Genomic DNA, 520142 nt, shown 5'->3' with positions numbered 1-520142 from the left:
TCATCGTTCGTTCATCCATTCATTGGTTCAACAACTATTTTTCAAGTGCTGAGTGCTGGCTATGAGCATCACCCAGTCCCTGGCCTGACTTCCTTGCCCTAAATGTCCTCCAGATACTTCCAAATCAAGGAGCCAAAACAGGATGTAAAGAAATATTAAAACCAAAAAAAGAAAGGTTGATCTGTCACAGGTATTGATTGTCCCAGTGTGACCAGCTTGGAAAGAAACAGGAGGAAGGCTATGTGCAAGCATGGAGTGCTTTTGAGGGCAGGGGAGGCAGTGAGCAAAAAGCCCTGCCAAAGGAAGTTGAGATTTCTGTATGAGAAATGATGTAGCAAAAACAGAATGTTTTAATACCCAAGAAGTTATCTGTAAGTGCCTAAATGGGGAATTTGTATACACCTAAGATCCAAATACGTGATCTGAAGAAAAACAAGAAAGTTTAAATTTAACCCAATTTCCTCCCTGAAGAAAGAAGTGGGGTATTTCAGTACCATGCAGAAAAGAGGATACTAGATCCCTTGACAGATGTCTATTGGGGAGATAAATATATAATCAATAAGTATTGTAACCATGTAACTAGCGTTTGATTTTCCTATTCATTCAACACTTTTTTTTTTAATATTGAACAAAATATGAATTTCTTTTTTTTTTTTTTTTTTTTTTTTGCTGTGTGGCACAGCTTGTGGGATCTTAGTTCCCCAACCAGGGATCAAACCTGGGCTCCGGCAGTGAAAGCGCGGTGTCCTAACCACTGGACCACCAGGGAATTCCAAACATATGAATTTCTAGTAAGTGCCAGGCACTGCACTAAGTTCTAGGATACGATAGTGAGAAAGACATATAGAGTCTTGTTCTCATAGGGCTTCAGAAGAAACACTAACCTAAATGTCCATCAACCGATGAATGGATAAACCGAATGTGGTATATCCATACGATGGACTGTTATTCAGCCATAAAAAGAATAAAGTGCTGATACATGCTACAACATGAATGAACCTTGAAAACACTAAGTAAAAGGAGCCAATCACAAAAGATCTTATATTGTCTGATTCCACTTATATGAAATGTCTAGAATAGGCAAATCCATTGAGACAGAAAGAAAGCCTGGAGGGAGGTGAGAATGGAAAATGACTGCTACTGGGTTTCTTTTTGGAGTGGTGAAAATGTTCCGGCATTAGATAATGGTGATGGTTGTACAACCTTGTAAATATACCAAAAAAGAAAAAACAACCCACTGAATTACACACTTGAAAGTGTGAATTTGATGGTGTATGAATTACAGTGCAGTAACATATATATATATATATATATATATATATATATATGAAGTATCAAAGGAGGCAGTGACAGTACAGTGTGGTAAATAAGCCTAGAACAGGGACTTCCCTGGTGGTGCAGTGGTTAAGAATCCGCCTGCCAATGCAGGGGACATGGGTTCAATCCCTGGTCCGGGAAAAATCCCACATGCCATGGAGCAACTAAGCCCGTGTGCCACAACTACTGAGCCTGCGCTGTAGAGCCCACAAGCCACAACTACTGAAGCCCCCGTGCCTAGAGCCTGTGCTCCACGACAAGAGAAACCACTGCAATGAGAAGCCCGCGCACCGCAACGAAGAGTAGCCCCCACTTGCCACAACTAGAGAAAGCCCGCGTGCAGCAACAAAGACCCAACGCAGCCAAAAATGAATAAATAAAATTAATTAATAAAAAAAAAGCCTAGAACAGTGCCTGGCAAGTACGTGACACTCAATAAATGTTTGTGAAATGAATGAATGAATGACTAAGTGCTATGAGAGTTCAAGACCATGGTGCTGATGGAAGGAGACAGGCACAGACACAGTGATTCTAAGCCAAGACCTAAAAGATGAGTTGGAGATTAGCCAGGGAAAGCAGGGTGGAGGTGGGGCATTAGCTGTGTTTCAGGAAGAGAAGAATGTTCCAAGCAAAGGGAACAGCACGTTCAAAGGAACTGAAAGACGTAGTAGAGCTGCAAAGAGAGGAAGTGGTCCTCAGAAGCTGACAAGAGGGTCCACGGAGCCATGGGAAGGAGCATGGACCGTATCCTGAGGGGATGGGGAGCTGTGGAAAGATTTATCAACATCATTATCATTAAAAATAATGATTAATAAGGCCAATGATTAATGAAGATTCCAACTTGGAAAATTAAGAAACTTATCCTCTCCCCAAATAAAGATCTATATTTTTCTTTGCTTACATATTCATAAAGATACTGGATGGAAACATGAAACAACATAGTGTAGTCCCTTGGGGGGGTGGGCAGTAGGAACTGGAGAACTGAATGAGAGGATAGATGGGAAATGTTTCATTTAATTATATACCTTTTCGTATTTTAGTGTTTCAGCCATGTAAATTTAAATAGAGAGAGAGAGAGAGAGAGAGAGAGGTATATAGAAAGTGTATACCACATGCTTTAAGACTTCGTCTTCCAATGCAGGGGTGCGGGTTTGATCCCTGGTCGAGAAGCTAAGATCCCACATGACTTGCGGTCAAAAAACAAAACATAAAACAGAAGCAATATTGTAACAAATTCAATAAAGACTTAAAAAATGGTCCACATCAAAAAAAAATCTTAAAAAAAAAGGGTATACCACATGGACACTGAAAAGTCATACAGCTGGAAGGAGCAAAGCTGGACTTCTAAGCTTTACAGTGAACATGCCCATCAAGGAATCTTTGCATGACAATTTCATTTTCTCTCTATGCTTTCCAACGGGGTGAAAAAGATTAGATCTGCTTAACAGCTCTATTTCTTTTTGTATATTAATAATTTGCCTTTAAGTTGTATATTCCAATCTACTATCATAAGCTAGTCTCTCTCACATCTGGCACCATGTAAGTCCCCCAGACTTACATTTTTCAAGGTGATGTTCAAAACCGGGGTTTTGCACCATTGTTATGCACTGACATTGCAAAGGCAAATGGCTTTGGCAATGCTGATTTGTTTTTAAATTGAGGTATAGGGACTTCCCTGGTGGTCCAGTGGTTAGGACTCTGTGCTTCCACCACAGGGGGCCCGGTGTTCTATCCCTGGTCAGGAAACTAGGATCCCGCATGCCATGCAGCATGGCCAAAATAAATAAATAAAGATATTTTTAAATTGAGGTATAGTTGATTTACAATATTATATGTCAGGTGTATACCATAGTAATTTGCAATTTTTAAAGGTTATACTCCATTTATAGTTATTATAAAATATTGGCTACAGTCAATGCTGATTTTATCAGTTCTTTCTCCTGACTATTCTGGTAGGTGGGTTAGTGATTTATTAACCCTGTTTCACAGCTGAAGGAGAGCCACGAAGCAGTTCGCCCAGGGTAAGTGAGAGCATGAAGATAAAAAATAAAACAGAGGTCCCAAGTCTAGCTGGGGCTGTTCTTGCATCTGATATCCTTGCATCAAGAGAGTCCAGAATGCGGACTTCCCTGGTGGTCCGGCAGTTAAAACTCTGACTTCCACTGCAGGGGGCACAGGTTCGATCCCTGGTTGGGGAACCAAGATCCCACATGCTGCGTGGTGAGGCCAAAAAGTAGAAAAAATAAATACATTAAAAAAAAAAAAAAAAAGAGTATCCAGAATGACTTGCCACTCTCTCCAGACCTGTTGACTTTAAACCAAGAACCCACAGGAGAAACTTGGAACAAAATACGTACAGGGCTCTTGATGAAACAAACGATGAAATGAAACAAATCTGAGGCTTCAAGTCTCAGTGGATGCCTGTTGTTATGCCATGAGTCCCTCTTTCTAAGATGTAAAGGACAGAATCAAGCTACTGAATGACTGAACTTTCCCTGCTCTGTATCTTAATATTTTCATTTCAGGGGGAAATTTGTCATATGAATAACTGCACAAGGAGATAACAAGGGCATTGCCTGAGAAAGGCTGCCACTCGAGGTCCCACAGGCCACCTAAATTTAGTGTCATCACATTGCAGAGAGCAGGGGCTTCACCTTTGTAGATCAGGCTCTCAGCTGATCAGGCTCTCACAGCAACGAAGAGTAGCCCCCGCTCGCCGCAACTAGAGAAAGTCCGCGCGCAGCAACAAAGACCCAACACGGCCAAAAATAAATACATTTTTTTTGTGTGTGTGTGGTACGCGGGCCTCTCACTGCTATGGCCTCTCCTGTTGCGGAGCACAGGCTCCGGACGCGCAGGCTCAGCGGCCATGGCTCACGGACCCAGCCGCTCCGCGGCGTGTGGGATCTTCTCGGACCGGGGCACGAACCCGTGTCCCCTGCATCGGCAGACGGACTGTCAACCACTGCGCCACCAGGGAAGCCCCAATTAAAAAAAAAAAAAAAAAAAAAAAGTAAGTCTGGGACTTGAAGTGTTCAGAAAATGGGGGAAATGGCTTGTTAGGGCCTACTCCTGGGAAATAGCCAGGGTGGGGATGGCATGGACGAGTATCTCCAAGTAAGAAACTTTCTCCCAGGCCTCTCATGGCTCTTTAGGTTTTTAATCGTTTTGCTTGAAAAGAGAAAACGTAAATAGAGAAAATCAGGGTAATGGTCAACCAAATGCATATAGCAAGGAGCCAGAGCATGTGGGCACATCCACAAATATTTGTTGATTGATGAAAAGAGGGAAATTACTGGTAGAGCTCAGGGCACGGTTCCAAGATTCCCAGATGTAGAGAGACTGAGGGGTCAGCTAACTCCACATTCTACAGAAGAGGAAACAGGGGACCAGAAAGATAAAGGATCCTGCTCAGACTTGCAAGGCTAGCTGCTGATAAGAGCCAGCCAGAGCCCTGGATTTCTGGGTTGGCCACAGACCCTTCCTTCCTGTGGCGTGGCTAGCAAGTGACCTTCTGAAAAGACATTGTTTGGTGATAAGGGCTCTGTGGCCTGGTCAGCAAGTTGAGGTCTGCTTGACAAGGGACACCTCAATGGTCTCCAGTCTCTTACTCAGGATATTCATATGCGGATCTCAGGGGAGCACACTAGTGAAGAAGCAAGCAGAGAGCTCTAGACTTAGCTCTGGAATCCTTACTCTTTCGTGGTGACAGCGTGGGTGGGAGACGGAAAGAAGGGCTGAGGAGGAAGTTAGAAAGGGGCTCATGGTCCCTCCCTCAAAAATTCTACCTTGCCTTTTTCACATTCAAGAAACAAGACATTGGGAGAACAGAGAGAACCAAGGATTTGAAACCCAAAGTACTTTCTGTACCTAATAACCATGACAAGCAGATTTTGAGAACTAGACAAAAATGAACTAAAGAGGTGGGAGTGGGGGAGGGTTGCAGAAATGCTCGGGCAGGGGCAGTCCTACTGGTTTCAGTGGGAAAGGAATTACTAAGCTGTATATAGACAGAGAACTTTGAAATCTCTCTCTCTACCTCTATCTCTATCCAAAATAAAACTTCAAAGCCTAAGCAGGACCCTTCCTTAATAGCCCTTTTCAACTTTTCTAGCTGTACTTTTTGTTACATCCTGTCACCTACCCTAAGTTACAGTTGTACCTGACTATTTGCTAACCACTCATTCAGTGGATATTTATTGAGCACCTACTACATCCTAAGCAACAGGCAAATAAATAAGAATATGATGTGTTAAATGAATTGATTCATTTATTCCTATGTGATGGCATAAGCATACCTAGAAACTATTCTTTATCTTTCCCTCTCTGTGCCCTTGAACGTGGCTTGCAGTTTTTCCCCTTCCTGGCCCTCTGAGCTGAGGCCCTTCTCTCTAGAGCAGTCTTTGGCATTTTTGGTGGAGAATTGGGAAGAAACTGGAAGGCAGGAAGAAAAGCCAGTGCAGGAGTGTGGAGGCCAGGGCTGGAGGAAATTTTTAAGGGCTGTGTTGTGTGAGTATAATAACTGATAGATGAATGAGAAAGAAAGCAAGGGATTTTACGGAGAACTATTGGTGATTCTGTATTTCTTTCTGGGTGTAAAGAACTACAAGTAAAGACCATGAATAGTTTTAGAAATTGCTTTTGGTTTCACAGAGAGCATCCTTTGGATGTAGACAGCACTGTGCGGGCATGATATATGCTTTTCGCATTTATTCATTGGACCAATATTCATGGAGTGCCATGTATGTGCGGTCGCCATGCAGGGCTGAACAAAACAGACCTGGTCCCTCTCCTCCTAAAACTTGAAAATATTCAATAAACAAATATTGAGTTACATATTGTGATGTGTATTTTGAAGGAAAGAAAGAAGCACAGTGTCGTGAGTGTTAACTGGGGAACTGCTTTATGTCTTTGGAACACATCATCCTGCTCTTCACACTTTTTGATGCTGAAGTACTTTTTCTGATAGTGGACTCTATCAAAAATCCTAATAATATACTGAAAAGCTCAAATGTCACGGTCTTCAGGATGCTATGTCATGTCTCCCATTTAAGCTGTTCTCTCCTGGCACGTTGCTTTTATAAAACACAATTCTGCCGAGTGTATACCTGTTGTACAGTGACCAACTGTCTCTGTTTGCCCACATTGAGCAGCTTCCTGGCATGAGTTGGTCACCCTAACCTGTTGACAAGTCTGTCTTCCCCATTATATCCAACACTCTAGGAGGGAAAGGAAGCCTTCTTATCTCTATTCATGCAACAACTTGCATGTAGAAATAGAGTTAATATTAACAACAATAATAATAGCTTACACTTGAGTGTTGACTATATTCCAGGCCCTATGCTTGCTTAACTCCTTGCAACAAGCAAACAAACTTCTTCCTTCTATAGAGAAACTGAGGCTAAGCCAGTTAAGCCCAGGATTTGAGAGGCTGGGGCTGAAAAAGAGAACCTCTTAATCACCACTCCCTGTACTAGCACAGCAGTCCTCCAACTTTTTGATCTCAGGTTCTCTTTACACTCCTAAAAATCATTAATAACCCTCCAAAACTTTTGTGTGGGAGATGTCTAGTACATCAGAAATTAAAACTGAGAACTTAAAAAATATATATTTTATTTAAACATCAATGTGCATTCACATCAATAACACATTTTGTAAGTAAAAAATAACTATTTTCCAAAATAATGGTTTTGTGAGAAGAGTGGCAAATCCCTTTAATGTCTGGCTTAACAGAAACCCACTGGATTTTCACATCTGCTTCTACGTTCAATCTGTTACTAATATGTATCATGTAGCCTCTGGAAAACTCCATTGTACACTGGTGAAAGAAAATGAAAAAGGCAAATAACTTCTTTGTATGACTATGAAAATTGTTTTGCCTTCGGAGACCCCCTGGGTCCTTGGATACTTTGGCAGGCGCCGCTGTACTGTATAAAACAATTCACTCTTTCCAACGCCTTTGTGGCAGGCCTCAGGGGAAGAGGTAACCACTGGTTTGCACTAATGTCGGGCTTTGGTTATATACGGCCTGGGCCTTGCGAAGGACACCAGCGAGGAGACAGAGAGGTGCCTCCCCTCGTCCAAACCTTAACCTGCAAGCTCTTCGCGAATTGCCCACAAGTGGCCAAACCTTGGCCTACAACTCCCGGCAGAGCTCGCGGCAGGGGGCGTGTATTCACAGGCGCGAGGAGCGTGGGTGACTCTAGCAGAGTGACGAAGTAAGGGGGCGTGTCTGTTTTGGGGCAGGCGCGGTGCCTCAATTGGATAATCTGGGAAGAGGGGGCGGAGCCAGTGTTTGGGTCAGCCAATGGTTTGCAGTCAGACGGAAGGGGGGACGGGGCGTGGCTGGACTGGCTCGGGGCTGCGTGGGGCTCACCGAACCCGGGAACGCGGGTGTCGTGGGTGGGAACGCGTAGTCCTGGGACCGCCGAGTCTGGGCGCGGGAGATGGCGGCGCGATGGAGCAGCGAGAACGTGGTGGTGGAGTTCCGCGACTCCCAGGTGAGCTCGGGGCCTAATGGAGCCTTTTAAGCATGCGCCCTTTCTGGTTCCCCTCCCCCACGCTGCCGGGTCATTCTTGGGGGCGGCGGGGCGACCCCCAGTCCGGGCTGGAGAGATGGGCAAGGGAGTGACCCGGACCTGTCAGACCCAAGCGGGTGAGAGGATCCTTGATGACCGTTGCGGGTGTTTGGGGCTGGCATGGGCGGGGTTTCGGGGTTCCCCTCGTGGATACCGGGAGTGGGGTCTCCCTGGGGACATCGAACTGCAGAGATTGCGCGCTAGTGAGCGCTGAGGGGAGGCTTCCCATGACCACGGTGGTGAGCGAGGGGGTTTAGGTACCCCTGCGCCTAGTGACTTTGGGCAAGTCGCAGAACTTATTTGAGCCTCAGATGCATGGACTTAACCCTGCCTCACAGGTCTTTGGAGTGGATTCGATAAAAAAAAAAAAAAAACTGCATGCAAAGTGCCTGTTTCGCGCCTAAGCTTTTAAGTGGCTACTGATGCTAGGATAGTGGAAAATACCGTAGGTGAATAGGAGTATGCACTGCATGTATTGCCCGCGTTCGAATCCCGCCTCAGCTCTTAGCCTGTCATCACTCTCTGCGCATGTTTTCTCACCTGTAAGAGGTGCGAATCGTACCTACCTCATAGGGTTGCTGTGAGAATTTTGAGGTCATACCTTTAGAATGTGTGGCACAGTGCTGGACACATAGTAAGCCCAAAGGAACGCTAGTATTTACTAGGAATTTTTACCATTTTTCTATTTCGTTCCTTCCATATGCCGGGCCTTGTGCTAAGTGATCTACATTTCCTTTTTCTAATTCATGAAAGAACCAGGCAAGATAAGTAGATTTTTTTTTTTTTTCCCCAACAGGGAAGCTGATCCCCATTTGGCTGATCCCAAGTGACTTGGCCAAGGCCTCTCATTATGTGGTCGCATTGGGATTTGAACACAGGCGTCTGGCCCCAGGGCCTTGTTGTGCTCATTACACTACTCTGCTTCATACTGTATGAGCCTGTCATACAGTCGTTTTACAATCAATGTCATGCCCCCCTTTCCCCAGCACCTAGGACAGTGTGTTGGTGATTCTCTTCATGTATCGAACACATAATTTATTGAATACCTTCAGTGTGCCAGACTTTCATTCAGTCATTTTTTCAGTAAGGGTTTATTGAGCTTTTGACAGGTGCACACTGTACCAGGCACTGTGTTGGTGCGCAGGTGACTTATACTGAAGGGGAATCTGGATTTACGATAAGGGGTGATGTGGTTTCTTCTTTCTAAAACCTATCCCTTCTTTTGCCGTAAAGATGCATGAGGGGAGAACTTCCCACCAATTTGCTCTATGGCTGCCCTTGATACATAGTGCCCATGGAGAGTTTGAGCAACCGCATTTGGGTGAAAGGATCCTAAAGCACTTTGCACTGTCAGCATGGTGTCTCTGGGAGGAAGAAAGATGCCAGACTCCCAGGGGAAAAGAACCATATTCCTGTTACCCTTTTTGTTAATTGCTTTCACTGGGGACTAAGAAGAGAATCATGTGTCCTACCTCTGAGCTTGCTAATTTGGAAGCTACTAATCTGCAAACCCTTTAATTTTCACAGAAACCCAGGTAGTCTCACCCCTACCTCTCTACACAGATGTAATTGAAAAGACCTGCAGAGAGGGTGTTGACACATATATTAGGATGCTATGAAGTCGTATCAAATAATTAAACCTAAACAGCAGTTGTCATAGTAAGAGAACAAACTAAATTGGGTAATTTAACTGCCTTGTGGGAGTTTCTGTTTTTCTTTCTTATTTTTCTATTCATTTGGAAGGGTGAGTCTTAGTGTGAATTAGCATGGTTTTGTAGTTGATTTTGGTGATCACTGGGAGGGGTAGGGACTCATTTTATTAACTATTTCATTAATGTAGAAAGAAAAAGTTAAAACTCTTCACACCGCCTTTCTGAAAAGGCAGAACAATAAACTTTTCCTAACAGCCCACCACCTTTTTTTTTTTTTTGGCTGCATTGGGTCTTCGTTGGTGTGACCCCACCACTTTTAAAAATCATTTAAAAAATTTAAAGCTTTTAGGTTTTTCAAAGAAAAACCCCAGTCTGAAAGGTGAAACTTTTTTACATTTTATATGTGTCATTTACTTTATAAAACAGATGTTACTTTCACCGATTAATAGTGAGGAAGCTGTGCTGCTTGGCATCTACTCTGAAGTGGTCCCTGGAATCGATGAGTGTGAACGCTAAGAAAGCTTAGCGATAGTTTTCTAGAGCAACACCATCCACTAGAACTTTCTGAGATGATGGAAATGTGGCTCTTCAACACTTGAAATGGGGCTAGTGTGACTGAAACAGTGTTTTTTGTTTTTTTTTTTTCCGGTATGTGGGCCTCTCACTGTTGTGGCCTCTCCCGTTGCAGAGCACAGGCTCCAGACGTGCAGGCTTAGCGGCCATGGCTCACGGGCCCAGCCGCTCCGTGGCATGTGGGATCTTCCTGGACCGGGGCACGAACCCGTGTCCTCTGTATTGGCAGGCGGACTCTCAACCACTGCGCCACCAGGGAAGCCCGAGACAGTGTATTTTAATTAATTAATTAATTAATTAAAAAATAAATTTATTGTATTTATTTATTTTTGGCTGTGTTGGGTCTTCGTTGCTGCACACGGGCTTTCTCTAGTGGCGAGCGGGGGCTACTCTTCGTTGCGGTGTTCAGGCTTCTCATTGTGGTGGCTTCTCTTTGTTGCAGAGCATGGGCTCTAGGTGTGCAGGCTTCAGTAGTTGTGGCATGCGGGTTCAGTACTTGTGGCTTGCTGGCTCTAGAGCGCAGGCTCAGTAGTTGTGGTGCACGGGCTTAGTTGATCAGGGGCATGTGGGATCTTCCCGGACCAGGGCTGGAACCCGTGTCCCCTGCATTGGCAGGTGGATTCTTAACCACTGCGCCACCAGGGAAGTCCTTTTTTTTTTAATTTTTTTTTTTTTTTGGCTGTGTTGGGTCTTAGTTGCAGCACGTGGGATCTTCGTTGAGGCAGGCAGGATCTTTTGTTGCCGTGGGTGGGCTCTTCATTGCGGTGTGCGGGCTCCTCTCTAGTTGTGGCGTGCAGGCTCCTCTCTAGTTGTGGCGCGCAGGCTCCTCTCTAGTTGTGGCGTGTGTGTTTTCTCTTTAGTTGTGGTGCGCAGGCTCCAGAGCGCATGGGCTCTGTAGTTTGCAGCACGTGGTCTCTTTAGTTGAGGCTCCCAGGCTCAGTAGTTGTGGCACGCAGGCTTAGTTGCCCCGCGGCATGTGGGATCTTCGCTCCCTGACCAGGGATCGAACGCGTGTCCCCTGCGTTGGAGGGCAGATTCTCTACCACTGGACCACCTGGGAAGTCCCAGCACAAGATATCTTAACATTTGTATGTGTCCTTTTCAATTTCTTTCATTAATGTTTTATAGTTTTCAGTATACATGTCTTTCACCTCCTTGGTTAAATTTATTTCTAGGTTGTAAATGGGATTGTTTGATGCAATTGTAAATGGCATTGTTTTCTTTATATCTTGTCCTGATGATGTATTAGTGTATATTAGTGTATAGAAATGCTACAGATTTTTGTGTATTAATTTTGTATCCCACAACTTTAATTAGTTTATTAGTCCTAACAGGTTTTTGATGGAGTCTTTAGAGTTTTCTGTATTTAATGTCGTGTCTTCTGCAAATGGTGACAGTTTTACTTCTTCCATTCAAATTTTGATACCTTTTATTTCTTTTTCTTGCCTAATTTGCTCTGGCTAGGACTTCCAATACTGTGTTGAATAGATGTGACAAGAGTGGGCATCCTTGTCTTGTTCCTGATCTTAGAAGAAAGGCTTTCAGTTTTTCACTGTTGAGTATGATGTTAGCTGTGGGCTTGTCATATATGAACTTTATTATGTTGAGGTACGTTCCCTCTATATTTACTTTGTTGAGAGTGTTTATCATAAATGGACGTTGAATTTTGTCAAATGCTTTTTCTGCATCTATTGAGATGTTCATATGATTTTTATTCTTCATTTTGTTAACGTGGTGTATCACATTGACTGATTTGTGGTTATTGAATCATCCTTGCATCCAAGGAATAAGTCACACTATGATCCTTTTAATGTCTTGTTGAATTCAGTTTGCTAATATTTTGTTGAGGATTTTTGCATCTGTGTTCATCAGGGATATTGGTTCTTTTCTTGTGATGTCCTTATCTCGTTTTGGTATCAGGGTAATACTGGCTTCATAAAATGCGTTTGGAAGAGTTCCCTGCTCTTACGGTTTTTGGAAAAGTTTGAGAAGGTTTGGTATTAAATCTTCTTTGGATGTTTTGTAGAATTCACCAGTGAAGCTCTCTGGTCCTGGACTTTAGTTTGTTAGCAGGTTTTTGATTACTGATTCAGTATTTTTTTTTTTTTATTTTTTATTTTTGCAGTACGTGGGCCTCTCACTGATGTGGCCTCTCCCGTTGCGGAGCACAGGCTCCGGACGCGCAGGCTCAGCGACCATGACTCACGGGCCCAGCCACTTCGCGGCATGTGGGATCTTCCTGGACCGGGGCACAAACTCGTGTCCCCTGCATCAGCAGGTGGACTCCCAGCCACTGCGCCACCAGGGAAGCCCTGATTCAGTCTTTTTAATAGTAATCAGTCTGTTCAGATTTTCTGTTTCATCATGATTCAATCTTAGTAGATTGTAAGTTTCTAGGAATTTACCCGTTGCTTTTGGGTTGTCCAGTTTGTTGGTATATAATTGTTCATAGTAGTCTCTTATGATGCTTTGTATTTCTATGGTATCAGTTGTAATATGTCCTCTTTCATTGCTGATTTTATTTCAGCCCTCTCCCGATTTTTCTTGGTGAGGCTAGCCATAAGCTTGTCAATTTTGTTTATCTTTTCAAGGAACCAGCTCTTAGTTTCATTGATCTTCTCTATTGTCTTTTTTTTTTTTTTTTTTTTTTGGCTGCTCCCTGTGGCATGCGGAACTTCCCCAACCAGAGATCGAACCCATGCCCCCTGCATTGAGAGTGTGGAGTCTTAACCACTGGACCGCCAGGGAAGTCCCTGTTATTTTCTTTCATTCTACTAACTTTGGGCTTCTTTTGTTCTTTTTCTAGTTCCTTGAGGTGTAAAGTTAGATTGTTTATTTGAGACTTCTCTTGTTTTTTGAGATAGACATTTATTGCTATGAACTTCCCTCTTAGAACTGCTTTTGCTGCATCCCACAATTTTTTGTATGTTATATTTCCATTTTTCTTTGTCTCAAGGTATTTTTTAAATTTCTTTTTATTTCTTCTTTGACCCATTTGTTGTTCAGTAGCATGTTGTTTAATTTCTACATATTTGTGAATTTTCTGCCAGTTTTGTTTGAGTGAGTAATTTCTCATTTTATACCATTGTGGTTAGAAAAGACGCTTGATATGATTTCAGTCCTCTTAAATTTATTAAGACTTGTTTTGTGGCCTAACATATGATCTATCCTGGAAAATTTTTCATGCACACTTCAGAAGAATGTGTATTCTGTTGCTTTTTTTTTTTTTAATTTTATGTTTGGCTGTGTCTGGTCTTAGGTGTGGCATGCAGGATCTTTTGTTGTGGTGCACGGTCTTCTTCTCTAATTGCAGCACATGGGCTTCTCTCTACTTGTGGTGCACAGGCTTAGTTGCCCTGTGGCCTGTGGGATCTTAGTTCCCTGACTAGGGATCAAACCTGCATCTCCTGCATTGGAAGGCGGATTCTTAACCACTGGACCACCAGGGAAGTCCCTGTTCTGTTGCTTTTGGATGGAATATTTTAGATATAACTGTTATGTCTATCTGACCAAATGTGTTGTTTAAGGCTGATGTTTCCTTATTGACCTTCTATCTGGATGATCCATCCATTGAGGCAAGTTGGTCATTAAAATTCTCTAATATTATTATACTGTTGTCTGTTTCTTCCCTTAGGCCTGCTAATATGTGCTTTATATATTTAGGGGCTCCTATATTTAATGCATAAATGTTTATAAATATTATATCCTCTTGTTGGATTAACCCCTTTATCATTATGTAGCACCTATCTTTTTTTGGTATTTATTTATTTGTTTATTTATTTTAACATCTTTATTGGAGTATAATTGCTTTACAGTGTTGTGTTAGTTTCTGCTGTATAACCAAGTGAATCAGCTATATGTATACATATATCCCCATATCCCCTCCCTCTTGCATCTTCCTCCCACCCTCCCTAACCCACCCCTCTAGGTGGTCACAGAGCCCCAAGCTGATCTCCCTGTGCTTCCCACTAGCCATCTATTTTACATTTGGTAGTGTAACACCTATCTTTGTCTCTGCTAACAGTCTTTGTTTTAACGTCTATTCTGTCTGATAGAAGTATAGCTACTCCAGCTTTCTTCTGGTTTCCATTTGCATAGAATATCTTTTTCCATTCCTTCACTTTCAGTCTGTATGTCCTTACATCTAGAGCGAGTATCCTGTAGGCAGCATATAGATGGGTCCTGCTTTTTTTATCCATTCAGTCACTCTTTGTCTTTTGATTGGAGAATTTAGTCCTTTTACATTTGAAGTAATTATTGATAGGTTTCCCCTGTTAATAACATTTTACACTAGTATGGTACATTTTCCACAGTTAATGAATCAATATTGATATATTAACCAAAATGCATATTTAACTCAGATTTCCTTACTTTTTACCTAATGTCTTTTTTCTGTTCTGGGATTCCATCCAGGATACCACATTATATTTAGTTGTCACATCTCCTCAGACAGATGTCTCCTCTGCCCCTTGCATTGAGAGCATGGAGTCTAACCACTGGACCACCAGGGAAGTCCCAGATTTTCTTTTTTTTTTTTGCGGTATGCGGGCCTCTCACTGCTGTGGCCTCTCCCATTGCGGAGCACAGGCTCCGGACGCGCAGGATCAGCCGCCATGGCTCACGGGCCTAGCCGCTCCACGGCATGTGGGATCCTCCTGGACCAGGGCACAAACCCATGTCCCCTGCATCGGCAGGCGGACTCTCAACCACTGCGCCACCAGGGAAGCCCTTTTTTTTTTTTTTTTTTAAGCCACTACACTTTCCTTCTTTTATTTTTTTTTTATTTTTATTTTTTTTGCGGTACGCAGGCCTCTCACTGTTGTGGCCTCTCCCGTTGCAGAGCACAGGCTCCGGACGCTAAGGCTCAGCGGCCATGGCTCACGGGCCCAGCCGCTCCGCGGCATGTGGAATCCTCCCGGACCAGGGCATGAACCTGCGTCCCCTGCATCGGCAGGCGGACTCTCAACCACTGCGCCACCAGGGAAGCCCTTTTTTTTTTTTTTTTTTTAAGCCACTACACTTTCCTTCTTTTAAAAAAAAAAAAATTTGTTTATTTATTTTTGGCTGTGTTGGGTCTTCATTGCTGCACACAGGCTTTCTCTAGTTGTGGCGAGTGGGGGCTACTCTTCATTGCAGTGCGTGGGCTTCTCATTTCTGTGGCTTCTCTTGTTGTGGAGCACGGGCTCTAGGTGCGCGGGTTTCAGTAGTTGTGGCACGTGGGCTTAGTAGTTGTGGCTTGTGGGCTCTAGAGCTCAGGCTCAGTAGTTGTGGTGCACGGGCTTAATTGCTCTGCGGCATGTGGGATCTTCTTGGATGAGGGCTCAAACCCGTGTCCCGTACACTGGCAGGCAGATTCTTAACCACTGCGCCACCAAGGAAGCCCAGGAAGAGAGGTCTGAAGTGATCTTTAATGTCATGCTCAGGCTGTGGGGAACCACTAAGGGAGTGTGAGCAAGCAAGCAACATAGCCAGAGGTAGGTCCTGCAACAGTCCTGAGGGTGGAGGGAGCAAGGCTGGTGACAGGCGGGTGTCCCTGTCCAGGGGAGGACCGACAAAGGCCTGAGCTGAGGCAGAGACAGGAAGAAATGGATGGATTAGGAACAGACTTTCCTAGCTGTTCCTTCAAGTGTCCAAAGCTAGGAAGAGTCCAGGAGGCAGTCATGTCACGAAGCCAGTGGTTTTAAGGAGGGAGTGATCATGAGTTCTGATGCTGCCACAGGATCAAGTAAAACAGCCAGTAAACAGCCAACAGTGCAGGAGGCCAGTGACAACCTGTGCTGGACCATTTTTTATTGTTGTCCACCGGAGAGGTGGTAGAAGAGGCTTCTGAATCCAGTCTGACATAAAGCCCATGCACATCCTTTCTGCTGCACCAGATGAACTGTGTTTTATGTCTGCAGAAATGCCATGTAGAAACTTTCTTCCTTTTGATGCAACACAGTCAATTTCTTTGGATTGGTGAGACCAAATGCTTAAGAACACAGCAGCCTTCATGAAAAAGTGATTTTTTTGAAAAAGGGCAGCAGCAATTTGTGTACAGAGGCTCACAGAGTCTCATGAAATGGTATCTTTTATCAGCCATCAGTTAGCTTTTCTTTTCCACGTTATGAATTACATTTTCTCTAGGCCAGTAAGAATCAACCGTCACTGTCAGTGCTATGGCAGTCTTATTTTGTAGAGGTCATATGACTCCTAAAGTGCTGCAAAGGCCACCATCCTGCAGAAAGGGCAGGGCTGTAAAGAACTTTATTCTCTTTTGTCTAAAGATGTCACCTTGACAGGGAGCATTTCTGAACATAAGTTTGTTTCCTGCAGGTGGGAGAGGAATTTTCAATTTCTAAAAACAAAGGTTCAGAAAAGGTATGGTTGGAATTCTACATCATAAAATGTGGGGATAAGGTACACAAACTTTGCTCGTCAGTTCTCTCTATTCCAATAGAAGGTTTCCCACAGCAGGCAATGAACTATCAAAGTTCATTATCCTAGGAGGTATTAAAAAAGTGAGGGAACTGGAGAAGTATAGATAAATTCATGGGTGATAAATTAGCAAGGGAAACTACTGAAAAAAATTCTTTGAGATGTCAGCACATTCCGAGCTGGGAGGACCCTGATTTTCACCTGGTTCTGACCCATCTTCAAAACTATCAGATGTGTGCAGAGTGACTGCATTCACAAAGCACCTCATTGGGAGCTCTGGGAGAAATGAAATAGGCCCTCACCTGCAGGGGCTCACAGCTCGTGGGAGAGGATCAATGTGCACAGCAGTAACTACAGTAAGTCCCCTACAAACGAACCTTCAAGTTGCGAACTTTCAAAGATGTGAACGTGCGTTCCATCTACATCAGGCGTGAGTGAAACTGCAGCTTGCCCTCCGTCTCCTATTGCTGGCGATCCTTCAGCTCTACCATCTCCCACCTCCTCTCCCTCCTCCAGTCAGTAACTCTTCTTGCCTGTTCCCTCGATGCCAGCCCCTGTATGCCAGCTGTTGTACTGTACTACTGTACTTTTCAAGGTACTGTACTGTAAGATTAAAAATGTTGTCTTTATTTTTTGTTTGTTTTTTATGTATTATTTGTGTGAAAAGTATTATAAACCTTTTACAGTACAGTACTATATAGCCGATTGTGTTAGTTGGGTACCTAGGCTAACTTGGTTGGACTTATGAACAGATTGGACTTACATACTTGCTCTCAGAATGGAACTCGTTCATGTGTAGGGGACTCACTGTACCACAAAGCAAGTTAAGGCAAGTCCTGTGATGGAGGGGCAGGGAAGGTACTTTAGGAGAAGGTGGAGTCGCCTTGGTGGACGCTGGGTGAGCTTCTTAGAGGAGGTATGTCTTGAGCCTTAAAAGTTGAGTAGAATTTCAACAGCAGAGTAGGAGAGAAGGACTTTCTAGGCGGAAGGAAGAGCTTAAGCATCTCTTCAGAATTGGGAGAGTTGCAAAATCGGGTGAGTGCTGTGAATGGGTGCGGCTTGAGCAGGTAGAGTGTGGGTCAGCCTGAGAAATTCTGTAAGTGTCTGATTTGGAAGGACCTGAAGGCTGAGGAGTCTATGCTTGATTTTATTCAGAGTGAGAAAAACCAACAAAGGTTTGAGAGCAGTGGATTGATGTAATTAGAACTCTGTCTTCAGAGGTTCAGTGTTAGGTTGAATGGAGACGGGAGACGGGAAGGTAGACTGTTGGGAGGGTGTTGCTGTAGACCAAGTCTCAGGCCTAGATGAGAGGAATGGAAAGAGAAGAGAGTTGGAAGGAGCCTCGGAAAGACAGTGCTTTTTATTATAAAATAATGCAAATATAGAAATAATACAAAAATGTAGACTCATTGAGAGGAATCAAATTAAAATCCCGTAGGAACAACTACAATCTAAACATTTTGGGATACTTTTTTCAGGCTAAGTAGCTGATTTAAATTTTAATTCATAGTAAGGAATGAAATACCACTTTCCTGTACTCCTCTAAGTTGTCTTTAATCTGCAGCAGGGCTCTGCCTGCAGGCTGGTGGGAAGTTCTCTCTCAGTCACTATGGGGCTCCCTTCCTCTCTTTACAGAGGGATCATACGAGAACCCTATGGTTCTTCACCCCTGATGCCCAGACTTAGCATCTCTCAGCCATTCCCCATCGGGTGCACTGAGGGTGCTGAGGCCTTTCCAGGGGGATTCTTGTCCCTGACAAAGCACCACCTTTTACTCTGGTCAGTTTATTTTTAGGTCCTTTGCTTAAAGCACTTCCCTTTCTCCATTTCCCCCTTTGGGACAGCCTAGCAAACCCTCCTTCATGTGCTCCTGCAAGCATAACATTGGCCTCTTTCTTTCTGGGATAGGAGTGGGGAAATATCAGTTAGGTGTGGGTTTTTTTGTTTTACTTCTTAAAAAATAACTTGCTCTGATAAGGTGATATGGTGAGTTATGATACTCTCATTGCAGGCTCCTGCATTTTTCTATGTCATTCTTTAATGCTTCTAGAACATTTCATTGTCTAGAGATCTATAATTTACTTATAGATAACATGAATTCAACAACTCTGTGTATGAAAGTTTTGGCTGTATTTTGGATAGATTCTGGAGGTGGAATTACTGAGTCAAAGGACATGACTTTAGGGGAGTTCCTAGTGGTCCAGTGGTTGGAACTCCACGCTTCCACTGCAGGGGACATGGGTCTGATCCCTGGTCAGGGAACTAAGATCCTGCATGCTGTGCAGCGTGGCCAAAAAAAAAAAGACAAAATGACAACGTGACTTTTTTGGGAGGTATTATTACCAGATCATCCTTTATTGTCACCGTACCACAAACTTAGCAGCTTGAAGCACCACCCACTTATTAGCTCACGGTACTGTAGGTCAGAGATCCAGGCTCTGCCTGACTGCTTTCTCTCTTCAGTCTCATAGGCTGAAACCCAGGCATCCGTTGGCTGTGTTCTCGTCAGGAGGCTCAGCTGACTAGGGAAGAATCTGCTAACAAACTCATTCAGGTTGTTGGAAGCATTCGGTTCCTGAGGGTTATAGGACAGAGGTCCCTGGTTTTTTGCTGATTGTTATTTAGAGGTCACTCTCAGCTTCTGCCATGTGGTCTGTCCATCTTCACAGCCAGCAGCAAAGAGTCTTCTCCATGTTAAATCAATCCCTCACCCTTCAAATCTCTGACTTCCTCTGTCTCTGACCTCTAGACTTAGCTTTAAAGAGTTGATGTGATTAGGTCTCTCTATCTCCCCCTCCTCCCTCCCCCAAGAAATTTTTCGTCATCTCAAACGGGAAACTCCGTACTCATTAAACAATAACACCCCACACCCCCAGCCCCTGGCAACCTCTACTGTACTTGCTGTTTCTATGAATTTACCTAGTCTAGACACCTCATATAAGTGGAATCATGCAGTATTTATCCTTTTTTGTCTGACATTTCACTTAGCATAATGTTTTCAAGGTTCATTCATGCTGTAGCATGTATGCCATTGTGTGTATATGCCACGTTTTGTTTGTTCATTCATCAGCTGATGGGCATTTGGGTTGTTTCGGGTCTCTCTTTCTTAGGGTTAACTGATTTGGGACTTTAATTACATCTCAAAATCCGTTTGTAGCAGTACCTAGATTAGTGTTTGAATAATGGGGAGAATGTGTATGTACACCAAGGGCCCAGAATCTTGGGGCCACCTTAGCATTCTTGCTACCACACACACTCTAGAAAGATGGTACCGTCCCTGGTTGGAGGTACCATCTTGCCCTCTTTCATACCCTTAATGTATACATTGCACAGAAGAGTTCTGGAAATGGCATCTCATTTCACTACCTGCTTTTCCAGCTGGGCTATTCTCTGCTCATGACTCTAGTGGAATGAAGGATGCATAATAATCCCTTTTCAGCCTCCAGTGAAAGCACTCTGGCTTCTTGTCCCTAATGTTACCTGTGACGTGTTTCTTGAGGGTGTACAGGTGAGAAACCCATTAATAAGACCAGCGAGAGTGAGGAAGAGAATTTCTGTTTACCATTTGTGATGTGTGAGTGTAGCAGAATGTACAAAATGCATTCTCTCTTGATAGACTCTTGGAAAGAACTTAGAGCATTTAATAACCAAACAACGGCACAAACTGTTTCAGATAATGCCCTGAGAATACAGCAGGACTTGAACTTGTCCAAATAAGAGAATTTAGGGCTATAACGCCCATGATTAAAATTAGCCTCACGCTCCAGCCTGAATGTAGATTTGTTTGGTTTGGTGTGGTCTTTGGGAAATTGGACCTCAGATCCTGAAAAGATGGTGATCCCTAGGAACTGGGAGACCTGGGAAATGGAAGGCAGTAAAAGGTGCTGGAAATCTCAGATTAAATGGGAACTGGGCATCTCAATGACAAGAATGTGACCGTGGATTCAGCAGAGGTGGTGTTTGAATGTTACCAATTGTCATTCGGCTTGGAGGAGTCCATGCCCTTTGGGAAGGCATGGATGGTGTGTGTATGTGTGTGTATGTGTGTGTGTGTGTGTGTGTGTGTGAGAGAGAGAGACAGAGAGAGAAAGATGTCCCAGGTTAGATTGTGTGTAGTCCTGGTCTCAGGGGGAACAGACAACTGCTGCCCTATTGTGGAAGGTGAATGTGAGATTTGAATGAGAATTAGAAGGGGGTTAAGGTATCCACTGTAGAGAACTGCCAGCTGGGGACTGCCTGGGCCATGGGAAGAGGAAGACCCACAGGTGTCTACCTGCCTGTCTTCTCTAACCTGAGCTGGCTTTGCTGGCAGAACTGAATCTGTGTTCTCTCTCACAGGCAACTGCAATGTCTGTGGACTGTCTGGGGCAGCATGCAGTGCTTTCCGGGTAAGTGAGCGTACAGCGTTCGTCTGCCACGATTTCTGGGAACAAATTGCAAATCAAGAGGTTTCTGGGAAATTGGAAAATACTTTCTTATTTAAGGATTACAGTCATAGGGTTTAGTTCTGCTGTCCTAGTGACCTCAGTGGTAGTTGTGGGGATTATTTGCAGTTTATTTTTTTCTCTGCCCTAACAGGTGAGCAATAAAATTCCTTTGAAATGTTAGTGACTGGTAGCTTGGTCTTGAAATTGCCATTTTCTGTTTAGTGCATGGACTCTTCAGAAGGATGCTGTGTGGTATGGTCTAACAGGTAGCTAGTTCCTAGGATTGAGAGGATCTGGGTTACAGTTTGGCCATTGATTATGAGCCCTTGGACATTTATTCAGTTGGCCTCCCTGGACTTCGGTTTTCTCATGAAGCAGTTCGATTTCATCATGAAGAAGTTGAACTACATAATTTCTGTAGTGTCTTCTGGTTCAAAATTAAGATTCTGGCAATTAAGGTCCCTGCATTTGCTAATCATCCTAACATTGTACCAGTATGATAACATTTAATGGTCAGAGTCCCTTTCCTTTCATGTTGCTCTAGATTACTACCTCTCAGAGTTAGCTATATGTTCATTAACTTAGTTGTTTATGAACCCATTTATAAAATGAAGTGTTTTCTATTCATTATTTTATTTTGAAATCATGTTTTAAATTACTTTTAAATAAAACCATAGCAAACATTAATTCAGAAGGATATACCATGGAAAGTAAGTTTCCGTCCTACCTCTGACTCCACTCCCCAGAGACAGTTATTGATACCATTTTCTTGTGTCACCCTGAATGCATAGATAGGAAAAATTGGTATGTCTCTTTTCTGCCCCAGCCAAACTCACTTTTTTAAAAAATAGCTTTATCGAGATATAATTCACATACCATGCAATTCACCCTTTTAAAAAAATTATTTATTTTATTTATTTTTGGCTGCATTGGGTCTTCGTTGCTGTGCGTGGGCTTTCCCTAGTTGAGGCAAGCAGGGGCTACTCTTCCTTGGGGTGCGCAGGCTTCTCACTGTCATGGCTTCACTTGTTGCACAGCATGGGTTCCAGAGCACAGGCTCAGTAGTTGTGGCGCACGGGCTTAGTTGCTTCACAGCATGTGGGTCTTAACGGGCCAGCGATCGAACCCGTGTCCCCTGCATTGGCAGGTGGATTCTTAACCACTGCACCACCAGGGAAGCCCCCCACCTCACCTTTTTCCCCACCCTGATCTCACTCACCAGAGGCAACCAGTTAAGACTCTTTAGCTGTTTATTTTGGGTTGCTTCTATTTTTCCAAGTGGTATACTACATACACTGCTGTATCTTGATTTATCCATCACAGATATTCAAATTGACTTCTTACAGTAGATGATGAATATTTAGCACTTTTACTTCAGTTGTGAGTCCCTTATGTATATATACCTGGCCTTCCCCCTCCTTCCAATGTAGTCATGTAACAATTGTTGGGTTAAATCAGTATGTGGAGTTCTTTTTCTCAGAGTTATTGTCAAGAGATCCTATGCCATTCTGATTGTGGACTCTGTATGTGACCTATTTTTTCTCTTTCGAGAAATCCTATCTTTATCCCTAGTGTTATCTTTACCTCTCGTGTGTGAAATTTTCACTGTGACCGCTTTGGTATGTGTCTTTTTTCATTCATTGTGCTGGGCACTTAGAGGGACCCTCCTCCCGTTTTTGACATTATTACCTGTTTTATCTAAACAAATAGAAAAATAACATATACTTGGCATTATGTAGCCATATTAACAACCCATAAAATACTTGCAGGTGCCCTGGAAGAACTGTATCTCAGACGTTAGATTTCTCAGTATTGACTGATGTGGATATTGTCATTTGTAGCATTCTAGGAGAGAACGGGATTATATAACTGGAAATCATGCAAGTGTTCTTATTCTGATGTGTTCTTAGACAGGCATACGTCCATGTTATTTTTCAACATGATCTTGAAGTTCACCATTTCATTTTCTTATATTGAACTTTAAAATATGTGTAGTAAAGTGTATGCTTAAGTGAACAGCTCAAATAAATTTACATATATATACACCCATATGGTCACCATTCAGATTAAAATAACAAATAATTTTAGCACCTGGGACGGCCCTTTCAGTCTGGAAATCTGTGTCTTTTAGTTTGGAGAAATTTTCCAGCATTATGTCTTTGATAATTTTCCTCATTCTTTGTGGAGCTTCTCTTAGTGCATGTTGGATATCCTGTATGGATTCTCTTCTGAACTTTCGGTCTTTTTATCTTTCTGTTTTGCATTCCGGGAGTTTTCTTCAACTTTAACTTCCAACCCTTCTGTCAGGTTTTAAAATTTCAACTATAACTTTAGTTTCCAAGAGCTCTTGTTCTCTGTTCTTTAAATTGTCTTCTTTCATGTCTCTGAGAATATTAATTCTAGGTTTTCTTCTTTCCTCTGTGCCGCCCATTTCCTTCTTTTCCTTTCGGCTGTGTTGGTCTCTGTCTTTCAAGTTTCCTGCTGTGACTGATGCTCATGGGCTCTCTGTTAATATTAAAGAGTGAGTGGAATCTCTGTTTACGTGTGCAATGGTGGGATCCACTGTAGGGAGATCAGGTGGGAACTAGGCCCTTTTGTTGGAGGGTGCCCAGATGCCATCATCTCCAGGGCTTTATTGTTGTTGTTGTTTTGTTCACTTTCGTTCTTTCTTGGGCTGCACACTTCCTCCTGAGAAGAATCCGCTTGTCATTAGTCACCATCTGAAGACTAAAAGCCATGTGTTGTGAGTTCTGAGCAGGGAAAGAGGCCTGAGCGTCTCACCCTCCACTTCCTGCCCTGTTTTGAGCACAGCAGCTCTCACTCACCCCCTGCCGTGCCTCTTGTCCCAGGCCCAGGGCTCCTCTGAGGTAGTTTCTCTTCCTCTCCAGCTCCTGCGGGCCTGGATTTCCACAGTGTGAACCAGCTCGCTCTGCAGGCCCTTGGGTGCTGGTTGTTTTTCCCCTGGATCACTTAACCATTTTTCTGTCGGCTTTCCGTTTCCTCCCTCATTTTCTTTGTGGGTTTCCGTCTTTTATGTTTTCACTCTTATTCTAGTGGGTCTTCAGTGGGGGATGAAGACAAACATGTTATGTCCAATCAGGCATGTTTATCCTGAAGTGCCCACCTTCTGCTGTTCTGCATTTGCCCTGTACTGTCTCTGATTTCCCCTGCTGAAAAACACGCCATATATATAGTGCTTGGCCTTTGCCCTGTTTCATTCTAATGGGAAATGCCGGCCTGCCTGCCATGGGATCAGATGATTCCTTAGGAAGAGGTCAGAGTTTCTAGGTCTTTGTACTATATCAACTTTCTCAGAAGCCCCAGAAATTCTCTTAGTTTGTGTCTTACCTGTGCTTCCTTTCTCTCTTAATCCATCCCTCCTCGGGTTTCTGCTAGAGTTCTACATGCCATTTTAACTTTCTACTTCCTGTCTGTTCTGAGCGGGGACAGTTAATCTTTTTCTTCATTATCGAGCCCACCTGTCCTCGCCGACTCCCGGGGGCTTGGAGCGCTCCCCAACAAAGAACCGCTGATGGCTGCTGAAGAGGTTGATACACACACCAAGGATTTTTTTCTTAAAACAGAAGGAAAATAGGTGAACAAAGGACATCACCGTTTTCAGATCCTTTATATTGATTGGCACCTTGAACATTATTGGCACTTATTATTATTTTCATTATTATTATTTTTTGGTTATTGTTTCCCCTTCTGATAGTGTTAATTTAGTTCCCATCACCAAGTAGTCAACTTGCACGGGAATTTGAGATCTTCTCAAATTATTTAGCTAAGTGATAAGCGAGGTGTTTAATTTTACACACGTTTATTGCATGCAAAGCACTGTGCCTAGTGAGGAGGGACATATAGAGATATTCAAGACATGCTCCATACCCCAAACACTCAGTTGGTTTGGGACAGGAACATTTACGTTAGCAGTTCTGCTACAGAGATAAGTGCTGTGCTGTAGTCCAAATGCAGACTGTGTCATGGGAGTCGTGTGGAAGCAGCTATGATCCTAACTGGGGGATTGGAAAAGCCTGGGAGAGGGCTGGGCTGGAGCTGAATCTGGTGGAGGAGGTCAGACTTCCATGGATATGGGAGGGAGGACCATCTCTAGAGACAGATCTCACAGGGAGTATGGCTCCGACTTGCCCAGCAGCCACGAGTTACTCTTGTCACTTGTATGCCTTTCGGAGTCGATAAACGTCACGTACATCTGGGGATTTTTTGAGCACTGCTTGCGAACCGTATGTCATTCCAAATGTACTTTTCTATCTTAGTGCTAATGCTGTTCTGTTTTCATAATGTTGATGTTGTTTTCCTAGCCGCCGATTCCTATACATCGTCAGTCTAGATGCCCCCTTCGAAGGTCACCGAAAGATCTCACGCCAGAGCAAGTGGGACATTGGAGCCGTGCAGTGGAATCCTCATGACAGCTTCGCGCACTATTTTGCAGCCTCGGTGAGCTCATTCAAGGAATACAGGAAAAGACTTTTATTTTTTTATTTTTATAAATTTATTTATTTATTTATGGCTGTGTTGGGTCTTCATTGCTGCACGCGGGCTTTCTCTAGTTGTGGCGAGTGGGAGCCACTCTTTGTTACGGTGCGCGGGCTTCTCATTGTGGTAACTTCTCTTGTTGTGGAGCATGGGCTTTAGGTGCACGGGCTTCAGTAGTTGTGGCGCATGGGCTCAGCAGTTGTGGCTTACAAGCTCTAGAGCGCAGGCTCAGTAGTTGTGGTGCACGGGCTTAGTTGCTCCGCGGCATATGGGATCTTGTTGGACCAGGGCTCGAACCCATGTCCCCTGCATTGGCAGGCGGATTCTTAACCACTGCACCACCAGGGAAGCCCGGAAAAGTCTTTTAAATGTGAGATCTAGGCTGGTAGGTCTGTGTTCTACGTAGAGAAGAGGACATAATCGTCATTTCTCAGGCGGCAAAGAGGGGTTGCATGGTTCTAAAAGGAAGATGGAGGCAATTACAGATTTAAATGTATATGAAAAGAATTGGGGGTACCATCGGTAATTCAAAGAATTGAATCCAGATTTGGAAAGGGAAACAGGTAGATACCTCTATGTCTGTGTGTGATAAGAACCCATTTTCTGCATGAATGTAACTAGCGAGTGACTGAAAGAGGTTCTAAGGAAGGACCTGGTGAGCTGGTCTGGGGGCAACTGTCATTGCTTTCAGAGGGATCAGAAGATTCCATACACCCTTCCACTCAAAGGGAGGGATTCTTTTTTGATTGAATCCTGTTCATATGTGAATTCTTCCAGGGAAAAGATGCATATGTTTCATTAGGTTTTCCAAGGGGTTCACAACTGAAAAAATACCTGGGCTTAGATCATCTCTGGTATCCCTTGCCTGATTCTTTATCAGTGTTCTGTTCTCCTAGGACAATTAGAGACCTAAACCTCTGGCTCCTTTTGCACTGGGCCGGGAGGGCAGTATTTGAAGGAGCCCTTCTCATCCTCCAGGGAATATGACCATTCGCAGTGCTGTCTGGGTCTGTTCTTGTCGGGAATGACAGTCTGTGAGAGGAAAGCGTCTCACAAAAGAAAGAAGAGCAATGCTGTCAGCTTTAGAAGGAACAAAAAGCTGCCGTTCCCCGTCATTTCCAAAATAGAATCTGACTGTCTGCCTTGAACCAGGGACAACGACTAAAGTGGACCTGATCCCTGGGACTGTTGACAGGTCAGGCCACATCATTCTTCGTGGTGGGGGCTGTCCTGTGCTTTGTAGGAAATTGGCAGCATCCCTGGCCCCTCGCCCACTAGATGCCAGTAGCATCCTCCCCCACCCCCATCGTGACAGCCAAAAATGTCTCTAGGCATTGTCAGGTGTCCCCTGGGAAGCAAAATCTCCCCTGATTGGGAAGCACAGATTTAGGCTGACCCTTCAGTACTAGGCCCAAGTGGATTAATACTGCATGTGTTTGGGAGTGTCAAGAAAGAGCCTTATTTATTTATTTTTTTCAGACAATCATTTAAAGTGAACAATTCAGTATCATTTACTACATTCACAGTGTTATGTAACTGCCACCTTTATCTAGTTCCCAAACATTTCCATCACTCCAAAGGAAACCCCCTTACCATTAAGCAGTAATTCCCCCACCCGCAGCCCCTGGCCACCTCCAGTCTGTGTTCCATCTCTGGATTTAGCCATTCTGGATATTTCATATAAATGGGGTCATACCATACATGACCTTTTGTGTCTGGCTTCTTTATCCACGTCAGAGCATGTATCAGTACTTTACTCCTTTTTATGGCTGAATAATATTCCATCATAGGGATACACCACATTTTGTCTGTTCATCCACTGATGGACATTTGGGCTGGCTGTTATAAATAGTGCCGATAAGAACATGTACGTGCATGTACTTTTTTAAAAAAATATATATTTATTTATTTTGGCTGCGTTGGGTCTTCGTTGCTGCGCGCGGGCTTTCTCTAGTTGCAGCGAGCGGGGGCTACTCTTTGTTGCAGTGTGCAGGCTTCTCATTGCAGTGACTTCTCTCGTTGCGGAGCACCGGCTCTAGGTGCGCAGGCTTCAGTAGTTGTGGCTCGTGAGCTCTAGAGCACAGGCTCAGTAGTTGTGGCGCATGGGCTTAGTTGCTCCGCGGCATGTGGGATCTTCCCGGGCCAGGGCTCGCACCTGTGTCGCCTGAATTGGCAGGCGAATTCTTAACCACTGCGCCACCAGGGAAGCCCCGTACACGTACTTTTTTGGGTACTCATTTTCACTTCTTTTGGGTATATATTCCTAGGAGTGATTGAAAGGCCATGTGAAGCCTGTGTTTTACTTTTTGAGGAACCATCAAACTGTTTTCTACAATGCACAAGACCGTTTTGCAGTCCCATCAGCAGTGCATCAGCATTGCATAGCAATGCACAATCCAGCCTCACCAAAATTTATTTCCTGTTTTTGTTTTTGTAATTTAAAAATTCTAGCCATCTTAGTGGGTATAAAGTGGTATCTCACTGTGGTTCTGATTTGCATTTCCCTAGTGACTAATGATGTTGAACATCCCTTCACGTGCTGGCTGGCCATTTGTATATCATTTTTTGGAGATATGTTTATTCAAGTCCTTTGCGGATTTTTGAATTGGGTTGTTTGTCTTTTTGCTGTTGAGTTATAAGAGTTCTTTCTGTATTCCTGATACTAGACTCTTACCAGGGACATGATTTGCAAATATTTTCTCCAATTCTGTAGATTGTCTTTTTACTTTCTTGATAACGTCTTTTGATACATAAAAGTTTTAATTTTGATGAAGTTCAATTTACTGATTTCTTTTTCCCTTCATTGCTCTTGGTTGGAAGGCAAGCGTTTTCAGGAGAAAGAGCTTTGGAGTTAGGCAAATCTGAGGTCAAGTCCCAGTTTCAACACTCACTGTTTTATCTTGAGCGCCCATCCAACTTTTGGAGCCTCAGTTGCCTCACCTGTGATGTGGGTGATGACACCCAGTGTGCAGTGTGATGGGAAAGAGCAGAGGGCAGGTTTCTTAAGGTTCCTAGTGCATAAACTGGCACTAGCAGACCCTGGAAATGGCTAGGAATGTTATTATAAGATGGGGGGGGGGCTTCCCTGGTGGCACAGTGGTTGAGAGTCCGCCTGCCGATGCAGGGGACACGGGTTCGTGCCCTGGTCCGGGAAGATCCCACATGCCACGGAGCGGCTAGGCCCGTGAGCCATGGCCACTGAGCCTGCGCGTCCGGAGCCTGTGCTCCGCAACGGGAGAGGCCACAACAGTGAGAGGCCCGTGTACCGCAAAAAAATAAATAAATAAAAAAGATGAGGGGGTGCTTTTCTTTACACTCCTATTCCCATTGGAAGCTATTTTGAATCCTTACCTTTTGACAGGAACCTTACCTATTTAGAATTGGAAACTGGCATTTCTGGATAAAAATCTCAGAGCTGTATACAACTATCTGTCTCTGAGCTAAAATGAAAATCCATCATATACATATATATATATATATATCAGTTCAGAAATTATTAAATAGCCTACTAATAGTATTTAGTCTATTAGTAATCTTTATCCATTTTCAGTGTGTTTCGTGAACTCATGATATTTAGGGAGCATTTGCTGGCTTGTTTCTTTAAGAGAAATGTAGTTTGATTGAAGCTTTGTTTTTCTTCCTTCTCCTTATTGTAATTGTGGTTTCTTGTGGCCCATTTTCCCTGTGTCTTTCTGCTTAACCCTTAAAGAAGTTCATATTTCAAGGAGTCTTCTATAATTTTGCCTTCTAGGACACCCTTTTAGTGGTGATTCTGTTTTCTTTCTCATGCATGTGTTTTTTCAAAGTGTGGTAGGTGGACTCCGGGCATTTGATGGTGGGAAGGGTGAGCTGAGAACATGGAGTGTGACAGCAGCTGGGGAGATGGGTGTGTGACCGTTAGGGCAGGGAGGATTTTCTTCTGATGGTTGGGGGCGGCTCCATAACCCATAGCTCACGTGCTCACGAGTGTGTCTGTATCCTTAGTTCAGCCATAACTGTTCAAGATGGGTTTCCCCTTGTCTCTTTTCAGAGCAACCAACGTGTCGACCTTTATAAGTGGAAAGACGGCAGTGGGGAAGTCAGCACGACCTTACAAGGCCACACTCGTGTCATCAGGTAGGCACAGCCCTCCACTGCTCCCTGGCCTGTCTTACTTTGTCGCAGTGTCTCGGGAAGTGAAACAAAGACACCGTCCCCCTCCAGGCTGGACCCTCTGTGTTGCATTGGCTCCAGGTGGCTGCTGCGTCCTTAGCAGTCCTGAAGTGATGGTCTTTGCAGCGAGGAACAGCCAGTGTTCAGGAGCCAGCATCCCTGTAGCTGTTAACCCCGATCCCAGGAGACACTTAGGTACAGCCTGGTCCAGAATAAAGGGTTAGAGCTGTTTGCTGTAGGAGGGAGATGAACTTACACCCGCAGAATCCCCCAGCTCATGGTCGGCGGTGCCCTGGAGCACAGAGACCTTGGGGGCCAGCCCTTTGCTCTCTGTCCAGCCACAGTGGGGCACCACGTGGAGCTCCTGCATCATAGTCCGTTACCCAGATGCCCAGTTGCTTCCCACTCGTGGCCTTCCAGCTGGCTTCTGGAATGTTCCTGGATCCATCCTTTTCTGGGTGGGGAAAACTTCTTGTGAGAAGTAGCAGCAGGAAGTGTGGGAGTGGTGAAGCTGACGTGGGAGGTGATGGGAAAGGCCAGAACCCCCGGCCTGTGTTAACTGTTTGTGTAGCAAGTGCCTTTCAAGGAGTGAGGACGTGGGTGGGGAGGACCAGGGCCCTGCTTGCCCTCCTTGAAAACTGTGAGGCAACACGGCAGTTTGCCAGTGCTTTAAAGATGTTGGGTTTACTCAAGGTACCTGTGGTTGAGTCTGACTTAAAAAACGATGTCAACAATTACGTGGAGTTTTTTTCTTTGTTTTGTCTTAGTTTGCGCACATGCACGTATGTGCGCTTTTGTGTGTGTATGTGTTTTAAGTTGAAATGCTCTGTTTCTTTTGGTTTGGGGGAGCAGGTGGTAACCAGGGAAGGACCTGAAAGTTTCCTTCAGAGCTTGGTTAAGTCTTCTTTCCCAAAGAACTTTGGAGATTCCCAGCCTAAACCATGTTCAGGGGCCCATTAACAGTGACCTTCTGAAGCCACTAGAAATGAAATCTGCGAATGCTTTGGAAATGGACTCTGAATTTTTTTCTCTTCGTTGTTGTCCTGTTTATTCCTTGTGTTTCCAGTGACTTGGACTGGGCAGTGTTTGAGCCAGATCTCCTGGTCACCAGCTCTGTGGACACCTACATCTACATTTGGGATATCAAGTAAGAACCGTTAAGAGGCATAACCACTTGGCTGTGGAATGATCTGGGACCTTTGTTTTAGAGATCGGGTATCTTAATTTGGTTTTCCCTAGATGCAGACCCTGAGATGAGGAGACACTGCAGATACGTTGTTTAGGAGGGGACAGAACTGCTATTGGGGGTAGGAAGAGAGACAGGATCGGGAAGGCCACACAGAGAGGGCACATCATCTAATTGGGTACCACCATGAACAGGTGGAGCTTGGTCTTACTGGGAACACTAGGGGCTGGTGTACCACTCCCTCCTCAGAGGTGTTCCCGTCCGAGGGCTGAGGAAGCGGGGGCGCCATCACTGTCAGTCATTGGTTGAAGGCTGTCCCCGGGGGCCTCAGCTCCCTGGCACTTCAGGCCTGTCACAGAGGTTTGCAAAACGGGCTTCAGCAGCCAGGGAAATCCCGTTGTCAGAGAACCACAGGTTCTGGCATTTGGAAGTCAGGCTGGAGCTTCCTGAAGTGGCAGGTGACGGTGGGGGCATTCTGAGGGGTACAGACACACACATGCTGCAGCGAGCAGTGCTCCAGGACAGCTGCTTTGCTCTTGGTGACGCTTCGCTTCCCCTCTGGAAAGGGGGCTGAGAGCCACCTCGTAGAGCAACTCTCCACGGAGCAAAGAGTGGAGGAGCGCCCAGCCCAGGGCCTGGCGCATCCTGAGTTCTTAATAAACATCCATTCCCGTTTCTCTTTGTACAGCAGATTCCTTTCCCCGTAACCGTTAACTAGAGGGCCTGTGGCCTGTGGAGTCCCCAGAAAGGACACCCTCTCCCCAGCCAGGCCACTCTGCTCCCAAATGGCGGTGACTTTGTGATGCTTTACACTGAAAGGTAAACTGTAGGCAGAGGACAAGCCAGGTATTGAGGTTTGACTGACCAGACAGACCAGGGAAAGGGATCCTCAGGGAGTAAGGATGCACACAGCTGACTTCACCTGCATCCCATGCAGGTTAGCGCTTCCAAGGTGACAGGTCTAAGGGCAGCGCCAGAGGAGGGAGAAGGAGCAGAAGATCCAGGGGAAGTGGAAGAGAGGGGCTCTTAACGAGCAAACCGCCCCCTGGGAGCTCTGGGGCAAGCGTCCCTCATTTACATGAAACAGTTGTTTTCATAATTTAAAGACTGAAAGACACTTGAACTGACTTGCCTTCTCAGGTCTTCTGAACAGTAAGCCAGGGCTGCAGATTTGCCTTGTCTGGCCCTCCTAGCCCTAGGGGGCTGCCCAGTTCTGTCATTTTGACCATTCGTGGTGAACGGTTCAGTCTCCCGTTGTATCCAGGAGTAGTTTAAAAAAATAAATAAAATCGTGGTAAAAGCCACAAAGCAAAATTTACCATCTTAATCATTTTTAAGAGAGCGGTTCAGTAGTGTTAAGTATGTTCACATTGTTGTGCAACAAAGCTCCAGAACTTTTTCATCGTGCAGAACTGAAAATCTGTACCCATTAACCAACTCCCCGTTTCCCCCTCCTCTCAGTCCCTGGCAGCCACCACTCTACTTTCTGTCTCTATGAATTTGACGACTCTAGGTACCACATGTAAGTGGAATCATACAGTGTTTGTCCTTTTGTGACTGACTTACGTCACTTAGTATAATATCCTCAGGGTGCGTCCATGTTGTCGCTCATGACAGTATTGCTTTCCTTTTTAAGGTCTAATAACAATCCATTGTATGTAGAGACAGTAGTGTATTTATCCGTTCATCAGTCGTGGACACTTAGGTTGCTTCTACCTCTTGGCTGTTGGGAACACCCAGAGTAGTTTTCCAGTCCACCTTGGCAGTGCTGTTGGTTCTTGCAGAATTACGCCTGCACAACTGTCCCGTTGTTCCACAGGAGAAATGACACCAGGAAGGGGTTCCCTTGGCTCCCTCCACCCCCGCATCAGAGTTACCCAGGCCACGCCAGGTCGTGTAATTTGTTCTCTGTGGATACAACTGTATAATTGGAAATTCTTAGACTCAGCTGAAGAGGCTGAGAAAGTTCATCTCGCTGGAGGGAGACAGGCTTCTCTTTACACTACTTTTTAAGGTCCTCACATTCCCACTGAAAGGAAAGTGAAGAAATGCGAGCAGCGGGAGAAAGGCACCAGGTGGATGGGGGCAGGTGAACGGGCTTTTGACTTCTGACTCTTATGTTTCAGAGATACACGGAAGCCGACCGTTGCGCTGTCTGCTGTAGGTGAGTGGACGCCCCCCCGGCGGCCTGCATTCCCTTCCTTCCACTGCTTCGTTCCCACTGACCCCCCCCGTCCCCCATGCCCCAGGCTCTGTCCACGGTCGCGTGGACCTGTAAGGTCCACGTCACAGGGCCCTTCTCCCGCTCCTCGCAGAAGTTAGAGTCAGGACTGTAGAATGTGGTCAGGAACTTATTTCAAAATTCAAGGGCAGGAGCCACATTGGTTTGTTTTTAAACTTTTTCTTGTGGAAACTTTCAAAAGTGTATAAAACTAGAAGAGGATGAATTGCCTTGTGTTCGTCATCCAGCTTGAACGTTGTCGACAGACAATCTTATTTCCTCTTTCACCCGCTAGTCCACCCACCCCTACCCCTATCCCCTTTGGGATTATTTTGAAGCAAATCTCAGGTGTCATATCATTTCATCAACAAATATTTCAGTTAAGTATTTTTAATAAGAGAAGAATCCTTTTAAAAAAAACATAACCACAATACCATTAGCATACCTAAAAATATTAACAGTAGCTCTTTAATGTCGTCAAATATTTAAGCAGTATTCAGATTTCCCCAGTAGTCTCAGTAGTTTTGTTTTTTGTTCTCTTTTTACAAATTATTTGAATCAATCCAAATAAAGTCCGTATTTATAAGTGGTTGATATATTTCTCATCTCTTTCAGTTGGTAGGTTTCTCCTCCCTTCCCTTTTTTGGTTTGTTTGTTTGTTTTTCCTTCCCTGCAGTTTCTTTACTGAAGAAACTGCGGTTTCCGCACAGTCTAGATTATACTGATTGTGTCCCCGTGGTATCATTTATGGGCATACTGGGCATACTGAAACTTTGAAATCACTTTCTGAGCTACCTGTTTTCATCACTCTGTTGGAATTTGACTCTTTTTGCAGTGCTGCATTGGGCCTGTTACAGAGTATTCTCACCACTTCCTGAGAGTTGAACTTGGGCATAGAACCGGTATACCTTGCCCACCATGATGAAGCCCAGCCATCAGTATTCTGTTTTGGCCTCCTTGGTCAAAACAGATCATATTATCTGTCTCTTAAATCCTGCTTTTTTGTATCTTCTTGCGTCATTTGAATTCACATTTGGTGTTTGCTCCAAAATGATCACATGATTCTTCTTTTTATCCCCCTGCACCCCAACACCTCATCATTTGAAGGCATTAAACATCATGACTGTATTAAGCAGTTGGTTGGTTTGTTCTGTGAGGTTAGGGACCACGTCTGCCTTGTTCAGGGCTGCAGACCAGGGTCAGCCTAAGCGCCTGTCCTGTGGAGATGCTCTGGGAGTGTTTGTTCCATGGATGTGGAACTCAGGCACCTGTGTCGCTTGTGCTGCGTGCTTAACAGCTGTGCTGGTGCCTCCCTCACAACCTGTGCACACACACTTGTAGGCACTTATGACCTGAGGCATAGAATGGCCCACAGACGTGGTTGCAGAGGACACTGAGCTGAAAGAAACTACTAATGGTCTGTGAATGTCGCAGTCATCCATCCCTGACTTTGTTGTTTCTACTTGCAGGCTTTTAAGTTAGATGGCTTATAGAGGACCTCTAAAAAGAAAGATTATTCTAATTGCTTTCTTTTGGGAGTCTTTCTGAAAAAACAGAGGTAGGAGACTTCTTTCTTTTTTGCACCTCAGTGAGGTCTCAGTGGTGGCAGAGCTCTCATTCCCTGAGAGGTGCAGCCCGGGTGCTGCGGCTCCCCAGAGCCTGTGGTCCTCATCTCTCTGTGAGCACATTGTTTATACCTTGGGGTAGGGGGTCAGTAAGAGCATGTCCGTGTGTGCTCCAGAGCGTTATCTGTTTCTGAGAGCTCTTATGGTCTGGGAGGTCTCCGTTTGACCCTGGTGTCACAATCCTAATAAAACACATTGAATTAGGGGGTTCCCAGAATCCTCTGGGAGGCTTCATGTTCTGATGGACCACCTACTGGGAAAGGCATATTTTCTTGGAACTTATTTTTCTTTTCTTTTTCCTTTTCTTCTGGTTTTATTGAGATATAATTGACACACAGCACTGTATAAGTTTGTGTACAGCATAATGATTTGACTTACGTACATGATGAAATGACCACAGTAAATTGAGTGAACATCCATCATCTCATTTAGACACAACATTAAAGACATAGAGAAAATTTTTTTTCCTGTGTTGTTGAATTCTTTGGTAACTGTCACGTGGAGACGGAGCAGTTTTTTTTTTTTTTTTAATAAATTTATTTATTTATTTTTGGCTGCGTTGGGTCTTTGTTGCTGTGTGCAGGCTTTCTCTAGTTGCAGTGAGCGGGGGCTACTCTTCATTGCTGTATGCAGGCTTCTCATTGCGGTGGCTTTTCTTTGTTGCAGAGCACGGGCTCCAGGCGTGCGGGCTTCAGTAGTTGTGGCTCGCGGGCTCTAGAGTGCAGGCACAGTAGTTGTGGCACACGGACCCAGTTGCTCCATGACACGTGGGATCTTCCTGGACTGGGCCTTGAACCTGTGTCCCCTGCATTGGCAGGCGGATTCTTAACCATTGCGCCACCAGGGACCCTGGAGCAGTCTTTTTTTTTTTACACACTTTCTCCTCTAGCTGATATCATTTCTTGCAAAGAAACTGGGTCTCCTAAGTAATAGGAGACCATCCTCCAACTTCAGGGTCTCCATCATTCGTTCTTAGGTGACTTAAGGTGCCTTGTGTCTCAAGGAAAAAAAAACACAACAAAAAACCAAATAAGCAAACAAATACCCTCACCAAAACCAAGCAAGGGTAAAGTCTGGGCCTTACTCTATTTCCTGTTAGGTTCTGAGTCCTTGCTTCCTGTCTCATACTCTGTGGTTTCTTGGTCAGGTTGCTCTCCAAAGTCCTGGATCCACTGCGGTGTCCCCAAGTAATAAACACCCACCCAAAGGGAGAGGGTGTCAAAGCAGAAATGTCATGTGTTGTCTGAGCAAAGAACAAGAAGAGGTGGAGGGAGAGTCATCATGTGGTTCTGGTTTAACATCATCATCGTGATTATTTTGAGTCAGCTGGAAGTGCTGCTATGCCCCAATTTTCCACCCGTCTCAGCCCCTTCTGGCATCTTCCAGTATGCCTCCTCTCTTATGTAGCTCTTTTGTCCCCGTTGTTGTTACTTCTGTGTTCTGGCAGAGGACTGAGTTCACATGGTGCCAGGAGTGTTCCCTTTCCCTGTCTCCACGCAGGGCCACGTGTAACCGCTTGCTCATGGGGAGATGAGAGTGGGGGTGGGGTGCACATAATTTTCTGAGGGCAGAATTGGGCCACACTGGGGCTTATTCTTCAGCTGAGCCTCATCTGGAGGCTGTGTTTTTCCAAGACACTCCCTCCCCCAGAAACGAAACCAAAAAAACCAGTGTGGGAAGGAGCAGGCTTTGAGCTGAGGCTCTTCTGATTGGGAGCGCAAGCTTGGTGTCCAAGAGGATGAAGGGCCAGGTTGTGTGATGTGTCAGTTACCAGCCAGCAGAGCCGGGCTGAACCGCCGCTCTGTAAGAAACTGTATTTCCCTGCTGATTCTGCTCGGAGGTAACCTGAAGTTTTTTTTTTTTTCTCCTTAGTGAGATTATTTCCTCAATTAGGTGACTCTGATCCTGTTCCCATGTGTTAATTCATTTATTCTTTGGCTTCATTTTCTCCTTAACGATGGAGCTGATGCAGTCCTAGAAGCTTGAAGAGTTCTGTTCTTACTCATCCGGAGCTCATTATCCAGCTCCCCTGGATAAGCTCCACTCTGGTGCTGAAGGCGTTGAGGGTAACAGCTTTCCTCCCCTGATTTTTCTTTGCAGCGGGTGCCTCACAGGTCAAATGGAATAAAAAAAACGCTAATTGCCTTGCCACCAGTCATGACGGGGATGTACGGATATGGGACAAGCGGGTAAGTAATCTTTTTCCCCTCTGAGAGGATCTGAAGAGGATGCTGTGAATAGCAGGACTTGTTTTGAGAGACCAGGGTACCCTGTGCAGCCTGGTTAATTGCCACGTTAAGATCCTAGTACCAGATGACATTTGCTTCCCGATCAAACTGGTGTTGATGGAAGATAAGGGAGTGAGACATTATGATCAGTGGTTAAGAAAATGAGCTTGGGGAATTCCCTGGCAGTCCAGCAGTTAGGACTCTGAGCTTGCACTGCAGGGGACACAGGTTCAATCCTCGGTCAGGGAACTAAGATCCCGCAAGCTGCGTGCTGTGGCCAAAAAAAAAAGAAAAAAAAAAAAAGAAGATGAACTTGGCCTGACCTAGGCTAGCGTCCCATTTTTCTGCCTCCTGATTATGATATCAGGTGAGCCACAAACTTTTCCAAGCCTCAGTTTCCTTTTCTTCAGAATAAAGATGATAATAGTGTGTGTGTCCCTGGGGGGGTCAAGCCTGGGGGACCAAATACTATTCTAGAATGGTCAGCAGGCTTCACATTCCTGCCCCAGATTGCAAAGTGAAAACTCATTGTTCTAGGACATATACCATCTAGAATTAAATCACTGAGGCAGGATACTTGGTATGCTCAAATCTTCCCTTGGAAGTCTAGCTGTGCCGTCAGCCTCAAATGAGCCTGCAGAGGGTACGTTCTCCCTGCATTAGCCCATGGACCTGAGAGGCATGAAAGAGTTGCAGGGTTCTGGGCTGCTACTGTAATGGCAAGTCTGGAAGTTTGATATGTTAGCATCAGTGAGAACAGTGATGCAGGGAAAGGGCCTCTTCCATGACTAGCTGCCAGACGACTGGGTAAGAATGCAGAGAGTGGTCGACTTCTGTAAGATCTGGGGTGTAAATTCTGCTTCCTGCTCTGTGAAACCTGCCTTCGTGGGGAGGACCTACTGTTAGTTTTCCTGGAACTTGTTCAGGAACTGTCCCAACTGGGATGCTGACTGTAAAGTCTCAGCCTTGCTTCCGGCTGCCCTGCTCCCTTCCCCTTCCAGCAGGGAATAAAGTCATACAGTTGGAGAGGAGAGGGAAGTGAAGCAGAGATTGGGAGGCTGCTGGTTTGGGTGCCAAGACCTGCTGGGAAAGGGGTGTGCCGGCTGAAGCCCTCGCTTTAGGTGGCTTTTAGGTGACAAGGTGATTTTATAAAGAAAGGATGGATGGTGCATCCTCTATACGCTAGTTTTATCTCTGTCCCTTTAGTCCAGTCTGGTAATAGTCATTCTTCATCCATCTTTATTTCTTCAATTGGCAATTGGTTTTATTCATATTTGGCACTGGTATAGCATTTAAATATAGTAAATGGTTTAACTAAAATGTTTGGTTAATTTGTAGTACTTATGTATTTGCTTTAGACTGTTTTCAGAGCCATAGGCAAAATAAACAATTGGGTATTTAGCCATGAGCTCGGTGAGGACCCGTTTTCCAAAACAGTAGCTGTGTTCCTTATCTTGTAGAAATGTACTGCTGAACTGTTTCTTTCTAGCCTTCGGATTGGTCTACTCATAACCCTGACTTCCCTTAACGAGCCTTTTATCTATTTTGTTTAAAGAGCTTTAACTTTTTCTTGGCTATTAATACCTAGGACTTCTGTTCATATGGATTGTAAAGCTTGTTGGTTGTCATTTCACTTCTCTGGCACTTTCTAGTATCAAAGCAGGACTATTGGCAGCAAGCATCACAGGCTTAAGAAAGTGTGGTATCAGTGGTAATGTTGGATTTTTCACTCAAATTCGTGAATGACTAGTAATACTAATATTTCTTTTTTTTTTTTTTTTTGCGGTACGCGGGCCTCTCACTGTTGTGGCCTCTCCCGTTGCGGAGCACAGGCTCCGGACGCGCAGGCTCAGTGGCCATGGCTCACGGACCCAGCTGCTCCGCGGCATATGGGATCTTCCCAGACCGGGGCACGAACCTGTGTCCCCTGCATCGGCAGGCGGACTCTCAACCACTGCGCCACCAGGGAAGCCCAATACTAATATTTCTAAGTGTTCATTATGCACAGGCATTGTTCTAAGAACTTTATGTGTATTGATTCATTTCTCTTTATAACTAACCTTTAAAGTAGGTAATATTATTACCCCATTCTACAGCTGAGTAAACTGAGGCACAGTTTGTTGCCAGGATTTAAATTCAGGGAGGCTGGTTCTGGAGATTACACTGTTAACCTAATAGACCAGTGCTGATTACAGAAAGTAATACATGCTCTTTGTTGAAAATATAAAAGAGAAAATAAAAATCATTCATAGTCCTGCCCCAGAGACAAATGCTAATATTTTGGTGTTTTCTTTTCTTATGCTTTTTTTTAAAACATGGTTTATCATATCATATGCATAGTTATGCATACTTTTTTCATTTAACATTACAACAAATGCATTTCCCCTGTGTTATAAGCTCTTTCTAAGTATAACTTTTAATGGCTACATCATATTGTATCAGATAGCTGTACAATAATTGGTTCTAACATTTAATTATTCCCCACTTATTATTCATGTTGTTTCTGGTTTCTAGGTGTTCCAAATAACACCAAGATGAACATCTTTGGTACCTAAAGCTTTTTGTGAATTTAGGATATTCCCTTAAGAAAGGAAGAATTTTAAGTCTGTTGATAAAAATTGTCCAGTTTTTTTCCCGAACAGGTTATACTATTTTATATGTATACCACCAGTGACAAATGCAGCCTCACTGCATTGAATATTATTTATAAATATCTTCTAACTTGATTGCCAAAAACAATCTTTTAATGTTTTAATGTATGAATATATTTCTGAGGTTTCCTTCTGAATTTATTTTATATATGCTTATTAATAATGTATTGTTTTCTTTTGTGATGTGTGTTCATTCTCTTTTTGAGGTCTTAGGGCTTGATCATTTTAAGCTTGGTGGTTTTCCGATATAGAGAACAAACTAGTGGTTACCAGTGGGAGTGGGAAGTGGGGAGGGGCACTATAGGGGTAGGGGATTATGTGGGACAAACTATTATGTACAAAACAAGCAACAATGTTGTGTTACATTGTACAACACGGGAAATAAAGCCAGTATTTTATAATAACTATAAATGGAGTATAACCTTTAAAAATTGTGAATCACTGTATTGTACACCTGTAACATATAATATTGTACATCAACTATACTTCAATTAGAAAAAAAAAAGATTAGTGGTTTTACCCCCAGGATTGGGGTTGGGTCTGTTTAGATGTCACAGCCCCTCTTTGTGGGTGATTGTGAGGAAGGGGAGCAGGAATTGCAGACCACGGTACCAAAGGAGAAAAGCATCCACTACCTTGTGTCCTTCATTAAGGCCGTACCTGGAGCCAGAGCGGAAGTAGATTAGGCTCACAGGCCCATATTCAGAGAATGCGTGAAGGAGAGCTGGAGAAGTCTTCTGTCGTTTGTTTTCAACAAAACAAATGGAGGGCTTCCCTGGCGGCGCAGTGGTTGAGAGTCCGCCTGCCGATTCAGGGGACACAGGTTCGTGCCCCGGTCTGGGAAGATCCCACATGCCGCAGAGCGGCTGGGCCCGTGAGCCATGGCCGCTGAGCCTGCGCGTCCGGAGCCTGTGCTCCGCAACGGAAGAGGCCACAACAGTGAGAGGCCCGCGTACCGCAAAAAAAAAAAACCAACAAAGCGGAGTTTCTTAAGAGTAGAGATGGTCTCTGGGAGTTCTTTGTTGTTGTTTTGGCTGCGCTGTGCAGCATGCAGGATCTTAGTGTCCCGACCAGGGATCAAACCTGCGCCCCCCTCCAGTGGGAGCACGGAGCCCTAACCACTGGACCGCCAGGGAATTCCTCTGGGAGTATTTTTGTATTCCCACTTGGCACCTAGCAGACTGTTATATGGTGGACACTATGAGTTCCTTCTGAAGTGACAACTCTCGTTGCTGATCCTGTTGCAGAAGCCCAGCACAGCAGTGGAGTATCTCGCAGCCCACCTCTCCAAAATCCACGGCCTGGACTGGCACCCAGACAGCGAGCACATTCTTGCTACCTCCAGTCAAGACAACTCTGTCAAGGTGAGCGGCATCCCCAGGGCAGTTGGGGGAGCGTGTTTGGGAGGCATCAGGGATGTGTCAGCACTTTCTTCAGAAGGAAATTTGCAGTAGGTTAGCATGGCACGTGTTTCAGGGGTGCATGTGCTTTTTGGGGAGCTGGGCAAGTACACCTGGTTATGTGGTCCAGCGTGAGTGATGTAGTAGCACGTATCTGATATGGCTCCTGGCATTTGTTCAGAGGCTTTTCTTCTTTCCCTTTGTGAAAGGAAGTCAGAGACAAAAACATCTAGAAAGGAAAAGAAGTTTACTTGCCAAGAAGTTGTCAGGAAGTCCCATTTCAGGACTGGCTCATCAAAATAAAAACACAACAGATAAACAAATAAAGGAGAAAAGCCCACATGGTCATTAAAGTTATCAAGTTTACCATTAGTCTGGGGTGGAAAAAGCAATTTTCTCACGTGATTATCACATCTGCACAAGTTAGGACGTCGTCGATCATCAGCATTTCCCAAGTAGAGATGGAGTTGTTTTATTAGAGATTCTCTAAGTTACAGGAGATGCTCAAGGATTTATGTATGTCGGTGACCCTATTATTTTTGGTTCTCTCAGTGTTTCTTGTTTGTTTATCCTCTCTGACTGTGGGATGTGATATGCACCCTTGTTCAAAAGGATGCAGGGCACAGAGTTAGCCGTGCCCCACAGTTCCTGCATATGATCAGGTCTCTGCCTGGAAGGACAGAGGTTTGATCGCAGCAATTTGCTTAGCAGCTTTAGGATTCAGCTTCAGCAATTTAATGCTTTGTTTTATTTACACAGGCATGTACGTCTTTTTGGTATGGTTAGCAAAGCTAGAATCGTACACTCAGGCTTAAAATCTAACTTCTCTCTGGAGGTTTGTAAATCCCCTGGGGCTGTAATTTATTCTTATGTGCCAACAGTGGTTTTTCTGTTTGTTTGTTTGTTTGTTTTGGATTTAAGTGTTTGTCCCCATACCCCATCAGCTTGTTTCCCAACTTCAGGAACCAGTAATAATCCGATTCACCTCCTTCTCTTTCTTTGAGGTCCCCAAGTTTGTCAATATTCACTGACAACTTTACTACCCTTGAGGCCTGGATTCCATAGGTAATAAAATAGAAACAGACCAGTTTCCACATGTGAAACACAGTCCTTATTCCTTACTAGTGGGCTTAGCTTATGAATTAAATGAGATTTTTGGCATGGTATTTGATTTATTCCACTATACCCTGGTAGGAAGACAGTTTTTATTGAACATATACAAATAACATAATTGGAAAAAGTGAAGCAATTTAGAGGCACTTATAATAGTCAGCCATTGTTTTTAGTAATTGGTTGATAAGGCTCAATGCATGCCATTTTTTCCTACATAATCATTTTCTTTAGTTTATCTGACAATTTATTAGCTTATAATTTATAACAATAATTTTCATTCTATTTGTCTTTTGTGAATTCTAAGGGGTCTGCTGGAACAAGATACCGTTGAATGAGTTTCACTTCACTTTGTAGATTGTAAACTGTAAAACTGTTGTATTGAGGGTGAGAGCTAGATCAAGAAGAAAGAAAAGGATTTTTCTTCTATGACCATTAAAAATAGAACATGAACTGTAATGAAATTCTTTCATGTCAGTTTGGATAACCAATTGTTTTTTTCCTTATCTTGGGGTAAGCAGGCTATTTTACAAAATTGCCATCTTCCAGGCTGAGTCCTGGAAATCCAGACCCAGTCCCCTTGTGCATTCTGACATGTTCGTGGTATAAGGGGAGCCATATTGAGAAACCCGTACCCAGCGGCTGTGCCCTGTGATGTCAGCAGTCAGGAACCTGGTTCTTGACCGAGGGTCTTCCGACATTTCTTCAGAAAAATTTCTTTTGATCCCTAGCTTGGAGCAGAGGCCTTTGGCAATGGTAAGAGGAAAGCAGAAGTTACCTATGGATAGGGGGCAGCATGGCTCTGGTTAACATTATAATAACCAACTTGATCACATTGAAATAGACTGAAGTCCTCCGTTCAACTATAAAGTAATCATTTCATAAGACCCCATCAATGATGGCCTTGAGAATAAGAGCTTTTTTTTTTTTTTTTTTTTCCGGTACACGGGCCTCTCACTGTTGTGGCCTCTCCCGTTGCGGAGCACAGGCTCCGGACGCGCAGGCTCAGCGGCCATGGCTCACGGGCCCAGCTGCTCCGCGGCATGTGGGATCTTCCCGGACCGGGGCACGAACCCGCGTCCCCTGCATCGGCAGGCGGACTCTCAACCACTGCGCCACCAGGGAAGCCCCTGTCACCTGTTTTTGACAATAGTTCCTTAATACCTGATAGTTCAGAGTTTCAGTCTTGGCCCTCCTGCCTTTGGTGCTCTGCCATTTCCTGCTTTCATGGCAAATGCTTGAGCTCTAAGTGTGTTTGTTTTTCTGTTAAAAGCATAAATGTCTCTAAGGCTCAGTTTTTGTCTGGCTCACCTGTGTGTTCCCTGCACCTTCTGTGTTGGAGTGGGTGGAAGAGTGGACGTGAGTGGTTGGGCCCCAAACAGTCGCACAGTCACCTTTTTGCTGTGTGGCCTTGACAAGTTACATCGTTTAGTAATTTAGCTTCCACCCTTGAAAAAGAGATTCATAACACCCACTGTATGATTGTTGTAAGGATTAGATGGGATGAAACTCTTAAAGCTCTAAGCATCTGTCTGAAATGCAGTCAGCAGTCAGTACATTTTTAACTACTAGCAATAGCGGTAGTTAATTTAGTAGTTAAATTACTCTATGTGGTGTGAAGTGATACAGGATGAAAAGTTGTCACTCCTACCTTTCAACTATGAAGGTAGTTTAATAGGCAGGCTGGCAGTGATCTGCCTCAAGGAGTGATCCTCATGTGTTCACAGAAGTCTTTGTTTCTCCTATAATGTTTCTGAGTGTGAAAGGGGCGTTTCCTGTGTGTCTCTGTCACAGGAGCATGGCCATGGGGGCTGACTCAAATGCAGTTAGAGGACAGAAAGCGTGGAATTTGAAGGCTAGGCTTATTTCTTTTCTGTTTTTTTTTTTAATATTTATTTGGCTGCATTGGGTCTTAGTTGTGGCACGCGGGATCTTTGTTGAGTCATGGGGGATCTTTCATTGAGGTGCACGGGCTTCTGTCTAGTTGTGGCACTTGGACTCAGTAGTTGTGGTGTGCGGGCTCTCTAGTTGTGGCACACAGGCTTAGTTGCCCCGTGGCATGTGGGATCTTAGTTCTCCGACCAGGGATTGAACCCGCATCCCTTGCATTGGAAGGAGGATTCTTAACCACTGGACCACCAGGGAAGTCCCGGCTATGCTTACTTTGATAGTTGAGGTTTTTTTGGGTTTTTTTTTAATGGCATTTATTTCACAAATTGTACTGCTTTCTTTCTTCCAGTTCTGGGATTACCGCCAGCCTCGGAAATACCTCAATATTCTCCCTTGCCAGGTGCCTGTCTGGAAGGCCCGATACACTGTGAGTGAGATGCCCTACCTCTTGCTCGGAAACATTATCTAGGTGTTTTGGACAGAAGGGGCCAGGGACATTTCCTCTTATTTTTTTGTGAGACAGTTTTCTCCTTCTGTCTTGGTTTAGAAGTGGGACAAAGGTGGTAATGACGGCATAAAAGCTGTTATCTATTTAAAAATTTGCCCTTGGGTCGTTGGGTGAGACTCTGTACTAGAAGTGCGAGACTAGCTGGGCTGGGGAGCTGGGCAGTGTGAAGGTGGTCAGTAAGGGAGGGGAAGAGGGTAAGCTGGAGGGTTGAGAGGCTGGAGGTCAGTGGATTGTGGTAGAAAGAACTCTGGCTTTAGATTCAGAAGACCTTGGTTTAAGGCTTGGCAATGACATTTAATTTTTTTCTCCAGCTTTACTGAGATATAATTGACATATAACATGGCATAAGTTCAAGGTATACAACATGTTGATATGTTAGACTTACATATTGCCAAACAGTTACCACTGTAGCATTTGTTAACACTTCCATCGTCACATAATTACCATCTCTTTTCTGCAATGAGAACATTTAAGATCTATTCTCTTAACTCTCGAGTATATCATAGGTGCTATTAACCATAATCACACGCTGTACATTAGATCTCCAGAGCTTATTCATCTTATAACCAGAAGTTTGTACCCTTTGACCAGCATCTCCCTGTTTCTCCCACCCCCAACCCCTGGTAACCACCGTTATACTCTGTTTGTATGAGTTCAGCTTTTTAGATTCCACGTATAATGATATCATACAGTATTTATCTTTGTCTGACTTATTTCACTTACCATAATGCCCTCAAGGTCCATCCATATTGTGACAAATGGCAGGGTTTCCTTGTTTCTTGTCGCTGAATAATATTCCATTGTATATGTACCACATCGTCTTTATTCATTCATCCATTAACGGACATGTAGGTTGTTTCTATATCTTGGCTATTGTGAATAATGCTGTAATGAGCCATTTAATACTTGTGCGGCCTTGGGCAAGCCACCTGTGTTTTTTGAGTAATAGTTTCCTCCTGTGTCAAACATGAATAATAGTGTTTAATATCCCTTGCTCTTTTTAAAAATTGTGATAAAATTCCTTATTTTTAAGTGTCCAATTCGGTGGCATTTAGTACCTGTACAATATGTTTTCCCTTTGGAAAAAAGACATGTATGAAAATGCTGTACAAACCACAAAATGCTACAAGTATAGTGGATAGGCTGTTACCGACCTTCCAACTTTGTTGCCAGATGGATAATTGATCAGAGATAATATATTTCCTTCAGTGTCAACTTGAAAGGGAGCACAGGGATGAATGGAGGGATCTTTATGCATTAGGCTGCCACCTGCTGCGTCATGGCGTGAAGAAGAGAATTGGGGTATTACTTGGCCTTCTCATCTGGGAGCACTTGGGAGGAAGTCAGACTTTGCTCTTGTGAATTGAAATACTTCTCTGGATTCATATGTTTGCTTTAAAAAACAAACAGGAAAGCTCAGGAGTGCTGCCAAGAGGGCAGGAGACAATCAATGTGCTCTTAGGTGGCCTTGGCTTAATTCCTTAAAGAACAGAGTCTGCCTGTCAACCAAATGAGCCCCTTAGCTACCTCGCAGATTGGGTGTTTATGAGTGGAAAGTGTCGGTCCTGAAATTGGAAGATTTTCCTCTGCAAAGCTGTGGTCTTGCAGGCTGTGGGAGGGCGTTGCTCCACGTCGATGGTGTGCTTCTGGTGCATTTCTGCATGGCGGGGTTTGTTTGCTGTCTGGGGTTACCCTCAGTGTGCTTTGCACGCTCATTCTGGGAATGTACTCGATAACTCTCAGAGGGAACTCGTGGAGAGGAGCCGGGGTGTTCCCGTGTGCAACCCCTAGAGCCATTTGCTTATTTTACATTAAAAAACGTTCTTCTCCAAGTATTTGGCTTAGCTTTATTTTTTACTTGCTGTGGTCCCTTCCATCAGCAAAGAAAAAAAAAAAAAAGGAAAGCAAATGAAAAGTAGATGTTGATGGTCAACTGATGGTATTTGGAAAAATGTTCCCCAGATGGGTTGGGGCCTCCCATCATCCAGTTTATTTTAATTAGGCGAGAATTCCAACGTGGGTAACTCAAGACAGCGGATTCTCCCTGGAACAATGCCTGCTTTTCCCTCTTCTGCCACAGCCTTTCAGCAATGGATTGGTGACCGTGATGGTTCCCCAGCTGCGGAGGGAGAACAGCCTGCTCTTGTGGAATGTCTTTGACTTGAACACGCCGGTCCATACCTTCGTAGGCCATGATGATGTGGTGCTGGAATTCCAGTGGAGGAAACAGAAGGAAGGTGGGTGGGAGGGAGACCGCCAACTGATTTCCTCCTGAGCCCTGCTCACCAACAGCTCCCGTCGGGGTGGGCCCCGTGATCGGAGGGGAGGATGCAGGAACAGGGCTGGCTTAGGAGCGGGAGTCAGGGAACCTCCCCCTTTAATCGTAGGTGGGTGATAGGGTGTGTGGCTGTGCTTCTTCCCCCCAAGTCCATCCTCTTGTGTTCTGTGTAGTGTCTCTCCTATGTGGAAGGGATCTGGAGAGGTTGGTAGCCTTGCTGTTGGATCATTTCTAGAGCTGAAAAACTCAGGGGTCATCGCACACTCAGAAATCCCTGGCACTTGCTCCTTCCCCCCCGTTTTTGTTTATTTGTTTGTTTGTTTTGTTTTGTTTTGGCTGCAACGTGCGGCTTGTGGTATTTTAGTTCCCCCATCAGGGATCAAACCCGGGCCCTTGGCAGTGAGAGCGTGGAGTCCTAACCACTGGATTGCCAAGGAATTCTCCCTTCCCCCTCTATTGATGAGGGAGATGCAGGGTCATCGTCAGTACCACCTACCACGTATTCCCAGTTCTCTTCACAAGCACACAGTGGTATTTCACCTCCCAACCCCTTGAAGATAGGTTTGGCCACATGACCTGCTTGGATCTTGAAACATGAACGAAAGTGATGCAGTCCCTTTTGGGTTGAAGTGGTAACAGCCAGTGTGCAATTATTTACCCTCTCTGCTTCTTCCGAGGTACCTGGAGAAACTCCATGTGGCGCTGCTCCCACCAGGGTGGGGGTGAGGTGAAGATGTAGAGAGAGCAGGAGAGCCTTGCATTAAGCCACTGAGATTTGGGGCTGTTTGTTATTGCAGCTTAATCTAGCTAGCCCTCATTCATGCATCATAAGTATAAGGGGGTTTAGGAAGCCCTCAGCCTCACTTTCTCCACCAACACACCATGCAAACTTAATTTCAACCTCCCTTGTCTTGAGATCTTATTGCCACACTCTCTAAATGTTTTCCAGACCAGAAGTATATTTCATGGTCTTTTCATATCACAAAAGGAAAACCGGGCAGTGGAGTGGTGTGACTTGTCCAGAGTCCAGGAGAGGTCTCTGGTGGACCTGGAATTAGAGCAGTCATCTTATCCCAGCTTGTTTGTGACCTTCACAAGCCGCTTCTAGGATATTTTTTTTTGTTTTTTTAAATTTTTATTTATTTATTTATTTAAAAATATTTATTCATTTATTTGGCTGCATTGGGTCTTCGTTGCGGCACGCAGGATGTTTGTTGTGGCATGCAGGATCCTTCACTGTGGCACGTGGGGTCTTCGTTGCAGCACACGAGCTTCTCTCTAGTTGTGGCTCAGGGACTCTAGAGTGCACGGGTTTAGTTGCCCCGCGGCATGTGGGATCTTAGTTCCCCGACCAGGGATTGAACCCATGTCCCCTGCATTGAAAGGTGAATTCTTAACCACTGGACCACCAGGGAAGTCCCTAGGATTGTTTTTGAAAGGAATCTTTTGATCAGGCTCTTAATTTTCCCATCTTCATTTCCATAATCTGACTTGCTTCTAGAAACACGAGGCTGCTTGGTCTCTATGCCATCAATTTCCATGCTTGACTTCATCTTTCATCTCTTTGTCCTGCATTTTGCCATTGAAAAGAGATGATAGAGTTTCCCCATGGTCTGGCAGCGAGAGGTTGGCCTGTAGTTTTGGACTGAAATAAAAAGTTTTTAGCAACCCATTTTCAGTTGTCTGTGTCATCTGTAAGCTGGCAGGGTGAATTGTATAAATTGGGGCTGTCTAGCCAGTAGTGAAATTTTGAGTACAAGTTATAGGTGTTTTCTAAAATTCCTTTTTACTGTGAGATATATCATCTACAAAATTGCATAAAACATGTAGCGTTTATAATGTGAAAATCTGTGTGACTACCACCAAGGTCAAGAAAGAAAGCATTGCTAGAACCCGGAAGCTTCCCGATCACAATCCTTTCCCTTTCCTAGGGGTAAACACTATCCTAACATTTACGATAGTGATTTCTGTTTTTATTTTTACAGTTTACCACCCATTTCTGCATCCCTAAAAATACTTTAGGTTTGTTTGTTTTTGAACCTTTTATAAATGTAGTCATCCTGCATGTATTCCTTTTTTAAAAAAAAATTATTTAGTTGCAGCATGCGGACTCTTAGTTGCAGCATGCACGCGGGATCTAGTTCCCCGACTAGGGATCGAACCTGGGCCCCCTCCATTGGGAGCCCAGAGTCTCACCCACTGGACCACCAGGGAAGTCCCCATCCTGCATGTATTCTTATATTTTACTTCTGTCTCAACCTAATGGTGTTCCATTTTCTTTTTACTGCCATGTCTTCTTAGTCAGTTTTTACTGGACCACCTCAGGCTTTGATGTTGGTTTTTCACTGTGGTGAAGGAGCTCTCAGAGGTAGGAAAAGAATCAGGATGTTGTGGTCCAAGGAAAAGGATGCTTCATGAAGGAATCAGAGGTCATTGGTTTTGGGTTTTGCTGAAGGATCTCCATGCAAAGTAAGAGAGAAGCACTTAATTGTATAAATAGGTATAAATAGGAAGCCATACGATCATTAAGAGACCAGTTCCAAAAGCTGATTGAGGAGGGAAGCCTGATTGTAAGACAGTGGAAACAGAGGCAGCACGAACTGGTTTTGTGAATGAGTTTGCCTTCAGAGGCAAGGAGTAGACTAAATTCCTAGGAGGAGGCTGCTGCCCTCTCTGTTTGAAGGCAAGGAGAAGAGGCAAGAAAGGGAGTAGGTGTGAAAGCAAAGGCCCTTTGAAAATAGGGAATAGGGCCGAAGACCCAAGTAGAGGATTTGGGTTTAGAAAGGAATTAGGCATAACTTTTCTTCAAAGTCAGGGACATGAAAAGAGGCTGGATGTGGAGTCAGAAAATTGTTGCTGGGGCTTCCTTGGTGGTCCAGTGGTTAGGACTCTGTGCTTTCACTGCCGAGGGCCCGGGTTCAATCCCTGGTTGGGAAACTAAGATCCTGCAAGCCATGCAGCGATGCCAAAAAAGAAAATAAGAAAAGAAAATCGTTGTTATGAACATGGGCTAGATGGTGGTTCTCATGACAGGTGGTAGCTCAGAATAGTTGCTGTCTTGATAGTTGTACACAGGGATGTTTTAAAACATGGAGGAATGAAGACCTGGTTGAAGGCAGTGACACAGAGAAGGAACTTTGGCCCTCACTCACTCTGTTCTTTGTTGCCTCAGTTTCCCCATCCATAATACGAGGGAATGGATGAAACTATTTCTAGATTCTTTGCTCTCTAAAGATGGCCATAAAAAAGATTCTAGATACCGCAGAATTACCCTGAAATGTTCTGATCTTCCATAAAGCTCTTTCAGAAAGCACCTTGGACCTTTTTATTGATAGGATAATTTCCCTTTGACCAGTCCTATCGTGTGAAAATACAATTCAGTCAGTTAAGAACATTAAAGATTGATTATTCCTTTTATAAAGAGATGCATTTCCTTACCAAAAAATTATTTTAAACAGTAAGATGTCACGATGCATTTAAAACAATTCATTTTACAAGCAACCTATTCATCCCCAGCTCCTCTGGAGCACGTAAAAGGAAGAACATTTGTGGAGGTGAAAGTTCAGTGAGACGTTAAATCCCAGCATCTCTCTTCACTTGCTAATTTGTGAGCTATTATTTCACTTCATTTAAGTTTCTGCTCAGGACTTCCCTGGTGGCGCAGTGGTTAAGAATCTGCTTGCCAGTGCATGGGACATGGGTTCAAGTCCTGGTCCGGGAAGATCCCACATGCTGTGGAGCAGCTAAGCCCGTGCACCACAACTACTGAGCCTGCGCTCTACAGCCCGCGAGCCACAACTACTGAGCCCGTGTGCCACAACTACTGAAGCCCGCATGCCTAGAGCTCGTGCTCCAAAACGAGAAGCCACCACAATTAGAAGACCGTGCGTAGCCACGAAGACCCAGCGCAGCCAAAGATAAATAAATTTATTAAAAAAGAAATAAGGGCTTCCCTGGTGGTGCAGTGGTTGAGAGTCCTCCTGCCGATGCAGGGGACACAGGTTTGTGCCCCGGCCCGGGAAGATCCCACATGCCGCGGAGGGGCTGGGCCCGTGAGCCATGGCCGCTGAGCCTGCGCATCCAGAGCCTGTGCTCCGCAACGGGAGGGGCCACAACAGTGAGAGGCCCGCGTACCGGAAAAAATAAATAAATAAATAAAAATAAGGTTCTGCTCAAAGGTGACTTCCTCAGGAAAGTCCTGTCTAAAAATAGTTCCCCTGTCGGTCTCTATCCTCTTATCCCATGTTATTTTTTTCATAACATTGTCACTACCGGACATGTTATTGTATGTTTCTACCATTGGAATGTGAGATCTGTAAAGACAGAGATTCTTTTTTTTTTTTTTGCGGTACGTGGGCCTCTCACTGTTGTAGCCTCTCCCGTTGCAGAGCACAGGCTCCGGACGCACAGGCTCAGCGGCCATGGCTCACGGGCCCAGCCCCTCAGCGGCATGTGGGATCTTCCCGGACCGGGGCATGAACCCATGTCCCCTGTATTGGCAGGCGGACTCTCAACCACTGTGCCACCAGGGAAGCCCAAGACAGAGATTCTTGTATTCAGTTTATAGCCCTAGTGCCTAGAACAGTACCTGGCATATAGGAGATGTTCCATAAATATTTGTTAAATGGATGAATGGATGAATGAATCTCACCCCATCGCAACCTGTAAGAAACTTGATGTTGAATCCAGAAAAACCTCCATGATTCTTATCTGGTGATTTCTAGGGTCCAAGGACTACCAACTGGTTACGTGGTCACGGGATCAGACCCTGAGAATGTGGCGGGTGGATTCCCAGATGCAGAGGGTATGTATTCAATGATGCTGTGGAGGAATGTTAACTGGATACACCAGAAACTTAAGATAGAAGATTTGGTAGTTGAAGAAGTTAGAGGATACGTAATGGACATTTAATACGTACTTGCCTGTTGGCCGAGTGGCTTGTGTATGCTACACTGAGGCTTTGAGGTATTCAAGAGCCCACTTCAGTATTCAGCACTTGAAGGCTTCAAAGCCTCTGAGTGTCTTTTTTTCCTCTTGTCCTGATCTAAGGTAGTGTGGGTTAGCATACTGAGCGAGGGGCTTGGGGGCTTCATTTCTTTCTCTTATAAATGGGCTAGAAAATCTGCCCTGGCACTAGGCCGCGTTCAGAGTTCTCCACGTTCATCAACACCACCTGTCAAGTGAAGCCCTTTCCAGTTTTTGCCCCATAAATTGTATCTGTTCTTATATGAAGCACAGTGGTCCCTGTGTGAACTGCTTTCGTGGCCCTTGCTTTGCTCTGCCCCATCACGGGTTTCTGTCTTCTCATCTGGTGGCTAAATTCCTTGAAGGGGGGATCCTTGTCTCACTTGTATTGCATCCCATACAGCACTCTGTACAGAGTGGATAGAAAATGCTGGGTCAGATTTGCTACACTGCTTAGTACCAAGTCATTCATGAGCAATTTTGGTCAAATACCATCACCTTATTGCCTTTTAAATCAGTTTTCTCCAAAAAGTACCATTTGCTCCAAATGCTTTGAGGTTATGATATTTTTGCTCTTGTGTTGGCTGAATAACTCCATCAAGGCTGGAGTTTAAAAGGTTTTCTGAGATTTGCGTAACCTATGAACAGGATAAAACATTTTCCAGGGTAGACTAATAGAGTCTGTTACCCTGTGTATTTAACCAGGGAGAATTGGTGATGGGCAAAACTCATTTTGATTGTATGTGTTTGGGGCTGACATCTCTCTCCTTTGTGATTCCCATTTTTAAGTCAGAACTCAATCAAACACGACAGTCCTTTCCACTGACTTCTCTAGACCTAGATCTATGTCCTCCCCTCTGTTGCAGCTTTGTGCAAATGACATCTTAGATGGTGTTGATGAGTTCATTGAGAGCATTGCTCTTCTGCCGGAACCAGAGAAGACCCTTCACACTCAGGATACAGATCACCAGCACAACTCCAGCCACGGGGAGGAAGAAGGTAATTGCTCACACTGTTTTAGGTGCGGTGCCCCTCTGTGCATCTCCGAGTTGTGGCAAATACCCCAGAACTGCTCTCTGAATCCATTTCAGAAATCTTTTCCAACAAGTTACCCTCTCTCTCCTGCTAGTCTTAAAGGAAGACCCCCCAAGCAGTCTCCTGGAAGAGAAGAAATCAGAGCAGCTGGGCCTGCCTCAGACTCTGCAGCAGGAGTTCTCCCTGATCAACGTGCAGATCCGCAATGTGAACGTGGAGGTGCTCGGGCTTAGCAAACTGTCTCTCGCTTGCGGTTGGCGGTTGGTGGGTGAGGGGACTATTTCAGCCATGATTTAGGCTAGCAATATAGCTTTGCTGCTTTAACAGGGAAGTGTTCTGTGCTTGCTTTTTTGTTTTCTATGTTATCTAAGGACATAGATATTTTACAAACGCAGATTATTTTCCCTTACCCTGTTATTTTCTCATAAGATGAACCAAGGGATAAACTGATGCTCAAATGTCTTAAAATCTCCTTAGATGCTCTAACACCTCATTTTACTCTATGTGAAGATGCTCAGCTCCTGGAAAGTTTAGTGTTTTGGTGGGGGTTACTGGCAAAGTTAATGGCAGGGCTGAGTTTGGAAGCCAGCCTCCTGACTCTCCAAGGCTCTTAGTACTTTGCTGTACGATCTTGCCTTGTAAGCTGGTCATTTCCTCAAAGATTTAGATGCATGTTAAGAAGGTTACCAAGCCTCTTTGTTCATTTAACACACAGAGAGATTTACTCTTTTCCTTTTGGGCAGGTATTGAAATTCTGTGCTTCAGGGAATTGAGTCTTTCTGTGAAGGAGTTTTAAAACTTGATTAATTTTTCTCTTGCCCAGATTCAGTTAACAGTAGGCCTGGATCTGTGCACTTACATAATTGTATCATTTGGCCTTTAAAACAGCTCTGCAATAAGTAGTTTTATCCCCACTCTACAGATCAGGAAACAGAGACACTACGAAATGAAATAACTTGTCCGAGGTCAACAGCTATTTGAATCCGAGTCTCCAGATTTCCCATATGTGTGGCTCTTTTTGCCATCCTCCAGCTGCCATCTCTAGTTGGCAGCACAAGAAATCAAAAGAGATAAAGGATTCCTTGATTAATTGGTTATCTATATCAACTCAGTTTATATTCCCTTTGTCCCAGTTGAGAACAGTTTGGATATCCAGTGATCTAGTCTAAGAAGGAGATCTTGATTCCTTTCCCAGGACTGCTTTTTAAAAATTACTGAGAGGGACTTCCCTGGCGATCCAGTGGTTAAGACTCTGCACTTCCACTGCAGGGGGCGTGGGTTCAATCCCTGGTTGAAGAAGTAAGATCCCATATGCTGCGTGGCATGGCCAAATAAAAAATAATAATAAAATAAAATAAAAATTACTGAGCTGTAATTCACATACCACAAAATTCACCCTTTTAAAGTTTACAGGGACTTCCCTGGTGGTCCAGTGGTTGAGACTTTGCCTTCCAATGCAGGGGGTATGGGTTCGATTCTTGGTTGGGGAGCTAAGATCCCACGTGCCTTGAGGCCAAAACACCAAAACATAAAGCAGAAGCAATATTGTAACAAATTCAATAAAGACTTTAAAAATGGTCCACATCAAAAAAAAATCTTAAAAAAAAAATAAAGTGCACAATTTAGTGGTTCTTAGTACATTCACAAAGCCATGCAGCCATCACCAGTGCTACTTCCAGAGCATTTTCATCATCCCCAAAGAAGCCTTACATCCCCTAGCAGCCTCTTCCCATTTCCTCTCTCGCCAGCCCCTAGCAACCCCCGTCTCCTTTAGAGAGAAGGATTTTCCCAGGAGTACTTTTTTTTTGTTTTGACATCTTTATTGGAGTATAACTGCTTTACATTGTTGTGTTAGTTGCTGCTGTATAACAAAGTGAATCAGCTATACGTATACATATATCCCCATATCCCCTCCCTCTTGCGTCTCCCTCCCACCCCCCCATCCCACCCCTCTAGGTGGTCACAAAGCACTGAGCTGATCTCCCTGTGCCATGTGGCTGCTTCCCACTAGCTAGCTATTTTACATTTGGTAGTGTATATATTTCATTGCCACTCTCTCACTTAGTCCCAGCTTACCCTTCCCCCTCCCCGTGTCCTCAAGTCCATTCTCTACGTCTGTGTCTTTATTCCTGTCCTGCCCCTAGGTTATTCATAACCATTTTTTAAAAAATTCTATATATATGTTAGCATACAGTAGCTAACACATGTTAGCATACATTTCTCTTTCTGACTTACTTCACTCTGTATGACAGACTCTAGGTCCATCCACCTCACTACAAATAACTCAGTTTCGTTTCTTCTTATGGCTCAGTAATATTCCATTGTATATATGTTCCACATCTTCTTTATCCATTCATCTGTTGATGGACACTTAAGTTGCTTCCATGTCCTGGCTATTGTAAATAGTGCTGCAGTGAACATTGTGGTACATGTCACTTTTTGAATTATGGTTTTCTTAAGGTACATGCCCAGTAGTGAGATTGCTGGGTCATATGGTAGTTCTATTTTTAGTTTTTTAAGGAACCTCCATACTGTTCTCCATAGTGGCTGTATCAATTTAACATTCCCACCAACAGTGCAAGAGGGTTCCCTTTTCTCCACACCCTCGCCAGCATTTATTGTTTGTAGATTTTTTGATGATGGCCATTCTGACCGGTGTGAGGTGATACCTCATTATAGTTTTGATTTGCATTTCTCTAATGATTAGTGATGTTGAGCATCCTTTCACATGTTTCTTGACAGTCTGTATATCTTCTTTGGAGAAATGTCTATTTAGGTCTTCTGCTCATTTTTGGATTGGGTTGTTTGTTTTTTTGATATTGAGCTGCATGAGTTGTGTGTATATTTCAGAGATTAATCCTTTGTCAGTTGCTTCATTTGCAAATATTTTCTCCCATTCTGAGGTTTGTCTTTTAGTCCTGTCATTAGTTTCCTTTGCTGTGCAAAAGCTTTTAAGTTTCATTAGGTCCCATTTGTTTATTTTTGTTTTTATTTCCATTTCTCTAGGAGGTGGGTCAAAAAGGATCTTGCTGTGATTTATGTCATAGAGTGTTCTGCCTATGTTTTCCTCTAAGTGTCTGGCCTTATATTTAGATCTTTAATCCATTTTGAGTTTATTTTTGAGTATGGTGTTAGGGAGTGTTCTAATTTCATTGGGCTCTTTTACATGTAGCTGTCCAGTTTTCCCAGCACCATTTATTGAAGAGGCTGTCTTTTCTCCACTGTATATTCTTGCCTCCTTTATCAAAGATAAGGTAACCATATGTGTGTGGGTTTATCTCTGGGCTTTCTATCCTGTTCCATTGATCTATATTTCTGTTTTTGTGCCAGTACCATACTGTCTTGATTACTGTAGCTTTGTAGTATAGTCTGAAATCAGGGAGCCTGATTCCTCCAGCTCCGTTTTTCTTTCTCAAGATTGCTTTGGCTATTCGGGGTCTTTTGGGTTTCCATACAAATTGTGCAATTTTTTGTTCTAGTTCTGTGAAAAATGCCATTGGTAGTTTGGATAGGGATTGCTTTGAATCTGTAGATGGCTCTGGGCAGTATAGTCATTTTCACAATGTTGATTCTTCCAATCCAAGAACATGGTATATCTCTCCATCTGTTTGTATCATCTTTAATTTCTTTCATCAGTGTCTTAGTTTTCTGCATACAGGTCTTTTTTCTCCTTAGGTAGGTTTATTCCTAGGTCCCCGGAGTACTTTTAACTTGAGTCAGGTTTTTAACATCTTCCTGCTTTATTTTCCCATCTCAAAATAAATATAACAAGTTTCAGCCTATCTCACAGCTTTGGGATGAAGCTTTTTTAAGCAAAAACACTTTGAATTTATTAAATCGTGCTAAAATTAAAAATCCGTTTTGAAAATGAGTTGTCCACATCTTCCAAATTCATCTTTGGAGACTCTCTCTCACTCCGTTACCAGGAACCTAGAGCATTCAGTTACCTTATTTAAACCTGTTTGCATCTGAAGACCCTTTGCAGTTCCTCTCCAAAGCAGCTATTGATTTGTCCCCTGCAGATGGACGCAGCAGACAGGAGCTGCACAGTGTCTGTGCACTGCAGCAACCACCGCGTCAAGATGCTGGTGAAGTTCCCTGCGCAGTACCCGAACCACGCGGCCCCTTCCTTCCAGTTCATTAACCCCACCACCATCACATCCACTATGAAAGCGAAGCTGCTCAAGGTGGGCATCTGTGTTCATAAATTCTCCTTGATGTCTGAAGTGGAGAGCACTGCTCATTTGCATCAGTGTCTGAGTCGAGCAGTGAAGTTGAGTGAAAAAAACGAGTCGATAAGATTTGGACATCATGTGTCCTTCCACCTAGCAGGGTTAACAGCTGTATTCTTTTTGTGTAGAAAACATTGAGCGCTGATTCTTAATCTCTTTGGTCATGGACCGCCCCCTTCTAAAGTCTAATGAAAGCCACACACCCTTCCACAGAAAAATTTGCACAGATATTGCATATAACTTCAGAAATATTGCATATAAATCATAGGCAATTATGTAATTGCATATAATCTGCTCACAGATCTCATTAAAGCTATGTGTTAATCCCAGGTTAATACAATACAATTTCATTTATTTGGAAACTGTAGGCAAAATGTATTCTGAAGCTAAAAGATACTTTCTAATCAGAAAAAAAGTATGTAAGGTCATTAAAAAAATCTGTTCCATAAAAGGAGATGTTGTTACTTAGAGTGAGGCTGGCTGGCTGGACAGGTGAGGTGTGATAGGACAGCGGTGCCTGAATGGAGGGGTACAGCCTGGCCTCTCGTCTTTACCCTTACAGGTTCAGAAACTTGATTTGTCAGTTCACGCAGAGCTAATCAGGTGGAATCCTCATAAAAAAGCCCCATGAGCTGAGATACGTCTTTTTCGGTCTGAGCAGCATCGCATGTGAAATAGCAGAAATATCCTGACAGCAACAAGTTGACCTGAATGCTATTCATTTTTTGCCTAGTTTGTGTTATGTACACTTGATTGTTCTATCTTCTTGGGGTATGGTAGGTAACCAAGAAATTGTTCAAGCTTTGTGAGGGTCTGTGAAATGCTAATAACTCAGATTTTGTGGTACTTGACGTTTTGTCCTTGGAGTCTGAACATTTCGTTGCCTTGTTTGGACATACAAAAAAGGTAGATTTTTCTATTGGTATAAAAATGATAGGATAAGCAAGTGTTTTAAAGGTCTAATTCAGTGCTGTCCAATAGAAATGTGATGCAGACTACATGTAATTTTCAATTTTCTAGTAGCCATACTAATAAAAAAAGGTAAATTAATTTCAATAATATTTTAATTTAATCCAGTATATCCAGAGTATTATCATATCAACATGTAAGCAGTATAAAAATTATTGCGAGCGCTTACATTCTTCTTTTTTTTTTTTTGGTACTAAGTCTTCAACTTTTGGTGTGAATTTTATGCTTACAGCACATCGCAATCCAGACTAGCCACACTTCATGTGCTTTATAGTCCGGTAATGACTTCCATGTTAGACAGCCCAGGTCCAATTTACATGCCTACCTTCAGTATGTGTATGTCAGGTTATACCAATAGCATGTGCTTTAAAATGTTAAGCTGCATATATATATGTATATAAAATATATATATGTTATTCAAGTATAGTTGACTTACAACGTTGTGCCCCAATCTCTGCTGTACAGCAAAGTGACTCAGTTATACACATATATACATTCTTTTTTTAATATTCTTTTCCATTGTGGTTTATCCCAGGAGATTGGATATAGTTCCCTGTGCTATACAGTAGGACCTTGTTGTTTATCCATTCTAAATGAAATAGTTTACATTTACCAACCCTAAGTTCCCAGGCCATCTGTCTCCCTTCCCCCTCACCCTTGGCAACCCCAAGTCTGTTCTCTATGTCTGTGAGTCTGTTTCTGTTTTGTAGATAGGTTCATTTGTGCCATATTTTAGATTCCACATATAAGTGATATCATATGGTATTTGTCTTTCTCTCTCTGACTTACTTCAATTAGTATGATAATTTCTAGTTGCATCCATGTTGCTGCAAATGACATTATTTTGTTCTTTTTTTATGGCTGAGTAGTGTTCCATTGTATGTATGTACCACATCTTCTTTATCAATTTATTTGTCAGTGGACATTTAGGTTGTTTCCATGTTTTGGCTATTGTGAATAGTGCGCTATGAACATAGGGGTGCATGTATCTTTTTGAATTATAGTTTTGTCCAGGTATATTAGGCTTTATATTTTTAAAGGACCCCCCCCAAAAAGGTACATTTTAATTTTCACTAAAGTGAAATCTGTTCCCCCTGGCATGTATGTATCACATGGAACAGTTTTCAGTCCAGACTGGAGGATATTACTCTAAGTGATGCTGAGATTTCTCATGGAGGAGGGTGGGGTCGGGGGAGAGCAAAGGAGTAGAATTCACTATAAAGGAAGAATGGTGGTTCTAATCGTGCTCTCTGAGAGCCAGTGCATGTGCCTGCCATGGCAAAGGAAAGGGCATCTGGAAGAGGATTCACAAATGAATCTTTTCCCTGAGCCTCTCGGGGAGGGGGAAGGTGGTGTGTTGTGTTGGCAGCCTCAGACACAGCCATGCTCCGGTGCCCCAGCATCATTGCTGCTTCCGATGCTTCACACAATAAAAAAGAATCAGGAGAAAGAATGTTGCTCTTCTTGACTGCGTTTTGTGCCTTTTCTAGATCCTGAAAGACACTTCCCTGCAAAAAGTGAAACGCAACCAGAGCTGTTTGGAGCCCTGCCTGCGCCAGCTCGTTTCCTGCCTTGAGTCTTTTGTGGTGGGACCCTTGTTACCAAGCTATGCTTTGGGGTTTCGTTTCCTTTCCTCCTCCCTAAAATCCTGGGCTCCCTGATCTTGGAATAATGTGTCCTGTTTTGTAATTTGGCTTGAAGACAGATTGTGGGTTTTAGTCTCTTGCTTTTAAAATTTCAGAACCAAGAAGACAGCGCTTCCAGCAATCCCTTCGCGCTCCCGAACTCTGTCACGCCACCCCTACCGACATTTGCCCGGGTGACCACCGCCTACGGGTCCTACCAGGATGCCAATATTCCCTTTCCCAGAACCTCGGGGGCCAGATTCTGCGGGGCAGGTTGGTCTCTTTAGGTTCTCTGATTCTAGATTTCGAGAGAGAGAAGCTAAGAATGTCTGTATAAAAATTTCCATCAGAAAATGTTTCTTTGTTTTTATTTCCTGAGAACTCAAAAGATTTCTGTCATAGTGTTATCTGAAGCCGAATTGGCATCTGGGGACATACCCTAAGAATGTTCACCAGATTTACAGACTTAACTTGTTTCATTCTGATGAGTGTGAATTTGAGTCTTGACTCAACCTATTGAAAATACACATAGGAAATATAAAGTACCTGTGAAGACTTTTTCCAAACCACATGTATCCCATCTCTCCTGAATCCTGGAGATTCTTATCTTTGTTTTTATTAAGTACGGCTGCCGTTGGTGAGCCTGTGTAGCTTAGGATACTATGTCTTATCCTTCAGGTATATTGAGGTAGACAAAAGATGGACCAGTGCTTTCTTAGGATTTCCCGTGACCAGCTCATTGACCTTGATGTGCACGTGTGATGTCTCCTTTGACAGGGTACCTGGTGTATTTCACAAGGCCCATGACGATGCACCGAGCGGTGTCTCCGACTGAGCCTACTCCGAGGTGAGTCTGGGAGATGCAGGTGTATGCTACATTCATGGGCCAGAAATAGGCAGACATCTGGGAATTTGTCTTTGGACAATTTGTGTTAGTTATCACTCATTGTAAGATTAACTCCCAAAAGATCATGGTTCATTGAATTTCACCCAAGCTGAGATTTCTACTGTAAAGTTACTACTAGGAGTTGCTTGATAAAAACTGTTGTCAAAACAAGGCAAATTCTTTTTTAATGTGCTCTTCCCCTATCGCTCAAGTATTATCTGAATATTAAATAAAACTAGAATAATAGCAAGAGATAATCTATAGTCCCGTAACACTAATAGGCCACTTCTAACATTACCACACACATGTAGTGTATGTGCAGCCATCACTAGAGTCAATTCTAGAACCTTTGCATTATCCCAAAAAGAAACTTTGAATCCCTTAAAGGTCACCCCAGTCCCTAAGTCCCCCATTCCTCCAGCCCTGGGCAAACACTGATCTACCTTCTGTCTATAAATGTGCCTGTTCTGGACAGTTCATATAAATGGAATTGTATGTGTGTTCTTTTGTAACTGACGTCTTTCACTTAGTATATTTTCAAGGATCATACATGTTGTAGCATGTATCAGTACTTCATTTCTTCTTACTGCCAAATAATATTCCATTACATGTATATACCATGTTTTATTTATTCATACATCAGTCATTGGACATTGGGACTGTTTCCACTTTTTGGCCATTATGAATAATGCTGCTATGAACATTCAGTGCAAATTTTGTGTGGATATATATTTTTTCATTTTTCTTGGATATATACCTAGGAACTGAATGACTGGATCATATTGTAAATTTTTTTCTTAATTAATACACTTTATCTTTTAGAGCAATTTTGGGTTCATAGCAAAATTGAGTGCAGAGTACATATACCCCTGTCCCCACACCTTTACAACCTTCCTCATATTAGTGGTTTTTTTAAACTTAAATATTATGCTGTAGACTTCTGGTTCTGCAGTGTGATGACCAGGATAACTTGGAAACCCTCCTGCTACAAACACCTGGTTATACTGTATATGATATAATTAGCATACTTAATAATGAATAGCTAAGCTAACAAGAAAGAAAAGACATTGCACCAACTTCATGAGCAGGTGCTACGGCTGTCCTGGGAGTTTGCCAGTTTCTGCAGTAACCCAAGCAGATGAGAACTTGACCCTACAAGAAGTGGGAGTTAAATGCCAGAGAACACCCTACATTACACTAGATTCCTTATTTGAAAGGTTGGATTAGGAAACAATCACCTACTCTTTTTCTTTTTTTTTTTTAATTTTATGTTTTTGGCTGAGTTGGGTCTTTGTTACTGCATGCAGGCTTTCTCTAGTTGCGGCGAGTGGGGGCTACTCTTCATTGCGCTGCGTGGGCTTCTCACTGTGGTGGCTTCTCTTGTTGTAGAGCACGGGCTCTAGGTGCGCAGGCTTCAGTAATTGTGGCACACGGGCTCAGTAGTTGTGGCACATGGGCTCAGTAGTTGTGGCTTGTGGGCTCTAGAGTGCAGGCTCAGTAGTTGTGGCGCACGGCCTTAGTTGCTCCGCGGCATGTGGGATCTTCCCGGAGCAGGGCTCGAACCTGTGTCCCCTGCATTGGCAGGCAGATTCTTAACCACTGCACCACCAGGGAAGCCCCCAATCACCTACTCTTAAAAGGAAACAACAGATATCTGTGTCTGGACTTTGGGTCAGTGGGAAAGTGTTCCTATTAGAACATTTTTCTTACTAACAGTATTGTATTGAGGTATAATTTAGGGTACACAAATGTGAAGTCTGTACCTTGATGACCAGCACCCAGATCAGGATACAGAGCCTTGTCCTCACTCACAAAAGTTCCCTGGTCCCTTTACCCAGAGGAAATGATTCTTCTGCTTCCATCATTGAAGTTTAGTTTGCCTGTGCTTGAACTTCATCTAAGTAGAATCATCCAGCATGTCCTATTTTATGTCTGGCATGTTTTGCTCAACTTAACGTTTTTGAAATTGATCCACGTGGTTGCATGGATCAGTAGTTCCATGGTATGAAAATAATATAATTTGCTTATTCATACTCCGGTTGATGGACATTTGGATGATTTCCAGTTTTTATTTTATTATATGTAGACCTACACATACAAGTCTTTTTTTTTTAAATTTCATACAAGTCTTTTTATGGACATGTGTATTAATTTCTCTACCCAAGGAGTAGAATCCCTGGGTCATAGGATACGTGCATGTTTAATTTTATTAGCATTGCCAAAAAGTCTGTCCCCGTGGTTATGCCGTGTTACACTCTTCCAGCAACGTTCCAGAGTTCTGGCTGCTCCACATCCTCTCCAAAACTTGGTGTTTTTAGTCTTTTCAGCTTTAGCCATTGTGGTGGGTGTGTAGTATTATCTCATTGTGCTTTAATTTGTGCTTCCATGGTGGTGACTAATGATGGTGAACAGCTTTTGTGTGCTAATTGACCACTTGAATATCTTCTTTGGTGATTTGCCTGTTCTAGTATTTTGTCCAGTTTTTTTTAGACTGTGTTTCTTATTATCTATTTGTGGTAGTTCTTTATCAATTCTTATTGCAAATTCTTTGCTGGGTGTATGTATTGATTTTCTCCTAATCTATGGCTTATCTTTGTCCCTCTTTAATGATTTTCAGTTTTCAGCAGTTTTTAATTTTGATGCAGTTCAGTTTATCCTTTTTAAGTGTTAGGGTTAGTGCTTCTGTGTCCTGTCTAAAAATAATCTCTGCCTATCCCAAGGTCATGAAAATATTCTGTGTTTTCTCTTAAAAATTTACAGATGTAAATTCCTTATGTAGAGATATATAGTTGTTATATATATAGCACTATTTATGGAAAAGATTTTGCTTTTGTTGAATTTGCATTGATACCTTTGTTGAAAATCAATTGACCGTATGTTTTGGATCTGTTTCTGGACTCTATTTTTTTCTTTGGTTTATTGGTCTCTCCTTATGCCAACAGTACACTGTTAATGTAGGTTTATATAGTAAGTCTTCAAATCTGGTAATGTTAAGTCCTCTAACTTTATTATTCTCATTCAGGATTGTGTTGGCTACTCTAGATCTTTTGCATTTCTGTAAAAATAGAAATCAGCTTACTGGTTCCTACAGAAAAAAGCCTGCTCATATTTTGATTGGAGTTGTGTTGATTCTATAGATCAACTTGGAGAAAATTGACACCTTAACAATCTGGAATCTTCTAGTCTATTAACATGGTGTATTTCTCTATTGTTTTGAGTCTTTAATTTCTCTCAGCAATATTTTGTATTTTCCATGCACTTTTTTTTTTAATGTGTTCCTAGGTATTGCATGTGTTTTTTTTTTGTGTGTGTGTGTGTGTGGTACGCGGGCCTCTCAGTGTTGTGGCCTCTCCCGTTGCGGAGCACAGGCTCCGGACGCGCAGGCTCAGCGGCCATGGCTCATGGGCCCAGCCGCTCTGCGGCATGTGGGATCTTCCCAGATCGGGGCACGAACCCGTGTCCCCTGCATCGGCAGGCGGACTCTCAACCACTGCGCCACCAGGGAAGCCCGGTATTACATGTGTTTTGATGCTATCGTAAATGCAATTTTATTATTTTCCAAATGTTTGTTTTTAATATATAGAAATACAGTAGATTATTGTAGATTGACCTTGTATCTAAATTCACTTATTAGTTTCAGTAATTTATAGACTCCTTTGAATTTTCTATGTATATAGTCATAGAGACATTCTCCGCTTCTGCAGATAAAGCATTTTTCAGTTCTAAAAGTGCTCTTTGATTCCTTTTTGGAGTTTCCATTTTTTCCCCGTTTTATCCATCTTTTTCTCCTGATTTCATCAAGCGCTGAGAATGGCATCACTTAGAACTATGGAAAGATCCAAGCCAGTACGGTTCATCGTGCCTTTTCAACCACAGGTCTCTGTCAGCTTTGTCTGCCTATCATACTGGCTTGATTGCGCCCATGAAGATCCGCACAGAGGCCCCTGGGAACCTCCGTTTGTACAGCGGGAGCCCCACGCGCAGTGAGAAGGAGCAGGTCTCCATCAGCTCCTTCTACTACAAGGAGCGGGTAAGCGGCTGATCCACGGCCTTTGATTCTTATCCCTTCCCCAGATTCTTGTCCTTGGCCTCCCTGCCTGCCACGCACAGCAGCTAAATTAGTGATCCCCCTGGGGTCTTTCCCTTTCATACTTAGTGTGTTAGAGAAAGACCGTTGCTTTGTTCCTTTCGGTTGGTTTTTAACTACTGTAAATTATATAGGAGGGGGAGGGGTGGTTGGTTGTTATAATCCGTACTCTTCCCTCCCCTTTAACCCTGTCCTGTGATCCCCATACATGAAGTCGATTCCCATCCTCTGAGATAGAATCATGTAGCTTCAGGTCTTCCTGGGTATTCTGATATTTGTCACCAAATTAAGGGATGCTTCAGAAGGCTTGGGATCCTGATATATTTGGAACTTCATAGTTGTGGGAAGTTTTCAAGTTGACCTCTAAGAGGTTTTATACTTTCACAAAGTCTGCACCGAAGTACCCATTTGAATGGACCGGTTTATACAAAAATCACCTGAAACTGTCCTTCTGTTCCTGGGTTCTTAAGGAACTCATCGTCCCTACAGTAGCTATTAAGCTGTCAGAAGCCTTTGGTGACGACAGTGTAGAGAATATCGGCAGAGCGTGGGAATGATTCTGAGAACTTTCTGTGTTATCAGGTTGAGTCTGGCTTAAACTGTCTTTTAACTGACATGATGTATTAACTGGTTACCACTGAGCTACTCACAAACTCAGTCCTTAGGAATTCTTTGTTGCTCTCCCACTAATTGAGAAATGATGGATTGACTATAATTAAAATTTGTTTTTTTGTTAAAAATTGAGTTATTTAAAATAAAACCCCAATTTCCAGCAGGTGTTGGAGGTGTCTTCACTTTGATTACAGTGTAGTGTCTAACCTTCCTGGTTTGCATGATGTTGGCTGTCGCTGACTTTGTCAGGTCTTAGGGTTGTATGTGACAAATGAGTGGCAGGAACTGATGCTTGAGGCATGACCAGTCTTGGGCAAAACCTTCAGTCAAACAGGGAAAATGATTTTTTGGTTGCCTTTCTGGCCAGCTCCATAGTCCCTTTCTTTGCATCTCTGACGGAGTTCTCTACCCCACCGCTGCCTCCCCCCACCCCGCCCTGTCCTGCACCTGTCACAGAACTTCTTAGAACACTTTTATCTTCCCAAGTCCTTTACATTCAAAAAAAAATTTTTTTTTTCTTTTTCTGCAAGCTAGCAAGTAACTGGTGAGAAGCTTTGATAAACTGGTTGGAACTAAGGCATTTTATTATTGATGTAGTAGCTAAACAAACTCAAGGTTGAATAAATGTGGGAATTTTCTTTAGCACCAGGCCCAGGTTGAGGAGACCTGTTAGTCAAAGAGGCAGTTCTGAATTCCCCTTTGCATCATGCCCCGTGCTTCTCGTGCTTGGGTTCAGATTGGGCAGCATAGCTGGGACTTGCACTTTTGACCCTGTGATAGTGTGTAAAGGTCGTGTTTCATCAAAATAACTCCAGTTCCAAGAAGGAGCCTCTCCTAATGCAGAAGCCTTTGTAAGGCCTACATTTATATTTTTGATGGTCTGGACTCTCTTTTACGACAAACACACTGTAATCATGAAGAGGGAACAAAGGCACATAGATAATTAGCTCTTATCAGACAGGATATGCTGGGGCGTGGAGGAAGGATTGTGATATTTCACTTTGGGGTGATTCCCAGTGTGCTGCTTCTCCCCAGAAAACAGGCCATTGTAGTCCCCTAGAATGACATAGTAAGTGGTCTCTGAATTGTATTTCAGACAGTGAGCGAATAAGGTGGGGGGGAGGTAGTTTTATTATAATTTCATATGAAACTTTTGTATTGATGTATAGCCTATGTGCAGAAAAGTTCACAAATCATAGGTCTATAATTCAGTCAATTAGCAATCACAGGAAATAGACTGTTCCAAGACATAGACTATTCCAAGAACCCTAGAAGCCCTGGGAGAGGGAGGCACATTTTAATGTATGACACATAGTAATTATTAGGTTAAATCATATGAAACTGCTGATATTTGAGCATTTTTGACCTTAAGAAAAAGTTTCACATGGTTCAGCCTAGTAAGAAGTTAAAATCAGTTATCAATAACTGGTCAGTCAGTTATTTTGTGATGAATCTAAAATAAACTTGTAAACTCTCCTTGAAGCTTGTTCACGTCCATCCCATTTACATACGGCATGGGGAAGGAATTACAGGAATGAAATATGGCCATCTTATTTTCCTCACAGAGGACACGATAACAGTTTTATCCCTCGAGAAGTATTTTCTGATTCCTGGGTGTCTAGTTTCAAATGTCAAATAATATCACTTTTATTACTTTTGTCCTGGAAACGATTCCAGTGTACTAAATTTCTCTGTGCTTAAGTCTTCATTTTCAGCCCAAATTTTATCTCCTGCATACTTTTTTTTTTTTTCTCCTGCATACTTTTATTCTTGTTCAGATCTCTACCCCTGAGAGCTTTAAATGAGTAGGAAGAAAGGAAAAGAATATAACTGCATTAAAGTATAACAATGAAAGAATTATAGAGTATTTTGGAGATTGCAGAAATATCTTCCTAGAGCCACTGGGGACTAATACTCATTTTTCTTGTTTTTGTGTTTTTACCCTGCCCTACTTAGGTCATCTTGTTATATCACCCAGAGGTTCTCCAGATGGAATTCCAGTGTTTGCTCTTAAAATTTTTTTAAATGTGAGAGATGTAAAAATAAATTAATAAAACCATTAAATTTCATATAAGAAGTTAGAAAGCACAGAGAGATGCTAACATTCATTTGGTAACTGGACCATCTGTTAATAGCTGATGAAATATTGTTTATTCTTAGGGTAAATCAGAAGGCCCAGGACTTAAGATAAACATCAGGCATTGCCCTGTAAACATTTAAAAATTTTTGCAGCTTCCCACATTCACTTCAGTTGACATCACTAAAATAGCTTTAATGTAAATAACTGAGGAGGCCTTGAAGTTAATAGAGTAATTTCTGATTTTGCGAAACAGTGTTGTATGCTCCCAGTTTCACACTGATGCTCCCGTGGTTAGCAAGAGCCCTGGGGAGCATCACCCTTCAGTTCTCTCAGGCTCTCACTTCCTCGTGGCACCACTCTGAGGATGGTCCTGCAGTCCCAAGGTCAAGACTTCAGTTTCCCTGGCGTGCCCCACCCCCCCCAGCCACACACCAAAAACAATTCGGTGTTGAATCTCTTGAGGAACTTCTTCCTTTTTAGGAATGAGAAGCTTCTCGCACATACGTATGCTTTTGAAGGGGAAGCAGAGTTCTCCACCTGTTTCCTTTTTTTTTGGCTGCGCTGGCCTGTGTGGGTCTTAGCGCAGCATGAGGGATCCTAGTTCCCGACCAGGGATGGAACCCGCATCCCCTGCATTGGAAGCGTGGAGTCTTAACCTCTGGACCGCCAGGGAAGTCCCTCCACCTGTTTCTTACGATCTTAATTCTTGTAAGAGAACCACAAATCTCCGTCGTAGTTCCTCTGTCAGAGCTGTGTGGATGTCAGCCTCCTGATACCTTGAAATGTGTTTCCGACTAAAGGACAACGGCATTGAAGCTGTGTATGGAGTGTGATGGGTTGGGAGGGGGGTGACGGAATCTAAATACTGCTGTGCTGAGTTTCAGATTTTTCAGTCATTCCCATCCCAATTTTGCAGTATATTATGGTACCTTTGAATCCATCAGATGTATGGGAAGCTTTCATTTTATTCTATATTTTTTCCCTTTTAATTTTCTTGGTGTTTTTCTTCCCTCCTCGTGGGTGTAACGTTTTCACGCACAGATGTCTCCTCGCTCTGCCCGGCGACGTTGGTCCATACAAGCAATTAACGACTTCCCGGTACTGTGCGCTGTGCAAATGCTCTCCTTAACTAATCCTGTCTCTGCCCAAAGGCCCAAGAATAAAATGCCACCTGCCTGGCTTTGAGGAACCTGAAATGACAGGCTGGCTGGTTTTCAGGACCAGCATAATCAATTTCTCACTCTTGGGAGTCAGGCACCAAGGACTGCCTCCTGGTTCTATCAGTTTCAAATGGGTGAATACTGATATCGTTAAGGATTGTGAATGGACTTCTTTGAAAATGAAGCTGAATGCTGGATTTCTTGGAAAGAACCCCAGTGATAAGCCTTTAGCTCACCTGATTTCACTTGGAGTATTTGTATAATTTCACAGAGCTTTCAAAAGCCTACCTTTGGCATGGCGGGGCAGCAGAGGAAGATATAAGAGGCTTCTACCATTTTGTCTCCGTTTTTATCGTCTTGCTCGAGTTCAAAGAGGGAGGTGCCCACCTGCTTCATTGGCATGACACCGAAGCTAGATTTTAATCCTTTGGGAATTTCCTGGAACAAATTTTTTCCTTGCCATCAGTATTTTGCATTGACAATAAAACCTCTGCAATGGACATCTTCTCTTCCTTTTCTCTTGCTTACTCTCTCCTCTTCTGTCTTCCTCTCCCACCCCCTTTGTGTTTCAGTCGTGCCATGGTGACCTCAGGCTGTGCAAGGCAGCTTTGAGGCTTTTGTGTACGTTTCATTTGGTGTAAAAAACAAAAAAAAAAATTAGGGGCATAGTCCTATAACCTTTTCATATAAAAACCGGTTGAAATCAGGAACCTTGATTAGCAAGTTCCACTGCTGCCCAACAACCTGGGGGTGGAGCTGCCTCCATGGCCATCTTTCCTCAGAAAGCCTGTCCTACCAACCCAACTGCTGCGTTTCCACGGATTTTTCCAGAAGTCCCTGCTCCTGCTGCTATTTAAAGAGGAACTCATTTTGACTCACTGCCCACTCTGCTGATGATTATGCATTGTCGACGGGGTTGCTGCGAAGCAGTTGGTGGCTTATTCTTGGGCTGTTTTTACATTTAACCCATTTATTGCCATCGATGTTGCCTCCGATTGTAGCAGTAACACTGGTGGTTCAGTCGCAAGCTGGCTATTGGTTGTCATTCAGTGCTCTCTGCACCAGTGCCTCCCCGCTCCCACCGCCCCTCCCTCCCCACCCCGATCCTCCCTGTCCTGTTTCCCGTAATTCCATGAACACCTTCTTGGTCTGTTCAGAGGAGCATCCCAGTCTCATTGTGTGATAACTTGTCTGTCTTGCTTTGTCTCTCCTCCCTCGATCCCTGCTCATGGAATCTGTGGGGAAGGGGTGTTTTCTATCGATGGGGCATTGAGATGACCTAAGAGAAGTGCAGAGTCCTTCACCTCCCAGAGGTACCGATTTTACTGCACAGAAACGTATCCACATTTAAGCCCGTCAGAGTGGGACTGGAGCAATGCAGGAGGTTTTAGGGGGCTTTAGGGCCCCTGTGCCCTTTTCTCACCTGGAAAGGTCAGCCACACCTCATCCCAGTGTGTCATTGTCGTCACCTGACAGGTGCTCAGACTAGAGAGGTTATTCTAAAATCTCCAGCAAGATACTAAGGCAAAGAAATCTTGGGAAGGTGTGGATGAGGTATGAACCATTTTTGTTGCCAGAACACTAGAGGAAACACTCCGTGCTTCTTAGGGAGCACCTGGGTCCTAGGCCCTGACACCTGATTTGAGATCTACCACATCTTTGTTTAGGCAGCCTTGTTGGATTTGAATCCCCAGAATAATTTGCCGTGAGACAGGTTTACTGAGTGACCTCCATAGCCTGAAGGGGAGATAGTTCATGTTTAAAAGCCATCAACCTCCAAGTTTGAAGAAAAAATATTTTGTGACCCCCCCCTTAAAGATTTTTTATAATGTTTTATAGTTATTCCTTGCTGGATTAAATGAACAAAAACAGCTGTCCCTTAATTGCTTTCACACTTCGATTCTTGGTGGCAGCTATCATGAGGGTGATCCTGTGTTAGGGAATCTCCTCCTATTGTAGGCTCTAAGGCAGCTTATCGAGGTCCGTAAAGCACCACCTGTGCATCAGCACAGAGCAAACAGAGAAGCACCTGGAAGCCTGGTGTCTCCAGAAGCTGACAAGGAAGTCCCAGGAAATACAGACAGTGACTTCTGTAATTCTGTGAAGGGTAGTTGCAGAAAGCTGCCCAGACCACTATCTTCACATTTTCATCCAGGACTTATTGATGACTCACACAGGCCCGTTTCTGCCAATCTCTGTCACCCAAGACTGCAAATGGGAGAAGAGCCCTGAGACGTCTCTTGGGACCCTGAGTTTTCTTTTCTCTGAATGTGTCGAATCCTAACAAATCCAAAAAGGAAGTTAAACGGCGCGAGGTTCAGGCTCATGAGCCTGGCCTGGAACACAGCACCTTGGCCTGAGCCTGGCGTGTTAAGCCCTGTAGCCACAGGAGCTGCTTGCGTCTGCACGTTGCTCTGGCTCAGCAGCGCTTGGCAGAGAAGTGACTTCAGAAGTGAGTAATTGTAGACAGTGGTGTGTTGGACAGCCCTCACTGGAATCAGGTGATCTCTGTATATGCAGAAATGGATCTGTTTTTATATGGATCAAACTATTTACATATTAACAGGTAACTTAGTCAGGACTTAATTTTCCCCCCTTTTTAATTTAAAATCATACTCTTAAAAGCAGGTTAACAAGTATGGGCTTAGCAGCCTGAGAACCTGTGTTCAAAGCTGAGCTCTTAGGACTGTGGCCTTGAGTAAGCTCACATCCTCATTGGTGAAGTCCAGGGCGTCTCTCATTTCCCAAATGCAGGCTCCTCTCTGGCCACTGTAGAGAAGGCTCTGGGGAAATAGGGTAATTGCTCGTGATCTTCTTCTACATCCATTACCCAGGTCCCTCTGCTCAAGTATTTTTGACATTCTGAAAATGATCCTTTTTAGAAATATTTCAAGTCTGCTAGGAAAAACATTCTGACGTGAACTAGTCTATTTGCAAATGAACCACTTTGGGCACATGGGCCTTAATATTATGCTTTCATGGGGTTTGCTTAAAAAGTCAGGCAACTGTGGATGTTTCCAGTGTGGTCTGAAAGCTGTAGACCCCATCCCTCACGAGGTGTCCATTGGTTTCCACTGTTCAGTTAAACGGATCTGTCGTGAATTGCTCAATTGTTGAAGGGCTTCTTATTTTCTCTTTGTAATAAGGAGCCAGAGTCAGTGCCTGGAACTGTTTTAGAAGCCTTTCAACAAACCTGGAAGACCCAATTAGATGGATCCTATTTGATTCCAGATGGAGTCTTTTGAATGTAGATCTTTTCTTTCTGCCTTTAAAAAAAAATCCAGTACCCTAAATGTCATTGGAGATGACGAATCATGTGGGGCCTTGTGGGTATGTCATTTCCCGGGATTCTTAAACTTCCAGAGGTCTGGATAAAAGTCACAGTGAAGTGAGTTTATGGACTGATGCCCTCCGTGTTCTAGTTAACCATGTTGTGCCGTCCCATCACTGCAGGGTCGGTGTATGCTGAGTTACTCTCTGTAAAACTGGTCCTAGTGCTCAGGGCACGTGTGACAGCACAGTCTAATGTCAGTAAACGCTGGCCTGGCTCCAGCCCATCCTGACAGGCCGTTTTTCTCGTTAGCACACTCACCCCTTACTTGCACCCACATCACAGTTCTTCTTTAGAAAATAACCAAGGCCAGCAGAGAATTGAAGGGCTACTAGCCCCCAAGAATAGATGCAGTTTCCTCTTGTGTTGCAGAATAATGACTTGTGTATGGATACATAGTAACTGAACTGCTTCTAAGACCAAATAGGTTAAGATTCCAAATTGATAGCATATGTATTTACAAACGATGTTGAACAATTCAAATACTTTAGCTAAACATCTACATTTACCTGCCATGCACTGAGTCCGGGTGTCCTGGGTTTAGCAGATTCCATGCCGCTTACTAATCCTATGGGAAGTTACGTGCGTTGAACAACTTTGGGCGTTAGATGGGACGTGAACGGTCAGAAATGCCTGGATATAGACCATGACTGATTTATGGAAGAGTGATTGTATCAAAATCACTGGTGGAAAACGAATTTATCTATGAACCATCTAAATAATAATATACTCTACATGCCCGAGAGTTTATGGACATTTATAATAATTACAGATTTTTAAATTGCACTTTTTCAGTTGACACTTTGCAATCTCACCTTTTCATTGTCCCCTGATTAACCTTGTGAGATTGGAACCACAGAGCTTATCAGGAGCCCAGAGTTACCAGTGAGCAAAGAGAGAGTGACACAAGCCTGAATTCACCACGAAAAAGGAACGTGCCTGGGATCGCAATGAGACAGGGCATGTGTTAATAAGACCAGTAAGACTTGGTTTTCTGACTCCACATTACTGGGCCCTTTCACTGGTTCCTTTTGCCTCCTTTGTTAATAAATATGTCACTTCCCTCCTGAGATGAATCACTTTGGCGACCCCCTTTCTAACTTCTGGCAATAAAATAAAATAGAATATTGCTCCCTTGGCTGGTCGTCATTTTGAAGATACCAGATGGGGCTACACTCTCATAATTCTCATTTTCCAGGACATCTCTCATTTCCCACATACAGGCTCCTCTGTAGCCATTTGTAGGGAAGGCTCTGGGGAAATAGGATAATTGCTTATGATCTTCCACATCCATTACCCAGGTCCCTCTGCTCAGGTATTTTTGACATTCTAAATGATCACTTTTAGAAATAATTCAAATGGTCTAGGGAAGACAGGGTAACTTTTCTTGAGCTGCTCAGGTTCTGTGTCTGCCTCCCATAGATGAAAGTTTGCAGATCCCACACTGCTGTGTCTGAATTAAATTTCAACAAATCCAATTTAAATTGTCTGAAAAGGAAAGAAAAAAAAACTTTAATTAGTTTCAAGCAAGAATTTGAACCTAGGGCTGAACCCAACCTTAAAAGTTGCTCTTCTCCCACATTTTTGTGGTCTTTACTAACTTATTTACTTGCTGTTCTTTCTTTTTTAAATTCTGGCTTCAAGGTGTTTTTGAGCACCTGCAGAATGTATATAGCACTGCAGTAGGTGCTTATTTTCCTCTTAGGATTCTGGGCCATGAGCTCAATGCCCTTTGTCATCCTTTTATTTTCTACAGATGCTGATTCATATAATTGTGGGCATGATGTAATGCAAGGTCTCTGCAAATTACCAATGACCCAACTATGGTGTGCTCTGCAAATGTAGGTTTCCATTCATCGAAGTCCCCATTAGTTATATCTTGTCATTTCCCCCAGAAATCAAGGAGATGGAAAAGTAAGCGTGAGGGATCGGACTCTGGGAATCGACCAATCAAGGCTGCTGGGAAAGTGATCATTCAGGATATTGCCTGCCTTCTTCCTGTTCACAAGTCATTGGGAGAACTATACATGTAAGTTCAGAATTTCAACTATGCCGTGCTTCCCACTTAGATATGAATATCAAAGTCGTTTATTTTATTTTTTGGCCGTGCCTTGCAGGATCTCAGTTCTCTGACGAGGGATTGAACCCAGGCAGTTGAAAGCCTGGAATCCTAATCACTAGGCCACTGGGGAACTCCCTGTTTATTTTAGTTTTTGAGATACTGGAATCCTTTTTAGAAGAGGCCCAGTGCATTAGCTTTCTTCTGCTGCATAGCAAATTACCACAGACCTAGTGTTTAAACAACACACATTTATTATCTCAAAGCTTCTCTGGGTCAGGAGTCTGGGCATGGCTTACCTGGTTCCTTGCTCTGGTCTCCCCAGGCTGAAATTATGAAGTCAGCCGCGTGGTGGTCTTAACCAATGCTCAGGGTCCTCTTCCAAACTCATTCAGGTTGTTAGCAGAATTCAGTTCCTTGCAGCCGGAGAACTCAGGGAATTTCATCTTCTCCAAGACCAGCAGAAGTGTCTCACTGATGCTTCACTGTCTTTCTAAGGTCTCATCTGATTAGGTCAGGCCCACCCAGGAGAATCTCCCTGTTGACAATTACAGGAGTGATATGTCATCAGTATTGACTGGTCTTGACCCCGTTTAAAGGGAGGGTTTATACAAGGCCTGTAAAGCAGGGGCCAGCAATCTTGGGCACAGTCTCAGGATTCTGCCTCCTGTACTTAATATGTAAAACAGTTTAAAAGCAGAGCTACTTTGGTTGAAGGGAGCTGGAAGGTGGGTGACAGGCACACAGAAGCTGCTGACCTGTGGTTCCCCTTCTTCCTGAACTTGAACACATAATAAAAAATACTTATTTTGTTGTTTATGTACAACACATTACTCCTTGTTAGAAACTGCAGTCAGCATTATACATATCTAAATCAATTTTTATTCAACTCTTAAGCCTGGGGAACTCCCCAGAAAAGCTAGCTGGCAAATTGTTCTTTGAATCTGGCCTCCTTTCCTGACTTCGAAGAGGTAAGCAATTTCACCTTCCCCAGGCCTGAACTCACAGTGTAACATCAGCTGTAGGTAAGCTTTTTCTCCATGTTACGTAGAAAGGGAGCTTAAGGCCAATACGAATAAAACATTTTGAGTGACAACCAAAGAGGCAGTTTTTACTTTATTTGTTAAACCAGGAGTAATTGATTTAGAAGTCAACTGGAAAGAAACTTTTTAATTCTTCTTAAATTTCAGATTGAATGTGAATGATATTCAAGAAACATGTCAGAAGAATGCCACTTCTGCCTTGCTTGTTGGAAGGAAGGATCTCGTCCAGGTATTTTCCATTCCTTTTGTTGGAGATCTGGATTTTTCTCTTGGAGCAGGTTCCTTTCACTTTATTGTTGTGGTTTAGTGACATTTCAAGGTGTACCTCCTATTTTGTAATTTCTTTCCCATTTTCTTTGCCAAACTGTAGGGCTAGAGCAGCTTTTTAAATCCCTTAGATGTTTTTCTTATTAGTGCTTAGTTGAGGAGGTCCTAAAGCATTTACTAAGTGTTTTTATAACATCCCTTTTCTATTCTAGGGCAGGGTGATTGTTAGTACGTAAATTTGGACGTCTTTATCTTTGCCATTTACACCCTCAGTTCTGTTTTGTTTGTTTTTTACTTTTAAAAATGCTTCATTTCATAAAAGGTTTACCAAGGCATTCCTTAAGATAGAGACACATTCAGTTTTAAAACAAGGTGTAATATTACAAGAATTAAAATTTCCTTCATCTTTGCAGAAACACATCAGTGCTTAAGCAAGTTGCTCCTATATTGGTGAGGTTTTTTGTTTTTTAGTTATTTATTTATTTTTGTTTGTTTGGCTGTGCCACGCGACTTGCGGGATCTTAGTTCCCTGACTAGGGATCGAACCTGGGCCCTCCACAGTGAAAGCGTGGATTCCCAACCACTGGACCACCAGGGAATTCCTGGTTTTTTTTTTAAACTGTTTTATTGAGATTATAGTCCATAGACCATGCAATTTACACATTTAAGATGTACCATTCAGTGGCTTTTAGTATATTCACAGCATTTTGCAATCATCACCATAAACAATTTTGGAACATTTCCTTTACCCTGTAAAGGCACCCCACACCCCTTGTCACTGCTCAAGCCCCCCTTCCCCCATCCAGCCCTCGCCAACCACTAATCTATGTTCTGCCTCTATTGCATCTTTTATTCTTTAGTATGAGGATTAGATTGAGCAATGGAAACTATGAGCTGCTGTCCTATCTGCTCAGTTTTTTCCTTGTAACCCTCCAAATGACCCAGAGCTAAGGCCTCCCCTTGATTTTTATCTGATTGAAAAATCCCTAAGATTTCCTTTTGTCTCCTAGTAAACACCGTCAAGTCTCTGCTGCAAACCCTTTTAAGTGAAACTTAGAGTCATGGATTTAATCTGTTTCTCTAAGGACCCAGCCACCTAAAATTCTGCAAACACTAAGAAGGCAAAACAGAGTAGTGGAAATAGTGGGGAATTTCTAACAGGAGGCGTCAGCCCGACTCTGCTACGTAATGGTGTAACACTGGGCCAAGTATTTCCGACTCTCTCAGCCTCTGTATATTGGTCAGATGAGACCCAAGAGAATAATTGCCTCATAGGGTTGATGAGAAGATTGGTTCACGTGCTGAAAAAACATTATCTGAGGAAAAATTACTTCCTAAAGTGTTTTTTTTTTTTCTTTTAAGTTTTTAGGACTTTTATGGCAGGGTTGATTTGGAAGTTCAGGCTAGTCCGAGTGAAGTGGAAAGACCCTTCCCTGGGGTTCAGACATACCTGGGTTTACATCTGGGCTCTGTCCCTTTCATGTTGTGTGATCCTAGGCAGCTACCTAATCATTCTGAACTTCAGTTTCCTCAACTATAAAATAGGAACAATACTTCTAAGGTCCTTATGAGAACTAAATAAGGTAATATGCATACAGTTTACATACCTGTATCTGGTAGATGTAAATACCCAGTATGTGGCAAATTATTGCTGCTGTTCTTGCAATTGCAGTCATCATTGTGGTGTGGTCTTCCTTAACGGACTGGAAATGACATCAGTGCAAATGCTTGGAGAATTTTTTGTTGTTGTTCTTTTTGCACATATTGAAGATGATGTGTGTACTGTTTTGCCTAAGAGTTACAGGAATAAACCTGTCAACTATTTCTGTTGAAGGCGCTTAGGAAACGTGTATTACAAGTGAGGAAATAATGGGCCCAAGTTGTCAGCCAGGGTAGTAAACATCCTTTCCTATCCCAGAAACCTATGAACTTCTTCCAGCAACCATCCAGGTGGTCCATTGATCATAGAAATGAATATTTTTCTTTTGAACCAATACTTGTGGGGGTTATTTAAGTACACTGGAGCCACACAATTTAATTGATTTTTTTAACATATCTGATGTGTTTCTATACCTGTTTTTCAGTATTTTTATTTGCTTATTCTTTTTTTTCTTCTATTTTAAACTCTTTGATTCAAAATCTGTATCTTCTTCCTTTCGGGTTTTTCTCAGAGTCTAGTAGTGTTTTCCAGTTGGTGGGCATACAGTGATATATTGCTAGTAAGAAAGATTTCCCCAAAATAATATTCCATTAAAAATATATATATTTATTTATTTATTTGGCTGTGCCGGGTCTTAGTTGCAGCGTGTGGGATCTTTTAGTAGCAGCATGCGGGCTGCTTAGTTGCAGCGTGTGGGCTCTTAGTTGTGGCACACATGTGGGATCTAGTTCCCTGACCAGGGATCGAACCTGGGCCCCCTGCATTAGGAACACAGAGTCTTAACCGCTGGACCACCAGGGAAGTCCCCAGTATTCCATTTTTAAAGGTATAGAGGGGAGGGGACTCTGTTGATGGTGTGATGTATTTACATTTAGTGTGTGCTAAATCTTGGATCTAATAGACACGTCATGGACATTAGTTTCTGCTTGAGGACTCCAAGCCCCGTGAGGTTTCAAGTTTGGGGATATTCCTCAGATTTGATGTCAACCAAAAGAAAGCCGAGTCTATTTTTTCTTGGCCTATTTTTCTGTAACTTCAGAGAATATAATGAAACTTTTGTAATGGAAGGTTTTTCATTATTTGGGCAAAGGACAATCTTAAGTGTGATACCAAATGCATTTTTTTCTCCCTGCCAGTTCACTAATGAAGCAGCAGAAAAAGTCACATGGGTCAGTGGTTAAATAGACCATGCAGGGAAGTTGTTGCATGGTGTCATTCCTCTGTCATCTGCTTCATAAAAGCCTTCAAGGCTGGTGTTTCTCACATGTGCACACAAGTCCCCCGAGAATCTTGCTAAAATGCAAATTCTGCTTCAGTAGGTCTGGAGTGGGGTGTCAGACTCTGCATTTCAGTAAGCTCCCAGCTTTGGCCGCCCCCAGAGTAGCAAGGCTTTAGGCTGTGTGTGGAGGAGGAGGTGGGGTTCTTTCGTGGTTCGCGGTCCTGTGCTCACCAGTCTGAGTGTGGGTATTTCTCTTTGATCTGTGCAGGTTTGGTCGCTGGCTACAGTAGCTACGGATCTTTGCCTCGGTCCGAAGTCTGACCCAGATTTGGAAACACCCTGGGCTCGACATCCATTTGGGCGACAGCTACTGGAGTCCCTGTAGGTTTTGAGCGCTAAAAGTGAGGAAAATGAGTGATGTCAATTTTAGGTCTGTAAACACTTTCAGTGTTTTTGTCTAAGAGAAAAGTACAAAGGCCTGAGGCATGAGAAGAGGAAGTGAGACCCTTCCTTTTAGGGCTGCTATAATTTCTGTACAGAACTCACTTCTTAGAGCAGAAGGAATTATACCGTATTTGTCATTTATAACAAGGCTTTGGGACTCATGTGTCCTTGAGAGAGTTATGCTTTGGCCCAGAAGTACATCAGTCTGAACACGGGAGTTTGAGTTCTTGAGGTAGAAAGTTTCTTGGGTGCTATAGAATCTCGCCCCTGAGAGCAGGTTAGAGAATTGCACGTTGGCCTTCGTGTTTTCCAAAGGCCACGATGCATTCACCCTGTTAGACAGTTTATGAAAACCTTGAGTTTGTGTTTGATTTATTGCACTGAAATATGGCAAACTGGAAATACAGTGTGCAGAATGATTCACAACCAGGAAAAACCACTTGAGGTTCCAAGACAGGGAGGCCCAGGTCCTGACAGAGAGATGGAAAAGCGCTCCTTCCTTCAGGTGGAGGTTTGCTTTACCTACTCGTTGAGGCCAGACCTGGGACACGTGCTTATGCTTCAGGTTGCTCATGGTGCTTGTTCTACCCACTTCATATGAGGCTCATGAGATAGTGTGAAAACACCGTAAAACTATTAGACATTGCTTGGTAGGAAAGTGTCAAGTCCCTGGGATCTCTACCTCACATTCTGTCTAGCACAGTTGTACTGAAAGGAGCAAAGGGGATGTGAGGACCTAAAAGGTAAAACTATCCCCTGTTGTTCTTACTTAATAGCTCAGACTCATAATGCCACCTCCCGAGTCTGTGACCTGCTCCCCATACTGTGGTGGCACCGTGCTCTCTGAGCACCTCCATGTAGCCTTAGGTCATATGAATGGAGGACATAGAACCCCTCCAGGAAGCAGTGTGATGCCTCCTTGGAGTTGGGGAGGCCGAGAGAGCATGTATGGCCTCACTCAGATGTGAGCTGAGTCTCCTTAATTCTTGAAGAAGCTCCATTCAAGTCTGAGCCCAGGCCTGGTTGCCAGCTAGGAGCTTTCAGATTGGTTATATCTAGGTCATGTGTCATACTCAGATACATGTTATTCCAAAACAAATTTAGCCAAACTCAAAGTCGATCACGCCCCCGGATCTGCAGAAAGCCCTCGTTCCTGATGGGGGCTTTGGAGGCAGAATCAAGAATTCTCCCTTCCTTTATGGTTTATCACAGGATATAGTTCCCTGTGCTATACAGTAGGACCTTGTGGTTTATCCATTCTATATAAATGATAATGGAAAAGAGTATGAAAAAGAATGTATATATATGTATAACTGAAGAACTTGGCTGTACAGTAGAAATTGACACAACACTGTAAATCAACTATCCTTCAATAATATAAATTTTAAAAAAAAATTCTGACATCCGACCCTGATGGCAACAACCCGCCGCTGTCGTGACAGTCATCCTTCCCCCTGGCCTTCTCGTGACTTCTCCTCTCCTGCCCCCTTTCTCTCCAGTCTGGCTCATTACTGCCGGCTCCGGGACGTGCAGACGTTGGCTATGCTCTGCAGTGTGTTTGAAGCCCAGTCTCGGCCGCAGGGGATACCAAACCCCTTCGGGCCTTTTCCCAGCCGCTCATCTAACCTTGTGGTGTCCCACAGTCGATACGTAAGTTGGGGGTTTCCTGGTGTGAGTTTGACTTTTCCCAGAGGTCGCCGTCATGGGGAATGGCACTCTCACACTGCTCCTGTTTGCTCTGCAGCCCAGCTTTACATCCTCTGGTTCCTGCTCGAGTATGTCCGACCCAGGATTCAACACTGGTGGCTGGAACATAGGTTGGTATGGCCTTAGCCCACGCTGGGTTTTTTTGTTTTTTTTTAAACATCTTTATTGGAGTATAATTGCTTTACAGTGGTGTGTTAGTTTCCACGCTGGGTTTTTATACTCTAAATGTGGTGTGCGATTTAATATGTAATCTTTACTTGATGAATACTCTCCATATTTTTCCTTGTTTCTCATTCACACACACACACACACACACACACACACACAGTGCGCCGCGAAGCTTGTGGGATCTTAGTTCATCTTAGTTCCCCGACCAGGGATCGAACCTGGGCCCGCTGCAGTGGAAGCTTGGAGTCTTAACCACTGGACCGCCAGGGAATTCCCCCTCTTTGCCCTTTTTTTTAAAAAATTAATTAATTAATGTATTTATTTATGGCTGCGTTGGGTTTTCGTTGCTGCACGCAGGCTTTCTCTACTTGCGGCAAGCGGGAGCTACTCTGTTGCGGTGCGCAGGCTTCTCATTGCGGTGGCTTCTCTTGTTGCAGAGCATGGGCTCTAGGTGCATGGGCTTCAGTAGTTGTGGCACACAGGCTCAGTAGTTGTGGCTCATGGGCTCTAGAGCGCAGGCTCAGTAGTTGTGGCGCACAGGCTTAGTTGCTCTGTGGCATGTGGAATCTTCCCAGACCAGAACTCGGACCCGTGTCCCCTGCATTGGCAGGCGGATTCTTAACCACTGCACCACCAGGGAAGCCCCCCCCACCTCATTGCCCTTTAAATTGAATATGATGGGGATACTGTAGTCAGCAAGGTCTGGGCTTTTCGTGTTTGAACAGGCTGGTTTCTGGTCTCTCTGCCTTGCTGGGTTGCTTTCCATCTTGTAACCTTAAGAAACTGACAGTGGGACTTCCCAGTGTCCCCCCACAAACGCTAACCCTTATCCTTTCTCCTGCACAAGCCCCTTTCCCAATCATCTGCCACTTCCTGTTACCTCCCTCTCCCCACGTACCTCCTTCAAGGTAGAGAAATAAAGCTGAGCCTGGTTCCAGGTGGCCGTAAAGGTCTGTTTAACGAGGAAGTGTATTTGTGTTTTCTGGATATTTTAAATTTCTTTTTAAAAATGATCTTAGTTTTGTTGATTACAAAAGTACTATTTGCCCAGTGAAGAAAAACAAAACAAAAAGCATTAGTGGAGAAAATAGTAATCATTGATTCCCCCACCTAGAAATAACATCTGTTAACATTCCAGAACATTTTCTTCCAATCTTTGTGTGTGTGGGGGGGGTCATTCTATATTTGTGGTTTTTGTGTTCCATTTTTGATTTTGTCATGAGCATTTTCTCATGTCATTTAAAGAGTTTTTATAAGTAATGCCTGCCTAACAGTCTACATCATCTCTACCATAATTTGCTTAATCATTATGTGTGTACTTAATTATCAAGTTACCTTAATAGTAAACACCTAGACAAAAAGGTAAGGCTAAGAAAGTGTTCTGTTTAGTTCCATTTCTCAGGATCTTCAACTTAGCTTATCTTTCTTCCAGGGAGTAAATTGGACACAAGTACATTATGAGAGTTTTCAGGTATTTCCATGCCTTCTCTGATTTTCATCTTCTCTTTCCATTTGATTTTTTTCAGTGGGAAGAGAGACAGAGCACATATCTTCACCCTGGGGAGAGTCCTCACCAGAAGAAATCCGATTTGGGAGTCTGACCTACAGTGATCCTCGTGAGCGAGAGCGTGACCAGCACGATAAAAATAAAAGGTAACGACCTTCGCGGGTGGGAGCTGCAATTTCATGACGCTTAGATTCTCCAAAATCAGGACTCTTAGCACATTATGTGTCATTTGTTATACTAAGTGCTGTTTGGCCTTGAGCTTGTTTCTCTTAAAGGAACTGACCGGAATTTTGAATTTGATCCAGGCTTCTGGACCCCGCCAATACCCAGCAATTTGATGACTTTAAGAAATGCTATGGAGAAATCCTCTACCGCTGGGGTCTGAGGGAGAAACGAGCTGAAGTGCTGAAGTTTGTTTCCTGCCCTCCTGATCCTCACAAAGGAATCGGTGAGTAAGAATTTCTTTCTGTTCCCGTCACTCTCTGAAAAGTCCTATAATTTAATGTGCCCATAACATAATACTTGGAATGAAGTTCCAGTTTCTCATTTATAAGCAGAAATTTCTGAAGCATTTTGAGCCTGTTTCAAGCTTCTGAAAACCCTGGCATTTCATGAGGTGATTACATTTTTATTGTAACGGAAGAAGTTTTCCATACAATCCTCAGATATTGATTGGAAGTAGGGATATTTATTCAGTGATTCAACTAATGTTTATCAAATTCCTCTCAGTCACAGTGCTAGCACACTCACTCCTTCCCGTGGTGGAACTCACAGACCAGTGGGAGAGAAAAATATAATTACAAATTGTGATCAGTATTTATGAGCAAACAAAAGGGGTGTTGGGGCAGGGAAGCAGCGGGGGAGAATCTTAGAAGATGTGTCGAGCTGTATCGGGAAGGCTCTCTGAGGAGCTGAGGTTTGCAGGATGGGGTGGAGCCACACATGCAGCGAGAGAGCAGCACGAAGGGCATCCCATGCAGAGGGAGCAGGTCCGTGGGGGAAATAACTTGTTCTTCTAAACAAGTGGAGGAAGACCAGTGTGGCTAGAACATAAGGAGTGAGAAGAGTGATGTAAAATTAGACTGTAGGATAGTCAGACTTGAGAGTCATGGTAAAGAATTTGGATTATATTCTAAGTCCAATGGTGAACTTCAAAGGGCATCGATAGGTAAGTTATATGACTTCGCTGGTGGTCCAGTGCTTAGGACTCTGTGCTTTCACTGCCATGGGCCCGGGTTCGATCCCTGGTCAGGGAACTAAGATCCCGCAAGCCGTGTGGTGAGGCCAAAAAAAAAAAAAAAGAAAAGTAAGTGATGTGCTCTTGTTTCCATTATAAGAGGATCCCTTTGGCTGTTATAGGAAGAAAGGGTTGGAGGAGGATAGAAGCAGAGGTAGGAAGGCCATTTGAAGATTCTTAGAGTAGTCAGAGAGAGATGGACAGCCTAGTCTCTGGGTGACATCAGTGAAGGTGGAGAGAGATGAGTGGAGTAAAAATGTATTTTAGAGGTAGACTCAATATGACTTACTAACAAGTTGGGTATGGGCTTGAGGAGAAGAGGCAAAGCTTAGATGATTCCCAAGTTTCCAGCTCAAGCAACTGGGTAGATGATGGTGCCATATTCTACAATAGAAAAGATTGGAAGAAAATTGAAAACTCAGTTTGGGACAATTGGAAATGTTGGTGAGGTTCAGACTGTAGAAGTCATGCAGGCAGTTGGATATGAGTCTGGAGCTGAAACGACAGTTCAGGGCTAAAACTAGGAATGTGGGAATCTTCCCCATGTCGGTGGTGTTCAAGCTGTGAGAGTTGAGTGCGTTTACCTGGGAGCTGGGGGGTGGGGAGGAAGAGGATGGGAGGAGCAAATAAGAGAGCCCACTTACTCTGGGCCTTGAGAGAAACCAGGACTTGGGGATTGAGTCTTGGAGGAAGAACCTGAAACAGAGACTTAGAATGAGATATCAGTGAGTTTTGAGGAAAAGCAAGACTGTACTATGAAAGAAGCTAAGAGAAGAGATGTTTTCTAAAGAGTGACATGGGGCTTCCTTGGTGGTGCAGTGGTTGAGAGTCCGCCTGCCGATGCAGGGGACACGGGTTTGTGCCCCGGTCCGGGAGGATCCCACATGCCGCGGAGCGGCTGGGCCTGTGAGCCATGGCTGCTGAGCCTGCACGTCTGGAGCCTGTGCTTCGCAACGGGAGAGGCCACAACAGTAAGAGGCCCGCGTACCAGTTAAAAAAAAAAAAAAAAAAAAAGAGTGACATGAAAGACAGATACAAGAGTGGACTGAACACACACTGATTTCCTTTCTCTCCCAGATCCTGCCGAAGTGCCTACATAGAGCTTTTCTGTAAAGACACAACCATGCGAGGAGAAGTAATGTTGGCAGTAAAACTTGGGACCTGGTGGGGCAGATAGGTTAGTGATACCTAATCTCACGGGGAGAAAGCTGAGCCCTGAACGGGCAGGCAGAAAAACAGCAACGCACATGGCAGAACCCCCAGGTGGCTCAGGAATTAGTGGTACCGTGTACCTCTGCAAGTGGCATGAAGGTGAGGTCAAAAACAGGAGTATTGTGCCATGGCCTTTCTAGGGTCCCCAGATCCCCACTCCTAGTTTGCAGAGCAGTTACCACCCTTCCTCTCCCCCAGCAGAAAACGGAAGTTCATTCTCCAAAGAAGGTGGACACATTTCCCAATAAAGGGGCCGCCATGTAGCTAGCATACGAATGAGGAAAGACCCAGGAATGTAGAGAAGATCCTAGAAGCTTCCAGAGAGAGAAAACAGGTCACATACAAAGGGTAGGAATACGAATAGCATCACACTCCTCGGGAGCGGTGAACTAGATACTGGAACTAGATGACAGCAGTGCAGCAGTGCCTTCCCTGTTCTCAAGAAAATGACCCTCTTAGAATCTCTTAGAATTCTAACCTAGAATTCTGTACCCAAGTTATCCATCAAGTGTAAAAGTAGGCCTTCAGCCTATCCAAGGAGGAGAAAGAGATTCAAGCCAGGAAACCAGGGTGTTGGGATGATGGTGAAGGGAGATGTACGTGACAGACCTGAAGACAGACCAGTCCAGGTTGGAGCTTCAGAGCATTGTCTCCAAGAAGAGAAAAAAAAATCTGTGTATTTCAGTATATATAGTGTATTTCAGTATTCAGTGTATTTACAGAAGATTCAGATGTTTGGAGATGAATTATCAATAAGTATGTAACTAAGCAAACAGGAAAAACAAGACTAACTCTAGGAGGAACAAAATGTGCAAGAAAGAAAGGAAGTCATCATGGTACGTGGCTTGGCTTGAATAATATTTACCTAGAGAAATAATGTGAAAACAGTACTGATCCAACCAACTGATAATAGAACCACATGGGGAAGATGAGGAACAGGTGGTACATGAGTCTGGGGGAGATTGGGGAATGAAAGAGCTTCCACCGGGGAAGGTCAAGAGACAGTGCTTAAATATGACAATTAAGAAATAGCTTTATGAACATGTTGTGTAGAGATAGGGAGGTAGGAACAAAAGAAATAGTTAAGAATTTCCTCTAGAGGGTGATGGATGTGGGAGTGGAAGGGAATGCTGCTTTTCATAACACGATACATAGAATAATTTGACCCTTTAAGTTGTGCGAGTATAGTTTCAATTAAAAAAAACAAACCAAACTAATATATAAATACATACATACTAATACATACATTGAATAACAAGGATTATTTTAATATGGATTATCTTTTTTAAAATTTATTTATTTTTTTAAATTTTTGGTTGTGTGGGGTCTTTGTTGCTGTGCACGGGCTTTCTCTAGTTTTGGCGAGCGGGGGCTACTCTTCGTTGCGGTGCGCAGGCTTCTCATTGTCGTGTCTTCTCTTGTTGCAGAGCACGGGCTTTAGGTGCGCAGGCTTCAGTAGTTATGGCACGTGGGCTCAGTAGTTGTGGCTCGCGGGCTCTAGAGTGCAAGCTCAGTAGTTGTGGCGCACGGGCTTAGTTGCTCCGTGGCATGTGGGATCTTCCCGGGCCGTGGCTCAAACCCGTGTCCCCTGCATTGGCAGGCGGATTCTTAACCACTGCGCCACCAGGGAAGCCCCAAATATGGATTATCTTGGTGCGCGTACGTAAAGAAATGCAGACAGAAAATGCTGTTTGGGTACATATTTTTCAGAGCATCTACATGCAAGAAAGTATATCAGGGAGAGATTAATGATGGCCTGGAGCAATTTGTCTTTTAAAATTAGTTTCCAGGAAAATAAATGAATCACAGAGATACATAACTGATGTGTCAATCCATCAATCAGTTAGACGTATTGACATCTCCTATTATAAAGGTCGTGCTGGGTTCTGTGGGCTGGACAAAGAACTGTAAGGTGTGGTTTGGGGAGGGGGTCATTCAAGAAGTCTATAATCCAATCAGAGAGATGAAACAGAAGCTCATGAAGACTTAAATGATGTTTGAGAATGAATAGTCTGTCCTAATACCATTACAAACAATGCTACAAAATTTCAGAAAGAAGGGGGGAGTGTGGATTGTGGAAGAGTCACAGACAAAACATTAAGTATTTCATCCTTAAAGTTTTTCCTTTGGAAGAGTCAGACTACCCAAATACAGGAAATAGCAGGTATTGAATATGACAAGGTTGCCAAGTTGGTCTCCTCCTGGTGGAAAACCAGCAGTTTCCTCTCACACTTACCACATCTGCAAGGGTCACTCCGCATCAGCAGCAAGATTTGAGGGATGAAGTTGTTTTCATTTAGGGGATTAGATATTTATAGAAAGGACTCCAGGCTTCATTTATTTTGAGGGGATAATGCTAGACAGAATATTCTTTAAAAAAAGAAAAAAGGAAAAAAAACTCCATATGCAAGGTGGTTTTTGTCTTTGTTTTTTCTATTGAGGTATGAGGCGCTAGGTCAGAATGGTGGTAGAGAAGGTGCAGCCCACCCCCAGTTCCTATCTGCCCACCTGAATTTTATTCAGCAATTTTCTGTTTTGGTTTATTAATTTAATGTCTTATTTACTTGGCTGGGTTTACTTACATTTGTGTAATGTGGTGTTAATTAACACACATAACTCTTCTGTGTGATTAACAAACTAGAATTGTATGACACTAAACCTTTGGAGTTAGCTTCCACCTGGAGGTTCCATAAAGCCTTGGGAATCATAATTTGATCGTTCCATGTACCAGCAGTATTTTTATTGTCCTTATTAGTTTGTCTGTTAGGAACCAAGAATGATCCATTTCGCCTCTACCAGGTTTCACCTGCAAAGCCTGTACCTGTGATTCTGTGCCTCCTTCCCTGAGATCCCCCAAGTTAATCAGTGTTCAGGGAAAGACACTTGACAGCTTTGTGGTTTTCATCAGTGTCTTATAGTTTTCCGAGTAAAGGTCTTCTACCTCCTTAGGTAGGTTTATTCCTAGGTATTTTATTCTTTTTGATGTGATGGTAAATGGGATTGTTTCCTTAATTTATCTTCCTGATAGTTCATTGTTAGTGTACAGAAATGCAACAGATTTCTGTATATTAATTTTGTATCCTGCAACTTTACTGAATTCGTTGATGAGCTCTAGTAGTTTTCTGGTGGTGTCTTTAGGATTTTCTGTGTATGGTATCATGTCATCTGCAAACAGTGACATTTTTACTTCTTCCTTTCCAATTTGGATTTCTTTTATTTATTTATTTTTCTTGTCTGTTTGCTGTGGCTAGGGCTTCCAGTATTATGTTGAATAAAAGTGGCAAGAGTGGTCATCCTTGTCTTGTTCCTGATCTTAGAGGAAATGCTTTCAGCTTTTCACTGTTGAGTATGATGCTAGCTGTGGGTTTGTCATATAAGACCTTTATTATGTTGAGGTATGTTCTCTCTATGCCCACTTTATGGAGAGTTTTTATCATAAATGGATGCTTAATTTTGTCAAAAGCTTTTTCTGCATCTATTGAGATGATCATATGGTTTTTATTCTTCAATTTGTTAATGTGATGTATCACACTGATTGATTTGCTGAAAAATCCTTGCATCTGTGGGATGAATCCACTTGATCAAGGTGTATGATCCTTTTAGTGTATTGTTGGATTCAGTTTGTTAAAATTTTGTTGAGAATTTTTGCATCTGTGTTCATCAGTGATATTGGCCTGTAATTTTCTTTTTTTGTGTGGTATCTTTGTCTGGTTCTGGTATCAGGGTGATGCTGACCTTGTAAATTATGAGTGTTCCTTCCTCTGTGATTTTTTGGAATAGTTTGAGAAGGATAGGTGTTAACCCTTCTCTAAACGTTTGGTAGAATTCACCCGTAAAGACTTCTGGTCCTGGACTCTTGTTTGTTGGGAGTTTTTAAATTACTGATTAAATTTCATTACTGGTAATTGGTCTGTTCATATTTTCTTTTTCTTCCTGGTTCAGTCTTGGGAGATTGTACATTTCTAAGCGATTTTGAACACATTCCACATCCCTTTGTACCTCCTAAAGTGACAAAAGTTAGCATGTTTACCAGCATCACCCAAAGTGGATGCATACTCTTACCAACTGTTAACTGGTGGTCATGCCATTATGTGCAACAATGAGTGGCAAGAGAGAATATTAAGATTATGCTCAGTGACTTAGTGTTTTTGTATTTTTTCTCTTTGGGAATTTAAATCCATTTAGAAATTGTCTACACCCCTAAAGATTATTTGTTAGTTAAATGAAATATAAGTTCAAGGTCTTAAAGTTAATAAGGATGTTAGAAATTATGTTTAAGTGACACACTAAAAAGAAACATGATTACTAATGATGTATTGAATTTTTCAGCAAGATGACATTTTAATCATTTTACCCAGATAGAAGTGGAGAATAGTTTACATATACAGTTATCTCAAGTGCCAAAGAACAACCCTTTTAAAAAGACGTGTTATTATCATTCAGTTTACGTGAACACATGGTTTTTACATTTTCATAATTTTAAATGTTGAATCTTTTCAAACCAATAAAACCAGTAAAGGAAACTTAAGAAATACTAACTAATCAGTTTTTAATGAGAACGCAAAGTCTTACATAATATATACAGTTATGCTTTACAGAACTAGAACAAAAAATTCTTTAATTTGTATGGAAACACAAAAGACCCCACATAGCCAAAGCAATCCTGAGAAAGAAAAATGGAGCTGGAGGAATCAGGCTCCCTAACTTCAGACTGTACTACAAAGCTACAGTAATCAAAACAGTGTGGTACTGGTGCAAAAACAGAACTATAGATCAATGGAACAGGATAGAAAGCCCAGAGATAAACCCATACACCTATGGTCAATTAATCTATGACAGAGGAGGCAAGAATATACAATGGAGAAAAGACAGTCTCTTCAATAACTGGTGCTGGGAAAACTGGACAACTACATGTAAAAGAATGAAATTAGAACACTCTCTAACATCATACTCAAAAAGAAACTCATAATGGACCAAAGACCTAAATGTAAGGCCAGACACTATAAAACTCTTAGAGGAAAACATAGGCAGAACACTCTTTGACATAAATCGCAGCAATATCTTTTTTGATCTGTCTCCTAGAGTAATAAAAATAAAAACAAAAATAAATAAATGGGACCTAATTAAGCTTAAAAGCTTCTGCAGAGCAAAGGAAACCATAAACAAAACAAAAAGACAACCCACAGAACAGGAGAAGATGTTTGCAAATGAAGCGACCAATAAGGAATTAATCTCCAAAATATGCAAACAGCTTATGCAGCTCTGTATCCAAAAAAAAACCCCAAACAACCCAATCAAAGAATGGGCAGAAGACCTAAATAGACATTTCTCCAAAGAAAACATACAGATGGCCAAAAAGCACATGAAAAGGTGCTAAACATCACTAATTATCAAAGAAATGCAAATTAAAACTACAATGAGGTATCACCTCACACCAGTCAGAATGGCCATCATCAAAAAGTCTACAAACAATAAATGCTGGAGGGGGTGTGGAGAAAAGGGAACCCTCCTACACTGTTGGTGGGAATGTAAATTGGTGTAACCACTATAGAGGTTCCTTAGCAAACTAAAAATCGAACTACTGTATGATCCAGCAATCCTACCAGGACATATATCCAGAGAAAAACATACTTTGAAAAGACACATTCATCTCTATGTTCATAGCAGCACTATTCATAATAGCCAAGACATGGAAGCAACTTAAGTGTCCACTGACAGATGAATGGATAAAGAAGATGTGATACGTATATACAATGGAATATTATTCAGCCATAAAATAACAAAATAATGCTATTTGCAGCATCATGGATGAACCTAGAGATTATCATACTAAGTGAAGTAAGCCAGAAAGAGAAAGAGAAATATCATATGATATCACTCATATGTGGAATCTAATTTTTTTTAAATGATACAAACGAACTTATTTACAAAACAGAAACAGACGTACAGATACTGAAAACAAACTTATGGTTACCAAAGGGGAAACGTGGCGGGGGAAGGATAAATCAAGAACTTGGGATTAACATACACACATTACTATATATGATAGATAACCAACTAGGACCTACTGTAGAGCACAGGGAACTCTACTCAATATTCTGTGATAACCTATATGAGAAAAGAATCTGAAAATGAATGAATATATGTATAACTGAATCACTTTGCTGTATACTTGAAACTAACACAACATTGTAAATCAACTATACTCTAAGAAATTTTTTTTAAAAAGTTATGCTTAGAGAAAGAAGACACCTTTTTTCTGGGGGGGGTGGGGGGGCTGCGTTGGGTCTTCCTTGCTGTGTGGGGGCTTTCTCTAGTTGCAGTGAGCGGGGGCTACTCTTCATTGCGGTGCGTGGGCTTCTCATTGTGGTGGCTTCTCTTGTTGCAGAGCACAGGCTGTGGGCTCAGTAGTTGCAGCACGCGGGCTTCAGTAGTCGTGGTGCACGGGCTTAGTTGCTCCATGGCATGTGGGATCTTCCCGGACCAGGGCTCGAATCTGTGACCTCTGCATGGGCAGGTGGAGTCTTAACCACTGCACCACCAGGGAAGTCCCAAGACATAGCTATTTTTAACCCAAATTTTCAAACCAGTTTATCTCAGGATTTACTTTAACTAGGAACTACCATAAAATTTTTTCCTTAGTTACCATGTATTTGGAGTCTCTATTTGTCCGTTTTTATGACTACGTGTTGTGGTGAAGCAGAGGAGCTGGCTTTGATAGAAGAAAGAAACCAGGACCCTTCCTCTACAGTAGGAGGTGAAAGAAGAGGGAGATGTGACGAATTGAGGGTGTTGAGATGAAGTGTCCCCCATTGGAAGGCTTCTGTTTTCTTAGGGAAGGGAGGGAAGAGGCCATCGGGTGAGAGAGAGAGAGGCATGTGGGAAGGGTTTAAGAATATGGCAGAGGTGTGACGTGGGCACCTGGGAGTCGGGGAGGAAGAGCCTGACCACTGCACACAAGCCAGGAGTCTACCTGGAGGTGCGGTCAGTGAGACGAGCATCCTGACGGTGCGCCTTCCCATGGGAACGCTCCTGGGCTGACGCGGAGGAGGCCAGGGATGGGGCTCATCCAGGTGAAGGTTTTGCCAGGTGGTACCATGAGGGAGAGAGGGGCCAAGGAGTTCAGGATATTTGCAAAAAAGTGACTGTGGGGCTTCCCTGGTGGCGCAGTGGTTGAGAGTCCGCCTGCCGATGCAGGGGACACGGGTTCGTGCCCCGGTCCGGGAAAATCCCACATGCCGCGGAGCGGCTAGGCCCGTGAGCCATGGCCGCTGAGCCTGCGCATCCGGAGCCTGTGCTCCGCAACGGAAGAGGCCACAACAGTGAGAGGCCCGCGTACCGCAAAAAAAAAAAAAAAAAAAGTGACTATGAAGTGGAGCCGTGTGATTCAGGCTGGTCAGAGGGGAAACTACAGCCAGAGAGGGGCTGATCGCATGGAAGTGCAAGTGGACTTTGGATAGAATGAGAGACGGTGGTGGATTAGAGGTGAGAGGACGGTGACCTGGGAGGCCAGGTGTGCAGAGGGTTAGTGGCGTGGATTTTGAAGATGCCAAGGATTGAGGTGGAGGGAAGATTGAGTACCAAGAGCAGAAATCTTCAGGGCATGGGGTGGTGGGTGTCCAGAATGTCGGTAGATGACAGTAGAGGGAAAGGGGAAAGGCTGGTGAAGCCAGGGAGCAGTAGCCTCAAGAGGAGAGTATGGTCTGGAGGCAGCCATGCGCCACCCTCCCCTCCCACCCCTCCATCTTTAGGATGTAAGACAGAGCCGGCCTTCCCTTCGGAGGAGGCTGAGACACAGCGGGGTTTGGTTAGGGCCAGGTGGTGAGGGGACCGTTCCCAAAAGAGCCTGTAGAGCACGTGGGAAGGTCTGCAGTCGATGCAGCACAGTGGAAGGCGGTCTGGGAGGAGGAAGGATCTCCAGGTAGCAGGGCGTGAGCAAGGGAGCTGGGCGGTTAACGTGGGCCGCCTGGCCCCAGGGCCGTGGCTGAAGCGGACAGGGACTTCGGGGCAGGCGGGGACCAGCGGAGCAGGGCGGTCCTAACCGCTCTCCCCCACGCTGGGGCAGCCCTGTGGTGGCCTGACTCCGTCCATCTTAGGCTGCTGGGTCATTGGCAGGCAGGTAGGGAAGAGATTGTAAGACCAATCAGCTCTTGCCTGAGTGTCGACTGATCCTTCAGTGCTTTCAGACAAATATTTGTTAACTGCCTTCTCTGCATCTGTAGCTGTTGGGGTGGAAGAGGAATGAGATGGAGCCTTGACCACTGCAGACACTGGGGTTTCCACCCAGGGCCTCGGGGAGCAAGGCGCCTGCTGTACCCTCTGCCCGCACCCTTCCACTGTGGTGATGACAGCAGCTCCTTAGTGAGGTTGTAGAAGAAGGGGTTCTGCCATTAAAAAAAAGAAAATTGAACAGCAGGGGTCTAATAGGATCCTACAGAATCCCCCAGATGAGTACCTCGTTATTACTCACAATGCCTGGTTCCCCTTTGCAGAACTGAACTCACCATGTCTCTTTTTCGGCCATCTCCACCCTTCTCCAGAGTTCGGTGTGTACTGCAGCCACTGCCGGAGTGAGGTCAGGGGCACGCAGTGCGCCATCTGCAAAGGCTTCACGTTCCAGTGCGCCATCTGCCACGTGGCCGTGCGAGGGTCGTCCAACTTCTGCCTGACCTGTGGGCATGGGGGACACACCAGCCACATGATGGAGTGGTTTCGGACCCAGGAGGTGTGTCCCACCGGGTGTGGGTGCCACTGCCTGCTGGAAAGCACTTTCTGAACTGACAGCCCGTGGGAGTTGTGGGAAATCCCAGAGAACCCATCAATGCCAGTTGACAAGCTCTCTGCCAGGAGAGAGGCTCCAGAACCCACCCCTAACTAGACAGGGATGTGTTCTCCTCAGAGGCTGACACGGTGCCAGCTGTTCATGAGCCTTTGCTTCTCTTTTGTTGGCTGTTGGTGGCATGGATGTCGGTGGAGGAGGACACAGGCAGGTGGAAGTTTTCTTGGAGAAAAGCACCTGCCTCCAGAGCCGTGTTTACCTTTAAGACGACAGCATCCTTTCTGATGCCATCAGAGAGATCAAGTTTGGTTGCAAAGGACAGTCTCCTGAGCCAAAGGACCGTGGACAAATGGGCCTGTGACATAAGTTTATGCATTTATGACCTGATGGACTGTGGCCTTTTAAAATATACTTAAGTTATAAATATGTAATGTACTTAAGGATCCTTAAGATGTATTTTTCTGTTTGTTATTTCTCTTCCAGCTATTCTCCCTTGGCTAATAAAATTCTAGTCATCGCTTGAAAAACAAAGAGATGAGGTTGAACGATATTTTAGTGAATGGTTTTTTATTCTGCTTCTAATTGAAATTAACTGTTTGGCGTAGGACCAAAGTCAGCGCTCACATTTTCAAAGGAAATGCTGATTTGCTTTTGTCATCCGGCAGGAGAAAATAGAATTTAACATTTAAGGTTCTTCCCAACCCCAAGAGTTTTTTTTTTAATCATTTCTTTTAACAAAGGAAAATGAAATTACATGGCAGCGTTGCTGTGAGAGTCTCCCGTTGCCACTGTGTTGGTTGGCTGGGTTCCCGTAAGCGCCTCCACTCTTCCCTTGGGCTCCTTCATAGGCTTTGACCCATGTTTCTCTGCATCCACCAGTTCTCCAGAATGATTCTCAATGCTTCCCATTTTGTATGTGCCAGGAAAGAGACATCTTCTTTTCAATATTGCTACTGAAATTTATATCTATTTATTTTTAATTTTTATTTTTTTGGCTGCATTGGGTCTTAGTTGTGGCACAAAGGGATCTTTTGTTGCAGCGTGGGCTTCTCTCTAGTTGTGGCATGCGGGCTTTCTGTCTCTAGGTGTGGCGCGCGGGCTCCAGAGCATGTGGGCTCTGTAGTTGTGGCGTGTGGGCTCTCTAGTTGAGGCGCACGGCCTCAGTAGTTGTGGTGCGCAGGCTTAGTTGCCCCGCAGCATGTGGGATCTCAGCTACCTGACCAGGGATTGAACCCATGTCCCCTGCATTAGAAGGCAGATTCTTTACCATTGGACCACCAGGGAAGTCCCTATATTTATTTCTTAGAATTTTACAATTCCAAATTGATTAGCTTAAGAAATATAACTCCATGTCTCAGAATGTGAAAGTGTTGTACATCACTGTGGGGTTTTTTGTTTGTCTTGTTTTGTTCTTGAATTTTCATTCATTTATTTATTTTTTGGCTGCACTGGGTCTTTGTTGCTGCGCAAGGGCTTTCTCTAGTTGTGGTGAGCAAGGGCTACTCTTCGTTGTGGTGCGCGGGCTTCTCATTGTGGTGGCTTCTCCTGTGGAGCACGGGCTCTAGGTGTGCGGGCTTCAGTAGTTGTGGCATGTGGGCTCAGTAGTTGTGATTCATGGGCTCTAGAGCACAGGCTCAGTAGTTGTGGTGCACGGGATTAGTTGCTCTGAAGCATGTGGGATCTTCCCGGACCAGGGCTCGAACCTGCGTCCCCTGCATTGGTAGGAAGATTCTTAACCGCTGCGCCACTGGGGAAGTCTGCATCACTGTGTTTTAAACTACAGGTCAGGACCCATTAATAGATTGTGAAATCAATGTAGTGGATAAAAACCAGAATTTTAAAAAATGAAACAGAGTGGAAGAGACGTATCAGAACTTACCAGACATAGTGTAAACATTATTTTCTGTAACTTGTTTACCAGTGTATATGCACACACCTGCACATGTGTATAACAGATCACAGTGTAAATTCCTTCCTTCCTGAGGGTTGTGGTCAAAACGTTTTCAAAGCACTGTTTTGGATGATGCTTATATGAACATCATCCCTGTGTTACTGGGCACAAAACACCATGTCATAAGAAAGACCTGGATCCTGTGCAGTGAGAGCAGAGCTTTAACCTTGGGCTGTGATCCGAGGTAAGATGCCAGCGTCTTTGCAGAGTGGGCTGAATAACTAGGTGTAGTAGGTACATGGGAGGTGGATAAAGGAGGCGGCCAAAGACATCGGAATTTGTTCACCCTTGTTCACTTGTTTATATCGACACTGCTGTAATGGCACCACGGGATAAGTCGACAGGTTTTTACAGTAAGTCCCCTATGTACGAACAAGTTCCATTCCGAGAGCGTGTTCGTAAGTCCAATTTGTAAGTCCAACAAAGTTAGCCTAGGTACCCAACTAACACAATTGGCTGTATAGTACCGTACTGTAATAGGTTTATAATACTTTTCACACAAATAATACATAAAAAACAAATAAAGACAACATTTTTAATCTTACCGTACAGTACCTTGAAAAGTACAGTAGTACAGCACAACAGCTGGCATACAGGGACTGGCATCGAGTGAACAGGCAAGAAGAGTTACTGACTGGAGGAGGGAGAGGAGGTGGGAGATGGTAGAGCTGAAGGATCGCCAGCAACAGGAGACAGAGGGCAAGCTGCAATTTCACTCATGCCTGACGTTGATGGCAAAGGTTCCGGTTCCTTGCTGGACTGAATTCTATCTACCCTCTTGAAAAAACGGGTAGTAGCTCTTTTTTCTCGTCATAGATGACACGGTAGCACTGGATTGCATTCTGAATGGCTGCTGCAACCTTCTTGTACCGTTCTGTGTTCGGGTCCTGTGCCTCAAAAACTAACAGTACCTCCTCAAATAAAGAAAATCCCCTTGCCATTTCCTCCGTTGTGAATCTCTTCGGTTCTTCAGTTACTTCTTCCTCTTGTCTCTCTTCGTCCTTTCTCTGGGCCTCCAATTCCATCAGGTCTTCATTAGTAAGCTCCTCGTGTTACCCAGCAACAGCACTGTACAATAAAGTACACAAAAGCACAATCACTTGTAGAGGATGCACGTATGTGACAATGTATGCCAGACACGTGAACTAACTTACTTGATGGGACAGGCACGTTCTCATCTTTGAAAGTTTGCAACTTGAAGGTTTGTATGTAGGGGACTTACTGTACTGAGGATCTGTCACGTTCCTCAATGAAGTCACACCATTTGCAGAGAACAATCTTTTCCTGTTCCCCCAGTGCTTGAGCTCATGTCCTTTGACTCTGTTCCCCTATGGCAGTTATCATTATTTTCCAGTAAGACTTGTGATTGAAAAGCAGTCAAAACTTTCAGGAATAGATAAATGGATGTGAACTCGGCCTTCACTTTGAAAATGTACAACTAATCCTGGAAGACTGGTTATTACCTCCCGAACCAAGTAGCAGAAATCCCTAGCTTTGCCACCAAGGGGGATGCCTGTTAGTGTTTGGGAAGTCCTGTATGGGAAGGCCCATGGATAAATTCGTTTAATTTGGACTAACAGAAAAAAAGGTAGGAAAAGCACAGACAGGAGTATCCGGCTTTCCCTTCTATCTTAAAGATATTCCTCTTACAGTAACACAACTCTCATAACAATCTCTTAGTACTGTCTTTATTTGGCTACGTTCAGCCAAGATACAGTATAAAGGATGCGAAGCGATTGGATAGAGATGATGTCCCTTTTCTCACTGAGCTCAGCTTTGCTGTCACGGCTCTGGATTGCCACGCAGGAAAGCACTGTCTCTCACTCTCTGTGCTTTCAGAAGATTGGAAGTATGGCCTCCATAAGCTGGCCCTCCCTGCTAGATGCCTCTGTGTCCAAACTGGGAGTAACTCTGGTTTAAAGGCCTGGGGCCAGGCCAGACATTACTGTCTTCTGCCACTATCTTGATTTAGAGAGAATCGTTGATGAAGAACACCTCCAAAACCGTCTCTGTGGTTTTTCTTCTTTTTCTAGTGGAGATCAGAAATGGAAGAAAGGGAGAAAAGATCAACACTGGTATCCAAAATAGGTGGATTTTCTTTCCTGTCAGGAAAATGTCCCACTTTTCCCAAACCTTGCTGGCTTTTAAGAGGCTTGGGCCAACCTGTTTCTTAATCAAACATTTTTCCTTCCGTAAACATTTTGGACACAGACGCAACAGAGGTAAAATAGGTGTGCAGTACAAATAGAAAATATACTCTTTCTTGTTTTAGCCACAAAAAGCTTTGATAGAGTTGGAAATCCTGAAATAGAAATGGTCGAAGGAATTCCAGGTGAAATTTTTTCAGAGCCTAGAGCTTCCTGACTTTCTACCTTTTTAAACCTGAGAAACTGTTAACACTAGGTGGCAGCAGAGATCTAGACTTGGTGAATCTGATAGCTTCCTAAGACTGAAATGAGGTTGCCGATAAAGATTAAACCAGACTAGTCTATACCTGGTTCTCCAGTTGTGAAAGGAAAGATCTGCTCAATTCATCTAGGTTCATCGATCCGGTGATTGAACAGATATATGCCATCGGAAAAGGAAAGCTAGTTGAAGTCCTGCCCATCACCTCCTCTAGTATGAAAATTTCTCACACATCATGGCATTCCCTCTACCTACCTCATTATGTCCTTTCATTCAAAGATCAACTTTGGGTTGGCAAACATTTAATACGTCTCAATACATTAATACTTAAGTAACGAGTTTTTTTTTAAAGGACAGATTCTACTTTTCCACCCATCCACTTAACAAGTATCCGTTCGGTTTCAGGCACTGTGCTACCCTTTGTAGAAACATGCTTGTTCATTAGACATGAGTCCTTCTGTTTCATGATCTTGCATTTTAGTGTACGCTATGCTTATAACGAAGGTCTTCTGGGTTAGAAATTTGGAGTGGTGGAAATAGGGGCTGTGAATCTCAAGACCTGTGTTCCCACCCCAGCTTTGCTGTGTGACTGTAGTGCAGGCACAGAGCTTCTGTAAATCTCTAATTACTCACCTATTAGGAAAAGGGGCAGAACTATTTCAGGTGTTGCAAATTCCAAAGCTTATGGGGATCAGGCACGTACCAGAAATACAGGAAGCAAGTGGATGTTATGATTTGTTTTATAAAGACACTTTAAGTGGAATTCTTTAGAAAGACATTTTGCATATGAAGCACATTGGACTGTTTTCTCTTACACAAAGAATTTGTCTTCTCTCCCATTTTTTTTCTTGAAACCCTCAGCCTTCTAGATCTTCCATTTGTCTTCCCATGTTGGTAGAGTCACAGTGTAAAGCGTTTTAGTTCAGCCACAGCCGACTTTACCACAGCTGGGAATAATCAGTGAAAGAGAAGTAGCTCACAGAATCTAGGAGGGCTGGAAATCAGGCTTGGGGTCATGCAGCCAAGGGGAGTGTTAAAATACAGGATGCCCCGGTCGATTTGAATTTCACTTGGAACATACAAGTTGTTCATCTGAGGTTCAAATTGAGTGGAGATCTTGTATTTTTTGTTGTTGTTTGGCTACGTTGGGTCTTCGTTGCTGCGCGCGGGCTTTCCCTAGTTGCGGCGAGCGGGGGCTACTCTTCTTTGAGGTGCGCGGTCTTCTCGTTGCAGTGGCTTCTCTTGTTGCGGAGCACGGGCTCTTGGGTGCGCAGGTTTCAGTAGATGTGGCACACGGGCTCAGTAGTTGTGGCTTGTGGGCTCTAGAGCGCAGGCTCAGTATTGTGGCGCATGGGCTTCGTTGCTCCACGACATGTGGGATCCTCCCGGACCAGGGCTTGAACCCATGTTCCCTGCATTGGCAGGTGGATCCTTAACCACTGAGCCACCAGGGAAGTCCCAGATCTTGTATTTTTATTTGCTAAATCTGGCGATCCTCACCAAGGGTCGTGCTTAAATTATACCCTGAGATGATTCCAGCTGCTGGCTCCAGCAGGGCCCCCACTTTGGGCATGGGATGCCACCCCTCCAGGTCTCTGCCAGCTCTGACTCTGGGGTCTCACCCTGAATCTGTTCCTCATGGCTCCTTCTTTGTATCACCTGTCCAAAATGAGGTCTTGAAAAGAAGTCCAATAGCCAATACAACAAAGGAAAGATGCCCCATCTCGCGGGTAATCTGGGAAATGCAAGTTAAGACAAAAGATAGCATTGGTGAGGCAGTACGCACAGTGCTAAGAGCCTGGACCCTGTGGCCTGAATGTGTGGATTGCATCTCAGCTTGCCTGTATCCTTGGCACTGTGCCTCACTTTCCTCTTCTGTCAAGTATGAGTAACAGTGCTTACCCCAGTGGGGTCATTTTGAACAGTATATTTTTCTGAATTTCCAAGATTGCTTCAAAGTTCATTGTGCTCTGGCATAGAGTTCTTTCTGCTCCCTCGGCAGGGTCTCCTAGAGAATGAGGGGTCTCCTAACTGCCTAATAATCAGCCTCGCCGCCACAATTTACTTTGGAAACCCTCAGGACTCAATTCGTCATGTCCTGTAACCTTGCTTATGTCAACAGAGAAAGTTAATAAATGTATGTCACTCGGCCAGATGATCAAGGTCAGCAGTGACAGTGATTAGTCATGTTGACAGTGTGATACGATAATGTGACGAATAGGGCATTTTACCTCTATGGTCATCCTCTCCCAAATCCATAAGCCCAGTCTAATCATGAGAAAAACATCAGACTAATCCCAGCTGAGGGACATTCTACAAAATACCTGGCCAGGACTCCTCAAAACTGTCAAGGTCATCAAACAAGGAAACTGAAAAACTGTCACGGCCCAGAGGAGCCAAAGGAGACGTGACAACTAAATGTAACGTGGCATTCTGGATGGGACCCTGGAACAGAAAAAGCACATTAGGGAAAAACTAAGGAGATCTGAGTAAAGGATGAACTTTAGTTAATAATAATGTACCAATCAATATTGGTTTATTCATTGTGACAAATGTACCATATTAACGTACGGAGTTAATAAATAGGGAAACTGGGTGTGGAGTGTCTGAGAACTGTCTGTAGTATCTTTGCAATTTTTCTGTAAGTCTGAATCTCTTCTAAAATAAAAAGGTCGTTTAAATGAATTTCAGTAAGGAATTTTAGATTTCTCTTAGTGACAGTAATAACTTTCTTCCAAAGCTATTCAGAAGAGGTAAGGCAAAGTTTGAAGATGTACTGTACTCCCTTTTCTATTAGCCTATTCTTAGGACTGCCTGTTTCACATGCACATACAATATTCATTGTCATCATTAGCATGATTTCAAATGACATGTGCTGATATTTCTAAATAACTGAATCAAAATTGTAATCATTCCTGATGTCACCTTGTTAGTTCCCTCAATTCTTAGCTTGACATTTTAAGATCAAAGAGTAATCAGAAGGGAATTCCCTGGCTGTCCAGTGGTTAGGACTCTGCGCTTTCACTGCTGAGGGCGTGAGTTCAGTCCCTGGTCGGGGAACTAAGGTCCTGCAAGCCATGTGGTGTGGCCAAAAAATAAAATAAAAAATAGACAAATTTTGAAAAAAAGAGTAATCAGGAAGTGACTCCCAAGCACTGCTCAGTATATAATTAATCTTTCCAATTTAGGCTGCAAAGCCAATTAATCACTCTTAGACATAAGGATAAACTTTTGAAATATCAACCATCCCTGTTACTACCTTGATTTATTTAATTGAGTCACCATGTTCAGAAATGGCAGTAACCTTGCACTCATGGTGGACTGGCACACACACAAAAACACACACAGGAAATGTCATTTTTCCACCTATCAGACTGGCGAAGATAAAAAAGTTGAAGCACAAATGTTGGCTAGTGTGTGGGGAAGCATGCAGCATTATATACTGCAGGTGAGAGTGGTAATGGCTGCAGCCTTCTTAGAAAACAGTTTGTCAATAGCTCTCAAACTGTTCACTACCCAACCCTTAGACTCAATTTCCTTTTTAGGAATTTATTCCACAGAGGCAGTTACACAAATGCACGAAAACGCTTGTATGAGCATGTTTATTTTCACATTGTTTATTATAGTGGAAAAAAATGAGACAACCTAAATGCTCATCAATCGGGGACTGATTAAATAAATTGTGATGTGTTCATACAATGGACTATTATGTCACCATTGGAAAAACATGGATGCAGGGTGTTTGTGCTGCTGTATATATTGTTAAGTGAAAGAGCATACTGACAAACTGTATCGAGTATGGTCCTGTTTCTGTTTTTTTAAGTGATATATACATATACATTTATAAAGGCATAGAAAATTTCTCAAAGGATACACTATTCAAAGGAATGTTCTCCGGAGAATAGGGCTGGAGGGGTTTGGGATGGAAAATAATTTTACTTTTTATTTTTAATTTTTTTGTACTATTTGTTTTTTTTAATATGTTACTTTGACTTTTTAATGTAACAGAAACAAATAAATATTGTAAGGTTTCCTTGTCAAAAACAAACGAGCAACTTTTTTAAATACAAAAAGAAGTTTTTATTGGCAGCTCAGTGCTTGACTGAGAAGAATTTTGTGTATTCAAGACAGCTGGGAGCAAACCACTCCAGTTCCTCCATTTTGTTTTAAACAGGATAGCTGTATCTGGGGCAACATGTTTACATGGGTCAGAAAGGCACACACCCAAAGAATAGGTGCTTATATTGGGAGACTTCTGCTGAGCAGATTTATCACTAGGTAAATTTTATGGGTGTGTTTCACATTTCAGATGTGATGCCAGTTTGGTCTGAGGTATTGGCCTGAAGTAATTAACTTGAAGGTTAATATTGATAGCTTAGTTAATAGGTAATGGCAACTAAAATCAGCTTTTAAAAGTTCTTCCCTAAAGAGTTTTGGCATGATGTTTATTACAATCCTTGGAATGATTATGCTGCCCAAGAAAACTTGACTCTTCTTCCAAAATAGTCTCAAAAGACAATTATAAAGAGTAAAAGGAAAGAGGGATTCTATCTCAAATAGGCTAGCTGAAGTCTGTTCCAAGAAATTTGAATTCAGAAAGTTTGGAGTGGGGCTTCCCTGGTGGCGCAGTGGTTAAGAATCTGCCTGCCAACGCAGGGGACATGGGTTTGATCCCTGGTCCGGGAAGATCCCACATGCCGCGGAGCAGCTAAGCCCATGGGCCACAACTATTGAGCCGGCGAGGCACAACTACCAAAACCCACGCTCCTAGAGCCCGTGCTCCGCAACAAGAGAAGCCACTGCAATGAGAAGCCCGCGCACCTAAACAAAGAGTAGCCCCCGCTTGCCACAACTAGAGAAAGCCCTCGTGCAGCAACAAAGACCCAACACAGCCAAAAAATAAATAAAATAAAAATTTTTAAAAAATTAAAAAAGTTTGGAGCAATGTGGAGCCAATAATGGTAATATATTAAGTGAAAAAGACATGATAAAGAACTTATATTTATGTTAGTGTTCTAATTGTGTAAAACCAAAAAATGCACGTATGCACATTTAAAATCGTGGAATAATAATCCCATTTCCAACTCCAGTCCTTCTGCCTCTGGGCTTCCCGGTGTAGTGAGGACTTGAGCGCCCCCCGCTGTGGGGTAAGTGCTTGGCAGCAAACTCGGAGCACCCTGCGGATGGCCCTGGAGGCTCCCTGGGCCCCGTGAGAGGAGGGAGGTCTACACTAGCCTCATAGAGAGGACCTGAGTCCCTGGGGCCCCCGGAAGCCAAGGAGTTGAACAGGTAAGCTGAGTCGGGGCAGTTACCTGAAAAAATGAGATTAGCGGTGGTTACCGAGAGCAACGGGAAATAGAGTTTGGAAAGGCGACGACTAAATCTACTCACTGTGGGAAGCAATCATGAAGGAGGGTTGACCTATGAGTACGTATTTGGGGGCAGGATCCATTGTTTTTAAAGGTCTTTTTTCTAGTTTTATGGAGATATAATAGACATATAGCACTGTATATGTTTAAGGTGTACAGCATAAGGATTTGACTTACATGAATCACGAAGTTATTATCACAGTAAGTTTAGTGAACATCCTTCATCTCATTTAGATATAAAATCAAAGAATTGGAAAAAATATTTTTTCTTGTGTTGAGAACTCTTAGGATTTACTCTCTTAACTTTCATAGATAACATACAGCAGTGTTAATTATATTTATCATTGTATGTTACATCCCTGGTACTTATTTATCTTATAACTGGTTTTATTTTATTTTATTTTTTAATAATATTTTTTAAACTATTTATTTAGGCTGTGCCAGGTCTTAGTTGTAGCACATGGGATCTTTAGTTACGGCATGTGGACTTCTTAGTTGTGGCATGCCCGTGGATCTGGTTCCCTGACCAGGGATCGAGCCTGGGCCCCCCGCATTGGGAGCACGTAGTCTTACCCACTGGATCACCAGGAAAGTCCTTATAACTGGTTTTAAAGTTTTAAAGCAAACCTCTGTCAATACCACCCAGCTGAAGATCATCAGAATCACACTTTTGGGTGAACAAGGTGAGATTTTGCCTGTTGCAGAGAGGGAGACCACTCGCCCTGGACCCTGGGGCATGTTGGTGAGAGGCTGCTCTAAGGACCTTCTTACAGGGTTTGCACTTGTGTTAGGTGATTTTGATGTGAGTTCATGGAAGTGGAGGTTTGCTCCGGGTTGGATGTTTTGTTCCTGTCGGAAGCAAGGATAATTCTATGATTAGATACATTAATAAAACATAATGAGAGAGGGGGAGACCAGAGTGAGGCTACAGCTGTAGTTGGTAGAGAAGCAGCCATCACTCATATTGGCTGGGAGAGGGGGATGGCTGGTATTTTAGGGCTTGGATAGCGTTCAGCTTTTATTTGTGTTCAGACACGGTTCCCAGGTGGTCTTGTTCTCGTCTTGCTCCACATGGTCTCAGAGTGGCCCTGTCCAGTGTTGATATGACATTGTCTGTTCACCAGGAGAACAGCAAGACCTCTCTCGGGGATTCAGACCAACCTTTGGCCGTAAGGAAAAGCTTTCCTCTGGTGCACCCACAATTACAATGAATTTTGTCAGACGAATACCACTTTCAAAGTAACAAACCAAGTTTTATCTACTCAACCAAATCCTTAGCAACTTGGTAGCTTTTCTTATACTCGAGTCATTTTTTTTTTTTAACAAATGGTGTATAAAAGGGCCACAGGTCAAAGTGTTATCCGTCAGTATCTTAATGATCCCTTAACCTTTAATCAAGGGTCTTTTATCAGTCAGATGACAGCAAGAAAAGAACTCAAGACAAACAAACAAAAACACACTATGAAGCTATGCATTTTCTGTGGTACCTGTATATGCCTATAAATGCATGGAGAACATTCTGGAAGAACACACGTTAAACCGAACACACGTTACCTTGGAGCAGCAGGGAGACCAAGATTGGCAGTGATGATCAAAGGGAACCTAACGTTTTTAAAAAAGAGACTTATTTTAGTTTTAGGTTCACAGCAAAGTTGAGTGGGAAGTACAGAAAGTTCCCATCTACCCGCTTCCCCACACATACATAGTCTCCTATATTACCAACATCACCCCCCCCGCCGCCCGCAGAGTGTTACATTTATTACAAATGATGAACCTACACTGACACATCATCACCCAACGTCCATGGTTTACCTTAGGGTTCACTCTTGGTGCTGTACGTTCTGTGGGTTTGGACAAATGTGTAATAACTTGTATCTGTCATTATGGTATCATACATAAGTTACGGTGTCATAACTTAAATATTGTGGGAAGTGGTTTGTAAATATTTGCTAAATTGGTCTTTTTTCTAATGGTCTTTAACCAGGTACGATGTTGCACCAATAGTGCTCTTATTATTTTCAAGGTTTCTCACTAAGTTCTAATTTTATGTGGAGGCTTCTGACTTCAGTCGTATTTTCTAGCCATTGTGAAATGAAAGAATGTGGGACATACGTTTTTCTGTTTCCATGATGCTTCTTCCACTTAGTTCCCCATCTTTACTTTTTTTTCCAGTTCCTATATTTTTTTGAATTTTATTTTATTTTTTTATATAGCAGGTTCTTATTAGTTATCTATTTTATACATATGAGTGTATATATGTCAACCCCAATCTCCCAATTCATCCTACCACCCCCAACCCCATTTTTCCCTTGGTGTCCATACGTTTGTTCTCTACATCTGTGTCTCTATTTCTGCCTTGCAAGCCAGTTCATCTGTACCATTTTTCTAGATTCCGCATACATGCGTTAATATACGATATTTGTTTTTCTCTTTCTGACTTACTTCACTCTGTATGACAGTCTCTAGGTCCATCCACATCTCTACAAATGACCCAATTTCGTTCCTTTTTATGTAGTTCCCCATCTTTAAACTGGTCCTTTCTGTGTACATTTCAGTTCCATTCCTGGGAGCCCCCAAGGGGAAAAAAATAGCATATTTATTTTCACTAAAACATAACTTAAATTTATCATTCCTTTCAATTAGTATGAAGGCATGCAAATTTTTGGGGGGTCATAATGAATATTCTATTTAAGTTACATGTTTACCCCTCAGTTTTTCTTAAACGCCTCCCTTTAAAAAAAGTTTTTAGGGACTTCCCTGATGGCGCAGTGGTTGGGAGTCCACCTGCCAATGCAGGGGACACGGGTTCAAGCCCTGGTCCAGGAAGATCCCCCATGACGCAGAGCAACTAAGCCCGTGTACCACAACTACTGAGCCTGCACTCTAGAGCCCACGAGCCACAACTGCTGAAGCCCGGGTGCCTGGAGCCTGTGCTCCGCAACAAAGAGAAGCCACCTCAATGAGAAGCCTGTGCACCGCAACTAGAGAAAACCCATGCACAGCAATGAAGACACAATGCAACCAAAAATAAATAAATAATTTTTTTAAAAAAAACTTTAAAATTTTTTCAAATATTTACAAAGGTAAAATAGTATAATGAACTCTCACGTATGTCTCACCAGCTTTCACAATTGTCAATATCTGCCTATCCCATTTTTATCTCTATTCCTGACACCCTACCCCTCCCAGCTTGCCACGGGATTGTTTTGTAGCCAGTCTCAGACATCATATCATTTCATCAATAACACTTCAATATGTATCTTTAAAAGATAAAAATTCTCTTGTGAAATCCAACCATGCTACTTAAAACTTTTAACACTGAGTCCTAAATATTCAGTTAATTTTCATATTTCCTAAATTGCGTCACAAATGTTTATTCCAATCAGGATCCAAAGTCCACACTTTAAATTTATTGCCATGTCTATCAAGTCTCTTTTAATCCAAAGGGTCTCTAGGTTTCCTCCCTTTTTCATCCTTGCAATTTTTCTGTCAAAGAATAAAATGTTTTTTTTCTTCCAGTTAGCAAATAAACTATTGTTTCTTTGCAAATGATTTGTAGAAGGACATGTGTCCTGGAGAGTTTTCTGCATTCTAGATTTTGTTGATTGTATTCATTCTATTTCCTGTGAACTGGTAGTTAGATTTAGAGTAGGGTTTCCAGATAAAATACAGGACACCCAATTAAATTTGAATTTTGACTAAACAATGAATATTTTTTAGTGTAAGAGTGCTCAGTAGTGCAATATTTGGTCATCTTGTATTTTTATTTACTAAATTTGACAACCGTAATCTAGAGAGTTATCACATTCCGGCTTGGGTTTTGGGCAAGAATACATTCAATTTAGTGTTGTGTACTTCTATCAGGAGACACATAAGGTCTGGTTGTTTCTCTTCTTGTGATGTGAAAAATAATGCGAGCGTTCACGTTTTGTCAGCTGGATGCATCCGTTGTTAATACAACCCTTCAGCTTCTTACCTGATGATTTTGGCAGGTGATGACCATTGCCCAGAATCACTGCTTTATTAGGGCTTGCAGAATGATGCTATTCCAGGTGTATCATTCCTTCTGCGTTCATTAGCTAGTATTCTCTATAAAGAACTTACTCTTCTGTACAGTTTATGTATTGATAGGAAAGTTAAGCTGTTTCCTTAAGTCAGAATTTTGCAAGCACCTAAGAGAGAACCTTACAAATCTAACAGTGAAATCTTGCTATGGATTTAGATAACTTACAAATCCAGTAAATCAAAATATACATTCAGTAAGGTTAAATTTTTTTTTTTTTTTTTTTTTTTTTTTTGCGGTACGCGGGCCTCTCACCGTTGTGGCCTCTCCCGTTGTGGAGCACAGGCTCCAGATGCGCAGGCTCAGCGGCCATGGCTCACGGGCCCAGCCGCTCCGCGGCATGTGGGATCTTCCCGGACCGGGACACGAACCCGTGTCCCCTGCATCGGCAGGCGGACCCTCAACCACTGTGCCACCAGGGAAGCCCAGTAAGGTTAAATTTTTAAAACGTTTCTATATGTTAAAAATCAAACATACATTTAGAAAACCAGAATTCTTCAGCATTGAAATGTTGACAGCACACTGAATTAGTTAAATCTTCCTAAGGATTACAATTAAAATTAGATGTTAAATTCTCTAGTATATCAGATTATCTGAAATGAAAACTGAAAATTTTTCTTTTCTATTTTTTCTTCACTGAAAACTGAATAAAGCCTATAAAAAGAGGCACAGTGATTATACAACTTTTCACACCTGGTTTTACACAGTATATATCAAAACTTTATTTCCTCACCATCTATATGTTTATTATTTATGCCTTTTTAGGATTGCACTCATCCACTTAGGGGAGCTGAGTAAGCATCGTTAGTTTCCTACCACACCTGAGAGTGTTTCAAGGCAACATGCCAGAAAGGGCAGACAGAACGTGGGAACTTGGATCCACCAAACCCCATATGGACAAGCCCAGGCCTTCCCGTGTCTGGCTCTCGAGTCCACATCTTTGAACTGGAGTTAATTATAAATTTTTCAATTCAGAGCATCATACATTCTGGTTGTCTTTCCAACTTCATCCTTACGAATCTTTACTTTCTGATGTAGGTAGATGGAATTCGGCACCTCTTCTCGTCCTCCCAACATGAGTTGTAGCCAGTCTTCCCGCTGCCTGTTAAGAGCTCACTGGATTCTGCACTCTCTCTGTTTTGCTTCTGTATCTACCCATCAGCCCCCATTGCACAGTTGTTTGCTGACAAATCAACCTTAGAACTCCAGATGAAATATGGAACTGTCCCTGTCAAGTTTCTTATTCTTATTGATATTTTTCAGGTAAAGAAATAGCCACTGAGAAATTAAGCAGGTGTTTCTCATGACAAGTTTTCAGCTAAGGAGCCAGGGCTATAATTCAGGAGTACTTTCCCATCATTACTAGGTCAGAAGTAGGCACTATGTGACCTGGATGCTGTCATTGGGTGTTCGTCTTAATTGTCTCAGGCAGATGTCCTATCTACCTCCCATCTGACCTTTAATTCTTCCATTTCTTCATATCTAAGGGTAAGAGATCAGTGAAAACAAATGAGCTCGTTTACAAAGATACCATGGTGCAACAAATTGATCGTGACATCTGCATATCTTGAACACAAAAATCTCTTTTTAGTCATTATTCACTCAGTTATATAAAATGCTGACTTCCACTGACTTGTTGGAGTGGGCTTTGAGGCTTTCAGGTAAAGATATTGTTTAAAGTAAACTGTATTATTCCTTTTACTATTAAGCAACAAATTTCCAATCTAAAGGTGGAGATTACTACTGTCTCTCAGCTCACCTAGCCCATTTCTGTTGTTGATTTGTCCTTGTTTTACAGAGTCATTTGCAGTTTCATAATCTACTCTGGAAACTCCTAAGTGTAAAAAAAATTTTTATGTACTTGCCTAATTCTATATTAGCTTTAAAAATTCGATATATTTCTTTAAAAGCAGAATGGAAGATAGAATCTACGTTATGCATTCTAGCTTGGGGCATTTATCATTTTAATAGGGGTGACTGTAAAAAAGGGCTTTAAAATTTTTATTTATTTTTGGCTACGTTGGGTCTTCGTTGCTGCGCACGGGCTTTCTCTAGTTGCGGCAAGCAGGGGCTACTTTTCCTTGCGGTGTATGGGCTTCTCATGCTGGTGGCTTGTCTTGTTGTAGAGCACGGGCTCTAGGTGAACGGGCTTCAGTAGTTGTGGCACGCAGGCTCAGTAGTTGTGGTGCACAGGCTTAGTTCCTCCACGGCATGTGGGATCTTCCCGGACCAGGGCTTGTACCCACGTCCCCTGCATTGGCAGGTGGATTCTTAACCACTGAGCCACCAAGGAAGTCCAGTGCTTTTGTTTATCTTGCTGATTGTAATAGCTTCCTTTTCCTCATGGACTCTGTTCTCATTTTAAGACTTTGTCATTAGGAGCATTGTGTGATGTTGAGAGTATAGATGGAAATATCCCAAAGGATTAAAGCAGCCATGTCCTGGCTAGCTCATAGAGCAGAGAGGTCCTAAACACCTGATGTCTCTTAGCCTTATCGAGTGATAGTTATGCATCTCAAGCCTGGAGGGATTTTGAAAACTCTCAGAGGTTCCCATGGCTGGTTAGCTCTGGCTACTTGAATGCCAAGTTGGGCAACAAGAGCAAACTAATAAAATCTAGACCAGAACTAAAATTCTGTTTTCTATTCATTTGTAAAAGCATTATTGTAGGCAGCTTACGGTATAAAATCTCACTGTGTTAGGCTGAATTATGACCCCCTCCCCAAAGATATACACATTCTAATCCCAGGAGCTTGTGAATTTGTTATCTTACATGGTATCTTAGTCTGTTTGGGCCACTATAACAAAATTCCATAGACTTGAGTAGCCAATAAACAACAGACATTTATTTCTCACTGGCAGATTCAGTGTCTGGTGAGAACTCACTTCCTGATTCACAGGTGACAGTCTTCTTGCTGTGTCCTTACAGGGCAGAAGGGGTTAGGGGGCTCTCTGGAATCTCTTTTATAAGGGCACTAATCCCGTTCATGAGGGCTCCACCTTTATCACCTAATCACCTTGCAAACTCCCATCTCCTAGTACCATCCCACTGGGGATTAGGTTTCAGCCTATGAATTTTGGGGAGACATGGACATTCAGTCTACAGTACATGGTAAAAGAGACTTTGCAGATGTTATTAAATCAAAGATCTTGAGATAGAGAGATTATCCTGGATTAACCAGTTGGGCCCAGTGTAATCATAAGAGTCCTTAGGGAGGCAGGAGGGTCAGAACAGAGAAGAGACCTGAAAAGGGAATCAGATGTTGAAGTGATGTGATTTGCAGATGGAGGAAGGGGCCACAAGCCAACGTGGGCAGCGTCTAGAAGATGGAGAAGGCAAGGAAACAGATTCTCCCCTAGAGTCTGCAGAATAAATATGGCTCTCCCTAAACATTGATTTTTAGCCCCCAAGACCCATTCTTGGACTTCTGACCTCCAGAACGGTAAGATAATTAATTTGTATTACATTAAGGCAAATATATTTTCAAAAAAATAAGTAAAATTACAAGCATTTTGCAAGTTTTTCCCCTGACCCAGAAAATACAGGGTGAGGTCACTGAAGCAGGGACAAGAGAGCAAAACAGCCCTGAACTCCACAGAAGGTAAATGACCTGTTTGACTGTAGCCTGACCAGCTCTTAGAAGGAGAAATTAATGACCAAGGACGTGTGAAACAAGGAAAAGCTTTCAAAAGCTAGAACTGTAGCCAGGATCGCTGGTTGTGCAGATAAGCAGTTGGCATTGATACGGTGAAAGTGACTCTTGCCACCTTTGGAAAATGATGACGGTTATTCAAGGTTTACTTTCTTGGATAGAATAAGCTGTCATAATTCTTTCTCTAAGTCTTTATAACTCTTTTTAACTTTCCGGTACTTTTTTTTTTTTTTTGCGGTACGCGGGCCTCTCACTGTTGTGGCCTCTCGCATTGCGGAGCACAGGCTCCGGACGCGCAGACTCAGCGGCCATGGCTCACGGGCCCAGCCGCTCTGCGGCACGTGGGATCTTCCCGGACGGGGGCACAAGCCCATGTCCCTTGCATCAGCAGGCGGACTCTCAACCACTGCACCACCAGGGAAGCCCTAACTTTCCAGTACTTTTAAAGTCAATACTTTACCTAAATGCAAGAAGGTTTTAATAAATCTATCATGAGAAGCCATAAAATAAATGAAATGATAATTATTGAATGCAATTAAGGACAAATCCTGAACTATTAGTTCTCCACATGGAAGCAAAACACTCCTGTAAGGAGTAATATGGGTCAATCCTGTTAGATTCTGCTAGTTCTAGCTAGAAATCCTTCCAAAAAGAATAAATTTTTTTTTTAAAAAAAGTCTTGGCTCTGTAGGAAAATACTTTCTTCTTTTAAACTACACAGATTGTCAAGATCTCAGGAAACAAGGCAAGGTTGATCAGTGCTTGGGTAGCTAATAAATATCCAGGTTCTAAGTGGGTACATTTATTGAGCATTTATTGTTGATGATTAACAAGATTGTTAATATTATTTTTTTAGTAGATAAATAAATTTATTTATTTACTTATTTATGGCTATGTCGGGTCTTCATTGCTGCGTGTGGGCTTTCTCTAGTTGTGGCAAGCGGGGGCTACTCTTCTTTGCAGTTAGCAGGCTTCTCATTGCGGTGGCTTCTCTTGTTGCAGAGCACAGGCTCTAGGTGCACGGGCTCCAGTAGTTGTGGCATGTGGGCTCAGTAGTTGTGGCTCAAGGGCTCTAGAGCATAGGCTCAGTAGTTATGGCACACAGCTTAGCTGCTCGACGGCATGTGGAATCTTCCCGAACCAGGGCTTGAACCCGTGTCCCCTGCATTGGCAGGCGGATTCTTAACCACTTCTCCACCAGGGAAGTCCTTTTAATATTATTAATAATGTAATTACTAACAATAGGTAATTAACAAGGTAATTATTAATATAATATTATTAATAATGTAAATATTTTTATTAGTAGGAAATTTGTCCTTAACTATATGTCTCCTTTTCTCTGATTTATTCTGAGGGGTAAATAGTTGGTTGCTTTATACTCACGGCATGACTTTATCACCAAATTTTGTAAGTGATGTTCAATCTTGTTTAATGGAAGAGGAAATATTAGTGATCTATTTTTCTTTTTCTTCAAATTCTAAAATTGAGATATAATTGACATATAATGTTATATTGGTTTTGGGTGTACAACATAGTAATTTGATATATGTCTAAATTGTGAAATGATTGCTACAATAAGTTTAGTTAACATGCCTCACCTCACATAGTTACAATTTTTTTTCTTGTGATGAGAACTTCTAGACCTACTCTCTTAGCAACTTTCAAATGCACAATACAGTGTTGTTAACTATATTCACCATACTATCCATTACATTCCCAGGACTTACTTATCTTGTAACTGGAAGTTTGTACCTTTTGACCATCTTCAAAAGGTAAAAACTTTTGGGAGTTTGTACTTTTTAACCACCTTCAAAAAGTTAAACTTTGGGGGGCATGGGCGAAATGGGAAGAGGTGTCCAAATGTATTTTTCAAGAGTAATCTAATGATAATGTATAGTCTTTCCATTTTCATTTTAATAGAATATGTAAGGTTATGTGTGGTGACCATAAGAATGGAACTGGGCCCTGGAGGGGGTTTTCTGAGCTCTTTTTTTAAAAAAAATAAATTTATTTATTTATTTTTGGCTGCATTGGGTCTTCGTTGCTGCGCACAGGCTTTCTCTAGTTGTGGCGAACGGGGGCTACTCTTCGTTGCGTTGCGCGGGCTCCTCATTAAAGTGGCTTCTCTTGTTGTGGAGCACAGGCTCTAGGCGCGCGGGCTTTGGTAGTTGTGGTTCGCAGACTCAGTAGTTGTGGTTCGCGGGCTCTAGAGCGCAGGCTCAGTAGTTGTGGCGCACGGGCTTAGTTGCTCCACGGCATGTGGGATCTTCCCGGACCGGAGCTTGAACCCGTGTCCCCTGCATTGGCAGACGGATTCTTAACCATTGCGCCACCAGGGAAGCCCCATCTGAGCTCTTAAATGAAGAGTTTCCAGGGGAACAACTGGCTTTTTTAAAAAATTGGAGTACAGTTGATTTACAGTGTTGTATTAGGTTCAGGTGTACAGCAAAGTGAATCAGTTATACGTATACATATATCTACTCTTCTTTTTTTTTAGATTCTTTTCCTATATAGGTCATTACAGAGTATTGAGTAGAGTTCCCTGTGCTCTCCAGTAGGTCCTTATTAGTTATCTATTTCATATATAATCGTGTGTGCATGTTAATCCCAACCTCCCAGTTTATCCTCCCCCACCTTACCCCCTGGTAACTATAAGTTTGTTTTCTACATCTGTGCCTCTATTTCTGTTTTGTAGGTAAGTTCATTTGTACCCTTTTTTTTAAAGATTCCACATATAAGCAGTATCATATGATATTTGTCTTTGTCTGACTTACTTCACTCAAAACTGACTTTTTAAAAAAAATTTATTATATATGTTACAAATATTGCTTCTGAATTTGTTCCTTATATATATATATATATATATATTTGTTGTTGTTGTTGTTTATCTTTTGGCCATACTCTGCGGCATGTGGCATCTTAGTTCCCCGACCAGGGATCAAACCTGCGCCCCCTGCATTGGCAGCTCAGAGTCTTAACCACTGGACCACCAGGGAAAACTGGCTTTCTGAAGTCAAAAGAGAGAGACCCTGGTGGATGTGTGCATCCCCCCACCCCAGGATCGGTGCCTCCCACCCACTTCTCCCTGTGCTTTCTGCCCCTCCCGTTGTAGCCCCACCCATATTGCAGCTGGCTCTGTCCCTAGAACATAAGCTCCCCCAGGACAAGGGCCATTTTTGCCTGCCTCCACATCTCAGGCCAGGCACAATCCCAGCCATGTGGTAAGTGCTTTAACAAGTACATAGCCTCTTGGAGAACCTTGCCCCAGTCCTACAAGGTTCTCCAGCTACCTAGCTACCTAGCTCGCGCTGTCACTGAGTCTTCAAAAGGCCATGCCACCATTCTGTCAAACCAGTTGCTTCAGGATGGCGGGGACATGATAAGACCAGTAAATTCCATGCGCATGGGCCCATTGCTGTACTTCTTTTACCGTGAAGTGAGGTTCTTAATCAGAAGCAGTGCTGTGTAGAGTACCACGATGATGGAGAAAACATTCTGTAAGTCCATGGATGGTAGTTTGGGCAGAAGCATTGTGTACAGGGAAGGGAAATCTGTATCCAGAGGAAGTGTCTACAGGCACACCTCGTTTTACTGCACTTCACTTTGTTGTGGTTTGCAAATACAGTGTTTTGACAAATCGAAGCTTGTGGCAGCCCCGTGTCGTCAGATTACGGTTAGCGGGTTTTTTTAGCAATAAAGTATTTTTAAATTAAGATATGTACTTTTTTAAAAAATGTAATGCTATTGCACACTTAAAAGACTACAGTATAGTATGAACGTAACTTTTATTTGTACTGGGAAACCAGAAAGTTCATGTGACTCACTTTATTGTGATATTCACTTTATCTCAGTGGTCTGGAACCAAACCTGCAGTATCTCCGAGGTCTGCCAGTATTGCAATAAAGACAAAATGCTGCCCCTTCCATGATGGAAACAGTCCAATGCAGTCAAGCTGCCACCAGGTGGATGGCTGAGCACCCCAGAGAATGGTTCCGTATCAAGGGCTCAGTGTTGTTCTCTGCTTCTGACCAGTTGGACAGTTGGTGGTCATAGCCAGGTCATCCTGGCTATCAAGTCCATATTTCTGAGTCCATGTGTAAAATTCCATCCCCGCCACTACGGCCACTTTGTTCATGAGCCCATTGGGTGATGACAGGAGTGGCTGGGGAAAGAGGCTGATTGGTAACCACGAAAAGGTCATCCCATCCGCTTGATTATTAAAATCCTCTTTTGCTGAGTTCACTCTTTGGTGAGAATTCACAGGAGGCAAAAATATCTTCTTCACATTTTTTGCCCATTCGGAGAGGCCTCTCCATGTACCTCTTTCCCAAAATTTCTTTGTCCCCAATTTTCCAATCATGTCCCTTCCAAGTCCCTGACCATCCAGCCAAACCATTGGCTACAGCCCATGAATTGGTATAGAATCCCACATATGGCCATTTCTCCTTCCAAGCTAAGCGTACAACCAGGTACACTGCTAGAAGTTCTGACCCCTGGGAGGTTTCTCCTTCACCATCATCTTTTAGGGATGTCCCAGAGAGGGGTTCTAGTGCTGCAGCTGTCCATTTGTGGGTGGTACCTACGTATCTACAGAACTGTCTGTAAGCCAGATCTGAGTCATTACTTTGTCAGTTGATGATAGGGAACTGCCCATGAAGCCATAAGCACAGCCTGGGAGAGACAAGACAGAGTAGCAGGGGTGGGACCACAGGCATTTGGGCCACTTCATCGTGTAACTTACTTGTGCTTTCAGGGCCTGCTTGGGCCAGATCGTGTATATACCAGTTCCATTTGATGATGCACACCCAACATTATGGCTTGGTGGGTCAGATAACACCCAGTTCATGATGGGCAGCTCAGGTCACGTGGTAACTTTGGCCCACGGTCAAGTGTTCAGTCTCCACTAAGGCCCAGCAGCAGCCAGGAGCTGTTTTTCTAAAGGAGAGTAGTTGTGTGTGGATGATGGCAGAGTCTTGCCCTAAAGCCCTAAAGGCAGTGCTGTGATTCACCCTTTCTCTGCCTTTTTGTTCTATTTGCTAATCATACTGGTAAGGGTGATCTTTTTTTTTTTTTTTAAAGAAGATGTTGGGGGTAGGAGTTTATTAATTAATTAATTTATTTTTGCTGTGTTGGGTCTTCTCTTCTGTGCAAGGGTTTTCTCTGGTTGTGGCAAGCGGGGACCGCTCTTCATCGCGGTGCGCGGGCCTCTCACTATCGCGGCCTCTCGTTGCGGAGCGCAGGCTCAGTAGTTGTGGCTCACAGGCCTAGTTGCTCTGCGGCATGTGGGATCCTCCCAGACCAGGACTCGAACCCGTGTCCCCTGCATTAGCAGGCAGATTCTCAACCACTGCGCCACCAGGGAAGCCCAGGGTGACCTTTTGATTACCCTGATTAATCTTTTGATTGAGTAATGTGTTGTTTCAAATGCTAATCTCTTATAGAAGCACTCTTACCAGACACACCCAGAAATAATATTTTACCAGCTCTCTGGGCATCCCTTAGCCAAGTCAAGTTGACACGTGGAATTAACCATCCCGCATGGTAACTATTAGCCACATGTGACTATTTCCATTTAAATTAATTAAAATTTAAAATTCAGTGTCTCATTCACACTAACCATAGTTCAACTGATCACTAACTAGTGGCCACATATTGGACAGATACAGAACATTTCCATCCTTACAGAAAGCTCTAGTGGACAGCACTGCTTTGGAGGATGAAACCAAGATGTGAAAAAATTCTCTGACTTGACAGAGATCAAAGATAAGTCTGTGGAACCATCAAGAGAAACACTCTTCTCTTAAACAATCCCAGAGTAGTAGATAATGGCAGGATGATGGATGGAGGGTCAGGGAAGAGTGGTAATGTTTTTGAAACTTCAGCCAGCCTCCTCGGACATCCATATTCGGGTATGTATACGCAATTCCAATTCCTCTGCCAACACAATGATTATTAAAAATCTCCTTCTGCACAGCTTTCTTCTAGTGTGGAGGCCCCAACTTGTTTCTGAAGTTGCTAAACCTTCTGAGAATCTGATGCAACTATTATTCCCTGTCTCCACCCAACCCAGCCCGTTTTTCTGTATATGAAATGAGGGACTGGGGAAAAGATTGGAAGATATGTTTGTAATTTATGTTCCTGTTTTAGGCAGAGTCACTTATCTGCTTCCAAAGACAAAATGAAAATGAATCTATTTTCTGGGAAGATGTGAGTAGATAGAGCCCATAAGTTGGAGTTTTGTGTGAGTGAACGATGGGCTTTTTGCCAATTCTGGTAGAGCTCCTATGGCCCTTTCTAGTAATAATCATTGCTAACATTTATTGAAGTGTTACTGTGTACCAGGCACTATGCTAATTGCTTTGCATACTTTATTTAATAGCAGTCCTCTGAAGAGATTACTAATGTTAACTTTTCTTTGCAAGTGAGGAGGCAGCCAGAGGTTAAACGCCTTTTCAAGGTCATGCAGCTTCCACCTAGCAGAACCAAGATTTATCCATCTGCCTGCAGAGTTTGTGCTCAGAGCCTGGCACTGTACTTTTCTTGATCATGTCCCTGGTATTGTCTTTATTATTCTGTGTTGGGTTTCATCTATCTGTTATGTGTCTCTCCTTCAAGACTGAGAGCTTCTTTTTTTTTTTTTAATTTATTAATTTATTTATTTTTGGCTGCGTTGGGTCTTCGCTGCTGCGCTCGGGCTTTCTCTAGTTGCGGCGAGAGGGGGCTGCTCTTCATTGTGGTGCGCGGGCTTCTCATTGCTGTGGCTTCTCCTGTTGTGAAGCACGGGATCTAGGCATGCGGGCTTCAGTAGTTGAGGCACACGGGTTCAGTAGTTGTGGCTCGCGGGCTCTAGAGCACAGGCTCAGTAGTTGTGGCACACAGGCTTAGTTGCTCCACGGCATGTGGGATCTTCCCAGACCAGGGCTCGAACCCGTGTACCTGCATTGGCAGGTGGATTCATTTTTTTTTTTTTTTTTTTTTAGCAGGCGGATTCTTAACCACCACGCCACCAGGGAAGCCCAAGACTGAGAGCTTCTTAAGCAGAAAGTCAGTGCCTTACTTACTCAAGTGTGTAGTTGATTTTGGCGACCACAGCCATTCCTATTTTTGAGCTCTCCCCGCCACCACCACTGGCTTTGTAGAGTTTACCTCCCCTGTGACAGCATCAAAGGATAAGAAGCACTCTTTCCCTGTCGCAGGCCCTTAGGGTATGGACATAGGACCTAGCTTGGCCGATCACTTCTCCCACCTGGGACACAGAATCTTGAACTAGCGACACAAAGAGGATGATACGGTTAGGCCTTGTTCACGGTGATGGTGGTAGCATCCCGACCAAATGGTTTCTGCTAAAAAATGGTGTCTGTCTTTCTGCTTGCTGACCCTCCACCGCTGCCTTATTTCCTGTCCATTTCCCAAACCCAGTTCTCCTCCCTCCCATTTATTTCTTCCAAATATTCTTTTTGTGTGTGTAGCGTTGGTTTCTGCTGCTTGCAACCAAGAATCATTACTAACACGGTCAGCTTTGTATAACCAAAGGATGAGGGTAATGCTTTAGTAACTGTTTGTTGAGTGAATGAATGAAATCTCATAAGCTGTCAACATGTCTTATAGAAGGGTGGACTAAAAGGGGGAAGTAGGCTATAAGAATATAATATGAATATGCTATAAGAATATAAGTATGTTATAAGAAAGTGAGGTGGGGAGGAATAGTTTTCTTTTTAAATTCTTCTCCTTTTAACTTGCCAGATGTGCTTGCTGTAATGTGGAAGCTCTGACAAAGACAGGACGTGGGACAACTGTCATTCTTAAAAATTAAATTTTTAGAAAATTTTTTTTAAAAATTGTCATTCCAAAAATTTTTTAAGAAAATTAAAACTTTTTAATTTAAAAATTCTTTTAAAAATTCTTTAAAATACAGTTAGAAAAGAAAATCCCTCTGCTTAAATCTGAGGTGCAGGTCTTCAGCCTCCTCTGAAGCTTCCTATAACTTCCACTGTGAGTCTCTTCAACAGCTGCTTTTCAAACACATTTCTCCCTGGTGGGAGAATTAAGATCTCGCATGCCTCGCAGCATGGACAAAACAAAAAAAACAAAAAAAAAACCTCATTAAAGTTTTCTATAGTGATGGCATATTGTCTTGATAATATTTTGGGTATATTGAGTTACATAAAATATATTATTGAAATTAATTTCACCTGGTTCTTCTTATCTTTTTAATGTGGCTACTAGGCAATTTCAGTTTCCATTGGTGGCTTCCACATAATTTCCCGTAAAACTTTATTGGGTTTACACTTAACCAATTTATTGAATATCTACCCTGAACTGGGCCATGCAGAGAGGAATGTGTCAAGTACCACTGGAGTACACAGGGAGGAGAGCCGTGCCCACGGCATTAGGGAGGCCTTCAAGGAGGAGGTGGCATCTGCCCTGGTACTCACTCTCTTCAGAAATCAGCAAGACGTTCAAGGGTGTGGTCTCGCTGTGGGCTTTGCTCCCTTCGGCATTTTAAAAGCATGGAAGACAGCACCATACACCTCTACCCTATGAAAACCTGACAGCCACACGAGTCCTGGCTTTCCAGCAAAGGGTCAAATCAAGGTAAGGGATATTCTGATATCTGAACCTTAATCTCAGTATCTAGCCTCATGTGCTTAGTATTAATATCATGAAGTGAGCAGTAGACAAACATTGCTGGAAAAGTTGTTTGCCTTTCAAGGACATCTAAATAATGATTTCTAAAATATAGTGCCAAGTAAAGCATACTGTTTTTTTCTGTTTGTTTACAAATTTACTACTGATTTAATATTCAGTTGGGCTTGGGAAGTCATCCTCAGCTGCGACTGTGATAATCTTTGAGCTCTAGGGGACGTTGAAATGACATTGCTAACCAGCCAGTTTGCTCTATGGATTAAGAGTAGCTTCAGCCTGATCCCAGGGGAGCTCTCGGATGTGGCATGTATCACTGAGGTTGTCCTTCCACACACAGCCAGAGGCAAGGGAGCAGGACTGTTGTACTCCCACATAGACTAGTCACTGGCCACAGGCTTCCCTCCAAGGATGGTGCAGAACCTTCCAGGCATCTCCAGACAAAGCCGTGGTGGCCAGCCAAGGACAGGAGGAGGGTGTAGGGGTGAGCAGTTAGCAGCCAACACCCTGGAGCTGGAGGACAGGTGCATGCCCCAATGAGGGCATCTGGACAGGACACCAACAGTTGTGTCACAGTCACACTTTGGGAAAGACCATGGCGAGCCTCAGTCCTGCCTATGGTGTCTCCTGCGGCTGCACAAGAATCAGGCTAGTCTTTGGAGCACCTGCTATTATTCGCCTGGCCATTCCTGTTCTGGACTGTCATCATCTCTAAGATAGAGATACCTTACCAGACGAAGGGGAAATTTCATCTTGCAGTTGCAAGACTACGCAGTCGGACGAATGGCTCTCATCTGTGTGAGAATTTTTTTAAAAAGACAAAAGAAGGGGCTTCCCTGGTGGCGCAGTGGTTGAGAGTCTGCCTGCCGATGTAGGGGACACGGGTTCGTGGCCCGGTCCGGGAGGATCCCACATGCCGCGGAGCGGCTGGGCCTGTGAGCCATGGCCGCTGAGCCTGCGCGTCCGGAGCCTGTGCTCCGCAACGGGAGAGGCCACAACAGTGAGAGACCCATGTACCGCAAAAAAAAAAAAAAAAGACAAAAGAAACCAGTGTTCACTAGCATAAGAAGCTGGCTAAAGTCACCAGGGTCAATGTTAGGACCTCCAGTAGATTCAGGGCTTCAGACTCAAAAACCAGTGCTTCACCACTGGTAACCACAAATATGATCTACTATCTATTTTCTGTGATTTTTGTTTTGTTTTGTTTTAGATTCCACATAGAAGTGAGATCATCAGACACCTCTTAAACTCGCATAGAGCTGTATGTCAGTTATATCTCAATAAAATGGAAAAAACAAACCCCCCAAACCCAATGCTTCAACAGACACTATGCTGTCTTCTAGCAAACCAACCAACCAGCTAGCCAACCAGCCAATAAACAAAAAGCCCACCAAAAATAAATAAACAAAAACCCCAGGGTTTGTCCCGCAATGAATGAGGTACGTAGTCAATAACACGTGGAAGAAAAAGATATTACCTTCAGATTTTCCTAGTATAAGCAAAATGCTTAGTGTTCAGAAGAGTGCTTGAGGGACTTCCCTGGTGGCGCAGTGATTTAAGAATCTGCCTGCCAATGCAGGGGACACAGGTTCGATCCCTGGTCCGGGAAGATCCCGCATGCCGCGGAGCAACTAAGCCCGTCTGCCATGACTACTAAGCCTGCGCTCTAGAGCCCACGAGCCACAACTACTGAAGCCCGCATGCCTAGAGCCCGTGCTCCGCAACAAGAGAAGCCCGCGCATGGCAACAAAGAGTAGCCCCCACTCGACACAACTAGAGAAAGCCCGCATGCAGCAAGGAAGACCCAGTGCAGCCAAAAATAAAGAAATAAAAATAAAATAAAATAATTTTTAAAGTACACAGTTTAATGCCTTACAGTATATTCATAAAGTCATGCAACCATCACCACAATCAATTTTAGAACGTTTGTATCATCCCCAAAATGGAACCCTGTACCCCATTGCCAGCACCCCCGAGTGGGTTGAATTGTGGCCCCCAAAGGTATGAGATTCCATTTGGAATCTCAAAATGTGACGTTTTTTGGAACAAGTGTCTTTGCAGAGGTAATTAAAGTAAGGATCATGAGATGAGATCATTCTGGATTAGAGTTTTTTAAACCAATGATGAGTGTCTTTATAAGAGACAGAAAAAGGAGAACATACAGAGAGAAGGCAGTGTGAAGATGCAGGCAGAGGCTGGAGTTACAAAGCCCAAGCCAGGAGCATCAGTGGATCGCCAGCCAGCACCAGAAGCCAGGAGAGAGACACGGAAGGGATCCTCCCTCAGACCCTCCAGAGGGAACCAACCCTGCCGACACCTTGGTTTTGGACTTCTGGCCTCCTGAACTGAGAGAGAATACATTTCTGTTGTTTTAAGCTGCCAGTTTTGTGGCAATAATTATGGCAGCCCCGGGAAACGAATAGACTTCAACCTCCCCCTCTTCCCCTGGCTTCTGGTAACCACCAGTTTATTTTCTGTCTTTAGAGATGAGCCAATTATTGACATTTCATATACATGTCATGTCATCTTTTGTGATTGGCTTCTTCCATTTAGCATGACGTTTTCAAGGTTTATCCATGCTGTAAGATGTATCTGAATCTCATTTCTTTTTATGGCTGAATAATATTCCATTTCATGGATACACCACATTTTGTTCATCCATTCATCAGTTGATGGACATTTGGGTTGTTTCTGCCTTTTGTTTATTATGAATGATGGGCACACATGGCCTTCCATGTCCATGTAAGTCCCCTGGGCTAACACAGTTTACTGTGTCCACAGCATGGAGACCACAGTCTCAGGTATCCAGAGCCTTCTACGTTGACCTCACGGGTCACCTCAGGTACTAGACTCTCTACCTCCCTGCTACCATTTGCCTTCCAAACACAGAGCCTTCATGTCCAACACAGAAGTTGCTTCAGGTACACACAGCTAGCTGTGTTCACACAATTCTACTCAGGTACACAAGTCCTCTGTGTCTCCATCACACATTCCCTGGGTCACACACAGCCTTCTTTGCCCAAACCAAAAGTCTCCTGGTTACGGACAGTTTTCTGTGACCACACCACAGGTCTCCTCAGGTACTCAGAGCCTCCTGTATCTACACCACAATTTCAACTGGGTACAGCCACCTTCTGTGTCCCCCGGCGTACAAAGAGCCACCTATGCCCGCATCACAAGTCCCCTCAGGTACGCACAGTCTTTTTTCGTCTGTACCACGATTTTCCTCAGGGACACACACCACAAGTCCCCTAGGTGCTCACAGCCTTCTATCCACACAGAAAGTCTCCTCAGGAGCACACCGCCTTTTGTGCCCACATCACACGGGGGCACATGTCGACACGTCTACCTCCACACCACCACATGTCATCTTGGAAACAAACAGCTTTCTTTGTATTTCTTTTGCCGTACCACACAGCATGTGGGATCTTAGTTCCCCAACCAGGGGTCAAACCCGTGCCCCCTGCAGTGGAAGCACGGAGTCTTAACCACTGGACCACCAGGGAGGTCCCCGGAACAAACCCTTTCTGCTTCCACTCCACATGTTGTCTTGAGCGCACACACCCTCGTATGCACAGCATGCATCCTCTTGGGGACACACAGCTTTCTTTGTCCACATCACGAGTTTCCTCTGACACCTACACAGACTCAGGGGTCCGCAGCAGACATCCCTTCGAGTTCACACAGCCTTTTTTTTTTAACTACTGAGTCTCTGTGCCCTTGGGTTTACGCAGCCTTCTGTGTCCTCTATCCACACCACAAGTCCCCTCAGGGACACACCGTTTTCTGTGTCTACCCCACAAGTTGCATCACATCTACACAGCCTTCCACTCCCCCCCTCCACAGAATTCCCTCAGAGACACACAGACCTCCCTGTCCACACGCTAAGTCCTCTCAGAACACACACTGTTTTCTGTGTCCAGACCCAAGCCACATCTGGCACACACAACCATCTCTGTCCACAACACAAGAGCCCTCAGGTCCTTTCACCACCAATGTCTACACCACTGTTCCCCTGGGTACACAAGCCTTCTGTGTCCACACTACCAGCTCTCTGGGTACACATCCACATCCACACCACACATCTCGTGTCTATACAGCCTTCTGGAAACACACCACAGGTTTCCTCAGGAACACACAGCATTCTGTGTCCCTACTACTGATCCCCTTGGGCAGGTACACGCGTCCATACCACAAGTCCCCTCAAGAACGCAAAACCTTTCATGTCCACACAGTAAGCTCTCTCAAGTGTGTACATCCACATCACAGCTCCCCTCCCCACACACAGCCCTTTTCCTCCACACAGGCCTTCTCAGACACAGCCGTTTGCCTCTGTACCACAGGGCTCCTCACGGGCACCCAGCTTCTGCTCACACGCACACATCTTGGATACACCTGTGTCCACACCATGAGTCCCCTTGGAAGCACACAGCCTTCCACGAACACACCACAAATTTCCTCCCATGCTCCCAGCTTCTTGGTCTCAGGCTTTTGCAAGGGCTGCCCTAAGCAATTAATCACATAATATCTATAAAACTCAGGATGACTCAAGTTCATTGTGCTAGTACACCAGTCGCCACAGGCTGGTATTCTGATCAAGTTTGTTTTTATTTTATTTCTTTCTAGACCTACATCTAAACTGCTGGCTTCTGTGGCTTTTTCATGTCTGGAGACAATTCAACTATTGGTTAAGTTTAAACTGGCTTGTTCAAGCAGGTTTCCTATGTGATATTATCATCTTAAGTGGAATTGTATAATCAAATAATCGGGCATTTCAAGCTCCTCTTTTCAGTGCACCTTGGCTTTTTTTTTTTAATTAATTAATTTTTTTTTTTGGCCTCGCTGCATGTGGGATCTTAGTTCCCTGATCGGGGATTGAACCCATGCTCCCTGCATTGGGAACACAGAGTTCTAACCACTGGATCGCCAGGGAAGTACCAAGTGTGCCTTGGCTTCTTATTTGCAGTTTGGAGGTTCAATGTTTAGAAGTTTCAAGGTAGCTTTAGAGGTTGGGTGGGAAAGCCAGCTGCCTCCCTCAGATGCTCTGGAAAGCCTTGAGCTCCCCAAATGTAGAGCCTTGGGGTCACCACTCATCCAGTTGGACCCAACGCTCTCCAGGCAGCACACTTCCTCCAATCAGATGGAAGTGGCAGGAAAGGAGCGGACACCAAGCCCCTAGAATGAGGATTATGAAGACCCTCACGGATCGGGCACTGGCTCCAGGACATTTCAGCGTCACCCTGAGGCAGGGATAGGGAAAGTCAAAGAGGAGACTGGTTCCGTCTTGCCCCTGCCCTGCTCCTTTTCTCACACTCTGATCTTGCAGCTCTGCCACGTTCATGTTGATATCATGTTTTCCCCATCACTGTGGACCTGCCAACCCACGTTGTTAATAGAGAATAATTTTCCTCACACCCTCTTAGAGAAAGAAAAGAGAAGATGGACTATGGCAAACTGATCTCCTAGACGGAGTTTGACTTTGGAACATCTTCAGTTAGGAAATAAAGCCAAACGTTTTCTGTAGTCAAACAATACTCTTGCCAGTTGGCAGTGAAAGCAGGAGAGAGGTGGTCATCCCGCGTGGTCCTTGTTTAGAGCGAGCAACAGAGGAGCTGTGACTAGGGGTCAGCAGTCTAGCCAGAAGGGCAAGAGGGATGATGCTTCCACACCCAGACCCTGGGGTTTGAGCTGGTTCTAGCGTTGTCATTTGTGTCCAAGCTTGGACTTGGGTGACTACTGGTCTGGGAACTTCCCCACAGTTACACAGAACAAATCCTCTCTCTAATCTCCAACCAAACTGAATCCATACCCCAAAGCCAGCCTCAGAATAGACTTAGTCTTAGAAAATTCTCCATCAGTGATTCGTCCCGATATCCCTTTCCCACCCCCAACCTACTTATTCTGAACTTGACTGGCTTAGGTGTGCTAAAGCAAGTGCTAACAGGATTAAGCAAGTTTCTTTATGGCAAGGTGTCTCAGAACCTTTATTTATTTTTTTTTAAATTTTTTTATTTTTTAATTTTTTTTTTTTTGCGGTACGCGGGCCTCTTACTGTTGCGGCCTCTCCCATTGCGGAGCACAGACTCCGGACGCGCAGGCTCAGCGGCCATGGCTCACGGGCCCAGCCGCTCTGCGGCATGTGGGATCTTCCCGGACCGGGGCACGAACCCGCGTCCCCTGCATCGGCAGGCGGACTCTCAACCACTGCGCCACCAGGGAAGCCCCTCAGAACCTTTAATATGCATTTTGGTCCTTTAGGAGGGGAACAGAATTGGCAGAGCTGCTCCCACTTATTTGACCATGAAACTTATTTCTTACAGATCTTTTTATAAGACTGGTGTGGGCAGGACATTATTATTAGATGGGTTTTCCAGAAGCAGGATCTGAAAGGGTGGTTGTTGTGCAAGAGATTTACTGAGAGAAGGGGCTCCAAAGAAACATGTAAGGCGGAGAGGGAAGCAGGATAGGGCAGGGGGTGAGCCAAGGAAAGACGTGAGTGTGGGTTCAGTGTAGCTTCAGCCTGATCCCAGGGGAGCTCTCGGATGTGACATGTATCACTGAGGTTGTCCTTCCACACACAGCCAGAGGCAAGGGAGCAGGACTGTTGTACTCCCACATAGACTAGTCACTGGCCACAGGCTTCCCTCCAAGGATGGTGCAGAACCTTCCAGGCATCTCCAGACAAAGCCGTGGTGGCCAGCCAAGGACAGGAGGAGGGTGTAGGGGTGAGCAGTTAGCAGCCAACACCCTGGAGCTGGAGGACAGGTGCATGCCCCAATGAGGGCATCTGGACGGGACACCAACAGTTGTGTCACAGTCACACTTTGGGAAAGACCATGGCGAGCCTCAGTCCTGCCTATGGTGTCTCCTGCGGCTGCACAAGAATCAGGCTAGTCTTTGGAGCACCTGCTATTATTCTCCTGGCCATTCCTGTTCTGGACTGTCATCATCTCTAAGATAGAGATACCTTACCAGACGAAGGGGAAATTTCATCTTGCAGTTGCAAGACTACGCAGTCAGGATGAATGGCTGTCATCTGTGTGAGAATTTTTTTAAAAAGGAAAAAGAAACCGGTGTTCACTAGCATAAGAAGCTGGCTAAAGTCACCAGGGTCAATGTTAGGACCTCCAGTAGATTCAGGGCTTCTGACTCAAAAACCAGTGCTTCACCACTGGTAACCACAAATATGATCTACTATCTATTTTCTGTGATTTTTATTTTGTTTTAGATTCCACATAGAAGTGAGATCATCAGACACCTCTTAAACTCGCATAGAGCTGTATGTCAATCATATCTCAATAAAATGGAAAAAACAAACCCCCCAAACCCAATGCTTCAACAGACACTATGCTGTCTTCTAGCAAACCAACCAACCAGCTAGCCAACCAGCCGATAAACAAAAAGCCCATCAAAAATAAATAAACAAAAACCCCAGGGTTTGTCCCGCAATGAATGAGGTACGTAGTCAATGACGTGGAAGAAAAAGATACTACCTTCAGATTTTCCTAGTATAAGCAAAATGCTTAGTGTTCAGAAGAGTGCTTGAGGGACTTCCCTGGTGGCGCAGTGATTAAGAATCCACCTGCCATTGCAGGGGATACGGGTTCGATACCTGGTCTGGGAAGATCCTGCATGCCGTGGAGCAACTAAGCCCGTGTGCCACAACTACTGTGCCTGCGCTCTAGAGCCCACGAGCCACAACTACTGAAGCCCGCGTGCCTAGAGCCCGTGCTCCGCAACAAGAGAAGCCACCGCAATGAGAAGCCCACACGCCACAACAAAGACCCAACGCAGCCAAAAATAAAATAATTAATTAATTTAAAAAAAAGAGCACTTGAAATGTGTGCATGTTTGCTTGTGACTAATTTGTGTTTATACTTACTGGCATAATTATAAGTAAATATTTATTGGTTTTCTACTGTGTGCTAAGTGCTGGAGATTCAAACTAACATGGGAATCATTCCCTGCCCTCGAGCACTTCCAGTCTAGTTAGGGAGTGAGGGTAATAGTACAGGACACTGTATGGCAAGGGCAATATGAGTGGGACAGACAGTAAAGGAATCAGAGGAGATTCTTTGGAGAGGTGGTCCTTGAATCTAGGGGTCAGGCCTGCCAGGCAGAGAGATAGAGGATCTTTCCATTTGAAGGAGGGTGAGGTGAGCCTGAGGAAGTGATTAGGGCTCGCATCCCAGCTTGAATTTGGATCGCATCATTTTTGCAAGAGGGAACATCCGACAGTTTCTGAGCAGGGTAATGACATGTACTTAGTTAATTTGCACTTCTTCTGTGGTGTTGAAGATGAATCAGAAGAAGCGGAACTTGAAGGAAAAGAAACTGTTAGGCTATTGCACTAGTCTAAGCATCAGGGGAGCATCTGAATTAGAGAGTGGAGTTCAATTTCAACACATATTTATTAAGCACCTACTATGTGTCTGAACCTCTGTGAGGAGCAAAACAGCAATGATGGAGGCAAAGTGGCCCCTGCCCTTGAGTTGCTCACGTCTAGTGGCAATAGAAAAATTAGCATTAAATTTGAAGTTAAACTAGGCTCCCAGCTGTATTCCTCACTAGTTCTGTGGTCTCACGTCTAATCTTCCTCATCTATCAAATGATGAAATTGAACCATATTCCTTCTCTTGGGTCACTTTTAATTCTATCCTTTCTACGATGAAAAGAAAATACAAGGTACAGAAGATGCATTTTAAAGGAGAAGCTTGCGGTATAGGTCTTGGGTGATTCTAAGATTTTGCATGTCAGGGCTAGGTGAGCTGTAGTATCGTGGACAGAAATAAGGCAATCTAGAAGGGTCTACTGACTTAAGAAAAAGCTTTTAAGACCTGAAACCATAGAATTCCTAGAAGAAAGCATAGGCAGTACACTCTTTGACATGGGTCTTAGCAATATTTTTTGGGGGATCTGTCTCCTCAGGCAAGGGAAACAAAAGCAAAATTCAGCAAACGGGACCACATCAAACTAAAAAGCCTTTGCAGAGCAAAGAAAACTATCAACAAAATGAAAAGGCTGCCTACTGAATGGGAAAAGGCATCTGCAAACAATATATCTGGTAAGGATTTAAATAGCCAAAATATACAAAGAACTCATACAACTCAACATCAACTAAATAATCTGATTTTAAAATAAGCATTTTTCCAAAGAAGATAATACAGATGGCCAACAGGCACAGGAAAAGATGCTTAACATCACAAACCATCAGGGAGATGCAAATCAAAACCACAACGAGATACCCCCCCACACACACCTCTTTGAATGGCTATTATTAAAAAAGACAACAAATAACAAGTGTTGGTAAGAATGTGGAGAAAAGGGAACCTTTGTGCACTGTTGGTGGGAATGTAAATTGGTGCAGCCACTATGGAAAATAGTATGGGGTTCCTCAAAAAATTAAAAATAGAACAACCATGTGGTCCACCAATTCCACTTCTGGGGATTTTTCCAAAGAAAACAAAAACACTAATTCAAAAAGATATATGCGTCCTTATGTTCATTGCAGCATTGTTTACGTTATTTACAATAGCCAAGGTTTAGAAACAAACTAAGTGCCCATCAATAGGTGAACAGATAAAGAAGATGTGGTATATATATATACAGTGGAATATTACTCAATCATAAAAAGAATGAAATCTTGCCATTTGTGACAACACGGATGGACCTAGAAGGTATTATGCCAAATGAAATGTCAGACAGAGAAAGACAAACATCATATGAATTCACTTATATGTGGACTCTAAAAAACAAAACAAATGAACAAACACACACACAAAAAACAGAAACAGGCTTATAGATACAGAGAACAAACAGGTGGTTGCCAGAGGGAGGGAAGGGGGATGAGTGGAATAGGTGAGGGAGATTAAGAGGTACATATTTTCAGCTACAAAATAAATGAGTCACAGGGATGAAGTGTACAGCATGAGGAATATAGTCAAGAATATTGGAATAACTTTGGTGACAGATGGTAAGTAGACTTGTGATCATCCTGTAATATATAGAAATATTGAATCACTATGTTGTACGCTTGGAACTAACATATTGTTGTAGGTCAATTACACTAAAAAAAAAAAAAAAAAGACGTGTACAAGAGTGTTCATAGCAACTTTATTCTTAATTGCCCCAAGCTGGAAGCAACTCAAATAGGTATCAATGATAGAATGAATAAATTAGTGTGGCTTTTTCATATAGTGAAATACTATACAGCCACAAGAATGTACAAATGGTTACCACACCTCAAAACATGGGTGAATTTCAGGAACATAATTTGAGTGAAAGAAGGTAGCTACAAAAGAGCACACCCTATATGATTCCATTAATATAAGGATCAAAAGCAGACAAAAATGTTCTATTTCAAATAATTGTCCAAAAGGTATAAAAGCTCCCTGCCCTGGTCACTTCTTTGGGTCTCATACCTTTGGGGTCCCCTTACATATGAAATTAAGTTTGTTGTTCTCCTATTAATCTTTTATTTCAGGGAGTGTCTCAGCCAAGAACCTAGAAGGGTAGAAGGAAAATTATTTTTCCTCCCTACACATCTTTATACAGTAATCTGAAAGGTCAAATTTCTAGAAATGGAATTACTATGGTAAGAAATGTTACAATTCTGAATAGATGACTAAATTGCTTGTTTAGGGGCTTCCCTGGTGGCGCAGTGGTTGAGAGTCCGCCTGCCGATGCAGGGAACACGGGTTCGTGCCCCGGTCCGGGAAGATCCCACATGCCGCGGAGTGGCTGGGCCCGTGAGCCATGGCCGCTGAGCCTGCGCGTCCAGAGCCTGTGCTCCACAACGGGAGAGGCCACAACAGTGAGAGGCCCGAGTACAGGAAAAAAAAAAAATAAAAAAAAAAAATAAATTGCTTGTTTAACTTCAGACAATACGAGTTTAAGGCAACGGTGAAAAATCCAAATGCGGGTGGCCTACAGATACTGTCATCAGGAAGTACCTGAGGACACCCAGGAGTGTTTGAATGCTTTTGCACATGCAAGGTATTTAGAACAGAGTAGGTGTGGAAGTGGAGTGAGAGTGACTATGTATTCACTGCTTGAGAAAAGCAAAGTTAGTGACCTAAGGCCTCCCTCCAGGCCTGTTGGACAGCATTTCCACAGCCAACCCGTATACTCAGCCAAACTCTTGCCTACTCCCTGAGGGTGAGCCAGGAAAGTCTTGGGAAGGAGAGAAGGAAGGAACAACTCTCCTGGCCTTGGACGTGTCTGTAGTTGGGGTGGCCCCTAGGGCATCTCAGCTAGGCTTTCCCCCACAGCGCTGGCCCAGCATAGAGGCCCAACCCCAGAAGAGCATAAACAGGGGTGACCCTGAAAATACCTTTTGCTGAGAGAGACCAAGGCCAGTTGAATGGGGCAACCTCAGTACCAGGATCCTTTTATTACAAATCATGAGTTCAGGTGAGATCCCCAATTGCTGGGCAGTTAAAGTTGTGTGCAGTTCTCCCCTGTTATAAACAAAACTGGATTGAGCGCACTTGCTCTTCCCTTCCATCCAGCATGACTACCAGGCTTCACTTCTTTAGGTCCCTATTTCCCCTCCTATAATGGCAGCAGGATTCTCTGTTCGTCCCTCAGGATCCTCCCCAGAAGTTGAGACTAGAGTGAGGCAACTGAGGCAGCCATTCTGCAGGCAAAAGTTAAGGGTGTGCCAAAAAAACTCAGTAATCAAGATAAAGAATACTTTAGGGAATTCCCTGGCAGTCCAGTGGTTAGGACTGCGAGCTTCCACTGCAGGGGGCAGGGGTTTGATTCCTCCTCCCGGAACTAAGATTCTTTTTGCCGCATGGCGCAGCCGAAAACAAAAACAAAAACAATAAGTATTTTAATGCAGCATTTTAAAAATTCAAAACTAATGCAAACAAAAAAATCCATGATGAACAAAATACCAGAACTTACAGTGTTAAAGACGAGATCCAACCCTTCACTTTCACCAACCTGCCTCACTCCTCTCACTAGTCCTGGTTCCACTAAAACTTTATATACAAAATCAGGTGGCCAGCGCCACTGGCTGTGGTTTGCCAATATTCCTATTTTTAAAAATTCTTTTATTGTGGTAAAATATACATAATATAAAATGTACCATTTTAACCATTTTAAACTTTACAGTTCAGTGGCATTAAGCACATTCACATTGTTCTGTACACGACATGATTTTTTAAAAAATATTACATTAAAATATTGTGTATCGTGATTACTGAGTTTGGGGGCGCCAGAGGCCAGTGTCTCCCTTGCCTTACTCTAGTTCTCACGCTGCCTCCCCGACTCTTCACCCACTCCTGCAGCCTGAGGAAGGAAAACTGCAAGTTTCTCCTATAAGGCAGCAGCAGAAGAGTTATTCCGGTGGCGAACAGGCTATTGAGGACGTCCGTCCACACAGCCGCCGGCAACATGAAGACTTGCTCCACCCGCATCCTCCCGCCGCCTTTGCTCTCTTGCAATGAGACACACTTGGCTGGCGCTTCCTCTACCTGCCCAGAACCACCTGACGGAGGGCGGGCATCCCTTGGTCCGGCCCGCTCGGGTCGGCTGGGCGTCCTGCCGGCCAATGGGGAAGGAGCCCCTCCGGACACAGGCAGCGTCCTTAGGAGCGGCCAATGGGAGCGCGGCATGCAAATGAGCAGGTGCGGCGACGGCTGACCAGTCAAGGCGGCAGCGGCTCAGGGGATGTTAAGAGGCGAGCAGGGCAGTCGCGGAGTAGACACGCAGGCTTCGAGCTGCGAGCTCCCGTCTCCCGCCATGGCCCCCGCTCCGCCCCCCGCCGCCTCCTTCTCCCCCGCCGAGGTCCAGCGGCGCCTGGCGGCCGGCGCCTGCTGGGTCCGCTGCGGGGTCCGCCTCTACGACCTCACCGGCTTCGTGCGGCATCACCCAGGGGGCGAGCAGCTGCTGCGGGCACGGGCTGGTCAGGATGTTAGCGCCGACCTGGATGGGCCACCACACCGGCACTCGGACAACGCGCGCCGCTGGCTCGAGCAGTACTACGTGGGAGACCTGCAAGGAGACCCTCAGGTACAGCCGGGCCCGGGTGTCACACACCCTCTATTCCCCCCACCCTCCCCGCCCCAACTCGCCACTCCCCGGCAGGCCGCGTTCACCTGCCCTCTAGGAGGACCCAAGGTGACAGCCTCCGCCCTCACCTCTCTTCTCTCCAGGTAACAGGTCCCTGCCTACCACCACCCCCGCCCCAACCAGGAGTTTGCCCTTCCTCTCCAGCATTTCCCCTGTCCCTCCTCTATCTGCTACTTCTCCCACCTCATAAGGTGCCAGTCACCCTTCTCAGCTAGTTTGGATTTCCTGGTGCCACCCTAGTCTTGCACAGCGGCTTCTCTGGTTGCGTGGAGAGGCTGGCGCAGTGTCTTGGGTGGCCTATGTCCTCCCACCCCTCAGACCTCCCTTTATTCCTTGTCTTGCATGCTGGCTTGGGTGTCCAGCAGAGTGACGTGACAGGGGTAAGCCAGTTTTGCTGGGGAGAAGGGAGTAGCACTCTGGGCTGCCTGCTGCTGTGCACCACAGGCTCGTGATTGTATTTAAACCTCTGACTGATCCTGGGGTGGTTTTTGTTATCCCTATTTTAGGATGTGGAAACTGAGGATCAAGGAGGCACTGTAATTTGAGGTCAATTTGGAATTTGAGGTAATTTGAGCTAGTTAGTGGAAAAGTCAGGTGTGTCTGATTCCAAAATCAATGCTCTCTCCATCCCAAGGATCCTTGGGCCTGGGAGATGATCCTATCCGTTGGGTTCCAGGTAGGCTTGTGCCAGAGGAAAACCGACTCTTCAGGACTTCCCCAGGCCCAGCTGTAGGACTGGTGACAGCGAGGCCATCATGCTTGGACATAAACCAACAGTTGTTCCCTGCTTATAGCTCTTGCATTCAAGATGGCCCCAGCAAGTGCTTTTAGATCTTTGGATGAAAGGACTTGTCTCTCACTGTTCCAGGTGGCTTTTCACTAGGCCATCTTGCCTAATTCTTTAATCATTTATTCACTCACTCACTTGGTCCCTTAGTGATTGGCAGTACTGAGCTAGGCACTGAGGAGGTATCAATGGACAAAAGCAATACTGTCTTCATGGACCTAACAGGCTAATGAGGTAACATACTAATCCTACAGTAATTCTTCAATTACCTGGTGCTATCAGAGTATGAATCAGGGAGAGCTTTCTGAAGAAAGTGATATTTACCCTGGGAGCTAATCAATGGATAGGGCTTAAGCCAGGTGAAGTGTGGTGAGAAGAACCTTCCAGACAGAGGGAAAAGAATGTGTGAAGGCTCTGAAGGGTAAGGGCTTGGCAGAGTCAAGGGACAGAAATAAAACCAATGTGACCAGAGGCTGTTGGGCAAGGAGAGGGAGTGGAAGGAGGCCGGAGATCAGCCAGGGCCGCTGTGGTCAGGTTTTGGGACTTGATTCTAAGAACAATGGGAAGCCAGGTAATGGATTCAAACAGGGGTGTGGCATGGTCAGATCTGCATCTTTGGAAGAGCATCCTGGCTGCGATGCCAAGAAGGGGTGGAAGGAGCCCATGTGGGTGTGAGGAGACCAGGCGGGAGGCTACCCTATAGCCCAAGTGAGAGGTAACGGTGACGATGACCAAGGGAAAGGGAAGGTTGAATTTGGGATACTTCATATGTAAAATGGTAGGACTCAGCATTCTGCAGCGGGGGCCCAGTTTAATCTTGGAAGCTGATGTTAGGTGTCAGGTCATGCTGAAGGGGCAGAAGGTTTAGCCATAGATATAACTGAAGCTGAGTGCAGGAAATGAGAGGTGGGAGCCGGAATACTAGAGACTTCCAGGCTCGTGATGGCTCATGGAAGCCATCCTACATTGTGACTGTGTCCTATAAACAGGAGCCTTAGGGTGTGGCCTCTCCTCTCAGCACCATCTAGAGCACCTCTCCTGGCTAGATGCCCTAGATGGCTTTACCTCCTAGCTCTGCTAGCTACCCAGCACTATGGTTTGATTTGGCTTTGTTTTGCTTTGCTTTACCTGACCTTCAGAGAATACTGAGTCTAAACTTGTTTCTCACCCCTGCGCTCACCTGTTACCCCAAAAGTCCCAGTGTAGCCATGTTTCAGGCATCCTTATATCTGGGCCCCCACCTGAGGATGTGGGAAGAAAACTAAAAATTAACACCACATTTACAAACCCATGGCCCAAACTTGACCAACGGCCGTAGTCACCCAATACTCCAGTTGCTCATCAGCTTCCGTCTACTATTCTGGAAACTAGTGTAGGGTTGTCTTTCTATTGGGGAAGAGAGGTATTCAGAGGAGAAATCTGGAGAAGATATCTTTTCAGAGAGAAACCATCTTCATAAGGGCTGAATGGAGAGAAGACATATCTGTTCTTCTCTCTGGTTAAGCCCTTCTGGCAACCCCCATGCTGCCTTCTCCACCTCTCCCATCTCCTCCTGCTGGACCAGGGATGCTGACACCTGTTGAGGCTAGAACCCAGCTCCTGTAGTGTGAAGACCAGAAGGGGCGTTGATGGGGAAGGGGAGTGTCATGAACCAGCTCTGTTGTTTGGAGCTCATTTCTGAATGGTGCCCCTCCTTGAAGTCCTTCTTCCCAAGTGTAGTCCTCAGCAGGGAGCCTGCTGGAGCTCTGCCATGAAATTCCAGGGACAAGGCTCAGCCCCACTGGTTTCCCCTTTCCCCCACTTTGCCACACCCCCTCTGTATACACACTTACCCACACATTCACACTCACAGGGAAGCACACACACATGAAACAAGTCAAACTTGTTTGAGCCAACATACCGTGGGGATGAGACAAGATCTTTTGTAGCCCTGGACTTGAGGAAGTGAATCGGAGATGGCTGAGCAGGGAAGCCAGGCCCTCTCCTCGATTGGGCGCTCAGGGCTCCTCACTCCAAGCTTAGATAAGAGTGGCTCATGTTGTTAGTGGGGCATGAAATCCATTGAGTGAGCTGCAACCAGCAATTTTTGTGTGTGTGTGTGGTACGCGGGCCTCTCACTGCTGTGGCCTCTCCCGTTGCGGAGCACAGCCTCCGGACGCGCAGGCTCAGCGGCCGTGGCTCACGGGCCCAGCCGCTCCGCGGCATGTGGGATCTTCCCGGACCAGGGCACGAACTCGTGTCCCCTGCATTGGCAGGCGGACTCTCAACCACTGCGCCACCAGGGAAGCCCAACCAGCAATTTTTTTAAAGAAATAGGAAAGAAAATAACTTTGGGTCCAAACCTCCCAAGACCATAGATACTGTTTCCCAGACTTGTTATCCACGAATCACTGTTCCAGTTTTTTTCCAAATTGGCATATGACTTGAACTATTTAATATTTATTTTTAAGTAGACTCACTTTTTATTTTACCGTTTACTCCCCCTAGGCAATATTACCAGTGAAATCAGGGTTTAGATGCACTTTAGAAATAGAGCTATTAAAATAGTGCTCATCCTCCTATCCCCTAAAATCCTGATCACCATCAGTGGAGTAAGTGTCACACTTTGGAAGACACAAGGAGCAGAGCTTCTTAACCCTGGAGCTCTATGGACCATTTTCTGGGGTTGATGGAAGAGATGAAATTGTGTGTAAACCATGAGTGGTTGTGCATTTTTCTGGTGACAGAGCTGCAGCTTTCATCACAGTCCAACCAGAATCCTTCCCTCACTCCAGACCTGCCACCAAGAGGAATAGAACTGAAAAGGCAGATCATACTCCCCCCGTCTTACACACCCAGACCTTGAGGGGGCCTCCTGTGGGCAGACATCTGACCATGCCCCTGGAGAAAAGCCCTCTGTTTGGGGAGACCCTAGAGGAAGGCAAGCCCTGACTCCCCAGCCCCTGCTGTTGGGTTAACCCTAATGTCTGAATGTGTGTTGCTTCCTAATCCCACAAGGTGTATTTGTCTCTGAGTGGCTGAGAAGTCCCCAGATTCTGCCACATGTGGTTCTACCAGGCTTTGGGGGTCCAGCCGTTCAGAACTTTGGAGCTTGAGTAACTAAATGGGGATGGGCCATAGGGAGGAGATCTAAGTGCAGGAAGACTCAGGATCCCCACCCCACCCGGGGCTCCGGAACAGCTCGAGCACAGCCCAGCTTGGAATGCCGGTCTCAGCTGAGAATTCAGATAAAAGCTGATGATTGGGAAACTTTTAAACTCCCCCTGCCTGCAGAGCGGAGTGGATGTGAGAAATCTGCTAACTGAAGGGGGTCGAGGTCTGCTTAGCCCACAACAAGGCTTCCTAAGTGGGCCTGCCTGGCCAGTCAGCAGCCACCGTCCTTTGCTACCTGCCAGGGACTTGTGAGCCCTGGCCTGCTGTGGTGCCAGGTGAGCCTTACCTGGAGGATGAAGCTAGCGCAAGCTGGGAGAGAGCCAGGGACACAAGTCACTGTGGTTCCATGTGACACAGGGTAAACACAGGCTCCAAGAGTGCCCCCTGTCGTCACCTCAGAATTCAGTGATAGAAGGGGCTTCGAGACCCAAATTAGGGCGAAGGTTGGAAATTAGGACTCTATGGGGGAAATAAAAAGAAATAGACAGGAATCTCAGCAACACCCGAGGGTAATCATTTCTGGAAACATTCCCAGCGAAGAACCCAAATTGATGCCTGAGCAGCATCCATCATCTTCCCTTTCCTTATTTATTTATTTATTTAGCTTAAGACCCACAACTCACTGTTGGTCCATATGTCGTCCTCATTCATTTAGACAGACAGGAAATAAGCGCCCTGTTCTCTCGGAAACCCACCACGGCACTGAAAGTACCCTTGCCAGGGCCATCGGGACCTTCACCTGGCTAACCCTGGTGGTCACTTCTCACCTGGCCTGGCAGCAACTCTCGACATGGCGATCGCTCCCCGCTGCTTGACACACTGTCCTCAGCTGGTTTCTGGATACCTCACCCCTTTGGTTTTCTATTGCTGCTGTAACAAATTACCACAAACTCAGTGACTTAAAGCAAGACACATCTATTCTCTTGTGTTTCTGGAGCGTCAGAAGTCAGAAATGAATTGGCAGGGCACCCTCCTTCTGGAGGCTCTAGCAGAGAACGTTTCCTCCCTTTTTCCAGCTTTTAGAGGCTGCCTGTGTTCCCTGGCTCCTGGCCCCCAGCCAGCAGTCACATTGCTCTGACCTCTGTTCTCCTGTCCCTTCTCGTTCTCAGACTCTGATTCTCCTGCCTCCATCTTTTACTTATAAGGAACCCTGTGATTACACTGTGCTCCCATCCCCCCCGCCCCCACCCCCACACCAGATATCCAGGATCATCTCCTCATCACAAAATCTTTAATCACACCTGCAAAGTCCTCTGTGCCATGTAAAGTAACATAGTCACGGGTTCCAGGTATTGGGACATAGATTTTTGAAGGGGGGGTTCATTATCCTGCCTACTTCACCCCTTATACCCCTGGTCGTTACGGCTCAGTCTCCACTGCTAGTTTCTCTTGCTCTACATTTTCCAGAAAAGTCACACAGTGTGTGCTCTGCTGTACAGCTTCTTTCACCCACTACTACGTCTGGGAGATGATCTGTGTTTTTCAACTGTCTCCATTCCTTGCTGTGTCCTAGAGAATCCAGAGGCTGTAGAGGGGAAAATGGGGGATAATTGGAAAAAAACAGAGCCAGAGGCTGGGACAGACCCCATGCCGATCCTCATGAGTCTCCTTAGTCCTCCTTCCAGGACGCCTACCCACTACTACCCTACCTTGGCCAGAGCTGCGTTATACTCATTATTGCAGCAGTCTCCTGGGCAGGTCTCTCCTTGCCAACACTTCCTTCAGCCCATTGCCTTGTGAAGCTTTCCAAAGAGCATGTGGTTTTGTTACAGCGGGATTCCTAAATCTTCAGTGGCTCCCGATTGCCACATCCTTTAAGTCCATCTCAAACTCTATTTCTTCCACAGAGATTCTCCTTATCTCCCCATCTAGAACTGGGTTTTTCCTTCTCCCAAACTCTCATAGCACTTGGCCTCTCCCTACATTACAGCATTCAAAATGTTCTTCCTTATTCACTGTGTTTTCACTATGTGTCTTATCTTCTCTACTAAACTGTAAACTCTCCGAAGACTGGAATTGCCTGATTCATCTGGGTTTCCCTAGGAGACAGTAGCACACTGGTGCCTGCCAACAGGAAGTAACAAATGTCTGAATAAATGAATGAATGAACTGCTTGGAAAACTGATATGTGTACCAGATTGAAAAGGAAAGTGGTGATATTAGCGCACACAAGATACTTCAAGTAGTAAGATGTTAAAAAAAAAAACAAAACAGAAACAAACCTCTTTCCGGTTTCTTTTTTGTTAGCTAAAAGGGTTGGGAGTTGATGGAAAGGATGGAGGACTATCAAGTGAGTCACTCATTTCTACCCTTGCCCTCAGTGTTTTGCCGCCAGAAAGAGTTGGCAAAACGTCTTCCATACCAGGCTACTGAAGTTCATCCCTGCAAGGTTAGAAGTGAAATTAGCCATAGAAAATGCCAATTGAGAGCCCTCATTGCTCTCAGGGCTGTGACCCGTCCCCATGTGTCTATAAGTGTCTGGATGATGTGCATAGGCAGGACCCAGGTTCCTGGGTTTCCAGTTCTGTTTACTCTTTCCTGTGTCTTTTCATGCAAAATTCTCTAAAGCGTGTCATCTCCGAATGGTGATTCTCAGTCTTCTCTAATTGCTGCTCATCTAAGATGGGCAGAAGATTCTAACGACCGTTTCCCCACCTGCTCTTGCCCTCTGATGGAAAACAAACTCAGTCATAGTAACAAGACTGGGGAACAAAAAAATTGATGCTACCAACAGCTGTAAAGTTATCACTGAGAAATAGAAACCTCATACTCAGGATTTGTTGTTGTGAAGCATTGCCCTAAAACATAATTATTCAAATGCTTTGTCTTCTGACTTCGATAGTATTTATATTGCAAGGTGTTAAAATAGCAGTACCAGATAAGCAAATTTGAGGGGATGTGTTGAACTACGATGCATACAGAATGTCTTAAGGTCCTGTGAGAGGAAAGCTAGTAGCCAAAAATTCCTTTGATGGAAGTACATGTGACTACACACTTAAAGTGAACCATGTAATCTGCAACAAACGTGGTTGATAATTACCTAAGTGAATTAGTCATAGTTTCTCCTTTAAAACAAATAGAATTTAAAGGGAGTAGAGTTCTAGCTCTGTACATTCTTCTATGCCCAGCAGAACCTTTTTAACATTGCTTAGCATTGCGTGATGCTTACCTTTCCCACTGGAAAATGGAATTGGAGATTTTAGGGATCTCTAGTAATGGCTAGCTTTGTTTTATAAATCCCAAATGTTAATAGTCCATAATAACCCACTTAGTTGCTAATAAATAGCTCCTAGTCTTATGTAATAATGAATGTCTATGAAACAAGCATCACTTACCCACAAAGATCAAAGAAAGACCTCACATTTTTATTTTTTTATTTTTATTTTTTTCCATTTGTTATCACAGGATCTCACATTTTTAAATCAAGTTAAGGCCCACACTTTGAGACTGGCTGCCGTGGAGGAATAAGGAGAAGTTACATTTAGCTGAATAAATACAGCTTCCATGATCCCAAGTTAGGCACCAGGACAGACCAACCCGATTTAGTTGTTGCTTCCCCATGTCCTGGGCAAGACCCTTTGGAGTGCCAGGTGTAAAAGATTATGCAGGTTGGAGACAGGGTGCCATAAAAAAACTCAGTTGTTCTTGAACCTGAGTAGGAAAGTCCTTGACTCCTAGGATTAAAGGTCACTTAAAGTGAATCTACTTTAAATGAAGACCGAAACTTCATAGAAAATGGGCCAAGTGGTTGAGAGAAGGAAACTGATACTCTTTAAAAATGAAACTGAAAAGTTTTTTTTGTTGTTTGCTTTAGTTTATTTTAATCTGACAGCAAGGGAATTCCCTGGCAGTCCAGTGGTTAGGATTCTGTGCTTGCACTGCAAGGGACACGGGTTTGATCCCTGGTTGGGCAACTAAGATCCTGCAAGCCCTGTGGCACAGCCAAAAAAAAAAAAAATCTGACAGCAAAATTCAGATTGCACTTGGGTGCTGATTCTTAAATTGAGCATATAATGAATCAAGTAGTGTTGTTTTGCGCATGTGTGGTTTTTCTGACAAAAACGTATGAAAGTACATTGTGACATTCTAAACTTTGCATTGGCTGTTCACTGTGTGATCATAAAGGTCATTTTAGAGACTTCCCTGGTGCTGCAGTGGTTAAGAATCCACCTGCCAATGCAGAGGACACGGGATTGATCCCTGCTCTGGGAAGATCCCACATGCAGTGGAGCAACTAAGCTCGTGTGCCACAACTACTGAGCCCGTGAGCCACAACTACTGCAGCCCACGTGCCTAGAGCCCATGCTCTGCAACAAGAGAAGCCACCGCAATGTGAAGCCCGCACACCGCAACAAGAGAAAGTCCGCGTGCAGCAACGAAGACCCAATGCAGCCAAAATTTTAAAATTTTTTTAAAAAGGTCATTTTAGCAAGAGTATTTAAGGGCTAAGGATCTCTTTTGATCCTTTAATATACAAGTCCTCCTCTTTTGAAGGGCCTCACCCTTTGTTGATTGCCTGTGTTTCAGTGTTAAACAGCCTGACTTTGCCAGAGCCTTATTTGGCAGTGGAACTGTAACTAAAACAGTTTTCTCTCACTTTCATTGACTTCATGAAATTTTTCTAAGTTTTTGCATTGATTTTGAATTTCCACTTTGCAGTCAGTTTGCATTTTGTTATATTGTATACTGTCAGATGGTAGTAACCCCAGCCATCACTTTGTCCCTCCTTTTCTCTATTGTGATAATTACCCATGAACATAGTTCATACAAAAATTTAAATCATTAAAAGTAATGTGCAGGGCTTCCCTGGTGGCGCAGTGGTTGAGAGTCCGCCTGCCGATGCAGGGGACACGGGTTCGTGCCCTGGTCCGGGAAGATCCCACATGCCGCGGAGCGGCTGGGCCCGTGAGCCATGGCTGCTGAGCCTGCGCGTCCGAAGCCTGTGCTCCGCAACGGGAGAGGCCACAACAGTGAGAGGCCCGCATACCGCAAAAAAAAAAAAAGTAATGTGCAAAACAAAATATTGAGTGCCCCTCCCAACCTAGTCCCTGTGTAAACACTACCAACAATTTCTTATGTGGCCTCAGAGAAACACATATATTATTCTATCTGTTTCCCACATAAAGGAGTTGTATGGTACAGGCTGCTTGGCAACTTGCAGCTTTTTTCACCTAATGACATGTTTTGTACTTCCTTACACATCAGCAATAAAAGTTTTCTTCATTCTTTCTTCCAGTCCAAGAGCATGGGATATCTTTCCATTTCTTTGAGTCCTCTTTGATTTCCTTTATTTAATTTATTTATTTATGTTTCAATTGGGTCTTCACTGCTGCGCTCAGGCTTTCTCTAGTTGCGTCGAGTGGGGGCTACTCTTAGTTGAGGTGCACGGGCTTCTCATTGCAGTGGCTTCTCTCGTGGCGGAGCACGGGCTCTAGGTGCACAGGCTCAGTAGTTGTGGCTCACTGGCTGTAGAGCGCAGGCTCAGTAATTGTGGAGCACGGGCTTAGTTGCTCCATGGCATGTGGGATCTTCCTGGACCAGGATTGAACCCATATCCCCAGCACTGGCAGGCAGATTCTTAACCACTGCACCACCAGGGAAGTCCCTTGATTTCCTTTATTAATGTTTTAGTTCTCAGCACATAAGTCTTTCACCTCCTTGGTCAGGTTTATTCCTAGGTATATTTTGGGGGTGGGGTGATTTTAAAAGTTATTGTTTTTTTTACATTCCCTTTCTGATATTTCATTGTTAATGTAGAAAAATGCAACTGATTTCTGAATATTAATCTTGTTTCCTGCTACTTTGCTGAATTCATTTGTTAGATCTAGTAGTTTTCGTGTGGCGTGCTTAGGGTTTTCTATATATAGTATCATGTCATCTGCATATAATGACAGTTTTACCTCTTCTCTTCCAATTTGGATACCTTTTATTTCTTTTTCTTCTCTGATTGCTGTGGTTGGGACTTTCAATACTATGTTAAATGGAAGTGGTGAGAGTGGGCATCCTTGTCTTGTTCCAGATTTTAGTGGGAAGGTTTTCAGCTTTTCACTGTTGAGTATTATATTGGCTGTGGGTTTGTCATAAATGGCTTTTATTATGTTGAGCTATGTTCCCTCTATACTCACTTTGGTGAGAGTTTTTTTCATGAATGGATGTTGAATTTTGTCAAATGCTTTCTCTGCATCTATTGAGATGGTCATGTGGTTTTTGACTTTTCTTTTGTTTATGTGGTGTATTACATTGATTGATTTGCATATGTTGAACCATCCTTGTGAACTTGGGATGAATCCCACTTGGTTGTGGTGTACGATCTTTTTTATGTGTTGTTGGATTCGGTTTGCTAATATTTTGTTGAGAATTTTTGCATCTATATTCATCAAAGATATTGGTCTGTAATTTTCTTTTTTGGTGATATCTTTTCTGGTTTTGGTATCAGTGTGATGGTGGCTTAAGAGACTGTCTTTGGGAGTGTTCCCTCCTCTTCAATCTTTTGGAAGAGTTTGAGAAGAATCAGTATAAGTTCTTCTTTGTTTGTTTGGTAGAATTCTCCTGTGAAGCTATCTGGTCCTGGACTTTTTTTGTAGGGAGTTTTTTTAATTACAGATTCTATTTCACGTCTAGTGATCGGTCTCTTCAAATTATCTATTTCCTCTTGATTCAGTTTTGGTGGGCTGTATGTTTCTAGAAGGTTGTCCATTTCTTCTAAGTTGTCAACATTCTTTCTGATAGCTGTCCCTATTGATGTTTTTCCCTATTGTATCAATGCTACAAGAAGCATCCTTACATAATCATTTTGCACACATATGCAAATAAATTTGTAATATAGAGTCCTAGACGTGAAATTTCTAGATCAAAATGATATCCATTTTGTATTTTGATGGATATTGCCAAACTGCCCTCTAAAAAGGTTGTACCAATTAAAACTCCCTCCAAAAGCATACAAGAATGCCTGTTCCTTCACACCCTCACCAATGCTGTGTACTACCAGTATTTTTTTTTTAATTTATTTATTTATTTAGGCTGTGTTGGGTCTTCATTTCTGTGTGAGGGCTTTCTCTAGTTGCGGCGAGCGGGGGCCACTCTTCATCGCGGTGCGTGGGCCTCTCATTGTCGCGGCCTCTCGTGTTGCAGAGCACAGGCGCCAGACGCGCAGGCTCAGTAGCTGTGGCTCACAGGCCCAGTTGCTCCGCGGCATGTGGGATCTTCCCAGACCAGGGCTTGAACCCGTGTCCCCTACATTGGTAGGCAGATTCTCAACCACTGCGCCTCCAGGGAAGCCCTACTACCAGTATTTTTAATCTTTGCCAATGGGAGAAAAAATTTGCTCCCTGTTCAAATTATACATTTCTAAATTATTTGCACCTTTTTGGTAAACTGCATGTTCAGGTCCTTTGTCCATCTGTACTGGATAGTTGATCTTTTTCTTATTGATTTATATCACTCTTTATATATAAAGAATATTAGCCTATTTTCCATCATACATAATACTACTTGTCTTCCAGCTCTCATTTGTCTTTTGGCTTGTTTAATTTTTTTCTTTTCTCCATTTAAACCTTTCAGTTTTCCATGTAGTAAAAGCTCTCATCTTATCATTCTTAGAAAGACCACCTCTACTTTATGATTTTATATATAAAAGCAAGCAAAAAATATTTTGTATCCTTCCCACAGTTTTTTTTTTTTTTTTTTTTTTTTTTTTTTGCGGAGCACAGGCTCCGGACGCGCAGGCTCAGCAGCCATGGTTCACGGGCCCAGCTGCTCCGCGGCATGTGGGATCTTCCCGGACCGGGGCACGAACCCGTGTCCCCTGCATCGGCGGGCGGACTCTCAACCACTGCGCCACCAGGGAAGCCCTTCCCACAGTTTTTATCTTTAATGATTCTGTTGTTGTTTGTTTGTTTTTGCTTAAATGTTTTATCTACCTGCATTTTTTTTTTTTTTGGTGTAAAGAACAAAATAGAGGTTATTTTAGGTTTATATTTTTCCAAGTGACCAACTGGTTATCCCAGTAGATTTATGGAATAAGCTATCTTTTCTCACTGATTTAAAACAAAAACAAAAACCTTTATCACACATCAAACATTCACAGTTATACTTTGGTCTATTCTTGGACTCTATGCTATACTAATGAAATCACTCATTTTCTTATTAGGTTTTAGCCATTCAGGGTTTTTTTCCCCTCTCCTCCTTCTGTTCCATTCCATCCTGCTCCCACCTGCTCCACTAGAGAAAGCAAAGGGCGGGACAAGAGCTGAGCATCAATTCTGGACCATGTTGCCAGCCTTGGGGAAATACAGTCAAGTCTGACTTTCAGGGGCTGTGGCTGCCCAGCACGCCCTGACCCTGATGTCGTGTGGCTGGAGCAGGGAGGAAGTGGCTCAGGGAAGCTCAGACAGGCTGCTGCCGCAGTCCGAAAGCCCATGGGAAGGGGGGGTGCACGGTGGGTGTGCAGTGATTGTGGAATGGTAGTGATTTCAGCAGGGAATGCAAGGATGAGGAGTGGTGTGGAGAGAATGTCTGGAGGCAGCCTTGCTGCTGGAACTCAGCATGGGGGCGGGTCCTGTGTACCTTTCCTGCTTTGTGTCCACAGCTTGTAGTTGGAGGAGGGACCTACAGGTCAAGTTCTATGTGTGTATGAACAGGGGAGGCTAGGAGAGCCGGGAAGGAACCCTATCAGGGAAACTGGCACCTCTCTTCTAAAGCCCTGTAAATCTAAAACTTCTTGTCCCTCTGGTCAAGGGAACTGAATACTTATCCCTCTCTACCTTCCTTTCATCAAAATCAAATGAGGCCTTACTAAAAATAGATTCCTGGGACTTTCTGGGACGGTGGAAATGTCCTACATCTTGATGTGGGCATTGGCTGCAAGAAGGCATATAGTTGTCAAAACATATCAAACAATACACTTAAGATTGGTAATTTTTTACTATATGAAGTTTATACCCAATTTTTTTAAAGGAGGCAAATAAATTTAACACATATTTAGTAATTGCTTCTAAAGATATGACCTCATGATTGCAAGCGTTAGATGTTGGTATACACCAGCCTTTAAAAATTGCTTTTTTTTTTTTTTCAATCATTTTACCGTTGAGTAGTATTGTCTGAAGGTCTATCAACTAGAGATTAGAAATCTTAGCTCAATTAAAAGCATGAAAACTCTGACAGGTTAAAAGGGTTGTCTCTGGTCATTCAGATCTTAATGTCAATCACGTAAATTAGGTTTTTTTCCTGCTAGAACTGGGCAGAATTGGAGCACACTGAGGGAATGCTGGTTTGGGGTTTTTGGTGAGGAGATGGCTTTGGAGAAAGGCTCTGGGAAGCAGGGAGGTCCCAGCGTGGTGTTGTTTGGGTAATAGGAGCATGCTGTAATGTAGGAACTGGGTTTCCAAGAGCCTTGGGGGGAGGGCAGTGAGACTAGCTGGTAGGGAGGTGCAAGGATCAACATTTTACTTAGGACTGTCCACAGGTGACACAACACAGTGAGGTACTTCTTTGTCCTCTGATCCTCCTCCTCTTTCAGACACATGCAGAATACTACAGAAGCGGAATCACACAGTGTAAACAGGCAGACCTTGTTTTATTGCACTTCACTTTGTTGCACTTCACAGATACTGCATTTTTTTTTTTTTTTAATTGAAGGTTTGTGGCAACCCTGTGTCAAGCAAGTCTGTTGGTGCCGTTTTTCCTACAGAATTTGCTCACTTTGTGTCTCCGTGTCACATTCTGGTAATTCTTACAATATTTCAAACCCTCTTACAGCAAAAAGGTAATAACTCACTGAAGACTCAGGTGATGGTTAGCATTTTTTAGCAATAACGTATTTTTTAATTAAGGTATGTACCCAAAGTGCTTTTAAAAAGAAAGAGTAGAATGTGAATGGTAGGATCTAGGTAGTAGGGATACAGGTATTCACAGTGAGATTCTTTCACCTTGGCTGCATGTTTAAATTGTTTCATAATAAAAAGCTGGAAAAATACTGGGTAGTTACATCATGGACATCACTCCCAAATATGTTCTTAAAGGATGAGTGGGAAAATAAAACAAGGTAACAGCACATGAATGGTTACCTGTAACAAGGCATCACATTTCTAATGAAATTGTATTAGTTTCCTAGAGCAGCTGTAACAAAATACCACAAAGTGGGCACTTAAAATAACAGGAATTTATTCTCACCATTCTAGATGCTAGAAGTCTGAAATCAAGGAGTTGGCAAAGTTGGTTCCTTCTGGAGGCTCCAAGGGAAAATCTGTTCCTTGCCTCTTTCCTAGCTTCTGGTGGAGCTGGCAATGCTTGCTGTTCCTTGGCTTGTGGATACATCACTCCAGTCTCTGCAACCATCTGCACAAAAGCATTCTTCCCTGTGTCTCTGCATCTGTGTCTCCAAATTTCCCCTCTTCTTACTAGGACACCAGTCATATTGGATTCAGAGCCCACCCTAACTCAGTATGACCTCATGATAACATGATCAGTGCAAAGACACTATGTCCAAATAAAATCACATTCACAAGGTTCTGGGTAGACATGAATTTGGCAGGCGTGGGGTGCAGAGAGATACTATTCCTCCCAATACAGATATCGTTAAACAACTTCTGCCGCTCAAATAACCTAGAAGAAAGTGAATGTGATAGGCACTGGAGAACTGCGTTATATTTCAGAAAAATGGCTCTAGTAGCAACAGAGATTCTAATATTTTAAGACTTGTGTGAAAAGTTTGATGTTTCACTGGGGGTGAAAAAATAGACATAAAACTAAATTAGAGAATTAATTGCCATAAGGATATATGTGTGTGTGTGTGTATATATATATATATATATATATATATATATACACACACACACACACACACACACATATAGATATATGTGTGTGTGTGTGTGTGTATATATATATTTCATATTCTTGGGCCATTCCCCAAATCTACAAAATCAGGATCTTTGAAGGCAAGACCCCAGAAATCTGTACTTTTAACAAGCTCTCTGTGTGCCTTAGAGACAACATAAAGTTTGCAACCCACTGTCCCAGAAGGCTAAGGGCAGAGGGAAAATGGAGATGGAAAAGCTGAAGTCACTGAAAGTGGCTCAGTAGGTAGATCTCTTGGAATTACTGAAGAATCAGCGTCCCCAAGCTCCCAGAGTGGAGCTTAGTGCAGAGCAGTTGTGTGGTGGGCGCTGAATTAGCAGCCCATCCTACTCCCCTCCAGGAGAGAGGAGGCGCCGGGGATCTGCAGCTCTGGGTCTAGCTCTGGGTCTTACTGGCTACGTGACATCGCATGAGTCACTAAACCTCTCTTGGCCTTGATTTCCTTATTCCTTGCATCACTACAGGATTTTCTGCGGCTTCAATGACATCGTGTGAGCTCTGTAAGACAGAACATGTAGATTAAACTGAGATAGATGATTACGAGCCCCTTTAGCCCCGGCTTCTGCTAAGAAAAGGCAGGTTCCTGTTAGGTGGTGAGGGATGGATGCTTTTAAGATCTGAGTTGCTATGTGCTCAGACTCTCTTGGGTGAGGCCACTTACCCGCTGGAGGAGCTGGAGAGTGGTGACATTCAGTCTCTCAGAGTTACCCCTCCCCCCAGGTAGGGCGTGTGGGGTCTGCACCAACCTGCTGTCCTTCTGTCTTCACCTGGACAAGTACAATGTTGGACTGGGGACACGCGCCCTGGTCAGGGACAGTTGGTCTCTGAAACAGAGGCTGGCGACTGCCCCAGTGGTCCCAGGGGCTTGCAGGGCTGCCTCTTTCTCCCCACCATTCCTTCCTCTATTCACCTGCAAACATAGTGGATATAGTCTCATCATGCCCAGACCAAGCTCGATGCTGGGGACAAAAAGACAACTGTTCACTGCCCTCATGGGGGGTACCTACCAGTAGACAGAGGGAGATAGATAGGACAATTACAGGTGGTGGCAAGAGCTGTAACAGAATATATTTTAGATAGATAGACAGACAGACAGACAGAAAATATATTTTAGATCAGGGGGCTGTGACAGAGTGACAGCTGCAGCTTCTGATGGGGATGGTCAGGGAAGGCTTCTCTGGGGAACTGATATATGATGGATGAAAAGGAGTTGTCATAAGAACTGGATGAAAAAGCATTCTAGGCAGAGGAACAGCAAGCACTAAGGTCCTGGGGTCTGGCAGGATTGGTGACATCAGGCATGCAAAAGATGGCTCTGCTGTTGCTGGAGTGCTGTGGGCGACGGGGAGTGGGTGTGGGCTGGAGCGGGGAGTCAGCAGGAGCCCTACCTCAGCGGGGCTCACAGGTCATTGTAGGGGGCTTAGATTTTACTCTGAGAACAAGGGGCTGGAGGACTTGAAGCGGAACACTGACAAAGTTGGTCTATAGTTTATTAGATCATTCTGGCTGCCATGTGGATGGTAGCTTGAAGGGAGGCAAGAGCGGAAACAGGGAGCTTCCCTGGTGGCACAGTGGTTAAGAATCCGCCTGCCAAGGCAGGGGACACGGGTTCAAGCCCTGGTCCAGGAAGATCTCACATGCCACGGAGCAACTAAGCCCATGCGCCACAACTACTAAGCCTGCGTGCCACAACTACTGAGGCCACATGCCACAACTGCTGAGGCCCACGCACCTAGAGCCCGTGCTCCACAACAACAGAGGCCACTGCGATGAGAGGCCCACACACCACAGTGGAGAGTAGCCCCCGCTCGCCACAGCTAGGGAGAGCCCGCGTGCAGCAACAAAGATCCAACAAAGCCAAAACTTAATTAATTAACTAATTAATTAATTTAAAAAGAGTGGAAACAGGAAGAGAGCTAAGAGGCCATCCCTGTTGTCCAGATGACAAAAAGAGGTGGCCTGGACTGGGAGGCCATTGGGACAGAAAGAAGTAGATAGAAATTGGAAATGTCTTGCTGAGGGATTAAACATTGGGAGTGAGGGAAGAGAGGAGTTGAAGGGACATCAAGGTTTTGACCTGAGCAATTAGGTGGTTTGATTTGTGGAATGATGAATATTGGGATGGGGGTCCATGGTTTGGGATGGGGCAATTAAAGTTCACTAGGACCCTATCAGGTTTGAGATGCCCAGGAAACACCCAGGTAGAGATTTCAAATAGTAGCTGAATATATGAGTCCAGAAATCTGGTGTCCAATATGGTAGCCACGAGGCACATGTGGCAATTTAATTTTAAATTAAATAAATAAAAATTCAGTTCCTCAGTCACACTGGCTAGATTTCAAGTGCTCAGTAGACATATGTGGCTAGTGACTACTATATTGGACAGGACAGATCTAGAACATTTCCATCGTTGCAGAAAGTTCTCTTGGGCAAAAAAGCATTGGTCTGAGCTGTGGCCCAGAGTCCCAAGGCATTTCTCTCTAGGATAGTGGCATCCTAATCTGGACACCAGAAAGCTGGTGTCCCTGCATCCTTCTCAAATGGCTCCTTCTTGCTCTCTCTCTACATGATCACACCATATCATGTATTCAGTGATGTCCCTGACATGTGGCCATGTCAGAGAGGCAGTGGCCACCCAGAAGGACAAGTTGCCTTGAGGCTGATCAAGGACGTCATCCCCTGGGGCTGAGCATCATTAGAGTGATGAGTATAAACACCTGAGCATAAAACGTGGCATGTAGGCTATTACTCATGAGAAGGTACCAGTTCTAGGGCTCACTGTGTAGACTTGGCTAGTTTGAGAAATGTGCAGTGGATTTGGAAGTTGTCAGGATAAATGAGGGTGGAAAAGAAGACAGGTTTAGAGTTCAACAGTCTTATGTTCTTGAACTCACTGTGTCACTGGAGGGAAGCCAGTCAGCCTCTTGAACATCAACATCCTCAGCTACAAATGGGAGAAGATTCCATGCCTGAGCAAGGGAGAGGGGGAAATTGCTTGAATAAGTAAAAAGAAGTAGTGGGTATAAGACAGGTTGTTTTTTGTTGTTGTTTTTATTGTTTTGTTTACAAAACAGTTCAGTGGCTTTTATTGTTTCTGGCAATATAATCATTTGCCATTTTGTAAACAAAGAGAACAACAGTATTTTTCTTTCTTAAGTTATTAGATTACAAAAGGCACATTTAGGAATCTTGTCTCTGGAATAGAGATATATGAGGTTATTTGTAAATCAATGGTCTTGTTTCTCCTTTAATAAAACAGCAAAATAGTATTTTGAGATTCATCCTTACAGACGGAGTGTTACATCTGACATTGGTTGTTTTATAGAAATTGGGTCAGTCAGGAGATAATATATTTTAGATGGCTTAAGTGTGTCTTCCCTGTGGATAGCACATTCTGTAAGCCCACCCGAGGTGCCTTGAGGTCTAAGACTTGAGAGAGCACAGTCTAGAAATGTCCCGTGGAATCTGCAAAAGGCTAAACCTTGAGGAGCTCATTTGCTGCAGTTGCTAATGCTGCTTATCAGAGGTGAAGCTCTGGTCCCACCCATCCTACCACTGCAGGCGAGGCGGGATTTTGTAAGGCAGGACCAAGGAAGTGAGCCTCAGAGAGCTCCCCTGGTCCCCCCCGACCATGCCCAGGTCAACCTCCCCAGCACAGGCTCCCAGATGGAGTTTTCCCCTCGGGCTGTTCCAAATCCCCGAGTTCGGCTTTCATTGGGAAAAAACTGTGTCCACTTGACTCTTGGTGACTTTCTGGAAATGGTGCCCTCGTCTAAGGTTAGAGGCTAGAGCAGAAGAGATCTGCCTGGATACGGATGTTCCATGGCAGGACTTGGTAGAGAATCCAGTTAGTAGCCTGAAAACTTGTGGGGTGCTCGGGCGAGCTGTGAGTGGTAATTTACTATTTTCAATCCACTGGCCCCCTTTTCTGATGTCTTGGAATGCCCACCTATGCTGGCTCCTGCTTCTGGTGACAAGGTTGCTGGTGATGTCATCCAAGGGGGCTCATTTCACAAGTAAGAGCAATGCTGGGTCCACAGCAAACTGACATCAGGGACCCAGGAGGCTGGGAATGTCTTGTCCACATCTCCACGTCTTCTGAGAGAGAGGTGTGGGGCACACCTCAGGTACAGGTTTCCTATTGCTGCTCATTTTCTCTTTTCCTTTCATCTTCCTACCATGAACACAGGGAGAGTGGCTGGCAGAGCTAGCTGCCTTGCAGTGACTGGGCGAGTGGGACGTGGGTGTGCTTTGGGAGTTCTGTGGCTTGTCACTTGCTAGGCATGGATTGTGTTTTGGTTTGGGTTTTGTGCACGTCAGGGGTTTATTTTAAGTTGTTTTCAGGCGTGGATAGGCCACAGGACCTGGCTGGTCCTGGCTTCTGATTTGGACCTCATCACACAGCAGCTTCCTGGAGACAGAAGCAGGCAGGTCCTGCCGCCTTCATTTTCGCCCCATGTTTCTGGCTGCAGAAAACAACCAGCTCCAGGGAGGCTGCTCCCTGGGGGGCCCGGGGGTGGGCTTGTTAACACTGGCTTCTCCCCAAGGAAGCCTCTTGGTGCGGTTACGGTCCTCCTCCTTCCGGGACCTGCCTGGGCCATGTGCAACCCAGGTATCCTGAGACACGTGGGCCTCTGGGCCTCCGTGGGAGGGGAGCAGCTGGACACAGGGCCTGGGGCACCCTCTCATTTCAGAAGAAGGGTTTCAGGCCGAACCCAGGCCATGGGATAAAAGGCCATCTGTCTGTCCCTTGGTGCCCAGCCCTGGCTTTCCCAAACAACATTCCTTTATGCCGGCTCCCCCGCCTCCTGCAGCCCCCGCCCCGCTGCACACAGCCTCCTTTCACTGCCTCTGCGGTCGGCTTGTTTGTTTGCCATGCAGAGGGCAGGCTTTTTGTTGTTCTCTTTTCTCTCCCCCTCATGCACCATCCAAGCACACCCTCTCTGGGGACGGTCTGGGGCACTAGAGAAGGGCTTGGGGGCTCAGGGCAGGGGCTTGGAGCATCCCAGTGAGTCCTCCCAGAGGGGATAGAAGAGGACGCGGGAAGGACCTCGGCGGGGACAGCCCTGGAAGTGGATTCCTGGCTGGCTCTCCCAGCAACTGTTTGCAAGTCCTTGAATCAGTGACTTGGTCCCTCTCTGCCTCCGTTTCCCTCATCCAGGGAACATGTCCTCAGGGAGAATTGTGTTGATCCCGATGAGATGTTGGCCACACGTGCAGGTGGTAATGGCACTCACCGTGGAGGTGGTGCAGCTGTCCCAGAAGCCTCGTGGCTGGGTGGGGGGTGGGGACCACCAAGTAGGCCAAGGTTTGCACTAAAGGGGGTCACGGTGCACCGGACCTCCCCCCACCCCAGTTCAGCCTGCCTCCCCAGCACAGTGCTTCCAGGTGCTGGGGAGTGACTTCCCAGGCCCCGAAGAAGGGGAGCAAGGCCACTCCTGGCTGCTAGACAAGGAACGGTGGGCTGGGGAGGGAGGTATAGTAAATCCCCTACATACGAACGAGTTCCGTTCCAAGTGCACGTTCGTAAGTCCAATTTGTTCATGAGTCCAACAAAGGTAGGTACCCAACTAACACAATTGGCTATATAGTATTTACTGTAATAGGTTTATAATACTTTTCAAACAGATAATACATAAAAAACAAACACAAAAAATAAAGACAACATTTTTAATCTTACAGTACAGTCCCTTGAAAAGTACAGTAGTACAGCACAACAGCTGGCATACAGGGGCTGGCATCGAGGGAACAGGCAAGAAGAGTTACTGACTAGAGGAGGGAGAGGAGGTGGGAGATGGTAGAGCTGAAGGATCGCCAGCAACAGGAGATGGAGGGCAAGCTGCAATTTCACTCACGCCTAATGTTGACGGAACACACGTTTGCATCTTTGAAAGTTCGCAACTTGAAGGTTTGTATGTAGGGGACTTGCTGTACTCGAATGCCTACCCCTCCCAGCGCCGTCTGTGTGGGCTGCCACCAAGGGCCTGGCAGGAAGGCTGTGCTGATTGCAAGACCCTGGTTTCTGCCACCTCCTCAGATCTTGTCTCCACATCTCCTTGGATGCCTCCATCATTTGTTCTCATTCCTGGTTGGATTCCTTCTCCTTCTGTGGCCCTGAGGCAAACCCAGGAGAAACTAGTTCAGCTTGGATTCATTTGCTGTTGCTGACATAACCAAGTCCCACGCCCTGGGTGGCTTGGGCAACAGAAATTTACGTGTCCCAGTTCTGAAGGCTAGGTGTTCTGAAGTTCTGAAGGAGACCAAGGTGTGGCAGGCTTGGTTCCTAGCGAGGGCTGTGGGAGAGACTCTGTCCCAGGCCTCTCCCTAGCTCCTGGTACTTTGTTGGTAATCTCTGGCGGTTTGGCCCTTGCAGATGCTTCACCCTGATCTCTGCCTCTTCACATGGTGTTCTCAGTGTGTGTGTCTGTTTCCAAATTTCACCTCTTTATAGGGGCACCAGCCACATTGGATTAGGGCCCACCCTAATCACTTCACTTTAACTAATCACACCTGCAGTGACCCTAGTTCCAAATAAGGTCATGTTCTGATGGACTTGGGGTTAGGACATCAACATAGGAATTTAGAGGTGGGGTGGGCATGCGGAGGATCGAATCAGCCCTCCCTGGAGGGAACATCCTTGGTGCACAGCTGCGTCTCTGCTGCGATTCCCTCACCCTCACGGATTTGTCTCCCTTCCAGACACCATGAGGGGGAAGAGCGCCAGTAAAAGTCCGCATCCACCACCCACTTCTGCTTCCAGACACCCTGCCTCCTCTCGGCTAGCCTAGAGGGAGAAAGAGGCCCGGGTTGCCCTTCGTTGAGCCTTGCTGGGGCTCTGGTCCTCTCAGTGCTGCCCACCTGTCACCAACCCACTCAGGGCATTGGTACAGCTGGGTGGGTGCACGTGGGCTCCCCGTGGATTCCCTGTTGTGGGAACAGGAGGACAAAACCCTTGCTCTTGCCCATCCACGCCCATCCTTCTCTGAGGCTGTCCCGGGGGCAGGAGGGCTGCAGCTCACCCAGGCTTTTCAAAGTGGCGGGCTAAGGGCTGTGTTTGTATTCAGGCTGTGTTTGGCCCACATCGTGTGTTTGTTTTAAACATGCGTCAGATTTTGAAATCTGGAGATTTCACAGAGAAATCTAGTTTTCCAGTTTTTCTTAGAAGTCGGAAGGTCTGACAACACTGGGCCCCATCCTCACCTGACCTGAACCTCAGTCGGGGCTGCCCCCTTTCAACGGGGTGTGACCCCCTCCAGTTTGCTGCAGTCCCCTCCATTCCCCACAGCCTCCCCCATGCCAAGACCCCACGACAATGACCACAGGTTACTGCACGTGTTGCATTTCTTTTTTTCTCTGTACTGCTGTCTGTAGCAAAAGGGCTCCTCATGTTTTTGCTTGTCTTTTGTTTCTTGGTGCCTCGTGTTTTAAGAAAAAGGAGAGTGAGCATCTTTCCTCATGGAAGTAAAGAATATTCTTATGTATTTAGCCAAAAATAAATAAATAAAAATAAAATTAAAAAAAAAAAGTTCGCAGAGACTTCCCTGGTGGCTCAGTGGTTAAGAATCCACCTGCCAATGCAGGGGACACGGGTTCAATCCTTGGTCCGGGAAGATCCCACATGCCGCAGAGCAACTAAGCCCGTGAGCCACAACTACTGAGCCTGTGAACCACAACTCCTGAAGCTTGTGCACCTAGAGCCTGTGCTCCGCAACAAGAGGAGCCACCACAATGAGAAGCCCGCGCACCGCAACAGAGAGTAGCTCCCTCTCACCACAACTAGAGAAAGCCCATGCGCAGCAACGAAGACCCAACACAGCCAAAAATAAATAAATAATTTTTTTTTAAAGTTAATTAAAAAAAAAAAAAAAGAATATTCCTATGTGTTTAGTCCGCAAACGAAATGAGCCTGTATTATGAACCACACTCTGCCTGCTTCATTCATTGAAGGCACTTGCCCACCTTCTGAGGACAGAGCAAGAACTCGGGGTACCTTTGCCAGAGAGAAGCACTTCTTGTTCCAAGAGGAAGATCCTCAGGTCACAAAGCAAGTTGATGAGGGAGGCTGGTCTAGAACTTTGTCTCTTCATTAAAGCTGAATCTGCAGGGTCTGGAATAGATGGTCGGACCCGGATTCTTCCCCCGAGGGCTGCCTCCCTGAGAGACAGGCATGTTGGGGGAACTGGCTGGAAGCTCAGCAAGCTGGCAGGGGACAACTCCTGGGTCCTCTGTGAGTTCGGGTCCGAGGGCATTGAACTCAGTGTGAGAGAGGAGGCGGCAGCCGAGGGAGCCCAGGAGAGGGGGCGGTGGTGTCAGCAGGACCATCTCCATGAGACAAGAGCAGTGGCTTGGGCTGACCTGAGAGGACATCATGATTCATTAGCAGCCGGGAACTGGCACTGTAGTGGGAGAAAATAGGGCTGGTGCTGCTGTTTCATGGGCTTCTTTCCCTGCAGCCTTGAACTGTGGCTGGGAGGATCTAAGGAGATCAAAATGCCCTCCTCACCTCCTGCCCCATATTGCCCAGCATGTCCAGTGGTTCCCAGCTCAGGGTGGGCAGTGCCCGCCTACCTAGTCTCCTTAGCAGGGCACATTGACCTTCTCCCCTCAAGTAGGCATCCTGCCTGCCTGGGCCCCCAGACCCTAAACAGGCCACCATCTACTCAAATATACCATTCAGCACGTATTCAGGTGCTGACCCCGTGCCAGCTGCCAGGAGCAGAGCAGTGAGCAAAGCATCAGGGTCTCTACCCTCATGGAGCTTGCATTCTGACTTGGGAGGCAATCACAGGGAAATGCATAGGAAAGCAAGATGCTTTCAGCCCCTGAACTATCGATACTTTGCTAGGCTCACCAGCTTCTCCCAAACAGCCTTGGGGCCTGACCATAAATGTGCTTCTAGCCAGGTCTCCTGCCTGCCTTCCCAGGATGGAAAGGTCGGCAGGGCTCAAGAGGAGGGGTGGGTCTTCAGCTCCATCCTTGCTCCCCTGGGACAATCTTGTGTCCCTCGGGTAGACCCTCTAGGAAAGCTGTCATCTGACACAGGTGGGTTGGACACCGCATGTCAAGCCACATCCATCAACACTTGGGCTGATTATTCTTGTGAAAGCCATTGTGAGTCTGACTACAGAATTACTCACTTCCCTTCCCCAAAGTCTGTAGCTAATGCAATCTGAAGGCAGGACCCAGAACAATTTCCAAAACCTGGAAAAGAGTACATGTTTTCTTCACTTGCCGCTGCCTTTTGGTTTTCAAAGGTTTTTGGTTTTCAGGCTTGCTTCCAGGATCAGGAGAGTCTTTTAAATAATGCATTGTGGAAGTTTCCAAGAAACTTTTTTTAAAAAGTCTTTTAGAGTCTGAGTTGTACCCTAGTCCCTAGGAATGACCTTTACATACTTCTGATTCATAGATGGTGTTTGCCCATGGAATTCAAGCGTGAGCCTGGCTCAACCATAAAATAAACACGAGGCAGGGAAGTCTGGAAACCATGGCTCAGATCAGTGTGTGTGGTGTGGCGGCTCCCAGCAGGACTCGCTTCCTGGAACACCCGCCCTCTGCCCTGGTTCGGATGGGAGCAGCCCCCGGGTGGGAATGGGAGACCTTTTGAAAACTCACAACTAGACCCTAGAAAAAGAGTCAATAAAAGACGCACTAGAGGACACTTCCTTGTAGCTGAGGGCATTTCTGCTCCTGGCAGCGCCCATGTGCTGCTTGCTCCGGTTCTCCTTGAAATCTCCTCCCGTATTGGAGCTGTGTACAATCTTGTGGTTAATAAACCTGGGCTCCTGCCATGGAGGGCTGTGGTCCCGATGAGGCCACCCAGAAAGCACCTTGGTTCTATTGTCAGTCTGCGATCTATTGGCCAAAAGCCTGTCACCCATGACATGACTGCCTGGTGGTTCCAGGACCCTCAAGTTGTGATTAGCTGGGGTTGCAGGAGGACAGGAGGAAACAGCCCCATCTGTCTTCCTCCCCTTTCCCCACCCTCCATGGCAGCGCACGGCCCGTGCCAGCCTTCAGACAGGAGCTGGTGCAGGATTCAAGGGCAGCATCTTGGGAGAGTCCCTGACTGCTCAGGGCTGGGGAAGCAAGCTGGTGAGCCCGGTGCTGGGCAGGAGCCGCTCCCCTTCCTCCTGGCTCTCAGGAAAGAGGCAGAGAGCCACGGGGATCCTCCCTCCATTTCCCTCATTCCACCCGGAATATTTCCAGCTGAACGACAACAACAACAACAAAAAACCCTTGAAAGTTCTGTTTTCATTTTCAGCCAACATCTCTCTGTGAAACTGGATTTTTAGTAATTTGTTAAGAAACCTTGGAACTGGAACAAAGAGAGCATTTGACCTACTTCCTGTTACACAGAGACTAGAGACCCACACCGACCACCATGAACCAAGAAAACAATGATGTACAATTAATTCTCACAAAACAAAATTTTAGGTTGTAATTTCTTCTGCATTAATAAATATTTTTAAATGGAACCTTTTTTTTTTTTTAATCCCCCTGTAAATTTGCCAAATGCCCTTCCTTGGGAAGAACTGCCTTTTATTCTGCAAGCATGTGTTTCCTACCTATTTCTTTCATTTATGAAATGCTGCTGCTAATTTTAAAAATATTTTTTAATATATGTTTTTCATGTATTTATTTTATTTACTCTTTTTTTTTTTGGCTGCATTGGGTCTTTGTTGCTGCGTGCGGGCTTTCTCTAGTTGAGGCGAGTGGGGGCTACCCTTCATTGCGGTGCGTGGGCTTCTCATTGCGGTGGCTTCTCTTATTGCAGTTGCAGAGCACGGGCTACAGGCGCGTGGGCTTCAGCAGTTGTGGCGCATGGGCTCAGTAGTTGTGGCTCACGGGCTCTAGAGCACAGGCTCGGTAGTTGTGGCGCACGGGTTTAGTTGCTCCGCGGCACGTGGGATCTCCCCAGACCAGTGCTCAAACCTGTGTCCACTGCATTGGCAGGCAGATTCCCAACCACTGCGCCACCAAGGAAGCCCCTTTTTTAATATCTTTATTTGGCAAAATAAGATGCTGGTAATTTCATGTCAGACTAATGTACTTTCAGTTCTGCTCATGCCTATCCTGTGGACTACCCTTGGCCAAAGGGCACTGAGAATATATGGCCCAGATTATTGGACTTTGACCCTTGTGTCTGGGCACCACCCCACCCAGCCCAGGTGGCATTCTAAGATGGTGTGTTCAGTGTCCTGGGCGACCTCTCTCTTCCAAGCAGATGTGCTCACCCCCCATTCTTTATATATTTCCAAGGAGCATGAGCCTGGCAGAGTTTCAGGGCTCCACCCTGAATAACACAGTCAGGATCCCCTGAGGTTCCTGCCACATCTCAGGGGTCTGGAGTGTCAGGGGATCGTGGCTATGTTGCAAAGAGCCAACACTGAAACATGATCCACTTGAGAAGTATGAGTGGAGATGTAATATTTTCAAGAGCCCACCCTAGGTAACTTGAAGAGAGGAAACAGTAGTTTCCTGGCCTGTTAGAATCTATTGTTCGTCCACCATTGGACAAACAAGATCATGGCCGGAACATGCAAAAACAATAAGAGGAAGGAAATCGTAAATACCAACTGAGGCAGTGGGACACATGGAAAGTGTGACTTATTTTTAAGTTGGAAAATGAAGAGCTCATTTCTGGCTAGAATGGTTAGGGAAGAAGTACATGGTTGTCAAGAGAATATTCTGGAGCCCAACTGCGGCTCTACCCCTCATTAGCTGTGGGGCTCCTTCATGCCTTGGCCCTCCCATCCGTCAAGTGGGAATAATAATCATGCTGCTTCATATGGTTGTTATGCAGATGAAAGGGCTGGGCACATGGTAGGCCTTCATGAATATTAACCGTTGTCATCATGCTAGATAGGATGACATATGAGGAGAAAAACGCGAGGCATGTTGAGAAAATGGCAAGTCGTCCCTACCGGTGAGAGGGAAAAATGAGGCTTAATTCAAAGGCGTGACAGGAGAAGAGCTTGGAAATACAGGGGAAAGACGTTAAATACAAGGAAGTCAAGGATAAGCCGACCTACAGAGGAGGACAGCGTGTTCCCTCTTAGGAAATTGGTCAGAGGGTCAGACTATAATGTCAGCTGTTGGAAACGTACTCCCGGAGCAAGGAGCAGGACCAGTGTTAGAGAGACGTTGCGGAGTCTTCTGAGCTGATGTGTGATTGGCACGTTGCAGATGTTCAAACACCTATGTCTGTGGATGAGTGGGTGACAGCAGTGGGTGTGGATCAGATCCTTGTAGGAGGGAGGAATTAAGGGAAGAGGCAGGGGACCATGGTGATACTTCACTGAGACCACCAGCCCCTGAAGAGGAGGCGGATGTGGAACCAGGGCTTCTGTCCCCGCAAACTCCCCTCGATGATCCCATTTCTTAGGGTTTCTTTGGTTTCCACCGCCTTCTGCCCTCCTGTCCATCACTACTCCGGGCATCCCAGCCTTCATCACAGTGGGTCTGCAGGTCCAGCTCGCCTCCTGGGCCACACAAGCTCTCCACACCACGCCAGCAGCAGCAGTCCATGGAAAAAGCTTCAGGTGGCTATAAGCTAAGTGAATGAGCCGCATAAGATGGAGGTCAAAGTGCCAATGGGAGCTCAGTTCCCATGGCCTGAAATAGGATGTTCCATGTGGGGGAGGCATGAGCCCTGCTGGGTTCTGGCCTGGTCCCATCACACCCACCTTGGAAGAGGAGCCGGAACCAATCATGCTTAGAGACCCTGTTATGTCCTAAGAGGTTCTTGTGGAAAAGCAGATGGCAGTGGTCCTCATGTATGTAGAAGTTGCCAGGCGAAAAAAGAGCCTGTACAGTCCTAGAGGGGAAGAGCCAGGAGCGGTCCCTGGAAACTGAGGCAGCCAGCTGAGCAGAAGGGAGACTTTCCTAAGGACTCGAGCTCTCAGAAAACAGCCCAGCCTTAAGTGACCAGAAGCACAGGCTGGATAGATGAGGGCTCTGTGCCCAGTGCTGAAAAGTGATGACCATTTCTTCTGCTTCCAGTTGTTGTTTAGATGCACGTGCCCCAAACAGATCTGTGTCTGCCACTCAGGGATGTCTGAAAAGTGTAGTGCAGACAAAAACATCAAATGCTAATTCGAGTGATAACCCCTTCCCTGCTTGGGATGGGTGGACCCCAAGACAAGCCTTGTGTGGAGAGAGATGCATGGAGTTGTAGTGAATGAGAGGGGTTGGAGGTGCAGAGAAGGATTAGATCACCCTGCTTAAGAAAGGACTTGGGGTGAACAGGAGAAAAGAACTACCCAGGAGGGAGGGAGAACCAATAGGTCCATGATTGGAGGCGCTCGGAGGTATTTTAAGGGTAGAACAGAATTAGAAGGGACAAGATTCTTATATGACATTTATTTTTGATACTTAGGGAGTTTCCTTGTATGAAATACTATAAAATCCACTCCATCCTCAAGAGGTCATCAGAGATGCTTTTGAGAAGAATTCAGGTATTAGCGTGGTGACAAAGACTAAAAATACTGAGATACCCAGACCAAGACAGGACCATGAAAGCCCGCTTTTACTTGGGTTACATATGGGTTTTCCCAGAAACTGACAGCGTCACTGTCACCATCAAGTTCTCTTCATTCATTTGGAAGCAAAACATGTAAGAATCGTAGCAACAGAAACCCCAACTGGCTGCTCAAACACTCTTCTTGGGTTCTTGCCAATATCCAGGTTCCAAGGGCCCCTTCTCCATGGCCACCACAGCTTCCTTTAGTCACAGGGACTCAGAGGACACCCCCCACCATTGGTAAGCGCTCTCCCCACCTTCCTGGAGGGAAGCCTGCATTTTACCTACGTGCCGGCCTGCCCTCTCCGGCCTCACCCCACATGACGTCAGGGCCAGCTGGAGCCATGTGATTTTCCCAGTACATTCCATTTCCCTCTGCCTTTGCCTCTTTGCTCCTTCCATTTGACCTTGAGCCCATCTGGGTTCTCCTCTGCCAGTCCCGCCCCACGTGTGGCCGCTGACCCACACCTGGGAGTTCCTGGAGGGACGGCTCCCTCACGCTCTGCTGCCTTTCTTTCTTGTGGGCGTGTGGACCTAGCTGCTCAGCCTGTGGCCCACGAGCTCTGTAGAATTACCAGGAAGAGAGGCAGGTGATGTAGTCATTGGGCGTGACCCAGTGAGCCTGCCAGGTCCCCTGGGTGCCACCCTGTGACTCTTTACCTGACACCTGTCAGGGGCCTGGGGAAAGGCTGGCAGGGATCTCCTGGGCCAGGGCATTCCCACTCACTGCTCTCATTTCCCTCCAGTCTCTCTGCCAGCTTCTATGCTCCCCCAGATCTTTTGCCTCTTGTTTTTATGGGTATTATTTTCTTTTTCAGAGAGAAGAAAAGTGCAGAGAATAAGACCACCCACATCAGTGTCTACCCTTTTTCAAGTGCACTCAGTGCCCTTGATTTCCGCCCACCCTGCCCTGCCATGGTGCTCCCACCACTCCTGACTGCCTCATCGTGGGGCAGTTGGGGGTTCTCTTCCTTCGCCCACTGTGGGTAATCCCCTTGTGTCTCCTCTCCCCAGGGTTCCGTGGAGAATGGGGCTGTGACCTCTGCAAGCACTCAGAAGACAGACCCTGCGATGGAGCTGAAGCTCAATGCAGTGGACTGGGACAAGGTAGTGGGCACAAGACTGGGTGGGGTGATGGTCGGGGCTCCCAGGGCCGAGGACAGGGTGCGTGGAGCCGCAGGCTATGGTTATTCATGACGTTTGCCCAGGGAAGATGAGGACCGAGGAGCAGGTGCCCACAGCTCACAAGCACGACCTGGGGCAGCAAACCTGGGCTGAGGTTATGGTGGGTCTGGGGAAACGACACACGAGATCTGTGCAGAACCAGGCTCCAAAGACCCCAGAGGGAGGTCTCCCACAGGGACCCCTGCAGCTGAGAAGGGCACGATGACAGGGTCAGGAGGCCTAGACGCGCCCAGCTTGGCCAGTGCACAAGGCAGAGCTGCCCCAGGTGCCGGCGACCACTCGCAGGAGTGGCCGGCACGGGAGCCTGCGGAGGCCGGCAGGGAAAGGGCTGCCGCCTTCTGCAGCAGGTGGCTGCGGAGCCCGATGACAAACCTCTCTTGGTGCTGGGAGACCAGCATCTTGCTGTGATTAGGCACACCCATTTTCTGGCTAGGGAAGTCCTAGAGGAGCTGGGTAGTCACAGGTGGCAGTGGAGTCAAGAGGAGGGAGGGGTAGCATTGCCTGGGGGTTCTGGAGAGAACCAGACCTGGGTGTCATTTCCCTCCAACCTGGGTCAGAGGACTTTCTCAATGTCATGTCGCCATTTCCTCCTGTAATAGACATAAGTGTGTATGTCTATAAATGTCCCCAACCTGTGCTGGACACTGGGGACAAGAGACCAACAGGACAGGCCATTGCTTTCAGGGAGCTCACAATCTGGTGCGGAGGGCAGATCTCCCCCCAGACATGTTATTACAACATGGGGAGATGCAAGAACCACACCCAAGGGACACAGGTGACCAGAGGAGGCCCCCACTGATTGTTTGCTGGGCCCCTTTTGCCAGGACTCCTGAGGCCCTGACCCCAGGAACTCAGAGATGGCATCTGTCACGTGGGAATCGCCTCTGCCTCTGGGGAAGCCCATCAGCCCAGGGCTAAGACGCCTTCGGGTGCTTCACTAAAGAGGCCGGGACAAGTGGTCCTGTGCTCCATCCCCTTCAAGCAGGCCTGTGACCGAAAGGGAAATTGAAGGCCGTCAAGGGGAAAGGCTTGCATAGGCCACGCAGTATGTTCCCAGAGGGCTCACTGGACCTGGTCTCCTGATCTTGATGCCGGACTCAGCCACGATTGCTCATTGCCCAGGCCGGGGGCACAGGTTGAGGGTCTCAGTACAAACGGCTGACTTCTCTGGAAACTTTGGGGACCTGGGCTTGTTCTGCACGAGCGCAGGATGGAGGGGGAGACAGCCAGCTTGAATGGGACAAGGATCCTGGAAGCTGGTGGAGTCAGGACCTCGACTTGAAAAAGGAGGAGCTGTGGTGGGAGACGAGGAAGGTGTGGGGATGAGGGTAGGACCAGAGAGTGAGCTGCAGCATGTCGAGCTCTGGGCTCAGCGGCCAGTGGACGGTGCTGAAAGGACCACATGAAGAGGGGTCCTTGGGGCCAGCATCTGTGGGCTTGGTTTAGGGGTTGAAGGTTGGAAAGAAAATACTCTACAGAGGGCTGAGCAGGCCTGGGGTGGGGAGGCAAGAAAGAATCATCCTAGAAGGGAGAGGACTGTCACATGAGCCTGGCTGGGGACTGGCAGATCACTGCTCAGGGGAGGGGTCCTCCCAGTTTCCCTGGGCTGCCCTGGGCACGAGGCAGAGGGATCAAGTCCCCCAGGCCTGTTCCACCATCCACCCCGCCCCTACCCAAGGGGAAGAGAGACCTCCCCTCCCCCTCCTCCCCAGGCCCTGCCCAGGCTCCTCTCCAGCACATCCTGGTCATACCTGACTCACCTTCCCCGCCTCTGTCATTCTCTCTCTCTCACACACACTCTCTCTCTTCCTCCTCTCCCTCTTCCTTTGTCCCTGGGCTGAGAGAGAGGGGCAAGGGCTGGCCCAAGAGGCGGTGTGGAGACCCACTGGGAGCAATGGGGGGTCAGCTTCATGCCTCCCCCAGGCCCTGAGAAGACCCAGCTCGAGGAACTCACCCCCCAGGGAGAGCGGACAGTGCTTTCCTTGCTTTTTTCCCCTTTTTCAGTCATCTACCACGTGGTCTCTCCCAGCCCCTTTGTGGGGAGACGAGAGGCTGGGAGACCCCCCATCTGTTTCTGACCCAGGCCAGGGTCTGGACCTTGAGGAGCTCTAGAGAAAGGCCAAGAGGCAGCAGCTTTGTCTCAGCTGGGGTTCCCGGGCCTGGGGTGGACTTGCCAAAGGTAACCCTTCATGTTTTGCATTCACTGGAAGCCCCTCTAGGTGCTGCTAAGGAAGGGAGTCTTGGTTACCATGGCCCAGCCTCCCTGGTCCTAGAAGCTGGGGGACAGAGTCAGCCATGCTGGAAAGAGGGAGGGAAACTGGGATGGGGGTGCTGGGGCAGAGAGTGGAGGACGGAGAGTTCTGAAAAGACAGGAGGAAAGGCCAGGAAGCAAGCCCGGGGGGCCCTGCCCTGCTTAGAGGTGCAGTATCATCTGACTCTCGAGCTCTGCATGGGATTTTATTGGAACAATTTCTGAATCATACCTTGCATCACCTCTTGGGCAGGACCCAAGTTTCCTTGTGGGACAAGAAACCAGGTTGTGTCTCTTTACCCCACACTACGCGCTACATGTCTCTCCCTGTTTCCTGGAACCCAGCCAGCTCGGGAGCTACCCCAGTAGAGGTAGACAGAGCGCCCACTCCTCCTGGCTTCTGGGCACACCGGTTCCATTTGTCCCACGACCTCTTTTGCTCCTTCACTGTGTCCTTGGCATGCTTCCCATTAGGGGGCGAGGGTCCTGGGAACCAGATTGAACTAGTGTGATTTGAGGGGTTTGCAGATCCCCTTGGACAGCTAACGGGACAGTTAACGGGAGTTAACACTGGATTAACTCTTCGTTCGTTGAGCTGTTACCCTGTGCCAAACACAGGATAAGAGCTTTAGGCTAAGCACTTTAATGATACTATCTTTTATCAACAACACAAGGTGATAATGAGCCTGATTTAATTAATGAGGAAGTTCTTCAGCCCAAGGTCAAAGTCACTCTGCTGGTTAGCGTAGGGGATCACAGCTGAGCCCCCTGCCCTGCCCCCTCCATGTGTCCTGGAGCCCTTCCACCCTGGTGGCTGGCCAAGAATAAGACCTTGCGGCCTGTGACTGGGAAGGGGGGGGGGTGGCAGAAGGCAGGGAGGAGGCCGAGCAGGTACTCAGGGAGGTGTCTTCAAAACTTGGCACCTCCTCTCTGCATCCTGCTTCCCTCAGGCTCCTGGAGGCCGCCAACAGGTGTCACAGAGCAAACTGCAGCTCCCCAACCTCCCTGCCCCTACACACACACACACACACACACACACACACACACGCACACACACACACACAGCCCTTGGCATCAGGGGCTGCCTGGCAAAGATGTTGATTTTGCCCAGTGAGTTTTACCCTTTCACGACCCTCACATAAGTCACTGAGAACCTGGGCAAGTAACACCTGGATCAGAACCAGCGCCCCTCGGGCAGCTGCCCCGGGACAGGGCCGACCTCGACACCATGGGTGCTGGCTTCCTTCCCAGGACTCTGCCCCCCAGTCACCTGGGGCCCCCTTGAGCCTCCCTTCTCCCTTTGGCCTGCCCCAGAGTAGGGGTGTGGAGGGTCTGGCTGCAGAGGGATCCACAGGGGGTCCCCAGGATTGTCCTCCTGGCCCAGAGCCTCTCAAGTTTCCTCCCTGCTCGTCCCCTTGCCCGGAGGTCTGGGCCCCTCTTCTAAAGAGCTCAGCTATGCTCAAAAAATACCCCTCGGGGAGACACCAGGCAGGCTGGCTGGGGGGCAGGAGGTGCCACTGGGTGACCACAGGCAGTTGCGGCCTGTTTCTCCCTCAAGAAGAAGGAGGAAATTATTCCTGCCCTGTATTGTGTGGGGTGTCGGAAAGTGAGCTGCCAGTGAAAGACCACCCCGCCTGGCCTTGGGCTGGGCACCCGGGGCAGGACTGTGGTGGTACCGGCTTTCTGCACAGCATGCCTCCTTCCTCTCTCCCTGGGCCTCGGCCCACTCGACACCCCGCTCCCTGTCACTCTCATCCCCTGGACCTTCGCAGCGGGGAGCACGAGGCCACCCCCTCTGGGTACGGGAAGGTTATAGGGCACGGGCAGCGAAGGCAGAACACGCCCCTGTGGACTGGAGCTTGTCCAGCTGGGAGCCCCCAGTTAGACCTCAGGGAATAGGCCTGCACTCACCCCTGCAAGGCCACCAAGAGCCGCGGCACTAGACACCCCTGCTGGACCCCTCACAGACTCTGTGCCAGAGAACCCACTGCCGTGGGGGTCCTGAGCCAGCTGAGAGCGGGCCTCCCCGCCTCGTGGTTAGGACCTCGGGCTCCGGAGCTGGGCGGCTGAGGTGCAGCATGTGTAGCTGAGCATCTAGCCTAAGTCTCCTCATCTGTCAAATGAGCTCATCAGAGGCCCCAACTTCCAAAATTCCAGCTTCCAAGAATATTGGACCTGAAGTCTGAGCCCAGGGGCCTGTTACAAGGATGCAGAAACAGTGGCTGGAATTCTCGTCCTTCCCGGGCACCGTCCCCCGCCCCGCCCCTGCTCCTGCTGGTTGGAAGCCCCTCCCCCACCTCCCTGGCCCAGAAAGCTGCCCTAGAGCTGTGAGCTCTGGGGTTTGGGCACACATTTCTTTCAACAATCGCCTCAGCTCACAGCTGCGGTGGTGGGAGGAGCTGCTGACAGAGAGCAGCTGCCCCCTCTCCCCACGTTTGCCCCTCGCCCCGTCTGGGGATGAGCAGATTCCCACTCCTGAGCTGGGGCTGCCCCTGGAAAGAGTTATGTGCCACCTGGCCCCTGTGCTGCCCAGGAGGAGGGGCCTCTGGAGAACGGGTGGGGCGAGAAAAGAGGCCCTCTCCCCACCCTGGCAGCGCCCTTCCACCCACCCTCTGGGCAGCAGGCTGCCCTTTTCCCCCGCTGGCCCTGCTGCAGCTGCATTCCTGGCATAGCCCGGGGAGACTCCCTCCCCCTCCCTCCCGTTAGGGCAGGGACAGAGCTGCATGGGGGAGGGGAATGGGACACCAGGTGCTTGGGCCAAACTCATCCCGACTTACACAACTTACACGTGTGCTCCCTGGGACTTGGCCTGTTGCTCTGGGTCTTTGAGTTCATTCGAGCCCGCCCCCCCCCACCACCCTCAACAAGTGCACTCAAGAGCAGTTTCTGGACATATCCTCACCCTCATCCATGCAGTCTGGCTTTAGCTGGGTGACCCTGAGTGAATCACTTGCCCTCTCTGAGCATTAGGTTCCACAGCTGTAAAAGGAGGATTTGCTATCGTGAGGGTAGCAACGGAAACCCCCAGATGCCTGGGAACTGGAGGCGTGATCAGTGGGCTGTTCCCCCCTCCTTCCCCCACCCAGCTTCCTTCCGAGGTCCGCAGACCTTTGCTGACGCCTTCCCTGTCTCCCCTGAGCCTTAGGAAGTAGGGGTGGGAGAGGGCCAGGAGCAGGCACCAGCTCTGGAGGAAGAGAGCCGTTTATGTGGGAGGGTTAAGGGGCCAAGGGGTCCCGGCCACGTAGAATAGGAAGTGAAATTTATCCTGAGTCCCTTCCTACCTCACTGGATCCGAGCCATCATCTCTTGCCATCCCCCCTTCTCAGACAGTTGCCATGTTGGAAATGACCAGCAAGCGAGAGGTGTTGAATTAGCACCCACCTGAGACTTTCTCATCAGTGAGCACGACTGGAAGAGAATTGAGAAGAGACACCCTGTGTGTGCATGTACTGTCTGAATCAGGGTGGAGCCCATGGTGAATGTCCCAGCTCCTGGGAGATTGTGTGGAGGATGTTACGAGCTTGGGGGAGGCGGGAAGGGAGGCTCCTACTACAGGACCAACCAGCCTTATCTGAAGAGTCACCTGACCCCTCCTGGCCTCAGTGTCCTCCTTCTCAAAGTGGGGAGGAAGTCAGCCAAGCTGCATTTCTACACTTAATGTGGAAGGGTAGCTTTACTGCCCCTGGCATAGCAGGACTGCCAGCGGGGAGAGTGCAGGTGTCAGCCTTTGAGGACTGAGGGGGATGTTTGCAGACAGGAAAGTGAGCCTTCTTGGGATTCCTCTGCCGTGGTCCTTCATCCCCCAGGGTGAAGTGGCCCTTCCTGGGCACCAGTGAGGGCTACCTTGCAGAAATGCACGGGGGGCTAGACACAGAGCCCAGGTTCCAGGCCCTCCAAGGCCAGCCAGCCAAGTCAGAGGACCCTTGGGACCAACTCAAGACAGCAAGTCCGCCCTTTGTACAGTGGCCAGTGCCCACTGGTCTAGCCAGGGAGGAACCCAAGTCATGTCCAAAGATCCAGTGGGCAACAGGCCATCAAATGAGAGACGCTTGTGTCTGGGAGGAGAGGCTGGCTCTGTTTCCATCATGCCTGTAAACAAGCAGCTCTCCGGCCATCTGACTCCAGCTTCTCCATACATTCTCTGTCCGTCTGTTCTGTTCCCTTCGCAACAGGGTGTTAGATTCAGACTGGAATCCCTGCTTGCTGCTAGACCTAGACGTTTCCTCCTGGGTCTCAACTGAATCAAGCTTATGAATCCCATGCTGTTTTCTGTTCGCTTTACAAAATAAGGGCAAAACGGATCAACAGAAAAAATTTTCCCAAACCACTGCTTGGCTGACAGAGAGGCCTGCCTGTTCACGTACCTGTGCCACAGCTGGAAACATTTCTTGTCTGAGGTAGCTGAGTCTGAATTAAGTGTCGTGTGTAACATGCAAAAGTGGAACATGTAAAAACCAGGGCTTTCGCTTGAGATAGATGGTGATAAGCTATGGATGCATATTATCATCCTTTGAACAGCAACTAAGAAATATACAAAAATGCATAGCTAAAGTGCCAACAGAGCAGATAATATAGAATATTTTAAATTCTTGATCAACACAAACAAGTCAAGAAGGGAAGAACAGAGGAGACAAACAGAAAGCAAATAGCAAGACAACATTAAACGTAAATGGACTGAATACTCCAATTAAAAGGCAGAGAATGTCTGACTAGATCGAAAAGCAAGACCCAACTATACACTGTCTGCAAGAGATGCACTTTAAATTTAAAGGCGTGTGCAAGGTGAAATTAAAAGGGTGGGGAAAGAAAGACCATGCAAACACCAAGTATAAGGAAGCCTTGCTAAAATCAGACAAAGTGGACTTCAGGACAAGGAGTATTACCAGGGACTATTTCCCAATAATAAAGGGGCCAATTCATCAAAAATGTCTTAACTGGGCAGCCTTGGGCATGTTACTCACCTTCAATTTCCTCATCTGCAAACGACAACAATAAAAGTACCCACCTAGTTATGGGTACAGTGAGGATCACAGGATTTAACTCACGTCAGGTGTTTAGAAACATGCTTGGCACATAACCAGTGCTCTGTGACTGTTAGCCCTCAGTTCCTGACACCACGTCCCTGTCACCCCCAGTGGCCGCCGAATGCCCTGCATTGGACGTTCATTGACACCCACTGAGTACCAGACACTGGGCACGTGGCGCCCTCTCTCCTATTGTGGGTGGTGGGTCCAGGCACACCCGGCTTTACAGACGAGAGAGCCGAGAGGCTCTGAGAGGTAAAGGCACTTGCCCAGGATCCCACAGCTGATAAAAGGCAGAGTCAGGCTTGTAAGGTGGTCACCTGACTCCAAGGTCATTTTTCTTTACTGATTTTGGTCTAGATTAATCTTCAATACACGGACTCATCAAAAATCTTCAAGGGCTTCTGAAGCCTCCAAACTTTTTTGACCTTGCATCCCTATTAACTAAACGTTTTGAGCACATTCTCCATTATATGTCCATTTAAATTATCTACAAATTATTTGTGCGAGCTAATGTACTCTTGTATTATGTACATTAGAAAACATTCAAATATGGTTTATATATGAAAGAAATATATCAAAAAGAGTCTCTAATATTTTCTCCTCACCTCTGGGGATCAGCCTGTGAGTATCCCTGGGGTACACATACATCCCTACCTTGGAGACAGCCAGCCTGGAAGATGAAGTGACAACTCCTGGGCCTGATACTGGATGTTCTGTCATCTAAAGCCCTCAGAAGATCTCTTTCTACTGCCCCACAGACCAATGTCAAGGAATCAAATGGGCCACAATCATTCTCAACTCCACATCTATGCCCATACTCCCTCCCCACCTCCTTTCCCTTCTCCCCCTTCCCAAGTATTCCATATTGTATGAGCTCAACCCAAATCCTAGGTTCTGTGGCAAAGCCCTCCTCTCCTACCCTAGACCCGGGCATTTGTACCAATCATTCTGCCTCCCAACCTCAGCCTGCCTGCATCACCATTAAATTTTCTTGCCTGGCATGTCTCACCTTGCTGAGTACTTTATGTGGGTACCATTATTATTACTTCCATTTCATAGCTAGGTAAACTGGGGCTCAGAGAGGTCAAGTAATTTCCCCAAGGTCACACAGTAAGTGATAGAGCCTGTCTCTAGAGTCTGAACTGTGCTTCAGCACTAAGCTATGTGAAGCAAAGATGGTCTCTTACATTGTTGTTTATTCTTCCCAGCAACTAACATAGAAATATAGATATATGTCAAGCAAAGTGCTGAACGAATGATTGTTTGAATGGGTGAATGAATGAATTACACAGGCCACCACTAAGAAGAAAGCCCTTGGACTTCTCTGGTGGGGCAGTGGTTAAGAATCCACCTGCCCGTGCAGGAGACATGGATTCGAGCCCTGGTCCGGGATGATCCCACATGCCACAGAGCAACTGAGCCTGTGCGCCACAACTACTGAGCCTGCGCTCTAGAGCCCGCATGCCACAACTGCTGAGCCCGTGTGCCACAACTACTGAAGCCCACGTGCCTAGAGCCCATACTTTGCAACAAGAGAAGCCACTGCAATGAGAAGCCCATGCACCACAATGAAGAGTAGCCCCTCCTCGCAGCAACTAGAGAAAGCCTGCGCACAGCAACGAAGACCCAATGCAGCCAAAAATAAATAAATAAAAATACATAAATAAATTAAAGAAAAAAAAGAAAAGAATCTGCCTGCCAATGCAGGGAACATGGGTTCGATCCCTGGTCTGAGAAGATCCCACATGCCTCGAGGCAACTAAGCCCATGCGCCACCAACTACTGAGTACACACTCTAGAGCCTGTGAGCTGCAACCACTGAGCCCACACACCACAACTACTGCAGCCCTCGTGCTCTGGGGCCTGCGTGCTGCAACTACTGAAGCCCATGCCCCTAGAGCCTGTGCTCCACAACAAGAGAAGCCACTGCAATGAGAAGCCCACACACTGCAATGAAGAATAGCTCCCACTCACCGCAACTAGAGAAAAGCCTGTGCACATCAACGAAGACCCAGTGCAGCCACACAAAAAAAGAAGAAAGCCCTTGTTGGAGGAGAAAGGGCCTACTTGATTCCTGGTACAGAATGTATTGTTTCCTATACCTAAAGAATCCTGGTTAAGACTTCAAGCTTCATGCATGGCTGAATCTAGGCACTCAAATGTCATCACCAGGATTCAGGGTCTCCAGCTCCGGGCTTGGGCATCCTCTGTGTTGACTTCATCCTCAGGCAGCCTTCACTGGCAACTCCAGGGTCATGCCCTGCCAACCTAGCAATCCCAGCAAGAGGAGAGGGCTGTCCGATGGCTCATTGCACCAACCTAGGCCATGGGCCTATCCTGGATCCCATTTCTGTGGCCCTCGGGTTGGGATGAACAGTTAGTCCCCAAGCACTGGAGCAGGAGGGTTGGTAGCTCCATACAGACCACATATGCTGAGGTGGGGCTGGGGAGTAGGATGCTGTAACCAGGAGATGGGAGAACGAATGTGCACAGGTGTGAATTTCAAGTGTCCACTTGACTTTATCTCTTGCAGGACCTGGTAGACTGGCAGAAGCCCCTACTGTGGCAGGTAGGCCACTTGGGAGAGAAGTATGATGAGTGGGTCCACCAGCCGGTGACCAGGCCCATCCGCCTCTTCCACTCAGATCTCGTCGAGGCCCTCAGCAAGACTGTCTGGTGAGCCCTGCTCTCGGACCATGGTGGGCTATCCCTCTCTCCTGATGGTGCCAGTCAGATGCAAAGGGGAAGAGTCAAATGGATCCCTCCCTGGAGCCCAGAGCTGTACTGTAAGCTCTTGGCAATAGTGGAACATGCCATAGGCATAATCCATTCGTATGCATGATTTTGTCCACTGAGTGACAATCCAACATGTAGCCAGAAACCACTTTGAATGTCACTCCTGTTCTATTCCAGACTCCTGTGAGGGGTTTCTAGCCTTCCCTGCCCATGGCAGACTATTTTGCCTGCAATTAGCCCCTCTGCCACAAGAGGTCAGCACCCATCTAGCTGCACTGTTAGCCAGAAGGACTTTTTTTTTTTTCCTGCCAGTAATTCATCTCAGAGACTGAGACAGACTCACAGCTTCTCTCCTCCTCCCCTCCCCATCCCCCACATCAGTGTCCCCTGGACCGCAAGTCTCCATATGCTTTGTGCACATGCTTTGGTATCATCTCATCCCCCTCTAGTTGAGAGGTGTGTCTCTAGGGAAGTTGGACCCTCTCGAGCTTCTGTGCATGTATATCTCTCACCCTGACGACCTTCCTGCAGGTACAGCGTCCCTATCATCTGGGTTCCCCTGATGCTGTATCTCAGTTGGTCCTACTACCGAACCCTCGCCCAGGGCAATGTCCGACTCTTCACGTCCTTCACCACAGGTAATGTTGGGTCCTTCCTCAATTGCTCCCGTGGATCCTGAAGGCTGGAAACCTTGGTGCTCTCCCTGGTTCTGAGTTTCTGAGAACATAGAACCCTAAACCATATCACAAAGATTTTAAAATGAGGTCTATCTGTAGAAATATTCTTCCAAAAGAAATGTCAGACCTCCCCACCCTCCACAAAATGAGTTTTAAAAAACAACCAGCCACACATTAGCAGGCACTAAATGAAATCATTTCATCAAGTGCTGTAACAGTAAAGATGGGGTTTCTCACTGAGTCTAAGAATAGAAAAAGTGTGACCTGGGATTGTTCGTCAGGAAACTAAATGAAGTCATTTCATCAGGTGGCACAGCAGAGAGCTGAACTTGGAATGGTTCACGAACAGAACACAGATTAGAGCCTGGGAGAGAAGGATCCCAGAGTGTCCTAGAATGTCCCCCAGGGCAAAGGCCCGGCGGCAGAAGCCCTGACTCAGAGTAGCAACCCACTAACCTCTACTGAGCACTTATCACATGCCTGGTGCTTTCCAGGGACCATCTCATTTAACCCTCCCAACAGCCCCACAAGAAAGGTACACCCCTTTAGAGATAAGGAAATGGAACCTCAGGAAGTCAAGTGAGCAATTCAGGGTCACGTGGCTGGGCTGTAGATGCTAGGTGCCACCCAGGTGGGCAGGGGACAGAGAGAAGGGCTGACATGGGGTGACTTCCAAAGAGCCTGTGAGGCTGAGTCTCCCAGGGCAGCCACAGGTTTGGGCCTCTTCTGCCAGCCTGCCTCCCAAGTTCATCACCTACCTTTGGTCTCCAGGTAATCTGTCACCTGCCCAGGTAATCTGTCCGTCCTGGCAGAACCTGCCTTGGGGAAGTGCTTGCCTATGGCAAATGGCTCAGACAGAGGCCGGGTAGGGGGACAGGTGGGAGAGGGGTGCTGGGAATAGCTCAGGTGGGCTTTCCTCTCCTGATCACATGTCATGTTCCCAACTATGAGCCTCTGAACCCCTGTCGCTGCCAGACAGAGGCTCCTTCTCTCCACACTCCGAGGCTCTCTCCTGCCTGCCTCGCCCAGGAGCAGAAGTTGAGGGCTGAATGGTTTAGATGAGAGGGGCCACAGCCACAGCACCTAGAGCCCCAGTTTTCCCACCTGGTCCAGGATGGGGAGGTGCTGAGCCAGCTGCAGGAAGTCCCCCAGAGCCCAGGCTGCTCCCGGTCCCCAAGGGTTAATGTGTGCACCCCTCGAGCCAAGGTTACCCTTTTCTGCCCACGCTGAATAGCTCAGGCACAGCACAGGGCTTGTTGCTGAGACGGCCTGCTCACTGAATCACCCACTGTCTGCCGGGCGCTCCCCTAACAATCACCAACAGTGGCAGGGCCGCCAGGGCTGGGGCCAGAGGGGGAATGGGATGCCAGAGCTTTGGCCCAGGTCCCTTTGCAGGATTCCTCCAGAGATGCCACTCGGTACCAGCTCCGGCCTGATGGGCTGACGGGGGTGATGCTGGGGTGAGGGGGCGGGCGGAGCCTTGACCTATAGGAGGGGACTCTTCTGCGAGGCAGGGAGGGTGATTCGATGGCTTCATCAGAACCACGGGCCTCTGCAGAGAGCTGAAATGTGCTGTCTAATAAAGGTCTAGTGTAGGGGGTTAACGGGGCTGTGACCATGATGCCAGCGATGGTGGCATGAGAGCCGCACACGCCTCCCTCACCTGCAGCTCATCAGGCAAGGCACAGGCCACAGGCAGAAAAGAATAGAGCCACAAAGCAAGGCGAGTGGAAACTCAGCAGGGTCCCAGCACAGCTGCTGGACAAAGGGTGCACTGGAGTAAATGCAGGAGACTCAGGGTGCCAAGGAACAGTGGAAGCTGCGTGGAGACACCAGTGCAAGGCTGAGATTCCTCGGTGCGTGTGTGAAAATGCTTTGGAAAGCAGAGGGCTTCTGCACATCCAGGCTGGCCCCCAGCACAGTTCCCGGAGGCGCATTAGAGTGAGTGCAGAGCAGCGTCCTAGGCAAGGATTCAGGCCTCCATGCAATTGTGGTGGGAGCCCCAGCAAAGGTCAAGACCAAAGTCTGTGGCCAGGGAATGCTTCTGTATGTCCAGTCCTTTCCCTGCTGACAAGAGAGCTACACAGCGAGGAAGGGCTCCTGCACTCTGGGGCGGGGGAGCTGGGAAACTCCTTCTCCCCCAACCAGGGACCCTCCAGAGCCCTGCAAGGAGAACTGAGAAAACACAGCACAAGGAGGACTGTGTGGAACTTAGATGTACTTTGACTCATTATATTTAAAAATTATAGTAGCTTCTTGTTATATATGAGGCATATTATATTATTATGATAAGTATTAATATACAGTATATTATTCTTATATATAAGATATATATTTATCACATAATCAGGTGTTATATTCCCTCTGTCTTAGCAACAGCCCTTCACAAGTGATAGGATATTTTACTGTTGAGAAAACACGTAGATGGTACAGAGCCGGGATCTGAACCCCGGTCTGCAAATCCAAAGCCCAGGCTCCCTGCACTTCACCAGAGTGTCCTGAAAGACCCCAGAGGTGTCCAGCCTTCCCTCAAAGTGGGACCTGGCCAACCAGAGCAGCCCAGCCAGGGCTGGATGGCTACTGACAGGGAGTGCTGTCAGCCATGTGTCTCATGCCAGATGTGGACACAGCAGGCCCCACTGATGAGAAATGTCAGACCAGCTCAACGCCTGATTTCAGAAAGATTGGCTGGGTCCTTTGGGGATTGAACCTTAGCTGCGTTGTGTTACGTTCCAGGCAAGGTGTGAAAAATCCTTTCTTAGCTTAGAGACTCATTTGGAACCGTCTATCAGAACGGCCCTGGGCCTGGAATCTGGTCCACAGAGCAGGAAAGTCACCTCTCCTCCTCACCTTCCTGGGCTCTCTCCTTACTCACTAGTTCCCTGTGGTCATTCAGACTGGGCACAGTCCTTCAGAAGTGCTTTCTTAAACAGAACCAGAGGCTGCCCCTGTTCTGCCCTTAGAGCAGTACGGGTCAAATCTCATCTTTGTCCAGCCCTCCAGAGAGACTTGGGCTGGCCCACGAATCTCACGAGTGTCTGAGCACCTGCTGTGTTAAGCACAGGAGATACAGAACAAAATGCCCACTCTGCCCATAAAATGCTCACAACCTGGTGGGGACAAGTGGGTAAAATGGCAGCCATAGCTCAACATGAGGAAGGATGATGTGGCAGGCCTCAAACCCGGCCCAGGTCGGGGCAAAGGGTGTCTGCAGAGGCTTCTCACAGGAGGAGACACGTGGGGTAAGGAGGGGAGGGAGGGAATTCCAGCGAAGGAAAAGATATGTGTGGGTGGGGAACGCGGGCACCTCAGGAGCCACAGGTGGTTCGGTTTGGCCCCCGTACAGGGTGATGGGGCAATGAGGCAGGGATGTGTCTGGCAGGGCTGGGTCTCAAGCGAGCTCGAGTGCCAGGCTAGGGGTTTGGACTTTACCTAAAGAGAACAAGGCACCACAGGAGGGTTTTAACAGCATGTAGGGGCAGAGAGTTGGAGTAGGAAGCTGATGCAGCCACCGGGTGATGAGGTAGTGGGGGCGTCAGGGCAGTGAACTGACCCAAGAGATTCTTTTTTAAATTGAGGTGAGATACATATAACATAAAATGAACCATTCTGAAGAGAACAATTCAGTGGCATTTAGTACGTTCACAATGTTGTGCCACCACCACTTTTGTCTAGTTCCAAAAGGTTTTCATCACCCCAAAACGAAACGCCACCCCCACTGAGCTTCTGCTCCCCATTCCCCCCTTGTCCAGCCCCTGGCAACCACCAGTCTACTTCTGTCTCTCTACATTTGCCTATTCTGGACATGCCATGTAAATAGACTCCTACAGTATGTGGTCTTTTGTGTCTGGCTTTTTTTTTTATTTTGCCAGAAGATATTAAGGAGAGGCAGCTGACAGAGCTTGGTGACAGGTTGGACGCAGGAGACAGGAATAAGTTGAGCCTTAGGTAATGTGTGGAAGTCATTAACCCCCGCACTGAGGTGCAGCTTGAGGTGACAGGGTGGGCAGGAAGGAAGAAGAAGATGATTGGCTTCATTTGGAAGCTGCTGACCTTGGAGGCGGGGCTGTGGACAGCTGCATGGAGATGCCCAGTAGCAAGCGGCCGTCCAGGGCTGAGCTGGAGGCATAGATCTGGGGCTTGTCAGCAGGCAGGTGCGGCTGACATCCTAGATCAAACAGAGCGCATATAAGAGGGAAGGGTCAAGGTTTTGACCCTGGGGACAGAGGCAGTTTCCACGATGGAGCCTGACAAAGGGCATCTAGAGAAGAGGAGAAAAGCCAAGTATCCCAGTAGGCAGGGAGTGGAGCTGTGTGTTCAAACCTTGTTGGTTCCAGTTCCTTGGAGGATCTGAAAATTTGTGGACTCAACCCCCAGAAAGATGCACGCAGATGCATCGTTTGGGATACCACGTCAGCAGGTTCACTCTGAAATCCGACCGAGGACTCTGGGTATTCATAAACCTCAGGATGGGAACTTACGGGGTTACAGACTCAAAAATAGAGTGGTCGGGCTTCCCTGGTGGCGCAGTGGTTGAGAGTCCGCCTGCCGATGCAGGCGACACGGGTGCGTGCCCCAGTCCGGGAAGATCCCACATGCCGTGGAGCGGCTGGGCCCGTGAGCCATGGCCGCTGAGCCTGCGCGTCCGGAGCCTGTGCTCCACAACGGGAGAGGCACAACAGTGAGAGGCCCGCGTACAGCAAAAAAAAAAAAAAAAAAGAATGGCTAGCTTTAGAAAACAGTTTGGTAGTTTCCCCAAAAGTTAAACATAGTTGCAGTAGGTGCCAGCAATTCCACTCCTAGGCATATACCCAAGACAACTGGAGACATACGTCCACTCAAAAAATCGCACATGAATGTTCACAGCAGCATTATTCATAATAGCCAAAAAGTAGAAACAACCCAGCTGTCCATCAACTGAGGAGTGGATAAACAAATGTGGTGCATCCGTATTAATAAGGAATATTATTCAGCCTTAAAAAGGAAGGAAGTTCTGATACACACTACCACGTGGATGAACCTTGAAAATACTGTAAGTAAAAGAAGCCAGTCACAAAAGACCACATACTGGATGAGTCCATGGATACGAAATATACAGAATAGGCAGATGCAATAGACAGAAAGTAGATTAGGGGATTCCTGGCTCTGGGAAATGGCAGGGGGTGGAGGAAATGAGTAGTGACTGCTAATGGGTAATGGGTTTCTTTCTGGGGTGACAAAAATGTTCTAAAATTGTGGTGATGGTTGTACAACTCTGAGTATACTAAAAACCATTGAATTGTACACTTGAAATGGGTGAATTGTAAGATATGTGAGTTATAGTTCAATAAAGCTGCTCCTTTTTAAAAGAGAGAGCCAGTATAGCCAAAGCAATAGCTTGTGGAGAAAAGAAGTAGAGCTAAGAGGGTGAGCATAGACATGAAGAAAACTGTGACAAGAGCTGAAGTGTCGGTGAAGTCGAAGAATGGATGAAGTAGAGAAAAGAAACGAGAGCCGGAAGGACTGCAGGCTGTCCTCCGAGGGCTGGGCATGGGGAGCCTCACACTTCATGATAATTACATCTCTCCAGTCTTCTGGTCTCCGGGCCAATCATCTTCAGGTTTTTCGCATCTTCCTCATATGCTATGATTTGAAGTATTGTTCATGAACCCATCTCTCCTTGGGTTTTCCTGGCCCTCCTGGCCCCCCACTCCCTGGTGGTTAGCATCTTCCACCAATAGCCCCCCAGCTCTGCTGGCTTCATCAGAATCGCCCCTCCCTCTCCTCCACGCCGCTGGGGCAAGGTCACTTTTTCCTTGTCCGTTCAGTCTTCTGTAACAAAACATCACAGACTGGGTGGCTTGTAAAAACAGAAATGAATTGCTCACGATTCTGGAGGCTGGAAGTCCCAGATCAGGGTGTCAGCATGGTCAGGTGAGGGCCCTCTTCTAGGTCAAAGACTCATTGTATCCTCCCACGGCAGAAAGGGGAAGAGTTCTCTCGAGCCTCTTTTATAAGGGAATTAGTCCTATTCACCCGTGACCTAATCACCTCCCATCACCTTGGGGGTTAGGTTTCAACATATGAATTTGAGGGAACATGTTTCGACCATAGCACCAGGTAAAGGTCCAGTGCTGGCCATAGCTGTTCCTCTTACAGTTGCTTTAAGGAAGATCTCAGATGTCTAACCAAATCTTACTCCAATACCAAAGCCAGACAAAGACACCACAAGAAAGAAAACTACAAACTAATATCACTGACGAATATAGATGCAACAGCCCTCAACGAAACACTAGAAAACTGAATCCTAGAACATATGAAAGGATTATACACCACCACCAAATAGGATTTATTCCAGAATGCAAGGGTGGTTCAACATTGGAAATCCATGTAATACCGCACATCAATAGTCCCTCTGAGAGGACTTCTCCTAAGCCCGACATAGATCGTCACAGCCTCCTTCCCATTTTGATTCAAAGGCCCTAATAGTGGGGCTGGGCCCCATAGCTGCTGGGCAAAGGGCAGCAGCTCCTAAGGTGACAGGACCTTGAGACAGGACCTCTGGAGCTACCAGGCACCGCTGTGCCCTGGGGCTGTCTGCCCTGACCTTGCCTCTCTCCTGACCCTCTGCAGAGTACTCGGTAGCCATGCCTGAGTCCACGTTCCCGGGCCTCTTCATGCTGGGGCTGCTCCTCTGGAGCCTAGTAGAGTACCTCATCCACCGCTTCCTGTTCCACATGAAGCCCCCTAACGACAGCTATTACCTCATCATGCTGCACTTCATCATGCACGGCCAGCACCACAAGGTGAGCAGGGCAGGCTCTCACCCGGGTCCCGCCCATGGGAGCTGCCCATCTTGGTGGGAGTCAGGTTGAGAGCGAGGGGAAATGTGACTGGGTGTGACTGGGTCCTCACCTGCACCGGGCATGGACAGAGTGAGCCTGTGTGTCCAACTTGAATCCTCACAACAACTTCATTCCTTCATTTATTCATTCATTCAGTAAAGGCTCACTTAAGTGCTCACTATGTGCCGGGCACCGTTCTAGACACCATTGAACAAAACAGTCCAGAATCACTGCCCTTGTGGAGCTTCATTCTGAAGCTGGTGCTACAGTTCTCCCCATTCCACAGACTGGCAGACTGAGGCTTGGGGAAATAAAGGAACTAAGGAATTCACCCAAGGTCACACCTGGATGTTGTCCCCTGCGGAATCCAGAGTCTGTGCTGTCAGCCATCCACCCCACTGGGGCTCCTCAAGGGCAACATGATGGTCCCAGCAGCTGGGATTGGAAGCCAGGTCTGCCCAGAGGAAGTTGTGTCTCCCTGCTGCTTCTCTGTCCCTGCACCATGCTGTTCTCAGCCTATCCCAGGGTCTCCATCCTCCCCCCTCCCTTCCTTCCTTCTTTGTCCTGGAGCTGGTGTTCGGGCACATGGCCAGCAAGTCCTGCTGCTCCTGGTCAGAGGGGAGGGAGGCCCACATCGGTATATTGCTCTTTCTCTGTCGCCTGATTTCTCTCTCTCCTCTTTCAGCCCAGAGAGGGTCTCTCCTCAGAATGCTCACACAGTCTCTAAAATCTTACCTGTCTGCCAGGCCCTTGGCTTTGTGAAGCTCCGGAGCCAAAGACTAGGTTCTTTTGTTGTCTGGTTCACTGTGACAACACCCCCTTGGAACACAGAAGGCCACCTGGGGTGGGGGACCTGCCTGTTAACTTCCAGCATCGTCTACCATGTGCGCCTTCATCACCCTCGGGCCGTGTCCAGGTGCCCCGCCTGGTACTTGGGGTGGGGGGCTGGGCCTCCTCCCTAGCACCGAACAAATTCCAGAGCCACAGGGGCCTCTTCAGCATAAAGAGGGACTCTGCTCTGCGAGCACCCTGCCCACATCACACCCCCCCGCCCCGTTTTCTTGGCCGGTTTTCCAGGTCCCATCCTGGCTTGGAAATTGGGGTGGGACAGACTCTCCAGGGCTTTTAGGCTTGGTGGCCCACCCTCCCCAAAGCCACCGAGGGTGCTAAGCCTACACCCTCCCTGGACTGTCTGGGCTGCTCTGCCCCATCCCCCATGGGAGCACCTCTGGGCCGGCATGCTGTGTGTGACCACAGTCAGGCCCTGGGGCCCCGGGCTGCGTCCTGACACATGAGCCCCTCCATCCACAGGCACCCTTCGACGAGTCCCGCCTGGTCTTCCCCCCTGTGCCAGCCTCTCTGGTGATAGCTTTCTTCTACGTGTTCTTACGGCTCATCCTGCCCGAGGCGGTGGGGGGCACTGTGTTTGCAGGTGGCCTCCTGGGCTACGTCATCTACGACATGATCCACTACTATCTGCACTTCGGCTCCCCGCACAAGGGCTCCTACCTGTACAACCTGAAGGCCCACCACGTCAAGCACCACTTTGCACATCAGCAGTCAGGTGAGGACCTGCCGGTGCCTCCCCACTTCCTCGTTTGTTCATTTCTTATTTGACAGCTACCCCTGAGCTTCTAGCCAGGGCCAGGCACGGTTCTGGGGATACACAGTCAGCAAGGCAAGCGTGGAACTCCCATCCTAGTCCCTGGTGCAGGGGGCTGTGCAGAGACAGACAAACAAGGAAACCAGTAAATAGCAAAGACCGTTTCAGACAGTGATAAGTGCCACAAAGAAAATAAAGCAAAGTGATGTTAGAGAAACCATGTCAGCAGGAGAGGGGACCCACCCTGTTTAATAATCTAGAATATGAGTCACAGATGGGATTTTACGTTTTCTAGTAGCCACATTAACAAGTAAAATTAAACCAGTGAAGTTAATTTTAATCATATAGTTTATTAAGCCAAATACAACCAAAATATTATCATTTCAACGTGTGATCAATATAAAAATTGTTGGGCATTCCCTGGAGGCCCAGTGGTTAGGACTCAGAGCTTTCAGCCTGAGGACTCAGCCTGCCGTGGGCCCAGGTTTGATCCCGGGTTGGGGAACTGGGATCCCTCAAGCCGTGCGGCGTGGCCAAAAAAAATAAAATTGTTAATGAGAAATTTTACATTCTTTCCTTCTATTAAGTCTTCGATATCCGGTGTGTATCTTGCACGTACAAGCCTGTCACCATTCAAGGGCTAAATGTTCATTGGAAATACTTGATCCATATTTAGAGTTTATAAAATTTACAGTCAAAAAAGTAGATTCACATACATGAGCTGCTCCAAACGTGCCTAAAAGTTCTCCAGTAACTGAATCGAGTATAGCTTTTTGCATTGAAATGTTAGTTAATTAAAATTAAATGAAACTGGGAATTTAGTCCCTCCATAGCTCAGGCCACATTTCCAGTGCTCAGAAGTCACATGGGCTAGTGGCTACCCTGCTGGACAGCAGAATGCTAGCTAAAGTGGTCCAGGAAGGTGTCACTGCAGAGACGTCATTAGAGCTGAGACCTGAATTAGGAGAAGCCAGCATCCAATGTCTGGAGAAAGAGCCTCCCAGGAGCAACAGGTGCGAAGCCTTGAAGCAGGAATGAACTTGGCATCTTCAAAGAGAAGGAGGCGGCTGGAGTGTGAGGCAGAGAGAGGAAGAGGCAGGCAGCAGCCAGGCTCTCCCAGGAAGCCAGGCCAGATAAGAAATTTGGGGTTATTCCAACGGTATCCTTGGGAGTCTAGAAACACTGGTACCCTGCTCTTGACTCCTGCCAGAATGGCCCTGAGAGTTGGAAAGGCCATCGGGGACTATGTTGAAATCTTCCCCACGTGCTAGCCCCAGCTAGGCTCCCTTCCAAGCAGACTGACTCCTTCAAGAATGCCTCATCTTCTCCCCATTTGTCTCCCTCTCTAGGATTTGGCATCAGCACTAAATTTTGGGATCACTTTTTCCACACCCTTATTCTGGAAGAACCCCACCCGAAGATACAGTGACAACTCCCAGCCCTGTTGTCCTGCCCTCAGCCCCGCTGTGGCCCCTACCCCAGTCCACCCCCGTCCAGACCCTGCAAAGAAGGTTTGCTTGACCAGGCAGTGAGGGCTTTGTGCGGCCCTTGGGCTTGGTGGAGGGTGCTGGGGAAACCCTGAAGCCCGAGGCTAACCCTGAGACTGCCGTCCTGACCCAGCACAGGAGGGTCACGTCCACTTGGTGGCCCACTGGCCCTCAGGGACTAGCTCTTTCCTGGAGCATCCCAGCCTCTTCACTCACACCACCGCCCAGTGCCTTAGCCCACAGGACTGCTTCAGGACCCAGCCAGTGGGGACTTTCCTAAGGGGAGTGAAGGCAACTGACCCCTGGGACCAGCTGGTGTCCCGCCTGTGTCTTAGCACCCTGGAGCTGCCAGTGTTAACAGTGAAGAGCGGGGTCTGCAGGGCCGTGGCCCTCGTCTTCCCCACCTTCTGTCGCCGGGGAGTGTGTGGTGGTTCAGGCTGTTCTCCTGAGGACTGGAGGACACAGAGGTGGATGAAGCACTGTCCGAAGAGGAGAAAGCAGGAAGCCTCCTACAGGCCATCCCCAATCCTGGGGCAGCACCTTTGTCCCCTGCCAATGACAAATGCCAGCTGCATCACCAGATGCCTCGGGCTGTGACACATCCAGCGCCCACACGCCTGGCCCTCACCTGTCTGTGCAGGTGGGCTGAGAGTAGCTGTTGCGGGTCTCAAGGCTGGAGGGAGCCCACGCCCCTTTCTTTAGGAAGTACCAGCTGCTCTAGCCGTCTCTCCGCCTCCAGAATCACAAAGCTTTTCTCCAAGGGAGGCTGAAGAGACCTCTCCATGGATGGGAGCCCCATCCTGTCCCCAGCCATTCTCGACCTCCACCTGGCAGAAGTGGGCCCCTGCCCGCCTCACTCAGGACCCTTCCAGCCAGTGCCTCCTTAAGCCGAGAAGAAGCCTTGATGCGGTGCCTTATCTCCCAGCCCCTTCCACCCCAGCGGACGAGGTTCCCCCCCTTTCTTCCTCATAACCAAAACCCTCGCTGCTCATAAGAGGGTCTTATTTATAAACTCTATAAATACCCTTAGTCGGGCCCCAGACCAAGTAGCTGCTCAGATTGCCCTTTCTAATCCTACATGTCGAGCTTGTGTAAAAACGTTTTTGTCTTATTTTTGTTCCCTTCTTACCCACAAACCGTTACTACTTGAAACTTTTTAAAAACTCGATGTGTGTAAAGGCTAAAGGGAAGCAGTTTGACCGATCCTGTGATTTGTACTGTTTACTGCGGGGTTATTTAAAGATTTTGGAATAAATATACAAACTACCGTTGTGAAATAAAGGTGTAAATAAATTGTATATTTTGAAAAATAAACACATTGGAAAAGAAACCAAAAAAGATGAGATGTTACTTTCTGATGGCGACTCACCAGACTTGGTCGAGGCCAGGGAGGCGCAGAAGGGTTTGGGGGGTGTGGCTGGTTGAGCAGGAAGGAGTATTTATTCGATCGCTGACCAGGTTGTGTAGACTTGCTGGGGTATAGTGATGATAAAAATCAGACCAACCCCTATCTTTTTATTCGATTTTATTACTGTTTGGTTTTTTTTTTTGGCCACTGCCTCGGGGCTTGCGGGATCTTAGTTCCCTGACCAGGGATCAAACCCACGCCATTCACAGTGAAATCGCGAGGCCCTAACCACTGGACCACCAGGGAATTCCCTCGTTACTGTTTTTAAATTCTCTGCAGACAGCATCTCTCCCTCACTGCTTATACCTGGAGGTGGGCATAAGGGGGCATCACTCCCACGAACTGCCTTGGTACACAACAGAGGAGGTGTTTCTTTTGGAATTTATCAGACCACAGCTAAGACTCTAGTTGACTTTTCTAAGGCTCCAGCAACAAATGCCCAATGTAGGAACTAGAACTTCAGGCCAGCTCAGTCTGGGTGAAACAGTTTCCCAGGATATCGTCCCAAGCCACCACATCAGAACCACCTATGGAACCTATCAAACCACAGATCCAAGTCCTCAACACTCAGAGTCTCATTCAGTAGGTGCGGCAGAGGTGGGCTCTGCATTCGCCTGCACAAGGATGCAGAGGCAAAAATGAAAGTGGAGGCAAGCTGATGTTGGCGAGACTGTGGCCACATGGAGGGGCCCCTGCTCCTGCTGCCTCTCCCTGCTCGAGAGAGCAGCTCCCAGCCTAAAGGTTAGGGTGACCTGTCTGAGCCAATCCTCCCTCAAGCTCCTGGAATCAGGCCATCGAAGCAGCAGAAATCCATCCTCCATTCCCTAGATGCTGTTGGGAATCCAACCATGGAGCATCACTCCCCAGGGGAAGGAAGAAAGAAAAAGCAGGAGTAAAGGAAGAGATCAACTAGTTATAAATATGTGAGTCCACCAGAGACAGGCCTAAGATGAGCAAGTTTGAGCAAAACATTAATTGGAAAAAAAATTCTTTGAAAAGATTAAAACAGGGCTTCCCTGGTGGCGCAGTGGTTGAGAGTCCGCCTGACGATGCAGGGGACACGGGTTCGTGCCCCGGTCCGGGAAGATCCCACATGCTGCGGAGCGGCTGGGCCCGTGAGCCATGGCCGCTGAGCCTGCGCGTCTGGAGCCTGTGCTCCACAACGGGAGAGGCCACAACAGTGAGAGACCCGCGTACCGCAAAAAAAAAAAACAGAGCTAGTAAGAAGTGTCAAAATCTATGTGAGTTTGTAGCATGGTAATGAGAAGATTTAGGGGGAAAAAAGAAACAAAAAACAAGCCAATCTATTAATGAAAAGGTCCACTCAGTGAATATTGGACAGACTCCCCCAGAGCTTCCTACTGTGCTGGCTAGAACTTTCCAGGGGGTTAGGAATTTCCACAAGGCCTTGGAAGGGAGAGAATGAGCCCCATCCTACAGAAGAGAACCATATAGAAAGTGCCCTTAACCTCAAGCCAGTTGGCACTCACAGTGCAGTCCCTTCTGGAGTCAGAGAATTTTATCTTCAAGTGCAAGAGACCCAAGGAGGAGTCAAAGATTAGATGCTAAAGCCAGCAAGGGACATTATCAAGATGCCAGCGCATCTAGCATGATGGGAAAGCCTGAAGCTTGGAGCACGTGATTATTTCTGTAGTGGGAGAAGACAGAAAAATCATCAAGCAAGTTTAATGTTTACGTGGGCGAAGGGCCATTTAAATTCTGATCAGTGTAAAGTAAATACGCAGGTTGACTGACTCTCAATGACCCTAGCAACTTACCTGATTCTCTAGCAACAACCCAGCTGCCCTGGCAGTGGACAGGGCCATAGCCGTTATCTTTATTTCTGGCATCGCTCTACCTCCAGACATGCTGTCTTTGGGCGTTTCTCAGCTGACCTGAAGAACCACCCTCTTAACTTGACTCTGTTCCACTCCTGCATTGGCTCTAGCCTCCCATCTCTGTCTTTGAACTTTGTACTGTTTCTAATTGTGCTCAGCGCAAAGCCTAACTTGTAACAGGCCCCAATAAGTGTTAGTCTTATCTCTGTCAGATCTCTGGCAGGTTACATTGTTTGGATTTGGTTTTCCACCGGTTCCCTGGCCTCTGCTGCCCTCTGGTGACAGCATGCGGCTCTGCCCCCTTATGACTGGAAATCAGATGTCTGTGATTGTAAAATTCCATCACTTTTCCACCTTACCTGTTCTCTTAACTTACTGTTTTGTCTCATCTACTGTTTTTGAGAGGAAGATGGAACTATACATATGAACTTTCCAGTTCTAACTTTCTATAAAGATATGATGGTTGCAAAACAAGATGGAGATTTCTTTACAATGAGGTAATAACGGCACAATGAAGAACTGTTACCTATTAAGGTTGCTACAGGATGAATGTGAAATTTGGAAAATGCCAAGAGTCTCATCTGCACTCCATCCCAGACACCTTATTAGCTTATAGTGGGGGAGGTGGAAGAAGGAGTGATAAGAAAAAGAAGAAAAAATATCATTTTGGCAAAAGCATAAAGGTAGGGGGCTGTCTTCATTTAGGTTCCCTAAAAAGCAAACCTTAAAACAAGAACATTCATGCATGTAGTTTATTTGGGAGGCAATTGCAGAAATAAAGAGTGAGAAATTGGGAAAGATTAGACAGTGGGGGAGCCAAATAAGAATGAGTATGTGAAGTTCTCATACGGATTCCACAGGGGCATCTTGAGAAGCAGACAGAATACCTGCCAGAATTGTCCACCTAAAGGACAAGAGGCTGGAACATTTACCCACAGCTTCCTCTCCTATTGGTTGAGCATTGGTGTCAACACCCTTCTCACTGATGTGCTGTCCCAGCATGCAACGCAACCAGATTCCTTGGCTTTGACAAAGGTCCTGGAACAAAAGCAGAAAGACAGATGTGTGCAATTGAAGTGGGATGCAGTCAGTACAAGCTGAGTGTGAGCTTGCTAGGAATTATCCACCAGAACTGTGGCTGAGTTCCCACAGAACCTTCCACCACAACTGAGGTTAAGACCAGAGGTGGACTGAAGGGATATGACAAGGATCCCAGACATGTCTGCTACAGACCCCAAAAGGCTAGATCCGCAGTGGAAGAGCAAACCAGAAGTAAAACCACCTTCCCAGGGCACTGCAAGTAAAATTACCTGCATGGAGTGGAGAAAAAGCTCTTTTGAGAATATAGAACCCCAAGCATAGCTCTCATGGTGGTCTGAAGCGTGGATTCACATAAACTGTGTGGTTTGAAACACCTCAAGTCAAAATTTTAGTGTAAAATATCCCTGACAGGTGGAGCCACAAGGCTCTCAGGAGAAGCACTTATAAATTTTGGTGGAAAAATATGTAGCTTCAATCCGGGCCTCAAAAAATTCCCACAGGGCTTCCCTGGTGGCGCAGTGGTTGAGAGTCTGCCTGCCGATGCAGGGTACATGGGTTCGTGCCCCGGTCCGGGAAGATCCCACATGCCGCGGAGCAGCTGGGCCCGTGAGCCATGGCCGCTGAGCCTGAGCGTTCAGAGCCTGCGCGTCCGGAGCCTGTGCTCCGCAACGGGAGAGGCCACAACAGTGAGAGACCTGCGACCGCAAAAAAAAAAAAAAAAAAAAAAAAAAAAAAAAAAAAAAAATTCCCACAGATAAAATTCCAAGGACTATAAGCTCACAATAAAAACAAAACAAAACACACAGGGAAAGAAGGCACCATGAGTAAACGCTGATAGAAACAACATGCAACAAATATACCAACAAAGACATCAGACATAGGAATTATGAGATAGGCTAGATACTTGCCATTTACTCTCCAGATTCACTCTCCCCTTCTTTCCCATCCCTCTCAGTACCCTGTGAGGCTGATCTGTGTGAACTGCATCAGTGTGTTCTTTTGCATATTGACTGCCAGTTCTGCAAATACAGGCACTGGCAAGAGACCGGCGGTCCAGGTGTTTATACCTGGAACTCTTTAATTTACTTCAGCAGTGGTTTGTAGTTTTCAGTGTACAAGTCTTTTCACCTACTTGGTTATATTTATTCCCAAATATTTTGTTCTTTTGGCTGCTATAGTAATTGGAATTGTTTTCATAATTTCCTTTATTGTATTTTTCATTGTTGGTGTATAGACACACAACTGATTTTTGTGTTAATCTTATATCCTGCAACTCTGCTGAATTCCTTCATTAGCTCTAGTAAAATTTTTATTTTACATACAAGATTATTACATACAAGATTATGTCATCAGTGGACAGAGACATTTTTACTTCTCGTTATCCAGTTTGAATGCCTTAAGTTTTTTTTCTTGACTAATTGTTCTGTCTAGAACTTCCAGTACAATGTTGAACAGCACTGATGAACATGAGCATCCTTCTCTTATTCCTGATCTTAGGGAGAAAGCATTCAGTCTTTCACCATTAGATATGATGTTAGCTGTGGGTTTTTCATAAATGTCCTTTATCAAGGGGAAGTTCCCTTCTGTTCCTGGTTTGCTGAGTGTTTCATCATGAGATGGTGTTGAATTTTGTCAAAATTTTTTCCTGCTTCAATTGAGATGATCATGTGGGGTTTTTTCCTTTGTTTTATTAATATGGTGTATTATATTGATTTCATATGTTGAACCACACTTTCATTCCTAGAATAAATCTCATTTGGTCATATAAAGGCGTACAATCCACTACTGTGTTTTAGGATTCAGTTTTCTAGTATTTAGTTGTGGATTTTTTCATCTATATTCATCAATGGTATTGGTTTGTAGTTTTCTTTCTTGTGGTATCAGGGTAATGCTGGCCTCATAAAATGGGTTAGGAAGTGTTCTCTCCATTTATCTTTTTGAAACAGTTTGAGAAGGATTAGTGTTAATTCATTTTCAAATGTTTTGTAGAATTCACCAGTGAAATCATCTGGCCCGACCTTTTATTTTGGAGGGAGGGCTTTGATTACTGATTCAGTCTCTTTACTTGTTATAAGTCTGTTCAAATTTTTCTATTTCTTCTTGAATCACTTAGATTATTTGTGTGCGTCTCATCTAGGTTATCTAATTGGTTGGTGTACAATTGTTCATATATTCTCTTACAGTCCTTTTATTTCTTTTTTATTATTATGGAAAGAACACTTAACATGAGGTCTACACTCTTGACAATTTTTAAAGTGTACAATATATTATTGTTGACTGTAGGTACAATGTTGTACAGCAGTTCTCTGGAGCTTATTCATCTTTCTTGACTGACACTTGATGCTCAATGACTAGTAACTCCCCATTTCCCCCTCCCACAGCCTCTGGAAACCACCATGCCTCTTTTTGATTCTATGAATTTGATGTTTTAGATACCTCTTATAAGCTGAGTCATGCTGTATTTGTCTTTCTGTGATCAGCTTATTTCATTTAGTATAATGTCCTCGAGGTTCATCCATGTTGTTACATATTGCTGAATTTCCTTCTTTTTTAAGGCTGAATTCTATTCCATTGTAGGTATATACCACATTTACTTTATCCATTCATCTGTTAATGGACATTTAGGTTGTTTTCACTTCTTGGCTATTGTGAATAGTATTGCAATGAACATAGATGTGCTATTTCTTTGAAATCCTGATTTCAACTATTTTGGTTAAATACCCAAAAGTGGGATTGCTGGATCATATGGTAGTTCTACTTTTAACTTTTTGAGAAACCTCCGTACTGATTTCCATAATGACTGCACCATTTTCCCTCCAACAGTGTGCAAGGGTTTCAGTTTCTCTACATCCTCACCAACACTTGTTGTCTTCTTCTTTTTTACAATAGCCATCTTGATAGGTGTGAGATGATATTTCATTGTGGTTTTGATTTGCATTTCCCTAATGATTAGTAACGTTGAGCATTTTTTCACATGCAAGTGGGCCATTTGTAAGTCTTCTTTGGAGAAATGTCTGTTCAAGTCCTTAGCCCATTTTTTTCATCAGGTTATTCATTTTTTTATCATTGAGTTGTAGGAGTTCTTTATATATTTTGGAGATTAACCCCTTATCAAATATATGGTTTGAAAATATTTTCTACCATTCCATAGGTTGCTTTTCCACTCTTGTTTCTTTTGCTGTGTAGAAGCTTTTTAGTTTAATATAATTTTACTTATTTTTTTTACCTGTGCTCTTGGTGTTGTATCCATGAAATCATTGCTGGGGTCAATGTCACAAAGCTTTTCCCCTATGTCTTCTTCTAGAAGTTTTACAGTTTCAGGTGTCATGTGTAAGTCTTTAATCCATTTTGAGTTGGTTTTTGTGAGTGATATAAAATAAGGGTTCAATTTAATTTTTTGGCATGTGGATATGGTTTTCCCAGCACTATTTGTTGAACAGACTATCCTTGTCCCATTGTGTATTCTTGGCACCCTTGTCAAAGATCAGTTGATCATATATATGTGGATTTATTTCTGGGTTCTCTATTCTGTTCCATTGGTCTATATGTCAGCTGTTATGCCAGTACCATAATGTTTTGATTACTGTAGCTTTGTAATATATTTTGAAATAAGAAAGTGTGATTCTTCCAGTTTCGTTCTTCTTTCTCAAGAATGATTTGGGGGCTTCCCTGGTGGCACAGTGGTTAAGAATCTGCCTGCCAATGCAGGGGACACCACAGGTTCATGCCCAGGAAGATCCCATGTGCCGCGGAGCAACTAAGCCCGTGCACCACAACTGCTGAGCCTGCACTCTAGAGCCCACGAGCCACAACTACTGAATCCCATGCGCCTAGAGCCCATGTTCTGCAAAAAGAGAAGCCACTGCAATGAGAAGCCAGTGCACCACAATGAAGAGTAGCCCCCACTCACCACAACTAGAGAAAGCCTGCATGCAGCAATGAAGACCCAATGCAGCCAAAAATAAATAAATTTTAAAAAGAATGATTTGGCTATTTATGATCTTTTTTGTTTCCATATTAATTTAATTTAATTTAATTTAATTTAATGCTGCATGAGGGATCTTAGTTCCCCAACCAGGGATTGAACCTGCACCTCTTGCAGTGGAAGCATGGACCATTGGACCACCAGGGAAGTCCCTCCATATTAATTTTAGAATTGTTTTTCTATTTCTCTATAAAGTGACATTGGGAGTTTGATAGGGATTGCATTGAATCTGTAGACTGCATTGGGTAGATGCTCATTTTAACAATATTAAGTCTTCCAATCCATGAACACTCGTCTTTAGATTTATTTGTGTATTGTTTAATTTCCTTCATCAGTGTTTTGTAGTTTTCAGTGTACAAGTCTTTTACCTCCCTAGTTGATTTATTATTCCTAAGTATTTTATTCTTTTTGGTGCTATTGAAAATGACATTGTTTTCCTAATTTCCTTTTCAGATAATTTGTTGTTAGTGTATAGAAACACAACTGATTTTTTACGTTGATTTTGTATCCTGCAACTTCACTGAATTCATTTATTAGTTCTAACAGTTTTGTGGGCTTTTTAAATGGCGTCTTTAGAGTTTTCTATAGATAAGACCATGTAATCTGCAAACAGGTACAACTTTACTTCTTTCTTTACTATTTTGATGTCTTTACTTTCTTTTTCTTGCCTAATTGCTCTGGCTAGGACTTCTATTATTATATTGAATAGAACTGGTGAGAGTCAACATCCTTGCCTTGTTCCTGATCTTGGAGGAAAAGCATTCAGTTTTTCACCACTGAGAATGATGTTAGCTGTGAGCTTGTAATATATGGCCTTAGTGATGTTGAGATAATTTCCTCCTATTTCTGATTTGTTGAGAGTCTTTAATCATTAAAGAGTTTTGAATTTCGTGAAATACTTTTTCTGCACCTATTGAGATGATCATATGTTTTTATCCTTTATTCTGTTACTGTGGTGTATCACATTAATTGATTTTCATATGTTGAACCATTCTTGCATCCTAGGAATAAATCCCACTTGGTCATGGTGTATGATCCTTTTAATGTGTTGTTGGATTTGGTTTGCTAGTATTTTGTTGAGGATTGTTGTATCTATATTCAGCAGGAGTATTGGCCTGTACTTTTCTTATATCTTTGTCTGGCTTTGGTATCAGTGTAATGCTGAGCTTATAAAATGAGCTTCGAAGTGTTCTCTCCTCTTTAATTTTTTGCAAGAGTTTAACAAAGATTGGTACTAATTCATTTTTAAATGTTTCGTACAATTCACTAGTGAAACCATCTGGCCCTGGGCTTTTCTTTGTTGGGAGGTTTTTGATTACTGATTCAGTCTCCATTACTAATTATAGGTCTGTTCAGACTTTCTATTTCTTCATGATTTAATCCTGGTAGGCTGTATGTTTCTAGGAATTTATCTGTTTCTTCTAGGTTACCCAGTTTGTTGGCATATAATTGTTCATCACAATCTCTCTCTCTCTCTTTTTTTTTTTTTTTTTTTGCTCATGCTGCAGGGCTTTGTGGGATAATAGTTCCCCAACCAGGGATCAAACCCGGGCCCCTGGCACTGAAGACCTGGAATCCCAATCCTTGGACCTCCAGGGAATTACAGTCACTTTTGATCCTTTTTATTTCTGTGACATCAGTTGTAATGTCTTTTATTTGTGACTCTTTTTATTTGAATTTTCTCTCTTTTTTTCTTAGTGAAGCTAAGGGTTTGTAGAGTTTATCTTTAAAAAAATAAACTGTTTCACTGATTTTTTCTATTATTTTTCTGTTTTCTATTTCATTTATTTCTGCTCTAATATTTATTTCCTTCCTTCTGTTAACCTTGGGCTTAGTTTGTTCTTCTTTTTCTAGTTCCTTGAAGTGTAAAGTTTGGTTGTTTATTTGAGATCTTTTTTATGTAGGTATTTATTGCTGTGAACGTCCCTCTCAGTACTGCTTTTGTTGCATCCCCTAAGTTTTGGTATGTTGTGTTTCATTTGTTTCAAGGTACTTTCTAATTTTCTTTTGGTTTCTTTTTTGACAGGATAGTTGCTCAAGAGTTGTTTAATTTCCACATATTTATGAATTTTCCAGTTTTCCTTCTGCTATTGATTTCTAGTTTCATTCCACTGTGGTCAGAAAAAATACTTGGTATGATTTCAATCTTCTTCAATTTGTTAAGACTTCTTGTGACCTAACTTCTGATCTATCCAGAGCAGAAGCTACCTCTTGCTCCAGAGCTTCTTGCTCCAGACCTCCCCATGGAATCTGGCTGAAGCTAGTCTGCACTGAGACTGCATCCTTGCTTAGCTATTTTCTCCCCCTGCCCTATCCTACCCTCTATCCTGAGAGCCTTCCTTCAGTAAATCACAACGTACCTGATTCTCTTTTTTGGACTCTGCTACTAAGGAACCTGAGCTAAGAAGAAAACTGATGATGCAGTAGGTGGAGAAAATAGCAGGAGAATATAAATGAATAAACACCCCAGACGTCCTCTACCCAGGTCTTCCCTATCCAAAAAGTCTTCTCATACAATCCAATTCTGTCCTTTTAGAGGAAACAGCCTGATGAGTTAATGAATGTCATTCCTCAGACTTTCTAGCTGCGAACACAGCTAACTGTAATAAAACATGACTTGCACCAAAAGAGAAAGCTCTGCAGTGACCTTAGAGGAGGAAGTTGATTTCCGCCGAACCCCCCACCCCAGCTTAAGTGTGTCTCTTCCTTCACTCCCTTCCCCCAACCCCAATATTTTCAAGCACCGAGAAGCAGACACAAGCACCTTCTCTCTAGCTCTGTTTTTTGCTCATCTAATCTTTCCCATACTGTGTCCTGGTTATAATAGTTTCCTGGGACCTTATTCTTTTCTGAATCTCCGGCCCCAAGCAGAGGGCCTGGCCCCAGGAGTACTCTGTAAATAATTACTGAGAAATTTGGGGAAGGTGGGGGAGTGTGGAAAGGGCAAGGGGAGAATACCAGGAGGAAGGAAGGATCCTTCGCTCTGAGCCAGATGGAAAGAGGTTCTAGGGAACCAATGCACCCTGAGCCTGGGGTTTGGCTACAAGAGCCCTGTGAAAGCTCCGAGAAGGCGGGCCAGACTTCCCTGTCCGACACCCAGTCCTTTAGCCGGCTCAGGGCAAAAACAGCCGCCGATAAAGCTGATTGGGAGACACGTGGAGGGGCCGGGCTCAGGGGCCGTGAGCCGAACGTCGCTTGACTTCGAAGGGACACATCCGGCCGGTGGCAGCCGGCGTCGGGTGAGTCCCGCTCCGCCAGCGGAGCGCAGGGCGCGCGGCACGGGCACCGAGGGCAGGAGGCGCGGGGACTCGGCACTTCCCCCAGGGTCTCGCGTTCGCAGACTTCTCGCCCGGGAGGAAGGCAGTCGTCCGAGAAGAGAAGCCGAGGTGTCTGCCTGGAACTGTGCACAGACCGACTGGACGCCCTCAGGAGGGACGAGGGTGAGTCTGGCAGTCGTCCCGGGGCGCGCGCGGTCCCCGGAGGCGGCGGGGCTGAAGGGCGCAACCAGATTCCTGGGCAGTGAGGGGAGAGCCGCAGTGGGAGGTGGGGTGACCCACGGTCCCATTTCCTGGAACTCAGGACCGAGTTGGTTTTCTTTCCTCGGCTCTGAGGGTGGAGCCGCCCGCTCGTGTCTCCGACTGCTTCCAGCTAAAGAAGGCGCGGCAAAGGGGTGGGCTCCGGGTGGAGGTCGTTGTGGAAGGGCCTCGGGAACCCAGCTCAGAAGAATTGGCCAAGCAGCCCCAGACAGACAACTCCAGACAGTGGGACATTGCCAAGGGAGATGATTCCAGATCTTGATGATTAATGCCCTCTTCCTTTTCTGGGGGCCCATTTTAGACACAAGGAGAGTAACCTTATGTAAAATGTCTCAACAGGAAAGGTTGCTTGGTGGCATTTTTCGGAGGGGAGGAGGAAATGGCATTAGAGTTCTCAATGGATTTATATTGTTACTACCGTTTTAAGATTTTTCACTTTTAAAATTAGTGACTTTTACCCCTCATTGTTTTTCTGCAAGTAACATATCCTTATCAAGGTTGTTAGCAGTTTTACATATTACAAATAGCACCTCAATGCACATCCTTAGTATCCAACTATCTGTACACATATGAGCTTTTCCACAGCACAAGTTCCTAGAAATTCACATTGTTGAGTCAAAGTATATATGTATTTATATTCCCTTTCATCCTTTTGGTATCTTTATCATATACTTAATAAGCCCTAAACAACTTTAGTAATTATAATTTTAATATCTTATAGGTAAGTCCCTTTTTATTACAAAAATCCTTGTTATCACTACTAATTTCCTCTTTCAAATGAACTTGAGGATCATTTACTTTCAGTACCAAAACGTGCCATTGCGAGTTTTATTGGAGCTGCATTAAATTGGATTTACCTTTGGAAAGGATTGCCAGGTTTGTCATTTTTAATCTTCCCAGCTAGAAAAATAACAGTTCTTTCCATTTCGTTTTTTGGTTTTTATTGTGGCCATGCCTGGAGGCACTCGAGATCTTAGTCCCCCAACCAGGGATGGAACCCGAGCTCCTTGCAGTGGAAGCACGGAGTCTTAACCGCTTCTCTGCCAGGGAAGTCCCTCTCCATTTCTTGAAGCTTTGTTTTCTGTGGTTTTTCTCATACCACATTATCACTTTTCCTGCAAAATGTATTGTTTTAAATTGTTGCTTTGATGAGTGGGATATTTTTTCCGATTATCTTTTGATTAGTTGTTTCTGAGATATGGCTCTTTTGATGAGGCTGACAATAAGATAACTGAAGCTTGGAGCTATGAAGCTGAAATCCTCAAGGTTCCTTGAGCAACATTTTCACATCTGCCTTTGTCTCCGGTGGACCAGAGAAAGGTATATAGTTCATTGCCCTCAGGAGTCCCAAGAAATGTCCTTGAAGCTCTCTGCTTAGCAACTGCGAATAGCTGGGCAGCCTGAGACCCATTGAGTCTTTTTAGGCATGCCCTAATACCTGTTACTTCTCTTGTTAGATCAGTATAACTCTAAGGCAACGACAAAAATGTATCAATTAGTTGCTTATTTGGTTTGGCTTCTGCTAGTTTCTTACTCATGCTTTTAAACCAGATTTGGGCTCCAGACCAATTACCTTCTTGGAATAGAACTGTTGAGATTAACTTTGTTTAAAAGTAGCTTAAACAATAAGGAAGATTATTGGTTCATGAAACCTGTAATCAAGGAATGGGGTAGACTTCAGGGTCAGTTCAAACCACCAGTGGCTCAATGTTGTCACTGAGGACTCATTCTTTTCTTTCCGTTCTGCCATCTGTAGGTTAGCCTCATTCCACAGCTTTAGAATCAGGGCTCCATGCTTTCTCACTCATATTCAGAGAGAGGTTGAGAGTTAGAAGCTGACTTCCTGGGCTGGCTTAGGGGAGCCAGGAAGTTCCCCAGCAAACGTACCCCTCAAAGTAGCCCAGGTGCCCAGTTTTGAACCAATCACTGTGATAAGCTACTAGGAATTGTCTGATGGCTTAGATCAACGTTTCTCAACCCCTGCACTATTGACATTTTGGGCTGGATCATTCTTCGTTGGCGGGGGGGGGGGGTGGGGGGGCGGTGGGAGGCATCCTATGCATCGTAGCACCTTGACCTCTACCTGCTAGATATCAATAACACCCATCCCCTAGCCGTGGCAACCAAAAATGTCTCCAGACATTGCCAAAAGTCCCAGCAGGGAGTGGGGGGCGTGTCACCTTCAAAGTTTAGAACCTTCAGTTTAGAACCACTGGCTTAGATACAAGTCTCACCCTTAGAACCAGGGGTGGGGCCAGCTCCCCACAAACTGATTGCTGAATGGAGGAGGAGCAGATAGTCACAGAAAATTTGGGCAACAATAGGAAGTAGAGAAATGGATGCTGTGTAGGCAACACAGATGTCTACCTCAACTCCTCTCGGCCTGAAAAATCTCTTAGTCTTTAGTGCAAAGGCCTCTGAGGGGTCAGCACTTACAACATGAAGGCTTATTGATGCATCGGCCAATGGGGAGGCTGGAACAAATTTACAGAGTGCTAAAGACACAGTAGAGAGGGATGGAGGTGAGGACCAGGGAGGCAGGGCTGCTCAAGCACTGGGAAAAGAGACAGAAAAGAAAATTTGAGACTGCAGAAGCCAACTTCTATTACAGTCCTGAATATCCTGAGCTGGCTGTGGCCAAGGTAGTAAACTGAGGCTTCATGGGCAATATCCCGTTGACAAACGTATTTTATTTGACCAACACAGTGTTGGACTGCACAGTTTTTAAAACATTTTTTGACTTGGTTGCAATATTTTAAATTGAGAGATTTAATATAAAAATCCAAAATTCTGATTGCTGTTTAAAAACTAGAAGATCTTCCACCACTGGGCCCTTTATCCTTGAAGAGTTGATGACTTACTAGGTAATCCTTGCCTTATTTGGAAAGGGCCTGAGCTTTTCAACCTACTATCCTATAGTCACCCCTATGCTTTGGCAGGATATATTTGTTAGAATAGGCTAAATTTATTTAATAAATAGACCCCAAAATATAATGGTTCAAATGCAATAGAAATTTAGTCCATGGCAGATATTCCAGGTTTATGAGCAGCTCTCCTCCAAGTGATGATTCCGGGATCCAGGATTCTCCCTTCTTGGGCTCTACCACACCTAGGGCTACATCATCCTGTGTAACCAGCTGACAGTGTGTGAAGGAGACAAACCTGACTCAGCCCAAAGGAACACTTATATTACTCACACCCCATTGGTGAGAACTAGTCACATGGCCACATCAAGGTGCAAGGAAGGCTGGGAGATGTAGTCCTAGCTGGGCCAACACTTTCCACCTAAAACTGGAAGATTTTGGTGGACAGCAAGCCACCAAAGCTACCTTACATGAAATTGATGGGGAGACCTCTACAGCCATTTAAATCACAGACACCCGTAGCCCAGTAGTAAATATGCAGGAGATTCCTGGGACTTAAACAAATTCCATCTGTTTCATCCAGATATGGATCAATTGAGGCAGATCATCTCCTTAGTCCAGCTTATCTACAACCAGTGTGAAGAGATGAAATACTGCCAGAAACAGTGCTGGCGTCTAAGAAGCCATGTCCATGGCCTGCTGCAGCCTCTGCAAATGCTCCAGGCCCAAGGAGAGAGGAACCTGCCCACCGAGAGAACCACTGCCCTGAAACGTTTCCAGGCTGCCCTAGAGGAAGCTAAGGAGCGGATAGATAAGTTCAGCAATAGATCCAGAAGTTTCTAACAGCAGGGCATGACAGAATACTCTTCAGTGGAGTGAACAAGAGGCTGAGAGATGTCTGGGAGGAGTTCTCACTGCTGCTTCAGGTGGATCAACGGATGCCTATTTCAAGCATCAGCCCAGGAGCATTCTGGCAACAGGAAGGTCAATAGGATGCAGAGGAAGACAGGAAGGTTATCCAAGGACTGAGAAGTGGTAAGGAGTTTTTTTAGATGGGGGGACTCCAAATGGTGGTATATTAGTCTCATTTTGGTTTACCAAAAAACCAGGAAGGCTGAAGAGGTTTTAGCAGGTATCTATTCATGTAACTCAGAACTCCGGACATCCCTGGGTACAGACATGGTGGGGGCTGGTGAGATTTGAGTGTGCCACCAGTGGCGGGGTGGGGGTGATACTGATGAGTCGGGTTTCCCTTTCCATTCTCTTTGATGTCAATCCTCCCAGCCTTAGTTTTTCCAGGACATTCCATTAATATGTAAATTATCCAGGAAGAAAAATTCACTAATTATCTAAACAAACAGGAATTGAGTACCATGTGCCAGGCACTGTTCTAAGTGCCGGAGATTCAACACAGAGCAAAATACTCAAGATCTTTGCCTTCACGGAACATAAAGTCTGCAGATAGAGGGCTAAGTAAATTATTTTATCTAAAGGCAATAAAAATCATACACATGGTAATGAGATGGAAAGTGACAGTGGGTGCAGCGAGAGTGGTCAGGGTGACATTTGAATGGACACCTTGAATAATCAAAAGGAATGAGTCATGTGAAGTTGAGGGAGAGGTGCATGGCCAGGAAGACAATGAATGCAAAAGCCCTGAGGTGGGAATAAATATGGCCTGTGCAAGGAACAGCCGGAAGCCAGGATGGCTTTAGTGTGGTAGGTGGAGAGATACCAGATGAAAGTGGGGAGGTAGGCCAAAAGATACAGGAGCAAGGTCATGCAGGTCTTGGTAGGCCTGATAAGAATTTTAGATTTGGGCTTCCCTGGTGGCACAGTGGTTGAGAGTCCGCCTGCCGATGCAGGGGACGCGGGTTCGTGCCCCGGTCAGGGAAGATCCCACATGCCGCGGAGCGGCTGGGCCCGTGAGCCATGGCCGCTGAGCCTGCGCGTCCAGAGCCTGTGCTCCGCAACGGGAGAGGCCACAACAGTGAGAGGCCCACATACAGCAAAAAATAAAAAATAAATTAAAAAATAAATAAAATAAAAAAGGACACTTTCTATTACTACCATAACTTGAAGACAAGAATCACTTATCACAAATAGGTGACCACAAATAAAACCAAAACAATGTTATTAAATTCTGGCTGCATGATGCCTCCTGCCCAAAGGCCTGCAGTTCAGACCGGCATTCTCTTTGTGCAGAGGAGATGTCAGCAGATTTAGGGAGGTATTAAAGACATCCAACACCAAACTGAGACTTTCTTCTTGGCGTAATCAGAAAGACTGGAATTAAAAGAAGAATAATTTTCTCACTATGTCATCTTGCATACCACTTATCCATACTTTTGGAAATACTGCCTTAGATCTTTCTTGGAAATCATAAAGTTTATTCCTTCTCAACTCCCTACACTAGTGAGTTTTATGAGAAGTAATTTTGGACTGTAGGAGACACTGTTAGTGCCTATCCAGATGGCCTCTGATGCTTTTTACCTGCTCTGTACACTCATCCCCCACTCAGCATACTTTGGTGCTAACAGCTCATGGCCACCATCTGCAGAGGAATATCCATGGGCGCTGGAGCCCCTTGGCCCTGAGAGGTGAAAGTGCCCGGGAGCTTTATAGCCACCTGTCCCTGTCCCTGTTCCTCTCCCCCCAACCCCACCCAGTCCACAGTCATTGAACAACAGGTGTGAGTACAAAAGTCCAGCTCCTTTGCATCGTGCAGAACAAACCCTGAGGGGTAGTTATCCTCTAGAGGTCCCCTTGGGGTCAGGCTGAGCCTGGAACTTCACCTGAAGTCACACCCTTGCTTGATTTCTTCTCCTTCTCTGTCCTGCTTCCTCTACTCCCTCACCTGGTTTCTCCTGGGAATACCTTCTTAATCAATCACTTGTACCCAAATCCGTGGCTCATGATCTGCTTCTGGGAGAGCCCAACCTAAGGCCAACTCTGTGATAACACCCCAAACTGGGAGGCAGGGGCTCCATTAATCCAAAACACTTAACACTTACTAAGTTGGTGGGAACCCCAGCTTCACATTCTGTTTCAACCAGAAGGGTCCTAGGTATGGTCCAACCATCCCGCCATGCCTCTGAGCCCTTTGCTTTGCTCAGTGCATCCCAGGCAGAGCGCCACAGAGGCGTACAGCTCACAATTGTCACATCTCACCTCTGCATCCCTGTTTTCCCACCTACCCGTGGATAGCAAAGTCTGTGCAAAGGTCACTAATGTTCCCTGCCTTTGGTCGTGTCAGGCTGCACCATTCGGAAACACCTGCAGAACTCCACAGAAACATCAGCAGCACGAGCTTCCTGGTGACTAAAGACTGCGACGTGAAGGTGAGTATGGCCTTCCAGGGGCCCTTTGAGTTCGACCTGTGTGACTGTTTGGTGCTAGGAGAGGGACGCACGTTTCCCAGAGGCCTGTGCTTGCTCATTTCTCTGCCTTCAACTGAGTTCAACTCTTCCCCTGCCTGGACAGCTTCCCGTGTGCCCACCACAGAACAGACTCAGTCCTGCCTGCTCTTCTGATGCCCGTCGTCCACCACTGCCCAGGCACTCAGCAGGGATGGGCTAAGAGCCATTTCCCCTTAGATGCCTGGACACCACTTCTGTGTCCCTGCAACACCCATGAGGGGATCTTCTTAAGCCCAGGTAGGCATTCAGACTCACAGGCCAGCCATAGCCCACACTTGGCACCTGGAGGCAATTAGAAGGGCATCACGCAACACAGCTTGCCAGCAGGGCAGCATCAAATCCTTCTCTCCAGCCGGAGACGCCACACCTGTCCCCACAATCCTCCAGGAGATATTCTCCTCATCCTAGGTGTGACAGAAAGAGGCTCCCCTCGGGTGGGTGCGGGGCCATCCAGGCTTAGAAGCCTCACGACTCACAGGAGTCAATATTCTTTCTTTTTTTTAGATTATTTATTTATTTATTTATTTATTTTCTTTACTTTTTTGGGTGCATCGGGTCTTAGTTGCGGCACATGGGATCTTCGTTGAGGCATGCGGGATCCTTTGCTGTGGCACATGGGCTCTTCCTTGTGGCACATAGGCTTCTCTAGTTGCGGTGTGTGGGCTGTCTAGTTGTGACACATGGGCTTTCTAGTTGAGGTGCAAAGGCTCAGTAGTTGTGGTGTGCCAGCTTAGTTACCCCAGGGCATGTGGGATCTTAGTTCCCTGACAAGGGATTGAACCCGCATCCCCTGCATTGGAAGGCGGATTCTTTACCACTGGACCACCAGGGAAGTCCCCCAGTAGCTCTTTATAGTCCCCATCCCCCCGACCTCTTGTCCATAAACAACTTACTAATCACCCATCATTTTAAAATCAGCAGCAATATTACTTAGGAGCATAGGTAACAGTCAGCGTTTGTCAGTTTCCCAGGGGAATAGAGCTAAAAGGTCCACTGAAATTCAGATTCTCCTATGGAAGAGAAAAGGCTTCTGTTAACTCGATGTCCACAGTTCCCAAGTGCTAAAGGAATATTTTCTCTGTCATCCACAGATAGCTTTCTCTGAATAACAGAAGACGGGGCTTTTCTGCCTTTCAGATGTCTTTCCCCGTAGCTGGTGTCATATAAGTGTTCACAAAGCACGGGCCTTCTCACACCTGACTGTAACATGTGCTATTCAGCCTTTCACCCCGGTGGCTAGCGTGGAGCCAGATGTCAGAGGATGTCAGTGCTCACTGAACATGTGAATGAAAGGAGGAGGAGCCACCTAAGTGTCTAATCCTTTTTCTGACCTTGCCCCTACTTTTGGATCCCTGGCTGCGTTTAGGGCTGGCAGCCCTCTGCACACGGATGGTGCTGATGACAGATGTGCATGGACCAAGGAGAACGCACACTCCCATGACTTGTGCTGTGGCTTCTTTAAGAGCATGGCATTGACCGTGCAGGGTCAGTGGGGTAACAGGCTGCCTATAGGTTCAGATACAACAGAGAGGATACCCCTGTGTTGGTTTTTTGTGTGTTTTTTTTGGTCTGCTTCCGAGAGAAAATGAGCCATCGGTGACTCCAGGCACCCCGTCCACACTCACTCAGTGGAGCTGAGTCGTCAACTGAGAAAGCCCTATATCTAACATAGTAACACTAGAACAACAACATACCAAGTCTTACAGGTGCTTTATAACCATCGCCTCAAGTAATCCTCATGCCTCATTTCATAGAGAAGAAACCTCTTTGTGTTTCTCTTGGTCGTTACACCATAATAAATTGAAACCAGGATGCCAGCCAGGAGAGTAGCCACAGAGCCAGAAGACACCACTGGAAATACATCCCAAAGGAAGAAAACCATCCCCTGAAAATCATGTGTAGCACCAACCCCTTCCCTCTATCCCCCACCCGAGATGGTGCTGTTTCTTTCTGTCTCTGAGTCATTATCTAGCTTGCAGGATTTGAGCTGAGAAAACACAGACTTCCATCAGCTGACCAACTAAAGGAAAAGAAGCAGAGAGAGTCAATTCTGCCGCATACATCTCACCTCAGAGACTGGAAAATGTGTTTAATAAATATGACATAAAAGCTGAAATATACAGGTATGTTTATGTTCTCGTGCAGATTCTAACTCAGATGAACGGGACAAGAAAGTCCAAGTCAAATGCCATTAGGGAGGAGCACCTTAACTCTGTTGAATGGAATTGGGTGGTAATCAGAAAATTCACCGTGAGGACTTCCCTGGTGGTCCAGTGGTTAGGACACTGCGCTTTCACTGCCGTGGCCCAGGTTCAATCCCTGATTGGGGAACTGAGATCCCACAAGCTGCTCAGCACAGCCAAAAAGAAAATCCACTGTGTTTTCTGGAAATGGCTAGAGGGGCATGGGAAAAGGGAAACTTGTTACGGTTGTTCAGTTTCTTGGTTCTCTTTTAGCTTTGGAATCGCCCTCTGGGAAATCGCCACTGGGAAAAGCCCATTTGAAGGTAACCAGTGTGAAAGTTGGCTCAGATGGTGCTGGGATTGGGTCACCTTCCAAGAGACTAGAAATTCCCATCAGTGCTGTCCTGGGCGCTTTGTTCTTCAGTGTGGGCATTGCCTGCGCTTGTCACTGGGGTCATTGGAAGCTCCTGTTTCTTCAGTTCTCAAAGTCCCTGGTTCCATTGCCAGCCATCAGCATCCAGAGAGATGTGTGTGTGCCAGAGCAATTTTTAAGCCTCCCATCCTATCATTTCCATGCCAGGCTGTGATTCCAAGAAGATCTACCAGCTGGTGGCTGTGGACCGGCACCAGGAGCCAGTGGATAAAGATTGCCCTTCACAGTTGCAGGAGATCATTGATGATTGCTGTGCATATGAGCCCTCCAGGAGGCCCTGTGTTAAAGGTAGGGCTTTTTCTGGTCTAAAGAGCATGGGCCACATGTGTTACTTAACATTTGTGAAAGATTTTCCTTATGTATCACAACCAGGGGTTGTTTTGCCCTTCGGGGGACATTTGGCAATGTCTAAAGACATTTTTGGCTGTCACAACTCAGGGGAGGTGGGGTGGGGTGGACATGCCATTGGCATCTAGTGGATAGAAGCTTCTCAACATCCTACAAGGCACAGGACAGCCGCCTACAACCAAGATTATCCGGCCCAGATATCAATAGCACAGGAGTTCAGAAACCCAGCCCTAAGGGCATTGTTTAGTCTAAAGTTGGGTTGCGAAGGCGGATTACTGCAGCCTATATTCTTTCTCTCCCTTCCTTCTCTTTTCTCAACATCCTGGGGGTAATTTCCTCTACTCAGACTTTTTTTTTTTGCGGCACGCAGGCTTCTCACTGTTGTGGCCTCTCCCGTTGTGGAGCACAGGCTCCCGACGCGCAGGCTCAGCGGCCATGGCTCACGGGCCCAGCCGCTCCGTGGCATGTGGGATCTTCCCGGACCGGGGCACGAACCCACGTCCCCTGCATCGGCAGGCAGACTCTCAACCACTGTGCCACCAGGGAAGCGCTCTACTCAGACTTTTATTTCACCAGGTTATCAGCTGCTCCTCCATTTCTTTACACCATCTCCCTCCCTGGGAATGTCTCCCTCTCCCACTCTAGATCCAAATTTCTCAGACTTTCCACGAAGCTCCAGACACAAGAGAACATGATTCACAGGCAGTAGCCCCGGATTGGGGAAATGTTTCCACTGAAGTTGCTACAGAGTTCAAAGATACAAAATAATGTTTTTCTTATCTTTATTGTGATATGTATCACAGGACAGTAGTGTATAAAATATATATGTGCAATTTTTTTTAAGTCAGAGGAAAAGAACATCACATATCCACCCCTGGTTAAAGACTAGAACATTGCTACAAACTCAGAAACCACGTATGAGTCCCTTGTTTTCACATTCCTCTCCTGGAGTAGGACAGTGGCTACTCCAATATTTGTTGACCGAATGAACTAGAAAATGAATGAATGAAGGTACTGCTAATGGTAGAGGGAAATTCATGGCTTTCCCCAGAGCCTGGGGATGAGGCTTACCACAAGTGTAAACTTTCTTTGGCATATTTTAACCTTGACAGTTCTTTCAAATTTTTCATTTAAATTATACGTTCAGGTCCATAAAAGTAGTTACTATCATGTAGTTTAGGGGAACCCATTAGTTATGTCTTTTGGTGGAGAAAAAAAAAGACATCCATCTAAACAACTCTTCTATGAAGTGGCGCTTAGTGCATTTTTTTTTCAGTCTTTTTACAAATGGGCCAACGGGGGGTTGGTGTTTAAGTAATCACCCATAAAGTTGTAAATGGGAATTTCACCCCTAAAATGAAATACAGCCAATACCTTTCTCCTCTAACTATATAAAACTTTTGGAAGTTGGAGACAAGACTATAACCTTCTGGCTTGTGTGTTTATTCTTTCTCTTCTAATTAGTAAACATGGCCATTAGGTGGATCATGAATGAATATACTCTCAGAACCTTTTAGAAACATTCTGTATATTTTTCACTAAGCAGCCCTCTGTGTTGTCCAGATTTTTTTGCCATGTGATATTACCTATTAATTTTTTTTTAATTTTCAAAGAATCACTCAGTGTTTGATGATGTGCCTATGTATTCATTGACAAGGAAAGCAATTCAAGATATATTTTGAGATTAAAACACAATTCCATCTATACCTAAATATACACATTTAGATAGATGACGATTTTAAACAAAGTAACTAATGACTTCTCTGGAGACAATTTTTCTTTTTTGCTTCTATGTATTGTCTAAATTTTCTGCATTGGACATGCAGTTACTTATATAACAGTGAGAATCACTCAAAATGTTTTTCATTCTATGCCATAATATATGTATTTGTTTACAAAATAACATTCCTTTTCCTCATATTAACCTTGCTATAGCTCAGTAGAAGCTCCCTTAGGGGCAGGAAAAGGAAAAAAAAAACTACAAATGCTAATGTTCACTTTAGTGACAGGTTTGGAGGAGGAGAATATTGAAAAGTCAATTATTTGGATAATCCAAGGCTTTCAGTTGTTTACACTCTCCTCTGCTACTAGTTCCACTCAGAATTGGAAGCTGAGCAAACGAAATTCGGCAGTGTGCAGTCTGTGCCTGCGGTTTAGATTTTTAGGTCTTCCTCCTAAAGGTGAGATTTCGTCTTTCAGGGAAATGCTTGAAAAATGTTTGCTGTCAAGTGATGTGACGGTAGTTTAGTAGCAGGCAGTTTGTTGCAATGGTTTGGGATTGAAGAGACCGCGTAGGTAAGTTCTTTCGCATGAGCTCTTCAACCCACTGGAGGATATACAATATATGAACAGGATTGTCCCACTCCTCTTTACCGGCTCCGGGATACTGCGGGCAACATTTTGAAATTATTGGATTAGCTACCAGCCTTTGGATAAAGACATCTCCTTCACCAAAGACTTAGGGAGAAATAGCATAAGGCACAGTTTTAATATTTTCATCTTTCCAAAATGGACCAAGAAATCTTTCTCTTGCCACTTCCTCTCGCCACAAAATTCAAATAAAGAGCGGTAAAACCCTTCTTCCGCTTTTCTCTTTGGGCGAGAGTTGACGGACGTAGGTTTCTACCAATTGTACGAGGCCTTCTTGAGCGTGGTCCCGCCTAGTCCGTTTACGAAGGATCAGCCAATGAGAACACCGCTGTTTCAGCCAGTGGCGACCAAAGAAAGAAGAAGAGAGGGTATTGGCCGCCGACTGGGACTGCTGCCCAATAGGAGCAGGCCGAGGCCGCAACACAGGCTGGCGGATTGAGCTGCACAACCGGAAGTGGTTGTTGGCGCCAGTCCGGCGAGAGTTCTTCGAAGGAGACTGCAGCTGCTCCGGGGGTCTCGCGAGTCTGACCGCGTCCTTTCGGTTTCAGGTGAGGTGGGCGTTTGCCTCTTCCCAGACCTTGGGCGTCTGGCTCCGGGATGACTTCTCGGGCTGGGTCCATGGACGCTGGGTCCATGGACTCCGGGCCCCGGGACGCCCCAAGATGGGCTGCGGGCCGGCCTGGAACCCGGCTGTCTGAGGAAGTTCGGCCGCTCCGGACGGCCCCAACTGTCGGGGCTGAGTCTCCCGAATCCCCGCTCTTTTGGGGTTGCTGGTGAGGATGGGGGCGGGGAAGGCAGGAACATCGGGGATCCCGGAAGGAGCCGACTTGGCCGCGGGGCCAGAGTCACAGGTACCCGGTTTGCTCTCCAGGCAGCCGAGCCTCAGACTCATCGTCTGCAAATAACTGCCGTCCCGTGGAGCGCCCTCTACTTGCATCACTTTCAAGTTGAACGAAAGACCTATTGTTCTGTCCAACTTTATCTCACAGCAACACTGTGACGTAAACACTTTTATTATCCCCATTTTACAGAGGATTAAGTCGAATAGGGAACCTCCTAAGGTCCCAGAGGTAGGATGTGACAGAGCAGGAATTTGAACCCAGGTCGGCCCGACTCTCCGCCGGCGCCTCTTATTCTTTTAACTGGGAGCCATCATCCCGACTGGAGCGGACATTGGTTGAAATCTGAGTGACAAAGCTTGGGAAGATTACGGGAGGTCTAGAACCAGGCTGCTCACGGCCTGGGGCCGGGGGGGCGGCGGGGGGACGGAAGCCGACGCACCGCTGCTCAGCCCCAGGCCTGGAGGGATTTGTGTTTCCCCACGTTGATTGGGAAGCTTTGCTCCAGTATGGCGCTGGTTAGAGAACTTTCTGCCGGGATGAACATGTTCTATATCTCTCGTATCTCTGTGTCAATATCGGGCGCTAATATGTTCTTAGTTGTTGGGGGATTTTTGGTTGGTTTTGTGTTTTTAGGTGGATGGTGGGTAATTCAGTAGATATTTAGCATCTGCTCTGTACTTCTTGCTGTGTAGGATATACCGATGAATCAGGTTTGGATTCGGCTCTGGGCCTTTCACGTCTCATCAGAACTGGTTGTTCTCTAATCAGAGCTGACATATGATGGGAAGAAATTTCACTTTTTAATATTTAACCATACTGAGAAGTGCACAGAATAATTTTTAAAAGACCCGTGCATTCACCACCCAGGTCTAACAAATCTTGGCTTTGACTTTTTGATAGAATTCTTTTTTTTTTTTCCTTAAAAAAAAAAATTCTGTATTCAAAACCTCATGTGTACCTCTGCACCCTTCCTCTCCTGAATTTGGTATTTTTCATGACTGGGCTTGTTTTATACTATCTTATATCTATAAGTCCATATAGTAGTGTGGTTTTGCATATTTTATAAGTGTCCTAAAATTGGAATTAATAATGGAGGTTGTTCTGTAACTGATAAAATTTTTGAGGAAATTTACCATGTTGGGGTTCTTAGAAGAGAGTGTATGGTTACATCTTGACCAGAGGTTTTGCTTCACTTTCTTCTCCATTTTGAGTTCTCTCATTCTTGTACTTCAGTTAATCAAGTATTCTAGCTTGAGCTTTTAATATTATTATTTTTTAACTGTCTTTTGTTTTCTGAAAGAGTTACTCAGGTTTATCTTCCAGTCCTTCTATTAAAGCATTTATTTTGGCTGTAAATTTTCTTTTTTAAGAGCTCTTTCTTGTTTTCTGATTTGATCTTTTTTTCCTTGGCATTCTTTTAAGTTTGGATTTGTTTATTTATTTACTTACTTCTGTTTCTTGCATTGTATTCCTTGCTTTTCTCCGAGTTTCTGCTCTTTGTCTGCTTTGGTCTCTTTCTCTCATGTTGGAGGCTTTTCTTGAATGTCAGTTGTTCTTTGGCTATTTGTTCATTTTGAGGAGAGACCCCCAGAAAACTGATTGGAAGCTCTTTATGAATGACTGAACCTTACCAACCAATGGACTTTTACTGTTAGATGTATGGGCAGAGATCCAGCCATTTTCTTGAGAGTCAGAGCTGTCAGTATTTATAGATCTTTCCTCTTGAGCTGGTTTTCTCTAGGCAACAATCCTGTAATTTCCTGCCTTGAGGCATAGAGAATGTATGTAAACCAGAATATTGCGTTCTGGATTTGTGCAGCTGGGGAGAAGGGTTGGAAGTGTCTCACACTTGTGAAAGTTTGTAGACTTTCACTTAACTCTTTGTTTTCACTGCTGGTCTTAAGTCTGTCTGGTTCAAACCTCCAGTTGTCTGCAGCATAGGGGGAGGGGTTTTTTGATTGTTTGCCTGAGGGACAGAGTAACTACTTTCACAGGCTTTCCATCTCCGTCTTTCAATGCTATCTTCTTTGGTACATGGTTTTTACAGTCCCCTCAGTGGAAATTAGCTTGCTTCTCAACAGCACACAGTCCTACCAGTTATCAGTCCAAAAAACTGATTTGTGTGTCTCATACTCTCTTTGCCTTGTACTTGTGTATCCACTGCTTTCAGTAGTTCAGTCCTTATTTTATCGATCGATTTATTTATTTATTTATTTATGGCTGCGTTGAGTCTTCATTCCTGTGCGTGGGCTTTTCTCTAGCTGCAGCGAGCGGGGTCTACTCTTCGTTGTGGTGTGCGCGCTTCTCATCGTGGTGGCTTCTCTTGTTGCCGAGCACAGGCTCTAGGCACGCAAGCTTCAGTAGTTGCGGCATGTGAGCCCTAGAGTGCATGGGCTTCAGTAGTTGCAGCACACAGGCTTCAGTACTTGTGGCTTGCGGCCTCTAGAGCACAGAATCAGTAGTTGTGGCACATGGGCTTATTTGCTCTGCAGCATGTGGGATCTTCCTGGACCAGGGATCGAACCTGTGTCTCCTGCATTAGCAGGCATATTCTTAACCACTGTGCCACCAGGGAAGTCCCTAGATCTATTTTAAAGGTTAGTGCTGTGATCACATGACTTCATGTTTTCAAAAGGCAAACAGGAAAACTGGTTATAAGTACTTATTATGGGAAAAAAAAGTCGAACAAAATCATCTCTTTAAGTTTCTCAGTTTTGCCAAGAATGATCTTAAACAGAAATATTAAAGAACAGATATGATTAGATAAAACATGTCTTATAGCTGATATATTTTACTAATACTTACAAATATTGTTTCTTCAGTGATGGCTCATGAAGCAATGAAATATGATCTTCAGGTGCAGTTAGATCATGGTGCTGCACAGCAGCCTGCTCCTCCTGAAGTGGTCAGCGGCCAAGGTAGACCACCCCTGCTCCAGCCTTCTCATACTGAGGTGGTCAGCAGCCAGGAAGGACCACCCCTGTTTGAGCCTGCACCTGCTGCAGTGGTCAGCAGCCAAGGGGGACCAGCCCTGCTCCAGCCCCCTCCTGATGAAGTGGTCAGCAGCCAAGAGGGACTGCCCCGGCTTCAGGCTGCTCCACAGGTATCCATTGATATGACAGAGGAGCTCTCAGGAGAAGAGACTGTGGAGAACATCAATCCAGGAGTTTCAGAGGAGAGTAGGCAGGAATCTGGTGCTAACCACACTGCCCAAGTATCTTCATTGGATCCAGTGAACAGCTTCATCAGTGGGCTGCAGAGACTTCATGGCACGCTGGAATTCCTGAGACCAACTTCGGACCACAGGGTGGGGCCAGTGAGAGCTAGGAGGAGGAGTTCTGCTTCACAGAGGGCAAGAGCTGGAGGGTCTCACAGGACAAACAGTGCCAGGTAAATATATGTATAAACAGTAGGATTAGTGCCAGATTGGGAATTACGAACCTTAGGCCCTGATCGTAGCCCCAGTGCTGCCAAGAATTAGCGTTGTGACTTGGCAAGTCAGGTGACCTTTCTGAACCCCCGTTACCTCATAAGTCAGATGAAAATAAAAGTGCTTGCCTTATTTACTTCACAAAGTAATGGAGGGGACAAGTTACACTGATACGTTTTGAAAACTCAGTGGTAGTTTGTTGGCAGCGGTTTCTGTAGAGGCTGGCTTTTCTTCAGATCGTTTGTCTCTTGTACATCAAAAAAATATTTAACTTGCAAGGCCACTCCACTCACCCATGTTTCATTGTTCTCCACTTAGTGGTGCAGTAGATTTTGGAAGATGGGCAGGCTGGATTTAGAGAAGGCTTGTGAAAAGTAGAGTGTGAATTAATTTAGAGCTTATCTGACTAAGTGAGAAACATTCTAGCCCTCTTCACCTGATACTGTGTTGTAGAGTTAAAAATAATTTTCTTCCATAGGTTTTGGTTTGAATTTGCCTCTTGAAGGGCTTAGCCGTCAGATCTTGACAGAGTTATTATGAAGAACAACAATTATCTATGCCTTACCTGTTTTTTCACTTCCTCCAGCTTTTTTTGAAATACTTTGTTTCACATTTGGGCTTCTAAGTATCTTCATAATGTTGAGATTGAATTCAGCCTTTTCATTTTAAATATGAAGGAAACTTGGACCCTGAGAGAGTGGTTTGTTCAGGGTCTCATAGCGACAGCACTGAGGAGGTTAGAGCTGGTGTTGGAACTTGAATCTGACTGTTGTCAACAAAAACAGATAGAGGAAGCTTTAGTCAGACCCATTTGTTTTCTAACACTGTGAAAATAATGAGGTGACAATAAAAAGTGGTAGCTGGGCCATCTAATACCTATGTTTTACAAATGAGGAAGATGATGGGGTGATTTGTGATTTGACTGGGATAACTGGAACTGGACTGTGCCTTCTGATTCTGGATTTCAGCATCCTTTTCCATGGATCCTGCTGATTACTGTATCAGGACCTGCTATTACTGTGGCTTCAGTCTCTGTAATGCCTGGTCACTGCTGGATGTGATCCATCAAGGGTGAGAGGTGCCTAGTTCTGTGTTGACAAGAGTTGCAAATGTATGCTACTCTGTTATTTTAAGATGCCGTTTACTCGGATTTTGAAAGCAAAGTAGGATTTCATACATTTGTGTCATAGGTGAAAGTACCTTGTAGTGCAATTTGGGGTCCCTGTTGAAGTAAGGGGGCTGAGAGTTGAGAGTGGTGTCCCCAAGAACTGTCAAGAGGCCTCTTGCAGTAGTCCTCACGCTTGGTTGTTCATCCACTCATGAGCAGGCGGGGGTGGAGATTGCTCTTGGTCGGGGACTTTTGTGTTAACCAGTTCACAGGAGAGTGACACTTATAAACCAGATGCCAATTTACAGAGAAAATTAGAAACACCACAGAGACCAAATTCTCTTGTTGGCATGGTCAGCATGATTCACCTAGGGGATGCTGCCACACTGAAGCCAGACTCTAATCAGAAAATAGCTTGATGTGCGTAGAATCTCTGCTCAGGGACTGAGCTACAGAATTTAGATGTTAAATGATGTCAGTTAAGCTATTTGACTGACGGTCATATGTTTGTCTCCACAAAGAGAATAAACCTTAAAGGCAAGGAATTATGCAGTTCAGTGGAGAGAACATGGATTCTGGAGCCAGATAAATGTGGCGTTAAAATTTTTTTTCCTTTAAATTGTGTTGTAAACAAATTCCACACTAAATTCACATAAAAGTGTGAGTTTTTCCAGGACTTATTGCTTATACCTTCTGAATTTCTTGAGGTGAATTTCTCATTATGGTGTTTGACATTACTCACCCGACAGACCATTCCTGGGCCAGGTGCTGAGAGCCTGGGCCAAGGTGAGCAGCTTTTGCCTCAGACTCCACCAAAAAGCCAAAATTGGGGAAACCTGCATAGTGGGATATTTTTCCCAACTACTTCTCAGCCAAGGTCACAAACTCCTTTCCTGTTTCTTTGTTTGAGGCTGCTTGATTCTGACAGCCAGCATCATCACTTATTCATCAAATATTTGTAACACTCCACTATGTGAGAGACTGAACTTTTGCCTTGAAGATACGTTGGTGAACAGGACAGATCAGGGTACCGTTTCTCTTGGAGCTTATGGAATCTAGGACTATAGAGGGTAAGCAAGGGGCAAGAACTTACTATACTGTTATTTAATTCAGAGATGATAAGTGCGGGAAAAAAGGAGAATTTCTTGGGTTCTAAGACTGTACTCCTAGCACTGCCTCCCAGTTGCTCTTCATAGTTCGTCTTTTATATGTCCCCGCCTGACCTTGGAAATGCCTCTTTTGCTATGTAAAAGCAATATTAATGAGTGATTTTTTAAAAAATAGTCAATCACTTAATTTTTTACTGGTTTCTATGCAGAATGCTATTGATATGCACGTAATAGCCTAACTTTATTATGTATTTCATTTGGTTAAAATGTTCTTAGGAAATACTGTTCTTATATTCTTATTCTCATGAGTAGCTATAGCTGCTGTTCATGCACGGTTCCTAAAATAAGTTTGTAAACTTGGTTAGCATGTTTTTTTGAAAAGGAAACCTGAGTGACATCAGTGAAAACGGCAGAGTAAGGACCCCAGAAAATTCTCTCCATAAAATCATTGAAACAGGGCTTCCCTGGTGGCGCAGTGGTTGGGAGTCTGCCTGTCAATGCAGGGGACATGGATTCGAGCCCTGGTCTGGGAAGATCCCACATGCCATGGAGCAACTAAGCCCGTGTGCCACAGCTACTGAGCCTGCACGTCTGGAGCCTGTGCTCCACAACGGGAGAGGCCGCGACAGTGAGAGGCCCGTGCACCGCGATGAAGAGTGGCCCCCGCTCGCTGCAACTGGAGAAAGAAAGCCCTCGCACAGAAACGAAGACCCGACACAGCCATAAATAAATAAATAAATTTATTTTTTTAAAAAATAATTGAAACAACTGGCAAAATTTATCAAAATCAACTTTTCAGTACTCTGGAAATTAACCAAATACTTGTAGCAATTCAGTGAGTGATTCTCAAACCAGCTGAATCTCAGTAAGAACTATAAGCTTTGTGGCATTCCCTATTCCCATCCCCTTCTTCAGCTTCATAGTAGTCTTTTTTTAAAAAAAAAAAATTTATTTATTTATTTGGCTGCGTTGGGTCTTAGTTGCAGCATGTGGGATCTTTCATTGTGGCACGCGGACTTCGTTGCCCCACGGCATGTGGGATCTTAGTTCCCCGACCAGGGATCGAACCCATGCTCCCTGCATTAGAAGGCTGATTCTTAACCACTACTATCGAGGGACTTACTGTGAAGTCCCTCCATAGTAGTCTTGAAAACTAAATGCCTGCAATCACAGTGAAAAGGCAGCAGTCTGGAAGCAACTAGAGAGAGTAGAATGGAATTGGAGGTCCTTCAAAGCCTCATCCCCAGAGAATTCTCTTCCTTTGACCTGTTTGTTGGTTTCCTGGAAGATCCCACTTGAAAGGCAATCCCTGGCTTGTCCAGTTCGAAAATTCTAAAGCCTTTTCCCCAGGGTCTGCCTGTGGCAGTGGATGACCATTGGGGCAAACATTAGACTAACCAAAAAGCTTAAAAGGAAAAGGTGGAGAATGAGATCTTCCTATGGGGTTTTGAAAAGTTCTGACATATTCCTGGGAATCTAGAAGGCCACATACATGCCCAGGGCTGTGTGCAGCTGGGCCCACAATCAGGAAAGACCTAGGAAGGCACTAAGCTCTCAACTCTGGCTGACTTTGAGGCTCTGCATAAGCAGGAAATGAAGGCTGAGGCAGAATTGTCACCTGCCTGGCTGATTATTGATGATGTGTCCCAACACACACATCAAGTCTCTCACCAAAGACTGGGAGGTGTACTGATTCCAAGTGTTTAAGGAAATCTCTATCTAGTCATGAACTGAACACTAAGCTAACCAAACAGAAACTTCAGTGGCCACACACAACAAAGAATGCAAACTTTATAGAATTAACTTCAGAAAAGTCACTAAACCAATAGTAACAACTATAAGAAATAGCAACAACAACAAACCCTGGAAATGGGTGAAATCTCATTTCCAGAGTTACCACATTATATTATTTGAAACGTCCAGTTTTCAAGAAAAAATAAGATATGTAAAGAAAGTATAACCAAAACACAGGAAGAAAAAATAGAAACTGTACATGAAGAAGCCAAGATGTTGGACTTACTAGACCAACTTTAAATCTGCTATTTAAATATATTCAAAGAACTAAAGCAAAGTATAAAACAACAAAATAGACAATATCAATAAAGAGACTGAAGTTATAAAAATGTACAAAATAGAAATACTGGAGTTGACACAGTAAATGGAAAAAAATCACTAGAGAGCTCAACAGCAGGTTTGAGCAGGCAAAAGAGAGAACTTTTGTCCTTCTTTGACATCTTTGACTTGAAAAGTGGCTCAAAATAAGAGATGAGACAATGATGACCATAGCCAGGCTTCATACCTTCAAAAGACCTTGGTCTTAGTAGCTGCAGAAGCAGAATCCCATGAGGCCATATTTGATCAATAGGGCCCTTTTAGGGCTTCCCTGGTGGCACAGTGGTTGAGAGTCCGCCTGCTGATGCAGGGGACACGGGTTCGTGCCCCGGTCCGGGAGGATCCCATATGCCACGGATCGGCTGGGCCCGTGAGCCATGGCCGCTGGGCCTGTGCATCCGGAGCCTGTGCTCCGCAATGGGAGAGGCCACGGCAGTGAGAGGCTGGCGTACCGAAAAAAAAAATAGGGCCCTTTTTCATCTTGCCCACTCTCTTTTCAGCCCCCTAATATCAGCAGACAAATTGCTGAGTCAGCCCTCCCTCCCTCCCTCCCTCCCTTTCTTTATATTAATGAGTCATGTCTTTAAAAGGTATTGACAAAAGAAATGCCAGTAAAGTAGGATTAGCTTTTAGCAGAGGGGTCAGGCTTCAGTGTGGGCTAATGGAATACTTGAGTGGAAAGAGCATGTCTAGTCCAGTCAGCACCTGCCTGAATCTCTATTCCTACTTCAGCGTTCAAAGGCAGCATTTAATGGCCTGGTGATGCATTAAAATGACTAGGATTTACCTCCAAATTACTGTGGATTATTCTTGTGATGATGGTACATTGTACAAGAATTCTGTTGTCTTTCTGCATATATAGGTTGAGATCACCGCTGGATGCTTACTTTCAAGTGAGCAGGACGCAGCCTCATTCGCCAGCCACCTCTTATGGTTCAGAGACTAGGAATCCTGTCTCTGAAGACTTGCAGGTATCAGGTAGTTCTGACAGTGACAGCTCCACAGAGTATGAAGAGGGAGTTGTCCAGGCAGAGGAACCTAGAGCTGTTGTTTTAGAAGGTGAGTGTTTTATCCAGATTTGATCCACAAGGTCAACATCTGGAAAGCTTAGACTCCAGAAGGCTAGAAACTCTAGACTAGTGTTTTAATACTTTGCCTTTTCACCCCAAATGTCATAGATTAATGCTTTATAGTACAGAGCTTTCACTGGCCATAACTATATAGAGAGGATTTGATCTGGCTTGCAATTTAATGTGATTTGTGACCCATTGAGTTGGTCACTTTATAATGGCATTTTACATTCCCTTTCGTTTTCTTAGACATTTGAGAAGGAAGTAGATTATTTAAAAGAAAAGCTTTGTAAATTCAGCACCCTATCTAGTCCGGTACTTTTTAAGTCCTAGTGTAATGTTACGTGTTGTGCAAGTGGAAGTTTATTTAACAGTAGATGTGCAGAGACCCTTTAAGCGTATGCTTGTATTAAAAAACTCTCTGGGGACTTCCCTGGTGGCACAGTGAATAAGAATCCGCCTGCCAATGCAGGGGACACGGATTTGATCCCTGGTCTGGGAGGATCCCACGTACTGCGGAGCAACTAAGCCCACGAGCCACAACTACTGAAGCTCACACGCCTAGAGCCCATGCTCCGCAACAAGGAAAGCCACCACAAGGAGAAGCCTGTGCACCACAATGAAGAGTAGCCCCCGGTCGCCACAACTAGAGAAAGCCCGTGCGCAGCAACAAAGACCCAACGCAGCCAAAAATAAATAAAATTAAATCTTTACCCAGAAAAAAAACAAAAACCAAAAAACCTATCTGATACCCTACACTGTGGTCTTCTCACACTAAAGGGGACCAAGGCTTGGAGAAATGGCTTTCCAGGTCTGTGATAGGAAATATACAAGATGGGCCTAGGGCATTTTATTGTGCTGGAAAGCAAGGAAGCCGTCTGAGTCTTACACAGTTACATCAGTAGGCACAGGTGCAACCTTGAAAGAGATCCTACTGGCCTAAGTTGGGACAGTTTGAGCATTAAAAAGAATAATGAATGTATTCTTAGATTACAGATTGAAATACATCAAATCTGTGTGAATCTATAAATTCATAATTGTGCACTTTTTTAAAAAAAAAAAAACCTTACTTATCACCATAATAAGTTATTAGAGCCCTAACTCATTGCTCTGAAAACTGTTGAATAGAGGATTAAGCATTTATCCTGCCTTTCCTATATGAACTGTATCCAGAAAACCAAATAGTTGATGGAGAAGGTCTTTTAAGTGTTTGTTTTTTGTTTTTGTTTTTGTTTTTCGATATGCGGGCCTCTCACTGTTGTGGCCTCTCCCGTTGCGGAGCACAGGCTCCGGACGCGCAGGCTCAGCGGCCATGGCTTATGGGCCCAGCCGCTCCGCGGCATGTGGGATCTTCCTGGACTGGGACACGAACCTGTGTCCCCTGCATCGGCAGGTGGACTCTCAACCACTGCGCCACCAGGGAAGCCCTGTTTGTTTGTTTTTAAGACTTTTTTTTTTTTAGAGTAGTTTATGGTTCACAACAAAGCTGAAAAGAAGCTAGAGAGATCTCCCATATGCACCTGCCCCCCTCCCTCCCCCACAGATACATGCACTGCCTCTCCATTATTGGCATCATTCACCAGAATGGTGCGTTAGTTACACACTGTAATCACTCGAAGTCTTTGGTTTACCTTGGGGTTTACTGTTGGTGTTGCACATTCTATAAGTTTGGACAAATGTATAATGACATACATCCATCATTATAATATCATATACAGTATTTTCAGTGCCCTAAAGATTCTCTATGCTCTGCCTATTCTTCCCTTCCACCCACCCCCTAAGAAGTTTTTTTTAATAGAAAAATTCCAGCTAGTAATTGTACCATGAATGATAGGGGGGAAAATTATCATTTTGTGACTCCTAATGCATTGATGTATCTAGTCAAAGATCATCAGTGACTCTTCAAACCATTAGATTGGAAGGTTGGTGGGAGTCTTTTTAATAGAGGGACCAGGCTGACACCACCTGAACCCACTGATCAATCTTAGCATTTCAGAAAGTGAAACCACCAGATTTTATGTGCCTCTTGATGTGCAGCAGTCAGAAATGTCCAGGGCTTCCCTGGTGGCGCAGTGGTTAACAATCCACCTGCCAGTGCAGGGGACACGGGTTCAATCCCTGGTCCAGGAAGATTCCACATGCCGTGGAGCAACTAGGCCCGTGAGCCACAGCTACTGAGCCTGCGCATGTGGAGCCTGTGCCCCGCAACAAGAGAGGCCATGATAGTGAAAGGCCCGCGCACTGTGATGAAGAGTGACCCTCGCACCACGATGAAGAGTGGCCCCCACTTGCCGCAACTAGAGAAAGCCCTCGCACGAAACAAAGACCCAACACAGCCAAAAAAAAAAAAAGACATCATTAAAAGAGTAAGATGGCAACCCACTGACTAGAGAAAACATTCATAATACATATATCCAGAAAAGGGCTTATATCTAGAATACATAAATAACTTCTACAACCTTATAGAAAAATGGGCCGAAGATTTGCAAAGGTATTTCCAAAACAAGATAGCTAAATGTCCAATAAATATATACAGAGATTTGATTAGTCATCAGGGAAATACAGATTAAAACCACAGTGTGGTAACTGATATGCACCCACCGCAACAGCTAAAATTTAAAAGACTGACAATATCAAGTATTGGGAAGGATATAAAGCAACCAGACCTCTCATAGAGTACTGGTGGGAGTGTAAATTTTTTTTTTTAATTCTGCTTGTAAGAGGTTCACTTTATTTATTTTTTTATTGAAGCATAGTTGATTTACAATGTTGTGTTAGTTTCTGCTGTACAGCAAAGAGATTCAGTTATACATATATATATGTATATTCTTTTTTTATATATTCTTTTCCATTATGGTTTATCATAGGATATTTATTTATCTATTTATTTATTTTTGGCTGTGTTGGGTCTTTGTTGCTGCACGTGGGCTTTCTCTTGTTGCGGTGCCTGGGCTTCTCGTTGCGGTGGCTTCTCGTTGCTGAGAATGGGCTCTAGGCGTGCGGGCTTCAGTAGTTGTGGCACGTGGGCTTAGTTGCTCCGTGGTATGTGGGATCCTTCCAGACCAGGGATTGAACCCATGTCCCCTGCATTGGTAGGCGGATCCTTAACCACTGCACCACCAGGGAGGTCCCTCTTCTGCCCTTTTTTTTTTCTTTGCATTTTTGAGTGTTTTATTTATATCAAATTGGATAAAATGTGTGTATTTCTCAGACAGAAAAGACATGTCGAGGTAGAAATGTACCTTTCAACTATTCATGGGTACACAAGTACACTGGGGAGATTGTAAAAGTGCAGATTGTGATTCAGTAGGTCCGGTAGGCCTGAGTTCTATTTTTTTGGGGGGGAGGGGGTTGAGTAATTTTTATTTAAAATTTTTATTTCCTTGTATCTTTTTTTTATTTTTACTTCTTTATTAGAGTATAATTGCTTTACAATGGTGTGTTAGTTTTTGCTTTATAACGAAGTGAATCAGTTATACATATACATATGTTCCCATATCTCTTCCCTCTTGTGTCTCCCTCCCTCCCACCCTCCCTATCCCACCCCTCCACGCGGTCACAAAGCACCGAGCTGATCTCCCTGTGCTATGTGGCTGCTTCCCACTAGCTATCTACCTTACATTTGGTAGTGTTTATGTGTCCATGCCTCTCTCTCGCTTTGTCACAGCTTACCCTTCCCCCTCCCCATATCCTCAAGTCCATTCTCTAGTAGGTCTGTGTCTTTATTCCTGTCTTACCCCTAGGTTCTTCGTGACATTTTTTTTTCCCCTTAAATTCCATATATATGTGTTAGCATACGGTATTTGTCTTTCTCTTTCTGACTTACTCTGCCCATTTTTTGATTGGGTTGTTTTTTTGTTGTTGAGTTGTATGAGCTGTTTGTGTATTTTGGAAATTAAGCCCATGTCAGTCGCATCTTTTGCAGATATTTTCTCCCATTCTGTAGGTTGTCTTTTCATTTTGCTTATGGTTTCCTTTGCTGTACAAAAGCTTGTAAGTTTGATTGGGTCCCATTTATTTAGTTTTGTTTTTATTTCTATTGCTTTGGGAGACTGACCTAAGAAAACATTGGTATGATTTGTTTTGCCTATGATCTCTTCTTAGGAGTTTTATGGTGTCATGTTTTATCTTTAAGTCTTTGAGCCATTTTGAATTTATTTTAGTGTATGGTGAGAAGGTGTGTTCTAACTTCATTTATTTACATATGGCTGTCCAACTTTCCCAACACCACTTGCTAAAGAGACTGTCTTTTTCCCATTGTATATTCTTGCCTCCTTTGTTGAAGATTAATTGACTGTAGGTGTGTGGGTTTATTTGTGGGCTCTATTTTCTGTTCCATTGATCCATATGTCTGTTTTTGTGCCAATACCATGCTGTTTTGATTACTGTAGCTTTGTGGTATTGTCTGAAGTCTGGGAGGGTTATGCCTCCTGCTTCATTCTTTTTTTTCAGGATTGCTTTGGCAATTCTGGGTCTTTTATGGTTCCATATAAATTTTAGGATTATTTGTTCTAGTGCTGTGAAAAATGTCATGGGTAATTTGATAGGGATTGCATTAAATCTGTAGGCTGCTTTGGGTAGTATGGCCATTTTAGCAGTATTAATTCTTCCAGTCCAAGAGCATGAGATATCTTTCCATTTCTTTGAATCATCTTCAGTTTCCTTTATTAATGTTTTATAGTTCTCAGTGAATAAGTCTTTTTCCTCCTTAGTCAGGTTTATTTCTAAATATTTTATTTTGGGGGGTGTGATTTTTTTCTTTCTTCTTTTTTGGCCACACAGCATGCGGGATCTTAGTTCCCTGACCGGGGATTGAACTCATGCCCCATGCAGTGGAAGTGCGGAGTCTTAACCATTGGACTGCCAGGGAAGTCCCTTGTGGGTGTGATTTTTAAAAGGTATTGTATTTTTACGTCCCCTTTCTGATACTTCATTGTTAGTGTAAAATGCAACTGATTTCTGTATGTTAATCTTGTATCCTGCTACCTTGCTGAATTCCTTTATCAGTTCTAGTAGTTTTTGTGTGGAGTCCTTAAGATTTTATGTATATAGTATCATATTATGTGCATATAATGACAGTTTTACCTCTTCCCTTCCAATTTGGATACCTTTTATTTCTTTTTCTTGTCTGATTGCTGTGGCTAGGACTTCCAGTACTATGTTGAATAGAAGTGGTGAGAGTGGGCATCCTTGTCTTGTTCCAGATTTTAGCAGGAATGCTTTCAGCTTTTCACCATTGAGTATTATATTGTCTGTGAGTTTGTCATAAACAGACATGTTTATGACAAAAAACATGTTCTTGTTTTTTGAGGAAGGCATGTATCGCTTGAACTTCTCTGTAAGAACTGCTTTTGCTGCATCCCATAGATTTTGTATGGTTGTGTTTTCATTGTCATTTGTCTCAAGGTATTTTTTAACTTCCTGTTTGATTTCATCATTGACCCATTGGTTTTTTAGTAGCATGTTGTTTAGTTTCCATGTAATCGTTTTTTTCTCATTTCTTTTTCTGTGGTTGATTTCTAGTTTCATGCTGTCGTGGTCACAAAAGATGCTTGAGATAATTTCTAAAAATATCAATTAAGTCTAACAGTTCTGTTGTATCATTTAGGATCTCTGTTTGCTGTATTGATTTTCAGTCTAGAAGATCCGTCCATTGATGTGAGTGGGGTGTTAAAGTCTCCTACTATTATTGTATTCCTGTCAGTCTCTCCCTTTATGTCTGTTAATTGTGTTTTATGTATTTTGATGCTTCTATATTAGGTGCATATATGTTGATGAGTTAAAATCCTCTTCTTGTGTTGATCCTTTTATCATTATATAGTGTCCTTTATCTTTCCTTATGGCCTTTTTCTTAAAGTCTATTTTGTCTGATATGAGTATTGCAACCCCCACTTTCTTATCATTTCTGTTAGCACCATATATCTTTTTCCATCCCCTCACTTTCAATCTGTATGTGTGCTTTGCCCTAAAGTGGATCTCTTGTAGGCAGCATATTGTAGGCTTTTGTTGTTTCTATCCAGTCTGCCACTCTGTGTCTTTTGATTGGAGCATTTAGTCCATTGACATTTAAAGTAATTTTTTTTAAAGAAATATACGATTTATTTATTTATTTGTTTGTTTGTTTATTTATTTTGCGGTACACGGGCCTCTCACTGCTGTGGCCTCTCCCGTTGCGGAGCACAGGCTCCGATGCGCAGGCCCAGTGGCCATGGCTCACGGGCCCAGCCGCTCCGCGGCACGTGGGATCCTCCCGGACCGGGGCACAAACCCGTGTCCCCTGCATCGGCAGGCGGACCCTCAACCACTGCGCCACCAGGGAAGCCCCCTATTTATTTATTTTTTAATGTTACAGTTTCTTTATTATTTTCTCAATTTTTTTAATTAAAAAATGTATCTTTATTATTATTATTATATTTTTGGCTGTGTTGGGTCTTCATTGCTGTGCACGGGCTTTCTCTAGTTGCAGCAAGCGGGGGCTACTCTTTGTTGCCATGCACAGGCTTCTCCTTGCAGTGGCTTCTCTTGTGGAGCATGGGCTCTAGACGCGCAGGCTTCAGTAGTTGCAGCACATGTGCTCAGTAGTTGTGGCACATGGGTTTAGTTGCTCTGTGGCATGTGGGAGCTTCCTAGACCAGGGATCAAACCCATGTCCCCTGTGTTGGCAGGCGGATTCTTAACTACTGCACCATCAGGGGAGTCCTTAAGGTAATTATTGATAGATATGTATTTAGTGCCATTTTAAACCTTGTTTTCCCATTGATTTTATATTTCTTCTTTTTCCCTTTTTTTCTTTTTGTTTTTCCTTTTGTGGTTTGATTCTTCTTATTATTAGTTTTTATTGGAGTATAGCTGATTTACAATGTTGTGTTAGTTTCTGCTGTACAGCAAAGTCAATCAGTTATACATATACATATATCCACTCTTTTTTAGATTCTGTTCCCATATAGGTCATTACAGAGTACTGAGTAGAGTACCCTGTGCTATGCAGTAGGTTCTTATTAGTTATCTATTTTATATATAGTAGTGTGTATTTGTCAATCCCAGTCTCCCAATTTATCCCTTCCCCCGATTATCTTTTGTATTATACTTATGTTCTCTTCTTTTTGGTTTTTGTGTATGTTTTTAATTTGTGGTTACCCTGTTTTTCAAGTATAGTAACCCTTTCCTATATCTGCTTGCCTTAGACTGGTAGTCATATGGGCTCAAATACATTTAAGGAAATTTTTTTTTTTAATCTACATTTTCTTACTCTCCTCCCCCACATTTTATGATTTTGATGTCCTCTTTTATATCAAAATGTAAACTGGTACAAACATTTTGCTAGTATTGTTATACACTCACTATATGTATATAGAACCAGTGGCTCAACAATTTCACTTTTAGGTATATAGCCAAGGAAGTGAGTACATGTGTTCATGAACGACATGTATAAGAATGTAATAACACTGTTTGTAATAGGAAAAAACTGAAAACTATCCACAAACCCATTAGCAGTAGAATGGATAAATAAATGTTATATTTTTACGCAGTAAAACACAGAAGTGAAAATGAACTACAACTCCACACATTAGTATGGAAAAACCTTGCAAAGAATGTCAAACAGAAGTAGCAGAAAGTGGGTAACTCAGATGCCATTTATATACAAAAACAGGCAAAACCAGTCGATGGTGTTAAAATTTAGTAAAGTAGTTACTTTTGGGGGGCAAGGTCACCTCCCTGCCTGTCACCCAAGATAAAAGGAGGACATAAGGGTATAAGGGCCACTCTTAGGGTTGTTGGTGATGTTCTGGTTTATAGTTCAGTTTGTGAAAATTCACTAAAAATATTTATGGTACACTTTTCTGTATGCATATTACAGTTCAATAAAAAGATTTTTTTTTAAAGAGCCAATTTGAAGGGATTCTTTCTGGCTTACGATGGAACAATTTGAGCCTCAAAAAGAAAAATAACTAAAAATTAAGATTACTATCTTGACCATTAATGGAAGCTGTGAAAGGTTGTTGAGGAACCAGATAGTCTAGGGGTCAGACTGACATCACCTGAACCCAGTATAAGCCTCCTGGTGTACTGCTATCAGAAGCACAAAACCTAAGTTTCTTGCTGCCCTTCCTCTTTCCAAAAAACAGAATTCAATCTACAAAATCATCTAGGTCTAACGGCCAGTTTATAGGAAAGGCAGGCAGTGAAGCAGTAAGTAAGGAATACCACGGGAAGCAATCAGCCAAATCCAGGATGTAGGACATTTCATAAGACAAATGACCAAATCTCCCTCAACAAATCAGTGACAAGGAGGGGATAGAAATAAGTGAAGGAGAATTGTTATAAATGAAAAAGACTTAAGAGACATAACAATCCAAGCTCACTGTTTGAAGATCTTGTTTGGATCCTGATTGGAATAAATCTATTGTAAAGAGCAACTGTAAAGCAATTGGGAGGGACTTCCCTGGTGGTCCAGTGGTTAAGACTCTACGCGGGGCATGGGTTTGTTCCCTGGTTGGGGAAGATCCTGCATGCCTCACTATGTGGCCACAAAACAACAACTGGGAAATTTTGAGTACAAACTGGGTGCCTGGGATGGTATTAAAGGATTATTGTTAACTTTTTTAGATATAGTATTGTTAATTTTGTTAGGTATAGTGTTTATGTAAAAAAAAAAAAGTCCTTATCAGTGAGTGTTACAAAAGTTTTTACAAGTGAAACCACATTTTAGGGTTTGTTATTAGGAAAGAAAATAAAGGGAATGGGGGCTTATTTGGAACAAGATTGGAAAAATATTATTTTTGAAATTGGGTGATGGGTACTTGTGGGTTAGTTTACTATTCTGTCTACATTTAAAAATTAATTCATTGGGACTTCCTTGGCGGTCCAGTGGTGGGGACTCCATGCTTCCACTGCAGGAGGCTTGGGTTCAGTCCGCAGTCAGGAAACTAAGATCCCACGTGCTGCACAGCGAAAAAAAAAAGGATTCATTGATGCTACTTGGGGAAATTGTCATTCCTTTTACATCAACAGTATCAATTAGAAATGGAAAGCTGTGGTGAGTCAGGCTCTCCTGCTAGCCTCATACCTGACTTATGTCTTCTTTTATATATTACCTATCCCATCATTTCTGGAAACGACTTGGCAGAGCAACTAGGAGGTAACGACTTGGCAGAGCAACTCGGAGATATCTCAACAGAGCAAGAAGTTACATGTATTGGTGGACGAGAGACTCTCCCCAAACAGGTAATATGAACATCCTTTTAAATGAGAGGTTTCTATTTACATTTAAAAAGGCAGCTGCAGATTAAAGTAGAAAACCCACAGACTTTGTAGGCAGGGGGTCCAGGTGTAGATCCTATACAAGTTACTCATTATTTGTGTGACTGCCTCCCCTTAGGTTTAAAAACATGGAGTAGGGGAAGATGTGAGGAGAACTTGTCCTGTCCACCTAAGAAGGTTAAGTATCAGTTTAAGTAGTAGATATGAATGCAGTTTATGAACTGTATGGCAGAAAGATTGCTATGAGATAAACAGTTTTTATTTTTAAAAATTACAGATATCACTGTCCTCAATATGAGACTTATTTATACCAACTATGGACCCTGCCAGTTCCAAAACATCATTGATTCACTTTTTGCAAGTTTCTATTTTTATTCATTCTCTCTAGAAAAGTTACTCTCATATAAATTTACTTATGTGTATAAATGTTGTTTCTTTATTGAAATATAGTTGATGTACAGTATTATGTTAGTTTCAAGTGTACTGCAAAGTGACTTGACATTTGCATACATTATGAAGTGATCACCACAATAAGTTTAGTAAGCATCTATCCCCATATAAAGTTATTACAATATTATTGACCACATTTTTCATGCTATGTATTACATCCCCATGGTTTATTATTTTATAACTGGAGGTTAGTACCTCTTAATCCCGTTCACCTATTTTGCCATAGCCCACTCCCCTTCCCTCTGGCACTCACCCATTTATTCTCTGTGTCTCTTAGTCTGGGTTTTTTTGTTTTGTTTTATTTTTCAGATTCCACATGTAAGTGAGATTATATGCTATTTGTCCACACTCCATACTGTTTCCTATAGTGGGTGCACCAATTTACATTCCCACCAACAGTGCATGAGTGTTCCTTTTTCTCCACATCCTCGCCAATGCTTGTTATTTGTTGTCTTTTTGATGATAGCCATTCTGATGGATATAAGGTGGTATCTCTTTGTGGTTTTAATTTGCATTTCCCTTATAATTAGTCATGCTGAGCATCTTTTCTTTTTATGTGTCTGTTGGCTGTTTCTTTGGGAAAATGTCTGTTCGTGTCTTTTGCCCTTTTTTTTTTTTTTTTTTTTTTTTTGCGGTATGCGGGCCTCTCACTGTTGTGGCCTCTCCCGTTGCGGAGCACAGGCTCCGGACGCGCAGGCCCAGGGGCCATGGCTCACGGGCCCAGCTGCTCCGCGGCATATGGGATCTTCCCGGACCGGGGAATGAACCCGTGTCCCCTGCATTGGCAGGCGGACTCTCAAGCGCTGCACCACCAGGGAAGCCCCTTTTGCCCATTTTTAATCAGGTGGTTTTTTTGCTGTTGAGTTGTATGAGCTCTTTGTTTATTTTGGATATTATCAAATATATCTTTTGTTAATACCTTCTCCAATTCGGTAGGCTGCCTGTTCATTTTGTTGATAGTTTCCTTTGCTGTGCAAAAACTTTAGTTTGATGTAGTCCTGTTTGTTTATTTTTGCTTGCTTCCCTTGCCTGAGGAGACATATTCAAAAAAAATACTGCTGGGACTGATGTCAAAGAGCCTATTGCCTGTGTTTTCTTCTAGAAGTTTTATGGTTTCAGGTCTTATATTTAAATCTTCAGTCCATTTTGAGGTTACTTTTGTATATGATGTGAGAAAGTAGTCCAGTTTGATTTTTTTGCATGTAGTTGTCCAGATTTCCCAACACCATTTATTGAAGAGGCTGTCTTTTCCCCATTGTCTATTCTTGCCTCTTTTGTTCGTAAATTAATTGCCCATATAAGTGTGGCTTTATTTCTGGGCTCTCTGTTCTGTTCCATTGATCTATATGTCCACTTATGTGATAGTACCATACTGTTTTGATTACTGTAGTTTTGTAGTATAGTTTGAAATCAGGGAGTGTAATGTTTCCAACTTTGTTCCTCTTTCTTGAGATTGCTTTGGCTATTTGGAGTTTTGTGTTTCCATACAAATTTTAGAATTGTTTATTCTAGTTCTGTGAAAAATGTTATTCATATTTTGACAGGGATTGCATTGAATCTATAGATTACCTGGCGGGGATATGATTATTTTAACAGTGTTAATTTTTCCAATCCATGAGCATAGTATATCTTTACATTTGTTTGTGTTGTCTTCAGTTTCTTTCATCAGTGTCTTATAATTTTCAGAGTACAGGTCTTTTACCTCTTCAGTTAGATTTATTTCTAAGTATTTTGTTCTTTTTGATGTAGTTCACAAATGGGATTATTTTCTTAATTTCTCTTTCTGATAGTTCATTTTTAGTGTGTAGAAATGCAACAGATTTCTGTAGATGAATTTTGTATCCTTCAACTTTACTGAATTCACTTAAATGTTCTATCTTAAAATTCACACAAGAGGGATTATATAATATCCTGTTCTGGGACTGGTTCCTTTTCCCCCAACTTACTGCATTTTGGAGAGCCTTTTAGTGTCAGTACATAAAATTGAATCTCATTCTTATTGGTAGTAATAGCTGCACAGTGTTTTTACATAGGAATACATTTTTAGTTAACTCTTCCCTTGCCATGTACATTATGGTTGTTCCCTTTTTCTTTATTTCTTTGTCGTTGCTGTTGCTTCGTAATAAGATCATGCTGCACTGAGCATCTTTGTACTATTGTCTTGGCAAATATTTGTGATTATATTCATGGGATATATTTCTAGCAGAAAGATTGCTATATCAAAGGAAAGATGTATGTATTTTTAGTTTTGATAGATAATGCCAAGTTGCCCTCAGGAAAATTTGTGCCAGTTTTACTTGCAGCAACAGTATGTAAGTATGCCCATTTCTCCCTCACCCTCAGTGCTTGGTGTCATCAGACATCTATTAGATGAAAAAGTAAAAATGTGGTCTCTTACTTGAATTTTCATTTCTTTATAAGTGAACACTTACCGACCATTTGTATTTTTGTGTGAGTTGTTTATATCCTTTCTTTTTTTCCTGGTATTTTTTTTTTCTTTATTCACATGAGCCAGGTATTTTATAGCTACTTGAATTGATTATGGACCTAATTTCCAATGTATAACAAACTTAATATTCCCTGTTGTTATTTAACTGGGTCACTTCTAGATTTGTTTTGTTTTAATATCTTCGTAAATATAGCTCCTTTTTGTCATTTGAATGAAAGAAAATCAAGAATTTTATAAGCTCAAAGGGTAATAATATTTTCATGGCTTATATTACCTTTGACCAGATTGCATTCTGGAAAGAATGGGAAGTGATTCATGGGTGTTGGGGTTTTTCTTTGGCATTTTCAATTGTGTTTGTATCATTTTTGTGTATCTTTTGTTAATTTGATAGAGTTTCACATCTTCTTCAAGACTGATTTTGCATCTTCTCTAATTTGAATGTATTCTGGTTTCCATCTAGCAGTCTCCCCAGAAGTCTAATCCTCTTCTAGCTTCTGCTTCTGTGGATGAGGAAGAAGCGGACACTTGCACAATATGTTTGGAACAGTGGACCAATGCTGGGGATCACCGGCTCTCGGCATTGCGCTGTGGGCACCTCTTTGGGTATAAGTGTATTTCTAAGTGGCTCAAAGGACAGGCACGAAAATGTCCTCAGGTAAAGACCATAGTTAAGAACTGTGCATGTGCACAGTCAACATGTTAAGTCAGGAGGATTCCTAGAACCACACTTATTGTGTCCCATTGGGCTCCTTAGTGCAACAAGAAAGCCAAGCACAGTGACATCGTTGTCCTTTATGCCCGAACCCTGAGAGCTTTGGACACTAGTGAACAGGAGCTCACAAAAAGGTAGGTGGCAAGAGTCTGCCTAGCTGGAATATTCGCTTTTGGTTCTTTGTATGCACCTCTGAAAAGGTATGAGTCACTCTTAGTGTGGTTCTGAGGCTTTCCTTGGGCTGTGACTGGGGATCTCTGGGGATCATTGGCAATCTGTCTAACACTGTGATTTATGATACATGTCTGATCATCTGAAGCATGGTTTGCTCTCCATATAGCATTAAAAATGATGATCTGGGGCTTCCCTGGTGGCACAGTGGTTAGAAACCCGCCTGCCAGTGCGGGGGACACGGGTTCGAGCCCAGGTCCGGGAAGATCCCACATGCCATGGAGCAACTGGGCCCATGAGCCACAACTACTGAGCCTGCGCTCTAGAGCCCACGAGTCACAACTACTGAAGCCCGCGTGCCTAGAGCCCATGTTCTGCAACAGGAGAAGCCACCACAATGAGAGGCCCACGTGCCACAAGGAAGAGTAGCCCCTGCTCACCACAGCTGGAGAAAGCCCACGCACAGCAACCGACCCAATGCAACCAAAAATAAATGAATGAATTAAAAAAATAAAAGGTCATAGAGAAACCTTTAGCCGTACAGTAATACCTCACACCTAGGCTGGGAAGCAGACCCAATCAGAAAGATAGCCTGGATTTTTTGTGGCCTGTCCAGATTCTTCCCTAGGGATTCATTTACTGCCTGCCTCTGCTGCTAAACACTGTGAACACTGAATCAGGGAATCCTCTGTCTTACTCTTTGTAGCCAATTCATGGCCATCTAGAACACACTCCCAAGTCTCAATCTCCTTGTCACTAGAATAGACTTAATGATACTTTTTAAAAACTGAGAATTTTTGTTTCTTGTGTCCCTAAGCCCTCCTGTAACAGTACTCTGCAAAGAAGTCTCACAAATGAGGCTTTGCACTTGTCATACAATGCAAGAAATTATCAAGATTTTGGAAGCCCATGAACAAATGCTAATAACACTACTTATAAAATATGCTCTAAGAACATTAAAGATTAAAAATACCTGCACTGGACTTCCCTAGCGGTCCTGTGGTTAACACTGCACGCTTCCACTGCAAGGGGCACAGGTTCAATTCCTGGTCAGGGAACTAAGATCCCACATGCCTCGCAGCACAGCCAAAAAAAATAAAAAGAACCTGCACTGAGAGAGTACAGGGATGTGGGTTCGCTCATGTATTACTGGTAAAAATGTACACGGGCACAAACATTTAGAGAGGCCTTTGGCAATATGCTTCAGAAGTCTAAAAGTAATTCTGCTTCAGGCATTTTTTCTAAAGAAATGATTAAGGATATGTGCAGAGATGTACTTAATAAGACTTGATTTTTGGTTAATACTCTGAGGCACATATCCTAGTTGATATATGTAGCTCTAGTTGATTCATTTTAATTTCTATATAATATTTTATTTCTCTAATTAGAGTTTACTTATATGTATTTTGTATTGGTGGACAGTTAGGTGGTTTCCAGTTTTTGTTAATATAAGCCATGCTGCAGAGAGATAGGTGAGTTTCTTTAGGTCTAGAAGTGGATTTGCTTTATCATAGGGTACGTGTAATTTCAACTTTACTAGATATTGTCAAATTGCTCTTCCAAGAGGCTATTCCAGTATATACCAGCAGCGGTGTAAGAGATTTCTCATTTTTTTTCATACCCTCACCTACTTTATATTATCAGACTTAATTTTTGCCAGTTTCATGGAGTGAAGTAGTATTTACTTTAATTTGCTTTTCCTCAATTGCGGTTGAACCTACTTTTCTATACATTGTGCTCAAATATTTTGCTCATTTATATTGAACAAAATATATTGTTTCTTACTGATTTATAGTTCTTTGTTTTCCTTATACCAACTCTTTGTTGGTTGTATACCTTGCAAATGTCATCTTCTAGTTTATGGTTTGTCTCTTTAACTTGTCTATTGTATCTTTTGTTGAACACAAGTTTTTAATTTTAGTGTAGTCATTTATCAGTCTCTCGTTTTGTGTGTTTTTGTCCCTACTACATTACAATCATGGAGACATAATATCTTCTTTTAAATGTTTTTTTTTTTTTTTTTAATAAATTTTTTCTTTTGGCTGCATTGGGTCTTTGTTGCTGCGTGTGGGCTTTCTGTAGTTGTGGCACGCGAGGGCTACTCTTCGTTCCGGTGCACGGGCTTCTCATTGTGGCGCCTTATCTTGTTGAGCACGGGCTCTAGGTGAACGGGCTCAGTAGTTGTGGCGCATGGGCTTAGTTGCTCTGTGGCATGTGGGATCTTCCTGGACCAGGGCTTGAACCCATGTCCCCTGCACTGGCAGGCAGATTCTTAACCACTGTGCCACCAGGGAAGCCCCTTTTAAATGTCTTTAAAAGCTTTAGTTTTTACACTAGTTTTTAGTCTACCTAAAATCTAGTTTTATGGATGACCACAATTGTATTAATTGTTAAAATTAATAATTTAAAAACTAATAAATAATTTTAAATTAATAAATAAAAATTTATATAGAAATGTTCTTTCTATATAAATTTCCATTGCTACCTCTATCCTAAATTAGGTTTCTATATTATGAATGGACTACTCTGTTGTTCCGGGGTCTGTTTGTTAATTCCTGCACCAGTACTTCAATTTAGTCTTTCCAGCTGTGAATATTATATAATATCCTTTCACTTATTCCCTGTTTCATTTGTGTCTTTTATAACTGTGTTTTGCTTCTTAAAGGCCTTAACTTTATTCCTAGGTTGCTGTTGTTAGAATGCTATTTCGAATGAATTTTTTTCTGTTATATTTACTAGTCAGTTATCTGGTATATGGGGAATGCTGTTGATCTAATTTCTTGATCTTGACTACAGCAGCCTTGCTGAACTCTAATAGTTTGTGGGTTCTCTTGAATTATAAGAGCCACTTTATCCCTTCCTTTCTAATTTTCATCTTTTTTTCTCTCCTGTCTCATTGGAGTGGAAATTTCTTTTTTTGCATTTCATATTTTGAAACATTCAGATTTATGATTTTTATTCCTGGTGAATGTGTCCTTTCATTACACATTGTTCCTCTTTACGCCTATTCATCCTTTTTAATTCTAATCAGTCTTTTTTTTAACATTCGCCTAGTGTATACTTTCTATCTTTTTAACTTAAGCCTCTTTTTAAATTTTATTTATTTATTTATTTTTGGCTGCATTGGGTCTTCATTGCTGCACGCGGGCTTTCTCTAGTGGGGGCTACTCTTTGTTGTGGTGTGCGGGCTTCTCACTGCGGTGGCTTCTCTTGTTGTGGAGCGCAGGCTTCAGTAGTTGTGGCATGCGGGCTCTAGAGTGCAGGCTCAGTAGTTGTGGCACATGGGCTTAGTTGCTCCGTGGCGTGTGGGATCTTCCCAGACCAGGGCTCGAACCCATGTCCCCTGCACTGGCAGACAGATTCCTAACCACTGTACCACCAGGGAAGTCCAGCCTCTTTTTATAGTGTTCTTTAATTTGAATATCTGATGAACAACCAGTACCTTATTTTCTTTTTATCCAGTAGATAACCTTGGTCTTTTAACAGGTCATTTTTACTCTTTTATAATTTGGCTCTAACTCAAGCAGTGAGCTTGGCTGTAATCCCTCATTTTGCATTTTAGGTCCCCATTCCCTAGTAAGAGCCAGATTCCTAGTCATCACTGCCTACTTCAACACTGAGACCCACCCCAGTAGGCTCATGAGTTCAGCCCTGCATGCTACTTTCCTGTAGTGTTTCTGGGTAGTGTTTCTGGGCTTGAGAGATTTTTCACTTGTTATATTTTATTCACTATCGTGACATATTTACAGCAAAGTGTATATCATAGCATGAATTTACTATGTCATCTTGATGCGAAGTCTTCTGTAGCCTTTCTAATCTCCACCTGTTGCTGGCTTTCCCCCTCTAGTTCCTTAGAAGAGGAGAAGATGCTAAGGAAGAAGGCTGAGTTAGAATCGGCACAGTGCCGGCTCCAGCTTCAAGTCCTCACTGAGGAATGCACTAAGCTTCACAGTCATGTTCAGGTAAGTTTGCCTTCTCTAATCCAAAGAACTTTTGGAGTAGGAATTAAGAAGGCATCTAAATATTATTTAGTTTCATCTCAGATACGAATAGGATTTACCAGGTTTTTCAGGAAGTAAACATGATCAACTCTTTATTTCTGATTAGGGCTTATATACATGCTTTATGATGAATTCTACTGCAGTGTGAATTATTTAAAAATTGAACAGCCACCTGATAATCAAAACTTGTTTAAGTCATTTCACTTCCTTGAATCTACCAATTAAATGAGAATTTCAGACAAAATGACCATTAAGGACTTTCAGTGCTTTATGATTCCATGCTCTCCCTATTTCAATTGCTTGTTGAAATATTGTGAAAACTGCAGCAGTTCTTCAGGATTCATGTTAACATTTTCTCGTAAAGGATAAGAAGTATCCTTGTATTAGGTCAAGGAATTGTGTATGAGGGGAATACCAAACGAAAAAGCTTCACATTTACAAAATCCTTTTCGTTTTAGGACTTGAAAAAACTTATTGTGCAGCATCAGAGTGAGATTTCACAGCTGACCGGGAGTTCCCAAGCACGTTTCCTAAGCAGCCTGTCCTCCAGCCAGAGCCAACACAAGTACCATTTCCAGAAGGCATTCACAGTGTCTCAAACAGGAAACTGCCGAGTCATGACATACTCTGATGCTCTGAGCTGCCTGGTAGTATCACAGCCTTCTCCTCAGGCCTCCTTCCTTCCAGGTGAATAGTCCAGAACCTCAGGTGGTTTTGTTTTTGTTTTGTTTTAAGGAACATTTATTTATTTATTTTTTGGCTGCGTTGGGTCTTCGTCGCTGCACGTGGGGTTTCTCTAGTTGCGGCGAGAGGGGGTTACTCTTCATCGTGGTGCATGGGCTTAAGAGATGCAGTGGCTTCTCTTGCTGCAGAGCACGGGCTCTAGGCACGCAGGCTTCAGTACTTGTAGCTTGTGGGCTGTAGAGTGCAGGCTCAGTAGTTGTGGCACACAGGCTTAGTTGCTCCGCGGCATGTGGGATCTTCACGGACCAGGGTTCAAACCCGTGTTGCCTGCGTTGGCAGGCGGATTCTTAACCACTGCACCACCAGGGAAGTCCCCAGAACCTGTTTTTATGTTCATTTTTGGACTCTATTTCTCTCCTCCCTTCTTGAAGAATCCAGGACTCACTAGTAGGTGAACACTGTCCACAGCCCACCAAATCACTTTTTCCTAGTCACTTCCCTGTTAATACAGATACTTTAGGGTACTGCAAAGATGTCTGTACTGTCTATTGACGTCATTCTGTAAATTTGTTCACCAAAAGGGTAGAGATACTGAACCATGGTAAAGTGAGAGAAGATGTACTTAGAAGTGTGGGTTGTCCAAGGATAAGAACATCATTCCTGTACGTTCCACTAAAGTACAGGTTCATTTTAGACTAGAAATATTTGAAAAAACACTACCCCAAGCTCTAATTCAAGTTAAAACAAGATTTAATGCTTATTTTCAGTAGTGTTCAAATTGACAAATTCCAAATAAAAGAATTTGGGAACATTATTATTTTATTAATATTATACTGCTTTTCTCTTTTTTGTGTCCTTTCCAAGCTTAATTTTAGGTTGTCTTAATGTTGAAAACCAAATCTCACATGCCCAGTGTTGTAGATGTTTTTCCTGCTGTCTTCAGCGTATGATTTCTGTCAACTGTCAGGTCCCTTTGCTTCAGCCTGATTTCTTGTCCCCCGACTTAGAAGTTACATTCAAATGCTTCAAAACTACGTCCCCCACACTTAGGTATATATAGGATTGGTGGTGGAATCCCTAGATTATCTTATATTTCTCTTTTCACTAATATTACCTATGAGTTGAGAGGCTATCAGGAGGCTCCAATTGAGGGGAAAGTAAAAGGATTGTTTATAATGTTCCTATATCCCATTCTAGATTTTAATAAAAAGATTTATCATCATATAAAACCTTCCCCATTAATTGGAAAAATACTTATTTCTTCCAGTTGTTTCCCCAAATTGGGTGTGATCTGTTCCTTTATTTCTTAATGTGTCTATTCCATACTGCACAGCTAGCTCTTCCTGATAGACTGATGATGCTAATTTCCTCTTGTTTCCTTTAATGATTAACTAGGCAAATACTCATGTTCCCTTGTTGATTTAAAGCCTGTAGTTTCTGTGTTTGTTTCTCTGGCTCTCCTAATTCTGTTTCAGGAGAAAACACAGTAAACTTTCTCTCACTTTTTCCCCTAGTGAAGCAGAAGTGTGATCTTGAATCTAGGATTTGACAAATTTTGTTTGTGTATAACTCAGGTAAAATAGATACTTGGTAAAAATAAATGTATTATCATAACCTTGTAAGAAAACAGAGTAACAAATTTAAAAGGACAAGTTTTTGGCTTTCTTTTCCTCTCTTGGAATGGTATACATTGATTAGCATACTTGATGTCATCTGTTTTCATTCTGTTTCAGGAATATGTAACATATCTTGACCACCTGACACAGAAATTACTTATCTCCATTCTTTATTGTTCACTATCTGTTCTACATCTTGAGTATCTGTGGTTCAGGTGGAATAGTGTCTTTCTGTCTCTCTCTCCCCCAACAGCTTTATTATTAAAGTATAATTGACGTGCAATAAACTGCACATACTTAACGTGGTGTACCATTTGGTGAGTGTTGATATATGTATACACTCCTGAAACCATCGCCACAGTCAAGATAATGAACATATCTATCACCCTGAAAGTTTGCTCAAGCCCTTTTGTAATCCATCATCCACCTGTCCCTCCCTCCTCTCCCCATCCCCAGGCAACCACGTTCTGTCATGATAGATCAGTTTATATTTTCTAGAATTGTACATAAATGGAACCATACAGTGTTACTCTTTTTTTGTCTGGCTTTTTTCAACATAACTTTTTAAAGATTATCCATATTATTGTGTCTATCAGTAGTTCATTTCTTTTTATTTTTGGGTAGTATTCCATTGTATGTATATACAGTGGTTTATTATTCACTTATTGATAGATATTTGGGATGGAATGTATTTTTTAAGATAAATTAGAACCCCGGGGAATTTTTATTTTCTTTGTTTGACTAGCTTTTTCCCAGAGACATGCCAAGAAAGGTGAAGAAAGGACCTACTTGAAATGGTAGTTTGCTTTGCCCTAAATTGACTTTCAGTGATCTGTTTCACTCTCTCGTATCTTTGGCAGGCTTTGGTGTTAAGATGTTGAGTACTGCCAACATGAAAAGCAGTCAGTATATTCCCGTGCATGGCAAACAGATACGTGGACTGGCTTTCAGCAGTCGATCCAAAGGCTTACTTCTCTCTGCTTCCCTAGACAACACTATTAAACTGACCAGGTGAGTGCTTTGTGGGGAAGATGGGCCCTAGGTTGCCTAGGGTTGAATAGTGTGGAAATTAGTTATCTGTGTTATGATGACCTTGGCTTTTGTGGGGGTGGGATGGGAGATGTCTAAGGCATTGTCTTCTCAGATCCAGCTTCATTGAATTTAAAATGTATTGCTTTAAAAAGTGGATACAGCTGGTGACAAAACAGAACATGTGGTGTTCCATCTCCTTAAAATTATATATGTTACAAAATATATCTTAAGTCATGCAGATGAGAGTAACACCCTAGAGTTGGTAGAATGACAATATGGAGGGAACCTTGGTACTGACACCGTGGAGTCACCATACTAGCTTGGGACTGCTTATTCCTTGTCTGTTCCCGGATCGTTGTGCCTAACAGAAATGCCTACCAGGAACTCATTGTCCTGGGTGCCATGATGACTGCTCTCATCAGTAACTACATTTTATCAGTAGTCAGTTACTACATTTTATCTTTCACATGCTCTGCAAGTACCCTGAACCAGATCTGAGTGTGCTCCATGCCTTTATCTTTTAGAAAGTTGTTCTAACCCACACACCTATGGCCACCTAATCTATGACAAAGGAGGCAAGAATATAGAATGGAGAAAAGACAGCCTCTTCAATAAGTGTTGCTGGGAAGACTGGACAGCTACATGGAAAAGAATGAAATTAGAACACTCCCTAACACCATACACAAAAATAAACTCAAAATGGATTAAAGACTTAAATTTAAGGCCAGACACTTTAAAACTCTTAGAGGAAAACATAGGCAGAGGACTACCCTGGGGGTGCATAAGAATCTGCCTGCCAATGCAGGGGATATGGGTTCGAGCCGTGGTCCAGGAAGATCCCACATGCCATGGAGCAGCTAAGCCCGTGCGCCGCAACTAAGCCCGTGCACCACAACTAATGAGGCTGCGCTCTAGAGCCCGCAAGCCACGTCTACTGAGCCCGCATGCCACGACTACTGAGCCAGCACACCTGGAGCCTGTGCTCCACAACAAGAAAAGCCACCGCAATGAGAAGCCTGCACACCGCAACAAAGAGTAGCCCCTGCTCACCGCAACCAAAGAAAGCCCATGTGCAGCAACAAACCCCAATGCAGCCAAAAAGAAATAAGTAAATAAATAAACTTATTGTTTTTAAAAAAACAAAAACATAAGCAGAACACTCTTTGACATAAATCACAGCAAGATCTTTTTTTTTTTTTTCTTGGCGGTACGCGGGCCTCTCACTGTTGTGGCCTCTCCCGTTGTGGAGCGCAGGCTCAGCGGCCATGGCTACGGGCCTAGCCGCTCCGCGGCATGTGGGATCTTCCCGGACCGGGGCACAAACCCGTGTCCCCTGCATCAGCAGGCGGTCTCTCAACCACTGCGCCACCAGGGAAGCCCGCAAGATCTTTTTTGACCCACCGCCTAGAGTAATGAGAATAAAAACAAACAAAAGGGACCTAATTAAACTTAAAAGCTTTTGTACAGCAAAGGAAACTATAAGACAAAAAGACAACCCTCAGAATGGGAGAAAATATTTGCAAATGAAGCAGCTGACAAAGGATTAATCTCCAAAATACACAAACAGCTCATGCAGCTCAATATCAAAAAAACAAATAACCCAGTCAAAAAATGAGCGGAAGACCTAAGTAGACATTTCTCCAAAGAAGACATACAGATAGATGGCCAACCATGAAAAGATGCTCAACATCACTAATTATTAGAGAAATGCAAATCAAAACTATAATGAGGCATCACCTCACACTGGTCAGAATGGCCATCATCAAAAAATCTACAAACAGTAAATGCTGGAGAGGGTGTGGAGAAAAGGGAACCCTCCTGCACTGTTGGTGGGAATGTAAGTTGATACAGCCACTATGGAGAACAGTATGGAGGTTCCTTAAAACACTAAAAATAGAACTACCATACGACCCAGCAATCCCACTACTGGGCATACACCCAGAGGAAACCATAATTCAAAAAGACACATGCTGCAGACTTCCCTGGTGGCACGGTGGTTAAGAATCCGCCTGCCAATGCAGGGGACACGGGTTCAAGCTCTAGTCCAGGAAGATTCCACATGCCACGGAGCAACTAAGCCCATGTTGTACGACTACTGAGCCTGTGCTCTAGAGCCCGTGAGCCACAACTACTGAGCCCATGTGCCACAACTACTGAAGCCCACACGCCTAGAGCCTGTGCTCCACAACAAGAGAAGCCACTGCAATGAGAAGCCAGTGCACCGCAACAAAGAGTAGCCCCCGCTCAGTGCAACTAGAGAAAGCCCGCGCACAGCAGCGAAGACCCAATGCAGCCAATAAATAAATTAATTAATTGAAAAAAAAGAAAGACACATGCACTCCAGTGTTCATTGCAGCTCTATTTACAGTAGCCAGGACACGGAAGCAACCTAAATGTCCATCAACAGAGGAATGGATAAAGAAGATGTGGTACGTATATACAATGGAATATTATTCAGCCATAAAAAGAAACGAAATTGGGTCATTTGTAGAGACATGGATGGACCTAGAGACTGTCATGCAGAGTGAAGTAAGTCAGAAAGAGAACAACAAATATATTAACACATATATGTGGAATCTAGAAAAATGGTATAGATGATCTTATTTGCAAAGCAGGAATAGAGACACAGACATAGAGAACAAATGTATGGATACCAAGGGGGAAAATAAGGGGGTGGGAGGAATTGGGAGATTAGGATTGACATATATATACACTATTGCTATTATGTATAAAATAGGTAACTAGTGAGAACCTACTCTATAGCACAAGGAACTCTACTCAGTGCTCTCTGGTGACCTAAATGGGAAGGAAATCCAAAAAAGAAGGTATCTATGTATACGTATAGCTGATTCCTTTTGCTGTACAGTAGAAACTAACACAAGATTGTAAAGCAACTATACTCCAATGAAAATTAATTTTTTTAAAAAAAGTAGTTCTGATTAGATGTCTCTTAGTTGGCTTCTTATTTAATTTCTGCAGCTAAATCTGAGGGACATCATGATGCCTGCTCCAGGCCTGATATACCTTTTGACTTTTCAAGAATGCTTCAGCTTAATTTTACCCCAAAAATCAATGTACCGTTATGTTATATGTGTATCTATATGCTATGACTTATTTTAGTAGTGTTGAAAAATAGGGGGAGAAAGAAAGGTTAAATAACAAAGTGTTATTAATGACTACCTCTGGATGATTGGATTATAATTTATTTTTATTTTTCTTATATGTATTTTCTAATTTTTCAATATTAAATATTGATTACCTGTGTAATAGGTAGCTATGGAGAAGGTAATAGGGGTAGAGTAGGGAATGTACTGTCTATCTGTCCCTTTAACTTATTCTTTTACTTCCTTACAGCTCAGGAGGGAAACCTGTGTCCCCCAAAACAAATATTTTGGCATTAAAAGGAGTTATCTGGGCAGTCCCTAGGGGAAATTGGGAATCCAGATAGTTTTGGTGTGTGGTTATGTTCTTAAAGGATCATCATTAAAATGATAATCTTTACATCTTTCTTCTGTATTTGATTTTTGTAATGCATAGTTGTAAAAGTCTTTTTTAACTCCACAGCCTGGAGACAAATACTGTGGTCCAGACTTACAATACTGGACGTCCTGTCTGGAGCTGCTGCTGGTGTCTTGATGAAAACAATTACATGTATGCTGGATTGGTCAACGGTTCAATTCTGCTGTATGACCTTCGAAACACAAGCTCTCATATCCAGGAGTTAGCACCTCAGAAAGCTAGGTAGGGAGCCACCTGTAGGTAACAGCTTTCTCTTAGACTGTTATTGTGTTAATCCTGTCTTTTGAGAGTGTTTCACAGTTGATCAGAATTCCTAACAGAGGGCAGTTCTCTGAGTCCACTGATCTATTCTCACTTCAGAATCAGTAACATCCTTAGAGTTTGTGTTCATGATAGTTCATATGGTAGAAAGTTCTGGTACCAAATATAACCAGATTCACCCAACATGCCAAAATGAAATCAGATCTATGTTCAGAGCCCAGCTCCACCATTTATGAGCTGTGTGACCTTGGTCACATTTCTTGGCCTGTTATGAGCTTCATCTGTGAAATATGGTTAGCACAGTCTTGCTTTAATAGACACATGTCTAACACACAGGAAGAGATCAGTAAAGAGCAGCCCAATAAAAAGTGATTTAAAACTTCCCTAATCCACAGCTGAACCATATTACTATGATTTATCCATTTATAATCCAGTTATAGAGTTGGGAGGTTTTTGAAGTTGGCCCAGGTTCTGAGGATGGGTAGCCACCAGCATCACTTTGGCTCTTCAGAGTGTACTAAAAGGGGGGTAGAGCAATCTAAACATAAAGATATCACTATAGTAATAATTGTTTACTGAAACCTAGCCTCAACACTGTGGGGTCTTCTTTTCGTTTGGGTTGAGTGGAATCGTTCTTCAGTGATGTGGTTCATGGGCCTGAAGGTGACTGATGTAAGTTTATACAAATACGAACTCCAGGCAAACAATGTGACTGCCATCGATATAGAGGATCCACGTAGAGTAGACAATAAAATACAGCAAATAGCAAGGGATGAATATGTATTCGTTTTTGTTTTAGTTTGCTTAGGTTAGCTTCATTATGACAAGGAAATGAAACAAAGCAGGCCATGTGATCACTTTGGCAGCTTCAGCAGAAACGAGTTCATAGGAACATAGTCTGTAGGCTAATATTTCTGAGAGAACTCTTGGCATGCAGTCTGGGTCATATGATTGCAGAAAGACATTTAGAAAATCTCTAAAGAAACAATCCTGTTTCTGAATTAAAATGTGGTTGCTTTAGGCTGTTTTGTTTTTTGGCCGTGCCACACAGCTTGTAGGATCTTAGTTCCCTGACCAGTGGTTGAACCTGGGCCCACAGCAGTGAATGCCCAGATTCCTAACCACTGGACTGCCAGGGAATTCCCTAGGCTGGATTTTAATTGAGGGGGTCTGTCAACTACAGCTTGGAAGCTTTAGTTTATTAGATGTATAAGCTGAATTTCCTTCCTGACTTTTCTTGTGTATGTGGCTAACCCCATTTCCAGAAGCTTCACACCAATCAGATCTTGTGTTTGTAACCTTGTACTTTTAAATTTCCTAGTCCATTTTGCTTTTAGAGCATGTGGTGTCTCCTCTGAAACTGAACGTGGAATATTATATGTATGCTCTTTTGTTTCTGCAGAGTGGGTTGGTAGTTTTATCAGCTGTCAGAGGATAGTGACCCTCAGAAGTTTTTTAACCTTTTCTATAGAGTTAGGAAAGTCCTCAAGGGCTCCTGGTAGTGGGGTCTGGAGCAATCCAAGTATTGGAAGGTGAGGCATGATTTCCTTTCTTTCCCTTCAGATGCCCGCTGGTATCCCTGTCATACATACCCAGAGCTGCCTCGGCTGCATTTCCATATGGTGGGCTGTTGGCTGGAAGCTTGGAGAATGCTTCCTTTTGGGAGCTGAAAATGGGCTTTACTCATTGGCCTCATGTGCTGCCCATGGAGCCTGGGGGCTGCATAGACTTTCAGACAGAGAGCAGCAGCCGGCACTGTCTTGTGACCTACAGGCCTGGTGAGTGTTGTTCGCATGTCCTCGTGGGACCTGTGGTTTGTTTGGGAGCAGATCGGTAGAGGGGAGAAAAGGAGAGCTTGTCCTAGCCTTCAGGTGGTACTGGTAAGCCCCTCACAGACTAATAGCTCTTGCTACTACAGTGAGGACAGTGGCCCCGAGTTCTTCCATAGAGCCTGCCTCCCTTTTCCTCACTTGTGTGAACTGGGACATATTTGGCCAGGTACTCCTTGGAAGTGAATTAGCCACTTTAGGAGCCCCTGTGACTTAAGGCAGTAGTGGAATGAGGAGACCTGCTCTTGAAGCCACTGAGCTACCCTTAGATCAGTTTCATGTTTTCTACTTGCCCCTCATTTCACTTAAAAGAAAGGCCCAGATAAGGGGAGTCATGTAGAGAGCCCAGACTCTAGGCTATTAGCTGTTCTTCCTTATTTGGGGCCAACAAACATAAGTGAAGAGTAGACGGACAACTGTAGTGGCCCGAGCCAGCTGAACTTCTCATGCCCTCCAGAACCAGGACTGCAACCCTCGACTAGCAACTATGCTAAAATTCACAGGTTTTTCCTAGCTGAAAGGTATGAATCTAAATTCCTGATGAGCTATATTGATGGTCAGGCAGATGTTTTGTAAGAGATAGTCATTAAAGTGCCCAGTAACCTTGTACTTTTAAATTTCTGCTAGTTGTGGATTGACCTAAGCATTTTAAGTTTTGTTTGAGCTGAGAAGCTGCTTCAGCAGACTCTTCTTTCCCTTTTGGTTTTAGTCATCTAGGCCCTCTATCTCCAAGGATTTGCTATGACTTTAGAAAGCTTGGGGATCCCATTTTGTTCTCTAGCCTTTGTTTGCCTCCCAGCAGAACCACTTGTATATGTTTCCCCTTCTGTAATAATATGCTTTCACTTTATATGTACAGTTCCGGGGATTAATGGGGTCCTGACTTGGGGAAGGAAAAAGCCTTGTAGTCAGAACCCTCAAGGAAGACAAAAACCCAAACAGAGGTCTGGCCAGTTACAGTGATTTTCGTAAAAAGGCTAGCTCATTCTCAGAATTGTATCCCTCATATACAAAAATCTATTGTAGATAACTTGCTTCATCCTAGCCTAGGGTTCTGAATTTCATTTATGATGTATTATTTTGTTCTTGTTATGTTTGCTCTGTAGCTATTCATGATGGTTTGATAAAATTGTGCCCTTTCCACTCAACTAACTGGTAACCAAGTTCATGTATTTGGTTAATTTCTTTGGACCATCCCCATGGATCAATACTGATTTCTCTGTCTCATAGATAAAAACCACAAAACCTTACGAAGTGTACTCATGGAGATGTCCTATAAGCTGGATAATGCTGGAGAGCCAATCTGTTCCTGCAATTCTGTACAAACATTCCGTGGGGGACCCACTTGCAAACTACTGACCAAAAGTGCCATTTTCCAAAATCCAGAGAATGATGGCAGCATCCTGGTGTGTACTGGGGATGAAATGTCAAATTCTGCCCTGGTGAGTAGTCTGTCAGTTTTTTATACTGACGTATATAAAGCAAAGAGCCAAAGTTCTCCATAATTGCATGTATCCTCATACGGGTATGTGTGTGGTTGCTTAGTTTATTTTTTACACAAGTCACACTTTATTGATACATACTACTCTATAGTTTGCTCTTTCCCATTTAACTTCCTGTTTGGGATATCTTTCCATACCAATATCTTTAGATTGACCTCAATCTTTTTATGTGAGCTCTAGTGTCTCATGGGCCGTATTGTGAACCTTTTAAAAAAAGCGCTACTGAAACCTCTATAAAATAATTGATCAGGCATCAGCTTCATCAATTCAGGATGAATTTACAGTGGAGGGGTCAGCCTGTCACCACCTGAATACACTGATCAACCCTTGCATCACTGTAAATGGGTTAACCAGAAATAATTTGCCTCTTGATGTTAGGCAAAATGAAGCACACGACGCCTTCTGTGTGTTGTCCTTGAACCCATAGAGTAGCACTGTCCAATTATGTCACACGGGCCATGTGAGCACTTGAAAGTAGTTAATGTGAATGAAGAACTTAATTGTAAAATTTTTATGTAATTTAATTTAAATGTAAAGAGCCTTATGTGGCATACTGTATAACACAGGAGACTGCTTAATGCACTGTGGTGACCTAGATGGGAAGGAAATCCAAAAAAGAGGGGATATATGTATATGTATAGCTGATTCATTTTGCTGTACAGTAGAAACTAAAGCAGATGTCTTTTTTTTTTTCCTTTGGCTGCGTTGGGTCTTCGTTGCTGCACACGGGCTTTTTTCTCTAGTTGTGGCGAGTGGGTGCTACTCTTCATTGCGGTGCGCAGGCTTCTCATTGCAGTGGCTTCTCTTGTTGTGAAGCATGGGCTCTAGGCGCACGGGCTCAGTAGTTGTGGCTCACGGACTCTAGAGCGCAGACTTAGTAGTTGTGGTACACGGGCTTAGTTGCTCAGCAGCATGTGGGATCTTCCCGGACCAGGGCTCGAACCCGTGTCCCCTTCATTGGCAGGCAGATTCTTAACCACTGCGCCACCAGGGAAGTCCCAAGAAAATGTCTTTTTTTTTAGAGATGTATACTTATGTATATAAGGGTAAAATGACATGATGTCAGCAAAGAAAAAAGTAAAATCAATAAAGCATGTATGGTAAAAGCTTAGTAATCTGGGTGATGGATGGCTCATTGTACTATTGTACTTTTTATTACTTTAATCTTTTTTTTCCACAATAAAAAATTTTTTTAAAGGAGAAGAAAGCACCAGTTAGAATATAGGTTCCATGAGAGCAGAGACAGGGACTTTTTGTCTTGTTGACCCTTCTTTCCCTAAAAGAGTTCTTGGCACATAGATTGAAGGGGTGAATACTAGGCTTGGTTTTCAAATCCACTCACAGGTAGACTAATTGCTGATTTTAGTAGGTGAGGCCATACGTGACCTGTGTCAGGTGTGTTGGCTTTGTGCAACCTTGTGAAGGTTAGGGACAGTCTGTTTTGCTCCTTGCAGTGCTTTCAAAGTTGTGTGATGATAAAGAATGCAAGTCCCTAGCTGAATTGAAGGGACCTAGCTGACCTTTATCTCTGCTTTTCTTTTTTAGCTGTGGGATGCTGGCAGTGGCTCGTTGCTGCAGGAACTGCAGGCTAATCAGCCTGTCTTGGACATCTGCCCATTTCAGGTGAACCATAACAGCTACTTGGCTACCTTAACGGAGAAGATGGTCCACATCCATAGATGGGAGTGACCATGGTCTTGAAACTTGTCGGACATGCTGCTGGTTAATGTTAAATGTTGTTTGTTAGCACCTGGCAGCCCTGAGCAAGATCTGTGCTTAATGTCTGTGGCCTAGAACTTTTGGGATTGTGGCAGTGTCCATCAAAAGAGTCAGTGACTGGTACTCCATCACATTATACATTTCTTGGGGGTAAAAGCCTTCATGAATCTTCGTTGAGAATCAGTATTTTTGATCGAACTTACTGCTGAACCTCGGAGAGTATCCTCCCAGAAGTCATTTAGGATATGTGTGTGCACCAAGCATTTCCAGAGGATGTGACATCCCACCAGAGTGGTCTTGTCACTTGAGCTATATGACTTGGGAATGTGTATGTTCCTGAAGGGACTAACCATCTTTCTGATGCTGCTTGGATGCAGCCTGGATGCAAAAGAATCTTTCGTTGAACACAAGAGGGCACTGTAGAATCTTCCAAAGGATTTGATCTATTTCTGACCTTGCGGGCTGATAACCTTTTAGTAACTTGGTCTCATCCCTACAGAAGTGTGTGGTAGAGCACATCTGGTCTGCTTTGTGGCAGGAACAGTCATGTTCAGGTGTGCAGTGCTGGGATGCTGGTAAACCCAGTGATGGTGGTGGCTGATGAGCTGTAGACCCTTCCCTAATGCCGAGTGTATGGAGTTCATCACATTGTGGGAGTCAAGGAACAAGACCAGTTGTTTGAGCAGTGAGGAAGACTCACTTTTTTTTCTAGCCAGCTTAGGATCTCAGGATTGGTTTTATATAAGCCAATGCTTTGAAGGCCACTCTTTGTCTCTCTCACTAGGAAAAGATGAGCCATATGTCAGAGCTCTTACTTGAGTCTCCTAGTATGAGAGATCAGGAGCAAGGGGCTAATAACCAAGAGAGGCCTACAAAAGAGAAGCTACTCAGACTGCTGTTGAAAGCAAAAAAAGGACTTGTCTTTTCCATTTTGAAAGAGTTTCTCTCTGAATAAAGTCAACCCCTTGGAGTGAGGAGCCATTCTTGAGCGTGTTTAGAATTCCCAGGTTAAATCCTTCTCCCAGGTGAAACTGATGTTTGATTCCAAGTTCCTCTGATTTACCTCCCTTCCTAACTTTAAAAAAAAGTGTTGTTAGTTAAACAGTTATTCTCAGGAAGATAATAGTGGTTGGAGACCTATGTGGTTTGCAGGGAGATGCCCACCAGCTTTCATTTCAGCCCTGGATTGTCCAACTTTGGGAGCTGCACTTTTCTCCAATAGAGGGCTCAGTTTATATCTGTTTACTTTGCTAAAGGCTGCTCTTCTAAACTATTGTCCACAACAGAACATGTCTCAAGGTGTGTGCTCCTTGTTCTTGGGAGCAGGATGGCTAACAATGTGATTTTCTTAAATAATTGTAGAAATTTTATCATTTTTATTTTAAAACAGTTCTGACAGTCAACTCCTGAACTGTTTCCAGCATTTCTTACCAGCAAGGGGTTATTGCAGTAGATTTCCCCAGAGTTCCACATTCTAGTTGTGCTTTTAAAGAGTGGCCTCCTATTTAAGGACATCTTTCAAAAAGCCAGTTTCCAGAGCCTGGGAAAGAGCCCCCTTTTCTAGAGGAGGTGTGCCTTTTGATATGTTGATGACTAAGAATGACTACCCAGGCCTAGAGCTTCAGTGGCAGAAAAGGATTTGAATTAAAAAGCAGAGCTCGGGCTTCCCTGGTGGCGCAGTGGTTGAGAGTCCGCCTGCCGATGCAGGGGACACAGGTTCGTGCCCCGGTCTGGGAGGATCCCACATGCCGCGGAGCGGCTGGGCCCGTGAGCCATGACCGCTGAGCCTGCGCGTCCAGAGCCTGTGCTCCGCGATGGGAGAGGCCACAACAGTGAGAGGCCCACGTACCGATAAAAAAAAAAAAAAAGCAGAGCTCATCTGGTTTCAGCTGATGATAACAGAGAGGATGCAAGTGGTCAGGCCCTGGCTGTCTTTGTCTTTGGCAGAGGCAGAACCCAGGGCAGGGTTAGGATTTGACTAATGTTGAAGTACACTCAGCTGATGCTGATTAATCCCCCCAAGTGTAGGAACCAAGGGACTTGTATTACTAGGGAAGTTGGAAGAATCTCATGTCTTACCAATCCTTGCATTTCTCTAGTAAATTTAGATGTTTTAGAAGCAAATTCTTGGGACTGTGACTGATTTCTCCAAAGGAAAAAAACTTTGCCCCTGCCCCCACTCACCTCTGCCTGGCAGGAGAGATTACCTCTGTAGACCCAGACTCTGCCCCACCATGTTCCCTTACCCTGGCTCTAAGGTTGTTTTCCCATTTGAGGGTTTGGAGTTAAGCAGACTCAAAAATATTTTCTTGTTGTATATATCCTTGTACCTGCTTTGAAAACCGGACAATGGGATCTCTTCACGTTCTGTGTTTTATGTTTTAATGTTAATATGAAAATAAAGCATTTACCATGTGTACCTACTCCTGATGTCTTTTGTCTTTTTTTTTTTTGGCTGTGTTGGGTCTTAGTTGCAGCATGTGGGATCTTCATTGCCATGCACAGGCTTCTCTCTAGTTGTGGAGTGCAGGCTTCTCTTTAGTTGTGGCATGCGGGCTTTCTCATTGTGGCGCTTGGGCTCCAGTGGTAGCCCTAGAGTTGGCCATGACCCCAGTTCCTCTCATGAAGGTGGTATCCTGACGAGGTAGAGAGAGTGACAGTACTTAACATCACTAGGCAAACAATATGCGCCTTCCCTCACCTGAGTCACTTGCTGCCTGAGTCAAGGAAAGGAAACAAATACATTAGCAGATGCTAACATTTGCTTCTCTGATTAAGACCCCTCCCTCTCCCCCCCCCAAAAAAGACGTGAAATTCCTTTAGGAACCATAGTTTGTACAACTTGGCAAATTGTTGTAAGGGAGGTTGAACACCCACACTCCAGAATACTGGGTTCTTCTCTCTGGGTCTTACAACCCTAGACAATCTAGGGTTCTCACCCTAGACAATCACTGAGATTTCTGTGACAAACAAGTTCAGATCCCTTAGCTGGATAATTTGGAGTGCCTGGAAGTATGTTATTCCATTTTTCATCCCTTTACTCTTTTTTTTTTTTTTTTTTTTTTTTTTGCGGTACGCAGGCCTCTCACTGTTGTGGCCTCTCCCGTTGCAGAGCGCAGGCTCAACGGCCATGGCTCACGGGCCTAGCCATTCCGCGGCATGTGGGATCTTCCCAGACCAGGGCACGAACCCGTGTCCCCTCCATCGGCAGGTGGACTCTCAAACCACTGCGCCACCAGGGAAGCCCCATCCCTTTACTCTTGTTGGTATTAAGCAACTGCTGTCATTCCAGCTCAGTAGTCATACTGTTTTGTTTTGTTTCTAAAAATTAAAAAATAATCAGAATAGTTCATTTTAGATTTATAATAACAGCCTACATTTACTGAGTATGTACCTAATGCTGTGGTATACCTTTTATATGAAAGGAACTCTCAGAGAAGTGAAAGAATTTGCCCAGGTGTGGTGGCCATGAACATGAGCCTTTCAGATCTCCGACCAAGGAGGGCATAATTGACTGCTGTTCCAGCTGCTGAGCTCTGAAATCCACTGCTGCATCACAGCAAGGCCGCACTTTCCAAGGGTTGCTCCCAGCCAGTGACTGAGGATGGCAGGGATACTAAGGCAGGCCCATTTCTGGGAGACGCTGAATGCCTGACAGGCAACTTTATGAGGACTCTCCAGTGTTGTTGGCCAAACTTTCTTAGACTTGAACTTCAGTCTAAGTTGTTTCCACCGAACCATCCTTGCTTCCTCCCTCTCTATCTCTGCTTCACATGGGTGAGATCTGTGTATTTGCTCTAATTGCCTCATCTATGTGGAATCATACAGTATTTGTCTTGTTGTGACTGGCTTATTTCACTTAGCATAACGTCTTCGAAGTTCATCCATGTTGTAGCATGTATCAGAATTTCCTTCCTTTTTAAGACAATGATGAAAAAAAAAAAAAAGACAATGATGTTCCATTGCATGCATAGACCACATTTTGCTTATCCATTCATCTGTAGGTGGACACTTGAGTTGTTTCCACATTTTAGCTATTATGAACAATGTTGCTATGAACATGGGTGTACAAATATCTCTTTGAGACCCTGCTTTCAATTCTTTTGGGTATATACCCAGAAGTGGAATTGTTGAATCGTATGGTAATTCTCTTCTTAATTATTTGAGGAACTGCCATACTGTTTTTCCACAGCAGCTGTGCCATTTTACATTCCCACTAACAGTGCATAAGAGTTTCAGTTTCTCCACATCCTCTTCAACTCTTGTTACTTTCTTTTTTTTTTTGGGGGGGGGGTTGTTTGTTTGTTTGACAGTAGCCATCTGAATGGTGTGAGGTGGCATCTTATTGTAGTTTTGGTTTGTATTTACCTAATGATTAGTGATGTTGAGCATCTTTTCATGCGCTTATTGGCTATTTGTATACCTTCTTTAGAGAAATGTTTATTCAAATCCCTTGCCCACTTTATTTATTTTTTTTAAATTTATTTTATTTATTTTTGGCTGTGTTGGGTCTTTGTTGCTGCATGTGGGCTTTCTCTAGTTGCGGTGAGTGAGGGCTACTCTTTGTTGTGATGTGTGGGCTTCTCATTGCAGTGGCTTCTCGTTGCAGAGCACAGGCTCTAGGTACGTGGGCTTCGGTAGTTGTGGCACGTGGGCTCAGTAGTTGTGGCTCGTGGGCTCTAGAGCGCAGGCTCAGTAGTTGTGGCACACGGGCTTAGTTGCTCCACGGCATGTGGGATCTTGGACCAGGGCTCAACCCCATGTCCCCTGCATTGGCAGGCAGATTCTTAACCACTGCACCACCAGGGAAACCCCCCTTGCCCACTCTTAAATTGGGTTGTTTGGTTATTTGTTGATGCCTAATCCCATTTTGTTTTCTGCTTCCTACTAGACCTAGATAACACGGGTATGCCAGGAGTGTTCCGGGAAATTTGGTAAGATGGGGATGATTGAGGCCCAAGAATAATAAAGACCAGGTGGCAATGCTTAACTTCCAGAAGCCAGGAGACCACAATTCCATAATTACCAGCAAGATTGAAGAGCTGACTAAGGGGTCTTGACCCGCAGGGAGTTGGGGAGAGAGTTAATAAAAGACAGCATCCCTAGGGGCAAAATAGACACAGCCAATGAGGGTGCTTTTTTTTTTTTTTGCAGTACGCAGGCCTCTCACTGTTGTGGCCTCTCCCACTGCGGAGCACAGGCTCCGGATGCGCAGGCTCAGCGGCCATGGCTCACGGGCCTAGCCGCTCCGCGGCATGTGGGATCTTCCCGGACCAGGGCACGAACCCGTGTCCCCTGCATCGGCAGGCGGACTCTCAACCACTGCACCACCAGGGAAGCCCAATGAGGGTGCTTTTTAACATCTATAAACAAAAAATTCCATAAGAAAGGAGGGGCAGGAGGCTAAAGGTGGTCATCCCCAAAGGTCATGCTCCTTTGCTCAGTTTCTAGACCTGAGCCAATTTTCAGATCCAGAGCCCATTGATGAATAAGTAGTTGGGAGCCTAGGAACAAGGACCCTACAACACCATGCCAAGCATATGGTTCCTTCAGTCTTTCCCCACAGAGACTCAATGGCCATTTACTTGGGTGACTATACACTGACAAAAGAGAAATAACCAACTATTTGAGGACTATTGGACATTTGGTCCAAGTTGCCATTGATACTCAGACTAAAAGCATCATCATAGGTCCCTGGCCCCTGGGGACCTGGTACTATAAATGGAGTCCTGGCTAGATTATGGCTCACAGTGGCCCCACTGGTTATGTGGACCCATCCAGTGATCATTTCCCCAGTCCCCAAGTATATAACTGGAAATGATCTAGAATAATCTAGACCTAGAAACACTAGATCATTGTGAAAATGATCTGGAAACATGTGGTGTCTCTGGCCTGTGGGGTAAGAATTACCATTACAGGGACTTACCTTGTGGCGCAGTGGTTAAGAATCCGCCTGCCAATGCAGGGGACATGGGTTTGATACCTGGTCTGGGAAGATCCCACGTGCCACGGAGCAGCTAAGCCCGTGCACCACAACTACTGATCCTGTGCTCTGGAGCCCGCGAGGCACAACTACTGAGCCCAGGCGCCACAACTCCTGAGCCCGTGCGCCTAGAGCCTGTGCTCCACAACAAGAGAAGCCACTGCAATGAGAAGCCTGCACACCGCAACAAAGAGTAGCCCCCACTCGTTGCAACTAAAGAAAGCCTGTGCACAGCAATGAAGACCCAACGCAGCCAAAAATAAATTAATTAATTAAAAAAAAATACCATTACAGGAAAGGCCAAATGTAAACCTTGGAAACTGCTCTGCAATCACTGGCCAGGATAATAAATTAAAAGCAATGTTGGGAATTCCCCAGCAGTCCAGTGGTTAGGACTCAGCACTTTCACTGCCATGGTCTGGGTTCAGTCCCTGATCCTTGCAAGATCCTGCAAGACGCCTGGCGTGACCAAAAAAAACAGAAAGTAGTATCTTACTGGGGGATGGAGGATGGTGGAGATTAGTGCCCCATTAAAACCTACAGGATGCAAGTATGACCCTGAAAGACAGTGGAGAGTGAAAAATACTCCAGTGGGTGGAGCTGCAAGCTGTGCCCTAATCTTTCCACTTTGTATGGAAGAAGTGGTTTAAGGTGAGAATATAAACAGATTCCTGGGCAGGGTCCAGCAGCCTGGTCTGGGATAGTGGCATGTGGTTGGACTATATGGAGAAGGCACAATGTGTAAAGAGTTTTTATTACAGGACAATGCACACCAGAACCTCTACCATGGAAGAGGCATTGAACAACCATGTAGGCAAAATGACTCAACCAATTGACAGCCATCCTTCAGCCACTGTAGACCTGATATGTTGGGCCCACGAATGGAGTGGCCGCGGTGGCAGAGATGGAGGCTACATATGGGCCCAAAGTCTGTCTGGGAGAATGGACTGCCATTTACCAAGGCTGCCTCTTAATGTCCAACCTGTCAGCAACAGAGACCAACACTGAGTCTCTGATATGCCCTTTTCCTAGAGAAGATCAAGTAGCTACTTTGTGGCAAGTCAGATACAATGGGCCTCTTCCTCTTGAAAAGGCCAGCAGTTCTCCCTTATAGGGATAGATATCTATTCTGCGTGTGGATTTAACTTTCTTGCTCTCAGGGCCTCTGCCAGCAGAATGCCAGATTGAGGCACAGATTGCTACACAACATAGCATCTGACCCAGGGGACCCACTGTACAGTGAAGGGATTGCAGAAGTGGATCCATGACCATGGGATCTGTTGGTCTTGTCATATACTATGCCATCCAGAAACAGCCAGCTAATAGCCTACTGATAATGACCTTCTAAAGACATAGCTGAAGCACTAGCTAAGAAGCAACACTCTGAGAGAATAGGGTGTCATTCTTCAGGATGCAATGTTAAGAGACCTCTGTTGGTGCTGTTTCCCCAGTAGGCAGCATACATGGGTCCAGGAACCAACATGAGGAAACAGGAGTGGCTTCATTTACTGTCACTCCCAGTGACCTGGGTGATTTTGTACTTCCCATCCCAGCAACCTGGGCTCCACATCATTGAAGGTCCTGGGTTCCTACAGGGGTGCACTTTGCCAGAGGACACAGCAAGGGTCCCACCGAACTATAAATTATGGCTGCTACCAGAGCACTTTGGGACCTTGTGCCCAGGGACCAATAGGTGAGAAGAGGAATCACCATATTGGCAGTGGTAACACCCTGATCAACAGGAGCAAGTAGGGCTGCTTGTACATAATGGGAGCAAAGAGAAATATCCAAGTGGTCCACTTGGATGCCTTCTGGTGCTCCGTTGCCTCTCTCTAACTGTGGACAGACATGCAACAATACCACAGCAGGATGAAAAGGTTATTATGCCCACTACCAACACCACACCTGAAATGAAGCCTTGGGTCACATCACCAGGTAAGCCACCAAGACTTCTGAGGTGCTAGCTGAGGGTAAAGGAAATTCAGAATGGAGGAAAAAGAGGATGAGTTCCACTTGCAGCCCTGAGATCACCAGCAATGATGGACATTAGTTTATCTCACTAACCTCCCTCTTCTGAGTTTTTCCCTCTGAAAAAGAGATCCATGGAAACTATAGAGTAGCTGTTCATCAAATTTGTGTAGAGAAATAAATCTGTGGGGCACAAGGGATGGAATATGATGGTCATGAAAATTTGCCTCTCATATGTCCAATTGTGGGGACTGTATGTAATTGGCCAGCTGCTGTGCTCTGAAATCCATCGCTGGGTTCACTCTGAGGCCACACTCCCCAAGGGTTCTTCCAGCCAGTGACTGAGCATGGCAAGAGATGCTAAAGCAGGCCTATTCCTGTGAGGCTTTAATCCTAATAAGTTTCTTCCACAGCGAATCCTGTCTGGAGATTGCTTCTCACAGAACCCAGAATAACCCACCAGGAGGCAAATGGTGGATTAGATAAACCCAGACAGTCCAGGCTGGTTCTTCTAACTACAGTGCTATCCCCAAGGCAGGAAGTACATAGGAGGTGCTCAGAAAAGAACTGCTGAATTATAAATGAATAAATCTAAAAGTGGCATGTTGAAAAGGGGTTAATTTTCCTAGGAAGGCTTCAGAAATATTGAGACTTCTGAGCTGAGCATGAAAGGAGAAGAAAACAAAAATTTTAGGAAGAAAGTGTTAGAACTTCATGGGTCAATGTCACATCTACATGATCGTGAAATTTTGGATATGGCAAAGGTCAGGAGGCGCTTGAGGAAAGAGACCACTGATGCAGTCCTGCACTAGAGCAATAGTTGCCGAGGACTGGCAGGGACCAGTGCTGCCTTAGTTGTCAGGAAAGCATATTCCTGGATTCCATAATCAGAAACATTTGAAAATTGCTCCAGGTGATTCAGCTGCACAGTCAAGTTTGGGAAAGCATTCCTGTATTTTGGAAGCTGCCATAGTCCTCAAATGGGGAAGATGGTAAGAAGTCAGGGGAGGAAAGTGCTCTGCCCCATCACTTCTTTTCACCTTGCTTGCCCAAACAATGAGAAGAACAATTAGAGGGCTTCAGGGAAGTCACTTCAGCCACTCAGCGGTGGGAGGAGAAGCTTGGCCAGCTCAGTAAGCCTTCATTGATTGCCCTCTATGTGCCCAACATCATGCTGAGCACTGAGGGTACTTGTGAGGTGGTTGAAGACTCTATTAGCTCTTGCTTGGCGATTAAACCACACCCCGGCTGATACCTCTCCAACAGCTTCCCAATGCACTTAGATTTAAGTAGACTTAAACCTAGTGCAGTTGTTTTCTGTTTATCCTACGTGTTCTTTGTTACTTTATTCCCACCTTTTTGCCTTCTTTTGGATTAATCAAATGCTTTACACTTACACATTCTTGTAGTATTCTTTTAGTGTTTATCCTAGACTCCAGGGCCTAGCAGTTACAATCTGCATTCTTCTTTATATGCTATGGGAGTCATATATTTCACTGTTACATATGTTAAAAATCTCTCATTATCGTTGTTTAAAACAATATTAATTGTCCACATATTTACCCTTTCAGTGCTCTTTATTCCTTCCTGCAGTCCTATGCTTCCATCTGGGATCATTTTCCTTCAGCCTAGAGTAGTGCAGACCATCTAGCAATGAATTACCTCACTCTCTCAGCTTTAGTTTGTCTGCAAATGCCTTTTTTAACTATTTAATTTATTTATTTAAATTTATTTATTTGTTTATTTATCTTTGGCTGCATTGGGTCTTCGTTGGTGCACGCGGGCTTTCTCTAGTTGTGGTGAGCGGGGGCTACTCTTCGCCGCAGTGTGCAGGCTTCTCATGGCAGTGTCTTCTCTTGTCGCAGAGCACAGGCTCTAGGCGCGCGGGCTTCAGTAGTTGTGGCATGCGGGCTCAGTAGTTGTGGCTCGCGGGCTCTAGAGCACAGGCTCAGTAGTTGTGGCACACAGGCTTAGTTGCTCCGCAGCATGTGGGATCTTCCCAGACCAGAGCTTGAACCCATGCCCCTGCACTGGCAGGCGGATTCTTAACCACTGCGCCACCAGAGGAGTCCCTGCAAATGTCTTTATTTCACCTTTTTTGAATGGATCTAATTACATTTTTTAAAACTTACTGAAGGGCTTCCCTGGTGGCGCAGTGGTTGAGAGTCCGCCTGCTGATGCAGGGGACACGGGTTCGTGCCCCGGTCCGGGAAGATCCCACATGCCGCGGAGCAGCTGGGCCCGTGAGCCATGACCGCTGAGCCTGTGCGTCCGGAGCCTGTGCTCCGCAACGGGAGAGGCCACAACAGTGAGAGGCCCGCGTACCGCAAAAAAAAAAAACAAAAAAACAAAAACTTACTGAGATCAAATTCATGTAACATAAACTCCACTATTTTAACAATTTTAAGTGCACAGTTCAGTGGTTTTTAGTATAATCACAATGTTTTGATTGTGATTATCTGATTCATCACTATTATCTGATTCCAGAATATTTCCATCATTCCCAAAGAAATCCCATACTTCTCAGTTCTCCCCTCCTCCCATCTCCTGGAAACCATTAATCTACTTCTGTCTCTATGGATTTGCCTTTTCTGGATATTTCATATGAATGTAATCCTACAACTGGTGGCTTTTTGTCTCTGGTTTCTTTCACTTAGTATTATGTTTTCAAGGTTCATCCATGTTGTAGTGTGTTATCAGTACTTCATTACATTTTTTTCTTTTTTGGCTGTGCCTCGCAGCATGTGGGATCTTAGTTCCCCAACCAGGGATGGAACCTGTGCCCCCTGCAGTGGAAGCACAGAGTCTTTAACCACTGGACCACCAGGGAAGTCCCTAGTACTTCATTTTTTTTTTTTTTCCTAGTACTTCATTTTTGAAGTACAATTTCCCTGGGTGTAGAATTCTAGGTTAGCAACATTTTTTTTTCTTTTGGTATTTAAATTATGTCATTCTACTGTTTTCTGGCTTTCATAGTTTCTTAATGAAAAATCAGATATGCCTGTTATTGGTCCTTTGAAGATAATGCATCTTTGTCTGCTTTTAAGATTTTCTCTTTCTCTTTTTGATTGTCACCAGTTTTACAATGACATGCCAAGGCTGTCTATGAACCAGGACGTGGGCTCTCACTGGACACTGAATCTGCCAGCACCTTGATCTTGGCCTTCCCAGCCTCTAGAACTATGAGAAATAAATTTTCATTGTTTATAAGCTATCCCATCTATGGTATTCTGTTTTGGGTTTTTTTTTTAGTTTTTAAAATTTTTTTTTTTGGCCGTACCACCTGGCTTGCAGGATCTTAGTTCCCCAACCAGGGATTGAACCCGTGCCCCCTGCAGTGGAAGCATGGAGTCCTAACCACTGGACCACCAGGGAATTCCCTATAGTATTCTGTTAAAGCAACCCACACAGACTAAGATATCCAGACTGCTGTTTATGTTATCTAATGAATTTTAGTTCAGTTCTTGAATGTCCATTTGATTATTTGTATAGAATCCAATTTTCTGTTGAAATTCTCTATTTTCACCTATTTTATCTATCTTTTATTTTCTATAGCATACTAGTCACAGTTATTTTAAAGTCCCCATCTGATGAGTCCAATATCTGAATCATATGGAGTTTTTGCTGACTTTTTGTTTTCAGTTATTTAGTTTAGCTTAGTTCAGCTTTGTTTTGTTTTTAGCATGCCTCATAATGTTTGATTCAAAGCTGGACCATGCAGATTAAAAATTATAGAAGCTCTGGATGGTATTAATCTTTCTCCAAAAAGGTTAATTTTTCTTCTTATAGACAGAGTACTGGAGGCTCACCTTGTCCCCACTGAGGCATGTTTTAAGCTTTATTAGGGTTGGCCCATTGTAGTTTTGTCTTTTCTTCTAGGGCAAGGTCCTTACCCCTGGGGTGTTGTCCTTCCTCCTGCAATATGGCCTTTGTTCCTAGGGTGTAACACTTCTGAGGCCTCAGTTAAAAGCCAGGGGTGTTTACCAAGGCCTCTACACCTCAGCAGGGTCCAAGCTCCAAGCTGAAATCTCTCTCAATTTATTGCTCTCTCAGCTATTGTTTTCTTCAGGATTTGTTGGAGTCTGACTCTGTGCATGCACAGCTTAGGAGTCAGTCAGCCCCTTGAGAGAAATTTGTTCACAGATTTTTCGCTTTTTCTCGGTGGTTTCCTTCTCTCCAGTATTTTGACCCTTAAGTCCCAGCCACTCAGAGGATTCTGAACTCCTACCTGTACGTTTTCAGCCCAATAAGATTACTGCTTTCTGCAAGGGCTCAATTCTTCTGGGCCACAATTTGGACAGTCCCCTCAGAAAAAAATCTGGGCTGGAGCTTCCCTGTGTACTTCTCTTTTCTCAAAGATTGTAGCCCCCCATTTCCTCACTGTATTAGTTACTTTCTAACCCCTCAAAAGATATTTTATATATTTTATCTAGTTTTTATGGTTTTATTTCAGCGTAAATACAAATTTGTATTTGTACTCGTATTTGGGATCAGAATCCTCCCCAGTTTCATGTATATATAGGGCCTGCAGGGCCTTATATGATCTGGCCCTTGATGGGTTCTCTGACTCCTTCTTCTAGTCCCCTCTTTCCTCATTTCAATGCAGCCACATAGGCCTTCATTCTGAATGCTTATTCCCTTGTCTTGAACTTGCACTTGTCATTAACCTTTGCTTTGGGAACTCTTTCGTTATGGTCTAAATGTTTTTGTCCCCCCTAAATTCATATGTTAAAATCCTAATGCCCACTGTGATGGTATTAGGAGATGGGGCCTTTGGAGGTGCTTAGATCATGAGAGTAGAACCCTCATGAATGAGATTAGTGTTCTTATAAAAGAGATCCCACAAAGCTCCCAGCTCCTTCCGCCCTGTGAGGACACAGTTAGAAGTTGGCTGTCTGCAACCCATAAGAGGGCCTTCGCCAAAACCTGACCATGCTACCACCCTGATCTTGGACTTCTAGCCTCCAGAACCGTGAGAAATAAGTTTCTGTTGTTTATAAGCCACCCAGTGTGTGCTATTTTGTTACAGAAGTCTGAACAGACTAAGTATCTTCAGATCTGCCTCTCCCTTTTTTTTTTTTTTACAAATTTATGCCAATTCACTCTTAACTCAATGATCACTAGCTGCCTTTATATAAAATCTCCTCCCCACCCCAGTCATCCCATTTATCTTTTATTTATTTATTTATTTTAAAAAATATTTATTTATTTATTTGGCTGTGCCGGGTCTTAGTTGTGGCACAGACTTAACCTGAGGCCTCAAAGACATGTTTTGTTATTTTCTTTCCCTCCTTGAAACATGAGTTTAAATTCTGGCTTAAAATCTGGCTCACATGCAAAGGGCTTCCCAGTTTATTCATAATACTGGCTATATAACTTTTTGAATTCCCTATTGTGGGCCAGGCACTTTATTATTTCTGATCTTCACAATTATACATTAGAGCTCCTCCTTTTCTTTCTCAGACGAGAAAAATGAGGGTCAGAGAAGTTAAAGGACTTGCCTAGTCTGCTGAAGAGCAAGAAATAGAACAGGCTCTTTTCTTATTCTGGAACCAGTGCTCCTAACCCTGATTCAATGCTGCCTCCTTTTCTGGGTAAGAGAGGCTTTTGGGGCTGGTGGAAGGAAGCAAGGAGAAATGCAAGAAGAGGTTCTTAGATGCCGGAATACACCTGATCGTGTAAAGTTCACCTCTACACATAAAGTTTTTTTTTCAAGTCATTGAACGGATGACATACTCTACCGGCCATCTTGGTTGTGGCAATCCCAATCCTTTTTTATTTTTCTGTGACGACAACCAAGAGAATTAGGCAAAGCTGCCCTACCCAGATATCTTAAGGAGCACCAGGAACGCCCCCGGCAAAGAGCGCAGCTTTCCCGCCCGCCGAGGTCCGGGGCGTGGGCCATTCGGAGCTCGGCCACTCCCGGGATTTGCTCCCAGCTGGCGGGTCTGCGCCGGCAGGAGAAGGGATCGGATGGACCCCGCCGGGCCCCGCCCGACTCCCCGCCCCCTCATTTAAATACGCTGCGCCGGCGGGTGCGTCGAGCTCGCCGCGGACTCAAGATGGCGGCGTGTGGACGTGTACGGAGGATGTTCAGCTTGTCGGCGGCGCTGCAGCTACTGCTGCTCGCGGCGGCCGGGGCCGACAAACTCCAGGGCCAGGGAGGCCACAGCCCAGGCCAGGGCCCGGGGGCCAACATTCTGCCCCTCGGAGGGCAACCTGGAGGCGGCGCTCTAGGGGGTCAGCTCCAGCTGCCTCAGTCATCTCAGTTGCAGCAGCAGCAGCAGCAGCAGCAGCAGCAGCAACAACCGCCTCAGCAGCCGCAGCCGCCTTTCCCGGCGGGTGGGTCTCCGGCCCGGCGGGGCGGATCAGGGCCTGGCGGGGCTGGCGGGGGCTGGAAGCTGGCGGAGGAAGAGTCCTGCAGGGAGGACGTGACCCGTGTGTGTCCCAAGCATACCTGGAGCAACAACCTGGCGGTGCTGGAGTGCTTGCAGGACGTGAGGGAGGTGAGGAGGCAGGACGGGGCCGGGAGGTCCAGGCCTGCTGCGGGCCCGAGGGTGTCGCCGGCCTTGGAAGCCGCTGACGACGGTCTGCTGCTTCTCTCGCTTCCTCTGAGCTGCGCTCGCTCCTTCCCTCTCTGCCCCTCTCTACCCGGCGCATTCCAAGAAGGGGACCCCACCCCCACCTTTCATTACCTCTGGGTGCGGGGGTCTGGGAGGCAGACCCCAGCTCCCGGCTGCAGTCGGCGAAGGCCCAGAGCGTGTTTATATTTGCTCCGGTCTTTTGTGTGATGCTGTAAGCGCGGTGGCTCCTCGGTGAAAACCTGTTTAGGATTTTGCCATCCGTTTCGACTTGGATAATTTGTAGCAACCCTTTTAAACATGAAAAATGGTTGGCGTACTTCAGCTGTTAAAGAATGCCCTGCTGTTTATTGGCAGTAGATAATGTTTGTTTAGGTAACTGGTTCTATTCTGATGTGTATTGTAGACAGCAACCGAATTTACTGTCTTTACCCTATTCTTTTGTAATTCAAAAATTCCTATTATTTACCAGCTGCTGAAAGTAATATATGCTTTTTTTTTCCCTTCTTTTTCTTCTTCATTTCTTTTGGTCAATTTGTAATGAATCTCAAGTGTAAGCTGTTACTTCAAGTGATTTAGAGTCCCAGAGCTTGAAAAGTTGGGGCAGTATTTGAAGATGGATTGTGGGGTCTTTGCCTTTCTGACGTCTGAATATGATTTTAACAGTACCTTTTAATGCAGTCTAGGTTTGATGTTGTTTGATGTGATTCAGTTAAGTAACAGAGAATTTCTTCTCTGTATTTAATGCTGCAGACTTAAGTGCATTTTTGACAGTTACCAAAGTTTGGGAGCAAATCTGGTAGGGATACTTTTTTTGTAAGGTTTAGGTGTATAGAATTAGGCCCAAAGGTTGACAGGTAGAATAAAGCCACCGCTGGATACAATTTTATTTGGGAAGTTGTTAAGAGAATTTTCTAAGGTGTTCATGGTCATAGGAAAACCACTGGCTTGTTGAAAAATGCTAGTCTTGGCAGGTTTTTTCCCCCTCATCCCCCTGTGATATTTGCTCTGGTATTCCACGCAGAGTAATTCACAGGAGGAAAAGATATACATGCTCAGGAGACAGCGAGAAGGGAAATTTCTAGAGCCACCAGAAATGTGGGGCCTTAGATGACTTATCTACAGTTTGAAAACTAGGAAGATAATCCCTTGTTATTCTTTATTCTGCAACTACTCCTCTAGTCGATAACAGCTATGATTCGTAATTCCGTCAAGCTTCCTGAAATTTTCTATTTGGCCTTCGAGGATATATAATAGATGCTGTTCTCTCAAACTAGGATCCTAATATTGAAGGCCAAACATTTGGTTAAGCAGTTTGTGGTAGAAACAGGATGTTATTAGGGAAAGTGGCAAAAAGTGGCCCATTTAAGGAATACATGTCTCCTTACGTGCATTAGGGACATTTGGAAACAGTCACTCACAGGAGCAGTCTTCCTTTGTCATGCATGTAGAAGTGTGTAGCAGCATATACAATCTGTAAATAACTTAGCTTTGACCACTTTTGGAGTCTTTTTAATTTGGTAGGTACTATCTTTCTTGCATTAGTTAGTGTAAAGATCCTGGTCTGAAAATGTAGTCCCTGCTCCACCTTTGACTGTAAGATTCTCAGCAAGGGTATTCTTTTGGTAACTACATTTTTCTTCCTTTATAGGGATTTAAACTCTTTGAGGGTAGTTACTAGGTCCTGTATTTCCTTTGTAACTTTTCAGAGTACCTAATTCAGTGCTGAGACTCAGTGAATAGTGTTGACTGATTGAAGGTGAGTAAGCTAATGCAGCCCGTTTTATGCTCTAGAGAAAGAAAAGGTGTCATGTAAATTGGAAGAGGCAGTTTGGGGGGGGGGCAGGGGTTTCCAAATTTCCAATTTAATTAGTTTTCCTCCAATTTTATATACATAAAAATTGAAAGAATAGTATCATGAACAGCTGTGTATATTCTTTAGGAGGTGGAGCTATTTTTAAACTACTTCTTTTTTTCCTTTAAAGACAGCAAAAAGAAATTTTATTCCACTCAGAGAATTAGTTAAATCTCAATTATGTGTTTGAAAGAGCATAACGATTAAAAAGTAAACTAGCTAGGCACATTTGAAGTGAAAGTGTGGAATATGTTTTGTATGTGCTTTTTGGTAAGTAGGACAGTTTGATAGGAAAGTAGACATTTGTGCTTCTTTATCCCTTTGGATACATATTTGGGGAAGATTGTTCTCTGTGTTCTTGCTATTAGAATTATGAAAAGACAAAGCATGTGAGTATTTAAATGGTAGTATAGTAAACCACATTTTTATTTTGAAACAACGTGGGTAGGTTAAGTCTTAAGTTCAGATATTTTAAGGTTCTCTTTAGTGTTCAAAGTTATGTACTAATTCACTTAGAGAATCTATATGAAGGTATTTATACTTACCTTTAAATAATTTCAGTGGATACTTTCCGTTTGTCTAATGCATCATATGCCACCAAATTAAAATTTTATGTGTGAACTATATTGAAACTGTACATAGACTAAGATTAGTTCACAGCTTTTTCTCCTTCTGGCCACTATTTTAAGGTTATATGTTGTGGGGGATTCTTTTTTTAACTCTGTCAGCTGAGTCATACTTTTTAAAAGGTGAAGTATACCCAGCGGGTCCCCTGTTACATAGTGAGTATATTAGCAGTAATGATGGATAGTAGTCCTGGTTACGTGTGTGTGTATGTATATGTAGTTAGTAGTAGTTCTAGTCATAAGAATATATAACTAGAAGGTATAAGGGTAAAAAGGAAAAATACATCCTGGGCTGTTCTATGAGGTGGAGAAGTAATACCAAAAGTATTACTTGTCTAGTATTTGATAAAGAGATAAGACATGCTTTATGTTGAGAGTAATTTTAAAATAGTTTACATATTTTTGGCTGAAATGACCAACAGTATCTTTTTCTTTTTTTTTTTAAATAGATTTATTTATTTATTTTTGGCTGTGTTGGGTGTTCGTTGCTTCGTGCGGGCTTTCTCTAGTTGCGGCGAGCGGGAGCTACTCTTCGTTGCGGTGCATGGGCATCTCATTGTGGTGGCTTATGTTGTTGCAGAGCACGGGCTTTAGGCGCGTGGTCTTCAGTAGTTGTGGCGCACATGCTCAGTAGTTGTGGCGCACGGGCTTAGTTGCTCCACGGCATGTGGGATCTTCCTGGACCAGGGCTCAAACCTGTGTCCCCTGCATTGGCAGGCAGATTCTTAACCACTGTGCCACCAGGGAAGTCCCGACCAATAGTATCTTGTGTTTAGAAGTTGCAGATGGAGATGTTGGTTCTTTAGAAGTTTATTAGTGATGTGCATAGTTTTTCTTAGGTTGTTTTTTTTTGTTTGATTTAAAAAAAGAAACAAAAAACTTTCTAATATGGAAAATTTCAAACATAAACACAAATAGAATGGTATGATGACTCCCCACATACGCATCACACAGCTTCAGCTATCCTCACTTTTTTTTTTAAATCACAGGGGTTAGGAGAATGGATATTTTAAAGCAAGTTCCAAACACTGTCATTTCTGTTATAAATACTTCAATGTGAGTCTCTGATAAGGACTTAAAAAAAAAAACCAGAATCTAATTGTTATTTTTTAGTATTTGAAACCATTGTGAGTATTTTTTCTGAATTTCTTGTTACTTTGTCTTGATATATCAGTTTCAGGTTATAAATTTGTGACCACTATCTCTAAACTATGCACAGAGTGAATGCTTTGTAAATATTTATTTTAGATGGCCTATTTTACATATTGAACAGGAATTAATATTTCAACATTACAAACTGTAAACTTACTTTCAAACTCATAGGTGAACATTTTCTTATTCTATTCTTAGCCTTTCTCTTAACTGTACGTATCCTAAGATAGTATGCCATAATGTCTGTATTATCTCATTTATCCTGTGAGGTGAATAGCGTTATTATCTTAGTTGCGAAACAGGCTCAGATAGATGAAGTAATTTGTCCAGTGTTATATCCTAAGTTGTAGGGGTGGTATTCAGCAAGTTCTCTTTGACTTCAAAGATTGTATTCTTTCTAATCTGCCATGGATGGTTGCAGCTAGGGAAACTGCTAGTATGTGGCTGTTGAGAACACCAGGGGTTCATAAGTGCACACAAAAGGAGAAGAGTCACCTGGAATGAGAATCTTCTTTTCTTCACTACCAAGAACAACTGGGTAGGAGCAGCATCTTTGCATTGGAGTATTGTCGATTTCTCAGGTGGACAGACTGGCATTATTAGACAAAGCTAATTTAATTACTAGTCTGAGTCCATTACAAGTAGAGTTTCTGCTTCATGAAAAGATTTTCAGATCCCATTTCACCTTAAGCAGAATTTGTACTGGTATAATGGAAGAATTTAGATATATTCCCCTACTATTTGTATTGAATCAATGGAACACCACAAAGAGTAAACTAGGACTAGAGCTGGCACTGCCATTAACTAATTCTATGACTGTGAGCAAGTCAGTTTACCACTCGAGTCTCAGTTTCCTCATGTGTTAGATGAGAGGCTTGGGAAATAGTACAATTTACAATTTCTAAGATTCCTATTATTTAACCTTTATGAGTTGTTTCCTGTGTATATTCTCTGTATGTATGTATTTTATAGTTTCTAGGATTTATATATGTGACATCTCCTGGTTCCTTATTCATTCACGGGTGAAATAGTGAAATGGATAATGCAAACAGCAGTTAATCCAAACATCGTTTGGCTTTAGGATACATTATGATTGTTTTGTTTGAGCCAATATGGAATTTCCTCCTATGCTGACTCTCAGTGGTTGGAAGCAGTCTAACCACATAATCAAGGCATTATTTTATTTTTTATTTTTTATTTTTTGCGGTACGCGGGCCTCTCACTGCTGTGGCCTCTCCCGTTGCGGAGCACAGGCTCCAGACACGCAGGCTCAGCGGCCATGGCTCACGAGCCCAGCCGCCTCGCGGCATGTGGGATCTTCCCGGACCGGGGCACGAACCCGTGTCCCCTGCATCCGCAGGCGGACTCTCAACCACTGCGCCACCGGGGAAGCCCCTCAAGGCATTATTGATCCCCTGTTATGCACTTATCATTGTGGAAGAACACTAGTACTTTAAGACACTACCATTGCTTACAGTTGGTTTGATAAATGGGATTGTGATCAAGAAACAGTTATATAAGAGAGTGTTCATCACTTGGTGTCACACAGACAAGTAAATTCTTTAGGGCAATGAAAAGAGCACAAAATTAGGATTTAGACTTGGATGGAACTCCGCTCTGCTACTCTTGGCTTAAAAATCTTATCACTTTTTTTTACCCTTAAGTAGGGACAGTTTAGCCCTGTTGTAAGTGAAGATACACATGAGTTCTTGAGTTTGATGTGCTAGTTGTATTTTTCTTTTTTATGTTAAACAAAATATGTTACCATTAAAGTAGGCAGTACTAACACATACCACCAGAAATCATCTTGCTTATCACCTATGGTACATGCTTTGGAAAATTCTAAGACTGGATTATCGCTTAAGATCCTTCCAGCTCTGGTACGTTGTGATTCTGTCATCTGTAGAAATATAAAACATTGCAAGGGAATCATAAGCACAAGTGAAAAGGGAAGATGCTTTGAGAAATTAAGGGGGCTGTACTGACTGTACTGAAGTAGAGAGTTTGAGAATTTTTTCAGAGTCCAGATTATAAAGGGTCTTGCATACACCACTGTCTTGTTCTCCAACTAAAGCCCAGAAATGGGATGTGTTTTTATCCCTGAGATAAAAATATTCCCCCAGATAAGTGAGTTACCTGTAAAATAGCACTGTCACTTATGGAAGGAACTTTTTAAGAAGCCTCTTGATAAGACTGCTTTACAGTATATAGTTGCTGAATAATTTCATTGCTCTTTGGAAGAAAATAAAATACTCGATCAGTCCAAGAGATAAGATGATACGTTTCTTCTAATGTATTCAAAACAAATTTCATCAGCAACAATCCTCCCAAAAAACTTCTCTTGCTTATATGAGAAATGTATGTAGTATTTTAAAAAGAAGCAGTTAAAATGGCTTGTAGGATGTCATGCAAATTAGTTTTTCTTCCTTCAGCAAACATTTATTGAATAAATACTGTGTACAAGACACTGTGCTTAGTGTTAAAGGTTACAAATATTGATTATAGCTAGCATTTATCGAAGGCTTTTTGTGTGCCCTGCCCTAAGGGACCAGATGTTCTCTAGGTGTTATATCTCATTTAATCCTATGAGAGATATATCATTAGTATTATTTTAATTATTACTATTTTTTAAATGAGGGAACTCCCTCAGGGCCAGTAAGTAGTGGAATTGATATTTGAAAGCAAGTCTGTCCAACTGTAAAATGGCTCTTTCCCCCTCCCCCTGTGCCTGTGGTAGTCACCAGCTATATATGTTGCTACTGAGCAGTTGAAATATGAGTAGTCTGAGTTGAGATGTGCTGTAAGTGTGAAATGCACACTTGATTTTAAAGACTTAGAACACACAGGAAGGTAAACTATCTCAATTTTTTGGGGGGGGTAGGGGTGCGCTGCACAGCTTGCAGGATCCTAGTTCCCCCACCAGCAATCGAAACCGGGACCTCAACAGTGAAAGCACGGAGTCCCAACCACTGTACTGCCAGGGAATTCCCGTCTCAGTTTTTATATTGATTACATGTTTGAATGATGATATTTTGGATATATTGGGTTAAAAACATTATTAAAGCCAGTTTTACTTTTTATTTTTTAATGTGACTACTAGAAGACATAAAATAATATATGTGGCTTCCATTATATTTCTGTTGGACAGCACTGATCTGGAAGAAGAAAAAGGTATCTTTATTAAAACTATAATACAAGTTATAAAGTAGTAAGTACCATAAGAGAAGGAGAAATTAAATGCTATGTGCATATGGTAGAGGAAATGGTTGGGAGAATCAGAAAAAAACTCTTCACTGCTTTTCAGTTTTAAATTGATGTTCATATCATGAAATTCTTAGTTTAGCCACCTTAAAATGCCTGGTTAATAGATGGATGTCATTTTCCTCATGCCGACTTTATGAGTTGTAAAGGGGTACAGTAGCTCCTTCAGATTAAGAGGAGCTGAACTCATAAAACTGGAAGCCAGCAAGTGACTCATCTTTATTTGATTGAGTTAGATATATTTAAAACTTAAGAAAGAATGTCAAGTGATGGCCCTCAGAACTGTGCCAGTACTAACCCTTGTATCTGCATTAAAATAGAGTGTGGAGGAACAAGAGTGTGGACTGGAATCTAAAAACAATGAATTAAGAGAACCAGACATGTATTTTCATTCAGTTTTAATAATTTTACTGAAATTAGAATATTATGTTAGATCGACTGCGTGGTGTTTACAGTACCTATAAATTCTCCTATTGAAGCCTTGAATAACATTATAACTCTATACAGGAGGAGTCATAGTGAAAATGGGTACTTGGTTGAATTCCTCGATCTGTATCCTTGTAAAACAGAACAAAGAACAAACTCTTAAAACATTTTTGTGTTCCTTTAAAAAAAAATAACAAATGTGATGTATAGTTAAAATCATAAGGAAGATAAACAGTGAAGTGAAATGATATGTGAGAGAAATTAACCAGGAGAATGTGTGTATGTTATAAATCAATTCAAATGCAGAGTTACCAAAAAAAAAATGAAAGAAAAAAATCATGTTTAAAGAAAATGCTCTGATGTCTAGGAAGGTTTCATTTGTAATTTAAGTTAACATAGAAAGACAGACTGCAAGTCACTTAACAGAATTCCCAAAGTTCCTATGCTGGCCAAATCAGCTCTGTAATGTGATAAACAACATAAAGTGAACAAAAACTTCAAGGAGGGAGAAGGGAATGTAATGGAGAATTTTAATCATGCACAAAGTCTGCCATTTGTTAATTAATGCCATCTACTGCGCATACTTGTTGCACATGAAATAATCAGCAGCGATAAGGTCCTGTAGTCATGTGGAGCTCATCATAGGAGGAGCAGTGTGGTGAGTGGTAAAGAGTGGGCTCTGGAACTGCAGTCCTGGATTCAGATCCTAGCTCACTTACCACTTACTGTGACCTTGGACAGATTTATCTCTTCAGCCTTCACTTTTCTTATGTGTAAAATTGAGGTATGAAACCACTCCCACAGGGTTATGAAGAGGATGAAAAAAATTTAAATATATAGAGCATCCATCATATTGCAGTTGCCCATCAGTGGTCTTTCTGCCCTTTGTTGTTGCAGATGACGTCCTTCAAGATATGGCTTTATGTTCACTGTCTTAAGAGAAATCTGAAGTAAATTGTAATGTGCCACACCTTTTATTATAATCCTTCCAAGGCTTCTTCAAGAAAGCTGTAGTTGAACTTGAAGAGTAGTAAGGTCAAAAACTTTTTATAGGACTTCCCAGGTGGCGCAGTGGTTAAGAATCTGCCTGCCAGTGCAGGGGACACGGGTTCGAGCCCTGGTCCGGAAAGGTCCCACATGTTGCAGAGCAGCTAAGCCCACGCACCACAACTACTGAGCCTGCGCTCTAGAGCCTGCGAGCCACAACTACTGAGCCCGAGTGCCACAACTACTGAAGTCCGTGTGCCTAGAGCCCGTGCAACAAGAGAAGCCACCCAATGAGAAGCCCGGGAACTGCAACGAAGAGTAGCCCCCGCTCACCGCAACTAGAGAAAAGCCCGAGCGCAGCAACAAAGACCCAAGGCAGCCAAAAATAAAAATAAATAAATAAATAAAAATTTATTAAAAAACAAATAATGAAGGTAGTATTTTAAAAAAAACTTTTTATAGAGTCTTTACCAGGTATTTAAAATGTGTACACTTTGAGGTTGTGGAGTGCAAAGGACTGAATTCTCTGGGTAAAGGAATTCAGTTCTACCAAATGTTCTTTCATTCTCTTGGCCTAAATGATGCCTAAATTTGGAATATACTGCCTATCAGACAAAGGAAATCTCTGTTCTTTGATATAAGAGGGAAAAAATTAGTTCTTCTATTTCTGAAGACTGTTGCTTAAAACATCCTCCCTCTGTAGAATGGAATGACTAAGTAACTTTTATCAGCTGAGAAACAGAAGGCATTGATTGTTATCTTTTTGCCCTTTGTAAAACCAGATAAGTATAAAAATCACTTAAACTTTCCTGAAAGTTGGCAACTTTTCAGAGGGAAAGTAATGTGTAAGGACTTTTATGTTGCTAAGGTGGGAACATTTTCTGGCCTATGAAACAGTCTATATTGAGGTATAAATACATAAATTAATCATACATTAAGGACAGCACAAAATATTCTCAGTATGTAAGCCTTCTTTCTGAGGTAATTAGGTAGTAGAGTTAGTTTTGAATAGTTTTGAAATAGGCAAAATTCCACAATCTCGGGACTTCCTGGGGTCCAGTGGTTAAGACTTCGCACTCCCAATGCAGGGGGCATGGATTCAATCCCTGGTCGAACTAAGATCCCACATGCCACATGGTGTAGAAAAAAAAATCCACAATCTCTTATTCAAACTCTGATTTGCTAGGTTAGTACCTGACTGACGTGTGTATAGATAAAAGCTTTTAGTGTGTAGAGTTGTTGGTTTTCTTTTAAATCATTATAAGAAGTTTCAAGAATTTATACGATTGTATATTGATTTTCAACTTGAAAGTATCATCTGAAACAGGAGAAATTAGAGCAGTGAAAGCGGAAGTCAGATGAGATTGGTATGGTTCCCTTCCTCTTGTGGAAACAAATTCACATTCTTTAGCCCATGGTCTCAGGCTGCTTCTCCATTCTCCAGCTCTGCTTCCCACTAGCTCCCTACATGATATCTTACTGGCACTACCTTTCCCCCAAGTCGTTGAATGGTATTGGCTTCCAGAGAGTGCCAGTTATAGCTGTTGAGTTTTTATGTAAATATTTTGTTGGCAAAGATTTTATATTCAGTGATTTGAGAAGTTTCTGCCCCAGACTGTTGCTCATTACCTTTCCCTTTGCACAGTCCACTGCCCCTACCCCCTACCACTTCTCCTTTAAGCATTGTTTTCTGGCTTGTTTTTACTAGCAGACGGAACCATAAGAATTACTAATATTTGATCATATTTGATTTATAAAGAGCAGTTTCACATGGTTCAGTCTGTTGTTCATCTTGCTCAGATTTTGAGTAAGCAGTATATGCTTCTGTAGCAATATCATTGTTTCCTTTTGTATCATCTTGAACTCTAGAGACAGGAGAAATTTAGTCATTGTAGTGTAGGGCTTTCACCTTGGGAGTCTTCCTGAAATTTTTTCCCCAGCTTCTCATTTGGCTTATCTGCCCCTAGGACCAAAAGAAGAGAACCATTGTAGATTGTTTTATATTTTGACTCATTCATTTGTGAAATATTTACTGAGCACTCACTGTAGGGGTTAATTAATAAGCAAGATGATTATTTGGCATTAAAAAAAGGTGACATGAGAGTTTTGTTTCTTAAAAAATAATGTATTCTGAAAAACTTTTCTTACCTCTCTTACAATAGGGGAAATGTGGAACCAGGTATAAATGTCAGGGAAGAACTCACCAAATATACTTGCTTTTTAAAACTTGAGTATTGACCTAACAACCTTCTCCCTAAATATTTAGTTACTCTGAGTTAAGTTGCTAGCTAACATTTAGTTTATGGAACCCCTTAAATCTCATTTGCAGTTCTTGATAATGGTATGTGGTAGATAGGACAGACATCAGCCGTATTTTACAGACAGAAAAACCACAAGAATCAGATGGATTGTGATTTGGCCAAGTCTTGTAAGTATTAAGAAACAGAGCTTAGACGCCAACTCAAGCCTTTTTAAATTTAGAGCCTCTGTTTTTCCGTGTTACCACATTGCTTCTCTGATAATTTTCACATTTACATAAATGATATATTTTCATATTTTTAAATGTATTTTTATAGCCCATTTTTATTTAAATCTGCCAACAAATATTTGAACACATACTGTGTGCCCCTATTTCTTAAAATAATTTTTCTGTTCTCCTCTCCTGGGCGCTAATCTTACACAGGTTAAATTGCTTGCTATCGTCTCACAATCATGAGGCTCTTTTCTTCACCCTCCTCTCCCCACCAACAGTGGGGTTGGGTTTTTTTTTTCCCCTCTGTTTCATTTTGGATTATTACTATTGCTGTATTTTTAGGTTCATAGGTCTTTTCTTCTGTGGTTTCCAGTCTGCTGTTAGTGCCATCTGTCCAGTATATCTTTTGTTTTAGATACTCTATTTTTCATCTGTAGAAGTTTGATTTGGGTCTTACATATATATTCCATTTCTCTCTTCGTTATGTTCATATTTTCCTTTACAACCTTGAATGCATTTGTAATAGCTGTTTTAAAAAGGTCCTCATCTGCTAATTCCATCATCTGTCATTTCTTGGTCTTTTTCCACTGATTAATTTTTCTTCTGGTGGTCACATTCCTACTTCTTTGCACGTGTGGTGATTTTTTTTATTGGGTGTTGGTCATTGTGCATTTTACGTCTTTGCTGAATTTGGTCGAATTCCCTTCAAGAGTGTTAGATTTTGTCTGGCACACAGGTTACATGGAGATCAGTTTGATCCTTTTGAGGCTTGCTTTTAAACTTTGTTAGGGCAAGCCCAGAGCAGCCTTTAGTCTATGTCTACTTTAATTCTGCTGCTGAGATGTGACTCTTCTGGGACTCTACCCAATGTCCCAAGTTATGTGAGGTCTCTCCTTTCTGGTTGGTGGGTATGAACTACTCCCTGCCTTGTGAGCTTCAAGAATTATTTGGCGTATTTGCTTTTCAGTGTTTCGTTTCCCACTGCATACGCATAGGATAGGACTTGACTCAGGGCGATTCCTCTGAAGAGCTCCTGTGTTCTTTGTACAGCTCTCCTTTCCATTACTCTCTCTGTCTTGCAAATTCTGGCCACCTTGGATCCCCTGAACTTTGATTTCTCTCCTCTACTCAGCAAGTACACTAGAGTCTGTTTGGGTTCCTCCTCCCTGTGCTGCAGCCTAGAAACCACCTCCTGGCAGTAAGATGGGGTGATCGTCAGGCTCACATTGTTTCACTTCTCTCAGGGATCATAGGCTTATGCTGCCTGTTGTCCAGTGACTGAAAATTATTTCATATATTTTGTCTAGTTGTTAATTACTACGGGGGCAGTTTCTGTGGTAATTAATCCTTTGTGAGCAGAAGTAGAAATCACTATCCCTTGAAGTTTAACTTCTGACCTATCAAATGGAAATGAATAGAAGAATTTGTTAGAAAAGGAGATTAAGCATTATTTATTAAAATTGCAAATGTATATATCTATCTTTTGAGGTAACAATCCTACTTCTGAAAATTTATACATAACAGTATGATCAGTGTGTAGGAGGTATTTAATTGAAGTTTTTTTTTTTTTTTGGTAATAGCAAACAATTGGAAGCAACCTAACACCCTTCAATAAGGAAGTGATTAAATAAATTTATTGTGCATCAATGCAATGAACTGTTGTATTACTGTGGAAAAGAAACTCTTTATGTCAGGAAAGAGCTCCAAGATCTATGACTAAATTAAGAAAGTAAAGTTACCACTTTGTATAGTATACTACCTTTTTTACAATCAAAGGGGAAAAATAAGAATAATATTTACTAATATTTGCATTAGAATGCTCCAGAAGGGTACAGAAGAAATTAAGGCTAATGGAGGATAAAAATGGGTGGGAAACTTTCCACTCTGTTCTTAATATTTTTGATTTTTTTTCTTTTTGGCTGCACCGTGCTGCTTGTGGGATCGTAGTTCCCCAACCAGGGATTGAACCCAGGCCCACGGCAGTGGAAGTGCCGAGTCCTAACCACTGACCACCAGAGAATTCCCTATATTTTTGATTTTTTAAAAAAATATTTGAGGTGTATGTATGTGTTACCCGTTTAACTTTTTTTTTTTAATTAAGATAAAGAGCTTTTTTTCCCCATTGCTCATGTTGACTAAACTATCTTAGTATGAGAGTTCCACAGGTATAATTTCATTTTGTGCCAAGGTCGGCTTGTTTGTAACTGGGTTGAGCCAAGCCTTTCACGAACTTAGAAGATAAAAGATTTCCTTAATGTATTATTTAGGGCAAAACTAACTGGCATACCAAACCCAAAACTACCAGTGGCTTAGCGCAAGAGAAGTTGTGGAAGACTGCCAGCCATCTAGTGATCGGGAGACCCTGGTTCCTCCCAGCTTGTGGTCCTATTTCCTAGGGCTTTAGAGTCTTCCACTTTCAGGCAGACAAGAGAATTAGAAACCCTGCCTGCTGCTTTTTCTTTTTTTTTTTTTAGGTCCTTATTACCCTTCCTTCCATATAATTCACATACCATAAAATTCAACCACAAGTACTTTTTTTTTTTATTTTTGGCTGTGTTGGGTCTTCGATGGTGCACGTGAGCTTTCTCTAGTTGTGGCGAGCGGGGGCTACTCTTCACTGCGGTGCTCGGGCTTTTCATTTCTCATTGCGGTGGCTTCTCTTGTAGTGGAGCACGGGCTCTAGGCACGTGGGCTTCAGGAGTTGTGGCTCATGGGCTTAGCTGCTTCGCGGCATGTGGGATCTTCCTGGACCAGGGCTCGAACCCGTGTTCCCTGCATTGGCAGGCGGATTCTTAACCACTGCACCAGCAGGGAAGTCCCCAAGCACAAGTTCTTAAAAGCCTTGGCCTCGAGGTGATCAACTCTTTTGTTCACATTCCACAGGCGAGAACTCTTCACATGCAGCACCTAGATACACAGGACTGGGTAATGCGCTCCTGGTGACAGCTCCCCACTGTGAAAAGGGGAGCACAAAATGCTAGCAAGACAACTAGCAAGTTGTATCACAGTTATCTGGGCAAGTCAGATCAAGTTCATGTGCCAGCCTTTTATTTGTCATATCAAGCAGTTATGTTCCTTCACATTTTCTCTAGGAAGATGACAGTTGTTTATAAGCAATCAGATTTTTCTTTGCTCTAAATGTGTGGAAATACTTCCATGTGATCAGTTTTTAGTGTTATGATCTCTTTGATTTAAAGTATGGAAGCAGTTTCAGCCTTGTGTAGTGATCTCAGTGCCAGTTTTATACTTGCTAAGTGTCAAGACCTTGTGTCCTATGCGTGGCATTAAGCCCCAAGCCCTAGGTTAATGGAACAGTCCCCCTTCTTCCTTCCTCTGCTTCTGGTGCCATGGTTTTTAATCCTCCCTCCCTCCTTTTCCTGGCACCTAGGGGATTCCTCTTTCTCCTGAGTTCATCTATGCCTTTGAAAGAACTTCATGTTTATTGTTGAAGACTTTTCAAGTTCTGAACATATATATTGCTAGAACCTGAAGTTCTTGAGTTCTGTGGCAGCTCATTCTTTGGATAAGTGACTTTGTTCAAAAGAGATGAGGAAGTAGATTGACATTTATTGGGCAACTGCTATGTGCTTGTATACATAATCTTATTTAATCACCACTGTTACTCTAAGAGGTAGATTTAGTTTTAGCCCTCATTTTATTATGGAAAATTTCAAAGGTACAGAACAGTTTTAAAAAATCATACATTGATCACCCATATACCCGACCACTAAAATTTTACCATTAACATTTTGCTCTACTTGCTTTATCACATAAATAGGTTTTAAACATTTACTGTAAGCTATATGAAAAAATTGTATTCCAAGTCAGTTTTAGTTCATAGCTTTTCTTGTGCTTAATAAAAACAAAACACTCTCCTACTGCCAGAACTTTAAAAAAAAAAGAAAGAAAAGAGAAATTGTATCTTAGTCAAAAACAACTGCATTTATTTTGTGTTAGTCTTTTTTTTCTCCTCCTCAAGGTGGTTGGGAAAACCAGTGTCTTTTTCTGAAGCAGGTCTGCTCATTCTGCTATGATGAGCCAAAATCCTTAGACTTTGCTTTTTTCCTCAGTTTCTGAAGATGTTTATTTTCACGGTCATCTTTTTCTAGATCTGGCCTTTCCATTATTATAAGTTTATGTAACCTAAAAGGAATTCCAGATGATTCAAGATATACCAAGTTGGGAAATTGAGCCGTCTTCTGAATGGCTGACCCTGCAACATGGCATGGCATTTCAAACTGATACATGTTGGAACTTTTGCTGAGTTTAACGATGCCATGCAATGGTGATTTATAGATTATATTGAGATAATAATAGATTCATTTTTTAGATTAATTAGAATGTAGCAAGTAGAGTGTAGCAAAAGCGCAGAGTATTTGTTCCTCTGAGCTAGTATCCTCCGTCATCCAAAATAGTTGTTTAATAATTTAGTTATAATAATAACCTGTATAGGATGTTGTCAACCTTTTGATGTGTATGTTTAGTGTGCTTTTTAAAAAATTCCATTACTTTTGTTCTCCATTGGATGATTTAGAGCTCAGTCTTTTGTGATGATAAATCACTTCCATTGGCATGCTAAAGTATGGACATAGGTTTATTCTTGCTGTGCAGCGACTGTATTTCCTGGATTCAGAAGATGGCTGTCAGCTGGAGCTTTCTAAGAGTCAATTTAATATGAATGGCTATATGTTAAAATGTTGTTGGTATTTGTAATGACTGCTTTTTGCCAAGAGGGCATTTAAGTTTTTTTTTTTGGCTGTGTTGGGTCTGTTGCGCGCGGGCTTTCTCTAGTTGCGGTGAGCGGGAGCCACTCTTTGTTGCAGTGCATGGGCTTCTCATTGTGGTGGCTTCTCTTGTTGTGGTGCACGGGCTTCTATAGTTGTGGCTTGCAGACCTTAGAGCGCAGGCTCAGTAGTTGTGGCGCACGGGCCCAGTTGCTCCGTGGCATGTGGGATCCTCCCAGACCAGGACTCGAACCCATGTCCCCTGTATTGGCAGGCAGACTCTTAACCACTGTGCCACCAAGGAAGCCCCATGCTTTTTATTTTCTTTTTTTTTTTTAATATTTTAAGAATAGTTTAAAAATAATTAGCAATTTGTCACTCCATAAGGCTAGACATACTAAATAAATTTGTTTTAAACTGTTATGATCACCTTTAAAAAACAAAGTATCTTGAAATTGTTGTCACAAGGCATTAATTAGCATATGTAGGAATTATAAGATAAAGTGTGAAATTAAGGACAAGCAATACTTTTTTTAAAATTTTTATTGGAGTATACTTGATTTACAGAATGGGTTCATTTCAGGTGTACAGCAAAGTGAATCAGTTACATATATACATATATCCACCTTTTTTTTTTTTTAAGATTCTTTTCCCATATGGGCCATTACAGAGTATTGAGTAGAGTTGCCTGTGCTATACCGCAGGTTCTTATTAGTTATGTTTTCTGTATAGTAATGTGTATATGTGAATCCCAATCTCCCAGTTTGTCCCTCCCTCCTGAAAATGTTTATTATTAAAGACCTAATGAGAGATCATTATAATGGGATTAGCAAACAGATCTGCTTATTTCTGTGACATAAATTGTTAAAGTAGGACTGATAACATTGTATCAGGGCATCTTAGAATTTCAGGAATTTCATACAATTTTGGAACACTTCTGTTAATATATTCCTGTATAAATATAAGGTTAAAAGATTGTTTTTCTTTAATTTTAAAAAATTTATTAAAAAAATAAAACATAATGGTACAAAAAGGTTGAAAGTAAAAGAATTGGAAAAGATATACTGTGCAAATATAAACCAAAAGGAAATTATATAATAACAGATATAGTAGACTTGAAAGCAAAAGCGTTACTAGAAATAAACAAGGGCACTTCATATCAACAAGTCCAGTTTACCAGGAAGTTTTAAATTTGTATGTACTTAACTTCAACTTATATAGAGCAACAGAGCTACAAGGAAAAAATAGAGAAATTCACTATCACAATAGGAGATTTAACATACTGCTGTCATTCACTGATAGAGGATACTGCTTTCAGAACCAGGAGACACCCACCCCAAAAAATTAGTAAGGATATAAAAAATTTAAATAACATGAGCAGCAAATTTGATTCAACAAACAGATATATAGTCATTATACTCCAAAACTTTAAATTATAAATTATTTTCAAGCACACTTGGAACATTTTTTAAACTGACCATATTGTGCTATAAGGCAAATTTTAACAAATTTCAAAATTTTAAAATTATACAAAGTGTGTTTCTTGACTTGTAGTTAAGCTACAAATCAGTAACAAAAAAGTAACTAGAAGTTATGAAATACACTACTTCTAAGTAACCCCCCAAAAAACAAATGACAATTGGAGTTAGAAAATAATTTGAACTGAATGATAGTAAAAATATTACATACCAAAACTTGGATGTGACTAAAGCTGTGCTTACAGGAATATGTATAAGGACAAGCAATTCTCAAAATTATCCTTTCAGTTAGAAATGAAGTCTTTAGAGAGACTTCCCTGGTGGTCCAGTGGGTAAGACTGCGCTCCCAGTGCAGGGGGCTTGGGTTCAACCCCTGGTTGGGAAACTAGATCCCGCATGCTGCAACTAAGACCCGGTGCAGCCAAAAATAAATAGATAAATATTAAAAAGAAAGAAAGAAAGAAATGAAGTCTTTAGAGTGTTTAATTTTCATCTATCACCGTCATTGTTACATAGTCCTTGTAATGAATTGAATTTGATTCTGGATCAATTGCAGCAGACATTTCTTCCATTTCCTCCTGAGAAAAAGGCTGACCTTCTTCAGTCATATAGTTAATCAGTTCTTCCTTAGAAAGAAACCCATGTTTAGCTGGATCTAATACCTCAAAAGCTTGAAGAAGGAGATCTTCCGGAATTGGTCTGTATCTTCTTTCCAGTAGTACTTCAGTCATCAGGAAGAAATTTTTCAAATTCACTGTATCCAGTGGATTCTTCTTCCTCTACCTCTGCAATGAGATCATGTAGCTCTCCTTCACTAGGGCAGCATCCTAGTGACCTGATAATTGTTCTGATCTCTCTGTGCCTTCCTTGTCTCTGTCGTCCACCATCTTGTTCTGTCTATGCTTTTTCTAATTCAGAGGTACTCTAACTTTAATAATGCAGTTTTTCAGTTCAGGAAGTTCTTTGTATTGAAGCATGCATAAAACTCTGCAGACATGGGATTAAATCACTTAGAAGTGTTATATGTGTTTTGAAAATAAAGAATCTTTTGAAAGCTTGTTAATATTTTGTTCTGTGTGGCTCTTACTATAAATGATGTGAATAATCTGTCTTATACTTACCTTTAGAAAACCCAGTTTAAATGATTGGACTTAAATAAGAAAAACTAAGCCACTTGATTGTATTACATACTATTATTTCATAAAGATTTTAGTATCATAGCATGATAACACATTATAGTTGAATTTTTTTCTTATTTTTTAGGTATATATTTTGTAAATTTTATTTTGTACAGAAACTGTCCCTTGAAAAAGAAACTTGAAGTTTCTTAATGGGCTATATTTTTTTACCAGATTTTTTTCCTAATGTTGAACCAGAGTTCGTCTGTTATTTTAGATAGCTAAATTAATTTGCCATAATTTTATTTAGAATTTTGAATCTGTGAGCATTGGAATTTAAGGACAAATTTATAAAATGCAGCTGTCTGAAACTCTACTTGATAACAGTGTTGTAAATAATAATATTAATCATACTTGTAAGAAACACCCTAAGAGATAGTTTGTAAATGTTTTGCCAGCAAAACTTGGTTACTTAATGTTAGGCCTTTGTGATGCAATTAATAGTAACATTTTCAAGGTAATAATGCTGGTGGAAGTCTGCAAGGAACTTAAAATAAAGGAGAGTCAAAGAGAAGAATTAGTCATTGTTTTTCAATGCCATGGCCAATGGGAGAACTGCCCTGAGCAGCTGACATTAGTTCTTGGCAAATTGAGCTCTTTAGTGAAATGTCTCCATTAGCTTAGATTCGTTTTTGAGGGAAATGGGAAGTCACTGAATATTATTGGGTAGGAGAATGGCATGGCAAATTAGTTAGGGAAATTATTATTATTTTTTGGGGGGGAAATTATTTTTGTAGCAGTGTGGATTGAAGTAAGGAAGATCTGAAGGAACTCACTGAATAAGCTGCTTTTGTAATTGAACTGTGGACCACAGTGGACTAGTAGCAATGGAGATGGCAATGGGATTGAAGGGAGACTCATTACTTAGGAAAAATTGAGTGCTTTTGTTCATTCATTTGCCACATTTTGGATAACTGTTATTTACTACATGTCTGAAACTTAATGGTAGGTATTGGGAGTATGGAGATTATCATACCACTCATCTCCTACTCCTAAAAGGCATGATCCTTGTTCTCATGGGGCTTTCCATCTAGTGGAGGAGATAGCCATTAAAGAATCACAAAGTAAATGGAAAATTATAGCTACAATAAATGCTTTGAAAGAGATCTATGTGGACATTTGGCTAATCAGAGAGTCAGGAAATATTTTCCTGAGAAGACGTTGGCTGAGCTGAAGGAACAGTAGAATTTAACCAAGTGAAGAGAGGTTAAAGTTTAACTGTTAGGCTCCCTCCAAAAATATATAATTCTTAGCTTGTGTTGAATTTGAAGTGACAGCCAGGCATGTCAAGCAATTTCCAGTAAGAGGGTGTAAATTTGGAACTAGATCTTGAACTGAATCTAAATTTTAGTCATTCAGCTTAAAAGGCTGTAGTTGGAGGTATGAAAATGGTTGAGCCCTCTTAAAGAATGTATAAATAGAAGAGTATGATTCCAAGGACTGAGCCCTGGGGAATGCTCACAATTGAAGGTTGGAAAGAAGCTTGTTGAGGGAATTACAGGGAACAGAAGGAATGGTTGAGAGTTAAAAGAAGATTTAGAAGAGTTTTTAACTGTGGAGGCCAAGGAGGAAAATTTTAGTTGTGGGAACCAAGGAAAGGGACATTTGAAAGGAGGTAGTAGTAATCACTAGGGTAAATAGCACAGTTAAGATTAATGACTGAGAAAAGGGCATGGGTTTTTGTAAAACAGAGATAGAACAGGTTCTGCAGAACCCAGATTTGGACTATTTGAAACTATATTAGTCTATTTCAGAAGTGTGATAGTGACAAGAGGTGAGAATATCTGGAAGGGAGGCCATCTCAGTTAAATAAAGATATTTCAAGATTAAGGAAATTCATTTTAGTTTAAAGGCAGAGAGAAAGGAACAAGTAGAAGGTAAAAGATAGGAGATGCTGGTGAGTAAGAAGGTAAATATAAATGCTCATAAAGAAAGAAAGGAGGAGGAGATTCAAATCAGTTTGGTGTCAGAAAACATGATTTGTAATTTTTTGGGAGAACTTAAAGACTATAGCCCTTTTGAATTTCACAGACCTTACCAGTTCTCAAGAGAGTTGCTATCTTAGGTTTAACTTACAACCCACAGAGTAAAGATTATTCTGCTTTTCTTCTTTTTTTCCTTCCTCAGAACTGTTTCATTCCTAAATTAAATTTCAGTGAAAGTAAATAGAGATGTTTATCCCTATTGTTCAAAGTAATTGTGTAGTCATTTACTAAATTGTCACCATGTTGTTTAGTATTGCAAGGTAGTTTGGGGGTGGAGCCAAACACTTGGGGCTTTGTGCCCCACAAATAATATTTAGTAAACCTGGTTGCCTATAGGAAAGTAGACAAAACAATGGTTTAAATGCCATTCTGGAATAGATGCAGAACAGTTGGGAAAAGCACCATAGTAGCTTCTGTAAAGAAGAATTACAGCTTTAGGAATGCAAAATGTCAGGACTGCAAGAGTGAACCTTCTCTCTCCAGCTAGAAGTTTTTCAATACATTGTAAAATGCCTAAACTTTATCAGTGTGTCACCTGATTTTGTGTCTGACTAGTAGCACCTGGCCTCTTAGGCTCTGGGTGTATGTGCATACTCACAGGAACACAACTGTTGTATTCCCATTTCCTAGCCGAGTGCATCTTATATACTCAATAAATCCTGAATGAAAAAAGAAAGTAACTTTTTATTGGCTATGAGTAATTAGAAACTTAAATTATTTTAAGTTTCTCTGCCACTAATGCAAACAAGGAGTGTCTGGCTTTTGTATAGTTTGTTTTCTTTTTTAAAAAAAATATTTATTTATTTTGGCTCTGCCGGGTCTTAGTTGTGGGATCTTTTAGTTGTGGCATGCAGACTCTTAGTTGTGGCATGCATGTGGGAGCTAGTTCCCCGACCAGAGAGCAAACTCGGGCCCCCTGCATTGGAAGCACAGAGTCTTACCCACTGGACCACCAGGGAAGTCCCATGTATAATTTGTTTTCACACTTGGCATCTACCCAACTGCTTGTTTTATTATCGTACCAGCAACATACAAGTTCAAAAAGAACCCAAAACTGTGTCATCCATTTTTTTTATTGTGGTAAAATATACGTAACGTAGAATTTACCATTATTAAACATTTTTTAGGTCTACAGTTCAAAATGAATTAAGTATATTCACATTGTTGTGAAACCATCACCACCATCCATCTCCAGAACTTTTCATCATCCCAACTGAAACCATAACCATTAAACAATAACTACCCATCCTCCCTCTCCCTAGCCCCTGGTAACCACCATTCTGTTTTCTGTCTCTGAATCTGACTACTCTAGTACCTCATATAATAGTGGAATTGTACAATATTTGTCCTTTTATGTCTGGCTTATTTCACTTAGTGTCTTCAAGTTTCATCCATGTTGTAGCATGTGTCAGAACCTCTTTCCTTTTTTTTTTTTTAAAGTTTTATTTTTTTTTATATTTATTTTTGACGGTGTTGGGTCTTCGTTTCTGTGCGAGGGCTTTCTCTAGTTGCGGCAAGCGGGGGCCACTCACTATCACGGCCTCTCTTGTTGCGGAGCACAGGTACCAGATGCGCAGGCTCAGTAGTTGTGGCTTACGGGCCCAGCCGCTCCACAGCATGTGGGATCCTCCTGGACCAGGGCTCGAACCCGTGTCCCCTGCATTGGCAGGCAGATTCTCAACCACTGCGCCACCAGGGAAGCCCCTCCTTCCTTTTTAAAGCTGAATAATATTCTGTTGTATGTGTAGACTACATTTTATTTATCCATTCAGCCATCAAGCAACTTGGGTTGCTTGCACCTTTCAGCTGTTGTGAATAATGCTGCTATGAACATGGGTATACAAATATCTGAGACCCTGCTTTCAATTCTTTTGGATATACATATACTTAGAAGTATCAATAGAATTGCTGGATAATATCATAATTGTTTTTAATTTTTTGAATGTATGACCATACTGTTTTCTGCAGTGGTTGCACCATTTTACATTCCCACCAGCAGTGCACAAAGTTCCAGTTTCTTCACATCCTCTCCAACACTTGTTATTTTTAAGTTTTTAAAAATTTAATTAAATTAATTTATTTTTGGCCATGCCCCACGGCTTGCAGGATCTTAGTTCCCCAACCACGGATTGAACCTGGGCCATGGCAGTGAAAGCATTGAGTCCTAACCACTGGACTGCCAGGGAATTCCCTATTTTTTAATTTTTTAAATAATATTCTAATGGATGTGAAGTGATATCTCATTGTGGTTTTGATTTACATTTCCCTGATTATTACTGATTTGAGCATCTTCATATGCTTATTGGCCATTTGTATGCCTTCTTTGGAGGAAAGTCTATTCAAGTCCTTTGCCTAGTTTTTAGTCGGGTTACTTCTTGTTGCTGTTGAGTTGTAGGAGTTCTTTATGTATTCTCAGTATTAAACTCTTATCAGGTAAATCATTTGCAGATATTTTCTCCAATCCCATGGGTTGCCTTTTCACTGTCGATTGTGTCCTTTGATGCACAGAAGTTTTTTATTTTGATGTAGTCCAGTTTATCTATTTCTTTTGCCATCATATCCAAGAAATCATTGCCAAATTCCATGTCATGAAGTTTTCCCCTTATGCCTTCTTTTAAGAATTTTACAGTTTTAGCTCTTACATTTAGGTCTCATCCATTTTGAGTTAATTCTGTACATGCTGTAGGATAAGGATCCAACTTCAGTCTTTTGCATGAGGATGTTACATTTTTCCAACACCATTTGTTGAAAAGACTGTCCTTTCCCCATTGAATGGTCTTGGTACCCTTGTTGAAAGTCATTTGACTATATATGCTAAAGTTTATTTCTGTCCACACTGGAGCAATTGTCAGTAACAGTTTAAGTGTTGCTGGCTCCAGTAGTGGGCTTCTTCTGGGCTTCAGCTTCCAGTAAACTGTGATTCCCTGTATTCACCTGTCTCCAATTTTGGGGCAACAGTTTGCCGAGTGACTTCAGGTCTGATGGATTTCAGAAGAGTTGTTGATTTTCAGTTTGTTCAGCTTTTTTCTCATTGTGAGGATGGGAGTCATGATTTCCAAGCTCTTTACATGTCGGACCAGAGACTAGAAGTTTTCCTGGCTCATCTTGTACTTTTCCAGTCCCAGACCTGGAATCAACCACTTCTCTAAGGAACTCTGTTTCCTTTTAGTGGAGAGTGGTCTTTAGAAGCCAAGGTCTGGGTGCTAGGTGTGCTCATTGCTACTCATGTGTCATTGCTTCAGCAGACAGAGCTAGAAAATGTATAGTGTCCTTGCATCTACATACATGCATTAATACAGACATATGCACACACGTGCACATATGTGTGTATACACAGACATCTATTCTTACCTGTGTGTATATATATAGACAAACATGTTAAAAGCTGATTTTTATTCATATTGATGCCTCCAATACCACAAGGTTCATTCTAGCTTTCTCCCTTTCCATGTTTATAATTCCCTTCCATGACGGTGAAAAACTTGGTTCTTACTATCCACAAATTATTTATTTGATTGCTGAATCATATAATACACTTAAAATGGTTTCAGAATGCTAAACTATGTTACTGTGAGAAAGCAAACCTACTAACTAGGGTTCAGTATTTGTTTATAGCACTTTTTGTCATTGCACTGAGGATATAAAGTCAAAATACTGTCTTTATAAGCCACTGGAGTGAGTCTCCCTCTTCCTTCCACTCTCTCCCCTATGGTTATGGTATTCAGTTGAAATACAGTTAGGTTCGTTTGTTTTTCTTTGAATTGCATTTTTGCCTTCCCTCATTCTTATTTTTAAAATTTTGGGGACTTCCCTGGTGGTCCGATGGGTAAGACTCCGTGCTCCCAATGCAGGGGGCCCGGGTTTGATCGCTGGTCAGAGAACTAGATCCCACGTGCATGCGCAACTAAGAGTTGCATGTTGCAACTAAGAGATCCTGCATGCTGCAACTAATACCCGGCACAGCCATAAATAAATAAATGAATGAATGAATAAATAAATATTTTTAAAAAGTAAATAAAATTTTGAGTCACTAAAAATAACATGGTTCCAGAATTGCCTCCCTGCTACACCTTTTACCCCATTCCCATCCTTCCACCCTTTTCTTCCCATTTGCAGGGTAGCCAGTCTCAGTTTTTAGTTTATACTTTCTCTTTCTTTAGGTACAACGAGCAGATACTATATGTATATTTTTTTCTTTCCCCTTATTTCTTACCCAGAAGATAGCATACTTGATACTCTTTTGTACTTTGCTTTTTTTCATTTAACCTTATGTCTTGGAAATCACTTTATATCAATTCATAGAGATCTTCCTTAGTTTATTCAGCCACTGTCCTGTGCATGAGTGTTTATTTCCTGTATTTTGCGGTTATGAGCAATGCTGCAGTGAATAGCCTTGCTTTTATGTAGTTTCATATTGTTGTAGATAATATTCCTGGAAGTGCAGTTTTGTTGGCTTTTGTTATTGCACCAACAGCATATCAGTTCAAAAGCAAACAAAAAATTTTTGAAGTTTTTTACATTTTATTGTTCACAAGCATTAGTTGATATTTTCAAAAACCTCTTAATAAAGGACTCCCCAGGTACTGCTACTGGGTGATGTAACCAGACAGAAAAATCCCACCTAACTGAATTGCTCTAAAAGTGAACATGGTAAAGTGGAACGGGAAGCATCTCCTTATCTCAGGTTGGTTAACTGCTCACTTCTAAGTCACAAAACATTGTATATATTTCATAATGATTTTTCTTAATTAGTAATTCTTAGTTGGAATTTTTGGGAAAAGATTATATCGTGTACATCTCTGCAAATAATGTGAAGTACAAGCCTGTCACTCGTTAGGAAAAAAAAGCTAAACATATATTAACAATACTTATAATTTTTTATTTATTTTTTTTTTTGCGGTACGTGGGCCTCTCACTGCTGTGGCCTCTCCCGTTGTGGAGCACAGGCTCCGGACGCACAGGCTCAGTGGCCATGGCTCACAGGCCCAGCCGCTCCGCGGCATGTGGGATCCTCCTGGACCGGGGCACAAACCCGTGTCCTCTGCATCGGCAGGCGGACTCTCAACCACTGTGCCACCAGGGAAGCCCTCTTTATTTATTTATTTTTGCTATACGCGGGCCTCTCACTGTTGTGGCTTCTCCCGTTGCGGAGCACAGGCTCCGGATGCGCAGGCTCAGTGGCCATGACTCACAGGCCTAGTTGCTCCGCGGCATGTGGGATCCTCCCAGACCGGGGCACGAACCCGTGTCCCTTGCATCGGCAGGCGGACTCTCAACCACTGTGCCACCAGGGAAGCCCCAGTTCTTTATTTTTGTATTTATCTAATTTTTAAGTAGAATACTTACATTGTTCTCTTTTTTTATTAGACATTATCTATTGATTTCTTACAAACTATCTACATTTTGTCCTTATAAAACACACATAACAGTATTTACTCTGAAATTGAACTTTGTAGAGCAAGAAATTCTACAAAGCTAAGGGATAAAATAGACTGTGCCGCACCACAGACAGGATTCATACAAGTCACTGGCTTTAGAATGTGGCATTAATTGGCCAAGTTCTACAGAAAGCTTTGACCTACTCTAATGAGATCAATTTTGGTCCATTTCATTCTTGTCTCAGTCTCATTTATCAGTCATGAGTAATCAGCATACTCATATACTAAACAGTTTCTTAAAAAAGAGATCAAATTCATTGCTACTTAGGTCTGATTAGTTAAAAGAAATAAAAGCAAACAAATGAAAAAACCTACACAAATCCACAAAGTTGTGTCTGACTCATTTTTTTAGTTTTAACAGAATGGGAAGCAAGTCTAAGTCATTGCTGTAAGAATGTCTCAATGTGAAGTTAGAATACTTCAAGCAACTATCGATCACCCTTTGTGTTTTATGATTTTCATTTTTATATTTCTGTTATAGATTACAGTCTTCTAGCTATGTTTCTTTTGCATATCTGGATCCACAGTCATGATGCATATTAACTCTGCAGAGTTCTTTCGTTAGAAAACATTTCTAGAGTCTACTTTTTGGTGATGATTTCCTTTGTGATTCAAACAATATCAAAATAGATTTACTTAGAACTTGTGTGAATCTGGTTTTTATTTTATTTTATTTTTTAATATTTATTTTTATTTTTGGCTGCCTGGGGTCTTTGTTGCTGAACGCGGGCTATTCTTCGTTGCGGTTCCCGGGCTTCTCATTGCGGTGGCTTCTCTTGTTGCAGAGCACGGGCTCTAGCCACGCGGGCTTCAATAGTTGTGGCACTCGGGCTCAGTAGTTGTGGCGCACGGGTTTAGTTGCTCCGAGGCATGTGGGATCTTCCCGGACCAGGGCTCGAACCCGTGACCCCTGCACTGGCAGGCGGATTCTTAACCACTGTGCCACCAGTGAAGTCCCTGAATCTGGTTTTGAAATTTGGAAAAGTTTTACTCTCCATGGGAACAGCTAAGGGTATATGTCTGGTTAATTTGAGACCCTCCTGAATTGGCATTCAGTTTTTAAGTTTCTCTTAATAACTACTGAAAACGCCATTTATATAAAACTCAGCAGTAAATTTATTTTCTCTTCTATAAACAGGTACATACTAGGCAGCACAAATAAAAAAACTCTTGCCTTGGCTTGGCTTTTTGCTAGTCCTAGAGACTTACTTCTCCTTCTTGATGGTTATCAGAGCCTGGGTAGGCTTTGCTATTAGCAAAAGTGACTAGGATGATCCTTTAAAAGTTATTTTTTGTGTCTTTATATTTGAAGCCCAGGTTTTTGGAGGGTGGGGTCCCATGTATAAAGTATGATAGGAGTCATTAGAAATTTGCCCTCAATAACATCTTGACATCTATTTTTCTAAATCAGAATTGGTACATGATTTCTTCCAAGAAATAAAAATAAAATATTTCTTCAGGTACTCATTCAGGATCATGAGTAAACAGAATGTTGTCAGTTATATTTTAAAATGAAAAGAATAAAAAATAAACTTTATCTTCAGTAAGCTTCATTGTTTTTTGGCTTAGCAGTTCCTGTTAAAGCATTACTAAATAGCTATTAAATTGAAATCTAGAATAGATCAGTTCTCTAATTTCTTCACAACCTTGTTTTATCAAGCACTCCTCTATGCCCATTTGTATCTTAGACTAGAAATTGGCAAACTACAGTCCATGGGCCAAATCCAGACCACAACCTGCTTTTTGTATGTCTCTGGAGGTAAGAGTTGTTTTTACAGTTTTTAAAAGGTTAAAAGAAGATACCACAAGACTGTAGAGATTGTTTGTAGCCCACAAAGCCTAAAATAATTACTCTATGTCCCTTTACAGAACAAATTTGTTTTAGGCTATAATATATAATGTATGTGCAACTCTTTATTTTTATTTATTTATTTTGTGCAACTCTTCTTTTTTTTTCTTTTTTTTTTTTTCGGTACACGGTCCTGTCACTGCCGTGGCCTCTCCCGTTGCGGAGCACAGGCTCCGGATGCGCAGGCTCAGCGGCCATGGCTTACGGACCTAGCCGCTCCACGGCATGTGGGATCTTCCCGGACCGGGGCACGAACCCATGTCCCCTGCATCGGCAGGCGGACTCTCAACCACTGCGCCACCAGGGAAGCCCATGCAACTCTTTTTAAATGGTTTATAATCCATCTGAATTACCGTCACCTTCAGTAAGAAAAATGTCTTGCTGTATCTCATTACATATCCTTCATTTTTATAGGAATTCACCAAATTTGTTAGTTTTTATAGTTGATATGGACTTGAAATTTTTTTTATTATTTGATTGAAGTATAGTTGATTTACAATGCTGTGTTAATTACTACTGTACAGTAAAGTGATTCAGTTATATATATATATACACACACACACATTCTTTTTTTTTTCTTTTTTTCTTTGACCACACCATGCGGCTTGTGGGATCTTAGTTCCCCGACCAGGGATTGAACCTGCGCCCTTGGCAGTGAGAGCCCAGAGTCCTAACCACTGGACCGCCAGGGAATTCCCAACGTTCTTTTTTAATATTCTGTTCCATTATAGTTTATCATAGGATATATAGTTCTCTGTGCTATACAGTAGGACCTTGTTGTTTATCCATTCTGTATACAATAGCTTACATCTGCTCACCCCAACCATCCAATCCATCCCTCCCACAACACCCTCCCTCTTGGCAACCACCAATCTGTTCTCTGTGTCCATGATTCTACTTCTGTTTCACAGGTAGGTTCATTTGTGTCATATTTTAGATTCCACATATAAGTGAAATCATATGGTATTTGTCTTTCTCTTTCTGACTTCACTTAATGTGATAGTCTCTAGTTGCATCTGGTGTGGACTTCTATTAATCAGAATCTGTATACATGACACTGTGGACTTTAATTAAACTAGCTTGGGGTTTGAGACAGAAGGACAGCACCCCGCAGGTACTTGTGCTTACTTTTGTGCTTGCTCTTCGGTGCGTGCATTTTTGTGATGCTGCTTTAGGAATGGTAATGAATTTGAATATTGCCATTTCTTCATAGATGCAACATTTTCTCATTGATACATTTGCCTACTGCATAGAGTATGTTATTTCTTTGAGGCTGTATTTTGTGGTACGCGGGCCTCTCACTGTTGTGGCCTCTCCCGTTGCAGAGCACAGGCTCCAGACGTGCAGGCTCAGCGGCCATGGCTCATGGGCCCAGCCGCTCCGCGGCATGTGGGATCCTCCTGGACCGGGGCACAAACACGCGTCCCCTGCCTCGGCAGGCGGACTCTCAACCACTGCGCCACCAGGGAAGCCCCGAGGCTATATTTTGATGTTAAATTGGGTGGTGTGGTTGATTTGGCTGAGAGTTTTTTTTTTTAATAAATTTATTTATTTTATTTATTTTTGGCTGTGTTGGGTCTTCTTTGTGGTGTGCAGGATTCTCTTTGTGGTGGCTTCTCTTGTTGTGGAGCATGGGCTCTAGGCACGCGGGCTTCGGTAGTTGTGGCATATGGGCTCAGTAGTTGTGGCTCGCGGGCTCTAGAATGCAGGCTTAGTGGTTGTGGCGCACAGGCTTAGTTGCTCCGCGGCATGTGGGATCTTCCCAGACCAGGGCTCGAACCCGTGTCCCCTGCATTGGCAGGAGGATTCTTAACCACTGCACCACCAGGGAAGCCCCACCTTAACATTTTGGAAATCAGGATGTATCTTAAATTTTATGACATAATTACAATTGGCAGTTCCCCCCCCCCGTGGTGCATAAAATAATGGTTCATCTTAAAATCAGTAAGGCATGGTTCATATATTCTACTCAGTTATATTAACTGTTACGTGCATTGTTTTCTTGTTCCTTATATAAATTTTTAATAGGTTTTTTAAAAATTATTTATTTATTTATTTAGGCCGTGCTGGGTCTTAGTTGCGGCACATGGGATCTTCCTTGCAGCACGTGGGATGGGTTTCTTTCGTTGCGACGTGCGGACTTCTTAGTTGCTGCGTGCGGGCTTCTTAGTTGCAGCATGCATGCAGGATCTAGTTCCCTAACCAGGGATGGAACTCGGGCCCCCTGCATTGGGAGTGTGGATAGAGTCTTACCCACTGGACCACCAGGGAAGTCCCTCTTTTTCCTTATATTGATTCCACCCCTTTTTACTTACTTGGATATTGCAGCCAAAATTCATTATTTTGGAAATCTTTAATCATTAAAGGATTTGTTTGGGGATTTATTTTAATTCTGAGATTTGTAATTTGAATTAGATAATAAGCATCATCATCCATATCTGGTCAACAGAGCAGTTTAGGAAAATCCACAGTTAGCATAGTGTTTTGAGTAGCACAATATCCTGATCTGTTACTGTTAGTTAACAGATGGCCTGCAGCCTGGTCTTTTGTGTTAGTTACTATTTTGCTGAATATACTGTAGAAGAACATTAACCAGAACCAGTTGAGCTTTAGCCTTACCTGCAATTTTCTTGGGTGTTTGCAACTGAAACGCCCTGTGATTTTATAGTAGTATCCTGCTGATGGGAAATAATTAGAAATTATATAATAATTGTTTTGTAGGCCTTTAGTATCTCTGAAAGTAAGCCACTTTGTATTACGGAGACAATACATTTTTTAAAGCTTATTTTAATGCAGAATCACAAGTCAGTAACTTCAAAAAAGGCAAGGCAAATAAAAGCGGGAGGAAGGTGGGCACTGATGCCAACATTAAATATACAGGTGTATTTCAGTCAGTGATTCTAAACTCTAGTTGTACCTCGGGCGATTTTTAAAATATCAGTACCCAGAGGTCTCAGGTAAATTAAATTATAATGCCTGGAATTGGTTGCTGGCATTGAATTTAAAAAATATTAAGATACTATTATTATTGTGTTACAAAGGCAATATTTTTGTAGATTTACCCATTAGTTAGTACTTTCTTTGCTCCTCATACCTTCTTGCTTCTCTAAGCGTCCATCTAGGACCACTTTCCTTCTGCCTACAATACATTTTTTAGAATATCTTTTAGTGAGGGTCTCCTGCTGGCCAGCTGTCAGGTTTTGTCTGTCTGGAAATGTCTTTATTCTACCTTACTCTTAAAGGATATTTTTTGCTGGGTCTAGGTATCAGTTATCTATTTCTGACTAACAAACCATCCCAAACTTATCCTCATGAATCTGTGGGTCAGCAGTTTGATCAGGGCTCAAGGGGATGGCTTGTCTCTGATCTACCTGGTATCTCATTCATCTGCTTGTAGTCACTTGTCACGTCAGCTGGGAGCTGGACAGTCCAGATGACCTCACTTATATGTCTGGTGGTTTGGTAAGGTGAGAAAGGAACTGGGCAACATATCTCTCATATCTCTCAGCTGGCTAGGCTAAATGCCTTCATGTGGTAGCTGGGTTCATAAAGCAGTATAGGGACTTCCCTGGTGGCACAGTGGTTAAGAATCTGCCTGCCAACGCAGGGGACACGGGTTCGAGCCCTGGGCCAGGAAGATCCCACATGCTGTGGAGCAGCTAAGCCCGTGCGCCACAACTACTGAGCCTGCACTCTAAGCCCACAAGCCACAACTACTGAGCCCAAATGCCAAAACTACTGAAGCCCGTGCGCCTAGAGCCCATGCTCTGCAACAGGAGAAGCCACCGCAATGAGAAGCCCACGCACCGCAACAAAGAGCGTCCCCTGCTCGCCGCAACTAGAGAAAGCCCACGTGCAGTAACTAAGACCCAGTGCAGCCAAAAATAAATAAATAAATTTATTAAAAAAAAAAAAAGCAATGGCAAGATCCAATGAACAAGTACTTTTCAAGCTTCTTGAAAAGTGTCTCATTGACCAGAGCAAGTCAGATGGCCAAGCCCACATTCCAAAGGGTGGAGAAATTAGATTCCATCTCTTTATGGGTAGAGGGACAATGTCACATTCAAAGGGATGTGCATTAAGGAATGGGAGGGATTTGTGGCCTTAAAAAATCAATAACAGGGGCTTCCCTGGTGGCGCAGTGGTTGAGAGTCCGCCTGCCAATGCATGGGACACGGGTTCGTGCCCCGGTCCGGGAAGATCCCACATGCTGCGGAGCGGCTAGGCCCGTGAGCCATGGCCGCTGAGCCTGCGCGTCCGGAGCCTGTGCTCCGCAACGGGAGAGGCCACAACAGTGAGAGGCCTGCGTACTGAAAAATAAAAAATCAATAACAGTGTAGAATTTTAGGTTGGAGTATTTTTTTTCCAGCACATTTTCTTTCCACTGTCTTTTGGCCTTCACTGTCACTGTTAAGCAGTTAGTTAGTTCTTATGGCTTCTTTTCAGATTTTCTGTCTGTGTTCTCTTGACCACTATGATTTGTCTTGGTGTGACTTTCCTTTTATTTCTCGACTTGAGCTTTATTGAGTTTCTTTTGATTTGGTGTCTTTCATTCTTTATGCAAAATTCTCAGCCATTATCTGCCTCTGCCCCACTCTTTCTCTTCTTCTTGAACTTCAGTTAAGTTAGATTTCTTGCTATTTTTTCATGTTTGTTTATTTTTTACTATAAAGGTTTTATTATGCACAGAGTGGGAGGGGGCTCAGTCCTTGGCAGCGGCTTTCCTCTTGGCAACCAGGACATCACTCAGGTTCTCTTGCCTCTTGGCATGGCTGTGTGTCCCCACCCTTGTCTTGATGAACTTGAGGGCCTGTGTGTCCTTGGAGAACTTGAGCATGTCCCAGATGCTCTGCCTTTATGAGGCAAAGCCTCATACTTCTCAGATCATGTCCCTTAGGGACTTGGTGTGCTTGGTGAGGCGTCCATGGCAGTGGCTGTGCCTCAGCTTGCTCATGTTCTTGGTCCCTTTGTGGCCCTTGTTGAGGCCCATGGCCATGGGGTAGTACAGAGCTGTGGCTTTGTTCCTTAATGGCTTCTGAGGCAGAGTCTTCATATTTATTAACTTTTTGTCTTCATGCTACATTCTGGATAATTTCTGTTGACTTACCTTTCAGTGTACTAATTTTCTCTACAGTTATACCCAGCTGCTTAACTCTTCTACTTTTTAAAAAAATTAAATTTACCATAGTTCATCATTTTTTCCTTTTTAAAAAATTAAGGTATAATTTACATGTAGTAAAATTTGCTTCTTTTTTTTTTTTGGTTTGCAATCTACAGGGTTTTTTTTCTATTTATATTGTACTTTTATTATTTATTTATTTGGTTGTGTTGCGGCAGGCGGGCTCCTTAGTTGCGGCTCGCAGGCTCCTTAGTTGCGGCAGGTGGGCTCCTTAGTTGTGGCATGTGAGCTCCTTAGTTGTGGCACGTGAGCTCCTTAGTTGTGGCAGGTGGCCTCCTTAGTTGCGAAAAGTGGGCCCCTTAGTTGCAGCTTGCAGCTCCTTAGTTGCGGCACATGAGCTTCTTAGTTGTGGCATGCAAACTCTTAGTTGTGGCATGCATGTGGGATCTAGTTCTCTGACCAGGAATCGAACCCGGGCTCCCTGTTTTGGGAGCGCTGAGTCTTAATCTAATCACTGTACCACCAGGGACGTCCCTGCAATCTACAAGATTTAATATTTATTCCTTTTATCTGGTGCTTTTGCCAATAGCACACTCTTAATTACTGTTGCTCTACTGTAAGTCTTAAAATGAGGTAGTATTCCAACTTTCTTTTACAAATTGTTAGGGTCTTCTATTTACAATCTGCTTTTTTTTTTTTTTTGTGGTACGCAGGCCTCTCACCGCTGTGGCCTCGCCCGTCATGGAGCACAAGCTCCGGACGCGCAGGCTCAGCGGCCATGGCTCACGGGCCCAGCCGCTCCGCGGCATGTGGGATCTTCCCAGACCAGGGCACGAACCCGTGTCCCCTGCATCGGCAGGCGGACTCTCAACCACTGAGCCACCAGGGACGCCCTCTCTCTGTCTCTTTTAAAGAAAGGCAAGTCCCAGAGGCCAGTGCTCATGTTCCATGACCCAAATTGTAGATCCCAGCTGTTAGTCCTCAGCAATAACTTCGAGAACTTCATAGTAAAGTTTTGGTGTTTTTCTGATTTAAAGTTTTCAACCTCTATGCAATCATATTTCCCTATTTTAAATATAATTTTAAACCTTTTCTAGTCAGAAATGTGAGCATTCTATAAAAGCAAAAAAAAGTAAATGACATTTGGGTAACTTACACTTTATTTTCTCAACAAAAATGTGCCCCCTTTGTAACCCCCCCACACACTTTTTTGCCACTGTTACCATTTTTTATTTCATATGTTAAATAGTTGGAAAAGCTATACCACATTATCTCCAGCTCATAGGTCAAGAGACAAGATTGGATCCCTGTGGAATAGGTTATGTCATTTTAGTCAAGATGTTCTCCTATAAAAAATTCAAAACACCAGATTTGAAGAGACCATTGAGGAGTCTGAAAGATTTCCTTAGATTATTTTCCTGGGCAAGGACATTTTCCTTTTCTTAGCTTCTTAGTTAGTTGTAGTTAGTTTTGCAGCACCTTAAACATTTTCTCCTCTGACGTTTACACTCTTCCTGTATTATAAATACTTTTCATCCACACCTCAGCAATATGTGTTGTTTAAAATAATTAACATTTAAATATTTCTATTGTTTCTTTAATTTTCTGCAAGCTGTTTTTATTTTCCTAGCATGGAGACTAAACTACGGTAAAGAAAAATTTTGTTGTATCTTCTACTTCCCCAACAGTTATTTATTATGTACTTTCTACATTCTAGGTACAAATCAGGGATACTCTTTCTGTCTTTCCGGAAATTTCTGTCTCATACAGTATGACTGTATGATAGATGAAAGGCAGATTGGAACAGAACAAGGCATGGAGGCCACAAAAAAAAAAAAAAAAGAGACCTGCTCAGAGATTGTAGTCTAGAAAATGAGGATTTGGATTAAAGCAATGATAGAAAGAAAGGAGATTGACTAAATCTAATACTGAAAAAAGATGACTAAGGAGAGCTTGTTAAAGGACTAAGATAGGGGACTTGCAGGAAAAAAAGGAATCAAAAGTAAACCCAAAGTTCCATTGGGTATGTGGGCATTACTTACTGGGGGAATGATGATGCCATGGTAGAAAAAGAATTAAAAATAATTTATGTAGATACTTCTTCTTCCAAGAGGTAGAGCTTAACTCCCCATTCCCCTGTTGAGTATGGGCTGGACTCAGTGAATTGCTTCCAAGGAGTAGAATGTGGAAAGCTAGAAGGGAGTCATTTTATAGTGGAGAAACCTGGCACACACTCCCTTGTCCGGGTGATCAAAGTTGGCATCATCAGCATGTATGCCCTTGATATGATGTGTTGAGAATGGCAGTTCTTCCCCCAAACCTATATCCTATGAGAAAAACATCACACTAACTGAAGTTGAAGGACATTCTACAAAATACCTGACCAGGCTTCCTCAAAAACTGTCAGGTCATTAGAAACACTGAAGCTAAGGAGATCAGACTAAATCCTGGATGGGAAAAATGTTTGACCAAATATCTGGGCACCTGTTGGCCCAGTCAAGTTGACACATAATCTTGTGTCACTGTCCAAAACTAAGAGAGGATGGAGGGTTAAAGAAGATAAAGGGTTAAGGAGGAGAGAGTTGTTTTTTAAACATCGAAAACAGCAGAAAGCTAAAAAATGGGATAGAGAAGATGACTCTTAATGATAAAAATCACAGGAAGCAGGAAATCAGGAAATGTGGTCTGACTCCTCATTTAAAAAGTGAAAGGAAGATGCATAGTCAGTGACAGAATGGATAATAGAAGTAAGTTAAATTTTCATTTTACAGTTGACCTTTGAACGTACGGATTTGAACTGCACAGGTCCACTCATACGCAGATTTTGTTTTCAGTAAATAAATACTACAGTACTACATGATCAGAAGTTGGTTGAATACGCAGATGTGGAGCCACAGATACAGAGGGCCAACTCTAAAGTTATCCTCGGATTATTGACTGTGAGGAGGGTCTGCACCCTTAACTCCCCCTAGTTGTTCAAGAGTCAACTGTATTTTATCTGCCCCTCTCTCTTGGGATATCCCTTTTCTTCTAACTACTCCAGTCCCAAAGTAGGGCCAAAGTAACTAACTGTGGGGGGAAAAATAAGTGTTCCCCCCCACCCCCCTGGCCCAAGAAAGAAAGCAGATTCTTCACATCCACTAAAAATGTCTTGAGGTTCTCAAGTACTCAAATTTATGAATGTGTATCCATGGATACAAGGATGAAAGTCATATAGGTTAAAGCTAAACTTACATGTTATAAAGCAGGTGCTTGGCGAGTTAACAAATATTATAAAATCCTAACTTACTCTTAACCTTTTAGGTACAGTCTTCAGTAATATAGTTCAAACATTTATGCACACTCTTTCATTTTATTATTCATCCTTTATAATTGAATTCATGGAAGACTGGCATTAGGCCAGAAAGCAGTAAATTAAATTTGAAATGCTTCTTTCTGCTAGTATTTAGCACTTGCATTTTTCTTCCTGTTTTTTCCCTCTAAGCCCAGTAAAATATCCTAATAATTTCACAATGATACGCCTTAAGAGGTGATACTGCCAAAGGTGAAATATTGCTGGGCAAGTAGTACCTCCACTCAGTAGCTTAAAAATTTGCCAGCTGGTAAACACAATATTTAAAATCAACATTTAAAATTCTCCTAGGTGTGTAAGTATATAATGTATGAAAATCAGATTATGAAAGTTGAGGACCATCTGTAAATAAAAATGCAAATATTTTGAATTCTTAATTACCCAGAGTTTCATTGTTTTACTACTTTCTTTAGTGTGTGTCTAACATTTTAAAATGTTCTCCTGGGTTTTGATCTAGCAGTGTCCGCAAATTGTGTTCACCATCACTCAATCACATGCTCTTAGAGTAGCCTATACTCCGTTGCTTCTTAGACCCTAATAGAGCTTCCTGCCTATTTTAGTACCTAAAATTCTCTATGATTAAAATTTCTCTCAACTGAGATTCTTACTGCTTTACTTCATCTAACTTACTATAAAATAAAATGGATAACTATACAGTGAATAAAGATCCCTAAGAATAAAATGAAACTCACAACTCACATATTATGTAGTTATAGAAAAGTTCGTGATGTTTGAGATAAGAATTTACAAAGCTATTAAATCAGAGACCCTGGGTTCCTTCTAGTTTTGCTAACTATGCCAATTTTATGGGGGATTGAGGGAGAAATTGGTCAGTAGGAAAAGTAGAGACTCACCCTACTGATCCAAGTAGGATTTTTCTTTATGAGAAAAATGATTTTCTTTATGAGAACGTGATTAAGTTAATTAAAGACATATTATTAGGGTTGTTCTTATAAGTTGTTCCTATCTGCCTACATAATGTAAACAACCTACATACAGTTAGACTGTTAGTTTTAGCTCTGTTTTTACCCCTTGCTCCAGACTTTAGGTTATTTTCCATATAACCTGCCTTACAGGGTGCTCCATACAAAAGTTGGTTAAATAAGGGCTTCCCTGGTGGTGCAGTGGTTGAGAGTCCGCCTGCCGTTGCAGGGGACACAGGTTCGTGCCCCGGTCCGGGAAGATCCCACATGCCGCGGAGTGGCTGGGCTCGTGAGCCATGGCTGCTGAGCCTGCGTGTCCAGAGCCTGTGCTCCGCAGCGGGAGAGGCCACAACAGTTGAGAGGCCTGCGTACCGCAAAAAAAAAAGAAAAAAGAAAAAAAAAATTGGTTAATAACGTGCTTGAGTTAGCCTCAAACAAAAACATACGTTTTGTGGAGAGAAGTCTATTTCTCCTAGTAAAAAAACTTCAAACTTTCTAGTAAAAGAACTTATGGTATTTAAAACCAAGGTTTATAATGTGATAAAAATATTCAATATTGTTGACCGTTTCCATCATCTTGCTTTTCTCCTATAGGACTGTTTCACTTTCTTGTAGTAAAAGCAAAAGGGTATTTGTGTGTGTGTTTGTGATTTAGGAATTTAGAGTTAACTGACCAGCTTATAATTGTCCCTGTATGAATTAGTGACTGTTTTTCCACAGAAATTGTTTCTATCCTAGGCTAATTGTTTCTGAGCCATTGCTCAACCTGTTTTCAGAATGGGAGCACATTTTATTAATAATTAGCTCAAGAAAAACATAATTAATAAAGTTAATCTGTTGCTAAGTAAAACCATATGAAATTCCAAAGCAAAATACAAATATGAGTTTATGTGTTCCAAAGCGAGTTCCTTAGCATAAGTAAGTGATAGAAAGCCCAGGCATGATCCTAGTTCTTGCTGTACAAAAAGGAGCTAGCAGGAGACTTTCTTCTTTGCCACCTTCTGCAGTATGTGAATTAAGAATACTAAGAATCTGGTTAACACACATTAACAGTTATCTTGATGTTATGCATGGTTATTTTATACAGAAATGTAAAAATAGTGGCAAATCATTCTTTGAAGAATAGAATCACATTTTAAATGTATTGATGGAGTTAGTGATTTAAAGGAAATTTGTGCTAAGTTTTTTGTTTTTGTTCTGTATGGCAAGTCCCTTCACAACATGAATAACTGACCTATTTTATGTTTCGTTGTCTGAAACAAAGCCACTAAACAAGACAAGATTATGATTTGGAATTTGGTGACCTGATTCAGTTTTCAAAGAAGGAAAAATTGTAATTTGTGAACTTTTAAACTACCACAGTGATCATTTGATCAGTATGTGAGAATAGTCCATTTAGTTAATATCTCCAAGCACAGCTATAACTGCTTTTTAAATTATTTTTTTTCCATTTTACCACAAAATCCTGTAAAATAAACTGAAGGAAATTACATCTTTTTATATTAGCATCTCATCTTTATTGGGGTATCTGTCAGTAGGTCCACTGTTAAGCAGAGAGCTAATTAAAGTTACAAAGCAATGATGTCGTTGAATTTGCAAGTTGAGGAAATGAATATTAATAAGATCCATCCCATTAGAAAATAATTTTATTCATGCACTTTGCCAAAGTTCTTGGGTATAACTTAGTTCTTTCCCTGACTAGTCATTTTCATCCTGGTTTAATGATGTCCCATCTGACTTTTCAGTGACCAACTGATATTTAGCAGTAATATATTCAGAAGAGTGTAGGAATCTCAACCCGTTTATTGAAAAAATTCTGTCTTAACTATTTTCAAACAAAATAGGGTTTAAATAAGTAGTACTGAGGAATTGTACAAATTGGTTTTTATTCCCCAGGACTGTTTTTGTGAGCATAGTAATTCCCAAGTATCTCTTTAAAGATCATTTTGTGTTGTACCTGGTTCTTAAAGACTTATGTTACTGAGGTTTAGCATGATTGTAAACTACGTTGCCGTGGTTAAGAATGTTGGATGCATATGCTTTGGGTTGAAGGGTTTTTTTGGTTTGTTTTTTGTTTTTGCTGCGCCATGCGGCTTGCGGGACCTTCGTTCCCTGGGATCGAACCTGGGCCCACAGCTGTGAAAGTGCAGAGTTCTAACCATCAGGGAATTCCCATGGTTAAGGATTTTTAATAATCCCATGAGAAATCTAGATGGATAATTTGTATCTTTGTATATGTGAGTCCTGCTATTATCAGATGGCTACTTCTATAAAAGAGCTGTTTATTATACCAAATTATGGAATTTGGATATACAGTGAAAACTCAGCTTTTAACAGCTATAAGAAGACCAAAATAATGGCAAAGTGTAATAGGAACTAGAATGGAAACTGCTATGGAGTCCATATTTTAAAGAATGTTCCAGGGGATTCCTTGGCAGTCCAGTGGTTAGGACTCCATGCTTCTACACCGGGCCAAAAAAAAAAAAAAAAGAATGTTCCAGAAAATTGCCGTTTGTCTAACTAACACTGTTAAGCTAGAATCTGTCAAAACAATCAAATTTTGAGCAAAGATAAAACAAGGTCCTGTGACTCAACCATGGACTTAAGTACAAATTAAGAGGGAAGATTTCTCTTAAGAAAGGGAGAATGGAGAACTCTCCCTGAATCTTTACCCGCACCCAACTCTTCTGAGGTGTGGCTGAAGCGACACTGTAAAGGCATACCCCACGGGACACTGCTCACATTCTTCTGGCCCTTGTGCTCGAAGTGACCCGGCCTAGTTTTGATATTTTTTTAAAGGCAGTTGTAGAGGAGACTGAGCGGTCTACCTCATGCACACCACCGCTGCACTTCCACACTGGTGAATTAGCAGTGTGTTTACAAGAAACCAGGTTTCCCTCCTCGTTTTTTTTTTTTTTTCCCACACACACATACCGTATTTTATTTTTACAAGAGATAAATAAACTGACACCAAGCATTGTAACTGGATGACCACAACAAAAGCAACAATGATTGCAGTTACCAAACACGAAACACACTCATACTATGTCATGATATTGACATGCAGTCCAGTAATCCTCCACTGTAACAGCTCCTTTACTTTGTAGTGAAAATTGATTTGTATATTTTTTGCCTTGAGTCCTTGTGGGATTTTTTTTTTATTCAAGCAGAAAGTCACAAAAATTATAATCATCCTCATCACTTCACTCAGTCCCATGTAATTAATTTCTTTTTCACCTCCTCATTTTTTAAAAGAGTGGTATAATAAAATATATATTTGATCTTTGTCTCCAGTTCCTGGCACAGAGCTCCGAAAACCCTTGGAATTTCCTGAGTAATAGGATTTGTTACTTCATAACACGCCCCTTTCATTACACTTGAGTTTATGCTAATGAAGTGATTTACGACGGGGCCCCAGGATAGCCTGAGAATGGGCCGGTTATCAGGAGTGATTACAAGGTTGGAACGTTCAGTCCCACCCACCAGCCTCCAAGGATGGGGTGGGATGGCTCTCTGGAGACTGAGCATTATAAAAACTCAAACTAGAAGACCTGGGGAGCTTCTGTGTTGGTGAACAGATCAAGGTGCCAGGAGGTGACGTGCCCTGTGTGGGCCTGAAGCTCTGTTGTGCCTTCCCTCACTTTGCCCTAGGCATCTCTTCCATTTGACTGTTCCTGAGTTGTATCTTATATAATAAACTGGTAAATGTAAGTAGAAGTTTTCCTAAGTTCTGTGATTTGGTCTAGAGAGTTATTAAACTTGAGGAGGGCGTCATGGGGACCCTCTAACTTGTAGCCAAGTCAGAAGAATTACAAGTGTCCTTGGGACCTGAGATTCACGACTGGCATCTGAAGTAAGGGCAGTCTTGTGAAACCGAGCCCTCAATTTGTGGGGTCTGCCCTAACTCTGGGTAGTTAGTGTGACGATGAAAATTAATCAGTAGTCAGTATATGAAAGTAGTGGAAAATTTTATTTGAGCCAGATTTGAGGATTATAACTTGGGAAGAGCATCTCAGAAAGCTCCCAGAACTGTTCCTCCCATTGGAAGTCAAAACACAGTTACATAAGTTTTTTTAGACAGAGGGCTGTACATTAAATGACGTATTATTGACAGTTTACACAATCCAGATCTAAGCATGGCCCTTACAAGATCAAGAAGGAATGTTATCTTTTAAGGAGTTGTCTTATTGATTTTAGGAGAATGTTGCTCTTTGCTTCACTTGAGCAGGTATTTCTTCTGATGGGGGAGGTTTGGTTGATGCATAAAGCAGATACACAATAGGTGGGGAGAGAGGAGGCCAGAGGGCAGAGAAAATTTTTTATGTTTAAATTTTTCTTGTTTTGCCGTAGAATATGAATTTTATTTCACAGTGTCAGAACTAAATTGACACTCAGTTAACGTAGGAGAATCTGAGAGCTGGTATCACAAAGAGTAAGCTCTGCTTGGGACTTCCCTGGTGGTCCACCTTCCAATGCAGGGGACACAGTTTCGATCCCTTGTCGGGGAACTAAGATCCCACATGCCGCGGGGAAACTAAGTTCGTGTGCTGCGACAAAGACTCAGCGTAGCCAAAAAAAAGCATAAATTCTGCTTTGTTTTTTTGTTTTGTTTTGTTTTTTAAATTAATTAATTAATTTTTTTTTGGCTGTGTTATGTCTTCTTTTCTGTGGGAGGGCTTTCTCTAATTGCGGCAAGCGGGGGGCCACTCTTCATCGCGGTGCGCGGGCCTCTCACTATCGCGGCCTTTCTTGTTGCGGAGCACAGGCTCCAGACGCACAGGCTCAGTAGTTGTGGCTCACGGGCCTAGTTGCTCTGCGGCATGTGGGATCTTCCCAGACCAGGGCTCAAACCCGTGTCCCCTGCATTGGCAGGCGGATTCTCAGCCACTGTGGCACCAGGGAAGCCCTCTGCTTTGTTTTTATGTGCTTAGTAGATATTAACATTTGCATTAAAAAATACATAAGAATAAATTTGCTCAAAGAAAGTGTCAACTGAAGAAAAATGCACAACCTAAAAATTGCAAGTTATGTTTTATTTCGGGACTTTGCTGAGGACTATAGTCCAGGAGACAGCCTCTCAGATAGCTCTGAGGAACTGTTCCAAAGAGGTAAGGGAGGAGCTAGGATATATAGGAATTTTTGCTGAAAAAGAATCATGTAGTTGAACATCAAAAGATTACTGCCAATCTCAAAAAAAACCCCAGACATTTCAAGTTAATGATTTTATTGCTTTTCTGTGTATGGGAAGAAGCTAGAGTCTGGGCTCATTGAAATTATTTCTTAGATACGCATCTTAACTATTTAGGGCCAGTATCCTGTTTTTTCTCCATCCTGAATTCCCCTTATAGCACATTGTGGCACTGTGGCAGGGCGGGGTCTGCAGTGGCTGGTGGCTTGGTGGTGGCCACATTTGCTGTTTACTGGAATGACGGGCAACATTGTTTGTTTACTGGAATGGCAGGCAACATCCTTTGTCCACAAAAGTAAAGATCCAACTTAACAGAAAGAGATAATATTCTTCCTAGATTTGGAAGACCTGCAGATCAGTTCAATGCAATCACAGTCAAAATCCCAGCAGGCTTTTTTGGGGGGCTAGGTAATAGAAACTGACAAGCTGAGTCTTACATAGAAATGCAAGTGAGCTTGAATAGCTAAAACAGCTGAAAAAGAATAAAATTGGATGACTTGCATTACTTGTATTTCAGCACTTATAAAGATTTACTATAAAGTAATCAAGACAGTATGGTAGGGCTTCCCTTGTGGCGCAGTGGTTAAGAATCCGCCTGCCAATGCAGGGGACACGGGTTCGAGCCCTGGTCCAGGAAGATCCCACATGCCACGGAGCAACTAAGCCCGTTTGCCACAACTACTGAGCCCACGCACCTAGAGCCCATGCTCTGCAACAAGAGAAGCCACCACAATGAGAAGCCCGCGCACCGCAATGAAGAGTAGCCCCTGCTCACCACAACTAGAGAAAGCCCGCATACAGCAACGAAGACCCAACACAGCCAAAAAAAAAAAGACAATATGGTATTGTCAGAAAGATAAACTTATAAACCTGGGGTTGACAAAATGGCTGTGTGTTTTGTAAGTAAAATTTTAGTGAAACAAAGCTAAACCTATTTGTTTATGTATTCCCTAGGGCTGCTTTTGATCTACAGTTACCAAATTGAGTATAACAGAGACTATATATGGCCCCAAGCCTAAAATACTGTCTATTCAGTGGTTCAGAATCGAAAGTTGACAAATAGGTCCACATATGCCTGATTGTTACCTGAAAACTGATTTCACCTCTTGGTGGGTGTTGAGCCAAAAGATACAACCAAGCCAAAGACTGGGAGAAGGAAGGATTTGTTACTTGCAGCAAGTAAGGAGGAGAACACAGGAGATCTTTCCCAAAGCAGTGTCTCCCTGAACAGCAAAACTGGGGAAGTTTTAAGCTAAGGGTACATGCATATTCATGAAGGGGCTTGAACAGAGGAGAATTCAGCATAGAACTGAGGCAGAGGTTGAGTCCAAGCTTTAGCTGATTAAAGTCATGAGGGTCAGAAAAGGTCACCATTATAATTCCTTAGATTCTGGCCAGTCTGGGGTTCTTAGCATGTAGTTGCCATTCTCCACCTGGATGGGGCCTTAGTTCCTGTTGAACAGCTCAAAGATATGTATCAGATTGTCATTTATATCCCTTGAGAAGGAACTAGGACTCTGTTCTATCGCTGAACTATTGTTTCTTTCTTTTTTTAATATTTATTTATTTGGTTGTGCTGGGTCTTAGTTGTGGCAGGTAGGCTCCTTAGTTGCGGCTCGTGGGCTTCTTAGTTGCTGCACGCAGGCTCCTTATTTGTGGCATGCAAACTCTTAGTTTCGGTATGCAGGTGGGATCTAGTTCCCTGTCGAGGGATGGAGCCCAGGCCCCCTGCATTGGGAGTTCACAGTCTTAACCACTACGCCACCAGGGAAGTCCCTGAACTATTGTTTCTTGACTGCTTTTCCTCTGTTCCTGCATTCCTTTGTTCACTTAGGATCATTAATTGCTGAGACCTGTTAAGGGCAAGCATTGTGGCCTGGCTTAGATTACAAAATGGCTTAGGCCTAAAATGGCTTCTTTTATGTCAAAAAAGGCTGTATCTGCTTCTTTTCCTCCGGGGATCCTATAACCTATCTGCCTACATGATCAAATGATTTTCAACAAAGATGCCAATCAAAAAGGAAAGGATAGTTGTTCAAGCACAATTTGTTGAGGAATCTGTTGTGTTTATATGGGAAGAAAATTAACTTCAGCCTTACATCACACCTTCACCAAAAATAACTTGAAATGGATCATAGATATAAATTTAAAAGCTTTTTAAACAAAATTCGACTGAGTAAAAATGTAAAGATCTTACTGGCCTTATTCAGTGATTCATGAATAGGACAGCATCCCATCTAGCAAATAGAAAGGAGCTCGGAAGAGCTATACAAAATGAGTGGCTTCTATAGGTGAAAGGGGACAGAAAAAGGAAATTTCTAGCAAAGAGTGTGTTGTTTCAGGCAAGGTCACCTTCCTTTGGGGGACAGAAGGGGTCTCAGGCAGATTACCTCACTAGTGCTGACCAGTAATTAACCAGATTGACTGGTTAAAGGTTACATTCCTGGTAAAGACTGAAACTGCAGTTAGGTTAGGTATTGTCTTGATTTGCTGATGTGGGGCCATTTTGGGCCTGTCCTCTCTTTTTTTTTAACAAGCTAAAAATAAAAATTCTAGAAAAGATACAGAATATTCATCAACTCGGAGTAGGCAAAGATTTCTTAAGACATAAAAGCACTAACTATAAAAAGAAAAAATGGATAAATTTGATTACATAAAAATTAAAATTTCTGCTCTTTAAAAAGCACTATCGGGACTCCCCTGGTGGTGCAGTGGTTAGGAATCCACCTGCCAATGAAGGGGACACGGGTTTGAGCCCTGGTCCGGGACGATCCCACATGCCGATCCCACATGCCGCGGAGCAACTAAGCCCGTGCGCCACAACTACTGAGCCTGCGCTCTAGAGCCTGCGAGACACAGCTGCTGAGCCTGTGTGCTGCAACTGCTGAAGCCCATGCGCCTAGAGCCCATACTCTGCAACAAGAGAAGCCACTGCAATGAGAAGCCCACACATCGTGACGAAGAGTAGCCCCTGCTCGCCGCAACTAGAGAAAGCCTGCGCGCGGCAACAAAGACCCAACACAGCCAAAAATAAATAAAATTGAAAAAAATAAAAATAAAAAAAATAAAAAACACTATCAGAAAACGAAATGGCAACCACAGACTAGGAGAAAATATTTGTAAAACATATATCCATCATATGATGTGTCTAGAATAAATCAAGAAGTCTTAAAATTCAATAATAGTAAACTCAATTTTTTAAAACAAGAAAAAGATTTGAACAGTGCTTTACAAAAAAATGATATTAGTGGCCACTTATCACTTGGAAAAACTCTGTATATCATTAGTCATCAAGGAAATGCAAATTAAAACCATGAGATACCACTTACTATCCACTAGAATGGCTAAAATTAAAAATATGAAAAAAAAAAACATGAGCAATTGTTGGCAAAGAGGTGGAGCAACTAGAACTCTCATGCATTGCTAGTGGGTGGGTTGTAAATTGGTGTAACCACTTTGGAAAATTGAATTAAAAAAAATTTTTTTATTGAGGTACAGTTGATTTACAATATTATATTAGTTTCAGGTGTAAAACATACTGATTCACAATTTATATAGATTATATTCCATTTAAAATTATTATAAAATATTGGCTGTATCCCCTGAGCTGTACAATATATCCTTGTAGCTTATTTATTTTATACATAGTAGCGAATTTTCTTATATTTCAACATACACTTAACGTATGATCCAGAAATTCCAGCCTTAGATATTTACCCAAAGTATACCTCAAAGTTGATTTTTAAAAAGAATTTTATTGAAAAATAATAAATAGGGAATTCCCTGACAGTCCAGTGGTTAGGACTCTGCACTTTCACTGCCGTCAGCCTGGGTTCAATCTCTGGTCGGGGAACTAAGATCCTGCAAGCCTCATGGCACAGCCAAAATAATAAAGAAAAAGAATAAATAAAGAGCATCTCTTTTGCAAAAGTAATTTGATCACGTCTATTCCCTGATTAAACTCTTTTAACACTTTCTCACTGCATTTCAAGTAAAATCCAAATTCTTTCCTGACTTCTTTTGGAATGTATTTTCTGCCACTTTACTTTTCACTAGGCTCTGTCCATACCTGCACTCCTTAGTTGCTAAAACATGCCAGACTCTTTACAATATGATGTTCCTTCTGCCTAGAATACTCTCCATCCACCCCCACCTTCCCCACCCACTTGTTCATAGCTACATCCTCTCCGTTTAGATCTAGGCTTAAATGACATCTCCACAGAGAAATTTTTCCTGCCCTCCTTACCTAAAGTAAAAATTTCCACTGTTATTCTTTATTCCCCAGTTTCTTTCATGACAAAATTAGCCATTATTTTAGTTGTCTGCCTATTTTTTCATTGTTTATCTCATCCTCTCGCGTGAAAGCTCCACAAGGTAGTGCCCTTGTCTGTCTTGTACAGCACTGTGTCTCCATCACCTACCTCAGAGTCACCTGGGCTTTGTGAAGGAGTGAACATTGTTCCCTAAGCCTGAAATCTCTCTTCCTTCTCATCTATTGTAACTCCCCCCTCATCTTTCAAGGCCCAGCTCAAATGACAACTATTCTTCAAAGCCTTCTTCCACTCCTTGTTTAATTCCTTAGTGTATAAGTTAGTGTTTGTACTACACTAAAATGTTTTCAAAACTGGTGAAGGGCGACTTCCCTGGTGGTGCAGTGGTTAAGACTCAGTGCTCCCAATGCCCGGGTCCTGGGTTCGATCCCTGGTCAGGGAAGTAGGTCCCACATGCATGCCACAACTAGGAGTTCTCATGCCACAACTAAGGAGCCCGCCTGCTGCAACTAAGGAGCTGGCGAGCTGCAACTAAGGAGCCTGCCTGCCACAGCTAGGACCTGGCACAACCAAATGAATGAATGAATGAATGAGTAAATAAATAAATATTAAGGAAAAAAAAAACCTGGTAAAGGAACTTAGAACCAAAGCAGAGGTTGAAAACTGGCTTAAACAAAAGGACCTATAACTTAACGGAGTTCGTATCTTCCAAGTCAAGACATTTGAAAGAAAAAACGGTGATCTTTGGTGGAAAATATAGTCTATTTTCCACTCCTCCAAACTAGGTCATAGCAGTGTCTTAAGCTATACACACTTCCAACTTCTTTGGTTAAAACTTAACTCCTCAGGAGGATAGGTATAGGACTGGTAAGAAAAGAAAAACTGGAAAGGTGTTTGCCATTTTCTTTTAGTTGTAATTAACTTCCTGTTCTAGGCTAGCTTCTGTTGTGCCTACTTGGAGGAATGGGTAAAATTTTTAAGAGCCTGCAGGTGAAAATAAGTAGTTTTAAAAAGATGCCTTCCCCTTCTTCCTCCTCCTTTCTCTCCCCAATAATTCTCCTGGTACATGATTTACCTCATTCGTTTGAAATTAGCTGTTTAACATCATTATAGCCTTTGCCATGACACCTAAAGGTGAGCCCCTCTGCCCCCGAACACACACACGTGCACACAAATCAACCAACTCTTTAAAGTTGGATTTTCTTTTATTAAAAAAAAAAAAAAGGTATAGCATTTGAAGGGATGAGAAGATACAATTCTGTAAAACCCTAAAAGCATTTCTCGGATAATCCTGTCATAGTCCTCTGATTAATTTATGACTTCTAGGCATTAATATTCTCAGGAAGTTACAACAGCCAGTATGACAGAATAAACCAAAGTTGCTAAATTGCTTTTCAGCAGTGTGATCTGTATTTGGCATACTCTTGTCTTTCTCATATCAGGAGTCCAAGTACTGTTACTTCAGTGGTTCTTAAACTCGAGCATGCATCAGATCACTTTGAAGCCTGGTTACAACATAGATTCAGTAGGTCCAAGAATTTGCAGATGCTGATATTGATGCACTTTGAGAATCACACAGTAGCTTATATGAATATTCCTACATATTTGGGTTGCCCAGACAAAAGCCCTCTTTAGGTGAATGTTATTTGAGTTTACGATTCACCTTAATCTAGATAATTTGTGTTTATTGTTGTTCAAGGAATTGAATGGGCAGGAAAATGGAGTTCTCATAATTTTAGATTTAACCTAGTCCTTATCTTAAAATTTTTCTTGCCTTATATAAAGCAGTTCATAAAACCTATCTTGTCATCTCAGGCCAAACTAGAAGCTATTTTTATTACGTATAATTAACCTAATTCTCAGAAAAGGAACAGGTGTGGGGGAATGGCCAGCATTGAAACAAGTGTGGAAGCTCTCAAAAATTGCTTTTCTGAAATTAATGTTACCAGCCTCAATATAGCATTTGAAGTTGTTGTTTTTAGAATCTTGGACCTAGTTACTCAAATCTAGGGCTGAGTTTGTAAGGGTTAAATAGTTTGTCTGTGGATTCAACATGAATATTTCCAAGGTTGTCCTAACTCCAAACGTTAGATCAGCTTATTTGCGAAGTTGGAGGTGTGTTACTATGCAGAAACTTGGAGAAGTAGTTAGAGAGAAATATAGAATCCATCCCATTGGTGAACCGTCTTTCAGCTTCTCACATCTACTGCCCGTGTTTGATGTTATCACAGCATAGTATTCCAGAAGCTGTTTCTATACATAGCATCTTTATGTTTATAGTGTAACTATGGAGAAGTTTTGTTTAAATCTTTAAAAAAATTTTTTTCAAAGAATTGCCAAGCTTATTCCCCATCTTTTGACTTTTGTTTGAATCTTTGTCTAATTTCAAAGGCTGAGAGCTGTTACCCAATTGAGCCTTGAATTATGAAAGTCCAATATTTTTGAAATCGTAAAATTAAAAAATCTTTTTTAATTAAAAGATTCTTATGTTTTAAATTTTGGGCTTATCACGTCTTATGGACCAAAATAGCACATTCCGTTTTTGGCAGCTTCTGTCGTGCCCATGCCAATAAAAGCAGCACCATATGGTGTGACTGCTGTCCCACGAGGAAACCCACACCCTGTGGAGACGTTGCCTGCCATGAAGCAGAGCCGCTGCTCCCCATATGCTTATCTTTTTAAGCCAACATATTGACCAAGATATATTAAGATTCCAGGACATCCTATCAGTTGAGTCTTGTAGCCCCCTCTTTCCTACCAGCTTTAACATTTGACCACATTATGAAAATACATACTCAAAACTTTATGGAATCTCTTACCCAGCCTCAGAAAGAAGCTTTTGAATGACTACTGCAAGAAACGAAAATATGTACGTTTTAGAATACAGTCAGTAAGTGTTTCAGTGCTCCTTAACTGCTAGTACCCCTCCACAGCTATCTCCTCTCTTGCTCACCCCCTTCCCCTGACCAAACACCCAGAAGGAAAAGGGTTTGCAAATATTAATCTTAGGTGTTGGTGTAAGTGTAGGAAGATGGACTGAAAGTTGTAGTTCTCTGTGATGGAAGGAGTTTAGAATGTGAAAGAAAGAGGGAATAATTGCTGTTCTACTCACTTCTGTGTATTCTGTCCTTTGTTGGATAGGTGTGCAGTGTTTTCCAAATAACCACCCTCTGCTGCCTGTTCTTTGTCTCTTTTATGCTGGAGCAGCCATTTAGTTATGGCTGGAGCAGCCATTTAGTTCATTGTAACCTTCATCCAAACACTTCTCTACCTTATAAAATTACTATTAAGGCTTTCCAGTATAAAATTATCTAATTCTTCTGAAAATAAAGGCACACAGCTAAGTTTTGTTCATCATATAGATTATGTCTGTAGTTTTCAATAACTTTATTTAGTTATTCTTGAAACATATATTATTGAGCATTTACTGTGTTAATTGTATTGGGCAATGTGTATATGGAATAGACAAAATTCCACCCTCCAGAAACATATAAGCAGGTTATAATACAGTATAATGCTTTACTGAAAAGATATGCAGTATACTATGGTTGTATCTTGAGGCAGCTCCTGAAATTAAAGTTTCTAAAGACTCAAAGGAAAATATAAAACTTTGGTGTTACAGCGAAGTGCTTATAAATGTCATTGCCTGGTCTGTCAAAAAAGTGCTTAAAGCTCAGAGAAATTTATAAGGCTGGTTCAAGCTAAGTGACAAATAACTGAAAAATTAAATACCTTTAAATAATTTATGTTACAGTATTTCTAAAATTTGAACATCTAATAGTCATGTGCGATTTTTCAAAGTTAAAATTTTGGGAAATTATATTTTTAATTTGAATATGGGGAAGTGTTTTGTTAGTAATGTATATGCCTTATATTTAAATTTCTAGAATAAGAATCTACAGATATTTTACATTTTGAGGTGTTACTAGATAGGAACGTGGTTTAAATCAGTGTTTTTCAGCAGGAATACTTTAGGCATCTTGGAGGAATCATTTCTCCTTGTGTAGTACTGTCCTATACATTGAAGGACATTTAGTATACTCAGCCTCTTTTTATATTTTTTATATTCATATAAAAAGTTGAATGCCTTCTTACAACTGTTTGACCCAGTAACATTGAGGCTGCTTTTATTACGTATAAATGAAGACCAGTATGTATTTCTGATTTACTGTTTTTAAAAGCAGTAAATGATAGTTAAAACATTGCCCTCTAAATGCTGGTGTTTCTCCCCCTCCCACGTTGGTGTGATAAAGAAAAATATCCCTTCACATTTCCAAATGTACCTCGCTGGGAGTTGACCATCTCCTTATTACATAATACTTTCGCTTTCTGTACATGTGTACAAAATTTTACTTTCTGAACTTAAGAGATTTGCCCTGAGCTTTAATAAATAAGACACCTCTCTTTTTAAAATTAGAATGCATGCTTAGATATGTATGGGAGGGGTTTCCAGCTGGCTTGGTGCAGGAGCGTATAATTTTGTTTACTGTAAATCTCAGCAAACATTTTCTCACACTAGGGACAGCAGCCACATCACACCGTGGAAGATGCAATACTCAACCTGATCTTTTTTTTTAACAGCTTTATTGAAGTGTATTTTACATATCACAGAATCCACCAATTTCAAGTTTACATTGATTTTTAGCAACTTTACTGAATGGTATAATCATCACCATAAATCAGTTTTAGAACATTTTTATCACCCCAGAAATATGTCTCGTGCCCATTTATAGTTAATCCCCATTCATTCCTTCACCTAGACTCTACTAATCTACTTTTATATAAATGGAATCATCAACATGTGACCATTCCCTTCTTAAAACATTTCTCTGTGGCTTCCCTATCAGACTGTTGTTTTTCACTCACCTCCTCAGTCAAGGGCTTGAATGTTCTATCGAGGGTTCTGTTCTCACTCAGCCTAGGTGATTTCATCCTGACCTAAATGTGATGATTACCATATCTCTATCACTAACCTAAATCTCTTTTCTGAGCTCCAGACACATATTGCCAACTACACCTGCAGGGTATGTCCACAGGCACCTCAGTCTCAACATCTCTGAAACTGAGCTCAGTACCCGCTAATACAAGCCTAATGGGCCTGAATTTCACTTTTCAGGGAAGGTACCACCTTCCACTTTGTTCACCAACTTGTAAAGTAGGGCAGCCATCATCCTTCATTCTTCTTTCCCTCACTCCCACATCCAATAAGTTACCAACTCTGAAATTACCCTTTAAATACCGTATACACTGAATACAGTCAACCTGAGTTTAGGTAGTATAAGTATGCCATGTGGTTTGGGTCAAGAATCTGTAGAGATTCTAAGCAAGATCAGGCCTTAACAGGAAGTGTAGTAAATTTTCACCCATTTTAAGTTTTGAGATTCACAAGAATAAACTCAGCACACTTAGTAACAAGGTATCTTTAAGAAGTTTCAGAATTCTTTAATTTTATTATAATTTTATTTTTCTTTTTTAAGTTTTTTTATAAAAGTTACACATAAAGAATCAACGGATTCTACAGTGTTTCTTTTTTCCTAAATAAATTTATTTATTTAATTTTGGCTGCGTTGGGTCTTTATTGCTATGTGCGGGCTTTCTCTAGTTGCTGTGAATGGGGGCTACTCTTCATTGCGGTCCACAGGCTTCTCATTGCGGTTGGCTTCTCTTGTTGTGGAGCATGGGCTTCAGTAGTTGTGGATCGCAGGCTCTAGAGTGCAGGCTCAGTAGTAGTGCTGCAAGGGCTTAGTTGCTCTGCGGCATGTGGGATCTTCCCCCACCAGGGATCGAACCCGTGTCCCCTGCATTGGCAGGCGGATTCTTAACCCCTGCACCACCGGGGAAGTCCCCCCCTTTTTAGGGGGGGAAAAATTATTTATTTATTTATGCTGCACCCAGTCTTAGTTGTGGCACATGGGATCGTCCTTGCCGCCTGTGGGCTTTTCGTTGCTACATGTGGGCTCCTTAGTTGCAGCATGTGGGCTCCTTAGTTGCAGCATGCAGGCTCCTTAGTTGCAGCATGTGGGATCTTTAGTTGTGGCACATAGGATCTTTAGTTGCAGCATGCGGGATCTAGTTCCCTGACCAGGGATCAAACCCAGGCCCACTGCATTGGAGGTGCGGAGTCTTAGCCACTGGACCACCAGGGAAGTCCCTACAATGTTTCATAAGGCATGTAGCAATCTGTATTTCCCCTTATAATTTTTTTTTAATTAAGGCTAAAACAGAGATTCTTTTGGCTTTTACCTCCCCACTCCCAGATACTCTAAGTAAAGTTTTCCATTTTCTGTAGAACAGAAGAATAATTTACAGTTTTCTCACAAAACAAAATTGGTACTCGCATAACAAATTGAATGTCTATTTGCAGTGGTTTGACACAATTAGGTAGAGGCAGTTTCCTGTTCAGTAAGTAAATAAAAGAGTAATGTTTTATAACTTTACAAAAGAGTAAAGTTCCTTTCTATTTTATTAGCAGCAAATTTTAGTTGGATAAAGAGCATTTTAAATTTTATGTAAAATATTTGTTGACTTAGATTTTCAGGGTCCTCATCATAAAGACTGAGTGGACTTTGTGAAGAACATAGTGGAACATGGGATAGAATTAGAAATGAATTGTTAGACTTCAGTAGAAGCTACCAAGAATGTCTTTTCTAAGCAGCTGTTAAGAAGCCAAGGAAAGGGGTTTTTCTTTCCATATAGGAGATGGCTTTCCCATTACTTCCTCTTCCCTTTTGAATTATTTTTGTTTGTTGTCCTAGGGAGATAATCAGTGTTTGCTCTTAGTTCTGTCTCTCTCTGTCTCTCCTCCAGATCTCATCTGTTGGTGTTTATTCATATGAAATTTTTTCCTTAGTCATTTCTAAAAGCTTTACCTGAAGGATGAGCGGTTTCTCCTGAGGGAATTGGATTTAAATGAATAAGGGTGATGAATTCCTTTACAGGTGCGCAGAGGAACTCCAGAAATGTAATTCTTGATAATCCTTTCCTTCTCCATCCTAGTACTATTCCATCAGGAATCCAAAATAGTGGATTTAGTTTTCTGAGAATAGTGCTCTTTGACATCCTTATTTAATAATTTCATGTCCTGTCCAGCTTAAATTCATTGCATAGTTTTGGTCTTAATTTGGGGATATCTTAGGGAATTGATGTTAAAATAAAAGGCCTGAAAAATAGACCAAAAAGGAAGAAGTTTAGGAGAAGCTGTGTATTTCATTGTGACCCCAGTGATTGACAGCCTGCCTTTGGAAGCTTAGAGATCAAATAGAATTTCTGTCAACCAAGTAACAAATATTTGTAGAATGCCAGTGTGTGCCTAGTATTGTGTAGCACAGGATGTAATTACTGCCTTCCAGGAACTTCCTTAAATATAAGTTATCTTAAGAAGAAAATTTTTGCCAGAGACTTGTGGGGGTTTGTGATCAACCAAGAATTTATTTTATTAGGATTTTAATATTTTTAGGAATATTTTCAGGATAGATATTCAGTAGTTGTGGCGCACAGGCTTAGTTGCTCTGCGGCATGTGGGATCTTCCCGGACCAGGGCTTGAACCCGTGTCCCCTGCATTGGCAGGTGGATTCTCAACCACTGCGCCACCTGGGAAGCCCTTTGTTACTGTTTTTTGGGGTTTTTTTTTGTGGTACACGGGCCTCTCACTGTTGTGGCCTCTCCCGTTGTGGAGCACAGGCTCTGGACGCGCAGGCCCAGCGGCCATGGCTCACGGGCCTAGCCGCTCCGCGGCATGTGGGATCTTCCCAGACTGGGGCACAAACCCGTGTCCCCTGCATCGGCAGGCAGACTCTCAACCACCGCACCACCAGGGAAGCCCTGTTACTGTTTTTAATTGAGGTACTACCACCTCCAAGGGGCCTAGGGAGCAAAATAAAACCAGAAAAACTTAGGAATTTTTTTTTATTGACGTGTAGTTGATTTACAATTTTGTGTTAATTTCTGCTCTACAGCAAAGTGATTGAGTTATACATACACACACACACACACACACACACACATTCTTTTATATATTCTTTTCCATCATGGTTTATCACAGGATATTGAATATAGTTCCTTGTGCTATACAGTAGGACTTTGTTTATCCATTCTATATATAATAGTTAGCATCTGCTAACCCCAAACTCCCAATCCATCCCTCCCCCACCTCACTCCCCCTTAGCAACCACAAGTCCGTTCTCTATGTCTGTGAGTCTGTTTCTATTTTGTAGATAAGTTCATTTGTGTCATATTTTAGATTCCACATATAAATGATATCATATGGTATTTGTCTTTCTCTTTCTGCTTACTTCACTTAGTATGATAATGTCTAGGTCCATCCATGTTGCTGCAAATGGCATTATTTCATTCTTTTTTATGGCTGAGTAGTAGTCCATTATATTATGTACCACATCTCCTTTGTCAGTTCATCTGTTGATGGACATTTAGGTTGTTTCCATGTTTTGGCTATTATGAAGAGTGCTGCTATGAACATAGGGGTGCATGTATCTTTTCAAATTATATTTTTGTCCGGATATATGGCCAGGAGTATGATTGCTGGATCATATGGCAACTCTGTTTTTAGTTTTTTGAGGACCTTCCATACTGTTTTCCATAGTGGCTACTCCAACTTACATTCCCACCAACAGTGTAGGAGGGTTCTCTTTTCTCCACAGCCTTTCCAGCGTTTGTTATTTGTAGACTTTTTAATAATGGCCTTTTTTTTTTTGCGGAACACGGACCTCTCACTGTTGTGGCCTCTCCCGTTGCGGACGCGCACAGGCTCCGGACGCACAGGCTCAGCGGCCATGGCTCACGGGCCCAGCCGCTCCGCGGCATGTGGGATCTTCCCGGACCAGGGCATGAACCCGTGTCCCCTGCATCGGCAGGCGGACCCTCAACCACTGTGCCACCAGGGAAGCCCAATAATGGCCATTTTGATCAGTGTGAGGTGGTACCTCACTGTAGTTTTGATTTGCATTTCACTAATAATTAGTGATGTTGAGCATCTTTTCATGTGCCTATTGGCCATCTCTATAGGCCATCTCTATGTCTTCTTTGGAAAAATGTCTGTTTCGGTCTTCTGCCCATTATTCGATTGTGTTGTTTTTTTTGTATTGAGTTGCATGAGCTGTCAGAAAAACTTAGGAATTTTTAATGGCGCCAAAATGAACTTATAAGAGACTCTTTTAAACCAGGGAAGTCGGTTTCCAATTCCTATGCACTGTTTCTTTGTTTCGGAAGCAGGAACAATTTAGTAACCAGTCTAATAAATTACTTGGTAAGTCATGGATGTTGAGATCATTTATTCAGTGTCAAGCCTTTTGGAAAGGGAATATTAATACCTTCACTTATCTTTCTTTTCAAACTTCATTAACTGGCTGTTAGACCAAAACTATCCCATATTATTTTATGTTTTAAAATGTGCATTTGGTATTCACAATGTACTATGATGTAAAATAAACTCTTCTATACCTGAAAAAAGAAATGTGTATTTGGTAATTTTGAGATGAAGTTTAAAAATTAAAATTCTGGCTAAAGGTTTTTAGTAAGTTACTTAAATTAGATGATAATAAGATATCTCGTATGAATTATGTCCTAAATTTTTCTTTTAAAGTCGGTCATGAATCACATATTTTGGCTTATATATATGCTTCTGAATTCTTTATGTTAGTGGCATAACTAGCCACCAACCTTCATAATGTTGTAAGATTCTTAACCAGACAGGTGACTCAGAGTAGACATAAAGGTGAGTACGGTACAGCTTACAATTGAAGTGTGTATTTATTTTAAAAAAAAATTTTTTTTAAGTCTTTATTGAATTTGTTACAATACTGCTTCTGTTTTATGTTTTGGGTTTTTTGCCCACAAGGCATGTGGGATCTTAGCTCCCCAACCAGGGACCGAACCCGCACTCCCTGCATTGGAAGGCGAAGTCTTAACCACGGGACAGCCAGGGAAGTCCCCGAAGTGTGTATTTTAAATAAGTCTTAGAATGTTGCATTTTATGGATTTTATTTAGTCCATATTACAGAGAGAAGTCTCAGGTAAATGCTTGAATCTTTTCTTCTTGCATACTGAGGTGAAAATAAGGATCATAGAGAGTCTAGGTAAAAGGTTAAAAATATTCCTTGGCACCAAAAGCAAGAGAGAAAGCAATCCAAAATTGACTTTCTACTGTTCCCTCTCCCCAGTCTTTTTTTTTTCTTTCTTCTGAAACTGAAACAAAAATATGTTTGGGGTTATTAGATATTAAGTCCTGCTTCTGAATAGGTATAGTTATGCCCTGCCTAATGCAGAGAGCCTTTCCCCAGTCGAGTTCTGTGATGTGGATTATTTAGTAAGATTTCAGTTGGGAAAACGCTTGTGTGCTTTCTGTGGCTCACTTATGTTACTTGTTCTGTCCTCTTTCTGTGGTCCATGAGGCATTTCATTTGTATCACATGTCAGAATTTAAAATATTATCTTTGAAATAGTGAACTTTCCTCCAGTCATAGATCCTTATCTTCTATATTTCTGGTGTAGACTAAAGATTCAGAGACCCTAAATCAAAGGCTTCTATTTTAGACATTAGATTTCCCAGTACTCTTCTGAAGAATAATAACTGTGATGATCAAAATTTTAAAGATACTGTTGTAAGGTCTGAGTGTATTTGAAAGAATTATGGTAGTGTAACCCTGGACCACTTTTACACTGCTTTGTACGATCTGTTCACAGGTGGCTGTCAGGTGATTTAAAGTAACAAACCCAGACAGATGCATGGCATTGACTGAATTGCCAAAGGCATCAGTCTTGCTTATTAAAATTGACAGTTGCTGACAAGCAGCATTTACTTTCACAAAATGAATCAACTGGAGTTTGATGTGATGAGAGAAGTGCATTGATTGCCAGCAGTGGGCTAGAAACATTTACCAAGTAAAATTTAGAAAAGCGATTTTAGATGACGAAGAGCCTTGGTTTGTTTGCATATTTAAAGATACTTGCATCTAAACAGTTGGACTTAAATACAACCAAATACAGAGGTTGTTTGGAGCCTTAAAACAGTTGAGTGAACAAAATCAAAACTATTTAACTTCTGATGTTTACTTAGAAACAAAAACCTAAATGAAGTTCAAAACAGATATCTAACCTGGATTTGTATATGGATATTAGATTGAGAGATTAGAGTGAGGAGCAAGACAAATTCCACACACATTTGTGCTGAGCAAACTTGGTGAAGTGATTTAAAGACTTTTCTTTCCATTAGGATAAGATTTTTCTACCTTAATTTCCTAAATTAATGTATTCCTTTACTCTAGTTTATCCTAATGTAATTGAACTACGTAAACTGAAGTTGCCTTCCTATGGCTAAGAATCTATGTATCTTAGATTTAAAAAGAAAACCTCTGTTTTTTTTCCTTATTTTTGAAATTGGTTTATTTTGGAGTTGGGGCAGTACAAAATTAACTCTTCTAGAAGTATACTATAATAATAATAATAAATGTTATTTTTATAGATAATATTTATTGTATATTTACAATGAGCGCTGTGCTAGGTGCTTTATGTGTTTTGCTCTGCTTATCACTACATGTGTAATAAATACTCTTACTATCCTCATTTATAGGTAAGGAAATTTAGGCTTACAAAAGTTAAATAATTTGTCCAGGGTTACACAGCTAGTACCTGGAAGAGCCCAAATTGATCTGATCCCAGGTATGTCTCTCCAAAGTCTATGCTGCATAGCCAGTTCTACAGACTATACAGTAATGAGTGCTCCACAATACCTGGAAGTGTCCTTTGTTTCCATTATTGGAAGTAAATATTTTTTTTACTGGAGAAGTAATGCATATTTAAACCACTGACAAACTTACAGTGTTTTAAAACAATAATTCTAAAAGGGGGCTTCCCTGGTGGCGCAGTGGTTGAGAGTCTGCCTGCCGATGCAGGGGACACGGGTTCGTGCCCCGGTCCGGGAAGATCCCACATGCCGCGGAGCGGCTGGGCCCGTGAGCCATGGCCGCTGAGCCTGCGCGTTCGGAGCCTGTGCTCCGTAACGGGAGGGGCCACAACAGTGAGGCCCGCGTACGGCAAAAAAATAATAATAATTCTAAAAGGATCTCTGATTGTTCTGCCTATCTCCTTTCACCTCTCCCAGTTATTTCTATAACAGTATTTCTCCTTCCTCAAAAAGGTAATTATCTGTTTTTCTTTTTGGCGGTACGCGGGCCTCTCACTGTTGTGGCCTCTCCCGTTGCGGAGCACAGGCTCCGGACGCGCAGGCTCAGCGGCCATGGCTCACGGGCGCAGCCGCTCCGCGGCATGTGAGATCTTCCCGGACCGGGGCACGAACCTGTGTCCCCTGCATCGGCAGGTGGACTCTCAACCACTGCTCCACCAGGGAAGCCCTAATTATCTGTTTTTATAGAATCATATTAGTTAGCCAATTGGAGTCAAACTGTCTTGCTTTTTATTCAGTTTCCTACCTATTGTAACTGAAGTGTGGAGAATTATTATATATTCAGGTCATATAGTGATCATTGGCTCAACTGAACTTCCCAGCAAAAGGATCCTCCTGGTTTTTTGTTCTTTGCACTTTCGTTTCAAATCAATTTTATAATAGAAAATTACCACTTTAAAAGGCAAAGATGTGATTTAGAGATTATGGATAATTCTTATTAAATATTGCATCTTTATTAATGTTTATATTAATTTTTCAATATTTCCCAGAGTGTTTAATTCTATCATTTCAGCCTTTATAGTTTGATATAATGGTAATTATTAACATACAATTAATGTACCTTTGTTCTACCGACTATAGAATGATATTATCTAAGCAAGAAGAAATATGGAAAACTTTTGAAGATTTCTGTAGATTTTATGTACATTACTGATGTTGTTAACCCCAGAAGATTGTTTTTAAAATATATCAATTTTTTCCCTGTTCAGCCCTAAATGCCTTTGAACTGGATGTTGAAGGATCTATTGGCATAGAACCTGATGAACTCCTCCAAATTTCACCAATCTGTTAATAAAGCAAAGCTGAATTTATTAGAACTTACTACAGTAAAGGAGAATACCACCTTGACAGGAAGAAGTAAAAAATGGGATATTTAAATGGCTTTGAGGTCTGAGGTCAAGTGGCTTTAATGGGATTTTTTTTTTTTGGCCGTGCTGAGCGGCTTGTAGGATCTCAGTTCGTTGCAACACACAGGCTCAGTATTTGCGGCATGCGGGCTTAGTTGCCCCGCAGCATGTGGGATCTTAGTTCCCCGACCAGGGGTTGAACCATGGGTCCCCTGCACTGGAAGGTGAATTCTTAACCACTGGACTACCAGGGAAGTCCCTGTTCAATAGTGATTTCTTTTGCCCTTTCAGTTTCTCCATGTGACTCTCTTTTGAGAGGAGACTATTTATGTGAGAACTCTTTGCTGTTCCTCTGCCACTTTTCAAGTCCATTTAAGCATCCACTGGTGTTAAGGTATCAGGTACTCTTCTTCCCCCATTCCAACTTACCATACTCAACTGTTCTTTTTTTGGCTGCATTGGGTCTTCGTTGCTGCACGCAGGCTTTCTCTAGTTGTGGCGAGCAGGGGCTACTCTTCGTTGCTGTGCGCGGGCTTCTTACTGCGGTGGCTTCTCTCGTTGCAGAGCAGGGGCTCTAGGCACGCAGGCTTCAGTAGTTGTGGCATGCAGCCTCAGTAGTTGTGGCTCACGGACTCTAGAGTTCAGGCTCAGTTGTTGTGGCACACCCGCTTAGTTGCTCCATGGCATGTGGGATCTTCCTGGACCAGGGCTTGAACCCGTGTCCCTTGCATTGGCAGGCAGATTCTTAACCACTGCGCCACCAGGGAAGACCTACTCAAATGTTCTTCATTGGGACTTCCCTGGCGGTCAAGACTTCGTGCTCCCGATGCAGGGGGCTCGGGTTCAATCCCTGGTCGGGGAACTAGATCCCACATCGTGCCGCAACTAAGAGTCCGCATACCACAACTAAGAAGTCCGCATGCTGCAACTAAATATCCCTCACGCTGCAATGAAGATCCTGCATGCCGCAACTATGACCCGGTACCGCCAAAATAAATAAATAAGTAAGTAAGTAAAATATATTTTTTTAAAGTTCTTCATCTCTCTCATTTAACTGAATTTTTATCTCCTGTGCATTCCTGCTTCAAAACTTGCACATCCTTCAGAATTATGCAATGTAGTTGCAGACTTAATTCAGATAGAAGGCCAGTCCCTGAATCACAGCTGTTCTCTTAAGCAGCACCAATCATCTGAAGTGGGTTATACAGAAAGGGTTCTGTACAGTCTGGCAATTCAGCCCTATTGGCTTCTTCTCATCAGGCCAGTAAAAGTAAACAGTGCACTCACCACTAGTCAGTATGGAAGAAATGTGGTATTTTTAGATACTTGGGTATGGAGCATGAGAAATTATATTTAATTTCAGGACTTTTTTTGCATCCTGTAATCTTATATCCATTTTTTGGTTTTATCTTTTCACAATTATAGAAGTAGCATAGTTGGATTGGAGGTAATGAGCTACATTGATAGAATCATTCCAGATTTACTGGGTATAAACATTAATAGTATTGTCAGATGTCTGGAAATTTTGTCTCTATTTTAGTCTCCTTTCCCACGTTGCATTTGGCTGTAGTAGCCACTGTTTTGACACATTTGTACCTATATTCAGCTGTTCCAAATCATCTGAGATGGCAAATAAAGAGTATAAAAGGTACCGTATTAAAATTGACATTCTGTTCCTTTTCTTTCCCTTCTAGTTTTATTGAGATATAATTGACATACAGCATTGTATAAGTTTAAGGTATACAGCATAATGATTTGATTTACATACGTCATGAAGTGATTATCACAAAAGTTTAGTGAATATCCATCATCTCTTAGAAGTACAAAATTAAATAAATAGAAAAAATTTTTTTTCTTGTGATGATAATCTTAGGATTTACTCTCAACAACTTTCGTGTATAACATATAGCAGTGTTAATTATATTTATCATGTTGTACATTACATCCCTAGTACTTATTTATTTTATAACTGAAAGTTTGTACTTTTTGATTGCCTTTGTCCAATTCCTCTTACCCTCCCCACCCCCTGCCCTTCTTCTCTGGTAACCACAAATCTGATGTCTTGGGCTTCCCTGGTGGCACAGTGGTTGAGAGTCCGCCTGCCGATGCAGGGGACACGGGTTCGTGCCCCAGTCCAGGAAGATCCCACATGCCGCGGAGCGGCTAGGTCTGTGAGCCATGGCCGCTGAGCCTGCGCGTCCGGAGCCTGTGCTCCATAACGGGAGAGGGCACAACAGTGAGAGGCCCGCGTACCGCAAAAAAAAAAAAAAAAAAAAAAATCTGATGTCTTTTTCTATGAGTTTGTTTGTTTATTTGTTTGTTCTTGAAATATAATTGACCTACAGCACTATGTTAGCTGCTGTTATACAACATAGTGATTCAATGTTTCTCCTCATTCCAAAATGATCACCATGGTAAGTCCAGTTGCATATGTCACCATACAGAGATATTACGTGGTTAGTGACTCTATCCCCCACACTGTACATTTCATACCCATGACATTTATTTTGCAATTGGAAGTTTATACCTCTTAATACCCCTCTCCTATTTCTTACTTCCCCCTACCCTCCTTCTCCCTGGCAGACATCTGTTTCTTCTCTGTATCTGTAACTCTGTTTATGTTTTGTTATGTTTGTTCATTTGTGTTTTTGTTTTTAGATTCCACATATAAGTGATATCATACAGTGTTTGTCTTTCTCTGTCTGTTTTATTTCACTTAGCATAATACCCTCTGGGTTCATCCATGTTGTTGCAAATGACAAGATTTCATTCTTTTTTATGTCTGAGTAATATTCCATTATGTGTGTGTGTATGTGTGTGTACCATATCTTCTTTGTCCATTCATCTGTTGATGGGCACTTAGGCTGCTTCCATATCTTTGTTATTGTAAATAATGCTGCAGTGAGCATAGGGGTGCTTATATCTTTTCAAATTAGTGTTTTTGTTTTCCTCAGGTAAATACCCAGGAGGAGAATTGCTGAATCGTATGGTAGTTCTATTTGTAAATTTTTGAAGAATCTCTGTACTGTTTCCATAGCTGTTGCATCAGTTTACAATTCCACCAACAGTGTATGAGGATGACATTCTTCTCATAATTCCTATAATGTTCTTCAGAGAATTTTGTTTTCATCTCTCATTTTAAAACTCCCATGTAACAGTTGACCACACTGGGAAAACTAGGCCAAAAATGGTTAATGTGCTTTGCTTAGAGTAGAACTACCAATGTAGGACTCTTTTTTTTTTTAATACACATTTCTTCATTCATTCATTCATTTTATTTTTGTCTGTGCTGGGTCTTCGTTGCTGTGCGCAGCCTTTCTCTAGTTGCGGTGAGCAGGGGCTGCTCTTCATTGTGGTGCGCAGGCTTCTCATTGCGGTGGCTTCTCTTGTTGTGGAGCGTGGGCTCTAGGTGTGCAGGCTTCAGTAGTTGCAGCACACGGTCTCAGTAGTTGCGGCCCGTGGGCTCTAGGGCACGTGGGCTTCAGTAGTTGTGGCTTGCTGGCTCTAGAGCGCAGGCTCAGTAGTTGTGTCGCATGGGCTTAGTTGCTCCATGGCATGTGGGATCTTCCTGAACCAGGGCTCGAACCCATGTCCCCTGCATTGGCAGGCAGATTCTTAACCACTGCCCCACCAGGGAAGTCCCCTGTAGGACTCTTAAAAGGGCCAGATTTCCACTTGCCATGTCCCAGAAGATGTTGATATTCCATATTTCCTCCCCACCACTACCCTATTTGGAATAGACAGTGGAAGAGAAAATAAGAGAAAAATACGGACTGAGGAGGGTATATCATTAAATTTCCTCGGTGCCCCAACCATGAATATGCATTCCAGATATTTTTCAAAGGTGTCTATGTTTATGTCTTAAAGTGGAATTATCTTTGATTTTTCTTCTTTTTCTTCTTTTTTGCATGTGGTACATAATTCAAAAAGTGCAAAAGGGTATATAGTGAAAGTCAATATTTTTATGTGTCCTTTCAGAGATAGTATATACAAATACAATCAAATATGTATGTCATTTATTTTGAATTCTTATTCTCCTGCATGAATTATGGACTACTAGAAAGCAGTAATGTTGCTTTTGATGTTTATTTGATTAGATTATGTGCAGAGACTGAAGGGCCAGTATTATATTTGAAAGGCCCTGTATAATTTTCAAAGGCCTTTTAAATAATTCTACTCATAACAGCCCTGTGAAGTACGTAAAGCAGGATTTATCTGTTTTGTAGACATGAAATTTGAAGCCTGAAGAATTATGTGACTTGATCAAGGCTTGTTATGCAATCAATATACAATGGAACTGCAATCAGAACTTAAGTTTTTTGGCTCCTAATCCAGAATTCTTTCTACCATGTTTCCTCTCAAACACGATGAAATGAGGGGATCTATTATATGGTGTCTGTTTTTATGAGGTATGAAAAATACTGTGAGTAGCTATTTCAGAAGAATTTTGGTGCTGTAGTTTTGTAGTGTTGGCATAGTAGTAGTAGTCACTGCAGCCTCACAGTTCAGAGGAAGTATGTCCTTTTTGATGAATTGTCTGCAAAATAGTTTATAAATGTTAGGCACTTTAGACTGAATGATAATGCTCTAGGTGCCACTCTTGTAACATGGGCACCAAAACTGACTTTTTCCAGGAAACTGGGCAGTGAAAAACAAGGTCTTTTATCTCTTTGCATCTGTGTGCCTGTCATGGCTGGAAGCCACGTTGACAGACCTGTCCAAGATTCTTTCCCTTGAAGGTTAAAGGGGAATCTGGCCAAGCATTTGATAGAATGCCTGACTCTTTTTTCTTCCCCGCCCCCCCAAATTAGGACTAAATTGGATTCTGAATTTCTAAGTTGTCTCCTAGGGAGAAAAAAAAGAGTTGGTAGGAGGTAACTTTTTTCTCCTTGCTGATAGTAGGCTCTCATGAGGATGATTTAGTTCCAGAAAAACTCATTCATTCACGATGGTGAAGTGAGACAGAGTCCTTGCAAGGCCATAATTGGATTTTAAAGCACTTGTCACTACAAAACCATCCCTGTATTTCTTCAATATTAGGCAGTCCCAAATGGAAGGTTGATGAAAAGGTTGAATGAGCTCTGTATGTGAAAGAAATATCTCTAAACATTCTTTTGAGGATGACCTGTCTCCTACAGTTTATAGGTACCTTTATTTCTGATTCATAATAGAAAAATGGGGGGGATGGGGAAAAACTTCACAATATTTCTTATAGTACAGAAAATTACTTGGTTTTGTAATTTACTTTTTTTTTTTTTTTTTTTGCGGTACGCGGGCCTCTCACTGTTGTGGCCTCTCCCGTTGCAGAGCACAGGCTCCGGACACGCAGGCTCAGCGGCCATGGCTCATGGGCCTAGCCGCTTTGCGGCATGTGGGACCTTCCGGACCGGGGCACGAACCCGTGTCCCCTGCATCGGCAGGCGGACTCTCAACCACTGCACCACCAGGGAAGCCCTGTAATTTACATTTCTTAATAAACTTTAAGATTTGTAAAATGATAATCCAATGTGTATCCTTCGGGCCATAATGTAATGATGCAGTTTTTGTTCAGTAACTAGATTACTATATCCTTATTTGTCATCCCCTGCTCTGGGCACAGAAGATGATAAATTTTATTAATTTTGAGTGTTTCCATTTGGTCATTTGAACAAGTTTTAGAGTTTTCTTAGGCAAAAATAAGATGTAATTTGACTTCTCAAAGTGAATTTTGGGGCATAGCATCTTCATGGATATGGAGCATTCAGTCAGTGAGTCAAGAGTTGCTCGGTCTTGGTGTGTGAGCTGTTAAGTCCAGTAATTAGCCAGGTTGTTGTGCTTTAATATTTTTAAAATAGAGCTAAAGCCTCATTGAAGGTGAATGAATTAGTACTTGACAAAGCAGCAAGTCTTGCCAGTATTTTTTATCTATGAGTAAGTGTGTTACCTGAACCAGAGCAGAACCGTTTGCTAATTCCCACTATAATATAGATATAGATACAGATATGGATATATATATATATATATATAAAATTAGAATTAAAGGCCATTGAGGATATTTTTCATTTTAAAGGTATAAGACAAGTAAGTCTAGACCTCATCATAGTCCCCTGACTGTCCAAGAACCAGGGTTAAATGGGCCCTAATTTGTGTGTGTGGGGTCTTGCCTATTTATCTTTTATCCCTTTAAATTGTATCATGTTCCTATAGAAGTAACATTGAGTAACATTCTTGGTGTTGAGTTTTGGGGCTGTTTCTCTGAACTACACCTAAAGTAGTGCCCTGGTCAGTCGTCTGCTCCAACACCTTTGACCTGGGGAGGAATATGATGATGGTGAGAAGCCCCTTGATGTCTGTTACTCTTCGTGTTGCCAGATGGTCCTGGTACTGGACTGTCAGAGAAATTACCCATGAGTCCCCAGGATTGGTCTATGTAATTGATGCTGCCAAACACAGTCACAAATTTTGTGACACAAGTTGAAGATACTATGTATCTTTGGAGGCCTGAAGGTGTGGAAGGACAGCACAGGAAGAAGTGTACGAAGTGTAGACTGCCACTCTTCTGCCAGTCCCAGCTGAAGAATGCTCCCATGACCTCCATTGTGGATGGAGCAGTAGTCAAGTTTGGCCAGGGTTTTGGGAAAATGAAATACATATACCCAGAAACAAGAGCCTCCTAAGAAGGTGATAATGACCAAATGGACTAAAGACATGGGCACGTTCAGCTCTGTCACTGTGTCTGCTATTGATGAAGAGGAAGAGAAGATTGAGGCTAGGGAAGTTGCTGACTTGTGTGCACAGAATGCCAAAGTGATTGAAAAACAGTTGGAACGCAAAGTCCTGAGCAACAGGCAGTTGCAAGAGCTAGCTGAACTAGAAGCCAAGAAAGCAAACATGAAAGGGACTTTGACTAACAATCAGTTCAAATGATCAGGACCTTTCTCTGAACCCAGCTGGAAGCAAACATTTAGATCAAGAGGAAAAAGAGCTTTTCTTAGACTACATGGACTGGTTCCTACCTTTATGCCCCAGCAGAAGGCTTTATGTTGTTTCCCTTTGATTCTCCTAGATTCAGTGAGGTCTGTGAGTCCATATGATCTGCTTTCTAGAAATGGATTTTTCTGAATCTTTCTGTATATAGGTCTTCTGTACTATTTTTTGCCCCTATGATGTACACTTCTTGAGCTGTGTAAAAACTCTATGAATAGATCAGTGCTCGAGTGTCTCCAGTTTCTAAAGTAGCTGTTCTTATTCCTTCTTCAAAGTTAATAAAATGTTTAAAGATTATTAAAAAGTAATTATACATTATTTACCTGTTGTTAACCCCACCACCCATTGGGGGAGCACAGAGGTAAATAACAGTAAATTGAAGCACCACTCTCTGCACTGAGTTTACCATAACGTATTAATATGGATGATGGCAAACCACTGTTAGACCAATGTTGGGATTTTATTAAAATTTTGTAGTTATCTCACTGTGTATTAGGAGATGCCAAATACGTAAGCCTAAGAATGGTCACCACAGCGTTCCTCACTTTCTTGCTCAGGTCTCTGCCCTCTGTACAGAATATACCTTTCAAACTCCTCCACACCTAGTGTTCACAGCCCCCCTCTCACCTGCCTTAACCTAGACACAGTATTACATCACCAAATCACAACCTCCTTTTAAGGCTGAACTCAATTGTTCCCTCCTCCATTAGACTCTCTCTGATTCTATCATCCTAACTCATGAGGGGTGGTGGTACTTCTTTCGTTCTTTAAGATATCAGCTCCTTCAACTCCACATTCAACTTTGTGTGATCGTTAGGTACAGACTCATGTTTTACCTCCTCTACCACAGTAATTTACTTGAGAGCCAGCATCTGTAACTCTGTTTCATACCTTTTCTTTTTATTTCGCACTGAACCTGTACGTAAATCCTTTCTGAAAAGATGGATGAATGTTAAAGAATCATACAAAAGCAAAACTCTTTAGTGAATCAGAGCACAGTTGGAGGGCATGAAGCTTATGTTTATCACTGTTCTTTTGGAAAAACAATACTTAGCAGCTATCCTGGGTACAAATAAAAATTAATTCTGGGGGACTTCCCTGGTGGTGCAGTGGTTAAGAATCCGCCTGCCAATGTAGGGGACATGGATTCAAGGCCTGGTCTGGGAAGATCCCACATGCTGCGGAGCAACTAAGCCCGTGCACCACAACTACTGAGCCTATGCTCTAGAGCCCATGAGCCACAGCTACTGAAGCCTGCGCGCCTAGAGCCCATGCTCCGCAACAAGAGAAGCCACCGCAATAAGCCTCTGCACCAGAATGAAGAGTAGCCCCCGCTTGCCGCAACTAGAGAAAGCCCGCACGCAGCAATGAAGACCCAATGCAGCCAAAAATAAATAAATAAATAAATTTATTAAAAAATTAATTCTGACTCAGCCAGAATAAGGCACTAAAGGAACTTAGTTATGAATCTGACTGAGGGTTAATATTCAGTTTACACTTGCTCAGGGGAAGTTTACCCAGACTAAACGACTGAGTTTATCTAATCATTACCAACTATATTATTTTCAGTGTGCTTTTTTGGTGGGCAAGAGTGAAGTGGTTTCGGCCAAGTTAACAAATGAATTGCTTATATGATTGGAAGTTTACGGGGTTTTTAATGTAACTCCCAGAAGAAGAATTTACTTACTACTGTAGCAGAATGTTTCTAATCAGAAGGAGGCGTCGCGCTGTGGCTCAGCCTTCAGATTTTTGCAAGGCCGTGGAAGCACCAATGCTACTGATTTCTTGTTTTGTTGTTTTTTTGTTTTCTCTTAGTGATTAATAAACAGAGTCTCTTGTCACTTAATTTAGTATCAGGTGTGATCTGGTGGGTAGTTCAACTTCAGTGGATGTGACTACAGAATGTTTCATATTTTAGACACAGTCTAATTCCCAAGATTTCTGTTTCAGAAACTGGGACAACTTCCAAGTTAGTTTTGTGAATCCTTTAATTTCTCCTGCCAGACTCATTAACTCAGCCCGTTCGCCTTTGGGGAAATCGTAGTTCCAGACTTCTACTCTTTGTAAAAATCATCGTCTTAAGTGAATGTGATGGTTGAATTAATTGAGAACATCGAGACTCAAGCTTTTCAGCAGTATATTCTGAAACCTGTTTGTTGTGACTTTGACCAGCATAGAATGATTAAGATGAAGTAGTAGGAAACCATAATCATAATACAAAAATTACCTGCATTACAAGGTGTGGAATTCAACAAATACTCTATTTTTGTGTTCCACATCTCAGCTTTTATAGACTCAGAAAGCTGGAAAGAATCTCGACCATCTTAGACCCGTATTTCTTTTTTTTTTTTTTAAACCATAGTGTGCATTTATTTTAAAAAATCCAAATATAAGTGGACTCATATAGTTCAAACTCATGTTGTTCAAGGGTCAACTGTACTTCAGTGCATTGTTGGCTTTGATTATTATTCTGAAGACTGCCATAGTATTGTCTTGAAGACTGTCCAGTGTTCTTTTTTTTTTTTTGCCGTATGCGGGCCTCTCACTGTTGTGGCCTCTTCCGTTGCGGAGCACAGGCTCCGGACGCACAGGCTCAGCGGTCATGGCTCACGGGCCCAGCTGCTCCGCGGCGTGTGGGATCTTCCCAGACCAGGGCACGAACCTGTGTCCCCTGCATCAGCAGGCGGACTCTCAACCACTGCGCCACCAGGGTAAGCCCTGTCCAGTGTTCTTTTGTTTTTAACTTTTTATTTTATATTGGAGTATAGTTGATTAACAATGTTATGTTAATTTTAGGTGTACAGCAAAGTGATTCAGTTATACATATACATGTATCTGTGCTTTTTCAAAGTCTTTTCCCATTTATGTTGTTACGTAATATTGAGCAGAGTTCCCTGTGCTATACAAGAGGTCCTTGTTAGTTATCCATTTTTTTAGTTTTATTTTTACTTATTTATTTATGTATTTATTTATGGCTGGGATGGGTCTTTGTTGCTGCATGCGGGCTTTCTCTAGTTGCAGTAAGCGGGGGCTACTCTTCCTTGTGTGCGGGCTTCTCATTGCGGTGGTTTCTCTTGTTGCGGAGCACGGGCTCTAGGTGTCCAGGCTTCGGTAGTTGTAGCACACGGGCTTCAGTAGTTGTGGCTTGCGGGTTCTAGAACACACGCTCAGGAGTTGTGGCGCACGGGCTTAGTTGCTCTGTGACATGTGGGATCTTCCTGGACCAGGGCTCGAACCTGTGTCCCCTGCATTAGCAGGTGGATTGTTAACCACTGCACCACCAGGGAAGTCCCTGGTTACCCATTTTAAATATAGCAGTGTGTACATGTCAATCCCAAACTCCCTAACTATCCCTCTCCCTATCCCCCCCGGTAACCATAAATTTGTTCTCTAAGTTTGTGAGTCTGTATCTGTTTTGTATCTCTGTTTTGTGTCTTTTTTTTTAGATTATGCATATAAGCAATATCATGCTATATCTGTCTTTCTGACTTACTTATGGATCTTTTTGAGATTATGATGACAGCTGTGGATTCTCTTCTCAGGAAAATATACTTGCACACAGAAGTTTGTATTCAGTTTCAGGACACTCTCACTCCTAAGTCTGTCATGGATCCTAGGTGGTGAAATCCCTGTTATAGTCCAAAGCCTGTCCTTGGGGGTCTAGAGAAGTGACCCATCTAAAATCACAGAGCTTCTAGGGACTTCTCTGGTGGTCCAGTGGTAAAGAATCCACCTTCCAATGCAGGGGATGCGGGTTCAATCCCTGGTCAGGGAACTAAAATCCCACATACCATGGGGCAACTAAGCCTGTGCACCGCAACTACTGAGCCTGCGTGCCTCAACTAGACAGCCCACGTGCCGCAAACTACAGATTCCACGCACCCTGGAGCCTGCGTGCCACAACTAGAGAGAGAAAACCCTCAAGCCACGACTAGGGAGAAGCCCATGTGCCGCAACTAAGACCCGACACAGCCAAAAAAAATAAAGGAGAAAATAAATAAATAAAATAATAAATAAATATTAAAAATAAATAAAATCACAGAGCTTCTATAGCTAAATACTTCTGCTAGTCTATTGTTCTTTCTCCACAGTTCTATCCCTTAAAGCCCATACTGAGTTTACAGAACTAGAGGAAGGGCTTAGGGGTATTAAGCCTTAAAATCAACTGTTTCAGCTTAATTTACCCAGTTAGGAGATTAAAGTACAATAATACCCCAAACATTTAAGTCATTGATTTAGAAAAGCCAAATGAACTAAGCAAAGTTTTTTTTTATAATCTGTTGTGGTTATTCAAAGAGCTGAACCAGATCCCTAGTTGATCTAATTACCAGTTTCTTACCCAAGCTGCGGGCATCTGAATTCATTAAACAAATCAGTCTAGAGCACTGGTTCTGTTTATTCATCCTGTCTACCTTTCTTTGGTTTTGGGGGGGTTGGTTGCTTTGTTTGTTTGTTTGTTTTTAACATGTATATTGGAGTATAATTGCTTTACAGTGTGGGTTAGTTTCTGCTGTGTAACAATCATCTATATGTATGCATATATTCCCATATCCCCTCCATCTTGCATCTCCCTCCCACCCTCCCTATCCCACCCCTCTAGGTGGTCACAAAGCACTGAGCTGATCTTCCTGTGCTATGCGGCTGCTTCCCACTAGCTCTCTATTTTACATTTGGTAGTGTATATATGTCATTGCTACTCGTCCCAGCTTACCCTTCCCCCTCCCTGTGTCCTCAAGTCCATTCTCTATGTCTGTGTCTTTGTTCCTGTCCTGTCCCTAGGTTCGTCAGAACCAATTTTTTTTTTTGAGATTCCATAAATATGTGTTAGCAACGCTATTTGTTTTTCTCTTTCTGACTTACTTCACTCTGTATGACAGACTCTAGGTTCATCCACCTCACTACAAATAACTCAATTTTGTTTCTTTTTATGGCTGAGTAATATTCCATTGTATATATGTGCCACATCTTCTTTATCCATTCATATGTCAGTGGACACTTAGGTTGCTTCCATGTCCTGGCTATTGTAAATAGTGCTGCAGTGAACATTGAGGTACATGATTCTTTTTGAATTATCGTTTTCTCAGGGTATATGCCCAGTAGTGGGTTTGCTGGGTCATATGGTAGTTCTAGTTTTAGTTTTTTAAGGAACCTCCATACTGTTTTCCATAGTGGCTGTATCAATTTACATTCCCACCAACAGTGCAAGAGGGTTCCCTTTTCTCCACACCCTCTCCAGCATTTATTGTTTGTAGATTTTTTGATGATGGCCATTCTGACTGGTGTGAGGTGATACCTCATTGTACTTTTGATTTGCATTTCTGTAATAATTAGTGATATTGAGCATCTTTTTCTGTGTTTGTTGGCCATCTATCTGTATGTCTTCTTTGGAGAAATGTCTATTTCGGTCTTCTGCCCATTTTTGGATTGGGTTGTTTGTTTTTTTGATATTGAGCCGCATGAGCTGCTTGTATATTTTGGAGATTAATCCTTTGTCAGTTGCTTCATTTGCAAATATTTTCTCCCATTCTGAGGGTTGTCTTTTGGTCTTCTTTATGGTTTCCTTTGCTGTGCAAAAGCTTTTAAGTTTCATTAGGTCCCATTTGTTTATTTTTGTTTTTATTTCCATTTCTCTAGGAGGTGAGTCAAAAAGGATCTTGTTGTGATTTATGTCATAGAGTGTTCTGCCTAAGTTTTCTTCTAAGAATTTTATAGTGTCTGGCCTTACATTTAGGTCTTTAATCTATTTTGAGTTTCTTTTTGTGTATGGTGTTAAGAAGTGTTCTAATTTCATTCTTTTACATGTAGCTGTCCAGTTTTCCCACAACCACTTATTGAAGAAGCTGTCTTTTCTCCATTGTATACTCTTGCCTTCTTTATCAAAGATAAGGTGACTATATGTGTGTGGGTTTATCTCTGGGCTTTCTATCCTGTTCCATTGATCTATATTTCTGTTTTTTGTGCCAGTACCATATTGTCTTGATTACTGTAGCTTTGTAGTATAGTCTGAAGTCAGGGAGCCTGATTCCTCCAGCTCCATTTTTCTTTCTCAAGATTGCTTTGGTTGTTCGGGGTCTTTTGTGTTTCCATACAAATTGTGCAATTTTTTGTTCTAGGTCTGTGAAAAATGCCATTGGTAGTTTGATAGGGATTGCATTGAATCTGTAGATTACTTTGGGCAGTATAGTCATTTTCAAAATGTTGATTCTTCCAGTCCAAGAACATGGTATATCTCTCTATCTGTGTGTATCATCTTTAATTTCTTTCATCAGTGTCTTATAGTTTTCTTCATACAGGTCTTTTGTCTCCTTAGGTAGGTTTATTCCTAGGTATTTTATTCTTTTTGTTGCAATGGTAAATGGGAGTGTTTCCTTAATTTCTCTTTCAGATTTTTCATCATTAGTGTATAGGAATGCAAGCAATTTCTGTGCATTAATTTTGTATCCTGCTACTTTACTGAATTCATTAATTAGCTCTAGAAGTTTTCTGATAGAGTCTTTAGGATTCTCTATGTATAGTATCATGTCATCTGCAAACAGAGACAGCTTTACTTCTTCTTTTCTGATTTAGATTCCTTTTATTTCTTTTTCTTCTCTGATTGCTGTGGCTAAAACTTCCAAAACTATGTTGAATAATAGTGGTGAGAGTGGGCAACCGTGTCTTGTTCCTGATCTTAGTGGAAATGATTTCAGTTTTTCACCATTAAAAATGATGTTGGCTGTGGGTTTGTCATATGGCATTTATTATGTTGAGGTAAGTTCCCTCTATGCCTACTTTCTGGAGGGTTTTTATCATAAATGGGTGTTGAATTTTGTCAAAAGCTTTTTCTGCATCTATTAAGATGATCATATGGTTTTTATTCTTCAATTTGTTAATATGGTGTATCACATTGATTGATTTGCTTATATTGAAGAATCCTTGCATTCCTGGGATAAACCCCACTTGATCATGGTGTATGATCCTTTTTTTTTTTAAGTTTTTTTTTAATTTATTTTTTAATATTTATTTATTTTTGTCTGTGTTGGGTCTTTGTTGCTGTGCACAGGCTCTCTCTAGTTGCTGTGAGCGGGGGCTACTCTTTGTTGCAGTGCATGTGCCTCTCACTACAGTGGCTTTTTCTGTTGCAGAGCATGGGCTCCAGGTGTGCGGGCCTCAGCAGCCGTGGCACATGGGCTCAGCACTTGTGGCTCCTGGGCTCCAGAGCACAAGCCCAGTAGTTGTGGCACATGGGCCAGTTGCTTCATGGCATGTGGGATCCTCCCGAGCCAGGGATTGAACCCGTGTCCCCTGCATTGGCAGGCAGATTCCTAACCATTGAGCCACCAGGGAAGTCCCTGTATGATCCTTTTAATGTACTGTTGGATTCTGTTTGCTAGTATTTTGTTGAGGATTTTTACATCTATGTTTATCAGAGATACTGGCCTGTAGTTTTCTTTTTTTGTGACATCTTTGGTTTTGGTATCAGGGTGATGGTGGCCTCAAAGAATGAGTTTGGGAGTGTTCCTCCCTCTGCTATATTTTGGAAGAGTTTGAGAAGGATAGGTGTTAGCTCTTCTCTATATGTTTGATAGAATTTGCCTGTGAAGCCATCTGGCCCTGGGCTTTTGCTTGGTGGAAGATTTTTAATCACAGTTTCAATTTCGGTCCTTGTGATTGGTCTGTTTATATTTTCTATTTCTTCCTGTTTCAGTGTCGGAAGGTTGTGCTTTTCTAAGAATTTGTCCATTTCTTCCAGGTTGTCCATTTTATTGGCATATAGTTGCTTGTAGTAATCTCTCAGGATCCTTTGTATTTCTGCAGTGTCAGTTGTTACTTCTCCTTTTTCATTTCTAATTCTGTTGATTTGAGTCTTCCTTTTTTCTTGAAGAGTCTGGCTAATGGTTTATCAATTTTGTTTATCTTCTCAAAGAACCAGGTTTTAGTTTCATTGATCTTTGCTGTTGTTTCCTTTTATTTCTGAACTGATCTTTATGATTTCTTTCCTTCTGCTAACTTTGGGGTTTTTTTATTGTTGTTGTTGTTCTTTCTCTAATTGCTTTAGGTGTAAGGTTAGGTTGTTTATTTGAGATTCTTCTTGTTTCTTGAGGTAGGATTGTATTGCTATAAACTTGCCTCTTAGAACTGCTTTTGCTGCATCCCATAGGTTTTGGGTCATCGTGTTTTCATTGTCATTTGTTTCTAGGTATTTTTTGATTTCCTCTTTGGTTTCTTCAGTGATCTCTTGGTTATTAAGTAGTGTATTCTTTAGCCTCCATGTGTTTGTATTTTTTACAGTTTTTTCCTGTAATTCATATCTAGTCTCATAGTTTTGTGGTCAGAAGAGATACTTGATACGATTTCAGTTTTCTTAAATTTACCAAGGCTTGATTTGTGACCCAAGATATGGTCTATCCTGGAGAATGTTCCATGAGCACTTGAGAAGAAAGTGTATTCTGTTGTTTTTGGATGGAATGTACTATAAATATCAATTAAGTCCATCTTGTTTAATGTGTCATTTAAAGCTTGTGTTTCCTTATTTATTTTCATTTTGGATGATCTGTCCATTGGTGAAAGTGGGGTGTCCCCACTTAAAGTCCCCTACTATTATTTTGTTACTGTCCATTTCCCCTTTTATGGCTGTTATTAGCATTTGCCTTATGTATTGAGGTGCTCCTATGTTGGGTGCATAAATATTTACAGTTGTTATATCTTCTTGTTGGATTGATCCCTTGATCATTATGTAGTGTCCTTTTTTGTCTCTTGTAATAGTCTTTATTTTAAAGTCTATTTTGTCAGATATGAGTATTGCTACTCCAGCTTTCTTTTGATTTCCATTTGCATGGAAACTTTTTCCATCCCCTCACTTTCAGTCTGTATGTGTCCCTGGGTCTGAAGTGGTGTCTTGTAGACAGCATATGTATGGGTCTTGTTTTTGTATCCATTCAGCCAGTCTGTGTCTTTTGGTTGGAGCATTTAATCCGTTTACATTTAAGGTAATTATTAATATGTATGTTCCTATTACCATTTTCTTAATTGTTTTTGGTTGGTTGTTGTAGGTCTTTTCATTCTCTTGTGTTTCCTGCCTAGAGAAGTTCCTTTAGCATTTGTTGTAAAGCTGGTTTGGTGGTGCTGAATTCTCTTAGCTTTTGCTTGTCTGTAAAGGTTTTAATTTCTCTGTCAAATCTGAATGAGATCCTTGCTGGGTAGAGTAATCATGGTTGTAGGTTTTTCCCATTCATCACTTTAAATATGTCCTGCCACTCCCTTCTGGCTTGCAGAGTTTCTGCTAAAAAAATCAGCTGTTAACCTTATGGGGATTCCCTTGTATGTTATTTGTTGCTTTTCCCTTGCTGCTTTTAATATTTTTTCTTTGTATTTAATTTTTAAAATAAGTTTATCTTATTTATTTATTTTTGGCTGCATTGGGTCTTCGTTGCTGCACACGGGCTTTCTCTAGTTGCGGTGAGCGGGGGCTACTCTTCGTTGCACTGTGCAGCCTTCTCATTGTAGTGGCCTCTCTTGCTGCCGAGCTCGGGCTCTAGGCACGCGGGCTTCAGTAGTTGTGGCCCGTGGGCTCTAGAGCACAGGCTCGGTAGTTGTGGCGTATGGGCTTAGTTGCTTCGCGTCATGTGGGATCTTCCCAGACCAGGGCTTGAACCCGTGTCCCCTGCATTGGCAGGCAGATTCTTAACCACTGAGCCACCAGGGAAGCCTGTTGTATTTAATTTTTGACAGTTTGATTAATATGTATCTCTGTGTGTTTCTCTTTGGGTTTATCCTGTATGGTAGTCCCTATGCTTCCTGGACTTGATTCACTATTTCCTTTCCCATGTTCAGGATGTTTTCAGCTATAATCTCTTCAAATACTTTCTCAGACCCCTTCTTTTTCTTGTCTTCTCCTGGGACCCCTATAATTCGAATGTTGGTGCGTTTAATGTTGTCCCAGAGGTCTCTGAGATTGTCCTCAACTCTTTTCATTCTTTTTTCTTTATTTTGTTCCCTGGCAGTTATTTCCACCATTTTATCTTCCAGCTCACTTATCTGTCCTTCTGCCTCAGTTATTCTGCTATTGATTCCTTCTAGAGTATTTTTGATTTCAGTAACTGTGTTGTTCATCACTGTTTGTTTGCTCTTTAGTTCTTCTAGATCCTTGTTAAATTTTTCTTGTATTTTCTCCATTCTGTTTCCAAGATTTTGGATCATCTTTACTATCATTAGTCTGCATTCTTTTTCAGGTAGATTACCTTGTTCGTCTTCATTTATTTGGTCTTGTAGGTTTTTACCTTGCTCCTTCGTCTGTAACATATTTTTTTTGTCATTTCTTTTTTCTTGTTTGTTTGATGGGTGGTACTATAGTCCTGTCTTACTGGTTGTTTGGCCTGAGACATCTAGCACTCCAGTTTGCAGGCAGTTAGATAGAGCTGGATCTTGGTGCTGAGATGAGGACCTCCGGGAAGCCTCACTCCAGTTGATATTCCCTGGGGTCTGAGGTTCTCTATTAGTCTAGTAGTTTGGACTCGGAGCTCCCACCACAGGAGCTCATACACAACCTCCGGCCTGGGAACCAAGATCCTGCAAGTTTCGTGGCGTGGTGAAAGAAAAAAAAAAAACGAAGAAAGAAAGAAAAAAAAGAGCTGTACAATATCAAAGAATAAGAAACAAAATAAAATTAGAAGGATAAAAAATATATTAGGAAAAATAAAACTATAATTGAAACAACTGCAGTAAGGTAAAATAAAACCACAGCAGGAAAAAGAAAAGAAAGAGGGGGGAGGGCAACAAGCCAAAAGGAGAGATCACTAACAAAGTATAAAAAATAAAATAAAATTAGAAAAATAAAAGATTTATTAGGAAAAATAAAAATATAAAAGAATCAACAACAATGAATCAACAAGGTAAAACAGAACCCCAATCTAAAAGAGGAAAAAAGAAAAGGAAAAAAATAAAGAAAAAAGCCTTGGCTATGGGGGTGGAGTTTAGGAGCAGGTGGAACTTAGGCAGGGGTGGGGTTTTGGGTGGGGCGGGGCCTAGGCAGGTGTCGGGGCGGGGGGGGGGCATGTTTGAGCATGAAGTGGGGCCTAGGCGGGCACGTTGCAGCGTGGGGTGGGGCCTCTGCTTAGGACCTGGAGAAGGGGAGAGGCAGCACATCCAAAGGAGGGCCTCTGGAGTGTGGGGTTCCAGAGTTTGGAGGTAGGGCCCTGAGTGAGGGTGTGTGGGTGGGGTTTAGGTCCAGCTCATTGGACGGGGTCTCCCAGTGTAGAGGTGGGGCCCGGGGTGGGGGTGTAGGGGCGGGGATTGGGCTCTGTGCACAGGAGGGAGGCTCTGAGGACAGAGGACTAGGCCCGGGAGCCCAACAGTCTTCCCGGTGCCTAAGTGGACAGGGGACGCACTGGCCACGTTCCCTTCTGTTTCTCTGCGCCCCTCCCCCACCTTCTCTCCCAGGTTCTCGCCCCCTAACGGGGGTGGGTACCGCTTGGTGTAGGAGCTCCTCACCTCCCCCAGCCGCCCCTCAGGGGTGCCGGTCCTGGAGGTCTGGCCTTTACTTTTACTCCGCCTTGCCTTCCTCCTACTCCCTCAGGACCTGCACAGCTGGAGGGGGCCTCTGTGGGCAGAGGATCAGGCCTGGGTCTTCAGCAGTCTCCCAGGGGCCCACGTGGGCATGGTAAACCTGGCCATGCTCCCTTTTGATCCTCTGCCGTCCCAATGGTTCCCCAATTTCCCCTTTCGGGCGTGGGATACCTTCCCCTCCCACAGCCACCCCTCAGGGGCGCCAGTCCCATCCCGCCTCCACTTCTCCTCCCCCTTCACTACCCCCACACCCCACGTCCTACCCAGTCACTAGGGGCTCCTCCTGTCCCCTTAGGTGTCCGTGGTCCCCCACCAGTGCCTGGTAGGTGCCCTAGTTGTGAGGAGACGTGAATTCTGCGTCCTCCTAGTACACCATTCTTGATTTTGCCCCTGTTTTTTTTTTTTTTGCGGTACACAGGCCTCTCACTGCTGTGGCCTCCCCCGTTGCGGAGCACAGGCTCCGGACGCGCAGGCCCAGCGGCCATGGCCCATGGGCCCAGCCACTCCGCGTCACGTGGGATCCTCCCAGACCAGGGCACGAACCCACGGCCCCTGCATCAGCAGGCGGACTCTCAACCACTGGGCCACCAGGGAAGCCCTCATCAGATTCTTTATTGGAGTCAGGCAGGTGTCTCCAAGTACTTAGGGCTTGTCTCTCCTACAGTGCTATTGCTGCATCATTCATTCAGCATTAACTGAGTTCCTTCTCTATTTTAGTCACTGCTGTGTTTGGTTGGGGGGATGCTTCACATTTTCTTCTTTTTTCTCTTTCCTCTATTCATAATCATTTCTTTTTTGATATTAATATAGGTAACTTCAGCAGTCTCTTTTCCAAAATTTGATCATTAATTTAACAAAGTTATTTGTGAGGCTTTTCATAAAATATTCTCCTCCCAGTTTTCTGTTGTTAAGAAGACAATTATTTTAATTCCAAAGAGGAAACACTTGATGTAAGAGTCTTTTCAAAGTCCAGATTTCTATCTCCAGAGTAATAGAGAGCAGCTAATAATGTGGCAAAGCTTAGCTTCTAATTTACTGCTTCCACAGCTAGGAACCTTTGCTTTGCCTCTGATTTGAAGGGGTAGGGATGGGGGTAGGACTCCTAAACTGGTGAGAAGAAAGGTTTCAACTCTCAGTTTTCTATCTTGATCATGTTCTTATCATTTGAAAAAATTACTAAGCATACTCTAGTAGATATATATTCATAAAATATTAATTATTCTAACATATATTGTAAAAACATTAAAGTATAAATTAAAGCATGAGCTTTTCAAAAAAGAGAGGTCCATTATTTTCTTCCTGAGTCCCAGGGGATCATCTAACTTGCATCCCCTTTGGAAATCATTCTTCTGTCTAAACCTTCAGGCCTAGCTCAAGTCCCTGCTCTTGCTTACTTGCTTGATTTCACCATTTTATTTCTATAACTGGATTGTAAACTACCTGAGGTTAGGGACAATTTGTGTCTTACCTTTCTTCTGTATCCCACAACAATGCCTAGCACAGTTTTGGGTAGTTCATAATTATTCAGTTTTTACTTGTTGATTGATTTCTTGGGATCATTTCAGAGTATTATTTCACTGATTGTTAATAAAAGGAAAAAATCCTCAGCCTTTTTTCACCTTAGTAATTCTGGTGTTAGTCCTCATACTATTCTTATTCTAAGATTAAAGATCATCAAGCCTATCTGCATTTACAGATTTGCAGAAATAGATAACGTCTGATGAGGTGACTTGATTGGGACCTCATGGCCATGGTGTAGGCTCAGAACCAGACCTGTGTCAGCACCCATGTTTGTTTCTGTTCCTTGAAATTTCTGTCTTTTAGTTTCTTATCAAATGGCTGAGTGCCAAACCATAGCATTTTCTCTTTATACTTTCTCTGAAGTTAGTTTGTGCTGGCATTATTCATGTTCCCCCTGTTTGGGTATACTACTTTATATTTTATATTCTGCAAGCCTCTTTTCTGTTCCTCTGAACCACTACTTTGTCCTTTGATTCTAAAGGCTCTTTTAAATTTATAAGAGTAATTATTCATAATTACACTGAGAAATTCTTTATAGCTGTTCAGTTCAGTGAGTCTCAGTGGCTTAACATCATAACCTTGTTCTCATGGCACTCCTATATTGTCTTCTCTCTGTGGGTAGAAAAACTAAATCTAGAAAGGAAAAAAATAAGCCAGTTTATTGTCAATTGCAAATTGATACAGCGAGAGAGATGAAAACCAAACACTGACCTCCACATTTGCAGTTCACTTATGTCTCTGTGGACTGTGTCATTCCTTCATAGAAGGTGTAGTATTCTGTACTTACTAATATAATTCACTAAATTAAACCATTGCAGTTACCAATTACAACTTAAAGGTTTTGAGATTTTTCTTATTTCATTTGCCTGATGGGCTTATTAGTCATTTTTTTCATTACAAACACCCTCAAAATTTCAAGGGCTTATAATGACAAATATTTATTCTTCTTGCTCATGGCTGCGCACGTCAGTTGGGGTGGCTGTGCGCTGGGCTGCGGGTTAGGTTTAGGTCTGCTCTACGTCTCTCCTTTTCCTTGTACTAGCAGTTCTCTGTACGTGTTGTTCGCATCGGGAATGTCAGGAGTGCGAGAGTACAAGCCAAACCACCCAAGCACATTTAAAGCCTCTTCTCATATTATGCCTGCTAAAATCCCATTGGCCAAAGCAAGTCAGTGGCCTAACCTAACATCAGTGGAGCAGGGTATATACTCATTCCACAGCAGGAGACTATGCAGAGTTACAGGGCGAAGGATCTGGATATCAAATCGTATTAAAGAAAAGTAGAAAACTGGGGGAAATAATCCATTCTATCACTGTAGGAAAGTAAGACGTTAAAACACTCATTAATTTGCTGATTTAAGTCCTATGGACTGAAAACATGGCAATGCTTTTTTTCCATGGGTAACTTAAATCTTCTTTGACTACTTTACTTTGAAGATTCTCCAATGCTCTGAATTTCTTTCAAGAATGCCCCTTTAATCCAAAGTTATCATTTAATAGAAATGAACACAAGTAGAAATGCTAATGGTATTAATTGCCGTCTGTGCTTTGAGAAAGAGCTAGAATTACTGATTGGAAAAAATTGAAAGGATAGATTAAAAGGGGATAAGGTAGAAAACTGCTTGTACAAAATAAAGTATTCTTGCAAATAAACTGTTAAGGGCTATAAGTTAAGCACTTGGAATTTCAGTGAAGGGAACAGAGTTAAGCTAGATTAACTCATAGTATGGAGGCTGACTTCTGAGATTTAGGAAGACACTTCAGAAAGACATTAAAATATCTATTCTTACTTAGACAAGGAAGGAGAAAGTTCAGAAGTGGTGTGTTATAATCTCACGATGGCCTAGCAATCTAATTAAAGTCAATTTTAATATAATATTTTATAAGAAAGTACAAAAATGAGTTTGTACATTAGAATTAATGCCTGCTAAATAATGTAGTGGAATGAATAGTTCCCTGGAGTCCTTTTTCTTCCTAAAGTGTTGCTAGGTGTGTCTGCTTAATTTGTTAATATTTACTGTTTTCTGTATTGCCTTATTTCTATCCTTGAATAGGGAGAATTTCTATCCTTGAATAGGGAGAATCTTTTTATTTTGAAAGTGGCATCTTTTAACAGCCTATGTCAGGAATATTTCATAGAGGGGACGCAATTTACTTTGTTTGAGCAGGTTGGAGTACTACGGAATCTCAAAGGAAATAGTGCTTTATTATGGCGTACATTATGACAATTGTATCTCCTTTAACGGTATGAACAAGGAAATTAAAGGAGAAGTGTATGGCAAAGGTATTCAATATAAGGCCTAACCTAGTCTACTTTTTTGTCACAGAATTGAAAGTTCATTTTATCTCTGTTATATGTACCTGGCTTTATGAGCAAATGTATTCATGGGAATATATAAATAATTTCTGTTTTTTGAAACTTTGTATTTTTAATCATAGACCTGCAAGATTATAGACTCATAAGAAGTTACAAACATAGACGTAGAGGTCCCACGTACCCACCACCTCACTTCCCCTAATGGTGACATGTGAGACTAATTTTTAAGTCATTGTCAGACCTTTTTTGCCCTCTTTAATAAGCCTTCTTTTTTCCAGATATCTAACTTTCTTTAAAGCGAGGGCACCTGTATTGTGCCTGATCCTCTTCAGCTTTCAGAATTATGAAGTATTATGTAAGGATCCTTCTGTCACTCTTGCTTTATGTCTTTAGTACATCCTTCTCCATTTTCCCGATTTCCAGATTGTACCATTGACTGGGAAGGGACTGTGTCTCATCCTTTTCTGGTATATTTCTCCTCAGCAATCTAAAAGATGTATAAGCCCCATTTTACTCCTCATATTGAAGTATTATATTCAGTTGAATATTCAGATTTCTTGTTTTGAGTTTATTTTGGTGGTGTTTGAAAACTTGAGAGGATATTTTTTTTAACATCATCTCTTCTTTTTTTTCCTTTTAGCCTGAAAATGAAATTTCTTCAGACTGCAATCATGTAAGTATGGATTTTCCATAATTCACCTTACGTGCTTTATATATATGATGATAGATATCGGGATGCTTTTCCTGTTGTTCTGGGAAGCATAATGTTTTCTTAAATTCACTTAATCTTAACAAGAGGGTGATTAACCTCATTTATGGTAAATCTACACCTACTCACTCCTCTATTGTCGAAATCAGTAGGCTCTGCCAAATAATATTAATATACTTAAGTTTAAATTTTTCTTCAGTTACAGCTACCATATGAAATTGTTTCTTTGCATGTCAGGCTTACAATTGTAGAGTTTTGTATTTTAAAGTGGTTTCATTTAGTCATCATACAGTCATCTACTGTGTGCCAAACACTGTGGTAGAAATTAAAGACACACAAATAAGCATCTTGAAGATAGAGACATATATTAGAGTTAGCAGATAAGAACTCCAGAGATAACTACGATTAATACATTCAATGTCATATATATGTGTCGTATATATATTTGTAATACATTCAGTGTCTATATATCTCCCCATATTACATACAGTCTGACATTAAAAGGAGAGTGACGTGAAATCAAATCTGTGCAAAAAGTACCAGGTGCTTCGGCAGAAACTTGTGAGAGTACAATGGGGACACAAGAGTGAATTTTGCCCAGGTGGGTTGATGTCAGGAAACACTTAATAGTGGAGATTATACTTGAGTTGTGTCTCAAAAGAGGAGTAGTTATATATCTGAAATCACTCTGTGTCCACATTATTTGATAGTTTGAATGGGAGACTGCAAGAATAGAGAAGCAGGTTGGCTGCCTAAGTTGACTACTTATTCTACAGAAGGTCTAGATAGGTCAGAGATTTAAAGTAAAAATAAAACCACAGGAGTAGTAGAAGAAAACATGAACAGAGGGTAGGGTTTTTAAAACATGATACAACCTCAAAAAATATTTAAAGAAAAAAAAAGATTTATAAATCTGATTGCATTAAAACCTCAGAAAAGGGGACTTCCCTGGTGGTAAAGACTTCACCTTCCAATGCAGGGGGTGAAGGTTCAATCCCTGGTTGGGAGCTAAGATCCCACATGCCTTGTGGCCAAAAAACCAAAGCATAAAACATAAAACAGAGCAATATTGTAACAAATTCAATAACAACTTTAAAAATGGTCCACATCAAAGAAAAAAAAATCTTTAAAAAAAAAACTCAAAAAAGAGATTTGAGGGTTTTTTCCTCAAAAATATTATGTAAATTATGAAAAAATATTTGCAGTGCAGATGAAAAGGACTACATTCTTTAATAGAAAGTGCTGTTAATAAACATAGAAAACAGACATAAATAGACTATTCACAGGGAAAGAAAAAGATGTCCAGTAAACAACAAAAATTTCAATTCTTTCATAAAGTGTGAAAATTAAAAGAAAAGTGAGTGCACTGTTTTTATCTATCTGATTAACAAATATTAAAAATTTGATAAATATACAGTATTGACAAGCATATGAAGATTTAAGCATTCTCTAGCCCACCAGTCAATGGCTACCCATTGGCCAAATCCAGACCACTGCCTGTTTTTATGCATAAAGTTTTATTGGAACACAGCCACACTCATTCACTTACATACTGTAGCTGCTTACCATGTTATAATGGCAAGGTTGAGTAGTCACAACAGTGACTATAGTTTCCTGAAAGCCTAAAAAATTTACTTTCTGGCCCTTGTGGGAAAAGTTTGCTAAACTCTGCTCTAGCCTATGGATAGGAATATAAATAAGAAAAACTTCTTTATAAAGCAGTCAACTTAAAATGATATTTGTTATGGCATTATTATGGCATTATTTATTAAGCAAAAGATTAGGAAAAATCCTCAAAAATCTATTAATAGACTGAATCTGACAGAGAGGAAGCCCAGAAAGAAGCTCCAGAGGGGTGGAGAAAGAAGCTGATCTCCAAAGGATATTACACTGCTGAAAATGGGGACAAATAGTATACAGAAAACGGAAAGATTGATGTCCTAATAAAGAGAGATTAGGGCACAGACACAGGAGAATATGGACATCTACAAGTCAAGATGAGAGCCCGCAGAAGAAATTGGTACTACTGACACCTTGATCTCAGACTTCTACCCTCCAGATTTGTGAGCAAATAAATTTTTATTGTTTAAGCCACCCAGTTTATGGTATTTTGTTACAGCAGCCCTACCAAACTAATACACTTGGGTTGGGATGGAATGCATTATAATTTTTCCCATTAAAGTTTTTATTTTATTTTTATAAATTTATTTATTTATTTATTTTTGACTGTGTTGGGTCTTCATTGCTGCACGTGGGCTTTCTGTAGTTGCAGCAAGCAGGAGCTACTCTTCGTTGCGGCACGCGGGTTTCTCATTGCTGTGGCTTCTCTCGTTGCGGAGCACGGGCTCTACGTGTGTGGGCTTCAGTAGTTGTGGCACGCGGGCTCTAGAGCGCAGGCTCAGTAGTTGTGGCACACAGGCTTAGTTGGTCCGCGGCATGTGGGATCTTCCCTGACCAGGGCTCAAACCCGTGTCCCCTGCATTGGCAGACGGATTCTTAACCACTCTGCCACCAGGGAAGCCAAGTGAATTTAAAAGTAAAACTATTTAAAATAGCATATAAAGCATCAAATACATAAGAATAAATCTAACAAAAGTATGTAAGACATCTCTACAGATAACTATAAAATATTACTCAGAGAAATTTGAACACCTAAATAAATGAAGAGATATATTAATATATACTATGCTAGTGAGTTGGAAGACTCAATATTATAAAGACGTCAGCTCTTACCAAATTACAGATTCTGTACGATCCCATTTTTGTTGTTTCAAAAAATAGTAAGCTGATTCTAAAATTTACATGGGAACACAGTTTTGACCAATAATAGCCAAAAGTCTTGAAAAGAACCAAGCAGAGAGAATTTCACCACCTGATTGAAGACTTAAAGTAGCAGTAATTAAGGCAGTGTGGCAGAGGCACAGGGGTCAACAAGTAGACCAGTGAAACAGAATGAGTCCAAAAACAGACTCATATATAGATAGACACTCGAATAAAAAAATCTTAATCCTTACTGCACACCATTCACAGAAATCTATTCTAGATGCATTATAGATCTAAAGGTGAAAAGTATAATAATAAAACTTCTAGAAGATAACATAAGAGACTATGTGGGATAAGCAAAGATTTAATAAATGGGAAACAAAAAGCAGTAAGCAAAAGCAAAAGATTGATAAATCAGATTATATTAAAGTTTGTTTCATTAAATATAGTGTTAAGAGTGTGAAAAGACAAGCCATAGAGAAGGAAAAAATATTTTAATCCTTATCTGACAGTACGTGCAGAATATATGAAGAATTCATACAAAGCAATAAAGAAAAGACAATAGGGCTTCCCTGGTGGTGCAGTGGTTAAGAATCCGCCTGCCAGCGCAGGGGGACATGGGTTCGAGCCCTGGTCTGGGAAGATCCCGCATGCTGCAGAGCAGCGGGGCCTGTGTGCCACAACTGCTGAGCCTGCTTTCTAGAGCCCGTGAGCCACAACTACTGAGCCTGCAGGTCTGGAGCCCGTGCTCCATGGCAGGAGGGGCCACCGCGGTGAGAGGCCTGCGCACCCCAGTGAGGAGTGGCCCCTGCTCACCACAACTGGAGAAGGCCTGCATGCAGTAATGAAGACCCAACGCAGCCAAAAATACAAGATAATAAATAAAATAAATATTAAAAAGTCTTAACTATTAAAAAAAGAAAAGAATCCCCCTGCCAATGCAGGGGACACGGGTTTGAGCCCTGGTCTGGGAAGATCCCACATGCTGTGGAGCAACTAAGCCCATGCGCCACAACCACTGAGCCTGTGCTCTAGAGCCTGCGAGCCACAACTACTGAAGTCCATGCACCTAGAGCCCGTGCTCTGCAACAAGAGAAGCCACTGCCATGAGAAGACCGCACACCGCAACAAAGAGTAGCCTCTGCTCACCGCAACTAGAGAAAGCCCGTGCACAACAACAAAGACCCAACGCAGCCAAAAATAAAATAGATAAAATAAATTTTAAAAAAAAAGAAAGAAAAGACAACAGAATAGAAAAATGGAGAAGATAAATTTAATCAAGGAGGTGAAAGACGACGTGTATATTGAAAACTACAAGACAGTACTGAAAGAAATTGAAGAAGACATAAATAAATGAAAAGATATTCCATGCTCATGGGTTGGTGGAATTAGTATTGTTAAAATGTTCATACTACTCAAAGCAATATACAGATTCTGTGCAATTCCTATCAAAATTCCAATGACATTTTTCACAGAAATAGAACAAACAATCCTAAAATTTGTTTGGAACCGTAAAAGACCCCAGATAGCCAAAGCAATCGTGAGAAAGAAGAAGGAAGCTGAAGGCATCACACGCCCTGATTTCAAACTATATTACAAAGCTATAGTAATTAAAACAATATGGTATTGGCATAAAAATAGACACATAGATCGGTGGAACAGAATATAGATCCCAGAAAAAAACCCATGCGTATATGTCAGTTAGTTTACAACAAAGGAGCCAAGAATATGTAGTGGGGAAGAGAACAGTCTCTTCAGTAACTGGTATTGAGAAAAGTGGACCACTGCCTTACACCAGACACAGAAATTAACTCAAGACCTGAGACCATAAAACTCTTAGGGAAAAAAAGGTGGTAAGCTCTTTCATAGGTCTTGGTGATGGTTTTTTGAATGTGACACCAAAAGCAAAAATAAGGCGAGGCTATATCAGACTAAAAAGCTTCTGCACAGCAAAGGAAACAACCAAGAAAATTAAAAGGCAGCCTACTGAATGGGAGAAAATATTTGCAAATCAAATATCAGATAAGGGGCTAACATCCAAAATGTATAAAGAACTCATACAAACAAACAAAAAAACCCAATTAAAGAATGAATAGAAGATCTGTATAAACACTTTTCGAAAAAAGACATACAGATGACCAATAAGTACGTGAAAAGATAATCATCAGAGAAACCAAATCACGAGATGTCACCACAAACCCGTTAGAATGGCTGTCATCAAAAGGACTAGAAATAACAAGTATTGGTGAGGAGGTGGAGAAAAGGGAACCTTTGTGTACTATTGGTGGGAATGCAAATTGATACAGCCACTGCAGTGTGGAGTTTCCTCAAAAAGTTAAAAATAGAACTACCATATGATCCACTTCTGGGTATTTATCTGAAGATAATGAAAACACTAACTCAGAAAGATATGTGCACCCTCATGTTCATTGCAGCATTATTTACAATAGCCAAGATATGGAAACAATATAAGTGTTAAATGGTTAAGAAAATGTGTGTATACATATGCATACATACACACACACACAATGGAATATTATTCAGCCGTAAAAGGAAGGAAATCTTGCCACTTGAAACAACATGTATGGACCTCGACGGCATTATGCTATTGAAATAAGTCAGACAAAGACATATACTATACGATCTTTCTTTTATGTGGAATCTTAAAAACAAAACAAAAAAAACACCACGCTCATAGATACAGAGAACAGATTGGTGGCTGCCAGAGGTGGGAGAAATGGGTGAGCTGGTTTTTGTTGTTGTTGTTTTAGTTTAAATAAATTGAATTTTTAAAAAATAGAAATTGTTCCTTAAGATACAATATAACTACTGGATGGACAAATTTAGGTTAAGCCCTTAATTAAAAACAAAAAGAAAGAAAGAAAGAAAAGAAAAATGGGTAAGATACTTGAACATCCATATCTTAAAGATGATACTTGAATGATCTACAAATAAATGGAAAGGTGCTCATCCTCGTTAATAATCAGGGAAATGGAAATTAAAACCTGAGTGAGATACTAGTATCTACATTCACCATTAGAACTGCTAAAATTCAAAAGACCGACAGTGTTAATACCAAGCATTACTGTGAATATAAAATAAGGGAGCTTTTGTGATCGTTTCGGCAGCACATATACTAGAATAACGGAGTTTTCAGATATTGATAGTGATAATGTAAATTAGTGTAACTACTTTGAAAGCTGTTGGGTATTACTTAGTAAAGCGGAACTTAGGCATAGTATATAATACAGCCTTTTCACTTCCAGGTACTTACCGCACAGAAATGCTTATGTATCTGTCTATACATGTAAGGAACATTTATAGCAGCTCATAATAGCCCTGTGAGTAAACAGTTAACAAAACCTTTCTTTCCCCTTCAGGAGAATTTCAATCCTGTTAACTATGTAGCTCAGTTCCCTGGTGACCTAGTAAGGGTGAAATACCAACTAAGGTTCAAGGCAGTATTACTTAAGATAAAAATGACCCTGATTGGTAAATTCTATATGGATTGGGGAGAACTATAAATGAATTATAAATACTCATTGGGGGTGCCATACTATAGGTTTCCCTGAATGTGGTGATTCTTGTACCTGGGTGTGTGTGTTCCTTGCAGGGATCCTGGAAACTATGCCCAGAGGGCTGTTTCAACAGATAATGGCTCGGATGGGGCTTGAGGTTTCTAAGCCAAAACTGCCTCTTCCAGTGCCTGTTGGGAGTGTTGTCTTCTCACACCTGAGCTGTCATTTGGAGAGAAGATACCGCCAGATGGCTACATAGACTGTTGCCATGACTCCCATTGGAGAGGAACAATTGATGCTGCCCTGCTGACTGACAGTTTGTGGTTCCTGTCTTTTATCCAGCACAGACCTTTCCACAAACTCCAGACTCCAAGTGCTGATTTCACGTTTCTACGCTGTCTCACAGTCATTTCTAGAACTGAACTCTTGATTTTCTACCTCTAAACCTCTCTTGTTACAGTCTTCCCAATCTCAGTTCTTCCCATTGCTCAAATCAAAAACCTTGAGTCCTCTTGTCCTCTTATATCCCACATTCAGTCTGTTAGCAGCCTTGCTGTCTGGCGCTCCTTTTGAAATGTGTCCTGAATCTGACCATTTTCACTGGTACCCCCTGGTTCAAGCCATCGTCAGTTCTCTTTTGTGCTTCTTTAATAGCCTCCTAAGCAGTCTCCCTTCTTCTGCCCTTGTCCCTCTACAGTCTATACTCCATGCTACAGCCTGAATGATTCCTCTAACAGTCAGGTCATATTACGTCTCTGCCCAAAACCCCAGAAGCTTTTTTCTCACTTATTAAACTCCCAGGTCCTTAACAGTGGCCTACAACACATGCAGAGAGTAGAGACCTGCTCCTTGGCCTCTTCTACCACTGTCCGCCTTGATAACTCTACTTAGGCCACAAGCAGCCTCCTCGCTATCCCTCAGATATTCACAGAATGTGCCTGACTTAGGTCTTTTGCATTTGCTGTTCATCATGGAACAGTCACCTTTTCAGGATGTTCATTTTCCTTGTCCCCCTCTATTAAAGCACCCCTCACTCGTCACTTCAATTCTTTTATACTAGCTTAATTTTCTTTATAGCATTCAATACCTGATCTATTTATTTGATCATTTGCATATTATCTTTCTCTCCTTCATACAGTGTAAACTACTTGAGGGCAGGGATTTTGCCCTTCTTTGCTCACATCTGTCTTGAGTGGTGCCTGGTATATATTAGCCACTCCAAAAAAAAAGAAAAAACTTGAATGAAAAATATGAGAAAATTTCCAAGAACTGAAGGATGAGTTTCTAGATTAAAAGTGCCCATGAGTGCCTCACACCATGGATGGAAAGATAACCCAAACCAATTTTAGGGTTCTGAAAAGAACCCTGGGAGTAAATAAAAGATCTCAAAAGCTTTCAGAGAAAAAAATAATAATTAAAGTACTGGGAGTTTGAGTAATATGATACTTCTCATTAGCATTACTGGAAACTAGAAGAGAGTAGACCAGTGCCTTTAAAATTCTGAGGAAAAATTATATTTAGTCAAGATAATACAAAATAGACATTTCATACATAAAATTTTTCAAGACATTTACTACCCATGCATGTTTTCTCATAAAGCTACTAGAGGATGTGCTTCACCAAAATGAGGGAATACAGCAAGACAGAGAAAACTAAAGAATCCAGTAATTAATGCATCAGCCTAAGAAAAAGCAAAGGAATTCCAAGGATGATGGTGAAGGATGACACCTGTGCAGAGGCTTAGATGGCAACCAGTCCTGACTGAAGCAGGAAGACGGAAGACTCCAGGAGGAATGTCTCACCTGAGAGATCACTTGAAGCATTTGAACATTTTGAGAGATTTGCTTTTCCAGTGAAGAGATGGGGGATTAATTAGTAATGGGTATATCGAAAATAGGCTTATGAAATAAATGACTGTTAACTATATGACAAACTAAAAATTGAAAGAAATATAATATTCTATATGGCTCATTATATATAGTATTTTTACATAATCAAGAACGTAAATACTGAGTATCTAATGACATTATGATTTAACTATATTGGGAGTATTGGGATCAGGAAGAGGGTGTAAGAGTTCATTCCTTACCTTCTATAGTATAAAGCTATTATACAGTATCTAAAACTAACAGGTCAGGCAATTTTAAGCAATTTAATAGCTTAAAAGTATGGAGGTAATTACCATAAGAAAAAGGTAAAATAATTGTCTCTGGGTAATGGGTAGGACTTTAGAAAGGGACTTTGTGGGGGACTGCTTGTTTGTTTAGATTGACTACCTTTGACTATTTAACTAAACAGACAGCTTTGATTTTAAAAATTTTAAGGATGAATGGAAGAGTAAGTAGATTAAATAAACTTAGACTATACTTTAAAGGAGCTTGACTGTGAAGGAAGAATTTTCCTTCATAAGTCAGACAGAGAAAGACAAATATCATATGCTATTGCTTATATGTGGAATCTTAAAAAAAAAAAGAGTACAAGTGAACTTACCTACAAGAAAGAAATAGAGTTACAGACGTAGAAAACAAACTTCTGGTTACCAGGGGGCACGGCAGGGGAGAGGGATAAATTGGAATATTGGGATTGACATATACACACTACTATATATAAAATAGATAACTATTAAGGACCTACTGTATAGCACTGGGAACTCTACTCAATTCTCTGTAATGGTCTATATGGGAAAAGAATCTAAAAAAGAGTAGATATATGTATATGTATAACAGATTCACTTTGCTCTGCACCTGAAACTAACACAATACTGTAAGTCAACTATACTCCAATAAAAATTAAAATTAAAAAAAAGAATTTTCCTTCACTCTCCATACCCAAATCTTGTCATTATTCTAAATAAATATCTCAAATATATCCCATCTTCTCCCATCCAAAAACTCTTGCCTTTTAACTGGCCTACTAACCCCCTCAGTGCAGCCCTTCTCTATACAACCAGAGTTCATCTTTTGAGTTCTCTGATTAAAATTATCCGTTAGCCTCTCATTTCCTTTAAGGTAAAATCCAGATTCTTTAATATCAGCTATAGTAGTGTGATCTAACACCCCTTCTCCCCTGATCGTTCATACCCTCAACTCCAGCCATTCTGAACTATGGGATTCCCAGAAGTTATCATTATTCTTTCTGTCCTTTCTACGCTTGCAGTCCTAGAACCCCAGTCTTCCTCAGTTCATCTGACAAAATTCCTTCTTACTCCTGGCCCAGTATAACTTGACCACTACCAGCCTCACCTATCCCTCCTCTACAATCACTGTGATATGTTCTTTCCTTGTGTTCCCATAATATCTTCTGCATGCTTCTGTTACCACATTTATCACACTGTGTTTTTATTGCTTATTTTCTTCCTAATCGAACTCTTCCATCTTTTGTTTCCTGTGGTTGAACTTCTTGAGTACTAAGACAGTGGCTTTTTTTATTTTTTCTTACTTCCACCTGTCTCAACTTTGTCGCCTAACACAATACTCAGATTATAGTAGTTAGTACATATTTGGGGGAGGGAGTTGGGTGCGTAGATGGATTCAAAGATGAGACTCTTAAATTTAAGGAAATTGAAGCTGAAATACATCATGCTAACCAGTAGTATTTATTGTCAAATTGCAGTTATTTTTCTTAGTTGATTATAGCCACTCAGAGGAAAGGACACTTATCAAATATGGTGTAAATAATCACCTCTCAGTAATCAAGTGTAATGTGTGTTTATCTGTTTTCTAGAGGAAAATGTACTTGTGGCAACCTATGTTGAATTCCCTTTTAACCTATATTCCTGAAAGAGAATAATAAAGCATTAATAAGTCATATTAAAAGTGAAAGACCAGAAAGTAGGTTAATGGTTGTAAAGGATGGAAGTAAGGAGGATGGCGAGTGATAGAACAGGCATGGGGTTTCTGCTGGGGTGATGAGAATGTTCTTGAATTAGAAAGTGGTGATGGTTATGCACCCTTGTGAATACGGTTGACCCTCGAACGACACAGGTTTGAACTGCACGGGTCCACTTATACATAGGTTTTTTTTCAGTAGTAAATACTGCAGTACTGCAGGAATCTGAGCATGGGGAACTGTGGATGCAGAGGGCCCCCTATAAATTATACTCAGATTTTCAGCTTCACAGAGGGTTGGTGCCCCTAATGTGGCCGTTGTTCAAATGTCAACCATATACTAAAAAAACACTGAATTGTACACTTTAAAATCGTGAATTTTATGGTATGTGAATTATAACTGAAAAAGTGAAAAAAGGACGAGGTAGAATATTTAGCATTAGACAATAGTATCATAGTTATCTGGGAGGAGTCCTGTTCGTAAGGAAATTTACACCTATTATCAGAACAAATAAGGTTCCAAATTAAAAGTTAAAGACATTCAAAAGATCTGAACGATTATCTGAATGGTTTTTGTCAGAAAATCTGTTTCTAGCCCAATCATAGGACATCTGAGTTTGTATTAGATAAAGTAAGGAAATACTCTGTGGTTTGTATTTATTTTTTTTGACATTTGTTGCTGTTCACTCCAACTCTAAGTACCAAACAACTTTTTTCTTTCTTGCATTTTCCCTTTTTTTCTTTCTTTCTCTTTCTTTCTTTTTTTTTTTTTACATGGAAGAAATGCCATTGGGTCACCTGCAAGTCACTCTATAAGGAGGACATTTTTAATCTGTCTTTGGTTTGATGTACATATATAATCAGAATGTGTTGCCTTAATTTTAAAATATAACATTTAATTACCATGTAGTACTGACTTAGATAGATGGTAATAGATAGATAAATAGTAAAATATATTTGTCCAGTTCTAACCACATCTTTTGAATCATGGGATCTACTTCTGAGGAGCCAGGAGGCCTAAGATGCCTTCAGTTAGAACTAAGCTTCTCCTATATCTATTCTCAGTTTGGCCTTATATGTCCTATTGGTTGAACTTATCATGGTATAGATTTGTTATTTTGTTGATCCATTCAACAGATATTTATCAATTCCTATGTGTTACATGCACTCTTCTAGGCACCGGGCATATAGTAGTAAACAAGGCAAAAGTCCCATCCTCTTAAAACTTTCATTATAGATAGTAGCCAGATTCTTAACCCTTTTTCTAAAAACTCACTTATTGATGATAGTTGGGCGATTAGAGTTTTTTACTGCTTTTCTTTGATTTTTGGTTTTGAGGAAGGAGAAGAAATCCTCCTCATCCTTTATATTTTATTTCTTCACAAAATCTTCCTCAGCACTCTTATGCGGAATTTACTGCCTGTTTTTGTGTTGTTCCTAATGCACTTTATATTAGCTTCTGTTCTACTTCTAAAAAGCAAATCCGGTCATGTCACTCCCTTATTTCCCTTTTAGTGACTCCCCATTACTCTTGGGTTAAAGTTCAGACATGACTTAACAAGGGCTTTATGATCTGGTCCTGGCCTGTGTCTCCACAGTCAATCCTCCATTGGACTTTCAGTTCGTCTAACATGCCCTGCTTCCCATTCCAATGAGCTTCCATGCATGCTGCTTTATTTACTTAAAACAGTCTTCTTACCCTTTTTAATATGGCTAACTGCTACTAATTTTTCAGATTTCATCGTAGATAGCACTTTCTCTGGTAAACCTTCCCTGACCAAACCCCCTACTGCAGTGTGGGGTACTCCTCCCCTGTACTGCTGTGGCACCTTGTGATGCCATTAACCAAATACACATTACCTGCTATTACCATAGCCACCACTGGACAGTGTTTGTCTTTCTCCTCCTGTTTTAACCCCCAGTTCCTAACACAGTACGTGCTCAAACATTTGCTTCTGTTTCCTGTAATAACCTATGAAGCCCTTGAGATTAGACTGTGTGTGGTACATCATAAGAAGTGCTAAGCAGATGTTTGAATGAATCCGTGAATGAGTGATTGTATTCTTTAGTCTTGGAGTGCAGCCATCTGAAAGAAAAGCTTATGAATTGCCCCTCCACCCCCCAAACCTCTTCATGTTCTACGTCATACAAAGCCCCTGCTCTGTCTCTCCATCCGAGCAGAGTTTAAGAGCTCATTTTTGCTACTTTTCAGGAATTGAATCATGTATTGAAATTTTTTAACTGAAGCTGCAAAAATAAAGTAATATTCAGCCCTCGCCCATGAATAGTAATGGATTTAGAGATTTCATAGCTTAAGACATGTTAAAACAGTTGTGTAAAATAGACCTTATCGTGTATATGTCAAGTTGAGGGTTTTAGAGGAATAAAGAAAGATGTGTCAGGAAACTAGACTCTGGACAACACTCCTTCATAAAAATGATGTGTGAAAAGCACTGTTGATTGTGAAATCTGCAACTAAACCTACCAATTCTTGAGCTCCTGGGTTAGACTTTTTGATTTAAGAATTTTGCGTATACAACCTATTTATATTTTCTCTGAAACCCTTATCAGGAATTTTCATTTTAATTATTTTCCTGACTTAAAAAAAAATTTGTCCTTAAGTAAAAAGAGAAAAATGTATGTCCGAATGGTAGTGTTTTATTTTGTCTGCACATTTTTTCCTTTTATCTGTAAATACAGTGACATTTTATCTTTTTGTTTGTTAACTGAAGTGTGAATATGTTTTATCTGACTCTGTATAATGGAATTTTATCATTTATAGTAACCATTGATGTTAAATTTCATACTATTCTAACTGGAGTTTTTTTGGCTTTTTTGTTTTGTTTTTCTCTTATACCTAGTTGTTATGGAATTATAAGCTGAACCTAACTACAGATCCCAAATTTGAATCTGTGGCCAGAGAGGTTTGCAAGTCTACCATATCAGAGGTAGGTTGTGAAAGAAAGAATTTTGTGCATATTTAATGACTTAGAAGCGAAAATTACATCTGTTGACCAGACCAGTCATTAAGGGAGGAATGACTGATTCAGTTACTTTACTTTTCTTGGAATTAACATATGTCTTGGCTCAGAGATAGGCTAAAGAGGTGTAATTAGACTTCTTTTTCTTAACATTTACCTACACTTACAGTAGGATACTGTTGATTCAGACAAGTTGGAAATCAGGCTCTTTTTGTCCCCAAATGGAGAATACAATCACTTCTGTCACACATTGTGCTCTCACACATTGTACAATCTGCTTGTGACTGAGGCGTATCAGAATGGTTTCCCCAGGAGGCTGATAAACATTCCTAAGTGTTTTGGCTATGCACTTGGACCAGTTGAACCACAGGGCATATGCTTCAAATAATAGGAGTTAGCATTAAAAAGGTTTGTAAAAAGATTGTATATATTGTTATAAATGGATATTGAGTATAAAAATAAAAATAATTACTAAAAATGTATAACATTATATGGATGCTAATATGGTGATATTTTTCAATCATTTCTCTTGGCTCAGTGTAAATATCAAATAATATTAGTGAAAATTGTGGTATTGAAATTTTTATTTTAATTTATTTTATTTTTTAGAATTAGTGATAGAAATTCCATGAAGCTGGGGATTTCTTCATACTGAAAGAATCACAAAGAAAATAGTTGCCATTTTTTTACCTCCAAGTTAATAATCACAGATCTTGCATCATATAGATTTGTCCCCAAACTACCCTATTGATGACTTAATTCAGGACCATTTTCTCCTGAGGTCTTAAGGAAGACTCTACTCCAACCAGATAAGTCCTCAGCTTGTGTTCCTAACTTTCGTTATTATGGGATCTTGTGGAACCTGTTTTCTTCCTCAAACTTTCTACTACTGAATCAGATATGATTTATTCTTTTAAAGCAGTGACCTTTCTTCATATGCGTTGGGGCTTCAGAATAGAATAGCTTATTTTAAAGCATTGATCTTCAGCTTCTAGGTTCAGTATTACGCACCTCAAACTCCCTATGTGACTCGTGTACATACCAGTTTGAGTGCCATGTGGAAATTTAGCTCATAGACTATGCAGGTTCATCAGAATAATCTCCCCCTTTGCTGGTTTTATCCATCTGTATTTATAAAATGAAACTGGCTTCCTTGTAATGTACATGTTATGTTATGGCCCTCTTGTAACCTTTTGGGGTGTTGTGGTTTTATAAAAGATTAATGTAACAGGGACACTCCTCCCTCCCTAGAGGGAGATTATACTGGAGTCAAGAAAATTAAATATCAGGAAGAACATAGTTGCCAACAAAACATTTTATTCTACATCTCCCTCTTATCTTCTTTCTTAATTCTGGAATCCTTCCAAGGAGGAAAACAACATCATAAGAATACTGAAGACTGCCAACCAAACTTTTTATTTACTCTCCATGATTGAGTCAAATGTTGCCTGCTTTTCTCCTGCCTCATGTCAAAAATAGAGTGACTGTAGCATTTTTTAATGGCACCTTAAGCATCTGCTCCCCAGCCACTTCAGAGTTTACTCCCATTCATAAATATGTTGACGATTTAATGCTGTTTTTTGCTGTTAATCTTAGAAATTTCTTTTATTAGACTTCTCTCCAATAGAGTGGTTGAAGAAAAGCATACACTTTTAATTCAGACACTACATCTGGTTGTAATTGGTGGTGAACAAATAGGTGTTTCAGTAAAATCTCAGGTGATGGAAGCTAAATATACATTTAATTTCTTATTGAGGCTCCAATGCAAAATGTTTCTTGGTCTTTCTTCAGAGTTTTAAACCATTGATTGCCCAGTATTAGAGCCTATACGAATACTACTTCATTGTTTTAAAACCCAGATGTCTGCCACTAGTCCTGTGTTTTTCATGCAGGGTTTTTCCAGTGGTTGAATTACAAATGCTGAGACTTTCAAGCAGCTATTTCTCCTTTCACTTTTGAAACTTACCTCTGTTTTGCTTTTAAAAAATCACAAACAAACAAACAAAAAACCCTTTTCTTGGAAATACATTCACGGCCCTCTCTTTAGGCATCACCCCAAAAAAAGAGCTCAATGTTAAGCTGAAAACATTACATTCAGCTTGTTGACTGTTGAAGATCTCTGCTGCCTCTTGAAGCCAGTGTGAGGCTATTTAAATTTCCAGGTTTGCTTCTTTAAAAGTAAACACGATTTCCTCTCTTGAACTGAGTCTTTGACTTGCTCTGGATTTAATCCTGGGGTTAGACATGAAGAGACCCATCGGCCCATAGGACAATTAGTACGTGGTATATCCTTCACCTAGCACCTTTTGGAAAAGGAGATTGTATTTATCTTATCAAGTGTACATGTTTACCATAGGTGGTGTAATAGTAGAGAACGGTCTCTACTGGTTTCAAAAACACCGGTAAAATATTCCCTTCTCATTTTTTTTTTCCTTCTCATTTATATTGGAAACAGACATTTACATTTGGCTCCTTCCTCTTGTCAAAACTGCCTTTTTTTTTTAATTGCTCCAAATGCAACAGGCTTTTTCTAAACAACCTTCTCTGCTTTATAATTCAAGCTTAAAACCGTGTAAGTAGATTTCACTTTTTTATGCCTGAATTTCAACATTTTGGGGCTATTTTCCTTCATTAGCGCTTGTGATTTTGTGTACTTTGCAGGAACACTACCCATGTGGAGTCACGCTGTGCTTGATCCACTAGATCATATGTCTAAACCACCCAAATTAGACTTGCAATGGCCTTCCCCTTCCCAAACTTCTTGCCAGACTGCACTGAACATCATTTTTTTAAAATAAATTTATTTATTTATTATTTATTTTTGGCTGCATTGGGTCTTTGTTGCTACGTGCGAGGTTTCTCTAGTTGTGGCGAGTGGGAGCTACTCTTTGTTGCAGTGCGCAGGCTTCTCACTGCGGTGGCTTCTCTTGTTGCGGAGCACGAGCCCTAGGTGCGTGGGCTTCAGTAGTTGTGGTTTGCGGGCTCTGGAGCGCAGGCTCAGTAGTTGTGGCGAACGGGCTTAGTTGCTCCGCAGCATGTGGGATCTTCCCGGACCAGGGCTGGAACGCGTGTTCCCTGCATTGGCAGGCAGATTCTTAACCACTGCGCCACCAGGGAAGTCCCTAAACATCATATTTAAACATATTTCTGTTCTAGACCACAGTGTTGAAGCTGGGATTCTACTAGGTTCAAAAACATATGTCCAAATCCATAGTTAATTCAGAACACATTAATGTCATGTCAAGAGGTAATAGTACGCCTTCCTCCCTCCCTCCCCTTGGTCATTAGGTTTACCTAACATTAATAGTTTGCTGTGTAGCTTGGCTTGGGATATGCAACTAGACTTTAGTTCTGCACCTGTTTTTCAGACCTATTCCTTAGACTAATCTTCTCACTGTCCATTGTGTTCTTTGCATGGATAAAGGGACTTCTCAGTAGAATCATTATAAAAAGAGCTGTCAAAAGCTCTTTTCAATAAATACATTTTAATCAACTTTGTCAACAAAGCTGAAAATTTTTAAAAAGCTCTTTTTACTCCATTTAAACATGAGTTCTACCTAAGCATTTGTATATGTATGTATTTTCTTGCAAAGCATATTAATCAGGTATTTCCTAGAAGGTGCAACGATCTGAGTAGGCATGGCACACGATTTTCTTTAAAACACAAGCATTTCTAAGTGTTTTCCTTTTTCTTCCCCGGAAGAAGAAACAAGAAAATATCATTCTCTCTTTTGTAAAAGTTGTTTGGTAAGAGAATAGTATAATTGTGTAAAACAGCCACTTTCCTTTGAGCAGATCAAAGAGTGTGCTGATGAACCAGTTGGAAAAGGTTACTTGGTTTCCTGCTTGGTGGATCACCGAGGCAACATCACTGAGTACCAGTGTCACCAGTACATCACCAAGATGACAGCCATCATTTTCAGTGATTACCGTCTGATCTGTGGCTTCATGGATGACTGTAAAAATGACATCAACATTCTGAAATGTGGGAGCATTCGGCTTGGAGAAAAGGTATCTACTACACTGCCTTCACCAAAGGGGTCTTACAGACTCGATGGATGAAAAGCTTTGTATGACTGGCATGGAAAAATTTAGGGCTAGAGGTAGACTTAAAGTTGAGGTCCAGACAGCCCCAATATCTAAGGCTAGTTGGCCTGTGGGTACACTTCATCTGTTTGTAACAAAATGTTTCGATACTGTATGGGGGAATAGAGGAATTAATATCTGCTAAGATTAGTGTTAGCTTCAAAATGCAAAACCAGCTGTTGATTACCTATAACGTTCCTCTAGAAAAGTATTCAGTAGTCCTTTGGGAAAAGTAGTTGGATTAGGAGGGACTCAAGTTCTCTAACCTTTCTTTGCATATACCTCACTGTTGCCATAAAAAAAATTACTTAGTAAGCACACCAGTATAAAAGAAGATAATGTATTTAAAAATTAGAAAATTTAAAAATATGGAAGGTACTTTTAGCTTCTCAGAAGAAAGCTACTCTGTAAATGTTATATATGTTATGTTCATCTCAGGAGAACTAGTTTTAGTAAAGACAGGAAAGAAAATAACTACCTAGGTTCTTCTTCCTTAATTATATCTGATCTTGTTTTTGTCCTTGTTAGTCTGTTGTCCAGAGGGTCACAATGGAGGTTCAGCCAGGTTAATGCTGAATTTGTTTGCTTAGCAAAAATGAAAGAACTCCTGAAAAGTAGCAGATGCCGGTGGGAGAGGTAGTCTGAGACCTATGTATGGCATCAGCTGTTAATTGCTGCTGCTCATTAATCTGCTGTTCAGGAAGTACGAGAGAAAGCAAAATCCATTTGTGCCTTTGCCCTCTGTTCAGAGCACTGTGACTTGCAGGCTTCCATCCCTCACTGGGGGGCGTGGTGTTAGAATTCTGGAACTGCACACACCAGTTCAAATGAAGGTTTGAGCGCTGGTTATTGTCTGGCTGTCACCAAATACCCTTTGCTTCATTCCAGCACAGGGCTCGCCCTTTCACAGGGAACCTCTGAGTCAGTCTTGAGAGCGCCGTGAACTGGCATTTAGCTTTCAGGCAGCTAATGAAAGGCCAGTTTTAATAAAGAAGGGTGATTCTTCACTTTCCCAGCACACTGTAGAAATGGAACAAAAGCATTTAAGTCACCCTGATAGTTCAGGAAGCGCCTCTGACTTTATTTAGGGTGTTGAGGGTTATATCCAGTTCCAAACCTCGCTCTTAAAAATCTTCATATAAGTGTAACAGACACACTTTTCAGGACTCAGTGATGACACATTTTCATTTTTGTGGTTAGTGATCCATGCTGTAGAGCAGACCATTACAATTCACCTCTCTTTGTAGTAGTTCTTCCCTATTGCCCACAAAGATAATCGCTGGTTAGCTTCCCACTAGCAATCTGAACTGTTAGTGCAAAACCTGCTTTCAGCTGCGTGTACAAGTTACTAAGTCTGCACTGACTTGAACCATGGTAGAATATAACAGTGCCAGAGCCCAAAGATGTGGCAGTGAGGATTGATTTTTCAGCTTAGTTAAAATAACAAAAAATGTTTCCATGGACCATCCAAATGCACATTTTTGTCATTTTCATCTTTGACTCTACCTGCCAGTTAGATGAATTTCTTTTTACTCCAGACCCCCACCCTAGCACCCTAGAATGACTCATGCCTGCACTTCTGAAAAAGCATGTTCCTTTCTATGTAATCCACCCTATTGCTACAGCCAAGTTTAAAAATGATAGCAGTCTGTCCTCAGCCCTTCTTTGCCTTTTTCTAACTATAGTTTACTTCTCTGAAGCCAAGTTATTTAGTTTTGAAAATTATCCTGAAAATTTATAAAGTCAGCTTCTGACCACAGAAGAGAACACACTCATCAGTTTTAAATTTGTTGCCCTGAAGCTTGCAAACGCCTCTGTGACTAGCTTTGAACTCACCTCCAAAGGCCAGAGGAGAGGGGTCATGGTTAATCTGTTTATACCCTGCCTCTGTATGAACATATAAATGTCATAATTTCAAAACTATAATGATTCTTTCAGAATGTTAATATATGTAAATTTTTAGAACAAAGACTATATATTTAATAAAACATTTAGAATTTTCTAAATAAATATTTTTAAAATGAAAAGGCAGATCTCCAAAAGTAAATGTAAATAATTTATATCATTTGAAGAGAAAGTAGAATGTGGCATCCAGTACAGGAACTTAATTGCAGACAAGTGCCCCATATTATTACTACTTTTATACTTTTCACACACTAGTTTTATCATTTTATCCTTTTCTGCTTTTAACCAACTACTTTGAATAGTTCAGACATTCTTTTTCTCTCTTTACCTATGGAGGTAGATCACAGAAGACATTACAGATGTTGAAACGGAGAATGGTTAATAGCAGAGATGAAAACTGAGTTCTTGCCCACCTTTTTGTGATTAGTGTTATCCTTCTCTGGTCTTTCAAAAAAATTTTTTAATAAGGCAAGTTGTATGGAGAAGAAAAAATATTACCTATTGAACTGCTAAAAACTGATCGGGACCCTAGTAATAGTTTGTTGTTTTTTTTGTTGTTGTTGTTGTTGTTTGTTTGTTTGTTTGTTTGTTTTTTGCGGTACGCGGGCCTCTCACTGTTGTGGCCTCTCCCATTGTGGAGCACAGGCTCCGGATGCGCAGGCTCAGCAGCCATGGCTCACGGGCCCAGCTGCTCTGCAGCATGTGGGATCTTCCCGGACCGGGGCACGAACCCGTGTCCCCTGCATCAGCAGGCGGACTCTCAACCACTGCACCACCAGGGAAGCCCAGTAATAGTTGTAAGACAGACATTTGTCTCACCACAATAAGAATTTTAAAAATTCATTTTACGTCCATTTACAATATCATTTGTTATTCATATGTCAAGCCTGCATATTAATAACTTTTTAAAACCTAACCCTAAGTAATTTCATTTTCTTGTAGGTAATGTGCTGCTGTGCAGTTCCTTGCTTTCATTCATATTCAGTAATAACCCTACAGTCTTCTTTGTCAAATATTTGCATACATTTCAGTTGTATAACTCAAATGGGCTGAACTGAAAAGCTCAGAGACTCTGGGAAACTGAGAAGAATTCCTGAAATATCTTTATTAGAAAAAATTGTCTAAAGTTATGATGAATGAAAATATCTAATGGAGGTGATGTTATGGCACGATACTAATATGTGGTGCTACAATTGCTATAATTAAAATTACATCTCACATTCCGTAGAGGATTTCAAACCAAACCATGGTGCTGGTGCATTTAAACAGTTGTAAACCCTAAGTATACAGGGAAACACTTAGACTCATTACAGGGAAATCATTTCTTTACCCTATGATGTCAGAACTGAAGGGTAAGTCTAAATCGTGAGTTGACTATCATGCTATTATTTTCAACCTCTTTTATGTGATTGTGACCTAATTGCTAGCAACCTCTCAGTAAGTTATTATGAGCTACTAAAATTTGGTATAGGACATTATTTCATTAACACAAAATCATGTTTATAATAATCTCTTGTAAACTGTAAATAGTAAGTGACTGATATGTTTCCAAATCTTTGTTATCACAGGTTTGTTTTTCCTTTGGGAAGTGGAAATGGGTAGGGCTCTTCTAAGTGGGCCAAAGTCAGACACATTTTAGTGTCACTCATAAATTAGGAAGAAAAAATAAGCCTTACTCTGAATTTCTGGGGTTGTGTCCACTTTTCTCTCTGTCCTTATCTTTTTGTCACTTGTCCTTCAGAGTTTTTTCTCCCTTCAGAATTACTCTCTAAAAAAACTTTTTGCTCATCTCAGGTTTCTAAGCATTGGATGGAATCATAAAGCTAGTGAGAAAGTTTGAGGTACAGATAGAAAATAGGAAGGCACGAGAATCTGCTAGTAGAATGTGCTTCCTGATCTTTTTTGGATCAGAAAACCTTTTGAAATTTAATGAAAGCTATGAACTTTCCTCAGGAAAAATATACAAAACCCACATACAAATTGTAGGAGTTTCATAGCACTCCAAGATCTAAAAAATAAATGGTGAACTGTTAGCTAGGTGCCTTATGTTCTGCAACTTGGACGAGTTGATAAACTCCTTTAGGCCTCTGTTTACTCAACTGCACAATAGGTATCACAGCTCGTAGCCCCTTTTCACAGGTATATTAGGAGAGAACATGAAAATTTTCATGAAAATACTTGGAAATAAATGTGCTGTGGAACAAACCCTATTACAACAAAATGGAAAAAAACTATATACATTTTTTGTTGAATTGAAATTTTAGTAAAATAGATGTTTCCCTACCTAGTTTTAGGAGTCTTATATACAGTTGATTTCATAAACATGGTATTTTACTATAATGAGATTTTATACCTAGTTTTAGGAGTCTTATATACCTAGTTTTAGGAGTCTTATATACAGATGATTTCATAAACATGGTATTTTACTATAATGAGATTTTATATACGTGCGTGTGTGTGTGTGTGTGTGTGTGTGTGTGTGTCAGTAAAATGATAACACTGAATTTTCTGCTGCTTTGGTTTGGTATATTTATGTATATACCTCTCAAGGTTTTGAAGCATATCTTCTGAGTATAGGAAATTAGGACTCTTGAATAGAAAGTGTTTAGGGGAAATTTTTCATATTTTGAACGATTGAGTGCTTGTGGTTGCTATGGGGTAGATGCAATGTACAATTAAAGATAATTGGATGGTTTTAGGAAAGCTCTCAAAAGCAGTTTGTATAAATGGTGGTAATCTTGTTAAATCATATTAAGATAAATCCAGAACATCAAAGTGAACAACATTACACTAAAGATTGGGGTCTTTGCGGACAGTATAAAATAGAAAAAAGAGAAAGAGGGTCTCTATAACATATTTTCTCAATGAATTTTGAGGTTTGTTGTTATTTTTTAAACTTGACTAAAGCACTATTATTTGAGAAATACCTAGCCCTTAGAGGTAAATGAACAGATATTTCTGCAGTGTTCTATCAGTATTGACAATGAACTGTGATCACTACATTGGGCTGATGTAATTTCTTTAAAATTTTCTGACATTTTAAACTCTGAAAAGTCAGGTTCTTGTTTTTAGTGCAAACTAAACTGACTTAAATTTCCCAGGATCTGTATTTTCATTTATAGCTTGCAACTATTACATTCTTACCAAAGATTATCGAGGGCATTTTCTGTAACTTTCACAATGTGGTTGGTTCTCACCCTATTTCTCAATAGAACATTGATAAACAATTGTGTGTTGAGTTGGTTTTTTTGGTTTTTTGTTTTTAACCAAATGATGTTTCTTTGATGCTCATGGTGGTGAGTTTTTAAATGTTAGTATCCTTGCTGTTTTAGGATGCACATTCACAGGGTGAGGTGGTATCATGCTTGGAGAAAGGCCTGGTGAAGGAAGCAGAAGAAAGAGATCCTAAGATTCAAGTCTCTGAACTCTGCAAGAAAGCCATTCTCCGGGTGGCTGAGCTGTCCTCAGATGACTTTCACTTAGACCGGCATTTATATTTTGCCTGCCGAGATGATCGGGAACGTTTTTGTGAAAATGTGAGTCAGCTCAGAAACTGTTCTTCTTTGCTTCCTTTTCTTCCTAAATATTTTTTTTATACTTGATTCCAAAATTAAACCAACACAAGCTGTCACATGTAGAAAAGTCACTGAAATGGAAGGTGGAGTTGGTCCCAGGATAACAGAAAGTTATCTGGGTACTGGATACGGCTGCTCAGCCTTGAGGTAACATCTAGTTAACACTTGGCTTCGAACAGTCTCCATACGTTGTTTTTTCTACTCTATCTCACTTCTCAATTTCAGTTCTTGGAAGTCTGTTTTATATATAGGAATCCTATCTTACCAGGGAATCCCATTCACATATATTCCGTGGCTAAAAATTGGCCATATTACGTATTTATATTTAACTACTTTTGGCTAAGACGAAGGAAGCAACAGGTGGCTAACTTTTAAAACCAAATCCTTGGTTACTACCTGCGTACCCTATAGAAGACCTTACCAACCCTTTAGGCAGAAATAATCTCCATCTTTACCGCAAAGGACTGAGCGTGACTTGTGTACACTCCCACTCTGCCTGCTGTTTTGAATTAATAGCTTTAACTACCAGAACCACTGGTCAGAGCCAATGCTAGAGTTTTATTGACTCTAGCATAAAGTTGTAAGAAGAGAGACTCATTGACGCTTCTCTTGGTTTCCTAATTAACAGTATGTCTGGGAACACATGACAGTGTATTCAAATACCATGGGAAATTTTTTTTCATCTTTACTGCAATCGTTACTTTCTTTCAAAGGCTACTAAATTTTACAAATGGCTGAGCCATATGTTCAAAGGTAGTCATCATTATAATAATTTAACAGAAAGTTCTTTATAAGATTGTGGATATTGCCCAGCGTAACTACTTAGCTAGTGATGATGATGATGTTATATTCCATCTTACAGACACAAGCTGGTGAAGGCAGAGTATATAAGTGCCTCTTTAACCATAAATTTGAAGAATCTATGAGTGAAAAAGTAAGTATTACTTTGAAACAAACCAGCATTTTATTCATTTTCTTAAAAGCTTTCTCAAATCCTCTCAAACAATATTCTTATAAACTCATACCAAAATATAAAATACTGATACAGCTTGTCCTTTTCAGGGGTAAGATACTTGGCTTTTAGTAGGAAACCAAAGCATATTTCACCTAAACCAAAAAAATTAAGCTTCTCGTGATATCTGGACTTTGGGACGCCAATGGGGAATCAATTTGGGGAGTAAAATCAGAGAATTTTATGTCAGAATTACACTGAAGCCATCCCTATATACTCAAGAAGTTTAGACTAACCAAACCAATATGCTTCATAGATAATTAGCGATTTAATTTTTCAGCAACTGTGTCATTAAGCTTTCTCATTACTGTTAGTTCTTTGTCCCTGGATGAATGCAAGAATCTTTCATGACTTTTGAAAGTCGTTATTTTTGGCTTTGCTATCCTGTCACTTACTTTCCTGTGCGGCTGAAGAAATGTTTTTCATTTCACTTCCTTATATCATTTAGTATTGAATAATTATATTTTAAAAGTATAGTAGAATGGAGCTTCCAGAGTGTTATGTCAGTTGCCACTTTCATTCTGGTGGAATTTACTTTAGGGATATTGTTGAAGAGGAAAAGAATACTTTGTCAAGTTAATGTATTAGAATCTACCAAATATTTATGTGTTTTGGACAGTTGCTGTTGTTGCAACAATCAGCAATTCACCATAGAATTCCAGGCTTTCCTGCTCATATACCCCTGCTTCTTGCTACACTAGTTCAGCACACTTGTGCTCAATTTTAACCAAACCTAAACATAGACATTTTGGTAACCACTGCAGTTGCTTACTGTACTTGGCCATGAGCCTCTGCTTGTCTTAGAGGTACATGTGAACGGCTCAGCCTCCTGAGCGGTCTCACAGCTCCCTTGGTGCCCTCTTTTCTCAGTGTCGAGAAGCACTAACAACCCGCCAAAAGCTGATTGCCCAGGATTATAAAGTCAGTTATTCATTGGCCAAATCCTGTAAGAGTGACTTGAAGAAATACCGGTGCAACGTGGAAAACCTTCCTCGGTCCCGGGAAGCCAGGCTCTCCTACCTTCTGATGTGTCTGGAGTCAGCTGTGCATAGAGGTAAGAGTTAATTTCTTTTTATCCTTTTCGCTCCTTTTTGGATCGTCTCCTGCTATGTGGGCTCTTTTGAGTACACTTGTACCTTGTGACTCTGGAGCCTTTCTTTGTAAGCAAAACTCTAGGCTGAAGGCTTGGTATCCCTAAGTCTTATTGAAGCCCCTTCCTCTTAACTCAACAGCCCTAAATTTTGTTTTTCTTTACATCCCAGCCTTTTTAAAGTAAGGTATATTTCTCAAATCCAATTTAAAATTTTTAAAATGCATGTCACACAGCAATTTTAGGAGAGTCAGGGAAGCGTAATGATTTAGCATATGAGCTTTGGGTCAGAGAGATGTGACTTCAAATGATGGCTCTATCACCATACTAACTGCCTGGGGACCATTATTTATGTTTCTTAATCTCTCCAAACCTCATTTTTCTTATCTATAAAACAAAAATATATTACCTGTGTTGAGGAGTTCTTGTGAGGATCGAATGAGGTTTTTTGGCATAGCACGTAACATACGGTAAGTGATAAGTAAGTACTGTTATTATTCTAACAGTGTTGATATAAAGAAATTAAGCAGTGAAAGAAGGAAGGATTACCTTATAAGGTCAGACTCGGGGTCTGTTCAGTCCAAAAGTCAATCCCTGATAAAGGAACTAAGAAGGATGTATAAAAGGTCAGGGTCATTCAGAAAGAACATTTCTTAACATGGACTATAGGATGTAAAAATGAAATTTCTAGCTGTCGAATGAATGATGCTAGGACAATTGCCTAGTGATTAAAAAGTTAAGTGGAAAAAGATCAGTTGTTAAATAAAACTCAGAACTTTTTGTTGAATTTTTTTCTCATATCTGGGTAGTGAAAGACTCCTAAGCTTAAAAGCAATGGAATAGCAACCAGAGACCGTGCATGTTTGGTATTCATGCAAACGAAGGACGTTTTGGAGGAAATTGGAGAATTTTGATTATGATCTGGGTGTTTGATGAAATTTTCTTGAAATGTAAAGGTGGAGATTGTTGACTACTAAAAGCATATTATAAAGCAGAATGCAAAACATCTAATTTTGGTATTTAAAAAATAGAGAGTTAATCTCCTTAAACTGCAAATTAACAGGAAACACAAAAAGACTCAGCAAATAAATGGTCAAAGGATATGAACAGATAATTCATAGAAGTTATACAGATTTTTTAATACTAAAAAGTCTGACCATGTGAGTGTTAGTAGGATGTGAAAGAACTGGAACTACACTATTGATGGGAATTTTAAATTTCTACTTCGGAAAATAGTTGGCCAGTTTCTTAAGAAGTTCCGCATACATCTAACTTATGACCCAGCTGTGTAAATCCTAGGTTACCCAAGATATATGAAAGCATATATCCATATAAACTCTTGTGTATGAATGCTCATAACAGCATATTTGTAATAGCCCAAAACTGGAAATAACCCAAATGTTCATCAGCAGTTTAAGGGATAAACGAATTGTAGTATAGCCACATAATGGAATCATATTACTTAGCAGTAAAAAGCAATGCACTGTTGATTTGTGGCTGAATCTCAAAAAATCTGAAAGAAGTCAGACAAAAAAAAAAGAGTCCATAGCATATCTATATGAACTTCTGAAAACTGCAAACTAGTAAAATAATGTGTAGTCACAGAAAGCAGATCTTTGGTTGACTGGGCATGGGGTAGGTGGGTAGAGAGGAAAGGAAAGGAGGGATTCTAAACGAACATGTGGAAGCTTTTGGAGTTGATGGTTATATGTTCGATATCTTGATTGTGGTGATGGTTTCATTGATGCGTACATATGTCAGACTTATCCAATTGTATGTTTTAAAAGCATAGTTTATTATATGTCAGTTATACCTCAGCAAAGCTGTTTTTTTTTTGGTTAAATTTCATAAGTTTTCCCAGATGGCATTGACAGCTCAAAGAAGAGTTGGGGAGCTGTAGTGAGTATTTGAAGTGAAGATTTTTCCACACGCTTAAAGGGTGTAAGCCAGTAGGGATTTTCCTGGCTTTGATTTTTACCCCAGTAGTTATCTTATTGATAAGACTTCTGTTGGCAAAACATACGCATTGCTAGTTCAGTAGTATAAAATTCTGTATAAGGCAGAACACTGACAGGATAAACCCTAGTCTTTGGAGTATTAAACTCATTTTATGCTGATAAAGCTTTTGCTAAGTTCTCTGCTTTTCAGTCTAGATAATAGTATGACTGGTATATTCTAGGGAAAAACTTGTACTTTTAATATGTGGTAATATCCGATCCTGTAGCTCACCATCCATAATGTTGTGACTTAAATCCTAACAGGGCGGCAAGTGAGCAGTGAGTGCCAGGGCGAGATGTTAGATTACCGCCGCATGTTGATGGAAGACTTTTCTTTGAGCCCTGAGATCATCCTGAGCTGTCGGGGGGAGATTGAACACCACTGTTCTGGATTGCATCGAAAAGGGCGAACCCTGCATTGTCTGATGAAAGTAGTTCGGGGGGAGAAAGGGAACCTTGGAATGAACTGCCAGCAAGCGGTAAGGACAGATTTTCCGCTGCCGTTGTTAATGTTACAGTTTATCAGCCGAGGAGCCTCTTCCTGACGCTGTCCCAGCTCATTTATCTGGATCATTTGTGACATCACAGTGAACCTTAGGTATTAAGAACTAGACACAAAATACTGTTTCTTCAGGCATATCAGAGTAAAAACGTGGAATTTGCTGCAGAGCAGAAGTTTGAGCTCATAATAAATAAAAAGAGCTATACAGTAAACTTAAAGAAATAGATTAAATGCATTGTTTACTGGAGTGTTTAAAGAAGAGATATCTGGCTAGATTGTATTTACTAAGGCAAACCGGGTTCTGGTAAATCAGAAAAGGTCTTCCAGCAAAAGAGAATGTGCCTCTCCCACCACTTTTGATTGAGTTGAGGCTGAAAGAGAGCTGAAATGAATTGAAACTTTCTAAGATTCTCTTCGTGTTACTGATATGCAGCATGGCATGAATTCCTGGCCTGAAGGATCAAGAAAGCATGTCGTTTTCAAAATCCCACCATCTTTTCTTGTTCAACAAGGGCAGCTGTGCATGGGAGGGTCTGTCTCTACCGCCAAACTCTACAGTCAGTTCTGTAAACATAGTTGGAAAAAATTAGTGTGCTTTGCTTGAGAAGATAAAGTTGTTCTTGATAAACTTGATAAACAGTTGAGTAACTATAGATCAGGTACATATTATAATTTAACAAAGTATTATAATAGATACAGTGCATCTGTTTCATTACCATTATCCATGTTTATTGCTTTTTACCGAATAAGAGTCTTTGAGCAATTTACAATACGAAATGTAACAGTGGCATCCTGTACAATGAATTCTGTGGTTTCCTATACCTTCCTTTAGGAAGCACAGAAGATAGAGTTTAGCCTTATACTCTAAATTAGAAGGTTGAGATTCTCTCCTAAGTGAAACTTCAGAAAACTGCAATTCATTAGTCTCTTATTTTTGTTGTTGGCATTTTTTATTAAAAACAGAATATTAATTGAATTTGATTTTCCTGCTAATCAGATAAAATCATAATTTTACAGTCTGAAACACAAAATTTCCATAGAATTTTGACATGGAGTAAAATTTCATCTTAGCTTCTATTACTCACCCTGACCCAGAGTGGACAGTAACTTACACATCCCATAGTGGGGAAAATAGACAAATGTCGCCTCTTATCCAGAATACCAAACCTAGCTAGAAGGAAGCCTTCTGGATGTAGTTCCTCAGGAGCAGTCTTTGCTGGTGATTGTCCTGGGAAACTTCTGTGACAATGTGTGTGCCTGGGCCCCAGACCGAGAACGAATCAAGACATTTCATCCTTAATGCAGCATGCAAAGGGGAGGGTGGTGGTCAGGACTAAACTTATATTTTTCCTGAGGCTACACTTTGTACTAAGGTGTACAGAAAAAAGAAATTAGTCTGATTTTATTTGGAAGCATCTCGTTTACCTCCAGGGCTTTTTGAAATTTAGCTTGTTGAGAGAGAAATAAATAGCACCCACCTCATGCTTTGTGCCCAAAAGAAAAGTGCTTCCAAAGCTAGAGGTTAGCCTCAAAAGGTAAAATACGTGGTTCTGTCCACATTAAGTTTGGCTAAGTGGGCAAGAAACACTTCATTTTGTTTTTTATGGACCTGTGGTCTTTAGCCTTTGCTCACAAAAATTGAAGATAGGTGATCCAAAGGGAGAAAGTTTTCCTTAGTCATCTACTTCATTATCCATCCTCAGTCACATGGAGGAATGTTTTGTAATAATTTGCTTTTCAAAGTTTCTTTCCTTGATACAGTAGACTTCCATATTGGTCTGTGGTTGACCATTAATTTTCCCTTGTTCTCTGCTTGGTGGTGCTTTGATTTAGTGATCTCTCAATAAATAGTAAAGTGAATAAATAGTGAAGCATAAGAATAATTATTATCTTAATGAGTATATACTCTTCCAGATACACTGTGATCATGAACTTAAATTCTTTTCAGTTATGGCTGAACAAATCTGGGCCCAGTCTCACCTAGGCTGAGGAGACTGCTGTCTATTCTCTAGACTAATTTTTTGGAAGCATTTTCTCACGTTTTCCTAAGCAATCAGGGCAGGAATAGATGTATCATCATGTAATATTTCACGTACGTAGTGTTTATTTCCCACACCGCTGTCACTGGATTCCAGAGTAGCAGTGATCCCTTGAGCCTTTGACCTCCTAGAGTCTGTAGGGCATTCACTGTCTTCTTTTAGAACCTGCAGTCTGGTACATGCACGGAGAATTCTCAAAGTTTGCCTGTCAGTCATGGATATTTAACTAAGTTCTTAGAGAAACTTCCAGACTCCCATGATGCTTATAATGTCCCTCAGAAAAAGAAGTAAATATTTTGGTCTTTGTCAGCAAATTAAAATTGGTAGTCATTTGACAGTAGTAGTAATCTTCCTACTAACTAACCACTGCATTTTGAAGCTTCTCCAAATTGCACCGAGAATTGGTATAAGTAAGTTCCATCCCAGAATATTAGATATCTTTCATACTTCTCTCATCTTGATTGTTGACTTCTTTTAGGAGAGACAAAATTGGGTTTTTCTTTTGATCTTTGTTCTCTGATCAAGTGTGTGATGGGGTCAGTGCTTTCACATGAGCCTCTATAGGATTGTAGGTCAAACGTATGAGGATCAGACAAGGCTCCTACAGAGGCTAAATCAATGACACAAAAAGGGCTCCAATTCTTTAACTTGGAACAAAAGGAACCCCAACCAGAAGCACCGTAGTTTTCAGATTTGCTTTGTGTTATTTAAGATTCCCACCCCAAACACCATCTGCTGCCCATCTGTAGTAATAATGATCTTTTACATCTGTAAAATGCTTTGCAGCTTACACAACCTTCTATATATTATTCTTCCTTATAATTCTTTGCAGTTAAAGAAACTGGAACTTAGAGGTTAATCAACTTGCCTTTGTTCTCAAAGCTAGTATCTGGCAGAGACAGAACTATTAATAGAACTCAGGTTGTCTCATCCTTGATTTAGAGCTTTTTCATCTGTGCCCCGACTGCTTTCTCCTCAGACAGGAAAAAAGAATCTGAGGCACATCTTATCATGCTTTCACTTTATTCTATGACAGAGTGTGGACCAAGCAAAAGTAAATGTTAAAGAATATATCCTCATTTTCAACTGCATAGTGACAAGTATTTTTCTGTATTACTTGTAATGAACAAGCTCTGGTTCATCTCTTGGTTATATAAAAAATAGTTGAGGAAAAATAGGAAATTATAAATAATATTCTTGTTTTTTGTAATTGGTATTTCTTGCAACTGAAATCTCACATCTCTTTTTAATAAAGCAGAGTATACTTGTTTTATGCCATTGTCTTTGCAGCAAAATTCAAATTCTAGATTTTTAAGACCAAATTAGATCTCTAACTGGAAATGTCTTCTGTTTACTCTTCTCCACTCAACTCTGCCTTGGCACTGAGTGTCAGATTTAGTAATTTGATTAACAGATGTGAGGAAAGAGGCAGCTTTTATATTGTAAGGTCCTCTTGTTTTGCACACATCCAGGGATGGTTCAGACAGGTAGGCAAGCTATACCTACAATGAGTTAAACAGAAAAACTTGCAAAGTAGAGGAACTAGTTGGAAAGTATTTGACAAGAGCCGTTGAGCTTGGCCAGTGACAATTGTAGTACCTTGTTAAGAGTACATTGTGATATACCAGACTGAGAACTGATTGAAGACATGACGTTGCTCATCCTAGATGTATAAGTGACTTTCTTTCTTCCTTCTTAATTTTTCTTAATCCAGCTTCAAACACTGATTCAGGAGACTGACCCTGGTGCAGATTACCGCATTGATAGAGCTTTGAATGAAGCTTGTGAATCTGTAATACAGACAGCCTGCAAACACATAAGATCCGGAGACCCAATGTAGGTTATCTTACTTGTGGTATTGTATTGTATTTGGCAGTGCAGCATGGGGAATATATCCCCAAATGACTTTCAGACGGTTTAGCAACTTAACTGAAATTTTGTTAAGCAGGAACACATACCAGCTTTTGTTAAAACTAGTATTGGGATGGAGACTTGGGCTCTGCCTCATCCATGATGTAGAGAACCTAGACCCAGCATTGTGATGATGTGTGTTGACAGTGACTGAGCATATACAGTCCTAGACATTAGGTCACTGAATAATCCTACTTAATGGTCAAATAAAAATCAGAGAGAAAAACTCACAGGATAAAATGAAGCATGCTTTGGCTCTATACTTTTCATCCTATGTGTATATTGTCTCATATGCATTGGCAACTTGATAATTATTAGAGAGTAGTTAATTATAATTGAAATAAAGCACAAAATATGGTGGTTGGAGGGGGTAATCATGGACAAAATGAACTCTGAAGTTATATCCAAGATCTAGGAAAGCTGTAAAATGCTGTAATAAAGCATTTGAGTCTCATGTATTGGTTTTTTTCCATATGATGTGCAAACAGCTCTTAAAACCAGGTTGCAAATAAGAACAGGTTTTCCATTCTGCAAAAATCTTTATAGCCTGCAGCTGGCCGTACCCAACTGTGTGAAACAAATGCAGTCCATGTTTCTCATCATTCTCCTGTGCATATACTCCAGATGTTCATGCTGTGGTAGGAGGTTAAAAAAAAGATCTTCTTCCTTGAAGCTCTTTGTATGGTTGGTGGAGGTAGACAAACACTCTTAAGACTGATTAAGACTATTTACCAATATGAAAATAACTGTGTCAACTCTTAAGGGAGCAGGGGAGAGGGAGGAAGGAGGGAACTGCTACAGATTAAATAGATTTGAGATACTGTCAGTTAAATGCAGGTTATGGACCTTTTCTGGGTCCTGTTTTGAACAAACGTGAAAAGGCATGAGATAATTGGAAAAATTTGAAAGCTGACAGGATATTTCATGATATTAAGGATTTTTAGATTTACTTCTTTGGTGGATAATGGTATTATGTTTTCATATTATAGAGAAACACGCTGAAGTATAATATTTACAAATGAAATGATAGGGTATCTGGGATTTATTTCAAAATATTAGCAAGGAGGGTATAGGGTTAAAACAAACTTTGTCTTAAAGCTATGGGAAGGGAAGATGGATATTATATGATTCTCTACTTTCGTATGGTTGGAAGTTTCTCATAATAAACAGTTAAATATACAGCAGCTGCACACAGCTCTTGTGTAAGCTGAGTCCTAAGTGCTAAGTGGCTCTAAAGTTGATAGAAGGCATAAGCACTGTTAGGTTGAGTTAATTTGAGTGATTCTCAGGAAAGTAAGTCCCTGATTGCCCTAGGAAAATAGCTAAATGGCTTTTTCTGCAGACCAAGCAATACTGGTGTGAGAGTTCTGAATCCATTGTCAGAACTTCCTCTCGTTACAATTTCACCCCTGTTTTATGCCCAGGATCCTCTCGTGCCTGATGGAACATTTATACACAGAAAAAATGGTGGAAGATTGTGAACACCGTCTCTTAGAGCTGCAATATTTCATCTCCCGTGATTGGAAGTGAGTATTTTGTTTTGTTTGGTTGGGGGGTTTTTCTGGCCACGCGGCATGTGAGATCCTAGTTCCCTGACCAGGAATCGAACCTGTGCCCCCTGCATTGGAAGCGCAGAGGCTTAAGCACTGGAAGTGAGTATTTTAAAGCCATAGTAAGGTAAGCCTCAACCTGTTCTCCTGTGTAGTCACTATCCCTTGTATTTTTAAAAAATAATCAGTAGGGCTTCCCTGGTGGCGCAGTGGTTGAGAGTCTGCCTGCCGATGCAGGGGACACGGGTTCGTGCCCCAGTCCGGGAAGATCCCACATGCCGCGGAGCGGCTAGACCCGTGAGCCGTGGCCGCTGAGCCTGCACGGGCCGGAGCCTGTGCTCCGCAATGGGAGAGGCCACAACAGTGAGAGGCCCGCGTACCACAAAAAAGAAATAATAATAATAATCAGTAGTAATTTGTTTTTGTTAAGTTGTGGGATAGCTGACACTCTAATCTCCAGAAAAATCTCTTTCTTGCTTTCAGAACAGTATCTAAAAGCAGAGACAGCCCCTGCAGGTCTATTCCCAAGTGGCCCCATTAACTACTACATTGAAAGTCAGGGTCCAGTGTTTCTGATACCACAAACGTCTATCCAAAAAGAACTTGGGCAGCGGTGGGGCAGCAGAAGCATCTTCAGATATGTCTCTTATAGTGATTTTTATTTTTATTGATTTGTCCTGGGTATGGGAGTTTGCTTTATTTCTTTTACTATTCAAAGTTATTGAATTTATTCTGTCTTAAGAAGCTCTTCTCGGTAAATGACAACTTGATTCTCTTTTCATCCTGTTAGCCAGAAAAAAGGGAGGAGGTAGATGAAATAGAAGTATATCTCTTATAGTCAGAATAACTGTTTATTGGCTGCAATCCCTCCCTCTTTCCATGTCTTATTTTCTCTTCCCACCTCCAGACCAGGCTGTTCCTCCTGCCTCCCAAGTTCAGCTGCTTCCTGATTGTTTTAAGCCACTGTACTTTGGTCATTAATTATTTTTCTGGTGATTAATATATGTTTTACCCCCATACTTTACTGGAAAAAGATTACTTGAAGACTCAGTGTGTCTATTTCTGTTTCCTCAAGTTAACTCTTGAGAAGACTTCAGAAACTTGGGTGGGAATTTCCCTGTGCTTACTCTAGCTATCTAAACCGAAATAACAGACTGTTTACTGAGTTTATTACCTTAAAAAAGTATGTTTTTTCCTCTCCTGTAATTCCTTCATCCATGATCAAAGGATGCTTTCCAATCTTTAAAGCTACTTAAATATTAGCCTTTTTCCTCCCATTAAGTAGCCCTCCCCCAAGGTTGATAGTATAATATAGACAGAGTGAAGTATCCATTGGTCTGATTTGGAGAGGCAGCAGGCTCGTCACCTAATCCACTGTCTCCAGAGTCAAAGTTAAATGTCAAGTTTTTTTAATTGATAAGCATGTTCAGGTAAACTAAAAATATAACTGCCTTACCTTGCATGGGAAAAAGAACTGGAACAGTTTTACTAGAAAAGAACTTGAGGAGGAGACGGTTTATGTTGTCCTTTCCTGATCTTAATGAACCTAGTATATCAGGTAAGATTGACTTTTACTCACAGAAAAAGTACTGAGTAAAAGTTGTGAATTGCCTGGTGATTGCTACAACCCTTGTCTCATTTCAGCTAGGGCATGTTAATGCTGAGTCTATTATTGTAATGTTGTGTGCCTTACATTGGGAAGATACCATCTTTTTTTTTTTTTTTTTTTGCGGTACGCGGGCCTCTCACTGTTGTGGCCTCTCCCGTTGCGGAGCACAGGCTCCGGACGCGCAGGCTCAGCGGCCATGGCTCACGGGCCCAGCCGCTCCGCGGCATGTGGGATCTTCCCGGACCGGGGCACGAACCCATGTCCCCTGCATCGGCAGGCGGACTCTCAACCACTGCGCCACCAGGGAAGCCCGTGAAGATACCATCTTTGAGGCAGAACTTAAATCTTCTATATTAAGGATTAACAAACTTCTACAGATTAACCACTGTGTGTTCATGAAGAACAAAATTCAGGAATGTACTTGTGCTCACCTGCCGTCTCCATTCCCCTAGAAGTGATTGTCAACGGGTACACAAACAAGCACCTTGCAGAAACCCTTAGCATGTCTTGGGAGGAAAGGTATAGTAAGAGTGGTTATCTCTTAACTCTTAACCTTATAGGCTGGACCCTGTCTTATACCGCAAATGCCAGGGAGATGCATCTCGTCTTTGCCACACCCACGGTTGGAATGAAACCAGTGAACTTATGCCTCCTGGAGCTGTGTTCTCATGCTTATACCGACATGCCTACCGTACTGAGGAACAGGGCAGGAGGGTATGCACTCAATATTGACTTCATTTCTTCCTGTCGTCATTTAATTCATTTGCTGTGAATTGTTGTGATTCCTATCATCCTAGGAAAACTTTGTTAGTATATCTGGCGAGGAGGGGTTGCTGCACTACTAGAAGCTTCTTCAGTGAGTGTACATAGAATTGTTCTACCAGCTTCCTTCCATCTGATTTTATGTTTTTAACAAAATGAGGGGACATTTCCAGTTTTTCTTAAAATTACCAAAATCTAAATCACAAGTAGACAAATGCCGCTACCCTAACTGTATTTAGCGTTAAAGATCCATTAGAAGCTCTTAGCCAAGGTGTAAATGGTTTTTAGGCTTCTGCCCTTGGCAGCAGAGCCCATAGTGCGTGTATTGGTGAGGCCCCTCAGACAGCACACGCGTTGAAGCTACACCCTCCACCCCCCACTCCCTTGGTGTTTGTCTGCCCTGAGTACTGCCTCTTGTTGGGATGTTCGTGTCTGCTTGGCTCTCAGGTGACATTTGTTGCCTTCTGGTCCCGTACTGACATGCTACTTGCTCTCCAGGGTGGCCTTTTTAAGCCTTCTGAGATAACTCTATTGCATTTCAGCCCTGCATTTGTTACAGAAAATATAGATGGTATTATTTCACAGGCATGTTTGCAAATACCCCTTCTGAGCTTAATGCAAAAGTCTGACTGTTTAGGATTCGGAATGAGGAGACTCAGAAAGAAATGTCATACTTTAGTTACTGCAGTATTAACCCAGTTTTTATATTGCTACGTAAGAAAATATGGAAATTTGTTGTTACTTTTTTCTTCGTATAATGAGCCTGTCATTAATCACAGGAGCTCCTAAATCCTAGCGTCTTGGTAGTCACTATAGTAGGAGGTTCCTTGTCTTTGTAAATAAAGAAAGAGTTGGAATCTGGTATGCTGTCCTTTTAAAAAATAGGCTTCTTTTAAAAATCGAGGTTAAAGTCACATAACATAAAGTTAATCATTTTAGAAGGAAAAATTCAGTGGCATTTAGTACATTCACAAAGTTGTGCAACCACCACCTCTGTCTACTTCCAAAATATTTCCATGTCTCTGAAAGGAAACTCCTGTGCCGATTAAGCAGTTAACTCTCTATACCCACCGTACCTCCCTCCAGATGTGTTGGCTCTTTTAGGAGGAGAGGCTGACTGTACCTGTCAATGACAGCTTTCTCACAACTCTCCCCAAAATATTAGTTTTAATATGTTTGACCCTCTGCTTAATTCTCATTAACTTATCTAGAAGAGTCGGGTTCTGACCTGAAGTAACTCTCACCTTGTTCCGAGTTTAAGTAAATTTGAACTCAGTTCTCCTCACCCAAGTGTTTATTCTCTCTTGAATCAGACCCAGTATTCCACTCTACATTCATAGAGTAGTGGCAAATTAATTTTCCTGAACAAAAACCTCTCTACCTCATCTGAACAAATCCAGTTCATTTTTTAATTGAAGTATAGTTGACTTACAATATTATATTAGTTTCAGGTGTACAGCATAGTGATTCAGTCCTAATTCACTTTTATCAGGATACTCTAAGAAAAGAATATTGTTTCATACAGTATATATATTAGAAAATGCCTAATGTATTTATAATCACATTCCTAGAGATAAAGGTGTTTAGAAACCTTATAGAACATTTAATTTTTATTCTGGAAGAGATTCGAGGCTTAAAGTTTGGTTCAAATAACTGTCAACTTATTTGTTATTTTCCTGACAATGGATTTGTTCTATCTGGTGTCTTTTGGTTTTGGTACCTTTGAAGTATTTTGCTTATTATTTCTCATGTAGCTCTCACGGGAATGCCGAGCTGAAGTCCAGAGGATCCTACACCAGCGTGCCATGGACGTTAAGCTGGATCCTGCCCTTCAGGATAAGTGCCTGATTGATCTGGGGAAATGGTGCAGTGAAAAAACAGAGACTGGACAGGTAGGTGACAAAGCTACCTATTTATGGTGCAGTAATAATAATAATGTTCATGATTAACATTTTATGTCGACTACAAACACCGTAAAATCCATCTCCATCAGCTTCACAGGTGTGTGATTTGTTATATTAGTCACTGTTCTTCCTATAAGAAATCCTGAGGAAAATGTTCTCTTTGGTCTCTACAACTGTACTTTTCCTAAGCAGTTAGTTTGTTTGAATGTTATGGTTATTATGGTTTGTAATTGATTGTTTTCCCTCTTTGTGCTGCCTCTTAAAAAGCCTCGAGCCAAAGATATGGCGTGCCTCTCGCAGGTGTATTAGATTTTGTGGTAGGCATTTTGTGTACTAACTTACTACTGGCTTCATTCCACTTTCCTTAACATATTTTCTTTTTCCTTTCTCTTTTTTACTCATTTTTAATTGATTTTATCTTGCCCTTCTTTTTTTTTCTTTTCTCATTTTTGTAAGCTACATTAGGTCCTTTTGAGGGAAGGCAGAGTATAAATATATACATCGATATGTGAATACTGATATGCATGAATAGTACGCTTGCCCTACGACAGTCCTAGAAGAGATGTAGAAATGGAATTATTTTTTCCATTTAGTAATTGATACACTTGAGGCTCAGAGAAATGAAGGGTATTGACTTAACTTACCTTGAGCTCAGGTCTAATCCTAGCCAGGCATTTGTTCCATTTTATTATAACCTCTCCGTACAGGGAAGTGTAGAAAAGGAGCAACCCCAAGAATTACTGTGCATGCTATAAATGGTTTCTTAGGATTTTGTGCCTAGTTAAAAAAAAAAAAAAAAGATAAGTTGTTGCATTCTAGCAAATTAGGTGGGAAGGTATCTTGTCTTTTAGATCAAGGCAGAGGAACCATGCAGTGAGGAATAGCTACTTATTTAAAGGCCCATTAATACTAGAAGGAGGCATGAACGGTTCCATTTGTACCACTCCAAAACACCCTCTGGGATTAAACTAATGAAAGTCACATGTGCAGGAATTGGACATTTTTTAAAAGCAACATGATGCCTGCTCAGATCTGTTGGGCCTGGGAATATCATTTTCAGCAGTCTGTTTCCTGGGCCTGCTACAGTTCTGTCGAGTTTATTGTTAGGAAATGCCATATAGTTTAGCTTGCTGTTGCCTCTGTCTAATGAAACAAGGGATATAGTCATATGGAATCCCATGAAACAGTTTCCTTTCATACGCCCTGTAAAGTAACAGTGAGAAAGCTGCACTACATTACAGCCCATCCCTGTGAAGCTAACTTAGGAAAGGAGTCCATGAGTGGAATTTTTCCCTTAGCTATTTATCTCCTCCCAAAAGTTGTATGCATTTTCCTTTAGGGTCCCCACCCCCCACTCCCTTTCTGGCTCTTGTATAATTCCCACAATCCTTCTCCTCGCTTCCCATTCTAATTCTGAAACAGAGATTCTTGCAGAATAGTCAGTAAGTTAAACTTGATCCTTTAACAGAGCCCTTTGCTGAGAAATAGCTGTTCGTGTTCTTTGGGAAAGTAAGCTAATGTAAAACTTAAAACCTCTAAGTCCCTAAAAGGAATAGCAATAGACTGATGTTACAAGGTAACTCCAGCTCAGTTTCCAAAGCCCAGGTAAGATAGCTTTTAGATACTCAAACCCTAGTGTGCTCACTTGTTTTACAGTTACCCTCAGAGGATCCTTTTATGTGGGTTAGGGTTAGAATCCCAGATTTGATTTGCAGGAGCTATCAGCTCTCTACTGCGTTTCAGACCCTGAAACTGGGTCCCAACTTACTTGCCCACGAAGAGTCGTAGAACGTGCCGTGTCTTTCACTGTGAATATTTTGTCCAACGATAATTATCAAAATGCAGATTAGCAAGGTGTTGACGGAATGGAGTAAAGGCCTGATGAGATTTTTAGACTCTGAGGACACCTGAACATTGATTCTTGTTGGACTTATCAGTTTGGCCTTCTGGAGGATTTGCATGGCGGTTGTACCCCCTTGACCCTCTTAACCACCCTGATACATCAAATAATCATCTTTTCGAAAATCCCAGTTTGGGGACTCAAATAAAGCTCTAGCATTCTGTTCAGTGAAGTTGTTTAAAAGAAAAGAAAAGCAAGACCACTGAAAAGGAAGTGGACACTGGTGTCTCATCTACCCTTGACTATTTATATAACTGACAGGTGCTAAGAGAGTGCCTTTTCATTTGCAGGAGCTTGAATGCCTCCAGGATCATCTTGATGACTTGGCTGTAGAGTGCAGAGATATAGTCGGCAACCTCACCGAGTTAGAATCCGAGGTAAGCAGTTTGCAACTCATGGAAGGAGAGTGCCCTGTCGGCAGCTTTTCTTTTCTTCTTAGTTCTTTTGTTTCAAGACTCTTGAGAATTCAGATTCCCTGTAGAACAAAAGAAACCTTGTCAGATTCTCTGTTTGCTTTTTAAAGATGAATATCATGATGCTTCTTGAACCCCTTCCTCATTTCTGTAGCTAAACACTGCATTTAGCCCTTCGGTTTTCTTCATAAATTAGAATTATCACAGTGACAAGACCAATCTTTTTTCCCCCTTTAAGAAAAGATAACAGCTATACTTCACATCCCTTAATCACATTCAAGAATAGTCCAAGCATTCCTATTCTGTCATCCTTAGCTTTTTCAATTAGGTCATTTGGTAATGTCTTTTTGTTTCGTTTTTTTAACTTATTTATTTATTTTTGGCTGCTTTGGGTCTTCTTTGCTGCATGTGGGCTTTCTCTAGTTGAGGCAAGCAGGGGCTACTCTTGGTTGTGTCGCGCAGGCTTCACATTGTGGTGGCTTCTCTTGTTGTGGAGCACGGGCTCTAGGCGTGCGGGCTCAGTAGTTGTGGCTCACGGGATTAGTTGCTCCGCGGCATGTGGGATCTTCCCCGACCATGGATCGAACCCGTGTTCCCCCCCATTGGCAGGCGGATTCTTAACCACTGTGCCACCAGGGAAGTCCCCATTTGGTAATGTTTGTGTGTCCACTGAAATAAAATAAAAGCCTGAGATTTGCAGTAAAACATGGAAGATTGAATATTATTCCATGTTTATCCCTGTTCCATCCTAAAACTCACTAAAGTACAAAAAATGAGATTAAAAAGAAACCTCATAAACATAGGCATACTATTTGAAATATAGAGAGTATTGGGGGGGTGGCAGTTAAAATGTGAAAATTGTCTTGTAGGGCCAGAAATCAGGGAAACAGTGAATGGCTATTTTTTTTTTTTATGTAAACCTTTTAGAACTATTTAAGTTGTCAAAATTGGCAATACATAAAATTACATTTCTTAGGGTCTTTATTTTCTTTCTGTTTTTCAAAAATGCATTGTCTTCTTTTATCTTGTGTCATCTCCTGTCTCATTCTCATTGTCCTTGTGGGCTGATGAGGATGTTCTGGGGTGTGTAACTGTTTTTTTTTTTTTGTGGTGCGCGGGCCTCTCACTGTCGTGGCCTCTCCCGCCGCGGAGCACAGGCTCCGGACGCGCGGGCCTAGTGGCCATGGCTCACGGGCCCAGCCGTTCCATGGCATGTGGGATCTTCCTGGGCCTGGGCACAAACCCGTGTCCCCCGCATCGGCAGGCGGCCTCTCAACCACTGCGCCACCAGGGAAGCCCCTGGGGTGTGTAACTCTTTAAAGGAAGATGTTATTTCAGCAGCTAATGCTGCACAGCAGTTAACTCTGCTTGAAGGCAGTTAGCGTGTGTTCCCGAGAGGTAGTAGTTTGTCATCTGGTTCGAGGACAGAATGATAGATGTCAGTTACTCCTGTTTTCATTTTGAACTGCTTAGCTTTGGAGAAAAATTCCAAAGACTTTACATACTCTAATATTATTTTTATTTTTTATTTTATTTTATTTTTTATTGGGGTAGAGTTGTTTATACTCTAATATTATTTTTGAATGTTTTTTTCTACCCACAGTTCTTACTTCTGTCTTCTCTCTTGCTCAAGCACGAGGGGAATCTGCCTCTAGAAAACTTGCCTTTCAAAGTATAATGAAGGAGCGTTAGAGGAGTAGCGTAGAACTGCTGTTCTGTCTGTGCTGGGGCTATCTAACCGAAATACTGGAAGAGTTTCCAAATGTACATATTGGACTATTTACCCATCAGATGATACTGATTCAGAGAAAGAAACTGCTCCTCCCCCACCCCTGGCTCTTTCTAAAGCAGAATTACTGATATTTTAGCTAGAGAGGGTGTGGAGAAAAGGGAACCCTTTTGCACTGTTGGTGGGAATGTAAATTGATACAGCCACTATGGAGGTTCCTTAAAAAACTACAAATAGAACTACCATATGACCCAGCAATCCCACTACTGGGCATATACCCTGAGAAAACCATAATTCAAAAAGAGTCATGTACCAAAATGTTCATTGTGGCTCTATTTACAATAGCCAGGACATGGAAGCAACCTAAGTGTCCATCGACAGATGAATGGATAAAGAAGATGTGGCACATATATACAATGGAATATTACTCAGCCAGAAAAAGAAATGAAATTGAGTTACTTGTAGTGAGGTGGATGGACCTAGAGTCTGTCATACAGAGTGAAATAAGTCAGAAATAAAAACAAATACCGTATGCTAACACATATATAGAGAATCTAAGGGGGGAAAAAAAAGGGTCATGAAGAACCTAGGGGCAAGATGGGAATAAAGACACAGACCTACTAGAGAATGGACTTGAGGATATGGGGAGGGGGAAGGGTAAGCTGTGACAAAGTGAGAGAGTGGCATGGATATATATACACTACCAAATGTAAAATAGATAGCTAGTGGTAAGCTGCCGCATAGCACAGGGAGATCAGCTCAGTGCTTTGTGACCACCTAGAGGGGTGGGATAGGGAGGGTGGGAGGGAGGGACACGCAAGAGGGAAGAGATGTGGGAACATATGTATATGTATAACTGATTCACTTTGTTATAAAGCAGAAACTAACACACCATTGTAAAGCAATTATACTCCAATAAAGATGTTAAAAAAAAAGAATTACTGATATTTTAATCTTCTGCAGGATATTCAAATAGAAGCCTTGCTGATGAGAGCCTGCGAGCCCATAATTCAGAACTTTTGCCACGTAAGTGATGTCTAGAGGAACAAGGGTTAGAAACAGAACCAGTTTCACTGGGGCTCTGGCCCCCAGGTGTATTGAACTCATCTCTGTCTTCAGCTCACATTGCTCCTAAGTGATAACCAACTTTCACCAGTTAAAGTTGAAAATGTAAACATCAAGAGGGGCCACCATCCTGGGAAACTATTTGCTTACCCCTCGTAGGTAACCAGATCGTTGGTTAACAGCACTTGCTGAGATGCCGTCTGTAAGGAAAGAGGTGGGGGGAAGCCTCATTTGTAGGGCTGAATTGCTTCTGATACGTACAGCTGGCATTTGTTAACAATACTGTGGCTTCCCCTTCCACCTCTCTCCTTGTACCTGATGTTGAGGGAATTCCGTTACTTTATTACTTTTAGTCACTTACTGAACTACCTAAATTGTGGGAGTGAAAACACACCCAGTAACCCTAAGGATCTGACAATCAGCAGACAATGTTAGATGTTATCCCTAAAGCCAGCTGCCAGCATCATATAAGGAGAAGAGTTAAGAGACCTGCATAGTACATGTTCTTGTTGGAGCTTCACACAGGGAGGGCAACTTGCTGCGTAAATTTTATTCCCCTGAGTGTTGATCCTTTTGTAATGTCTCAGACTTACTTTGACATAATTTGTGATGTGTCTTATTTGTAAAGGCTCTAGAATCAATCTCGTTTGCATTTTTTATATGGGCTGGGGTGCAGGCTTTGCTCATTAATAGTTACAAATGAAGGGTAAATGTGCACTACCTTCCCCAGGATGTAGCAGATAACCAGATAGACTCTGGAGACCTGATGGAGTGTCTCATACAGAACAAACACCAGAAGGATATGAATGAGAAGTGCGCCATCGGAGTCACCCACTTCCAGCTGGTCAGTAACACCTGGCACATCCTTCTCGTCTTGACTGCTTGGATGATTACTGAATCCCTTCCTCTTTCAGAACATCAGGGCACCTCTTCTGTGAAAAATCATTTTTTCCAAATATCTGTTCAGTGCAGCAGCCCAAGTGTGTATCAGTACACTAGAATCTAAGCTTTTTTTTCCTTTTAAATCATACTACCCAGGTCTGGCATTTGAATAAGAAGGTTAAACCATAGTCTTCGTAGCTACCACAAGTCTAAAGGAAGTATTTCTGATAAAGCAAGCACTTCCTTCCTAGAAGGGTGAAATCCAGTCATCTATGTAAAATTGACCTCTTCTTGGGGCACCTAGCCTCCCTGACTGCCATCCCCAAATGGTACTGAGGGCCTCTGGACTGTGGGCACTGGGAGACAGGGGAGAACAGACAAACCCTGCTGTTGTTGACTTGTTTACATTCTTGTGAAAGAAAGATGCAAAAGTACATTTACAAATATATAGTTTCAGGTGAGCCTGTGAGGAAAAATAAAGCAGTGTAAGGCCTGCAGGGTGATGGAGAAAAAGGGACTTGAGAAGGAGGTGTTTGAATAGAAGCGTCAAGAAAAGTGAGGGAGCAAACCATGGGAAGATCTGGGGGAAGAGTCACAGCCTGTGTGTGACTGGAAGCTGGTGTGCGTGGAGCAAAAGATGCCGTGGGGGGCTTAGCAGGTCATGAAGTCTGAAGAGACAGAGTTGTGCAGGCCTGAAAAGCTAGCCGCTGCAAATGGTATATGAATACACTTACACCCAGCGCTGCTGATTAGACCTCGTCACAGAGCTTCTGATTTTCTTTTTCATCATCTTTTTTAGGTGCAGATGAAGGATTTTCGGTTCTCTTACAAGTTTAAAATGGCCTGCAAGGAGGACGTGTTGAAACTTTGTCCCAACATAAAGAAGAAGTATGTAGCTTTTAATTGATTCGTTCTGCTTCCCTAAAGTCCCTCTTAGCTACTGAATGAGTATCCAGGATGTCAGATGGCCTACTGCTCTCTGACAGGATTAGCCCTGCAGGCCTCCTACACCCTCCTTTGGTAGTATGACCAAACACTTGGATTGTCTAGACATATCCTCTTTATAGCAGCCTGGAGCCACACCTGGTGGTGGTAGTTCTGATATGGAGAGCCTGTGTCCTAAAGGAGCATTTTTAATTTTTCCAGGTTCAGGCTATCTAACTGATGAAGCACATACAGATTGTGTACTTAGAGGAGCACGTTGCAGTGTGAATAAGACGTTAACTGATTTCCTCCGAACGTCATTCCATTGTGTCATCTCTTCAGGGAAGCAGCAGAGGCTTTCACTGAGTTAGAGATGTAGTAAAGAAACAAAAGCTGTATTCATTTAAGAATTAGGTGTTAATGAGGAGAGTGATGAGCTTTTATAGCATGGCTGCCCAGATTCTTCCATGCTGCTCTTTGCAGAGGTGCATTTCTAGAACACAGTTCCCCTCATAGAAACCAAGTTCCCGTGTTTGCTTAGATTTCTGTACTTTTCAGGAATGATTTTCTCAGTATATCAAAGACACTGTCCAGAGTTAAGAGTAGAGTAGCATTCCTCTCTGGTCACATGTTTTCATCAAAACAAGTGTTAAACTGTCCTTGCACACATGTTCCCTCTCTGGCCTCCCCACCAGCCAGGAATGTTGTCAGCATTTGAGCTGTGGCCCAACTTTTATGACATATACAGACAAATTGCTGCTTTTAGCTCTCTGAAAACACAGTGAGACTTACAGGAAAGGCATTCAAAAACATGGTAAAGGGGTTCCTGGGTTCTGGGGGGATGGTGTGGCCCCTGCCCCAGCCCAGTTCTCGGCCATCTGCCTTTGTGTGGCTCCAGCCAGTCTCAGGCCTCTTCTTTCCTTGGCAGGGTGGACGTGGTGATCTGCCTAAGCACCACTGTGCGCAACGACACTCTCCAGGAAGCCAAGGAACACAGGGTGTCCCTGAAGTGCCGCAAGCAGCTGCGGGTGGAGGAGCTGGAGATGGTAACGCTGCAGAGCACAACCTCTGGTCCAGAAACCACAGGGCAGGGCTTAGAGAGTTAGGTGAAGGGTGAGGGCAAACTGAAAGATTTCAGCCACAAGCCTGATGGTTAAGACTTGGAGCTGCGTGCTAAAATTTTACCATAGGACAGCTTCTTGTTTCCCTTTTTTTCAATGATAAAGTATTTTTTACCACACATAACTGGAAGTCCAGCTGTAAGACAGGCTGTAAGCATGTGATGTAGTCATTGCATTAGTAATGTCCTCGAGGATCGAGGGTCTCTCCCTCTCCAGTCTGCCGCCTTGGACACCAGCTTCATTGTTAAGGCTGGTTTCCCTCATGGCCGCACAATGGCTGCCTGCAACACCTGGGCCACCTGTTGCAATATTCATCTCCAGCAGGAAAATAGAAACAAGAGAAAACTGCCCCCAGCCCGAAATAAAGGTCCTTCTCCTCAATTTGATTGTGTCAGTTTGAGATCTGTGCCCCATCCCCCGTCAGGGGATGCACTCACTGATGAGCTTACTGATAATCAAGGGGAGGTGGATGTTGGGAAGCCACCCACAGTGTGCACTCTGAGAGGACACTACTTTTCACTTTACTTTTGAGGATAAGCCTAAGCCACATAAGACGGCTAAAAATATATTTTAATATGTTTTGTACACCAGAAACTAGTAATGGACACCAGGTATTATTAATATCCCCAAAGTTGCAGTACGAGATTTTCATATACAGAGGTAGTGATTCTGTGGTAATTATGTTTAAGTGGAACTGGCCTAAACATACTTCTATAATAGGAACTTTGGGTCCTCAGATTTGAACCTGGCTCTTTCAGTAAAATGATAATAATAATAAAAGTAGAGTCCTACATCTGTATAATGGTTTTAGCTTTCAAAGTGGTTTCCACATCATGCTATCTTATTTCATCGCACAGCAGTCCTGTGAAGGGGTCAGAGTAGATGGTAGCACTTTCATTTTGCAAACAAAGGCCAAGGCCTTGTAGCTAGGTAGTGGCAGAACTGAAACTCAATCCTACTTCTCCGTTTACTGCAGTGACCACACTGCTGCCACTTAGCTGTGTAGATCCAATCAACAAATAAATATGTAGAACATTTGATCTCTCCAGCTTAGAGTAAGCTCACTTTTCCATGCCGGTTCCCCCTCATACAGACAGAGGACATCCGTCTGGAACCAGATCTGTATGAAGCCTGCAAGAGTGACATCAAGAACCACTGTTCCACTGTGCAATATGGCAATGCTCAGGTAACTTTTTGTTTTTCTTTTTTAATTGTAAAGGTAACGTGAAGGTACCTTTTTAATAATTAATTCTGTGCTGGTGAGATAGGCCCCATCACATCCTATCCAGCCTGATCATCCCTTCTTAAGGTACGCCAGGCTGCTTTTCCCAAACAGACTACTTTTGCTCACCTTCATTCCTCTTTGTCACCTATTCATTCTCTTCCCTCTTTCAGGTTACCTTGTCCTCCTCCACCTTGTCTGCCTAGTAAACTCCTAATTATCCTTCAAATGCCTCCTCCTCTCTATAGCTTTCCCAACACTCTGCACCTCCAAAATTAATTATTCCCTCATATGATCCCATTGCACAGAAGTTCTTAACTAGAGGTCACGTAAGAACCATCATGGGAGGTTTTCTTACCCTAATTCACAGAACAGGGCCCTACCCAGAATCATCAGGAATGAAATGCAATCAAGTGGTTTTTTGTTTTTGTTTTTAATGTTCTTCCATTGACTCATCTACCTCTTCTAGTTCAGGGCATTGTCAGATACTTTAGCCTTTGAGATAGTGGCTTCATTGTCTTCTAGTATCTGCTGTTGGTGATGCAAAGTCTGATGTCAATCTGATTCTTATTTCTGTGTAGTTAATCTACCTCTGAGTTTTCTCTTTATCTTTAATGATCTGTAATTTCACTGTGATATAGTTAGATATGGTTTTTGTTTTCATTATCCTGGTTGGCTCATTCAGTCTCAGAATTCATGTCTTACTTCAGTTCTAGGAAACTCTCAAACCTTCCAAATATTGCCTTCCTTTTCCTTCCTTCTGGAACTCCTGTTAGACACTTGGAGCATCTGAATCTGTCCTCCATGTCTCTCAATTTTTCTTTTATGCTTTTCATTTCTTCATCTCTCTGTACTACACTGAGGTAATTTTTCAGTTCTGTTTCCCAGCTTCATAATTTATCCTTTAGCACTTTCCATCCTGCTCTTTAGAGAGACTACCAGTTGGGTTTTATTTTTCATTTCTTTTTTTTTTTTCTCATATAGTATATGTATTTTATTAGAGAGCATTCGCAATTCCTTCCACCCATCCCTTGTGACATTGCTATTGTTCATTTTTTATGCATATGCTATGATCACCCAGTACATTGTTATTAGGCAGTTATCAGATCAATTAAGAGTAAGAAAAATAAATCATTTTTTTCACTTTTTTCCTTCTCTAACGCTCTTCCTTGCTTTATGTAGATCCAAGGTTTTGACCTATATATTTTCCCTTCTGCCCAAAGAACTTTTTAACATTTTTTTTACAAGGTGCATGTATGGGCAATGAATTCCCTGTTTTTATTTGTGTGAGAAAGTCTATCTTCTCTTCATTTTTTTTTTTTTTCTTTTTTTTGCCATACGCGGGCCTCTCACTGTTGTGGCCCCTCCTGTTGCGGAGCACAGGCTCCGGACGTGCAGGCTTAGCGGCCATGGCTCACAGGTCTAGCCTCTCTGTGGCATGTGGGATCTTCCTGGACCGGGGCACGAACCCATGTCCCCTGCATCGGCAGGTGGACTCTCAACCACTGCGCCACCAGGGAAGCCCCTCTTCTCTTCATTTTTGAACAGTTTTGCTGGATATAGAATTCTAGGTTGCTGGATATAGAATTCTGGGTTGCTGGATTTTTTTTTTCTTTCAATACTTTAAATATTTCACTTCACACAGCTTTCTGCGTAGTTTCTGATGAGAGGTCCACTGTAGTTCTTGCATCTGTATATGAGTTTCATAGAGCCGCCAAATTACCACATACTGGGTGCCTTAAAACAAATTTATTATTTCACAGTTCTGGAGGCCTGAAGTCTGAAATCAAGGTGTTGGCAAGACTGCTTTCTTTCCTAAGGCTCTAGGGCGGAATGCTTCCTTGCTTTTTCCATCTTCTGGTGGTTCCAGTCCTTGACTTGGGGATGCATGATTCCAGTCTCTGCCTCCATCTTCTCATGACCTTCTCCTCCATGTCTCTCCTTTGTGTATTATGTATATTTTCTTATTCTTATAAACTTATAAAGACATTTACATTAGATTTAGGGCCCATCCAGATAACTCAGGATGATCTCATTTTGAGATTCCTCGCTTAATTACTTTTGCAAAGAATTTTTGTCTCAAATATTCACATTCACAACTGCGGGTTCAGGACTTATACATATCTTTTGGGGAACCAAAATTCAAGCTACTAAAATCTCTTTCTCTATAGATGAGGTGGTTTCCCCCTCATATTATCATTTATTTAGGTTTTCTTATTGGTTTATATCTGCAATGATTTTTAGTTTCTGATGTACAGTTTTTCTACATCTTTTGTCAGATTTATCCCTATGTACTTTATATTTTCTGATGCTATTTTATCTTGTAGTTGATTTCTAATCTCACAGTGTTGTGGTCGGAAAAGATGCTTGATATGATTTCAGTTTTTTTAAATTTACTGAGGCTTGCCCAGCATGTGGTCTATCCTGAAGAATGTTCCATGTGCACTTGAAAAGAATGTGCATTCTGCTCCTTTTGGATGGAATGCTCTATAAATAAAAGTTAAGTCCGTCTGGTCTAATGTGTCACTTAAGGCCTATGTTTCCTTATTGATTTTCTGTCTGTCCGTTGACGTTAAGTGCAGTGTTAAAGTCCCCCACTATTATTGTGTTACTGATGATTTGTTCTCTTAAGGCTGTTAGCATTTGCCTTATAGATTGAGGTACTCCTATGTTGGGTGCATATATATTTACAATTGTCATATCTTATTGTAGTGACCCCTTGATCATCACGTAGTGTCCTTCTTTGTCTCTTGTAATAGTCTTTTTAAAGTCTATTTTGTCTGATATGAGAATTGGTACTCCAGCTTTCTTTTGATTTCCATTTGCATGGAGTACCTTTTTCCATACCCTCACTTTCAGTCTGTATGTGTCCCTAGATCTGAAGTGGGTCTCTTGTACACAGCATATATATGGGTCTTGTTTTTGTATCCATTCAGCCAGTCTATGTCTTTTGGTTGGAGCATTTAATCCATTTACATTTAAGGTAATTACCTATATGTATGTTCTTATTGCCATTTTGTTAATTGTTTTGGATTAGTTTTTGTAGGTCTTTTTGCTTCCCTTCCTCTTTTGTTCTCGTGATTTGATGACTGTCTTTAGTGTTGTGTTTGGATTCCTTTTTCTTCTTTGTGTGTATATCTACTGTAGATTTTTGGTTTGTGGTTACCATGAGGGTTTGATATAGCAGTCTATATATATACACAAGATTGTTTTAAGTTGCTGTTGTCTTAATTTCCAATGCATTTCCAATATCCTGCATTTGTACTCTTCTCTTCTCACGACTGCTGGTTTTGATACCATATTTGTGGATGATTTCCTACCTTTACTGTATGTTTGCCTTTCCTGGTGAGCTTTCCCATTCATATTTTCCTTGTTTCTAGTTGTGACCTTTTCTTTTCTGTCTAGAGAAGTTCCTTTAGCATTTGTTGTAAAACTGGTTTGGTGGTGAATTCTCTTAGCTTTTGCTTATCCAGAAAGCTTTTGATTTCTCCATCAAATCTGAACGAGAGCCTTGTTGGATAGAGTATTCTTGGTTGTATGTTTTTCCTTTTCATTACTTTAAATATATCATGCCAGTCTCTTCTGGCCTGCAGAGTTTCTGCTGAAAAATCAGCTGATAACCTTATGGGAGTTCCCTTGTATGTTATTTGTTGCTTTTCCCTTCTTGCTTTTAATATTTCCTGCTTGTCTTTAATTTTTGTCAGTTTGATTAATATGTGTCTCAGTGTGTTCCTCCTTGGGTTTATCCTGCCTGGCATTCTCTGCATTTCTTGGACTTGGTGACTGTTTCCTTTCCCATGTTAGCAAAGTTTTCAGCTATCATCTCTTCAAATATTTTCTCAGGCCCTTTCTCTCTTCTCCTTCTGGGACCCCTATAATGCAAATGTTGTTACATTTCACGTTGTCCCAGAGGTCTCTTAAACTCTCCTCACTTTTCATTCTTTTTTATTTTTTTAATTCTGTTCCGCAGCAGTGATTTCCACCATTCTGTCTTCCAGCTCACTTATCCATTCTTCTGCCTCATTTATTCTGCTATTGATTCCTTCTGGTGTATTTTCATTCCAGTTATTATATTGTTCGTCTCTGCTTGTTTCTTCTTTATATCTTCTAGCTCTTTGTTAAACATTTCTTGTATCTTCTCAGTCTGTAACTCCATTGTTTTTCCAAGATCTTGGATCATCTTTACTATCATTACTCTGAATGTTCTTTTCAGGTAGATTGCCTAGCTCCACGTTACTTAGTTGTTCTTCTGGGGTCTTATCTTTTTTCCTTCGTCTGGAACATACTCCTCTGCCATCTCATTTTGTCAGACTTTCTGTGTTTGTGGTCCCACTGGCTTCAGGATTGTAGTTCCTCTTGCTTCTGGCTTCTGCCTCCTGGTGGGTGAGGCTGGCCTAAGAGGCTTGTGCACGTTTCCTGGTGAGCAGGGCCGTGTCAGTGGGGTGTGTTTAGAGGCGGCTGTGGGCTCAGGAAGACTTTAAGCAGCCTGTCTGTTGATGGGTGGGGCTGTGTTCCTGCCCTATTGGTTGTTTGGCCTGAGGCGTCCCAGCACCGGAGCCTAAGGGCTGTTGGGTGGGGGCCATGTCTTGGTGTCAAAATGGTGGCCTCCGGGACAGCTCACACCAATGAGTACTCCTCAGTACCTCTGCCACCAATGTCCTTGTCCCTGCAGTGAGCCACAGCTACCCCCTGCCTCTCTAGGAGACCCTCCAAGTCCAACAATGAAGTCACTGCTTCTCCCCCTGGACCCTAGTACACACAAGACCTTGTGTGAGCCCTCCAAGAGTGGAGTTTCTGTTTCCCCCAGTCCCGTGGCATTCCTGCGATCAAGCCCTGCTGGCCTTCAAAGCCTAATGCTCTGCGTGCTCCTCCTCCTGATGCCAGACCCCCAGTCTGGGGAGCCTGAAGTGGGGCTCAGAACTCTTACTCCTATGGGAGAACCTCTGCGATATACTTACTTTCCAGTTTGTGGGTTGCCCACCCAGTGGGTATAGGATTTGATTGTATCATTAATGTGCCCCTCCTACCATCTCACTGTGGCTTGTCTTTGGAAGTAGAATATCTTTTTTGGTAGGTTCCAGTCTTTTGATGGTTGTTCAGCAGTTAGTTGTGATTTTGGTGTTTTTGCGAGTGGAGGTGAGCTCAGGTCCTACTACTCCACCGTCTTGTCCCCTTCACTTATTTTTCATTTGTAACATCTCTAATTGGTTCTTCTCATAACTACCTGTTCTTGATTCTTATTTACTGTTTTCTTCTCTGTTGTTCTGAAGATATTCAATATACGTTTGATTGCTCTGTTGCCTTTCCCCCTCAGTTTTGAGGCCTTGATTTATTTTGTTTATTATCTTTCTTACGGTATTAGTGTTCCTTAACTGCAGTTGACCCTTGCACAGCATGGGGTTAGGAGTGCTGCACGTCCACATAGTTAAAAACCTGTGTATAGTGTCAGCCCTCCATATATGTTGGGCCCTCCCTATCTAAGTTCCACATCCACAGACTCAACCAGTCACAGATCATGTAGAACTGTAGTGTTCACTATTGAAAAAAATTCTCATATAAGTGGACCTGTGTAGTTCAAACCCTTGTCATTGAAGGGTCAACTGTATTTGGTGATTCTTGGTTGTGCCTTGAGGATTTCATAGAAGTCTCATGACTACATGCTACAGCCCTATCTACTGCAGCTTCCCATCTGCTTTCTTTCTTTATCTTTTTTTTATAGTAGCTAAAAGTTTGTTGTAGGGAAGGGGAGGTTTTAGGATACACCTAATTCACTCTCTTAAAATCTATCCCATGGCATTTTATTCTTTTATGTTAAGTCACTTATCTTTTTTATTGTAGTTGTTTGTTTATATAACTTTTCCCTGTGAGACTGTATAGTCTTCAAAGGTAAGGATTGAGTCTCATTCGTAGCTGGCATCTAATGCTCTGTTCTCATGTGGTAAATGGTGAGTTGAACTGAACTTCCTGGCTTGTGCTTACTGTCGAGTCAGGGTTATTGCTCCAGGGAAAGGCAGAGAGCCTGATGTATGCTCCAGAAGAGATCTTGACAAGGAATAGCCCTGGAAGGAAGAAGAAACCAGGAATCTTGAGAGGGTTTCCTTCCCCTTAGACTCCAGTACAACCTGCTCTTTATCCATAATTTTTATACATTTGGTTTGCTATTAGCCCTGGGGTTGTAGATCTATTATAATTCTCCTTTGTGAGGAAATCCTGATTCCTATTACCTAGGAATTAGAAATGAAAGGTACCTGTATAGAAAAGTGAGGAATGTACTAAGAACTTAATGCTTCAGTCAGAAAACATGGATTATCAATACCTGATCCACCTCTTAACTTGCCCGTAACTGTTATGCCCTAGATTATTGAATGTCTGAAAGAAAACAAGAAGCAGCTGAGCACCCGTTGCCACCAGAAAGTCTTTAAGCTGCAGGAGACAGAGATGATGGACCCAGAACTAGACTATACACTCATGAGAGTCTGCAAGCAGATGATAAAGGTAAGGGACCCAAAACCAAGGGTTGAGCACAGGGTAAGTCAACATAACAAAAACACAAACTTCTTTAAATTTCAGAGAAAATTCATATAATCTCTCAATGTCAACCTGTTTTATACAGCTACGGCTGTGGTTCTCAAAGTCTGGTCCCTAGACCTGCAGCGTCAGCACCACCTGGGAACTTACAAAGTCTCAGGCCCCACCCCGATCTCTGAGTCAAGCTCTGGGAGTGGCGCCCTCTGTTTTCACAAGCCCCCGGGGGTTCCAATGAAGCTCAAGTTTCAGAACCACTAAGCTAAGATAGCTAACCTCACTTTGACCTGAGGAAGAAGTAAATAGATGTCCATTAAATATGTGATTGGTTTTGAGCGCGGTTGGTGGTAGGTATACTGAGGAGGCCACCATCAAACGTCCTGATCATCCATCTGTCACCATCAAAGGCTTTTTTTGTTCTACAGGTTGTTTTGCTTCATTTACTTCTTCAATAAATGCCCCCTGCAGCAGGGCTGACTGGAGAATCTGGATGTCAGTTCCTTTATTTGTCCACACGTACAAAGAGATTAAACTTAAAGTGCTAACCCCTTATTTCAGCTTCCCTTTAAAATAAAATGATACTCCTCACCCTATCAATAAACTCCAAAGAGAACTGTGAAAGTTAGAAGTCTCTTTAGCTGGGTCTGGAAGAGTTGAGTCCTCTGTAAAAGTGGAAATGTCAGGCTCTGATTTGAGGGATGTTTGTAAGATTTTGATGACTTCTATAAAAATCAGTCAGCAGGGGCTTCCCTGGTGGCACAGTGGTTGAGAGTCCGCCTGCCGATGCAGAGGACACGGGTTCGTGCCCCGGTCTGGGAGGATCCCACATGCCGCGGAGCGGCTGGGCCCGTGAGCCATGGCCGCTGAGCCTGCACGTCCGAAGCCTGTGCTCCACAACGGGAGAGGCCACAGCAGTGAGAGGCCCGCATACCGCAAAAAAAAAAAAAAAATCAGTCAGCACTCCATGTCCCCATATTAAGATAACAGTGGACTATAATTAATAGACTGTGGATTAGCAGATATAGATAGAGTTTATCACTAGTCCAAAATGAATCTCTGACTTCAAGGACACTAACAAGTGTACGGGGGCTGGCTCCGCAGGATTTGGTAGGATTATAGCCCCTCTGGTTAAAGGGGTGAACCAGATAGGTCCTTCCCCCACATCCCTGTTCACACTGGTTGCTGGGTAATTCCTAAATTTCCCATTGGGATTGGGTAGATGTGGCTTGAGGGCTAGGTGGTCACCTGGTACAATGTTACGTTCATGCAAAAACAGTATGTAAGCTTATGAGAGGCCGTGTAATGTAGCATAGCCATGTAAGTAGGGACGCATCCTATTCAAAATAGGAAACAGGTAGTAGAAAGAAATGTGAGAAATATAGTAGAGAATAGGTAAAGGGGAACTTGAGGCTGGGTGATGATTCAGGCTTACCATTTCTCGTCCCAAGTGATGCCTTTAGGTTCTGTCATAAGCTCCCCAAAAGATGTAAGAGTGATAAATATGGTGTTAATTGCCATATTTGGGTAACTACTTCTATAAAACTTTGTTTCTTTGCAGAGATTCTGTCCAGAAGCGGATTCCAAAACGATGTTGCAATGCTTGAAGCAAAATAAGAACAGTGAATTGATGGATCCCAAATGCAAACAGATGATAACCAAGCGCCAGATCACCCAGAACACTGGTAACATTTTGGCGTGGCTTTCCTGGTCCTGCTGGGTATGGCTTGAAAGGAATTGAGTGGGCATATACTTGCCTAATTAAACTAAAGGTGCTTTGTTGCTCCTGGATGTTAAGGGAAGAGTCTGGATGTGATGAGCAAAGTGACTTACTTCTTCCTTGAAGAGCATCTAGAAGAACAGAATGAAAGTCATGGGAAAGAGGAGGCTGAAAACATAGGAAACTTGCCTTTGAAGGGTGTACAAAACAAATTAGGGCTAAAGTTCATTGAAAAGTCTAGAAATTTAGTAAAACTTCACGCATGTGGCAGGAGAATATATGGGTAATCTGTTTTAGAACAGAGAAATTTACGCTCTGAGTTGCAAGATCTTGTAACTTAGTGGTCAAGTTGAGTTGGATATTCTGTTCTCAGAATTTTCAAAAATATGTATCATGGGGAAGGTTGCTGATGTCTGCTAGATTTTTGTGAGGACTGCTTAGAATGTTGGCCTCAATAGATCCTGCAGAGCTGCTGCGGAGTACGTTTCCTGGGGGTTTCCACGTCTGCTCTTCCACCACAGTATATTGCTGATTTAAAACAGCGTGTTGAGGGAGTTCCCTGGTGGCCTAGTTAGGATTCTGGGCTTTCACTGCCGTGGCCCGGGTTCAATCTCACAAGCCGCAGGACATGGCCAAAAATAAAATAAAATAAAACAGTGTAGTGAGAGCTCAGTAAACATTTACCAAATAAACAAATCAGTGGTTTATTAGTGGTCGTTGACCTAATATGCCCCCTTTGGGTAAGTGGATCTCAAAACATTTGTGAATCCAGGTGGAGTGTTTTATCCTGTGCTTATTCCTTTCTGCTCTAGATTACCGCTTAAACCCTGTGCTAAGGAAAGCCTGTAAAGCTGACATTCCTAAATTCTGTCATGGTATCCTGACTAAGGCCAAGGACGATTCGGAGTTAGAAGGTCAAGTCATCTCTTGCCTCAAGTTGAGATATGCTGACCAGGTAAACTGCCCTGGGCTTTCCACAGAGGTGTACTTATGGAACCTCCACTAGTCCTGGCAGTTTTTTCTTTGGAGGTCCGTAGCTTGCTGCTACTTTCCCCAAGACCTTTTTGCACACCTTCCCCAAGCCAGGGCCCAGATAAAAAGCTGACATGTTCTAATGGGCTGACGTACTCTCCCTTGTCACATGTAGCGCCTCTCTTCAGACTGTGAAGACCAGATCCGGATTATTATCCAGGAGTCTGCTCTAGATTACCGACTCGATCCTCAGCTCCAGCTACACTGCTCGGATGAGGTAGGATCTGGGGACAAAACTGGTTGTGAACAGAGCTGGTCAGAGAAGTTTTTACTGGAGAAAAGTTCTTTACTCTGTTTCCCTTCAGCCCTGAATCCAGGGCTCTTCTAGGCTCTCCACTGTCTGAGTTCCTGGTTCTGTGTAACACTGAATTTGGTTTGTCCTTAGTCCTATCACTATTCAGTTTTGATTCCCTATTTCTCTATTGAACAGCATTTTTGTTTATTATATCTGTCTACGTCTAGTTTGTCCTTCCCTCTCCTTATTCTGATGTTCAACGCAGAATACTCCCAACACTTGCCAGAAGGATAAAAGTGCTCCTGTAATGCCTCTACCGAAGTGCCAGTTCTTGGATATTACTTGACTTTCTAGCTACAAAAGGTCATGTAGTGAACCTTGTTCAACATATGTCCATTTTATGGGAACATGGCTAAAGATATTTCAAAAAAGCTTACTCACAAAGCTGTCCAAAGAAGGTTAAATTTTTAACTGTGCTGCAGGCTATGTGTCAGGACCCCTTTGTGTGTGTGTGTGTGTGTGTGTGTGTGTCTGTGTGTGTGTGTGTTTCCAAGTTGTGTAGCTGGGTTGACTCTGAACCTCTGTCAATGTCAAGCATTTGCTTTTAGGATTTTACTTGGCTGTATGACCTTCCTCTTGAGGAATCAGAGAGTAGCCTTCTTTGTGACCAGCCCTGGGACAGTCTGACTCAGGTCTTGGGGTTGACAGCATGAAGATACATGTATTGACTGTTTTTCAATTCTGTGCCAGTCCTTGTGAAGGAGAACAGAGCCTGGCATCCCATATGGGAGGGAGGGGAGTGAAATCCACCAGGAATCCGTTTGAGAAGAGCCCCGGGCACATGTGTGGGAGGATATCCAATCGACATGCTTCAGAGACCAAGGTGTCTCGTGAGAGTAGGGGTTCCCTTGTTTTTTGTGTGTGTCCTGAACAGATTGCCAGTCTATGTGCCGAAGAAGCAGCAGCCCAGGAGCAGACAGGTCAAGTAGAGGAGTGCCTCAAAGTTAACCTGCTCAAAATCAAAACAGAAATGTGTAAAAAGGTAACTCCCATCAGTCACCATTTTCTCTCACTTGCTTTTCTCTGCTCTTCTTCCTCTTAAAGCTATAGTCTGTACATCTTAGTGATCAAATCTAAACCTTCCTTCCCAGAATTCTATCTTGTTCCCTCTTACCAAACTAATTTGCCTTTTGACCATTAATTGTCTGTAACTTAAATAGTCTTTCACATGTACTAATTACTTGTGAATATGTCTCATCCCCATGACTAGACCATTGTTTAAGGTCATTGTTTAAGTGCTATGCCAAAGTAAAATGTCAATTCCAATATATCAGTAAGCGTACTGCATTTGTAAAAGTCAATGAAACTACAAATTCAGTTCATTTCAGAAACATCACATAAAAACAAATTTATCAAAATATGATAGCTGGACTTCTCTGGTGATGAAGTGGTTAAGAATCCTCCTGCCAGTGCAGGGGACACAGGTTCGAGCCCTGGTCCAGGAAGATCCCACATGCTGTGGAGCAACTAAGCCTGTGTGCCACAACTACTGAGCCTGCGCTCTAGAGCCCGTGAGCCACAACTACTGAGCCTGCCCTCTAGAGCCCACAGGCCACAACTGCTGAGCCTGTGTGCCACAACTACTGAAGCCCACACGCCTAGAGCCCATGCTCTGCAACGAGAGAAGCCACCACAATGAGAAGCCCACACACCGCAACAAAGAGTAGCCCCCACTCACCACAACTAGAGAAAGCCCACGTGCAGCAACGAAGACCCAACGCAGCCAAAAATAAATTAATTAAAAAAAAAAAGATAGCTAAGCATGCATTATCTTACAAAATTGAAAGTGAAATAATGTATTTGATCTTTTTTAAAAAACTTAATCTCTTTTTGGAAAAGTGTTTCAATGATATTACTGAGTCACTGTGAATATTGTGTGCAGATATTTTCATCTGCTAAAAATGTTTCTAATTCCACATGGTCTGAGGAGTGGCAGAAGTTGGCTAAAGGCTAAATCCAGATATTTTCCTTTGAATACTTTTTCATCAAATTATCCCATTTAACTTCAAGGAGGACTTTTTGAACAACATTTCAGGGTTTTTTTTGTTTTTGTTTGTTTGTTTTATTGTTGTTTTACAGTCTGTGAAGCACGAAGTAATTTTTACTTAAGAAAGCAATTTTTGACTGTCTTTACCTGCTATAATTTCATCATGTATAAATGGAGAGTATGCAGAGTTGATTTCAGTTCTATCATGTTTATATTCCTGTTGTTCAGAACATCTTTAAACTCAAATAAGAATTATTCTTGCAGTAGAAGTTATGCTCTGTCAGTTCTTTCTTTCCTTTTGAGGATAATGGAAGTAAAGTGAAACATTTTGCAAATGCACCTTTCTGTTTGGGAATTTTAGTATAGCTTATTACTCTGATTTTCAATTTTCACATTTTCAGACATAAAAAGTAACAATATAACTGCATTAAATCAATATAAACACTAACACTTAGTATTTAATAATATAGCATACCGGAGTGCCCAAAACCCAATTCTGATCTTAAACTTGCCTCGCTTTGCTTATTAGCAAACAGCTCTGCATACACTAGGTCCCCAAGTTGTATTTATTGAATTAAATTGGATGCTAACCGTCTGCGTTCTTTGCATCATCACCACATTGCCACCTATCTCAGAGTAGCCTCTGTTGGCTTAATCGTCCCTCCTTGACTTTTTTGTTTGTATGTAAAGTATTTACAGACAACGGATCTGATGTATTTCCTCTATAAAAGCTCTCTCTATGATCTTCCCTTCTTAGGAAGTGTTAAACATGCTGAAGGAAAGCAAAGCAGACATCTTTGTGGACCCAGTTCTTCATACAGCTTGTGCCCTGGACATCAAACACCACTGTGCAGCCATCACCCCTGGCCGAGGGCGTCGTAAGTCACGGTGTTCACTCTGACCCTGTCTGAACTGTCTTGGGAGGAGCAAAGACTCCCTCTGAGACATCAGTTCTAGCTACTCTGTTCTGTAGCTGCAGCTCAACCGTAGACAGCATCCACTGGGGGCCTGGTTGATGCCTTTGTGGCAAAGTGAGTTTAGGAGTAATCCTGCTGCAGGTTTGAACTGATAGAGCCATGACCCGAGGTAAAGATTTGATGACAAGAGGAAGTTGAGTTATTTATGAGGGAGGCAAAAGTTAAGCTATCATCATGGCCCTCTTCCCTGCCTTGTCCAACCTTGAACAGCTTCATCAGCTTCCCCGGTGGCCGCAGTGGGCTCAGCAGACAGGTTCTGTGTGAGGTGGAACCTGGGCAGGTGTATGGTTGTTTCTGAGCCATGTGTGTCCGATGAATAAAATGAGAGAGGTTTTAAGAGAGACTCTGGACAGCCAACCTTAAATATTCTTCTCCATGGTAGATCTTGGGTTAAGTGTCCTTGAAGGGATTTAACTTTGTATAGCCTCGAGATCTGAATTCTCTGGTGGTTAGGTACCCTTCTCCCCATCCTTACCGAAATTTCTGTTCTGTACAGCTTCAGACGGTTCTTATCCCTTTCCGTTGCACAGAAATGTCCTGCCTTATGGAGGCCCTGGAGGATAAGCGGGTGAGGTTACAACCTGAGTGCAAAAAACGCCTCAATGACCGGATTGAAATGTGGAGTTACGCAGCAAAGGTAATGACCACGAGAATCACCTGATGTGGCGTCTCCTCTGTCAGTTTCCCAGGTCTCTTTGAGATACTTCACTGGCCTCCTTGTCCTTGTTGTGAGACTGGCAGTAGGTTTATTTGAAAAAATCTCTCAGTGCACCATAAGACGCCTGGGCTCTGTGAGCCTGGAGCCATCATCTCCAGGTAGCACAGCAGAGACATTAATTAGTCCCTTCTTTCGTCATTGGTTTCCGCCTTTGAGCCGCCAAGCGTTGCTTCACAGTGACCCACTGCTAGTTTTCTGTTGGCAGATGTTGGTGCTTAAATCAGATTAATCTGGAGCCGCCTTGCTCTGTTCTGAGTACATGGATGAGCATAGAAGCAGCCCAGACCTCTCCGGGCTGGACCCTTCTCAGCACCCAGGCTAAGTTGAGACTCAACAGAACAGGTCCGTGTGCACCTGGGGAGCCTTTTGGTCCTGATTCTGCTATAGTAGCCTACCACAGAGGTCCACTGGAGAAAGCACTGAGGAAAACTGAGGATGAAAACTGGCTAGACCCTGAGTGTCCACGATGGGGGAGTGATTAAGTATATTCAGTCAGCATAAGTCATGCTTGCAAGTTGTTTTTGGTGGGGGGGGGGGGATGCTGATGATATGATGGTGAGTGAAAACAAGTCACGACAGAGAATTAGCACCCGACAGAATCTCAGCTTTTCTCTTTGTTTTTAAAAAGACAGCAACATGAAGAAAATAAATCAAAATATGTAAGAACCTGTGACCTTGTGCAAGTCACTTGACCTCTTCCCACCCCTTGGGCCTCCGGGTCTTCATCTGTAGTGTGGGAGTAGTAAAATGTATGTCCCAGGACTAATGTGAGGACTAAACGATTGAAACATGCTGAGCCCTTTGCCAGCACACCATCAGGTCCTCTGTGAGAGCTGTTACCACGTGGGCGGCAGTGATCACTGTGATGAATTGTATGATCGGGAAAAACAGTTGTAGCTCGGTGTTTGATTTTCTTGCCCGTTGCCCTCCTCTCTCCCCCCAAAAAATGACCTAAGTTACAGTAGCAGTCCAGGGGGGCAAGTTAGAGCAAGCATTGTCCCAACCCACTTCTCTCCGAGGATGATGCCCCTGTGTGTTTTCCAGGTGGCCCCAGCGGATGGCTTCTCTGACCTCGCCATGCAAGTGATGACATCCCCTTCAAAGAACTACATTCTCTCTGTGATCAGTGGGAGCATCTGCATACTGTTCCTGATTGGCCTGATGTGTGGACGTATCACCAAACGAGTGACACGAGAGCTCAAGGACAGGTAGAGCCACCTTGAGCACCAGAGGAACTACCTGTCCAGTGCCCAGTTTGTACAGCCCTCCTGTATAGCGTACCCACCCACCTCGTCCTTCTGCGAGGTGACACCAACACCCATGTTAGAGCAGTAGCAGGTATCCACCGCACTGTCCCGTCTCAGACTTCACCCGTGTCCATGGTATCCTCCTCCTCGACCATTTGTGCAGCAGCTGGCCGCTTTGGGTATTGCCTTTGTTGGCAAACTCGGGTTTACCTGCCCATAGACAAGTCTCTCATACCGATGGAACTACCAGTACTTCCAGAACCAACTCACCTGACCTGCAACTCAAATGATTTTTTTTTTTAAAAACACCAAAAAAAAAAAAAAAAAAAATTTTTAAAGAAAAAAATGTATATAGTAACACATCTCCTCCAGGCTTGATTTGAGCAATGGGGCTATTTCTTCTGTGTGACAGTGTGAAATGAAGGCAGGACTTTAGAGGGGAAACACACCACCCAATATGCTGTAACTGGGATGTCCTGCTTACTTCTCAACAGCACCTTTGGCCCATGTCAGGGCCATGGACTTCACCGAGTAGTGGGAAACGACTAACCAGCCCGCTTTGGGTCTTGTTTTCTTCTGCTGAAACAGTGATGCCTTCCAGTTCCTACCCTAGTAGAGCCACTGCTGGTCAGGACCCCACAGCCGTGGGTAGTTGTGTGATCTCCTCACCTCAGTGGAGTAGAGCATGAGCTTCCCTAGGCCGAGGGCAGGTGGGTTGGAGAGGGGATCAGAAGTGTGTGCAGCTGATCTGTCCACTGATCCGCATGGAGAGGCTGGACCCTGAGGCCCAAGGCAGAGTGCCCCAGTGACCTTCCTCTCCCAGGGCAGTGCAGGACTCAAGCCGCGTTCGGATTGGTCCTGCTGGGGTGGCAGTTCCTCCAGAAGCCCTCCGCTTCACCGGGAGGCCGTGACTCTGGGGGCTGGAGCTCAGGGCAGGAAGGAGGAGCGGGGCATTGATTGACTTTGCTTTACTTCCCAGGTGAGACAATGGCTTATAAAGACTTAGCCTGGTCTCAGGGTGTGACTGGCAGTCCAACCTGACCTTTCTGCAGGTTCAAGGCCACCTTCCCAGACAAGCTCCTTTAGGCCTCTACATGGAGAGGGTGTGGAAAATTACTACATTAAAAGATGGAGGCGTTTCTCCATTTTTTTTTTCTGTCCGTTTGCTGCATACACCCACTACAGTAGGCATTGGCTAAATGTACTTTGATGATTCATCAGTCTTTCCTGAATCTGAGCTTTATGGAAGCAATATTCCTGACCATCCCTCGTCCCTCCAGTGTAGAGATGACAGGCTTGGAGTATAAAAAGGGAGGAGTGCAGGCATCACAGTTCAACCTGGTGCACCTGGACTTGAGTTTGGGGCATGGAATCCAGTGGCTGCACAAGAGGGCGGCGTGTACAGTAGAAGATATATTTATATAATATATATTTTATTAACCTGTTAGACTCCACAAAGTATTATAAATCACGTGCCTAAAACTGTCCACGTAGACCATGCTCCATCCCTTGCCCTGCGCCTCTTTGCCGCTGTGCACACGTGCTGAGGGACCTCCCCACATCTGTCTTCCCTGGAATGTGTTCAGTACAAAGTGGGTCAGTTTGTGGCTCGGTTGATCCAAATGACTCCTTGTCTAACCTGACTGACATATATTTGAATACTGTGGTTTTCTTCTTTTTCTTTCTTTTCCCTTTTTACTACCCTTCCTGGAGACAGTGGGTTCTAGAAGCTGCATATCCCCCCTGCCTAGGGTACTCCAAGTCATGAAGGGGAGCTTCCAAGCTGCTTGGTCCCCCAAGTCCTGCTCTTAGGGTCTTCCTGATTCTTAGCAACTGTCCTGGGGTTCTTCAGCCTCATAAAACTTGAAACTCTTGGAGTCCGAGCAGCGCCCCCTCCTACCACCACTTTTGGACTGAACTGAGCTGATCTAGTCAGTCCACCTCCAGGGGCTCCCCCCTGGGTGGTGGGGTCTGGGATCGAGGACTGGGGATATATCTGTACACGGGCCCCCACTGACATGTCTGATGTGGTTTACAGGATAGAATGACTGTTCCCTGTTTGATGAGAGTGGGAGTACCATTCTCCATCTCTGCAGTCTCCCTCCCAGTGTATGTAAAACATCTCCATAGTTTAATGTGTCTAGACACTTTTGTTCTTTCTGAACTGAGAGATGATCTCAATTGTCTGCAGCAGATCTGGAAGTTTGAAAAGGAATTTGATTCTTGAAACATTTGTCATCTTTAGAAATGATCCGGATAGATAGAAGGGATAACTCGGCCGGTATCTTTGATTGCTCGTTGTCAGAAAACATTTCACCATCCAACTTGGAATAGTTTCAGTGACTGGTTTTTAGAATAGTTTCATATGACTGAGCAGTTTCCTGCATCCAAGGGGCCCAGCACCATCTGAAACTACGGCCCAACTATATCCATTTCTGTACCTCATTGGTGTAACAAAACAGGTTCTGGGACACCTCTGGTTACTGGGCTCATAGGTCACTCTTGGGTAAATCAGCTAGTCAAGAATTAGTCAGGAAGAAACCATGGCCCTAGTGGAGCTGATGACAGACCTGTGTCCTTTTTCCCTTCTGATGTCTAGCCCGTGAACAATAACATAAGGAGCAGGTAGGGTTTTTGGCCAAGGCTCCAAGCACTTGCTGAAGATTCCAGTAGCCAGAGAACTCATCAGGCCTTGTCAGCTCACACCAGTGTCTCAGAGACTCAGACTTGGTGTCTCTACAACACCCCAGAGGTGCCAGGAGGTCAGTCTCTGGGCTGGAGGCCCTGCAGTGCAGGAGGTCAGGAATCTGAACAGAACGTCAAGAGCAAGGCTGTCTTCTCCCTGCATCGGAGTTTCTCACACAGAAGGGCGGCTGTGGGAGTGAGACCTTGACCCTGGTGCATCCCTGGCCTTCCCCTGCTATTGCTGCTGTCCCAAGAGAAGTCTGCTAGCAAGATGCTCTGAGGTGGGAGCCATCGCTCGGGCTTGGGTTCACTCCAGCAGGAAAGCCGTCCTTCTTAGCGTTCCGTAAAATTCTGGTACCACTACCAGGCCCAGTGCTGTGGATCCCATCAGCTTGTTCTGAGCCAGTGCACCCTTAGAAGCGAGGGGAATTCTAATACTGAGTGAGCAGGTGTTGACTTGTATTCATTGCAGGCCTTTGACTGTCTCACATCCTGCACGTATTCTTCTTGGGGACGCTGGGAAGGAGGGAGGTTCTGCTTTCCTAGGTGTGCCAGGAAATTACCATCAGATTTCATTTCTTCCTGTTTCCTGAGGTCAAGTAACAAGAGAAGCCAGTCGTAAAGAGTCGTAGGATCGTTTACGTTTTATCAGACAGAGTGCTGACCTCCCAACACCTTCCCAAAGGAAGATTCACTCTCCTATATCAGCCTGACTTCTGTGCCACCTCCAGGCTTGTGGTACCACTTCTATCCTAAAGAACCCCACTAGTGTGAGTCACCCAGGGAGGGGTAGGTTGCTTTGTGGGACCTCCTTACCTGGTCTCAAGTTCCTCTGAGAAAAGGCCTCCCCGTCCCATTTCTTCCCCTCCCCCACCAAAAAGTAAACGTTTTCTGCATATAACTTACTCTAAGCAAGCAGATACGGAGAAGGAACCTGGAGCAGGGACCCTTAGAAGCCAGCCAGCACAGCCTGACACATTCAAACTAAATTTGGGCCGTAGAGCAAAAAGAAGAATATGGCTTTTGAATCATGTGCATTTTGGTATGTTTACTTATATTTCTGATTCTTAGGAAATTTGAAAAACCTCAAAGACTGCTTTTATTTATTCTCACCATTTGGACAGCACCTAAGTAATTTTATAAAATGCAGCATTCCAGTGCCCTGAGTTTCCCCCAGGCCTTTAGGGATACTCCACTCCTAAGTCCCCTCTTCCGCACTGGTCTTCAATTCCCAAAGGGCCTGGGGCCAGAGCTGATGTTCTGGTCTCCGTCTCTCTCTCACGTGTCTTGGTTGGTCATCTCTCCCACTACACTCCTCTTGGTCCTCCTCTCCCCTAGGACCAGGGTCACATGTCAGGGCAATCAAGTTTGAAGCCGAATCCCCCTTCCTGCCCAGACCCCAGACAAAAGATCAGTCATTAGCAAACCAAGACTGACTCTTCAGAGTGACAGGTTCATCCAGGCCATCTAGTGAGATCACTGTGGAGACCCAGGGACTGTTTGTCATCTGGAGCACAAAGGTGGGACTGTCTGCGGGGGCTGGTAGTGACAGGATCCTGATGGTGACTTCCTCTCCTTCTCCCTTCCCAAGAGCTGCCACAACGCACAGGTAGGGGTGTTGGGATACATGCAGTGGAGGAATCTCCTTGGGCAAGGAGAAAATTCAGATAGTGCCTCTATATTCTGTTTCGCCTTCCCCCCAACATAGAATTGACAACTGGACCCCAGAGCCCAGCAGGCCCTGTACCACACACGCTAGATGGTTTGAACAGGTCCCTGTCAGACTGAGGGGCACTAGAGTGAGTGACCGACGGGAGGGGCTGGCAGCCCGAGGCTTCCTGAGCGGCTTCTCCCAACACCATGTTCCCAGGTCAATCGAAGCAGGAAAACAGACTGTACAGCAAATGCTGTGTGAGATCTTAGGCCTTTAACTTTTTTTTTTTAAGAAGGAAAAAAAGAAAAGTAAAACTAACAAGCCTCTTTTGTAAATGGTTTTCCTTTCTATGTATAAAATCCTGGAAGTTTCTTGTTTTTACATGTTCATGCTGTGTAATTTTGAGATGTTACTGAGATTCTGAACATAATGTGCATTTTTTTCTGTACAGATGAAATGGGAGAATTTAATAAAGAGTTTGCAGGTTTTTACTTGTTAAATTTTCTCTGTGGTGACTGGGAGGACTCTCCTCCACCCACATGCTCTGCTGGAAGAAGTCTCCGGAGCTGTGAGTACTGACTGTAAACTTGCCACTGACGCTCAGAAACTTACCGTTAGAATGTCCGTGTTCTTGGCTAATTAGGTCAAACAGAGTAGGACCATAGGCCTTTACAGGAGAGCTGGAAGCCAGATCTGGGGTTTTCTGACTCTCAAGCTCATGTGTCCAGACTTGTTCATTCTACTGATGTGTTTAAGCCATGTGATGAGGCTCCTTCCTGGGGGGAACACATACCTGGAACTTCTCCTTACAGATGTGACACATGGATGGCACCTGGTCTCTGATGGCCGCCTTCCCATTCAGGCCCAGAACTAGGCCACATTTATTTTCTGGGCCCTGCTATGTCCGCGTTTAGTCAGTGCTTGCCTCCCCCTTCCAACAGCCCACCCCTGAGGTCAGTGACCTCATGACACCCTTCCCAAACCTTGTCTTCTACCTCCTCTACTCTCAGCAAAGCCAATGTGCATCCGGCTGTTAAAAAGTAACAGCTTAAGGAATTGCATGGTAGCAAGGATTTCTTTAAGTAGTAATGGCTGTACTAATATTCAAGTAATGAAATGGGATGTTCAGTGAGAAAGGAGGGGTAACCTGGAACCCAGGGTTTCTCCTCAGAACTCCTCAAATCCATTTTCAGCAGCTGTCACTTAGGAGATAGTAGGCCTATGTGTACAGTGGACATGGGAGAAGGTGAAGAGTAGAAGAAGAAAGGAGGGAGCGGTTGAGGGGCATTTTGAGTCCCAGTGTGAATATTCCTTTATCTAGGAGGCTCAGGGCAGCCGTCAGCCCTGAATGCATGCCCTGGAGAGGCTACCTGGCTTTGGTGTAAGTGTAGGACTTGAGCTGTGGGTTCAGGCTCCTCGTCACCTGTATCTCTACAAGGGAGAAGTGGCTCGCCGGCCAAGCTGGCCTCAGCCCCCCGAGGGGACACCGCAGCAGTGAATGGCTTACGTGTCGCCTGGCTGACACCTTAGCAGTCTCTGAATGAATTGCCCCACTCCCAAATTCTGTGTGTGATTTTTCTGGTAAAAGATCCTTGGCCAACTTCAATCCTCAGAGGCGTTTGGCCTCTGTTTTCCAAAGGGACTAAGAACAAAAGAGTTTTAGCCGAAAAGGGGAGAAGGTTAGACTGTCCAAGTCTCTCACTTAGATGAAAAAGTGAGGTGCAGGAACTTCCCTGATGGTGCAGTGGTTAAGAATCTGCCTGCCAATGCAGGGAACTACGGGTTCGAGCCCTGGTCCAGGAAGATCCCACATGCTGCGGAGCAACTAAGCCCGTGCACCACAACTACTGGGCCTGTGCCCTAGAGCCCATGAGCCACAACTACTGAGCTCATGTGCTGCAACTACTGAAGCCCATGGTCCTAGAGCCCATGCTCCACAACAAGAGAAGCCACCGCAATGAGAGAAGCCCGTGCACCGCAACGAAGAGTAGCCCCAGCTCACCGCAACTAGAGAAAACCTGCGTGCAGCAATGAAGACCCAACGCAGCCAAAAATAAATTTAAAAAAAAAAAAGAGAGCTTCCCTGGTGGCGCAGTGGTTGAGAGTCTGCCTGCCGATGCAGGGGACACGGGTTTGTGCCCCCGTCCGGGAAGATCCCACATGCCACGGAGCGGCTGGACCCGTGAGCCATGGCCGCTGAGCCTGTGTGTCCGGAGCCTGTGCTCCGCAATGGGAGAGGCCACAACAGTGAGAGGCCCGCGTACCGCAAAAAAAAAAAGAAAAAGTGAGGTGCAGAGGCGGGAAGGGACTTGTGTTCACATACAGCTGATTAGCTGCAAAACGAGAGTGTTTGCCCTTGCCTAACCAGATTGGCTTCGGGACCTGTGTGACCAAACTGAAACTCCAGCCCGCATCCAGCTCTGGGCAGAGGCTGCTGACCTGACCCCAGAGCCTGCAGACCCTGGACAGGCCTCCCTGGGGAGCTCTTGACCTTGGTCCTGGGTTCCCACCTCCCCTGCTCAAAACAATAAGCCTCAGCACAGCAGTGTCTTCTCAAATTACTTGTTATCTACAGAGAGAAAATAGTAATTCACAGTGGAGAAAACACAGCTAAACCACGTGATCCACGTTAACATCAAGAGGAGCAGAATGAACAGACATCACATGCCTCCTGATATAATGTACTGAGGACACAACATCCTTTCGTCTCCCTGTCAAAAGAGCAGAGCCTGAATCCAATCATAATGAAACATGGGACAAACCCAAACTGAGCAACATTGTACAAAATAACTGCCCTGCACTCAACACTTATCAATCATGAAAGATAACGACTAAGGAATTGTTCCAGATTAAAGGTGGCTGAAGAAGGACATAATAACTAAATTCAGTGTGTGATCTGGACCAGAAAAAAAATGTTTTGTTACCTAACACACATCTGAGGTAACCTTTTTGGAGAATTGGGTCACTAGGTTTTTAAGGCTGCCTCTCCACTACGGAGACCAGGGGGCCAACAGCAGTTCTTACTTTGTAATAATTTGATGCAACCAATAAAGAAGCCTTGAACGTGAAAAAAAACACTTTTTTTGACCATTGTATTGTCTTACACTAAGACTGATGGCTGACTTCGAATCAGAAATGATGGAAGTCAGAAGACAGTGAAAAGACATATTTAAAGTCCTGGGGTGATAAAAAAATGCCAATGTAGAATTTTTTTTACCTAATGAACATAACCCTTAAAATAAAGATGTTCTCAGATAAAAGCTTAGAGAATTTGTCACTGTGAGACTTGCACAAAAGGAATCCGAAAGGAAAATCTTCAAGTAGAAGAGAATGATCCTAGATGGAAACACGGAAATGCATGAAGGAGGAGCACTAGAAAAGGTAAATATGTGCTTAAATATTAGCAAAAAGTGAAATTAAAATATATATGAATTTTAGTGAAATAAATTTAAGATTAAAAATAAATTTTTTTTTTTGATATGTAAGAAGTGGATTTATTTAGAGGGAAACACACTCCACAGACAGAGTGTAGGCCATCTCAGAAGGTGAGAAAGGCCTAAATTTTTTAAATTAAAAAATATATAAATATTGTACAAAGCAATAGAAATGTCTTTAACATATATGTTGACTTAAAATGTCTTTAAAAAAACACACAGGGGTTCCCTGGTGGTGCAGTGGTTGAGAGTCCGCCTGCTGATGCAGGGGACACGGGTTCGTGCCCCGGTCCGGGAAGATCCCACATGCCGCAGAGCAGCTGGGCCCGTGAGCCATGGCCGCTGAGCCTGTGCGTCCGGAGCCTGTGCTCCACAAGCGGAGAGGCCACAACAGTGAGAGGCCTGTGTACCGCAAAAAAAAAAAAAAAAGCCCACAAACGTTGGTAGGAGGCAAGTGAAGTTGAAGTGCTCTAAAGTTCTAGCCTTACTGGACAAGTGATCAAAGTAATGTATTAGACTATTAAGTCAAATGCTTTGGTGTGGTGGGGGTGTAAATTAGGAGTTTGGGGTTAAAATATACACACTATATAGAATAGATACCCAGCAAGAACCTATTGTATAGCACATGGAAGTATACTCAATATCTTGAAATAACCTATAATGGAAAAGAATCATATATATCATGGAAACTGAAATGCAGACTACAGTGAGATTAGCTGCACACACACCTGAATGGTTAAAATGAAAAGACAGAATGTTTCGTTTTGGCAAAGATGTGAAACCACTGGAATCCTCGTACAAATGTATTTTATCTGTTTTTGTTCATATTCCAAAATCAGAAGGAAATATTTGAAACCATTAATAGTAGCAGAGTGTGGGTTTATGATTATGGGAGGTCTTTTAACTTTTAATATTTCTCCTCCTGTTTTAATTGTATTTTTCATGCTTTAATCAGACAAAAATGTTCAAGTTTCACATTTTGAAAAGAACAAGCCCCTTCCGCACCACACACAAACACCAAGGCCCGGGACCAAAGGACGTCTCACCTTCATCTCTCCCGGCCTTCCAGCCACGCTCATCCCTGATGCCGCCGGCTCAGAACCTCACCAGTCCTCCCCACCCTCCTCTCCCTACCCCCTCCGTCACCCCTCCAGGGCCCTCTGTCTTAGTTCTTGGCCTCTCTCTCACCCTCTCTCCCATCAGGGTCAGGGTCCGTCTTTGCTGAGGGCGGCTCAGTTTCCCCCGGTCTCAGTTCCCGAAGGAGAACGAGGAACAGACCCCGCCCCCTGCCCCTTCGTAGCCGGGCTCCACCGGCACGCGCCCTCTGTCTCCGGTCCTGCAGGTTCCTCTCCCATCCAGCCTCCCTCCACCGAAGCCTGCGGAGCCCAGGTCTGCTTTGCCTGCCGCCTGGGTGGCGCCCAGCCTCCCTGCTGCTCCCGCTGCCCCCACTCCAGCTCCAGCCCATCCTCCACCAGAACTCCACCACGTGCGCCAGGCCCACCCGCCCAGACCTGCAGTGGCTCCTGTGCCTGCTGGCCGCCGCCCCTCCCCAGGTCGGCTCCCCAACCTGCTAGCTGTGTGACTGTGGATAACCCCGTCTCACCTATGCAGTGAGGGGTGTAGAACCTACATCACAGACTTGTCAGAAAGGTTAAAGGAGAGAACGTCTAGTGCGAGGTGGCTGTCTAATCAGTGTGGCCCACTTCTGCCATTTCTGTTAAGCTTCAGTGGACAGCATTGCAACAAGGTGGCCCCCACTGCCCCCCCGGAGTACTGCCTCTCTGTGCCTGCTGCTGTTCCTCCACCCTTCAACTGCCCTTCCAGGCCTCCCCCAGCCCGTCCATCCAGGTCCAGCCCTGGTGACCTCTCCCCTGCCCGCTGCGCTCCCATCCCTCAGTCCTGTGTTCTTCATGGGGGGTGGCAGTGAGGGGCCCACGGGGTTGTGCACCAGGATTCTGCCCTCCAGCCCATGGCCTCTGATACCCTCCCCAACCTAGGAGGCCCCTTCTTTATTGGCTCCTAAACCAGGATTTGTCTCTTGGGCAACCCCCCACCCACCCACCCCCCATTAAAAAGGAGAAAGAGGCTAAGGATCTGGGGATGGGGGGCTGGGAAACAAGGACCTCGCCTGAGGCAGAGAAGAGCAGCCGAAGCCCCAGGGTCCAGCCAAGCTGGGAGACTGTGGCTCCTCTCAGAAGCTTTCCTTGGGTTACCATCTCCATATCTGCCCTGGGACAGAAGGCGCAGCGCTTCTCGAACTGAGCCCTCCTTGTCGGGGGCTTGGTATCTTCTTCCTCCCTAGGTAGGGAGGGTAGGGGACAGACACAGGTGCCTCTCAGTTCAGCAGCCGTGCCCCAGCCTCTGCCCACAGAGCCACCTCCTCACTGCCTCTCCGTGTCGCTCTCTAAAGGGCGCCTCTGCTTCCTGATGGGTCCGAAGAAGTGGGCAGCAGTTTCTCTTACAGCTCAGTGGTAAAAGCCCCAAGGTTCGGTCATCAGAGACCTGAGACACCCTTTCCTCCCAGGGGCCAAGACCTCATGGTTCTGTGATGACAAGATCATCATCATCATCATCACAGAAGATAACTGGCCACCTCATCTCCCCCTTGGGTTGGGTTGTTGGGAGGACTCAAGGACAGTGCCTTGCCTGTTGGAAATACTTGGTGAACGAGGTAGGTTTGTGTTTTCCAAGATGGCCACCACAGCCTATCACCTCCCATGTGCCTTCTTTCTTTTTTTTTTTCTTTTCTTTTAATTTTTATTGGAGTATGCTTGATTTACAATGTTGTATTAGTTTCAGGTGTACAGCAAAGTGAATCAGTTATACATACATCCACTCTTTTTTTAGATTCTTTTCCCATATAGGCCATTACAGATTATTGAATAGAGTTCCCTGTGCTATACAGTAGGTCCTTATTAGTTCTCTATTTTATATATAGTAGTATGTGTATGTCAATCCCAATCTCCCAATTTATCCCTCCCCCCTTAACCCCTGGTAGCCATAAGTTTGTTTTCTACATCTGTGACTCTATTTCTGTTTTGAAAATAAGTTCATTTGCACCCTTTTTTTTAGATTCCACACATAAGCAATATCACATGATATTTGTCTTTCTGTGTCTGACTTACTTCACTCAGTATGAAAATCTCTAGGTCTATCCATGTTGCAGCAAATGGCATTATTTTGTTCTTTTTTTTTTGTGGCTGAGTAATATGCCATTGTATATACGTACCACAGCTTCTTTATCCATTCCTCTGTTGTTGGACATTTAGGTTGTTTCCATGTCTTGGCTATTGTAAATAGTGCTGCAACGAACATTGAGGGCATTTATCTTTTCAAATTATAGTTTTCTCTGGGTATATGCCTAGGAGTGGAATTGCTGGGTCATATCGTAGCTCTATTCTTAGTTTTTTTAGGAACCTCCATACTGTTCTCCATAGTGACTGTACCAATTTACGTTCCCACCAGCAGTATAGGAGGGTTCCCTTTTCTCCACACCCTCTCCAGCATTTATTGTTTGTAGATTTTTTGACGATGGCCATTCTGACCAATGTGAGGTGATACCTCATCGTAGTTTTGATTTGCATTTCTCTAGTAATTAGTGATGCTGAGCATCTCTTCATGTGCTTTTCGGCCATCTGTGTGTCTTCTTTGGAGAAATGTGTATTTAGATCTTCCACCCATTTTCTGATTGGGTTGTTTGTTTTTTGATATTATGCTGCATGAGCTGCACATGCCCTTCTTTCTTTTTCCAACCTAGTATTTTTTATTTTTAAAATTGGCCCACGGTAAACTGCACATATCTAAAGTGTACAATTTGGTACAGTTTAACATATATACACCTGTGAAGCCGTCACCACTATCAGGGTACTGAGCATATCCATCAACCCTAAGTTTTCTCATGCCCCTTTGTCATCCCTCCCTCTACCCCACCCCTAGCATCTTCATGCAACCACTGGTGTGCTTTCTTGTCACTACAGGTTAATTGCATTTTCTAGACTTTTATATAAATTGAATAATACTATGCATACACTTTTTTTGTCTGGCTTCTTCCACTCAGCATAATAATTTTGAGAGCCATCCATGTTGTTGCATGGATCAACAGTGAATTCATTTTTTTTAATTCAAAAAATTTTTTTAATTAAAAATTTTTTTTTTATTTTTTGGCTGCATTGAGTCTTCATTGCTGTGCTCGGGCTTTCTGTGGTTGTAGCGAGTGGGGGCTACCCTTCCTTGCAGTGAGCGGGCTTCTCACCGTGGTGGCTTTTCTTGTTGCGACTCTAGGCACACGGGCTTCAGTAGTTGTGGCACACGGGCTTAGTTGCTCTGTGGCATGTGGGATCTTCCTGGACCAGGGATCGAACCCGTGTCCCCTGCACTGGCAGGTGGATTCTTAACCACCACACCACCAGGGAAGTCCGATAGTGAATTCATTTTTATTGCTGAATTGTATTTCTCTGTATAGCTATACCATAATTTAGTTATCCATTCGCCTATTGATGGACATTTGGGTTGTTTCTCATTTTTGTTTACTTCACATAAAGCTGCTATGAACATTCATGTGTAAATCTTTGTACGGACATCTGCTTTCATTGCTCTCAGGTAAATAGCTTGGAATTGCGTGGCTGGGTCATATGGTAAGTGTATGTTTAACTTCCCAAGAAACTGCCAAGGATTTTCCAAAGCAGTTGTATGAGAGCATCCTTGACAGCCCTGGGCGTGGCAGGTCATTTTTATTCAAACATTCTACTAGGTGTGTAGTGGTATCTCATTGTGGTTTTAATTTGCATTCCCCAGTGACTAATGATGTTACCTGGGGTCACCAAGCTGGGAAGAAGCTGAGCATTAGCAGGAAGAAGCCCACATGTAGGTGTGCTGCTGACGACCAGCCTCAGCTTGCAAGTGAGCAAACCCTCAGATGATCCCAGCTTCCAGCCTTCCAGCCACCCCTGCTGGTGCCACATGGGGCGGAAACAAGCTGACCCCACTAAGCCCTGCCCCAGCTGCAGATTCGTGGGCAAAGTAGATGACGGGTGTCATAAGCCTCTCTGTTTGGGGTGGCGTATGCAGCGGTGGCTAACTGAAACAGTGAGTCTGATAGCTGTGATGTGTTATTACTACTGACCTAGTTCTTTTCCTCCACATGTGGTTTATATTTGTCTTCTCAATAAACCCTCAGTTCCTAGCAGACAGACATCGTTTCTTTCATTTCTGGAATGCCAGCCCCAGAACCTTGCTCCTGACTGTCCTGCCCCCTTCTCCCTGCGACTCCCTCCTCCAGTCCTACCACATTCTCTCGTCTGTTACATCAGCTCCCTCTGACCCTTTGCCTTCTCTTAGCCACCTCCCCAGGGGACAGAGTAGAGTGTTGAAGAGCTTAGGCTCTCCTGTTGGACTGCCTGGATTTGAATCCTGTCTCTGCTCCTTCTTTTCTAAGCTGTAAGAAATTGACCAAATTCTTTAACCTCTCCGAGCCTCAATTTTACCTTCTATAAAATGAAAACAGTAGCACCTACCGCAGAGGGTGGTGATGAGGCTTCAGTGAGATGATGCATGTAAAGAACTTAGACTTGGGCTGGCGCCACTACTGTTATTTTCACTATGGTGTTGTCTGATGCCTGTATGGATATAAAAACACCCTCTCATTCTCAGGGAGCTCGTCTGCCCAGCTCCTGATGGAAAGGTGTCAGGTGTCTGGGTGGGAAGAGCTAACATCTGTTGTCCTAGGAGATTTACAAACATGAAATCACTTGCATTCTTTTTTCTTTTTTATAAATTTATTTATTTATTTTTGGCTGTATTGGGTCTTCGTTGCTGCGTGCAGGCTTTCTTTAGTTGCGGCGAGCGGGGGCTACTCTGTTGCAGTGTGCGGGCTTCAGTAGTTGTGGCACGCAGGCTCAGTAGTTGTGGCTCACGGGCTCTAGAGCACAGGCTCAGTAGTTGTGGTGCGCGGACTTAGTTGCTTCTCAGCATGTGGGATCTTCCTGGACCAGGGCTTGAGCCCATGTCCCCTGCATTGGCAGGTGGATTCTTAACCACTGAACCATGAGGGAAGTCCTTCACTTGCATTTTTAAATCCTGGCTTCTCTCTTACAGGTCTTATATTTCCAGGCAAAATATTCCCTCCTTCTGAGCCTACTTCCTGCACCCAGAACAGGGGTAATGCTGTCTGCCAAACAGGGGTGAATGCAGGGACGTTACAATGCACTGTCCTGACACAAAGTGAGCCCCTAATGAATGGTAGCTTTTAACACAAATAACATTCACTCTGTGATGCAGCAGGTAATAGTTACTGAGGAAAGAGAACAAGGATGGGGGAAGATTTTTCAATGTATATTGTTTGGAGCTTTAAAATATTTATATTATCTATGTTGTTTTAAAATTAAATATAAATTTTAAGAAATGAATAAAATTGATAAATTCAGATTATGAACAAATAAAATTTAAAATATACTATGTTCCAGATAACTATTTTTGCCCTATTTTATAGATGGAGAAACTGAGTCTCAGAGTGGAATAACTTGCCCAGGATCAAGCAGCCAGCCAGAGCCGGAGCCGGGATTAGAACCCAGGTCTGCCTGACTCCAGGGCCCGGGGCCTTTCCCTGCGCTTGGTCTCTGGTTTCTGGGTAAGCACCATGGGGTGGTCAGGCGGCCTAATGGATGGGAGTAGCTTCCTGAAATCAGCTTCCCAGTGAGAAGCTGGTCCATCCCCATGCCTCCTTAGACTCCTGAAGACAGGGTGTCTCCTCCGGAAATCTTCCGGCTGGGTGTCGGGGCCTCCTGACCCTCCTACATTTGCTCCAGCGGGCAGGTCCCCACATCTCGGATGGCAGCTGTGTCTAGGATTGAGCAGGTTCCTTCAGAGGCGCAGACCCCTCACTCCCAGTTCCGCTAACTCATGGTCTCTCGTGGGGAGCGGTCCCATTCCCATGGGGTGGGGGGCAGTTTGGGAGGGCTTTGGCACCTCCATAATTCCCATCAACTCCTCTGCCAAAATAATGAAACGGTTTCAAGGCAAGTCCTTAAATCCCCACTTCTCGATGCCCCTCATTAATTATCATGCAGACATTCCATACGTGACCAGTGGCTGCTCTCAGACTGCTTCCTGACTGTGGCTGTGCCACAGTCCCCCTCCTTCTGGCCCAATAGAAATTCAGCCCAAATGTTACAGGGAGCAACGAAAGTCTAGAAAAGTACACAGCTGTGGGGCAGGGGAGGGCCGGTGTCACGGGGCCTGGCCCCATCATTTTGCACTTGAGGAACGTGGGCGGGGAGTGGGGCACTGACACATGTCGAGTCAGCCGTGGCACGGGCTCTCCAGGCCTTCTGAGTGCCCACCGATGCCCTTCTCCCTAAAGATCTTCCTGAACACCGGCCCTTTGCAGGGAGTTAGAGGACAAACAACAAACAAAACAAAACCATTGCCTTTGAGCACTTATGAATGTCCCTGCTGGACAGGAGAAGACAGATTGAGGGACGGAGCCCTGGATTCATGTCAAAACAATCAGGGAACCAAAGGCCATCCGGTAACAAAGTCCTGCAGCTCTCACAGGGTCCCATGGTCACAGGTTCTGCAGACGTATCCTAGGCACCTGCCCCGCAAAAGACCACACCTGATATCCACAGAACACAATTCACCGGCTCCCCTGGGGGCAGAGACTGGCATCCAATGTGCTTTTAAAACAGCTTTATTGAGATTTAACTCACATACCATTCAATTAACCCATTTTAGGTGTAGAAGTCAATGGTATTTAGTACATTCACAGTGTTGTGTAACTATCGCCACAATAAATTTTAGAACATTTACATCACCCCAAAAAGAAACCCCATACCTGTCAGCAGTCACCCCTATTTCTCCCCAGCTTCGCATCCCAGCCTGTTGCAGCCAGAAATCTACTTTCTGTCTTTATAGATTTGCCTATTCTGGCCATTGTCTATAAATGGAATCATATAATATGTGGCCTTTCTGTCTGGCTTCTGTCACTTAGCTTAATGTTTTCAAAGTTCATCCATGTTGCAGCTGTATCCACACTTCATTCCTTTTTATTGTTGGATAATATTCCATTGTACGAATATACTCTATTTTATTTATCCACTCATCTGTGGATGGGCATCTAGGTTGTTTCCACTTTTTGGCTATTCTGAATAATGCCGCTATGAACATTCATGTGCAAGTTTTTGGCACTGAATTTTCAAAACATATTTACAGCAGCTCAGTAATCTAATAGGAACCACTGCCTCAGTAGCTTTTAACACGTTCCTTTAAGGGAAAGTGGTAAATCCCATCCAGAAGCAGCCTGACGTGAGGGGCCCCTCTAGGTGCTCCTCTAAGCAGCGAAGAGAGTGCTGGGAAGGGGGCAGCTGAGGGCTAACAGTGGCGAATTTTCTATAGCTCTCACTCTGCCATGGAGAAAAAGGAAAACTAAAGATAGTTTGTAGGTGGATCCCAATGTTGGTTTGAACTTCAAAGAGTCTCCATCAATAATTGTCTCCTAGTTGCACAGTCAAGGTGTCAAAATGGTTGGGCCTCTCTTATTAGCTGCTTCCTAGAGAGTATTCAGCTATCCTTTTTTTAATTCAGTGTGTTTCACTCAACTCTAGTTGCAACTTGAGGAAAGAAAACACATGTCAAGTCTCCTGACAGAAGAACAAATCACTGAGCAGAAATCGGCCAGCGGGCACATGTCCTGGGGTTCATAGGATGAAGAGGCAACTCGAGAATCTGCTGGGCATTGGTGAGCAGGTGGAGTGAGGGAGGGAGAGAGTTCTGGGGGTGTTTGATTCTTCCTCAAAAGGTTGGGTATTGTCATTCAGCCATTTCTGGTAAGAGACGCCGGAAACAGCTAAGGAAAGAATCCTCCTCTAATTTTGACGTAGGAGCTTCTCAGGGTGGGGCACCCAGTTATCTGGTGAAGGCAGGTGTCTTCAAAGTGGAGGCAAAACAAGTTTTGCTCAGTTAAACACCATTAACATAACTCTGCAAGTGTCCCAGCGGGTTCACAGGAGCAGCCCTGAAATGGTTCAGTTACACTTTTGAAGGGAAAAGATTCTGAGAAGTGACCAACATTAGGTGTGAACAACAAGCACCACACAGGCCCCCGAAAAAGCTGGAAAGCACAGAGGCCAAGTCAGCCAAGATCACCGGAGGCCAGAGTAGAGCTGCTCACAGGTCATCCACACCCATGCATCCCTGGGCCTGGAAAGAGCTCACTCAGCTCAGACAAGCCCACTGGATTCCCAGGCTGCCTCCTGAGCGAGTGAGTCTCCACCAAGCCCAAGTAGCTCGTAAACAAGTCATAATGAGTGCAAAGCATCAGCCCCAGGGGCACCTGGGGACTCCCGCCCAGCTCCCGCCACAAGCGTCAGGCTCACAGGCCTGGGCACAGGTCTCTGCTCTTCAGCTGCGTGTCACCAGCCTCCGTGGTCATTCAGTTTGGCTCATTACCCACACCTCCCACAGTCTGGAGTCTCAGGTGCCAGGCCGTGCAGCTCACTTTGCAAGAATAATAATAAAAGTAGCTGTTGTGTAAAATATTTCACAAATTTTGGGCCAAGTATTTTATATGCATTATTTGAGTCTGCAAAAACAAAAACCAAAACGTATCGTTGCCCGTTTTACAAGCAAGTAATCGGAGGCTGTGATGATTAATTTTATGTATCAACCTGGCTAGGATATGGCGACCAGTTGTTTGGTCAAGCACCAGTCTAGATATTGTTGTAAAGGTATTTTCTGGATGTGAATAACAGTAAAATCAGTAGGCTTTCAGGAAAGCAGATTCCCCTCCATAATGGGGGGGGGCCTCATCCGTTCAGTTGAAGGTCTTAAGAGAAAAGACAGAGATCCTGTGGAGGAAGAAGGAATTGGGCGTCCACACTGCCTACAAACTCGAGACCCCCAACATCAGCTGTTCCCTGGGTCTCCAGCCTGCCCGCCTGCCCTGTGCATTTCAGACCTGCCAGCCCCACAATCCCATGAGTCACTTCGAGATAAATCTCTCCCTCTCTCTATATATACATCCTATTGGTTCTTTCTCTTTATATATAGTCTCTATTGGTGATTACTACAGAGGCCCAGGAAAGGTAACCACCTCCCAGGGTCATACACTAAGGAAGAGGCAGTGCTGGCCAGCTCCAAAGTTGTGCTCTTAACCAAACGCACAACAACCCTTTCAGCCTGGACTCTGAGAGGCTCCAGTCAGCTGATGCCCCAGATCCAAGTGTCTGAGGGTCCCTAACTCTACAGAACATCTCATGGGAAGGACAACAGAGGGATGGGCACACCCCTCTCTTTGGGAGGCTGCACCAAAGGAGCTGCTCCTCAGTGGCTCCTGTGTCACAGGGACCACGCTGGGTTATCACCCCTCGGGGGAGATTTTATTAGTCTGACTTGGGTTTCTTACTAATCTCCACGTGGTGCCCTCCAGATGAGGGGCTGTGTGAACCAAGAACACAGCATTTCATAGGCCGCAGCACCACCTACTGCTGGTTTATATGAACAGAGAGAGTGACTGAACCACGCTGATCTGAGACCACTCCAGCATCAGCCCCATTTTACAGTTTGGCAAACAGAGGTTCTTTAAGAACCAGCTCAAGTCTTGCCTCATCCACAAAGCTTTACACAACTACCATTTCTCCTCCAGACTTTTCAAGAGTTGGCACCCAGGGGATTCCAGATACAAGAGGAGTTCCTGGAAAGCTATTTAGAAGAACAGATGTGTCTCTCAGCCTTGCTGATTCCAGTTCCTGTGGAGGATATGGGTTTAGATTCCCCAGGTGATTCTAATGCACCACCACCGTCTCTACCACATGTCTTAGCACTGACTTGAATAGTTCACTACTTCATAGGGACTTAGATGTGAGGCCTGGTTTTTATTATCTGCAACTTGAGAACGTGCTTCTCTAGGCCTCACTTTCCTCACAGTTCCTCACTTTCCTCACAGGATACTCTGCTCTAATTCACACAGTTGTGGTGAAGTTTCAACAAGGCAAGGCAGTTAGGGCACAGGAGCCACTTATAAAATTACTCTGTCTTACAGGGACTCTGTGAAATAGCGTCCTGCACCCTGCACAGCACTGAGTCCATACCAGGTGTTTTACTGCAAAACTGCTCCATGATTTGTGGGTGCAGGTTGGTGTGGTGAGCGCACTGGCTGCTTCTCTTAGACAATGAGCTTGTCTTCCCACAGGTGTGAACAGGAATGGGCACAGCCCTGGTTTCCACACAGACATGGGCTCACAGGTACATGGAGGATACGCCCTGTGCCAGGTGCTTACCATGGAGTCCGTGTAAGGCTGGATGTCAAGTCCAGTGACAGCGATAGTAACTTCAGGGGGAGGAATGGGGTTTCTCCCCCAGCCATGCCCCTACTGCATGGAGAGTAACATTTGTAAATGTTTGTGTCTTATGTCAGTTCTCAAATTCTCTTTTACACTTCGGTAACAGGACAATGGTTTTTTTGGTTTTTGGTTTTTTTTAATATGTTGGGGATAGAAGTTTATTCATTTATTTATTTATTTTTGCTGTATTGGGTCTTTGTTTCTGTGCGAGGGCCTTCAGTGGTGGCAAGCGGGGGCCACTCTTTGTCGCGGTGCACGGGCCTCTCACTATCGCGGCCTCTCTTGTTGCGGAGCACAGGCTCCAGACGCGCAGGCTCAGCAGTTGTGGCTCACGGGCCCAGTTGCTCCGCAGCATGTGGGATCCTCCCAGACCAGGGCTCCAACCGTGTCCCCTGCATTAGCAGGCAGATTCTCAACCACTGCGCCTCCAGGGAAGCCCAGGACAATGGGTTTTTCTGCAATGTTTATTCCATCGTCTAACACAATGCCCGGCCACAAGAGGCCATCCATTAAACAAAATTGGCTTGTGTGGTGAGATGGGCTTGAATCCAAAGAATGGGAACTGGTGAGTGTGGCCCCAAATGGAGCATAACCTGTGCCCATTTGATTATTATCCATTCAAAGACATATTTACTGGACAATGTGCCAAACACAGTTCCAAGTGCTGAGAACATAGTCATGCATGAGATTTAGGTTCTGTTGTCAGAGGGCAAAGCTTGCAACTAGTGGGAAAGGCAGTCAACACTGATCTAATTTAGTGACAAGTTCTATAAAGGAAAGAAAACAGGGTGATGTGATAGTAAGCGGGGTGATGGAGTGGATGGGGAGCTTCTGAGAGGATGGAGTGAATGATTCCTCTTCCTCTGGTTCAGACTAGCAGGGAAGGTGCAAAGAGTAAGATCCAGCCCAGAGCTCAGGTCTTCTTATCCTGCCTCTGAGGTTGGGCCAGGCCAGAAGACTGGATTTCAGATCTGCACTTTGGTAACGTAACAGGACAACCATTTTATGTGCAATGTTTATCCTTAGTGATGGTAAATACATATGCCCGGTAGCTACAGATATAGAACATTTCTCAAGCAGACATGGCAAGAGTAGTGAAACGTCTGTTCATTCATTTACAAACCTAGTGACATGAAAAGAAAATCTTCATTGAAATCCGGCTTGATAGAAACTGTGCACAATGTTAATACCACATTTGCAGAGGGCAGAAATGCTCGGTCACCCTGTATGCCTGTCATCACCAGGGCTCATGAGAAACATCCCATTTACTGAAGTGCCTCAGGGAATTCCCTGGCGGTCCAGAGGTTAGGACTCTGGCTTCCACTGCCGAGGGCCTGGGTTCAATCCCTGGTGGGGAACTAAGGTCCTGCAAAACACGAGGCACGGCCAAAAAAAAAAATTATAATAATAATAAAGTGCCTCAAACACCCTCAGGACCACATGCTGATGCAACACAGGGACAGAAAAGGCTGAGCTGAGCTGGACATTTACAGACGCAAAGAATAAGTTGTAGCCTTTACAATAATTATAGTGGCGTTTATCATACATCCCAGGAGTTGACCAGAGAGTAGAGCGTTAGCTGTGCTGTTAGAAAACCCTTCACTGAAATGAGCTGCGGTTTTGACCCCACACCCTCTTGTTCTGGGAAAAGAGAAGCTGTGTAGAGTGAATGGTTACCCTCAGACAGAAATTAAGGTACTTTTTCTTCCTCCTTCACGTCTCCACCCACCATGTGACACTCTACAGTATGAGGCATTAGAATATAGCTTGGAAGAAAGAGGTCCCCCAAGCTTCAGTTCTTGGTGTGCAAAGTAAATCCTGGCATTGATCTTTTGAAACAGGCGCTAAAAGTATCCTCCCCACCTCTTGTAATTCCTGTCCTTGAGAGAATGAAAAATGAGAAGGCAGAAGGTTTGCAAAGGATAAAACAGATGCACCTAGGGGCTTCCCTGGTGGCGCAGTGGTTGAGAGGCCGCCTGCCGATGCAGGGGACACGGGTTCGTGCTCCGGTCCGGGAAGATCCCACATGCCGCGGAGCGGCTGGGCCCGTGAGTCATGGCCGCTGAGTCTGCGCGTCCGGAGCCTGTGCTCCACAACGGGAGAGGTCACAACAGTGAGAGGCCCGCGTATCGCAAAAAAAAAAAAAAAAAAAAGATGCACCTAAATATCAGGAGAAATATGGCCCATGAAGAAATGTGTAATTCTGCAAGGGCTGCATACACTCTTCTCAGAGGATTCAAGAATCACACAAGAAATAACTCTGGTCTTTAATAGAAAAAGAGAAGTCAAGATCATAAAAACACTCAATCCTCTTGAAAAATAGTGCATCAGTGGTTATGAGAGCCTACAAAGCACAAGACAAAATTGACAATGAAAGGAGCCTTAGGACTTAGCATTTTAAAGTGGAGGCCAGGGGATTCCCTGGTGGTGCAGTGGTTAAGAATCCGCCTGCCAATGCAGGGGACACGGGTTCAAGCCCTGGTCTGGGAAGATCCCACATGCCGCGGAGCAACTAAGCCCGTGCGCCACAACTACTGAACCCACGTGCCACAATTACTGAAGCCCACGCACCTAGAGTCCATGCTCCACGACAAGAGAAGCCACCGCAATGAGAAGCCCGCGCACCGCAACGAAGAGTAGCCCCCACTCGCTGCAACTAGAGAAAAGCCGGAGCACAGCAACGAAGACCAAAGCAGCCAAAATAAATAAATAAATTTATTTTAAAATAATAATAAATAAAATAAAGTGGAGGCCAGAAATGGCAATGGGGGAGGGAAGCAGGGAGAAATCTAAACAGCTTGTTCAGTACTTACTGCATGAAAACAATGTAATTAACAGGTTAAATATCACTATTCCATCCACCATTTCCTATACACAACTAGATTTCTCCCAAATTCACATGCCTGGGAGATGGCTCATCAAAAATATTTGTGACGGGACCCCTGGTGGCACAGTGGTTGAGAACCCGCCTGCCAATACAGGGGACACGGGTTCGAGCCCTGGTCTGGGAAGATCCCACATGCTGTGGAGCAACTAAGCCCATGTGCCACAACTACTGAGCCTGAGGTCTAGAGCCCGCGTGCCACAACTACTGAAACCCGTGCACCTAGAGCCTGTGCTCCGCAACAAGAGAAGCCACTGCGATGAGAAGCCCGTGCACTGCAACGAAGAGTAGCCCCCGCTGGTCGCAACTAGAGAAAAGCCCACGTGCAGCAACGAAGACCCAATGCAGCCTAAATAAATAAATTTTAAAAAATATTTTTTAAAAAATTGTGACTATTTTCCCTCGAAATTGCCACATCCAGGTATCAGAAAGACTTCCCCAAGAATATACCTCATATCTGTTAGTCTATTCCCTCTTCTTTTGGGGGGCAGCTGGTGACCCTAAGCTTTAAGCCCAGAGCTAAAATATTAACGTATGTAGCTAGCATGGAGTCCCAGAATGCCTTGAACTTTCATGTAACAGAGTAGCAAAAGGCAGTATCTGTTCTCAGGAAACCAGACCTCATGTGGGCTGTCTTGTGTGAGTTAACTGGCAAGTGAGAACATATAAGGCTGTGGGCTAGCGTGGTAACTCAGAGGTCCCTGGAGCTTTACTGCCACTCCTTAATAGCAGAAGCCCTTTCTTTCTTGTGCACTGCTGAAACCCATCACCCAGCAGGACGCCCAGCCACAAGAGGCCATCCATTAAACAAAATTGGCTTGTGTGGTGAGACGGGCTTGAATCCAAAGAATGGGAACTAGAGAGGTGGCCCAACACGCTGGGGAGGCTATACCATTAGATCACTGTCCATTCAAAGAATATGTACTGGACTTTGTGCCAAGCACTGTTCTAAGTACTGAGAACATAGCCCTGCACGAGATTTAGGTTCTGTCGTCAGAGGGCAGAGCTTGCAACTAGTGGGAAAGGCAATCAACAAACACTGATCTACTTCAATGACAAGTTCTATAAAGGAAAGAAAACAGGGCGATGTGATAGTAAGCAAGGTGATGGGGAGCTTCTCAGAGGATGTAGTGAATGAAATGATTCCTCTTCCTCTGGTCCAGACAAGCAGAGAAGGCGCAAAGAGTAAGATCCGGCCCAGAGCTCAGGTCTTCTTATCCTGCCTCCGAGGTCTGGCCGGGCCAGCAGACAGGATTTCCCATCTGCTCTGATAGCTATTCGCCCAAGAAGACCCGGGCGACTTACAAAAAACGAAGCGGCTGTCCAAGAATCTTCTTTACGCCCTGGACTAGAGTGTCTTTGGGCAGCGGACGACGTGGGACAAGACCTGGGGAACGCGCCTCAAGGGAAGAAAGAACCCCCGCTCTCTCCCCACACTGCAGCGGGGTTGCCACCACCTCGGCCGGCAGGACTGCACCTGCATAAATAGCAGGCTCCGAGGCTAGAGTCCTAAAGCGAGCCTCAAAGGGCAGTCACACAGGTCACCGCCATCTTGGCGGAGGCGGCCCCCATTTAGGGGACGGGCCTCCAGAGACCCAAACAAGCCCCACGTGTCAGGGGCGGAGCCCTACCACCTAACGTCACGGTGCGCGTGCGCGAGTGAGGTCACGTTCCGGCGTACCCTTGCTAGGCACCGTAAAGCGCGGAAGGTCGCCGTATCAAGCTTCGCCGGAACTTTTTCCTCCCTCCTGTCCCGCCCCCTTCTCAAGCCGTGTACCACCTTCCGGCTCCCGGGAACCCCGGCAAGGGTTGTGGCTGCTGCCCCGCTTCAGCCGGAGTGTTGCTGAGCGCGGAGCCCGAGGGCGCCCGTGAGGTAAGGAGAAGCTGCGGAGCCGCTCTGGCGTCCCCGTCCGCGCGGACCGTGGCGGCCCGGGACCCCCAGCGCCGCCCCCCCCTTTCCTCTGTGGTCTCGGTCAGGGGGCTTCCGGCGTCCCTCGTTTCCCGTCGGTTCTGCCTGGTCCTCGGAAGGCGCTTCCCGGCGCCGGGACTCCGCCCGCCGGGGCCGACAGCGCGTCGCCCGGTCTCCCTCAGCCTCTCTGCGGCGGTGGCGTCTCGCGGACCCGTGCCCGGCTGCCCGGGGCCAGCGCACCGGCTCTGGCAGGCGCCCGCAGCCGAGCCCGGATGCCCAGGGCGGCCGGGGTAACCTCGCTCCTGAGGCCCGCCTCGGGCAGGCAGCCCCCACCCCCACGCCCCAGCGTGGGTCGGGCTTGCCCAGCTGGGTCGTCTCTGCAGGCGTAATTGTTTTCCCGCGTGGCAACGTGCGGTCCGCTTGTGCTTAACTAACTAGTAAAAGTGCTGCAGAGTCAGCGGTGAGGTTAGGTGGAAACGTCCATGCCGGGGCGGTGAGCTCTCTTCCCAACGTTTGACCCTTTGGGCCTGATGTGTATGACACCGAGATTTGATTCAGGCATCTTCACGTCCGTTTCGCCCGTGCTGGGGGGCGGCGAGGTAGCCGGGCTGAAGGGGACACGTTCCTAGGGCTAGAGATTTGTGTTAAGTTCTCAAACTTGGCTGATCACCTGGTGCACTTGTTGAAAAATATAGCACCCTGGACCGCAGGATCAGAATCTCCAGAGAGGGAGCGCGTGTGTGTGTGTGTGTGTGTGTGTGTGTGTGTGTGTGTGTGTGTGTGTGTGTGTGTGTGTGTGTGTGTGTGTGTGTGTGTGTGTGTGTGTGTGTGTGTGTGTGTGTGTGTGTGTGTTTTAAAATGTGTCCCAGGTGGCTCTCATTTGGAGGCAGGTGTGGGAAATGTTGTGTTAATCCGTCTCTTCTCACCCAGTCTCCCTTGTGACCAGCAGCCAATTTGTACAAGGTGTTGTGACCATGCAGAGGAACAGCTCAGAAGGAGTTGGAGCTGTCCTCTTGCTCTTGTTGGTGTAAGCAGATCTGAGCATAACCAGCGTCAGTATTGAGATTGTTTAGCAGGAATTCTTCTCCTTAGCAGAAATTAAACACGTAATTTACTTTCAACCAGGTGTGTGTTTTACTTTGTTGTCTTTGACATCTTCCGTTTCTTCTCTACTGGCTTTATCTCCTTTGCTCTCAAGTTTTATTTTGCTTTAGCTGCCAAACCTACTGGAATAGACTGTGATGCCTTCTGTACCTTCACTGTTTGCATCCACTGTAAGTCCTTCTTTTTTTGTCTTCACCACTTCACTGACTCTTGAAGGTCATGGTGAGCACAAGGTCAAAAATCCTTTTCTTGGTTCTTATCACCCTGGCCTTTTAGTATTATTTCTTCCATCTTGAAACTCATCTGTTGTTATGTTTTTGGGGGTTTTTTATTATTTATTTTTGGCTGTGTTGGGTCTTCATTGCTGCACGTGGGCTTTCTCTAGTTGTGGTGAGCGGGGGCTAGTCTTCGTTGCGGTGCGTAGACTTCCGTAGTTCTGGCTCACAGGCCCTAGAGCACAGGCTCAGTAGTTGTGGCATACGGGCTTAGCTGCTCTGCGGCATGTGGGATCTTCCCGGACCGGGGCTCGAACCTGTGTCCCCAGCATTGGCAGGCGGATTCTTAACCACTGCGCCACCAGGGAAGTCCCTGTTGTTACGTTTTTTAATGCTACCTTTGCAATTCCTTTTTTCTATTTGGGGAAGTGCCTTGTGGTTCTGGCCTCTCAGCTACCCTGTTTTAATCATCTAATCCTAACTTACAGGTAGCAAGAAGTAATGATTCAATGGCAGACTCTAATGCTGAACTGGCGGGCTTTGAATTGAGGCTCTGCCACTCACCAGTATTGTAGGATCTTGGATCAGTCACTTCACGTCTCTGTGCCTCCTTTACCTCAAGTGTAGAATAAAAATTGTAACATCTTCTAGATTTGTGAGGGTTAAATTAGTTGTATACATAAAGCAGTGCCTGGCACATCATAACTACCTATAAGAATATAACCTTTTTTAAAAAATTATATCAGGTTATTTAGAGATCTCCTCACATCTGGGGGCCTAGCCTTGAGATCTGAGTCATCACTGAATTTTTTCCCCATCTCCTTTGTTCACTGTTCTCATTTAATTGTCAGGTTGTATTTCCAGGGTGCCTACTGTGACAACCCTGATCAAGTTATAAGTGGTCCCTGCTCTCGGAGAGCTCCATTATCCCAGGGGGCTAAAGGCTACCACTTTCCAAGTGCTTCTGAGGTGCCACTTGCCATGTTCTTCCTGCATTTCTGCTTTAGTCTTGCAGCAGCCACGTGAGGTAGGTATTCCTAGCCCATGTAACAGACGAGCAGCCTGAACCACAGAGATTGAACAACCTGCTCAAAGTCATACAGCTAATGAGTGGTGGGGGAGATTATCAGACCCAGATCTGTCTGCTTCTGAAGTCTGCTTCCTCCTCACGCAGCTTGCTGTTTTGCTTCCCTGATTGGCAGACAGACCGTTACAGAGTGTGGTTGGCTCTGAGCTGGGGCTTGTGCAGGGTGTTTGGGGAAATACAGAACAGTTACCTGAGTGTTGGGGGGAGAGTGGGAACAAATAAGATGTCAGACAGGCTGAGAGCTGCAGGGATTATCTTTATTTGGGGGGAGGGGTGGCAGGAACTATGCCACTGAGAAGGAACAGTCTGCACAAATCCCAGAGGTGGAAGAGAAAGTTCATGCCTGACACGTGTGAGGAATTAAAGTAGTTTAGGTTTGATGCGAGTGTGAGAGGAGAGAGAGAGAAGAGAAATTAGATCAGAGATAAGAAGTGAGCAGGGTCTTGCACTTCCTATTAAGGAATTTGACTTTTTCTGAGGGCGCCAGATAGTCATTGAAGGGTTTGAGCAGGGGCACGAAATAGGATCTTCATTTCAGAGATGTGCTCAGGCCTCTGTGTGAAGGCTGTGGGGCGTGGGGAGAATGGTGTGCAGATTAGAGGCGGGAAGCCCAGTTGGGAACCTTCTGCAGTAAACAGAGAGGATGGCGGGCTGTGCTCAGTTCAGGGCAGTGGAGATGGAGAGTAGACCCACTGGAGGGAGATTTACGATGTAGGGTTGTTGGTTAGGCCTTGATGATTGACTGGAGAGAGGAGATGAGAGCAAGGGAGGAATGTGGGATGACACCCAGGATTCTAGTGTATGGTGTTCCTGGGGGACACAGGAAGTGGAGCAGAGTTGGAGATCAGGGAAGATGGCTTTACCTTTTGGATGTGCTCAGTTTGACCTGTGGGAGTCCAAGTGGAGGTGGCCCTTCTTCCACTAGACGTGCGGGTCTAAGGCTCAGGAGTGCTATGGGTTAGGCCATCAGTCATGGCAGGAAAGGGAATCACCCTGAACAGTGGTGGATGGGGAAGCGAAGCTGGCCTCAGGGAACCCTGGGGGACGTCAACACAGAGGGAAGGGCAGAGGAGAGAGGCCAGTGATCGGGGCAGAAGGTGCCACAGAAAACAAGGAAAAAGTGTGGATAGGAGGGAGTGCCCAGAAAGTGCCCTTGGAAAGGAGCAATATTTGCGTTCCTGGTGAGAGGAGTGCAGTGGCCTGGTGGGGCAGAAGCCCGACCACTTTTGGTTCAGAAGAGAGTAGGACGGGAAATAAAAAAGACAGGTTGTGAAATACATGTTAGGAAATTTTTGCTTAAAATGTCCACTGGCCGACTGTGCCATCACCAAGGTAATAAAAGAAGGACTTAAGGCAAAGGTGGTGGCAAACAAGTGGACGTCAGGGCAGCTCATTGCTGCAAAAATAACATTCTGGGAAAATATAATTGACACTGGTACTGGTGATCTTTGAGTGGAGGGAAATCTTAACTTCCTCCTGTTTTTCTTTTTTTTTAGATAAATTTTATTTATTTTTATTTTTGGCTACATTGGGTCTTTGTTGCTGTGCGCGGGCTTTCTCTAGTTGAGGCAAGTAGGAGCTCCTCTTTGTTGCAGTGCGCGGGCTTCTCATTGCAGTGCCTTCTCGTTGTGGAGCATGGGCTCTAGGCACATGGGCTTTAGTAGTTGCAGCACGTGGGCTCAGTAGTTGTGACTTGTGGCCTCTAGAGCGCAGGTTCAGTAGTTGTGGTGCATGGACTTAGTTGCTCTGCTGCATGTGGGATCTTCCCGGACCAGGGCTCGAACCCGTGTCCCCTGCATTGGCAGGCAGATTCTTAACCACTGCACCACCAGAGAAGCCCTTTACCTCTGTTTTTGATTTTTTGCAGACCATCATTTTATAATTTAGAATTTTAAAAATTAAAAATTGCTAATTGAGTGTTTTGGAGCTTTGTTTTATTTCTGAAATCGCCTGGGCAGGGGGAGGGGGTACTTGAGCACATCTAAATGCCGAGGAGAAGGAGGTAAATGTGAGGGTATGTGAAAGAGGGAGGACAGCTGATGGAGCTCGGTTCAGGGGAAGGGGGCAGGAAGGGGGATCCAGGCCGTTGTAAGGGATTAATTTCTGACCCTGTGAAGGAAGGCAGGGATGGTTTGCTGATGCAGGGAGGTATACAGGTGGTGTTTTGGGGAACAAGATGAGACAGGTTATCTCCTTTGATGAAGGAAGAGAGGAGGTGGTGTTAAAGGTTGGGAGAAGAGCCATGTTATGGGTTCAGAACCCGGATGTAGAGAGAGCTGTGCCTGTGGCTTAATAGGAAGTAGCCCGGAGCCAAGTAGGGGTGCCTGCTACCTGAAGGCACAAAGGAACAGGGTCTTTCCCAAGTGTGACTGAGTGGTAATGGTTCAGAAGCAAGGAGGATGCCGACTGTGCCTCTTGATGGTGAGGTCAGTGGAACAGGGCTGGCTGTGTGACAGTGACAGTTCCCTCAGGAGAGCTGCATTTCCATTAAGACAGAGGGTGGAGAGAACATTCGTGAAGGGGTGGGTGCGTCACTTTGGTAAGGGTGTTCTAGAGCGCCCATAGAGGTTTTAGGGAGGAAAACAGATGGTTTGGAACTGGGGAGAGAAATTGGTCATGTGGAGATGAGCTTACAGCAAGACTAGCTGTGTGGAGAAGCTTCCATCTTGAGACAGAGTTTGACAGGGACATGAGGCGTGGTGGGACCTCAAGGTGGCCAGAAAAGTTAGTCCCTAGTTGGTTGGGATTTCTCTTGGGATGCAGTCTGTGCCTGCCCTCGTCACAGATCTGAGAGTCCTCTGACAGGTGGGTGTTGATACGTGGCCTTAGGTGATTCAGGCTGATGGTGGAGCGTGCTGGGTCCTGAGGCTGCTGGTGGACGTGCTGTTGGTGACTTGCTAGCCACCCTCATGTCTGCTTGTCACCCCCACTCTGGTCTTCAGACCTCGTCTTCCTGTACGTCTGTGACGGCATAGTCTGCGAACAGGTCTTTCTTCAGTTTCTTGAAACTTGAACAGTCCCCTGTTTTGCTGTTAGATTAATTTTGTTAAAAGCCTGCCTTTGTCATATTCAGCCTGTGGTACTGGACCAAGTATCAGGCTTCCATGGTCTGGCTTCACCGTACTTCAGTTTCTGCTGTTACCCAGCGTTCATAGAAGCTACGGCCTCTGAGCCACGTCCTTCGCTGTCATCCATCAGTGGGTTCTTGGACTCTAATCAGTAGAAATTGAGGCAAGGCTTTATCGGGACTCGAGGGAGCAAAAGCAAGCGGCAGGTTCCCTTGCTCACTCCCCCGGGGTGGGGGCAGATCGGTGGGTGGGGCCGGGGGTGGCTGGGGTGGTCTGCCCACCCCCGTGGTGGTGCTGTGCGCGGGGGTCATGCCAGGAGCCTGCTTTTGCTTCTGGCACCTCAGAAATGGCAGGTGGGTTTTGGCCTCTTTGTATCTTTGTTCTCTTTGCCCCCATTGCCCTGCATGCAGTTATTTTTAGTCCCTTACTGTTTCTTTGTGTTTTGTTGCTCCAGGAGATGTTTGTCTTGGTGCAGGCACTGCAACAAAGGGTCCCAGGTCCCAGCCTGTCTCACAGGCAGTTAGGGCCAGGCTTGTTCTGCAGCTTGATGGTGTGTGCTTCCCGTCTCTGTCCCGATTTCGCCCCTCCCAGGCTCAGCTTAGGTCTTACTCTGTACACGATCCTCATCCCCGTGGACCTGGCCTCCACGCTTTTCCTTGTCTAACGTAGGATATTTATTGTCTTGTAGAAATGTCTTGGTTACAGCCTGTGACTGGTGTGTAAGTGATCAGCCTGACGGGACTCATCGTCCTCTGCTCTCAGGAGCGCACACCTGGTACCTTCAACTCCCCCCATCGCCGTGGAAGCATGAGGCCAGCTGTCCTTCCCTGCAGCTTTGAATCCCGTCTCTCTCTCTCCTTCTCCTGGGCCTCATCCTTTGTTCTTGCCTCTCCTTTCTCTGCCATCTCTTTCCTTTTTACTGGCTCATCCCCCGAGCAGTGAAACATGCTTAATAGCTCCCGGCCCTAAACACAGACCGCCTTGCTCGGCTCCGAGTTCCTCTGCTCCCCTCAGAGCACGGGGTAGTGGTTGCCTCGCTCCCTCATCTCGCTTACTCTTTAGTTTGCTCTAGTCTCTGTTCTATCACTGCCATTCCCCTGAGAATGTTCTTTTTGAGGACACCTGGGGCTCTGTGCTGTCACATCTGGTGGACACGTGGCCGTCTTGCTCCCCCCTCAGCACCCTCTGTAGTTACCACTTCTTCACACACGTTCCTCTGTTGGCTTCTGTGCCCTCTGCCTGGTTTTCTTTCTTCCTCACTGGCCACTCCGTCTCTATCTCTTCAGCCACTTTTCTTTTTCAGGACGCTCTGTGCATCTACAGCGTTCAGTCCTGTTTGTAGTCCTTTCCTTCTCTTCCTTGTGTGTAAATGCCGGGAACCTTGGGGGTCTTGTTCCTCCAGATGCTAGGGCTTCAAATATTGTACATATGCTAATGACTCCCGGACCACACCCCCAGGTTTCAGGCTTGGGAACCCAGCTGCTGCTCCCTGTTTTCACGTGCTGCCTGCTGGGTCTCTGGCTGTTGACATCTAAGACTGGGACCTTTCACTGTTCACACGCATGCACACCCTCACAGCCTCCCTCCCTATGTCTGATCCATCTCACATAGTCCGTGGCCCCAGTTGCTTACCCCACAAACTTAGCCATCATCCTTATTTCTCCGTTTTTCCTGTTTTAACATCCAGTTTGTTGGCAAGTAAGCTCTGTGTTTTCTACTTCCCAAACAATCCAGTCATTTCTCTGACTCTGCTGCCACCATCCTCGTCTGAGCCACCATGGTGTCCCCCCGGAGAACTGCTGTAGCTTCCTGACTCACCCCTGCTTTCCCTGTCCTTCTGGGAGCCTTCCATGGAGCCAGCCTGATCTTGGAAAAACAGGCCAGATTATGTCATTCCCCTGCTTTAGTGTTTTCCTTTGCATGTAGAATAAATCCCACTCCTCGTGGTGGCATCCAAGAGCTGTGTACGATTGGTCTCTGCCACCTCCAGCTCGATCTCAGGTCACCTCCTCTCCCTCACGTGCTGTGGACACACTGGCCTCTTTTCTGTGCTTGGACTCCTCAAGCTCTCTCACTTCAGGGCCTTTGCACATGCTGGTTCTTCTGTCCGAACACTCTTCACGTAGCGGGTTCTTTTTCATCCATCAGGTCTTTTCAAATGTCACCTTCTCTCTGACCATGATATTTTGGTGTGCCCCTAGTGACTCCATCATACTAGCTTTGTTACTTGTTTTATTTGTATATTGGCAGCTTGTCTCTCTGTCTCAAATGTAAGTTGTGTAAAGGCAGGGACCTCCTCATTTGTCTTCATTGCTGTATCTATACCTAGCAATGTGTCTGGAACTCAGTAAGTCCTCAGACATTTGCTGAATGTACAATTATTGTTCTGTGTTTTGACACTTTCTCGTTAATCTTATGCTCTTGGTTTTCTCTATCTAGTTTGAATTCTTGGGATCCGCTTCTTGCTGAGTGAGAGCACGTCTCCCAGTTGCTGACAGACGTGATGCTTTACCAGTTGCTATCGGTGGTCCGAAGACCAAGAAGCAGCCGAGGATGGCAGAAGTGGTCCTCAGCCAGAAGCGGTGCGTCAGCTGCCAAAGCGCATTCTGTGGCCCTGCCTGCCCAGGCACAGGTGGTCATCTGTGGTGGTGGAATCATGGGCACATCTGTGGCCTATCATCTCTCCAAGATGGGGTGGAAGGATATCGTCCTTTTGGAGCAGGGCAGGTAGGGATCAAGCTGGACATGGCTTGGGGCTGTGCTGCACTGATTATATGGGCTTCCCTCATCCCTCTCATTTCAGTAATACTGACTCAGCAATAGCTAATGTAAGTGTCACTAAGTAGCATAAGTAGAATTACAGAAAAGTGAAATCTTTGGTACTTTGTTTTGCGATGCCTAATACTCCTGTTTTCTGGTTCTCAGAGAGATGGCAGATTGGGACATAACAAGTAGCTAAAAGATGTGTTTATTTCCGGTTCAAAGCACATCTTATCATCTTGCTCTCTTTGTTGTAATAATACAGCAATAAATCCTGTGACTCAGGTGCTTCCTCTTTGAGCCAAAATGAAATTGGCTACATTATTTCTTATTTCTGTTCCTTTTCAGTTGATTAACTTACTTTAGAACAGTTTAGATTTATAGAACAATTGGAACAATAGTGCAGAGTTACCATATACCTTGCATCCAGGTTTACCTACTATTAACATCTTATATTAGGATTAATGTTTCAATTAATGACGCAATTGTGATACATTATTTTATTTTATTTTATTTATTTATTTATTTATTTTAAATTCATTTATTTATTTATTTTTGTCTGTGCTGGGTCTTTTCTGTGCGTGGGCTTTCTCTGGTTGCGGCGAGCGGGGGCCACTCTTCATCGCGGTGCGCGGGCCTCTCACTGTCGCGGCCTCTCTTGTTGCGGAGCACAAGCTCCAGACGCGCAGGCTCAGTAGTTGTGGCTCACGGGCCTAGTCGCTCCGCGGCATGTGGGATCTTCCCAGACCAGGGCTCGAATCCGTGTCGCCTGCATCGGCAGGCAGACTCTCAACCACTGCGCCACCAGGGAAGCCCGTGATACATTATTTTAAACTAACATTGCTGCTTTATTCGAATTTATTCACTTTTCACCTAGTGTCCTTTTTCTGTTCCATGCTGTTTATGTTCTGTTGCCTACCGCAAATTGGACAACATTTTAAAAAATTAAAGTGTGGTTATTTCTGAATAGGTGATACATTTACATAGTTCAAACTTGAAAATGTGTAAAAGAGTGTACAGGGGAAAGTCTCCTTCTGCTCGCTAACCTCTAGCTACAAGTTTCCCTCACTGGAAGCCAGTTAAGTTCCTTAGGTACCATTTCAGATACTCTTCTCCATGTATAATCAGATATATATTGGTAGGTATGTATGTGGGTATATGCATATTCATTTATTTTTTTTCCCTTTTTCATACGAGTAGTAGCATACCTTAAACAGTGTTCCTCACCTGGCTTTTTTCATTAGGGTTGTTCCATTAGGATTGGTGCATAAAAGTGTTCATTTATTTTTTATGGCCGTAAAGTATTCTGTTGTATAGGTGAACTCCAAAATGTTAAATCATTCTCATGTTGATGGACATTGCGGTTGTTTCCATCTTTGGATGTTACAACAGTGGTATAATGAGGAACCTTGAACTTCTTGTATTCACCGATATATGCGTCTACCTAATAGCATTTGCATCTATCCTGCAGGCTAGCTGCTGGCTCTACGAGGTTCTGTGCTGGCATCCTAAGCACCGCCAGGCACTTGACCATTGAGCAAAAGATGGCAGACTACTCAAACAAACTCTACCATCAGTTAGAGCAAGAAACAGGGATCCATACAGGTAAGCAGGTAATCTAGACTCTTTTACTCAGTACTGTATTTGGTCCTATACCAAGTCAGCTTGTGATCTGGTAATTCAGACTTGAGTTTTAATACAGGTTTTGCCACTTGTCAGGGTATGACCTTGGGCAAGTCACTTAGCTTGTTGAACTATCTTCAGTTTCCTTATCTGTAAATCGAGGGCCTTCAGTCAGCATCCTAGCTCCTTTTCAGATTCTATAATTCTTATAGAGTGGAAGTTTTCCTGGGCCGTTTCCTATATATTTCACTCATTGAAGTCTAGTAAGTGGCAACACTTGGCTCCTGAATGAAGAGGAGGAGAAACAACTCAACTTTAGGTGCTTGGTAGTTAAATAGTTTGACCCACTGCACTTCAGAAATTGATATTAAGGATATTTCTACCTAGAAAGCATAAACATGTATTTCTCCTTACCTGTGTAATCATGGGGGTAAGGACACAGAATTGTAAGTTAAATAATACTGGAGTAAGTAGGAACTGTCCCAAGAAGAGGGAGACAAAGCCATGCTATGGTCCCATGTGGTAACAAGGTAGAAAGAAGGTGCAGCGCTTTGTTATAAGGTGATGGATTAGCTAGAAGCCCAGAGTCAAACCCAGTCTCGTGGCTGATTAAACAGTTTGGTGACCACAGTATAATCATGAGAGGGTAGTGAGGCCCAGTGATGAAATTCAGGACAATGCCTATATGAGGCAGACCTTGCATAATTCAGATCACAGATACTTCAAGATTAATACGGACAAAAAATGGTAGCTTTTTTTTTTGCCAACCGAAGTGTAAACCTTACTTGTAAATTGTAACTTAAGACTGATTTTCTAATAACTTGAATATGACAGACATGGACCTAACTGTATTTCAGTCCTTTTTGGTTGGATTTAATTTAATGACAACAAGGTACTTGAATCAGATACTAACCAGTATTTGAGTCAGAAGAGGGTCCACATAATGAGCCCAGAAATGGGAACTGCTGAGTCCTGGTCCTTTGGTTCAGTTACTCGTGCTTTGTTGAGCCTTGCATGGCTCAGCTGGTTAGATTCCAGAGGAATCAGGGCTGCAGGCTTCTGTAAGGTAAGTTAGTCTAGCTTTTGTTTGAGGTCACTGGCTGGAATCCTTTATTGGGCCTGATCTCTCTTTGATGTCTGTGGGGCAGTGAGGAAGTCAGGCAACAGAGAGTAAGGGCATCCCTCTCAATCTGTCACCCCCATTGTAGTTCACCAGTGATGCAGTGAAAGATGATGTAGGGACTTCCCTGCTGGAGAATTCTGTTGTCCAGCAGAATATACAGGTGTGCATTCCAATGACTGCTGTCATTCAGTGGACTGCTTTGAGATATTAAATAGGTGACATGTGTACAACATAGATTTGATGATAACATATAATAAGCTAATCCTCTGAAAATAGTTCATTCATGTGAGGTGTATGTTAACTGCTTTCTACTCTGAATTACTGGGTCACTCCAAGGGTCCTCATTATGCAGTTACTAGTTTCTGCAGTGCTTCTTTTGCACATGATGTAATTTTTGTCAAGTGATTGAACATGATAATCTAAAAGTTTTAATAATCTTTGAAAGTATTCCACATATTATTTGATCTTATAATAAGGAAGGATCATTCTTTTTTTTTAAATTTATTTTACTTATTTATTTTTGGCTTCATTGGGTCTTCGTTGCTGCGCGTGGGCTTTCTCTATTGCAGCAAGCACGGGCTACTCTTCGTCGCAGTGCACGGGCTTCTCATTATGGTGGCTTCTCTTGTTGCAGAGCACGGGCTCTAGGTGCGCGGGCTTCAGTAGTTGTGGCATGGGGGCTCAGTAGTTGTGGCTCGCAGGCTCTAGAGCACAGGCTCGGTAGTTGTGGCACACGGGCTTAGTTGCTCCGTGGCATGTGGGATCTTCCCAGACCAGGGCTTGAACCCATGTCCCCTGCATTGGCAGGCGGATTCTTAACCACTGCACCACCAGGGAAGTTCAGATCATTCTTTTACAGATGAAAAACCTAGATGCAGATAGATTAAACCATTAATTTACTAAGTCGGTGCCAAATCAATTTTAAAAAATTACTTTGTGGGTTAGAAGGAACTTTTAAAAAGTTTTAAACATATATAATAAGTTATATACTCATTATAATAAATGTGAACAATACAGAAATCTGAAAATAAAAAGTGATCCTCCCCACTGAATACCCACTAGAAGGTTACTAGTCTGTGGTTAGTTTGTATGTATATACAGGTCTACTTCTTTTTTTAACCCAAATGAGATTGTATTAAGCATATTATGTACTTTGTTTTTTCCACTTAAGAACATCTTGTACAAAAATATACGTGCATGAGATTGGTAAAATAAAATGGAACATCCCCACAAAGGATTATTAGGTAGATGTAAAAAGAAGGAGGAAGATGTCTGTGAATTGCTATGGAGTGATCTCTGTGATAATTGTTAAATGAGAAGAAAAACAAGGTGTTAAAAAGTATATAAAATGTGCTACTTTTGTGTAAGAAGAAATAAGAAAATATGCAAATGTATACTTAATTTTGCAAAGAAAGAAACATAGGAAGGATAAACCGGAAAGTACTGAGGTTGGTTACCTCCCAGGGTAGGTGGGAAACAGGGTGCAGGGTGGGGGCCTGGGGGGTAATGGTATTTCTGGCCTGACTTTGTATAGTTTTGACTTTTAGAACAATGTAAACATTTTGCATATTCAAATATAGAATAAAACCATCAGGAAAAGGGGGGAACGTTCAGTGGAACACTATCCGAAATAATCTAGTTGCATTTCATGTGAATAACAGCTTTACTATAGGGGGAAAAAAGAACAAACCCAGGGACTTCTGATCACAGTATTTAGACTCCACCTTCAGTCAAGACAAAAGGAAATGTGAACAAACGTTGAGCCATAATTAGCAAGTTTATTTTTCACAGTGGTATGGACAGTTCTGCTTTCTGTGTACCCCAGGATTGAGCAAAGGAGTAAATATATTGAGGATAAATTTACCACTTATAAAATCAGGCTCTGAAATTTCAGTTTTCCGAACTTGGCAATCTTGTCATGTCTGCGAAGGGCATATTTATCTGATGATTTCAGAAGGAACAATAAAATATTTAAATATCGTGACTGTATTTCCTTTTTAAAAAGACACTTGATTGATGCGAGTGTTTCTTCATAAAAGCTAAGACTCATTGCATTCTGGGAGGATTGTCATTGTGTAATAGTGGTCATATCCAGTACATTGATTGCAAACAACAGGAATTGACCATGGCTAACTTGGGCAAAAGGAGTTTGTTGGAAGGCCACTGGGGCCTGTAGAGTTGACAGGAGGCTGCCAGCTGGAGGCAGGGTGGAGGCCAGGTTGTAGGGACCCAACAGCAGCCAGTCCCTCAGCTGGAACAGGAATCATGTGGCCAGGACGCTGCTGCTCCCGAGATGAGGGACGTCCAGCCATTCCCCTCCTTGCTCAAGACTCAGTATTCCAGGAGGATCAGATTGGCTGAGCTTAGGTCACAGGCCTGCTGACTGTACTGAGGCGGAAGATGTGCTGAGTGGCCTTCACCAAGGGTTACTCTCCCACCAACAATAGGAGGAGAAAGGGTCTAATTATAATTGCATAAAGGAGTGAAGAATTGATGGGTCACAGTTACTTCTCGGCCCCCCCCCCAAAAAAAACCCAAAGATTTGTTCAGCATTGGTGTCCTTCATTTCTAGTGTAAGAGTGATTTTATGTACGTTAGACTCATTTGATCCTCACAAAACTGTGAGCTGAGAATGACTGGGAGGTGGCAGCCCAGGACTCATCACAGGTCTTCCACTTTACAGTCTAGTGGGCTTGCTCCTCCGCTCCCCTGCATTTGGCCTGCTCTGTCTCAGTTTGGACTGTTTTTTCTTCCAGGTTACATAAGGACAGGCTCGATCTTTCTGGCCCAAACTCAGGACCGGCTGATCTCCCTGAAGCGCATCAATTCAAGGCTGAAGTACGTATGAGGCTAGAAGCCTGTCCTGACTTTACTGTCACCTGACCTCTGCCGGAGGGCAGTGAATGTCATTGTCCCCCTGTGTTCTGTGGCAGTGTTATAGGCATCCCCTCCGAGATCATCTCCCCCAAGAAAGTGGCCGAACTTCACCCTCTCCTCAATGTGCACGACCTGGTGGGGGCCATGCATGTCCCCGAGGATGCAGTGGTGTCCTCTGCTGATGTGGCTCTTGCCCTGGCAAGTGCTGCCTCCCAAAATGGTAAGCACGTTTTGGGGTTAGGAAGGAAGAGGTCGTCTAAGAAAGCATCTCTCAGTAGGGCAGGAATACCAACCAACTTCCATATTGGGACACTGGCTCCTGGCTCCTAGAATTTTTGTCTTAATATAGTATCTGTTAATATTTTTCTTCAGGGCCACATTTTTCTTATTAAGGTCCAAGGAACTGCTTTTAGTCCTGCTTAAAGCACTTCAGATGTAAGGGCATTTTCTCCCCCACAGGACTTGAGAAGCTCTAAGGTTGAAACACACCTTGGGGATTTAATCCACAGCTTGGATCATATCCTGATCTTGGAATGAATGGGGGGAAGACTAATCAGCGTCTATGGTGTTATATACTTTGGATGAACTGATTCATGATGTACGTAGATTAGGATTTAAGGATGCCCAATGGCACTTTTTCTCTCCTACCCCTTTTATGATCCCTGGAATTTTTTTGGCCATGCTGCGTGGCATGTGGGACCTTATGTCCCTGACCAGGGATCGAACCTGTGCCCCCTGCAGTGGAAGCGCAGAGCCCTAAACACTGGACCGCCAGGGAATTCCCATGATTCCTGGAATTTGATTACATACTAAAGTCAGTTTTTTCAGTTGGCCTGGTATTTTCAGTCTTGGGAAAGGTCCATTTACACAGTCTCAGGATGCGGTTCCAGGAGTTTTTTGGTTTTTAAAATTAAAGGCCAGCATCGACCTGGCCTCTTCCGTGTTTGTTGTGAGTCTGCTGCACATGCCTAATTCTGAAACATCAGATGATGATGCCCCAACTCTTTGTTTACATTGGAACAGGTGTTCAGATCTATGACCGGACAAGTATTCTTCATGTTATGGTGAGGAAAGGTCAAGTCACTGGTGTGGAGACTGATAAAGGACAGATCCAGTGCCACTATTTTGTCAACTGTGCGGGTCAGGTAGGTTAGCGACAGTACTGGGTCACTGCTTTTCTTATTTAACTTTTGTCTCCAGGATTTTTTTGGGGTGGCGGGGCGGTACAGATGTACAGTTAATATTGTGGTGGACTAAGCAGATGTCAGGGACCACACTGTTTCTTGTTTGGACAGGAAAACTCAGAATCTCTCACTCCAAATCGGAAGCCTGTTCTTATTCCTCAAATAGAAGCCTGGGTGACCTTTTCCTTCCTCCCGCCTGGCTAATTGGCGCTGTCCTGGTCAGGAAGGCCAGAAGAGTTGGGCATTGACAGCAATCAGTCCTTGGCGTCGGGTCTGTCTGTGGTGTTTCGTTTCATCCTACCACCCAGCAGATGAGTATTAGGCTGTTTTATTGTGTCAGGAGTGTGGATTCAGTTTCCAGGACACTAAACTGCTGCTGCTTTGAAGGCAGATTGGTCCCTTGCCTCCCACTCCACAGTCTTAAGGGGACCTAGGAGTACTTGCTGCCATGTGCAGTTCTTTATGATTGGTATTTGGGGTTTGTGGTTGAGGCCAGGCGTTTTGTTAGAAGGGCCTCCCTTGCTCCCCACGAGCTCCTTTCACGAGCTGGTAAATCTGTCTTCCTCTGCTAGAAAAGCAGACTTTGTGGTTTAAAGGGCGTAGTGTTGCTCCCCGTCCAATAACTGAACTAAAGCAGGCTGGAACTTGGCTTCCCACAGCTGACGTGGAGGCAAGAGCACACAGAAGCCACTTGAAATTAAACTCTTTTCAAGAGGCTGCACTTGCTCATTTGTCTTTCTGTTCCTCTTCCACCCACAAATCAATCTGTCCGTTTGTAGTGGGCATACGAGCTGGGTCTGTCCAACGAGGAGCCGGTTAGTATCCCGTTACATGCCTGCGAACACTTCTACCTTCTGACTCGCCCCTGGGAGACCCCTCTGCAGAGCAACACACCAAGTGAGGACTTGCACTTTGTTTTTAATCTTGTTTCCTTGCCCCTGTTCTGTCCTCTGCAAAGGAAGGCTTTCTGCTAAGGACAGACTGCGCCCGGAAGAGTCTTTTCTTTTTGTTTCTTTTCTGGAGCATGGTACAGGGAGGTGGACCCCATTGTAACTTGACTTTAATAACTCTTTATGAAAGGATGGCCAAAGTGGGCATTGCACTTAAGCAGTTTTGTTTGTTTGCAAGCTAACGGGTAGTCTCAAACAGGTCTAAACTGAGAGTGTTTGGAATGTAACCTAGAGTTCTTGACTTAATGCTACACGTTGTGGAGATGTCACAGGTGAGCTATAAACTCGGGCTGTTCAGAGACTCCCAGCGCTGTAGGGAGGGGTTGATACCACTTGGAGGCCTTCATCCCTGGAGTGGGCTCCACAGTCCCCCCTTCTCTCTGGCTTTCACGTGGCACAGTGGCAGTTAAGCAGTTTGATTCTGAGAACTAGTCAAAGCTTCTAGGTAAGTGATCTGGTTAGGGATAATCTGAGAAACAGTCTCCACTGTAAATCTGAGAGGGAGGATCCTCCCCCATGACCAGGAACAGTATTTTAAAGCTAATGAACGCCTGTGTTCACTGAATGCTGTTTGGTTAATAAGTCCAATTTTGGGTGTTTTTGTTTTGCTGCTTTTTCTGTCCATTTAGACAGCTGGCTTGTTGCTCAACCCTGTCTTCTCCTCTACCCCCCACCCCCTTGTCATTTCTCTTCCTCAGCTATTGTGGATGCCGATGGAAGAATTTATATTCGGAACTGGCAGGGTGGCATCCTGTCTGGGGGCTTTGAGAAGAACCCAAAGCCAATTTTCACTGAGGGCAAGAACCAGCTGGAGATTCAGAATCTGCAGGAAGACTGGGATCACTTTGGTGTGTGAACTAGATTCTAACAAGATTGCCTTATATTGTCTAAGATGTTACACTTTAAAGCCTTTTCAGGAACACAGGCATACCTCATTTTATCGTGCTTCGCACATGCTGAGTTTTTTCTTGGTTTCGTTTTTCAATTTTTTTTTTTTGAAGTATAGTTGATTTAGTGTCATGTCAAATTCTGCTGTATGATACTGAGTTTTTTATAGATTGAAGTTTGTGTTGAACAAGTCTGTTGGGACTATTTTCCAACAGCATTTTCTCACTTTGTGTCTCTGGCACATTTTGGTAATTCTAACAATATTTCAAGCTTTTTAATTGTTATGGTTGTTATGGGGATCTGTGATCAGTGCTTTTTGTTGTTACTGTTGCAAAAGATATGATTTGCTGAAGGCTGATGATGATTAGCATATTTTAGCAGTAAAGGTTTTTTTTGGTTTGTTTTTGTTTTTTACTTTTTTTAGAAGTTTTTAATAATACACTGAAGTCTAAGTAGAAAATTTTTTTAAATGATCTTTTTTTGAGGTCCAATTGATGTACAGTATACAAGTTTCATGCGTACAAACAATATAGCGATTCACAATTTTTAAAGGTTATGTTCCACTAATAGTTATTATAAAATATTGACTACGTTCTGTGTTGTACAGTACATCCTTGTAGCTTATTTTTTTTATACATAGTAGTTTGTACTTCTTGACTCCCTGCCCCTATCTTGTCCCTCCCCTTTTCCTTCTCCCCAACAATAACCACTAGTTTGTTCTCTATCTGTGAGTCTGTTTCTTTTTTGTTTACATTCACTAGTTTTTCTTTTTTAGAGTCCACATATAAGTAATAACATACAGTGTTTGTCTTTCTCTGACTCATTTCACTAAGCATAATACCCTTCAAGTCCATCCATGTTATTGCAAATGGTAAAAGTTTTTTTAAGAGCTGAGTAGTATTCCATTGTGTGTGTATATATATACACACACACACACATCTTCTTTAGCCATCTGTCGATGAACACTTAGGTTGCTTGCATATCTAGCCAAGTAGTTTTTAATTTACATTGTTTTTGGTTATGTACATTGTTTTTTAGACATAATGCTATTGTACATACAGTACACTATAGTATAGTGTGAACAAAATTTTTATATGTACTGAGAAACCAAAAAGTTCACGTGACTCACTATATTGCGATATTCACTTTATTGCGGTGGTCTAGAACTGAACCGAGATATACCCGTAGTTCCTTATTTGATCTTTGTAACAACCCCTTTTGGTGGTTACAGAGGGTAGTCCACAGAATTTGTCTGATCTAAGGATACAGTTACTGGTGAGCAGATTCAGGGACCTAAAATTAAAATCTTGGTTTAAGGGACTTTTGGCTTATCACTTATTCGCCTAAAATCATTGCTGAAATTTTAGGCTGGGAGGAAACCTTCTTTTGATAGGACTTCATTTAAAATTGAAGAGAATTTTAAGAAGCAAAACAGTTTCATTAATATGTTCTTTTACTCAATTTTTAAATAATTTTAATTTATCGAATAGGTAATACAGTCACATGGTTCCAAATTCAAAAGATATGAAAGGGTCTGTAGTGAAGAGTGTCCTTCCTTCCACTTGGACTTAAAATTTCTTTTCTTTAAATTTAGGAAATTTCAAACTTTTAAAAATGAAGAGAATAATATAAAGAAATCCCATGTACCTACCAGCCAGCTTCAGTCTGGCTTCATCTTTACCACTGTCCCCCTGGATCATTCCCTGACGATGGACTTACCTTAAAACAGGTTGAGGATCTGTCTTTTGCAGCTGTTCCAACTTAGGAAAACATTGCCTTTTATTGCACATCTCTTTGGGGGTCATTTAAGAGCTTTTCCGTGAGTCCTGATCCCTTTGAGATTCTATAGCCAGATGTAGTATTTACTCTTCCATAGCTCCTTTCCCTCTAAAGAGTATCTTTATTTCTCCGTCTTTATGCCAAGAACTCTGTAGGAATGCCCCATACTTCCCCAAGGCTTCTGCTTCTGATAGATGGCCCAGTTGGCTCATCTCAGAAAACCTCCACAAGACATTTTCCGAAAGGAGAGGGAATAGAAGAGTGTAAGGGGTAGGGAGTTTTGAATCCCCTAAAGCTGACGACTGTGTTTGGGTCTGTTTTTGTTGCTCAGAGCCCCTGTTGAGTTCCCTGCTGCGTAGGATGCCAGAACTGGAGACTGTGGAGATCATGAAGTTGGTGAATTGCCCCGAGACCTTCACCCCGGACATGAGGTGCATCATGGGCGAGTCCCCTTCAGTGCGGGGCTACTTCGTCCTGGCGGGAATGAACTCTGCTGGCCTTTCGTTTGGTGGAGGAGCTGGAAGGTAAGTCTTTCGCACTCAGGTTCGGCTTGCGAGGCTTCTTCCTTTCTGGAATTACTTCTGGTTCATAGGGTTTGTGACATACCTAATCCAGTATGTTCATAAGAAGAGGAAGACACATGTCATGAGAGAGTCGTCCCCTTGAAAGTACTTGCCATGGGAGGCACTCCCCGTGTTCCAGACACGTCACTGTACAGAATGTTTTTGGAACTCCTCTTTTGGAGTTAGCCTTGGAGCCAGTGGGATGTTCTTCTGTACTACTTCAGTCATAACAAATGTTGGTCCTTTGAATATGTATTTGAGTTTGGAAATAGCCAAGTGTGGTGAGTGAAGTAGAAGATCATGCTGATGACACAGGTTTTTATTTTCAAATTTGGTACTTATAAAAATTAAGCGAGGGGGCTTCCCTGGTGGCACAGTGGTTGAGAGTCCGCCTGCAGATGCAGGGGACACGGGTTCGTGCCCCTGTCTGGGAATATCCCACATGCCGCGGAGCGGCTAGGCCCGTGAGGCATGGCCGCCGAGCCTGCGCGTCTAGTCCGGGAAGATGCCACATGCCGCGGAGCAACTAAGCCCATGCGCCACAACTACTGAGCCTGCACTCTAGAGCCCACGTGCCACAACTACTGAGCCCACGTGCCACAACTACTGAAGCCTGCATGCCTAGAGCCTGTGCTCCACAACAAGAAGCCACTGCAATGAGAAGCATGTGCACCACAACAAAGAGTAGCCCCCACTCACTGCAACTAGAGAAAAGCCTGCACGCAGCAAGGAAGACCCAACACAGCCAAAAATAAATAAATTAAAAATTAAGCCGGTGTTGAAAGGACAAATACTGTATAATTCCACCCATATGAATACTTACAGTAGTCTAATTCATAGAGACAGATGTAGAATGGTGCTTGCCAGGGGCTAGGGTAAGGAGGGAGTAGGGAGGGGCTGCTTAGTGGATATAGAGTTTGTTTGATGAAAAGAATTCTGGAGGTGGATGGTGGTGATAGTTACAGATAATGTGAAAGTGCTTAATACCACTGAAGTATACACTTGTAAATGGTTAAGATGGTAAATTTTACGTTGTGTGTTTTTTACCACAATTTAAAAACATTTTTTAATTGACCAGTGTTCTTGAGTGAATTGTAGAATGGCTCTGAAGACAGTTACGGAGTAGAAGTTACCAAAAATGTTTGGAGCAAAGGCGATATGGCCAGATAACTGTATAACCTCCTGAGGTGACTTTTTACAGGAAGAAACAAACAAACAAAAAACCCATTGGATGTATGGAGTACATTTGTATGGAATGTGGCTTATCTCTATACTTTCTAGGGAATCTTATCATTAGAGCTCATATCCTCATAGTGGTCTTGTGAGAGCAGTAGATGGATATAATTTCTTTCTTCCAGAAGTTAAGGAAATTGCCCAGAATTGCTCAACCACTCTTGACAAGATAGAGTCTTTCAATTCTGTTGGTGCTTGATTCCTAGTACAGCGCTGAGAGTATCACGGTGCTGAGAGGCCCAGCAACTTCCCCCATCTACACAGGTACCTCGCTGAGTGGATGGTGCATGGCTATCCCTCAGAAAGTGTCTGGGAACTGGACCTGAAGCGTTTTGGAGCCCTCCAGAGCAGCCGAACCTTCCTGCGCCACCGTGTCATGGAAGTCATGCGTAAGTGAAGCTTTATCCCCGTTGCCCATCGTTGCAGGCATCTGACTGGTTCTGTCATCCAGAGGGGCAGATTCTTCCTTCGTTCTTTAGTAATTGCTTCAAGTTGGGCGTCTGAGTTTGGCTGTTTCAGGCCTGTGTTGGGGGCATTATGCCCACATGACATTTATGGAACATTTTCTTTAGTGTATTGTATCTTAGTTACCTCGGGGACCAGGAAAGTGGACTAGGACGTACAGGTGGTGATTCCTGTCAGACTCCTGGCAGCAGCTTCTTGAACATTCCCAGCATTGCCTCCTTTCCACTTTGCTGTGTCAGAATGAATGCTCTCACTCCCCACTTGGTCTTTGAGATCATGGTTTGCTTTCCAAGGCAGAGAATTTGCCAAGTTAGTCTCAAAGCTTCAGGCTCCTTTGAGTGACTCTCGTCATTAACCCATCCTATGCTAGCAAGATAGGAAACCATTTCTCATGTAAATACCAAACATACATTCCTGCTCTTTCTCCTTGTTTTTGCTTCTCTCTGACTTTGAAGGACGCTTTTAACTTGTTACTACTTTGTCTTGGCTTTATTTTCCAGTGTGCCCTTTAGAGATAGCTTTTGAATCAGGAATTGAACCAAATCAGATTGTAATTTCATTTTTGTATACTGAGGAACTGTTTTCAGACTTGACCAAATATATCTGTTTGGGGAATAGTTATCCTCAGGACTAAGATTCTGCACTGGCTGTGACCAGCATTCTTGTTTAAGGACAGACTGCTGGTTTAGTAGCTGGAGGTTCCATTAGCAATGAGGCCTTTGGATGACCTGTCACACCTTTGTGCTCACTTTTGGTCTGGGGCAGAGAATTCACATCCATGGGAGTTAAAGGACCTGGAAGCAGTATGTGTAACTGCTAAGGTTATTTAGTGACTATTTTGGTTACAGTGTTGAACTGTTAAGAGTCTAGGTTTCTACATCCATCGTTACTTTGGAAGCTGTGCAAACTGTAAATGAGCTGGAGCTTCTTGATGATGCAGTACTTTTGGTGGCCGCCTCTGATTCTCATGAGTTGGAAGTCGCAGGCATGATAGAAAACGGGGAAAGGGAAAGTAGAACGTAAAGCCCAGAGGAGACTGTCACAGTATAGGGACGCCAGCTTTGTTTCCTTCTCTGTGATCTCCCAGTCTCCCCCCACGCTGACGTACCTCTTGTTTGGCCTGGTGTGAAGTCCGGTCTTCTCTCTGCAAGAGACTAGAGACCACACTCTTTCTGGGTATTTTACTTATTCACTGTTGCAGATTGGACATTAGGAGAAATGAATTCTGACCCTCCCTTTGTTATGTAAATAATGTCACTGGGACAATACTTTGCAACCTGTCAGATTTCAGAACCACCAAATCAAGGTATGTGTGTGCCCTTTTGCTTCAGAAATGGCTAAATATTAGGAAAAGTGTGTAACAGGTCTGAGACTCCAACAACACAGGCACTGGAAAGAATCAGGTGCCAGTTTTTCACACTTTGTAACCACCTGTGTCCCGTGTAGACATAACCTTCATCTCTGCTGGGAGCTTAACAAGGTTTAGAACTCTGACTTTTCTGCCATTGTTTCTACCTACTAATTTGGAACAGTAATTATAAACAAAGATCTAGAGTTGTTATGTGACTCACAGCTATATAAGTCTGTGGAGGGGTGTTACCAGCTCTTGCAATGTGATCCTTTCTTCTGGAACATTCGTGTCACACTGGGTACTGTTGGGCAAATTAGGCTACAGCAGCCTGAAAGCATGCTTTTTTGAATAGGAGCAGCTCCAGAGGCCCATGGATATTGGTGCTCAGCTCTGTGCCTTGGGCTTTCATAGACTGCTCTTCTCTCTCCTAGCTCTGCTGTACGATCTGAAGGTTCCCCGCTGGGACTTCCAGACAGGAAGGCAGTTACGCACATCTCCTCTGTATGACCGGCTGGATGCACAAGGAGCCAGGTGGATGGAGAAACATGGATTTGAGAGGCCAAAGTACTTTGTGCCACCAGACAAGGGTAAGAAGGCACGTTCTCATTTTTGTTTTTTGGGGTTTTTTTGTCTTAAGAATAGTAAACCTTGTTTTTAAATGTGCATAGCTAGTTTGTCTTCCTAGGAGAATAAATAATAAAAACCTACTATACTCTACTGATCTATCAAGGAGACTCACCAGTACAAGTCCCCTCCTTTTCTGTCTTCCTTTGGTTTTCTCTGTCCTGTAGACCTGTTGGCCTTGGAGCAGAGCAAGACTTTTTACAAGCCAGACTGGTTTGAGATTGTGGAGTCCGAAGTCAAGTGCTGTAAGGAGGCCGTTTGTGTCATTGACATGTCCTCTTTCACAAAGTTTGAAATAACAGTAAGTATTTGGGAACCAAAAGAACAGATTTGGAAACTTGCGTATTTATTGAATGCCTCTTGTTTTTCATCTGTCACTTCAAAGCAGACTGAGAACTCTGATATATTTCAGTGTTTCACCTGTATTATAACATTTTCTGGAATTTTTAGCGCTTTGTTTCTGGTTCTTTATCTGCTTGCAGAGGCTCATTTGACACTAGAATCAATAGCTAGCTTTCTCTGGAGCTCGTTGCAGTGGAGCAAATCTGCAAATACTGTTGCACGAGTACCAGCTAATTGAATTTTCTCCGCAAGTGACTTTGCTTGTCAGGCCGCATTACCGGCCAGAGGTTCTCATGTTTGTTCTGTCTGCTTCGTTCCCTAACCCTACAGTCCACCGGGGATCAGGCATTAGAAATTCTCCAATACCTCTTCTCCAATGACCTTGACGTGCCCGTGGGCCACATCGTGCATACCGGCATGCTCAACGAGGGCGGAGGGTACGAAAATGACTGCAGCATAGCACGGCTGAGCAAGCGCAGGTGAGCCGGCTGCCACTCTGCTCCCTCCGCCTAACGGCTGTGGCGGAGCCGAGCGCTCAGCTCACCTCTCCAGGAAACTGTAATAACACTGAGGACAATAAAACATTTCAAAGTCATGGCCAGTTCATTAGCAGCCCAGCACACACACAAAAAGCACCAGGAGGAAAAAAAAAAAAGAAACCCACCAGATTATGTAAAACTTGGTGTGGAAAAATTACTCTATTTAGGAAAAATGCCTTATCTTATGTTAGTAGGTCTGTATAATTTCTTGGCACTAGCAGAAAGCCAGAATCTTCTGTTTTGTCATTATGTGGTATATCCTAGAAGTATGTGCAGTTGGCCTTCCCTAAAAGCTAAGAGATCATTCACCAGTGTTCTGTTCGTTGCTTTGAAACTAGCTGAGAACTTACTGCCTCCTGATCATTCTCCTGCCTGGTTTTGATTACTTTTGGGTCTCACTTTCAGTTTCTTCATGATTTCTCCAACCGACCAACAGGTCCACTGTTGGGCCTGGCTTAAGAAATACATGCCAGAAGACAGCAACCTGATTCTGGAGGATGTCACCTGGAAATACACTGGTAAGGGGGCCCTCTGCAGTCAGCTGAGCGAGGAAAAGCCAGCTGATCGAAGTTGATCCAGATCTGTCTTCTCCATTTGCCTTCTCTATATCTGATATTCAAAAATGAGTGTCAGAATTAGAATCTTGGAAGAGGCTCCTGGTCATAGAAAATTGATCTCTAATGCTTCCCCATGTTTTTATAAGTGAAGTGTGAATGAGTTAGTGCTTCAGTTTCTTTGTGTTTTGTTTACTGCTGTGTCCCCTACAGCCAGCATATCAGAGTGCAAATATTTGTTGAATGAATGAGTGACTCATTATTAAAGTATTTTTATATTTATTACCTAAGTATTATTTTCTTCAAAATTTCTCCTTAGTTTTTATTTTTTCTTTAATGAGTAAATACTTTTTAAGGATAGATAACTTAATTTCCTTATTATCTCTTCCTCAGCAGTCTTCTCAGGGAGCAACCCCTCCTCTTCTGCCACCTGATTCCAGCTTTAACCCCTCCCTACCCGCAATGGACCCCTGCCCCTCGCCTCCACCAGGCCCTCATCCTCAGTTCATCATGGTAGCAAATATGATTACTTTCTCGCTACCAGATTAGAAAACTATAGAAGCTTATTGAAGCAAGCCTATTTTCTAGTCCATTTAAGGGTATTTGATGTGTAATTAGCTTAGGTGCTGTCGTAAATGTGACAGAATCCAGGCTGGGTGGGCAGCTCTCCTCAGGGCTCTCCTGGTACTGATTTGGGTTTGGGGCTTTTTCCATCATGTAGCCACACTGGGAAGAGGAGGGGAATGGGAATTGTTTTTGTTTTGTCTTGTTTTAAAATATTTATTTATTTATTTGGCTGTGCTGGGTCTTAGTTGAGGCATGCAGGATTTTCATTGCGGCACATGGGATCTTTAGTTGCGGCATGTGGACTTCTTGGTTGCGGCATCTGGGATCTAGTTCTCTGACCAGGGATCGAACCCGGGCCCCCTGCATTGGGAGCATGGAGTCTTAGCCACTGGACTATCAGGGAAGTCCCAGGGAACAGGAATTGTGCAGGGGGTGGTTTGGCCAGCCCTGGGAGTGGGCTCCTATCCTCTGGCCTCATGATCCCAGTCTAGTTGCAAAGGAGGCTGTGGAGTTTTGTCTTCCTTTGTTCAGGAAGAGGCAACACACTAGCCAGGCTGTCAGATGCCAGGAGTCAGTAGCAGCATTAAGCAGCCCTGTCAGGAGAAGTGTATTTGCCAGAATCAAGGTCCCCCCTAGGATTGCCTAAGCAAATGGACATTTTCATGGTCTTCCACCCACACCTGGCCATAGGTGAGCAAGTCAGAGCAGACCTTTCCCATTGGTTCAGCTATTCACCTGGAGCGGCCAGACATCTCTTGTTCTTTTCCGTTTAGCCCTCAATCTGATTGGTCCTCGAGCTGTGGATGTGCTGTCTGAGTTGTCCTATGCCCCTATGACTCCAGACCATTTCCCAAGTCTGTTTTGCAAGGTGGGTACTAGTAAAGTTGTAGTTTTTAAATAAGCAAGGAATATTTCTTTTATAGAGATGGCAATTACATGTTCTTACTATGGTGTTAATACCCACAAAGTGTGTTCTGACTTTTATTAAGCAAACAGAATGACTGAGTAAATCCATTTCTTTATTTTTCAATCTTCATGTTCTTCTTGTTTAATAAACATTGATATCTTTGAAGACCTAATTTCTCTGAGTATCAGTTCTATATATTTATTGATTTCTGTAGAGGTGGATTAAATTTTTAAGTTATAGTATTATGATGCGGATGCCAAAAAATGCCAGTCAAGGTCAGGTCCCTTCTCTCCATGCAGTGCTTCCTCTTTTCCATACACAAAGTAACTTCTGTGTATGTGGCACCTTCAGGTAAGAAATGGTTTAGGTGAATCCCTAAACAACTTACTTAATTTTCTTTCTTTCTTATAAATTTTCTTTCTTATACTTGGCAACTAGAGCTGAGTGAAACAAATTGTAACCGAATAAAAGGAATGATAACTGAACACACTCTCTGGGAAGTGGTTGATTAGAGAGGTCCAGACAGACATGTTTTGGCAGCCTGTAACAAGCAGCTTCGGGACCGTTACTGATGGGATGCTCTTTGAAGTTCAAACCGAAGTCAGGATCCACCTCTTAAGTGATTTTACAGCTCTCCTTTTTCTCCATGGCACAGTTAAAGCAACAGGAAACTCTGTTAGCTGGCAGCAGACCCTGTCACAGTACATTCTTTGCTCCTTGAAGAAGTAACCCACATGCGTGTGCCTACAGCGTACTGTGCTGCAATGCCTGCTCCTCATGGAAGCAGTCTGCTTTAGGGCCGTCTGGGGCTTACCACTTCCCATTGCAGGAACGGTGATTGAGTCAGGGGCCCCTTTTGGGTAACTGAGCTGCTGGAATCATGTTTTGAACATGAGAAGCCCAGTCTCTTCCCCCAGGGTAGCAGGTGAACGGTGTTCTTTGGTCATCCGGCATCATCTTCTGTGGGGCAGGTACCCAGGACTTGTCTGCCAGGTCCGCCAGAGAACACATTTGCCTGGTCTTCATTCCCGGCGTCGCTGACTAAAACAAATCTTTAGCACGACTTTGTAAAAAGAAGTATTTCATGCTTTTCAAAGACTTTGCCTCCACTTCCCTCCACTGGCTTGGCTGGCACTCCTGAACTGGGGCTGTTCATGAGAAGAGCATTGGAAAGGCTGTGCTCTGTTCCTAATGACCCCAATGCCTGGAAACAGACTGTCTTGAGGAAGAAATTTTCATTCACATGTATCTCCATTAGGGTCCAACACAGGGTACAGAGCTAATGAGAGGGGTTGCCTCAGGCATTCATTCCTCTAACAAACATGGAGGGGCCCACTTCCCCTAACGAGTTTCCACGATGACCTTCTCCCTTTGTTTCCACAGGAGATGAGTGTGGGCTACGCAAATGGGATCCGGGTGATGAGCATGACTCACACGGGCGAGCCAGGATTCATGCTTTACATTCCTATAGAGGTGAGAACCACGAGAGGATGGGTGCTGGCAGGGTTAGAGCGCCATGTCTGACCGGGCCTTGGTCACTGAGGTAGGCTGCGTTAAAGAGATTTTAACGTTTTTAGCTAAGTTATGTACTTTTTTTGTGTACTTTTTTTGTAAATATTAATATTTACATGGTCTAAAACTAAAAACCTCTAAAAAGTATTCAGTGCCACCCGACCAGTTCCCACCAGCCACCACCAGTGATATAATTGTTAGTTTATATCATGTCAGAGATTTTTGTGCATATGGAAGCAAGTTCAAAGACGTATACATAACCCTCTTTTTTAGAAACACAAATGGAGGCTTACTGCTGTTCTTCATCTAGATTTTTTTTACTTAGCAACTTAGAGATTTTTCCCTGCCAGTACCTAAAGAGAAAGAGCTTCCTTTTTCTTTTTTCTTTATTTTTTAATGAAAACGATATAGTATGCCATTATATAGTTGAATCGTAATTTATTTAACCAGTCTGGTACTAATAGACATTTATAGGGTTTCTAGTCCTTTGCTGTTATAAAAACTTCTGCAGTGTACAAGAGTGTCTTTTTCTTTATTGCTTGTACCAGCACACAGAGTTGTCAAACTTTGGGCTGATGGGTGCAGTTCCATGCAAGAGATCAAGCTACTTGTCAAAACCCATCTCACTCCGAGTAAAAGCCCATCTGCAGGGCGCACACAGCTCTGCCGACCTTCCTCCACACTGCTGCTCCTCATCTCACCCTGTCTCCTTGCCTCTCCTTGCTGGACATGTTTCTACCTCAGGGCCTTTCCACTTGCCCTTCCCCTTTCTTTGGCATATCCCTCCCCCCTGTAGAGCCTCCCAAGCTCACAGCCACACATGCTTCAGGTCTTATTCACACCTCACCTTTTTTTCCTTTTTAATTAAAAAAAAAACTTTTTGGCCACGCTGCATGGCCTGTGGGATCCTAGTTCCCCAACCAGGGATTGAACCCACGTCCCCTGCAGTGGAAGCACGGAGTCTTAACCACTGGACCACCAGGGAGGTCCCCACACCTCCCCATTTTTTTTTTTTTTTTTAGTTTATTATTTTTGGTTGTGTTGGGTCTTTGTTGCTGCCCGCGGGCTTTCTCTGGTTTCGGCGAGCGGGGGCTACTCTTCATTGTGGTGTGCGGGCTTCTCATTGTGGTGGCTTCTCTTGTTGCAGAGCACGGGCTCTAGGCGTGCAGGCTTCAGTAGTTGTGGCTCACGGGTTCTAGAGTGACAGGCTCTAGAGTGCAGGCTTAGTAGTTGTGGCGCACGGGCTTAGTTGCTCCACAGCATGTGGGATCTTCCTGGACCAGGGCTCGAACCCATGTCCCCTGCATTGGCAGGCGGATTCTTAACCACTGCGCCACCAGGGAAGTCCCACCTCACCTTCTTGAAGAGACCATTTAAAGTTGCAGTCTCTGGCCCCCTCCTCCCTAGCCTCCTTCCCTGTTTTATTTTTCTCAAGAGTGCTTACCACTGTCTCGTAGAATATATATTTTCTTTATCTCGTTCATCACATTACCCGTTTAAATGTAGGTTTGCTAAAGGCAGGGATATTTGTTTAACTTCTGTATCCCCAGCAGTTAGAGAAATACTTGGCACATAGTAAACACTTAATAAATGTTGCATGAATGAATGTCCTGGCAGTATCTTTTGTCCATTTTTGTATTGAATTATTGGCCTTTTCCCCCAATTTCTAGGCATTCTCTGAATCAGCCAGCCAGTCCTTACTATTAAGTTGTAAAATTTTTTCCAGTTTATCATTTGTCTTGATTTGCTTTTTTTGCTACATAGAAGGGTTTTTTTTTTTTGGCGGGGGGGGGGGGTTGTTATATATGTATTTTTTGGCTGTGTTGGGTCTTTGTTGCTGGGCGCAGGCTTTCTCTATTAGTGGTGAGCGGGGGCTACTCTTCATTGCAGTGCGTGGGCTTCTCATTGTGGTGGCTTCTCTTGTTGTGGAGCACGGGCTCTAGGCATGTAGGCTTCAGTAATTGTGGCATGTGAGCTCAGTAGTTGTGGCTCGCGGGCTCTAGAGCATAGGCTCAGTAGTTGTGGCACACGGTCTTAGTTGCTCTGTGGCATGTGGGATCTTCCCGGACCAGGGATGGAACCCGTGTCCCCTGGCAGGTGAATTCTTAACCACTCTGCCACCAGGGAAGTCCCAGAAGGGTTTTCTAAATTTTACTTTTTATTATGGAAATGTTTCATATGTTGCAAAAAATTTTTTTTGTAGGTGAATTGATGAATCTTTTGTGGCTTCTAGAGTTTAATACATAGAAGGGGCTTCCCCACTCCAGAGTTAAAAAATTTTTCCACTTCTGGTGCTTTTATAGTTTGTGTTGTTGCTATTTATGGGTTTGTGTGTTTTGTTTTTTCATATTTAAATGCTCCAACCTTTTGCACTGTCTCTTGGTACTTTATGAGCTATGGATCAAACTATTTTTTCTAACATGGATGACCAGTTGATATGAGATTCTACCTTTAGCACATACTAAGTTTCTATATATATTTAGATTTATTTCTGGACTTTTATTCTATTTGTGTATCCAGTATCACATTGTTTTAATTACTGAGTCTTTATTGTATATTTTAATACTTGGTAATGCTTATCCTCCCTCATAGCTTGGAAAACTCTGGAAAAGACGAATTCCTGTTTCCTTATTTTCCCTTATAAACTTTTTTTTTTTAACATCTTTATTGGAGTATAATTGCTTTACAATGGTGTGTTAGTTTCTGCTTTATAACAAAGTGAATCAGTTATACATATACATATGTTCCCGTATCTCCTCCCTCTTGCGTCTTCCTCCCTCCCACCCTCCCTGTCCCACCCGTCTAGGTGGTCACAAAGCACCGAGCTGATCTCCTTATAAACTTCTATAATCATCTAGTTAAAACAAAAACACCCTGAGTTGTTGGATTGTTACGTTTGTAAATTAGGAAGAATTGACATTTTTATATGTGTTGAATCTTACAATCAAAATATACCTTTCTTTATGCGGGGTTTTTTTTTTGGTGACCTTCAGAGGCATTTTGAAGTTTTCTTCATGTAGATGGTATACATTTCTTAAATTTATATGAATATTTTGGTGGTGTTGCTGTTGTGAATGGGAAGGGTGTCTTTATTCTGGTGTCTTCTGATTTATGAAAGGTTTTTTCCCTGTATATTAATGCTTTAACCTGTTTCCCTCCTAAATTATCTTACTGTTTATAGCTGGTTTTTAGTTGATTTCTGGAATTTCCAGGGTTTCCATACACAAACAAACAATAGTTTTTGTTTCTTAACAATTTTTATTCCTGCATTTTCTTTCCCTTGTCCAGTTGTGACAAGTAGCAGTGATCTTCAACCTCGTCATGTTCTTGACATAGTCATACTACTCATGGTGTTAGGTTTCCTTTTAATTATTAAATGAAGCACGGATTTACCAGCCCATGAAATTTTTTCTGCTTTTCCACACTCAAGAGTATTATAACAATATTAAGGTGAAGGGATTATTCATGGTTTGAGAAGAGTTAGTATGCATGTAGCTGATACGTTTTGCCTGTACTGAAGTGCCATATGGTCATTCAGGTGTTACCACCTGCTCCTGGGTCATTAATCAGCCAAGCCCATCAGGAGGGAGAAGCCCTGTTTTCTACCCAATTTTCCTGGGCTGGTCCCATTTTTATGGTTTTCTGTGAGTCCAAGAGGTAATCTGTGCACTGCTTGGGTTCTTTTCAAGCTGGCTTTTGTCAAGAAGCTTATACTTGTCTCTGAGGAGCTGCCTTCCAAAGCATGGTGGCAGATAGTAGATTGGTTTGTTCACACTCAATCCCTGGCATCTGGTGAGAAAATGAGTAAGTAGTGGGGACCCACTTTTCGCTTTGCTCTTCTCTAGCCCAAGACTACTCACCTGCTTTAAACCTTTGTCTTCTTAATTCAAGTACGGAGCATTCAGCTTGAGACACTGAACCCGCCCGAGATACAGCTCATTCTTACTCTCGTTTCCCAGCCAGTCTCCAATGGTCTCCTCCACCCACCTTTGCTATTTGCAGTGTTTCACTTACACACATACCACAGGCTATGTTGTACCCAATAGCTCAGACTCCCTTTTCCACATCTAAAGTTGCCTTGATCACAGCAGTCTGCTTAGCCAGTGCCTGTTCGGCTGCAGTAGTGCAGTTTATAGAGCAACATACATTGCCAGGATAAAGAACTGCGATACCAATGAAGCAGATTTTTGTTTTTGACTTTTCCGTTTTATTGAGATATAATTTACATACATCATTGTATAAGATTAAGGTGGACAGGATAATGGATTGACTTACATAGACTGTGAAATGATTACCACAGTGTTAAGTTACTAGCATCCATCATCTCATATAGACACAATAAAAAGAAAAATTTTTTTCCTTGTGATGAGAAGAACTCTCAGGATTTACTCTTAATTTTCATGTTATCACACAGCAGTGTCACCTAGTCATCATGTTGTGCATTATATCCCTAGTACTTACCTTATAACTGGAAGTTTGTACCTTTTGACCACCTTCCTCCAATCCCCAACTGTAACCACAAATTGATCTCTTGGTCTGTGAGTTTAGTTGCTATTTTGGTTTTATTGTTGTTTAATAGTTGTTTTTAAGATTCCACATATAAGTGAGGTTATACAGTATCTGTCTTCCTCATTCCTCTGTCTTGTTTTCTGTTTTACTTTTGCAGTTTTTAAAGTAAACAGTGTAGTTTGTTGTTGGGCTTTAGACTTAACAGAGTATTTGAGTATTTGCTTTCAATTTGGAAAACTTTTGTTCATTTAAGTTATGTGATACTTAAACGTGTCTGGAACCAAGAACAAAAACAACATGAGAGACTGGATATTGTGGGACACGGGTAGGAGAACTCTGATTTTTGGGGTCCTCTGTGACTCACTCTAGGTCTCTTAAGATACGCCATAATCAGTGTGACAAATCAGAGTTGTGCGTGCATGTCTAGAGTTACGTGTAACACCAGTTTCACAGCATAGGCCATTGCATAAGGGAAGGACCAAGTTCAGGGAACTGGCACAAAAAAACAAAGCCAAAGCCAGTGGAGGATGCATGGCTGTTGGAGAGGCAGTTACGAGACTGGTCGTTTACTGAGTGGTAAGAGAGCTTCTGTGAGTTATTATTTAATAAGTGCTATATACTGAGATCCTAGACATTTTAGAGAAGTAAAAAGATAAAGGTGCTGCTTTCGTGGAGCTTAAGCCTGGGCTGCAGCACTTTGGTTCCTGAGGATTGTAGACAACCTTCTCCCTTGTCCAGGTAACAGTGTCAGCCGTCAGGCACTGCCAGACAGATTCCGTGTTTAATTCTGGTCTGCTGGTTACTGACCTTTTGTCTCTCCCTCTAGTACGCCCTGCACGTATACAACGAAGTGATGAGTGTTGGACAGAAATATGGAATCCGGAATGCTGGGTATTATGCTCTTCGTAGTCTCCGAATTGAAAAGTTTTTTGCCTTCTGGGGTCAGGATTTAAACACCCTCACCACACCCCTGGAATGCGGACGAGAGTCTCGGGTGAAGTTAGACAAGGTATTGTACCTATGCACACTCCACTCTGCCCTCAGCTTCCTGAGCAGGGAGCCTGCATGAGAACAGGAAGAGCTGAGGTGGGAGCAAAAGTGTATAGGTGTTGAGACCTCCAAATGTATCTATGGGATAAAACACTTAATATGGAAACATCATAAATAGACAACACTTGTTTGGGGCACTTTGTTCTCTTTTAGACTGAGTGCTTTCTGGGCAGTTTTTCTGAGTTGATTGTGGTAATTCATTAATATGCCACATGTACAAATGAGTCACTTTTCATTCAACTGCCTAATTTATTCGTAATCACCATTCAAGAGGATGAAAAGGCTCTTTCCCACCTCTGAGCCCACCCAGTCCCACTGCCAGCTTGACCAGAAGCAGCAGTGTCCTGCCTCTCCTTGTAGAGAGCTTCCATGCAGTGCAAACAGATGAGTAATTTCCCCTCACCACGTTCTTAACCTTGGTGGTTGGATACTGTATACTTGGTATATTGCACCTTGCCTTTTTCACTTAAAATATCTTAACAGTCATTCCCTATCAGTATAGTAGATCTCTGATGTTCTTTTTGAGCAATTAGGTAAGTATTTTTCTCTGATATAAAAGTAAAGAATACTCGATTTGGAAAATAGGGAAAAACATAAAGAATATTTTTTCAGCGACACGCATTAAGAGTTTATTTTATCCTGCTCTTTTTTGGACATATACATATATGTAAATATTTATGCATAGAATACGGATATATATGCAGGGACTGCTGGTTGAGATTATATAAAAACATTGTTTTTTTACAATAATTCTAGCAAGCATTTTCAAGTGTTGATTTTTCTTCCTATTTTTGTTCTGTGTGGTCTTGTGATTGAAATGTGTTTATAAAATAGAAAAGAGAGTGATGCTTACCTGTGTTGTTACAAGAATTCTCTGCAGGTGTCTTTCATACTGTGAATGCAGTTTTCCGCATGGGGGAAGCACACGTTCTCCAGAGCTTGCAGGGGTGTGGTGGGGAGTGGGCAGCCCACTGCAGTGACACCGGGTCCCAAGCAGTGATGCTGTCTCTGTGCTCTTTCCTAGGGGATGGATTTCATTGGGCGAGATGCCCTGCTGCAGCAGAAGCAGAACGGGGTGTACAAACGCTTCACTATGTTCATCCTGGACGACCACGACACAGACCTGGACCTCTGGCCTTGGTGGGGGGAGCCCATTTACCGAAACGGGCAGTACGTGGGCAAGACCACCAGCAGCGCATATGGTTACACCCTGGAGCGCCACGTGTGCCTGGGCTTCGTGCACAATTTTTCCGAGGACACCGGAGAAGAGCAGGTGGTGACAGCAGATTTCATCAACCGGGGAGAATATGAGATTGACATTGCAGGACACCGGTTCCAGGCCAAGGCCAAGCTCTACCCGGTCACCTCCCTCTTCACCCATAAGCGCCGAAAGGATGACGTGGAGCTCAGTGACTTGCACGGGAAGTAATGCCAGGCAGTCCCGCCACCTTCCCACCTTCTAGTCATCTTAGGAGCTCCTCTTCCTGATCCCATCCCTCTTCTTGATTTAACCTTTGCCTCCCACCTCTTATCTCCTTGATATAATTTTTTTTTCCCTTGATATAATTTTAAGCGTTTAAAACTTTTCCTTTGCACCCTCTCTTTGTCCCTCCATCTTCTCCTCCCTCCTTCTGCAGTTTCCCATCTCCTGATACTCACTCTGGGCTGGTCATCCCTCCCCCCATCTCAGGTTCCTGTGGGGACAGGAAGGCAGGACAGAGGCAGACTCCACTTGTGGAAGTGGGTTACAGTGACAGCCTCACTTAATGCTGGGTCTTGAAGCAAGGGAGGCTTGTGGTGTGCAGGCCTCAGGGTAAGAGTCCCTCTCTGTGGGGCTAAATTTTCTCGAGTAACCTGTGAATTCTGGCTAGCTGCTGTCTGTGTGATACAGCCGTGTGGAATAGCTTATGCCTTTTAGCCAGGCAGGTCCTTCTCCCATCCCTTTGTGCTGTGGGTCGGCACCCTGATACCTCTAGCAGGAGGATGACCATCTACCTCGCTGATGAGAGGCATCATGTGGGCGTTACCTGGGGTTAGCACAGATTAGTTCATCCTGGGCCTCCCTACTGACCCAGTTATCAGACTGTGACCCAGTTATCAGACTGTTGGGCTAGGGCCACCTGCCTATAATTTTCTTCATCTCTTGCTAATCTCTATTATGAGAGGGGTTGTGGTTTATTTAACCTACTAAACAAATAAGCCACAGTGTTTGAAAGGGAAAGACCATGTTGCCTTTAGTGTTGCTTTTCCTAGCTGAAAGGGTCTAACCTCAAACTAAGCTCCAGCGATGCTGAGTTTTCTATGAAACAGTGCTGCTTTTCTTTCAGCTACTCACAGTTCAGTCAGCCCACCTTGATGTTCCTCTTCTCCGAGCACATGTGACTTTCAGTTCAGCCACATGTGTCCCTTCCACAGGAGGCCCACTGGCTCAGTGCACGCTCTCTCCCTTAGGGCGGGGGAGGCAGGACAAGCATCCTGGCTGAGTAACTAAACCTTGTGGCCACACTGAGTTGAAGAGAGCTACTGGGACCCCAGGGTTGCTTCCCCCGCACAAAAGACAGATCCACACAGAGATGACCCACTTGGGTCCCTTGAGAGTTCCCAGTGTGGAGAGCGTATGTTACCTGAGCCCAAGGTCTGCTTTCCGTCTTCTTTTTCCAGACATCTCTCCACATTTTCTGGAATAGAAGGTAACTTTGGGTAAGAGCGCCCTGCGCACTTTTAAGCAGTGTCTCTATTTTCTAAGGGTGGAACTTGGATCGCACAGACTGTGGTATCCATCCCCACACTTAATTTCCCCTTGCAAACAAATGGCTGCTAGAGATTTTAATTAACCATAGCCTTTGTTATCTTGGTATCTTGCATGCATTAGGTCTGATAGGTCTGTAAGTATATTAGAGACAATCCTTTCATTTTATTAGAGCAGCTTACAATTCTCAGGTGTCTGCCTGCTCTGGCATTTCTCTGGGATTTCTGTTTACCCACTTGATCACTGACTTTACTGTCCACGTTCTTACGAGGTCTTCATTGATTTAACGAGGGAGTATGTGATTAGAATTCTGTCGGGGGGCCTTGGTATTTTGGTGCAAATGTGAATTTAACTAGCTGAGAGATACTGCTTCTAGGCAAAGAGGAGAGGTGCTGCCCAGCTGGAGAGCAGTGAACAGCAGCTGTGAAACTTGGGAGAGCAGGAAACTGGCACCAGACAATGCAGGTGTTACCAGCAGGGAGCCGACTGACCCAAGAAGATGGAAACAGATGTAGAACTAAAGGTATCCCATGCATACCACTGCAAAGTCGTCTTTATAAATGGAAAGTTATTTGGGATTGAATCCAAAAGAAAATCTAGATTTATGCATAAATCACATCTTGTCCATAAATAGGGGTCACACTTCTAAGACTGACAAGATGTTAAGATTCTGGGGGGAAATCACTTGTTTATTGAGTACCCTGAAACTTACATATTTATCTTCCAGCACTTTACAATTCATCTTTCAAGTCTCCTTTGGTTCATTCAAATATAGGCAATATGAATCTGGTAGGTTTCTCTATTTGGTCCTAAAGGGAAGGGGGTGACTCTTTCCTGCCTCAAGCATAGTTGACAATCAAAACATCTTCATTTCTGTGTCATCCCCGATGGGCACCGGGACCGCATGTGTTTGCTTTCTGTGACAACTCACCTCTCCCTGGAGGTTGCAGGGATTGTTCAAGGAGTAGCTGGACTCGTTTTAGGTGGTTGGTACTTTTTTCTTCTCTCTGAAATGATGTTATCACCACTTGTGCTGTCTTGGGAGAGGGGCTCCACAATCTTCTCAGCATATGCAATTGAACAATCATTTTGCACCTAGAAACACAAAGTGTGTTGGCTTCAAACAGATGGAGAATCAAGGTTGCAAGTCTCCTGTGAGCCTTCTCCTCTCTTGAGATAAGCCCCTAGCTACTTGTGCCACATGTAAATCCCATGGTCATGTGACTGACATTGAAGATTTCTTGTCTGTGATAAAAGCTCTAATTCAGAAAGTTTTTAGAGCAAAAGGGGACAGACAAGACCTACCTGCTTGGATAGCACAATGTGATGTCCTTTAACTTGTGTTTTGGTCACGTAGCACTGCATGGGCAGGACAAGCTCCAGGAGAGAAAACTGAACAGTTCCCACTACATTCTAGTGCTTTTCTGAGAAGTCCCTGTACCCCCAAATGCAAGAGATGCCATTTAGCCCAGTGATTAACCCCAGTCTCAACTTTGGCCCCAAAGTTCCCATTTCTGCACCAAGTCACTTGTTTGATTCTCATCAGGAGGTGTGCTGTCCCTGGATTCTACGTCCTTGTACAGAGTTTTAGCTGTATCTCTTCTTTCCTAGGCTGTTGTTTCCAAGAAAGTAACTCAACATGAAACTAACTCTTCAGCTTTCTCCTTTATCCTGCCTTTGCATGCATTTGCGACATTAACCCCTCCCCACTGCCACCATGTATGTGGCAGGAATGATAGGAGCTTCCTAAAGTGATTTTGCTTCACTGGAGGGATGACCCCTCCGCCTTGATTTCTGCCTCTGTAAAACAACTGCATTGGCTGGCTTTCAGGCATTACAAGTTCCTTTTTATATCTTTGTTGCCTCTTGGCCAGTGTAGGCAGCAAGGATCTAAGTATCTTTAGTATCTAAGATAGAGATTTGGTCAACAGTGCTCAATCCTGAAGTATAACCTACTGTGTTCATTTTCTTTCTGTACACACACCCCCCATCCCTCACAAACTTTGATATAAGCAGCATTTTATCAACAGGAGGTAGAGGAAAGTTTCTCATGAGTAAGGAATTTTCATCTGGCACATGTCATGTGCAGGCACATGGACTCAGGAGCAGCACAGTTGAGTGGAAGAGACGGCAGATGAAGTAACAGGCAGTAGCCGCGTCCTGCAGTGAGTCGTGAGGGAGCTAGGGAGCCACGTATCGGAGCCGCTCCCCACACCCACCGCCACCGCCCTCCACATTAAGGTGCTCCGTTAGTTGTAAGGCTCCTTCACTGTCATCACGGGGCTGGCATATGCAGTCCCTTACCATGACAAATACACTATTTTTCAAGAGGACTGAGTATTTTTGTATGTCTTTGCCTTCTCTTTATCCATTAAACACCAGAGTTCCTTGTGTATGATTCGTGACTTCTCTGAGCAGAACCCTTGGGGAATTACACGTTTCTTCATGGGCCATTTTTCTCATGATATTTAGATACACCTATTTTCATCCTTTGCAGACTTTCTACCTTCTCATTTTTCTGTCTCTCAAGGACAGAAATTTTAAGAAGTGGAGAGGATACTTTTAGCATCTGTTTCTATGGATCTATGCCAGGATTTCCTTTGCACACCAAGAACTGGAGCTTGGGGCACCTCTTTCCTCCAAGCCAGGTTCTATAGTGCCTTACACTCCAGAGTGTCACATGGTGGGTGGAGACGAAAAAAAGTACCTTCAACAGATGGGTGTAGGGTCGAAAGCTTCTGCAGCTCGTTTCAGTGAAGGGTCTTCCAGCAGCACAGCTAACATTTTACTCTCTGGTCAACTCTTGGGATGTAAGAAAATGCCATTGTAATTACTGTAAAGGCTACAACTCGTTCTTTGCATTTGTAAACGTGCACTTCAACTCAGCCCTTTTCTATCCCATGTGTAGCATCAGCATGTGGTCCTGAAGACGTGCGAGGCACTTGAGTAAATGGGATGTTTCTCACGAGCCCTGGTGATGACAGGCACACAGGGTGACAGAGCATTTCTGCCCTCTGCGAATGTGGTATTAACGTTGTGCACTGTATTTCTATCAAGTCAGATTTCAATTTTATTTTATGTTACTAAGTTTGTAAATGAATAAATGGACATTTTCACTACTCTTGCTGTGTCTGCCTGAGAAATGTCCTGCATCTGTGGTAACCAGATATGTTTTTGCCATCACTAAGAATAAACGTTGTACATAAAACCATTTGTACCTGTTCCCAAAGTGTACAAGAGAATTTGAAAACAGGTAAATAAGATCCCTTCCCTCCATGCAATGGGCAGCATGGCTGTGGGGGAAAAGCCCCATTCCTCCTCCTGAAGTCCCTATCACTGTCACTGGACTTGACATCCTGCCTTACACTTGACTTAGTAGTAAGAACCTGGTACTTGACTCATCACTCAAGTATTGGGTTGGCCAAAAAGTTCATTTGGGTCTTTCTGTAAGATGTTATGTAACATGAGCCCATGTCTGTGTGGAAAACGAGCTGTGTGTGTATTTTTGCTTACAGCAGTAGAAGAGAAAAACAGAAGCAGCCAGTGATCCTTTACTATACTTAGCTTCCATCCAGAAATTTAGTCACTGGACTTCTATTCTCTTTACCCAACTGTTCTGTGAGTCACCACATCTGGGAATCCATAGGTAGGCTAACATGTCTAACAAAAATTTCATCATCTTATCGTCCAAACCTGCTCTTTCTATTTCCAGTTTCATGAATGAGCAACATTTGTTATGACTGAAGTAGTTCCAAAAAAACATCCCACTGGCTCCAAGGCTAACTCCAAAAGAGGAGTTCCAAAAACATTCTGTACAGTGACGTGTCTGGAACACGGGGAGTGCCTCCCATGGCAAGTACTTTGAAGGGGACGACTCTCTCATGACATGTGTCTTCCTCTTCTTATGAACATACTGGATTAGGTATGTCACAAACCCTATGAACCAGAAGTAATTCCAGAAAGGAAGAAGCCTCGCAAGCCGAACCTGAGTGCGAAAGACTTACCTTCCAGCTCCTCCACCAAACGAAAGGCCAGCAGAGTTCATTCCCGCCAGGACGAAGTAGCCCCGCACTGAAGGGGACTCGCCCATGATGCACCTCATGTCCGGGGTGAAGGTCTCGGGGCAATTCACCAACTTCATGATCTCCACAGTCTCCAGTTCTGGCATCCTACGCAGCAGGGAACTCAACAGGGGCTCTGAGCAACAAAAACAGACCCAAACACAGTCGTCAGCTTTAGGGGATTCAAAACTCCCTACCCCTTACACTCTTCTATTCCCTCTCCTTTCGGAAAACGTCTTGTGGAGGTTTTCTAAGATGAGCCAACTGGGCCATCTATCAGAAGCAGAAGCCTTGGGGAAGTATGGGGCATTCCTACAGAGTTCTTGGCATAAAGATGGAGAAAAAAGATACTCTTTAGAAAGGAAAGGAGCTCTGGAAAAGCAAGTACTGTATGTGGCCCCAAAATAAAATCTTAAAGTGATCAGTGGTAGTAAAAGAGCTCTTAAATGGCCCCCAAGGAGATTTGCAGCAATTTCAACTTAGGAAATCCTTGCCTTTTACTGCATAAGACAGAGTCTCAGCTTGTTTTAAAATAAGGCCAACACCAGGGAATAATCCAGTGGAACAGTGGCAATAGATGAAGCCAGACTGAAGCTGGCTGGTGGGTACATGGGTTCTTTATACATTCTCTCCACGTTTAAAAGATTGAAATTTCCCAGAAATTAAGTCCAAGTAGAAAGAGGAAAACTCTTCATTATAGACCCTTCCATATATTTTGAATTTGGAATGTGACTGTCTTAACTATTCAATAAATAAAATTATGTTAAAATTGAATAAAAGACTGTATTAACACAATTCTGCTTTCTAAAAAATGTCTTCAGGACTTCCCTGGTGGCGCAGTGGTTAAGAATCTGCCTACCAATGCAGGGGACACGGGTTTGAGCACTGGTCTGGGAAGATCCATATGCCGCAGAGCAACTGAGCCCGTGCACCACAACTACTGAGCCCGCCTGCCACAACTGCTGAAGCCTGTGCACCTAAGAGCCCGTGCTCCGCAACAAGAGAAGCCACTGCAATGAGAAGCCCGCGCACCACAACAGAGTAGCTAGCCCCCGCTTGCCGCAACTTAGAGAAAGCCCGTGCGCAGCAACGAAGACCCAATGCAGCCAAAACTAAATTAACCAAAAAAAAAAACTCCTTAAAAAATAAACAAGTAAAACAATAAAAGGACCTATGGGAGACCTTTTCTTACTACTGACATTCTACTGGATGAAGAAGTGAACCAGGCCCTGAGATACATTATTAATCTAGGACAAGTTCAAAAGACAATCCTGAACTATACCCACAAGGCACTGCAAGCTCCCACTAAAAATACAGAGGAAGGAGCTGTTCCTTCACAAATCCCAGGGACCAAGTTCTTCTTAAAACCTGGAACGGGGTCCCCCGAAGACCAACTATTGCCAAAATGGAAGGGCCCCTATAAAGTAATCTGAACCACTCCCACTGCTGTCAAAGTGCAAGGGATATCTAGTTGGGTACATTTTTCCAGACTAAAGCTTTTACCTCCAGAAACCCCGCAGGTTACAACAGAAGAGCAATACACCTGTAAGCCAGTGGAAGGTCTGAGATACCTATTCAAAAGACAGGCACCATCGACAGATAAGTAAAATGATGTAGTGGGTTGGACTCCTGTTTGCCGTTCTTGCTATTGTACTCAGCGGATCATACGTGAACATCTTGTTAGAAATGCTGTAGAGCTTTATACGCTTAATCATCAACATAATAGTCTGCTGTCCCCTAACTGTTTAAGTACTAACAACAGTTATGTGCTTCAAGGGCTATCCGGTCTTAACAGCTGTGAGACAGACATTCAGGTCTGCACCCCCGGAAGGGTTTGTTTTCCTCTGCGGACACCCAAACCATCATATGTTACGGAATTATCGACAGACCCTGTCTTTTCCAACCAAGCCATAGCGTATAAATGCACTGACAATGTTCACTTCATAGGACAGTGTGCTATAAGGACTACAGGGTTAAGAGGGATTTTTATCTGTAACAGAACCAGTCAGGCTCACCACCAAACCCAGAAAGCACTAGGAATGATCTTTTTTCTCTATATATGTTTGTTTGTTTGGCTACGCGGAGTCTTAGTTGTGGCACACAGGATCTTTAGTTGAGAAACGCAGGATCTTTCAGTTGCGGCATGCGTGTGGGATCTAGTTCCCTGACCAGGGATCGAACCCAGGCCCCCTGCATTGGAAGCACAGAGTCTTAACCACTGGACCACCAGGGAAGTCCCCTAGGAATGATCTTAGCAAGGGCAGAGCTGGCCACAGGACTGGCAGCTCCATGGGGAGGCTTTACCTATCATGAAGCAACACTGAGATCAGACAGCTTGGTTATATGATGGAACAGACAAGACAAGCCTTAATGGGACTTAAGACCTCTCGTTTCTTTGGCGAATTTAGTTCTTGACAGTCGTCTAGCTCTTGATAACCTTCTGGAAGAACAAGGTGGAGTCTGTGCGATAATACTTCCTACTGCACCTGAATTAGTGTGATAGGACAGGTGGAAGTTAACATTAAGAAAATATATGCCCAGGCAGACTGGCTTCATAATTTTAGAAGCGGCAATATCGCCTCCACTGCCTGGTCAACAGTTAAGGAAGCCCTCCTGAAGTTACGCTGGTTCCTTCCCTTTCTAGGCCCTTTAGTGGCTACTGGTGTTCTTCTTTTTGGCCCTTGTTTGTTTAGCCTTCTGGGCAAGTTTGTGTCTTCTAGCTTCTAAGAGTTTCAAGTAAGACTCATGAGGGCTCAAGGAATTCAACCCATTCCAGCAGAGGGTGGCCCAGGTCCCTACAGGTCCTTGGAACAGTCAGAGAGGGACTTCTACACCTCTAGGGTAAGCTAGGGTCTGCAGCCCCTGTCTGGCAGGAAGACGTTCCAGAAGATGAGACCCTTGGCCCTTTACCCCTTAAGAATAAAAGGTGTAGAATCCCTCAGGGGATAATGAGACAGACTAGGACCTGGGACCCTTTGCTGCAGTGCTTACACCTGAACAAATGAAATACAAACAAAATACAAAGAAACTATAAGGGACTAAAAATAACTATATGCATGCATGCACAGCTGGGGGAAATTATAGACAAGATACAAAAAGACCAAAAAAAAAGCCAACTGCCACTTGTGAAGAGCTGGGAGCAAAAGCAGGAGTCAGGAGCAAAAGCAGGGTCCTGTGCATGCCCCCTGCACTCACCACCACCAGGGGGGCGGGGGCAGACCACCCAAGCCACCCCTCTGGCCTGACTCCTGGACCCGCCCCTGCCCTCACCCCACATAAGGAACCAGCTCGCTGCCGGCCTCCTCGGAGCAATCAAGGGAAACTGTTACTTGTTTTCACTCCCGCCTGCTGCAGCAGGAGCCCAATAAAGCCCTGCCTGAATTTTCTGTCTGGCCTCTTATCAATTTCTATTGATTAAGGAGGCCAAGATCCCTGGTTGGTAACACTTCACTAATGTTCTCTCCACCCTCTGTCTTAATGGAAATGCAGCTCTCCTGAGGGAACTGTCACTGTCACACAGCCAGCCCTGTTCCACCGACCTCACCATCAAGAGGCACAGTCGGCATCCTCCTTGCTTCTGAACCATTACCACTCAGTCACACTTGGGAAAGACCCTGTTCCTTTGTGCCTTCAGGTAGCAGGCACCCCTACTTGGCTCCGGGCTACTTCCTATTAAGCCACAGGCACAGCTCTCTCTACATCCAGGTTCTGAACCCATAACATGGCTCTCCTCCAACCTTTAACACCACCTCCTCTCTTCCTTCATCAAAGGAGATAACCTGTCTCATCTTGTTCCCCAAAACACCACCTGTATACCTCCCTGCATCAGCAAACCATCCCTGCCTTCCTTCACAGGGTCAGAAATTAATCCCTTACAACGGCCTGGATCCCCCTTCCTGCCCCCTTCCCCTGAACCGAGCTCCATCAGCTGTCCTCCCTCTTTCACATACCCTCACATTTACCTCCTTCTCCTCGGCATTTAGATGTGCTCAAGTACCCCCTCCCCCCGCCCAGGCGATTTCAGAAATAAAACAAAGCTCCAAAACACTCAATTAGCAATTTTTAATTTTTAAAATTCTAAATTATAAAATGATGGTCTTTGCGAAACATCAAAAACAGAAGGAAGATTTCCCTCCACTCAAAGGTCACCAATACCAGTATCTATTATATTTTCCCAGAATGTTATTATTGCAGCAATGAGCTGCCCTGATGTTTGCCACCACCTTTGTCTTAAGTCCGGAGCACAGGCTCTGGACGCGCAGGCTCAGCGGCCATGGCTCACGGGCCCAGCCGCTCCGCGGCATGTGGGATCTTCCCGGACAGGGGCACGAACCCGTGTCCCCTGCATCTGCAGGCGGACTCTCAACCACTGTGCCACCAGGGAAGCCCCCTCGCTTAATTTTTATAAGTACCAAATTTGAAAATAAAAACCTGTGTCATCAGCATGATCTTCTACTTCACTCACCACACTTGGCTATTTCCAAACTCAAATACATATTCAAAGGACCAACATTTGTTATGACTGAAGTAGTACAGAAGAACATCCCACTGGCTCCAAGGCTAACTCCAAAAGAGGAGTTCCAAAAACATTCTGTACAGTGACGTGTCTGGAACACGGGGAGGGCCTCCCATGGCAAGTACTTTCAAGGGGACGACTCTCTCATGACATGTGTCTTCCTCTTCTTATGAACATACTGGATTAGGTATGTCACAAACCCTATGAACCAGAAGTAATTCCAGAAAGGAAGAAGCCTCGCAAGCCGAACCTGAGTGCGAAAGACTTACCTTCCAGCTCCTCCACCAAACGAAAGGCCAGCAGAGTTCATTCCCGCCAGGACGAAGTAGCCCCGCACTGAAGGGGACTCGCCCATGATGCACCTCATGTCCGGGGTGAAGGTCTCGGGGCAATTCACCAACTTCATGATCTCCACAGTCTCCAGTTCTGGCATCCTACGCAGCAGGGAACTCAACAGGGGCTCTGAGCAACAAAAACAGACCCAAACACAGTCGTCAGCTTTAGGGGATTCAAAACTCCCTACCCCTTACACTCTTCTATTCCCTCTCCTTTCGGAAAACGTCTTGTGGAGGTTTTCTAAGATGAGCCAACTGGGCCATCTATCAGAAGCAGAAGCCTTGGGGAAGTATGGGGCATTCCTACAGAGTTCTTGGCATAAAGATGGAGAAAAAAGATACTCTTTAGAAAGGAAAGGAGCTCTGGAAAAGCAAGTACTGTATGTGGCCCCAAAATAAAATCTTAAAGTGATCAGTGGTAGTAAAAGAGCTCTTAAATGGCCCCCAAGGAGATTTGCAGCAATTTCAACTTAGGAAATCCTTGCCTTTTACTGCATAAGACAGAGTCTCAGCTTGTTTTAAAATAAGGCCAACACCAGGGAATAATCCAGTGGAACAGTGGCAATAGATGAAGCCAGACTGAAGCTGGCTGGTGGGTACATGGGTTCTTTATACATTCTCTCCACGTTTAAAAGATTGAAATTTCCCAGAAATTAAGTCCAAGTAGAAAGAGGAAAACTCTTCATTATAGACCCTTCCATATATTTTGAATTTGGAATGTGACTGTCTTAACTATTCAATAAATAAAATTATGTTAAAATTGAATAAAAGACTGTATTAACACAATTCTGCTTTCTAAAAAATGTCTTCAGGACTTCCCTGGTGGCGCAGTGGTTAAGAATCTGCCTACCAATGCAGGGGACACGGGTTTGAGCACTGGTCTGGGAAGATCCATATGCCGCAGAGCAACTGAGCCCGTGCACCACAACTACTGAGCCCGCCTGCCACAACTGCTGAAGCCTGTGCACCTAAGAGCCCGTGCTCCGCAACAAGAGAAGCCACTGCAATGAGAAGCCCGCGCACCACAACAGAGTAGCTAGCCCCCGCTTGCCGCAACTTAGAGAAAGCCCGTGCGCAGCAACGAAGACCCAATGCAGCCAAAACTAAATTAACCAAAAAAAAAAACTCCTTAAAAAATAAACAAGTAAAACAATAAAAGGACCTATGGGAGACCTTTTCTTACTACTGACATTCTACTGGATGAAGAAGTGAACCAGGCCCTGAGATACATTATTAATCTAGGACAAGTTCAAAAGACAATCCTGAACTATACCCACAAGGCACTGCAAGCTCCCACTAAAAATACAGAGGAAGGAGCTGTTCCTTCACAAATCCCAGGGACCAAGTTCTTCTTAAAACCTGGAACGGGGTCCCCCGAAGACCAACTATTGCCAAAATGGAAGGGCCCCTATAAAGTAATCTGAACCACTCCCACTGCTGTCAAAGTGCAAGGGATATCTAGTTGGGTACATTTTTCCAGACTAAAGCTTTTACCTCCAGAAACCCCGCAGGTTACAACAGAAGAGCAATACACCTGTAAGCCAGTGGAAGGTCTGAGATACCTATTCAAAAGACAGGCACCATCGACAGATAAGTAAAATGATGTAGTGGGTTGGACTCCTGTTTGCCGTTCTTGCTATTGTACTCAGCGGATCATACGTGAACATCTTGTTAGAAATGCTGTAGAGCTTTATACGCTTAATCATCAACATAATAGTCTGCTGTCCCCTAACTGTTTAAGTACTAACAACAGTTATGTGCTTCAAGGGCTATCCGGTCTTAACAGCTGTGAGACAGACATTCAGGTCTGCACCCCCGGAAGGGTTTGTTTTCCTCTGCGGACACCCAAACCATCATATGTTACGGAATTATCGACAGACCCTGTCTTTTCCAACCAAGCCATAGCGTATAAATGCACTGACAATGTTCACTTCATAGGACAGTGTGCTATAAGGACTACAGGGTTAAGAGGGATTTTTATCTGTAACAGAACCAGTCAGGCTCACCACCAAACCCAGAAAGCACTAGGAATGATCTTTTTTCTCTATATATGTTTGTTTGTTTGGCTACGCGGAGTCTTAGTTGTGGCGCACAGGATCTTTAGTTGAGAAACGCAGGATCTTTTAGTTGCGGCATGCGTGTGGGATCTAGTTCCCTGACCAGGGATCGAACCCAGGCCCCCTGCATTGGAAGCACAGAGTCTTAACCACTGGACCACCAGGGAAGTCCCCTAGGAATGATCTTAGCAAGGGCAGAGCTGGCCACAGGACTGGCAGCTCCATGGGGAGGCTTTACCTATCATGAAGCAACACTGAGATCAGACAGCTTGGTTATATGATGGAACAGACAAGACAAGCCTTAATGGGACTTAAGACCTCTCGTTTCTTTGGCGAATTTAGTTCTTGACAGTCGTCTAGCTCTTGATAACCTTCTGGAAGAACAAGGTGGAGTCTGTGCGATAATACTTCCTACTGCACCTGAATTAGTGTGATAGGACAGGTGGAAGTTAACATTAAGGAAATATATGCCCAGGCAGACTGGCTTCATAATTTTAGAAGCGGCAATATCGCCTCCACTGCCTGGTCAACAGTTAAGGAAGCCCTCCTGAAGTTACGCTGGTTCCTTCCCTTTCTAGGCCCTTTAGTGGCTACTGGTGTTCTTCTTTTTGGCCCTTGTTTGTTTAGCCTTCTGGGCAAGTTTGTGTCTTCTAGCTTCTAAGAGTTTCAAGTAAGACTCATGAGGGCTCAAGGAATTCAACCCATTCCAGCAGAGGGTGGCCCAGGTCCCTACAGGTCCTTGGAACAGTCAGAGAGGGACTTCTACACCTCTAGGGTAAGCTAGGGTCTGCAGCCCCTGTCTGGCAGGAAGACGTTCCAGAAGATGAGACCCTTGGCCCTTTACCCCTTAAGAATAAAAGGTGTAGAATCCCTCAGGGGATAATGAGACAGACTAGGACCTGGGACCCTTTGCTGCAGTGCTTACACCTGAACAAATGAAATACAAACAAAATACAAAGAAACTATAAGGGACTAAAAATAACTATATGCATGCATGCACAGCTGGGGGAAATTATAGACAAGATACAAAAAGACCAAAAAAAAAGCCAACTGCCACTTGTGAAGAGCTGGGAGCAAAAGCAGGAGTCAGGAGCAAAAGCAGGGTCCTGTGCATGCCCCCTGCACTCACCACCACCAGGGGGGCGGGGGCAGACCACCCAAGCCACCCCTCTGGCCTGACTCCTGGACCCGCCCCTGCCCTCACCCCACATAAGGAACCAGCTCGCTGCCGGCCTCCTCGGAGCAATCAAGGGAAACTGTTACTTGTTTTCACTCCCGCCTGCTGCAGCAGGAGCCCAATAAAGCCCTGCCTGAATTTTCTGTCTGGCCTCTTATCAATTTCTATTGATTAAGGAGGCCAAGATCCCTGGTTGGTAACACTTCACTAATGTTCTCTCCACCCTCTGTCTTAATGGAAATGCAGCTCTCCTGAGGGAACTGTCACTGTCACACAGCCAGCCCTGTTCCACTGACCTCACCATCAAGAGGCACAGTCGGCATCCTCCTTGCTTCTGAACCATTACCACTCAGTCACACTTGGGAAAGACCCTGTTCCTTTGTGCCTTCAGGTAGCAGGCACCCCTACTTGGCTCCGGGCTACTTCCTATTAAGCCACAGGCACAGCTCTCTCTACATCCAGGTTCTGAACCCATAACATGGCTCTCCTCCAACCTTTAACACCACCTCCTCTCTTCCTTCATCAAAGGAGATAACCTGTCTCATCTTGTTCCCCAAAACACCACCTGTATACCTCCCTGCATCAGCAAACCATCCCTGCCTTCCTTCACAGGGTCAGAAATTAATCCCTTACAACGGCCTGGATCCCCCTTCCTGCCCCCTTCCCCTGAACCGAGCTCCATCAGCTGTCCTCCCTCTTTCACATACCCTCACATTTACCTCCTTCTCCTCGGCATTTAGATGTGCTCAAGTACCCCCTCCCCCCGCCCAGGCGATTTCAGAAATAAAACAAAGCTCCAAAACACTCAATTAGCAATTTTTAATTTTTAAAATTCTAAATTATAAAATGATGGTCTTTGCGAAACATCAAAAACAGAAGGAAGATTTCCCTCCACTCAAAGGTCACCAATACCAGTATCTATTATATTTTCCCAGAATGTTATTATTGCAGCAATGAGCTGCCCTGATGTTTGCCACCACCTTTGTCTTAAGTCCGGAGCACAGGCTCTGGACGCGCAGGCTCAGCGGCCATGGCTCACGGGCCCAGCCGCTCCGCGGCATGTGGGATCTTCCCGGACAGGGGCACGAACCCGTGTCCCCTGCATCTGCAGGCGGACTCTCAACCACTGTGCCACCAGGGAAGCCCCCTCGCTTAATTTTTATAAGTACCAAATTTGAAAATAAAAACCTGTGTCATCAGCATGATCTTCTACTTCACTCACCACACTTGGCTATTTCCAAACTCAAATACATATTCAAAGGACCAACATTTGTTATGACTGAAGTAGTACAGAAGAACATCCCACTGGCTCCAAGGCTAACTCCAAAAGAGGAGTTCCAAAAACATTCTGTACAGTGACGTGTCTGGAACACGGGGAGGGCCTCCCATGGCAAGTACTTTCAAGGGGACGACTCTCTCATGACATGTGTCTTCCTCTTCTTATGAACATACTGGATTAGGTATGTCACAAACCCTATGAACCAGAAGTAATTCCAGAAAGGAAGAAGCCTCGCAAGCCGAACCTGAGTGCGAAAGACTTACCTTCCAGCTCCTCCACCAAACGAAAGGCCAGCAGAGTTCATTCCCGCCAGGACGAAGTAGCCCCGCACTGAAGGGGACTCGCCCATGATGCACCTCATGTCCGGGGTGAAGGTCTCGGGGCAATTCACCAACTTCATGATCTCCACAGTCTCCAGTTCTGGCATCCTACGCAGCAGGGAACTCAACAGGGGCTCTGAGCAACAAAAACAGACCCAAACACAGTCGTCAGCTTTAGGGGATTCAAAACTCCCTACCCCTTACACTCTTCTATTCCCTCTCCTTTCGGAAAACGTCTTGTGGAGGTTTTCTAAGATGAGCCAACTGGGCCATCTATCAGAAGCAGAAGCCTTGGGGAAGTATGGGGCATTCCTACAGAGTTCTTGGCATAAAGATGGAGAAAAAAGATACTCTTTAGAAAGGAAAGGAGCTCTGGAAAAGCAAGTACTGTATGTGGCCCCAAAATAAAATCTTAAAGTGATCAGTGGTAGTAAAAGAGCTCTTAAATGGCCCCCAAGGAGATTTGCAGCAATTTCAACTTAGGAAATCCTTGCCTTTTACTGCATAAGACAGAGTCTCAGCTTGTTTTAAAATAAGGCCAACACCAGGGAATAATCCAGTGGAACAGTGGCAATAGATGAAGCCAGACTGAAGCTGGCTGGTGGGTACATGGGTTCTTTATACATTCTCTCCACGTTTAAAAGATTGAAATTTCCCAGAAATTAAGTCCAAGTAGAAAGAGGAAAACTCTTCATTATAGACCCTTCCATATATTTTGAATTTGGAATGTGACTGTCTTAACTATTCAATAAATAAAATTATGTTAAAATTGAATAAAAGACTGTATTAACACAATTCTGCTTTCTAAAAAATGTCTTCAGGACTTCCCTGGTGGCGCAGTGGTTAAGAATCTGCCTACCAATGCAGGGGACACGGGTTTGAGCACTGGTCTGGGAAGATCCATATGCCGCAGAGCAACTGAGCCCGTGCACCACAACTACTGAGCCCGCCTGCCACAACTGCTGAAGCCTGTGCACCTAAGAGCCCGTGCTCCGCAACAAGAGAAGCCACTGCAATGAGAAGCCCGCGCACCACAACAGAGTAGCTAGCCCCCGCTTGCCGCAACTTAGAGAAAGCCCGTGCGCAGCAACGAAGACCCAATGCAGCCAAAACTAAATTAACCAAAAAAAAAAACTCCTTAAAAAATAAACAAGTAAAACAATAAAAGGACCTATGGGAGACCTTTTCTTACTACTGACATTCTACTGGATGAAGAAGTGAACCAGGCCCTGAGATACATTATTAATCTAGGACAAGTTCAAAAGACAATCCTGAACTATACCCACAAGGCACTGCAAGCTCCCACTAAAAATACAGAGGAAGGAGCTGTTCCTTCACAAATCCCAGGGACCAAGTTCTTCTTAAAACCTGGAACGGGGTCCCCCGAAGACCAACTATTGCCAAAATGGAAGGGCCCCTATAAAGTAATCTGAACCACTCCCACTGCTGTCAAAGTGCAAGGGATATCTAGTTGGGTACATTTTTCCAGACTAAAGCTTTTACCTCCAGAAACCCCGCAGGTTACAACAGAAGAGCAATACACCTGTAAGCCAGTGGAAGGTCTGAGATACCTATTCAAAAGACAGGCACCATCGACAGATAAGTAAAATGATGTAGTGGGTTGGACTCCTGTTTGCCGTTCTTGCTATTGTACTCAGCGGATCATACGTGAACATCTTGTTAGAAATGCTGTAGAGCTTTATACGCTTAATCATCAACATAATAGTCTGCTGTCCCCTAACTGTTTAAGTACTAACAACAGTTATGTGCTTCAAGGGCTATCCGGTCTTAACAGCTGTGAGACAGACATTCAGGTCTGCACCCCCGGAAGGGTTTGTTTTCCTCTGCGGACACCCAAACCATCATATGTTACGGAATTATCGACAGACCCTGTCTTTTCCAACCAAGCCATAGCGTATAAATGCACTGACAATGTTCACTTCATAGGACAGTGTGCTATAAGGACTACAGGGTTAAGAGGGATTTTTATCTGTAACAGAACCAGTCAGGCTCACCACCAAACCCAGAAAGCACTAGGAATGATCTTTTTTCTCTATATATGTTTGTTTGTTTGGCTACGCGGAGTCTTAGTTGTGGCGCACAGGATCTTTAGTTGAGAAACGCAGGATCTTTTAGTTGCGGCATGCGTGTGGGATCTAGTTCCCTGACCAGGGATCGAACCCAGGCCCCCTGCATTGGAAGCACAGAGTCTTAACCACTGGACCACCAGGGAAGTCCCCTAGGAATGATCTTAGCAAGGGCAGAGCTGGCCACAGGACTGGCAGCTCCATGGGGAGGCTTTACCTATCATGAAGCAACACTGAGATCAGACAGCTTGGTTATATGATGGAACAGACAAGACAAGCCTTAATGGGACTTAAGACCTCTCGTTTCTTTGGCGAATTTAGTTCTTGACAGTCGTCTAGCTCTTGATAACCTTCTGGAAGAACAAGGTGGAGTCTGTGCGATAATACTTCCTACTGCACCTGAATTAGTGTGATAGGACAGGTGGAAGTTAACATTAAGGAAATATATGCCCAGGCAGACTGGCTTCATAATTTTAGAAGCGGCAATATCGCCTCCACTGCCTGGTCAACAGTTAAGGAAGCCCTCCTGAAGTTACGCTGGTTCCTTCCCTTTCTAGGCCCTTTAGTGGCTACTGGTGTTCTTCTTTTTGGCCCTTGTTTGTTTAGCCTTCTGGGCAAGTTTGTGTCTTCTAGCTTCTAAGAGTTTCAAGTAAGACTCATGAGGGCTCAAGGAATTCAACCCATTCCAGCAGAGGGTGGCCCAGGTCCCTACAGGTCCTTGGAACAGTCAGAGAGGGACTTCTACACCTCTAGGGTAAGCTAGGGTCTGCAGCCCCTGTCTGGCAGGAAGACGTTCCAGAAGATGAGACCCTTGGCCCTTTACCCCTTAAGAATAAAAGGTGTAGAATCCCTCAGGGGATAATGAGACAGACTAGGACCTGGGACCCTTTGCTGCAGTGCTTACACCTGAACAAATGAAATACAAACAAAATACAAAGAAACTATAAGGGACTAAAAATAACTATATGCATGCATGCACAGCTGGGGGAAATTATAGACAAGATACAAAAAGACCAAAAAAAAAGCCAACTGCCACTTGTGAAGAGCTGGGAGCAAAAGCAGGAGTCAGGAGCAAAAGCAGGGTCCTGTGCATGCCCCCTGCACTCACCACCACCAGGGGGGCGGGGGCAGACCACCCAAGCCACCCCTCTGGCCTGACTCCTGGACCCGCCCCTGCCCTCACCCCACATAAGGAACCAGCTCGCTGCCGGCCTCCTCGGAGCAATCAAGGGAAACTGTTACTTGTTTTCACTCCCGCCTGCTGCAGCAGGAGCCCAATAAAGCCCTGCCTGAATTTTCTGTCTGGCCTCTTATCAATTTCTATTGATTAAGGAGGCCAAGATCCCTGGTTGGTAACACTTCACTAATGTTCTCTCCACCCTCTGTCTTAATGGAAATGCAGCTCTCCTGAGGGAACTGTCACTGTCACACAGCCAGCCCTGTTCCACCGACCTCACCATCAAGAGGCACAGTCGGCATCCTCCTTGCTTCTGAACCATTACCACTCAGTCACACTTGGGAAAGACCCTGTTCCTTTGTGCCTTCAGGTAGCAGGCACCCCTACTTGGCTCCGGGCTACTTCCTATTAAGCCACAGGCACAGCTCTCTCTACATCCAGGTTCTGAACCCATAACATGGCTCTCCTCCAACCTTTAACACCACCTCCTCTCTTCCTTCATCAAAGGAGATAACCTGTCTCATCTTGTTCCCCAAAACACCACCTGTATACCTCCCTGCATCAGCAAACCATCCCTGCCTTCCTTCACAGGGTCAGAAATTAATCCCTTACAACGGCCTGGATCCCCCTTCCTGCCCCCTTCCCCTGAACCGAGCTCCATCAGCTGTCCTCCCTCTTTCACATACCCTCACATTTACCTCCTTCTCCTCGGCATTTAGATGTGCTCAAGTACCCCCTCCCCCCGCCCAGGCGATTTCAGAAATAAAACAAAGCTCCAAAACACTCAATTAGCAATTTTTAATTTTTAAAATTCTAAATTATAAAATGATGGTCTTTGCGAAACATCAAAAACAGAAGGAAGATTTCCCTCCACTCAAAGGTCACCAATACCAGTATCTATTATATTTTCCCAGAATGTTATTATTGCAGCAATGAGCTGCCCTGATGTTTGCCACCACCTTTGTCTTAAGTCCGGAGCACAGGCTCTGGACGCGCAGGCTCAGCGGCCATGGCTCACGGGCCCAGCCGCTCCGCGGCATGTGGGATCTTCCCGGACAGGGGCACGAACCCGTGTCCCCTGCATCTGCAGGCGGACTCTCAACCACTGTGCCACCAGGGAAGCCCCCTCGCTTAATTTTTATAAGTACCAAATTTGAAAATAAAAACCTGTGTCATCAGCATGATCTTCTACTTCACTCACCACACTTGGCTATTTCCAAACTCAAATACATATTCAAAGGACCAACATTTGTTATGACTGAAGTAGTACAGAAGAACATCCCACTGGCTCCAAGGCTAACTCCAAAAGAGGAGTTCCAAAAACATTCTGTACAGTGACGTGTCTGGAACACGGGGAGGGCCTCCCATGGCAAGTACTTTCAAGGGGACGACTCTCTCATGACATGTGTCTTCCTCTTCTTATGAACATACTGGATTAGGTATGTCACAAACCCTATGAACCAGAAGTAATTCCAGAAAGGAAGAAGCCTCGCAAGCCGAACCTGAGTGCGAAAGACTTACCTTCCAGCTCCTCCACCAAACGAAAGGCCAGCAGAGTTCATTCCCGCCAGGACGAAGTAGCCCCGCACTGAAGGGGACTCGCCCATGATGCACCTCATGTCCGGGGTGAAGGTCTCGGGGCAATTCACCAACTTCATGATCTCCACAGTCTCCAGTTCTGGCATCCTACGCAGCAGGGAACTCAACAGGGGCTCTGAGCAACAAAAACAGACCCAAACACAGTCGTCAGCTTTAGGGGATTCAAAACTCCCTACCCCTTACACTCTTCTATTCCCTCTCCTTTCGGAAAACGTCTTGTGGAGGTTTTCTAAGATGAGCCAACTGGGCCATCTATCAGAAGCAGAAGCCTTGGGGAAGTATGGGGCATTCCTACAGAGTTCTTGGCATAAAGATGGAGAAAAAAGATACTCTTTAGAAAGGAAAGGAGCTCTGGAAAAGCAAGTACTGTATGTGGCCCCAAAATAAAATCTTAAAGTGATCAGTGGTAGTAAAAGAGCTCTTAAATGGCCCCCAAGGAGATTTGCAGCAATTTCAACTTAGGAAATCCTTGCCTTTTACTGCATAAGACAGAGTCTCAGCTTGTTTTAAAATAAGGCCAACACCAGGGAATAATCCAGTGGAACAGTGGCAATAGATGAAGCCAGACTGAAGCTGGCTGGTGGGTACATGGGTTCTTTATACATTCTCTCCACGTTTAAAAGATTGAAATTTCCCAGAAATTAAGTCCAAGTAGAAAGAGGAAAACTCTTCATTATAGACCCTTCCATATATTTTGAATTTGGAATGTGACTGTCTTAACTATTCAATAAATAAAATTATGTTAAAATTGAATAAAAGACTGTATTAACACAATTCTGCTTTCTAAAAAATGTCTTCAGGACTTCCCTGGTGGCGCAGTGGTTAAGAATCTGCCTACCAATGCAGGGGACACGGGTTTGAGCACTGGTCTGGGAAGATCCATATGCCGCAGAGCAACTGAGCCCGTGCACCACAACTACTGAGCCCGCCTGCCACAACTGCTGAAGCCTGTGCACCTAAGAGCCCGTGCTCCGCAACAAGAGAAGCCACTGCAATGAGAAGCCCGCGCACCACAACAGAGTAGCTAGCCCCCGCTTGCCGCAACTTAGAGAAAGCCCGTGCGCAGCAACGAAGACCCAATGCAGCCAAAACTAAATTAACCAAAAAAAAAAACTCCTTAAAAAATAAACAAGTAAAACAATAAAAGGACCTATGGGAGACCTTTTCTTACTACTGACATTCTACTGGATGAAGAAGTGAACCAGGCCCTGAGATACATTATTAATCTAGGACAAGTTCAAAAGACAATCCTGAACTATACCCACAAGGCACTGCAAGCTCCCACTAAAAATACAGAGGAAGGAGCTGTTCCTTCACAAATCCCAGGGACCAAGTTCTTCTTAAAACCTGGAACGGGGTCCCCCGAAGACCAACTATTGCCAAAATGGAAGGGCCCCTATAAAGTAATCTGAACCACTCCCACTGCTGTCAAAGTGCAAGGGATATCTAGTTGGGTACATTTTTCCAGACTAAAGCTTTTACCTCCAGAAACCCCGCAGGTTACAACAGAAGAGCAATACACCTGTAAGCCAGTGGAAGGTCTGAGATACCTATTCAAAAGACAGGCACCATCGACAGATAAGTAAAATGATGTAGTGGGTTGGACTCCTGTTTGCCGTTCTTGCTATTGTACTCAGCGGATCATACGTGAACATCTTGTTAGAAATGCTGTAGAGCTTTATACGCTTAATCATCAACATAATAGTCTGCTGTCCCCTAACTGTTTAAGTACTAACAACAGTTATGTGCTTCAAGGGCTATCCGGTCTTAACAGCTGTGAGACAGACATTCAGGTCTGCACCCCCGGAAGGGTTTGTTTTCCTCTGCGGACACCCAAACCATCATATGTTACGGAATTATCGACAGACCCTGTCTTTTCCAACCAAGCCATAGCGTATAAATGCACTGACAATGTTCACTTCATAGGACAGTGTGCTATAAGGACTACAGGGTTAAGAGGGATTTTTATCTGTAACAGAACCAGTCAGGCTCACCACCAAACCCAGAAAGCACTAGGAATGATCTTTTTTCTCTATATATGTTTGTTTGTTTGGCTACGCGGAGTCTTAGTTGTGGCGCACAGGATCTTTAGTTGAGAAACGCAGGATCTTTTAGTTGCGGCATGCGTGTGGGATTTAGTTCCCTGACCAGGGATCGAACCCAGGCCCCCTGCATTGGAAGCACAGAGTCTTAACCACTGGACCACCAGGGAAGTCCCCTAGGAATGATCTTAGCAAGGGCAGAGCTGGCCACAGGACTGGCAGCTCCATGGGGAGGCTTTACCTATCATGAAGCAACACTGAGATCAGACAGCTTGGTTATATGATGGAACAGACAAGACAAGCCTTAATGGGACTTAAGACCTCTCGTTTCTTTGGCGAATTTAGTTCTTGACAGTCGTCTAGCTCTTGATAACCTTCTGGAAGAACAAGGTGGAGTCTGTGCGATAATACTTCCTACTGCACCTGAATTAGTGTGATAGGACAGGTGGAAGTTAACATTAAGGAAATATATGCCCAGGCAGACTGGCTTCATAATTTTAGAAGCGGCAATATCGCCTCCACTGCCTGGTCAACAGTTAAGGAAGCCCTCCTGAAGTTACGCTGGTTCCTTCCCTTTCTAGGCCCTTTAGTGGCTACTGGTGTTCTTCTTTTTGGCCCTTGTTTGTTTAGCCTTCTGGGCAAGTTTGTGTCTTCTAGCTTCTAAGAGTTTCAAGTAAGACTCATGAGGGCTCAAGGAATTCAACCCATTCCAGCAGAGGGTGGCCCAGGTCCCTACAGGTCCTTGGAACAGTCAGAGAGGGACTTCTACACCTCTAGGGTAAGCTAGGGTCTGCAGCCCCTGTCTGGCAGGAAGACGTTCCAGAAGATGAGACCCTTGGCCCTTTACCCCTTAAGAATAAAAGGTGTAGAATCCCTCAGGGGATAATGAGACAGACTAGGACCTGGGACCCTTTGCTGCAGTGCTTACACCTGAACAAATGAAATACAAACAAAATACAAAGAAACTATAAGGGACTAAAAATAACTATATGCATGCATGCACAGCTGGGGGAAATTATAGACAAGATACAAAAAGACCAAAAAAAAAGCCAACTGCCACTTGTGAAGAGCTGGGAGCAAAAGCAGGAGTCAGGAGCAAAAGCAGGGTCCTGTGCATGCCCCCTGCACTCACCACCACCAGGGGGGCGGGGGCAGACCACCCAAGCCACCCCTCTGGCCTGACTCCTGGACCCGCCCCTGCCCTCACCCCACATAAGGAACCAGCTCGCTGCCGGCCTCCTCGGAGCAATCAAGGGAAACTGTTACTTGTTTTCACTCCCGCCTGCTGCAGCAGGAGCCCAATAAAGCCCTGCCTGAATTTTCTGTCTGGCCTCTTATCAATTTCTATTGATTAAGGAGGCCAAGATCCCTGGTTGGTAACACTTCACTAATGTTCTCTCCACCCTCTGTCTTAATGGAAATGCAGCTCTCCTGAGGGAACTGTCACTGTCACACAGCCAGCCCTGTTCCACTGACCTCACCATCAAGAGGCACAGTCGGCATCCTCCTTGCTTCTGAACCATTACCACTCAGTCACACTTGGGAAAGACCCTGTTCCTTTGTGCCTTCAGGTAGCAGGCACCCCTACTTGGCTCCGGGCTACTTCCTATTAAGCCACAGGCACAGCTCTCTCTACATCCAGGTTCTGAACCCATAACATGGCTCTCCTCCAACCTTTAACACCACCTCCTCTCTTCCTTCATCAAAGGAGATAACCTGTCTCATCTTGTTCCCCAAAACACCACCTGTATACCTCCCTGCATCAGCAAACCATCCCTGCCTTCCTTCACAGGGTCAGAAATTAATCCCTTACAACGGCCTGGATCCCCCTTCCTGCCCCCTTCCCCTGAACCGAGCTCCATCAGCTGTCCTCCCTCTTTCACATACCCTCACATTTACCTCCTTCTCCTCGGCATTTAGATGTGCTCAAGTACCCCCTCCCCCCGCCCAGGCGATTTCAGAAATAAAACAAAGCTCCAAAACACTCAATTAGCAATTTTTAATTTTTAAAATTCTAAATTATAAAATGATGGTCTTTGCGAAACATCAAAAACAGAAGGAAGATTTCCCTCCACTCAAAGGTCACCAATACCAGTATCTATTATATTTTCCCAGAATGTTATTATTGCAGCAATGAGCTGCCCTGATGTTTGCCACCACCTTTGTCTTAAGTCCGGAGCACAGGCTCTGGACGCGCAGGCTCAGCGGCCATGGCTCACGGGCCCAGCCGCTCCGCGGCATGTGGGATCTTCCCGGACAGGGGCACGAACCCGTGTCCCCTGCATCTGCAGGCGGACTCTCAACCACTGTGCCACCAGGGAAGCCCCCTCGCTTAATTTTTATAAGTACCAAATTTGAAAATAAAAACCTGTGTCATCAGCATGATCTTCTACTTCACTCACCACACTTGGCTATTTCCAAACTCAAATACATATTCAAAGGACCAACATTTGTTATGACTGAAGTAGTACAGAAGAACATCCCACTGGCTCCAAGGCTAACTCCAAAAGAGGAGTTCCAAAAACATTCTGTACAGTGACGTGTCTGGAACACGGGGAGGGCCTCCCATGGCAAGTACTTTCAAGGGGACGACTCTCTCATGACATGTGTCTTCCTCTTCTTATGAACATACTGGATTAGGTATGTCACAAACCCTATGAACCAGAAGTAATTCCAGAAAGGAAGAAGCCTCGCAAGCCGAACCTGAGTGCGAAAGACTTACCTTCCAGCTCCTCCACCAAACGAAAGGCCAGCAGAGTTCATTCCCGCCAGGACGAAGTAGCCCCGCACTGAAGGGGACTCGCCCATGATGCACCTCATGTCCGGGGTGAAGGTCTCGGGGCAATTCACCAACTTCATGATCTCCACAGTCTCCAGTTCTGGCATCCTACGCAGCAGGGAACTCAACAGGGGCTCTGAGCAACAAAAACAGACCCAAACACAGTCGTCAGCTTTAGGGGATTCAAAACTCCCTACCCCTTACACTCTTCTATTCCCTCTCCTTTCGGAAAACGTCTTGTGGAGGTTTTCTAAGATGAGCCAACTGGGCCATCTATCAGAAGCAGAAGCCTTGGGGAAGTATGGGGCATTCCTACAGAGTTCTTGGCATAAAGATGGAGAAAAAAGATACTCTTTAGAAAGGAAAGGAGCTCTGGAAAAGCAAGTACTGTATGTGGCCCCAAAATAAAATCTTAAAGTGATCAGTGGTAGTAAAAGAGCTCTTAAATGGCCCCCAAGGAGATTTGCAGCAATTTCAACTTAGGAAATCCTTGCCTTTTACTGCATAAGACAGAGTCTCAGCTTGTTTTAAAATAAGGCCAACACCAGGGAATAATCCAGTGGAACAGTGGCAATAGATGAAGCCAGACTGAAGCTGGCTGGTGGGTACATGGGTTCTTTATACATTCTCTCCACGTTTAAAAGATTGAAATTTCCCAGAAATTAAGTCCAAGTAGAAAGAGGAAAACTCTTCATTATAGACCCTTCCATATATTTTGAATTTGGAATGTGACTGTCTTAACTATTCAATAAATAAAATTATGTTAAAATTGAATAAAAGACTGTATTAACACAATTCTGCTTTCTAAAAAATGTCTTCAGGACTTCCCTGGTGGCGCAGTGGTTAAGAATCTGCCTACCAATGCAGGGGACACGGGTTTGAGCACTGGTCTGGGAAGATCCATATGCCGCAGAGCAACTGAGCCCGTGCACCACAACTACTGAGCCCGCCTGCCACAACTGCTGAAGCCTGTGCACCTAAGAGCCCGTGCTCCGCAACAAGAGAAGCCACTGCAATGAGAAGCCCGCGCACCACAACAGAGTAGCTAGCCCCCGCTTGCCGCAACTTAGAGAAAGCCCGTGCGCAGCAACGAAGACCCAATGCAGCCAAAACTAAATTAACCAAAAAAAAAAACTCCTTAAAAAATAAACAAGTAAAACAATAAAAGGACCTATGGGAGACCTTTTCTTACTACTGACATTCTACTGGATGAAGAAGTGAACCAGGCCCTGAGATACATTATTAATCTAGGACAAGTTCAAAAGACAATCCTGAACTATACCCACAAGGCACTGCAAGCTCCCACTAAAAATACAGAGGAAGGAGCTGTTCCTTCACAAATCCCAGGGACCAAGTTCTTCTTAAAACCTGGAACGGGGTCCCCCGAAGACCAACTATTGCCAAAATGGAAGGGCCCCTATAAAGTAATCTGAACCACTCCCACTGCTGTCAAAGTGCAAGGGATATCTAGTTGGGTACATTTTTCCAGACTAAAGCTTTTACCTCCAGAAACCCCGCAGGTTACAACAGAAGAGCAATACACCTGTAAGCCAGTGGAAGGTCTGAGATACCTATTCAAAAGACAGGCACCATCGACAGATAAGTAAAATGATGTAGTGGGTTGGACTCCTGTTTGCCGTTCTTGCTATTGTACTCAGCGGATCATACGTGAACATCTTGTTAGAAATGCTGTAGAGCTTTATACGCTTAATCATCAACATAATAGTCTGCTGTCCCCTAACTGTTTAAGTACTAACAACAGTTATGTGCTTCAAGGGCTATCCGGTCTTAACAGCTGTGAGACAGACATTCAGGTCTGCACCCCCGGAAGGGTTTGTTTTCCTCTGCGGACACCCAAACCATCATATGTTACGGAATTATCGACAGACCCTGTCTTTTCCAACCAAGCCATAGCGTATAAATGCACTGACAATGTTCACTTCATAGGACAGTGTGCTATAAGGACTACAGGGTTAAGAGGGATTTTTATCTGTAACAGAACCAGTCAGGCTCACCACCAAACCCAGAAAGCACTAGGAATGATCTTTTTTCTCTATATATGTTTGTTTGTTTGGCTACGCGGAGTCTTAGTTGTGGCGCACAGGATCTTTAGTTGAGAAACGCAGGATCTTTTAGTTGCGGCATGCGTGTGGGATCTAGTTCCCTGACCAGGGATCGAACCCAGGCCCCCTGCATTGGAAGCACAGAGTCTTAACCACTGGACCACCAGGGAAGTCCTCTAGGAATGATCTTAGCAAGGGCAGAGCTGGCCACAGGACTGGCAGCTCCATGGGGAGGCTTTACCTATCATGAAGCAACACTGAGATCAGACAGCTTGGTTATATGATGGAACAGACAAGACAAGCCTTAATGGGACTTAAGACCTCTCGTTTCTTTGGCGAATTTAGTTCTTGACAGTCGTCTAGCTCTTGATAACCTTCTGGAAGAACAAGGTGGAGTCTGTGCGATAATACTTCCTACTGCACCTGAATTAGTGTGATAGGACAGGTGGAAGTTAACATTAAGGAAATATATGCCCAGGCAGACTGGCTTCATAATTTTAGAAGCGGCAATATCGCCTCCACTGCCTGGTCAACAGTTAAGGAAGCCCTCCTGAAGTTACGCTGGTTCCTTCCCTTTCTAGGCCCTTTAGTGGCTACTGGTGTTCTTCTTTTTGGCCCTTGTTTGTTTAGCCTTCTGGGCAAGTTTGTGTCTTCTAGCTTCTAAGAGTTTCAAGTAAGACTCATGAGGGCTCAAGGAATTCAACCCATTCCAGCAGAGGGTGGCCCAGGTCCCTACAGGTCCTTGGAACAGTCAGAGAGGGACTTCTACACCTCTAGGGTAAGCTAGGGTCTGCAGCCCCTGTCTGGCAGGAAGACGTTCCAGAAGATGAGACCCTTGGCCCTTTACCCCTTAAGAATAAAAGGTGTAGAATCCCTCAGGGGATAATGAGACAGACTAGGACCTGGGACCCTTTGCTGCAGTGCTTACACCTGAACAAATGAAATACAAACAAAATACAAAGAAACTATAAGGGACTAAAAATAACTATATGCATGCATGCACAGCTGGGGGAAATTATAGACAAGATACAAAAAGACCAAAAAAAAAGCCAACTGCCACTTGTGAAGAGCTGGGAGCAAAAGCAGGAGTCAGGAGCAAAAGCAGGGTCCTGTGCATGCCCCCTGCACTCACCACCACCAGGGGGGCGGGGGCAGACCACCCAAGCCACCCCTCTGGCCTGACTCCTGGACCCGCCCCTGCCCTCACCCCACATAAGGAACCAGCTCGCTGCCGGCCTCCTCGGAGCAATCAAGGGAAACTGTTACTTGTTTTCACTCCCGCCTGCTGCAGCAGGAGCCCAATAAAGCCCTGCCTGAATTTTCTGTCTGGCCTCTTATCAATTTCTATTGATTAAGGAGGCCAAGATCCCTGGTTGGTAACACTTCACTAATGTTCTCTCCACCCTCTGTCTTAATGGAAATGCAGCTCTCCTGAGGGAACTGTCACTGTCACACAGCCAGCCCTGTTCCACCGACCTCACCATCAAGAGGCACAGTCGGCATCCTCCTTGCTTCTGAACCATTACCACTCAGTCACACTTGGGAAAGACCCTGTTCCTTTGTGCCTTCAGGTAGCAGGCACCCCTACTTGGCTCCGGGCTACTTCCTATTAAGCCACAGGCACAGCTCTCTCTACATCCAGGTTCTGAACCCATAACATGGCTCTCCTCCAACCTTTAACACCACCTCCTCTCTTCCTTCATCAAAGGAGATAACCTGTCTCATCTTGTTCCCCAAAACACCACCTGTATACCTCCCTGCATCAGCAAACCATCCCTGCCTTCCTTCACAGGGTCAGAAATTAATCCCTTACAACGGCCTGGATCCCCCTTCCTGCCCCCTTCCCCTGAACCGAGCTCCATCAGCTGTCCTCCCTCTTTCACATACCCTCACATTTACCTCCTTCTCCTCGGCATTTAGATGTGCTCAAGTACCCCCTCCCCCCGCCCAGGCGATTTCAGAAATAAAACAAAGCTCCAAAACACTCAATTAGCAATTTTTAATTTTTAAAATTCTAAATTATAAAATGATGGTCTTTGCGAAACATCAAAAACAGAAGGAAGATTTCCCTCCACTCAAAGGTCACCAATACCAGTATCTATTATATTTTCCCAGAATGTTATTATTGCAGCAATGAGCTGCCCTGATGTTTGCCACCACCTTTGTCTTAAGTCCGGAGCACAGGCTCTGGACGCGCAGGCTCAGCGGCCATGGCTCACGGGCCCAGCCGCTCCGCGGCATGTGGGATCTTCCCGGACAGGGGCACGAACCCGTGTCCCCTGCATCTGCAGGCGGACTCTCAACCACTGTGCCACCAGGGAAGCCCCCTCGCTTAATTTTTATAAGTACCAAATTTGAAAATAAAAACCTGTGTCATCAGCATGATCTTCTACTTCACTCACCACACTTGGCTATTTCCAAACTCAAATACATATTCAAAGGACCAACATTTGTTATGACTGAAGTAGTACAGAAGAACATCCCACTGGCTCCAAGGCTAACTCCAAAAGAGGAGTTCCAAAAACATTCTGTACAGTGACGTGTCTGGAACACGGGGAGGGCCTCCCATGGCAAGTACTTTCAAGGGGACGACTCTCTCATGACATGTGTCTTCCTCTTCTTATGAACATACTGGATTAGGTATGTCACAAACCCTATGAACCAGAAGTAATTCCAGAAAGGAAGAAGCCTCGCAAGCCGAACCTGAGTGCGAAAGACTTACCTTCCAGCTCCTCCACCAAACGAAAGGCCAGCAGAGTTCATTCCCGCCAGGACGAAGTAGCCCCGCACTGAAGGGGACTCGCCCATGATGCACCTCATGTCCGGGGTGAAGGTCTCGGGGCAATTCACCAACTTCATGATCTCCACAGTCTCCAGTTCTGGCATCCTACGCAGCAGGGAACTCAACAGGGGCTCTGAGCAACAAAAACAGACCCAAACACAGTCGTCAGCTTTAGGGGATTCAAAACTCCCTACCCCTTACACTCTTCTATTCCCTCTCCTTTCGGAAAACGTCTTGTGGAGGTTTTCTAAGATGAGCCAACTGGGCCATCTATCAGAAGCAGAAGCCTTGGGGAAGTATGGGGCATTCCTACAGAGTTCTTGGCATAAAGATGGAGAAAAAAGATACTCTTTAGAAAGGAAAGGAGCTCTGGAAAAGCAAGTACTGTATGTGGCCCCAAAATAAAATCTTAAAGTGATCAGTGGTAGTAAAAGAGCTCTTAAATGGCCCCCAAGGAGATTTGCAGCAATTTCAACTTAGGAAATCCTTGCCTTTTACTGCATAAGACAGAGTCTCAGCTTGTTTTAAAATAAGGCCAACACCAGGGAATAATCCAGTGGAACAGTGGCAATAGATGAAGCCAGACTGAAGCTGGCTGGTGGGTACATGGGTTCTTTATACATTCTCTCCACGTTTAAAAGATTGAAATTTCCCAGAAATTAAGTCCAAGTAGAAAGAGGAAAACTCTTCATTATAGACCCTTCCATATATTTTGAATTTGGAATGTGACTGTCTTAACTATTCAATAAATAAAATTATGTTAAAATTGAATAAAAGACTGTATTAACACAATTCTGCTTTCTAAAAAATGTCTTCAGGACTTCCCTGGTGGCGCAGTGGTTAAGAATCTGCCTACCAATGCAGGGGACACGGGTTTGAGCACTGGTCTGGGAAGATCCATATGCCGCAGAGCAACTGAGCCCGTGCACCACAACTACTGAGCCCGCCTGCCACAACTGCTGAAGCCTGTGCACCTAAGAGCCCGTGCTCCGCAACAAGAGAAGCCACTGCAATGAGAAGCCCGCGCACCACAACAGAGTAGCTAGCCCCCGCTTGCCGCAACTTAGAGAAAGCCCGTGCGCAGCAACGAAGACCCAATGCAGCCAAAACTAAATTAACCAAAAAAAAAAACTCCTTAAAAAATAAACAAGTAAAACAATAAAAGGACCTATGGGAGACCTTTTCTTACTACTGACATTCTACTGGATGAAGAAGTGAACCAGGCCCTGAGATACATTATTAATCTAGGACAAGTTCAAAAGACAATCCTGAACTATACCCACAAGGCACTGCAAGCTCCCACTAAAAATACAGAGGAAGGAGCTGTTCCTTCACAAATCCCAGGGACCAAGTTCTTCTTAAAACCTGGAACGGGGTCCCCCGAAGACCAACTATTGCCAAAATGGAAGGGCCCCTATAAAGTAATCTGAACCACTCCCACTGCTGTCAAAGTGCAAGGGATATCTAGTTGGGTACATTTTTCCAGACTAAAGCTTTTACCTCCAGAAACCCCGCAGGTTACAACAGAAGAGCAATACACCTATAAGCCAGTGGAAGGTCTGAGATACCTATTCAAAAGACAGGCACCATCGACAGATAAGTAAAATGATGTAGTGGGTTGGACTCCTGTTTGCCATTCTTGCTATTGTACTCAGCGGATCATACGTGAACATCTTGTTAGAAATGCTGTAGAGCTTTATACGCTTAATCATCAACATAATAGTCTGCTGTCCCCTGTTTAAGTACTAACAACAGTTATGTGCTTCAAGGGCTATCCGGTCTTAACAGCTGTGAGACAGACATTCAGGTCTGCACCCCCGGAAGGGTTTGTTTTCCTCTGCGGACACCCAAACCATCATATGTTACGGAATTATCGACAGACCCTGTCTTTTCCAACCAAGCCATAGCGTATAAATGCACTGACAATGTTCACTTCATAGGACAGTGTGCTATAAGGACTACAGGGTTAAGAGGGATTTTTATCTGTAACAGAACCAGTCAGGCTCACCACCAAACCCAGAAAGCACTAGGAATGATCTTTTTTCTCTATATATGTTTGTTTGTTTGGCTACGCGGAGTCTTAGTTGTGGCACACAGGATCTTTAGTTGAGAAACGCAGGATCTTTTAGTTGCGGCATGCGTGTGGGATCTAGTTCCCTGACCAGGGATCGAACCCAGGCCCCCTGCATTGGAAGCACAGAGTCTTAACCACTGGACCACCAGGGAAGTCCCCTAGGAATGATCTTAGCAAGGGCAGAGCTGGCCACAGGACTGGCAGCTCCATGGGGAGGCTTTACCTATCATGAAGCAACACTGAGATCAGACAGCTTGGTTATATGATGGAACAGACAAGACAAGCCTTAATGGGACTTAAGACCTCTCGTTTCTTTGGCGAATTTAGTTCTTGACAGTCGTCTAGCTCTTGATAACCTTCTGGAAGAACAAGGTGGAGTCTGTGCGATAATACTTCCTACTGCACCTGAATTAGTGTGATAGGACAGGTGGAAGTTAACATTAAGGAAATATATGCCCAGGCAGACTGGCTTCATAATTTTAGAAGCGGCAATATCGCCTCCACTGCCTGGTCAACAGTTAAGGAAGCCCTCCTAAAGTTACGCTGGTTCCTTCCCTTTCTAGGCCCTTTAGTGGCTACTGGTGTTCTTCTTTTTGGCCCTTGTTTGTTTAGCCTTCTGGGCAAGTTTGTGTCTTCTAGCTTCTAAGAGTTTCAAGTAAGACTCATGAGGGCTCAAGGAATTCAACCCATTCCAGCAGAGGGTGGCCCAGGTCCCTACAGGTCCTTGGAACAGTCAGAGAGGGACTTCTACACCTCTAGGGTAAGCTAGGGTCTGCAGCCCCTGTCTGGCAGGAAGACGTTCCAGAAGATGAGACCCTTGGCCCTTTACCCCTTAAGAATAAAAGGTGTAGAATCCCTCAGGGGATAATGAGACAGACTAGGACCTGGGACCCTTTGCTGCAGTGCTTACACCTGAACAAATGAAATACAAACAAAATACAAAGAAACTATAAGGGACTAAAAATAACTATATGCATGCATGCACAGCTGGGGGAAATTATAGACAAGATACAAAAAGACCAAAAAAAAAGCCAACTGCCACTTGTGAAGAGCTGGGAGCAAAAGCAGGAGTCAGGAGCAAAAGCAGGGTCCTGTGCATGCCCCCTGCACTCACCACCACCAGGGGGGCGGGGGCAGACCACCCAAGCCACCCCTCTGGCCTGACTCCTGGACCCGCCCCTGCCCTCACCCCACATAAGGAACCAGCTCGCTGCCGGCCTCCTCGGAGCAATCAAGGGAAACTGTTACTTGTTTTCACTCCCGCCTGCTGCAGCAGGAGCCCAATAAAGCCCTGCCTGAATTTTCTGTCTGGCCTCTTATCAATTTCTATTGATTAAGGAGGCCAAGATCCCTGGTTGGTAACACTTCACTAATGTTCTCTCCACCCTCTGTCTTAATGGAAATGCAGCTCTCCTGAGGGAACTGTCACTGTCACACAGCCAGCCCTGTTCCACCGACCTCACCATCAAGAGGCACAGTCGGCATCCTCCTTGCTTCTGAACCATTACCACTCAGTCACACTTGGGAAAGACCCTGTTCCTTTGTGCCTTCAGGTAGCAGGCACCCCTACTTGGCTCCGGGCTACTTCCTATTAAGCCACAGGCACAGCTCTCTCTACATCCAGGTTCTGAACCCATAACATGGCTCTCCTCCAACCTTTAACACCACCTCCTCTCTTCCTTCATCAAAGGAGATAACCTGTCTCATCTTGTTCCCCAAAACACCACCTGTATACCTCCCTGCATCAGCAAACCATCCCTGCCTTCCTTCACAGGGTCAGAAATTAATCCCTTACAACGGCCTGGATCCCCCTTCCTGCCCCCTTCCCCTGAACCGAGCTCCATCAGCTGTCCTCCCTCTTTCACATACCCTCACATTTACCTCCTTCTCCTCGGCATTTAGATGTGCTCAAGTACCCCCTCCCCCCGCCCAGGCGATTTCAGAAATAAAACAAAGCTCCAAAACACTCAATTAGCAATTTTTAATTTTTAAAATTCTAAATTATAAAATGATGGTCTTTGCGAAACATCAAAAACAGAAGGAAGATTTCCCTCCACTCAAAGGTCACCAATACCAGTATCTATTATATTTTCCCAGAATGTTATTATTGCAGCAATGAGCTGCCCTGATGTTTGCCACCACCTTTGTCTTAAGTCCGGAGCACAGGCTCTGGACGCGCAGGCTCAGCGGCCATGGCTCACGGGCCCAGCCGCTCCGCGGCATGTGGGATCTTCCCGGACAGGGGCACGAACCCGTGTCCCCTGCATCTGCAGGCGGACTCTCAACCACTGTGCCACCAGGGAAGCCCCCTCGCTTAATTTTTATAAGTACCAAATTTGAAAATAAAAACCTGTGTCATCAGCATGATCTTCTACTTCACTCACCACACTTGGCTATTTCCAAACTCAAATACATATTCAAAGGACCAACATTTGTTATGACTGAAGTAGTACAGAAGAACATCCCACTGGCTCCAAGGCTAACTCCAAAAGAGGAGTTCCAAAAACATTCTGTACAGTGACGTGTCTGGAACACGGGGAGGGCCTCCCATGGCAAGTACTTTCAAGGGGACGACTCTCTCATGACATGTGTCTTCCTCTTCTTATGAACATACTGGATTAGGTATGTCACAAACCCTATGAACCAGAAGTAATTCCAGAAAGGAAGAAGCCTCGCAAGCCGAACCTGAGTGCGAAAGACTTACCTTCCAGCTCCTCCACCAAACGAAAGGCCAGCAGAGTTCATTCCCGCCAGGACGAAGTAGCCCCGCACTGAAGGGGACTCGCCCATGATGCACCTCATGTCCGGGGTGAAGGTCTCGGGGCAATTCACCAACTTCATGATCTCCACAGTCTCCAGTTCTGGCATCCTACGCAGCAGGGAACTCAACAGGGGCTCTGAGCAACAAAAACAGACCCAAACACAGTCGTCAGCTTTAGGGGATTCAAAACTCCCTACCCCTTACACTCTTCTATTCCCTCTCCTTTCGGAAAACGTCTTGTGGAGGTTTTCTAAGATGAGCCAACTGGGCCATCTATCAGAAGCAGAAGCCTTGGGGAAGTATGGGGCATTCCTACAGAGTTCTTGGCATAAAGATGGAGAAAAAAGATACTCTTTAGAAAGGAAAGGAGCTCTGGAAAAGCAAGTACTGTATGTGGCCCCAAAATAAAATCTTAAAGTGATCAGTGGTAGTAAAAGAGCTCTTAAATGGCCCCCAAGGAGATTTGCAGCAATTTCAACTTAGGAAATCCTTGCCTTTTACTGCATAAGACAGAGTCTCAGCTTGTTTTAAAATAAGGCCAACACCAGGGAATAATCCAGTGGAACAGTGGCAATAGATGAAGCCAGACTGAAGCTGGCTGGTGGGTACATGGGTTCTTTATACATTCTCTCCACGTTTAAAAGATTGAAATTTCCCAGAAATTAAGTCCAAGTAGAAAGAGGAAAACTCTTCATTATAGACCCTTCCATATATTTTGAATTTGGAATGTGACTGTCTTAACTATTCAATAAATAAAATTATGTTAAAATTGAATAAAAGACTGTATTAACACAATTCTGCTTTCTAAAAAATGTCTTCAGGACTTCCCTGGTGGCGCAGTGGTTAAGAATCTGCCTACCAATGCAGGGGACACGGGTTTGAGCACTGGTCTGGGAAGATCCATATGCCGCAGAGCAACTGAGCCCGTGCACCACAACTACTGAGCCCGCCTGCCACAACTGCTGAAGCCTGTGCACCTAAGAGCCCGTGCTCCGCAACAAGAGAAGCCACTGCAATGAGAAGCCCGCGCACCACAACAGAGTAGCTAGCCCCCGCTTGCCGCAACTTAGAGAAAGCCCGTGCGCAGCAACGAAGACCCAATGCAGCCAAAACTAAATTAACCAAAAAAAAAAACTCCTTAAAAAATAAACAAGTAAAACAATAAAAGGACCTATGGGAGACCTTTTCTTACTACTGACATTCTACTGGATGAAGAAGTGAACCAGGCCCTGAGATACATTATTAATCTAGGACAAGTTCAAAAGACAATCCTGAACTATACCCACAAGGCACTGCAAGCTCCCACTAAAAATACAGAGGAAGGAGCTGTTCCTTCACAAATCCCAGGGACCAAGTTCTTCTTAAAACCTGGAACGGGGTCCCCCGAAGACCAACTATTGCCAAAATGGAAGGGCCCCTATAAAGTAATCTGAACCACTCCCACTGCTGTCAAAGTGCAAGGGATATCTAGTTGGGTACATTTTTCCAGACTAAAGCTTTTACCTCCAGAAACCCCGCAGGTTACAACAGAAGAGCAATACACCTGTAAGCCAGTGGAAGGTCTGAGATACCTATTCAAAAGACAGGCACCATCGACAGATAAGTAAAATGATGTAGTGGGTTGGACTCCTGTTTGCCATTCTTGCTATTGTACTCAGCGGATCATACGTGAACATCTTGTTAGAAATGCTGTAGAGCTTTATACGCTTAATCATCAACATAATAGTCTGCTGTCCCCTGTTTAAGTACTAACAACAGTTATGTGCTTCAAGGGCTATCCGGTCTTAACAGCTGTGAGACAGACATTCAGGTCTGCACCCCCGGAAGGGTTTGTTTTCCTCTGCGGACACCCAAACCATCATATGTTACGGAATTATCGACAGACCCTGTCTTTTCCAACCAAGCCATAGCGTATAAATGCACTGACAATGTTCACTTCATAGGACAGTGTGCTATAAGGACTACAGGGTTAAGAGGGATTTTTATCTGTAACAGAACCAGTCAGGCTCACCACCAAACCCAGAAAGCACTAGGAATGATCTTTTTTCTCTATATATGTTTGTTTGTTTGGCTACGCGGAGTCTTAGTTGTGGCACACAGGATCTTTAGTTGAGAAACGCAGGATCTTTTAGTTGCGGCATGCGTGTGGGATCTAGTTCCCTGACCAGGGATCGAACCCAGGCCCCCTGCATTGGAAGCACAGAGTCTTAACCACTGGACCACCAGGGAAGTCCCCTAGGAATGATCTTAGCAAGGGCAGAGCTGGCCACAGGACTGGCAGCTCCATGGGGAGGCTTTACCTATCATGAAGCAACACTGAGATCAGACAGCTTGGTTATATGATGGAACAGACAAGACAAGCCTTAATGGGACTTAAGACCTCTCGTTTCTTTGGCGAATTTAGTTCTTGACAGTCGTCTAGCTCTTGATAACCTTCTGGAAGAACAAGGTGGAGTCTGTGCGATAATACTTCCTACTGCACCTGAATTAGTGTGATAGGACAGGTGGAAGTTAACATTAAGGAAATATATGCCCAGGCAGACTGGCTTCATAATTTTAGAAGCGGCAATATCGCCTCCACTGCCTGGTCAACAGTTAAGGAAGCCCTCCTAAAGTTACGCTGGTTCCTTCCCTTTCTAGGCCCTTTAGTGGCTACTGGTGTTCTTCTTTTTGGCCCTTGTTTGTTTAGCCTTCTGGGCAAGTTTGTGTCTTCTAGCTTCTAAGAGTTTCAAGTAAGACTCATGAGGGCTCAAGGAATTCAACCCATTCCAGCAGAGGGTGGCCCAGGTCCCTACAGGTCCTTGGAACAGTCAGAGAGGGACTTCTACACCTCTAGGGTAAGCTAGGGTCTGCAGCCCCTGTCTGGCAGGAAGACGTTCCAGAAGATGAGACCCTTGGCCCTTTACCCCTTAAGAATAAAAGGTGTAGAATCCCTCAGGGGATAATGAGACAGACTAGGACCTGGGACCCTTTGCTGCAGTGCTTACACCTGAACAAATGAAATACAAACAAAATACAAAGAAACTATAAGGGACTAAAAATAACTATATGCATGCATGCACAGCTGGGGGAAATTATAGACAAGATACAAAAAGACCAAAAAAAAAGCCAACTGCCACTTGTGAAGAGCTGGGAGCAAAAGCAGGAGTCAGGAGCAAAAGCAGGGTCCTGTGCATGCCCCCTGCACTCACCACCACCAGGGGGGCGGGGGCAGACCACCCAAGCCACCCCTCTGGCCTGACTCCTGGACCCGCCCCTGCCCTCACCCCACATAAGGAACCAGCTCGCTGCCGGCCTCCTCGGAGCAATCAAGGGAAACTGTTACTTGTTTTCACTCCCGCCTGCTGCAGCAGGAGCCCAATAAAGCCCTGCCTGAATTTTCTGTCTGGCCTCTTATCAATTTCTATTGATTAAGGAGGCCAAGATCCCTGGTTGGTAACACTTCACTAATGTTCTCTCCACCCTCTGTCTTAATGGAAATGCAGCTCTCCTGAGGGAACTGTCACTGTCACACAGCCAGCCCTGTTCCACCGACCTCACCATCAAGAGGCACAGTCGGCATCCTCCTTGCTTCTGAACCATTACCACTCAGTCACACTTGGGAAAGACCCTGTTCCTTTGTGCCTTCAGGTAGCAGGCACCCCTACTTGGCTCCGGGCTACTTCCTATTAAGCCACAGGCACAGCTCTCTCTACATCCAGGTTCTGAACCCATAACATGGCTCTCCTCCAACCTTTAACACCACCTCCTCTCTTCCTTCATCAAAGGAGATAACCTGTCTCATCTTGTTCCCCAAAACACCACCTGTATACCTCCCTGCATCAGCAAACCATCCCTGCCTTCCTTCACAGGGTCAGAAATTAATCCCTTACAACGGCCTGGATCCCCCTTCCTGCCCCCTTCCCCTGAACCGAGCTCCATCAGCTGTCCTCCCTCTTTCACATACCCTCACATTTACCTCCTTCTCCTCGGCATTTAGATGTGCTCAAGTACCCCCTCCCCCCGCCCAGGCGATTTCAGAAATAAAACAAAGCTCCAAAACACTCAATTAGCAATTTTTAATTTTTAAAATTCTAAATTATAAAATGATGGTCTTTGCGAAACATCAAAAACAGAAGGAAGATTTCCCTCCACTCAAAGGTCACCAATACCAGTATCTATTATATTTTCCCAGAATGTTATTATTGCAGCAATGAGCTGCCCTGATGTTTGCCACCACCTTTGTCTTAAGTCCGGAGCACAGGCTCTGGACGCGCAGGCTCAGCGGCCATGGCTCACGGGCCCAGCCGCTCCGCGGCATGTGGGATCTTCCCGGACAGGGGCACGAACCCGTGTCCCCTGCATCTGCAGGCGGACTCTCAACCACTGTGCCACCAGGGAAGCCCCCTCGCTTAATTTTTATAAGTACCAAATTTGAAAATAAAAACCTGTGTCATCAGCATGATCTTCTACTTCACTCACCACACTTGGCTATTTCCAAACTCAAATACATATTCAAAGGACCAACATTTGTTATGACTGAAGTAGTACAGAAGAACATCCCACTGGCTCCAAGGCTAACTCCAAAAGAGGAGTTCCAAAAACATTCTGTACAGTGACGTGTCTGGAACACGGGGAGGGCCTCCCATGGCAAGTACTTTCAAGGGGACGACTCTCTCATGACATGTGTCTTCCTCTTCTTATGAACATACTGGATTAGGTATGTCACAAACCCTATGAACCAGAAGTAATTCCAGAAAGGAAGAAGCCTCGCAAGCCGAACCTGAGTGCGAAAGACTTACCTTCCAGCTCCTCCACCAAACGAAAGGCCAGCAGAGTTCATTCCCGCCAGGACGAAGTAGCCCCGCACTGAAGGGGACTCGCCCATGATGCACCTCATGTCCGGGGTGAAGGTCTCGGGGCAATTCACCAACTTCATGATCTCCACAGTCTCCAGTTCTGGCATCCTACGCAGCAGGGAACTCAACAGGGGCTCTGAGCAACAAAAACAGACCCAAACACAGTCGTCAGCTTTAGGGGATTCAAAACTCCCTACCCCTTACACTCTTCTATTCCCTCTCCTTTCGGAAAACGTCTTGTGGAGGTTTTCTAAGATGAGCCAACTGGGCCATCTATCAGAAGCAGAAGCCTTGGGGAAGTATGGGGCATTCCTACAGAGTTCTTGGCATAAAGATGGAGAAAAAAGATACTCTTTAGAAAGGAAAGGAGCTCTGGAAAAGCAAGTACTGTATGTGGCCCCAAAATAAAATCTTAAAGTGATCAGTGGTAGTAAAAGAGCTCTTAAATGGCCCCCAAGGAGATTTGCAGCAATTTCAACTTAGGAAATCCTTGCCTTTTACTGCATAAGACAGAGTCTCAGCTTGTTTTAAAATAAGGCCAACACCAGGGAATAATCCAGTGGAACAGTGGCAATAGATGAAGCCAGACTGAAGCTGGCTGGTGGGTACATGGGTTCTTTATACATTCTCTCCACGTTTAAAAGATTGAAATTTCCCAGAAATTAAGTCCAAGTAGAAAGAGGAAAACTCTTCATTATAGACCCTTCCATATATTTTGAATTTGGAATGTGACTGTCTTAACTATTCAATAAATAAAATTATGTTAAAATTGAATAAAAGACTGTATTAACACAATTCTGCTTTCTAAAAAATGTCTTCAGGACTTCCCTGGTGGCGCAGTGGTTAAGAATCTGCCTACCAATGCAGGGGACACGGGTTTGAGCACTGGTCTGGGAAGATCCATATGCCGCAGAGCAACTGAGCCCGTGCACCACAACTACTGAGCCCGCCTGCCACAACTGCTGAAGCCTGTGCACCTAAGAGCCCGTGCTCCGCAACAAGAGAAGCCACTGCAATGAGAAGCCCGCGCACCACAACAGAGTAGCTAGCCCCCGCTTGCCGCAACTTAGAGAAAGCCCGTGCGCAGCAACGAAGACCCAATGCAGCCAAAACTAAATTAACCAAAAAAAAAAACTCCTTAAAAAATAAACAAGTAAAACAATAAAAGGACCTATGGGAGACCTTTTCTTACTACTGACATTCTACTGGATGAAGAAGTGAACCAGGCCCTGAGATACATTATTAATCTAGGACAAGTTCAAAAGACAATCCTGAACTATACCCACAAGGCACTGCAAGCTCCCACTAAAAATACAGAGGAAGGAGCTGTTCCTTCACAAATCCCAGGGACCAAGTTCTTCTTAAAACCTGGAACGGGGTCCCCCGAAGACCAACTATTGCCAAAATGGAAGGGCCCCTATAAAGTAATCTGAACCACTCCCACTGCTGTCAAAGTGCAAGGGATATCTAGTTGGGTACATTTTTCCAGACTAAAGCTTTTACCTCCAGAAACCCCGCAGGTTACAACAGAAGAGCAATACACCTGTAAGCCAGTGGAAGGTCTGAGATACCTATTCAAAAGACAGGCACCATCGACAGATAAGTAAAATGATGTAGTGGGTTGGACTCCTGTTTGCCGTTCTTGCTATTGTACTCAGCGGATCATACGTGAACATCTTGTTAGAAATGCTGTAGAGCTTTATACGCTTAATCATCAACATAATAGTCTGCTGTCCCCTAACTGTTTAAGTACTAACAACAGTTATGTGCTTCAAGGGCTATCCGGTCTTAACAGCTGTGAGACAGACATTCAGGTCTGCACCCCCGGAAGGGTTTGTTTTCCTCTGCGGACACCCAAACCATCATATGTTACGGAATTATCGACAGACCCTGTCTTTTCCAACCAAGCCATAGCGTATAAATGCACTGACAATGTTCACTTCATAGGACAGTGTGCTATAAGGACTACAGGGTTAAGAGGGATTTTTATCTGTAACAGAACCAGTCAGGCTCACCACCAAACCCAGAAAGCACTAGGAATGATCTTTTTTCTCTATATATGTTTGTTTGTTTGGCTACGCGGAGTCTTAGTTGTGGCACACAGGATCTTTAGTTGAGAAACGCAGGATCTTTTAGTTGCGGCATGCGTGTGGGATCTAGTTCCCTGACCAGGGATCGAACCCAGGCCCCCTGCATTGGAAGCACAGAGTCTTAACCACTGGACCACCAGGGAAGTCCCCTAGGAATGATCTTAGCAAGGGCAGAGCTGGCCACAGGACTGGCAGCTCCATGGGGAGGCTTTACCTATCATGAAGCAACACTGAGATCAGACAGCTTGGTTATATGATGGAACAGACAAGACAAGCCTTAATGGGACTTAAGACCTCTCGTTTCTTTGGCGAATTTAGTTCTTGACAGTCGTCTAGCTCTTGATAACCTTCTGGAAGAACAAGGTGGAGTCTGTGCGATAATACTTCCTACTGCACCTGAATTAGTGTGATAGGACAGGTGGAAGTTAACATTAAGGAAATATATGCCCAGGCAGACTGGCTTCATAATTTTAGAAGCGGCAATATCGCCTCCACTGCCTGGTCAACAGTTAAGGAAGCCCTCCTGAAGTTACGCTGGTTCCTTCCCTTTCTAGGCCCTTTAGTGGCTACTGGTGTTCTTCTTTTTGGCCCTTGTTTGTTTAGCCTTCTGGGCAAGTTTGTGTCTTCTAGCTTCTAAGAGTTTCAAGTAAGACTCATGAGGGCTCAAGGAATTCAACCCATTCCAGCAGAGGGTGGCCCAGGTCCCTACAGGTCCTTGGAACAGTCAGAGAGGGACTTCTACACCTCTAGGGTAAGCTAGGGTCTGCAGCCCCTGTCTGGCAGGAAGACGTTCCAGAAGATGAGACCCTTGGCCCTTTACCCCTTAAGAATAAAAGGTGTAGAATCCCTCAGGGGATAATGAGACAGACTAGGACCTGGGACCCTTTGCTGCAGTGCTTACACCTGAACAAATGAAATACAAACAAAATACAAAGAAACTATAAGGGACTAAAAATAACTATATGCATGCATGCACAGCTGGGGGAAATTATAGACAAGATACAAAAAGACCAAAAAAAAAGCCAACTGCCACTTGTGAAGAGCTGGGAGCAAAAGCAGGAGTCAGGAGCAAAAGCAGGGTCCTGTGCATGCCCCCTGCACTCACCACCACCAGGGGGGCGGGGGCAGACCACCCAAGCCACCCCTCTGGCCTGACTCCTGGACCCGCCCCTGCCCTCACCCCACATAAGGAACCAGCTCGCTGCCGGCCTCCTCGGAGCAATCAAGGGAAACTGTTACTTGTTTTCACTCCCGCCTGCTGCAGCAGGAGCCCAATAAAGCCCTGCCTGAATTTTCTGTCTGGCCTCTTATCAATTTCTATTGATTAAGGAGGCCAAGATCCCTGGTTGGTAACACTTCACTAATGTTCTCTCCACCCTCTGTCTTAATGGAAATGCAGCTCTCCTGAGGGAACTGTCACTGTCACACAGCCAGCCCTGTTCCACTGACCTCACCATCAAGAGGCACAGTCGGCATCCTCCTTGCTTCTGAACCATTACCACTCAGTCACACTTGGGAAAGACCCTGTTCCTTTGTGCCTTCAGGTAGCAGGCACCCCTACTTGGCTCCGGGCTACTTCCTATTAAGCCACAGGCACAGCTCTCTCTACATCCAGGTTCTGAACCCATAACATGGCTCTCCTCCAACCTTTAACACCACCTCCTCTCTTCCTTCATCAAAGGAGATAACCTGTCTCATCTTGTTCCCCAAAACACCACCTGTATACCTCCCTGCATCAGCAAACCATCCCTGCCTTCCTTCACAGGGTCAGAAATTAATCCCTTACAACGGCCTGGATCCCCCTTCCTGCCCCCTTCCCCTGAACCGAGCTCCATCAGCTGTCCTCCCTCTTTCACATACCCTCACATTTACCTCCTTCTCCTCGGCATTTAGATGTGCTCAAGTACCCCCTCCCCCCGCCCAGGCGATTTCAGAAATAAAACAAAGCTCCAAAACACTCAATTAGCAATTTTTAATTTTTAAAATTCTAAATTATAAAATGATGGTCTTTGCGAAACATCAAAAACAGAAGGAAGATTTCCCTCCACTCAAAGGTCACCAATACCAGTATCTATTATATTTTCCCAGAATGTTATTATTGCAGCAATGAGCTGCCCTGATGTTTGCCACCACCTTTGTCTTAAGTCCGGAGCACAGGCTCTGGACGCGCAGGCTCAGCGGCCATGGCTCACGGGCCCAGCCGCTCCGCGGCATGTGGGATCTTCCCGGACAGGGGCACGAACCCGTGTCCCCTGCATCTGCAGGCGGACTCTCAACCACTGTGCCACCAGGGAAGCCCCCTCGCTTAATTTTTATAAGTACCAAATTTGAAAATAAAAACCTGTGTCATCAGCATGATCTTCTACTTCACTCACCACACTTGGCTATTTCCAAACTCAAATACATATTCAAAGGACCAACATTTGTTATGACTGAAGTAGTACAGAAGAACATCCCACTGGCTCCAAGGCTAACTCCAAAAGAGGAGTTCCAAAAACATTCTGTACAGTGACGTGTCTGGAACATGGGGAGGGCCTCCCATGGCAAGTACTTTCAAGGGGACGACTCTCTCATGACATGTGTCTTCCTCTTCTTATGAACATACTGGATTAGGTATGTCACAAACCCTATGAACCAGAAGTAATTCCAGAAAGGAAGAAGCCTCGCAAGCCGAACCTGAGTGCGAAAGACTTACCTTCCAGCTCCTCCACCAAACGAAAGGCCAGCAGAGTTCATTCCCGCCAGGACGAAGTAGCCCCGCACTGAAGGGGACTCGCCCATGATGCACCTCATGTCCGGGGTGAAGGTCTCGGGGCAATTCACCAACTTCATGATCTCCACAGTCTCCAGTTCTGGCATCCTACGCAGCAGGGAACTCAACAGGGGCTCTGAGCAACAAAAACAGACCCAAACACAGTCGTCAGCTTTAGGGGATTCAAAACTCCCTACCCCTTACACTCTTCTATTCCCTCTCCTTTCGGAAAACGTCTTGTGGAGGTTTTCTAAGATGAGCCAACTGGGCCATCTATCAGAAGCAGAAGCCTTGGGGAAGTATGGGGCATTCCTACAGAGTTCTTGGCATAAAGATGGAGAAAAAAGATACTCTTTAGAAAGGAAAGGAGCTCTGGAAAAGCAAGTACTGTATGTGGCCCCAAAATAAAATCTTAAAGTGATCAGTGGTAGTAAAAGAGCTCTTAAATGGCCCCCAAGGAGATTTGCAGCAATTTCAACTTAGGAAATCCTTGCCTTTTACTGCATAAGACAGAGTCTCAGCTTGTTTTAAAATAAGGCCAACACCAGGGAATAATCCAGTGGAACAGTGGCAATAGATGAAGCCAGACTGAAGCTGGCTGGTGGGTACATGGGTTCTTTATACATTCTCTCCACGTTTAAAAGATTGAAATTTCCCAGAAATTAAGTCCAAGTAGAAAGAGGAAAACTCTTCATTATAGACCCTTCCATATATTTTGAATTTGGAATGTGACTGTCTTAACTATTCAATAAATAAAATTATGTTAAAATTGAATAAAAGACTGTATTAACACAATTCTGCTTTCTAAAAAATGTCTTCAGGACTTCCCTGGTGGCGCAGTGGTTAAGAATCTGCCTACCAATGCAGGGGACACGGGTTTGAGCACTGGTCTGGGAAGATCCATATGCCGCAGAGCAACTGAGCCCGTGCACCACAACTACTGAGCCCGCCTGCCACAACTGCTGAAGCCTGTGCACCTAAGAGCCCGTGCTCCGCAACAAGAGAAGCCACTGCAATGAGAAGCCCGCGCACCACAACAGAGTAGCTAGCCCCCGCTTGCCGCAACTTAGAGAAAGCCCGTGCGCAGCAACGAAGACCCAATGCAGCCAAAACTAAATTAACCAAAAAAAAAAACTCCTTAAAAAATAAACAAGTAAAACAATAAAAGGACCTATGGGAGACCTTTTCTTACTACTGACATTCTACTGGATGAAGAAGTGAACCAGGCCCTGAGATACATTATTAATCTAGGACAAGTTCAAAAGACAATCCTGAACTATACCCACAAGGCACTGCAAGCTCCCACTAAAAATACAGAGGAAGGAGCTGTTCCTTCACAAATCCCAGGGACCAAGTTCTTCTTAAAACCTGGAACGGGGTCCCCCGAAGACCAACTATTGCCAAAATGGAAGGGCCCCTATAAAGTAATCTGAACCACTCCCACTGCTGTCAAAGTGCAAGGGATATCTAGTTGGGTACATTTTTCCAGACTAAAGCTTTTACCTCCAGAAACCCCGCAGGTTACAACAGAAGAGCAATACACCTGTAAGCCAGTGGAAGGTCTGAGATACCTATTCAAAAGACAGGCACCATCGACAGATAAGTAAAATGATGTAGTGGGTTGGACTCCTGTTTGCCGTTCTTGCTATTGTACTCAGCGGATCATACGTGAACATCTTGTTAGAAATGCTGTAGAGCTTTATACGCTTAATCATCAACATAATAGTCTGCTGTCCCCTAACTGTTTAAGTACTAACAACAGTTATGTGCTTCAAGGGCTATCCGGTCTTAACAGCTGTGAGACAGACATTCAGGTCTGCACCCCCGGAAGGGTTTGTTTTCCTCTGCGGACACCCAAACCATCATATGTTACGGAATTATCGACAGACCCTGTCTTTTCCAACCAAGCCATAGCGTATAAATGCACTGACAATGTTCACTTCATAGGACAGTGTGCTATAAGGACTACAGGGTTAAGAGGGATTTTTATCTGTAACAGAACCAGTCAGGCTCACCACCAAACCCAGAAAGCACTAGGAATGATCTTTTTTCTCTATATATGTTTGTTTGTTTGGCTACGCGGAGTCTTAGTTGTGGCACACAGGATCTTTAGTTGAGAAACGCAGGATCTTTTAGTTGCGGCATGCGTGTGGGATCTAGTTCCCTGACCAGGGATCGAACCCAGGCCCCCTGCATTGGAAGCACAGAGTCTTAACCACTGGACCACCAGGGAAGTCCCCTAGGAATGATCTTAGCAAGGGCAGAGCTGGCCACAGGACTGGCAGCTCCATGGGGAGGCTTTACCTATCATGAAGCAACACTGAGATCAGACAGCTTGGTTATATGATGGAACAGACAAGACAAGCCTTAATGGGACTTAAGACCTCTCGTTTCTTTGGCGAATTTAGTTCTTGACAGTCGTCTAGCTCTTGATAACCTTCTGGAAGAACAAGGTGGAGTCTGTGCGATAATACTTCCTACTGCACCTGAATTAGTGTGATAGGACAGGTGGAAGTTAACATTAAGGAAATATATGCCCAGGCAGACTGGCTTCATAATTTTAGAAGCGGCAATATCGCCTCCACTGCCTGGTCAACAGTTAAGGAAGCCCTCCTAAAGTTACGCTGGTTCCTTCCCTTTCTAGGCCCTTTAGTGGCTACTGGTGTTCTTCTTTTTGGCCCTTGTTTGTTTAGCCTTCTGGGCAAGTTTGTGTCTTCTAGCTTCTAAGAGTTTCAAGTAAGACTCATGAGGGCTCAAGGAATTCAACCCATTCCAGCAGAGGGTGGCCCAGGTCCCTACAGGTCCTTGGAACAGTCAGAGAGGGACTTCTACACCTCTAGGGTAAGCTAGGGTCTGCAGCCCCTGTCTGGCAGGAAGACGTTCCAGAAGATGAGACCCTTGGCCCTTTACCCCTTAAGAATAAAAGGTGTAGAATCCCTCAGGGGATAATGAGACAGACTAGGACCTGGGACCCTTTGCTGCAGTGCTTACACCTGAACAAATGAAATACAAACAAAATACAAAGAAACTATAAGGGACTAAAAATAACTATATGCATGCATGCACAGCTGGGGGAAATTATAGACAAGATACAAAAAGACCAAAAAAAAAGCCAACTGCCACTTGTGAAGAGCTGGGAGCAAAAGCAGGAGTCAGGAGCAAAAGCAGGGTCCTGTGCATGCCCCCTGCACTCACCACCACCAGGGGGGCGGGGGCAGACCACCCAAGCCACCCCTCTGGCCTGACTCCTGGACCCGCCCCTGCCCTCACCCCACATAAGGAACCAGCTCGCTGCCGGCCTCCTCGGAGCAATCAAGGGAAACTGTTACTTGTTTTCACTCCCGCCTGCTGCAGCAGGAGCCCAATAAAGCCCTGCCTGAATTTTCTGTCTGGCCTCTTATCAATTTCTATTGATTAAGGAGGCCAAGATCCCTGGTTGGTAACACTTCACTAATGTTCTCTCCACCCTCTGTCTTAATGGAAATGCAGCTCTCCTGAGGGAACTGTCACTGTCACACAGCCAGCCCTGTTCCACTGACCTCACCATCAAGAGGCACAGTCGGCATCCTCCTTGCTTCTGAACCATTACCACTCAGTCACACTTGGGAAAGACCCTGTTCCTTTGTGCCTTCAGGTAGCAGGCACCCCTACTTGGCTCCGGGCTACTTCCTATTAAGCCACAGGCACAGCTCTCTCTACATCCAGGTTCTGAACCCATAACATGGCTCTCCTCCAACCTTTAACACCACCTCCTCTCTTCCTTCATCAAAGGAGATAACCTGTCTCATCTTGTTCCCCAAAACACCACCTGTATACCTCCCTGCATCAGCAAACCATCCCTGCCTTCCTTCACAGGGTCAGAAATTAATCCCTTACAACGGCCTGGATCCCCCTTCCTGCCCCCTTCCCCTGAACCGAGCTCCATCAGCTGTCCTCCCTCTTTCACATACCCTCACATTTACCTCCTTCTCCTCGGCATTTAGATGTGCTCAAGTACCCCCTCCCCCCGCCCAGGCGATTTCAGAAATAAAACAAAGCTCCAAAACACTCAATTAGCAATTTTTAATTTTTAAAATTCTAAATTATAAAATGATGGTCTTTGCGAAACATCAAAAACAGAAGGAAGATTTCCCTCCACTCAAAGGTCACCAATACCAGTATCTATTATATTTTCCCAGAATGTTATTATTGCAGCAATGAGCTGCCCTGATGTTTGCCACCACCTTTGTCTTAAGTCCGGAGCACAGGCTCTGGACGCGCAGGCTCAGCGGCCATGGCTCACGGGCCCAGCCGCTCCGCGGCATGTGGGATCTTCCCGGACAGGGGCACGAACCCGTGTCCCCTGCATCTGCAGGCGGACTCTCAACCACTGTGCCACCAGGGAAGCCCCCTCGCTTAATTTTTATAAGTACCAAATTTGAAAATAAAAACCTGTGTCATCAGCATGATCTTCTACTTCACTCACCACACTTGGCTATTTCCAAACTCAAATACATATTCAAAGGACCAACATTTGTTATGACTGAAGTAGTACAGAAGAACATCCCACTGGCTCCAAGGCTAACTCCAAAAGAGGAGTTCCAAAAACATTCTGTACAGTGACGTGTCTGGAACACGGGGAGGGCCTCCCATGGCAAGTACTTTCAAGGGGACGACTCTCTCATGACATGTGTCTTCCTCTTCTTATGAACATACTGGATTAGGTATGTCACAAACCCTATGAACCAGAAGTAATTCCAGAAAGGAAGAAGCCTCGCAAGCCGAACCTGAGTGCGAAAGACTTACCTTCCAGCTCCTCCACCAAACGAAAGGCCAGCAGAGTTCATTCCCGCCAGGACGAAGTAGCCCCGCACTGAAGGGGACTCGCCCATGATGCACCTCATGTCCGGGGTGAAGGTCTCGGGGCAATTCACCAACTTCATGATCTCCACAGTCTCCAGTTCTGGCATCCTACGCAGCAGGGAACTCAACAGGGGCTCTGAGCAACAAAAACAGACCCAAACACAGTCGTCAGCTTTAGGGGATTCAAAACTCCCTACCCCTTACACTCTTCTATTCCCTCTCCTTTCGGAAAACGTCTTGTGGAGGTTTTCTAAGATGAGCCAACTGGGCCATCTATCAGAAGCAGAAGCCTTGGGGAAGTATGGGGCATTCCTACAGAGTTCTTGGCATAAAGATGGAGAAAAAAGATACTCTTTAGAAAGGAAAGGAGCTCTGGAAAAGCAAGTACTGTATGTGGCCCCAAAATAAAATCTTAAAGTGATCAGTGGTAGTAAAAGAGCTCTTAAATGGCCCCCAAGGAGATTTGCAGCAATTTCAACTTAGGAAATCCTTGCCTTTTACTGCATAAGACAGAGTCTCAGCTTGTTTTAAAATAAGGCCAACACCAGGGAATAATCCAGTGGAACAGTGGCAATAGATGAAGCCAGACTGAAGCTGGCTGGTGGGTACATGGGTTCTTTATACATTCTCTCCACGTTTAAAAGATTGAAATTTCCCAGAAATTAAGTCCAAGTAGAAAGAGGAAAACTCTTCATTATAGACCCTTTCATATATTTTGAATTTGGAATGTGACTGTCTTAACTATTCAATAAATAAAATTATGTTAAAATTGAATAAAAGACTGTATTAACACAATTCTGCTTTCTAAAAAATGTCTTCAGGACTTCCCTGGTGGCGCAGTGGTTAAGAATCTGCCTACCAATGCAGGGGACACGGGTTTGAGCACTGGTCTGGGAAGATCCATATGCCGCAGAGCAACTGAGCCCGTGCACCACAACTACTGAGCCCGCCTGCCACAACTGCTGAAGCCTGTGCACCTAAGAGCCCGTGCTCCGCAACAAGAGAAGCCACTGCAATGAGAAGCCCGCGCACCACAACAGAGTAGCTAGCCCCCGCTTGCCGCAACTTAGAGAAAGCCCGTGCGCAGCAACGAAGACCCAATGCAGCCAAAACTAAATTAACCAAAAAAAAAAACTCCTTAAAAAATAAACAAGTAAAACAATAAAAGGACCTATGGGAGACCTTTTCTTACTACTGACATTCTACTGGATGAAGAAGTGAACCAGGCCCTGAGATACATTATTAATCTAGGACAAGTTCAAAAGACAATCCTGAACTATACCCACAAGGCACTGCAAGCTCCCACTAAAAATACAGAGGAAGGAGCTGTTCCTTCACAAATCCCAGGGACCAAGTTCTTCTTAAAACCTGGAACGGGGTCCCCCGAAGACCAACTATTGCCAAAATGGAAGGGCCCCTATAAAGTAATCTGAACCACTCCCACTGCTGTCAAAGTGCAAGGGATATCTAGTTGGGTACATTTTTCCAGACTAAAGCTTTTACCTCCAGAAACCCCGCAGGTTACAACAGAAGAGCAATACACCTGTAAGCCAGTGGAAGGTCTGAGATACCTATTCAAAAGACAGGCACCATCGACAGATAAGTAAAATGATGTAGTGGGTTGGACTCCTGTTTGCCATTCTTGCTATTGTACTCAGCGGATCATACGTGAACATCTTGTTAGAAATGCTGTAGAGCTTTATACGCTTAATCATCAACATAATAGTCTGCTGTCCCCTGTTTAAGTACTAACAACAGTTATGTGCTTCAAGGGCTATCCGGTCTTAACAGCTGTGAGACAGACATTCAGGTCTGCACCCCCGGAAGGGTTTGTTTTCCTCTGCGGACACCCAAACCATCATATGTTACGGAATTATCGACAGACCCTGTCTTTTCCAACCAAGCCATAGCGTATAAATGCACTGACAATGTTCACTTCATAGGACAGTGTGCTATAAGGACTACAGGGTTAAGAGGGATTTTTATCTGTAACAGAACCAGTCAGGCTCACCACCAAACCCAGAAAGCACTAGGAATGATCTTTTTTCTCTATATATGTTTGTTTGTTTGGCTACGCGGAGTCTTAGTTGTGGCACACAGGATCTTTAGTTGAGAAACGCAGGATCTTTTAGTTGCGGCATGCGTGTGGGATCTAGTTCCCTGACCAGGGATCGAACCCAGGCCCCCTGCATTGGAAGCACAGAGTCTTAACCACTGGACCACCAGGGAAGTCCCCTAGGAATGATCTTAGCAAGGGCAGAGCTGGCCACAGGACTGGCAGCTCCATGGGGAGGCTTTACCTATCATGAAGCAACACTGAGATCAGACAGCTTGGTTATATGATGGAACAGACAAGACAAGCCTTAATGGGACTTAAGACCTCTCGTTTCTTTGGCGAATTTAGTTCTTGACAGTCGTCTAGCTCTTGATAACCTTCTGGAAGAACAAGGTGGAGTCTGTGCGATAATACTTCCTACTGCACCTGAATTAGTGTGATAGGACAGGTGGAAGTTAACATTAAGGAAATATATGCCCAGGCAGACTGGCTTCATAATTTTAGAAGCGGCAATATCGCCTCCACTGCCTGGTCAACAGTTAAGGAAGCCCTCCTAAAGTTACGCTGGTTCCTTCCCTTTCTAGGCCCTTTAGTGGCTACTGGTGTTCTTCTTTTTGGCCCTTGTTTGTTTAGCCTTCTGGGCAAGTTTGTGTCTTCTAGCTTCTAAGAGTTTCAAGTAAGACTCATGAGGGCTCAAGGAATTCAACCCATTCCAGCAGAGGGTGGCCCAGGTCCCTACAGGTCCTTGGAACAGTCAGAGAGGGACTTCTACACCTCTAGGGTAAGCTAGGGTCTGCAGCCCCTGTCTGGCAGGAAGACGTTCCAGAAGATGAGACCCTTGGCCCTTTACCCCTTAAGAATAAAAGGTGTAGAATCCCTCAGGGGATAATGAGACAGACTAGGACCTGGGACCCTTTGCTGCAGTGCTTACACCTGAACAAATGAAATACAAACAAAATACAAAGAAACTATAAGGGACTAAAAATAACTATATGCATGCATGCACAGCTGGGGGAAATTATAGACAAGATACAAAAAGACCAAAAAAAAAGCCAACTGCCACTTGTGAAGAGCTGGGAGCAAAAGCAGGAGTCAGGAGCAAAAGCAGGGTCCTGTGCATGCCCCCTGCACTCACCACCACCAGGGGGGCGGGGGCAGACCACCCAAGCCACCCCTCTGGCCTGACTCCTGGACCCGCCCCTGCCCTCACCCCACATAAGGAACCAGCTCGCTGCCGGCCTCCTCGGAGCAATCAAGGGAAACTGTTACTTGTTTTCACTCCCGCCTGCTGCAGCAGGAGCCCAATAAAGCCCTGCCTGAATTTTCTGTCTGGCCTCTTATCAATTTCTATTGATTAAGGAGGCCAAGATCCCTGGTTGGTAACACTTCACTAATGTTCTCTCCACCCTCTGTCTTAATGGAAATGCAGCTCTCCTGAGGGAACTGTCACTGTCACACAGCCAGCCCTGTTCCACTGACCTCACCATCAAGAGGCACAGTCGGCATCCTCCTTGCTTCTGAACCATTACCACTCAGTCACACTTGGGAAAGACCCTGTTCCTTTGTGCCTTCAGGTAGCAGGCACCCCTACTTGGCTCCGGGCTACTTCCTATTAAGCCACAGGCACAGCTCTCTCTACATCCAGGTTCTGAACCCATAACATGGCTCTCCTCCAACCTTTAACACCACCTCCTCTCTTCCTTCATCAAAGGAGATAACCTGTCTCATCTTGTTCCCCAAAACACCACCTGTATACCTCCCTGCATCAGCAAACCATCCCTGCCTTCCTTCACAGGGTCAGAAATTAATCCCTTACAACGGCCTGGATCCCCCTTCCTGCCCCCTTCCCCTGAACCGAGCTCCATCAGCTGTCCTCCCTCTTTCACATACCCTCACATTTACCTCCTTCTCCTCGGCATTTAGATGTGCTCAAGTACCCCCTCCCCCCGCCCAGGCGATTTCAGAAATAAAACAAAGCTCCAAAACACTCAATTAGCAATTTTTAATTTTTAAAATTCTAAATTATAAAATGATGGTCTTTGCGAAACATCAAAAACAGAAGGAAGATTTCCCTCCACTCAAAGGTCACCAATACCAGTATCTATTATATTTTCCCAGAATGTTATTATTGCAGCAATGAGCTGCCCTGATGTTTGCCACCACCTTTGTCTTAAGTCCGGAGCACAGGCTCTGGACGCGCAGGCTCAGCGGCCATGGCTCACGGGCCCAGCCGCTCCGCGGCATGTGGGATCTTCCCGGACAGGGGCACGAACCCGTGTCCCCTGCATCTGCAGGCGGACTCTCAACCACTGTGCCACCAGGGAAGCCCCCTCGCTTAATTTTTATAAGTACCAAATTTGAAAATAAAAACCTGTGTCATCAGCATGATCTTCTACTTCACTCACCACACTTGGCTATTTCCAAACTCAAATACATATTCAAAGGACCAACATTTGTTATGACTGAAGTAGTACAGAAGAACATCCCACTGGCTCCAAGGCTAACTCCAAAAGAGGAGTTCCAAAAACATTCTGTACAGTGACGTGTCTGGAACACGGGGAGGGCCTCCCATGGCAAGTACTTTCAAGGGGACGACTCTCTCATGACATGTGTCTTCCTCTTCTTATGAACATACTGGATTAGGTATGTCACAAACCCTATGAACCAGAAGTAATTCCAGAAAGGAAGAAGCCTCGCAAGCCGAACCTGAGTGCGAAAGACTTACCTTCCAGCTCCTCCACCAAACGAAAGGCCAGCAGAGTTCATTCCCGCCAGGACGAAGTAGCCCCGCACTGAAGGGGACTCGCCCATGATGCACCTCATGTCCGGGGTGAAGGTCTCGGGGCAATTCACCAACTTCATGATCTCCACAGTCTCCAGTTCTGGCATCCTACGCAGCAGGGAACTCAACAGGGGCTCTGAGCAACAAAAACAGACCCAAACACAGTCGTCAGCTTTAGGGGATTCAAAACTCCCTACCCCTTACACTCTTCTATTCCCTCTCCTTTCGGAAAACGTCTTGTGGAGGTTTTCTAAGATGAGCCAACTGGGCCATCTATCAGAAGCAGAAGCCTTGGGGAAGTATGGGGCATTCCTACAGAGTTCTTGGCATAAAGATGGAGAAAAAAGATACTCTTTAGAAAGGAAAGGAGCTCTGGAAAAGCAAATACTGTATGTGGCCCCAAAATAAAATCTTAAAGTGATCAGTGGTAGTAAAAGAGCTCTTAAATGGCCCCCAAGGAGATTTGCAGCAATTTCAACTTAGGAAATCCTTGCCTTTTACTGCATAAGACAGAGTCTCAGCTTGTTTTAAAATAAGGCCAACACCAGGGAATAATCCAGTGGAACAGTGGCAATAGATGAAGCCAGACTGAAGCTGGCTGGTGGGTACATGGGTTCTTTATACATTCTCTCCACGTTTAAAAGATTGAAATTTCCCAGAAATTAAGTCCAAGTAGAAAGAGGAAAACTCTTCATTATAGACCCTTCCATATATTTTGAATTTGGAATGTGACTGTCTTAACTATTCAATAAATAAAATTATGTTAAAATTGAATAAAAGACTGTATTAACACAATTCTGCTTTCTAAAAAATGTCTTCAGGACTTCCCTGGTGGCGCAGTGGTTAAGAATCTGCCTACCAATGCAGGGGACACGGGTTTGAGCACTGGTCTGGGAAGATCCATATGCCGCAGAGCAACTGAGCCCGTGCACCACAACTACTGAGCCCGCCTGCCACAACTGCTGAAGCCTGTGCACCTAAGAGCCCGTGCTCCGCAACAAGAGAAGCCACTGCAATGAGAAGCCCGCGCACCACAACAGAGTAGCTAGCCCCCGCTTGCCGCAACTTAGAGAAAGCCCGTGCGCAGCAACGAAGACCCAATGCAGCCAAAACTAAATTAACCAAAAAAAAAAACTCCTTAAAAAATAAACAAGTAAAACAATAAAAGGACCTATGGGAGACCTTTTCTTACTACTGACATTCTACTGGATGAAGAAGTGAACCAGGCCCTGAGATACATTATTAATCTAGGACAAGTTCAAAAGACAATCCTGAACTATACCCACAAGGCACTGCAAGCTCCCACTAAAAATACAGAGGAAGGAGCTGTTCCTTCACAAATCCCAGGGACCAAGTTCTTCTTAAAACCTGGAACGGGGTCCCCCGAAGACCAACTATTGCCAAAATGGAAGGGCCCCTATAAAGTAATCTGAACCACTCCCACTGCTGTCAAAGTGCAAGGGATATCTAGTTGGGTACATTTTTCCAGACTAAAGCTTTTACCTCCAGAAACCCCGCAGGTTACAACAGAAGAGCAATACACCTGTAAGCCAGTGGAAGGTCTGAGATACCTATTCAAAAGACAGGCACCATCGACAGATAAGTAAAATGATGTAGTGGGTTGGACTCCTGTTTGCCGTTCTTGCTATTGTACTCAGCGGATCATACGTGAACATCTTGTTAGAAATGCTGTAGAGCTTTATACGCTTAATCATCAACATAATAGTCTGCTGTCCCCTAACTGTTTAAGTACTAACAACAGTTATGTGCTTCAAGGGCTATCCGGTCTTAACAGCTGTGAGACAGACATTCAGGTCTGCACCCCCGGAAGGGTTTGTTTTCCTCTGCGGACACCCAAACCATCATATGTTACGGAATTATCGACAGACCCTGTCTTTTCCAACCAAGCCATAGCGTATAAATGCACTGACAATGTTCACTTCATAGGACAATGTGCTATAAGGACTACAGGGTTAAGAGGGATTTTTATCTGTAACAGAACCAGTCAGGCTCACCACCAAACCCAGAAAGCACTAGGAATGATCTTTTTTCTCTATATATGTTTGTTTGTTTGGCTACGCGGAGTCTTAGTTGTGGCACACAGGATCTTTAGTTGAGAAACGCAGGATCTTTTAGTTGCGGCATGCGTGTGGGATCTAGTTCCCTGACCAGGGATCGAACCCAGGCCCCCTGCATTGGAAGCACAGAGTCTTAACCACTGGACCACCAGGGAAGTCCCCTAGGAATGATCTTAGCAAGGGCAGAGCTGGCCACAGGACTGGCAGCTCCATGGGGAGGCTTTACCTATCATGAAGCAACACTGAGATCAGACAGCTTGGTTATATGATGGAACAGACAAGACAAGCCTTAATGGGACTTAAGACCTCTCGTTTCTTTGGCGAATTTAGTTCTTGACAGTCGTCTAGCTCTTGATAACCTTCTGGAAGAACAAGGTGGAGTCTGTGCGATAATACTTCCTACTGCACCTGAATTAGTGTGATAGGACAGGTGGAAGTTAACATTAAGGAAATATATGCCCAGGCAGACTGGCTTCATAATTTTAGAAGCGGCAATATCGCCTCCACTGCCTGGTCAACAGTTAAGGAAGCCCTCCTAAAGTTACGCTGGTTCCTTCCCTTTCTAGGCCCTTTAGTGGCTACTGGTGTTCTTCTTTTTGGCCCTTGTTTGTTTAGCCTTCTGGGCAAGTTTGTGTCTTCTAGCTTCTAAGAGTTTCAAGTAAGACTCATGAGGGCTCAAGGAATTCAACCCATTCCAGCAGAGGGTGGCCCAGGTCCCTACAGGTCCTTGGAACAGTCAGAGAGGGACTTCTACACCTCTAGGGTAAGCTAGGGTCTGCAGCCCCTGTCTGGCAGGAAGACGTTCCAGAAGATGAGACCCTTGGCCCTTTACCCCTTAAGAATAAAAGGTGTAGAATCCCTCAGGGGATAATGAGACAGACTAGGACCTGGGACCCTTTGCTGCAGTGCTTACACCTGAACAAATGAAATACAAACAAAATACAAAGAAACTATAAGGGACTAAAAATAACTATATGCATGCATGCACAGCTGGGGGAAATTATAGACAAGATACAAAAAGACCAAAAAAAAAGCCAACTGCCACTTGTGAAGAGCTGGGAGCAAAAGCAGGAGTCAGGAGCAAAAGCAGGGTCCTGTGCATGCCCCCTGCACTCACCACCACCAGGGGGGCGGGGGCAGACCACCCAAGCCACCCCTCTGGCCTGACTCCTGGACCCGCCCCTGCCCTCACCCCACATAAGGAACCAGCTCGCTGCCGGCCTCCTCGGAGCAATCAAGGGAAACTGTTACTTGTTTTCACTCCCGCCTGCTGCAGCAGGAGCCCAATAAAGCCCTGCCTGAATTTTCTGTCTGGCCTCTTATCAATTTCTATTGATTAAGGAGGCCAAGATCCCTGGTTGGTAACACTTCACTAATGTTCTCTCCACCCTCTGTCTTAATGGAAATGCAGCTCTCCTGAGGGAACTGTCACTGTCACACAGCCAGCCCTGTTCCACTGACCTCACCATCAAGAGGCACAGTCGGCATCCTCCTTGCTTCTGAACCATTACCACTCAGTCACACTTGGGAAAGACCCTGTTCCTTTGTGCCTTCAGGTAGCAGGCACCCCTACTTGGCTCCGGGCTACTTCCTATTAAGCCACAGGCACAGCTCTCTCTACATCCAGGTTCTGAACCCATAACATGGCTCTCCTCCAACCTTTAACACCACCTCCTCTCTTCCTTCATCAAAGGAGATAACCTGTCTCATCTTGTTCCCCAAAACACCACCTGTATACCTCCCTGCATCAGCAAACCATCCCTGCCTTCCTTCACAGGGTCAGAAATTAATCCCTTACAACGGCCTGGATCCCCCTTCCTGCCCCCTTCCCCTGAACCGAGCTCCATCAGCTGTCCTCCCTCTTTCACATACCCTCACATTTACCTCCTTCTCCTCGGCATTTAGATGTGCTCAAGTACCCCCTCCCCCCGCCCAGGCGATTTCAGAAATAAAACAAAGCTCCAAAACACTCAATTAGCAATTTTTAATTTTTAAAATTCTAAATTATAAAATGATGGTCTTTGCGAAACATCAAAAACAGAAGGAAGATTTCCCTCCACTCAAAGGTCACCAATACCAGTATCTATTATATTTTCCCAGAATGTTATTATTGCAGCAATGAGCTGCCCTGATGTTTGCCACCACCTTTGTCTTAAGTCCGGAGCACAGGCTCTGGACGCGCAGGCTCAGCGGCCATGGCTCACGGGCCCAGCCGCTCCGCGGCATGTGGGATCTTCCCGGACAGGGGCACGAACCCGTGTCCCCTGCATCTGCAGGCGGACTCTCAACCACTGTGCCACCAGGGAAGCCCCCTCGCTTAATTTTTATAAGTACCAAATTTGAAAATAAAAACCTGTGTCATCAGCATGATCTTCTACTTCACTCACCACACTTGGCTATTTCCAAACTCAAATACATATTCAAAGGACCAACATTTGTTATGACTGAAGTAGTACAGAAGAACATCCCACTGGCTCCAAGGCTAACTCCAAAAGAGGAGTTCCAAAAACATTCTGTACAGTGACGTGTCTGGAACACGGGGAGGGCCTCCCATGGCAAGTACTTTCAAGGGGACGACTCTCTCATGACATGTGTCTTCCTCTTCTTATGAACATACTGGATTAGGTATGTCACAAACCCTATGAACCAGAAGTAATTCCAGAAAGGAAGAAGCCTCGCAAGCCGAACCTGAGTGCGAAAGACTTACCTTCCAGCTCCTCCACCAAACGAAAGGCCAGCAGAGTTCATTCCCGCCAGGACGAAGTAGCCCCGCACTGAAGGGGACTCGCCCATGATGCACCTCATGTCCGGGGTGAAGGTCTCGGGGCAATTCACCAACTTCATGATCTCCACAGTCTCCAGTTCTGGCATCCTACGCAGCAGGGAACTCAACAGGGGCTCTGAGCAACAAAAACAGACCCAAACACAGTCGTCAGCTTTAGGGGATTCAAAACTCCCTACCCCTTACACTCTTCTATTCCCTCTCCTTTCGGAAAACGTCTTGTGGAGGTTTTCTAAGATGAGCCAACTGGGCCATCTATCAGAAGCAGAAGCCTTGGGGAAGTATGGGGCATTCCTACAGAGTTCTTGGCATAAAGATGGAGAAAAAAGATACTCTTTAGAAAGGAAAGGAGCTCTGGAAAAGCAAGTACTGTATGTGGCCCCAAAATAAAATCTTAAAGTGATCAGTGGTAGTAAAAGAGCTCTTAAATGGCCCCCAAGGAGATTTGCAGCAATTTCAACTTAGGAAATCCTTGCCTTTTACTGCATAAGACAGAGTCTCAGCTTGTTTTAAAATAAGGCCAACACCAGGGAATAATCCAGTGGAACAGTGGCAATAGATGAAGCCAGACTGAAGCTGGCTGGTGGGTACATGGGTTCTTTATACATTCTCTCCACGTTTAAAAGATTGAAATTTCCCAGAAATTAAGTCCAAGTAGAAAGAGGAAAACTCTTCATTATAGACCCTTCCATATATTTTGAATTTGGAATGTGACTGTCTTAACTATTCAATAAATAAAATTATGTTAAAATTGAATAAAAGACTGTATTAACACAATTCTGCTTTCTAAAAAATGTCTTCAGGACTTCCCTGGTGGCGCAGTGGTTAAGAATCTGCCTACCAATGCAGGGGACACGGGTTTGAGCACTGGTCTGGGAAGATCCATATGCCGCAGAGCAACTGAGCCCGTGCACCACAACTACTGAGCCCGCCTGCCACAACTGCTGAAGCCTGTGCACCTAAGAGCCCGTGCTCCGCAACAAGAGAAGCCACTGCAATGAGAAGCCCGCGCACC

General features: G+C 43.6%; 6 protein-coding genes, 1 long non-coding RNA gene and 1 pseudogene across 10 annotated transcripts; 7 read left to right on the top strand and 1 right to left on the bottom strand.

Moving 5' to 3' along the window:
• Positions 1-7686: 7686 nt before the first annotated feature.
• On the top strand, positions 7687-128125 carry WDR59 (WD repeat domain 59). 2 transcript variants are annotated; one of them, XM_082676436.1, is made up of 26 exons: positions 7687-7817; positions 20876-20925; positions 25287-25422; positions 29492-29577; positions 30680-30760; positions 32926-32963; positions 36746-36834; positions 40772-40888; positions 44274-44351; positions 46513-46669; positions 51435-51514; positions 52542-52674; positions 52805-52929; positions 56733-56897; positions 59402-59497; positions 59653-59809; positions 60314-60383; positions 64299-64452; positions 73588-73721; positions 74942-75023; positions 78209-78321; positions 79884-80034; positions 80129-80201; positions 81786-81912; positions 82072-82214; positions 128008-128125. In XM_082676436.1, exons 1-26 carry the CDS (start codon positions 7764-7766, stop codon positions 128109-128111), a joined length of 2793 nt encoding a protein of 930 aa, XP_082532562.1. In that variant the 5' UTR covers positions 7687-7763; the 3' UTR covers positions 128112-128125. The 2 variants fall into 2 exon arrangements, with proteins under 2 accessions (XP_082532562.1, XP_082532561.1); XM_082676435.1 differs by lacking the exon at positions 128008-128125 and adding an exon at positions 92756-93484.
• A 3689-nt stretch (positions 128126-131814) lies between these two features.
• Positions 131815-183539, top strand: FA2H (fatty acid 2-hydroxylase). The gene is made up of 7 exons (XM_082677064.1): positions 131815-132099; positions 161493-161585; positions 171475-171617; positions 172209-172315; positions 178967-179139; positions 180490-180742; positions 182131-183539. The coding sequence occupies exons 1-7, from the start codon at positions 131830-131832 to the stop codon at positions 182208-182210; spliced, it is 1119 nt and encodes a 372-aa protein (XP_082533190.1). The 5' UTR covers positions 131815-131829; the 3' UTR covers positions 182211-183539.
• Positions 183540-197525: 13986 nt separating this feature from the next.
• MLKL (mixed lineage kinase domain like pseudokinase) lies at positions 197526-206132 on the top strand (the record flags this gene model as incomplete). The annotated part of the gene is given in 9 exon segments (XM_082677830.1): positions 197526-197765; positions 197768-197913; positions 200197-200281; positions 202332-202347; positions 202350-202372; positions 202376-202482; positions 202816-202865; positions 203123-203418; positions 205929-206132. Coding segments are annotated over 9 exon segments (1167 nt in total).
• A 24-nt stretch (positions 206133-206156) lies between these two features.
• On the top strand, positions 206157-246988 carry RFWD3 (ring finger and WD repeat domain 3). Its single transcript, XM_082677780.1, has 13 exons — positions 206157-206241; positions 209358-209925; positions 215157-215353; positions 224492-224589; positions 227985-228179; positions 228279-228370; positions 232255-232369; positions 232867-233095; positions 235569-235719; positions 239305-239481; positions 241084-241298; positions 242580-242791; positions 244397-246988. The coding sequence occupies exons 2-13, from the start codon at positions 209360-209362 to the stop codon at positions 244538-244540; spliced, it is 2391 nt and encodes a 796-aa protein (XP_082533906.1). The 5' UTR covers positions 206157-206241; positions 209358-209359; the 3' UTR covers positions 244541-246988.
• Positions 246989-258583: 11595 nt separating this feature from the next.
• On the top strand, positions 258584-407099 carry GLG1 (golgi glycoprotein 1; the record flags this gene model as incomplete). 2 transcript variants are annotated; one of them, XM_082676241.1, is made up of 27 exons in its annotated part: positions 258584-259027; positions 341420-341452; positions 354458-354544; positions 358373-358588; positions 363901-364104; positions 365006-365077; positions 366026-366209; positions 368507-368721; positions 372498-372619; positions 374119-374220; positions 376414-376567; positions 378370-378507; positions 380710-380796; positions 383525-383587; positions 384357-384470; positions 385308-385396; positions 386361-386478; positions 387647-387739; positions 394133-394270; positions 395859-395982; positions 396830-396972; positions 397165-397266; positions 398219-398326; positions 400089-400209; positions 400839-400945; positions 402071-402234; positions 403239-407099. In XM_082676241.1, the coding sequence occupies 27 exons, from the start codon at positions 258584-258586 to the stop codon at positions 403312-403314; spliced, it is 3618 nt and encodes a 1205-aa protein (XP_082532367.1). In that variant the 3' UTR covers positions 403315-407099. The 2 variants fall into 2 exon arrangements, with proteins under 2 accessions (XP_082532367.1, XP_082532366.1); XM_082676240.1 differs by having other exon boundaries at positions 402071-407099.
• LOC309836551 (STING ER exit protein-like) lies at positions 324819-325338 on the top strand (annotated as a pseudogene). Its single transcript has one exon. The product of its transcript is annotated as an STING ER exit protein-like (transcript).
• Positions 407100-425991: 18892 nt separating the features above from the next.
• On the top strand, positions 425992-464917 carry PDPR (pyruvate dehydrogenase phosphatase regulatory subunit). Its single transcript, XM_082676085.1, has 18 exons — positions 425992-426139; positions 434089-434376; positions 435881-436014; positions 439912-439993; positions 440089-440252; positions 441056-441177; positions 441996-442113; positions 442865-443014; positions 445165-445357; positions 446894-447018; positions 448877-449032; positions 449237-449370; positions 449742-449890; positions 450356-450468; positions 451845-451939; positions 453362-453451; positions 458826-459008; positions 460074-464917. The coding sequence occupies exons 2-18, from the start codon at positions 434153-434155 to the stop codon at positions 460476-460478; spliced, it is 2637 nt and encodes an 878-aa protein (XP_082532211.1). The 5' UTR covers positions 425992-426139; positions 434089-434152; the 3' UTR covers positions 460479-464917.
• Positions 464918-465810: 893 nt separating this feature from the next.
• Positions 465811-519227, bottom strand: LOC309837243. Its single transcript, XR_014298237.1, has 12 exons — positions 519053-519227; positions 514211-514403; positions 509373-509565; positions 504531-504723; positions 499689-499881; positions 494851-495043; positions 490013-490205; positions 485171-485363; positions 480329-480521; positions 475487-475679; positions 470645-470837; positions 465811-465995 (listed from the first exon to the last, which is right to left on the bottom strand). It is a non-coding gene; the product is annotated as an uncharacterized lncRNA (long non-coding RNA).
• Between the last annotated feature and the right edge of the window lie 915 nt (positions 519228-520142).

Source organism: Grampus griseus (genome assembly GCF_964374135.1).
Source record: "Grampus griseus genome assembly, chromosome: 19".
In the NCBI taxonomy this organism is placed as follows: domain Eukaryota; kingdom Metazoa; phylum Chordata; class Mammalia; order Artiodactyla; family Delphinidae; genus Grampus; species Grampus griseus.
The sequence above is the reverse complement of the archived record's forward strand: the minus strand, read 5'-3'. Positions and strand labels throughout refer to the sequence as shown.

Bases quoted from the DNA above. Each gene is read 5' to 3' on its own strand.
- WDR59 (XM_082676435.1), top strand. From the start codon at position 7,764: ATGGCGGCGCGATGGAGCAGCGAGAACGTGGTGGTGGAGTTCCGCGAC. The intron at 29,578-30,679 runs GTAGGCACAGCC...TTGTGTTTCCAG, and splicing joins GGCCACACTCGTGTCATCAG to TGACTTGGACTGGGCAGTGT. The intron at 82,215-92,755 runs GTGAGTAAGAAT...ACCCTTCTCCAG, and splicing joins TGATCCTCACAAAGGAATCG to AGTTCGGTGTGTACTGCAGC.
- FA2H (XM_082677064.1), top strand. From the start codon at position 131,830: ATGGCCCCCGCTCCGCCCCCCGCCGCCTCCTTCTCCCCCGCCGAGGTC. The intron at 132,100-161,492 runs GTACAGCCGGGC...TCCTCTCCCCAG, and splicing joins ACCTGCAAGGAGACCCTCAG to GGTTCCGTGGAGAATGGGGC. The intron at 172,316-178,966 runs GTAATGTTGGGT...GACCCTCTGCAG, and splicing joins CTTCACGTCCTTCACCACAG to AGTACTCGGTAGCCATGCCT.
- RFWD3 (XM_082677780.1), top strand. From the start codon at position 209,360: ATGGCTCATGAAGCAATGAAATATGATCTTCAGGTGCAGTTAGATCAT. The intron at 215,354-224,491 runs GTGAGTGTTTTA...ACGACTTGGCAG, and splicing joins TAGAGCTGTTGTTTTAGAAG to AGCAACTAGGAGGTAACGAC. The intron at 242,792-244,396 runs GTGAGTAGTCTG...TTTCTTTTTTAG, and splicing joins AAATGTCAAATTCTGCCCTG to CTGTGGGATGCTGGCAGTGG.
- PDPR (XM_082676085.1), top strand. From the start codon at position 434,153: ATGCTTTACCAGTTGCTATCGGTGGTCCGAAGACCAAGAAGCAGCCGA. The intron at 436,015-439,911 runs GTAAGCAGGTAA...TTTTTCTTCCAG, and splicing joins AGAAACAGGGATCCATACAG to GTTACATAAGGACAGGCTCG. The intron at 442,114-442,864 runs GTGAGGACTTGC...TCTCTTCCTCAG, and splicing joins TCTGCAGAGCAACACACCAA to CTATTGTGGATGCCGATGGA.